Source organism: Ranitomeya imitator, chromosome 2 (assembly GCF_032444005.1).
Source record: "Ranitomeya imitator isolate aRanImi1 chromosome 2, aRanImi1.pri, whole genome shotgun sequence".
Lineage (NCBI taxonomy): Eukaryota > Metazoa > Chordata > Amphibia > Anura > Dendrobatidae > Ranitomeya > Ranitomeya imitator.
Genome location: NC_091283.1, coordinates 814,432,535 through 814,841,288, shown reverse-complemented (window position 1 = coordinate 814,841,288; position 408,754 = coordinate 814,432,535). Strand labels below are relative to the sequence as shown.

General features: G+C 43.7%; 2 protein-coding genes across 5 annotated transcripts; one reads left to right on the top strand and one right to left on the bottom strand.

Moving 5' to 3' along the window:
* Positions 1-24,514: 24,514 nt before the first annotated feature.
* DPYSL4 (dihydropyrimidinase like 4) lies at positions 24,515-83,031 on the top strand. 3 transcript variants are annotated; one of them, XR_011318537.1, is made up of 15 exons: positions 26,944-27,354; positions 36,968-37,056; positions 39,201-39,385; positions 39,590-39,754; positions 40,574-40,635; positions 40,720-40,800; positions 46,329-46,397; positions 46,483-46,603; positions 58,445-58,601; positions 63,392-63,533; positions 67,715-67,885; positions 69,354-69,533; positions 73,658-73,829; positions 77,802-82,094; positions 82,593-83,031. XR_011318537.1 is itself a non-coding variant. In XM_069753896.1 (14 exons), the coding sequence occupies exons 1-14, from the start codon at positions 24,515-24,517 to the stop codon at positions 77,891-77,893; spliced, it is 2,028 nt and encodes a 675-aa protein (XP_069609997.1). In that variant the 3' UTR covers positions 77,894-80,282. The 3 variants fall into 3 exon arrangements, 2 of the variants coding, with proteins under 2 accessions (XP_069609997.1, XP_069609996.1); XM_069753896.1 differs by lacking the exons at positions 26,944-27,354; positions 82,593-83,031 and adding an exon at positions 24,515-24,856 and having other exon boundaries at positions 77,802-80,282; XM_069753895.1 differs by having other exon boundaries at positions 77,802-83,031.
* Positions 83,032-87,128: 4,097 nt separating this feature from the next.
* On the bottom strand, positions 87,129-405,134 carry STK32C (serine/threonine kinase 32C). 2 transcript variants are annotated; one of them, XM_069753893.1, is made up of 12 exons: positions 404,776-405,134; positions 224,185-224,240; positions 118,250-118,401; positions 113,837-114,010; positions 112,031-112,068; positions 110,456-110,545; positions 108,659-108,762; positions 108,015-108,131; positions 96,068-96,193; positions 92,874-93,005; positions 91,516-91,580; positions 87,129-87,882 (listed from the first exon to the last, which is right to left on the bottom strand). In XM_069753893.1, exons 1-12 carry the CDS (start codon positions 404,855-404,857, stop codon positions 87,729-87,731), a joined length of 1,290 nt encoding a protein of 429 aa, XP_069609994.1. In that variant the 5' UTR covers positions 404,858-405,134; the 3' UTR covers positions 87,129-87,728. The 2 variants fall into 2 exon arrangements, with proteins under 2 accessions (XP_069609994.1, XP_069609995.1); XM_069753894.1 differs by lacking the exon at positions 404,776-405,134 and adding an exon at positions 374,544-374,715.
* Positions 405,135-408,754: the final 3,620 nt, after the last annotated feature.

Genomic DNA, 408,754 nt, shown 5'->3' with positions numbered 1-408,754 from the left:
GTAACCAGGGTAAACATCGGGTTACTAAGCGCAGGGCCGCGCTTAGTAACCCGATGTTTACCCTGGTTACCATCCTAAAAGTAAAAAAAACAAACGCTTCATACTTACCTTCGGCTGTCTGTCCCCGGCGCTCTGCTTCTCTGCTCTGGCTGTGAGCACAGCGGCCGGAAAGCAGAGCGGTGACGTCACCGCTCTGCTTTCTGGCCGCTGTGCTCACAGTGAGTGCAGGAAAGCAGAGCGCCGGGGACAGACAGCCGAAGGTAAGTATGAAGCGTTTGTTTTTTTTACTTTTAGGATGGTAACCAGGGTAAACATCGGGTTACTAAGCGCGGCCCTGCGCTTAGTAACCCGATGTTTACCCTGGTTACAAGCGAACGCATTGCTGGATCGGTGTCACACACACCGATCTAGCGATGACAGCGGGAGATCCAGCGACGAAAGAAAGTTCCAAACGATCTGCTACGACGTACGATTCTCAGCAGGATCCCTGATCGCTGCTGCGTGTCAGACACAGCGATATCGTATGGATATCGCTGGAACGTCACGAATCGTACCGTCGTAGCGATCAAAATGGCACTGTGTGACGGTACCCTTAGGGCAATGGACATGCAAGCTCTGATCCTAGCATGCATGTTTATGAGAGCAAGGTGAAGTGAAGCAGAACAAGCCTCTGTAACACTGCACTGGGCACACTTTGGGGTTGGAGAACCACAGATCTTCAGATCTGCATTATTATACGTTTGATTACTTGCTATAAAGTAGTTATGGCTACTTAGTGGAAATGGCAAAATGTGGGAAAATGCCCATACACAAAAGTCCGTGTCCACACTGCAGGAAAGAGCTATCTATTCGTCATGTTGTAAATGGTGAAAAAAAATCACGATTAAAATCCTCTAGTAATCCTATACTCCTATAATGATGACTGGTTGGATATATATGGCGGACGCGGATCACAATGATGTTATTGGAAGATTGTATAGACTTTCATTTTACACTTGTGTCTTTTTATGTCGCCGGCAGGGAAGATATGAATCACGGCTTCAGCACCAGATGCTGGTACGTGTGGTACCCAGCACGGTGCGTGTGGTACCCAGTGGACACACGGGCGGCACACGTGTGCCGCACGTGTGCCACACTGATGTGCCACAGAAACGTAGGGGCACACGGACACGGATAATTCCGGTACCAATTTTTTTCCGGTACCGGAATTATCTGGATGTGTGAAACCGGCCTAAGAAAGGACGAGTTCAAATCCAACAGTTCTGTATCTAATGGCTCGTGCACATCGGTGGTTTTCAAAGATCGCACTTGTACCCATGATACTCTATGGGGCTGTGCACATGTCCGATTCTTTCTTCGGACCAAGTGGTTCATGGAACAAAATCAGTGACACGTCCGATTTTGATCTGAATGTTGGATCTAAATCGGCGATGCAAGTCTATGGGTCCGTAAAAAAAAAATTGGAGAGCACGCGGATGACATCTGATTGTTATCTGATTTTCACGGACTGTTTGAATGGAGAATATTTTTTTTCTCTCCACGTCCGATAAAAACTGATCAAACTTTGATCGGAGTCTGATCAGAATAATCGGTCCATTTTTCTCGGCTGTGGGGAGAACGGTTATGTGACCCTACCCGAATTCAGGAGTAGGTGTCAGCAGAGAGTTGGGCTCCGGCTTGGACTGGCCCACAGGAGAACAAGAGAATCCTCCGGTGGGCCGCTGTGCAGGAGTGGACCAGCACCCTCTTATATGAGCAGTACTTGGGACAATATACATTAATCACTATGTATAGACAATGGCGCCATCTTACTCATTTAACAATCTGTCCAGTTCATTATTGTATACGTTTGTGATTGAGGATAATGTCACATTTGCATGTAGCTGAAAAGTGGGGTCCTGGATTGGTTACTGGTGGGCCCTTGGCTCCTCAGTTCGACACTGATTGGGCTGCCCAAATGTAAGCTAGGACCTTTGGTGGGTCCTACTTAGTAAGCCCCAGAATTATCACTTATAAAAGCCTAAATATCTGAACAATGGATTTCCTGCTGCTACATTTATTTATAACCACCCTCCCATAATCATGGTTCCTGAAAGTCAAGCTGGGCTTCCATAGATTCATTGGGTCTCGTCAGTCGTTTTATGCCCGAGCTGGAAACAACTGACGAAAATCTGTGCAGCGGTCCTCCATCCATAGTCAGAAATGCCGCCTGTAACTGGGACCAGTCCAGTACAACAACTCATGGATGAACCCATGAAAAATGATCAGTTTTGGCATCGGTTTCCTTCTGACATTTCTGAACTGAGGAAAAGACATCAGATAATTGGAAACGTCGTCTTCCGTGAGACCCGATGTTAATAGTATCACTGACATATACCAGGTAGTGCCACGTCTTGTTATAGTGGCCACGGAAGACACAGAAATGATTCCACGTGTGAACTTCCACCACTGACAATGATTTGAAAGCTTCTAGTAACCCGTGCAGTAATATAGACTTGGAATCCTAAATTAACATAACAAAAAATTAAAAAGAAATTAATGAACAGATTTTTTTTAAAAAAAATTTTATTATATTTTTTGTATCTATTTTTTTCCTCCAAACCTCCTTCATGGCAAGTAAATATTATTTTACCCCATTCCTTAAATTATTCCATCTTACGATTAAAATCCACTCTGCCAGTAATCCACTTGTGATGTTTCATTATTTGGTGTCATCTTTGGCCCAATTATTATCATACAAACATATATGTATATATATATATATATATATATACGGTATATATTTATTTTTCACCGTTTCCCATACTTGCCTGCTAATACCTGTCCCCGCTCTTCATTCTTCATCTGCCGTCATCCACATGGATTTATGCGCCATCTACACTTATAATTAACAATTTGACCCTTTTCCCTAACCCTTCCCAAATTTTGGGAATCTGGAATGCCCTGGGCCAATTCTGGGAATAGTGATGTTAGCATAGCTGACACAGCATAATGGGGTTATCCACCTATGTGGTAAAAAAAAAATTGCCCTAATTTCGCGTATTTGGGGCTAAAAACCATTTTTGCCATTGAGTTTCATTACAAATTTTTCACCGTTTGACTTTTATATTCATTCAACTTTGATGTGGTCTATGGTCATAAATCAGCTAAGAAGGGCTCAGAAAAAGACAGATACTAGAGTTACCAAGTCTTCTATCAGACCGCCAGAATGAACTCACTGATGGACTCTCAGTTAGCCCATTGTGCAGAGAGTGCAACACAGAAGTTGTAAAAAGCAAAAGGTGCAATTTTTTTTTTTTTTTTAATAAACTCCAATTGAAAAAGCAAATTTTGGTCAAAAATACATTTAAGTAAGAAAAAAAAAACCTCTCTCCCCTTTCCCTTTTCTATGGTGTCTGATCTGTAAGCAGCCTCTTATAGAACAGGATTAAATGAACAGATTGGAATATGTTTTTGTAGGATCGGGATATTCAGTAATTTATTCATTTGAGCTTATTCTGGCCTTAAGAGTCAACTGGGCGGGCTTAAGCATTGATTGACATCTCTGTATTAATATAATTAATAACATTTTTGCCATCCTGAACCATTTTTATCAAGTATATGCTGTCTAAATAGTATTATAATCAACAGTTTTATCTTCCATGTTTCTTTATGTCAAAGTTTCCATGTTGTGGTCAGTATGTACTTGTATTAGGGATCGTTTTTTCTTTTATCTTACGTAATGGGAGCGCTGCTGTTATCATTTACGTCTAAACTAAACATCACATAAAGGGGTTGTCCAGGATTCATATTTTTTGTATTATAGACAGCGCCACTCCTGGCTGCGTCTGGCATTGCAGCTATCCCTATTCAAATGTGGATGAGCTGCAGTACCTAATGCAGCCTCTAAACAAAAAAATGGCGCTGTTTCTGAAAATAAATGAGACCCTGTTTCTCCAGTCCTGGACAATCCCTTTAAGGTACAGCTTCCATCGCTGGCCCTATAGGAACACACACAATATATAAAGCGTATACAGTACATATTGTATATATACTATGGCTGTTGTTGTAAATGTTCCATTCCAACTTTCTGTCGCCTTCGGTACAACCCCAAGTGCCTTACACTGTTGTAAACTGAACTATTGTTCTAAAATATCTAATCCTGTTTTACTTGGGGGTTGTATATTGATGCCAAATGGGGTCCTATAGCAGTTCCACCATTAGTACCTTAATGTGGCTCGTGTGTTTTAGCAGAGTTTTTCGGTTTAGTTTAGACTCAGGGAATTGTATGGATGGAAGAATATATGTAGTGTACATTTTATCTGCTGTAAAGAAAAGAAGTCCTATGTAAATCATGTAAAAAAAAACTATATTTATTGTATGGCCAAAGGCGCCCCGACCGCCTGCTTTCTCCGGATTACTATATCTTCTATCTGTAACGTTTGGTTTAGTGCTGAAACTGTAACTTTAGGTCTTCAAATGGGAATTTTTCTTTGCCAGTTACAAATTTTACACATATTTTTGTAATGTGATCTGATAAATATATATTAAATACTTTATATTTATTTGTAAAGTCATTCCTTTATTGTCAACCCTTTTTAATAAAATGATTGCCTCAAACCGCTGTAGATTATTTTTGTGCAATGAATTGGAAAATTCACCACATTTAGGTGGACTTGTGACTAAATTTTGATTGTCCAGAAAAGAACATCTCTTAAAGGGAACCTGTCACCTCCAATATCGATGATGAGCTAGGCCCACCGGCATCAGGGGCTTATCTACAGCATTCTGTAAGAAGATGGGAGGCGCCGGACCGGACCGCGACACCCATCGGACCGGACCGCAGCGGGACCGCCCCTGGGTGAGTATAATCTAACCTCTTTTTCTTATCTTTCAGGATACATCGGGGGGCTTATCTACACCATTACAGAATGCATTACAGAATGCTGTAGATAAGCCCCTGATGCTGGTGGGCTTAGCTCACCTTCCATTTTGGGGGTGACAGGATCCCTTTAAGACCAGGTCTGTCAATGCATTACAAGGACCTCTAGCTGTAATACTGCAGGTGTCCTGTGGTGGCGCTGCAGGGAAATGGAGCATGTTTGCTGGTGGGTTAGAGCTAATAACTGGGGATTCTAGCAGTTGGGGAACTTATCACATGGGAACCCCTCGAGCAGGGACCCAAGGTTTCCCATCAGAACACTGTCCATAGTGTGTTATAGCAACTTTTTATCTTAACCTGCAATGCTTCATGTCACCAGTGATGGCGCTGCAAGGAAATTGAGCACATGCTGATAAGTTTCCTCATCACTGGGAATTCTAGCCTTGGGAAACTCTGTTAGTAACTTAAAGGGTCTGTCCACCTTTGGGAACTCATTTTTTTCTTAAGTGCATGTAATCAAGGCTAAATATCATTTTTGCAAGTGGGTTTCATTAAAAATTTTTTGCATAATTTGTAGTGATGAGCGAATATACTCGTTACTCAAGATTTCCCGTCACGCTCGGGTGGTCTCCGAGTATTTTTTAGTGCTCGGAGATTTTGTTTTTCTTGCCGCAGCTGAATGATTTACATCTGTTAGCCAGTATAAGTATATGTGGGGGTTGCCTGGTTGCTAGGGAATCCCCACATGTACTTATGCTGGCACACTTTTTTGAAAATACAGAAAAATCTTTAAATGAGAAGGTGTGTCCAAACTTTTGGTCTGTACAGTATATATATAATCAAAGGCGGACAACCAGTTTTACCCTCTATCATACAGGATTCCAAATGACAAATAATGGTGATTGTGCCTGCACCCTAAAACTGGCGGATGCTCCAGAGGAGAAAGATACTGGTGCACCTCTTGGCATAAATCAGTAATAATTGGTGCAGGGCATCAGGCCGGGGTCACACGACTCATGTGAGAGAATCAGATCGATTGTGTAAGTGACACTCGGCTCAAACAACATTAAACCCATCAGCCTAACACTGTGTATTTCTCCATTTCTCCATGTGCCACCAAAAATCCTCTGACCCACTGAGACATGGACTCCACAAGACCTCCGGGTCGGTGGCATCTGCCACCAAGATGATAGCGGAAGATCCTTTAAGTCCTGTAAGTTGCTTGGTCCTGCCTCCATGGTGGATCAGACTTGATTTTCTATCTGATCCAACAGATCAACAATTGGATTTGGAGCTAGAGAATTTGGAACCAAGCCGTCAACTTGACCTCTTTGCTTCAGGATGAATATTTGTAGCACTTCAGAGAATAATGCACCATTAGAGAATAATGTTACCATGAAGGTGGGTCCATGGTATGTACAATTATTAGGTAAGTGGTAGGAGTCACATCCACATGAATGCCAGGACCTGTCTTTGGGTATCACAGAAGATCATTGCCCAGAACATAAGAAGCCTCTGTTTCTTCCCATAATGAATTTCTTGCCTAGGTTAGTGCACACACATGCTCCCGGACCTCATCAAGGTGTAAAAGAGAATGTGATTCATGAGACCAGACACCTTCCTTCATGGCTCCACTGCCCAATTCTGATGCTCAGACCCTCATTGTAGGCACGACCTGAGATGGCCAGGGGGCTGCATTTGCTTTATGGCCCATCTGACACCTTTTTTATATAGCCAGGATTACATTTTTCAGAAATTTGTGCAGGCGTGGCTTTTTTGTGGTTCTAGACCAAGCGGACGTTTGTGTCCTTTGATTGCCCATTCCCCTATCACCAGTTGACTTTACTTGCGCCACTTCAGTAGGTGCCAACCACTTCATACCATAAGAGCTGCCATTTTGGAGATGTTCTGGATCAGTCAACTTGGTTACTACAATTGATCTCATGTCATAATCACTCAAATTCTTACATTTTCCCATTTTTGCTTTCAACGTATGAACTTCAAGAACTGACTGTACAGTTTACTGACTGGTGCCATTATGACAAGATATTGTATCTTCACCAGTCAGTGAGAAAAGACAAAAACTACCAGTTCCCACGATCAAATGTAGCTAAAACTGTTATTAAATAACCCACGAAAAACACACACAAGCGCAAAAATCCAACTCGTTACCGATCACTTATGATCGTTCATCAGTCGCTATGATGGAGAATTATAAGTGATCTGAAATGTGTTAGATTTTTTGAGGCGGATTATTGAATAAATGCCAATTTTAACGACATTGGATCAAGGGATCTGGATCTTTTTCGTCTTTTCCTATTGGTCCACACACGCGTGATCCGTCCACCTGGTTGTGAGTTAGCAGGATTTTCTTCATATTATTCCCCAGTAATTAGTTTCACTGTTATGTCCAATTCTTGCATGTCCACAGTATAGTCTCTAGTTCAGAGGATTTATACAGCTGAATGGTGATACCGGAACAACAATTAACATTTTCAGCATCCATCCCACCACAAAGTTATACTTGCCTAGTTCCTTGCCTTACCGGTGATCCATTGGGTTCTTCAACACAAAGGAATCCTTTGTCTTGGTCCCTCTACAATATCTGGTGCAGTAATTTGTCATGAATTGGCCATGAAATAATAGTATTGATTCAATGTCTTTAGAATAAAACTGAAGAAGTTATGCAGCTCCAAAGTAGAACGATGTGTTGCTGTTTGGTCTTTCAGTGTTCCTCCATCTTCCATTTATCTTGCTAGAATACAATCAGTGGTTGACAATTCACTATTTCATCAAATTATTGCAAATATTATTTTGACCTCTTTTTAATTGGGACTTTTTTTTATGGGGATTATGGCATAATATAATGCATCTAATTCCATATTTGTTGTTGATTATGATGTAAAGTCCAGGGCAGGACCCATTTTAGGCTGGTTTCACATTTGCGTTTATTGCCGCTGCGTTTTAGCGCAAAAAAAAAGCATGCGTCTTTTTTCCTATACTTAACATTAAAAACGCATGTATGTTTTTTTGCATGTGTTTTGCCGCATTTGACGACGCATGCGTCGTTTCTATGCTTGCGTTTTGTTCCGGAGATGCAACATGTAGTAATTTCTAGAGGCGTTTTTTTTGCCGAAAAAAAACGCATGCGTTTTTTTGCGGCAAAAAAACATATTGCTGTCTATGTAAACGCATGCGTTTTTAAGCACATGCGTTTGCTTGCGTTTTTAAACGCATGCGTTTCAATAGAAAAAAACAAGACTACACACTGATAAGCCACCCCCCACCATAAAGGTGATAAAGGGATCCAAACCCTAACCCTAACCCTAGGGATCCTAACCCTAACCCTAACCCTAGAGATCCTAACCCTAACCCTAGCTATTTCTGTTTATAGTGGGTTTTCTAGTTGATTTTGATGATTGGCAGCTGTCACACACTTCTCATCATGCGTTTCAAAAACGCAAACGCAGGAAAAAACGCATGTAAACGCGTCAAAACGCCACGTTTTTTTTACCACATGCAAAAACGCATGCGTCTACAAAACACAACGTTTGCACGCATTTACATGTGTTTTTTTCACCACCTGCATTTGCGTTTTAAACGCTGCGTTTTTAAATGCAAATGTGAAACTAGCCTTATGCACGAGGCTTTGTATCAGTCTCCATTGTATCCTGTTCTGACAGAGGGACAGAAGGTAGAAATCAATACTTGTATATAAAGATCATTGATCCCTATGGAGTAAAATGGTCGGTGAGCAAAGATGACAAAAGATCGGGAATGTCGGGAAGTAGAACATAACCTTCTGTCCATTGTATTCCGCAAGCAAACAGAAAATAAACATTCGTAGCAAGCCAGAATATCATTGCAAGGAGCCATTATAGGAGGCAAGGGTTTCATATGGAGGAATATTGTAGGGTTTTTTTTTCTTGCTGTTGGATTTAATATAGATCTGATGAATTAAAATGTGTGTTATGCTCCATCAGATACAATATGCACAAGGTATAACTTTGCAGGTTTGCTCCATACATATCAATGGAGCTTGTATGCAGCCCAGGAAAGCTGTCTGTCTCTGTACTCAGGAGTTATATAGGCTCAGGGATAGGTACAGGATATGAACCATAATAACCAGGACTAGACAAGGACCACCGGGCGCGGTTTGGTTTGTTTATCTGATTTATGTTATTTTATTAATCATCTGATGTGGGGGTTTTTTTTGTTTGTGAGACAGTAAATTGGAAGAAAGACTGTCAGAAAAGAGACATACATGTACTCCCAAGCCTTAGGCTCTGGCTATATAGACAGGCTGGAGCGAGCCGCCTGCCCCCTCCCCCGGGCGGCGTACGAGAAAGCCGCCATGACAGGGGGTTTGGAGCAGGGAGAAAAGGGGGCGTGGGGTTCGTTCCTGGAGGAGGGGTACTGCCGGCGAGGGGTATGGTGGGAACAGGGGGAGGAGCGCTTCACTTCCCGCTCTGTGGAATCGAGAGCAGTCCCGCCCGCCCTCCCCTTTTTTGTTATGATTCAAGGGTGTTTTTGTTTTTTCTGTTCGGCTCATAGTGGCTGTAGGCGGGGGGAGGGGTCCTTGGAGTTGGTGCTAAATTGGCCTGGGGGGTCCGTCGGGATACGGATTCTCCAGTTGGTTTAAGTTTTGGTTGCGGGTCTGGTGATCTGGGGGAATCTTGGTAACGGTGGGCCAGATTCCTAAGTTGGAAGTGGACAATGGTAACCCTTCGGGGTATTTTGGTGCTCTCGAGCCTGTGGGGTAACGGCTGAGGGTAATCTATCGTTGGTCTCTTGTCCACTTGTTTATACTTTGGGTGACACCAGATTTTTAGCTTCAAGGACCCCTTCCCAGCTCATTTATGGTTATATGTTTTGTTTGTTATAATAAAGGCCGCTGTGGCCAATTATATCCAACTTGAGACTCATGTCGTTATTCGGTGGTTGGGCAGGAAAAGGGGTCGGTGATCCCTTGGGGAAGGTAATTAAGCATGATAGTCGACAATACCAATGTCAAGTCATTGTAGGCATTAATGGGTGACAGCCACCACCAGTAGGATCTGTCTGTCTCCTTGGACATTGATGAATCCTGTCTGACACTCGCCTCCAGCAGAGCTCTATACAATGGTGGGAGGTGGGGGTCTATTACTGCAGTCAGGGTTTATGAAGACTGTCTACTGAGCTCATAACCAGAGACTGGTCACACAGCTACCTCTATACTACACGGAATATTTCATTTATCTTTGTAATGGTGGAGAAACATGACCTGTGGATACATCCATTCGCCGTGGTCAGAGAAAGTTTGGACGAGACAACTCCCAAGGGTTAGACCATAGGGCGACACAATATATTAGATTCTCTATTTGGTCCATACCTTACTAAATACATGGTTTACTTTGATTTCTACTCAAAATTGAAATTGGTCATATCTGTTAATATATAACAAATCAAAATACCCTCTATATACAGTGTGTGTGTGTCTGTGGTGTGTAAGGAATATACTGTGTGTGTGGTGTGTACGGCATATACAGTGTGTGTGTGTGTGTGTGTGTGTGTGTGTGTGTGTGTGTGTGTGTGATGCGACGGTGTTCCGCTGGTGGTATAGCACAAGAGGCTGGTACAACCAGCAGTGTCCATATTGAGATACCCATCACTTGAGTGTTCCAATATGGAGGTCAGTGAACTTCTGCCGCATGGAATGCTGGGATCCGGACACATCTGGATGGAACAGGATGTGAAGACATTACAAGGTAAGTATATATTAAGATGTTTATTTCTGTGGAGCTATGTACAGCAACACATAGTATCTAACTACAGTATATATCCTCAATTCACACTATGTCTACCTGGGGCATACATAGAAATCATGGGCCCCATAGCATAAGTTCTAATTGGTTCCTCACCCCCAAAAAAAGAAACAAACAAAAAAGACCCCTTAATATTCGGCGTGGTCACAGAAGAGTATATCTCACAAAGTTGCAGCCCTTACAAAGTCATTTGCCTCCTATTGAAACCCCTAGATTGCTCTTTCATTACCCCCATAAAGTATGATGTCAAGTGTCCCCCCAAAACATAGTATGATACCCACACAGTGAATGTTTCCACAGTACCCTCCGCATAAACAGTATGCTGACCCTACTGTACACCCCCTTCCCTGGCAAAGTATGGTGACCCCTACACAGTGTGATGCCCCAACTGTGATCGCAACACAGCCCTCCATACAGTATAATGGCCCCCATGCCCCTCCACTCAGTATGATATCCACTATACAACCATTCACACTGTATAATGGCCCCAACTAGCTCTCCAAATAGTATAATGGCCCCAACCAGCCTTCTAATCAGCATACTGCCCCCCACACAGCCCCCTATACAGTGTTATGGAGCCCACAAAAGCCTTCACACTGTATAATTGCTTGCATTCAATGGTTCTCACAAAGCCCTCCATACAATATCATGTACTCCGTATAGCCCTCCATACAGTATTATGGGCACCACATAGTCCTCCATACAGTATTATAGGCCCCACATAGCCCTTCATACAGTATTATGGGCACCACATAGCCTACCATATAATATTATGTCTCACACATAGCACTCCATACAGAATTATGGGCACCACATAGCACTCCATACAGTATTGGGGCACCACATAGTCCTCCATACAGTATTAGGGGCACCACATAGCACTCCATACAGTATTATGGGCACCACATAGCACTCCATACAGTATTAGTGGCACCACATAGCACTCCATACAGTATTATGGGCACCACATAGCACTCCATACAGTATTATGGGCACCACATAGCACTCCATGCAGTATTAGTGGCACCACATAGCACTCCATACAGTATTATGGGCACCACATAGCACTCCATACAGTATTATGGGCACCACATAGCACTCCATGCAGTATTATGGGCACCACATAGTCCTCCATACAGTATTATTGGCAACACATAGCACTCCATACAGTATTATGGGCACCACATAGCACTCCATGCAGTATTATGGGCACCACATAGCACTCCATGCAGTATTATGGGCACCACATAGCACTCCATGCAGTATTATGGGGACCACATAGCACTCCATACAGTATTATGGGCACCACATAGCACTCCATACAGTATTGGGGCACCACATAGTCCTCCATACAGTATTAGGGGCACCACATAGCACTCCATACAGTATTATGGGCACCACATAGCACTCCATACAGTATTAGTGGCACCACATAGCACTCCATACAGTATTATGGGCACCACATAGCACTCCATGCAGTATTATGGGCACCACATAGTCCTCCATACAGTATTATGGGCACCACATAGCACTCCATGCAGTATTATGGGCACCACATAGCACTCCATGTAGTATTATGGGCACCACATAGCACTCCATAAAGTATTATGGGCACCACATAGCACTCCATACAGTATTATGGGCACCACATAGCACTCCATACAGTATTATGGGCACCACATAGACCTCCATACAGTATTATGGGCACAACATAGTCCTCCATACAGTATTATGTGCACCACATAGTCCTCCATACAGTATTATGTGCACCACATATTCCACACTACAGTATAATGGGTGTCATATAGTCCTCCATTCAGTATTATTGGCCCCATATAGTGCTCCATACATAAAAAGTAAGTAAATACATACTCACTACTCCCCATTCCCCTGCTGCTCCAGTCTCTGCAGTGCGTCTTCTGACCCTTTAGACTGCCCAGCACAGAGGGTGCCCACTATGAGCACTATTGGCCCACTGAATCATGAGCCCCATAGCAGCAGCGTGGTCTGCCGCCATTGGTGGTACGCCACTGATGTCTACAATACAATGTTCTGTTCCCTTAAAAAAGTCATTGCTGCAGACAATACATTGCAATATTTTATACTTACCTATTATTGTAGCTATCTATTATTTACATTCATATCACACCTATGTGTCCATTCTCACCTAATATTCAATTTATTTATTTTTACTCACTTATATAGCGCCATTAATTCCACAACACTTTACAGACATTATCACTGTCCCCATTGGGGCTCACAATCTACATTCTCTATTAGTATGTCTTTGGAGTGTATTAAAGGGTTAAAATTTGACCAGCAATTTCTCATTTTTACACCACCATTTTTTTTAGGGACCACATCACATTTGAAGTCATTTTGAGGGGTCTATATGATAGAAAATAACCAAGTGTGACACCATTCTAAAAACTGCACCCCTCCAGGTTCTCAAAACCACATTCAAGAAGTTTATTAACCCTTCTGATGTTTCACAGGAATTTTTGGAATGTTTAAAAAAAATGAACATTTAATTTTTTATTCACAAAAAATTTACTTCAGCTCCAATTTGTTTTATTTTACCAAGGGTAACAGGAGAAAATCGACCCCAAAAGTTGTTTTACAATTTGTCCTGAGTACCCGAATACCCTATATGTGGGGGTAAACCACTGTTTGGGCACATAGCAGAGCTCGGAAGGAAAGGAGCGCCATTTGACTTTTCAATGCAAAATTGGCTGAAATTGAGATGGGATGCCATGTTGTGTTTGGAGAGCCCCTGATGTGCCTAAACATTGAAACCCCTCACAAGTGACACCATTTTGGAAAGTAGACCCCCTAAGGAACTTATCTAGATGTGTGGTGAGCACTTTGACCCACCAAGTGCTTCACAGAAGTTTATAATGTAGAGCTGTAAAAATAAAAAATAATATTTTTTCACAAAAATGAACTTTTTGCCCCCAATTTTTTATTTTCCCAAGGTTACCAGAAGAAGTTGTGCCCCAAATGTTGTTGTGCAATTTGACCTGAGTACGCTGATACCCCATATGTGAGGGTAAACCACTGTTTGGGCACATGGCAGAGCTCGGAAGGGAAGGAGCGCCGTTTGACTTTTCAATGCAAAATTGGCCGGAATTGAGATGGGACGCCATGTTGTGTTTGGAGAGCCCCTGATGTGCCTAAACATTGAAACCCGCCACAAGTGACACCATTTTCGAAAGTAGACCCCCTAAGGATCTTATCTAGATGTGTTGTGAAAGCTATGAACCCCCAAGTGTTTCACTACAGTTTATAACGCAGAGCCGTGAAAATAAAAATTCTTTTTTTTTCCACAACATTATATTTAACCCCAAGTTTTGTATTTTCCCAAGGGTAACAGGAGAAATTGGACCCCAAAAGTTGTTGTGCAATTTCTCCTGAGTACGCTGATACCCCATATGTGGGGGGTAACCATCGTTTGGGCGCATGGCAGAGCTCGGAAGGGAAGGAGCGCCATTTGTAATGCAGACTTAGAAGGATTGGTCTGCAGGCATCACGTTGCATTTGCAGAGCCCCTGATGTACCTAAACAGTAGAAACCCCTCACAAGTGACCCCATATTGGAACCTAGATCCCCCAAGGAACTTATCTAGATGTGTTGTGAGAACTTTGAACCCCCAAGTGTTTCACTACAGTTAATAACGCAGAGCCGTGAAAATAAAAAATCATTTTTGTTCAACAAAAATTTTTTTTTTAGCCCCCCAAATTTTTATTTTCCCAAGGGTAACATGAGAAATTTGATCCCAGAAGTTGTTGTTCAATTTGTCCTGAGTACGCTGATACCCCATATGTGGGGGTAAACCCCTGTTTGGGCGCACGGGAGAACTCGGAAGGGAAGGAGCACTGTTTTACTTTTTCAATGCAGAATTCGCTGGAATTGAAATCGGATGCCATGTCACGTTTGGAGAGCCCCTGATGTGCCTAAACAGTGGAAACCCCCAATTCTAACTGAAACCCTAACCCAAACACACCCCTAATCCCAACCACACCCCTAACCCCAACCCTAGCCACACCCTTAACTCCAACACACACTTAACCCTAATCCCAACCATAACCCTAACCACACCCCTAACCCTGACACACCCCTAACCCTAATCCCAACCCTAAATTTAATCCAAACCCTAACCCTAGCCCCAACCCCAACCATAGCCCCATCCATAACCCTAGCCCCAACCTTAGCCCCAACCCTAACCCTAACCCTTGCCCTAACCCTAGTCCTAACCCTAGCCCTAACCCTAGCCCTAACCCTAACCCTAATGGGAAAATGGAAATAAATATATATTTTTAATTTTATTATTTTTCCCTAGCTAAGGGGGTGATGAAGGGGGGTTTGATTTACTTTTATAGCGGGTTTTTTTGCAGATTTTTATGATTGGCAGCTGTCACACACTAAAAGACGCTTTTTATTGCAAAAAAATATTTTTTTGCGTTACCACAGAGTCATGTGAGGTCTTGTTTTTTGCGGTACGAGTTGACGTTTTTATTAGCAACATTTTCGGGCATGTAACATTTTTTGATCGCTTTTTATTCTGATTTTTGTGAGGCAGTATGACCAAAAACCAGCTATTCATGAATTTCTTTTTTTGGGGGGGACGTTTATACCGTTCCGCAATTGGTAAAATGGATAAAACAATTTTATTCTTCGGGTCAGTACGATTACAGCGACACCTTATTTACATACTGTAATTTTTTTAATGTTTTGGCGCTTTTATATGATAAAAACTATTTTATAGAAAAATAATTATTTTTGCATCGCTTTATTCTGAGGACTATAACTTTTTTATTTTTTCACTGATGACACTGGATGGTGGCTCGTTTTTTATCGGACAAGATGACGTATTCAGCGGTACCATAGATATTTATATCTGCCTTTTTGATCACGTGCTATTCCACTTTTTGTTCGGTGGCATGATAATAAAGCGTTGTTTTTTGCCTCATTTTTTTTTTTTTACGGTGTTCACTGAAGGGGTTAACCAGTGGGACAGTTTTATAGGTGGGGCCGTTACGGACACGACAATACTAAATATGTGTACTTTTATTGTTTTTTTATTTAGATAAAGGAATGTATTTATTGGAACAATATTTTTTTTTCTTTTATTTACTTATGTTTTTTTTTTTTTTCACATGGAAATATTTTTTTTAAACTCTTTTACTTTGCCCCAGGGGGGACATCACAGTAAAGTGACAGATCGCTGATCTGACGCTTTGCTGTGCACTGTGCACTCATAGAGGCTTCCCGGCGCTTGCTCTGAGCAGGCGCTGTGAAGCCACCTCCCTGCAGGACCCGGATGCAGCCCCGTGGCCATTTTGGATCTGGGCCTGCATGGAGGAGGAGGTAAGAGACCCTTGGAGCAACGCGATCATGTTTGATCGCAGTGTGCCGGGGGTTAATGTGCCAGGACGGTCCGTGACTGCTCCTGGCACATAGTGCCGGAAGTCGCTATGACGTACTATCCCGTCGGTGGGCATACGAGCCCCAGTGGCGTAGGAAGGGGGGTGCGGGGGGGGGGGGGGCGGGCATCTAGCCCTGCTGGCACAAGCATCTTTTCAGTCAGTGCAGGGCCAGGCAGTGCAGGCACATCGGGGTTAAGAACGCAGCCAGCGTGACATTGTTTTGTGGGCGGAGAGTTCTCCTGCTCTGCTCTCCCGCCCGCCCCTCGCTGGCTGCTGAACTTATCAGGACAGGCAGATTCCGGAGGAGCTCCTTGCCGCCCTGAGTGAGTGCGATGTATCCCTGTATTCTGACAGTCTGGGTGACCTGGGGCGGCCACAGCTGATATACTGTATATTATATACTTCAGCAGCCGCCCAGGTCCCCAGCACCTGTCCTGTATATGTATATACTGTATCTATACAGCCTGTATGACAGTATATATAATATATATACAGGACAGGTGCTGGGGGACTGGGCGGCTGTTGAAAAATATACACTGCTCAGTACCACTGCTCTGTATATATACACTGCACAGTACCTCTCCCCTGTATATATACACTGCACAGTACCACTGCCCTGCCTATATACACTGCACAGTACCTCTCCCCTGTATATATACACTGCACAGTACCACTGCCCTGTATATATACACTGCACAGTACCACTGCCCTGTATATATACACTGCACAGTACCACTGCCCTGTATATATACACTGCACAGTACCACTGCCCTGTATATATACACTGCACAGTACCACTGCCCTGTATATATACACTGCTCAGTACCACTGCCCTGTATATATACACTGCACAGTACCACTGCCCTGTATATATACACTGCTCAGTACCACTGCCCTGTATATATACACTGCTCAGTACCACTGCCCTGTATATATACACTGCACAGTACCACTGCCCTGTATATATACACTGCTCAGTACCACTGCCCTGTATATATACACTGCACAGTACCACTGCCCTATATATATACACTGCTCAGTACCACTGCCCTGTATGCCCTGTATATATACACTGCTCAGTACCACTGCCCTGTATATATACACTGCTCAGTACCACTGCCCTGTATATATACACTGCTCAGTACCACTGCCCTGTATATATACACTGCACAGTACCACTGCCCTGTATATATACACTGCTCAGTACCACTCCTCCTGTATATATACACTGCACAGTACCACTGCCCTGTATATATACACTGCTCAGTACCACTGCCCTGTATATATACACTGCTCAGTACCACTGCCCTGTATATACACACTGCTCAGTACCACTGCCCTGTATATTTACACTGCTCAGTACCACTGCCCTGTATATATACACTGCACAGTACCACTGCCTTGTATATATACACTGCACAGTACCACTCCTCCTGTATATATACACTGCACTGCACCACTGCCCTGTATATATACACTGCACAGTACCACTGCCCTGTATATATACACTGCTCAGTACCACTGCCCTGTATATATACACTGCACAGTACCACTGCCTTGTATATATACACTGCTCAGTACCACTGCCTTGTATATATACTCTGCACAGTACCACTGCCCTGTATATATACACTGCACAGTACCACTCATCCTGTATATATACACTGCACAGTACCACTGCCCTGTATATATACACTGCACAGTACCACTGCCTTGTATATATACACTGCTCAGTACCACTGCCTTGTATATATACTCTGCACAGTACCACTGCCCTGTATATATACACTGCACAGTACCACTCCTCTTGTATATATACACTGCACAGTACCACTCCTCCTGTATATATACACTGCACAGTACCACTCCTCCTGTATATATACACTGCACTGTACCACTGCCCTGTATATATACACTGCTCAGTACCACTCCTCCTGTATATATACACTGCACAGTACCACTGCCCTGTATATACACACTGCTCAGTACCACTGCCCTGTATATATACACTGCTCAGTACCACTGCCCTGTATATATACACTGCACAGTACCACTGCCCTGTATATATACACTGCTCAGTACCACTGCCCTGTATATATACACTGCACAGTACCACTGCCCTGTATATATACACTGCTCAGTACCACTGCCCTGTATGCCCTGTATATATACACTGCTCATTACCACTGCCCTGTATATATACACTGCACAGTACCACTGCCCTGTATATATACACTGCTCAGTACCACTGCCCTGTATGCCCTGTATATATACACTGCTCAGTACCACTGCCCTGTATATATACACTGCTCATTACCACTGCCCTGTATATATACACTGCACAGTACCACTGCCCTGTATATATACACTGCTCAGTACCACTGCCCTGTATGCCCTGTATATATACACTGCTCAGTACCACTGCCCTGTATATATACACTGCACAGTACCACTGCCTTGTATATATACACTGCACAGTACCACTCCTCCTGTATATATACACTACACAGTACCACTCCTCCTGTATATATACACTGCACTGTACCACTGCCCTGTATATATGCACTGCTCAGTACCACTCCTCCTGTATATATACACTGCTCAGTACCACTGCCCTGTATATATACACTGCTCAGTACCACTGCCCTGTATATATACACTGCTCAGTACCACTGCCCTGTATATATACACTGCTCAGTACCACTGCCCTGTATGCCCTGTATATATACACTGCTCAGTACCACTGCCCTGTATATATACACTGCTCAGTACCACTGCCCTGTATATATACACTGCACAGTACCACTGCCCTGTATATATACACTGCTCAGTACCACTGCCCTGTATGCCCTGTATATATACACTGCTCAGTACCACTGCCCTGTATATATACACTGCTCAGTACCACTGCCCTGTATATATACACTGCTCAGTACCACTCCTCCTGTATATATACACTGCTCAGTACCACTGCCCTGTATATATACACTGCTCAGTACCACTGCCCTGTATATATACACTGCTCAGTACCACTGCCCTGTATATATACACTGCTCAGTACCACTGCCCTGTATATATACACTGCACAGTACCACTCCTCCTGTGTATATATACACTGCACTGTACCACTGCCCTGTATATATACACTGCACAGTACCACTGCCTTGTATATATACACTGCACAGTACCACTGCACTGTACCACTGCCCTGTATATATACACTGCACAGTACCACTGCCCTGTATATATACACTGCACAGTACCACTCCTCCTGTATATATACTCCACAGTACCACTCCTTCTGTATATATACACTGCACAGTACCACTGCCCTGTATATATACACTGCACTGTACCACTGCCCTGTATATATACACTGCACAGTACCACTCCTCCTGTATATATAAACTGCACAGTACCACTGCCCTGTATATATACGCTGCACAGTACCACTCCTCCTGTATATATACACTGCACAGTACCACTCCTCCTGTATATATACACTGCACAGTACCACTGCCCTGTATATATACACTGCACAGTACCACTGCCCTGTATATATACACTGCACAGTACCACTGCCCTGTATATATACACTGCACAGTACCACTGCCCTGTATATATACACTGCACTGTTCCACTGCCCTGTATATATACACTGCACAGTACCACTCCTCCTGTATATATACACTGCACAGTACCACTGCCCTGTATATATACACTGCACTGTTCCACTGCCCTGTATATATACACTGCACAGTACCACTGCCCTGTATATATACACTGCACAGGACCACTGCCCTGTATATATACACTGCACAGTACCACTGCCCTGTATATATACACTGCACAGGACCACTGCCCTGTATATATACACTGCACTGTACCACTGCCCTGTATATATACACTGCACAGTACCACTCCTCCTGTATATATACACTGCACAGTACCATCACTCCCCTGTATATATACACTGCACAGTACCACTCCTCCTGTATATATACACTGCACAGTACCACTGCCCTGTATATATACACTGCACAGTACCACTCATCCTGTCCTGTATATATACACTGCACAGTACCACTCCTCCTGTATATATACACTGCACAGTTCCACTGCCCTGTATATATACACTGCACAGTACCACTTCTCCTGTATGTATACACTGCACAGTACCACTGCCCTGTATATATACACTGCACAGTACCACTGCCCTGTATATATACACTGCACTGTACCACTGCCCTGTATATATACACTGCACAGTACCACTCCTCCTGTATATATACACTGCACAGTACCACTGCCCTGTATATATACACTGCACTGTACCACTGCCCTGTATATATACACTGCACAGTACCACTCCTCCTGTATATATACACTGCACAGTACCACTGCCCTGTATATATACACTGCACAGGACCACTGCCCTGTATATATACACTGCACAGTACCACTGCTCCTGTATATATACACTGCACAGTACCATCACTCCCCTGTATATATACACTGCACAGTACCACTGCCCTCTATATATACACTGCACAGTACCACTCCTCCTGTATATATACACTGCACAGTACCACTCATCCTGTCCTGTATATATACACTGCACAGTACCACTGCCCTGTATATATACACTGCACAGTACCACTCCTCCTGTATATATACACTGCACAGTACCACTGCCCTGTATATATACACTGCACAGTACCACTCCTCCTGTATATATACACTGCACAGTACCACTGCCCTGTATATATACACTGCACAGTACCACTCATCCTGTCCTGTATATATACACTGCACAGTACCACTCCTCTTGTATATATACACTGCACAGTACCACTCCTCCTGTATATATACACTGTACAGTACCACTCCTCCTGTATATATACACTGCACAGTACTACTCCTCTTGTGTATATATACACTGCACAGTACCACTCCTCCTGTATATATACACTGCACGGTACCACTCCTCTTGTATATATACACTGCACAGTACCACTGCCCTGTATATATACACTGCACAGTACCACTCCTCCTGTATATATACACTGCACAGTACCACTCATCCTGTATATATACACTGCACAGTACCACTGCCCTGTATATATACACTGCACAGTACCACTCCTCCTGTATATATACACTGCACAGTACCACTCCTCTTGTATATATACACTGCACAGTACCACTGCCCTGTATATATACACTGCTCAGTACCACTCCTCCTGTATATATACACTGCACAGTACCACTGCCCTGTATATATACACTGCACAGTACCACTGCCCTGTATATATACACTGCACAGTACCACTCCTCCTGTATATATACACTGCACAGTACCACTCATCCTGTATATATACACTGCACAGTACCACTGCCCTGTATATATACACTGCACAGTACCACTGCCCTGTATATATACACTGCACAGTACCACTCCTCCTGTATATATACACTGCACAGTACCACTCATCCTGTATATATACACTGCACAGTACCACTCCTCTTGTATATATACACTGCACAGGACCACTGCCCTGTATATATACACTGCACAGTACCACTCCTCCTGTATATATACACTGCACAGTACCACTCATCCTGTATATATACACTGCACAGTACCACTCATCCTGTATATATACACTGCACAGGACCACTGCCCTGTATATATACACTGCACAGTACCACTCCTCCTGTATATATACACTGCTCAGTACCACTCCTCCTGTATATATACACTGCACAGGACCACTGCCCTGTATATATACACTGCACAGTACCACTCCTCCTGTATATATACACTGCTCAGTACCACTCCTCCTGTATATATACTCTGCACAGTACCACTCCTCCTGTATATATACACTGCACAGTACCACTCATCCTGTATATATACACTGCACAGTACCACTCCTCTTGTATATATACACTGCACAGGACCACTGCCCTGTATATATACACTGCACAGTACCACTCCTCCTGTATATATACACTGCACAGTACCACTCATCCTGTATATATACACTGCACAGTACCACTCATCCTGTATATATACACTGCACAGGACCACTGCCCTGTATATATACACTGCACAGTACCACTCCTCCTGTATATATACACTGCTCAGTACCACTCCTCCTGTATATATACACTGCACAGGACCACTGCCCTGTATATATACACTGCACAGTACCACTCCTCCTGTATATATACACTGCTCAGTACCACTCCTCCTGTCCTGTATATATACAATGCACAGTACCACTGCCCTGTATATATACACTGCACAGTACCACTCCTCCTGTATATATACACTGCTCAGTACCACTCCTCCTGTCCTGTATATATACAATACACAGTACCACTGCCCTGTATATATACACTGCACAGTACCACTCCTCCTGTCCTGTATATATACACTGCACACTACCACTCCTCCTGTCCTGTATATATACACTGCACAGTACCACTCCTCCTGTATATATACACTGCACAGTACCACTCCTCCTGTATATATACACTGCACAGTACCACTCCTCCTGTCCTGTATATATACACTGCTCAGTACCACTCCTCCTGTATATATACACTGCACAGGACCACTGCCCTGTATATATACACTGCACAGTACCACTCCTCCTGTATATATACACTGCTCAGTACCACTCCTCCTGTATATATACACTGCACAGGACCACTGCCCTGTATATATACACTGTAGAATTTGCAATAGCTGTCACTCATGTTAGAAGTGAAATCTGGCATTGTACTATACCTAGATTTCTCTGCCGTATCTGGGCATCATGAATCGTGGTATGTGTTAAAGGGGGGGGGGGGGCCCACTGAGACTCTTTTGCCCGGGGCCCTCAAAAACCTGGAGCCAGCCCTGGGGGTGGGTCACCAGGCCGCGGCCGGCGCTGCAGCTGTTTAACGCTATTGACGTGCGGGCCCGCGCCCGCACGTCAATAGTTAACAGCCGCCAGCCAATCTGAGGCTGGCAGCTGACGTCAGTCCCAGTGTGCATGTCGCCGGCGTCTGACATCATTGTCAGTCGCCGGCGAGTGCACGTTTCAGCTGCGTGGAGAGAGCAGGAGCGCGGTCAGGTAAGCAGAACTTGTTTTTTTTGCAGTCCCGATCATGTGATGGTAACATTCACCTGCGAAACAATTTAACTTCTCCATCTGAGGTCTTATTCCTGCTGGGGGGGGGGGGGAGACGCCAAGCTCGGGACCAGCCCCGGGCGGCAAAAGCTCTAGCTACGCCTCTGACGAGCCCACCCCACCTCGATGGGATAGTACGTCTAATGCCAGAAAGGGGTTAAGGAGCTGAAACTCCTAAACCCTTCATCCAATTTTAATCTGGATACCCTCAAATGAAAGCTGAAAGTCTGAACTTCAACTGCATCTGAATTGTTTTGTTTAAAATTCATTGTGGTAATGTCTATAACCAAAATTAGTAAAATGTCTCTGTCCAAATATATATGGACGTAACTGTACATGAATCCATCTATTATCTACAGTATATATCTATCATCTATCTATCTATCTATCTATCTATCTATTATCTATCTATCTATTATCTATCTATCTATTATCTATCTATCTATTATCTATTATCTATCAATCTATTATCTATTATCTATATATTATCTATCTATCTATCTATCTATTATCTATTATCCATATCTATCTATCTATCTATCTATCTATCTATCTATCTATTATCTATCTATTATTATTATTATTATTATTATTTATTTATATAGCACCATTGATTCCATGGTGCAGTACATGAGAAGGGGTTACATACAAGTTACAGATATCACTTACAGTAAACAAACTAACAATGATGGACTGATACAGAGGGGCGAGGACCCTGCCCTTGCGGGCTTACATTCTACAGGATTGTGGGGAAGGAGACAATAGGTTGAGGGATAGATCTATCTATCTATTATCTATCTATCTATCTATTATCTATCATCTATCTATCTATTATCTATCTATCTATTATCTATCTATCTATTATCTATCTATCTATCTATCTATTATCTATCATCTATCTATCTATCTATCTATTATCTATCTATTATCTATCTATGTCTATATATTTATCTATCTATCTATTATCTATCATCTATCTATCTATCTATCTATATCCTCAAGTTAAACACTGTCCAAAATACCTTGTTCAGTTCCAGTCCATTGTTGCAGACAGTGTTATTATTTCAGCACCACACCCTTGGACAGCACTGTCAGCCTTAGATGTAGCTGCCATCTGGGCTATAACCTCAGGGGGTTATGTGACACGTTGTAGACTCTGTCCTTTCCTCAAATTGAGCCTGGCAGACCAAGAAGAGACTTCACTTTGGATTACACTGCAGAGTCACACATCCAGCAGCAATGGCAGAGAGGAGCAGGACTGAGAAAGTAGATGGAGATGTCCCCAGTTACTTTTCTAAGCTGGGTTCTGGCAGCCCTAAGCCCAGGCAGAAGTATGGGGGCATGTTCTGCAATGTGGAGGGGGCATTCGAAAATAAAACTATTAACTTTGATTCCCTGAGTGTCGGGAAGAAAAGTGTCAACGGGAAAGTAGAGGGGTCCGGATCTAGTGCCAGCTCAGGTGGGCGCAGCGAGTCCGGGAGTGAGAGCAGCAGTGTGGGCAGCATGGAGGGGCAAGGCTCGGCGGAGAAGGAGGATGACCGAGGAGATGGACGTGGGCAGAAGAAGACATGGAGCACTCAGGTAAAGGAGAAGCTTCATGGCATAGACAGCACCAAAAGTATCTGATCTATCTGTCTGCTATCTATCATCTATCTATCATCTATCTATTCTCTATCTATAATCTATTATCTATCTATCTATTCTCTATCTATGTATCATCTATCTATAATCTATCTATAATCTATCTATTATCTATCTATCATCTATTATCTATCTATAGATTATTATCTATCTATCTATTATCTATCTATAATCTATCTATTATCTATCTATCTATTATCTATCTATAGATCTATCTATCATCTATTATCTATCTATAGATCTATCTATCTATCCCTCTATCTATCTATCTATCTATCTATCTATAATCTATCTATTATCTATCTATCATCTATCTATTATCTATCTATAATCTCTATCTATCTATCTATCTATCTATCTATCTATCTATCTATCTATCTATTCTCAATCTATCTATCTATAATCTATCTATTATCTATCTATCTATTATCTATCTATAGATCTATCTATCATCTATTATCTATCTATAGATCTATCTATCTATCTATCTATCTATAATCTATCTATTATCTATCTATCATCTATCTATTATCTATCTATCTATCTATCTATCTATTCTCAATCTATCTATCTATCATCTATCTATCTATCATCTATCTATCTATCTATCTATCTATCTATCTATCTATCTATCTATCTATCTATTCTCAATCTATCTATCTATAATCTATCTATTATCTATCTATTATCTATCTATAGATCTATCTATCATCTATTATCTATCTATAGATCTATCTATCTATCTATCTATCTATCTATCTATCTATCTATCTATCTATCTATCTATCTATAATCTATCTATCATCTATCTATTATCTATCTATCTATCTATCTATCTATCTATCTATCTATTCTCAATCTATCTATCTATCATCTATCTATCTATCATCTATCTATCTATCATCTATCTATCTAAAAAAACAAAATAGGAGGCAGCACTCCAATAAATGATGAAAAAAGTGAACTTTATTAGCCCATATGGTGTGGCAATGTTTCGGCTTGAGAAAGGCTGGTCATAGCCACACCATATGGGCTATTAAAGTCCACTTTTTTCATCATTTATTGCAGTGCTGCCTCCTTTTATCTTTTTTATTATTTATACAAATGGATATTTATTTGGAGCACCCTATATTCATCCATACGGTGCTGTTCCATTTTTTCCTTCTATGTATTATCTATCTATCTATCTATCTATCTATCTATCTATCTATCTATCTATCTATCTATCTATTATCTATCATCTATTATCCATCTATCTATTATCTATCTATCTATCTATCTATCTATCTATCTATCTATCTATCTCTATCTATCTATCTATCTCTCTATCTATCTATCTATCTATTATCTATCTATCATCTATTATCCATCTATCTATTATCTATCTATCGTCTATTATCTGTCTATCACATATTTATTTATATGTCAATCTATTATATCATCTCTCCCTTCCATTTTTCTATCTATAATATATATATATATATATATATTAGTATATTCTATCTATCAATCAATCAATCAAAAATCTATCTAAAAAATAAGCAAACTCAAATGGTGCCACATGGGTTAATTAGGTTAATCTACACTTTCTCTTTTGCATATTTTTCGAGTGCTGTCCTTCTTTCTTTCACTGCCTTTATATATATACATTTAGATATATACAATACATGTACAGTATATATGTATATATGTAGATATATATATACACACACACATAACTACACCTGTTCATCCATCCAAATTTGACCCTTTATCTCTATAATTATCTTTCTCACACACTGTATGTTCTGTGTATCCATTATCTTCAATGTATCATATATATATTTATTTATTTTTCTGTATCTTTTATTTTTGTACATCAGAATAGTTGTTGCTTGGTCGATGTCGCCATGTGTAGCTCCCAATCTTTTGTAGTGGTGTCAGGTCTGATCACTGTCAGGTCCCCGGGTCTGTTCCTGCAGATGCAGCAGCAGGTGATGGGTGCATTAACCCACTGAGTGCCGGGCTGGAGGACTGCCTGTGGCAGTGACATAGTGAGGGCCAGCCTTGCAGTGGGCGCTGAGCACTGGCTCGGTGTGCTCGCTCGGGGGCGCTGTGGCTCCAGCAGAGGGCGCAGGGTCATCATCATCATCATCATCCTCATCCTCCTCATCCAGGAGAGCCTTGCCTTTTGTTTGCCCTCCGGTGGGGGGAGGTGGGCTGGCTTCAGGCCCTAGGAGAGGCCCATGGCTGGAGCTTGGAGGATGAGGCTGGCATTGTAATCAAGGATTCGCTGCTGCCAGTGCAGGGGGAGCCACAGAGGCTGCACAACAAAAAGGACACATCCCCCACCATCCATCCAGAGGAGCGGAGCCTGCATCGGGGACCCCTCATCTGCTGGAGGCTCTCACACAGCCAGGATGTCTTACCAAGGAAAGAAGAACATCCCCAGGATCAGTGTAAGCTGCAGGGAGGGGGCAGGTGGGATGATGATGATGATGGATGATGCCTGGCAGAGCTCACACAAGACAGCCATGATAAGTGAGGAGTCAATGTCAGAAGGCCCAGGGACCCCCCAACATTGCCTTCATTTCTGGGGCTGGGTCTGTGCATGCCGTATACTGGTGGAGAGGGCGCACCGTCACCCCGTGCCTACACATAGGCTGCCTGGGCCATAGCATGGGGGATAGCTGGGACTTGTGTTCTTCTTATTGTGGTAATTACTCCCAGCATTTCCTATCATCTCCGCACACATCACACCACACTGCATGTAAATTACCATCACTAATGAGCAAGTATTGAATCTGGGTCACTCAGTGTATTTCCTTCTGATGAATGCAAATAAATCTGTTCAGTCTGTGCTGCAGGATGAGAAGCCGGCAGATTATTTGGCAATTATGTCATTAAATACAGTATTTTGCAGGCAGAAAGGTAATAATAATGAGAGATAATGTACAGGGCAAAGGACGGCACTGGGGAAGAGTCTGGACCCTGATGATACCGAGATGATCCAGCTCCCAGGGAGGAACGATTGTTTACCTCCATGTAGCACATTGTATCGCTGCCATTGCTGAGTTATAGTATTCTGGATGGTGTCCATCTCTGACCTTCCTCCATGGGTTTATCTGCTGCGCCGGCTTTATATTTAGATCGCTTTGTGCTTTTCATGGTAAAAATGTATGAGATCAGAGGAAAGGTTAAATGATGTGGGAGTGTAGGTATATGAGATTGATAGAAAATAGATGCCACACATAAAAATAGATTTTAGATAAAACATATTAGATAGATAATAGATAGATAGATACATAGATAATAGACAGATGATAGATATATAGATAGCTAGAAAGATAGAAAATAGATGATAGATAGATGATAGATATAAAAGATGAGATAGATAGATAATAGTTATATAGATAGAAAATAGATGATAGATAGATGATAGATATAAAAGATGAGATAGATAGATAATAGTTATATAGATAGAAAATAGATGATAGATAGATAGATAATAGATACAGTAGATGGGATATATACCGTAGATAGATGATAGATAATAAATAGATAATAGATTGTGGTATGGTAGATAGATAATAGATGATAAGATAGATTATAGATAATAAATAGATAGATGATAGATAGATAATAGATAAATGATAGGTAGAAGAGATAATAGATAGGAGAGATATTAGATAGACAGATGATAGATAATAGATTAATACATGGTAGATAATACTGATACAGGGGGGCCGGGGCCCTTTTCTACCTTCAAAGTAACAAGCAGGTTTTGTCACATACACATAAAGGGGGGTGCTAAGATGAACTATTGGGCTGCATAGGAACCTTGTACTGTTCTTGCACAGGGGCCCTATTCTGTCTGGGTCCGCCTCTGTGCCAGATAGATAATAAAAAAGATGAGAAAAAATGAGAGATATTAAATAGAAATATATTTAGATAGATATGAGATGATAAAGATAAATAGATATAAGTGAAGCTGCAGACAACTGTATTATTGATCCAGGTGCAGTCCTACAGATCGCCGTTATTCTATGGGGCTGTGCTCACATGTCGCAGCATGGACGACTTTGTTCTGATATTCGGATTGCACTTGGCCATGCACCTCAGTGACATTTGAATGCAGTCTGAATTCCGTGCACTGACATGATGGAAAAGATGGAGAATTTTTTTCTCCATCTTCTCTAATCCAAGAGAAACAGAGCACACTATGTCGACGCTGATCAGAGTTTGATCAGAGCATGAGTTGCATAATCGGCCCTAGTCTCTCAGATGAGAAAATGCACGCGCGTTTGTCCCTAGCCTAAAATAGATAGAAAATAGATAGATGATAGATAGATAATAGAAATGAGATAGATGGATAGATAGATAGATAATAGAAATGAGATAGATGGATAGATAGATAGATAGATAGATAGATAGATAGATAGATAGATAGATAGATAGATTGAGGGTGCTGAATTCAAATCTGATCTTATAATTTCTCTATCACATCACGTTTTTGCCCTATAGGTATATAGCCCATTTTCATGAATTCCATGATAAATATAAGTAGTGTATGAAAAGTGCCGGTTTATACGGATCACTAAGGTAAATTTAGTTTTCATTTAGTCTCCCAATAAATGTGAGAATATCTTTATTTTCTTTGAACATGTATAATTCCCATTTGTTATGATAACACCCTTGTTTTCTGTGCTACTGGGACAGTAGAGCTACAGCAGAGCATTGGGTGAAAACTGAATGGCCTCAGCGACAGAGTTTGGCTTCTGGTGATAAGAATGTCATCCATGATCCTCTAGTGGATAGGAAGGACATTGTGTTTCCTCCCTTACACATAAAACTTGTATTGATGAAGCAGTTCGTCAGAGCTCTCAATCACAGTGGAGCATGCTTTAACTATATATGTTCAACTTTTGCTGGTCTTAGTGAAGAGAAGAAAAAGGCTGGAATATTTGATGGACCTCCAATAAGAACACTTATGAGAGACCCAAATGTTATCACATCAATGAATGAGACAGAAGAAAGAGCTTGGAGGCATTTTGTAATGTGGTGCAGTATTTTCTAGGGAATAACAAAGCAGACAACTATGAAGAGATTGTGGAAGAGCCACTAATGAGTCTGCGAAATCTTGGATGGAGAATGAGGATCAAGATTCACTATTTACACGGCAATTTGGACTTTTTTCCAGAGAACCTTGGGGATGTGAGCGAGGAACAAGGGGAGCTTTTCCATCAGGACATTAAAACAATGGAAGAACGGTATCAAGGCCGGTGGGACTCACATATGATGGCGACTATGGCTGGAGCTTGATGAGAGACAACCCAGAAGCCGTACGTCACAGATAATAACTGCCATTTGTCATTCATCTATGTGCCATATATGTGTTTTTATATTTTGTAGTTTAATTCTGTAAGTATATTTGATTTGCTGTACATAGACTTTGCAATCTTTGCTATTCCTTGATTAAAAATATACAAAATGTAGTACCGAAAATCATGTGTTTTTATCATAAAACAGAAGTAATTTTCATCAAAAATTGAAAATATCTCGAAATTCTGATGTGATAGCCCAAAAACGGAGTTCATATTCGTAATCAGCAGCCAAAATTGACTTAAAATATGTTTTAAAACCTTTTGCCAGAAAAATTGCGTTGACCAGTGTAATAGATAGATAATAGATAAATAGATAGATAGAAATGAGATAGATAATCTTAATATATACTTACCTTGTAATGTCTTCACATCCTGTTCCGTCCAAATGTGTCCGGATCCCAGAATTCCAAGCGGCGGAAGTTCACCGACCTCCATATTGGGACACCCAAGTGATGGGTGTCTCAATATGGAAACTGCTGGTGGTACCAGCCTCTTGCGCGGTACCACCAGCAGAACACTGTCGCACCACACACACACTCACACACACACACTGTATACACCGTGCGCTCCACACACACACACACACACTGTATACGCCGTATGCACCACACACTGTATACGCCGTATGCACCACACACACAAACACACTGTATACGCCGTATGCACTATAAAGGCACAGATGATTGACCTTGTGGAGACCAAAACATCCAACACCGCGGAGTCACCATCACGTGTTTCTCAACGCAGGGATCCAGAACACTGCCCCCAAATATGCAAATGCATGTAGAGGAGCTGCGGAGACACCATCACGTGTTTCTCAACGCAGGCAGTGAATAGCCAGGCCTTTCACCGGGAAGGAACAACCACCTATGCCAAGCATGGTATCCATGTGGATGGATACCATGCTTGGCATAGGTGGTTTTCCTTTATTGGATGTTTTCCTTTATTGGATGCTGCCCTTCCCTTGGTTGTTCCTTCCCGGGGAAAGGCCTGGCTATTCACTGCCTGCGTTGAGAAACACATGATGGTGTCTCCGCAGTTCCTCTACATACGCCGTATGCACCACACACACAAACACTCTGTATACGCCGTATGCACCACACACACAAATACTGTATACGGCATATGCAGCCTCTTTCACTGTACCACCAGCAGAACACCATCACACACACACACACACAAACAAACACACACACACACTGTATACGCCGTATGCACCACACTCACAAACACACTGTATACGCCATACGCAGCCTCTTTCATGGTACCACCAGCGGAACACCGTTGCACCACACACACACTCACACACACACACTGTATAAGCTGTACGCACCACATACACACTATATATGCTGTATGCACCACACACACACACTGTATATGCCGTATACACCACACACAAAAACACACTGTATACGCCATACGCAGCCTCTTGCACAGTACCACCACCGGAACACCATCGCGAACACGCCGCCGCTGGGATCAGCCGAATGATTCATTGACCGCTGCCACAAAGATGGCGGCGGTCTGATTTACTACGCCTGCTCAAATGCGGTGCAGGCGCAGTGAATCATTCGGCTGATCCCGGTGGCAGATGCGCGATGTGTCTACAGGCAGAGGAAGGCGGTCACATTAAAGGGGTTTTCCCACGAACAAAAGTTCATTTTAAAAATTGTCTATGTCTGACCGTGTACGAGAGCACATGGGGTACACAGGTCAAAGAAGAGATGACATGAGAGGAGAAGACAGCAGATGGGGGAGAGAGAAAGTGCACAGGGGTGAGAGAGACAGCACAGGGGGAGACAAACAGGACAGCAGATGAGGGGAGAACACAGCACAGGATGGAGAGAGACAGCAGACAAGGGGGATAGCGCATGGGGTAGACAGGTGAAAGAAGAGAGCACAGACGGGAGAAGTCAGCACATGGGGAAAGAGAGAGTGGATAGGTGGGTGAGCACATGGGGGGAGAGATTCTCAACACTGCAAAGCCTGCCCCCATCGTGACATTACCGCCCTCCTGATGTGATAGCATCGGGCCTCCATCTAGTAGATAGAGAGATGATGGATAGATACCGTAGATAACACATAAATACATAGATACAGGGGGTGGACATATCATTGATGCAGCCACACAGGGGCAAGCAGATTCTCTCATAGACACGGCTATTGGACTGCAATGGGCCCTTACTTTGTTCTTACACAGGGGCCCTTTTCTATCTGTGTCCGTCTTTGCATGGATGATAGATATGACAGAAAAATAGATACATAGATGAAAGATAGATAATAAATATACAAAACAGAAGACAAAGCACAAATCCAATGTATAGTGATTGCCTGCGCTTGATGGATTATTTATCGATGGATACATAAATATTTGATAAGATATACTCTACAGTATAAACATATAATTATCGTACAAATGTAAGGGGGAGAAACTAACCAGGTTTGCCTCAATCGTAACGGGTCCGGAACCGTCGGGTCTGTCAGCTAGGACACAGGGTAGAGGGCTTGGGGTGCCCGTGTGCGCGAGAGAAGGGGGCATGGCTAAGCAGACTGTTAATGCGCGTGCGCAGGTGAGCCCTGTCAGAGTAGATCAGCTGTGAGGCGACGGAGCGGCGCTGACTGGAGCTGAGGACGAGCAGACGCTCTGACAGGAAACGACCGACGGGTTCCCGCTGACACACCACAGATAACGCTGTCCTCACTAACTCCGCTGTCCCCGCTTACATCGCGGACCTTTAAGAGACTGCTGACTCAGCCGACGACGCTGACAGGACCGCCCCGGCCAGGAGTACTGACCATGAGAGGCAAGGTCTGTGTACGGGATACAGGCCCTCATCGGTGCGGCACAGCGGACCGAGCTGGCATTATAGAGTGTGTCGGGACAGTGTCACAGGGTCCGGCAGTGTAGGGACTCTCACCGCTGAGGGAAGAGACTATTCCTCCTTACTCCCTTCATCCATTGGGGCCATTGCCCGTGATAATACCACAGATTATCACCGCCATCGCCAGGTTCACCAGAGGACATCGCCACTGCCAGAACCACCAGAGGACACCGCCATCATCAGGACCACAGGAGGACACTTAACGCCAGGGAGGAAGTTTCCCCCATTTTCTCCTCAGAACTGTGACAGATCCCTTTCTGTCACGTAATCTAAACGTCCTCAGTCACCGGCAGGAGCACACCCGTGGCTGATGTCCAAAGTTTTAAGAGTATTATTCTCCCCTGTTCGTTAAAAAACCTTCCCCCCTATTAGTTCTCTCTATATGAGGTATAACCTTGCTCCTTCTGTACATATCTCCCTGCCAGGAGTAACTACTGTGCATTAAACCCCTTGTTAACCCTTGGTCTGCCTCCTGTCCGTCACTGCATCCCGCAGCCTGCTTATACATTCATACAGCTATAAGGGAAAGCAAGCGAAGCGTGTGATGTACACAGGGAGTCCGATTCTGTACCGGAAGACCACAAAGTCGTAATATTGATGGCCACTCGGATGGGACATTTAGCCATGCGCCTGAGGCATTATAGGGAACCTGTCTCCAGGTTTTTGCCACCTAAACTGAGAGCAGCATAATGTAGAGAAAAAGACCCTCAAAAATTTGTCACTTTATTAGGCTGCTTGTTGTAGTATTAATAAAAACAAAATCACAGTTTTATCAGCAGGAGATTATCACCAGAGAACTAGTAAACCTGCTGATGTTTAGTTCTCCCCCTCCCCCACCACTGACTGGTTGCTTTCTGCCTATACACAGTGTACACACCTGCTGACAGATTCCTTTTTATTAATAGGATTTTTGACCTGTGCCAAAAAGATCGCACGCTCATTAAAAGGGGTTCTTCCGATTCACATAATGTTTGGTCCAAATTGCGTTTTATTAAAAAATAAACTGCGCGGTGCTCCCCTTCCCTGAGTTGACTGGCGAGTTTCGGTCGCTGCTCCAGGTGTTTGGCACTGGATGCAACACTGAATCAATCAGTGAGCTCAGTGTAGATGGAACAACCCCACCGGAGCCGCTGAGCTCACTGATTGCCTCCTGTGCTGCGGACGACACGTCAGCGCCGCAGCCAATGCTAGACACCAGGAGCCGCGCTGGAGACTCGCCAGTGGACCCGGAAACAATGTGATTTGTTATTTTTCAACAAACTGCATTATCTGAAAGGGAACAACCCCATTAAATACATCAATGTGATTCAGTAGGGTGGCTGCTAATATTCATGTGCCGAGCATGAAGTAGACATCTAATATTATTCCTAGTGGCTTTTGATTTTTTATATATATATATATATATATATATATATATATATATATATATGGAAAGTCATATGAGAAAAATCATAAATATTCATAACATACAAATATGTCACAATTACGCCCCCTCTTTGTGTCTTTGGAACTGCCCACCTTACCCCAGCTAGAGCCCCACACACATATGCGCATGCGCACTTATACTGGCTGTGCTGGCCATGCTTAACCTCAATAGATCAATGGAAATTATTTGGTTGTGCGGTCCACGTCTTTTATTCTACAGCTATAGAGTATATTACAAAGTAACTTATTTTCATGTACACTATTGATTTATCAAATAAACATTTAAATAATGGTCACTTTTTAAGGCTCCTATATACAGATGAAAGTCATCCTAGCTAGCTGATTTCAGGGGCACCAACAAACCAGCATGGTGGCTCAGTAGTTAGCACTGTGGCTGGGGTCCTAGGTTCAAATCTATAAGGAGATTGTATGTTTTCCCTGTGTTTCCCCACGTTTCCTCCGGGTTCTCCTGTTTCCCCACATTTCCTCCGGGTTCTCCTGTTTCCCCACGTTTCCTCCGGGTTCTCCTGTTTCCTCCCACACTCCACGGACATATTGATATGGAGTATAGATTGTGAGTCCCAATGGGGACAGTGATGATAATGTCTGTAAAGTGCTGCGGAATATGATGGCGCTATATAGCAAATAATAAACCATCAAATGTTTGTGGGACCTCCAGACTCTGTGATTTGAGATGATCAGGCGGCTTGACATTTTGTTCTGCCGACTGTTTAGACGATATCAGCATCCAGAAAGATCACATGAGCATATGACCAGGCTGAATACTGGGGTGTCAGGAGAGATGGCTGTCTGCTCGTTTATTCAGTCCTCTCCAATCAATATTACTGATGCTTTTGCCCAAATTTTCTGCAGTTTCTTCAACTTTCTTGACATTGGATACTGGCTTGATTCCCCAAGGTTGACCAATTTTGACAAAGAACATTGCAATACATTCAAAACGCGTCACTCTCTGTCCCACTGCTCTGAATGTAATTTTTATTATTAATATGAAATAGAATAATTTTTTTTTTTGCCAGGAGCTGGAATACTTTAACAATTTCTTTTTGTTCACCATGGCCAAATATTACCACACAAATAAACCTCAATCTGTGATTAAAGACACAGCCTTTTCCTAAACTTAACTACTCCATCTTTGGCTTTCTTCAAAATTCATCCTGTGTTCCATACGCTCAGTGGGAGTTTAGTATAACGGTTTATCACTCATCAAGATACACAAAGATGTCTAAAGCTGCACCTCCTGGATCTATGGAGAAATGTGCAGTGGAGTTAAAAGGGTTTCCCCATTAACAAAGTTCATTTTAATCAATAGATCTTGGAATAATAATAATTTACACAATTGGATGTGTTTAAATAAAATGTTCCTGTGCCGAGATAATCTTATAAATGTTCCCCTGCTGTGTACTGTCTAACCATGCAGGAACATGGTCTGATCATGCCACATCTCCTGGGCAGGGGAGGAAGCAAAAGAGTATACTGACAGGACAGCAGGGGATGGCAAATAATTCTTTCTTTGAGGTGAAACATTTTTTTAAAAAACAGGCAGGGAAATGCTTTATCTCACATAAAGAATCAGCTGTGATTCCGTGCTGTAATGTCTCTTTACTCTTTTGCTTCCTCCCCTGCCCAGGAGCTGTGGTATGATCAGACCATGTTCCTGCACGGTCAGACACAGCCATTACACAGTACACAGCAGGGGCACATTTATAAGATTATCTCAGCACAGGAACATTTTTTTTAATCACATCCAATTGTGGAAATTATTATTATTCCAATATATATTAATTATAATCAATGTTAAAATTTGCAGTGTTCGTGGGAAAACCCCTTTAACCATTTTACGACATCGGTCGTAATAGTACGCCGATGTCGGACTCCCCCTGTTTGGTGCGGGCTCCGGTGCTGAGCCAACACCTTTCACCACTTAAATAATGGCAGGTCATTTTTAGCATTTAGTGAACATGGTAAAAAAAACAAAACAAAAAAAAAACTGTGGAATTACACTTTTTTGCAATTTCACCACACTTGAAAATTATCCCCCATTTCCAAGTACATGATATGTTAAAACCGATGATGTCATTCAAAAGTACATCACTTCCCGCAAAAAACAAGCCCTCACATGGCCATATTGACGGTAAAATAAAAAAAGTTATGGCTCTGGGAGGAAGGGTCGCAAAAACGGAAATACCTTTGGTTGGGAATTACCTGACTCATGTCATGTGATAGATTTTCGTGACATAGTCTTTGTTACCTGTGTAAAGTTTTTGCAGTCCACACATTATGTGCGTGTGTTCCACTCTTGGAATGTTGGGCTGGACGACCTCCTGTATATTATCTTTGTTTTTTTTTTTCTTCTGCAGAGTGACAGACTTCTGATCAAAGGAGGGAAGATTGTAAATGATGACCAGTCATTCTGTGCAGGCATATACATTGAAGATGGCTTAATAAAGTAAGTTTTGCTATGCTGAGTAAGGTTTGTCTTTATTGCAGTATTATTCCAAAGCAAATATGAAAGTCGCCCCGCTATTTTTTTTTCTCTTTTTATTTGCTTATATGCATGTATTGTGGGCTAAAATTCATATTTGCAATTGTGTTTCATTAAACATTTTGCCTTGTAAAGACTTTGCGTTGCGGTGTCTACTACTGGCTGCAGAATGAGTTAACTGAGAATCCAACAGTGAGCTTGTTCTGACAGTCTCATTGAAAGTTTCTAGCTCAGGTATCTATCTTTTTTTCAAGCTTTTCTTAACTGATTTATGATCACAGACTACATTGAGGTTGAATGGAGCGTGGAGACCATGGGGCTGTATTAGCCACATGGTGCTAAATTTTCAGTTAAAACCAATTGAAATAAAATTCTTAGCCCCAAATATACGCATTTAAGTAAAAATCTTCATTCCTTGATGTCCTCTTCTGGTCTTCACGCCGCGGCTGCGGCGCAGGCGTACTTTATCTGCCCTGTTGAGTGCAGAGCAAAGTACTGCAGTGCGCAGGTGCTGGGCCTCTCTGACCTTTCCGGCGCCTGCGCACTGCAGTACTTTGCTCTGCTCTCAACAGGGCAGACAAAGTACGCCTGCGCCGGAGCCGTGGCGTGAAGACCAGAAGAGGACGTCATGGAATGAAGATGGGAGGCGCTGTTTCGGACCTGAGACACCCATCGGAGCAGGATCGCCTCTGGGTGAGTATAATCTAACCTCTTTTTCTCCTCTTTCAGGATACATCGGCGGCTTATCTACAGCATTACAGAATGCTGTAGATAAGCCCCTGATGACGGTGAGCTTACCTCACCATCGATTTTGGGGGTGACAGGTTCCCTTTAAGATAGTGCAGTTATCATATTATCTAGCACTGTATGCTTACAATTGATCATTTTGACTTTCTACCCAGCTAATTCTTCTCTTTTCCATTAGGTCTATGACGTGATTAAAATCAGACTAGCTGAAGAAGCTCTATATAGAAACAGGAGGTCAATTTTCCATGTATGAGTCATAAGTCACTGCAGGGGGAGGAGGAGGGAAAATCTGGGTCACGAGGTGAAGAAGGGAATGATAAATGCAGGGACAAGAGACTTCCTGTACATACATAGAGCAGAGAAAAGAGAAGAATTAGCTGGGTAGAAAGGCAAAGTGAGCAATTGTAAGAACCCAGTGCTATATAATATGACGATTGCAATATATTTAGAGGATATAAACTTTGATAGGAGCAGGAGGATTATGAAAAGTGCTTCTTTAAGTAACTTCGGAATAAAGTCTTTCTCACAACAGTCCGTTTTTACCTGTAGTATAAAATCAATGCCCTAATTAGTGCTTGTGGATGCTATTGCATCTAAGGCCTCATTCAGAGGTCCAATTTTCTCATACGAGTGATATCTGTGTTTTCGCGGATAGCGCTCCTATCCCTGATAGTCTATGGGGCCATTTGCATGTCCGGACTGAATGGTCGGCGGAAAAAATTGAAAATTCATGTCAGATTTTGATCTGAGGATTGGATCAAAATTGGTAATGCGGTCTGTGAAAAAATTGGACCGCACTGAGATGACATCTGAGTGAGGTCCAATTTTCATGGACTGTCACAAAGAAGATGGTAGAGAAACTTTTTTGTTGTTGTTATTTTTCTTCACGTACTAGAAAGACTGATCAAACACTCTGATCAAACTCTGATGAAAAAACATCAGTCCATTATTGTCATACGTGAGAAAAACGGACGTCTGAATGAGTTGCAACACCGTGGGTAGGAAGAGGTGGAATGGAACATGAAGTCTATGGCGCTGACGGAAATTGCTGAGAGTTTTGCTCTATAGAACTAGCAAATACTCATCATAAAGCCTTTCTATCTCCAACACTGGCAACTGGATATCCGATGAAGGCCACGAAGACCAAATTGGATTATTTCTTAAAAATAATGATTAAATGATATCAATTCTATCTGCATTATATCCTTCATTATCATCTTGACTGACACAATAGAAGACTGGAGATAGGAAAAAAGTTTTTAGAAAACTCAACTGTGGTCATGGAAAATCATGTTCAAGGTTTTCAATAAACCACCTTTTTGCTTTTGGACTCTTTTTAGTTGTTAGTTTTTATTATGCAGGCAAATTGGAGAAAATCTGATTGTTCCTGGTGGAGTGAAGACCATCGATGCTCACGGTTTGCTGGTTATTCCTGGAGGAATAGATGTCCACACAAGACTACAGATGCCAGTTTTGGGAATGACAGGTGCTGACGACTTCTTCCAAGGAACAAAAGCGGCTCTGTCAGGAGGCACTACGATGATAAGTGAGTACACGGCAGAAACTAATATGGATTGTCAATTATTATTCTACAGTATATATATAAAGGTGATCATAAAATCCAAAGCATGGGCCATTTTTGGGCCACAAGGCACCATATTCTTTCCTGGAAATATTGCATTAAATAAAAAATGTAAATATTATAAATAGAAAACTAATGCATCCATTTTGTATCTACGTATTGTTCTAGTTGACCATGTGTTCCCTGATGTTGGAATGAACTTAGTTTCTGCTTACGATCAATGGAGAGAATGGGCGGATGGGAAGGTGTGCTGCGATTACTCTCTCCATGTAGACATCACCTACTGGCATGAGAGTCTGAAAGAAGAGATGGAGGCGTTAGTAAAGGACAAAGGTACGTATGACGGCCTGATATTGGGTGCTGATTAGTGATGAGCGAATATACTCATTACTTGAGATTTCCCGAGCATGCTCAGGGGTCCTCCCGAGTATTTTTTAGCGCTCGGAGATTTAGTTTTTCTTGCCACAGCTGAATGATTTACATCTGTTAGCCAGCATAAGTACATGTGGGGATTCCCTAGCAACCAGGCAACCCCCACATGTACTCAGCCTGGCTAATAGCTGTAAATCATTCAGCTGCGGCAAGAAAAACTAAAACTCCGAGCACTAAAAAATACTCGGAGGACCCCCGAGCATGCTCGAGAAATCTCGAGTAACGAGTATATTCGCTCATCACTAGTGCTGATAGTAAGACCTAAGTCTGAATCTAGCGGTGGGTTCTTGTAAAGTCTCATCGGAGGAGGAGATGGACAATCCAGAGTCCTTCTCATTTTGGACATGTAAGCCCTATGGCCCATCTTTTTTTTAAGTCCCTTTATTCTTTGACTTGATGCTTATTTTGCGCCATCAAAATAGCTCCATTGAGTCATGAATTTTGCACAAAATTGTCTTTTTGTCTTTCTTTAACTGGTTATAGGATAAAGTCGCACATTACTCAGAATTTTGTGAAAAGTGCTGCAAAATAAATGTCTTACATATAATCGCCCCTGGCGAGGAGTTGCGGCAAATTTTAAGACTTTTCTTTTAAAAAGTCACTTTTCATGAATCTGTTGAAAATATCTGGAAAAGGCACATTGATTAGTGCAGTTTTTCTATTCTTGACACTTTATAATAATTTGATTTCTCATTAAATCCTCATTCACTTTTTCTTAAGGTGTGAATTCCTTTCTTGTCTTCATGGCGTACAAGGACCGATACCAGTGCACGGATGCTCAGGTACAGTCTCGTCAAACCATTAACGTAGCTGCTGTATTTTGTATCTTCTCAGCAGCCTGAATGTCATGTTTGATCTGTCCACAGATGTATGAGATTTTCAGCATTATTCGTGATCTAGGAGCCATAGCGCAGGTTCACGCTGAGAACGGGGACATTATTGAAGAGGTACTGTAATCCATGGGGATCTAATGTAGGAACCTCTTGCATCGTCTGTTGTATGGAGATGTAAGCCCTGGGACAGACTTTTCGGGGTGGGCAGCAATATCAAGATTTCAGTTTCATGTGGGGTTGCAAGTGTATAAAATGGCGTTATTACCTTGACTCAAGAGCGACCTCAATATTTCATTATGTAGGAAAAACTTGTGAGCAACTTGTTATGTTCACACAATGTCAACCAAGTTCTTTTTTTACACAAAGGGACACATTAATGAGATGACAGCTCTTCGATGAGTGTGGGTCTTACTGGTGGCTCCTCAGTGGCGGAGTAGCCTTAAAGTTCTGCACTAATAAAAGACAAAAGAATTACACAAAAGCTTAACAAATGGAGTATAAGGACATGCAAAATGGTGAGCACCCTAAATCCAGCAATTATCAGAACAGGTTACTTGTGTCTCCTGATTTCCTGATTAAACACCACAGTCTGAATGGAGCAGCAGATCACATATCAGTCTATAGCACTGACGAGGTTTCTTCATTACCATCATTCTTGAATCGAGCGTCAGTGCCCACGAGTGACCAGATGTTCTATTCAACACCCTTGGGAAAACCATAATTGAAAGATTCTATAAACTAGTTATAATTATTACCGATCCAGTAGATACCCTACATGGACAAACGTATTGTGTCACTTTCACGTTACACCTAGAGGACCTCCTATTGTACATACATAGGCATTACTGCAGAGTTGGTTCCTGTTCCTAAAACAGCTCTCACTCTTTTGGGAAGACTTTCCACAAGAACTTGGAGGTGTCTGTTGGAATTTCTGCCTATTCCTCCAGAAGAACATTGTTGAGGTTAGATACTGATTTTTGGGAGAGACCAGGCTCACAATGTCCAATCTAGTTAATCCAAAAAGTATTGCATGGTGTTGAAGTCTGGGCTCTGTGTGGCCGGTCATGTTCTTCTACACTATACTCATCCAGCCATGGCTTTATGGACCTAGTCTACAGGGCACAGTCATGGGGAATAGAAAAGGACCTTCTCCAAACTGTTCCCACAAAGCTGGAGGTAATTGTTCCAAATATGTTGTATGATGAAGTATTAAGATTTCCCTTCACTGGAACTAATGAGCCCAGGTCAACCCCTAAAAACATCCCCATAGTATTATCCCTTCTCCACCAAACTGTACACCTGGCACAACGCGGTCAGGCGGGTAACGTTTTCCTCGAATAACCAGGCCAAAAGTCATCAATCAGACACCAGGTAGAGAAGTGTGACCCGTCACTGCACAGAACATGTTTAGTACACCACTCCATCCGACTCTTGGCATTGTGCTTGGTGATGTATGGCTGCATGCAGCTGCTTGGCCATAAAGGCTGATATTAATTCCAGAGGAGGTTTGGACTCTGTAGTTATAGAGTCAGCAGAGCGGTGTTGATTTTTCTGTCCTCTGCTCCTCAGCACTCAGTGATCCCGCTCTAATATTACAGGGTGTCCACTTCATGCCTGAGTTGCTGCTTTTTCTTCAACTTCTGTATAATCAGTCACAAGTGAGGAGGAAAGAAATGGTGTGAACGGACTTGTTACATCCGTAACTCCTATTACGGGACCGCGCTGGTATCAGTGAGCTCTGCACCACCAGCCATTCTGTCACGCCTTACTAAAGGCAGATGGCAAGTGAGGGGCTGGAGATTATACACTGGGGGAGATGGGCTGGATGTTATACACCGGGGAGGCGGTGAGGTGCCAGAGGTTACACACTGGGGGCAAGGGGATGGATGGTGTATGCCGGGGGCAATGGCTTGGATTTTATACACCAGTGGTGAGGGCCTGGATGTTATACCCCGTGGTGGGTGAGGTGCCAGAGGTTATAGACAGAGAGTGAAGGATTTGATGTTATACACCGGGAGCGAGGGGTTGGATGTTATTCACTGTGGATGAGGGGCTGGATGTTATACACTGGGGAATGAGGGCCGGATATTATACCCCAGGGGGGTGAGGGGCTGGATGTTATACACTGGGGAATGAGGGCCGGATATTATACCCCAGGGGGGTGAGGGGCTGGATGTTATACACTGGGGAATGAGGACCGGATATTATACCCCAGGGGGGTGAGGGGCTGGATGTTATACACTCGGGAATGAGGGCCGGATATTATACCCCAGGTAGGTGAGGGGCTGGATGTTATACACTCGGGAATGAGGGCCGTATATTATACCCCAGGGGGGTGAGGGGCTGGATGTTATACACTGGGGAATGAGGGCCGGATATTATACCCCAGGGGGGTGAGGGGCTGGATGTTATACACTGGGGAATGAGGACCGGATATTATACCCCAGGGGGGTGAGGGGCTGGATGTTATACACTGGGGAATGAGGACCGGATATTATACCCCAGGGGGGGTGAGGGGCTGGATGTTATACACCGAGGAATGAGGACCGGATATTATACCCCAGGGGGGGTGAGGGGCTGGATGTTATACACCGAGGAATGAGGGCCGGATATTATACCCCAGGGGGGTGAGGGGCTGGATGTTATACACTCAGGAATGAGGGCCGGATATTATACCCCAGGTAGGTGAGGGGCTGGATGTTATACACTCGGGAATGAGGGCCGTATATTATACCCCAGGGGGGTGAGGGGCTGGATGTTATACACTGGGGAATGAGGGCCGGATATTATACCCCAGGGGGGTGAGGGGCTGGATGTTATACACTGGGGAATGAGGGATGGATATTATACCCCAGGGGGGTGAGGGGCTGGATGTTATACACTCGGGAATGAGGGCCGGATATTATACCCCAGGTAGGTGAGGGGCTGGATGTTATACACTCGGGAATGAGGGCCGTATATTATACCCCAGGGGGGTGAGGGGCTGGATGTTATACACTGGGGAATGAGGGCCGGATATTATACCCCAGGGGGGTGAGGGGCTGGATGTTATACACTGGGGAATGAGGGCCGTATATTATACCCCAGGGGGGTGAGGGGCTGGATGTTATACACTGGGGAATGAGGGCCGGATATTATACCCCAGGGGGGTGAGGGGCTGGATGTTATACACCGGGGAATGAGGGCCGGATATTATACCCCAGGGGGGTGAGGGGCTGGATGTTATACACTCGGGAATGAGGGCCGGATATTATACCCCAGGTAGGTGAGGGGCTGGATGTTATACACTCGGGAATGAGGGCCGTATATTATACCCCAGGGGGGTGAGGGGCTGGATGTTATACACTGGGGAATGAGGGCCGGATATTATACCCCAGGGGGGGTGAGGGGCTGGATGTTATACATCGGGGGCAAGCAGCTGGATGTTATATATCAGGGGCGAAGCGCAAGATGTTATATGCTGGGGCAATGGGACTGAAGGAAAAAGCTGAATTTTCCTATGCTTTTGTCCATTGCTTATGCCACAATAGCTGCTCAGGAGTCTTGGTAATGTCATGACTTTACACATATCCCAGCATCACTGTGGCGCAGAAGCCTTATATTGGGACTCCTCCACATTGCCAGTAGACACTGACTTTCTGCTTGTATCTAAGGGGGGGTTACCTCATCTGTGATTCCAAAAGTGGGTCAGCCATGATGCAATGCCATGGTATTGCAGCTCGGTCTCCTTGCAATGAATGGGGCTGACGTCAGTTAGACATACAGCCCATAGACAAAAAGGCATAACCTACAGTATTTATTCCCCATGCATGTATGAGGGCCGTATAAAGGAGGCTGCATGGCGGCATATTTCCTACAGCTATAGGATGCTATGGGCTCCCTATGCGTCAATGTGTTTTGCTCCATTCAGAGCCATTTTTGTGCTACCATTAATAGCAATATGTGTAGGAATGGTAGTTGTAGGCAAAATTCATAGTGGGGCCCCAAACCATGAAATACTGCACCACTAACACAGTATTAAATATTTACTGTAATTAACAAAAATCAATGATACTCACCTTCTGTCACCCAACTGGATCTAGCACGGGTTGCTCCTAGGTCTGGAAGCGATTATATCATCTTTTACCATACTATGATGCACTCTTTAAATAAAGTGACCACTGCAGCCAATCACAGACCTCACTGTGGCTGGTAAACAGTGATGTTGCTAATTCCGGTGCTGAATCAGACCTCGGAGAAGCATGGTGGATCCAGGATGATTGCAGTAGATGAGAAGGATTTATTGCTTGCTTGTTTTTTTAGTGAATCCAAGTCGCTGAGTAACTTTATGCAACCCCAACTTCTGGTGGTGTGGTGTAGCACAAGTCTCTGGTCCCTCTGCCCAGTTTGCCCCTTCTCCAACACCGTCCAGGGATGGACTGTGACTGAAATTTAGCCCTGGCGTATAAAAGCACACAGACCCATGCTGTACCCACCCTTAACCAGATGGAGATATCTATTACTAATATTACCCTGCCTAGAGGGAATCAAGATTTAGTGCAAGACCAATATTTCTAATAATACCGCTATATAACATTGAATACTAATAGTATGATGGTCCACCCAACAGCCCCACCGCATAGTATGATGGTCTCCCAACAGCCCCCTTTATAGTGTAATGGTCCAGCCCACAGCACCCTATGTAGTATGATGGTCCCACCCAGTAGTCCCCTTTATAGTGTAATGGTCCACCCCACAGCACCCTATATAGTATGATGGTCGCACCCCTGTAGCCCCCTTTATAGTGTAATGGTCCAACCCACAGCACCCTATATAGTATGATGGTCCCACCCAGTAGCCCCCTTTAGAGTGTAATGGTCCAGCCCACAGCACCCTGTATAGTATGATGGTTCCACCCCTGTAGCCCCCACAGCACCCTGTATAGTATGATGGTTCCACCCCTGTAGCCCCCACAGCACCCTGTATAGTATGATGGTTCCACCCCTGTAGCCCCCACAGCACCCTATATAGCGTGATGGTCGCCACAACAGCACAAAGTATGGTCCAACCCACAGCCCCTATACAGAATAACAGTTCCCCCAACACAGTATTAGGGTCTCTTCACAGCCCCCCAAAATGAAAAATCCTTACCCTGACCTAATGCAGACTCCTCGTCCTCCACTGTGTCCGTCTTGTCTTCTATCCGGTGTCGCAGTGGACGCTGGCGGTGCGATGCAGTGAAGTCTTCGTGCAGCCAATATCCCCTGTGTGGCACTGGCCTGTGGCAGGGCGCAGACAGGAAGGAAGCCTGCAGACCGCCGAAGTAAGTGATGGAGCCGGTGGCTCTGTACTCCGTCACAACTATGAACGGTATCGGTGTCCTGAGAACGTCAATTCTGTTAAAAGCATAGCAGACAATGCGGCCCACAGCCTGACCAGCCCACCTGCTATTTGCCAGAATTGCCAGGTGGCCAGGCCGGGCCTGACGCGTCCCTGCATTGAGGCTCTTTAATATGACTTTTATAGGGTGATGCTTTGCTTTTATTTAGGTTGGATTTAATAGGGCTGTATAGAAATCTATGGGGTCCATATGCATGATCAATGTGCACGTTACCATTAGGGCTGATATCACAGCAGTCTGTTTTATCATTTGTGATATATAGGAACAAAAGCGTCTGCTAGAACTTGGAGTCACGGGACCCGAAGGCCATGTCCTCAGCCACTCGGAGGAGGTACTGAGCTTATTTCACGCTTATGTAAACTTAGCTATGCTTTTATAAGGAATAGATCTAGATGACATGAATCCGGTTCCTCCAGGTGGAAGCGGAGGCAGCTTACCGTGCAATAACCATCGCAAAGCAAGCCAACTGCCCCCTGTACATCACCAAAGTCATGAGCAAAGGGGCTGCCGATGTGATCGCTCAAGCAAAGAGGAAAGGTACGCAAAATTTACCATTAGAGATTTTTTGAGAAACCTTTTCTAATGGGCAATTTTCTAAGCTCGTTGTAGCAGAAAATGTAATTTTCTTGTGGCTGCGGAAATAATTATTCACGTATTTCTGGAAGGTGTTCAAGAGCAGGTTGTCACTGAACGTACGTAAAAAGACTCGTATTTTGTTGTCTGGCATTGCACACCAGCATGTTATGGCTCCGTGCAACTTCCAAGATGTGCGGCCCTGTAATATCCCCCGTCCTGGCCCTTTTTAGTAATAATTTCCCACATCCTGGCCCCTTTCTGTAATAATATCCCCGTCCTGGCCTCTTTCTGTAATAATGACTCTCATCATAACCCCCTTCCTGAGATAATATCCCCTGTCCTTGGCCTCTTTCTGTTATAATGTCCTCCATCCTGGAGTCCTTCCTGGTATAATGTTCACCTTCCTGATATAATGTCCCCCTCTCATGGGCCCTCTTCTGATATAATATTCTTTCCAGTAGTAATGACCACCATCCTGGGACCCTTCCTGGTATAATATCCTCTGTTCTGGGCCCCTTACTATAATACTGTCCACATCCTTGCTTTTTCCTGTAGCAATGTCCCCCAACCTGGGCCACTTCCTGGTATAATAACTCCCACCCTTAAAAAATAATCCCCCCATCCTGGATCCCATTCTTGTATAACGTCTCCTATCCTGCACCCCATTCTGGTATATTGTCCCCCATTCTGGTATAATGTCCCCCATCCTGGTATAATGTCCCCCAGCCTGGGCCCAATTCTGGTATAATGTACCCCATCCTGGGCCTAATTCTGGTATAATGTCCCCCATCCTGGTATAATGTTCCCCATCCTGAGCCCCATCCTGAGCCCCATCCTGGTATAATGTCCCCCATCCTGGTATAATATCCCCCATCCTGGGCCCAATTCTGGTATAATGTTCCCCATCCTGGTATAATGTCCCCCATCCTGGTATAATGTCCCCCATCTTGGTATAATGTCTCCCATCCTGGTATAATGTCCCCTATCCTGGGCCCAATTCTGGTATAATGTCCCCCATCCTGGGCCCAATTCTGGTATAATGTCCCCCATCCTGGTATAATGTCCCCCATCCTGAGCCCCATCCTGGTATAATGTCCCCCATCCTGGTATAATGTCTCCCATCCTGGTATAATGTCCCCCATCCTGGGCCCAATTCTGGTATAATGTCCCCCATCCTGGGCCCAATTCTGGTATAATGTCCCCCATCCTGGTATAATGTCCCCCATCCTGAGCCCCATCCTGAGCCCCATCCTGGTATAATGTCCCCCATCCTGGTATAATGTCCCCCATCCTGAGCCCCATCCTGGTATAATGTCCCCCATCCTGGTATAATGTCCCCCATCCTGGGCCCAATTCTGGTATAATGTCCCCCATCCTGGTATAATGTCCCCCATCCTGAGCCCCATCCTGGTATAATGTCCCCCATCCTGGGCCCAATTCTGGTATAATGTCCCCCATCCTGGGCCCAATTCTGGTATAATGTCCCCCATCCTGGTATAATGTCCCCCATCCTGAGCCCCATCCTGGTATAATGTCCCCCATCCTGGTATAATGTCCCCCATCCTGAGCCCCATCCTGGTATAATGTCCCCCATCCTGGTATAATGTCCCCCATCCTGGGCCCAATTCTGGTATAATGTCCCCCATCCTGGTATAATGTCCCCCATCCTGAGCCCCATCCTGGTATAATGTCCCCCATCCTGGTATAATGTCCCCCATCCTGAGCCCCATCCTGGTATAATGTCCCCCATCCTGGTATAATGTCTCCCATCCTGGTATAATGTCCCCTATCCTGGGCCCATTTCTGGAATAATGTCCCCCATCCTGAGCCCCATCCTGGTATAATGTCCCCCATCCTGGTATAATGTCCTCCATCCTGAGCCCCATCCTGGTATAATGTCCCCCATCCTGAGCCCCATCCTGGTATAATGTCCCCCATCCTGGGCCCAATTCTGGTATAATGTCCCCCATCCTGGGCCCAATTCTGGTATAATGTCCCCCATCCTGGTATAATGTCCCCCATCCTGAGCCCCATCCTGGTATAATGTCCCCCATCCTGGTATAATGTCCCCCATCCTGAGCCCCATCCTGGTATAATGTCCCCCATCCTGGTATAATGTCCCCCATCCTGGGCCCAATTCTGGTATAATGTCCCCCATTCTGGTATAATGTCCCCCATCCTGAGCCCCATCCTGGTATAATGTCCCCCATCCTGGTATAATGTCCCCCATCCTGGGCCCAATTCTGGTATAATGTTCCCCATCCTGGTATAATGTCCCCCATCCTGGTATAATGTCCCCCATCCTGGTATAATGTCTCCCATCCTGGTATAATGTCCCCTATCCTGGGCCCAATTCTGGTATAATGTCCCCCATCCTTGGCCCAATTCTGGTATAATGTCCCCCATCCTGGTATAATGTCCCCCATCCTGAGCCCCATCCTGGTATAATGTCCCCCATCCTGGTATAATGTCTCCCATCCTGGTATAATGTCCCCCATCCTGGGCCCAATTCTGGTATAATGTCCCCCATCCTGGGCCCAATTCTGGTATAATGTCCCCCATCCTGGTATAATGTCCCCCATCCTGAGCCCCATCCTGGTATAATGTCCCCCATCCTGGTATAATGTCCCCCATCCTGAGCCCCATCCTGGTATAATGTCCCCCATCCTGGTATAATGTCCCCCATCCTGGGCCCAATTCTGGTATAATGTCCCCCATCCTGGTATAATGTCCCCCATCCTGAGCCCCATCCTGGTATAATGTCCCCCATCCTGGTATAATGTCCCCCATCCTGAGCCCCATCCTGGTATAATGTCCCCCATCCTGGTATAATGTCTCCCATCCTGGTATAATGTCCCCTATCCTGGGCCCATTTCTGGAATAATGTCCCCCATCCTGAGCCCCATCCTGGTATAATGTCCCCCATCCTGGTATAATGTCCTCCATCCTGAGCCCCATCCTGGTATAATGTCCCCCATCCTGGGCCCAATTCTGGTATAATGGCTCTCATCCTGGGCCCCTTCCTGATATAATGCCATTTCTACTTTCCAAAGCATAAAAACGATTCTCCTGTCCTTCCTCTGCTCCCACAATGTGCGGTGTCCTCTTCTGTAGCCCGGAGCTGACTTCACTGTGCCAACATGGGCAGTACATGATATCACTGCCATACGCCGCTCATGGCACGACGACGTCAGCTGCCGGCCTCTGAGTCTCCGGCGGCTTGAACTGCAGTACACGTCCAGCTGAAGGAGGCACCAGTGTCGGCGAGCACCCCTCCCTTGCGAGTCCGGTTGTGGTCACAACAATGATGGTTACACATCTGCTTGCCGAACAGCTTCATCTTCAGCTTAGGTTCGAAGACCAACAACATTAGGCCTCAGGGGGAGACTTTGTACCGTTTTGTACTACCGCAGATAGTGCAATGGGGAGAGGCTCCTGCTGCAGGCACTTGTCTTAGAGTCAAACATATGACAGTGAAGCTGAGGAGGGGGACATGACTGATCTCCAGAGAAGAATTCTTTACATATTTTTGAGTTAATAATACGAAGCAAAGTGAGATCACAGTAGAGTAGTGATGGGTGAACCCGTGGATGTCTGGGTCCGACAGGTTCGGATGAACAAGTAAAAAAAAGTTTGGTTCTTGTACCATAACAGTAGTACTCCCAGCCGCCGCCTGTGACCGGAGGTAAACGTTTTACCACCAGTCACAGCTGCTGGCTCATGCTATCATCCGACAGCGTGGGAGCCGCAGTGCTCTGACCAGCGGTAATAATCTTATCGCCAATCCTAGTCGCCGGAGTTTATCGCGCTGTCATGCAGATGACAACATGGGAAACATCCAATGCTTGGGGGGCCAAACCCGAACTGTAACCCGAACTGTAACGCAGACTTCCTGGTGAAGTCCGTGTTTGGGGTCCGTGACCGAACAGTAGGTGTTCGGTACGGACCCCGAACTTTACTGTTCAGGCTCGCCCATCTCTACAGAAGAATAATTTATTGGAGGAAGAGCTGGGAGATTTATACATTTTTTGTGGATTAATTTGTGGGTTTTTTTTGTTACTTTAAATGTGTTTCCACTTTTGGATAACCCCTATTCCCTGGCTGCAATTCGTGTGAACAAAAAAAAACATGAAGTGGATAACCGCAGCGCTCAGTGTGCAATCAAGACAAATAATATTGAAAAAAAACCACTTTTTAATATCCATATAAACAGAAAAGTCCAATGGTATGGTCCAACGTTGAACTTGGTCACGGCTTATTTCTTTGTAGCCCTATATGTATTACAGCTTAGGTCACTATGTAATCACTATATTATGCTGCGAAGCAGTGGATTGGTAAAAGATTGTCTGAATACTGACAAATATCCAGTGCCGGGCAGTATAATATAGTGACTACACAATAATTGAAAACGTAGCTGTGCATGATATACAGTGAAGGAAATAATTATTTGATCCCTTGCTGATTTTGTAAGTTTGCCCACTGACAAAGACATGAACAGTCTATAATTTTAAGGGTAGGTTAATTTTAACATTGAGAGATAGAATATCAAAAATAAAATCCAGAAAATCACATTGTATAAATTACATACATTTATTTGCATTTTGCAGTGAGAAAAAAGTACTTGATCCCTCGGGCAAACAAGACTTAATACTTGGTGGCAAAACCCTTGTTGGCAAGCACAGCAGTCAGACGTTTTTTGTGGTTCATTATGAGGTTTGCGCACATGTCAGGAGGAATTATGGTCCACTCCTCTTTGCAGATCATCTCTAAATCATTAAGATTTTGAGGCTGTCGCTTGACAACTCGGAGCTTCAACTTCCTCCATAAGTTTTCTATGGGATTAAGGTCTAGAGACTGGCTAGGCCACTCCATGACCTTAATGTGCTTCTTTTTGAGCCACTCCTTTGTTGCCTTGGCTGTATGTTTTAGGTCATTGTCTTGCTGGAAGACTCAGCCACGACCCATCTTTAATGTCCTGGTGGAGGGAAGGAGGTTGTCACTCAGGATTTTACGGTACATGGCTATATTCATGCTCCCATTGATGCGGTGAAGTAGTCCTGTGCCCTTAGCTGGGAGACACCCCCAAAACATAATGTCTCCACCTCCATGCTTGACAGTGGGGACAGTGCTCTTTGGGTCATAGGCAGCATTTCTCTTCCTCCAAACACTGTGAGTTGAGTTAATGCCAAAGACCTTTTTTGTCTCATCTGACCACAGCACCTTCTCCCAATCACTCGCAGAATCATCCAGGTGTTCATTGGAAAACTTCAGACAGGCCCGCACATGTGCCTTCTTGAGCAGGGAGACTTTGTAGGCACTGTTATGAACTGGTGATTCAGAAACACAATGGACCTGGTGGTTAAGAGCACACAAAGTGACCTGATAGTTACTAATAACATAGGACGAGCTCTGAGACGTGGGAACTCTGCTGACCGCAATCCCTAATCCTATCACACCACACTAGAGGTAGCCGTGGAGCGCTCCTGACCAGACCTAGGCGCCTCGGGCACAGCCTGAGAAACTAGCTAGCCCTGAAGATAGACAAATAAGCCTACCTTGCCTCAGAGAAATTCCCCAAAGGAAAAGGCAGCCCCCCACATATAATGACTGTGAGTAAAGATGAAAATACAAACACAGAGATGAAATAGGTTTTAGCAAAGTGAGGCCCGACTTACTGAATAGACCGAGGATAGGAAAGATAGCTTTGCAGTCAGCACAAAAACCTACAAACAACCACGCAGAGGGCGCAAAAAGACCCTCCGTACCGACTAACGGCACGGAGGTGCTCCCTCTGCGTCCCAGAGCTTCCAGCAAGCAAGAAAAACCAATATAGCAAGCTGGACAGAAAAAATAGCAAACAAAAGTAACACAAGCAGAACTTAGCTTATGCAGGGCAGACAGGCCACAAGACGATCCAGGAGACAGCAAGACCAATACTGGAACATTGACTGGAGGCCAGGAACAAAGAACTAGGTGGAGTTAAATAGAGCAGCACCTAACGACTTAACCTTATCACCTGAGGAAGGAAACTCAGAAGCCGCAGCCCCACTCACATCCACCAGAGGAAGCTCATAGACAGAACCAGCCGAAGTACCACTCATGACCACAGGAGGGAGCTTGACCACAGAATTCACAACAGGGCACTGCAGGATTTTAAACCTTTATGGTGTAATGTGTTAGCAATGTTTTTTTGGTGACTGTGGTCCCAGCTGCCTTGAGAGCATTATCAAGTTCCCCCTGTGTAGTTTTATGCTGATCTCTCAACTTCCTCATGATCAAGGATACCCCACGAGGTGAGATTTTGCATGGTGCCCCAGATCGATGTCGATTGATAGTCTTTATGTATTTCTTCCATTTTCTTACTATTGCATCAACAGTTGTCTCCTTCTCACCCAGCGTCTTACTTATGGTTTCGTAGCCAATTCCAGCTTTGTGCAGGTCTATGATCTTCTCCCTGACATCCGTATAAAGCTCTTTGGTCTTGCCCATGTTGTAGAGGTTAGAGTCTGACTGATGGAGTCTGTGGACAGGAGTCTTTTATAATGGTGACTATGTAAGACAATTGTCTTTAATGCAGGAAATGAGTTGATTAGAAGCGTCTAACTGGTCTGTAGGAGCCAGAGCTCTTAATGGTTGGTAGGGAATCAAATAATTATTTCTCACTGCAAAGCGCAAATAAATTTATATAATTTATACAACATGATTTTCTGGATTTTATTTTTGATATTCTATCTCCCAATGTTAATATTAACCTACCCTTAAAATTATAGATTGTTCATGTCTTTGTCAGTCGGAAAACTTACATAATCAGCAAGGGATCAAATACTTATTTCCTTCACTGTATACATAGTGGTACGGCCCTGCAACAGCTCAGCTAATAACCCTTGGACTAATACACATAGGAGGATGAGCATTGTAGTACTGCACATGCATTAGAGGATGACGAGACGGATATAGGTCCTTTTTCATTTGCACTGTCTGTGTATAAATACCTTTTATTGTGCAATATTGTTTATTGATGTTATATGATTTTAGGATCTCTTTCTCCATGTTTTAGGATCTCTCCATCGTGGGTATTTAGTACGTAGTGAACGGAGGAGAATATATTATTTTACTTTTAATATGTGCATAATGCCTTTGAACATTAAAGGGAACATCCCAAAACGCTATTAACCTGCAGATATGGGGACCTGGAGTTCATCTGCAGGTTAATAGCGCTCTAAGGCCATGTTCACACGTTCTTGATTTCCCTGCTGTTTTTTCTGCACTAAAAACCGCAGCTCTTGGCAGAAAACGCAGGTCCTTTTTTTGGTGCTTTTTTGGTGCGTTTTTTTATGCGTTTTTTGATGCGTTTTTTAGTGCGTTTTTTTATGCAGTTTTCTATGCAGAGTCTGTGTGTTTTCTAGGAAGTTTTTTAGGGTTAAAATGGCTGAAAATACCCTACCCCTACCCCTAACCCTAACTCTACCCCTAACCCTACCCCTAACCCTACCCCTAACCCTAACCCTACCCCTAACCCTACCCCTAACCCTAACCCTACCCCTAACCCTATTCTAACCTTAGTGGAAAAAAAAAAATCTTTATTTTTTTATTGTCCCTACCTATGGGGGTGACAAAAGGGGGGGGGGGTCATTTACTATTTTTTTTTATTTTGATCACTGAGATAGGTTATATCTCAGTGATCAAAATGCACTTTGGAACGAATCTGCCGGCCGGCAGATTCGGCGGGCGCACTGCGCATGCGCCCGCCATTTTGCAAGGTGGCGGCGCCCAGGGAGAAGACGGACGGACGGACACCGGGAGGCCGGGTAAGTATATGGGGGGAGATGAGGGCACGGGGGGGGCGTCGGAGCACGGGGGGTGGCATCGGAGCATGGGGGGGTGGGATTGGGGCACGGGGGGGCAGCCACACTGCAGCGGTTCTGCACCACAAACTGCAGAAAACCCGCAGATATTTTTTTCATCTGCGGGTTTTACTGCGGGTTTGACCTCACAATGGAGGTCAATGGGTGCAGAACCGCTGCAGTTCCGCAAAAAGAAGTGACATGGTACTTCTTTTTTACCGCGGCTATTCAGCGCGGCTTTTTTCGCGATTTTCCGCAATGTGGGCACAGCAGTTCCTGTTTTCCATAGGGTACATTGTAATGTACCCTGCATGGAAAACAGCGGGAAAATCGCGGCGGTTCCGCATTAAAAAAAGGATGGTGTGAACATGGCCTGTGTGGGCGCAGCACTGAAAGCCCCACTGCCGGGAAAAAATGAACTTTATTCCTCCCGGCAGCTTCCGGACCAGCTGCAGTCACTGCTGAGAATATAATGAGCGACAGCTGTAACCGCACCCCGGCCGGCACTGACTGACAGCCGTCGCTACACTGACGCACTGCAATCAGTCAGCAGCGGGGCGCGATTACAGCCTTTACTCACTGGATACTGAGCGGCGACTTAAGTCTCACTGGCTGCACCTCTATTGCGGGAATCCGGGGGCTGCCGGGCAGGATAAAATTAATTTCCTCCTGGCCGCCTGGCATCCAATGCTGCAGCTGCACTGATTTAGAATCCCATTAACCAACAAATTAACCCCGTATCTGCCTGTTAATAGTGTTTTTTTTTACATGTTAGGTTCCCTTTAACCGTGTGCCACTTTTACGATTATTCTCTATGTTACACAATTCCCATTGAGACTCGTCCATGTTGACAAAGAGAGTTTGCAGCCACTTTTCACTGATAAATAAGGGTCCCTAACGGAGAGCCCCCTTTCTCCTTGAACTCTCAGCTCAGCAGATCGCTGCCTCCGTTTTATTGTTTCCGTTGAGCTATTGAATGTCATGTAAAATCCTAAAACCTAATAGATTGTATGTGATTCTTCTGTTCCCTGTTTGGAGCAGCGGACTAGAATAGAATTCGGAATTATTGCAAAATTAGGTCATTTCCCGGAGCGGCCATCGTTAAGTCCCTGGCACGCTGCTGCCGCTGCCTCCTCGGGCTATTCTGCATAGGACGACAATGACCACATTGTGGATGTTTCTGTTATTTTGTATCAGTGCAGTCATTTACTCCACGATGTATGAGATGGGAGAATGGTGCTATCATATGATGATGAAATCCGTCAGTCTCTTTTCATTTTGCTTTAGTCTTAATGACATTTGATGCATTTTCTGCACTGGAGATAGACGCCAAGATGCCTCCAGAGTAAGACAGGGCAGAAGCAATGGTCCACTCCAGATCAGAGGAAATGAGCATTGGGGATAATGTAGGGTATCAAATCCTAGTAACTGGGCATCGGTGTAGAATTGTACATAGTACTGAATTATTTTCTTTACTTTCTATAACTCTTTTCAGTATGAATTGTGCACAGCTTGTAAGATCTCTGCTTGCAGTCATTGAGTAGGAAGCTTCATTATTTACTTCTGGGTGTAAGAATTAGCTTTGGTCTTGGGGTGATCACACACACACGAGCCATGGAAGTTTTACTTTGCAAGAAGTAGGGCACTTATGGGACCCTCGATGGCCTGGACAAACATTGAATGATAGCAAGCAGATTCCTAGAAAACAGTGAGGAATTGATATAGAAATGTCGTTTTTCTTTTGAACATGCAACATGTAAGTATTTGCTGAAAGTGTAATCAGTGGGTAAGTGCCATCTGTGCCAGGAGCAAGGCAAATATTCCGCCCATTAACCCAATAACAATGCACCCTGTATTTTTCCTTTAGAAAGTATTAAGGCCCATATACAGAAGCAATAATGCCACCTTTATGCCAACTCCTGCGAAAAAATAAAGTTTATACTCCCCAATTCTGAGCGACCATGTCATCTTCTCACTGACATCCGACTGAGCGTCATGTTGCCGCCAATACAGTTCAAAGTGGTGATCGTTTGGAGATCTGGCCAGAAGTCAGGGGTTTGTGCACTGCTCTGGATGTTCGGCGCTAGCGACACCACGGCTACTTTCTTTTTCCTTTCCTATCTTTTCCCATCCTCTCCCATTTCCTTCCTTCTCTCCCTCCTCATGTTCTTCATTTATTATTATAGATTTGAATGGGCACGGTGTAATGCTTCATTTCCCCTGTAGGGGTGCTATAGGGAATGTGATCACCTGCTGCCAGGTTCCTGCAGAGATCGCACTCGATCACTAAGGTTCCTGTTATTAAAGGATCCCTTTAACAAAATGAGAGATTGTCCAAAGCAAACATATATAATAATAATAATAATCTTTATTTATATAGCGCCAACATATTCCGCAGCGCTTTACAGTTTAACAGTTTCAAACACAACAGTCATAGGTAACAATGTTAACAATACAGTAATAAAGCAAAATAATCCGCCCCTGCTCGTGAGAGCTTACAATCTACAATGAGGTGGGGGAGATACAAAGTACAGGTGAGTATTTACAATGATGTATTTACAAGGATGGTCCAGCCATCTTCATGGAGTGGGGGGTAGATGGAGATACTGAATGGGCTACACACACACACACACACACACATAAAATGACTGATTAGGGAACGTGATAGGCCGCTCTGAACAAATGAGTTTTGAGCGAGCGCCTAAAACTATGCAAGTTGTGGATGGTCCTAATATCTTGGGGTAGAGCATTCCAGAGGATTGGCGCAGCACCGGAGAAGTCTTGGAGTCGGGAGTGGGAGGTACAGATTAGTGCAGAGATTAGTCGAAAGTCGTTTGCAGAGCGCAGCGGTTGGTTAGGCCGATAGACAGAAATGAGGGAGGAGATGTATAGGGGTGCCGCACTGTGGAGAGCTTTGTGGGTGAGAGCAAGTACTTTGAATTGTATCCTGTAATGAATGGGCAGCCAGTGTAACGACTGGCGAAGAGCGGACGCGTCCGAGTAACGATTAGCCAGATGGACGACCCTGGCTGCTGCATTAAGGATGGACTGGAGAGGGGAAAATTGCGTGAGGAGGAGGCCAATTAATAGAGCGTTACAGTAGTCCAGGGGGGAGTGGATCAGAGTGACAGTGAGGGTTTTTGTTGTCTCCATGGTGAGAAAAGGGCAGATTCTAGAGATGTTCTTTAGGAGTAAGCGGCAAGAGCGGGCAAGAGATTGTATATGGGAGGTGAAGGAGAGATCGGAGTCAAACATAACACCCAGACAGCGTGCCTGCTGCCGGGGCGTTATTATGGTGCCACCTACAGAGAGAGAAATGTCAGGTTTAGGGAGGTTAGTAGATGGTGGGAGCAGAAGAAGTTCAGTTTTGGAGAGGTTGAGTTTCAGATAGAGAGCGGACATGATGTTAGAGACTGCGGACAGACAGTCAGTGGCGTTCTGTAGTACAGCGGGGGTAAGGTCAGGGGATGACGTGTATAGTTGTGTGTCGTCGGCATAAAGATGGTACTGAAAGCCAAATCTGCTGATGGTCTGTCCAATTGGGGCCGTGTAGAGGGAGAAGAGAAGGGGGCCAAGGACTGAGCCCTGAGGTACCCCGACAGTGAGAGGAAGAGGAGATGAAGTGGAGCCAGAGAACAGAACACTGAAGAAGCGGTCAGAAAGATGGGAGGAGAACCAGGAGAGAGCAGTGTCCTTAATGCCAAGTGACTGGAGCCTAGAGAGCAGGAGAGGGTGGTCAACAGTGTCGAAAGCTGCAGAAAGATTGAGGAGAATGAGCAGAGAGTGGTCACCGTTATATACAACTGACACCCAAATCAGAGTGGGGTGCTGTCAATCAAAGCCTTTGATCAATCTTAGAAAACATTTGGACAGGTGAGATATCAGTGAATACCTGCCTTGTGTACACAAGTGACATTTTTGTTTAGTAGGATTTTTTTTTCCATTTCTGTATTTACAGGTACAGTGGTATATGGAGAGACTATAACAGCCGGTTTGGGCACTGACGGCTCCCACTACTGGAGCAAAAACTGGGCAAAAGCTGCAGCTTTCGTCACATCACCACCTATTAGTCCGGACCCTACAACTCCTGAGTATCTCAGCTCTTTACTATCCTGGTATGTAACAACGACTGCTGTTCCACGAGCTTTGATCGTTGAGTTTTTTGTATTTATTGCCATTTCATAGAAGGACGGGACCTTGATAGTTGGAAGGGACCTCCATGGTCCAACCCCCGGCTCAATGCAGGATTCACTAAACCATCTCAAACAGATGTCTGTCCAGCCTCTGTGTGAAGACTTCCATTGAAGGAGAACTCACCACCTCTCGTGATTAATAGATAGATAGATAGATAGATAGATAGATAGATAGATAGATAGATAGATAGATAGATAGATAATAGATAGATGATAGATAGATAGATAGATAGATAGATAGATAATAGATAGATAATAGATAGATGATAGATAGATGATAGATAGATAATAGATAGATAATAGATAGATGATAGATAGCTAATAGATAGATGATAGATATATGATAGATAGATAGATAGATAGATAGATAATAGAATTTTAGAGTTGGAAGGGACCTCCATGGTCATCGTGTCCGACCCCATGCTCAATGCAGGAGTCACTAAATCATCTCAGACAGAACTCACCACCTTTTGTGGCAGCCTGTTCCAAAGATATCTATTTGGTGGTATCAGTTAAAGAAACGTGCCTCCAACCACAGACAGTAATTATATCCATACATGATCCCATCAGCAGCTGACACATCATTATGTGTATATATATATATATATATATATATATATATATATAGGTATATACCATAGTCTTCCCAAAAAAGTGATTTCATAGCCCATAGTGATGGCGACGTTCATAAGCTTGAGAAAGTTTCACATTTGAACCAAAACGTCGCCATCACTATGGGCTAATAAATCACCTTGAAGACCATGGTGTGCTGCCTCAATATCTTCACTTTATATATATATATATATATATATATATATATATATATATATATATATATATATATATATACTGTATATATAGTGGTGTCTCTCATAGGCATTAGATATAAGGAAATTGAAAACCTATCACTGTGAAACAGTCTTTTGAAAGCGGTGGTCTTTTGGTACTTCTCTTGCTTCCCACGCACCTTTTCATTTGGGTCCTTGTTCCACACTTAGCTTTTATCTGTAATGTCCTAAAGCTTGAAAGTGGGCACCGATATTTGCATAAAAGAAACTTTATTGCTTTGTCCAAGTCTTTCATTCATAAGGTCTCAAGACGAGGAGATCTCCGGACCATTTCCCCAGGATCGTGACTCTTTGAGCCCCTGTCATCTATGGCTGTATGCCTGGCCTCAGTAAAATTAATTAATACCGTATTGGGGATACAAAACCTTCCCTGCTTTATCTCTAGCTCTTTTATGTGTCACCAAGACCTTTATATGCTGCATTATACTACTTTTTTTTTTTAAATCAAAGCGTAACTAAAGTGTTTTTTTTATTTAATCATCATCCAGGCATTTCAAAGTTATTTATTTTTGTAATCTACTTACTTTGCTTCCTTCTCTTTTTATGCCGCAGTGCTGATCACACTGCCAGTTCCTGCTTCTTTAGAAGCTGCTTTGAATTGCTGCTCAGCAGTATGTGTATACTATATTCAAACAGTCTATGTACAGGATTTTCCTTACCTTAGCCGCTCTGCACCCCATCCCAGTACTCAGACCACACAAAGGAATTCCAATACTCTCATTATTTAAGTGTAGGGTTTTGATATTGCCTAGCAGCAGTTAGAAGGAGCTTATAAAGGTGCATGAACTGGGCACTGAGAAGAACTGCAGCATATTGTTTGAGAGTGAAGGAAGCAAAATAAGGTAATGAAATGTATTACAAAGGTTCGTAATTTAGTAGAGGCTGAAAAATAATGAAATTAAATTAAAAAAAAAGGTTGAGTTACACTTTAAACTCTATGAGTGAAATGATAAAAGTTGCCTCTAGTATGATATATGCTAATGAACTCTTTGAAGCATCCCAGCAAATGCAAATTTCTACCCAACCTGATAATGACAAGAGCTCTTTTTAGCAGTTTTCTGTAGCCAAGAGCCTTGTCTACGTGCTGATTTCAAGGTGTTGCGTGGTAAAGCAGAAATGTTCATTGTGACAACAGCACCGACAGAATGGAGGAGACATTCGTTACAGATGGCTGCAGTCAGTTCTACCGCCGCTCCATTATATAGCTATTTTACAATAGACTTAATGCCGTTCTTGAGAGACAAAGACCTTATTAAGAGAATCGAGACCAAGAAGTGAATTAGTATTGCATGTCTAGTAAAGGGAGAATTTCACCTTAATAAAAGGTCATTTATCCTCATAGCAGAAAAGCACAATGTAATCGTAAGACTCGAAGACCCATGATAGGAAATCTGATACTCCTGATAGTCTCTACTTGTAACCTCAGTTCACGTACGTATTACATATGTGATATCCGTCAGCTCTCTCTCCTGACTCCCCCATACACATGAACGTCAGACCAAGGAATTATGTGTTTTCAATCATCAAAAGACTCTGCCAGGAACTCCCTGGAAATAAAAAGATTGGGCGTTTCAGTTTATTTATCCCCAACATACACATCAGATGGTTGACTGGTCCCTAAAAATCGGAGGGTTCATACAACCTTTGTATAATGTGTATGAAAGCATTTAGTCCTTGCCAGTCAATTAAGATATATCCCCGCTATCACCCAAAAGGGGCAGCGATGAAGTGGACGGGGAAGGTTTTACACTAAAAAAAAAAAATTTGATCCACCGTTTCTCTCCAAATCTTAATCCTAGTTACACCCTGGTGTCTTTCCAACCATGTTCTTTCTTGGGTTTGTTTGTCAAATTGTTTGCATTTATATTTTTCACTAGATGGTGGCCCGATTCTAACGCATCAGGTATTCTAGAATATGTATGAAGTTTATTTATGATTTTAGAATAATACATTGACCAGTTGTGACTTGTATTGTTCAAGATTATTGTACCTGTTTTTATTATGTATACCCCTCCTCACATGTAAAGCGCCATGGAATAAATGGCGCTATAATAATAAATAATAATAATAATACACAGGATTCGGCCGGCCGCGACCAATTAGCGAAGCGTGGTTCAAATCCCGCGCCGATTCGCGGACGGACTGCGCCTGTCGCTGATTGTTCGCGACCGGCCAAGTAGTATATAGCACAGCCACATAGTATATAACAGCCCACGTAGTAAATAGCACAGCCACGTAGTACATAGCACAGCCACGTAGTATATAGCACAGCCACGTAGTATATAGCACAGCCCACGGAGTATATAGCACAGCTCATGGAGTATATAGCACAGCCACGTAGTATATAACACAGCCCACGGAGTATATAGCACAGCCCACGGAGTGTATAACAGCCCACATAGCATATAACACAGCCACGTAGTGTATAACAGCCCACGTAGCATATAACACAGCTCACGTAGTATATAACAGCCCACGCACAAAGTAACACAGCCCACGTAGTGTATAACACAGCCCACGTAGTGTATATCACAGCTCACGTAGTGTATTACACAGCCCACGTAGTATATAGCACAGCCCACGTAGTATATAACAGCCCATGTAGTGTATAACAGCCCACGTAGTATATAGCACAGCCCACGTAGTATATTGCACAGCCACATAGTATATTGCACAGCCCACGTAGTATATTGCACAGCCCACGTACTATATTGCACAGCCCACGTAGTATATTGCACAGCCCACGTAGTATATTGCACAGCCCACGTACTATATTGCACAACCCACGTAGTATATAGCAATGTGGGCACCATAGCCCTGTTAAAAAAAAAGAATTAAAATAAAAAATAGTTATATACTCACCTTCCGTTGGCCCCCGGATCCAGGCGAAGCGTCTACCGATGCTCCTCGCGCGCTTTGGTCCCAAGACCGCTAAGTCATCATCTCGCGAGGCGGCAATGCATGGAGCCGTCACTGGAGCGTCGAGAGGAGCGGGAAAGGCCTGTTCTGGATCCGAGGGACCGACAGATGGTGAGTATATACGGTAACTATTTTTTATTTTTTTTATTATTTTTAACATTAGATCTTTTTACTATTGATGCTGAATAGGCAGCATCAATAGTAAAAAGTTGGTCACACAGGGTTAATAGCAGCGTTAACCGAGTGCGTTACAACGCGGCATAACGCAGTCCGCTAACGCTGCCATTAACCCTGTGTGAGCGGGAAGTATGGAGCGGGCACTGACTGCGGGGAGTAAGGAGCGACCATTTTGCCGCCGGACTGTGCCCGTCGCTGATTGGTGGTGGCTGTTTTGCCGCGACCAATCAGCGACTTGGGATTTCCGTGACAGACAGACAGAAGGACAGAGAGAAAGACGGAAGTGACCCTTAGACAATTATATAGTAGATTGTTTTTTCCATAATCTTAGTTACAAATATTGGAAAACAAACAAACGTCCCTTCAGTTCAACCAAAGAATGGGAATACTGAGCAAAGGGGGTGAATACTAAAGACCATGTGATATTTCAGTTTTTCTTTTTTAATAAATTTGCAAAAATTTCTACATTTCTGGTTTTTTTCAGTCAAGATGGGGTGCAGAGTGTACAGTAATGAGAAAAAAATGAACTTTTTTGAAATTACCAAATGGCTGCAATGAAACAAAGAGTAAAAAACGTATAGGGGTCTGAATACTTTCCCTACCCACTGTAAAGGAAAGAACTTTTGCCATAAAATCCTATGGTGAGGAAAAAAAAAATAAGAGTGTGTTCACACTGAGCTTTTTTGCTGTATTTTTGGAGCAGAAACTGGCTACGTGCACACAATAATATCTAATAATAATGATATATATTTCATTGTCTCCTTACAGTTCAGATCTTCAGGTGAGCGGCAGCGCGCACTGCACCTTCACCACAGCGCAGAAAGCCGTAGGGAAGGATAACTTCACATTAATACCCGAGGGAACGAATGGAATAGAAGAGAGAATGTCAATTATATGGGAGAAATGTGTGGTAAGGATACAATGCGCATATATAATATTTTCCGTCTCTGATATTCCCCCAATCTTACAGGGACTGGGAACTTTTTGCATCTTTGTGACACTACAGTATTTTGTGCTTTGCATGTTTTTTTTTTACACAGTAGAGCATGTCACTTCTTTCAGCGTTTTTCGCCCATTGAATGTAATGAGTGTTCAAAAAAGGTTGAAAACCCGCACCAAAAAACAGTTATCAGGTTTTGCAGCGTTTTTTTTTTTCGCTAAACTTTATCAGCATGCAAAAGAGACAAATCTAGCATGACAAAAATGCAGCAAAAAAACGCAAGAAAAAAAATGCTTCTTTCCTGCCAAGAGAACAGGTTTTGCCGCAGAAAAAAATGCTGAAAAAACACCACGTGTGAACAGACCCTTACTATTCTGGTGAAAAAAGACCCCTGAACCCTGCACCAAGACACCCCGTATGGACTGTGCCTCTCTGCTATCCTTCATCCCATCTACCCTAAAAGTGGATTTGTCACTAGATTTCACCAGGCAAATGGCATCCATTATTAAATAGATATCTTAGACCTGTTGAGGCTGGTGTACTTATTTTAATAATCTGTGTAAGAATGGCCGTATAATCTCCAGAGGAGGACTCATCTTAATATTAGGTATGGGGACTATAAAAAAAAAAACGGATTATACCACCATTCTGAATGAGATTTTCAAAGAAAGTACACCAGTCTCATCAAGTCTAAGAGATCTATTTAATGATATACTTTAATTATTTAATTATTATTTAATGAGAAATTTTCCCTGATCTCCTTATACTAGTGCTGCTCCTAGGTGTCGACACTTCCAGCTTTGTTCCGACGCAGGACAGCATTGATGTTTATGAAGCGGACTGGCTGACAATTTATGTCAATAGCTCAACCAGCTTCTTGTCATTTGTTTTTATACACAGAGGAAAAGGCTGAAATCAGCAGTCAGCCAGCCCCCTTTATACACATCACCGGTCACATGCCGACACAGGAATTAATCTCCTGCATGAAAACAAAGCTGGAAGTGAAGCTGAAACAGGAAGCAATTCGGTTATACTAAAAAGTTTAATCGTTTCCTAATACTTTGTTTTAAGAAGGACAACCCCTTAAAAGAAAATGCTGTTGTTATAGTGGTTAGAGTGCTGTTTTTCTGATACAAAGTATCACTACAATTTGCAGGTAAATAATTACACTATGGTGTTTGCATGCAGTTGCCACTTGGTGGCGATCAGAGGTTTGCATAAATCTGTATTACTATTGAGTTCAGAGTATATACACTGCTCAAAATAAAGGGAACACAAAAATACCACATCCTAGATATCTCTTTATTCATTGCATTGTGGAATGTGTTCAGAATAATACAACATAACTATTATCAATGTAAATTCAAATGAATATCCCATGGAGGTCTGGATTTGGAATGATGCTCAAAATCAAAGTGGAAAATCAAATTACAGGCTGATCCAACTTCAGTGGAAATGCCTCATGAGTAAAAGATGCTCAGTATTGTGTGTGGCCTCCACGTGCCTGTATGACCTCCCTACTGTACAACGCCTGGGCATGCTCCTGATGAGGCGGCTGATGGTCTCCTGAGCGATCTCGTCCCAGACCTGGACTAAAGCATCCGCCAACTCCTGGACAGTCTGTGATGCAACGTGACGTTGGTGGATAGAGCGAAACATGATGTCCCATATGTGCTCAATCGGATTCAGGTCTGGGGAACGGGCGGGCCAGTCCATAGCTTCAATGCCTTCATCTTGCAGGAACTGCTGACACACTCCAGCAACATGAGTTCTGGCATTGTCCTGCATTAGGAGGAACCCAGGGCCAGCCGCACCAGCATGTGGTCTCACAAGAGGTCTGAGGATATCAGCCTGGTACCTAATGGCAGTCAGGCTATCTCTGGCGAACACATGGATGGCTGTGCGGCCCTCCAAAGAAATGCCACCCCACACCATTACTGACCCACTATATATGTATGTACATTGAGTATGCAGTGGCATGTAAATGTTTGGGCACCCTTGGAGATTTGTGTGCTCAAATAACTTTGACTAAGGTTCCAGACCTTAATTATCCTGTAAGGGTTATGGCTTGTTCACTATCATCTTTAGGTAAAAGCCAGGTGATGCAAATTTCACAGCTTTACAAAAACCCAGCCTCCTCTAACCTTGTGCCAAAAAACAGCAGCCATGGTTCTTCTAAGCAGCTGCCTAGCACTCTGAAAATGGTGGAGGCCTCAAAGCAGAAGAAAGACATAAGAAGATAGCAAAGCGTTTTCAAGTTGCCCTTTCCTCATTTCAAAATGTATTTAAGAAATGGCAGTTACCAGGAACAGTGGAGGTCAAGATAAGGTCTGGGAGACCAAGCAAAATTTCAGTGAGAGCTGCTTGCAGGAGATGCTAGAGAGGCAAATCAAGAACCTCCACTTGATTGCAAGAAACCTTCAGAAAGATTTAGCAGACTCTGGACTTGTGGTACATTGTTCTATTGTTCAGAGACACCTACACAAATATGGCCTTCATGGAAAAGTCATCAGAAGAAACCCTCTCCTGCATCCTCACCAAAAAATTCTGAGTCAGAAATATGCAAAAGAACTTCTAAACAAGCCTGATGTATTTTGGAAACAAGTCCTGTGGACCGATGAGAATAAAATAGTTATGTGTTGCGAAAAAAGGGCACAGAATTTCAGGAAAAGAATATCTCACCAATCATTGGATCAATCATGGTTTGTTGTGTTGCAGCCAATGCCACAGGGAACATTTCACAGGTAGAGCAAAGAATGGATTCAATGAAACTTCAACAAATTCTTCATGCAAACATAACACCATCCGTAAAAAGGTTGAAAAGAGGATGACTTCTACAAATAGATAATGATCCTAAGCGCACGTCAAAATCCACAGTAGACGACCTCAAAAGATACACCTGGAGGTTTAATAATGGCCCTCACAGTCCCCTGATCTGAACATCATTGTAAATCTGTGGCGAGACCTCAAAATAGCAGAGCATGCAAGACGACCCAGGAATCTCACAGAATTGGAAGAATTTTCCAAGGAAGAATGGATGAAAATCCCTCAAACAAGAATTGAAAGACTCCTGTCTGGCTACAAAAAGCGTTTACAAGCTTTGGCATCGTCCCATTTTCCTGTTTGTAATTTTTTGCCTAAAATACATCTTTAACTTTAGCCCTTTTGGAGATCATTTCATATTCAACTTAACTTCATAATAACAGTAATTTTGATCAGGGGTGCCCAAACCTTTACATGCCACTATATGTTCATCATATCTGTGTTGGGGCCTTTTACACAATGTGGTTGAAATATAGGACAAAATAGCACAGCCTGCTGCATTGTTTTTTCCCCATAAAATGACAACTGTTATAGCAAAAAAAAAATTGTGCCTTTATAGTTATGGGGGTGCCATTTGTGACCATCGTTTGCAGGTTCTGTCTCCACTGTTGTTTTTGTATTTCAGGAGCATAATTCTGGAAATATTAGCATAGAATGTGATCTGTATGCTGTTAACTCCTTAGCTCCCTCTAGTGATGGATGGAGGAAGCCAACAATTTATCATTGCACTATTTGTCTATTTCAGGGAATTGACGCTCAGTAATATAAAACAGAGCCCCGTCCTCTGTAAGAATTATACTAAAGGGTTATTTCCCCAAATCACAAGTTATCCCTTATGCATGAAATAAAGTATAATTTGCTGATCACTGGTGGTTCAAATGTTGGGACCCCCAGTGATCCCATGATAGGATTTGTGTAACCCCCAAAACGGGGTCTGCAGTTCTGCATTGCATGAAGTAGAGGTGCGTATGCTCAACTTGTGCTCCATTCTTTGTCTTTGTCTATGGGACCTCCGGAAATAGATATGGCAGTCCCATAGCCAATGAATGGAGCGGAGGCTGAGCATACACATCTGTGCTCTATTCAGAGCCCCATTCTCCAGTTTCAAAAGCCCATTTTTCAGGTTTTCAGAGCCCCAGTTTTTCGATCACTGGTGGTCCCCATGGTCGAATCCCCTCAGAACCGATCAGCAAGTCATTAAAAAAAAACAGACTGAAAGAAAAAAATACCCCAAAAATTCCACATGGGGCTAGAAATACAAGTCTTGTGACGGGTTATATAAAAGCTTCTATTAGACTAATTACTTCCAGATTTCTTCCTAATTTCAGACTCCGGGCAAGATGGATGAGAATGAGTTTGTTGCCGTGACCAGCACAAACGCAGCCAAGATTTTCAACTTATATCCTCGGAAGGGAAGGATCGCTGCTGGCTCAGACGCCGACCTCGTTATCTGGAATCCCAAAACTGTTAAAATCATTTCAGCAAAGAGCCATAATCTGGTAAACAGCAGTTTTATCCATTTCTATCTGTTATCTATGGGACTTTGTCCTTTACCGTCATTTTCCTTCTAGTAGGTCACAATGTGGGTTGTATGAAGACTGAAAAAAAAAGTCTTGAATTATTTCCAGAAATAGCGCCACCCTGTGATCTGTGTCTGGAATTGCAGGCCAGCTCCATATCATTAGTCATACAGATTATTTTACGAGAGGTAACATAACCCTGCCTAGAATTACATGTTCCTCTGCTCTTTCCTATGTATAGGCTTTTTTTTATCATTCAATATTGGATGCTTTATTTTTCTTCACCATCGGACAGAAATGTTGGAAATACAAAATACTGCAAATATAGAGTAAATACAGAGCTCAATTACAGCTGTGTTTGAATGGGGAACATGGGACCCTCCAATACCGAAATTGGGACCCTCCAATACCGAAATTGGTTCCACAAAGGATCAGACATTCGCACTTATTCTGTGGAGGGGCTATAAGTGTCGATTCTGAAAAAAAAATCAAGTTATAGGAAGATAGGAGTGGTCGTCTGTGCTGCTGATGTGGAAACCAAGAAATCCAGGAGACGCAGTTCAGGATTGTCCATGAGGTTTAGTCTCAAAGTTGGACCAACGTCTTCATCAGGAGTACCACAATACTACATCTTCTGGATTTCTTGATTTCCACGCCAGCCGATCAGTCTACCACTCCTATCATCCTACTACTTGCTTCAGATGATGGGATCTCCCGACCTGAGGGTACTGCAGCAGCTGTCAGTCCATGATTCCTCGGTTCGGGGTTAAACAACCCTAAATGGTGAGCAATTATCAGAACCCGCACCTAAACTAATTATTCCATCAGATAAGAACCTATTGCACTGGATGTTCGTCTGTCTCTCTCACTCTGGAAAATAAACATCTTTGAAGCAGATCTTTAATTTTTATATCCAACTAAGAGGCAGACTGAGCCGCAGGAAGTGCCTAATTCATTGCCATATAGATGTGACCCAGCTTACTACAGAAACTAGTATTAAGGCTGTAGAGATTGTAGGACAACAAGAAAAATGATACATTTCTTGTAGAAATCCGATGTGCCAGTGCTGAGAAATTAAGCTTTGAAGCAGCATGCAAATTAACCTGGTAGTGTATTGGGGGTGTGTCATTTGACACGCCCCAAATGCACTTCCAGGCTATTTTGCATGTGATTTCACAGCTTGATATCTCAGTGCTGGCACATCGGATTTCTACAAGAAAGGTGTCATTTTTATCGTGGTGTTAGCAGCTATTCAGTCATACCATTAGCTTCATTAGTAAATTCCTCCTGATAAATTCCTTTTAGCAGCAACGCACAATTGATTTTTTACCCCTCCTAGCTTTCGATGCTCAGGGGGTGACTCAGTGGATGCGCCATGACTTGGTAGGCGAGACACGCCATCGTAATGATTCAATGTACATAAATCAGACACTGGTTTCTCCATCAGGCTGTGGAGCTGAATATATTTGAAGGCATGGAGTGCCATGGAGCGCCAGAATTGGTAATAAGTCAAGGGAGAATCGTCTTAGAGAACGGGACCCTCCACGTGAGCCAAGGATCTGGACGCTTCATTCCTAGGAAAACCTTCCCCGATTATGTCTACAAGAGAATCAAAGCCAGAAATAAGGCGAGTACAATCCCGGCTTCTCTTCTGTTTTATTGGCAATGTCCGCTGACGGCCGAGTAATAGAGGCGTTCTCAGAATATTCATTACATTCCCACTGATTTTAAGGCCAAACGTTTGGATCAAAGCTTTTTTATGATTGTTTTTTTTTTTTCATTCTACCAGATTTGCATTTAGGGCAAAAAAGGCGTTTTGTTTGTTTTGTGAAGGATTTCCCAGCACCAGCAAAATGAATGAGATTCCTGAAGTCTCATGCACACGTTGCTTATTTTTTCCCTGGCAGTTTTAATCAGCGTTTTTGCAGCAGATTTCATCCATACTAATGAATGGGGAAAAAACGCAGCAAAACACATGCAAAAAAAAAAAAAATGCATAAAAAAAGCATTAATTTTATGTTGGGTTTATTGCTGCCAACACATCGGTATTTGCAGCTGATTTTTCACTTATAAATGCTGAACGTGCACACAGTAATACGAGCCGCTGTATGGGAAAAGGTATAGGATGAGCGTGCACCTCCCTAACTGTTCCCCATGTGATGCATTCGATGTGATAGGTACCACCGCCCCGCAGCTCTCCTCCTCTCTGGATATCACTATGCATTAATGTTACTTTCAGAGATAGGAAAATTTAAATGTCGCTCCCCTTAAAGTCACAGTTATCATTAACCACATGTCTGTGCAGGAGTAGTTTTCGGGGAGCCCACTGCACCCACATTCCTGACCCCTCTACCATGATACTGGTGGGGTTTATTCCGGGATAAGGATATTGATTGGCTATGGCATGGCTACTATGACTACTTTTTTTGCGCCCTCTACTGGTGAGTGCTACCATCTATGGATGACCTTGAAATACAGGTTAAGTCTAAGCAGGAAAAAATATAATAATACATAAACAATAACATATTTGGCTCCTTTAGACAAGATCCATCCATGTTATCCTTGCCGAGTATATAGTATAAATGATATCTTAGGATAGCAGTCATATAGCTCCTGATTATTATGGGGCGTCTCCAAGTTCTGCATCCAGACCTATTGCTTCCATTCCAAAAACTGGTCCTAAATGCAATCCAAATGGACTCCCCCCGCCACCCCAAAAATAAATAAAATGGGCCCCTCTGATTCCATTGTCATAAACTGATACAAATGGATACTTTTGCATATGAAATCCGTTTGTATAAATGGAACAGATAAACGGGAGGTACAGAAATGTGAGCTTAGGCTTACTATAAGTCACATCTGGATTTCTCAAAGGAAATCTGTCACTAGGATGAACCCTCCTAAGTGACTTTATAGGAACGCAAACTGAATAAAATGATGCCATGATAGCTGTAATCTGATGTCTTATGCCAGAGAAATCCACTTTTTTCTAATATGTAAATGAGCTGTTAAGATCTATGGGCCGGACGTAGATCTCCCCAAGAATCTGCCTCCAGAGCTTATTTTAAATAAGAGAGGGAATAAGGGGCTCAAATACTGAACTGATGGAATGGACCCCATGGGGTTAGTGAGTGCAAAATAGTTGCCAAGCCCCAGTCGCTGGTTACCAATGCTACGCCACTGTTCGGCAGTGCTACAACACATAAAATGAAGCTCGATGTCATGTATTAACATCCGACCACACTTGGAGCTTGTGACAGCTGATCAATGGGGTTGTATGGTGTCGGAACCCAGCTGATCTGATATTGATGACCTATCCATGGTATACCATGACCACACAACCCCTTTAACAAAGGTTTCAGTATCCATACTTCTTGAATCCCATGAATAAGCCCTAAAATAAACACAACAGAATGATCAAGGAATTATGTGAACTGACCAGGAAATACTCAGTATTATGTGCAGAGTGAATGCTGGGAGCCGGAGGAGCAGGAAATCTGTGAGGTGCTTCAGCCAATATCAGCAGAGCAGGAGGTTTATGAGGTGCAGCTTCAGCCAATAGCAGCAGATCAGGAAGTCTTTGAGGTGCAGCTTCAACCAATAGCAGCAGATCAGGAAGTCTGTGAGGTGCAGCTTCAGCCAATAGCAGCAGATCAGGAAGTCTGTGAGGTGCAGCTTCAGCCAATAGCAGGGTGGGTAGAAAGTTTATGAGGTGCAGCTTCAGCCAATAGCAGCAGAGCAAGAAGTTTATGAGGTGCAGCTTCAGCCAATAGCAGAAGAGCAGGAAGTTTATGAGGTGCAGCTTTAGCCAATAGCAGCAGAGCAGGAAGTTTATGAGGTGCAGCTTCAGCCAATAGCAGCAGAGCAAGACATGATGTCAGAGAACGGGATGTTGTTTTGTGTATTATTATTATTATTATTATTGTTATGGAATGTGTTGCTTGAAGGGCATTTTTTATAATAGGACCATGAACAGTATATGATCCCAGTATACAACTTTGGCTAGTAATTACCATGAAGTTCACCAGCCTAGCTCCCTCCAGGCAGAAGGGCCCCTTAACTACAAAGCTCTTGTATCTTTGCACATATAGATGTCTACCATGGTCAGAAGTACTTTGTCAATAAATGGTAAAGGGGAACTCACTGGCAGACGTCTTCAGTGCATCCAATCATGTATCTACGAGGGGCGATCCAAAAGTAATGATAATCAATACTAAACACAATGAATATAGTCAAAAATTTTTTTTATTTTTCTACATAGTCTCCTAACAAGTCTATACATTTAGTCCATCTCTTTTCTAAACTTAGAATTCCCTTTGAAAAAAATTCTTGATCTTGACCCTCAAATAAATCCCCAACAGCGGTTATCAGGTCGCTATTGTCATCAAATTTCTTGTGTTCCTTGAGCCGAGGAAAGAGAAAGAAGTCACTGGGGGCTAGATCTGGCCAATAGGGGGGGTGTTCCACCAGTTCAAAGCCCGCTTCTTGAATGGTAGCCATGGCAACTGCAGCTTTGTGAGGCGGAGCGTTATCTTGGTGAAACAACACTCCAGCCCGCAGTTTGCCGCGCCTTTTCTCCTTGATAGCCTCCCACAATCTTCTTATTTGTTCTGCGTAGTAGGAGCCCGTAATAGTGGCTCCCTTCTCCAAATAGTCCACCATAATAATTCCTTCAGCGTCCCAAAAAACGGACACCATAACTTTCCCTGCTGAGCTTGACACTTTGAATTTCTTCGGCGTTGGTTCGTCGGCTCGTTTCCATGTCATCGATTGTTGTTTAGTTTTGGGATCAAAGTGGTGGATCCAGGTCTTGTCCATGGTCAAAAAACGTGACAAAATTTTTTTCTTGTCTGCTTGGAACTTTTCGAGATTTGCTATTGAAATGTCAACTCGTTTCTTCTTTTGCTCGTCGGTTAACATTTTTGGCACCCAACGCGCGGAGACCTTTCTCATATGCAATTCTTTTGCAAGGATTCTTTGAATACTGCCATATGAGATCCCTGTGACCTCAGCTACATGCCTGATAATCACTCTTCGATCTGCCAATACAACTTCAACTTTTTTCACGCTTTCTTCATTGAGGGACGTGGATGGGCGTCCTTCACGATGTTCATCTTCCGTCGATGTTCTTCCCAGCTTAAATTCCTTGGCCCAGCATGCAACTGTGGAATATGGAGGAGAAGAGTCCCCCAATGTTTCCACCAAGTCGCTGTGTATGTCTTTGGTAGTCACTTTTTTCAAGCAGAGGTATTTGATGACAGCTCTGAGCTCGTTTTTTTCCATTTTGATGTTCACTCCTCGGCAGTTCATATTCAAATGAATGTAGCTCCCAGGAATCGTGGTCTATTTAAGTGATTTTTTTTTCCTGGACTAGTGGGTACCTAAGAGAGAAGAAAACATTTTATTTTAATTTCTGTGTGCAATAGAAATAACCGATTATCAGTACTTTTGGATCGCCCCTCGTATAAAACATCTGTAGATCATTTGAATACTGGTTGAGCTCAGCGCGAGAAGAGCCCTCCCTACATAAAGCAGCCGCTTCTTCTTGAGAATTTCCCCTCGGGGGTTGGATAGGAGCGTGTCGGGAGGAGTATATCCAGTATTATGCATTTATCTGTGGGCGATGAAGCAGAAGAGCATTAGGTCAGTTCATGTAGGCGGCGATTATTCTGGAGGATTATTTCCTGCTCATCTTCATTACTACAAGATTCAATGTAAGAATTTAGCTTTTGTGTCTCGTGTTTCCTTCAGATGGCGGAGGTGCGGGGTGTTCCCAGGGGTTTGTATGATGGTCCCGTTCATGATGTCATAATACCGGCAAAAACGGCAGCACCCACGCCAACCTCAAGAACAGCAACCTGTCCAGGAAAAGTCCAGATGGTGCCAGTCCGGAACCTGCATCAGTCTGGATTCAGTTTGTCAGGTAAATTGATTTTAGATGACATGAGATTAAGTTAAAGGGAATCTGTCACCTACCCCATCTGAGAGCAGCATGATGTAGGGGCAGAAACCCTGATTCCAGGGATATATCACTTACTGGGCTTCTTGCTGCAGTTTTGATAAAATCCCTGTTTTATCTACGGTAGATCTAGCAGTGCTCTGGATGCTGAGCTCTGTATTAACCCACCCACACCACTGGTTGTCAGATGTACACTGTGCATAGGCAGAAAGCTGCCAATCAGGGGCGGAGTTAGACTACCTGTGGTATCCAGGCTACTGGTTCCCCCTCAACCTATAAGATTGCTGCCAGGATGCATTGTTAGAATCAGTCATGGCCGAAAGTGTTGGCACCCTTGAAATTATTCGAGAAAATGTAGAAAATTATCGCAATTACACACATTTTGTTATACACATGTTATTTCCTTTGTATGTATTGGAATAAACACAAAAAAAAACCCTGAAAAAAAGCCAAATTGGACACAAAACCCCCAAAATGGGAAGGACAAGCTTGTTGACACCTTTCCAAATTTGTGGGTAAACAACTTTGTTTCAAGCATGTGATGCTCGTTCAAACTCACCTGTGACAAGTAAAGGTACCGTCATACTAAGCGACGCTGCAGCGATACCGACAACAATGTCGATCGCTGCAGTGTCGCTGTTTGGTCGCTGGAGAGCTGTCACACAGACAGCTCTCCAGCGACCAACGATCCTGAGGTCCCCGGGTAACCAGGGTAAACATCAGGTTACTAAGCGCAGGGCCGCGCTTAGTAACCCGATGTTTACCCTGGTTATCGTTGTAAATGTAAAAAAACAAACACTACATACTTACATTCCCGGTGTCTGGTCATGTCCCTCGCCTTCAGCTTCCCGCACTGACTGAGCGCCGACCGTAAAGTACAGCGGTGACGTCACCGCTGTGCTTTACGGCCGGCCGGCGCTCACAGTCAGTGCGGGAAGCTGAAGGCGAGGGACATGACCAGACACCGGGAATGTAAGTATGTAGTGTTTGTTTTTTTACATTTACAACGGTAACCAGGGTAAACATCGGGTTACTAAGCGCGGCCCTGCGCATAGTAACCCGATATTTACCCTGGTTACCAGTGAAGACATCGCTAGATCGGTGTCACACACGCCGATTCAGCGATGTCAGCGGGAGATCCAGCGACAAAATAAAGTGCTGGACTTTCCCCAGCGACCAACGATCTCCCAGCAGGGGCCTGATCGTTGGTCGCTGTCACACATAACGATTTCGTTAACGATATCGTTGCTACGTCACAAAAAGCAACGATATCGTTAACGATATCGTTATGTGTGACGGTACCTTAACAGATGTGGGCAATATGAAAATCACTCCTGAAACCAGAGAAAAAGGGGAGAAGTTGACTCAATCTTTGCATTGTGTGTCTGATTGTGCCACACTAAGCATGGAGAACAGAGAGAGGAGAAGAGAACTGTCTGAGGATTTGAGAACCACAATTGTTGAACAATATCAACTATCTCAAGGTTACAAGTCCATCTCCAGAGATCTTGATGTTTCTTTGTCCGCTTTGTCAAGATGTTTTCTGGAACTTCAAGGGTGCCAACAATTTTGGCCATGACTATATGACTATATGGCAGCTCATAAGTTGGTGGCAACTATAGAAAGTAATGCACAGATGCTAATCTGCAGTAACTGGAATTGGCCACCAACAATGTGTGGCGCTGTAGTGTTTGGGCTACATACATCAGGCCGCTAACAGAGGTGTCGGGTATTTACCCACAATAATCTGATAATGATGACCTATCCTGAGCAGGGGTCATCTATGTCATTATAATGGAAAGCCCCTTTAAATTGAGTTTCCATTGCAAGCAATGTCTTCAGTACAATACATAATGGCTAGGAAAAGACATGTACCATGGGTGGCTATAAAATGAGGCTGGAAATAATCAATCTGCATTTCTTGTCCTATTAACATCTGCTCTGCTGCTTTCCCTTTTATCTAAAAACTACAATTAATTAATAAGAATTTGGACAATAATGTGTGATAGCACTAATTTATCTCCTGGCTCCGCATCTCATGCCTGTCCTTATATAACGTTCTACAATGACCACAGGCATTAAGCGATATAGACACCCGTGAGGATATATTTTTTTTTATATATATAAATTCATATATTTTGGGCTTTAAATCAGTTTTGTAATTGGGTTTCATTTAAAATTTTGCTCCGTTTGTCTTCTTTAGCCTCTGTCTGCCTGGGCTGCAGAATGAGTAAATTGAGGATAGTCAGTGAGCTCGTTCTGACAGGAGAGTCTGTAACATTTATCTTCCTTTTTCTGTTCCTCTCTTAGTTGATTTCTAACCACAAATTGGTCACAAATTAGCAGAGAGGAGCTCAGAAGAAGGAATATAAAGGGAACCCGTCGGCTCCTAAATAGGAAGATTTATTCTCACTGCAGTCGCTCTCTGACAGTCATCAGGGCCTTACAGTCACTGCTCACTACACACTGAGCGCGCTCTAATCACTCCCCGTCACATTGACTGACAGCCAGCTGTGCACACATACGATGATTGGGAGTGAGCGGCTGCAGAGAAAATGCCACTTCATTTTCTAGCAAGCCGGCCACACATTATATAAACATTATTTGCCTGCAGATCTGCACTGTATCTGCAGCTAAATAGCGGTTTTTGGAGGTGACACATTCCCTTTAAACTCTCCAGCTCGCTGAAGGATTCTCAGTTAACTCACTCGGCACCAGCTGTAGACGGTTCAACACAGAGACTACAAAAGGTAACTGATGCAAAATTTCTAATGAAACGCAAAATGATGATCAAAAATAATTTTTAGCTAACACCACGAGCATTAAAGTAAATATCCCCATAGATGTTTGGCCAACGTTACATTTTTTGTTTGCAATTTAAAAATATTATCATAGTATATTATACATCTATTTTTTGCTTATATGGCACCATTAATTACTAAGGTGCTTTATAGAAATCATCACCACTGTCCCCACTGGGGCTCACAATCTAAATTCCTTATCAGTATGTCTTTGGAGTTTGGGAGGAAACCAGAGAACCCGGAGGAAACCCAAGGAAACACGGGGAGAACATACAAACTCCTTGCAAATATTGTTCTTGGTGGAATTTGGACCCAGGACACCAGTGCTGCACGGCTGCTACAGTGCTAACCACTGAGCCGCCGTGCTAACCACTGAGCCACTGTGCTAACCACTGAGCCGCCGTGCTAACCACTGAGCCACCGTGCTAACCATTGAACCACCGTGCTAACCATTGAACCGCCGTGCTAACCACTGAGCTGCCGTGCTAACCACTGAGCCGCCGTGCTAACCACTGAGCCGCCGTGCTAACCACTGAGCCGCCGTGCTAACCACTGAGCCGCCGTGCTAACCACTGAGCCGCCGTGCTAACCACTGAGCCACTGTGCTAACCACTGAGCCGCCGTGCTAACCATTGAACCGCTGTGCTAACCACTGAGCTGCCGTGCTAACCACTGAGCCACCGTGCTAACCACTGAGCCGCCGTGCTAACCACTGAGCCGCCGTGCTAACCACTGAGCTGCCGTGCTAACCACTGAGCCGCCGTGCTAACCACTGAGCCGCCGTGCTAACCACTGAGCCGCCGTGCTAACCACTGAGCCGCCGTGCTAACCACTGAGCCGCCGTGCTAACCACTGAGCCGCCGTGCTAACCACTGAGCCGCCGTGCTAACCACTGAGCCGCCGTGCTAACCCCTGAGCTGCCGTGCTAACCACTGAGCCTCCGTGCTAACCACTGAGCCGCCGTGCTAACCACTGAGCTGCCATTCTGCCCCAAATGCATCATGCCACTGCAGTTATCCAGATGTATATAATTAAATCCACCCTTTCTTACACATTGCCGTATGTAGTGCTACAAAACATAATTTCATCACGAATGGCCGCCTAAAAATTAACCCTTTGAACATTTTCCTTGCAGGATCTCAAACAGATGATCATATACCAAGACGCACAACACAAAAAATCGTAGCACCCCCTGGTGGCCGTTCTAATATTACTTCCCTTTCATAGTACTGCGCAAATGTGCGTTTAGTTTTCAGAGTTGCGTAACTGCAGAGAAGAAATCACAAGGTTCAGCATGATGAGTTCTGTGAAAATGGAAAAAAAAGAAGTTTACCTGGCGAGTAATTTAAAGCTATAGAAAGCGCTACGCAGTGTATTATTATTGATACTACGTATGATATAGTGATATTGATGAGAAATTACATGTAAAAGCGACCTGTCTGCTCTCCTGAAGTGTCTGTCTTGCGAAACACTTTTAGTCCCCTCGTACTAACAGTTCTGCATTGTGCTGTTCCTCTGTTCTGCCTCCTGAAAGGGTATGAATAGAAAACAATGTCATCTGGGTATTATCGCTATTATCATTCCACTGTCAATACGGTGAGTTGTTACAAAGTCTGAGATTATACAATCAGTGCTGCCAGTGTCAAATGTGAAGAGATGCGCTGGGGGGTGAACGACACCCAATTATTGACTTAATGAAATATTTCCAAGAGGAACAACAGAGCAGCAACACAATACAGAGTTCTAAGAAAGGATGTTCCAAAATCATCATTTCATGGGAAATAAGAGTATTTACTAAAACAGAAATGTCACGAGAGCGGACGGATCCTCGGTAAAGTCCACTTGCCACCTGCTAACAAGAAAGGCAGTCACTTTGTGAGCTGAGACAGAATTCGGAAGAATGTAGCCTATCTATAACATTACTTATGGCAGCTACTTAAAATCTGACTTCACTGCAGCAAACTAACAGGTACATTACCTTATTATCCAGAATTTACATATATTTTCAGGAAGTGCATTGGGGCGTGTCTGTACAGCTTTGTGCAAGTGCATCGGGCACGCCCCCAGGGAACTTAAAGCCTGATTTGCATATGGCCTCTACTCTAGGTTTCTCGGGTTTTTCAATGACTGGCACATACATTAGATCTTTATTAAAAAAAAGTATCATTTTTATTGAGGGACTATTTTCACATGTAAAAATGCTCTGATATGTGCCCTTCAAGTACAGGTAGGTCCATGTTTAAAAATAATCAAAGGAAGTTATAGGTATAAAAAAAAAACCAGAAACTGACTCGTGCAGTCAAAGGAACTGCTATATAAGAGACTGGTTCTCTGTGAAACACATACTTGTTTTGCATCCTTCATTCTCAGGTGAAAGAGTGAATAAAATCACTGATGTAGGATCAAGACATAGAAAAGCAGGAATTAATAATGTAAGGTATGTGAAGTCAGAAAACCGGATGACATGGCGTTAAGTAAAAAAGGGCAATAAAGGGGTAATATTCTCATTTTAAAAATGCATTTCAGAGACGTCTAATAGGTGACGTACCCATCACTGGGACCTTCACCTATCTGTTAAATGGGGGGTCCCATTTCTTTTATTAGCTGCAGTCAGCATCTGTTTTTACCTTTACTGTCTATTACTGGCTGCAGAATGACTTAACTGAGACTCTGTCAGTGAGCTCGTTCTCACGGTCTGTCAGGGACTTTGTAGCTCTTCACACGTCCGTTTTTTATGTCCCCATGTGGACTGCAATAACGGACACACGCACACCCATTGTATTCAGTGATGGTGCGCACATGTCCTTTTTTCATGCACCACGGACGAAATGCATGCCTCACACGTGCACACTAATGACACATGGATGACATCAATGTGTCATCACTGTGACATATACCTGTGCCTGGGAAAAAGCGGTACAGTTTGTGCTGTTCCCAGGCGCTTGTTGCTGAATTGAACTCATCATTGTCGCCTGGTTTCTCTGCGATCAGCGAGACCAGGTGATGCTAATGGGAGTTGGAGTCAGCACCCACTGTGTGTGTAAAGCCTGTATTTAATAAGCAAAAACATAAAAAACAGCTTGTGTTCCCCCGTCATTTTCCTAACCAGCTGAGGGAAAGCCAACAGCTGGAGGCTGATGTTAATATTCAGGGATGGGGTCAATAGCCATAAAGGTTACCAGCGTAGTAATAACAGTTCACAGCTGTTTGCTCAGCTTTTACTGGTTATTATGGGCGGGACACCCCCCCAAAAAATGACGCAGAGTCCCCCCTGTATTTACTAACCAGCAAAGACTAAACAGACAGCTGCGGGCTGATATTAATAGGCTGGGATGGGTTCATGGATGTTGGCCCCCTCCCAGACTATGAGCATCATCTCTCAGTGCCCCAGCGCATCCATTAGCCTCCGCTCTTCCCACTTGCTCTGTTGTGGTGGCAAGTGGGGTAATAGTTTTGGGGTTGATGTCAGCTGTTTTATGGCCGCTGACATCAAGCCCAGGGTTTAGTAATGGAGAGGCGTGTATAAGACACTTCCATTACTAACCCCGTAGTCACAGAGTAAAGTCCTTTATTTGAAATAAACACTCCCTGACAATCTTTTACCCATTTATTAACCAAAAATAAAAAAATCAAACTTATGCTCATCTTTCCGCCGATCATCCATAATGCTCATGACCCACAACGATCCCCAACTTGGCTACATCCAACTGGAGTGGTGAGCGGTAACATCAGTGATGCGACCTCTCACCATGCCAGCCGGGACACACTGAGCTGAGTGTGAGAACCACTGCCTGCGATCAGCGGTAACCTTAATTATGTCACCGCCGGTCACAGGCAGCAAGATGGAACACAGATTTCGAATATGATCAGCATCGAATATTGTTTTTGCAAAATTCATTAAACACAGCCGAAACGTTATTAGAGTCAATGGGAGTAGAAATTACGGAATATGTTCGTGACCGATCATCAAACATACATTTGGCACGAGTAGGGTTTGAATCTGGCAAATTCAGATTCGGCGACCAAATCCGAACAAATTCACTCAACTCTAGTAGTTTTCATGGTTCTTTCTTAGCTCACATAGTGGCTGCCACAGGTTTACTTAAAAGTAATTGCACTGACTAATGTCTTTTTAAGAACAACTATTGCCAACAAATAAAGTACTGTATGGTAACTGCTGGAACATAAATGGGTAATAGAGAGGAAATAGAATTTCAGGTTTTCTACATTTCAGGAATCAGACTGGTGAGTTAGTCATTAGCTTGTGAACTGCAACCAAGGGTCAGTTCCAGAAAGTAAATGATGTTCCTTCACATGTAACTCTGCTATAAAACATATCTTCAGCTCTATACTTTTCTTGCATGTATCTAACCCAATATGCCAACCTAAATTCCTCCCAAATACATATACAGATAAGCTATTTCTTTTGTTTTGTGACCACCCTTGGCGATATCCATCAATGTGGATTGTTGAAGTATCCCTAAATCTCTGATGAATCTTGATGGAATGATGATATATATTAACTAAAGGGTTATTCTCAAAGTGGGAACTTATTAATTACGCACAGGATCGGTGACAACTTGCTGATCACTGGCGGTCCAAACGCTGGGACACCCACTTATCTGGAAAACAGGGCACTGAAATGCCCCTTTAGAATGGCCAATCATATGGAACTGCTGGAGATAGAACTGCAGTAGAACTGCAGTAGAACTGCAGTAGAATAAATGGAGTGAAAACCCCCATACTTGTCCATGGCGCAAGTCAACAGTTAGTTCTCTGTATCAATAGCGGCCCCAGTCACTGGACCCCTTGCGGTCACCTATCACCCATATTGTGAATAGGTGATAACTTAAGAAGTTTGGAATAACCTTTTATAAAAAGCATGTAATATGTCAACTGGGCATATATTATAAGTGTAGCACTGCAAGAAGAAAACATTTGGGGCGTAAAAAGCAGCCCAAACACCTGAGTATATTGTGCCCATATCCCCTGATGAAGAAAGGGCGAAACGTGCACTGGAGCAACAGGGACATGCAAAAAAAACAGCCATAGTGTAAGTTATCATATATAATTATACTATCTGATGTTTGTCCCAGTTGACCAATTAAAAGGATATTATCCTCCAGTAATGTAACACTGACTAGTATGCGGCACATGTATTTGGACTGCGTTTTTCACTGTGCATATTTGTAGCACCATGCTTTTATCCGTTTATTCTTGTAATTATGAATTTATTTCTTTTTATTTAATAAAATTCTTTTTATGGGCACAATAGATTTTGATGTTTCGGCTGCTTTTTACGCCCCTGTTTTTTCTTCTTGTAGTGCTTACATAGTTATGTTTTTTTTGTCCAGGTTTGCAAGAAAAGCCTGGAACAAGATAGGGCATGATGAGTTTGTGAAAATAATTTAAAAAAAGTTAACCCGGGGTGTAATTTAAAACTGAAGCAGACACTGCATACTGTATTGTTATTGCTACCGGTGTGATATAATGATATTGATAAGAAATTATATTTAAAGGGATCCCGTCACCAGGTTTGGCCGATATGAGATATGGCCGCCACCTTTCAGGCCTGGTATACGGTATTCTATAATGCTGTATATCTGCCCCATCCTGACCTAAAAGAGAAGAAAAAGAACTTTTATTATACTCACCTGCGGGGCGGGGCGGTCCGGTCCAACAGCTGTCGCTCTTGTTGGTCCGTTGTCTCCCTTCTTCTTCTATTTGGGTATTATCATTCCCATCCTCTATAGCAGTGTTCCCCAACTCCGGTCCTCAAGAGCCACCAACAGGTCATGTTTTCAGGATTTCCTTAGTATTGCACAGGTGATAATTGCATCACCTGCACAGGCATTAATTCCATCACCTGTGCAATGCTAAGGAAATCCTGAAAACATGACCTGTTGGTGGCTCTTGAGGACCGGAGTTGGGGAACACTGCTCTATAGGGTGAGTTGTTACAAAGTTTGGGATTACGCGGTCTGAGCAGACAGTATTGCAGTGTGAAGAGACACTGGGTTAAACTACACCCAGTTAGTTATATATTCATATATTTCCAAGAGGAACAACACAATGGTTAATCTCCAATCATCTTTTTGGTTGACATAAAGTCCTAAAAGTCTTTCATGGAGAAGCAACACATTTTCAGTTACCTATTGGGCCTGGAGTAGGAGTTGGGTCAGGTAGAACCATCTGTGAAAACTACATTTTTGTCAATTTTGTAAGGAAAAAAAATAAAACAATATTTAATCTTAGTGAAATATCCATATCTTTTTTAGTAGGACTATTATTATAAGAAGAATCCTCAGTGGTCTATTTTTTCTATACGTTTTAACAAAAGGACAGATATAAATTTCATTAAACAGCAAAAATGCAAAAATAAAAAAAAAATAAAAAAAGTTTTAGAATCATCACCATTAAAACTAAATGAAATAAAAATGATACATTGATCCATCCTGTGTGTGAACAGAGGAGAATACACATCATTCTATTCGCTGTATATAACCATATCATCATGTAGAGCAGGTTGGTCTAGATTTTGCCCCCCGGTGATACATTTGTAATATACCTAGGGACAATGTTTTGGATTATTTTGCTAGTCTGTAATAAGATGGATTTAGTTATAACGACACGTTCACTATTATTTCCTTCCTACTGATCTATTTTCTACAGACTGGATATCTGCCACCATCAACGTATTCTAGATCGTTCGTTATGTCGTTACGCGATGCATGTTCGTATAACTTTTTGTTACAGTATTTGTTGAGAATAAAGTTTGTTAAACCTTCGCTTTTTGTGTCGTTTTATTAACATTCCGCAATGTTTTCCTCCAAACGTTATAGAACTAAACCCAATATTGGCCATAGAAAAGATCTAAAGTAGGACCCCACATCAGAGTTACCTAACTTCAGTCCTCCAACCTTCATCGGGTCCAGTTTTTGATATGAAAACATATCCTAAAAGAAACTTGTCGCTAGAGGATGTCTTGGACTGACCCACTGGAAATAACATGTCGCCTCTCCGCCACCCTGGACCACCAGGGATGGGACTATTAGCCCCTTTATCACCCCAGACCACCTTTGATCTAACGTCCTATTGAGAGAAACGGAAGAAGATGCCAGTCGGCACGTGACCATATGACCGTGGTAACGCGATGAGCAGCAACCAGAGCTGAATCTTAACAGTGAGTTTATTACACACTGTTACTGTTTGGTAAAAGTTTGCCCAGGGGCGGAAGGAACTTCAGCTAAGTTTCTGGTAATCTGGTTAATATTGTAAAGCAAGTAAAGTAATGGCGTGGGCTGACCACCTCCAAAACGAAGAGAAATCCATACATATTGCGTGAAATCATAATTAACCCCTTCACAACAGGCCCCCTAAATGTATGGCACTGCGAGACATGCAAACCGCCGTCCATGTACAACGCGATGATCGCGCCAGCTCACTCGATCATCAGCAAGTGTCAGCGGTACATCATATCTGACACCCTGCTGTAACGCCCACAATCGTTTCTAGCGCCGCCGATCTCGGGCATTTAATCCCTTTAATGGCGCTATCAATAGTGACAGGGGCATCGATCGGCTCGCGAAGGGAGGTAACGGCACATTACGATCATGTTGTACCGATGGTCCCCGTGGTGAATCCAAGCCGAAAGATGGCCTGCAAGGTCCTGCCTAGAGCTGGAGCTGACACCTCTCCTGCCTGTGTGCGATTGATCTAACATCCTGCAATGCAAAAGCAGATCCCCGCAGTGTGCACGCTGTCAGGATTCTCCAGTGCTGACACTGGGAGCAGGCGGTTATGTGACCGCAGGTAATCGATATGCATGCTCAAGCATGGTCTCACACGTCCAAGTGAATTGAGCGAGGCCGAGCACGTCTAGTCCGCATGTGGCCGGAAGCATGCAGATCGCATGACCGCCTAGAATGACTGCAGACTTTTGTGCCAAAACTGGACAAACCCATTTAAAGAATAACTAAACACTTACGAATATGTTTTATATGTTGCTGTTCTCTAAATTGCAAATTGATTAGTGAGGATTCAGGACCCCCACCACCTATCCCTCACAAACACCCTGACAAGAGCACATCTCAGGAGATGGGTAGGAGTGCACCCAGCATAGGCTTTCTATTGCATTCATACTCAGTATTGTGTGCTCGCTCAGCCAGGAGCTTGTTTATTCGCCCGTGATATCAGGTGCCCAGCAAATAAATTAGACCGTGAGCGATCAGTGAAGCTGAAGAGGCTGGTGTCAGTAGGGAAAACAACCCAGGGAAGCAGAGGTTGTTAAGTTGCTCTGTCAGGCCCTGAGCACTTATTGCCTTATTTGCATATTGCATTGAAATGCTAATTTGCCAGGAATGCAGCAACAGATAGAAGATATAAAGGTGTTGATGGATTAATATTTCAAAGGTTTGCGTGATCCTATCTGCAGTTTGGAGGTGGGGGAGGGCTGATCTTATGGACAGATTCTGAGAGAGAGGAGAGGAGAGAGAACTTTTTCTCCACTCATGGTTAGTGGTTGGGTGAAGCCATTTATTGTCAAACTACTGTGCTTTCTTTTTAAATCATAATGGCAACCAAAAACATCCAAATGTCCCTCATCAAAAGTTTACATAGCCTGGTGATTTTGACCTGATAACATGCACAGAAGTTGACACAAATGGGTTAGAATGGTTACTAAAGGTAACATCCTCGCCTGTGACCTGTTAGCTTGTAATCAGTGTGTGTGCATACAAGCTGAGTGAGTTTCTGGGATCCAGACAGACTCTTGCATCTTTCATCCAGCCACTGACGTTTCTGGATTGTGAGACATGGGGAAAGCAAAAGAATTGTCAACGGATCTACAGGAAAAAGTAGTTGAATTGTATAAAACAGGTAAGGAATACAAATATATATGCAAGGAATTGATAATGCCAGTCATCAGCCTTCAAACTGTGATTAACAAATGGAAAATCAGGGGTTCTGTAAAAACAAAACCACAGTCAGGTAGACCAACAAAAATTGTCGTTCACAACTGCCAGGAAAATTGTTCGGGATTCAAAGAAAAACCCAAAAATAACATCAGCTGAAATACAGGACTCTCTGAAAACTAGCAGTGTGGCTGTTTCAAGATGCACAATAAGGAGGTACTTGAAGAAAAATGGGCTGCATGGTAGAGTCGCCAGAAGAAAGTCATTACTGTGCAAATGCCACAAAGTATCTCGCCTACGATACGCAAAACAGCAGAGACAAGCCTCAAAACTTCTGGAACAAGGTAATTTGGAGTGATGGCAACAACCATATACGTTACATTTGGAGAGAGGTCAACAAGGCCTATGATGAAAGGAACACCATTCCTACTGTAAAGCACGGAGGTGGATCTCTGATGTTTTGGGGATGTGAGCTACAAAGGCACAGGAAACTTGGTCATAGTTGAAGGAAAGATGAATGCAGCACGTCATCAGCAAATACTGGAGGCAAACTTGCACTCATCAGCCCAGAACCTGCGCATGGGACATACTTGGACGTTCCAACATGACAACGATCCAAAAGACAAAGCCACGTCAACCTGTCATTGGCTACAGAATAACAAAGTGAAGGTTCTGGAGTGGCCATTTCAGTCTCCTGACCTCAATATCATTGAGCCACTCTGGGAGATCTCAAGCGCGTAGTTCATGCTAGACAGCCCAGGAATTTACAGGAACTGGAGGATTTTTTGCCAAGAAGAGTGGGCAGCTTTACCATCTGAGAAAATAAAGAACCTCATCCACAACTACCACAAAAGACATCAAGCTGTCATTGATGTTAGAGGGGGCAATACTCGGTATTAAGAAATGGGGTATGTGAACTTTTGATCAGGGTCATTTGGATGTTTTGGGTTGTCATTATGATTTAAAAAGAGAAAACACAGTAGTCTGAGAATAAATGGTGTCACCCAACCACTAACCATGAGTGGAGAAAAAGTTTTGGTGTTATCATTCATATTCTCTGAAGAAAGGCCAAGAAAGCGAAAATTCTGCTGGGGTATGTAAACTTTTCAGAACAACTGTGTATATATATATATATATATATATATATATATATATATATATATATATATATATATATATATATATATATATATATATATAGTATTTTTTTTCCTTTTTGACTTTTTTTTTTTGCTTTTTTTTTTGAGGATTTTTGTGTAAGTTTATAGACATCTTATATATACACGCACATATACATTTATTAGGCCTATTTCCAACTTAACTGGGTTGAGTTTCCTGGGGCCGAACATATTTAGGAACAACACTGCACGTTCCTGTGGCTGCTGTGATTCCTTTTTTCACCACTAGATGGCAGCGTGTTACCAAGTATTTCCGAAGAGACCCCACAGATATAATTATTGTATATGGCGTTCGCTTCGCTGATGGCGACTCATGTAACTCAGTTAGGAAATAAAATGAGAGCTAATGAATATAAACAGCATGAGATAAAACTACAATTCCTGTTACTTTATTCAATATTTTAATTAAAAATGTCATTTAGTTCAATAACGTCTTCCCAGAATAAACAAGCCGAGAAAAAAAAATGGTGTTAGGGATGATTTAAAGAAAATTTATGAAACTCCCACTGTCTGTACATTGCTGGATGCCGTCATTTTTACAGGAGCAAAAACATAACAGTGATTGGCAGCCATGTTTCCCAGGCCGTCCTCCTTCCTCAATGCTTGCGCCAGCATTTGAGCCGTCCTCAGAAGCAGTCCATATCTTGGTTACACCAGTGCAATCCTTCCCATAAGATTAGAAAAAGCACGAACGTCTCGCATTAACTCTTCGATGTAGTAGAAAGGCGTCTTCGGAGATAATGTAACCAGATTCCCATAATCGCGCCATCCCTGTAAAGATCACGAAGGATGCGTAGGGAGAGGAGCATCGAGGAGTCGGATTCGCTAAGTGCTTCTTGTGTTTTGACAGATTTCGCAGCAATGTTTCACCGCTCAGTGGATTTCCGTTTCATTAAGTCTTCATTTATGCAACCTGAGAATTCCATCCATGACCTGCGAAGCGTCAGGATCGTGTTCCCAGGAGCTGGATAACTTAGTTGATGCTGCCGGTAGAAGAGCAAACAGAGACGCACATGCTGAGGGCGGAATTTTCTGCTTCGTTTTCTGCATCCGCGTCTAGTGGCGCCTCTGCTTCATCTGTCGACAACTGGCCCAGCCGAGTGGCCATGTCTGGAGCCTTCTTTAGCCTGGAAAGAGAATTAATAATACATAAAATGATGCCAAGGTGAGCCGAAGAACATTAGAGGAGAGCGGAAGGTTCACCACTGCAGAGAACCCTCAATGTCTCATGCGGGGTCTTATGTTACTGCTGATTTCTACTCTGGTTTTACAACTCTCCCCCTTTGTTTTCAATGGTTATTCCTATCTCTGCCTTTACTCTATCTCTGCCTTTATCCTATATCTGCCTTTATCCTATCTCTGACTTTATCCTATCTCTGCCTTTACTCTATCTCTGCCTTTATTCTATCTCTGCCTTTACTCTATCTCTGCCTTTATCCTATCTCTGACTTTATCCTATCTCTGCCTTTACTCTATCTCTGCCTTTATTCTATCTCTGCCTTTACTCTATCTCTGCCTTTATCCTATCTCTGCCTTTATCCTATCTCTGCCTTTACTCTATCTCTGCCTTTATTATATCTCTGCCTTTACTCTATCTCTGCCTTTATCCTATCTCTGCCTTTATTCTATCTCTGCTTTTCTCTATCTCTGACTTTATTCCTATCTCTGCCTTTATTCTATCTCTGCCTTTATTCTATCTCTGCCTTTACTCTATCTCTGACTTTATTCCTATCTCTGCCTTTACTCTATCTCTGCCTTTATTATATCTCTGCCTTTATTTTATCTCTGCCTTTATCCTATCTCTGCCTTTATTCTATATCTGCCTTTACTCTGTCTCCGACTTTATTCTATCTCTGCCTTTATTCTATCTCTGCCTTTACTCTATCTCTGACTTTATTCCTGTCTCTGCCTTTACTCTATCTCTGCCTTTATTCTATCTCTGCCTTTATTCTATCTCTGCTTTTACTGTATCTCTGCCTTTATTCCTATCTCTGCCGTTATTCCTATCTCTGCCTTTATTCCTATCTCTGCCGTTATTCCTATTTCTGCCGTTATTCCTATCTCTGCCTTTATTCCTATCTCTGACTTTATCCTATCTCTGCCTTTACTCTATCTCTGCCTTTATTCTATCTCTGCTTTTACTCTATCTCTGCCTTTATTCTATCTTTGCCTTTATTCTGTCTCTGCCTTTATTCTATCTCTGCTTTTACTGTATCTCTGCCTTTATTCCTATCTCTGCCGTTATTCCTATCTCTGCCTTTATTCCTATCTCTGCCGTTATTCCTATTTCTGCCGTTATTCCTATCTCTGCCTTTATTCCTATCTCTGACTTTATTCCTATCTCTGCTTTTACTCTATCTCTGCCTTTACTCTATCTCTGTCTTTACTCTATCTCTGCCTTTACTCTATCTCTGCCTTTACTCTATCTCTGCCTTTATCCTATCTCTGACTTTACTCTATCTCTGCCTTTATTCTATATCTGCCTATACTCTATCTCTGCCTTTATCCTATCTCTGCCTTTACTCTATCTCTGCCTTTATTATATCTCTGCCTTTACTCTATCTCTGCCTTTATTCTATATCTGCCTTTATTCTATTTCTACTTTTACTCTATCTCTGCCTTTATTCCTATATCTGCCTTTACTCTATCTCTGCCTTTTTCTATCTCTGCCTTTATTCTATCTCAGCCTTTACTCTATCTCTGCCTTTATTCCTATCTCTGCCTTTATTCCTATATCTGCCTTTATTCCTATCTCTGCCTTTATTCCTATATCTGCCTTTATTCCTATCTCTGCCTTTACTCTATCTCTGCCTTTACTCTATCTCTGCCTTTACTCCATCTCTGCCTTTACTCCATCTCTGCCTTTACTCCATCTCTGCCTTTACTCCATCTCTGCCTTTATTCCTATATCTGCCCTTTATTCTATCTCTGCCTTTCATGGCTCAGGTCCCGAGCACCAGAGATGGGGTCAAAAAATGTAGCTTGTTTCCGTAACTCCCATTTATTTCTATGGGATTTATTCAAACAGTACGTAGCCCGCCCTACCTAGATGTCATCATTCTAGGCTTAGCCCTAACCTTTTAAAGGGAATGTGTCACCATGTTTTTGCCATCTGAAATCAGCATGATCTAGATGCAGAGTCCCTGATTCCACTGATGTATCACTTACTCGGCTGCTTGCTATTAGTTCTATTAGTTCTCTGTATATCAATAATGCATCTAAAAATCTCATTTTTCTTGGAGCTGGGAAAAACTTGCGTGAAAATGCCAAAAGTTGCAAACTCAGAGTTACTCCTAAATTTTGCAAGAATTCTGGGGTGAAAGTTCTGATGAATGGGCCCATTGTGTCTGTAATTAATGGAACACATGGTATCGTTTGGTTGGTTCCGTTGCTGCACGTGAGCAGGTTTACATTGTAGCAACATAATTACTGCAGCAAGTCTCCACTCTGCTGATAATACTATTATCATGTCATGCTTGCCAGTACCAGAAATGATAATTAAATTACCAGGAAACATTATTTTATTACCAGGACACATAATTCTATTACCAGACCATTATAAAAAAGAAAGTAGCAGGCAGCGCCGGATGCTGATCGCCTGCAGAACTATTGTTATCTTACTGCTGGAAAACGAGAACCAAATAGAACATCCTACAAATAACACAAGCTGCTACATTTTGTTAGAAGGAATGATTCCTGATCAGGAGATTTATTAAAGTAAAATCCTTATTCCTGCATTTACTGTATGTAAAGAACAGTTCTTTAACACCTAAATCAACCATACGAAAACAAGTCTTCCACCTGAATGGAAAGATCTGTTTTACATTACATCATTTCATTTCTAGGTCCAATATTCTGTGATACTGCATTTTTTCTTTCTGCCTCTAGGAGACGCTGAGGAGCTTACTGCATACTGTTTAATGCATTCACATCTGTACACAGACAAGCTCCCCCTAGTGGTGGTTGTCTGCAGCTATAATATTCTTATTAAAGGGAATCTGTCAGTAGGTTTTTGCTATGTAATTTGAGATCAGCATATTTAAGGGTAGAGAGCCTGATTCCAGGCATGTGGCACTTGTTCAGCAGCTTGCTGAAGTACTAATACAATCAGTGTTTTATCAGCAGGAGATTATCACTACAAGACTAAGTGTCTAGTGCCGGATAGTCCAGCTAATTTGTGTAACCACGCCCCCACACACTGGCAGCAATGCACATTGTCCACAGGAAGTCGCCAATCAGGGGTGTGGGTGGAATTTTACACTGCTACAGCTACGTGAGAGAAACCAGGGATTCTATCAAAACTACATCAAGCAGCCCAGCAAATGACACCACAGGAATCAGGGTCTCTGCCCCTACATTATGCTGATTACATAGCAAAACCATGTTGACAGATTCACTTTAAGTGGAATATTAATGTTTTGAGACCACGTCTTGATCACGTAGATATGGCAATTTGTGCCTTATGGGTATGCACTATGGGTGAACAGAAGCATTACTGTATACATGGACACAGAAGCTACATGGTTTTGTAGTTTGATGCTTCTTAATGACAGATCAAAAAACAAACCCTTGTACGTAGGGGCCGCACATTGCACAGCACAAAGATCTTCAAGGAAAAGAACATTTATTCATATGGTCAAGTGGTTACTGTGTGTGGCCGCCAATGCATTTAGCTGTCCCTCATGTGACTATTGCAGGGAACCCAACACAGTGGCATTCCTATACTCGTTATATTGCAAAATATCTGCGATCTTTCTTACTTTTCACGGTTAAAGATGACAAATTCTTGTTGAAGTGCATCCAGGCACTCCTGCAGGTAGTCATCCTGTTAAAAGAGAGTCGTAAACATTTTTAGAAGAAGCATACTTGCCAACATGAATGATTTTGCTGGGGCAGGCTGAATAGAAAAAGGGGCTGTGCTTATATTAACCCTGCCCAAATCCGATGGCTTAGGGCCGTCCCTCCTGGGTGGTCCTAGCACTGCTGGTAATGAGAGTGCTCATCAGCTGAATATGGCACAGCCATCACTTTCTCAGGATTGTGGGTGTCTGTCCCGGCAGCCAGACCCCAGCAATCAGTAAATTATCACCTACCCTTTAAGTTACCCATCTATCGATAAATAAGAAGTGGCTACTGCAATCTGACATATTTATTATAGGAAATCATAGACAAAAATATATTATGAGAATTGGAAAATATTTTATATGTTTATCTATAATTCATAATTCATAATACCCCTTCTCACATGGTAAACTAGGTTGAGTTAAAGGGATTGTCCAGCTTTAGGGTACAAGTCTGCAGTCACTCTATGTACTGTGAGCTGTGAGAATCGCCAGGCGCTTGAGCCCAAATATGTGATCACATGCCAACTAGACGTGCACGGCCTCACTCAGTGCAAGTGGATTGTGGAAGGTCAGGTACAGTCTAGTCGGAATGTGGCCGGAAGTCACATACTTGCTGTCACATGACCGCTTGCTCCTGGCGGCGGCACTGGAGAATCCTCATAGTGTGCGGTGTGCACATAGAGTGACTGCAGACTTGTACTTTAAGGCCAAACAACCCCTTTAAGGACAGCCATGATGGACAATTGATTAAAAAAACCAAGTTAGATTAGTAACTTTTTACTATTTTTTAGATGTATTTTACCCGATTTTTTTTGGTGACACTTTGAAAATGTTTTAAACATTGTGCAAGACTATGGAGAAAATGACTTAACAGTGCAATCTACTGTTTCAGAACATTATTGAGTTCAAATGTGCCATAAAAAAAACCCAAAACATTGTGTCTGTACTGTAGGCTCTTTAATCATTTACTCCAGACTTTGCTCCAACGACACGACAATATTTCAGTCAATATTTTGCATCAGTATTTGTAAGAAAAAAACCTTCGGAAGTGGATGGAGAAAAAGTGTAATGAGGGGAAAGGTGACACTTCTGTGCTTTGGATCCACTCCTGGTTTTGGATTACAAATATTGATGTAACCTATTGACCAAAATATTTCCATTTGGCAACAGAGTAACATCCGGTTGAGGGTTTATTTTCAAAGAATGCTGAAGATGCTCCATGTGAATCCCGCCCGGAGGACATGCACGCGGTGTCGAATTTGAGCAGCACTTACTGACTGGGAGTTGTCCCTACTGTTGTCCCTGGACTTGTTCTTGGCCAGCCGCTTCTTCTTTTTATGAAGTGGTCTTGATTCTAAGATCATTTCTTCAAGTTCAAATGTAGGATCACAATGTAACCGGCCTTTCTGTAGAGAAGAGAATACTAATAAAAACAAAAGTTCTAAAATGAAAAGACACGGATTATACGTGATCGTTAAGCAACACGTTTTTATGGTCTGTCATTCAAAGAATACTTGTAGGGTTTTTGGCAGTAGGGATGACTGACCACTATAGCAGGAGTTATGTATGTGTGTAGACCACGAGTGCAGTTGTCATGGGATGCTGGGAGTTGTAGTTTCTGAACAGATGGAATGCACAGTTTGTTGACCCTCTGATGTAGAGGAACAGATCAAAGAGAGTTAAAGAAGAGTTATTCCCAATATTAAAAGTTATCAACTATCTGAAAACTTGCTTGCTGATCAGTGGCGGTCCATCTCCAAAGACCCCAAAGATGTGGACTCTGAGAAGCCCCAATGGAAGGAAGTACGGCTGCACATGCATGCCAACAGTACATTTATTTTCTATGGCAGTGCTATTCTCGACAATCTCCTGGACAGTGATCGGAGTGGTTGTGCGCATGCGCAGCTGCCTCTCGTCTCCTACAGGATATTTCAGAACCCCGATCTCGGGATTAGTTGGGAGTCCCAGTGGTTGTTCTCCATACATTTGACAATCTTTTGGACAGCTGATAACTTTTCATGTTAGGAGTATCCTTACAACGGACAGCACCTATCACCCCAATGCTTTACATGGGGAGTCATCGCTCAGCTATGACCAAGGACGAGCACCTTCTCAAACAAGAAATAAGTAAGTCCTGCAAGTCTCTCGGGGGCTGTGCATGCGTAGATCGATAGTCTAGCTCTTTCAACGTGGCATGTGCCACCCCTGGGGAAAAGTGGCTCCTGTGCAAGATCTAGGGCAGGAGAAAAGGTCACAGAGAAGAGTGACCTGTCAGTCACAAACAAAAGGTCAGCGGTTAAAGAGGGATGCCATAGAACTGTAAGTATTGGACCAAGCTCCCTGCACTTGCGAGCATATTTGCAGAAACATTTGGTGATGGATTTCTAGAAGACGGGGAAACAGAAATACACTGCTCCAAAAAATAAAGGGAACACTTAACAGAATATATCTCCAAGTAAATCAAAGTTCTGTGAATTCTAACTGTTCACTTAGGAAGCAACACTGATTGACAATCAATTTCACATGCTGTTGTGCAAATGGAATAGACAGCAGATGGAAATTATTGGCAATTATCAAGACACCCTCAATAAAAAAGTGGTTCTGCAGGTGGGGACCACAGACCACATTTCAGTACCAATGCTTTCTGGCTGATGTTTTGGTCACTTTTGAATGTTGGTTGTGCTTTCACACTCGTGGTAGCATGAGACGGACTCTACAACCCACACAAGTGGCTCAGGTAGTGCAGCTCATCCTGGATGGCACATCAATGCAAGCTGTGGCAAAAAGGTTTGCTGTGTCTGTCAGCGTAGTGTCCAGAGGCTGGAGGCGCTACCAGGAGACAGGCCAGTACACCAGGAGACGTGAAAGGGGCCGTAGGAGGGCAGCAACCCAGCAGTAAGACCGCTACCTCCGCCTTTGTGCAAGGAGGAACAGGAGGAGAACTGCCAGAACCCTGCAAAATGACCTCCAGCAGGCCACAAATGTGCAGGTGTCTGACCAAACGGTTAGAAACTGACTCCATGAGGATGGTCTGAGTGCCCGTCGTCCGCAGATGGGAGTTGTGCTCACAGCCCAACACCGTGCAGGATGCTTGGCATTTGCCACCAAGATTGGCAAATTCGCTACTGGCGCCCTGTGCTCTTCACAGATGAAAGCAGGTTCACATTGAGCACATGAGACAGATGTGACAGAGTCTGGAGACGCCGTGGCGAGCGATCTGCTGCCTGCAAGATCCTTCAGCATGACCGGTTTGGCAATGGGTCAGTAATGGTGTGGGGTGGCATGTCTTTGGAGGGCCGCACAGCCCTCCATGTGCTCGCCAGAGGTAGCCTGACTGGCATTAGGTACCGAGATGAGATCCTCAGACCCCTTGTGAGACCATATGCTGGTGCGGTTGGCACTGGGTTCCTCCTAATGCAGGACAATGCCAGACCTCATGTGGCTGGAGTGTGACAGCAGTTCCTGCGAGATGAAGGCATTTAAGCTATGGACTGGCCCGCCCGTTCCCCAGACCTGAATCCAATTGAGCACATCTGTGACATCATGTCTCGTACCATCCACCAACGTCATGTTGCACCACAGACTGTCCAGGAGTTGGCGGATGCTTTAGCTGTCTGCGAGGAGATCCCTCAGGAGACCATTCGCCGCCTCATCAGGAGCATGCCCAGGCATTGTAGGGAGATCATACAGGCACGTGGAGGCCACACACACTACTGAGCATCATTTCCTTGTCTTGAGGCATTTCCACTGAAGTTGGATCAGCCTGTATCTTCATTTTCTACGTCCACTGATTTTGAGCATCATTCCAACTCCAGACCTCCGTGGGATATTAGTTGTGATTTACGTTGATCATTTTTAGATTTTATTGATCTCAACACAATTCCACTATGTAATGAATAAAGATTTACAACTGGAATATTTCATTCAGTGATATCTAGAATGTGGGATTTTAGTGTTCCCTTTATTTTTTTGAGCAGTGTATAATAGAAAAGTGACATTGATGACGTTAGTATAGGGTCTAAAAACCCGCTGAGAGGTTCCCTTTAAATCAATGTATTTGTTTCATTTATTTCCAGCCCTGTGTGTCCAGTCTATAAAACTCAACCATATAATGAAACGTTACATTATTTTGTAATACATATTTTTGTTCTTTTTTTTCCTGTTTGACATCAATGAAAGAAAACAAACTTTAAGACAAAAGCATGTCCTTGCCAGCTACTGCTCACAAAATCAGCAGAACAAATTTTTCTCTTGTCCTGACACGAGGCTGACAGCTCTAACTTATACCGCTAATACATTGAGGTGTCATGATTTATACCAAAGGACAAAATCTGAAAACTGCAATTGTGCACTTTTGATTTAATGGGAAATTCTGTCACCTGAAATGCAATGTAAGCCCTAATGAGAGGAAGTAAGATAAAAAGGATGTCATTGGAATAAACTTCGGTCGAACAAAAAAATGACTTGCATTTGGGACAAAACCTGGTTCCACTTTCTTCTCCAGGACATCCTCCCAGACAATATCTGATAAATAAGCTGACGTCTGAATATCCAGGAGGCAAGAGCAGCGATGTTCCGGGTTCACTGTCAATAGCTAAAAGGCAAATTAAAAGATAAATAACATAAGCTGCCAATACTAAATACAACGATAATTATTATGGCACAAGCAGAACTGGTCAAGGAGTCAGCGGGAATATACTTAACTTTTGTAGTAAATGTCAATGCAAATTTTTCATTTACGTGCCATTCATTATTCTATATGGGGCTGCATTACACTCTATGAAGCTACATTATACGCTATAAGGCTGTAGTATACTATATGGGGAAGCAATATATTAAATGAGGCTGCATCATACTATACGGGGGGGGGCGACATTATACTCTATGGGGCTTCATTATACAGTATGAGGCTGCAGTATGCTAAATGGGGCTGCATTATACTCTATGGGGCTGCAGTATGCTATATGGGGCTGGATTATACTATACGGCTGCGTTATAGTATATGGCGGCTGCATTATACTCTATGGGGCAGCATTATACTGTATGGGGGCTGCATTATATGGGGCTGTGTTATAATCTATGGGTACTGTGTTGTACTCTATTGGGGATGCTTAATACTCTATGGGGGCTGCTTTATACTCTATCAAGGACTATTAAGAATGACTTGTCTTCTGGCAGTCTTCAAGGGCAGTGCGCACGAGTAAGTAGCCAAATTCATACATTTGGAGCAGCTTTGTCCATGTATCAAAAAATATGAGCTGGTGTTAAATTGCACTAAAGTTTACACCAGTTTCTGGCCTCAATTATTTAATTTAGTAGGGGCCATGGATGACCCTGCCCCTTTGTCCACGTTTCTTCATTAATTTTGAAAAGTTTTGAGATAAGAGCAAATGTGACGAAGCTCCATAAATTATTACTTTTTTCACTCTATTTCCAAACCCCTGTCCACATTACTATTCAAATGTAACAGAGCTTACGGAATGTTTACATTGTTTCCATGACAACGTACAATTCAAATAAACTCGCAGGTAACATTGTTTCCATGCTGGCTATAAAAACCAATATTGCTGCAAACAATAAATCGACTTATCAAGGACGTAACAGACATTAACTAAGTAAAACATATAGAATACATTTGATTCAGAGAATGTTGGACCTTTCCAAAGTATTGTGCCTCATTTCAAAACATAAGAACCATGAGTTTCATTATAGGTATATCTCTAAAATGACAAGTTCCAATTAAAAGAAGTTGATCTAAAAAATATAAACAGATTTCTGCCCAATAAGACATGTCGATCAGAGCTCATTCTAAGGCTCTTTTGGATGGACCGATTAAAACTGTGAAAGGCAAACGTTTAGAGTAATGTCATTTTTAGTTATTATTATTACTATTATTATTATTTTCACATCGAGAGTACACTTGAAAATAAGCAACTTTGCAATGTATCTTATTAGATAAATCCATTTCTTCTCTTCTTGGATTGATTGTTCACTCTCAGTTTATGGATAAAATCTATATTTGGTGAAGAACAATTTCCCATTACTGAGATAGATGACAGTTGGTGCTTTTAAAATTCTATGCAAAGGAAAGAGCTAGAGCCAGACACAGAAGTTCTGGTGCACGTTCTCCTGAAACAACAGGTACAGTTCTCCATAGACCTTTATGAGAAACAACTGTCATCTCCTATCTCACTAATAGGAAAGTCTGTGTTCACTGAAGACAGATTTTAGCTGTGAAATGAGAATACTGAGAATAAATGATCAGTCCAGGAGGAGAAAAGAGTGGATTTGTCTAATAAGATATATTACAAAGTTTCTTATTTTCACCTGTACTATTAATTTATGAAAATAAATGAATACATGACGTATATTCTTTAACACGAGATCATTCATTCTCTATACTGTTTGCATATTGCCAGCACCTCATTTCCTGCTGATACAGAGATATGTGCTACCAAACAATGATTATTTTTTAGACCCATATTTATAATGCAATCTGCGGGTGAATAAATGTTTTGCTTGTCCTGATCAATTCCATGCTGAGAATTTGGCCAGTGTGAGCATTGGCCAGTAGAAGAGTTTGGCCTGTATGAAAGGAAAGAGTAGGTGTCACCAGATTTAACATTACGAGCAGCATACATTATTAAATAGATCATTTAGACCTGAAGAGGCTGGCATACTTACTCTAAAGTTCAGATTAACTGTATAATTATTAATTAATAAAAAAAAGGTATTTTTAATATCAGAAAGTGAAACGTTCAAAAAGCATTATACAGTCAATATGACGAGGAATTTTAAAGTAAGTACACCATCAAGCCCAAGAGATCTCATTTTTATGCAGTTTGCATTGTGATATTTGGTGACAGATCCTCCTTAGGATCATACTTATGTGCTGGAAAAAAAATGAATTTCCTAGACCCATATCCCATTTATCTCCACCGCATACAGAAGTGGTGAACATAAGTCTATGGGAGTTATGGGGCTAGTGCCTCTAATTTACCATCTAATTAATAAAATAAAGGAAATGGTCTAGCGTACACATTTCTTTCTCAGTGTTACTTCTCACCATTAGATGGCGCTGATGACTTACTGTCATTCTCAAATCGCAACCGTTAAAAGGCGATTCCACAAAACCCGCCATCTACTTTGCATGTAGTGTGCACTGATTTTGTGTCGTAAATATGACATTTTCCCCAAATTGTATGCAGTAGAAGACCAGCCTCATTCCCCATCTAAAACTTTGAATCAAAGTATTTTCGGTTTTGCGAAACTGAATTTACTTTTTCCTCGTTTGAAGTTGGCATATTGCGCAGCTTCAAAAATCAGAGTCACAGCTGGCTGCCAAAATACTAGATTTCATGCTTCAATCATGCAATATAAAACTAGTTATTTCTAGCTTTAACAGAAACGTTTAACAACTAGAAAGAAAACCCCATAAAAAGATATATACTTAATTTGAATAACCAAAAAATGAAAAAATAGGTATAAAAACCCACAAAAAAGTCCCTATCAAATGTATACAGTCCTAAGAAAAGAGGACAAAGGATCCCCCACAGATAACCTTAATGCAAGCTGGTAGAATAAAGATAGACTGTGTGATGCAATCTGTGATATATTTAAAGCATCCGTAAGGATAAACGCGCAGATAACATCTCCAAGATCATTCCAGATGTAGTGGCCAGACACACGATAAACGCGCAGATAACATCTCCAATGTTGGAGATGTTATCTGCGCGTTTATCGTGTCTGGCCACTACATCTGGAATGATCTTCAGTTGTGAACTATTTGGTGCAGCAGATGAGTATATCAAAAAATTATATTAAAATTTTTTTTTGTTTGTTTTTTTTTGTTTTTTTGTTTTTTTTCTCATTGCTGTGTTATGCATCAGTTGTATTGTTCACACTGTTGAAAATATCTAGGTACTATATATCTGGATGTATGTGGTAGCGCGCCATTTTTTGTATCTATATGGTTTATATGCATTGCTTGAATCAGTCCTGATATTTTTATATGCATCTAGGGTTGTAGCATTTGCTATATTTCTTGTATTATAAGCACTGGTAGACTTATTCGGTTTTTTGTATATAGTTTGTGCGCTTTATGTATGTATAGATCCTATCCCTTTACCTCACATCACATTTGAGGGGAGGGGTTGTTTTTGTGGGATCACATATCTATACAAGTTAACTACAGCCATCTGGCCTTCTGTTTCTATTTCTATCCCTTATAGTAAATAGATAGGAGATCAGGGAGAGTCATCGTACGAGCGGGGGCGCCATTCTCGATATTTCTTAGGGTGCCAACCTCCGCATCTAGGCAGGATCAGCGTGTAGGTATTTATTTTTGTAGCCGGAAGGGATATGCTGCACCTATATCAGTCACCCTTACGGATGCTTTAAATATATCACAGATTGCATCACACAGTCTATCTTTATTCTACCAGCTTGCATTAAGGTTATCTGTGGGGGATCCTTTGTCCTCTTTTCTTAGGACTGTATACATTTGATAGGGACTTTTTTGTGGGTTTTTATACCTATTTTTTCATTTTTTGGTTATTCAAATTAAGTATATATCTTTTTATGGGGTTTTCTTTCTAGTTGTGAAACGTTTCTATTTTCCCTTGGAGCATTTGTTAATTTGGTAAACCGTTTATTTAGCTTTAACAGAACCCAACTTCACAGCGGTCTACATTCTCAGACAGCGCCTGAAGTATACACTTTATCAATGGAAGCCTGCCTTGAAATTACATCGGGCGGCAAAGGGTTTAGAAGTTCAAATTCTGCTAAATATTTTCAGGAACGTGATAAATTGCAATCATGGATTCTATTAGACAAACAACAATGTTACATCATTATTAATTACACAAGTAATGAAGTAACACCTTGAAATCAGCTCTTCAACATAGGCTGTTCTCAACCTACCAGGCTAGTTTCTACTATATATAACCCTTCCCCAGGATAGAACTTCTCCTATGGAGAAGAAAATTAATGTTTACTAAGCACCATTGTTTGTGTTTTTAATGTTCTGTTTCATGTTATATTTTACCTTTAATGTAGTTGGAGCTCTTTCTTTCTGTATTATATCTCCAAATCCTGTGCCACCACTAGAGGGAGCTAACAAGCTTACTGCAGTCCTGGGCAAAGTGCGTTCCGCAGACCACGTGTGGCCCTTTGGCTGTTCCAGTGCGTCCCACAGACCGGGGCTGGATACAATTGCATCCGGGACAACATAGCCGACCCATGACTGATGTCTCACTTTCACCCGTATCTGTATCTTTAAGATGCAGATAATGGTGAGTACCACTATGAAACAGGCAGCCGCCAGGTCCTTGTGCCATCATTGAGTCTCTGCTCACCTGATGGCGCCTGCTGTGCAGAGGTTCAGTACACACAGCGCATCAGATCGGGGTGAGGGGACATCATATCTATGTGGGGGCCATAGTACTGTGTAAGACACTGTGAGGACATCAAGCTTTTTTGTGGTGACATCATTCTGTGTGTGAGACTATGTGGGGCCAGCATACTGTGTGTGTGGGTGGGGGGAGCTGTGGGGTCATCATACAGTATGGGGGGCTTTGGGGACTTCACACTATGTGTGGACATCATACTGTGTGAGTGGCTTTCGGGGCATCATCCTGTGTGGGGGCTATGGGGACATCATACTGTGTGGGGCCATGGGGACATCATACTGTGTGGGGGCTATGGGGACATCATACTGTGTGGGGGGGCTATCGGGATATCATACTGTGTGGGGGCTATGGGGACATCATACTGTGTGGGGGGCTATGGGGATATCATACTGTGTGGGGGGGCTATGGGGACATCATACTGTGTGGTGGCTATGGGGACATCATACTGTGTGGGGGGGGGCTATGGGGACATCATACTGTGTGGGGCCATGGGGACATCATACTGTGTGGGGGCTATGGGGACATCATACTGTGTGGGGGCTATGGGGATATCATACTGTGTGGGGCCATGGGGACATCATACTGTGTGGGGGCTATGGGGATATCATACTGTGTGGGGCCATGGGGACATCATACTGTGTGGGGGGGCTATGGGGATATCATACTGTGTGGGGGCTATGGGGACATCATACTGTGTGGGGCCATGGGGACATCATACTGTGTGGGGGCTATGGGGACATCATACTGTGTGGGGGGGCTATGGGGATATCATACTGTGTGGGGGCTATGGGAACATCATACTGTGTTGAGATATCATACTTGTGTGTGGGAACATCATACAGTGTACGTGGGGCTAGAAGACATCACACTATGCGTGGGCATCATACTGTGTGAGAGGCTGTTGAGGAATCACACTGTGTGTGTAAGGATGGCTCTAAAAGAATAACAGCTGAAATATTCCAGAAAAATAACCCCATGCTATAGATGCTTCATTATTATTATTACTATGCTTCGTTATTGCTATCAATCTGACAATCAATCTGCTTCATCCTCAGGTATGTCTGCTGGCTGCTACCCCAATCCCATCACTATCACCCAACTTTCTTGATCTTCCTCACCCTGTATCCATCTGCTATTCCTGGTATGTCCGCTGGCTGCAATCCCATCACCATCACCCAACTTTCCTGATCTTCCTCACCCTGTATCCATCTGCTATTCCTGGTATGTCCGCTGGCTACAACCCCAATCCCATCACCATCACCCAACTTTCCTGATCTTCCTCACCCTGTATCTGTCTGCTATTCCTGGTATGTTCGCTGGCTACAACCCCAATCCCATCACCATCACCCAACTTTCCTGATCTTCCTCACCCTGTATCCATCTGCTATTCCTGGTATGTCCGCTGGCTACAACCCCAATCCCATCACCATCACCCAACTTTCCTGATCTTCCTCACCCTGTATCTGTCTGCTATTCCTGGTATGTCTGCTGGCTGCAACCCCAATCCCATCACCATCACCCAGCTTTCCTAATCTTCCTCAACCTGTATCCGTCTGCTATTCCTGGTATGTCTGCTGGCTGCTTATTACTGTTTGTTATTTTTTCCCCTGCATGTTTTCTCATTTTAATTGCTTGATGCCAATACACAGTTGGCTTTATCTTTCCATTTAGATCTATTTCCCCTTGCATTTTCCCTACTGACTTCTAATTAATCCCCTCCTGTGTCTGTGACCAGTCTCCCTGCTGCCCCTCCCTCCTGATCACACCTGGCCTATTTCATGTGCACTTATCCTGTTATAAATTCAGAGACATGGGCCTGTCTGGACTGTGGTCTGTCTGTATAAGGATGTCTCTAAAAGGATAACAGCTGAAATGTGCCAGAAATGAGCCAGAAGTGAACAGAAGGTAAGACTAACCACTGTTATTAAATGTACAAAACTTCTTTCTCTTCCTCCACACTTCATCATCATGCTGACATGCGCTCTAACAGTTTTTGCTCCATTAATCCTCACTCTCCTTCGCTATCCCCAAACCCCAGCACCCTCTAACCAAGTAATAATCTCTCCTTCCCTCCTGCCTCCCCACCTGACCTCCTCTGCTGACCTGCTCCTCAACCTCAGATCTCTCCTAATAAAACACAAAACAAGCCGCCCACTCTCCTTCTCCCACCTGCTCTGTCTCTCTCTGCTTCTCCTCACTGCTGGCGATATATCTCCCAATCCTGGACCCCCACAGATCATACCTCCCATTACTACCCCCTCCTATCGCTCCTAACCCAATATAAACACCCAAAATCTTGCCCACCTCAAATCCGTGCCCATGACGCCCACCCCCTTGCACCCTCTCTCTGGATCACTATGGAATGCCTGCTCCATATGCAATAAACTCCACGTGATTCAAGACCTCTTCACTTCTCGTAATCTTTTCTCTCTGGGCATCACTGAAACATGGCTGACACCCTCTGACACCGCCTCCACTGCTGCACTATGTTACGGCAGCTTCTACTTCACCCACACCCCTCGCCCCGGCAATAGACATGGTGGAGGAGTGGGCCTTCTCCTTTTTTCCAACTGTACCTTTAACCCCATCCCACCTCTACCCTCCCTTATCCTCCCCTCTTTTGAAGTCCACTCTGTCCGCATCTACTCCCCCTACAGCCTCCAAATGGCTGTCGTATACCGACCTCTGGGCTCGACCACTGTCTTTATTGACCAATTCTCCACCCGGCTCCTTCACTTTCTGTCTGCTGACATTCCCACCATCATCATGGGTGACTTCAACATCCCCATTGACACCCACCTGTCAGCAGCCTCCAAACTCCTGTCCATTACTTCATCTTTTGGACTTACTCAGTGCTCCTCCTCAGCCACTCACACAGACGGACATACATTAGACCTGGTCTTCACCCATTCTCTTCTCTGCTCTCTATCTAACTTCACAGCCTCCCCTCTCCCTCTATCTGACCACCATCTATTCACTTTCTCATCCCTGTCCTCCTCACCTGTCACCCATGTCCAGCAACATGCGCACCCCTGCAGAAACCTCGCACACCTAGACACCCACACACTCTCTGACTCTATCCTACCACTTGGATTATAGTAAAAGGCAGTTTAGTAGTGGAGCGCCAGGAGGTAGACCCAGAGAGGGGAGAGGGAAGAAAAGGTGCAGAGTCCCCCGCAGCTTCCAGCCGAACACCTCCAGTGGAAGACGCAATAGCAGGGAAAATGAAGATCGGTCTCAGGAACACAGAAAGAAGTACCACTGCCCACCTGATGAAGACGTGTTATCCGTTGAAACGCGTTGTGGTTCAAATACAACCTGGTGTTCGAGTCTTCTTCCTGCGCTCCTGAGACCGATCTTCATTTTCCCTTCTATCCTACCACTGGCAGTCATATCCTCACTGCACGACACAGACACTGCCACTGCTTTCTACAATGCCACTCTTGCATCAGCCATCGACTCGGTCCCAGCTGTCATGCAAAGCAGAGTGCGACAAACCAGTAGACAACCCTGGCACAATAACAGCACTAAAAAGCTTCGGCATGTATCCAGAATTGCAGAACGGCATTGGAAGAAAACACATTCGCAAGATGATTTCACTGCACTCTAACAAGCAACACTCGCATTCAAATCAGCTCTCACCTCTGCTAAACAGGCCTATTTTACATCCCCCATATCTTCTTTATCCCACAACCTCAAACAGTTGTTCAACACTTTTAACTCCCTCCTCCGCCCACCACTGCCTCCTCCGAGTTCCCTAATCATTGCTGAGGACTTTGCCATGCACTTCAAAAATAAGATAGACCAAACAAGGCAAGTCTTTGTTGTCCGACCACCACAACCCCTTTGTATACCAGACCAATTCCCTAACCCCATAAATTCCCTCTCCAAAATCACTGAAGGGGAGCTTAGTCATCTTCTCTCCAAATCACACCTCACCACTTGTGTGCTTGACCCCATCCCACCTCCTCCCCAACCTCACCACAACACTAATTCCATCCCTAACCCATCTCTTCAACCTATAACTAACTTCTGGTACCTTCCCCTCTGCTTTCAAACATGCCACAGCTATGTCCAGCTATCGCCCCATATCTTTGCTTCCATTTGTTTCCAAACTCCTTGAGCAGCACGTCCATGCTGAACTTTCCTCTCACTTTGCATCTAACTCTCTCTTTGACAACCTACAATCTGGCTTCCGTCCCCACCATTCCACTGAGACTGCCCTGACCTAAATTACTAACGACTTACTTACAGCCAAAGCTAACAGACGATTCTCTATACTCCTCCTACTAGACCTGTCCTCTGCCTTCGACACAGTTGACCACTTCCTCCTACTACAGATCCTCTCTTCCTTTGGGGTCAAAGACCTTGCCCTATCTTGGATCTCCTCATACCTTACCAACCACACATTTAGCGTTTCCTAATCACATACTACCTCTTCATCTCGCCCCCTCTCTGTTGGAGTCCCTCAAGGCTCTGTCCTAGGGCCCTTACACTTCTCAATCTATACACTGGGACAACTCATAAGGTCCTATGGCTTCCAGTACCATCTATATGCTGATGACACTCAGATCTACCTTTCTGGCCCAGATGTCACCTCTCTGCTCTCCAGAATCCCAGAGTGTCTATCGGCCATATCCTCCTTATTCTCCTCTCGTTTCCTCAAGCTCAATGTGGACAAATCTGAACTAATTATCTTTCCTCCACTCGCATATCTTTCCTACCTGATTTATCTATCAAAACAAATGAAATCATACTTTTCCCCTGTCCCCAAAATCCGCTGCCTCGGAGTAACCCTTGACTCTGCCCTGTCCTTCAAACCGCACATCCAAGCTCTCGCCACCTCCTGTCGCCTTCAGCTCAAAAATATTTCCAGAATCCGTCCTTTCCTCAACCCACACTCTACCAAAATGCTTGTGCATGCCCTAATCATCTCCCGCCTCGACTACTGCAACATCCTCCTCTGTGGCCTCACTTCTATCACTCTCGCACCTCTCCAGTCCATCCTTAAATCTGCTGCCCGACTAATTAATATCTCTCCTCGCTACACTCCTGCTTTCCCTCTTTGCAACCAGTTTAAACTACTAACACTGACCTACAAAGCCATCCATAACCTTTCTCCTCCGTATATTTCCAAACTAATCTCTTAATATCTTCCCTCATGTAATCTCCGGTCCTCCCAAGACCTCCTCCTCTCCTCCACACTTATTCGCTCCTCACCCAATCGCCTCCAAAACTTCTCCCAAATATCCCCCATCCTCTGGAATTCAGTGCCCCAACGGGTCCTGTTATCCACCACATTTGGATCCTTCAAAAGAAAACTGAAAACCCATCTCTTCCAAGAAACTTACAACCTGTAAAGACCACGCGGCCACCTCAACACCATCGGAACTACTGCAACCCTCAACCTATTGTCTCCTTCCCCATAATCCTGTAGACTGTAAGCCGGCAAGGGCAGGGTCCTCGCCCCTCTGTATCAGTCTGTCATTGTTAGTTTATTTACTGTAAGTGATATTTGTATTTTGATGTAACCCCTTCTCATGCACAGCACCATGGAATTAATGGCGCTATATAAATAACTAATAATAATAATAATAATAATAAAAAAAAATAATAATAATACTGTGTTGGGACTATAGGGACATCATACTGTGTTGGGATATCATACTGCTGTGAGGGCACATCATACAGCATATGTGGGGCTGTGGGGGCATCATACTGTGGTGGCCTGTGAGGGAAGGTGTTGATCAAGGTACATCTATACTTATTAAATTAAATACAGCTCTGACAAAAATTAAGAGACCACCACATCAAATCCCTGTCATGGGCAGCCCAATCTCCAGACCTGAACCCCATTGAAAACCTCTGGAATGTAATCAAGAGGATGTTGGATAGTCACAAGACATCAAACAAAGAAGAACGGCTGACATTATTGCGCCAAAAGCAGTGTGAAAGACTGGTGGAAAGACGCATGAAAGCGGTGATTAAAAATCATGGTTATTCCACAAAATATTGATTTCTAAACTCTTCCTGAGTTAAAACATTACTATTGTTGTTTCTACATGATTATCAACTTGTTTTCTTTGCATTATTTGAGGTCTGAAAACTGGGTTATTTTTTTTTTTAATTTTGACCATTTCTCCTTTTCAGAAAAAAAAATACAACATTTATTTATTGGAAATTCGGAGGCATGTTGTCAGAAGTTTAAAGAATAAAAGAACAATTTAGATTTTACTCAAAAATATACCTATAAAGAGAAAAATCAGACAAACTGAACATTTTGCGGTGGTCTCTTAATTTTTGCCAGAGCTGTATATTTAAAGATGAATAACAAAAGCAGAGAGTATAAACTTTATAAAGAGCAGTAAATGATATGATATGACTGATAAGAATGGAGGGTACAATAAGCGCAATAATAACATGTAATAGCAGGAGCATACCTAATGCTAATCAATATTAACATAACAATAATAAATAAAATGACGTTTGGGCAGTAGGTGTGCCCCTCCAGAATTGCCCAGGCCTGGCTCACTGCATATTGTTTATACACAGGAGTCCTCAGCGCCCCCTAGTGGTACAATTTCATCATATAACTTTGTGTATCTAAAAAAACAAACCTAATATATTTGTGATATTGATCAGAGAAGAATTTTGCACCTGAAGGAAACATGGTGATAAAACATTAATTCCAACAAATGTGTGACCACCCAGCAGGATGAGCAATGAATGGGGGAATTAGAAACTTAGAATGGATATACGGCCATATTTACCAACACGCAACTAAGGATCTACAATACAAATAAGGAACCATTTGCCACAAACAATAATAAAGTAAAAAAATTTTTGCAGCTAGAATTTTTTGCAACGTTTATTGTTGCGACGCTAAATTAGTGTCACAACAATAAACGTTGCAAAAAAATTCTAGCTGCAAAAAATGTTTTAAAAATAACCAGTAAAAACATTTTTTTAAAAATTTTATTCTATTTGTCATGAAAGTGAATTTACCTTCCGCAGAAGTGCAATCATATCTTTTGACCAGACGGATGAGTATTGGACAGTGATTGTGCTAAATAACTGGACTAGAGTTTCCACTGGATTACTTGAATGGATGTCATACGGCCTCTGTGGAAAAATAAGAATAGTATACAGGTTGCATAGAACCAGATGCTGTCCTTCCCAGGTTTGCCATAATATAATAATAATGGTGTCTATACACCCCTCCAGGCAGGCTGGCGCAAGAACAGAGTCGTGCTACTATTCCTAGCAGAATTATTGAAGCCGATTCTTGCAGATTCTGGCAGCGGATTTTGCTTCCTTCTCCATGAAAATTACATTCGGGTACTAATTGCCATCCAGTGCATTAACGAAGCCAAAAACTTACGTCAACTGCCATTTGGTTTGGCTTGTGATGACATGCAGTAGTGACATGCCAGGAATGAGGTCAGCGTGACCTTTTAGAGGAGCAGCTCCGCCCTCATGACTCTTTGTAGGTCATTAGAATATATTACATGCTGTTTTTAAACTTATTTTAATGAGTATATAAAAAGCCATCACTGTCACTGTTACTGTCCCTACAGATTGGTGGTGGCTTCGGGGGCTTAGTATCCCTCTGACAGGCGCTAAAAGGATGATCTTCAACATTGACTTACCCAGCCCCTGAGCAGCTCGAATGACATTATTCCTAGTGACCACCAGTCAACCTCAAATGAGTAACCAGTCCCGCCATTGAGAAATGACTGAAAAATCTCTGGAGCTAAAATAAAAGAAATATAAAAGTAGATTAGGGTCATCTCCAATATTTAGAACACATAGTCCATGATTCATGATGTAGCGTGTAATCTGGCGATGTGTGAAAATGATCTGAATGTAAAATAGGGCAACGTGTTCTGCATGACCTTATCTAGAACACTCAGATATTACGGAGCACTCTACAAAGAACGCTCTCACACCTGCCCCTTACTACTGACGTATACATTATTCCCAGTTCACACATAATTCGTGGTCATCCTGGCACAATATAGACACCCAAACAGTAGCCTTGAAACTATTGGATGGTTACTCTTGCTGGAATTTCTCATTATTTAATGGCTGGATTAAGGTATATTCATATGTCATATTCAATATGCAAATTGCCTCGTCAGAGATGAAGAGGATGTGAACTCTAGCGCCGCCTATTGGAAGTAGCAATCCTAAAAGCCAACATCGACCCTTTAGCAAGCCTTGCCTAACTTAGGCTAAAAGCCAAACCAGAATCTCAATTTGCAGACACGTGTTTCGGGGGTGTTGCCTCTCCTCAGTGCAAAGCATGAGATCTGATTTGGTTATATGAGAGGAGTATTGCGTCGCCTATAATTTTCCTTACACTCGCATTTCAGTCAGGTAAGTCACTCTCCACAAGGAGAAACATTACTCCTTTGACCCCAGTCAGAGGCCTCTCATAGAGCCCAATCACAGCTCATGCTTGGCACTGAGGAGGGGCAACATCCTGAAACACTGGAGCTGAAAATTGAGATTGTGGTTTGGCTTTTATCCTAAGTCATTACTACTTCCAATAGGTGGCCTAGAGTTCAAGTCCTCTTCCTCTTTGAAGAGACAGTTTGCATATTTAATTTCCCAGAGGAGTATTGCATGGCCTATAAGTCTCCTCATACTGGCATGGCAACCATGTCACTCTCCACTAGGAGAAACGTTACCCGTTATATGAAGTATATGTAGGGTATTTTTCACAATAACTTTTCCCTGTCTTACTGTTCTCTATGGTTTTGTAGAGCACTGCCTCCCCTACCCCCGAACCTTACAGTAGACATTCACTATCCTAGGATGTGTACAAAACCCATGAACAATGATGTATGCTCTGGAGCAGGGGTGTCAAACTGCATTCCTTGAAGGCTGCAAACAGGTCATGTTTTCAGGATTTCCTTGTACTGCACAGGTGATAATTTAATCACCTACACAAATAATAAGTTGGTGATTAAATTATCACCTGTGCAGTACAAGGAAATCCTGAAAACATGACCTGTTTGCAGCCCTCGAGGAATGCAGTTTGACACCCCTGCTCTGGAGCACATTAAGGTGAGCACATACTTTAAGACTAAGGTCATTAAAATCTTTCATTTTACTCCGGACCTGCCATCTAATTAGTATTCTATTTGATGCATGGCTGATGTTTCACCTACTTCAGGAAAAAAAGATCAGACATGTCAACTTTCAACATGCCTAATCCTTAGTTCTCAATGTAGATTTGCCCTATAGCAGCTTTCTTCTCTCTATTGAGAACATTTTTATGTGGCGCTCAGAAAAATGGGTATTAAGTATCAAGGTCAAGAAAATGTGGAAGAAAACACCTGACCCTTCTGTCCTGGTGGGAAAACTCGATATGGCAGTAAGCGCTCGGTTTTGTTGAGAGTGGGTATACTGGCCTGTTGGTTGGGTATAACCTTCCTTACCCATGTACGGCTTGGTCCCGGCCATTGCAGTCGCTCTTTCACCGTCTTTAATAATTGTTGCTACATTGAAGTCTGTGAGATGAGCGTGACCTGCGGATTAGGACAGAAGTTCTCAGAAAAGAAAGAAGTACTGTTACACTTCGCAAACACCCAATTAGTTATTCACAGCGCCCCTCCATGTGCGACAAGCTAATGTTGTGGAAACGCTGACTGATAAAAAAAAAAAAGGAATAATACTGAACCGGAAAGAAACAGCCAGGGAATCAATTATAGTTGTGTATGAGAAAAGAAAAACAAAAGAAAGAAAACTCATGTGAAATCTAAAATTCCCATAGATTCTGATTACAGAATAACTGCCCTTTAATGCAATACATCTCGGTTATTATAGCTGGCATGATGCGATATGTAAAGAGCAGGAAATCCTAAGTCATCTGTGCTAGAATCCAGCATTAGTAATGATAACTTAGGAGAATACTCTCTACACCTTTTGATGCAATTTCTGCCCTGGACTAAAAGAATTAAAAAATTTTTTTTTAGCAATGGGAACCCTACTGATCCCGAGAACTTTAATATAAAGCATCAGCCACTAAGCAATTCAGATGGCTGCTGCGTTTCGCCTGTACAGTATTGAGCTGATTGGTGGGAGACCTGGGTATTGAGCCCCATCATTTTCATATTAATGAGCTATGCTATGGGAAGGTTATCAGTAATTCTAGTTGTGGACCACCCCTTTAAATAAATCATGGGTATAAAGTGCATCAAATGTACTCATTCAGATGAACCCGAACATCCGTTGTTTGCCACGTGCAAACACTGCCGGGCTGTCATGCAAATAGCCGCAGTAAGAATTATTACTATTATTATTTGATAACCAGCATGGCAAAACTGACAGCTGTGGGCTGCAACCATCATCTGTCAGCTTTATCCTGGCTGGTTATCAAGACTAGAGGGATCCTCACGCTGTTTTTTTTTAAATTATTTAAATAAATAATTTTAAAAAATGGTGTGGGGTCCCCCCATTTTTGACAACCAGCCGAGCTAAAGCAGAGAGCTGGATCTGGAATTCTGAGGCTGCTAAGAGGCCATGGATATTGCCCCACCAGCCTAAAAATAGCAGCCTGCAGCCGCCCAGTAAAGATGCCAATTCTGGCGCTTTGCCTGGCTCCTACTATTTGCCTTGTGGCGGTGGCAAGCGGGGTCCATATTTGTGGGGTTAATGAAATACTCCCAGAATATAGTACTTTATTTAAATTAAAAATACACACCGTTTTACAAACTTATTTAATGGAATGGGTGTTATGTGGGTATTTTTGTTGTTTATTATTATTTTTTTTTTTTTACAGGGGACCAGGGCTTCAATGAAATGGGCGTAAGGTGAAAATAACTGTGTTTGTTATTTTTTAAATAAATTTGTAAACCTGTGTTCGGGTTCGCTTATCATTAGTCATCAGCCATATAATGAAGTGCTTGTCCTGGTGACAAATTCTCTCTAAAAAGTCTAAAGAGTAAAACAAAACCGTAGCTAATATCATGAGAAAGGACACAGGATGGGTGTAAGAGGCATCATCTGCTCACCTTGTTCATCAAGCAGGATATTGTCAGGCTTCACATCTCTGCAATGTATCAAAATGAAGGTTATCGTATTGTTCGGTATATAATGTACATTCCACTACTTAAATCATATAAGCCCACAATAAGTGCACTGTGGTTTATCAGAATTCAGAACTTACTGACTTGACCAAATTTGCAATGATCTACACACGTCTACTTTGGCAGAGCTGGCTGAATGGCATGAACATACCAAAAGTTCCAACATTTTTGTGCAACTTTGTGGTGCATAAAAATTTTGCAACTTTTCAAAACTGTTTTATGCAAGAAAATTAGCATTAACACTTTGATGAATCGAATCCAAAATGTTTAAATGAAAGGGGATGTGTCATCAGAAAATAAGCAGGTTTTTAAGAAAAATACATTTTTTGGATAACTTTTTTGACTTTTTTATGCTCAGTGAATTCTTGATAATTTTTTTCTCAAATTTTCCATATCACTATTCATCTACTGCGACTCATACTAGACTCACACTTCCTGCTCTGTACAGAAAACTTTTTAGTAGTCACATTATCATATAGGCTGAATTACTATGACTGATAATATCTCTATATACAGCAGGTGACATAGGATACACTACAGTATTCACAATATCACAGCTCACCTCCTCCTCCATCTCCATCTCTTCCTCCATCCATTCACAATAGGTGATGTCACAGCTCACCTCCTCCTGTACAATGACTGATAACACCTCTATGTACAGTAGATAACACAGGATCCACCATTCACAATAGGTGATGTCACAGCTCACCTCCTCCTCCTCCTGTACAATCACTGATAACACCTCTATATACAGTAGATAACACAGGATCCACCATTCACAATAGGTGATGTCACAGCTCACCTCCTCCTCCTCCTGTACAATCACTGATAACACCTCTATATACAGTAGATAACACAGGATCCACCATTCACAATAGGTGATGTCACAGCTCACCTCCTCCTTCTGCACAATGACTAATAACACCTCTATATGAGAAAACACAGGATCCACCATACACAATAGGTGATGTCACAGCTCACCTCCTCCTCCATCTCCATCTCTTCATCCATTCACAATAAGTGATGTCACAGCTCACCTCCTCATCCTCCTGTACAATGACTAATAACACCTCTATATGAGAAAACACAGGATCCACCAAACACAATAGGTGATGTCACAGCTCACCTCCTCATCCTTCTGTACAATGACTGATAACACCTCTATATACAGTAGATAACACAGGATCCACCATTCACAATAGGTGATGTCACAGCTCACCTCCTCCTCCTGTACAATGACTGATAACACCTCTATATACAGTAGATAACACAGTATCCACCATACACAATAGGTGATGTCACAGGTCACCTCCTCCTGTACAATGACTAATAACACCTCCATATGAGAAAACACAGGATCCACCATTCACAATAGGTGATATCACAGCTCACCTCCTCCTCCATCTCCATCTCTTCATCCATTCACAATAGGTGGTGTCACAGCTCACCTACTCCCCTTGTATTATGACTGATAACATTTTTATACACAGTTGATAACACAACACCCACCAGTATGAGTCTAGTATTATGGTAAGCTTTGAGGCCAGTGTGAAAAATGCAAGTGTTTTATATAAATTGTCATATCAAAAATGTGCAAAAAAGCACTTGACATAAATGAATTCTGCCATTGTTTTCTTTTACTATGCTTTTACTATGTTTTCTATGCTGGTCCGTGGTGATACACATTTAATATTCTCCTCATGAATATAACAGCTCTCCTGATTACTGCACCTATGGATTATATGTTGACTTCTTAGGTAATCTAATGCCAGAGCCATTTCGCAGATATACAGCTTGACCGTCTCTTCCGTAAACTGGACATTTTGCTGCAGATGATATCGGAGATCTCCCCCCAGCAGTAAGTCCACCACCATGAACATGTCCTCTTCATCTTGGAATGAATACCTGAAAATTCAAAATATATCATGATGTACAAATCAAACATTCATGGAGTAACTGGTAATGTTTAGCAGCTAGTTATTTTATTTGGCATTGCCCCTTATCAGGGTTTCGGCACCCTCCTGATCAACATTGCTTTAAGAGGCTGAAACTTATCAATAACTTTTTAAAACTTTTGTTACACTTTTAAGAAACCCAGTACAATGGGCCAAGCATAAAGTAACCCCTTTTGGAAGTTATTTTTTTACTTATTTCCTTTGTTTGTAATAATAACTCCAAAGATTACAATATAATCAGAAGTGAAGATGTCTAGTATATATGGAGGAAGGTCCAAAAGAATCATTCCCCCTGCTGTATCCACGTTATCCTACCCTGACATTGAGGTTCCTACATTAACAGTAGATCAGTTGTCTGATATTTAAAGGGAATCTATCAACAACTCTTTGTCATGTAATCTGAGAGTAGCATGATGTAGGGGCAGAGACCCTGATTCCAGTTACGTATCTCTTAGTGGGCTGCTTGATGTAGCTTTGATAGAATCCCTGTTTTCACTGCTGTAGATGTAGCAGTGCTTCGAATGCTGAGCTATGTATAACCTCGCCCACACCACTGATTGGCTGCTTCCTGTGTACACTGTGCATTATCAGCAAGCTGCCAATCAGAGGTGAGGGCGAGGTTACACAGATTACCCTGACTAGCCTGCACGTGACACCTAGTCCATCAGTTATAATCTACTGATAAAACACTGATTGTATTGAAACTACAACATACCCTAATAAGTGACACATCGCTGGAATCAGGGTCTCTTGCCCCATATTATGCTACCTTCAGATTAAATAGCAAAAATCTGCTGACAAATTTCCTTTTAACTCCAATCTCTGAAGCAACTGTAGTTTACCAACATTGTACACGTATTTAAACCATTTCAGCCTTTATGTATTAAGGTACATAGCAGACTGCAGAATGAGGTTACAGTAAATCCACCGGTGAGCTTGTTCTGATAACAGAGTGTCTAATTCCTATCTTGGTTTTTCTGGACTGTTATAAACGGATTTATGGCCAAATCAAAAATGTACTTTAAACTGCTCATAAATCAGCCTAAAAAATATGTCCTTTGATACATAGAAGCTGTAGAAACAATGAAATCGTAATGCAATAATGTGTTACTACCAAAAAGACATGCAGGTAAGTAAAATAAAAACACCCCAAATATGATTTTGACCTTTAACATGTAATAAAGTAGGAATTTCCATCTAAAACAATTTTTAAGATCTTTGACCTGACCAAAGTTCGCAGTATTTTCTGTCTGTAGTGCTGGTATGTACAGTTCAGCAGGAGCAGGACATACAACAGCTGCATCAAACAGTAAGACCATTACATTTAGACAGAAAAGTCATTTTGCCATAGTCTCCGATGACAGATGTTTGTGTCCCATTACTTTCCACCCCAAGGACACCAGTGAGATAGGAGCATCGCAAAGTCCAAAAAAAGCAGTCCAACAAGCTTCACGGTAAAAGCAGATAAAATACAACTTTACGGCAGAAATCTACAATCTTTAGCACAGAATCCACTTCACCTGGAATTCTCCCTTTATGTCACCCTTCCATTGTTGGTGTGCTCATGTTGTAATCAATACTGCTGTTTCCAGAAGTTTCACAAGTGATAAACACCAATAAAGAACAACTGTACATAGAGCAGTATTGCCGGACAAATTTGCACCCAGTGGAGGTTTTTATACTCTCAAGAACAAATTAGTTAAAAATACATAAAAAGTATATCAAACATTTGGCACGATAGGTTCTGCTTGACTTTGGGTTTCGCCTGTCGGCTTCTGCCTAGGGCAAGAGTTTGGAGTAAAAGCTTGCCTCAGGAAGAAGCCAACAGGCGAAACGCAGGGTCGGGTAGAAGGCAGTGTGCCGCGTATTCCATTTTGAGCTAATTATTCAGTAGTGCTGCTCTACAACCTTTTTTTTTCTTTAAGGAAAATTCATTATAGTATTGTTGGCTGTGATCGTCTGTGGAACTATTACCAACATCATTGGATTAAATGCGCCGATACTGGAAGAGTGAAGGAAAGGGGGGAATGTGGAGTCTCCTCTAAAGATCATAGATGCGGTTAAATTGCTTTTACCATTTTTTTTATTTATTCTCATAAACGTCATAAAGAGGTTCTAAATCATAACATTGTAATATAAAGTGAAAACAACAGGCACGTGGGCAATGAATCAGTGGTAGACGGGGTCTATTGATAGCGAGTGCATTGTGTCTATCGTGTTACTTAAAAATCAAATATAATAAATGGTTTTCTCCTTGCGAAACGGTTATACGTCATGTAGATGGCAGGACTAATGCTCCATGCACTAGACAGAGAACAGGGAATATGTATTTCCCAGCATTTAATCAATGTAGGGTGATGTGTACGGCGATCAATTCCGAAAATTAGATTTATTTTAATGCGTCATTTCTCAGTTGTGTGGACAGTGACATACTTTTGTTTAACCCTTTCAGGGATTTAATGACAGAAAATTGGAAGACAAAATCCTAATGAATGGTCCAAATATATAATTTGATCCCTCGATCGGGACAAAACTAACTTCAGGACAACCTAGGAGGGGTACTTTTGGCCATTTATGTGTAATAAATATACCATAGACCTTTGAATAACCGTCTATATTTTTGAACTACTAGAAGTAATACATGAAAACTACTTAGGACAAAAGAAACTCAACGAAGCCAAGGGAAATATGTGCAGAGTTTTGGTATTTCACATTTATGTGAGTTAAAGTGGTATTCCAGTTGAAGGCAATTATTACTTATTCACTGGAGAGGTAATGACTTTTCAGTTGTCCTTGCAGGAGTACTCTGTCCTCAATTCCAGCCTAGCTACAAGACCAGGGCTAGAATTAGTTGAAAAGAGTATTGGTAAAAGAGCCAAAAGATCATATGCAATTGGCCACAGAGGTCATGTGCTTAGAAGGCGTAGTATCATATCTGAGGCCAGTGATTGGCCACAGAGGTCATGTGCTTCAATAGCATGGTATCATAGCTGAAGCCAGTGATTGGCCATGGAGGTCATGTGCTTAGAAGGTATGGCATCATAGCTGAGGCTAGTGATTGGCCACAGAAGTCATGTGCTTATAAGGTATGGAATCATAGCTGAGGCCAGTGATTGGCCACAGAAGTCATGTGCTTATAAGATATGGAATCATAGCTGAGGCCAGTGATTGGCCATGGTGGTTATGTACTTACAGTAGAATGTATGGCATCATAGCTGAGGCCAGTAATTGGCCGTAGAGGTCATGTGAGTAGAAGGCATGGAATCATAGCTTAGGCCAGTGATTGGCCATGGAGGTCATGTGCTTAGAAGGTATGGAATCATAGCTGAGGCCAGTGATTGGCCATGGAGGTCATGTGCTTAAAAGGTATGGAATCATAGCTGAGGCCAGTGATTGGCCATGGAGGTCATGTGCTTATAAGGTATGGCATCATAGCTGAGGCCAGTGATTGGACACAGAAGCCATAAGCTTAGAACGTGTGGTATCATAGCTGAGGCTAGTGATTGGCCACAAAGGTCATGTGCTTAGATGGCATGGTATAATAGTCGAGGCCACTAATTGGCCACAGGAGTCACATGGCACATAACCAGTTACCCAGAAGTACATAAAGACTAATAGGGACCAGAGCAGTGACGGTATTGGAATGGCACTGGCGTAGCGTAAAGGGATAAGAATTAGTGATGAGCGAGTGCTCGTTACTCGAGATTTCCGAGCATGCTCGGGTGTTCTCCAAGTATTTTGGGCGTGCTCGTAGATTATGTTTGTGTCCCCGCAGCTGCATGATTTGTGGCTGCTAGACAGCCTGAATACATGTGGGGATTCCCTAACAAACAGGCAATCCCTGCATGTGTTCAGGCTGTCTAACAGCCACAAATCATGCGTCTGTGAGAACACAAACATAATCTACGAGCACGCCCAAAATACATGGAGAACACCCGAGCATGCTCGGAAATATCGAGTAACGAGCACACTCGCTCATCACTAGTAAGAATTAATTACTTTATTATTTTATTTTTTTTTGCTTGCATTTAAAAAATAATATATTTGCTTGTTAACCCCTGTTAAGTTCATTCACATACAAATCAAAAACTCCCTGGAGACGGCAGCTACATGACAATGCAAATTCATATAATTCATATAAATGAGGATGGCTTTGCAATTAAATCTGATATAAAATAAATCAGCTTACCAAAGATTCACTAAGAAGACGTGCTCGATTTCCTGTAAAATTTCCAACTCTCTAAATACATTCCGAACTTCATCCCGCTCAATACACTGTTGTTTATTCATGTACTTCATGGCATACATCGTTTCAGTATCTTTCTTCTGCACGATGCAAACCTAAAATTCAAAGAAGCAGAGTTGTTTTTTTACTATTTGTACAATCTTGTAACATGGATATTGCTTTATCGCCTGTTGAATAAAAATAACACAAATAATTTATACAGAAATAATAATAACAGAAAGATGCTTCCACCTGTATGGGAGAAAATATCAATTCAATAGGCCTTAAAGTAACTTCATACACACTGCGAAAAGTTAAAGATGGGTATGAAATTTACTCGGGGTAATCGTCCCTGTCCTTCCTGTATATCTGCTTGATTTAACAGGAAAATACAAAGTCATAAGGAAAATTGATAGACTGTGCTATGACTAAGGCTGGAAGGTGTTGACATTGGAATTATCTTTGGTATTCTTTAAATTTGTGTCAAGAACCGTCCCTTTGCCTTTTCCTAAGGCCTCATTGAGGAGCTGATTATTTCACATAAGAGAAAAACGGACAGATTATGATCAGATCAGACTTTGAACAGACTTTCATCCAGGTGTCATCAGTTTTTCTCATAAGTTGGGAAAAAAAGAAAAAAAGTTTCTCCACCTTCATTCTGAATGTTTGTAAAAATCAAAATCAGACTTGTGTCCTTGCTCGGTCCATGAAAAATTAAGGACATCTGAATGGCCCCATACACTATCACAAGTACGAGTGTTACAGTGGCATGTAAAAGTTTGGGCACCCCTGGTCAAAATTACTGTTACTGTGAACAGTTAAGCAAGTTGAAGATGAAATGATCTCTAAAGGCATAAAGTTAAAGGGAACCTGTCAGCCCCCCAGGCGTTTGTAACTAAAAGAGCCACCTTGTGCAGCACTAATGCTGCATTCTGACAAGGTGGCTCTTTTAGTTCGGGTCCCTACTGAAATAATCGTTTTTGAAATTTGTCCCTCCTACTTTGAAATCGTCCGGGGGGCAGGTCTTTCCCCCCTAATCCAGACGCACCACAGCCGTCACTCATGGCCTCTGCACGCCGGGAGCTGCCTCCTCTTCCTTCATTAGCGTTCCCGCATTAGTGCTGCACAAGGTGGCTCTTGTAGTTTCAAATCCCTGGGGGTGGGGGGTTACACGTTCCCTTTAAAGATGACATGGGACTGTGAGGGCCATTGTAAAACTTTCAGCTTTTTAGGTCATCTATTGAAGATTTTGATGTGTGTTTAGGGTCATTATCCATTTGTAGGAGCCATCTGTTTCTTCAGCTTCAGCTTTTTTTACAGATGGTGTTATGTTTGCATCAAGTAATTGTTGAAATTTAATTTAATCCATTTTTCCCTCTACCCGTGAAATGTTCCCTGTGACATTGGCTGTTACACAACCCCAAAACATGATTAATCCACCCCCAAACTTATTGGTCCACAGGACTTGTTTCCAAAATGCATCAGGCTTGTTTAGATGCTTTTTTGCATACTTCTGATGCTGTGTTTTATGGGTAGGATGCAGGAGAGGTTTTCTTCTGGTGACTCTTCCATGAAGGCCATACTTGTATAGGTGTCTCTGAACAGTAAAACAACGTACCACAACTCCAGAGTCTGCTAAATCTTTCTGAAGATTTTTTTCAGTAAAGGGGGGTTCTGATTTGCCTCTCTAGTAATCCTCCAAGCAGCACTCATTGAAATTTTGCTTGGTCTTCCAGACCTTATCTTGACCTCCACTGTTCCTGTCAACTGACATTTCTTAATTACATTTCGAACTGAGGAAAGGGCAACGTGAAAATGCTTTGCTATCTTCTTATAGCCTTCTCCTACTTTGTAGGCCTCCACTATTTTCATTTTCAGAGTGCTAAGCAGCTGCCTAGAAAAACCTAAAAGGTTAGAGGAGGTTGGGTGTTTATGAAGCTGGGAAATTTGCATTACTTGGCTTTTCCTAACGATGATAGTGAACAAAGCATAACCCTAACAGTCTAATTAAGGTCTGAAACCTTGGTCAAAGTTATCTGAGCACACAAATTTCCAAGGGTGCCCAAACGTTTGCATCGGCCCATTTTTCTTTTTGTATTTTTTAAAATGTAAAAAATGACACAATAACAGTAATTTTGACCAAGGGTGACCAAACTTTTACATGCCACTAGATATCATTCTGCTCAGCTTGTCTTGCTATATACCATTCTGCTAACAGATAAGACTGCATTTACAATGTGACAAGTTCCCTATAAAGTTCTTTGATTTATATCCTGGTTGGTTGAGGGAACACAAACACAAGACCATGCCTGTCCTGGCCAGGGTTGTAACTATACTGGTGCAGGGGTTGCAGTTGCACTTTGGACCAGGGAGGGGTGGAAGGTCCCTTTGATTTGCATTAGAAAACCATTGCAATTAAAGACCCATGATAGTTGTGACCCTGGTTGGAGATTTTGCATTCGGTCACACAAACTTATCCTGACATAAAAGAATCAAAAAGGAGAAATCCACCTTCATTACCTCCTCACCCCTAGAAAAAAAAGCGCAGACAACATCTAGTTTCCCATAAATCTCATAGACAATAGTCAGAGAATAAAAATGATAAAAAAGTTAGGATCTGTTACCAATATAGTGGTTGGGAAATAGTAAAAGGCAGTGGCTATGTATCCTCGTAAAGATGGGGGTCTATTCCCATTGCTCCCTTTGTTATTAGATAGTGAGTGCATGTGCAGGACTTTAGAGGAACTGTAAAGTATGGTGAAGACTAGTGATGAGCGAGTATACTCGTTGCTTGGGTTTTCCTGAGCACGCTCGGGTGACCTCCAAGTATTTATGACTGCTCAGAGATTTAGTTTTCATCCTGGCAGCTGAATGATTTACAGCAACTAGCCAGGCTGAGTACATGTGGGGGTTGCCTGGTTGCTAGGGAATCCCCACATGTAATCAAGCAGGCTAGTAGCTGTAAATCATTCAGCTGCCGCGATTAAAACGAAATCTCCGAGCAGTCATAAATACTTGGAGGTCACCCGAGCATGCTCAGGAAAACCCAAGCAACGAGTACACTCGCTCATCACTAGTGAAGAGCCCTCAGAAAATGTATAGAACTTCAGCCCATGCACCTCTCATGAACTCATACCCTTTCCTGCTAGGCATTCCCTTATGCTAAGTGAGACACATGCTAAATGGTACATGACATGTATGGTTTCTAAGCTCTTTAGTATTTTCTGGCACATTTTGTTTAGTAAGTACTGTACTTTCCAGTTAGAGGAAAAAGTTGCACATTGCAAATATCTAGCGTACATAAAATCACTTCAGGATTGAAGTACAAATGCAAAAAAATTTAAGACTTTTCAAAAAGTTGCAAGTGATAAATCAGGCAACTGGAAACCATAAACTCTACTCACAACAACAAACATGCCAACACAAAGAGAACTAGAACTCTAGAGCAACCTATTGGAAGTAGCAATCCTAAAAGTCAATGTTGACCCTCTAAACCGCAAGGAGAAATTATACTTCTTGGATTCTGGTTAGACAAAACACAGTGTCTGCAAATTGAGTTTCTGGTTTTGACTTTTATCCTAAGTCATGTGACAAGGCTCGTTACAAGGTCGACATTGACTTTTAGGATTGCTACTTCCAATAGGTGGCACTAGAGTTCTAGCTCTCTTCCTCTCTGAAGAGACTAATTGCATCCTAGGGTACAGAAAGAGATAGCAGAGGAAACTGCAGAACCACTAGCCAGAATCGTTGAAAAATCGTGAGAACAGGAAAAGTCTCAGAAGATTGGAGAAGGGCAAATGTTGTCCCTATCTTCAAAAAAGGAAAAAAGATGGAGAACGGAAATTACCAGCCAGTGAGCCTTACTTCTTTACCAAAAAAAGATCTTTGAACAAATTATTAAACAGCATGTGTGTAAGTACTTGGATAAGAATACAGTAATTAAACAGAGCCAGCATGGGTTTGTAGCAAACAAGTCATACCAGACTAATCTAATTTCCTTTTATTATGGAATCACTGACTGGATGGATCAGGGAAATGTGTTAAATATAGTATATCTCGAATTCAGCAAAGCATTTGATAAAGTATCTCATATTATCCTTAATGAAAAAATGACCAAGAGTGGGATTGACAAGGCTACGGTTAGGTGGATTCATAACTTTGTCAGTGATCATACTCAAATAGTGGTAATAAATGGTTGTACATCCAACTGGATGAGTGTTTCAACTGGGGTACCACAAGGCTCTGTCGTGGCCCCTATGTAGATCAACACTTTTATAAATTATCTAGAGAAGTTAACTGAAGGTAAACTAATCAGATTTGCAGACAATGCAAAGCTGGGAGGGATAGCTAACAATAAAGACAGAGAAAGGATTTAGAAGCATCTAGAAAAGCTTGAACAGTGGACTCATATAATGGTATTCAACAGCAATAAATGCAATATTCTATATCTGGGCAAGAAAAAGGAAAATTACATCTACAGAATGGGAGGAATAGAACTAAGCAAAAGAACATGTGAAGAAGACTTGGGTATACTAATAGATCACAGACTGCACATGAGTCAACAGTGTGATGCAGCAGCAAAAAAGGCAAGCACAGTTCTAGGATGTATTTAGAGAAGCATATAGTCTAGATCATGTGAAGTAATTATCTCCTTCTACTCCTCCTTGGTCAGGTCTCAGGTGGAATACTGTGTCCAGTTCTGCGCACCACATTTTAAAAACAGACATTGAAATGCAAGTTCAGAGAAGAGCTACCAGGATGGTGAGTGGACTGCAAAACATGTCCTGCAAGAATGATTAAAGGATCTTGGAATGTTTACCTTGCAAAACGAAGGCTAATAGGAGACTTAATATCTGTTTACATATATCTGAAGGGATGTCACATAGTAGAGGGATCATCCTTATTTTCATTTGCACATGGAAACACGAGAAGCAATGGAATGAAACTGAAAGGGAGAATAGATAAGAGGTCAGAAAAATCTTTCTAACAGTGCAGGTGATCAATGAGTGGAACAGGCTGCCACAAAGGTGGAGAGTTCTCCTTCATCATCTGTCTGAGATGGTTTAGTGAATCGTGCCCTGCATTGAGCAGGGGTTGGACACAATGATCATTGAGGTCCCTTCCAACTCTAACATTCTATGATTCTATGATTTCCTTTCTCTATAAAATCTGTCCAGAACTTCTCTTCTTCACCAGTTAAAGTTTACTTCCTGGTTTCCTGGAGTTGCTGTGCTGAGTTGGAGATTGTTGTTGCTACTGGAGATTGTTGCGTGCTGTTTTTGGGTGGATACTTTCCTCATTTGATTTGTACATTCCTACCCTTCCCTATATACCTGTCTACCTTGGGTGAGTGTTTTGTATGTAAGTTGCTTTTTTGCTTGTCTTACGTGTTTATACACTAGCACTTCTGTCTAAGGCCTCCTTGGGGATGGCTAAGGGCAGTGTTCCCCAACTCCAGCCCTCAAGCTCCACCAACAGGTCATGTTTTCAGGATTTCCTTAGTATTGCACAGGTAATAATTGCATCACCTGGAAAAGCAAGCATTCAATCACCTGTGCAATACCTAGGAAATCCTGAAAACATGACCTGTTGGTGGCTCTTGAGGACTGGACTTGGGGAACACTGGCTTAGGGTGTAACAGGAAAACAAAAAGGCACATGGCCTAAACCTCCTCACCATCAACCTCCTCACCCTTAGGAGCAGGGATAGTTAGGGTCCCAGTCCTAGTGACAGTGCGGGACCACTTTTCCAAATCACATACAGTCACAGCGTGACACTGGATTTTTCCTTCCCTTGTTTACCCAGACACCCAATAGGGGGGCAGTGTGATCTTTGCAGTGGGATCTATTTTTTGTGTATGACGCTGCCCATTGGCACTATATGATGGCATCTATAAAGCACAATTAAGATGGTTACCACATTGGGTTTATTTGACAATTTAGGAAGACGGCCATTTACAACCTCCAGCATGGTGTAATAATAATAATAACTGCACATTATTCTCTGAACCATTTAGGTTTTGACTATTAGAAGCAGTAATTGATGAAGTCTTCTGTCTAATCACTAAACTGAACCACATTGGGTTTATTTGACAATTTAGGAAGACGGCCATTTACAACCTCCGGCATGGTGTAATAATAATAATAACTGCACATAATTCTCTGAACCATTTAGGTTTTGACTATTAGAAGCAGTGATTGATGAAGTCTTCTGGCTAATCACTAAACTGAACAAATTTTTTTAGCAGTGGGAGTTTCCATGACTGGTAGAGAGGAAGGAGGCTGCATTTTAGGAATACCCTTCCCCTATTTTCTGCTAGAGTTATTGGATTTATTAAATCAGTAAAAACATTGAATGTGAATGACTGCAATGTGCAGAAAGCAGCCATCATCCATCAAGTGTGGTGCTCATCGAGAACACGTCCAGAAATATCACTCCTCCAGACTGCTGTGCAAGGAACAATGGAGGGGGTTAGTTACTGCATAGAAAAGCATTCATTATTGCACATTGACAGATACTTGATATGAGTTTTACATTGCAAGCCAGCAATAAAACATCCTGTCAGAAAATTAATCGAAAACTAGAAAGATTTCAAGGTGCACACGGTGCCAATGCACCTGCTCGTCTACCTGCTTGAGAAGTGGGCGCCTCAAGATCTCCATAACCTACTCAAGCAAAACTGCTATGATGGTCTTCAAAGTGTAATTAGCATAGTAATTACCAATAATATATATGTAAAATAGTTCTCTAGTGTCAACTATAGAAGGTTACCCTGAATGTTAATGCACTAAACCAGGTGCATACACAGAAATATGGTATCCTCATAGCAAAGGTCAAAATTGGAAGCTTTCCATAGGCTCTTACTGCAAATAAACAACCCATCGGGTACTCGCGATTGCATTGCAGGTGACCAATATCCATGACAGACAACACTGCATCTAACCACTTACAGTGGGGGAAATAAGTATTTGATCCCTTGCTGAATTTGTAAGTTTGCCCACTGACAAAGATATGAGCAGTCTATAATTTTAAGGGTAGGTTAATTTTAACATTGAGAGATAAAATATAAAAAATAAAATCCTGAAAATCAAATTGTATAAATTCTATAAATGTATTTGCATTTTGCAGTGAGAAATAAGTATTTGATCCCTTACCAACCATTTAGAGTTCTGGCTTCTACGGACCAGTTAGACGCTCCTAATCAACTTGTTACCTGCATTAAAGACAGCTATCTTACATAGTCACCTTTATAAAAGACTCCTGTCCATAGACTCAATTAATCAGTCAGACTCTAACCTGTACAACATGGGCAAGACCAAAGAGCGTTATAAGGATATCAGGGACAAGATCATAGACCTGCACAAAGTTGGAATGGGCTGCAAAACCATACGTAAAATGCTGGGTGAGACGGAGATAACTGTTGGTGCAATAGTAAGAAAATGGAAGAAATACAAAATGACTGTCAATCGACATTGATCTGGGGCACCATGCAAAATCTCACCTCGTGGGATATCCTTGATCATGAGGAAGGTGAAAGATCAGCGTAAAATTACGCGGGGGAACTTGTTAATCATCTTAAGGCAGCTGGGACCACAGTCACCAAGAAAACCATTGGTAACACAATACGCCTTAAAGGTTTAAAATCCTGCAGTGCCCGCAAGGTCTCCCTGCTCAAGAAGGCACATGTGCAGGCCCATCTGAAGTTTGCCAATGAACACCTGGATGATTCTGTGAGTGATTGGGAGAAGGTGCTGTGGTCAGATGAGACAAAAATTGAGCTCTTTGGAATTAACTCAACTTGCCGTGTTTGGAGGAAGAGAAATGCTGCCTATGAGCCAAAGAACACCGTCCCCACTGTCAAGCATGGAGGTGAAAACATTATGTTTTGGGGGTGTTTCTCTGCTAAGGGCACAGGAGTACTTCACCGCATCAATGAGAGAATGGATGGAGCCATGTACCATAAAATCTTGAGTGACAACTTCCTTCCCTCCGCCAGGACATTAAAAATGGGTCGTGGTTGGGTCTTCCAGCAAGACAATAACTTAAAACATACAGCCAAGGCAACAAAGGAGTGGCTTAAAAAGAAGCACATTAAGGTGCTTAAGACCCAGGAAAACATACTCAGAAGGGAGGTAAGAACATTTCTAAAACAATCCACAGCGAGGAGATTGGAACAAAACAAAATCCTCTAAACTGCATGCTCGCAAACGCCAGAAGCCTGACAAACAAGATGGAAGAACTAGAAGCAGAAATATCTACAGGTAACTTTGACATAGTGGGAATAACCAAGACATGGTTAGATGAAAGCTATGTCTGGGCAGTTAACTTACAGGGTTACAGTCTGTTTAGAAAGGATCGTAAAAATCGGAGAGGAGGAGGGGTTTGTCTCTATGTAAAGTCTTGTCTAAAGTCCACCTTAAGGGAGGATATTAGCGAAGGGAATGAGGATGTCGAGTCCATGTGGGTCGAAATTCATGGAGGGAAAAATGGTAACAAAATTCTCATTGGGGTCTGTTACAAACCCCCAAATATAACAGAAACCATGGAAAGTCTACTTCTAAAGCAGATAGATGAAGCTGCAACCCATAATAAGGTCCTGGTTATGGGGGACTTTAACTACCCGGATATTAACTGGGAAACAGAAACCTGTGAAACCCATAAAGGCAACAGGTTTCTGCTAATAACCAAGAAAAATTATCTTTCACAATTGGTGCAGAATCCAACCAGAGGAGCAGCACTTTTAGACCTAATACTATCTAATAGACCTGACAGAATAACAAATCTGCAGGTGGTCGGGCATCTAGGAAATAGCGACCACAATATTGTACAGTTTCACCTGTCTTTCACTAGGGAGTCACAAAAACACTGAACTTTAGGAAGGCAAAGTTTGACCAGCTTAGAGATGCCCTTAATCTGGTAGACTGGGACAATATCCTCAGAAATAAGAATACAGATAATAAATGGAAAATGTTTAAGAACATCCTAAATAGGCAGTGTAAGCGATTTATACCTTGTGGGAATAAAAGGACTAGAAATAGGAAAAACCCAATGTGGCTAAACAAAAAAGTAAGACAGGCAATTAACAGTAAAAAGAAAGCATTTGCACTACTAAAGCAGGATGGCACCATTGAAGCTCTAAAAAACTATAGGGAGAAAAATACTTTATCTAAAAAACTAATTAAAGCTGCCAAAAAGGAAACAGAGAAGCACATTGCTAAGGAGAGTAAAACTAATCCCAAACTGTTGTTCAACTATATCAATAGTAAAAGAATAAAAACTGAAAATGTAGGCCCCTTAAAAAATAGTGAGGAAAGAATGGTTGTAGATGACGAGGAAAAAGCTAACATATTAAACACCTTCTTCTCCACAGTATTCACGGTGGAAAATGAAATGCTAGGTGAAATCCCAAGAAACAATGAAAACCCTATATTAAGGGTCACCAATCTAACCCAAGAAGAGGTGCGAAACCGGCTAAATAAGATTAAAATAGATAAATCTCCGGGTCCGGATGGCATACACCCACGAGTACTAAGAGAACTAAGTAATGTAATACATAAACCATTATTTCTTATTTTTAGGGACTCTATAGCGACGGGGTCTGTTCCACAGGACTGGCACATAGCAAATGTGGTGCCAATATTCAAAAAGGGCTCTAAAAGTGAACCTGGAAATTATAGGCCAGTAAGTCTAACCTCTATTGTTGGTAAAATATTTGAAGGGTTTCTGAGGGATGTTATTCTGGATTATCTCAATGAGAATAACTGTTTAACTCCATATCAGCATGGGTTTATGAGAAATCGCTCCTGTCAAACCAATCTAATCAGTTTTTATGAAGAGGTAAGCTATAGGCTGGACCACGGTGAGTCATTGGACGTGGTATATCTCGATTTTTCCAAAGCGTTTGATACCGTGCCGCACAAGAGGTTGGTACACAAAATGAGAATGCTTGGTCTGGGGGAAAATGTGTGTAAATGGGTTAGTAACTGGCTTAGTGATAGAAAGCAGAGGGTGGTTATAAATGGTATAGTCTCTAACTGGGTCGCTGTGACCAGTGGGGTACCGCAGGGGTCAGTATTGGGACCTGTTCTCTTCAACATATTCATTAATGATCTGGTAGAAGGTTTACACAGTAAAATATCGATATTTGCAGATGATACAAAACTATGTAAAGCAGTTAATACAAGAGAAGATAGTATTCTGCTACAGATGGATCTGGATAAGTTGGAAACTTGGGCTGAAAGGTGGCAGATGAGGTTTAACAATGATAAATGTAAGGTTATACACATGGGAAGAGGGAATCAATATCACCATTACACACTGAACGGGAAACCACTGGGTAAATCTGACAGGGAGAAGGACTTGGGGATCCTAGTTAATGATAAACTTACCTGGAGCAGCCAGTGCCAGGCAGCAGCTGCCAAGGCAAACAGGATCATGGGGTGCATTAAAAGAGGTCTGGATACACATGATGAGAGCATTATACTGCCTCTGTACAAATCCCTAGTTAGACCGCACATGGAGTACTGTGTCCAGTTTTGGGCACCGGTGCTCAGGAAGGATATAATGGAACTAGAGAGAGTACAAAGGAGGGCAACAAAATTAATAAAGGGGATGGGAGAACTACAATACCCAGATAGATTAGCGAAATTAGGATTATTTAGTCTTGAAAAAAGACGACTGAGGGGCGATCTAATAACCATGTATAAGTATATAAGGGGACAATACAAATATCTCGCTGAGGATCTGTTTATACCAAGGAAGGTGACGGGCACAAGGGGGCATTCTTTGCGTCTGGAGGAGAGAAGGTTTTTCCACCAACATAGAAGAGGATTCTTTACTGTTAGAGCAGTGAGAATCTGGAATTGCTTGCCTGAGGAGGTGGTGATGGGCTGATGGCGAACTCAGTCGAGGGGTTGAAGAGAGGCCTGGATGTCTTCCTGGAGCAGAACAATATTGTAACATACAATTATTAGGTTCTGTAGAAGGACGTAGATCTGGGGATTTATTATGATGGAATATAGGCTGAACTGGATGGACAAATGTCTTTTTTCGGCCTTACTAACTATGGTACTATGTTACTATGTTACTATGTAAGGTCATGGAGTGGCCTAGCCAGTCTCCAGTCCTTAATCCCATAGAAAACTTATGTAGAGAGTTGAAGCTCCGAGTTGCCAAGCGACAGCCTCAAAATCTTAATGATTTAGAGATGATCTGCAAAGAGGAGTGGACCAAAATGCGTCCTGACATGTGCGCAAACCTCATCATCAACTACAAAAAACATCTGACTGCTGTGCTTGCCAACAAGGGTTTTGCCACCAAGTATTAAGTCTTGTTCGCCAGAGGGATCAAATACTTATTTCTCACTGCAAAATGCAAATAAATTTATATAATTTATACAACGTGATTTTCTGGATTTTATTTTTGATATTCTGTCTCTCAATGTTAAAATTAACCTACTCTTAAAATTATAGACTGTCCATGTCTTTGTCAGTGGGAAAACTTACAAAATCAGCAAGGGATCAAATACTTATTTCCCCCACTGTAGATGAAATGATCATTGTTCACCACAGCATCTAAGGGATTAAACTGCTGAGATGAGAGCTATCTCAAGTCACATCAGTAACTGGCATCCAAATGCTTGGTCAAAGTAGTTGTGAGAGGGCATGGGAATAGACTTGACAAGAACATTGAAAAGTTGGCAAGTATCTGCAAGAGATAAGATTTCATGTGTGCTTCCTAGAGGTTTCACAAGATGCACAGTTCTTCCTTCTTGGGAAGAGCTGTTTTGTGCACTTTTTCTCAGTGACTATTGCCCTAAAGATTCCCAACTAGAAAAGATCTCCCCAAGGTAAATGCATAGCTTTCGAAGGTCTATAACAAGTAAAAAAATTTATTAGCATCTTTAATAAAGTAAGACGCTTATAGATTCGAATATGTACATACTACAGAGAAGAGAGTTTATGCTGATATGCTAGATCAAGAACATTACGGATCATAGAGGCACAAGAAGATTACCGTAAATAGATTTTGCCGTAACAAAATTAATAGGATTGAGATGCAATATTAGTCACAGCTCATATAAAATGTATAGGACTGTGTCTGGTAAGTAATAGTAGAGGTACAGTACTCGCCAGATAGTCATGGCTCCTTCAGTCAGCTGATTGGTGAGGATCCTGATAGTTAGAGACTCACCAATCTGATATTGATCATATATTCTAAGGTTTGGTCATCAATATCGAAGTCCTAGAAATATCCATGAAAATCTGCCTAAAATGCTACTAGGTTTTATCTAAAAATACGTATTTGCTTGAAATTTATATTATCCTTTTTTGCTCTTTAAAGCACCACTTCAGCAATTTTTTTTCACATATATTGGTATCTCACTAACAATATTTGCATCTATAACTTTTTCCACTTCATTATGAGAAGTTGGATTATGTCAGCTCCAGTCTGAGCACAATCCATTACATGTACTTCTTCTGCCTCCTGCTTGTGATTGGTTCCTTTCTGTCTCCCTGATTCTATCTTGTGGGAACTGTCAGAAAGGAACCTATCACAAGCAGGTGAAAAGAGAGACAGGTCAAAGAACCATCACATAGAATGTGATGAAAATTCTGCACTGAAAAACTGCATCACTTTGTATACACTGAAATTTTGAACTATGCATTAGAGAACACTAATCGGTGAGAGCGGCCCTTGGATAGGGCTTGGCATAGGAAGCACTGTAATGAGACTTTACCCCTGATGAGACTTTGCCTTAATTTCTGAGGAACCAAGACACATTGAGTAAAATTTTGGCTACATTATGGGGACCATATCAGAAGGTAAAGAAGAACTTTAATGTGGCAAACTACACTAAATTGGAAAAATTATTGAAACAGTTAAAAAGCACTCATATCAAAGTTTTTATTCTGTTAATATATTGGAATCATCATATTATATAGCACTGTGTACTAACAATTGCTTATTTTGCCTTTCTACCCAGTTAATTATTATATTTTCTCTGCTGTGCCAGGAAACAGGAAGTATCTTGTCTCTGCAGAACCGATTCCCCTCTTCAACTCCTGACCCAGCTGCTCTGCTTTTTTCCCCTGCCATAGATGTTTGCAGTGACTCGTGATTTGTGCAGAGAAAATTGACCTCCTGTTTCTACATAGAAGTTAGAAGGATTCAGCTGGTCAGTTTTTAATGACATGAGTCTTTGACCTAATGGAATAAAAAATAATTATCTGGGTAGAAAGGCAAAATCAGCAATTGTAGGTACACAGTGCTATATAAAACGATGATTCCAATATATTATGGGGATGAAAACTTTGGTGGGAAAGCTTCTTTAACACAAATAATAAGCCTCTAGACTAGAGTATGCTTTAAAAGCCTATATTGCTTTTAACGCATACTCTTACTGTGCATTAGAGCTAGCCCTTTACATGCTTTACAGTTAAATTAATCCCTTTTGGAAGGATACTGCAAAGCTGACAGAAAAGGAAATATGTTAATCGCAGTCTTCTTGACAAAATCTGGCAAGTTGGAGTAACAGAAGGTGCAGATCAGTTGGTTACTCTGTGATAAGGAGCCCACATAGAGATAAAGCCAGCAAGGGCTGGATCACGAATAACGCGGGCATGCCAGGCAGACTATTCTGCAGCCCATGTACATATCTCTTGATGGGAGGATGGGAGTCGAAAATAGAGGTGAAGTTCTCAGGAACCATATACTTGATGTATATTACTGTACATTAGAATTTACTGAGTGTGCTGAATCATTGCCGCAATAACGCCATCAGTCAAGGCATTATATAAACTTAAGCCTCTTTCACACTTCCATCATTTGGCCTCCGTCGCAATCCGTCGTTTTGGGCAAAAAACAGATCCTGCAAATGTGTTTGCAGGATGCGTTTTTTGCCCATAGACTTGTATTAGCGACGGATGGCTACACGTCGCGTCCGTCGTGCGACGGATCCGTCGTGTTTTGGCGGACCGTCGTCACGAAAAAAGTTCAATGTAACTTTTTTTGCCCGTCGCGTCCGCCATTTTCTACCGCGCATGCGTGGCCGAAATTCCGCCCCCTCCTCCCCGGACTTCAGAATGGGCAGCTGATGCGTTGAAAAACTGCATCCGCTGCCCACGTTGTGCACAAATTTCACAACGTCCGTCGGTACGTCGGCCCGGTGCATAGCGACGGACCCGTACCGACGGAAGTGTGCAAGAGGTCTAAGCCGTCAGTTGCTTCTGGAAGAGAGAAAACTCTTCACGAGGGACTGCTAGAAATTAGAGGTTAGTCTTAGAAAAGGCAGAAAGGATTTGTATTGTTTCCAACCTCAAACCAGAACAAAGTCTACAAGTTTGGAAAAACAAAGTAAACTGGTTTCCAGCCAGACCAAATAGGCAGGACGGTGGCCAAGTGGTTAGCCTTTAGCCATGCAGTGTTGGGGTCCTGAGTTCAAATCCCAACAAGGCCAACATCTACAAGAAGTTGTGTGTTGTCCATGCGTTTGTGTGGGTTTCCTCCGGATTCTCTGGTTTCCACCCACATTCTAAAGTGATGATAAAGTGTGGGGGAAATTAATGGTGCTACATAAGCAAGTAAAATAAATAGTACAAAACTCATGAACTATATGTTACAATGGGTGTTGAAATGGGCACTATACTAAAAAAAAATCTCCTGTGGAAGGTCGGCTCACATGCAAGCTCCTCCAGGTAGATAGTTTGGTTAAAGTCTCTGGGTGGTTTATTACATCATATACCAAAAACTCAAACTTTTAACAGAAATCAGCCTTTCTGGGTCAAATGAAAGTAAAAAGATCATATAAATTCCATTCCAGTACTTTTGGGACAACACAATTGCGCCCCCTAATTGGCCACATAGAGGAATTTTGTCTTACAATTAACACTATATAGTAATTCTGACCAACTTTATAGTAATATCCCCATTTTGTAGTAGTTTCCCAATCTTGTAGTAAGTGTGATAAAAAAATAATTAAAGCTACGTTCTGAGAGTTTTCCATTAGGACAGCAATGACTGTAAAAAGTGACGCTATACACAAGTGCTTCTCACAAAATTAGAATATCATTAAAAAGTTAATTTATTTCAGTTCTTCAATACAAAATGTGAAACTCATATTATATAGAGTCATTACAGAGTGATCTATTTTAAGTGTTTATTTCTGTTAATGTTGATGATTATGGCTTACAGCCAATGAAAACCCCAAAGTCATTATCTCAGTAAATTAGAATACTTTATAACACCAGCTTGAAAAAAATTATTTTAACATTTGAATTGTTGGCCTAATGAAATGTATGTTTAGTAAGTGCACTCAATACTTGGTCGGGGCGCCTTTTGCATCAATTACTGCATCAATGCGGAGTGGCATGGAGGCGATCAGCCTGTGGCACTGCTGAGGTGTTATGGAAGCCCAGGTTGCTTTGATAGCAGCCTTCAGCTCGTCTGCATTGTGGGGTCTGGTGTCTCTCATCTTCCTCTTGACAATAAGGTCAGGCGAGTTTGCTGTCAATCAAGCACAGAGATACTATTGTTTGTAAACCAGGTATTGGTACTTTTGGCAGTGTGGACAGGTGCCAAGTCCTGCTGGAGAATGAAATTTCCATTTCCAAAAAGCTTGTCTGCTGAGGGAAGCATGTAGTGCTCTAAAATTTCCTGGTAGACGGCTGCGCTGACTTTGGTCTTGATAAAACCCAGTGGACCTACACCAGCAGATGACATGGCTCCCCAAACCATCACTGACTGTGGAAGCTTCACACTAGACCTCAAGCAGCTTGGATTGTGGCCTCCACTCTTCCTCCAGACTCTGGGACCTTGATTTCCAAATAAGATGTAAAATTTACTTTCTTCTGGAAACAACACCTTGAACCACTGAGCAACAGTCCAGTTCTTTTTCTCCTTGGCCCAGGTAAGACGCTTCTGGTGTTGTCTATTGGTCATGAGTGGCTTGACACAAGGAATGTGACACTTGTAGCCCATGTCCTGGATACGTCTGTGTGTGGTGGCTCTTGAAGCAATGACTCCAGCAGCAGTCCACTCCTTGTGAATCTCCCCCAAATATTTGAATGGCCTTTTCTTAATAATCCGTTCCAGGCTGCAGTTATCCAGGTTCATTGTGCACCTTTTTCTACCAGACTTTGTCCTTCCACTCAACTTTTCATTAATATGCTTGGATCCAGCATTCTGTGAACAGCCAGCTTCTTTAGTAATGACCTTTTGTGGCTTACCCTCCTTGTGGAGTGTGTCAATGACTGCCTTCTGGACATCTGTAACGTCTGTAGTCTTCCCCATGATTGTGTAGCTACTGAAACAGACTAAGGGACCTTTTTAAATGCTTAGGAAGCCGTTGCAGATGTTTTTTGTTCATTATTCTAATTTACTGAGATAATGACTTTTGGGTTTTCATTGGCTGTAAGCCATAATCATCAACATTAACAGAAATAAACATGTGAAACAGATCACACTGTGTGTAATGACTCTATATAATTTATGAGTTTCACTTTTTGTATTGAAGAACTTAAATAAATTAACTTTTTCATGATATTCTAATTTAGTGAGAAGCACCTATACTTCAATGTGACTAAAACAATCTGAGGGCACTACTAATTAAATCGGGATCAGCCAACCGCACACTTAAATACTTCAATGTGTGAATAAACATTCATCTAGTACGATTCCGTAGGCACTACAGTATATATAGTATATCTGTTATTTAGTTCTTTTAGTGGTATGGGTTTATACTCTGTATGATAAGTATTGTGACTTTGTTACTATTGTGATATTTTTTCTTATTCTTTTAATATACTGTAGTAGAATTTATTTAGCCTCCTAGCCTGATTTTTTTTCTTTACCAAGAAAGCATTCTTACTCTTCCCTCAAAATAAATACTTCATATTACTTTTCACAACTCTTATTACACTCCTCTATATTCAGTGAACTCATTAGGGATGTGTTTTCCACTGTTCAACATAAATATCATATTTCTTTAACCGTTAATCCATCTTGACTGTAGATCTACACATACACCATCGCTTTATGAGATAGGAATATACATTTTGTTACTGGCTTTACACACTATACTCATAAATTAGGAAATTAGTGTTATTAATCTTAATCATATCTGGAGGAGGGCAGACTGGGCATTTGCCCTGGGCACAGCCAGCAAGGGGGCCACCTAATGTGGCGGTACAAGGAGTCTCCTGGCTTTGGCATTTTGCCACCTCTCCGCCACGCCGAGAGTGGAATTCGGCCATTCTCTAAGCCAGTTGTCAAACTGACAGCTGGGTCAGGGAACATGAAGAATGCCGAGACATTGCACTCAATTGTACTTGCGTCTTTCAGGCACGAGTACAATTGAAGACCTGATTGTCAGCATTTGTGAGGTCAGTGCAATGCCAGCAGTGTGATCAAGTGACATGATCAATTGATTACACTTCTGATTTTACTCCTGAAGCAAATAATTGGTAGGTTGGCAATAAGGTAAGTGCTCAAATAGAGTCGTAGGCACAGAGATTGTTGGGGGATAATGTAAAGGGACAGCAGAGTGAAAGAAAATTATGAGGGGACAATATGAGGGGCAGAAAATTGTGAGGGGACAGTATGGGGAAAATTGTGAGGGGACAGTATAGGGGAAAAGTGTGAGGGGACAGTATGGGGGAAAAGTGTGAGGGGACAGTATGGGGAGATAAGTGTGAGGTGACATTATGGAGGAAAAAACATGAGGTTTCACAGCATGGGGCAGCAAGGGGCAGCATGGGGAAAAATGTCAAGACCCAGCATGTAGGGGAAATATTAAAGGGTGTGAGGAGGGGCCAAAGTATAGAACCTGTGCAGCACAGTGGGGACACAGTGTGAGGGGGCAGTATGAATAGCGGGCGCAATATAGAAAGGAGGCAGCCTAATGAGGAACACTTGAGATAAGGACAGTATGTTGATTAAACCTAATAATGGAAGATAGTGTTGGTTATAGCTAATAAAGGAAGAGAGGTGGTTATATTTCATAGGAATGGACATTGTGGGGTCAATATGTTATAGGAGAGGACATGTATCATAAGAGGAAAAGTGTGTGTGTCATATTCTGTGCAGGAAGCACAGTGAGGGGCAATAATTCATTCAGGGGCACAGGGTAGGGAAGATTATTTTTTATTCAGGAGCACTATAATCACACTGTTATTTTTAAGGGCACCATGTCGGGATGTGCTGCAGAAGACTGTAGACTGTAGAAAATAGACAAGCTGTGGCTGTAAAATAGTCACCTTGGCATCTGGACCAGATGCATAAGAAAAGAACGGGAATGACTCCAAACAGAAAAGATGTCACCTATAAGGATATCACTGTTTATTTGTGATACTGACTAAGTCTCATCAGAACTGTGGTTCCTGTATGATCCACAGTCCGATGATGACGGTTAACAACAACTCCCATTATCCCATTAGCATTGTTAAGGACATTCTGGGATTTGTAGATTCATGTAATAAAATCGTATTTGGGTCTGACCTGACAATGCAATTGCTCACTGTACTTAGTTTGGTGAGGTATTCAGAAAAAAAAAGATCATTCTGGTGATGTGTTTCTGTACTGATGGTGGTCGTAATGCTGCATTTCTGAGTTGTTGTGTTTCTGTTGATGTATTTCTGTATTGCTGGTGGTTTTGGTGATGTATTCCTCTACTGATGGTGGTTCTGGTGATGTAGTTGTAATGGGAGATGTGGAATCACTGTGCCATGGTCCATGGAGAGTCTGGAGGGGTGAGACAAGGTGAGCACCTGACTCTTCTCTAGAGCCCCTGATGGTGAGATGAGGCAGCTGACTCCAATGGACAGGTAACTGGAATGGCCATACAGGAGAATACAGCTGATACAGGCTGGCAAAGTAGGAGTAGGTGGATCCAGCTGTTATACGGGCTGGCACGGCAGGAACAGGCTGGTACAGCTGATATCCAGATGGGCTTGGCAAGGGCAGATGGGTCCGGCTGATATACAGACTGGCACAGCAGGTTAAGGCTATTATGGATGATATACAGAATGGTGCCGCAGGTGCAGGTGGGTCCAGCTGATATAAAGATTGGCACGGCAGGTGCAGGTGGGTCCACCTCATATTCAGAGTTGCACGGCAGGTGCAGGTAGGTCCAGCTGATAAACAGACTGGCACAGCAGGTGTAGGGTTCAGGCTGAAATGAAGACTCACAAGGGTACTAGCATGGACTGACAGAAACAAGGCAAGAACCAGCAGGAAGGGTGAGCGATGGACAGACACTAGCGGAACTAGCGGGTAATAATGAACAGGGACATGAGAACTAGGAATCGTGTTCAGAACAGACTAATAACAGTTCATAGGCACCTCCATGAAGGTGGAGGTGCCTTAAATAATAAGTGTCTACCAGCCATTGGCTGGGGACTCTTTAGGATGGCATGGCAGCCCCTTTAAGGAGGAAGCAAGCGCACGTGCGCCCTAAGCACAGTGCCTGGGAAACTGAGTGACATGCGCAGACCCCGGCCTGCAACCGGAGAGGAAGGAGGAGGAAGTGTGGGATGGGGCTGCTGCAGTGAATTACTTGGCTTCCCTGCCAGGGGACAGGAGAAGCATGCAGGGACACCATTGCTACAGTAGTCATGTACTGACGAAAGTTCTGGTGATGTATTAATGAACTAATGATGGTTCTGGTGATGTGTTCCTGTGCTGCTGGTGTTTGTGATGCTGTATTTCTCAACTGTTGTGCTTTTAGTGATGTATTTATGTACAGATGGTGGTTCTGGTGATGTATAAACCTAATGATGGTGGTTCTAGTGATGTATTCCTGTACTGAGAATGCTTCTGGTGAAGTAGTCATGTACTGATGATGGTACTAATGACATATTCCTTTACTGATAGTGGTTCTGGTGATGCATTCATGTACTGATGGCGGTTCCGATGAAGTATTCATGTACTGATGGTGGTTCTGGTGATATATTCCTTTACTGATGGTAGTTGTGATGCTGTATTTCTATACCAACAGTGAATTTAGTGATATATTCATGTACTGTTATTGGTGCTAATCCTGTACACATTTAGCAATCCATAACATGTTAGATAACGAGATACATTGGTTATGATAATAACAAATGGTGGCATCCAAAAAGTTAAGAATTACTGAATCTGTATTTAGGTTAGGAGTATTACCGTATATACTCGAGTATAAGCCGAGATTTTCAGCCCAAATTTTTGGGCTGAAAGTGCCCCCCTCGGCTTATACTCGAGTCACGGTAGCGGTGGGGTCGGCGGGTGAGGGGGTGAGGGCGCTGAGGTATACTTACCTAGTCCCAGCGATCCTCGCGCTGTCCCTGCCGTCCCACGGGCTTCGGCGCTGCAGTTTCTTCCTCTCTTCAGCGGTCACGTGGGACCGCTCATTACAGAAATGAATAAGCGGCTCCACCTCCCATAGGGGCGGAGCCGCTTATTCATTTCTCTAATCAGCGGTGCCGGTGACCGCTGATAGAGAAAGAAGCTGCGGCACCGAAGACAGGAGGGGACAGCGCGAGGATCGCCAGGACTAGGTGAGTATAGCATATTCACCTGTCCTCGTTCCAGCCGCCGGGCGCCGATCCATCTTCCCGGCCGGCGCATCCATCTTCCCGGCGTCTCTGCTCTCTGACTGTTCAGGCAGAGGGCGCGATGACGCATACAGTGTGCGCGGCGCCCTCTGCCTGATCAGTCAGAGCAGAGACGCCGGGAAGATGGAGGCGCCGGAACGAGACGCCGGGAGCTGCAATCAAGGGAGGTGAGTATGTGGTTTTTTTTCTTTATTGCGGCAGCGGCGGCACAAATTTATGTGGAACATCTATGGGGCACAGTGAACGGTGCAGAGCACCGTATATGGCACAGCACAGCTATGGGGCACAGTGAACGGTGCAGAGCACCGTATATGGCACAGCACAGCTATGGGGCACAGTGAACGGTGCAGAGCACCGTATATGGCACAGCACAGCTATGGGGCACAGTGAACGGTGCAGAGCACCGTATATGGCACAGCACAGCTATGGGGCACAGTGAACGGTGCAGAGCACCGTATATGGCACAGCACAGCTATGGGGCACAGTGAACGGTGCAGAGCACCGTATATGGCACAGCACAGCTATGTATGGGGCACAGTGAACGGTGCAGAGCACCGTATATGGCACAGCACAGCTATGGGGCACAGTGAACGGTGCAGAGCACCGTATATGGCACAGCACAGCTATGTATGGGGCACAGTGAACGGTGCAGAGCACCGTATATGGCACAGCACAGCTATGGGGCACAGTGAACGGTGCAGAGCACCGTATATGGCACAGCTATGGGGCACAATGAACGGTGCAGAGCACCGTATATGGCACAGCTAGGGGGCACAATGAACGGTGCAGAGCACTATATGGTTCACACCTATGGGGAAATATGAACGGTGCAGAGCACTATATGGCACAGCTATGGGGAAATAATGATCTATTTTTATTTTTGAAATTCACCGGTAAATGCTGCATTTCCACCCTAGGCTTATACTCGAGTCAATAAGTTTTCCCAGTTTTTTGTGGCAAAATTAGGGGGGTCGGCTTATACTCGGGTCGGCTTATACTCGAGTATATACGGTAATTATAACATTAAGCACTGTAGCATGCCAAATGCTAACAGCGTATAATATGCTCACTGTCGGGATTTGGTTCTGCTTGCTAGTTGTAGCGGTCATCACATGACCATTCATATATGATTCTCAGGTTTATGGTCATGTCCCAAGTGGCTTATTTTCCCATTTCAATGAAGTAGGGTCTGTAGTTTTTCACTGAACATTGATATACCTTAATTAGGAAGAGTATCTAGTCAGCATTTGACTGTCAGTATGCAAATTGCATCTGAGCTGTCACATGACGCTTACTCAAACTGCTTACGGTGTCAGAAAACTAGATTTGCCTTTGTATTAATATTTAAAAATATAAAGCTTGTGGGTGCACTTGTCATCAACGTTATAGCTTATAGATGGCAGCATATGTTTATACACTAGAAATTCTTTGGGCTCGTTCTATGTTTTAGGCTCAATTTTGATGTTTTAGCACATTCTGCGATGAACAAGAGGGCCTTGATTACTTTTATGTGTTAATCTTTTATGGATCTTCTATAAAGAAGCACTATCCTCAAACAGTGTAAAAAAAGCGGAAACAAGTGATAGACTGCAAATCACGATGCTGCGTATTTTAGGGAATCAGTCAGATTGGAAGTGTTCTGCAATCTATGGGCAGCGTTAGCATTCAGATAATTTATTCATAATATATTGTTGTTTCTGGCTTATCCTATGTATATTCAATGATTACATTGATAGTTTCAGCCAAATACATAGGAAATGATAATAACGATACACATAATAGGGATATATGAATGCATTTGTTTATAACTGCTGTTGATAAGTAGATATTTATTTTTACTTTACCTTCAAATGCTGTGATTGTGTGCATCATGTTGATGAATTACACTTTTTGCACATGTGAATAATCAGCACATGATTTGACTCTGTATACCATATTAATCACAATTTTTTCTATAGAATAATATATACCGTATATACTCGAGTATAAGCCTACCCGAGAATAAGCCGACCCCCCTAATTTTGCCACAAAAAACTGGGAAAACTTATTGACTCGAGTATAAGCCTAGGGTGGAAAATGCAGCAGCTACTGGTGAATTTCAAAAATAAAAATAGATGCTCCATACCGTTCATTATGGCCCCATAGATGCTCCATATAAAGCTGTGCCATATATAATGCTCTGCACCGTTCATTATGGCCCCATAGATGCTCTATATAAAGCTGTGCCATATATAATGCTCTGCACCGTTCATTATGGCCCCATAGATGCTCCACATAAAGCTGTGCCATATATAATGCTCTGCACCGTTCAGTATGGCCTGTTATGAACTGGTGATTCAGAAACACAATGGACCTGGTGATTAAGAGCACACAAAGTGACCTGATAGTTACTAATAACATAGGACAAGCTCTGAGACGTGGGAACTCTGCTGACCGCAATCCCTAATCCTATCACACCACACTAGAGGTAGCTGTGGAGCGCTCCTGACCAGACCTAGGCGCCTCGGGCACAGCCTGAGAAACTAGCTAGCCCTGAAGATAGAAAAATAAGCCTACCTTGCCTCAGAGAAATTCCCCAAAGGAAAAGGCAGCCCCCCACATATAATGACTGTGAGTAAAGATGAAAATACAAACACAGAGATGAAATAGATTTTAGCAAAGTGAGGCCCGACTTACTGAATAGACCGAGGATAGGAAAGATAGCTTTGCGGTCAGCACAAAAACCTACAAACAACCACGCAGAGGGTGCAAAAAGACCCTCCGCACCGACTAACGGAACGGAGGTGCTCCCTCTGCGTCCCAGAGCTTCCAGCAAGCAAGAAAAACCAATATAGCAAGCTGGACAGAAAAAATAGCAAACCAAAGTAACACAAGCAGAACTTAGCTTATGCAGGGCAGACAGGCCACAAGAACGATCCAGGAGAGAGCAAGACCAATACTGGAACATTGACTGGAGGCCAGGAACAAAGAACTAAGTGGAGTTAAATAGAACAGCACCTAACGACTTAACCTCGTCACCTGAGGAAGGAAACTCAGAAGCCGCAGCCCCACTCACATCCACCAAAGGAAGCTCATGGACAGAACCAGCCGAAGTACCACTCATAACCACAGGAGGGAGCCTGACCACAGAATTCACAACAGTACCCCCCACCTTGAGGAGGGGTCACCGAACCCTCACCAGAGCCCCCAGGCCGACCAGGATGAGCCAAATGAAAGGCACGAACCAGATCGGCAGCATGAACATCAGAGGCAAAGACCCAGGAATTATCTTCCTGACCATAACCCTTCCACTTAACCAGGTACTGGAGTTTCCGTCTCGAAATACGAGAATCCAAAATCTTCTCCACTATATACTCCAACTCCCCCTCAACCAAAACCGGGGCAGGAGGATGAACGGATGGAACCACAGGTGCCACGTATCTCCGCAACAATGACCTATGGAATACATTATGGATGGAAAAAGAAGCTGGGAGGGTCAAATGAAAAGACACAGGATTAAGAACCTCAGAAGTCCTATACGGACCAATGAAACGAGGCTTAAACTTAGGAGAGGAAACTTTCATAGGAATATAACGAGACGACAACCAAACCAAATCCCCAACACGAAGTCGGGGACCCACACAGCGCCTGCGGTTAGCGAAACGTTGAGCCTTCTCCTGGGACAATGTCAAATTGTGCACTACATGAGTCCAAATCTGCTGCAACCTATCCACCACAGTATCCACACCAGGACAGTCCGAAGACTCAACCTGCCCTGAAGAGAAACGAGGATGGAAACCAGAATTGCAGAAAAACGGCGAAACCAAAGTAGCCGAGCTGGCCCGATTATTAAGGGCGAACTCAGCCAACGGCAAAAAGGACACCCAATCATCCTGATCAGCAGAAACAAAACATCTCAAATATGTTTCCAAGGTCTGATTGGTTTGTTCAGTTTGGCCATTTGTCTGAGGATGGGAAGCCGAGGAAAAAGACAAATCAATGCCCATCGTAGCACAAAAGGCTCGCCAAAACCTCGAAACAAACTGGGAACCTCTGTCAGAAACGATGTTCTCCGGAATGCCATGTAAACGAACCACATGCTGGAAAAACAATGGCACCAAATCAGAGGAGGAAGGCAATTTAGACAAGGATACCAAATGGACCATCTTAGAGAAGCGATCACAAACCACCCAGATGACCGACATCTTTTGAGAGACGGGGAGATCCGAAATAAAATCCATAGAGATATGTGTCCAGGGCCTCTTCGGGACCGGCAAGGGCAAAAGCAACCCACTGGCACGAGAACAGCAGGGCTTAGCCCGAGCACAAATCCCACAGGACTGCACAAACGAACGCACATCCCGCGACAGAGATGGCCACCAAAAGGATCTAGCCACCAAATCTCTGGTACCAAAGATTCCAGGATGACCAGCCAACACCAAACAATGAACCTCAGAGATAACTCTACTCGTCCATTTATCAGGGACAAACAGTTTCTCCGCTGGGCAACGGTCAGGTCTATTAGCCTGAATTTTTTGCAGCACCCGCCGCAAATCAGGGGAGATGGCAGACAAAATTACCCCCTCTTTGAGAATACCCGCCGGCTCAGGCAAACCCGGAGAGTCGGGCACAAAACTCCTAGACAGGGCATCCGCCTTTACATTCTTAGAGCCCGGAAGGTACGAAACCACAAAGTCAAAACGGGAGAAAAACAGCGACCAACGAGCCTGTCTAGGATTCAACCGTTTGGCAGACTCGAGATAAGTCAAGTTCTTGTGATCAGTCAAGACCACCACGCGATGCTTAGCTCCTTCAAGCCAATGACGCCACTCCTCGAATGCCCACTTGATGGCCAGCAACTCTCGATTGCCAACATCATAATTACGCTCAGCAGGCGAAAACTTCCTGGAAAAGAAGGCACATCGTTTCATCACCGAGCCATCAGAACTTCTTTGCGACAAAACAGCCCCTGCTCCAATCTCAGAAGCATCAACCTCAACCTGGAACGGGAGCGAAACATCTGGCTGGCACAACACAGGGGCAGAAGAAAAACGACGCTTCAACTCCTGAAAAGCTTCCACAGCAGCAGAAGACCAATTGACCACATCAGCACCCTTCTTGGTCAAATCGGTCAATGGTTTAGCAATACTAGAAAAATTATTGATGAAGCGACGATAAAAATTAGCAAAGCCCAGGAACTTTTGCAGACTCTTCAGAGATGTCGGCTGAGTCCAATCATAAATGGCCTGAACTTTAACAGGGTCCATCTCGATAGTAGAAGGGGAAAAAATGAAACCCAAAAATGAAACCTTCTGAACACCAAAGAGACACTTTGACCCCTTCACAAACAAAGAATTCGCACGCAGGACCTGGAACACCATTCTAACCTGCTTCACGTGAGATTCCCAATCATCCGAGAAGACCAAAATATCATCCAAGTATACAATCAGGAATTTATCCAGGTACTCTCGGAAGATGTCATGCATAAAGGACTGAAATACTGATGGAGCATTGGAAAGCCCGAATGGCATAACCAGGTACTCAAAATGGCCCTCGGGCGTATTAAATGCTGTTTTCCATTCATCGCCCTGTTTAATACGCACAAGATTATACGCACCACGAAGATCTATCTTGGTGAACCAACTAGCCCCCTTAATCCGAGCAAACAAATCAGACAACAGCGGCAAGGGGTACTGAAATTTGACTGTGATTTTATTTAGAAGGCGGTAATCAATACAAGGTCTCAACGAACCATCCTTCTTGGCCACAAAAAAGAACCCTGCTCCCAATGGTGACGACGACGGGCGAATATGACCCTTCTCCAAGGATTCCTTTACGTAACTCCGCATAGCGGCGTGCTCAGGCACAGACAAATTAAACAGTCGACCTTTAGGAAATTTACTACCAGGAATCAAATCGATAGCACAATCGCAATCCCTATGCGGAGGTAGGGCATTTGACTTGGGCTCATCAAATACATCCCGGTAATCTGACAAGAACTCTGGGACCTCAGAAGGGGTGGATGATGAAATAGACAGAAATGGAACATCACCATGTACCCCCTGACAACCCCAGCTGGACACAGACATAGATTTCCAATCCAATACTGGGTTATGGACTTGTAGCCATGGCAACCCCAACACGACCACATCATGCAGATTATGCAACACCAAAAAGCGAATATCCTCCTGATGCGCAGGAGCCATGCACATGGTCAGTTGGGTCCAGTACTGAGGCTTATTCTTGGCCAAAGGCGTAGCATCAATTCCTCTCAATGGAATAGGATACTGCAAGGGCTCCAAGAAAAACCCACAGCGCCTAGCATACTCCAAGTCCATCAAATTCAGGGCAGCGCCTGAATCTACAAATGCCATGACAGAATAGGATGACAAAGAGCAAATCAGAGTAACGGACAAAAGAAATTTCGACTGTAGCGTACCAATGGTGGCAGACCTAGCGAACCGCTTAGTGCGCTTAGGACAATCGGAGATAGCATGAGTGGAATCACCACAGTAAAAACACAGCCCATTCCGACGTCTGTGTTCTTGCCGTTCAGCTCTGGTCAAAGTCCTATCACATTGCATAGGCTTAGGTTTATGCTCAGATAATACCGCCAAATGGTGCACAGTTTTACGCTCACGTAAGCGTCGATCGATCTGAATGGCCAAAGACATAGACTCATTCAGACCAGCAGGCATAGGAAATCCCACCATGACATCCTTAAGGGCTTCAGAGAGACCCTTTCTGAAAATTGCTGCCAGCGCACATTCATTCCATTGAGTGAGCACAGACCACTTCCTAAACATCTGACAATATATCTCTACCTCATCCTGACCCTGACACAGAGCCAGCAAATTTTTCTCTGTCTGATCCACTGAATTAGGTTCATCATACAGCAATCCGAGCGCCAGAAAAAACGCATCAATACCAAATAATGCAGGATCTCCTGGCGCAAGGGAAAATGCCCAGTCTTGAGGGTCGCCACGTTATAAAGAAATAATGATCTTAACTTGTTGAACTGGGTCACCAGAGGAGCGGGGTTTCAAAGCCAGAAATAGTTTACAATTATTTTTAAAACTCAGAAACTTAGCTCTATCTCCAGAAAACAAATCAGGAATAGGAATTCTAGCTTCTAACATAGAATTCTGAACCACAAAGTCTTGAATATTTTGTACTCTTGCAGTGAGATGATCCACACAAGAAGACAGGCCTTTAATGTCCATCACTACACCTGTGTCCTGAACCACCCAAATGTCTATGGGAAAAGAAAGACAAAACACAGTGCAAAGAAAAAAAAATGGTCTCAGAACTTCTCTTTTCCCTCTATTGAGAAGCATTAGTACTTTGGGCAGCACGGTGGCGCAGTGGTTAGCACAGCAGCCTTGCAGCGCTGGGGTCCTGGGTTCTAATCCCACCCAGGACAACATCTGCAAAGAGTTTGTATGTTCTCTCCGTGTTTGCGTGGGTTTCCTCCGGGCACTCCGGTTTCCTCCCACATTCCAAAGACATACTGATAGGGATTCTAGATTGTGAGCCCCATCAGGGACAGTGATGATAATGTGTGCAAACTGTAAAGCGCTGCGGAATATGTTAGCGCTATATAAAAATAAAGATTATTATTAAAAAATAAAGATTATTACTTTGGGCCTCCAGTACTGTTATGAACTGGTGATTCAGAAACACAATGGACCTGGTGGTTAAGAGCACACAAAGTGACCTGATAGTTACTAATAACATAGGACGAGCTCTGAGACGTGGGAACTCTGCTGACTGCAATCCCTAATCCTATCACACCACACTAGAGGTAGCTGTGGAGCGCTCCTGACCAGACCTAGGCGCCTCGGGCACAGCCTGAGAAACTAGCTAGCCCTGAAGATAGAAAAATAAGCCTACCTTGCCTCAGAGAAATTCCCCAAAGGAAAAGGCAGCCCCACTCACATCCACCAAAGGAAGCTCATGGACAGAACCAGCCGAAGTACCACTCATGACCACAGGAGGGAGCCTGACCACAGAATTCACAACAATGGCCCCATAGATGCTCCACATAAAGCTGCCCCACATAGAAAGCTCTGCACCGTTCATTATGGCCCCATAGATGCTCCATATAAAGCTGTGCCATATAGAATGCTCTGCACCTTTCATTATGGCCCCATAGATGCTCCACATAAAGCTGTGCCATATATAATGCTCTGCACCGTTCATTATGGCCCCATAGATGCTCCACATAAAGCTGCCCCATATAGAAAGCTCTGCACCGTTCAGTTTGGCCCTATAGATGCTCCATAGAAAGCTGTGCCATATATAATGCTCTGCACCGTTCATTATGGCTCCATAGATGCTCCACATAAAGCTGTGCCATATAGAATGCTCTGCACCGTTCAGTATGGCCCCATAGATGCTCCATATAAAGCTGTGCCATATAGTGCTCTGCACCGTTCATCATGGCTCCATAGATGCTCCATATAAAGCTCTGCCATATAGAATGCTCTGCACCGTTCAGTATGGCCCCATAGATGCTCCACATAAAGCTGTGACATATATAATGCTCTGCACCATTCATTATGGCCCCATAGATGCTCCACATAAAGCTGCCCCATATACAATGCTCTGCACCGTTCATTATGGCCCGATAGACGCTCCATATAAATCTGTGCAATATAGAATGCTGCTGCTGCAATAAAAAAAAATGCCATACTCACCTCTCTTGCTTGCAGCTCCTCAGCGTCCCGTCTCGGCGTCTCTCCGCACTGACTGTTCAGACAGAGGGCGCCGTGCACACTAGTACGTCATCGCGCCCTCTGACCTGAACAGTCACTGCAAGAGGACGCGGAAGACGGAGCGGCGCCCGGCGGGGGGAACGTGGACAGGTGAATATGTAATACTTACCTGCTCCCGGCTTCCCTGGCTCCTTCCCCCGGACAGCTGGTCTCCGGGTGCCGCAGCCTCTTCCTCTGTCAGCAGTCACCGTTACCGCTCATTAGAGAAATGAATATGCGGCACCACCCCTATGGGAGTGGACTCCATATTCATAACTTTAATGAGCGGTACCATGTGACCACTGAACAGGGGAAGAGCTGCAGCACCCGAAGACCATGGGACAGGCAGAGGGAGCGCCAGGAGCGCCGGGACTAGGTGAGTATGTGACACGCTCTCTCCCCCTCACCCGCCGACCCCACCGCCGACCGTGACTCGAGTATAAGCCGAGAGGGGCACTTTCAGCCCAAAAATTTGGGCTGAAAATCTCAGCTTATACTCGAGTATATACGGTATTTTTCTATTCTTCCTATATGGATATTGCTTACAAGCATATTTTCCTGTATATTGGGATATGATTAAGATCATTTGAGCTGGGTACCCTTTTTGGTCCGAGGCATCTTTTTATAATTTTTATGTATGTGTTTTGTATTATTTCGGTTAATTAATAAAGAATTTAGTTTTTCCATCATACAGTTGTACAAACACATATTGATCCTTAAAAGACTCATTGTCATAGGAGCCATTATAGTTCTGATTACTGTGAAGTGTTACCCTCTCTAGATATGAGAAATGGTCTTTGGGTTTAATATATTCAAACAAAACTCCCCTGGATGAAGCTTTCCATAGCGAAACGCGCGTCGGGTGTGGTGGGTCCCTGATCCGTTGCACTGCTGGTAATGTTATTTTCAGTATTATTGTTTGTTTAATGATGTTTGCTAATTTATATGCATGCTCTATTCTGGTCCCATATTTGGACGTTTAATGTGACTAAACGAGTCTACAAGGACTTTCCTTGTATTGACATTGATTAAACTTTGTTGTTGCCCATACCTGATTTTATACAGGTTTACAATACATATATCAGTGTCACAATAGTCCCAGTATGTTAGGAACTCATTATCATGGGTATCATATGTAAGTCTAATTTTACTATTATTAGAGCTTTGAATAATCATGATTGATTAATAATATATTATATGTTATTTATTTCCAGGTTTACCCACCTTACTTTTCCTGTATTTGTAGTCCCCATTTTTTCCTTTTTTATGTATTTTTCTTATTATTGTTAATGTATTGTAATGAAAAATTTGCTTTCGCCTTTTCTAAAAAAGTGTAGTGTATGTTGAAACAACAATAAGCACATAGTACCGTAAGTAAAATCTTAAAGGGACTCTGTCACCTGAATTTGACGGGACTGGTTTTGGGTCATATGGGCGGAGTTTTCGGGTGTTTGATTCACCCTTTCCTTACCCGCTGGCTGCATGCTGGCTGCAATATTGGATTGAAGTTCATTCTCTGTCCTCCATAGTACACGCCTGCGCAAAGCAATCTTGCCTTGTGCAGGCGTGTACTATTGAGGACAGAGAATGAACTTCAATCCAATATTGCAGCCAGCATGCAGCCAGCGGGTAAGGAAAGGGTGAATCAAACACCCGAAAACTCCGCCCATATGACCCAAAACCAGTCCCGCCAAATTCAGGTGACAGGTTCCCTTTAAACTCTCACATCTCACATGTAGACTGACTATAGTGATTGAGGACTATGTAATCCACCTAGAATACTGTATCCCTGAGCAGTAAGTGTGTCTCCTGATTACCAGAGATACACAGCCACTGTTACAAATAGTAATTGTCATATTTTTTATATTTTCAGACTAGCACCAACATTCCGAACATGGATTTAAGGAGCAAAGATGGATATTTTATGCATGTACCGCTTCCAGAAAATGAGAGGAGTATTTATAGAGATGCAGTTCGGCATTTTAGCACTCAAGGGTTTTGGTTGTAATTGTAAAGTCAAATGAGTTTGTGCTCAAAAAGATGCACCTCATTGAATTTCATCAGTTTGGCAGATTACTTGTAAGTGACGAGGAGTAATATGCAAATTCCCAAATATCTGCACTTGAAAGATCTACGCAGGAACCGATATGCTGCGGCAGAACATTTTTCACTTCTCAAGTTCCATTGACCCGACCGGCTGAAAGCGAAGCATAAATTATAGAGTATTTTCCAACTATTATCTGAAAGGTACAATAACTGTGGAACTCACAAGCTTCCTAGTTAATAATGCTGACAAGACGATTGTTCAAGAATGAATCTCTCTAGACGAGAGGGGGGGAAAAAAAAAGGAAAGTATTCTCAGGGAAATTAAAGCGACATTCTCCGAACGTAGGTTTTTCTAATTCTCATTGAATAGGATTGTGTGATTTATTTCATTACACAAAGGCGCTCCTCTTCACTGCCGATTCTATATGTGTGAAGTGATTATTAATGTTGTGATAGATTGGTTATTCTGGGACAACAAGCTAATAAATCTGCACAATGCTCACTGCAAAATAAAAAGGGAAGAAAAGAACGGAAAATAGAGGATTGAAATTTGTCTTCAATGGTCCCTGTACTGTTAGAAAATGTGATCTTATTTGATAGATATTGCGATAAGTAGACAAATAGAAGAATTATGTTGTCTAACTTGAAAAAAAAATAGATCCAAGGTTCCTTCTGTCTAACTTGTTGTTCACTGCCTGTTGTCAAGTGTAATCTGTCACTAGCAGCGGAGATGCTGAGAAAAATTACAGGAAGTGGGGACGAGTCTTTGTCTCTATGAGGAGTGACCACGCTTTCTTGCTGGTTTTCTGTGAAATGACAGGTATATTTTAAGGCCTACATTCCATTTAATGTGGGAAGAGGTGTAACCTAAATTCCCAGGACCAAAATACAAAATATATTGTGGGCCCCTTCTACTCTCATGTGTTATTCATATGACGTTTAGGGCTTTTAGGCTTTTTGCAAAAATATTTCTGGAAAATAATTTAGAGAATAGTTTTTTTAGTATTAATGCTGCACAAAGCCTGTAAAGTAGATATTACTAAATAGTGATCAAATAACAGATCTACTGTATACATAAAGTAATCATTAAAATTCAAGGCAGTCACAAGCCTTTTGGCGGTATACCATAAGAGACCCCGTTTTCAGCAGTGGTTGCTAATTTATTATGCAAAGGTCACACAAACCTGGAAACGGCTCTAGGCTAAAATGCAAAACATCCTGCCTACATCTGCTGACTGTAGATCCAGCACAGATGTCCCTACAGTCCACTCTAAAGATACCGTCACATTTAGCGACGCTGTAGCGATCTAGACAACGATGTCGATCGCTGCAGCGTCGCTGTGTGGTCGCTGGAGAGCTGTCACACAGACAGCTCTCCAGCGACCAACGATGCCGAAGTCCCCGGGTAACCAGGGTAAACATCGGGTTACTAAGCGCTTAGTAACCCAATGTTTACCCTGGTTACCAGCGTAAACGTAAAAAAAAAAAAAACTACATACTTACATTCTGGTGTCTGTCCCCCGGCGCTGTGCTTCTCTAGTACAAGAGCATGCTGAGCTGTCGGCATTTTGATAGACAGCTGAGCCGTTCAATCTGAAATTGGGAGGTGCTGAGCTTCCTTCGGGTGTTCCTTGTTCTAAGTGATTACTTAACAACTTAGCTAAGCTGTCAGTCAAAGATCTCTGCCAGTAATAACATTTACTCGGTGGTTAATGTTTGCCTTGTATTCCTGTGCTCTGCTGATCTATTGCTGCCTGACCTTGCACCTCGTTATGACTATCCCTTTGCCTAGCCCCTTTGCTCTGTCTCGCTATCTTCCTGATATTCTGACCTTGGACCATGGCCTGACTATGCCTTAGTCTTTCCTCTTCAGTTTACGACGTGCTCTCTTGGTATCTGACCCCAGACTCACGGCTTGTCTGTGACTAGTGACTAGAGTCACAAGTGACTTATTGATTTTTTGTAGCATTCTATGGCATTTTAATAGTATTTTTTATTATCTAGAAAACCCCTTTAATAATGGTGGACAATCCCTTAAAACACTACAGGCAAGCCTCACTTTAAACAATGGATTAATTAATATTCCAGATTGACATACTATTGTTTGTTGCTCCGACCATACAACATGCTGTACAGTACATATGGCAGTAACACAAGAGATGGAGAAGGATTATCCCTGTGGTTCACCGCCTGTGCTGAGCTGGAATTGTTTTTTGCAGTTGTACAATAAAACTGACTGTTCTTTCCTGCTCTTTGGCCGCGACCAATCAGCGACTTGGGATTTCCGTTACAGACAGACAGAAAGACAGACAGACAGAAAGACGGAAGTGGACCTTATATAGTAGATGTCCTATACCATAGATAAAACAGAATAAAACACTCCAGCATTCTGCAATCAATACTTTGGCAAATAATCCTATTTTGCTAAAGGAAGGGAAAATATATCCTTGCCATCTTTATGTGTCTACATATGAATATTTCAGTATTTACATCAATATCCACATTCAGATACATTACCTTACCGCCATCATTCCTCTCCAGCACAAAAGGGCTCCCGGCTGTTAACACACTTCACATATAGCAACTTGCCATTGATTTGTATCTCTATACCTCTCCAATGTGACTTCTGGTTAACCCTTATACTATTCATTTCTAATAAATAATTCAAGGATTATAGATTCATCCCAATTACACAGATATATGATTTTACATTTGTATAATGGAGAAGAAGCTCCACAACTTGGAAACTAGTCTAGAGTTACACCGAGAGTCATTACTGCTCCGGCTGAATGATTTGTAGCCTTTTATAGGGGAGGAAAGAACAGTCAGTTTTATTGTACAACTGCAAAAAACAATTCCAGCTCAGCACAGGCGGTGAACCACAGGGATAATCCTTCTCCATCTCTTGTGTTACTGCCATATGTACTGTACAGCATGTTGTATGGTCGGAGCAACAAACAATAGTATGTCAATCTGGAATATTAATTAATCCATTGTTTAAAGTGAGGCTTGCCTGTAGTGTTTTAAGGGATTGTCCACCATTATTAAAGGGGTTTTCTAGATAATAAAAAATACTATTAAAATGCCATAGAATGCTACAAAAAATAAATAAGTCACTTGTGACTCTAGTCACTAGTCACAGACAAGCCGAGAGTCTGGGGTCAGATACCAAGAGAGCACGTCGTAAACTGAAGAGGAAAGACTAAAGGCCCCTTCACACTAAGCGACGCTGCAGCGATACCGACAACGATGTCGATCGCTGCAGCGTCGCTGTTTGGTCGCTGGAGAGCTGTCACACAGACAGCTCTCCAGCGACCAACGATCCCGAGGTCCCCGGTAACCAGGGTAAACATCGGGTTACTAAGCGCAGGGCCGCGCTTAGTAACCCGATGTTTACCCTGGTTACCAGCGTAAACGTTAAAAAAACAAACACTACATACTTATCTTCAGCTGTCTGTCCTCCAGCACTCTGCTTTCCTCTGCACTGTCAGCGCCAGTCAGCCGGAAAGCAGAGCGGTGACGTCACCACTGTGCTTTTCGGCCGGCCGGCGCTGACACAGGATGCAGGAGGAGTGCAGAGAAGCAGAGCGCCGGGGACAGACAGCTGAAGGTAAGTATGTACTGTTTGTTTTTTTAACGTTTACGCTGGTAACCAGGGTAAACATCGGGTTACTAAGCGCAGCCCTGCGCTTAGTAACCTGATATTTACCCTGGTTACCAGTGAAGACATCGCTGGATCGGCGTCACACACGCCGATCCAGCGATGTCAGCGGGAGATCCAGCGACGAAATAAAGTTCTGGACTTTCCTCAGCGACCAACGATCTCCCAGCAGGGGCCTGATCGTTGGTCGCTGTCACACATAACGATTTCCTTAACGATATCGTTGCTATGTCACAAAAAGCAACAACATCGTTAACGATATCGTTATGTGTGAAGGTACCTTAAGGCATAGTCAGGCCATGGTCCAAGGTCAGAATATCAGGAAGTTAGCGAGACAGAGCAAAGGGGCTAGGCAAAGGGATAGTCATAACGAGGTGCAAGGTCAGGCAGCAATAGATCAGCAGAGCACAGGAATACAAGGCAAACATTAACCACCGAGTAAATGTTATTACTGGCAGAGATCTTTGACTGACAGCTTAGCTAAGTTGTTAAGTAATCACTTGGAATAAGGAACACCCGAAGGAAGCTCAGCACCTCCCAATTTCAGATTGAACGGCTCAGCTGTCTATCAAAATGCCGACAGCTCAGCATGCTCTTGTACTGGATTGGACGACTGAGCTGTCATCAAAATACTAACAGCTCAGCATGCTCCTGCACTAATTGGAGCTGTCACTCACTGTGTCTAAGACACACTAAGCGGAGGAATCGTGACAGTACCCTCTCTTCTAGGGGATGCCACCGTACCCCCAGGTTTCCCAGGAAACTCAAGATGGAAGACCCTAATCAAACTATCAGCCTTAACAGAATGAATCCAGGATCTCTCTTCAGATCCATATTTGATTCAATGAACAAGATATTGGAGGAAATTTCGAACCCTCTGAGAATCCAAGATCCTTTGCTCTTCGTACTCTAAACCACCATAGACAGAAACTGGAGGAAGCAGGGACTAAAAACAGACAGCACCAAAGGGACAAATTCTTAGGGAAACAAAGAGACTGAGGATATTTTAATCTGAAGGCAAGTGGTTTCACTACCTCCACAATCTCGTATGGGCCAATACATTTAGGACCCAACTTCGCCAATGGCACTTTCAGCTAAATATTTTTTGAAGATAACTAAACCTTATCCCCTACTTTGAAGCCAGGACCCGCTGAACATGTCCTATTGGCTTTCCATTTTAGAAGAAGTTGAGCCACCCCAATATTGTTTTGAACCTCCCTCCAGACATCGCCAAGTTTCTGCATGGCCACCTCTACTCCAGGACACTCAGAACTCATCCTAGAGAATTCACCAAAATAAGGATGAAACCCATAATTGCAAAAAAAAGGCGATGTTCCAGTGGACCAATTGACCGGACTGTTAAAGGTGAACTTAGCAAGAGGTAAAAATAAATAATAATCCACCTGCTGAACTACCACAAAACATCTTAGTATTTATTCCAATGATTGATTTGTCCTCTTTGTCTGACTACGGCTTTTAGGGTGGTAAACCATAGGAAAATGACAAATCAATCCATAGTTTCTTACAAAATGCTCTCCAGAATTTGGAGATCTCTATAATAATAATCTTTATATAGCGCTAACATATTCCACAGCGCTTTACATTTTTGTACACATTATCATCACTGTCCCCGATGGGGCTCACAATCTAAATTTCCTATCAGTATGTCTTTGGAATGTGGGAGGAAACCAGAGAATCCGGAGGAAACCCCCGCAAACACGGAGAGAACATACAAACTCTTTGAAGATGTTGTCCTTGGTGGGGTTTGAACCCAGGACTCCAGCACTGCAGGGCTGCAATGCTAACCACTGAGCCACGGTGCCGTCCATTAAACCTCACTGAGCTTGAGCTGTTTGCCAAGGAAGAATGGGCAAGAATTTCAGTCTCTCGATGCACAGAACTGATGGAGACATACCCCAAGCGACTTGCAGCTGTAATCGCAGCAAAAGGTGGTGCAACAAAGTATTACGTTAAAGGGGCCGAATAATATTGCACACACCACTTTTCAGTTTTTGAATTTCCACAAAAAATTTAAAATAACCAATAAATTTCGTTCAACTTCACAATTGTGTTCCACCTGTTGTTGATTCTTCACCAAAAATGTAAATTTGTATCTTTAAGCTTGAAGCATGATATCTGGGAAAAGGTTGAAAAGTTCCAGGGAGCCGAACACTTTCGCAAGGCACTGTGTATATATATATATATATATATATATATATATATATATATATATATATATATATATATATATATATATATATATATATATATATATATATATATATATATATATATATACTAGATTGTGGCCCGATTCTAACGCATCGGGTATTCTAGAATATGCATGTCCCCGTAGTATATGGACAATGATGATTCCAGAATTCGCGGCAGACTGTGCCCGTCGCTGATTGGTCGAGGCAACCTTTATGACATCATCGTCGCCATGGCAACCATTATGACATCTACGTCGATACTGTGCCCGTCGCTGAATCAGAAACGTGGGATTTCTACGTCCTTTATGACATCATCGTCGCTGTGCCCGTCGCTGATTGGTCGAGGCCTGGCAGCCTCGACCAATCAGAGACGTGGGATTTCCAGGACAGACAGACAGACAGACAGACAGACAGACGGAAAAACCCTTAGACAATTATATATATAGATTCGTCCAAGGGGCACTTCCATCTGTTTGTCTGTCTGTCATGGAAATCCCGCATCGCTGATTGGTCGTGGCCGCGAATTCGCCCCTTCCTATTCTCTGTCAGTGCCCCCTCCATACTCCCCTCCAGTCAGCACTCACACAGGGTTAATGGCTGCGTTATGCCGCGGTTTAACGCAGTCCATTAACGCTGCTATTAACCCTGTGTGATCAACTTTTTACTATTGATGCTGCCTATGCAGCATCAATAGTAAAAAGATCTAATGTTAAAAATAATTTAAAAAAAATCATTATATACTCACCTTCCGGTGCTCTTCCCGCTCCTCGCGACGCTCTGGGCCATGCATTGCGGACTCGCGAGATGATGACGTAGCGGTCTCGCGAGACCGCTACGTCATCATCTCGCAAGACCGCAATGCATTCTTGGGACAGGAGCATCGTGAGGAGCATCGCTAAATGCCTTGCCTGGATCCGGGGGCACCGGAAGGTGAGTATATAACTTTTGTATTTTAATTCTTTTTTTTAACAGGGATATGGTGCCCACATTGCTACATATTACGTGGGCTGTGCTGTATACTACATGGGCTGTGTTATATATTACGTGGGCTGTGTTATATACTGCGTGGGCTGTGCTATATACTACGTCTCTGTGCTATATACTATGTGGACTGTGCTGTATACTACATCGCTGTGCTATATACTATGTGGGCTGTGTTATATACTGCATCTCTGTGCTATATACTACGTGGGCTGTGCAATATATTACGTGGCTGGGCAATATAATACGTGGATGTGTTATATACTGCGTGATCTGCGCTATATACTATCTGAGCTGTGTTATATATTACATAGCTGTGCAATATATTACGTGGCTGGGCCATATACTATGTGGCTGTGTTATATACTGAATGAGCTGTGCTATATACTACGTGAGCTGTGCTATATACTACGTGGCTGTGTTATATACTACATGGGCTCTGTTATATACTACGTAGCTCTGCAACATACATAGCTGGGCAATATACTATGTGGCTGTGCTATATACTACGTGGCTGTGTTATATACTACATGGGCTCTGTTATATACTACGTAGCTCTGCAATATACATAGCTGGGCAATATACTATGTGGCTGTGCTATATACTACGTGGCTGTGTTATATACTATGTGGGCTGTGTTATATACTATGTGGGCTGTGCTATATACACTATGTGGGCTGTGTTATACACTGCGTGGGCTGTGCTATATACTGCGTGGGCTGTGCTATATACTGCGTGGGCTGTGCTATATACTACGTGGGCTGTGCTATATACTACGTGGCTGTGCTATATACTATGTGGCTGTGCTATATACTACGTGGGCTGTGTTATACACTGCGTGGGCTGTGCTATATACTACGTGGCTGTGCTATATACTATGTGGCTGTGCTATATACTACGTGGCTGTGCTATATACTATGTGGGCTGTGCTATATACTACGTGGGCTGTGTTATACACTGCGTGGGCTGTGCTATATTCTGAGTGGGCTGTGCTATATACTACGTGGGCTGTGTTATATACTACGTGGCTGTGCTATATACTATGTGGGCTGTGCTATATACTACATGGGCTGTGTTATACACTGCGTGGGCTGTGCTATATACTGCATGGGCTGTGCTATATACTGCGTGGGCTGTGCTATATACTACGTGGGCTGTGCTATATACTACGTGGCTGTGCTATATACTATGTGGCTGTGCTATATGCTACATGGACTGTGCTATATGCTAGTGGCCTGTGCTATATACTACGTGGCCTGTGCTATATGCTACATGGCTGTGCTATATGCTACGTGGGATGTATTATATGCTACGTGGGCTGTGTTATATGCTACTTAGTTGTGGTATATTTCTCTGCTGTATCTGTGCATCATGAATCATGGTATGTGTTAAAGAGGGGGGCCCACTGACACTCTTTCGTCCGGGGCCCTCAAAAACCTGGAGCTGGCTCTGACTTCACTGATTGTTTGCGGCCGGACGTGACCAATCAGCGACAGACGCAGTCCGGCCACAAGTTGGCGCGGAATTTGAACCACGCTTCGCTAATTGGTCGCGCCCGGCTGGCCGAATCCTGTGTATAAATTGCATTATTCTGAAAACTTCATAAATAAACAACATACATATTCTAGAATACCCGATGCATTAGAATCAGGCCACCATCTAGTATATATATATATAGATATATCTATCTATCTATCTATCTATCTATATATATATATATATATATATATATATATATATATACACACTGTATATATCATTTTTTTTACTTTGAAATTTTAAAAAATTACATAAAGGAAAATGGGCTGATGCAAAAGTTTGGGCACCCTTGGAAATTTGTGTGCTCAGATAACTGTGACCAAGGTTCTAGACCTTAATTAGACTGCTAGGGTTATAGTTCATTCACTATCATCATTAGGAAAAGCCAGGTGATGCAAATTTCCCAGCATTATAAAAACCCAGCCTCCTCTAACCTTGTGCCATAAACAGGAAACATAGCTTCTTCTAAGCAGCTGCCTAACATTCTGAAAATGAAAATAGTGGAAGCCCACAAAGTAGGAGAAGGCCATAAGAAGATAGCAAAAAGTTTTCAAGTTGCCCTTTCCCCAGTTTGAAATGTAATTAAGAAATGGCAGTTACCAGGAACAATGGAGGTCAAGATAAGGTCTGGAAGACCAAGCAAAATTTCAGTGAGAAAGGCTCATTGGATTGCTAGAGAGGCAAATCAGAACCCCCACTTGACTGCAAAGGACCTTCAAAAAAATCACAGACGCCTTAAAAAATTTTATGGACAGTGCAAAAAAGTGCATTGTCCTGGAATTTCTTGACAGTTGGCAACCTGGCACCACAGCAATGAAATAAATGAGGTCCCTTTCAGATTCTGTTAGATATCACCACTGCTCTAACAATCCAGGACATTAGATCTCAAATCTACTATATAATTGCCTAAGGGTCACTTCCGTCTTTCTGTCTGTCCTTCTGTCTGTCACGGATATTCATTGGTCGCGGCCTCTGTCTGTCATGGAATCCAAGTCGATGATTGGTCTCGCCAGCTGCCTGTCATGACTGCCGCGACCAATCAGCGATGGCCACAGTCCGATTAGTCCCTCCCTACTCCCCTGCAGTCAGCGCCTGGCTCCTGCTCCATACTCCCCTCAGTGACCACTCACACAGGGTTAATGCCAGCGGTAACGGACCGCGTTATGCCGCAGGTAACTCACTCCGTTACCGCCGCTATTAACCCTGTGTGACCAAGTTTTTACTATTGATGCTGCCTATGTAGCATCAATAGTAAAAACCTCTGTTAAAAATAATAAAAAAAATAAAAAATCGTGGGCAGCACGGTGGCGCATCACAGCATCCTTGCAGCGCTGGAGTCCTGGGTTCAAGCCCCACTAAGGACAACATCTGCAAAGAGTTTGTATGTTCTCTCCGTGTTTGCGTGGGTTTCCTAAACCGGAGACCTCCCCACATTCTGATAGGGAATTTAGATTGTGAGCCCCAAAGGGGACAGTGACGATAATGTGTGCAACCTGTAAAGCACCGCGGAATATATATAGAAATAAAGATTTTTATTACTACTCACCTCTCGCGACGCTCCAGTGACCGCTCCATGCAAGCGGCAGGTTCCGATGCCAAGGATGGTATGGGGAGAAGGACCTGCCATGATGTCACGGTCATGTGACCGCGACATCATCACAGGGCCTGTGCGAGAAGGACCTGCCATGATGTCACAGTCATGTGACCGAACTACAATGGGCCCCCAGAAGGTGAGTATGTTTATTTTTTATTTTTTAACCTGTGACATACGTGGCTGGGCAATATACTACGTAGCTGGGAAAAATACTACATGACTGGCCAATATACTACGTGGCTGGGCAATATACTACGTTGCTGGGCAATATACTACGTGACTGGCAATATACTACGTGACTGGGCAATATACTGCGTGGCTGGGCAATATACTACGTGACTGGGCAATATACTACGTGGCTGGGCAATATACTACGTGACTGGGCAATTTACTACGTGACTGGGCAATATACTACGTGGCTGGGCAATATACTACGTGACTGGGCAATATACTACGTGGCTGGGCAATATACTACATGACTGGGCAATATACTACGTCGCTGGACAATATACTACGTGACTGGGCAATATACTACGTGGCTGGGCAATATACTACGTGACTGGGCAATATACTACGTGACTGGGCAATATACTGCGTGGCTGGGTAATATACTACGTGGCTGGGCAATATACTACGTGGCTGGGCAATATACTACGTGACTGGGCAATATACTACGTGACTGGGCAATATACTACGTGGCTGGGCAATATACTACGTGACTGGGCAATATACTACGTGGCTGGGCAATATACTATGTGATTGGGCAATATACTACATGGCTGGGCAATATACTACGTCACTGGGCAATATACTACGTCACTGGGCAATATACTACGTGGCTGGGCAATATACAACGTGGGCTGCGCAATATACTACGTGGACATGCATATTTTAGATTACCCGATATGTTAGAATCGGGCCACCATCTATTTTACATATAAACATTTGAAAAGCAAGATATTTAAAAGTTTCATACTAAGCACAGTGTTTTAGGATCTGCTCCATTCATAGAGTGGAATATTTTGTAGATTGTCTCCACACGCTGCTTGATTTCTCTCTCCGACTGACATAGGAGCTGAGATATCAACTGTGTCCCTCACCCCGATGCGCGTTTCGCCTGTCTTCTTTCGGGGGAGACAGGATGTAGGCAGCGGTCGGAATATAGTGGGACTTGCAACTTATTAGCATACAATTTCAACTGTAGATTTCTTTAAAACCGCAAAATGGATTTCTACGAGAAAGGTCAGGATTTAATCAGCATTAAATTATATACATTCCATTAGTTTGGGGCATAAAATCCTGATAACAGGTTTTCTTTTAATACTGTTTGCCCGACGCCACCACTAGGGGGAGATCATTGCAGACAGATTATAGATTCTCCTTGAACTGATCACTAGCTGGATATATCTAAATGTTGACGATACTACACTGACTCCTTGATTTACCGGGACCCCTGAAAGCAGTAAGAACGGTGCAGCTCTTACAGGGGTCCTAGTATAATCACCCACAAAAGTGAGTCTCCTGCTTAATGCTTCTTTGCTGTTAAAGACATGGTTATGAGACGATCAGTTTCCAGCATGTGCAGCTCCATCTTTTCATGCCTCTAAATGATCTTACAATGTGCAAGTTCCTTTTATGAAATTAGAAAAAAGGGTTCTACACAACTACCAGATGGTAACAGCTAATAAGTTATGTTCCGTATGTGTGAGAAAAATGTAATTTAACCACATGTAGGCATCATGAGAGCGGTTTGAAGAAGCGACATGTTACAGCTGCGTACATTTGGCGAATGCAGAATGCGTGCCAATTAATACCTGCTAGCTCCAGCATGAAATATTTATGAAAACCTGAGTTGCAAACACTGCAAAAGTTCAAAACAAAAATGTAATAATAACGCACTTATGGGAACCTAATCAGCGCCACAGTCAAGACTGAGGAATTAAAATATGCTCCTCTAATTCCTGCCATCTGCTTCTGTCCCCGCGCTGGAGCTCTGCTGTACAGACATGCTGGTAGAGGGCTCCCTCATAAGTGATCCAAGACTGAGCTGTGTACAAGCTGAACATTTTCTTTTTCTTCCTTAAATCAAAATTCTAAAACAACCTCTCCACATCCTACTACCGCGGAGATAAGGGGGCTTTTACCTTCAAAAAGCCTCCATATGTTCACTTGTACTGTATATGCTCTTGGCGGCCTGCACTGCCGCATGTTCAGATACTGCTTTACATCATCAGGAGATATTTCCTATTTTATAAGATTGAAATAAAATTACCCAAAATACTTTGACACAAAAAAGTAATATAGTGCCAGGTCCTCTGGGGTTGGCAGTATATATATATTAGTTAAAGGGATACAGGGATGAAGGCAAAAGAGGTAGCGTAGTCAATGTCAATCATAGTGAAGTGCTGCAGAACAACTTCATTCTTCTGATCTGCTGCACAGGAGGGTTAGATCGGGGGGATTCAGATTGTCAACCAGATATTGTCAATGTCTCACATTTACCTGCCATAGATCAGATAAAATGCTTTGCCCAAAACTGGTGCAGCTAGTGGCCCCGAATAATATAGTGATGTTCCATGGGGGGAGCACTGGGTGCAATGTAGAGTTATTCTCACATTTTTTAATTTGTAAAATATCAAAAACATGTAACTTTGCAATTTACTTCCTTCTAAAAATCCTCTCCATTCTCAAGACTGAAGGGAATTTTAATTTTGTTTATTGGTCACTGATTAGGGAACCAGTCATCACTGGTTATTCTACTGGTTAGGAGGTTTGAAAGCGCTGTTTTGAAGCTGGCCGGATTGTTGGAGCACACTGTTAGACCCCGATTCGAGAAGCCTGTGATAGCCCTGCGATCTTCAAAAGCTACCTCAAGGGTATGGTGCGCTCCTGAAATGAAATGTTCAGGCAAATCCTCTAATAAAACGCCCCTTTTTAATAACATGAATCCGTTTTGCTGATCACAACATCCTCTTCCTAAATCAGGAAAGGACCAAGTTCAGAACCTAGCAAGTCTTATACCTAGTCTTTGAGGGAACCCGTCATGAGACTTAGGCTCGCTAAGCTAATGATATTGCTGGGTAGGATAGTAAACAGATCAAACATAATTTCCTGTCCATAAAGGCATATTCCATTGCTGAGAAAATCAACTTTAAATATTTAGGTACATAAGGCTGCAAGGGCTACCAGGTTGGACCAATTCCCATTAATTATATACATATACTATGGTATGTGTCAGTACACTGCGATAATGAATGAATATATATGAACTACACTATTGCTGTGTAAACTTTACAAACATAAGATAGTTGGTTAGCATTTTTTGATCAAAAAGCACAGAAGCCATCTAACTACATCAAGGTGCACCTAAATATGGATGGTCCCTACCACTAATGTTTCACGGTGCACCTAAATATGAATGGTCCCTACCACTAATGTCTCACAGGGCACGTAAATATGGATGGTCCCTACCACTAATGTCTCACGCTGCACCTAAATATGGATGGTCCCTACCACTAATGTCTCAAGGTGCACCTAAATATGAATGGTCCCTACCACTAATGTCTCACAGTGCACGTAAATATGGATGGTCCCTACCACTGATGTCTCAAGGTGCACCTAAATATGGATGGTCCCTACCACTAATGTCTCACGCTGCACCTAAATATGGATGGTCTCTACCACTAATGTCTCACGCTGCACGTAAATATGGATGGTCCCTACCACTAATGTCTCACAGTGCACGTAAATATGGATGGTCCCTACCACTGATGTCTCAAGGTGCACCTAATTATGGATGGTCCCTACCACTAATGTCTCACGCTGCACCTAAATATGGATGGTCTCTACCACTAATGTCTCACGCAGCACGTAAATATGGATGGTCCCTACCACTAATGTCTCAAGGTACACCTAAATATGGATGGTCCCTACCACTAATGTCTCAAGGTGCACCTAAATATGGATGGTCCCTACCACTAATGTCTCAAGGTGCACCTAAGTATGGATGGTCCCTACCACTAATGTCTCAAGGTGCACCTAAATATGGATGGTCCCTACCACTAATGTCTCACGCTGCACCTAAATATGGATGGTCCCTACCACTAATGTTTCACGCTGCACCTAAATATGGATGGTCCCTACCACTAATGTCTCAAGGTGCACCTAAATATGAATGGTCCCTACCACTAATGTCACACAGTGCACGTAAATATGGATGGTCCCTACCACTAATGTCTCAAGGTGCACCTAAATATGGATGGTCCCTACCACTAATGTCTCACGCTGCACCTAAATATGGATGGTCCCTACCACTAATGTCTCACGCTGCACGTAAATATGGATGGTCCCTACCACTAATGTCTCAAGGTACACCTAAATATGGATGGTCCCTAACATTAATGTCTCAAGGTGCACGTAAATATGGATGGTCCCTACCACTAATGTCTCAAGGTGCACCTAAGTATGGATGGTCCCTACCACTAATGTCTCACCACTTCATGTGCCAAATCAGCCTCATCTGAGCCGTGGAAGTGAAGGAAAACCAGGGGTAGCTCCCAATTAAAGTTCCTGAAAGGTTCCATTAAAAGACTTTCACCATTTTCAGATGTGACTGTGACAGAAAGTCTCCTCACTATATATTTCTACAGAACAACATCATTCTGCTGATTGGTTGGGCCCTGGGGATGGATCACCATCAATCAAAAACATTGATCGTTTATCCAAGGGATAGTGAAGAGGTTATCTCAGATATGTCATCAATATCTAATCAATTGGGTTTCAGAATTCAACCATTGCTGATTGCGAGGAAGCCGTGAGTGGAAAAATTGGAGTTGAAGCGGTTTGTCAACCTTTGATGCCAGTTGTGAATGGCAGGGACCACAGTGGACGAACTTCTACTGATGAGACTTTGATGAAATATTCTAGCAATATGCCATCAAACGTACATGTTGTACTGTTTATTTTAATTGGTGCATAGCAAACAAATAGGTGTTATATACTGTACGATTCAGATGGTGATGTTAGTTAGGGGTTAACATATTAACAATATTAGCAGCTCTGTCTTGAGGCAATCAGAATGTGACATAATGACTTCCAGATAGAACAAAAGTTATTCCCCAAACTCAACTAGATATTCAGATGTAGCAGATGCACCCAGCTATGGAACCTGAGGATGACTAAAAATGCAAATATGCTGCGAAATTTACATTGACATTTATAGGAGTTGCCATTACTCGCACAACCCCTTCTGATTTACTATGTTTTGCCCCGGTAATATAATAACACTTATACTTATCTATGATGTCAGAGCCGTTCCAGTTGTGCTGGCAATGGCTTTCCTGGGGATCGTTTGACATTATATCATGTGATCCCTGTGGCCAATCAGTACTGGTTTCCTTCTCTCCTCGTTCGGACAAATCAAGACATCTGGGAGAAGTGAGAGCTACGGCTGCTCTCTCACTACCTATGGATTCATGTGATACATATCACAAGACATCTGTTGGGTGACCTGGGACCAGGGGCTCCTTCCGTGTCCCTAACAGTAGGGGGAACCCTAGCTGACCCTGCTCCCCAGGATACTTCTGAAGGTGAAGATGCCGGGACCTCCGCCATTTGCCATATCTCCTAAGTTAGCCCTCCGCCTGTTCTCTTCCCCCACTGAGGGAAGAGGGACGCTACTGTGCACAGTAGTACACCAATCCGACAAACAAGACAGCACAAACAAGGGCTAACAGAAAACTCCAAGCATACAAAATTTTCACTCACATGTAACAGAGTTATGCACCTGGGTGTGAAGGTAGGGGAATAAACCAAAAAAGGGAAGGATAAGGAATTACCACACATACAAACCAAGCAACAGTCACTAATAACTCCTTCAACTCTCCTTCTCATATGTACAGTTTAGCTTTCTAAAACTTTTTGAAAACCTCTTTAATATTGTTACCTGACACTACTATTGTTCTGAGATTGAATCCAATCAGGTATCTACACAAAGTTAGTATGTTGTTAATGAGTGCTTTTCCTGGGTACCCCAGCTTACTTACTGCTGGTAAATTATAGTTAATAATTTGCTTGCATTCTATGAACTTGTCTATATGCCTGTCTAAGAGTAAGTTCACACATAGTCTTTTATGGAAGATAGCTGCAGTTTTTTGAACCAAAGTCAAAAGTGAATCCAAAAAGAATGAAAAATATAGCGGAAGAATTATGCTTTCCTTCCTTTTGGATCCATCACTGACTTTGGCTCAACCAACTGCATCAAAAACTTTAAAAAAATAAAGCGTGTAAAACTATCTTAAGGCCATGTTCACATGTTGAGTATTTGGTGAGTTTTTTACTTCAGTATTTGTAAGCCAAAACCAGAAGTGAGTGAAAAATACAGAAGTGGTGACGTGTTTCTATTATATTTTTCCTCTGATTGTTCCTCTCCTGGTTTTGTCTTACAAATACTGATGTAAAAAATGCACCACATACTCAACGTGTGCACGTGGCCTAAGTGTATGCGAACATAACGTCTTTTAAACTCAAGCAGACTCTCAGAGTTTTTCATTAGAAGGTGCTTAATGAAACTCTACTTTTTTCAGTGTTTTTCTGACGGTTTTAGACACCAGTGTTTTTTGGGAGCTTTTTCCCACGATTTTTGTGACGTCTTTTTTACTGTTGTTTTTTTTTTTCACTCCATTAAAAATAAGAAACCGCTAACAGATTTTTAAGCAAAAACAATGGCAAAATGTTCCAACAAATGTCTGGGCATAATTTGAGCTTTCACATTGACTTAAATTGCTCTTTTAAGCAAAAAACGCCAAAAGAATGGACCCGTCACTACTTTCACCCGCTTGGCAATTTTAGAAACCTGAAGAGGTTAAAAAAAAAACATTTAAAAGCCTGAATATATCCATCGCAAGTTGTTTTTACATAAAAATGAATATCTATAATATAACTGGAGATGAGTCCTTCTGTCCGAAGTCTCGATGCCTGTGCAGTGTGGCACCAGAGTCAGCGCATACCACACTACGGCACCGTTTTATTGAAGAGCGTTTTCGATAAAATGGTGCCATAGTGTGGACGCAACCGATGCCAAACCCCACTATAGCTGGATGTGCGTCCTCGGATACACATGCAACTGAAATGTATAGTAGCTCACGTATAGTAGCCCACAAACTTGCCAGGTCTGTGTGCCACAATACACACTATCGGCCAATCAGAGGCCAGAAGCTGATGTCGGCGTGAATGTGACTGGGTGCATGGCAGCGATGTTGTGCGCCCCCATCACTAGGATGCTGAAGTATAAACCAGGATGGGGGAGCATATACCAGAATGGGGGAACATACTGTATACCAAGATAGTGGGAGCATATACCAATATGAGGGAGCATATGCCAGGATGGGGGAGCATATTCAAAGATGAGGGAGCATATACCAGGATGGTGGAGCATATACCAGAATGGGGGAGCATATACCAGGATGGGGGAGCATATACTAGGATGGGGGAGCATATACCAGAATGGGGGAGCATATACTAGTATGGGGGAGCATAACTAGGATGGGAGGGCATGTACCAGGATGGGGGAGCATATACTAGGATGGTGGAGCATATACCAGGATGGTGGAGCATATACCAGGATGGGGGAGCATATATCAGGATGGGGGAGCATATACTAGGATGGGGGAGCATATACCAGGATGGGGTAGCATATACCAGAATGGGGGAACATACTGTATACCAGGATGGGGGAGCAAATACCAGGATGGAGGGACATATACCAGGATGGGGGAGCATATACCAGGATGGAGGGACTTATACCAGGATGGGGGAGCATATACCAGGATAGAAGAGTATATACCAGGATGGAGGTACACATACCAGGATGGGGGCGCATATACCAGGATGGAGGGACATATACCAGGATGGAGGGACATATACCAGGATGGAGGGACATATACCAGGATGGAGGAACATATACCAGGATGGGGGAGCCTATACTAGGATGGAGGAGCATATACGAGGATGGGGGAGCATATACCAGGATAGAAGAGCATATACCAGGATGGAGGGACATATACCAGGATGGGGGAGCATATACCAGGATGGAGGGACATAACCAGGATGGAGGGACATATACCAGGATGGAGGGACATATACCAGGATGGAGGGACATATACCAGGATGGATGGACATATACCAGGATGGATGGACATATACCAGGATGGAGGGACATATACCAAGACGGAGGGACATATACCAGGATGAAGGAACATCTACCAGGATGGAGGTACATATACCAGGATGGGGGAGCATATACCAGGATGGAGGGACATATACCAGGATGGAGGGACATATACCAGGATGGGGGAGCATATACCAGGATGGAGGGACATATACCAGGATGGGGGAGCATATACCAGGATGGAGGGACATATACCAGGATGGAGGGACATATATCAGGATGGGGGAGCATATGCCAGGATGGAGGGACCTATACCAGGATGGAGGAACATATACCAGGATGGGGGAGCCTATACCAGGATGGAGGAGCATATACCAGGATGGAGGGACATATACCAGGATGGAGGGACATATACTAGGATGGAGGGACATATACCAGGATGGAGGGACATATACCAGGATAGAGGGACATATACCATGATGGGGGAGCATATACCAGGATGGAGGGACATATACCAGGATGGAGGGACATATACCAGGATGGAGGGATATATACCAGGATGGAGGGACATATACCAGGATGGAGGGACATATACCAGGATGGGGGATCATATACCAGGATGGAGGGACATATACCAGGATGGGGGAGCATATCCCAGGATGGGGGATCATATACCAGGATGGAGGGACATATACCAGGATGGGGGAGCATATACCAGGATAGAAGAGCATATACCAGGATGGAGGGACATATACCAGGATGGGGGAGCATATACCAGGATGGAGGAACATATACCAGGATGGAGGGACATATACCAGGATGGAGGGGACATATACCAGGATGGGGGGGCATATACCAGGATGGAGGGACATATACCAGGATGGGGGAGCATATACCAGGATAGAAGAGCATATACCAGGATGGAGGGGCATATACCAGGATGGAGGGACATATACCAGGATGGGGGAGCATATACCAGGATAGAAGAGCATATACCAGGATGGAGGGACACATACCAGGATGGAGGAACATATACCAGGATGGAGGAACATATACCAGGATGGAGGGACATATACCAGGATAGAGGGACATACACCAGGATCGAGGGATATATACCAGGATGGGGAAACATATTGTATACCAGGATGGGGGAGCATATACTAGGATTGGGGAGTATATACCAGGATGGGGGAGCATATACCAGGATGGAGGGACATATACCAGGATGGAGGGACATAAACCAGTATGGGGGCGCATATACCAGGATAGAAGAGCATATACCAGGATGGAGGTACATATACCAGGATGGAGGGACATATACCAAGATGGAGGAGCATATACCAGGATGGAGGGACATATACCAGGATGGGGGGGCATATACCAGGATGGAGGGACATATACCAGGATGGGGGAGCATATACCAGGATAGAAGAGCATATACCAGGATGGAGGGGCATATACCAGGATAGAGGGACATATACCAGGATGAGGGAGCATATACCAGGATAGAAGAGCATATACCAGGATGGAGGGACACATACCAGGATGGAGGAACATATACCAGGATGGAGGAACATATACCAGGATGGAGGGACATATACCAGGATGGAGGGACATATACCAGGATGGAGGGACATATACCAGGATCGAGGGACATATACCAGGATGGGGGAACATATTGTACACCAGGATGGTGGAGCATATACTAGGATTGGGGAGTATATACCAGTATGGGGGAGCATATACCAGAATGGAGGGACATATACCAGGATGGAGGGACATATACCAGGATTGGGGCGCATATACCAGGATAGAAGAGCATATACCAGGATGGAGGGACATATACCAGGATGGAGGGACATATACCAGGATGGGGGCGCATATACCAGGATTGAGGTACACATACCAGGATGGAGGGACATATACCAGGATGGAGGGACATATACCAGGATGGAGGGACATAAACCAGGATGGGGGCGCATATACCAGGATAGAAGAGCATATACCAGGATGGAGGTACATATACCAGGATGGAGGGACATATACCAAGATGGAGGAGCATATACCAGGATGGAGGGACATATACCAGGATGGGGGGGCATATACCAGGATGGGGGCACATATACCAGGATAGAAGAGCATATACCAGGATGGAGGGGCATATACCAGGATGGAGGGACATATACCAGGATGGGGGAGCATATACCAGGATAGAAGAGCATATACCAGGATGGAGGGACACATACCAGGATGGAGGAACATATACCAGGATGGAGGGACATATACCAGGATGGAGGGACATATACCAGGATAGAGGGACATACACCAGGATCGAGGGACATATACCAGGATGGGGGAACATATTGTATACCAGGATGGGGGAGCATATACTAGGATTAGGGAGTATATACCAGGATGGGGGAGCATATACCAGGATGGAGGGACATATACCAGGATGGAGGGACATATACCACGATGGGGGCGCATATACCAGGATAGAAGAGCATATACCAGGATGGAGGTACATATACCAGGATGGAGGGACATATACCAAGATGGAGGAGCATATACCAGGATGGAGGGACATATACCAGGATGGGGGGCATATACCAGGATGGAGGGACATATACCAGGATGGGGGAGCATATACCAGGATAGAAGAGCATATACCAGGATGGAGGGGCATATACAAGGATGGAGAGACATATACCAGGATGGGGGAGCATATACCAGGATAGAAGAGCATATACCAGGATGGAGGGACACATACCAGGATGGAGGAACATATACCAGGATGGAGGAACATATACCAGGATGGAGGGACATATACCAGGATGGAGGGACATATACCAGGATGGAGGGACATATACCAGGATCGAGGGACATATACCAGGATGGGGGAACATATTGTATACCAGGATGGTGGAGCATATACTAGGATTGGGGAGTATATACCAGGATGGGGGAGCATATACCAGGATGGAGGGACATATACCAGGATGGAGGGACATATACCAGGATGGGGGCGCATATACCAGGATAGAAGAGCATATACCAGGATGGAGGGACATATACCAGGATGGAGGGACATATACCAGGATGGGGGCGCATATACCAGGATAGAAGAGCATATACCAGGATGGAGGGACATATACCAGGATGGAGGGACATATACCAGGATGGGGGCGCATATACCAGGATGGGGGAGCATATACCAGGATTGAGGTACACATACCAGGATGGAGGGACATATACCAGGATGGAGGGACATATACCAGGATGGAGGGACATATACCAGGATGGAGGAGCCTATACCAGGATGGAGGAGCATATACCAGGATGGAGGGACATATACCAGGATGTGGGAGCATATACCAGGGTGGAGGGACATATACCAGGATGGAGGGACATATATCAGGATGGGGGAGCATATGCCAGAATGGAGGGACATATACCAGGATGGAGGAACATATACCAGGATGGGGGAGCCTTAACCAGGATGGAGGAGCATATACCAGGATGGAGGGACATATACCAGGATGGAGGGACATATACCAGGATGGAGGGACATATACCAGGATGGGGGAGCATATACCAGGATGGAGGGACATATACCAGGATGGAGGGACATATACCAGGATGGGGGAGCATATACCAGGATAGAAGAGTATATACCAGGATGGAGGGGCATATACCAGGATGGAGGGACATATACCAGGATGGGGGAGCATATACCAGGATAGAAGAGCATATACCAGGATGGAGGGACACATACCAGGATGGAGGAACATATACCAGGATGGAGGGACATATACCAGGATGGAGGGACATATACCAGGATAGAGGGACATACACCAGGATCGAGGGACATATACCAGGATGGGGGAACATATTGTATACCAGGATGGGGGAGCATATACTAGGATTGGGGAGTATATACCAGGATGGGGGAGCATATACCAGGATGGAGGGACATATACCAGGATGGAGGGACATATACCAGGATGGGGGCATATACCAGGATAGAAGAGCATATACCAGGATGGAGGTACATATACCAGGATGGAGGGACATATACCAAGATGGAGGAGCATATACCAGGATGGAGGGACATATACCAGGATGGGGGGGCATATACCAGGATGGAGGGACATATACCAGGATGGGGGAGCATATACCAGGATAGAAGAATATATACCAGGATGGAGGGGCATATACCAGGATGGAGAGACATATACCAGGATGGGGGAGCATATACCAGGATAGAAGAGCATATACCAGGATGGAGGAACATATACCAGGATGGAGGAACATATACCAGGATGGAGGGACATATACCAGGATGGAGGGACATATACCAGGATAGAGGGACATATACCAGGATCGAGGGACATATACTAGGATGGGGGAACATATTGTATACCAGGATGGTGGAGCATATACTAGGATTGGGGGGTATATACAAGGATGGGGGAGCATATACCAGGATGGAGGGACATATACCAGGATGGAGGGACATATACCAAGACGGGGGCGCATATACCAGGATAGAAGAGCATATACCAGGATGGAGGGACATATACCAGGATGGAGGGACATATACCAGGATGGGGGCGCATATACCAGGATAGAAGAGCATATACCAGGATGGAGGGACATATACCAGGATGGAGGGACATATACCAGGATGGGGGCGCATATACCAGGATGGGGGAGCATATACCAGGATTGAGGTACACATACCAGGATGGAGGGACATATACCAGGATGGAGGGACATATACCCGGATGGAGGGACATATACCAGGATGGAGGAGCCTATACCAGGATGGAGGAGCATATACCAGGATGGAGGGACATATACCAGGATGGGGGAGCATATACCAGGATGGAGGGTCATATACCAGGATGGATGGACATATACCAGGATGTGGGAGCATATACCAGGATGGAGGGACATATACCAGGATGGAGGGTCATATACCAGGATGGAGGAACATATACCAGGATGGGGGAGCCTATACCAGGATGGAGGAGCATATACCAGGATAGAGGGACATATACCAGGATGGAGGGACATATACCAGGATGGAGGGACATATACCAGGATGGGGGAGCATTTACCAGGATGGAGGGACATATACCAGGATGGAGGGACATATACCAGGATGGAGGGACATATACCAGGATGGAGGGACATATACCAGGATGGGGGAGCATATACCAGGATAGAAGAGCATATACCAGGATGGAGGGACATATACCAGGATGGGGGAGCATATACCAGGATAGAAGAGCATATACCAGGATGGAGGGACATATACCAGGATGGGGGAGCATATACCAGGATGGAGGGACATATACCAGGATGGAGGGACATATACCAGGATGGGGGAGCATATACCAGGATGGAGGGACATAACCAGGATAGAGGGACATAACCAGGATGGAGGGACATATACCAGGATGGAGGGACATATATCAGGATGGAGGAACATATACAGAATGGAGGGACATATACCAGGATGAAGGGACATATACCAGGATGGGGGGACATATACCAAGATGGAGGGACATATACCAAGATGGAGGGACATATACCAGGATGGACGAGCATATACCAGGATAGAAGAGCATATACCAGGATGGAGGGACACATACCAGGATGGGGGCACATATACAAGGATGGAGGGACATATACCAGGATGGAGGGGCATATACCAGGATGGAGGGACATATACCAGGATGGAGGGACATATACCAGGATGGGGGAACATATTGTATACCAGGATGGGGGAGCATATACCAGGATGGGGGAGCATATACTAGGATTGGGGAGCATATACCAGGATGGGGGAGCATATACCAGGATGGAGGGACATATACCAGGATGGAGGGACATATACCAGGATGGGGGAGCATACCACAATCTTCGGCGCCATTTTATTGAAGACATTGCATATGCGAATTCACAGACACAGTGTCTTCAAAAAAGGGTGTACAATTAAAAATGTACCAATAAAAATGTTCAACACCCAGGTGTAGAATGGGTTCAATAGCTAGTGTACAGTATATTCTCTGGAGCGTTTTCTGATTGTATAGGTTCTATATTGTAGGGAAATTAGACTGTGAGCTGACTGGTAACAACAGCATTTATTTCTATGGAAAAGAAATTGGGAATGAGAATTTGCAGCCTTTCACTCTTGGTAGTATTGGGATTGGCAGAAGTCAGACCCCATCTACAATACATATATAATCTGTATATTAAGCCATAAAAAAAGACAGTCCTGTGGGGTCAACATATCCATGTAGTCTCTATGTTCTCCCTGTGTATATGTGGATTTTTTCCAGGTACCCTGATCTTCTCTCACAATCCCAACTACTGTATATACTAAGTACAGTGCCTTGCGAAAGTATTTGAATCACTGGAACTTATCATGCTTCAAACATAAAGATACCAAATGTAATTTTTTGCTGAAGAATCAACAAGTGGACCACAATTGTGAAGTTGAACGAAATTTATTGATTATTTTAAATTTTTGTGGAAATTAAAAAACTGAAAAGTGGGGTGTGCAATATTATTCGGCCCCTTTACTTTCAATGCAGCAAACTCACTCCAGAAGTTCATTGTGGATCTCTGAATGATCCAATGTTGTCCTAAATGCCTAATGATGATAAATATAATCCACCTGTGTGTAATCAAGTCTCCGTATAAATGCACCTGCTCTGTGATAGTCTCAGGATTCTGTTTGAAGCACAGAGAGCATCATGAAGACCAAGGAACACAACAGGCAGGTCCGTGATACTGTTGTGGAGAAGTTTAAAGCTGGATTTGGATACAAAATGATTTCCAAAACATTAAACATCCCAAGGAGCACTGTGCAAGCGATCATATTGAAATGGAAGGATTATCATACCACTGCAAATCTACCAAGACCCGGCCGCCCCTCTAAACTTTCATCTCAAACAAGGAGAAGACTGATCAGAGATGCAGCCAAGAGGCCCATGATCACTCTGGATGAACTGCAAAGATCTACAGCTGAGGTGGGACAGTCTGTCCATAGGACAACAATCAGTCGTACACTGCAAAAATCTGGCCTTTAATCAAAGTAGTGATGTATTCAGAACTATTTTTCTAAAAATGTTCCAGATATAAAAATTGTATAGTTCATTAACATTTTGCAGAAATAACTTTTTTGTATCTCATCTAAATTTATTAATGAATTAATCTTTCAGGTGTCAGATAGCAAAAGTATCTCCTGTTCCCTCCTCCACTGCTGCTCTGTGAATTTAATATCCACCTCTGAGAAAAGCTCTCCGTGGCACACCGCACCATGAAAGTCCTTGAGAGAACCTGAAAATTGCTTTACAATGAGTGACACTTACGGCACAGGATGTCACTGTATAATTGTGTAAGCAGAACATCCAATTACATGGACCTAATAGATTCTTGTATCAAAAAGGCCACATCGCTCCCTTCAGATACAAGCTTCAGCCTGTTACATAGATTCATTTCTTGGGATATATATACTGAAGAAAAATATAAAATATAAATGCAGCACTTTTGTTTTTGCTCCCATTTTTCATAAGCTGAACTCAAAGATCTAAGACTTTTTCTAGTCTGTGTTAGTGAGGACTTCTCCTTTGCCGAGATAATCCGTCCATCTCACAAATGTGGCATATCCAAATGCTGATTAGACAGCATGACTTTTGCACAGGTATGCCTTAGGCTGCCTACAATACAGGCTGCCTACAATACAAGGCCACTCTAAAATGTGCAGTTTTACAGCATTGGGCAAGTACCAGGGGGTCAGAGAACCAGTCAGTATATGGTGTGACCATCATTTGCCTCACGCAGTGCAAGACATCTCCTTCACAAATAGTTGATCAAGTTGTTGATTGTGGCCTGTTGAATGTTTGTTGACTCCTTTTTTGCAAGCTAAACATTCCCAGATCTTTAACCGTTCCTCATAGGACATAGTTTGCAGTCCGCTCACCATCCTGGTAGCTACTTCTCTCCAGTTTTTCGAAGTATTTTTTAAAATACGGTGCCCAGAAGTGGACACAGTATTCCAGATGTGGTCTGACCAAGGAGTAGCGGGGGATAATTAGTTCACGTGATCTAGACTCGATGCTTCTCCTAATACATCCTAGAGCTGTGTTTGCCTTTTTTGCGGCTGCATCATACTGTTGACTCATGTGCAGTCTGTAATCTATTAGTATACCCACGTCTTTTTCACACGTGCTTTTGCTTAGTTCTATTCATCCCATTCTGTAGAAGTAATTTTCGTTTTTCTTGCCCAGATGTAGAATCTAGCATTTCTCCCAGGTAATTACCTTTCTATTAGTCATTACCGATTTTTCAAGTTTATCTAGAGCCTTCTGAATCCTTTCTCTGTCTTCTTTAGTGTTAGCTATCCCTCCTAGCTTTGCATCATCTGCAAATTTGATTAGTTTACCTTGAGTTTCCTTATCTATTTATAAAACTGCTGAAGAATATTGAAGCCAGGACAGAGACTTGTGGTACCCCACTTGAAACATTCTTTGACGCTGCACATATTCATTTGCACAAAAAACGTAGCTTCTTATACAGTGGGGCAAAAAAGTATTTAGTCAGTCAGCAATAGTGCAAGTTCCACCACTTAAAAAGATGAGAGGCGTCTGTAATTTACATCATAGGTAGACCTCAACTATGGGAGACAAACTGAGAAAAAAAAATCCAGAAAATCACATTGTCTGTTTTTTTAACATTTTTTTTGCATTTTATGGTGGAAAATAAGGCTGGGTTCACACTGCGTTGTGTGAACCCGTTTAACGGACTACGTTACACCGTGGCATAACGCGGTGTAACGTAGTCCGTTAACGCCGCCATTACAAGCAATGGCGAGCACATCGCTAGCGCACGCCCACAATGGGCGTGCGCTAGCGATGTGCCGTCATTGAGTGACGGACCCGAGACGCCGCCTGCAGCGTTTTCGGGTCCGTCACTGCTAGCTCGCCGCTAGCGCAGATGGAGCTAGCAGAAGCTCCATCTGCGCTAGCGCTGTGCAAGTGCTGGCACTTGCGTTAGTGCAGTCCGTTTAACGGATATGTTGAACGGACTGCACTAACGTAGTGTGAACCTAGCCTAAGTATTTGGTCAGAAACAAAATTTCATCTCAATACTTTGTAATATATCCTTTGTTGGCAATGACAGAGGTCAAACGTTTTCTGTAAGTCTTCACAAGGTTGCCACACACTGTTGTTGGTATGTTGGCCCATTCCTCCATGCAGATCTCCTCTAGAGCAGTGATGTTTTTGGCTTTTCGCTTGGAAACACGGACTTTCAACTCCCTCCAAAGGTTTTCTATAGGGTTGAGATCTGGAGACTGGCTAGGCCACTCCAGGACCTTGAAATGCTTCTTACCAAGCCCCTCCTTCGTTGCCCTGGCAGTGTGCTTTGGATCATTGTCATGTTGAAAGACCCAGCCACGTTTCATCTTCAATGCCCTTGCTGATGGAAGGAGGTTTGCACTCAAAATCTCACGATACGTGGCCCCATTCATTCTTTCATGTACCCAGATCAGTCGTCCTGGCCCTTTTGCAGAGAAACAGCCCCAAAGCATGATGTTTCCACCACCATGCTTTACAGTAGGTATGGTGTTTGATGGATGCAACTCAGTATTCTTTTTCCTCCAAACACGACAAGTTGTGTTTCTACCAAACAGTTCCAGTTTGGTTTCATCAGACCATAGGACATTCTCCCAAAACTCCTCTGGATCATCCAAATGCTCTCTAGCAAACTTCAGACGGGCCCGGACATGTACTGGCTTAAGCATTGGGACACGTCTGGCACTGCAGGATCTGAGTCCATGGTGGCGTAGTGTGTTACTTATGGTAGGCCTTGTTACATTGGTCCCAGCTCTCTGCAGTTCATTCACTAGGTCCCCCCGCATGGTTCTGGGATTTTTGCTCACCATTCTTGTGATCATTCTGACCCCACGGGGTGGGATTTTGCGTCGAGCCCCAGATCGAGGGAGATTATCAGTGGTCTTGTATGTCTTCCATTTTCTAATTATTGCTCCCACTGATTTCTTCACTCCAAGCTGGTTGGCTATTGCAGATTCAGTCTTCCCAGCCTGGTGCAGGGCTACAATTTTGTTTCTGGTGTCCTTTGACAGCTCTTTGGTCTTCACCATAGTGGAGTTTGGAGTCAGACTGTTTGAGGGTGTGCACAGGTGTCTTTTTATACTGATAACAAGTTTAAACAGGTGCCATTACTACAGGTAATGAGTGGAGGAAAGAGGAGACTCTTAAAGAAGAAGTTACAGGTCTGTGAGAGCCAGAAATCTTGATTGTTTGTTTCTGACCAAATACTTATTTTCCACCATAATATGCAAATAAAATGTTAAAAAAACAGACAATGTGATTTTCTGGATTTTTTTTTCTCAGTTTGTCTCCCATAGTTGAGGTCTACCTATGATGTAAATTACAGACGCCTCTCATCTTTTTAAGTGGTGGAACTTGCACTATTGCTGACTGACTAAATACTAATATTAATACTGACTAATTTTGCCCCACTGTAGTTCCAGCAAAGTAGATGGGATTTAGAGAAATCTCCTACCCACTTTTTTTTTTAACTTTTAATTATGCTGCGTAAACTGGCATGCAGACACTTTTGAAATCTGCAACATGTCAATTTCTCTTGCTGGTGTGCAAGAGTTTTGTGTGTGGATTTTACTCATAGATATGTATTAGGTGCAGAAAATCCGCAGGTTAAAAACGCTTTGGCTGTGGAAAGCCACTAAAAATGCACATAATGCATACATGACTGTATCAATAAAGTTTTGTAGAAGTATCAAAGTCAAAGGAGCTTGGTTAAAAACATGGCATATTAAAAAGATTAAAAAAACGCAGCATCAAAAACACATATAAAAAACACCCTGAACAACGCAATGAAAAAGCTGCAAATAACCTAATTTACCTAACAGGTGCAAAAATGGCAAAATAAATCTGCAACATCAAAAACTCACCAAACATTCATGGCTACAAAAAGTTGCGATGTAGCAAAGACCTTAATAAGTTAAACTGTAAAAATTTACCCCATTCCTTCTAATTACTCATAAAACAATTTAAACAACAAACAAACTTAAAATAACCCCACAATCGCCATGTTACTTTTTAAATAGGAATCAGAAAAAAAACAATGCTGCCATGTCTACAATAGCAATCTCTGGAACAGTGTACCTAGCAATCCCCAAATTTACATGTCCTAGCCGTGGCACTAACAATTCACTGGTAATTGCTATCTATCTGCTCGGAATAAAGGATTTGTCTTGCAGATAGACACAATAGTTTGTTACGGAGGGGTCAATGTATCAAGTCATGTATTGAAACTTCAGCACCCACCCGCATAATAATAGTGAGAAAATTACAGCTCTCGGGCTGCGTGCACTGATTATAGAGTGTTCATGGACTCACAAGCTCTTAATTAACAAGTCATATTGTAAAGGCAATACAAACCACTTACCAGAACTTCATGCTCCCACCTAAGTAAATAAAGCATTTAGTAGCAATTGTATGGACCATGCAGCCAGGAATGGTAATTAGAACGGAACAAGAGTAGAAAAAATTGAGTTGCATAGCAGTACCCTGCATGGCGGTAACTGCAGGGAAAAAGCCAAATCACCTACAACTTTGCTCCCAGGGTTGGCGCAGCCTCAGGGCAGTCCCACACGTCCAGATAATTCCGGTACCGGAAAAATCGGTACCGGAATTATCCGTGTCCGTGTGCCCGTGCGTTTCTGTGGCACATCAGTGTGGCACACGAGCGGCACACGTGTGCCGCCCGTGTGCCGACTGGGTACCACACGCACCGTGCAGGAGACAGCGCTAGAGATGTCCCCTGCATCTGGTGCTGAAGCCGCGATTCATATCTTCTCTGCAGCAGCGTTTGCTGTAGAGAAGATATGAAAAATCCTTTTTTTTTTTGTTTCTCGTGTTTAAAATAAAGATCCCTGTCCCTACCCCCCTCCCACCCCCTGTGCGCCCACCCGCTGTTATTAAAATACTCACCCGGCTCCCTCGCAGTGTCCTGTCCTGGCCGCAGCTTCTCCTGTATGCGGTCATGGGGGGCCGCCCATTACAGAAATGAATATGCGGCTCCACCCCTATGGGTGGGGACAGGGATCTTTATTTTAAACACGAGAAACAAAAAAAAAGGATTTTTCATATCTTCTCTACAGCAAACACTGCTGCAGAGAAGATATGAATCGCGGCTTCAGCATCATGTGGGGGGGACAGCGCTTACTGTAGCGCTGTCTCCTGCACGGCACACGGACTGCACACAGACAACGTCCGTGTGCGGTACGTGTTTTACACGGACCCATTGACTTTAATGGGTCCGTGTAATTCGTGCGCTCCCACGAACAATTACATGCCTCCGTGTTTTGCACACGGACACATGGTCCGTGAAAACACGCTGACATGTGCAGAGACACATTGATTTCAATGTGTCTACGTAAGTCAGTGTCTCCGGTACGTGAGGAAACTGTCACCTCACGTACCGGAGCCACTGACGTGTGAAACCGGCCTCAGAGGTTGGATACCCTTCCAATCTTAGGATTGACATGAGATACTGAGGGTAGAACTGTGTTTGGCTGGTTTCAGGGTTGCCAACCGCCCAGAAATTCCACAACAGTCCATAAAAATAGGCCACTTTTTTGCCCTGTCCATAATTTTTTTTAAGGTGTCCGTTATTTTTTTTAAGCTGTATACGCCTACTGGGGATGAATACCCAGACACAATTTACTATGTCTAAGTGTTCACCTCCAGTTCAGTAGTGGACACGTGTGCATGCAATGTCAAGAACAATTGGCCGAGCACCAGGGCTGTGGAGTTGAAGTCGTGGAATCGGAGTCGGTACCCATTTTGGTAGAGTCGGAGTTGGTACAAAAGGGACCGACTCTGATTCCTAAAATCTTAATATACGCTTACCTTGTAATGTCTTCACACCCTGTTCCATCCAGTTGTGTCCGGATCCCAGAATTCAAAGCGGCGGAAGTTCACCGACCTCCATATTGGGACACCCAAGTGATGGGTGTCTCAATATGGAAACTGCTGGTGGTACCAGCCTCTTACGCGGTACCACCAGCAGAACACTGTCGCACCACACACACACACAGACACTGTATTCGCCGTACGCACCACACACACTGTATATGCTGTACGCATCACACACTGTATACGCCGTACTCACCACACACACACTGTATATGCCATATGCACCACACACACACACATACACACTGTATACGCCGTACACAGCCTATTGCGTGGTACCACCAGCGGAACACCGTCACAAACACACCGCTGTTGGGATCAGCCGAATGATTCATTGACCGTCACCATCTTTGTACAGGAGGAGCGCATGCGCAGCTTTAATATAACTGCTGCTATCGGTCTGCACAAAGATGGCGGCGGTCTGATTTACTGTGCCTGCATGAATTCCGCGCAGGTGCAGTGAAGCATTCGGCTGATCCCGGCGGCAGATGCGTGACGTGTCTACAGGTAGAGGAAGCCGGTCACATTATAGTGGTTTTCCCACAAACGAAAGTTCATTTTAAAAATTGACTGTGCCTGACCGTGTACGGAGCGTACCACGTCTCCTGGGCAGGGGAGGAAGCAAAAGACAATACTGACATTACAGAAGGGGATCACAGAGGATTCATTTTGTGAGGTAAAATATTTCACTGACTGTTTTTAAACAATATTTTACCTCACAAAATGTATCCTCTGCGATCTCCTGCTGTAATGTCAGTATTGTCTTTTAGGGGAGAACACAGCATAGGAAGGAGAGAGACGGGGGAATAGCACATGGGGTAGACAGGTCAAAGAAGAGAGCACAGAAGGGAGAAGTCAGCACATGGGGAAAGAGAGAGTGGATAGGTGGGTGAGCACATGGGGGAAAGAGTCTCAATGCTGCAAAGCCTGCCCCCATCGTGACATTACCGCCCTCCCGATGCGATAGGGTCGAGCCTCCATCTAGTATTTAATAATTGGTTACAGTAGGACAATGCAGGATGTGCTGTAAATGTTTTCATAATAATTTGGGAATGTTATGAAAGGATATCGGCTTTTAGCTGAGATGAATCTGTGCCGCACTTTATGTACATGCTCCGTAGTGACCAGGGCTGTGAAGTCAGGAGTCGGGGGAACTGAGGAGTTGGAGGTTTGGCCTACCGACTCCATAGCTCTGTCGAGCACTGCAATCTCTGGCCCGAGCAATGTGGTCCCCGAGAATCTGCCCGGGGGCTGGATAAAAAGACATCGCACCTTGGGCCGGAGGTTCCCCTAAACGAGTCATTCTGTTGTCTGAGTGTAGTCCTGCTCTGCCCTTATCTATTTGGACATCCATGTTGATACATACTGAGGTGAACTTCAGGAATTAGGTACTGTCCCAATTGATTACACCTTGTCATGGTGGGATGGCTTTTACTCTTTTTTTGATCAAAATAGTGTTAACTCAGTACCCTATATTATTTATATTACTATTTATTTGCTTATTACAGGGTATTTGTTCATATTGTTTTTATCTTGGGTTCTGCTTGTTAACTGGACACAGTGTGAACGCACACCTATGCATTGCACTTACTGTATACCAACATATGCTTTGGCTAATTTTTTTGGCTTTGTTCCAGTTTTTTGGACTTTGTACATATAGGGTCATGGCTGACCTTTCGGGCTGTTCATTTTGTTTAAATAGCTCCCCATGGATGGGTGGCAGCACAGTCAGAGCCTGACTCTGCTCGGTCTTCATCTATTTGGACGTTCGCAAACACAGTGAGGTGAACTACAAGAGTCAAAGACCATCCCAATTGGGTAATATTGTCGCGGCGGGATGGCTTTTACACTTTTTTTTTATCAAAATAGTGTTAACTAAGTGTGTTATTTACATGTACTATTACTATAAATTTACTTATTATAGGGTATTTGCTCATTTTGATTTTATCTTACGTTCTGTCTAGTATATACAGATACTTCTCACAAAATTAGACTATCATCAAAAAGTTAATTTATTTCAGTTCTTCAATACAAAAAGTGAAACTCATATATTATATACAGTAGAGTCATTACAAACAGAGTGATCTATTTCACGTGTTTATTTCTGTTAATGTTGATGATTATGGCTTACAGCCAATGAAAACCCAAAAGTCATCTCAGTAAATTAGAATACTTTATAACACCAGCTTGAAAGCTTGAAAAAATATTTTAAAGCCTGAAATGTCGGCCTACTGAAATGTATGTTCAGTAGATGCACTCAATACTTGGTCGGGTCTCCTTTTGCATCAATTACTGCATCAATGTGGCATGGCATGGAGGCGATCAGCCTGTGGCACTGCTGAGGGGTTATGGAAGCCCAGGTTGCTTTGATAGCAGCCTTCAGCTCGTCTGCATTGTTGGGTCTGGTGTCTCTCATCTTCTCTTGACAATACTCCATAGATTCTCTATGGGGTTAAGGTCAGGTGAGTTTGCTGCCAATCATGCACAGTGATACTGCTGTATTTGAACCAGGTATTGGTACTTTTGGCAGTGTGGACAGGTGCCAAGTCCTGCTGGAGAATGAAATTTCCATTTCCAAAAAGCTTGTCTGCAGAGGGAAGCACGAAGTGATCTAAAATTTCTTGGTAGACGGCTGCGCTGACTTTGGTCTTGATAAAACACAGTGGACATACACCAGCAGATGACATGGCTCCCCAAACCATCACTGATTGTGGAAACTTCACACTAGACCTCCAGCAGCTTGGATTGTGGCCTCCACTCTTCCTCCAGACTCTGGGACCTTGATTTCCAAATGAAATGCAAAATTTACTTTCATCTGAAAACAACACCTTGGACCACTGAGCCACAGTCCAGTTCTTTTCCTCCTTGGGCCAGGTAAGACGCTTCTGGCATTGTCTATTGGTCATGAGTGGCTTGATACAAGGAATGTGACACTTGTAGCCCATGTCCTGGATATGTCTGTGTGTGGTGGCTCTTGAAGCAATGACTCCAGCAGCAGTCCACTCCTTGTGACTCTCCCCCAAATTTTAGAATGGCCTTTTCTTAACAATCCTTTCAAGACTGCGGTTATCCTGGTTCATTGTGCATCTTTTCTACCACACTTTTTCCTTCCACTCAACTCTCCATTAATATACTTGGATACAGCACTCTGTGAACAGCCAACTTCTTTAGCAATGACCATTTGTGGCTTACCCCCCTTGTGGAGTGTGTCAATGACTGCCTTCTGGACATCTGTCACGTCAGCAGTCTTCCCCATGATTGTGGAGCTACTAAAACAGACTAAGGGACCTTTTTATACGCTTTGGAAGCATTTGCAGGAGTTTTTTGTTTATTATTCGAATTTATTGAGATAATGACTTTTGGGTTTTCATTGGCTGTAAGTCATAATCATCAACATTAGCAGAAATAAACACGTGAAATACATCACTCTGTTTGCAATGACTCTATATAATATATGAGTTTCACTTTTTGCATTGAAGAACTGAAAAAAATTAACTTTTTGCTGATATTCTAATTTTGTGAGTAGCACCTATATTTAGGCAGATTTGGATGCCAAATCAAAATGAATGCTTGTCCTTGGTCTGGTACAGCAGCTATCAATGAATTGAACATTTTATCTTTAGTACCGTAAATGCGTTGTAATATTGCATGAAGCCTAGTGACGACATGTTCTCATGGGAGTCTTGAATACAGTAGAGGCACCCAAGATATCAGCATTCGAGAGCCGACTGGTGTGGCTGAGACAGTACCATGGTCCTTCAAATTTGCTTTTCCTACTCTACTGCTTGGATCTAAATCTGGCAGGTATGGCAGCTCTCATATTCCAGAGTCCTAAGTACTAAAAGTTTGAGGGCTGAGACTTGAGAACACCTTTTAACCAAATAGTTATATTCTAGACCACCGAGCTCAAAACTGAGCTCTGAGTAACAGCACAGATTTAACCTCCAGTATGTCAACCTCTGAAAACAGCTATCAATGAATTAAACTTTTTACCTTTAGAAAATGCATTCAATTTTCTGAGAAATAAAAAAAAAACAGATTTGCGGGAAGGTAATCCATCAGACAATAAAAGACTTTCTAAAGGTGCCAGGGCTTCGGCTTCTGTCACATCCTCACTGAATCTGCTTTAGCCTCTTTGAAGCTTCGGGAAGACAGAAGGTCAGAGGATAAAAAAAGCAGGTGGAAAGCAGGAACCTGTCTACTGGGAAAGAGACGCTGTGGGAAACATTATTCTCCGTGTAATGACAGACACTTCAAAGCACAAATTTCATGCTCAGGCTCTGATTACGCCTGAGGCCATCAAACATTCTGCGGTACAGCACATTAAATAATTATCTTATTAACATTCGATTCAGTCTCAAATAAAAATATGAATGTTATAGGCAGAAATTAAGTCTTCAATGGGTATTATTATGTGAATAGATGCAATAGAGACCGAACTACAGCAATCATACTGCACCAACATGGTGGATACTGCATTGTCAACCATCAGACTGTGAGCCACTAATGATTGGGTTCACATTGCCCATATTTCTGTCACGATTCCACCGCTCAGTGTGTCTGGGATGCAGTTGCTGACAGCTCAGCAGTCCAATATGGTGAAGAGGAGTGCTGCATCTATCAGTACTTTGATTTACAGCTCAAGGCATCCAAGCTGGGGCAGTGACATGCTGAATCTGTCAGCACTTTGATTGACAGCTCAGTCATCCAAGCAGGGGCATGCTGAAGATGTCAGTACTTTGACAGCTCAGTTGTCTAGTCTGGTGCTGGAGCGTGCTGATCTGTTAGTGTTTTGATTGATGGCTCGGCTGACCAATCCGAGTCTGGGAGGTTCTGGGCTGCCTTCAAGTGTTTCTTGTCCCAGGTGATTCCCAAGTTACTTAGCTGGGCTGTCATTCCCAGATCTTTGACGTACATTCAGCTCTGTGTGCTTTGTTTCTCTGTGCCTTGTTTTCTGCTTGTGGATCTTTTTGCTACCTGACCTTGGACCTCATTCTGACCATCAGCTTTGCCTGCTCCCTTTGCTCTGATCCACATTCACACTGATATTCTGACTTCAGACCATTACCTGACTACGCCTTTGTCTCTTCCCTCTGTTTATGACATGCTCTCCTGGCTTTTGACCTCTGACTCCTTTATTTCCCTGACTCTCGGCTTGCATGCAAGAAATTAGGGTCATAATTTTTTTTAAGTTTTATGATTCCTTAGGGGGAGAAACCCTGTCAAAAACTAAATTACCCTGTGGCTTTGAGACACAATGCTCTCCTCTGATTTGTGTGCACTCTGACTAGTCCTTTTCCCCCCTGCAGCTTGCTGTGTGTTGGTTTGGGTAAAAAGCAGGAAGTGAAGAGAAAGACTCATGCCTGAGTGAGAGAGACAGGACAATATGTGTGTCCTGACACTGAGAAACTGTTAAAAGAACTAACGTCTTCGACGAGGAAGATAGTGACTGGTTACCGCAGGATCGATCTCCAGGATCGCATCAGAAAGAAAGAGTCGCATGGCACAGCCACAGTAGTTCTCCACAAGCACATGTGACTTGAGAGAGAAAATAACGGTGTGGTAAAGGTAATCCCTCAGCATTGAAAACAGGAATGAGACTTGTCCAGACCCAGAAGAAGACAGATCCATTAACCTGAAGGAAGAGCGCAACACAACAAACTCGGCTCCACTACATCGGGATCAAGCAGAAGCTATCAGACTTTCTCCTAAGCGCTATAGAACTCCGAGTGTGAAACCGGTGTTTAACTGTGTTAGGGTATAGAGCAGGCTTCTTTAGCTAGGGCGATGTAGCAATACGGCCCGATTATCTGAAGCTAAGTCGGTAGACAAGATTAGTCTGTAGAAATTGTTTTTACCATTTGTATTGAAGTTTGCTTGCCATAGCTAAAGTACAGCTTGTGTGATAAGTTCCAGAAATCTCTCCTTGTATCTATTATTGTTATTATCATTACAAGAACCTTTAGTCTTATTTTCCAGCATATAATTCTCTGTCTTTCAATAAAGCTAGTGTTTTGTTTCTGCCTCCTGGTCTACTGTACTGTATTTGTGTCCTGCCTGACGGTGTCGTTCAGTCACCGCTACAGTTCTGATTGGCACTAGGCTTCAGCCTATTGTGCATCCCTTCTGTTGGTTGGTAAAGTGGTACATGCAGGATTTTTTTTACTGTGTATAATATGGCATCTATTCTTTTCCCCTGATAGATTATCCATAGAACTACTAGGTAGGTTTCCCATGCACGATGGCTCAGTGGTTAGCACTGTTGCTTTGCAGTGCTGGGGTCCTAGGTTCAAATCCCACCAAGGACAACATCTGCAAGGAGTTTATATGCTCTTGTCACAGGTGTGTCACATGCTACAGACAGTTGCTCTGCATCTGGCTGCAGAAGGTCTCTGCGTTTGGCATTGCAGATGCCTTCTTAATCCTTCTGACTTTTGGACACAGTGGTAACCTCCCTCCAGCTCTAATTGGCACAAGTGGACCTGGGTTTTTATAGACTCCCAGTCTGCTTCAGGGAGTCGCTGGTGATATTCACGTTTTCCCTTGTGAAGGCTTGGAGTGATAGCAGTCGGCTAACTTCCTCTCTGGTGCTGTTGGAGTTTGGTGTTACCTCTCTGAGTCGGCTCAAGCTAAGTTGCTTCCCCCTTGTTTGTCTCCCTTCTTCTCTTTAGTGTACAGTGGGGACTGACCAGTGCTCATCCCCTCCCTATTCATGGTCCAGCTCTAGGGATATACAAGTCTTAGGTTCCTGCTCAGCGATTGGTGTGGAGCCAATATTGGAAAGGCAGGGGAGGCAGGATGCTATTAGATCTGCCTAGGGGTCTCCACTCCCCCTTCCTTAGCATTTAGCCTTCCCATACTGTGCGTGACAGTTCCCCCGTGTTTGCTTGGGTTTCCTCACAGTTCTCCGGTTTCCTCCCACTCTGCAAAGACATACTGATAGGGAATGTAGATTGTGAGCCCCAATGGGGAAAGCAATTATGGTGTCTGTCAAGCCATGAGGAATATGATGGTGCTACATAAGCATAATAAATAAAAACTTCACTAGAACCCTGGTATGCCCCCCAAAGCATAAAACAGGGGTAACATCCAGTCATAGTGTCCTAGGAACCCCACTACTGCATAATAAAAATTAATTACAAGAATTATTAATCACTATTTGATTTTTAAAAAGTATCGAATTATAGTGCAGTCCATAGTTGTGCCATAATTTGCAACTTTTTCCTGTTTTACAGCACTCTTGGCAAATTTCTCAAATGTAGGCAGTGCTTAAAGGGAGACCCACCTGACATCTGACAAATTTACTATAATTTAGACCAGAAATTTGCATAGTTTATAGCACAAATATGTCTTATGGTATGTCTTGCGTATATGTGGAACCAGTTAACATTTTAAGATAATGTGCAAAATGCAATAATTAAACAAGGTGAGTGCTTCAAAGATGCAATTGATGAAATAATGCGAATGATCAAAAGCCAATAATGGCTGATAATGAGCAGTAAAGTTTCACACTCCAAGAAACTCCTGACGAGTGTTTCGCATCTGCTTCATCTGGGGGTGGTCAGTGTGTGACAGTAGAGATTACTTAAAATAGGAAGAACTAATCACGTTTGATTTGTTTCACCTTTTAAATCGGATATTGTTAATGCAAGTACATGTGTCTCTGACCCTACGTCATAATTCACTGTTGGTCAGACCGACGTTAATCTTATTGCAGGGGCATGTACTGTAATAAATGAACCTGCTTGTACAACAAATGATGAATTGATTGATAGCTCATCGATTATCCACTTCCCACATTCGCCCATAGTCACTTTGCTTTTGCTATTTTTTCTCTTTTTATTTTAGGTTTTGTTCACACTTTTCAACTTTTGATCCCCGCTGTACATCACTGTGCTTTTCAGACTTCACCGTCTTACTTTCACCTCATTCTTTTACTTGTCATTTGTTGTCTATTTTATTTGTTACGATGATATCTTTTTTAATCACAATTTTATGTGATGTCATCTTTATTTTATTGATTTTGCGCTTGCCTTGTGATGCGGCGGTCACCCTACGGTCGTGTCCCAAGTTCAGAGTTCTTGATGGGCATGCTCATTGGTTTATTCATTATGCACTCCAACGTCATCATCACATGTGCTCAGTGTTGACTTTTACAATCTTCCTTCATCGCCTATATAGCACATGTCCACAACATCACTTTTTATGCACTGTGTCTATTATCCTTATTGTGCAAGTGTTGGTGCTGGACAGTGGGAGCCACTGACACCAAAAAAGTGATTAACTTTCCACTTAGCGTCAACTTTAATCCATTTTCTTTCTGTAATGTGATTGGTCCTTTCAATTTTAAACAGTCTCTACTGTAACACATCAACCACTCCTGACAAAGCAGTGGCGAAACACTCGCTGAGTGTTTCTGGGTGGATTAGCCTTTCCATTATTGGCTTTTGATCATTACTTTACTGCTCAATTCTCATTTTTTCCTCATCTACATTTTTGAGGTATATGCACCGTATTTTATTATTGTATTATTATATTTTGCACATCATCTTTAAGTATTTACTGATTCCTCATATGTACGCGTGGCATACCATTAGCCATTACTGTTTTTTTTATTACCTCTCTACACTTCTACTTTGATTTTTCTCATCTTGGTCTTCCGAGGTATCCATCTTACTTTTATTTTTGCACATTATTTTTAACTATTTGTTGGCTCCTCATATATCTATATTGCAGATGTTGAATCTTTTGAATTCTCTACGGGGGATTTTTTTTTGTCTTACTCGCCTTAGTTCTCGTGCCTGTGGTGCACATAGTTTTACTTATTCCTTTTCTTTCCCTTAATGTTTATAGTCTGACTATATTTGCCCTGCATTTCTTTCTACTGGGTTCTACTTCTACATTACAAAAGCATTAACCCTTTATACGGGAGCGTGGACACGGACCGAAGAGTACCCATGTGTAAGTCCAATATATGGGCCATTTGTGGTCCAACAGTTCACCATAATGCCCAATTTCACCTGTTTTGGAGGTGGTAGCCCCCTTATCTCTTGGGCCCCTGTGTGGCTGCATCGGCTGCACCAATGGTATGTTCGCCCCTGTCTTTGTATATATTCATCCAGAAAGCTATATCGCTTCCCTGAATGGTGGAGCTTCAGACGATCCCCAGTCATCTCAGAACTCCAAAAATGCTTACTGTCTGGAGCAGCATAAGCCGGGGTAAACCTTTATCACACCGCAGAGTACTCACCGGCGCCTCTAAGAGGACACACACTATAAGTGCAGCAATAAAACATTTCGTTCATATGTCTTAAAGGATAAGTACACGCAACCTTAGAACCAACTCAATACTGGGAAACTGCCCAATAACGGGATTGTTCAAGAGGGTAGTTAGGGCATAGTTTTCTACTCCATGTTAATGCTGGCAAATCACATGCTTTTCTTTGCAAATCCTCTTTCTCTGTGTATTATATTTCATCTTTCCTGTTAGACGCCATTGGAAATGGATCATGGCCCTTACAGTAGCATTCATGGGAAGGTACCGTATCTGTTACACAATACGTTGCCTTGTTGTCCTGCACAGTCCTGTTTTACTTCTCAAGCAAGAAGAAGCAGGGGTAAATCCCATGAAAAACAAATCCCCTCCGAGCCATGTGTGGCCACTGTTACATGCAGAATCGTGCATCCCATTAGGTGCCCATCAAGTCTTATGACAGATTTTAGTTTTCTAACAAGAGTAATGATCATATCAGAAGTTCACGGCGAAAAACACTGGATCAGCAAATGCAGAAGATGGAGAAGCTGCCAGAGGAGCACTTAGGCTAGAACAGATAATTGCTGGATCAAGGCAAGGTACGCTGCACATAACTGAGCTGCTTGCTCTGGAGAAACGTAAAGAATAATGTGCTGCATTCAGGGAAACAGAGACATAAAGTGAAGCTCTCGGGCCCCCGTGCAAAATCTCCGCCAGGATTCCCCTTCTACTATGTGCAATTTATAAATAGTGAGAAATATTGAGTCCCCTTAGCTGCTACCTCCACCTAAAGCTATGTATACCCCTTTAGGGTTCACCATTCATTGGCCTGAATACAGAGTTCATTCCCAGTGAATACATTTAGTTTTTTCACCGTTCCCATGTTGGGTAGACCAATACTATACTAAGGTACCAGACCTGAGCCTCTCTGTAGACACAGCTTAGGCTGCATCCTATGCCAATGTATGGGTGTGTTTGCCACCTGACTCCAGAATAAAGAATATAGACCCCATATTATGGTACTGAAAGGAACAGAACAAACACATTGTGTCTGTATATTTGTGCTAAGAGCCTGGAAAGCTTCATGCATATACCCTAAGTGTTTCCCTAAGGAGCATTGACCATGCAAATGCCATAAGGGGGAAATATGTAAGTTGAATAAGCACCAATATACAGTATACAGTTCACAGAACATAAAATAGTATCCCAAGTGGTACAGATTGTTTTGTAATGCTTTTAGAATGGAATCCGATGCGGCCTCTCTCAAGGCGTTTTGATAGCTGCTCTTTCTGGATTCAGTAGTCCTGATGAGCAATTGACAGCTATCTTTGTATGCAGACTATGCAGGGAAGGCATCTATAATATAACGCTGGGAGCGTCACTCTGTCCGAAGCCTTTATAGACTGCGCAAGTGCAAGTGCCGGCGCAGTCTGGGCCTCACAGAGTGACGCTCCCGGGAGATCGCGGTATGCGTTAACACTGAACGCACACCGCGATCTCCAACAGAGAAGCAGGGACCGCCAGGAGGGGGAGTATCGGCTATATTCACCTGTCCGCTGCACGCCGCCATCTTCCCGGTCCTCGGCCTGTGACCTTCAGTTCAGAGGGCGCGATGACGCACTTAATGCGCGCAGGCGCCGCCCTCTGACTGAACAGTCACAGCCAGAGGACCGGGAAGATGGCGGCGTGCAGCGGTGGAACGGAGGACAGGTGAATATAGTAAGTGCTGGGGGGCCTGAGCTGGCGGCGATACCGGCACCTGACCCCCACAGCGCGCCGGTGTCCCCGCCTGCTCAGGCCCCCCAGCACTCGGCGCCGAGCGGGTCAGAGGCAGCGGGGCCAAGCGGGTCAGAGGCAGCGGGGCCGAGCGGGTCAGAGGCAGCGGGGCCCAGCGGGTCAGAGGCAGCGGGGCCGAGCGGGTCAGAGGCAGTGGGGCCGAGCGGGTCAGAGGCAGCGGGGCCGAGCAGGTCAGAGGCAGTGGGGCCGAGCAGGTCAGAGCAGAGTGTGGCAGATGTAGCAGGCAGGGTGTGGCAGATGTAGCAGAGCAGAGTGTGGCAAACGTAGCGGAGCAGAGTGTGGCAGATGTAGCAGAGCAGAATGTGGCAGATGTAGCAGAGCTGAGTGTGGCAGATGTAGCAGAGCTGAGTGTGGCAGAAGTAGTAGAGCAGAGTGTGGCAGAAGTAGTAGAGCAGAGTGTGGCAGAAGTAGTAGAGCAGAGTGTGGCAGATGTAGCAGAGCTGAGTGTGGCAGGATGGGAGCAGCCCATGTCAGAATGGGGGCGCAGGATGGAGCAGCGCATGACAGGATGGGGACGCAGGATGGAGCAGCACATGACAGGATGGGGACGCAGGATGGGAGCAGCACATGACAGGATGGGGACGCAGGATGGGAGCAGCGCATGACAGGATGGGGACGCAGGATGGGAGCAGCGCATGACAGGATGGGGACGCAGGATGGGTGCAGCACATGACAGGATGGGGACGCAGGATGGGAGCAGCGCATGACAGGATGGGGACGCAGGATGGGAGCAGCACATGAAAGGATGGGGACGCAGGATGGGAGCAGCGCATGACAGCATGGGGACGCAGTATCGGAGCAGCGCATGACAGCATGGGGACGCAGGATGGGAGCAGCCCATGACAGGATGGGGACGCAGGATGGGAGCCGCACATGACAGGATGGGGATGCAGGATGGGAGCAGCACATGACAGGATGGTGACGCAGGATGAAGCAGCACATGACAGGATGGGGACGCAGGATAGGAGCAGCGCATGACAGGATGGGGACGCAGGATGGGAGCAGCGCATGACTGGATGGGGACGCAGGATGGGAGCAGCACATGACAGGATGGGGATGCAGGATGGGAGCAGCACATGACAGGATGGGTACGCAGGATGGGAGCAGCACATGACAGGATGGGGACGCAGGATGGGAGCAGCGCATGACAGGATGGGGACGCAGGATGGGAGCAGCACATGACAGGATGGGGACGCAGGATGGGAGCAGCACATGACAGGATGGGGACGCAGGATGGAGCAGCACATGACAGGATGGGGACCATATACCAATATAAATGCTCGCCACCCGGGCGTAGAACGGGTTCAATAGCTAGTTCTGTTATAACTGGCAAAGCACGTTCATACGGATAATGTACAAACCAGAGGGACCAATACCTGCACCTGACAGGTCCCTGTTCAGACTAGGAAAAGCCATTCTCTGACGCTGATGTGTCCCTGCCTGACTGCGGAGGCTTGAACCTAAAGGTAACGCAATGACACCCCCATTTGAAGGCGGCTTACCCTGAATGTCCTCATCAGCTCCTAGGATCCCTAGAGTAGCAGTTCCCTAAGAAGAAAAGGAATCACACACAAAACAACTGCAACCAACACAAACTACAGCGAAGTGACTGAATCCAACAAAGTCTATCATCAGCAGGTAACACCAGCAAGGGGAAGGTATTTAAAGCTGCACCCGAAAGGTGATAGGACAGACAGACAGAGTCAATGAAAAACATCTGTTACCAAAACCGACAGAAGCAAAGATAACAGAACTAAAACATCCAAAGAAAAGGTTTTACCAGTTGTGGCTCAGCGGAAAGAGACGCCGACCACAGAACACAGAATCATGGGTTCTAAATCAGATGCATGACACTGTCAATCACTTATTACTATCGCACCTGGATGGCTATGCTCAGATTAATTCCAGTTAAGCTAGGGTCAAACGGCCATAGATTTTCTAATCTGCTAAAATCGGTCCAATTATGCAAATTATCAGAGTGTCAGCATAGTATGATCTAAATCGGGAATCAGAGCACGTTGTGAGGGGGAAGTGGAGAGCAATATTTCTCCGTTTTGTCAGTCTGTGGAAATCAGCATGCACTCAGATGTCATCCAAGTGCAGCCCTATGTTTTCCACGCACTCATTGACTTGCATGGCACAGTGCAATCCGAATAACAGATCAAACTCGTACATGCTGTAATTTTTTCCTTGGACCGAGCTGGACATGTGCACGGCCCCATAGACTAACAATGGTCCAAATGCGAAATGTCGGATGTTTTGTCGGATCGTATTTGGACTGATAATATGGTGTGAGCGAACCCTTATGGTTAGGAAACGTTCACACAGTCTTTTCATGTGAATTTTTCAGGCTGATAAAATCACAGTAAAAAACTCAGTCAAACAAAATAGTTGTTTTATTTAATGTCATAGAGAAATGGAATATTGAAATGTCAAATATTTAATTTTTTTTTAATTTCGCTATTGTTTTGTAAACTTGTGTCTAACACCTCCTATGAACAAATCCCTCAGCTCCAGATGATACATATGGAAACACCTGACCTCATATTAACACTGAGAAACATATGTTCAGCGTGTGAGTAATGCCTGTGAATCATGACAATGAAACGGCGCCGAATGCAATCAGTGTAATGTGGTTCGCGGAAGTTACATAATCAGTGTCCGCGAGGGCGACCAGAGCTGCGGCACGTGGCACCTTTTATCACACGTCAGTAAATGTAAAAGGTGACATAAAAGCCTGATGTTACACAAAAGCCTCATGACAGTAAGACGGTGTCCTTTTCTTGGCTTCTTGTTACATTTGGCTTTTATGCTGGAAAAGCTTTCAGTGCATACAGTGAAGAGCGAAAGAGGAACAATGTAGTGAACTTTTGACTTCCAGGCTCCATATCTCACCATCCACTACTGCTTTGATCGTGAGACTACGGGTACCGTCACACATAACGATATCGTTAACGATATCGTTGCTTTTTGTGACGTAGCAACGATATCGTTACCAAAATCGTTATGCGTGAAAGCGACCAACGATCAGGCCCCTGCTGGGAGATCGTTGGTTGCTGGGGAATGATCAGAACTTTATTTTGGTCGCTGATCTCCTGCTGAAATCGCTGGATCGGCGTGTGTGACGCCGATCCAGCGATGTGTTCACTGGTAACCAGGGTAAATATCGGGTTACTAAGTGCAGGGCCACGCTTAGTAACAAGATGTTTACCATGGTTACCATTGTAAATGTAAAAAAAAAGAAACACTACATACCTACAATCCGGTGTCTGGTCACGTCCCTCGCCTTCAGCTTCCCGCACTGACTGTGAGCGCCAGCCGGCCGTAAAGCAGAGCACAGCGGTGACGTCACCGCTCTGCTTTACAGCCGGCCGGCGCTTACACAGGATGCAGGAGGAGTGCAGGGAAGCGGACGCCGGGGACTTGACAAGCACCGGAAAGTGAGTATGTGTTTTTTTTTACATTTACAATGGTAACCAGGGTAAACATCGGCCCTGTGCTTAGTAACCCGATGTTTACCCTGGTTACCCGGGGACTTCGGCATCGTTGGTCGCTGGAGAGCTGTCTGACAGTTCTCCAGTGACCAAACAGCGACGCTGCAGCGATCGGCATCGTTGTCTATATCGCTGCAGCGTCGCTTAATGTGACGGTACCTTACCATCATTTTATAGACAATCATCTTGGCTATCTCATACATAAATTTGACTTGCAACTATTTAGCATATGATTAGTTATGCAGATTCTTGTCACTGCATTGTTACTGTTTTGCTCCTGGTGGTGCAAAAATCTTTTTCCTCCTGTATACTATAAATTACACACCGTTCTCACATTCCCTAATAGCTTAGTGTGTTATTAGGTTGATTCCCAAGTAAAAGGTCATTGATTCAGATCGAGGAGCAGCCATGAAGACGATTTCCCGAGAAAAGAGAAACAGCATCATCCAGCTCATTGAAAATTGCCAAACTGCATCATGTGAGCGCCATGACAGTTGGAAGAATACTAAATGAAGACCGTCCATTCATTCAGTAGCCAAAAGGTGGACATCCAGGCTGTGATGCAACTGCAGTTCAGTTTAGCGCAACCTCCACCAGGGGGTGCTGGTGAGGGAAGAGAAGCTGCACACTCACAGCGTAGCAACACTGAACACCTGCACAGGTGTCACAGGTAACAAAAGAGGGGTCAGACGAGCAGAGTCTGGAACAGAAGTACCAGAGATAGCAGCAATGAACGAAGTCAGAGACAAGCCAGAAGTCAAAGCCAAATGTGAGCACGGTATCCAAAACGAGAGGGTAAGATAGAGTAGGGGTACAAGCCAGAAGTCAAAAGCTGGTCGGGGAGTGAGGTATCAGAAACGGAAAGCAAGAGGCGGGGTACCGAGATGAGGCCGAGTCATACACTGTAAAGAAAACCACCAGACGAACACTAAGTCAGGGATAGGAAACAGGTCTCACACAAATACGGGAAGGATCACCAGGGTATATGGGTCAGCTGCTGTAGCCAGGAAGCATGAACTATCACTGACGCCGGCCAGCAGACTGCAGAGGACTGAAAAAGCCCAGCCAGCTCCAACACGAGGCAGAGGGTGTTAACCCCCAAATGACCAGTCCAGAGAGAGGATAGCAGAAAACACACTCCGGACTGGATCGTGACACAGGCAAAATATTAGACTCAACAAGTCGGCTCATCCCAAGGTCTACCAGTTCAGGGGTGACAAACATGGCAGTGAAGGTGGCTTGTATTGTATTGTAATAGCGAGATCACAGACATCCATGCAAGTGACAACCCTGCGACAAAAGTTACACAAGTATGGAATGGAGGATGGAAAAAATGTGAAGAATCCTCAACTTCAATATTGTCATAAGAAGCGTCAGTTCCAATTTGCAAATAATTACAAGAAGTGCACATTTAAAGATTTGAAATGGGTGATGACATGAAAGTCAATAGACTAGGCTCTGATGGGTGCAACTGGGTTTGAAAGAAACAAGGGAAAAAAGGGCTGACAGATCAATAAATCAAAGGAAATGTCAAGTTTGGTGGATGAAGCCTGATGATATGGGGTTGTATCACTGGTTGGATATTTGACGAGGGTCAATGATGGTCTCAGTGCTGAGCTACATGTGAGTATCCTACAAGACAAGTTAGTTCATACACTCAAGTTCTATGGGTATGAAAAGGACGACATTGTGTTCCAACATGACAACAACACAAAGCATACGTCGAGATTGGCGAAGAAATGGTTCAGTGACAATGAAGTAGAGGAGCTGGATTGGCCGCCACGGTCCCCAGACCTCAGCCCAATCTAACACTTGCAGGTTGATATAAGAAAAAACTGCACACATACCCAAGTGAGTCGAACTGTATGCACCAACTTTGGGAACGTGTAGAAGAGACCTGGGATCACATTTAGGTTGACGCATGTTTGAATCTGATTGACAGCAACCCAGAAGGATTCAGGCCATGGTGAAAGCCAAAGGTGGATTTCCAAAATAATATCAAAATGATAATTAAAATTGAGATCTTTAGGAAAAAACAGTAACAATGCAGTGAGATGACAAGAATCTGCATAACTAATCATCTGCTAAATAGTTGCAAGTCAAATTTAAGTAGGAGATAGCCAAGATGAATCTACACCATGTTCCAAATTATTATGCAAATTATATTTTTCTCGGATTTTCCTAAATGGTCGGTGCCAATGACAGTCAGTCTAATAAATGTCATCACCAGTTAGATTATACATTGATTTTTATTGAAGAAACCTCCCAATGATAACAGTATAATCTCCAAAATGAATAAAAACTCACAATGCACTGTTCCAAATTATTAGGCACAATAGAATTTTCAAAATATTTGATATGTTTTAAAGAACTGAAAATGCTCATTTGTGGAATTTGCAGCATTAGGAGGTCACATTCACTGAACAATAAAGCCATTTAACTCCAAAACATCCTAACAGGCCAAGTTACATGTTAACATAGGAACCTTCTTTGATATCACCTTCACAATTCTTGTATCCATTGAACTTATGAGTTTTTGGAGAGTTTCTGCTTGTACGTCTTTGCATGAAGTCAGAATAGCCTCCCAGATCCGCTGTTTTGATGTGAACTGCCTCCCACCCTCATAGATCTTTTCCTTGATGATACTCCAAAGGTTCTCTATAGGGTTGAGGTCAGGGGAAGATGGTGGCCACACCATGAGTTTATCTCCTTTTATGCCCATAGCAGCCAATGACTCAGAGGTATTCTTTGCAGCATGAGATGGGGCATTGTCAGCATGAAGATGATTTTGCTCCTGAAGGCACGTTTCTGCTTTTTATACCATGGAAGAAAGTTGTCAGTCAGAAACTCTATACACTTTGCAGAGGTCATTTTCACACCTTCAGGAATCTACCAGCTGTTTCCCCATGATTCCAGCCCAAAAAATGACTCTTCCACCTCCTTGCTGACGTCGCAGCCTTGTTGGGACATGGTGGCCATCCACCAACCATCCACTACTCCATCCATCTGGACCATCCAGGGTTGCTCAACACTCATCAGTAAACAAGACTGTTTGCAAATTAGTCTTCATGTATGTCTGGGCCCACTGCAACCCCATCTGCTTGTGAACACTATTTTAGGGGTGGCCGAATAGTAGATTTATGCACCGCAGCAAGCCTTTGAAGGATCCTACACCTTGAGGTTTGAGGGACTCTAGAGGCACTAGCAGCTTCAAATAACTGTTTGCTGCTTTGTAATAGTATTTTTGCAGCTGCTCTCTTAATCCGATGAACTTGCCTGGCAGAAACCTTCCTCATTATGCCTTTATCTGCATAAACTGTCTGTGCTCTGTTTCAGTCACAAATCTCTTCACAGTATGATGATCACTCTTAAGTTTTTGTGAAATATCTAATGTTTTCATACCTTGTCCGAGGCATTGCACTATTTAACGGTTTTCAGCAGCAGAGAGATCCTTTTTATTTCCCATATTGCTTGAAACCTGTGGCCTGCTTAATGTGAAACATCATTTTTAAGTAGTTTTCCTTTAATTAGACTCACCTGGAAAACTAATTATCACATGTGTTTAAGATTGATCTCAGTGATCCATTGAGCCCTGAGACACAATACCATCCACGAGTTTATTTGAAAAACAAAACAATTAAATCGTTATGACACTTAAATCCAATTTGCATAATAATTTGGAACACGGTGTATAAACAATGGCAGAAGTGGATAATGAGAAATGGAGCCTGAGAGTCAAAAGTTCAAAACATTGTCACCCTTTTTAGTCTTCACTGTATACCAAATGTATACAATGACCACCATTCACCTGAAAGATGCCAAAAGAGTGTCATTCTGGACCCGATTAGGCTGACGTGTATGGGCATATTTTTTTTATTTTAAAGGAAATTCCAGTAGACCACACGGTATAGTTTGTTTCTTCCATTGGGGTTAATGGGTCATGTATGCTATTGTATGCTTATACCATGGTATATACTAAAATGCTAGGAAGCAAAAAGTAGCGCAATACGGTCTTATCCGGTTAATTATTTAAAATAAAAGTTATGCTAACCTTGTTAATTTGTGGTCATACAACAATTAGAGAGCATATAATCCCTGATCCATGGGTCCTAAGACAAGATATAAGTGTGAAGAAGGAAAAATGCGGATATTCCGCACTGCTGATGGATGGAAAGGCAAATCCAGGAACACACAGGAAGGGTATGTGGTTTTCATTGTTGACGCGTTTCGAAGTAGCCTACTTCTTCTTCAGGACGAAAAACCCAATACCTTTCCCGTGTGTACCTGGATTTGACTTTTCATCCATCAGCAGCGCAGAATATCTACATTTTTCCTTCTTCACAATGTCATATACTGGAGAGTTATACATTAGAGGATACACGACTGGATGTGAACAGATCTTATAGCCGCCATAATAGGGCAGTGCATGAGTAAAAAACTGGCATTTCAATGAGTGTTGAGCTTTGTATAGGTATTTTTTTTATTAATAGAAGAAATTAACTCTTGGAAAAAACTATATTAAAACATTCCATAATAGACAATTTTATAAACATTAGTCAAAAGCTTTCAGAACTTTTTAAAGGAAAGAAAACATAAAAAAAATATATATATAAAAAAAGATTTGAATTTCGAGATAAAAAAGCTTATCAGTTCCTGCTGGAGGACCCACTGACCCAAACAGATATATCGTCCTCGGAATTTGAATCTTCGATATCAAAAGAATCACAGGCTTTCAGAAAGCGGAGAGAAGACCTCATTATAAATCTAAAGGTAAAAGAAACAGAGAAGGAGATGACAGAAATCATGGTCCTTGTTTCCCTGCTTTTTTCCATTGGCTCCAGTGTCCTCCTGTGCAACTTCTTTTTCAGAGCAGAGAACTCTACTGTATCGAGCTAAGATAAAGGTCACAAGACAGAATGGCCAATATTCTATTGTTTAAGTATTTTACTGAGTTATACAGCCCCCTTAATTCCACAGCACCTTAGGCTAGGGTCACATCGTGTTAGGGCTTTCCTTTTAGCGCATAGCGCTACGGACTGTGCTAACGCAATGTCCCAAAAGGGATTGCGTTAGCCGATCCTGCTAGCGCAGATCCCCAATCTGAGCTAGCGAGGAACAAACCACGAATGCTGCAAGCAGCGTTCGCGGTCCGTCACTCAAATGACGGCACATCGCTAGCGCACGCCCAATGTGGACGTGCGCTAGCGATGCGTTCGCCATTACAGGCTATGGCGGCGTTAACGGACTACGTTACACCGCGTTATGCCGCCGTGTAACGTAGTCCGTTAAACGCGGTCACATAACGCTATGTGACCCTAGCCTAACAGACATCATCATAAATGTCCCCTTTGGGGCTCGCAGTCTAAATGGGTTTATAATTTGTAAATTTTGTGTTCTTTTATTCATGAAGTTTCCGAATGGGACTGCTGAAGACTTTTGCCATTTTATCCGGCTTTTTGTGGCAATCACCGATTGATTTCAGGCAAATCCTTCTTGTGGCAACGCATATTTGGGAGCATCCGTGTAACCAAGGCACATGCACCAATAACCCAATGAGCGCATATAACAATCCATTCCAAAGGCAATAGACGGTCCAGCTCCCCGGCGTGGGTTCGGGACACACGGAGAGCAAAGCAGAGCATATTCGTGAAGTAAAAAGCGGAATCCAGTTTGTATATTTTTTTAATTACTATAAACAGATTTTGAATTCCACGTCTTCCTGGTAATATTCACTCCATGCATCCCTATCACATGCAGGTACGGGACGATGGACTATTTATCGCCAGAAATATAAAGAGTCACCTTTATGAAGACCCATGCCCTCATTTCCATCTCTGAAAGTTTCCATCATGTTTTCCCTCATTCAGCGTTCTATAATAGGCACAGATACAACGTAGCAGAGCCTATTGTTCATGCTTCGGTGTCGGTATCCTTGACTCAGGACATCGGAGCCTATTGTGATATATGCTAAAGTTTCAGGGTCACATACAGAATTGCATCAAAACATGAACGCCATGAGCCATTCTATTATGTGGCTATTATTTCTAATCTTATGACTTTTCTATTATGCGGATCGTTTCTGTTTGATTTCTCTGTGATCCCATTGTTCCATTCTCTGTAGTGTTCATACGATCCATAAATGGCTTCTTTACGTTCTGGTAACTCGATCTCTTTAGATAATGTGATAAATAGGTTATCTGCACATCACTTTATTTTACAGTTATGTTTAATACCCCATTACAAAAAAATCCCCCAAAAGTTTCTTCTGTGTAACTTGTTGTTCACTGCCGGTTGTCAGAAGTGGAGCCACAGGGGCGGATTACAGGATGTGAGGGCAGGGCTTTGTCTCTCTTCTCCTGTCATACTGCATACTGGCATAACGGAGAGGTGGATTTCCATTTGTGGGAAGGCAAACCTCTAGGCATTAGTAAGTGTACACAGTGAGAGATAGGAAGTTCTTGAACCTATAGTGGATCGCCCCCACGTAAGGGCAATGGGATACTCGGTACCGGGTCCTTCAGTTCCCTCAGCAGGGATGTCATGGTGGCTCGACCCGGACCATGGCCCTATGAGGGGCGCCCAATAAAAGGCAGAGTTTGTAGATAACGGTAGTGTTCGTGACGCCACCTGTGGTATTCGGTCAGGGTGACCGACGCTGCTTAGGGGTCCGCTGGGGTGATGTTATGGCAGCTAGATGGTATACCTTCCCACAGGTGAAGCGTATCACCAGGGCTTCCCAATAGTGTAGATGGTGATGGTGGATGGTGCAAGGTGCGGTGAATAATGAGGACACGATGGATGCAGTCTCTTTACCTTTACTGAAGGCTTCAGCATCCACAGTCCAGAGTGCCGGATGACAGGGTAGGCAGGGTCCAGCCGGTCTGATGGCAATTCCAGAGTCCCCTTATCCAGGTGGAAATCAGTAGCCTTCCCCTTGTGCACAGTAACGTAGTAGGTCCCTACTTGCATTAGCTACCATAAGGTCCTCACTCTTGTTACTTCTCTCTCTCTGTCCCCAAAGATGGATAGGACATAACCCGTATGACGGTGGTGGCCTGAGGCTATTTTATAGGGACCCTAGTGTCACCCTCCTCTGCGTTGCCACCTTGTCTGCTTAGGCTTTTAGGTCAGACAGCCAACTTGGAATCGACTGCCCTGCCGGTCTCTGAAGTGAAGTGTAGAGTCTATTACTCCCTCGGTGTTCCGGCTACCGGATCTGCGCTCAGAAGGAGGCAGCCTGCTTCTAGCTGGTCTCCCGCTGTTGTTTCACTCTTGTTGCTACGACTTCTGTGCTCACTCACTACGGCACACTTCCTTTCGTGTCCTTTCTTAGGAGGCTGCCGCATGGGTTGCAGGCGCAGCTCCGTGTCCTTCTTTCCTTCCTCCTCAGACTACAGTCTGGATCTGACCAGGGATCACCCCAGCCAGCTCGACCTGGAGACCTTTCCTCATCGGTCCCCAGCCAGGAGCTCTCCTCTCCTTTTTTCTCCAACTGTCTGACTTCCTAACCAACCCCCAGTTTTACCCAAATGTGAGGAGTGGCCTAATAGATAGAACCTTTTGCTCCCCCTGGTGGCCGGCGTGTGAAGTGTGTGTGTGGCTGTGATACCTGGCAGGGTGAACTCCTTTGGTGCCATCAGATGTAACATCACTCCCCCTGGTGGAAGAACGACATTACTGCAACAACCAGGACTCTGGGGCTCTGCAATAGTGCCGGCAGAGATCTGATAGTGGCACACAAGTGAAAAATAATGGAAGTGACAGGACATGTGTATTGGGACAGTTCTTGGACATGCGAAATAAGCCCTGTTCCCACAAGGGAGGTTTGGCACGGATTATGCATGGAAAAGCCACTGAGGTACTGCAGCAGCCAGTGGATTAGCAACATGAGATGTGGTCAGTCGTTGTGCAGATCCACGTGGCTTCAAGCCTAAGAATGGAGGAAAAAATCCAAAGTAAGTTATGACTTGGCCTCAAGACTTATTAAAACAAGGGTCATAGCTATAATAGGTGCAAGGGTTGCAATCACACCCAGGCCCTTGAGATTAGTGGCCCCAAAAGGTCACTTTGGCCAATAGACTAGCAATGACTATTACTGATCAATGAGGGGTGAAACACATCATAGATTTGGGTGCTCCCCAGGTGAACGCATGATGTTTCGTCAGCACTCGAATCATGCGTTGCCCCATGTGGCAGAAGATTGAGGATGAGGAGACTGATCTATAGCAAGTAGAGGATGACGGCGAGGACCTATAGTGGCTGTACATTCTCGGCTGTACAGTCTAGAATGGGGGAGTATAATCTTTTTATTATTTTTTAACCACCTTCCCGACTCTATATTGAATCTTGCAAAATGGTGTCCAGGTGGTCATCATTCTACTAGATTCTTGCAAATCTAATATCAGAAAATTAAAATTCTAGCAAATCTGAATTTTGTGGGGGGATTCATAATAAATTTGACTTGTTATGAAGCGATTCACTTATCATTAAAGATAACCATTTACACTAAAAATGGAGAAAACACTAAAAATGTGAGGAAAAAAAATCCTGAATTAAAAACGATTGCACTACAACAATTGGTGACAGATACAAGCTCAAATGAATTACTGGATCCTGTGAATTTTTTTTATTTTTGGCAGAGTTCCTGAGAAGTATTCTGGGAGATACACAGTAACCCCTGTTATGGCTGGCAATCAGGCAACACAGCGTGCAGTAATCAGCGCACATACAGAGATCTGGCAATAACCAAAAACAATAGGACGAGCTCTGAGACGTGGAATCTCTGTAGACTGCAGTACCTGATCTATCCTCACACAACTATAAGCAGCAGTGGATTGCGCCTAACAACTACCTATGCAACTCGGCACTGCCTGAGGAGCTGACTAGCCTGAAGATAGAAATACAAGCCTGACTTACCTCAGAGAAATACCCCAAAGGAATAGGCAGCCCCCCACATATAATGACTGTTAGCAAGATGAAAAGACAAACGTAGGAATGAAATAGATTCAGCAAAGTGAGGCCCGATATTCTAGACAGAGCGAGGATAGCAAAGAGAACTATGCAGTCTACAAAAAACCCTAAAACGAAAACCACGCAAAGGGGCAAAAAGACCCACCGTGCCGAACTAACAGCACGGCGGTGCACCCCTCTGCTTCTCAGAGCTTCCAGCAAAAGACAATAGCAAGCTGGACAGAAAAAAACAGAAAACAAACTAGAAGCACTTATCTAGCAGAGCAGCAGGCCCAAGGAAAGATGCAGTAGCTCAGATCCAACACTGGAACATTGACAAGGAACAAGGAAGACAGACTCAGGTGGAGCTAAATAGCAAGGCAGCCAACGAGCTCACCAAAACACCTGAGGGAGGAAGCCCAGAGACTGCAATACCACTTGTGACCACAGAAGTGAACTCAGCCACAGAATTCACAACAGTACCCCCCCCTTGAGGAGGGGTCACCGAACCCTCACCAGAACCCCCAGGCCGACCAGGATGAGCCACATGAAAGGCACGAACAAGATCTGGGGCATGGACATCAGAGGCAAAAACCCAGGAATTATCTTCCTGAGCATAACCCTTCCATTTGACCAGATACTGGAGTTTCCGTCTAGAGACACGAGAATCCAAAATCTTCTCCACAATATACTCCAATTCCTCCTCCACCAAAACAGGGGCAGGAGGCTCCACAGATGGAACCATAGGTGCCACGTATCTCCTCAACAACGACCTATGGAATACATTATGTATGGAAAAGGAGTCTGGGAGGGTCAGACGAAAAGACACCGGATTGAGAATCTCAGAAATCCTATACGGACCAATAAAACGAGGTTTAAATTTAGGAGAGGAAACCTTCATAGGAATATGACGAGAAGATAACCAAACCAAATCCACAACACGAAGTCGGGGTCCCACACGGCGTCTGCGATTAGCGAAAAGCTGAGCCTTCTCCTGGGACAAGGTCAAATTGTCCACTACCTGAGTCCAGATCTGCTGCAACCTGTCCACCACAGAATCCACACCAGGACAGTCCGAAGACAACCTGTCCTGAAGAGAAACGAGGATGGAACCCAGAATTGCAGAAAAATGGAGAGACCAAGGTAGCCGAGCTGGCCCGATTATTAAGGGCGAACTCAGCCAACGGCAAAAATGACACCCAATCATCCTGGTCAGCGGAAACAAAACATCTCAGATATGTTTCCAAGGTCTGATTGGTTCGTTCGGTCTGGCCATTAGTCTGAGGATGGAAGGCTGAGGAGAAAGATAGGTCAATGCCCATCCTACCACAAAAGGCTCGCCAGAACCTCGAGACAAACTGGGAACCTCTGTCAGAAACAATATTCTCAGGAATGCCATGTAAACGAACCACATGCTGGAAGAACAAAGGCACCAAATCAGAGGAGGAAGGCAATTTAACCAAGGGCACCAGATGGACCATTTTAGAAAAGCGATCACAGACCACCCAAATGAACGACATTTTTTGAGAAACGGGAAGGTCAGAAATGAAATCCATCGAAATATGTGTCCAAGGCCTCTTCGGGACCGGCAAGGGCAAAAGCAACCCACTGGCACGTGAACAGCAGGGCTTAGCCCTAGCACAAATTCCACAGGACTGCACAAAAGCACGCACATCCCGTGACAGAGATGGCCACCAGAAGGATCTAGCAACCAACTCCCTGGTACCAAAGATTCCTGGATGACCGGCCAGCACCGAACAATGAAGTTCAGAGATAACTTTACTAGTCCACCTATCAGGGACGAACAGTTTCTCGGCCGGACAACGATCAGGTTTATTAGCCTGAAATTTCTGCAACACTCTCCGCAAATCAGGGGAGATGGCAGACACAATGACTCCTTCCTTGAGGATACTCGCCGGCTCAGATAACCCCGGAGAGTCGGGCACAAAACTCCTAGACAGAGCATCCGCCTTCACATTTTTAGAGCCCGGAAGGTATGAAATCACAAAATCAAAACGAGCAAAAAATAACGACCAACGGGCCTGTCTAGGATTCAAGCGCTTGGCAGACTCGAGATAAGTCAAGTTCTTATGATCAGTCAATACCACCACGCGATGCTTAGCACCCTCAAGCCAATGACGCCACTCCTCGAATGCCCACTTCATGGCCAGCAACTCTCGGTTGCCCACATCATAATTACGCTCAGCAGCAGAAAATTTCCTGGAAAAGAAAGCACATGGTTTGAACACTGAGCAACCAGAACCTCTCTGTGACAAAACCGCCCCTGCACCAATCTCAGAAGCATCAACCTCGACCTGGAACGGAAGAGAAACATCAGGTTGACACAACACAGGGGCACAGCAAAAACGACGCTTCAACTCCTGAAAAGCTTCCATGGCAGCAGAAGACCAATTAACCAAATCAGCACCCTTCTTGGTCAAATCGGTCAATGGTCTGGCAATGCTAGAAAAATTACAGATGAAGCGACGATAAAAATTAGCAAAGCCCAGGAATTTCTGCAGACTTTTAAGAGATGTCGGCTGAGTCCAATCCTGGATGGCCTGAACCTTAACCGGATCCATCTCGATAGTAGAAGGGGAAAAGATGAACCCCAAAAATGAAACTTTCTGCACACCGAAGAGACACTTTGATCCCTTCACGAACAAGGAATTAGCACGCAGTACCTGGAAAACCATTCTGACTTGCTTCACATGAGACTCCCAATCATCTGAGAAGATCAAAATGTCATCCAAGTAAACAATCAAGAATTTATCCAGATACTCACGGAAAATGTCATGCATAAAAGACTGAAAAACAGATGGAGCATTGGCAAGTCCGAACGGCATCACCAGATACTCAAAATGACCCTCGGGCGTATTAAATGCCGTTTTCCATTCATCTCCCTGCCTGATTCTCACCAGATTATACGCACCACGAAGATCAATCTTAGTAAACCAACTAGCCCCCTTAATCCGAGCAAACAAGTCAGAAATCAATGGCAAGGGATACTGAAACTTAACAGTGATCTTATTAAGAAGGCGGTAATCAATACACGGTCTTAGCGAACCATCCTTCTTGGCTACAAAAAAGAACCCTGCTCCCAATGGTGACGACGATGGGCGAATATGTCCCTTCTCCAGGGACTCCTTCACATAACTGCGCATAGCGGTGTGTTCAGGTACGGACAAATTAAATAAACGACCCTTAGGGAATTTACTACCAGGAATCAAATCGATAGCACAATCACAATTCCTATGCGGAGGTAGGGCATCAGACTTGGACTCTTCAAATACATCCTGAAAGTCCGACAAGAACTCTGGGATGTCAGAAGGAATGGATGACGAAATAGACAAAAATGGAACATCACCATGTACTCCCTGACAACCCCAGCTGGTTACCGACATAGAGTTCCAATCCAATACTGGATTATGGGTTTGTAGCCATGGCAACCCCAACACGACCACATCATGCAAATTATGCAGTACCAGAAAGCGAATAACTTCCTGATGTGCAGGAGCCATGCACATGGTCAGCTGGGCCCAGTACTGAGGCTTATTCTTGGCCAAAGGTGTAGCATCAATTCCTCTCAACGGAATAGGACACCGCAAAGGCTCCAAGAAAAATCCACAACGTTTAGCATAATCCAAATCCATCAGATTCAGGGCAGCGCCTGAATCCACAAACGCCATGACAGAATACGATGACAAAGAGCACATTAAGGTAATGGACAAAAGGAATTTGGACTGTACAGTACCAATAACGGCAGAGCTATCGAACCGCCTAGTGCGTTTAGGACAATTAGAAATAGCATGAGTAGAATCACCACAATAGAAACACAGTCTGTTCAGACGTCTGTGTTCTTGCCGTTCTACTTTAGTCATAGTCCTGTCGCACTGCATAGGCTCAGGTTTACTCTCAGGCAGTACCGCCAGATGGTGCACAGATTTACGCTCGCGCAAGCGACGACCGATCTGAATGGCCAAGGACATAGACTCATTCAAACCAGCAGGCATAGGAAATCCCACCATTACATCCTTAAGAGCTTCAGAGAGACCCTTTCTGAACAAAGCCGCTAGTGCAGATTCATTCCACAGAGTGAGTACTGACCATTTCCTAAATTTCTGACAATATACTTCTACATCATCCTGACCCTGGCATAAAGCCAGCAGATTTTGCTCAGCCTGATCCACTGAATTAGGCTCATCGTAAAGCAATCCGAGCGCCAGGAAAAATGCATCAACATTACTCAATGCAGAATCTCCTGGTGCAAGAGAAAACGCCCAGTCCTGTGGGTCGCCGCGCAAAAAAGAAATAATAATCAAAACCTGTTGAATAGGATTACCAGAAGAATGAGGTTTCAAGGCCAAAAATAGCTTACAATTATTTCTGAAGCTCAGGAACTTAGTTCTGTCACCAAAAAACAAATCAGGAATCGGAATTCTTGGTTCTAGCATCGATTTCTGATCAATAGTATCTTGAATCTTTTGTACATTTACAACGAGATTATCCATTGAGGAGCACAGAGCCTGAATATCCATGTCCACAGCTGTGTCCTGAAGCACTCTAATGTCTAGGGGAAAAAAAAGACTGAAGACAGAGCTAAGAAAAAAAAATGATGTCAGGATTTCTTTTTTCCCTCTATTGGGAATCATTGGTGTGGCTCCTTGTACTGTTATGGCTGGCAATCAGGCAACACAGCGTGCAGTAATCAGCGCACATACAGAGATCTGGCAATAACCAAAAACAATAGGACGAGCTCTGAGATGTGGAATCTCTGTAGACTGCAGTACCTGATCTATCCTCACACAACTATAAGCAGCAGTGGATTGCGCCTAACAACTACCTATGCAACTCGGCACTGCCTGAGGAGCTGACTAGCCTGAAGATAGAAATACAAGCCTGACTTACCTCAGAGAAATACCCCAAAGGAATAGGCAGCCCCCCACATATAATGACTGTTAGCAAGATGGAAAGACAAACGTAGGAATGAAATAGATTCAGCAAAGTGAGGCCCGATATTCTAGACAGAGCGAGGATAGCAAAGAGAACTATGCAGTCTACAAAAAACCCTAAAACGAAAACCACGCAAAGGGGCAAAAAGACCCACCGTGCCGAACTAACAGCACGGCGGTGCACCCCTCTGCTTCTCAGAGCTTCCAGCAAAAGACAATAGCAAGCTGGACAGAAAAAAACAGAAAACAAACTAGAAGCACTTATCTAGCAGAGCAGCAGGCCCAAGGAAAGATGCAGTAGCTCAGATCCAACACTGGAACATTGACAAGGAGCAAGGAAGACAGACTCAGGTGGAGCTAAATAGCAAGGCAGCCAACGAGCTCACCAAAACACCTGAGGGAGGAAGCCCAGAGACTGCAATACCACTTGTGACCACAGAAGTGAACTCAGCCACAGAATTCACAACAAACCCCATGATATCATGCTACTATTAAAGAAGCTCTCCTCCTCCCATCAAATTTGTATCCTATTAAAATATTGCAATCATCATTATATATCACTGTGCACTTACAATTGCTCATTTTGCCTTTCTACCCGGCTAATTCTTCTCTTTTTCATTAGGTCTATAACATCACATGATTGGCTGAATAACATCTATGTAGAAACAGGAGGTCAATTTTCCTTGCATGAGCCATCACAGCTAAAGTCCCTGGCAGGGGGAAAGAGGGAGCAGCTGGGTCAAGAGGTGAAGAGGGGAATGATAAATGCAGGGACAAGAGATTTCATGTTTCTACATAAAGCAGAGAAAAGAAAAGAATTAACTGGGTAGAAAGGCAAAATGAGCAATTGTCAGTACACAGTCCTGTATAACATGATTACCGCAATATATTAAGAGGATAAAAACTTTTATGGGAGAGTTTCCTTAACTCCCCCTTTTTCTCCCTTTAAATAAACAATAATTAAAAAAATACCCGGAGCTCCAACAAAATAGCACAACGAAAATCTGGTCTACTGAATAACAATAAGCAGGACCTGTGTTATTATACAATCTTCTCTGAACATTTCCATCTGGTTGCTTTAAAGGAAAGAAGAAATTAGAGTCAACGTGATTTTTGTGGATCACTAGCTCTGAAAATAAGTATTTTGACATTATATTTATATAATTATATGGGTCCCTTACAGCATAGAATTCTAATTAAAGATATAGTGTAATTAAATGATCACATTCTACATCCTTGAAATTCCTGAATTTATCCAATGAAGAAAAAATGGCATAAATCTGGGCAAAACTAGAAGTCAATGTAATATATAAATATTAAAAGCTCATGCTTTTGATAGGGCTGCCATAGAGGTGTATGTAAGGCAAAAAATTGGAAAGAAAAAAAAGATGGCATGATTCATACCTAGAGACGGGTGAACCCATGGATATTTGAGTCCAGCGGGTTCGGTAAATATTTTTAAAAACTAGATGCACCTTTTCAGAGGCATTTGCATGTTCCTTTTTTTTAGGCTGGGTAGGGCCAATATCCATGGCCCCTTCCCAGTCTGAAAGTACCAGCTCCCCAGCTATCTGCTTTAGCTTGGCCGATTGTCAAAAATGGGGGAGACCCTATGTAGTTTTTAAAAATTATTTATTTAAATAATTTAAAAAAAACAGCTATCTATTCTTGATAACCAGCCATGATAAAGCTTACAGCTGGGGGTTGCAGCCTGTAGCTGTCGGTTTTGCCTGCGCTGGTTATCAAAAATAGAAGAGATCCCCCGTCATTTTTTTAAAATCTATTCACTTATAGCACAGCCGACTGATGAATACTCTCATCAGCCTCACCTGCTCTTGCTGCTACAAGCGAAAGCAGGTGAAGGATGATGAGAGTAGTATTCTCATCAGCTGATGCCTGTGACTGGCGGTATCTTTTTTACTGCTTCTCACAGCTGCTGGCTCACATGCTGTCATCTGATAGCATTGGAACTGAAGCACACTGACCTGCGGTAACTAACTTACCGCTCACCAGAGCCTCCGGTGTTTCTCGCGCTGTCACGCAGACCGATTTTTGGGGCACCGAACTCGACCAGTAACATGTATTTCCTGCCGAAGCCCTTGTTTGGGGTCTGTGCATGGACACTAGGTGTTCGTTATGGACCGCGATCTTTACTGTTTGGGTTCGCCCATCAATATTCATAGTGCATCATATGTATGGAGGCATTCTTTCACTAGTATCACAGCTTCTGGCGATAGTAGAAGGAGCTTGTGTGGCAAAGCAAAGAGACCATGCAGCTGTGTACCAATGCCCACATTTCCAACCACAGACATTTCACAACTGACCACTGCAGCGACATTTTTCTTCTATGAAAGTGACATTTGGTCATTGGCACTGATGTTGCTAGCACCGCACATCTTTGGAGCTCCAAAAGAGTGACGCTGTCAACTTTGTCTGACAAAAACTATAGTGTCACGGGATTACTGCAACAGTGTAAAGCCAGAAGACAGCTCCTACTCTGGTGCTGAGAAGCACTTCTCCTTCATTTTAAATTGTTTATTCCTTCTGGCAGAAAAGGGGTTAATCGGCCATGTTGGAAATACCTGTGTTCACAACTGAGCTTGGTTAGCCACTCCTTTCCCCTATATATTCTGGGCTCTGTTACAAAACCTTGTCAGAGCTAACATTTGCTGCATGGCTAACAGTGGGAGAGGAGTACATATGAGGAGAGTTGAAGGAGTTATTAGTGACTTTTGCTTGGCTTGTATGAGTGGTAATTCCTTAACCTTCTCTGTTTTGGTTTATTCCCCTACCTCCACACCCCGGAGCATTCATCTGTTATATGTGAGTGAATATTTTGTATGCTTGGAGTTTTCTGTTAACCCTTGTTTGTGTTGCCTTGTTTGCCGGGTTGGTGTACTACGGTGCACAGTAGCGCCCCTCTTCCCTGGTTGGGGGAAGAGAACAGACGGAAGGTTAACTTAGGAGTTATTGCAAGGGTGGAGGCCCCAGCATCTTCACCTTCAGAAGTATCCCGGGGAACAGGGCGAGCTAGGAGGCCCCCTAGTGTTAGGAGCAGGGAAGGAGCCCTTGGTCCTGGGTTAATCGACAGCTGTGTTGTGACATATAGGTACGAAAGGGGGTATAGACTAGATGTCTAGAGGTGAATACCACCATAATATTGTTCCACACTGTACAAACTATAGGGAATGAGCATTAGACCTAAAGCTTTGGAGATGTTTCGGAGGTGTAATTTTGTACCTATAGAATGTGTGGCCAGTGGGGCACTACTGTACCTACAGTATATATACTGTATTCATACAAAGGCACACAAGTACATTGTGGCAAGCTCAGGTGGATGCAACTTTACAAGGCGTAGTTTCTAATCGAATCTAGGGAAGAACATTTCCGTAATGCAGTGCTGCATGGAGGCTCCATATGACAACACTCAGTGCCTATGGGGCTCTATTATAAGGCTGCAAATTCTCCATATGCCTCTAGTGGATGCTTTCCTGAAACGGAAAGTACTTGCAAGCAGCATAATACAAAGAATAGCAGGTTTACCCAGAATCCTTTGCAGTAGGCGGAGCTATGCAAATCATCTCTTTCCACCCCAGTCTAATCCACAGCGCTTGGAACCGCCAAGCGTGCAATGCTGCAGATTAGTTTCTAAATTTACACAGCCAACCAATTCCTACCTGTGGACACGTGTTTCGGGCTTTAGGCCCTCATCAGCACAGGGCTGGAATTGGTTGGCTGTATGGAGTGGGGCTCGGTGAGCAAGCGATACACACATGCTAGCCACCTTAGGGAGAGACCCAAGTTGGGCTAAATGTAGCGGGACGAAAGAGACCGAAAAAGCCCTCTACTTAAAGGAAATACATAGTGGATGCTTTCCTGAAACGGAAAGTACTTGCAAGCAGCATAATACAAAGAATAGCAGGTTTACCCAGAATCCTTTGCAGTAGGCGGAGCTATGCAAATCATCTCTTTCCACCCCAGTCTAATCCACAGCGCTTGGAACCTCCAAGTGTGCAATGCTGCGGATTAGTTTCTAAATTTACACAGCCAACCAATTCCTACCTGTGGACACGTGTTTCGGGCTTTAGGCCCTCATCAGCACAGGGCTGGAATTGGTTGGCTGTATGGAGTGGGGCTCAGTGAGCAAGCAATACATATATGCTAGCCACCTTAGGGAGAGACCCAAGTTGGAGTGGGGCTCGGTGAGCAAGCTAGCATGTGTGTATCGCTTGCTCACCGAGCCCCACTCCATACAGCCAACCAATTCCAGCCCTGTGCTGATGAGGGCCTAAAGCCCGAAACACGTGTAGGAACAGGTAGGAATTGGTTGGCTGTGTAAATTTAGAAACTAATCCGCAGCATTGCACGCTTGGCGGTTCCAAGCGCTGTGGATTAGACTGGGGTGGAAAGAGATGATTTGCATAGCTCCGCCTACTGCAAAGGATTCTGGGTAAACCTGCTATTCTTTGTATTATGCTGCTTGCAAGTACTTTCCGTTTCAGGAAAGCATCCACTATGTATTTCCTTTAAGTAGAGGGCTTTTCGGTCTCTTTCGACCCGCTACATTTAGCCCAACTTGGGTCTCTCCCTAAGGTAGCTAGAATGTGTGTACCATATGCCTCTATATAGACAACGTGCACACCAGTCTGCAGTGTGCATAAAGTTTTACTAGAAAGTGAATCTGTCACCAGATTTTACAATACAAGCTGCATACATTATTAAATAGATCTATTAGACCTGATGAAGCGTATGTACTTACTTTGAAAATCCATGACAGAATGGCTATATAATCCTGATATTAAAGGGGTTGTCCAGGTTTGGCACAAAGGTCTGCAGTCATTCTAGGTGATTGTAGGCTTCTGAATCCTCACTGCAAGCACTTTGGCATTTTCCGGTAGCGGCGCCAGGAGCGGGCAGTCATGTGATGATCACAAGTATGCAGCCTCGCTCTATACAAGTGAATTGAGCGAGGCTGCATATGTCTAGCCGGAATGTGGCTAGAACTATTGCATACTTATGGTCACATGAACAACCAAACTCGCACCGGAGAATCCTGACAGCGCACAATGTCAGGTCTGCAGTCCCATGAAGTGACCTGGACAACACTTTAAGAAGAGCAATATATGAGTCCAGCTATGCAAAGAAATAGCTGCTGAGTCCAGGTGTATTCAGTCACCGCCCATCCAGTATGATAGAGGCAGCTTGTACTGAGCAGTGTTGGATCTCAGCAGGGAGGAGGGACACTGAGGAACTGGAGTAAACACATCAGCATCCTCATCAGACCGAAGAGATTTATTTAATAATGTATGCCATCTGTATTGTGAAATCTGGTGACAGATCCATTTAATATTTTCAGTGTTGATTGGATCTTCTTTATTGTATATTCATATATATCATGATCAGAAAGAAAAAAAAACAAAGAATGAAAAATCCTATCTGTGCCTTGAAGAAACTCAGATAACAGGACACAGTGTACCGTGTAATAGGCAGGTAACTTCATTGTCAGCATAGCAGAAGCCATTATTTAATCTCATCCCACACAGCTATAGAAATAGATTTGTAAGCATTAGTGAGTGGCAACGCTTTCTTTTTTGTATCTCCGGTATGGAAGCCCCGTTCTTTAGAGTTGTGTGGGAGTGAAGAATGGTGAAAACCCTCATATATAGGCGTCAAGTCTAGTGCACAAGACCTTAGAAATGTGTCATCTCGGAAAATGGGGGATGTTATGATGAAATAATTGGTATTTCGGGATCTCATATTCGGTGCCTTGCAAAACTATTTGAACTATACTGAGCTAGCTCCTAGATTGCCACCATTGGATTGCTCATCCTCAGCTTCCTGGTGCATGTACAGAATATCAGCGTCATGCCTCCGCTATGTGCATGGTATCCCTGAGTTCTGTATAAGTACAATATGCTGCAAGTGTGCTTATGTGGCAGAATAAATGTATTTGCTTTTCCCTACAATACTAGGGGAGAATATTCCGTCTATCAGCCTTTGATGATTTTCTTGCTCATAGATTCCATTTAAATCCATGTGATTTATGAACTCATACAAAACAAAACAATATTTGAGTAATTATTCATAACAATGTAAAGTCGGGCCATCTGATAATACTCTTAGGTCTAATTTGTACAGCACATTTTGTACTAATTATTATGGTTTGGTAAAATGTTACATATGTTAGTTAGTGGTTACCTTTAGTTAAAAATGGTCCCAGTTTCAGTCTCCAATCCTTATTTTCATAACCTCTAATAAATAGTTTGCAGCTTGATCCAAGTTTCAGAGTTTTCCCTTGTTGGAGTGTCTCTCCCAGTAATACAGGCTGGATGTGAGTTTTGTGTGCATCTATCTTGCTGCCATCTTCAGTAGCTCATATCTCCATAACTTTAGTACAGTACTTGTTTCCTCTTTATGTGATTTGCTGCTTATCTGTAGCCTGTTTTGTCTACCCTCCATGAGACTGTACATGCTTTCTCTCCTTTTCACAGTGTGGAGCTCCGTATACAACTCCTGCCTGCTGCTACCTCAAACACTATGAGAGAGGAGGATGTGATCAGGAAGAGCTGTCAGGACTGAGCAGAAGATCTGACTGTTTTGCAACATTTTTGCAGATCGCTTAGCTCCATGAAGACTTACAAACATTATGATACCATAAAATAGCAGACATAAAATGTAACAAAAAAATATTTAGAAGTTTGATGAGTTTTGAATTTGGGAAATAAATGAGCAATTTAACAAACCTGTACAAAGATGTGCATAACTTTTAAAGGAACCTGTACATAGATTATCTCTCAGTTTAAAAAAAAAAAAGAGATATTTTTTGTAGAGCTCTGATGTGCCAGTCAGGGGCGTAACAATCACGGGCGCAGAGGGTGTGACTGCGACCGCAAGAGTGTGACCCGCTACTAGTAACCGGCTACTTCAGTTGGATGTGTGTCATTCAGCTGAAGTGAACTGCTGGGCAGGTACCGGCCGAACCCTTGCATAGCAATACACACCCCCGGCCAATCGGAGCTGACCTTGATGGGGGGACATTATAGAAGGCAAGGGCCCAGCCGAGGGGAATAACTATACCAGGAAGTGGCCCAGGATAGGGGACATTATAACAGTAAGAGGCCCATGATGGGGGACATTATACCATGTAGGGACCCAGGATGGGGGACATTATACCATGCAGGGACCCAGGATGGGGGACATTATACCATGCAGGGTCCCAGGATAGGGAACATTATAACAGTAAGAGGCCCATGATGGGGGACATTATAACAGGAAGCGACCCAGGATGGGGGACATTATACCATGCAGGGGCCCAGGATAGGGGACATTATAACAGTAAGAGGCCCATGATGGGGGACATTATAACAGGAAGCAACCCAGGATGGGGGACATTATACCATGCAGGGGCCCAGGATAGGGGACATTATAACAGTAAGAGGCCCATGATGGGGGACATTATAACAGGAAGCGACCCAGGATGGGGGACATTATAACAGGAAGCGACCCAGGATGGGGAACATTATACCGTGCAGGGACCCAGGATGGGGGACATTATAACAGGAAGAGGCCCAGGATGGGGGACATTATACCATGCAGGGACCCAGGATGGGGGACATACCATGCAGGGACCCAGGATGGGGGACATACCATGCAGGGACCCAGGATGGGGGACATTATACCATGCAGGGACCCAGGATGGGGGACATTATACCATGCAGGGACCCAGGATGGGGGACATACCATGCAGGGACCCAGGATGGGGGACATTATACCATGCAGGGACCCAGGATGGGGGACATTATACCATGCAGAGACCCAGGATGGGGGACATTATACCATGCAGGGACCCAGGATGGGGGACATTATAACAGGAAGAGGCCCAAGATGGGGGGACATTAATAGCAGAAATGGACCCAGGATGTGGGAAATTAATACCAGGAAGTGGCCCAGGATAGGGGACATTGTTAAAGGATGGTGGAGATTATACCATGAAGGGACCCAGGAATGGGAGACATTATAACAGGAAGAGGCCCAGGACAGGGGATGTTATAACAGGATAGGGGACATTATACCTTCAAGGGGCCTAGGATGAGAGACGTTATTACAGGAAAGGGGCCATGATGGGGATATTATTACAGGAAACAGGCAGAACGGAGGGCATTACTACATGGGAGGGGGCAAACACGTATGTCTTTATAGGATATAGAAGGCTACAATTGCCCGTATATCTGAACAGCATGCAGGTGGTGGCCCAGGTCTACATTTTGCACTGTGGCCCTTCGGGCTCCAGTTAGGCCACTGGCAGTAATATGCCCCAGCTGACCACCAGGATGATTTACATTTTGCTTATATGCTACATTTTTCATGACTTTTTGTTTTTTGAAAAGGTTCATCCTTATTAGGCAACAAGTGTCTATACAGCCATACTTCTAGTTCCATATATCCAAATGTGCGGATATGTTCCCTTTAAAGGGTTTATTCCATGAAGACTATCTTTGATGCTATGGAGGAAGAGTTGTCATTTGCTAGTCACCACCACGCTTTACTGGTTACCGTAGAAAGCCGCTAATGATTTGGAGGACTCAGCACAACCTTGTCTTACATGGCCAATTGGTTTGATTTTTCCATGGACCCATAGACACGAATGGCCGAGTGATACCCTATAATCGGATGCAACTCGTACATGTTGCGATCTTTTTCCGTAGAAAAAGTGCATGACCCCATAGAATAATATGGGGAAGAATGCTAGCCGTCAAATCAATGGATTGCACTCGTCTGATTTTTACCGTTGTGTGTACGAGCCCTTAAGAGAGGAATCTTCCAAATGCTAATTTTTGTTTAACGAATTATGACCTAATTAATAACCAAAGGTGTAATCCTGGACTCAAATGTATAATCTTTAAGAGTTCTCCCCTATCAAGTGCCATTTGTCGTCTTACGTGACAGTTATCAGGGTCAAGGGTCTTAACTCTCAATTCCTACAGACTTAATAAATTAATAAAATTATAGAAAACAAAGTCTGCTGAATAATTTCTCCTACCCCCAACCATAGTATGTAAATACATATTAAATTGAACTAAAGAGAGAAATTAGAGTTCCTGAATTTAATCATAATATTTTCCTTTTCCGCCCGACAAGGTGTGAAACGCTCTGGAAGGTCCCTAGCACGCAGTAAACATTGTGTCTCAGAAGAGACGGCAATAGAAACATACAATGATTCATAAGTGCAGAATTTCGCTTCAACATTATAATATGTAATTGAATTTGCTAAATGTATTACAGATAGTAACACCCAGTCAATGCACTCAGTAATCACAGTGCGCTCAATTATGCTCAGTATTGACTCACTGCTAGCCCACAGCGAGGTGGTTACATTTGTATAGCATTGTAAGTGCGCATTATAATTTCTCTAAATCACATGGCGTGGCTGCCTTTTATACCTGTCATTTAGCTCTTATTTACCTTTATTTGTAACGACAGTTTTGCAGAATGCATTGTTTATGGGGACGCCGTGAATAGGTATTCCAAAATCAAAGTTGGAGTTTTTAAGTAGATGTCTGTAAATGTATGAAATTTCCACGATGACCTGGAAGAAGGACTTTTAGACGTCTCCCAAGAAATTCTACTCAACCAGGTAAAATGGAAACCTCTGACTTTAGCCTTAGACGCACCATGCCGCGATCATGCCATAATATCAAATAACTAGACTATATGTGGGTGGCAAAGGAGTAGGATCAAAGAGGTTGTTCAGACTCGGAGAACAAGTCTGCAGTCACTCGATGTCTGAAGTGTGTATTTGCTGTCAGGATTCTCCTGTGCCGTCACCGAGAGTATGCGAATTGCATAATTCCGGCCACATTCCGACTAGACGTGTCCAGCCTTGTATTGAGTGAGGCTATGCACATCTAGTTGGTGTTAAATATGCTTATTTCACGTATTTATTTAATCAGGACTCCTTACCTGATGCGATACTCTTAAAGAAAAATGTCATGATATTTTCATTAAAAATGTAGAGGTTTATTGGATTGTCCACAAAAAAACAAATTGCAGCATAAAATAGGTGAAATAGTTACAAAGAGATTGTCCATTTGTTCCCCATCTTTCCTGAGATTCTGAATGGTAAATGGTGTCTAGCTCTGTCATGGTGTAAATGTCATAAGCACAGCTATCAGCTGTTCATTCCTTCTGTGTGTAGTCTGAAGTCCGTAGAGAGTGAAGGAGAGAAGGCCTCAAGGTCCCAGCCCCACGTGACAGCTGTGATTATATATATGTCCCATAGAACACGTGTTCTCTCTATATGGTGTTAACTTTTACTCTGAGCTAAATATACAGGAATAGCACATGTAATGTCAGCGAAAGGCAATGTGCTCAGTACAGCATTCAATAATTAATATTTAACAATTGGCAAGTGACCGCATGAATGCAAATCACATTCTTACAGTCTCATGCCCGCCCTCTCCTGGTTTTGGCACCGGAGAATCTTGACACTGTGCGCTGTCAAGATTCATAGGTCTGCAGTCACACAGATTGACTGCAGACTTGGAAACCAAGCCTGGACAACTTCTATAAACAGCGGGGTCACAATATAAAATCTGTAACGAAACTTCAAACATTTCATGCGTGATTTATAATGTTGCAGTTTTATTATGTGGCAAAGGGAAATTTGTGCCCCTAAAAGCACCAGGATCTGGTTGCGACCGTTATCCCTGCCGCTTATGGATACCCTCCTGGTGGGCAGGACAATGACATATAATAATTACACGGTTGGTAAGGTTACAATGTCTCGTAATAACAAGGTCTTACGAGTCTTCAAATGTGTCAAATTCATTGCAAATAACAAAGTCTTATGCAGGATTAGGTCTATTTCTTGGATGGCTTATTTGTGCCACTTTTTTGTGTCCACATTTTGACACACCGTGCCAAATTTTTGAGCCTTACCCCCTTTTATCTAGCTTACATTTCCTCACCACTAAGTCTTACCCTATTTTTGGAAAATGTACAATGTCTTAAACACATGATAGAAAGGTCTTTACTTTAACTAGGTGCAACAATTATCCCAAACATGGACCAACATGTTTGCTAAAGTTGAGGGACCCAGAAAATAGCAAAAAGAGGAAAAGGTGTGTAGTTTTACTGAGAGGGGAGAGGCTTGGAAAGGTTTTACTGAGAGGGAAGATGCTTAGGTGGATGTGGTGTTGCTCACATGTCCTGGACCCAGCGCTGGACACTGAGTCCTCCATCTTTTGCCACCAAATCTCTCTACTCCTTTGCGCATAGGGTTGCATCGGCTTTAGTGACGTCAATCTGACTGGCTCAGATGGCTGGTTGTTGCCTGAGTATTTAGTTAGCAGGCATCTTTGCTACTACTCTGCACTCTTCTACGTCATCAGCCACATTGAACTCTGTTACAAACACAGCTCTGCTACACAGAACTCAGTTGCTGACTCAGATCTGCTGAACCAATTTCTCATTACCGATTCAACTCTGTAACAGCGCTATGCCAGGCCCTCTATAATAAATGACCACCAGAATTCAACTCTGCTGCATCGGTTGTACATTGCTAAATTTACTCTGTTATACCAGGTGCCATTAATTCAGTTCAATGAAATGGTGCTAACAGACATGCAGCCGCGGGGACTCAAACACATTATTCGATCATGCCGAAGACACTCAGATAACACACGAGCAGGGTCAGATAACACCTTATCTGAGCATGATCACCCATTGCTAATCCTTATTGTTAGCACGTATCGCTGTGGTGGACAGCTTCCTCAGGGGTCAATAACAACGATACGTGTGATGACCTTTGTTTCCCCCCTTTTATATGATCGCTTCTGCGCCAGTGCCCCCTGAACATGCTGCATAATTGAACCTCCGGGTGAGACTTGACATGTGGCTTCAAATAAACCAACAAATACCACAATTTGGCTTAAATAATTGGCCAACAAAGAGGTGGTGTTACCTTATGTCAAACTGTCTATAGGAGAGACCAATTTATAGGGAAGCATATGAGAAATTTAGCGCATTGTCAAACTGTCAAGTTTAAGTTCGCGCTTTTTTCAAATGATAGAGAATTGGCAAAGGTTCTGCTCTGATTCTGACAGCTCGTATCATAAATAACGTGTTGATGGAAACCCCCTTTAAGGACATTTGGGCATCAGCATATTATCCCATAGAGAGCAGTGCACCTCGCGGGGCAGAATCTGCATTGTGAGCTTTACAGGGAAGAAGCTCGGTGCAAGATTTATAAATAATTTTACGGAGTTCAAAGCTGGTAAATGTATCCATAGCAACAAGGGAACGCTGTCAAGTTAAATTCTGTTACATATTTTCTTACTTTGTTCTACAAATAGAGCCAAAGTCATTGCAGAAAAGCAAATTACAATGATTTAAAGGGAAATTCTCCCCGGACATTATTCTTACATGGATACAATCAGAATTTAAATATGAGCTATGCTTTAGGGATAATAACACAACCTCCTAAACAATGTCACCCCCACCCCACAGCCTAATGATCTTAAAAGTTAGGATCATTGGGGCAAATTTAGTAAGAGAAAAAGTGGAAAATTGGACATCACTTTGCACAAAACCCCCAAAATCTGTGGGAGTTCAATGAAATGGCGCTGGAGGCAACGCATGCTGGTGGGGGCGGAGGATGAGAAGACCCTGCCCCCACGTCTCACCCTGAAGCACACGTTTCGTCATCTTATAAAAATTTCATAAGGTGAATATTAAACAACCACTGAGTAGATCCCTTCATATCAGGTATCATATCAATCAGCATCACAGCGCCATTATGGCCATGTCTTTAGTTTATAGGGCTCAATCCTGCTGAGAGGTTCTCTTTAAAGGGAACCTGTCACCCCGAAAATCGCGGGTGAGGTAAGCCCACCGGCATCAGGGGCTTATCTGCAGCATTCTGTAATGCTGTAGATAAGCCCCCGATGTTACCTGAAAAAGGAGAAAAAGATGTTATATTATACTCACCCAGGGGCGGTCCCGCTGCTGGTCAGGTCAGATGGGCGTCTCTGGTCTGCTGCGGCGCCTCCTATCTTCTTTCCATGACGTCCTCTTCTGATCTTCAGCCACGGCTCCGGCGCAGGCGTACTTTGCTCTGCCCTCTTGAGGGCAGAGGATAGTACTGCAGTGCGCAGGCGCCGGAAAGGTCAGAGGCCCGGCGCCTGCGCACTGCAGTACTTTGTCTGCCCTCAACAGGGCAGAGCAAAGTACGCCTGCGCCGGAGCCGTGGCTGAAGATCAGAAGAGGACGTCATGGAAAGAAGATAGAAGACGTCTTTTTCTCCTTTTTCAGGTAACATCGGGGGCTTATCTACAGCATTACAGAATGCTGTAGATAAGCCCCTGATGCCGGTGGGCTTAGGCTGGTTTCACATTGGCGTTTTTTCGGGTGTTTTTTTGCGGTAAAAAACGCAAAAACACGCATGGTGAAAAAACGCATGTAAACGCGTGTAAACGCTGCGTTTTTGCATGTGGTGAAAAAAACGCGGCGTTTTACCGCGTTTACATGCGTTTTTTCATGCGTTTGCGTTTTTTAAATGCATGCAGAAAAAAGTGTGACAACTGCCAATCATCAAAATAAAGTAAAAAACCCACTATAAACAGAAATAGTTAGGGTTAGGGTTAGGATTAGGGATCATAACCCTAACCCTAAAGGGATCCTAACCCTACCCCTAACCCTAACCCTAAGGGATCCTAACCCTAACCCTACTCCTAACCCTACCCCTAACCCTAAGGGATCCTAACCCTAACCCTACCCCTAACCCTACCCCTAACCCTAACCCTAAGGGATCCTAACCCTAACCCTACCCCTAACCCTACCCCTAACCCTAACCCTACCCTTAACCCTAACCCTAACCCTACCCCTAACCCTAACCATAAAGGGATTAGGGTTAGGGTTTGGGTTCGGATCCCTTAGGGTTAGGGTTAGGGTTAGGATCCCTTAGGGTTAGGGGTAGGGTTAGGGTTAGGGGTAGGGTTAGGGGTAGGGTTAGGGTTAGGATCCCTTAGGGTTAGGGGTAGGGTTAGGGGTAGGGGTAGGGTTAGGTTCCCTTTATCACCTTTATGCTGGGGGGTGGCATATCAGTGTGTTTTCTGGTTTTTTAATAAAAAAACACATGCGTTTTTTACCGCAAAAAACGCATGCACCAAAAAACGCATGCGTCCCCATTGACTCCAATGTATTTTTTGACCCCAAAAAAACGCATGAAAACGCATGAGTTTTTTTTTGTCCAAAAAACGCTTCTAAAAATACTACAAGTAGCATTTCAGAAAATGAACGCATGCAGTAAAAAAACGCATGCGTCAAAAAACGCGACCAAACGCGTACACAAAAAAACGCATGCGTTTTCAATGTTAAATATAGGGAAAAAAAACGCATGCGTTTTTTTGAAAAAAAACGCTGCAGACAAAAACGCAAGTGTGAAACCACCCTTACCTCACCCGCGATTTTCGGGGTGACAGGTGCCCTTTAATTATAGTAATTGGGCTACTAGGTTCTTCATCAAATTCAATACCCTGGTAATGTGGTAATGGCAGAGGGGATTGCAATCAAGAACACAAATTGTCATAAATCTGTTGTCAAAACAGTAATCAAGTAAATAATATTAATTAAAAAAAAATAAAATCTTGAAATCAAAACTTAAACCCTTTGTGGAGAAATAATAGAAAATATAATGAAGGTCCTAAAGGTGCAATAACTAGTTATAATAAACCTGTTCTTCATCTCAGGGCTTTACAGCTGACATAGAGTGCGGTGGAAAACCCGGATAATGATCTCAGGTCGGGACAGTTTACAATGCAGTCAAGGCGGCAAAGTCATCCTTAGGACGTAGCTATAGCATTCACACTTTCAAGAAAAAAAATGCCCTTACCTTGCCAAAGCTTCCTTTCCCAATTGCTCGGAGAATCTGAAAATGATCCAAGTTCACTAGAAGGAGAATAAAATCTGAATTAATAGACTGTAATCATTATGTACAATAGTGTTAATTCCACAGCCCTGAACTACAAGAGTATTATATTCATGTCATCCTAATATAGTACGCACATGCCCATTTAATAGATAGATGATGGATAGATAGATAGATAGATAGATAGATAGATAGATAGATAATAGATAGATAGATAGATAGATAGATAGATAGATAATAGATAGATGATGGATAGATAGATAGATAGATAGATAGATAGATAGATAGATAGATAGATAGATAGATAGATAGATAGATAGATAGATAGATAATAGATGATAGATAGATAGATAGATAGATAGATAGATAGATAGATAGATAGATAGATAATAGATAGATAGATATTACATAGTCTAGAAAGGCAAAGAAAACATTGTTTCAGATTCTCAGTAGACACTGACTTGCTCCATTTTTCTGCATTGATGAATTCTATGTATTCACTTATTTTATTCTGGAGTGACCAGAAAGGAAAGCGACTGAATATTATTGAATTATTCCTCCAGCAGGTGCCGTGTATTGTCAGCCATTATCTGGCCTCTTCTAACAATATCCACAGAAGAAGCTTTTGTTCAGAATTCAGAGGCCCAAGGATCACAGATTTCAACTCTCCCTCCAGGGATCCTTTTACCAGCTCCATTCCTCAACAACTGCAGAATTTCCGCCAAGTTCAGACAATATGAGAAAAATAGAACTGTCATTAAAACCATTAACCCCTTATTGGTGCATTAAAAGAATCCCATGTGTAAAATAATGAGCATATCTAGTGCTTTTCTTTATATGGTATGGTTATTTTGGGTATTAGGTCTCATACATACAGTAGAGGCTATACCGAGGCACACAGAACTTAATTTGACTCTTATTTGGGGAGAATTACTCTGTAGTGTGGCATCTGATACAGGATGAAAACTAAACACTGTATGAAAGTAAAGACAAGACTACAAGAGTGCGCTGATATTGCTCAGCAGAACTAGAAGATTACAGGCCAGCTCAGGCAGACATTCTCCACCTGAGTATTTATGTAGTTGATATCTTACTCACTACAACATCATTGGACACTACTACTTTAGCTTTACTATATGTCCCATGAGAAATCCAGCTCTGCTTAACCATTGGACTCTGCTGCATATTCACCAAAGTGAGTTTCCTGGAATTTCCTCAACTCTGCTGTTCTCCTGGGCTCTTCTTCTTCTGTGCCAAAGTGCATGTTTACATATTTGGCTTTGCTGCCCCAAGGTGCCTGTCTGCATACTCGGGTCATTTATTACAAGGAGCCTGTCTGCATACTCGCTTTGCTGTTCCTCACTCCAAGGTTCCATTGTGAGGGAGCGCCAGGGCCGTAGTCGTGGCTGAGGCTAATGGCTCTTGCGCGCCCTGGACTCCCATCACATACAATGCCCTTTTATCAATGTACTTGCCTCTCTGCTCCTTCAGGATCTCCTCTGGATTGCTGAAGATCTTCTCCAGACGTTTGCGCACAAACAGAGACACAGTCCAATTGCAACTTAAAACGTAGAACTTTACTTTTTCCTTTTCACAGCACATCCTTATTAGTTACAACATCAGCATAGGGTTCCAAACAGTCCTCATTCTCCACTTTCCCTGTACCTCTTTCTACGGCCTTCAGTACGTGCCCGGGTCATACCGCCTCTTGCGGTAACGCAGTGTCATCCCTGTTTAGACTCACTACGTTCAGGAATTCCCTCATCTGTTTCGCATCGGATCTGAGGTCATCTGCCCATGCAGTGAGCTGCCAAATGCTAGAGCCACCTGCGTCCCCTACTGTTATGGCCTTCACTGTAGCCTCTATTCCACCACTGCTGTCACACTGCTGCTAAGGCTTTACTTTTGGCCCACTGGGCCCTGGATGGCTGAGTACTGAGCTTAAACATTACGGAGCAACTGAGTAGCTTGGGCTTTAAGCCCACCCAAGCTGTATGGCTCTCTAGCACCTTCTGCCTCTAACCAGAAAACTGTTCCTGCCTTATCCCAGTTAACGCTTCCTATAATTAACTATTTATAACACTAAGGTGTAATGTTCCCATTTAGCAGCTCCATTGGGGTACTAACCTATCCCTAGACAACTATGGAAAATTATACACAATAATACAAAACATCCATCTAGTAGCAAACGGTTGGCAGACACTATATACATAGCAGAACAAAATTACATAGTGCAGAAAGTGGGACGTACTTAAAGGGGTAGGGTCATGTACCAGTCTTTGTCACCCCTTATACCATCCCACTAATGAAGTTCTGATCTTCCATGTGTGCGATAGCGCTACCTGAGTGGGTTGGGGGACACTCGCTTGGCAACGGGATTAAAGCACTCAGGCACGGTTTCTCACAAAAACAGTCTATCCGGTTTATTAAACATCATAAACTGCACCACGAATAGTTCATTATTTACATCATTGGAACATCATAAGCACTGACAGTCTGTTTCAATGGCAGATACTTCTAAACCAGTAACCCCCTTTATCTTGAGTTACCTTACAGGAGATTCTGCTCCACACACTGACTCCTGTCAGTCCTGGTTCTCAGGGAAGCTGCCGAACTGGGATCACCATCCTTGTGACCAGGGCACTTCAGATAGTCCAGACAAGCAGACGGAACTGTAGCTTCCCCAACACAGTAGCCATCACAGGCTCTACAGATACAGCCTCGCCATGCGCTATTCAGGAAGTCCAGTCCATAGCCTCACCATGTGCTTCCAGGAATCCAGTCCACTCCAGGACATTCCAACACAGACGATCCAGGACTTTACACCATGACAATTCTGGTCTATACACTCTGAACATGTGACCCAAACCCTAGTCACATTATGTACCCATACGTGGGAGGTGTGTGTGTGGTTAGCCAGTCCCGCCCAGCTCTCCGACTAGCCCTGCAAGCCTCCCTTTTAACTATACAAATGCTTGTGAGACAACAGGTCCCAGAACAACAATACTACAGGCTTACAGCACAGACTCCCTCTTCGACACTTACCTGCCATTTACAATCATGCCGGACACTGTTTCATTATCACCATTACAGATATGCCTCAATGTGTATCCTGAGGAGCACATACAGCGCCCCCTGGCTGTAACATGGGTCACTGCATCACACATGTTACTCCAGCTACCATACTGCATATTCACCTTGGCTGTTCTACGCTGTATCAACACCTCCAATCCATACTGCTCATCCAAACCTTTGGTTTAGAGTTTCCACCTCTAGTGAGCCATAACACAAAGGAGCCTCAAAAAACATTTATTTCCCAGACCTTTTAAACTTTTATGTGACTTATAAGTAGTCATAGTTGAAGTTTCACAGAAGGGACTTCCTCTCTGTTATATAAGGTAAATGACTGAGTCCAAAGTTAAGCATGAGAGCACTCATTAACAAAATAGCCATTAATTAAAACTTCCCTTATTTTTGTTTTTCTGCTAAGAGCGCAGTTGTGAACGCAATGTTTCTTTCCTTGAGGCAGTGTCACAGCGATGGCGCATTTGTAAGCTTTATGCAGTTAGAAATCAGTTTAAAGTATCATGTGAATGAAGCATTACAAATAATGCAGATGACCTCATTGTGAAAATGGATCCCACTTCTGGTAGGTTGTATAAACTAACAACTTCTCACCTGAAATCAACGATGTTGTACAAAAGTATTGCTAATTGAGTCAGTGGAGGTCTAATGGGAAGAGGGGACAGGGGACTCGCAACATGATTCTACCGATCTGTGGTGAGAAATGCAATTTGTGGGAAAACCTTTTTTTTTAAGATGAGGTTGTGAACTGAAAACGCCATTGTGGTGGAGTAATTTTTCGTAAAATTTTTAAATGTTCTCCAAATTACCACTGTATTTTAACATAATCCCACATGCTAATATATGTACAATAACATTTAATAGGAAATTAATTGTTGAGAACCTTTACACTATTAAAGTCACGGTTCCACCTTTCAGTGTGTCTGGAATGCAGTTACTGACAGCGCAGGTTTCCAATCTGGTACAAGGGTGTGCTGAAGCAGTCAGTACTTTGATTGACAGCTCGACTATCCAATCTGAGACTGGGAGGTGTCGGTTGTCTCCAAGTGTTCTTTAACCAGGTGATTGCCATGCTATTTAACTGAGCTGTTTCTCACAGACCTCTGCCAGACGTACATTCATCTAGTAGGTTTGTGCTCCTTGTGCCTTGAGTTTTGTATGCTTGATCTTTTGTTGCCTGACCTTGGATTTCGTTCTGACCATCCATCTGTTTTTCCCCTTCTGCTCAGATCCATTATCCTCCCAGTACTCTGACCTCGTAACGTTACCTGACTACACTTTTGTTTCTTCCTCCTGTTTCTCTCCTGGCTTCTGACCTTGGACTCCTTGACCATTCTGACTCACGGCTTGGCCGTGAGAAGTGACTAGTGTCACAATTAAACCTCTGGAACCATGGGAGAGGGGGTTCAGAATAATGTTTAGGGTCTATGCAGTTAAATTTAGGTAACATCAGGGGCACCATAATGGGAACAAGGTATGCCCCTTCATTGCTAAGAAAATAGCCTTTTAACTACCATGAGGCTATGGGTACATAGAGGGTGTGTGGCAGTCCACAGGTGATTTTTGAGACACTAAATTGATCCGAACATCATGCCAGCCCTGCAATGTTTATACCTATTGGAGCCCTGAAAAGTGGTGTGTGACACAGGGATGCATTATGGTGCATCCTTTGAATCCTCGTATCATACACATTTCCTGTAGATCCTGCTCAAGGAACATGGGGCATAAAGAAAAATAAACAGGAAACAGCAAACAGCAAACAGAACACTATTACCACTTCTTGTATATAATTACTGCATTAAATGTAGGATTTCATTATAATTACATAATAAAGATATCTATCTTTAAATGTAGTATGTTATGTGAGTGTAATAGGCAGTATTTTAAATAATCTGTATATCACAAATGGAGTTATAATAATACAGATCATTATACAGTATCTCTGCCTGCACCCCTGCTGTGAACAGGTAAATAAAGCTGGTAATCTGCTGACCATTGTTGGAAGGCACTCTTTGACTGTGACAATTAAAGGGTTTCCCTCAACTTAAGATACCGTTACACTAAACGACTTACCAACGATCACGACCAGCGATACGACCTGGCCGTGATCGTTGGTAAGTCATTGTATGGTCGTTGGAGAGCTATCACACAGACAGGTCTCCCAGCAACCAACGATCAGGGGAACGACTTCGGCATCATTGAAACTGTCTTCAATGATGCCGAAATCCCCCTGCAGCTCCCAGGTAACCAGAGTAAACATCGGGTTACTAAGTGCAGGGCCGCGCTTAGTAACCCGATATTTACCCTGGTTACCACTGTAAAAGTTAAAAAAAAAAAAACACTACATACTCACATTCTGATGTCTGTCACGTCCCCCGCCAGCGTCCACAGGGTTAAAACTGCTTTCGGCAGGAGTGCTGCTAATGCACGTGCTGCTGCCGAGAGTTTCCCTGCACTGACTGTGTCAGCACCGGCCGTAAAGCCGGTCACGTCACCGCTGTGCTCTGCTTTACTGCCAGCGCTGACACAGTGGACGCCGGTGAACGTGACAGACATCAGAAAGTGAGTATGTAGTGTTTTTTTTTTAACTTCTACAATGGTAACCAGGGTAAATATCGGGTTACTAAGCGCGGCCCTGCGCTTAGTAACCCGATATTTACCCTGGTTACAAGTGAACACATCGCTGGATCGGCGTCACACACGCCGATCCAGCAATGACAACAGCTGATCAGCGACCAAAAAATGGTCCTGACTCCTGATCATTCCCCAACGACCAATGATCTCCCAGCAGGGGCCTGATCGTTGGTCGCTGTCACACATAACGAGATCGTTACAAAGCGTGACGTTGCAACTATATCGTTAACGATATCATTATGTGTGACGGTACCTTTAGAAATTTATGACCTAGGAGACAACTGGCTGATCACTTGAGGTCTGACCAACCAGACAATATCTTTAGCAGGCACCGTCAGGGATACAATCACTATTAAATGATACCATTAAAGTGATTTTTTTATATAATGTAGTGGATTATTATTTTAACATATTTATCCAAATAGAGGTTGCTTTGTGGCATTATTTGTATGATGTGAAAAAAAAGTATAAATACAATAATTTATTTCAAGATAATTTTTTTAAATGCAGTAAACTAATAATTGTATTTTTTTCCTTGATTCTTGTGCCTCAGTTAAGGTCACCGATACTCGTGCAGAGCTTTGTTTATGATTGGCTGACGGTTATTTACTACGTTTATCAGAATGTATTCCGATTTTTTTTTTACATTCATTTTTTTCTTTATACAGTACAGACCAAAAGTTTGGACACACCATCTCATTTAAAGATTTTTCTGTATCTTCATGACTATGAAAATTGTACATTCACACTGAAGGCATCAAAACTATGAATTAACACGTGGAATTATAGACTTAACAAAAAAGTGTGAAACAACTGAAATTATGTCTTACATTCTAGGTTCTTCAAAGTAGCCACCTTTTGCTTTGATGACTGCTTTGCACACTCTTGGCACCTACTTTGAAGAACCTAGAATATAAGACATAACTTCAGTTGTTTCACACTTTTTTGTTAAGTATATAATTCCACATGTATTAATTCATAGTTTTGATGCCTTCAATGTAAATGTACAATTTTCATAGTCATGAAAATACAGAAAAATCTTTAAATGAGAAGGTGTGTCCAAACTTTTGGTCTGTACTGTATTTTTGATGATCCCCGATTGACTAGAAAAGACCTTAGACTTATTAATATTTTTTATTTCCTTTTTTGTGTGTGTTTATTACTTAACTATGGTCTAATGTTTCTATTTCAGGAGAGTGACCTCCTGACATGCCAGGATAAGGAGACTTATAGGCCATGCAGTGCTCCTTTGGGAAATATACATGTCTAATTGTCACTTTAGAGTTGGAAGAGGAATTGAACTCTAGTGCCACCTACTCGAAGTAGCAATCCTAAAAGTCAATGCCTACCCTTCTAAGAACCTTACCACATGACTCAGAATAAAAGTCCAAACAGAATCTCAATTTGCAGACTTGCTTTGGGGTGTTGCCCCTCATCAGTGAAAAGCATGGGATCTATTTGTCAGGGCTGTTTTACCCTGTTAACTTGGGCTTTTATGGCAGCTCCAGTTACAGTGTAACTATGCGAAGATGGGTTGTGTCGCTGCATCCACTGCATCCACAACACTGCAATGAACATCGCATGTAGAGCGATCGAAAAGGCAGAAATGGTAAAATACCCTCTCTGCCTTCTTCTGTGGGTGTTTTGTTGTCTCAGAAAGCGGGAACTCAACCCACGGCTGCACAATCTCGCATGATCAGACGTTTTGTGAAGCTCTGTAAAAGATACCTGCACATCAGTGGTCACTAAATGGTTAATTTATTAAAACAGCAATTTATTATCCAAAATAAACTGAGCGATATGTCTTTAAAATAATAGACAAGCCCATTGATTGACACTGTAAAACTGTAGACAAAATATAGATCCAGACGTGATAAAATAATACAGCTCCTAGTAGCTGAAAATCTTGTCTGCAAATTACGACCTAATTTATTTGCAGTTTCTGCAGCTGCTAGTCTTAGGCCAGACGTTACTCGAGCTCCTATATCGTTGGGTTTCCAACACTCTCATTTAACCCTGCTGTTCTGTTGGTCAAAAATGACCGACTTTGAACTTCAATATTCTTTAAAATATTCAAGATGCGGCTCTGAAACCCGTGGCCGACCGACCCATCCTCATTTAAGTCAATCAACCACAAGTTTCAGAACCGCATCTTGAACACCCCAAAAAATACCAAAGTTCAAAATAGGTCTCCCCAGACCGAACAGAACAGCAGGGTTATAAAGTTTATTTTATTTGCAAACGAAATTACTTTGTGGGCTGCAATCAAAGCATTTTATGCAGGACTGTGTTTAATTGAGTAAATCAAAGTCATCTTCTGCGTTACAGTCGCGCTATATGACTCATGTAAAATGAGCCATTGTGTTCTCGATGACATTGCATAAGCGAAAAGATCTGAAGGAAGACAAACAGCCTTGGATATTATGCTGGAACGAATAAAGAGAAGGGGGGAGGTTAGAGCTGTAATCTGCAGAAGAGTATCACCGGCTTACAGGAATGTATTCAACGACAAAGACGGGAGATTGTTGCTCCATCGCTTGGTGTTGGGTTCGGTGCCAGGAGGGGCAGTGACTCACCCTGCAGATGTTTCATTTTGCTCCCTCAGGGGTCTTTTTATTGAAGTACTCCAGTTACATTCTGTAGTGATCCTCGGGCTTCTTCAGTCACATGAGTAAGTTCAGAGGCAAATAGCTTGTTGAGACATCACGTCCTCCTTATTCTAGATGACTTAACCCTTCCACTGAATTACCCTTCTAGACTGCGTATGTATTACAATCATACAGAGGCGCAACGATGGCAGTCACAGAGGGTGTGAGCGCAACCGGGCCTCTCTCGCCAACTTCAGCTGAATGTGCCTCGACGAAAGACGAGAGCTGAAATGTATTGTGGTGCAGAGACCTGCCTGGTTCCTGCACCACAATAAACACCACCGGCCAATCAGAAGGTGGCAGCTGTCAGCGTGTCGGGCACCGGCGTCGCATGGCAGTGACATCATGCGACGCCGCAGATGTCAGCTGCCAGCCTCTATACAGAAAAGAATGCCACACATTTGGGAATGGAGGAGAGTGAAAATAATTTTTTTTATGCAGAGGCAGAACTGGGACGTATATACTAGGAAGGGTCCCAAGATGAGAGACATGTATACTAGGATGGGGGACATATATACTTGGAAGGTGCCCAGGATGGGGGACATATACCTGGATGGGGACTATGATGGGGGATATACAGTGAGGCAAAAAAGTATTTAGTCAGTCAGCAATAGTGCAAGTTCCACCACTTAAAAAGATGAGAGGCGTCTGTAATTTACATCATAGGTAGACCTCAACTATGGGAGACAAACTGAGAAAAAAAAATCCAGAAAATCACATTGTCTGTTTTTTTTATCATTTTATTTGCATATTATGGTGGAAAATAAGTATTTGGTCAGAAACAAAATTTCATCTCAATACTTTGTAATATATCCTTTGTTGGCAATGACAGACGTCAAACGTTTTCTGTAAGTCTTCACAAGGTTGCCACACACTGTTGTTGGTATGTTGGCCCATTCCTCCATGCAGATCTCCTCTAGAGCAGTGATGTTTTTGGCATTTCGCTTGGCAACACGGACTTTCAACTCCCTCCAAAGGTTTTCTATAGGGTTGAGATCTGGAGACTGGCTAGGCCACTCCAGGACCTTGAAATGCTTCTTACGAAGCCACTCCTTCGTTGCCCTGGCGGTGTGCTTTGGATCATTGTCATGTTCAAAGACCCAGCCACGTTTCATCTTCAATGCCCTTGCTGATGGAAGGAGGTTTGCACTCAAAATCTCACGATACATGGCCCCATTCATTCTTTCATGTACCCGGATCAGTCGTCCTGGCCCCTTTGCAGAGAAACAGCCCCAAAGCATGATGTTTCCACCACCATGCTTTACAGTAGGTATGGTGTTTGATGGATGCAACTCAGTATTCTTTTTCCTCCAAACACGACAAGTTGTGTTTCTACCAAACAGTTCCAGTTTGGTTTCATCAGACCATAGGACATTCTCCCAAAACTCCTCTGGATCATCCAAATGCTCGCTAGCAAACTTCAGATGGGCCCAGACATGTACTGGCTTAAGCAGTGGGACACGTCTGGCACTGCAGTATCTGAGTCCATGGTGGCGTAGTGTGTTACTTATGGTAGGCCTTGTTACATTGGTCCCAGCTCTCTGCAGTTCATTCACTAGGTCCCCCCGCGTGGTTCTGGGATTTTTGCTCACCGTTCTTGTGATCATTCTGACCCCACGGGGTGGGATTTTGCGTGGAGCCCCAGATCGAGGGAGATTATCAGTGGTCTTGTATGTCTTCCATTTTCTAATTATTGCTCCCACTGTTGATTTTTTCACTCCAAGCTGGTTGGCTATTGCAGATTCAGTCTTCCCAGCCTGGTGCAGGGCTACAATTTTGTTTCTGGTGTCCTTTGACAGCTCTTTGGTCTTCACCATAGTGGAGTTTGGAGTCAGACTGTTTAGGGTATGCACAGGTGTCTTTTTATACTGATAACAAGTTTAAACAGGTGCCATTACTATAGGTAATGAGTGGAGGAAAGAGGAGACTCTTAAAGAAGAAGTTACAGGTCTGTGAGAGCCAGAAATCTTGATTGTTTGTTTCTGACCAAATACTTATTTTCCACCATAATATGCAAATAAAATTATAAAAAAACAGTCAATGTGATTTTCTGGATTTTTTTTTCTCAGTTTGTCTCCCATAGTTGAGTTCTACCTATGATGTAAATTACAGACGCCTCTCATCTTTTTAAGTGGTGGATCTTGCACGATTGCTGACTGACTAAATACTTTTTTGCCCCACTGTATATCAGGATGGGGGAAATATACACCTGGAAGGGGCCCAGGATGATGGACATATACCTGGATGGGGACTATGATGGGGGATATATATATACCAGGATGGGGGAAATATACACCTGGAAGGGGCCTAGGATGATGGACATATACCTGGATGGGGACTATGATGGGGGATATATATATATATATCAGGATGGGGGAAATATACACCTGGAAGGGGCCCAGGATGATGGACATATACCTGGATGGGGACTATCATGTGAGATATATGTACCAGGATGGGGGAAATTTATACCTGGAAGGGGCCCTGGATGGGGGACATATAAACACGGTAGGGGCCCATGATGGGTTTCAGATAAACCAGGAAGAGGCCCAAGATGGGTGACATATATGCCAAGATGGGTGACATATATGCCAAAATGGGGGGCATATATACCTTGAAGGAACCCAGGGTGGTAAATTGTAGTCCCCCCTACAGTATACTTTATTGCCCCCTAAAAAGTAAGGATGCCTCCCCCTAATCCTTTCCAAAATTCTAATACCACCTTTGTGCGATCCCTGCAAATAAAATAAACCTCTTCTTCCCTGTACACAGAGGAGACCGGCATATGCATTGCAGAAGCGGAATGTCGGGCTGCCTACATCTTGTAAGCTTCTGGCTCCTTGCTCTACCACAGGATGTAACTCTATCGATGCCATGTAATTTATGATCTGTTGATGGATGAAGGGACATTTTCCAGATGAAGTTTGTTAGGATCAATGCGCAATGGGAACATAACACAAGTTATGGGGTGGGGAGAGGGCAAACTTATTTAAATGCCTTAGGAATGTTTTCTCATCCTGGTTATGTATCACCTTTTTGTACTTCATATTTTTAACAAAGACTTAAATGTCTCCCAGCAATGTAAGTGCTTGAAAAATTCTAGGCGTATTCGACTTAGATCACCATGGTGTTCAGTGATGATCTAGGTTCTGTTCATTAGAGCCACAGAAGTTATGTCTGCAATATGGATAGTTACATCTCGAATACTATCTTAAGTTAAAAACAAATGCGAATACAAAAGGTAAAGTAAACTCCCTTGGACATTTATACAAACCAGTTTACTTTACCTTTGTATTCTCACGTCCTGGAGGTGGTTCTCATTGAAGAGATCCAGCTTGTGTACAAAAACTTACTTTATTACATTTTCTCTCTAGATGTAGAGAATGCCCCTGGTCATTGTTGAAGGCCTCTGTATTGTCCGTTTATAGAATAAGCCAGAGGGCTTACAAAGAACATTTTAAAGGGCTTAAAATGGCTTAAAAATAGATAAGGGTACAATGCTCACCCTCACTGATTACCTGTAGCTCCGTTTCCAACCCTAACCTGGTCCCTGCTGGTTTCCATTTCTTGGTCTCTTCCCAAGACACCCAAAAGGGATGACATTTCCTGAGATTTCCTCTTACCAGGGAGTAGAGCTCAGCCAAGACCAAGTAGGCCTCTAACCAGGGAAATCAGTGAGGGTGACCATGACTCCTTTTATTTTTTTACCAAGTCTGAACCCTATGAAAAGTAATGTCTATATGCTGGTGAACTGTCACGTGTGACTGTCTTCGGTAAGGTAGGGGGGCCTCAAACTGTCCCTGGAACTGAGGCTCTAACTATCCCTGTCCGGAGGGTACCCTTGAAGGTAGAGAGCCCTGAGTCTCCGAGCTTACTATGCTCTTGTTAAACCCTGACCTGTCCCCTCCCCAACCCATAAGGTATGGGACAGAAATGAAAGGTAAATAAGATGCAAAGACAAAACCAGGATGACAGAAAACCTCTATCATACAAAATCACTAACCGACACTAGGGAGGAGGATAGGGACAGGGAGGAATACACTGAATGGAAACAGGAACCAGGAGACAAACATACACGTACTACGGCAAACCACAGAACACTACAGCAACTGTACTCCAACCACTTAGCTTTGGCACACAGTACAAAACAAAATCTTTCTCCGGAATGGGCAAGAAGGTCTAACCAGTTTTTATAGGAAGAGGTGATGACCAGATCAGAAGCAGCTGAAATGGAGCTGCATGTTTCTGACCATGTTTCTTCAGCACCAGAGCAAACTAAATCCATTTAATATGGGACAGAAATCACACCATCTCTAAAGCAGACCTGCGATCCATTACCCGATGTGACCGTCTAAGTCTTCCAGGGGGAAAGACACCCTTGTGACATATTATTCTTAAACTTATCCCATTCTCGAATTATATTGTATAAGCAGCGGAGCAAAAATAATAATAATAATGTTTGGATCTTTCAAGCTCTATCCCTCTATTTCTGCTAATTGAAAGGCATACGAGTCTGCTGGTGTTAATAAAACAGATAAAAAAAATTCTACATCAGTTTAAAAATGTCTTACAGATATTCTCTTGTGGTGCAGTTGTATATCACACCATATAAATGGATTGCAGGCTCTTAGTAAAATACTTGAAAATCATTATAATACCGCCATAAGCAATTTAGACCTTAATCCTATGATGAGTGTGAACCCGGCAGAGTCATTTCATTCACATTTCAAAATGATCTTTGCTTATTATTATTTGCTTATCTTTGCCATTCTAACTTCACAGATAAACCTGCAAATGTCTACAAATAATACTATGGTACTATGGTAAAAAAAGCTATGACTTTAAATCTGCCCTTATTACAACTGTGACTGAATGGCAACATAAATCTGCTTATCCTCCAGAAACATGGGTGTCTATGGGCGCTGTCTAGTTTTGCAGTTGAGCACCCATCAACTTGAACAGAAATGAGCTGCAATACCAAATACAGCCAGTGGACAAAAGTGGCGCTGTTTTTGTTTCACTTGTGTCCCCCTTTTGAATGTAGTAGTGCGGTCACACGTTATGCTGCTCCTCTCAGGGGGTGGCAAACAAAATTAAGTGCTGTCTTCCGCTAACTCCATAGTCCTATAGGCTTTAAAAAGAGTGGGACAGCGAATGTGAAACCACCGCTCGATTCAAAAGAGAGAGCACACGATCTACGGATTGATAAGTTTTGATTGTTGGACAATCCTTTTATATGCTCCAATGCATAAAAAAAATAAAACATGAAACATCTTTGCAAGTAGTATTCATTAAAAGGAATCTGGCAGCAGGGTTTTGCTTTGTAATCAGAGATCAGCACAATGTATGGGGCAGAGAACCTGATTCCAGTGATGTGTCACTTACTGGGCTTCTTGCTGTAATTTTGATAGAATCCGTGCAGCTGTAGCAGTGGTCAGAACAAACAGCTCTGTATAACTCCGCCCACACCTCTGATTGGTAGCTTCCTAAGTAGACTGTGCATTGCTGCCAATCAGTGATGGAGGTGGGGTTACACAAATTAGCTGGACTAGCTTGCTCGTGAGACCTAGTCCTGCAGTGATAATGTCCTTCTGATAAAACCCTGATTGTATTGAAACTACAGCACACACCCTAGTAAGTGATGCATCATTGGAATCAGTTTCTCTTGCCCCATATTAAGCTTCTCTCATATTAAATAGAAAAAAAACCTGCTGACAGATTCCCTTGAAGTCTCTTATCATTTTATGTCTACAGCTCTTACCAGGACCAATGTGTCTCCATGGCAATAAACTACACACTGAGACAGTATAGTTTGCACCTTCTGGTAAACTCCATTCTAATGTTAATATACGTTTAGTGAGTTAGCAAGAAGTAGTGCATTATCTGACAGTAGTGCTTGTCATCCATACGTTCTGGTTATTTTTTTTCTCATGCCAGCACAAGGACACTTTTTATTCTATTGGGTTATTTTTTTTTAACAATTAATACTCCAAAAAAGCGTGTTCTAGACTAGTATGGTCCATTTTAGGGACAGAACTTATCCAGTCCAATAAATGGGACAGTACACAGAGGCATCTTTAACTAGTAGCTGGGAGAAACTTGGGAACCTCCATCTTTTTTTGTTTTTTTGTATATCTGAAAAACAGATGACATATAAATTTAAAAAAAAAAGACACTGGTCAAAAACAGATAAAAAATGGTCCAATAAATGAAAAAAAAAATGAAACTGGACAGAGAACCTAAGACTGGATCTATTGCTCCAGCTCCACTGAAAGATATTATCTCTTTACACAACATTTCTAGCATTTTCTGCTGGCACAAGCACTTCAGCCTCTGATGCATGACACGATTACACAATATGCGCACTATTTATATCCATTAATTAAGCCTTTTGTCTTCACATTCTAATGATACTAAATCAGCCTTATTACCGCAGAAATGTTTCATCTTTCCTGTTTTGATGCCTTAAGCCTGTAAATGAGAAACTGCACTTATAGAGTAACCGTTGTTTTAAGTTTTATTTAATAAATTACCGTAATAGTACTCATGAAAATAAAAAAACTTTGTAATATATCTTATCAGAGAAAGCTCCTTCTTTCTCCTCCTGGACTGAGCTTTCATTCCCAATGTATGGGTAAACTCTGTAGTCAGTAAAGACAGGTATTCCCATTACTGAGATAGGAGATGACAGTTGGTGCTTTTAAAGTTCCATGTTGAGGGGAGGAGCTAGAGGAAGTTCTGCATAGAAGTTTATAAGCACTAACTGTCATCTCCTATCTCATTAATGGGAAATTCTGTACTCACTAAAGACATGTTTTACCAGTGTATTGAGAATTTTGAGAACAAATGATCAGTACCAGAGTAGAAAGAAGTAGATTTCGCTACTAAGATATATTATGAAGATGCTTATTTTCACATGTATTACTGACCTGTGAAAAAAAAATCAATAAAACGAGGTTCACTCTTTAAATGTATAGAAAATGTCAAGTAAAGAGATTTAATTGCGCCTGATATTATGTACAACAATAACTTAGGCTACTTTCACACTAGCGTCGGTATGGGCCATCACGCTGCGTTGGCCCTACGTACCGACGCATACTGTGCAAGCGCCGCACAACGGGGGCAGCGGATGCATTTTTCCAGCGCATCCGCTGCCCCATTGTGAGTTGCGGGGAGGTGGGGGCGGAGTTCCGGCCGCGCATGCGCAGTCTGATATGGCAGACACAACGCAGCAAAAAAGTTACATGTAACGTTTTTTGCTGCTGACGGTCTGCCACAACACGACGCAACAGTCGCACTACGGTTGCGACGTGTGTCAATGCGCCGCTAATGTTAGTCTATGGGGAAAAAACGCATCCTGCAGACAACTTTGCAGGATGAATTTTTTACCCTAAACGACGCATTGCGAGGTATTGAAAACGACGCTAGAGTGAAAGTAGCCTTAGCGTTCCGGTTCCTCAAAAGGGTCGGGAGCTTAATACATTTGATACACTGGGAAATCAACAAAAAAAAATCAAAGGCGCTACACAAAGAACTGAAACACTTGTCCAATTTGGATCCTTCTTTTTTTAGCCAGAACAGCACTTCTTCTACTGGACCATGCAATAAATGGCTGGCCAATTACTATAGTACATTTTTGCTGGGAAGGAAATGTCCATCTCACTTTCTCAGTGAAATATCAGATCTACATAGAGTTTTGGATACTTGCACCCATATAATTTACTGGAGTCCCAGAGATTGGACCTTTCCAAGGAATATTTTACTCCTGGGAAATCTCTTTATTGCCTAAAATAAAATAAGCCTAAAATAAAATAACTATTTTCATAGGCTTTAAAACTTTTAACTAGTTTCAGCCTATTGCTCCTTTAATATTTTATTTCTACCTAAAGAGAATGATTTTGGAAGCTTGGCTTTCTCAAAGAACGAGAAAATGAGTAAATGTGGAAATTTCAGTCTTGCTGCATGTTCACCCAAGTGAAGTAATAGTGGATGGCTACAGGTCTGTTCTCTGGGGGGCTTTCAATAATCAAAGTCTGGAAGAGATTGACTTAGTTGAACTAGACAGCTGAACTTAAAACCATCGCCTATCATTCTTCTCTAATGGCGAGTCAGTAGAAGTTAAAGAAACGTAACAGTAAAGGTACCTGAAGTTCAAATGATTTTAAACAGTATATACTACACAAATAATGTGAAGAACAACTATAGCTGGAGCCAGGCATTCCGCCACTCAGGGCAAAAGGTTCAATATACTGTCCCCTACCTATATCTAAACGCAGCTTCTCAGTGTCCCTCCTCCCTGCTTTAATCTCACACTGCTCAGGACAAGCTACAGCTGTGAGTCAGACAGGGTGGGTCGAAACTGAATAAATCGGACACATGAACACTTTACTCTTTAACTGGATTCATAAAATAACAGGCTCATACAGATATTCTGACATTGATTTTCAAAGTAAGTACACCAGTCTCATCAGGTCTACGAGATCTATTTAATAATGTGTTCAGTTTATATTGTGAAATCTGCTTTAACACTAGGGCTACAGGACTGGTCACCTCCCCCTAGAACTACCAAATGGAGTCATTTTGACTCCTGGCTTGTTTTAGTTTATTTTTAGGGTTTCCTGCTTCTGGTATTGTTGTAACTTTAATTTATAGAATGTATAAAATGTGTATAGAATGTATAGAATGCAAAATAGCAAGAATATCGTCAGGCTTTAGTGCACGTCTTGTAGCCATATTAGCAATTAGCCAAACTGCAGGTCGTATTCTACAGAAATTATGTAGTCCACTCGAGAGTTCACTGGTTCCCTGACGGATTGCCTGTATATGTCCTGTGTATGTCAAGCATGTTTGCAAAAATGTTAATTATTCTAAGTCTAAGCCAACACTTATTCTAAACATAGAAGAAAATGAAAACTGTAAGAAATAATAACATTTAGCGACAAAGACTAGCAAGGAGTCAAAATGACTCCCTTTGGTAATTAAAGGTAAATTTCTTTAAAAAAAAAGGTACTCGTTTTATTCAAAAATTATTTATTGTCACAAAATCTTTTTTCGCATCATAAATGAGTAAAAGTCACCGTGTCTCAAGCCGGAATTTGGAAAAATGTAGTCACAGAAGAGAAATAGAAATTGTGAGGAGTCAAAATGACTCCATCGGTAGTTCTAGTTTTAAAACCTGCAGAAAATTGTTTTACGCCAATTACAGCCTTTTTTTTTAACCAACACATATCGTTGAGTAAAATAACTGACGAATGCAAGTAACAGTTACCCTACCAGTATATATTAAAAACGGCAAAATAATTAGGAAATACTCAGCTTTGTTATGTTTGAGGTTTTCAATTATGAAGAGCTGTAAGTCACGCGGCTCTGTGAAAAAGAGACTTTAGTGATTTTGAAAAACGTCACGTCTCTTCATTAACAGCAGGAAGGGAAAAAATAAATGACAGCTCTGGCAGCAGCCTTATTATGGAAGTAGAGACTGTTGCTGAGCAGATAAATGACATTTCCTTACCATACAGCTACATCATCTACTCCGAATAGCTGAGATTTCCACCTGTCACCGAGAGATAAATTCATCAGTTTTTTTACAACTTTTCAAACTTTTCAATTCATTGTTGTTACATACGGTATATTTTTATTATAGGAGGGAGATTATGCAAAATCAATTTCTTTATCAATTAATACTAATTACATTTTGCATATCTATTATCCATAGCATAATAGAGGCAGGGATTTTTCCTGCAATGATGGTTTCAGAACTGATCAAGGGGAAAAAAAGATGATAAACAGGTCGCAAATAGATGCAAACAATACACTTTTTTATTAAAACGGGTAAAAAACTGGTGAGGAGAAGAGGGCAGAGTATAATATATTGCATATCACAAATTTTATGCTGCAACAAGGGAAGCGCAAACACCTGGGCAAATGGTTAGACGGAATATATCACATGACCCTGTATATAAAAATCACTTAATAGATGTCAAAACACTGCATCACATAGAGGGAACGCCACTAGGAGAAGACATCCATAGATTATCATATAATAGCCAAGTGGAAACAAGTATAGAGATGATCATTGCCTATGTGGAATGCAGCCCACCACCCAGGAAGATGAGCGCCCGCCCTGACATGCATTTTGGTCCTGCCTTCATCAGGGGCCTTGCACATCAAACGGCATGTGATGCATTTGTAGTATGCAGTAGAACATGTGTTCCGGAAGCGGCACCGCATGCCATGGAAGTTACGTCCCCTACCTGAAGTGACACGTGCATCGCAATAACAACCACAACGCCAGTCGGTGTCGGTGTCACGCAGTGGGCGGCAACAGAATGGATGCCAATCACTGCGAGGAGACGCCAAAAGCTGGGAGGGATGGCGGAAGTAGGACACACAAGCGCATACAGGTAGGGGGCGACACTGCAGTGTCAACCATAAAACATAAACATTTACAAGTGTCACATATTATGGAGTACATGACCTGAAGGGTCCAGGGCATAATAACAGTGCACAGGATATATCTACATAAACAAAACACACCATGTATCAAAATGATTGAAGAACATGACAGCAGAATATATAAGATATCGCGTCAATCGGAACTTGTATGTGTCCACCCAAACAAGCATGAGAGCTAGTCCATATTTTCTCCCAGACGGGCCTGCCAAAGGAGATCTTGATGGACCAGGGGACACCGTTTATGTCCAAGGTAATGAGGGAGTAGTGCAAAGCCCTCCAGATTACCCAATTTAGGTTGTTGGTGTACCATCAGCAGACAGATGGCCTGGTGGAGAGGTTCAATAAGACCTTGAAGTCCATGATGAAGAAGGTCATGGAGAAGGATAGCCGAGATTGGGATTGCCTCCTAGCATACCTACTGCTCTCCATCAGGGAAGTCCAACAGGCCTCTACGGGGTTCTCACCGTTTGAGCTGTTATGGCAGCTGGCAGGAACTTCTAGATGTTGCAAAGGAGACTTGGGAAGCAGAAGTTACACCCCACCGCAGCGTCATTGGGCATGTGGCCCAAATGCAGGACCGAATCGCAAGGTTGATGCCGATTGTGAGAGAGAGTCTTCTTCAAGCACAAGAAGCCCTGGTGAGGGTCTACAACTGGGCCACGAGGCTGAGGTAGTTTATTCCTGGGGACTAGGTGCTTGTATTGATCCCCATCGTGGAAAGCAAATTCCTGGTCAAGTGGCCATACGAGGTGGTCAAGAAGTTGAGTGATGTCAGCTATAAGGCATACCAACCAGGGGGAAGGAAGTTGTACCAAGTGTACCACATTAACCTGCTGAAACCGTGGCGAGATAGGGATTCGGTAGAAGCATCGTGCCTAGGGGCCCATTCTGAAGCAAAGGTAGAAGATGTCACAGTGGCAGAGATGCTGTCGCCGGCCCAGAATAAAACAGTGCAGTGAGCTGCTTCAGCGAAACCGAGACCTGTTTTCAGAGATGCCAGGATGTACGTAGGTGGTGGAGCACGAGATACTGACTGAACCACATGTGAGGGTAAACCTAAGGCTGTATCGGATTCCTGAAGATATCCTAGTAGGTAAAGAGAATGTTGAGTCTGGGTGTCATCGAAGAGTCAAATAGCTGCTGGTCTAGCTCTATTGTCCTGGTGATGAAACCAAATGGAGAGTGGTGCTTCTGTAACAATTACAGGAAGCTCAATGAGGTGTCCAAATTTGACTCGTATCTGATGCCCCGATGAGCTTATTTAGTGGCTAGTGTCAACCAGGCACATCACCACCCTGGACCTAATGAAGGGGTATTGGCAAATTCTCCTGTCTCCAAGCACCAAGGAGAAGACAGCCTTTTCAACACCTGACGGGGGCTTTCAATATACCTGGATGCCATTCGGACAACGAGGAGCCCCAGCCACCTTCCAGAGGGCTATGGACCAGATACTAGTACCTCACAAGAAGTACGCCACCACTTATTTTGATGACATTACGATTTTCAGCCTGGATAGGGGAAGTCACCTACAGAAGGTCCAAGCGGTACTTGATGCACTAAGGAAAGTGGGGTTTACCATAAACCCAAAGAAGTGCACCCTCGGGAAAGAGGAGGCGAAGTACTTGGGCTATATCATTGGAAAAGCAGGTCAGGGAGTTTCCTTGTAAGGAGGCAAAGCTTGTCCTGTGGCAACAGCCAATCTTGGTCGCACCAGACTTCACAAAGGAATTTGTGCTCCAGACGGATTCCCCAAAGTCAGTTTAGGAGCTGTGCTGTCCCAGGTAATAGATGGCGATAAAAACCCAGCCCTATACCTGAGTAGGAAACTCTCCTCCAGTGAGAAAACTATGCCATCATGGAGAAAGAGTGCTTGGCTATCAAGTGGGCAATCGACACCCTAAGATATTACCTGTTAGGCAGAAGGTTCAGGCTAATATCTGATCATGCACCCCTGAGATGGATGAGAAAAAGAAGGAGGAGAATGCCCAGGTAACTTAGGTGGTCTCTGATGCTCCAGGACTTGAATTTCCATGTGGAGCACAGGCCCGGGAGTTTCATGGTAACTCAAATACCGTCCAGAATCGCTTGCTTAGCTAGTGAAGGTGCCAAAACCTCCAGCTTTGGGCAGGGGGGGAATATGTAATAGAGTCACTTGTGAAGTGATGGAGGGGAGATACGTGTCACTGCACATGATGGCGTCAGTGATGTAAAACCAGAATAGTTTTCTCCAGCAGACTATGTGTTGAGTCAGTTTATTGAAAGTTATATTATGGGCTGGTTTTAGTGGATCTCCATAGAGTGGGTGGGAGGAGGTCCACCGTATCTCCACCTGCAGAGTCCGGACAGGACCTGTGTGATGTCGAGATCATGTGATCAATCACATGATGGAGGAGTCACATGGTCTGGGCTTAAATGGCTGATAGCCAAAGCTTTCATTGTTCAGTGTGGGTCTGGAGAGAGAGTAATCCAGGAAAGTGTGTGCTAAACCTGAACCGTGGGCATTGCTGCCTGTGAGCGGGCTAACCCCCGCTAGGAAAAGGACTGTGTTTTGTTTTTTTTTGCTCAGAGGGCAGTGTTTACTTTCCCAGGCTTGGTTTATGCTGTCTACAATAAACCAAGCATTTTCTTAAAGAGACAATGTTCTGGTTATACCTCTGTGTCCATCCGAGTGAGCCACTTTACCACAAGGGGAACCATCATGTATGTTAGACTACGTTCACACGTTCACTATTTGGTCAGTATTTTACATCAGTATTTGTAATCCAAAATCAGGTGTGGAGCAATCAGAGGAAAAGTATAATAGAAACACGTCACTACTTCTGTATATTTCTTCCACTGCTGGTTTTGGCTTACAAATACTGATGTGAAAATAGTGACCAAATACTGAACATGTGAATGTGGCCTTAGTGTGAAAGAGTGAAAAAGAGAAAATTAATGAGGGAGGTTCTGTCTGTCTGCCACGCCGGTAACTCACACATTTTCTCAGTGCCATCCTACTCTCTGCGTTCGCTGCTCTGCTCCTCCCCATGTCAGGTAGTCTCACTGATCTGTCTCTTGCAGTACTTCCAGCACTGCTGCTTCATCCTGCTGTCTCCACCTGGATATAGGGAGGCGTGGCCGGACTCTATAAGAATTTAACCCTGTTGTGTCCTGCAGAATTTTTCTTTCCTGGCTTATTCCCTGACAGCAGGGAATGTTAGATAGCTCCAACCTCCACACCTTGCCTAAACTTAGCTTACTAGTTGTTAGACCGTTTCTAGTTACCTATCTTGGTGCATTTCTGTTTTGACTCTCCTGTTACTGAGCTGACTTGTGTTCTCATTTTGTCTCTGCGCTCCAGACCCCGGCTTTATATTTTGATCGTTTGCTGCCTGCTCTGACCTTGGACTTCCTAACCACGTCTCAGTTTACTCTCTCTGTGCTTCGCATCTGTGCCTCTGATCCTTCGGTCAGCTGCTGCGGGTCCGGTGACTGCCCTGGAGTGGCACCTGGTGGCTACCCTTATGGCCCAAGCCTATCCTAACCATCAGAGGCTCTAGTGAAGATCAGTTAGCCACTTAGTTACTCCCCTCCAGTGAAGCCTGGGCAATGGTCCACACATACCACTGTCACACTGTCCCATAGAACTGAATACAGCTATTCAAATAGGTGGCATTTGGACCATTCTTCTTAAGATTGATAGGGTCTGAGTAGTCAGACCCCTAGCAAACATACATTTATTATCGTTCATGTGAAAAGGTGATAAATGTAATTAGTGGAACAAGTATATGATTTTCAGTTATGCGGTCATGCACCGACTAGATGTGCACAGGCTTGATCAATGCAAGTGTATTGGACGAGGCCAGACACGTCTAGTCGGAATGTGGCCTGGAGTATGGCAATCACATACTTGCGGACACATGGCTACCTGGTCCCGCTGCCAGCGAATCCTTGCATTGCATGCGATGTGAGGATTCACAAGTCTGCAGTAACATAGTGAAACAGTAGACTTGTACCCTAAGGACAGACAACCCCTTTAAGAGGAGAACATTTCTGAAGTTACTTTGTTTTCTATAGACTGACGCTTCTAATAAATTGAATGACTTGATCTCCAACATTAAACAAAGCTTTAATTAGAACTGATAAATTACAAACCCAGGGCTGGATCCACGGCACAATCAAACCCAATCGTATTCTGATTAAACCTGATTTAATTATAACGAAATGAAAATTACAGTATAGGAAGCAGAATGCTGAAAATTCAGATAATATCTACTAGTTTGTGAGCCTTTTATCGCAAAAGAGCCAAACGATCTAATCTAAACAGAGAGGCGAACCAAGATTAAGTACTTAGGCATCAAACTATAGAAATGAATTGTTCCGATGAAGATGAAAAAGACGACAACTCATTTGGGGTATAAACATATGTGCATAGTAAAGAGATAGCACGCTGGCCTTGATGTTAAAGAGGCCAAACACCAGGGCTTTAGACCTCTGAATGCAAATGTAAGAGAGTGACAAGGACTGTCATATGCCTCTCCGTCTCTAAGCAATGTACACACTGAGGGCTAATTTGTGACCGTTATAATATGTGGACCTGCATAGAATCATAGAATCATAGAATGTTAGAGTTGGAAGGGACCTCCAGGGTCATCGTGTCCAACCTCCTGCTCAATGCAGGAGTCACTAAACCATCTCAGACAGATGTCTGTCCAGCCTCTGTTTGAAGACTCCCATTGAAGGAGAACTCACCACCTCTCGTGGCAGCCTGTTCCTCTCATTGATCACCCTCTCTGTCAAAAAGTTTTTTCTAATATCTAATCTGTATCTTCTTCCTTTCAGGTTCATCCCATTGCTTCACTTGTTTCCATGTGCAAATGAGAATAAGGATGATCCCTCTACACTGTGACAGCCCTACAGATATTTGTAGACAGCTATTAAGTTTCTTCTTAGCTTTTTTTTGCAAGCTAAACATTCCCAGATCCTTTAACCGTTCCTCGTAGGACATAGTTTGCAGTCCGTTCACCATCCTGGTAGTTCTTCTCTTAACTTGCTCCAGTTTTTCAATGTCTTTTTTCAAATGTGGCGCCCAGAGCTAGAGACAGTATTCCAAAGGAGGCCTTACCAAGGAGGAGTAAATACTTCACGTGATCTAGACTCTATGCTTCTCATAATACATCCTAGAACTGTTTTTGCCTTTTTGGCTGCTGCATCACACTGTTGACTCATGTGCAGTCTGTGATCTATTAGTAGTTAATAGCAGATAGTAGGTAAATGCAATGTGATTAATGTAAATTATTCTTTAAGTATAACAAATAGGGAAAGTATAGGGTTAAGTATAGGACCTAGGTACTTAGGGATTAAGTTAAGAAGGGAAATATTCATTTGGGGGCATACTAGATATAGGAAGTGAATTCATGGGAGCTGAGGTGCTGGATGGAGTATCCCAGGTGCCACGGGAGCCAATAAGTTAAGGGATAGCTCAGGCCAAATGAACAGATAACATGGAAACATCTTGTGCTGTAACATCGATTAGACTTGGACAGCTAAGTGAAGTTGAACTGTTGGTTATGAAGCAAGTGTCTCCTGATTTATGTACTGCTGTTCGTGGATCCAGAAACGTGAAGACAGTGGAGGTCCCCAGCCGAACTGAGAGTGTACTACAGCACACACACAGCACATGGGAATTGGGACACCATTTATTTGTTGGGTGCTAGGGTGTGGGAACACAGCAGCCCTACTTACTGCTCTGTGCACCTTACATCCCGACAGCGGTGGACACCGCGTCAGGACCCGGACACTCTCAGCTCACAGCTGCGTTATATCTATTTAAGCGGACCACCATTAAGTGATAACCCACGGATCTATCACACATACTGAGGTTATTCTCAGTCATCCTTCAGTACGTAACTGACGAAGGCCACACTAGGCCGAAACGTTTTTTCGTACTACGGAATAAAAAACCTCAAGTTTAATTCAAGTTGAGTGCCGGGTTCTTTATATCTATATGCATATGGTTTGGGAACCTACCCGTGCACCCTAGTAGCTGTGCTCACGTCTGTTACGCTCACGCCCTGACTGGTGGGCGTGAGCTCGGGGGGTTTGTGGCCCCACTGTGCCACAAACCAGACTACCCTGGAAGGGGCGTGACTATGACAGCTGCCTGGGTTTTCACTGGAGCCTCTGATGGTGAGGACAGGCTTGTGCAGCAGGCAGCTGCCAGGTGCTACTCTAGGGTGGTGTCTGGCTGTGGCTGCTGATCCCACTTGGGAGACAGGAACACCAGGATTGGTGTGGGCATTAGGCAGGACTGGCAGAAGAGCACGGCTGGAACACAGACGAGTAGGCTGGCACGGCTGAGACAGGGCTGGCAGAGACACGGCAGAGAACACAGGGCTGGCAGAGACACGGCAGGAAACAGGACTGGCTAGGACAGCAGGAACACAGGACTGGAAGGCAGGGCAGGAACGGCAGGACTGGCAGGAACACAGGATTGGGAGGCATGGCAGAGAACACAGGACTGGTTGATGTGGTATATGAAGGAACAGGTAAGGGCCTGTTAACACTGGACGTGCAGGTACAGATATGTAGTTTGGAGGAACAGGTAGGGACCTGTTCACACTGGAGGTGCAGGAACAGATATGAAATATGAAGGAACAGGTAGGGACCTGTTCACACAGAAGGTGCTGGAAAGGAAACTAGCAGAAAGGAATGAGGTATGAAGAAACAGGTAGGGACCTGTTCACACAGGAGAGGAGTGCAAGACTGCAGATAGGAGTGGAAAAGCAGCAAGAGATAGCGTAGCAACAAAAGCTGAGCAGAGCCACAAAGAATGTGGAGAGAAGCTGCAGCAAGAGATACTGCAGAAGCTAAGCAGAGTGAAACCGCAAGGATTGCAGAAAGGAACTGCAGCAAGAGGTTTCTGCAGCAACGGGAGCGGAGCTGAGTAGAACAGAGCAGAACCGCAGGAGTGCGGAGCAGCGGTAAAGCCACCAAGATACAGAGCAGGCAGAGCCGCTAGAGTGCGGAGTGTAAGCAGACAGAGAACACAAGGAAAGACACAGCAGGGAAGGAAGCCACAGACAAGGAGACCGAGATAGGACTAAGTACAGACAAGGCAATGGAACAAGACACAAGGACAAAGACACAGGGACAAAGACACTGGGATCAGGATATTCTGCCTCCTGGAGGGCGGACAACAAGCTCAAGGCAAAAGCACAGAGAAAAGCCTCCAGAGAGTGAGTAACTCAGAGCAAGGCCAGGCAAACTCAGCAGCTAAACACTAACTGAGCTAACACATTGCACAGGCCCAGTCCACAGGGTGGAGCTGCACTATATACTGGAGGCCTCTTGGTAATTGGTCAGGAACAGATTAGACAGATGCACCTGATTCGTATAAGAACCAGAGAGTTCAGGCGCCGGCCCCCTATACACAAAGCCATGAAGCATGCAGAGAGCAGAGACACAGAACATGGAGCTGGCATGAAACAGAAACCACATCATGACCTGGAGCAGTGGGTAAGATTGTGTGAGAGATGCGAGGCCATGCCGTGATGCCAGCAGAGTTGTTACAACGTCTTTTGACTCACAGTTGCTAACTACTAGTGATGAGTGAGTATACTCGTTGCTCGGGTTTTACCGAGCATGCTCGAGTGGTCTCCGAGTATTTATTAGTGTTCGGAGATTTAGTTTTCATCACCTCAGCTGAATGATTTACAGCTACTACCCAGCCTGAGTACATGTGGGGGTTGCCTGGTTGCTAGGGAATCCCCACATGTGTTCAAGCTGTCTAGTAGTTGCAAATCACGCTGTTGAGGTGATGAAAACCTAATCTCCGAGCAGTCACAAATACTCGGAGACCACCCGAGCATGCTCGGGAAAACCTGAGCAACAAGTATGCTCTGTGGCTATTCTGGCTCCTCACCTTGACATGTCACTCTCCACAAGAAGACACGTTACCCCTTGGGTCACGGTCAGACGCCTCTCACACAGCCAAACCAGATCGCACACTTTTGCATTGTTGAGGGGGACGTCACAAAACACAGTGTCTGCAAACTGAGATTCTGGTTTGGCTTTTATCCTAAGTCATGTGTCAAGGCTCTTTAGAGGGTCGATATTGACTTTTAGGATTGCTGCCTCCAGTTTTAGTCCTCTTCCTCTCTGAAGAAGCAAATTACATATGGCTCATCTGACCTCACATCAACAGAGAAGATCTTCCTTTTCCAGGCTGCTCTGTCAACACTGCCAGCGCCATATAACGAGGAGCAAGCTGTCAATCAGCAGTGACGTCCTGTCGACTCAGCAGAGCAGAAGAGAAGAAGCTGCTCTGTCTACTTGACTTCACCGGAAGCAGAAGAATCAACCTTCTGAGCTGGAAAAGATCGGCACAGGGCAGAATAGGCCCAGTAAGTTCTTAGCACTGCAGCCAAAAATCTAAACTCTAAAGTCCCAGATAACCCTTTTAAGAAATATATGTGAGAACTTATATAGTCAGTATATGGAGTCTATGGGGTGTGCCTCTATATGGCAGCATATTAAAGAGATATTCTCACCTAGAAGCATTGTTTGAAGATAAATATCTCCATAATCTGAGATATGACCACATTTTTTTCTGTTGGATTTTCTGTCCCTCCTCTGTGCTTTACTCACAATTCCCAGGTCCAGCACTGGGTCTCCATCGCTGCTCCTGGTGTCTGTTATTGTCTGCAATGTGTACATCACGTTGTTCAACGCTGCAGCCAATCACTGAGCTCAGCAACTCTGAGCGGCTGAACTTGAGCTGAGCTGCTGAACTCAGTGATTGTTTGCAGCGCTGCACATCAATGTTGTGAATTTCCATGGAACAGCATGAGCATTATTCTGTAGCCATTTAATAAGGCTAAGGCCGGTTTCACATGTCTGACACGTGATGTCCTGAATGGCAGCGGGTCTCCTCCTAGACATATACGAGGCTGTTGAATTTGGGTCATCGTCATATGGCCGGTCCAGACATCTCGGTTCATACTCAGATTTTGACTATTGGATTTATGACACCAGGTGTAGCCTCAGCTTTTCATTGTTGAAATCCACCCAAAGTGTGTAACATTCTAGCTACTTTTATTGCAGATTTTTTTCCCAAAAAAACCCCTATGCCTTATTTTTCTCCTACATTAGAAAAATACTAAACGCATGCAGAGGATATTGATTGCCGTTGAACTTGATATGTATTAAAGTGCAGAATCCACGCCAAAATATCTGTCAGATTTGACCTGCATCAACTTACCCTTATATTCCCAGTGCAACATTGTAACAATTTACAGAATTTCTTCATTGTATTGTTTTCTGGTGTTTTGTTAGTTTAGCAATGAAAATGAGAGTTCACTTCTTAATTAGAGCTCTGATTGAACATTACAAGCATTAAGCTCCAGAATCATGAATCAGGCGACAATAAAAGTAATTGCCTCGGCTGATAGCTGTGATCTGCATCTGGATTACACATTTACCAATGTACTTTCTGCTCAAAGCAGGAACAAGCAACTGCGTTATGGGGAATTATTTGAGGTCATGAAACATCTTTAGAGCTAAATCTTCCAGAAACGACTTGTTTAAAGGGAACCTGTCACCCCGTTTTTTCAGATTGAGCTATAAATACTGTTAAATAGGGCCTGCGCTGTGTGTTACTATAGTGTATGTAGTGTACCCTGATTCCCCATGTATGCTGAGAAATACATTACCAAAGTCGCCGTTTTCGCCTGTCAATCAGGCTGGTCTGGTCAGGTGGGCGTGTTCACAGCGCTCTTTTCTTCCCCAGCTTTCTGTTGGTGGCGTAGTGGTGTGCGCATGTCCAGAGTTCCGACTTCCCTGCGCCCACGTGAAGACACAGCGCGCGATCTGCGCTGTAATCCCTTGCATCGGTGGGGGCGGCCATCTTCCTGTGGCCGCGCGTGCGCAGATGGAGTACTCTGCTGCACGGGGCTTCAGGAAAATGGCCGCGGGCAGCCGCGCGTGCGCATTAGAGATCGCGGCGGCCATTTTCCCAAAGCCGAGTTTGCATCTCGGCTTTGGGAAAATGGCCGCCGCGATCTCTAATGCGCACGCGCGGCTGCCCGCGGCCATTTTCCTGAAGCCCCGTGCAGCAGAGCACTCCATCTGCGCACGCGCGGCCCCAGGAAGATGGCCGCCCCCACCGATGCAAGGGATTACAGCGCAGATCGCGCGCTGTGTCTTCACGTGGGCGCAGGGAAGTCGGAACTCTGGACATGCGCACACCACTACGCCACCAACGGAAAGCTGGGGAAGAAAAGAGCGCTGTGAACACGCCCAGCTGACCAGACCAGCCTGATTGACAGGCGAAAACGGCGACTTTGGTAATGTATTTCTCAGCATACATGGGGAATCGGGGTACACTACATACACTATAGTAACGCACAGCGCAGGCCCTATTTAACAGTATTTATAGCTCAATCTCAAAAAACGGGGTGACAGGTTCCCTTTAATGAGAACAAAGTGTCGACACACACATATATATATATATATTGTAGCATGGCTAAAGGGTGTGTAGTCGATGGGAGGTATGTGCCACATAAGTGCCTTGTTGCTGTAATGTAGCCCGGAATATTGCGTTGTTTTATATAACCATATGTTTGTGTTTCAGGACCTGTGGTGATGTCAGACCACATGGCTAATCATGTGATAGATTACTGGGTGTGGTTAGTCCTATATAAGACTGGCTAATCCTTTACACAGCAGATATGTGTGGAGGTGAAACCCTCCTGAGTGTGTTCGGCTTCAGGACTGAGCCGGATGAACTGGACACTTGTTTTCCTTTGCCTGAACCAAAGGCTATTTTGCTTTCTGTTATTTGCCACATGGTTTATGAAGCAATAAACCCAGTGAACTTTAAAGGAACACGTCTCCTGAGTGTCAGCCGTCGCAGCTGAGTGAGTGAAATCGCTACAATTGGTGGAGACCTGCGAGCAGCGTTCCCAGCGGAGACGTGAGTTTATTTTTGAATATCCTGGGTCAAGGCTGTTGCAAGCCAGCAAGCATTGCCGGAGAAAATGGAGGACCTGCTGAAACACTTGGTCCAGCAGGAGCAAAGGCAGCAAGAGACCAACAGGCTGTTGATGCAGCAGATACAACAGAGCCAGCAGCAGATACAACAGAGCCAGCAGGAGCAACGGCAGAGTCAGCAGGAGCAACGGCAGCAGTTACAACAGAGCCAGCAGGAGCATCAGCAGCAGATGCAGCTTCTGGCAACCGCCATCCAGGGCAAGGCGAGCGCCCCAACCCCAGGTTTGGCTGATGACACCCACGTCCGGAAGACAGTAAGACGTGCATTGCAGAAAATGACTCCCGGGGATGATGTTGAGGCCTTCCTGACGGTGTTTGAGAGGGTCGCTGAGAGGGAAAAACTTCCGCTAGAGCAGTGGGCAGAGGTACTTGCGCCATACCTGACGGGAGAACCCCAGAAGGCGTACTATGATTTGACCTTGCAGGATGCCAAAGAGTATCACAAATTGAAAGCAGAGATTCTCGCACGTCTGGGGGTGACACTGACTGTCAGGGCACAGCGAGTTCACTCCTGGGGCTATCACCGGGACAAACCACCTCGTTCCCAAATGTTTGATCTGTTGCACCTGGTCCAGAAATGGCTGCAGCCAGAGACCTCTGCGCCTGCACAGATGGTAGAACGGGTGATGATGGATCGGTTTGTCCATTCCCTCCCGAGGCCTATACAGTCTTGGGTTGCCCAGGGTGATCCCCAGAATGCCGACGAGCTGATCGGACTGGTTGAGAGATACCAAGGGTTGGAAGGCTCCTTCGGGAGGCAGCCCATGCCGTACTGGGGGTCCCAGAGGGCAGCTGAGTCCCAAAAAGGGGTGGTGCGTCCAAGGTCACAAAGGGCGGGGGAGGTGGTGCCCAAGGACCCCACGGGTGATGTTATTTGTTGGAGGTGCCACAAGCCAGGACATATAGCTGCCCGTTGTTCCCAAGCCACTGAGCAGATGGACTGCAGCATGGGACGCCGTTGTTCATACTATGCGTATCCAGTCTGTAGTGTGAACTCTCCATCCAACGAGGGACCTCAAGCGTGTCTCGTAAAGGTGAACGGTCGAGCAGTATCGGCACTGTTAGACTCGGGGAGCCTAGTGACCCTGGTGAGGGCCACTTTTCCTCTTCATCTGCTCCCAGGAAAGAAGGTTGGAGTGCGGTGCATACATGGTGATGCAAAGGACTACCCTATGGCCAGGGTGGACATTGAAACGGCATGTGGCACTGAATCCCACATAGTCGGCGTAGTTCAGGACTTGTTGCACCCTATAATTATTGGCCGGGATTTCTGTTTGTTTTGGGATTTGTGGGGAAAGGGTTCTGAGCTCCCTGGCAGGGAACCAGTGAACCCTGGAACGGTATCGCCACACCCAGAGGCAGACAGCTTTCCTTTTTGTGTTCTGGTTGGGGATGAGGAGGAAGTATCCCCTACATCTGGCATTCTGGAGTTAGAGGTTACCGGTGAAAATTTTGGGACTGCCCAACATAGGGACCCCACTCTGAGGGAAGCCTTTAATAATGTCACAGTTATTGACGGGGTGGTACAGGAGCCGGGGGCAGACAAAAGATTTCCCCATTTTCTGTTGAGGGGGGAATTGTTGTACCGGGTCACGAAAATAAGGGAGGAGTTGGTAGAGCAGTTGATAGTGCCGGGTCCGTATAGACGGAAAGTGTTGGACATGGCCCATTCACACATCTTGGGTGGACACCTAGGGGTGGAAAAAACGCAGGAACGGGTTGTGCAGAGGTTCTATTGGCCTGGGTGTCACCGGGAAATAGTGAACTATTGCAGGTCCTGCCCTACATGTCAGCTAACTGCTCCTACTCCTCATTTCCGGAACCCCCTTGTGCCACTGCCCATTATTGAGGTACCGTTCGAGAGAATTGCCATGGACTTGGTCGGTCCCTTAGTTAAATCAGCTCGGGGCCATCAGTATATATTAGTCATCCTGGACTATGCCACACGCTATCCTGAGGCAATTCCCTTGAGGAATTCTTCCTCAAAGAGCATAGCCCGCGAGTTGGTCCATGTCTTTTCCCGGACAGGTCTGCCAAAGGAGATCCTGACTGACCAGGGTACACCTTTCATGAGCAAGGTGATGAGGGAGTTATGCAAAGCCCTGAAGATCTCCCAGTTGAGGACCTCGGTGTACCATCCCCAGTCAGATGGTCTTGTTGAGAGGCTTAACAAGACTCTAAAGAGCATGCTGAGAAAAGCTATAGAGAAAGACGGTAGAGACTGGGATTGTCTCTTACCCTATCTGATGTTTTCCATTCGTGAAGTTCCACAGGCCTCCACAGGGTTCTCACCGTTTGAGCTTCTATATGGCCGACATCCACGAGGACTCCTGGATATAGCCAAGGAAACCTGGGAAGCCGAAGTCACGCCCCACAGAAGCGTCATTGAGCATGTGGCCCTGATGCAGCAGAGGATTGCAAAAGTGATGCCTATCATGAAAGAACACCTTCTCCAAGCACAAGAAGCTCAAGCCAGGGTCTACAACCGGTCTGCAAGAGTGAGGCAGTTCAATTCGGGAGACCGAGTTCTGGTGTTAGTTCCAACGGTGGAAAGCAAGTTCTTGGCCAAATGGCAAGGGCCATATGAGGTTGTCGAGAAACTTGGTGAGGTAAATTATAAAATTCACCAACCAGGAAGACGGAAACCATTCCAAGTTTACCATGTCAACCTCATCAAGCCATGGCAAGATAGAGAGCCGACAGTTACTCCGTCATTGTTAAGCAACCCAGAAGGTGACGTTGGAGCGGTTACTATAGCAGAGATGCTATCGAAAACCCAGAAACAGCAGTGCCGGGAGTTACTCCAGAAAAACAGGGACCTGTTTTCAGAATTGCCAGGATACACGAAGGTCATAGAGCACGAGGTCCTAACAGAGCCTCATGTGCGGGTGAATGTGAAACCTTATCGTATTCCTGAGGCTCGTCGAGAAGTTATCTCCAAGGAAGTGGAGCGTATGTTGAGGCTTGGAGTCATTGAGGAATCCAAGAGCGGTTGGTCAAGCCCAATTGTCCTGGTCCCAAAACCTGATGGAGAGTGGAGGTTTTGCAACGACTGTCGGAAGTTGAATGAGGTCTCCAAGTTCGACGCTTATCCCATGCCCCGTATTGATGAGCTCATCGAAAGGCTTGGGCACGCCAGATATATATCCACCTTGGATCTGACAAAGGGGTATTGGCAGATCCCCATGGCGCAGGAAGCCAAGGAGAAGACAGCCTTTTCGACACCTGATGGATGCTTCCAGTATGTCCGGATGCCGTTTGGCCTACAGGGAGCTCCGGCGACCTTCCAGAGGGCTATGGATAGAGTTATTGCACCCCATAAGGCCTACGCTGCTGCGTACCTAGATGATATCATCATCTTTAGCCCGGACTGGGAGAGTCATCTGAAGAAAGTCCAAGCGGTGTTGGATGCTATAAGAGAGGCCGGATTTACTATAAACCCAAAGAAGTGTGCCTTGGGTAAAGAAGAAGCTAAGTACCTTGGATACATAGTGGGTCACGGAGAAATAAAACCCCAAATCAGTAAAGTGGAGGCAATTCAAACGTGGCCAAAACCAGTTTCCAAGAAGCAAGTTAAAGCCTTCCTGGGAATCGTGGGATATTACAGGAGGTTCATCCCAAACTTCGCCACGATGGCTGCGCCTCTGACTGACCTGCTAAAAGGGACAAAACCAGTAATGGTTAAGTGGTCCGAAGAAACAGAGTCAGCCTTCCAAGAAATGAAAAACGCTTTGTGTAAGCAACCCGTTCTGATGGCCCCAAACTTCAAGAAAGAGTTTATTCTTCAGACAGATGCCTCAGATGTTGGGGTGGGAGCAGTCCTTTCCCAAGAACTACATGGGGAGGAGCATCCTGTTCTCTATCTGAGTAGGAAGCTGTCCTCATCTGAAAAGAACTACTCAGTCGTTGAGAAGGAGTGCTTGGCCATAAAATGGGCAGTGGACACATTACGGTACTATCTGCTGGGACGTAAATTTAGACTGATATCCGACCATGCCCCACTTAGGTGGATGAGGGAAACGAAGGGTAGAAATGCTAGGGTCACCCGTTGGTTCTTATCCCTGCAGGACTTCAGTTTCCATGTGGAACATCGGGCCGGAAAGCTGCACGGTAATGCGGATGCCCTATCAAGAATCCCTTGTTTAGTGGGAGAAAGTGCCAAGCCCCACGGCTTTAGGCAGAGGGGGGAGGTATGTAGCATGGCTAAAGGGTGTGTAGTCGATGGGAGGTATGTGCCACATAAGTGCCTTGTTGCTGTAATGTAGCCCGGAATATTGCGTTGTTTTATATAACCATATGTTTGTGTTTCAGGACCTGTGGTGATGTCAGACCACATGGCTAATCATGTGATGGATTACTGGGTGTGGTTAGTCCTATATAAGACTGGCTAATCCTTTACACAGCAGATATGTGTGGAGGTGAAACCCTCCTGAGTGTGTTCGGCTTCAGGACTGAGCCGGATGAACTGGACACTTGTTTTCCTTTGCCTGAACCAAAGGCTATTTTGCTTTCTGTTGTTTTGCCACATGGTTTATGAAGCAATAAACCCAGTGAACTTTAAAGGAACACGTCTCCTGAGTGTCAGCCGTCGCAGCTGAGTGAGTGAAATCGCTACAATATATATATATATATATATATATATATATATATATATATATATATACTCCTCTGCACTGAAATTGCAATACCAAGAAGGAAAATGCATAGAATTATGGAAATTAAAGCATGGATAGACATAATAATCACAATAGTAGAGGAAGCCGAGGACCATTGGCGATCCACGGAGCCAACACCATCAGCTAAACAAAATTACCGCAGGCATAAACCTTTTTCCTTTAGGTGCACACCAGAGGAAAGTGCATAATCCAAGTGAAAAGAAAAAGAGGTGGCACTCACCGGCATAGAATCCAAACTTTTGACCCGTAGAAGCGCAACAGAGCGCGAAACGGCCGTCGTCTTTGCACTCTCCAGCCCCCACCTGCCTGAGATGTTTTAAACAGTTTTTGGATCAATAAAGTTTGGATTTTATTCCGGTGAGTGCCACCTCTTTTTTCTTTTCACTTAGATAGACATGATAACGATATCAAAATGAAGAAAAATGGAAACAAAATTTTCCAAACATTTCAATTTATTCACTATGAAGTATGAGCGCCATGTGCAGAAATCCTCGCAATTACAGCCTTGGCTGCTATCAATGATTGTGTGAGGAATGTTCTGAATGCACTTGGACAAATCATCAAGATCCGCTGCTGGCAGGGACATTTTCAGTTGCTGACCAATGATGCTGTTATCATGCTGAAAAATGGATCCCTTCCCATCAACTTGTTTTCCATCTATCTCTGCTCTCCCCTGGGTGCTGTAAAGCCAGAATTGATCTCACCCCCATAATCAATGACTGTTCATTTGGAAGAAAGAGGACAGAAAATAACTGATTTTCTCCTTTCTTTCTCAGGCTACCTACTCCCTGCATTCAGCTGGTAAATGTTGGTCTTGCAATTTTTTTTTTTTTTGCTATACAGCTGACTACCTATTTTTTTACATCTTTTGCGGCCACTTTGTGTCCTGCGTTTTTTTTTTAACTTCCATATCTAACAAAGCGGTAGAAGCCGACAGAAGAATGGACCACTTCCTTTAGTCGATTTATGGCTTTCGAAGCGTGAAGGGGTTAAAAGAAGTTACAAAAGAAGGACCATATGCTCCGAAAGTCGTTTAGAGATTCTAGTGCATATATTTATTCTTTTCGACATTTTTCTTTAGTGCTTTATGAGGCGCGTCCCAGCGGAATCCTACTGAAAAGGACGTTGTATGCACAAACCTTTAGCATAGTCAAACCGCTCAGGGCACCTTCCCATCTACTTGTTTCCCATCTATCTCCGCTGTCCCATGGGTTCTGTAAAGCCAGAGCTGTCAATCAAGAAAGAAGGGGGAAGAGATACATCTTATGCTGACAGACATCTTTAAAGCAGGTTTTCTAGGAATATACAATGATAAAGAGTATGGATTCATTGGATACTGCTTTGCAATTAATGTGATACATTGTAGTGTTCTTTCCCTTTAAGAACGGCAGAGGTTACGTGGTAATGATCAGCGCTCGCGTAAACTGACTGCATTAAATACTTTATAATGTGGGACTCAGCGATAACATAAGCGCACCATACACCGTGTGCCGAGTGTTCCACTTCCATTTGTTACATTATCAATGTTTGAGTATTCTCGACAGTCTGTTGACACATAAATTAGAGTCTGGAGAGTTCCCATTAATAATTCATATGGCTAACATCTGTCTTGTTGGAGTTTTTAGAAGTTCAGCATAAAGTGTAACTGTATTTTTAGGATTATTCTTTTCACATACTGTGGTTCATATGTTTGAACGAGTATGTGGAAAGGTTTTAGATTATTAACTCTATATGAAGTTCAAGTCTTGGTAAACATTTTAATTATTCTCTTAGTCTAAATCATTATATGGCACAAAGACATAGTACATCACTTCCTGCGACCACTTCAGGGCATACAGTGGCATGTAAAAGTTTGGGCACCCCTGGTTAAAATTACTGTTATTGTGAACAGTTAATTAGGATAAGGATGAAATGTTCTCTAAAAGGGCTAAAAGTGAATATGATAGAATTTCTTTGTATTTTAGTTATACACACTTTAAAAATTAAAAAGGAAGATGGGCCAATGCAAAAGTTTGGGCACCCTTGGAGATTTGTGTACTCAGATAACTTTGACACGGGTTTCAGACCTTAATTAGCCTGTGAGGGGTTGTTCACTATCATTGTTAGGAAAGGCCGGGTGAGGGAAATTTCCCAGTTTTGTAAAAACCCAGCCTCCTTTAACCTTGTGCCAAAAAACAGAAGCCATGGGTTCTGCAAAGCAGCTGCCTAGAACTGTGAAAATCAAAATGGCAGAGGTCCACAAAGCAGGGGAAGGCTATAAGAAGATAGCAAAGTGTTTTCAAGTTGCCCTTTCCTCAGTTTTAAATGTAATTAAGAAATGGCCGTTAACAGGAACAGTGGAGGTCAAGATAAGTTCTGGAAGACCAAGCAAAATTTCAGTGAGAGCAGCTCCTTGGATTGCTAGAGAGGCAAAGCAAAGCTTGACTGCAAAAGACCTTCAGAAAGATTCAGCAGACTCTGTTCTACTGTTCCGCTGAAGTTGAAAAGAGGATGGCTTCTACAAATGGATAATGATCACAGGAAATGTGTCATTGTGACCTTTAGTCCCTTTAAAGATCATTTCATCTTCAACTTGTTTAACTGTTCACAATAACAGTAATTTTGACCAGGGTGCCCAAACTTTTATATGCCACTGTATAGCTACAGTGCTACAGTATATGTGTTCAAAAGGTGGTCACCAAGAAAAAAGATGTTGCACAATTTTTTTGTGTAACTTAAATGCATGCAGTTTGGGCTAAAACTAATTTTTGTAATTGGGTTTCATTTAAAAAATTTTTTGACATCTGTAGCCTCAGTGCTGCATGGTTTATTACTGGCTGCAGAATGGGTTAACTGAGGATCTGTCAGTGAGCTCATTCTGACGGTCCAATAGGAGAGTTTCCAAGGGTCATGCGCACATGTTAAAGCACCAGTCCAGCCTTTTGTTTTTCAGCGCTGAGGTGGCGCTTTAAATGTAAGTCCCCTACCCCTGCTCATATACTCACCCTCAGGCATCTTAACTGTTTTTGGTGCTACTCCAGTGACTATCTTTTGAGCGCTGTAATTTTGGGTGGAAGACTCCTGCTGCAGTTCATTGTGGGGGGAAGACTCCTGCTGCAGTTCATTGTGGGGGGAAGGCTCCTGCTGCAGTTCATTGTGGGGGGAAGACTGCTGCAGTTCATTGTGCGGAGGAGGCTCCTGCTGCAGTTCTTTGTGGGGAGGAGGCTCCTGCTACAGTTCATTGTGGGGAGGAGGCTCCTGCTGCAGATCATTGTGGGGGGAAGACTCCTGCTGCAGTTCATTGTGGGGGAAGAGGCTCCTGCTGCAGTTCATTGTGGGGGAAGGCTCCTGCTGCAGTTCATTGTGGGGAGGAATCTCCTGCTGCAGTTCATTGTGGGGAGGAGGCTCCTGTTGCAGTTCATTGTGGGGGGGGGGGAAGACTCCTGCTGCAGTTCATTGTGGGGGAAGGCTCCTGCTGCAGTTTATTGTGGGGAGGAATCTCCTGCTGCAGTTCATTGTGGGGAGGAGGCTCCTGCTGCAGTCAATTGTGACGGGAAGGCTACTACTGCTACCTCAGCAGCTATGTAGGGACACATTTTAGAGTGCCAACCTCCGCAGCTGGTAGGGACACATTTTAGGGTGCCAATCTTCGTGGCTAGGTAGGGACAAATTTTAGTGTGCCAACCACCGTGGTTGGTAGGGACACATTTTAGGGTGCCAACCTCCGTGGCTAGGTAGGGGCACATTTTAGGGTGCCAACCTCTGCAGCTGGTAGGGACACATCTTAGGGTGCCAACCTTTGTGGCTAGGTAGGGTAACATTTTAGGGTGCCATCCTCAGTGGCTAGGTAGGGACACATTTTAGGGTGCCAACCTCCAAAACTAGGTAGGGACACATTTTAGGTGCCAACCTCCGTGGCTAGGTAGGGACACATTTTAGAGTGCCAACCTCCGCAGCTAGGTAGGGACACATTTTAGGGTGCCAACCTCCAGAGCTGGTAGGGACACATCTTAGGGTGCCAACCTTCGTGGCTAGGTAGGGACACATTTTAGGGTGCCAACCTCTGCAGCTGGTAGGGACACATCTTAGGGTGCCAACCTTTGTGGCTAGGTAGGATAACATTTTAGGGTGCCATCCTCAGTGGCTAGGTAGGGACACATTTTAGGGTGCCAACCTCTGCAGCTAGGTAGGGACACATTTTAGGGTGCCAACCTCTGCAGCTAGGTAGGGACACATTTAGGGTGCCAACCTCCAGAGCTGGTAGGGACATATCTTAGGGTGCCAACCTTCGTGGCTAGGTAGGCACACACTTTAGGGTGCCAACCTCAGTGGCTAGGTAGAGAAACATTTTAGGATGCCAACCTACACAGCTAGCTAGGGACACATTTTAGGGTGCCAACCTCCGCGGCTGGGTAGGGACACATTTTAGGGTGCCAACCTCCGCAGCTAGGTGGGGACACATTTTAGGATGCTAACTGTTATGACCTGGTGGTTAGGAAAATTATGGACCTGGTGGTTAAGAGCACACTGAAAGACCTAATAGTTACAATAATATAGGACGAGCTCTGAGACGTGGGAACTCTGCTGACCGCAATCCCTAATCCTATCACACACACTAGAAATAGCCGTGGATTGCTCCTAACGCTCCCTATGCAACTCGACACAGCCTAAGAAACTAGCTAGCCCTAGAGATAGAAAAATAAAGCCTACCTTGCCTCAGAGAAATTCCCCAAAGGAAAAGGCAGCCCCCCACATATAATGACTGTGTAAAGATGAAAATTACAAACACAGAGATGAAATAGATTTAGCAAAGTGAGGCCCGACTTACTGAACAGACAGAGGATAGGAAAGGTAACTTTGCGGTCAGCACAAAAACTACAAAAAGACCACACAGAGGGCGCAAAAAGACCCTCCGCACCGACTCACGGTGTGGAGGCGCTCCCTCTGGGTCCCAGAGCTTCCAGCAAGCAAGACAAAATCAAAATAGCAAGCTGGACAGAAAAATAGCAAACCAGAGAAAAGCAAGCAGGAACTTAGCTTCTGCTGGGAAGACAGGTCACAAGAACGATCCAGGAGAGAACAAGACCAATACTGGAACATTGACAGGTGGCATGGAGCAATGATCTAAGTGGAGCTAAATAGAGCAGCCAGCTAACGAATTAACCTCTTCACCTGTGGAAGGAAACTCAGAAGCAGCAGCTCCACTCACAACCACCAGAGGAAGCCCATGGACAGAACCAGCCGAAGTACCATTCATGACCACAGGAGGGAGCTTGACAACAGAATTCACAACAGCTAACCTTCACGGCTAGGTAGGGACACATTTTAGGGTGCCAACATCCGTGGTTAGGTAGGGACACATTTTAGGGTGCCAATCTCCACGGCTAGGTAGGGACACATTTTAGGGTGCCAACCTCCTTGGCTAGGTAGGGACACATTGTAGGGTGCCAACCTCCGTGGATAGGTAGGGACACATTTTAGCGTGCCAACCTCCACGGCATGGAAGGGAGACCTTTTAGGGTGTCAACTTCTACAGCTAGGTAGGGACAAAAGTTTCAGGAAACATAAGGGAGAGAACCTTACCCTCCAATTTATCACTGTACATACATATATACCCCATATATACTTGAGTATAAGCCGACCCGAGTATAAGCTGACCCCCCTAATTTTGCCACAAAAATTTGGGAAAACTTAATGACTCGAGTATAAGTCTAGGGTGGGAAATGCAGCAGCTACTGGTAAATTTCAAAAATAAAAATAGATACCAATAAAAGTAAAATTAATTGAGATATCAGTAGGTTAAGTGTTTTTGAATATCCATATTGAATCAGGAACCCCGTATAATGCTCCTTACAGTTTATGATGGGCCCCATAAGATGCTCCATATTAAAATATGCCCCATATAATGCTGCACAAAGGTTAATAATGGCCCCATAAGATCCTCCATAGACACATTTACCCCATACAATGCTGTATAAAGGTTGATTATGGCCCCATAAGATGCTTGATAGAAAATATGCCCCATAAGATGCTCCATAGATTATGTCCCATACTATGCTGTGTAAAGGTTGATGGTCCCATAAGATGCTCCATAGATTATGCCCCATATGCTGTTGCTGCGATTAAAATAAAAAAAATCACATACTCACCTCTCGTCGCTCAGGCCCCCGGCACTTGCGATATTCACCTGTTCTCGTTCCACCTCTGCGCGATGCTCTGCCTTCTCTGCACACTAAACACGTCATCGCGCCCTCTGACTTGAATGTCACAGGCAGAGGACGCGGAAGACGGAACGGGGTCAGGTGAATATCGCGCAATGCTAACCCTCCCCCGTTATACTCACCTGCTCCTGGCGCGGTCCCTGCATGTCAGATGGTCTCCGGGTGCCGGCAGCTTCTTCCTACGTTCAGCGGTCACATTGCACCCGCTCATTAAAGTAATGAATATGCGTCCATATTCATTACTTTAATGAGCGGTACCACGTGCCCGCTGAACACAGGAACAAGCTGACGGCGCCCGGAGGCCATCGGAGATGCAGGGACCGCACCAGGTGCAGGTGAGTATGTGACACGCGCCGCACCCACTCCCCCGCCGACCCCTGGGACAACGACTCGAGTATAAGCCGAGAAGGGCACTTTCAGCCTAAAAAAAGGGCTGAAAATCTAGGCTTATACTCGAGTATATACGGTAATAGACTTACTGCTAAAAAAGTGAGATTTACCTGTGTTTCATTGCATATCTATATGAATTTACCGTACTTATTGTTTGGGAATTGTTTAACTTTATAATAATAAAGAATTGATTTTAGGGGAATACTGTGTTAGACAGGTGAAAAGTTTTTCATTATATTCAGACCACTTTCTACTCCATGTTTATGCCAACATTTGGGCATTCATGAGGAGGTGGAAAAGATGTATCTAACCATTATATATGGGTATTGGCATATCAAATATATAAAGCTGAATGTGTGCGTGTGAGTGTGTGTGTGTGTGTGCGTGTGTGTGTCTGGGATTGGCATCTGCACCGTCGCAGCTATAGCCACAAAATTTTGCACAGTCACACGTCTGGACCCCGAGAGCGTCATAGGCTATGTTGTGAGGCAAAATTTTAACCCCGCGCGTTCCAATTCACCAAACAATTTTTCCCCTATCTACATAATGGGGAAAAAGTTAAAGGAAAAGTGTTGGAGGCAAATTGACAGCTGCCAGATGTGAACAAGGGGGACTTAAAGAATGAGAGCGATGGCACCAAAGAGTATATACCGTACAGTTGCTAAGGTGGGGCCCCAACATGGGATACTCACCATACACGGGGATATGAACACACACACAAAATGCGCCACACACTACCACATGCTTGAACACATATACCACCCTCAGCACAGATTTCACCACACATACATGTTGTGAATTCTGCTCTTGGGTTCCCTCCAGTGGTTGTTAGTGGGAATGCAGTTGTCTCTGACTCGCAGTCCTGGCCAGGTGTATCGGATAATTACAATTCTGACTGGGATATTTAGGTGTGCAGGATCCTTTAGCCCTTGCCAGTTGTCAATGTTTCTCTGGAAGTGTTGGATCTCTGCCTGGCCTCTCCTGCTTATCTGCCAGTTCAGCAAAGATAAGTGTCTGTTTCTTTTCCTGTGGCACACATGCAGTGCGCTTATTTTCAGTACTGATCGTTTGTTTTTCTTTTGTCCAGATTAGACTGTGTCTGTGTTTTCTCAGTCTGGTTGGTTTCACTGGAGTTGCAGATATACGCTCCTACATCTTTAGTTAGATGTAGGAAGTTTTTTGTATATTCTGCTGTGGATTTTTTGAAGGGTTTTAATACTGACCGCACAGAACTCTGTCCTATCCTGTCCTATCTAGCTAGAGTGGCCTCCTGTGCGAAATCCTGTTTCTTCTGCCTGTGTATGTTTTTTCCTCTCCGACTCACCGCCAATATTTGTGGGGGGCTGTCTATCCGTTGGGGATTTTCTCTGAGGCAAGACAGTATTCCGATTTCCATCTTTAGGGGTATTTAGTCCTCCGGCTGTGACGAGGTGTCTAGGTGTGTTAGGTACACTCCACGGCTACTTCTAGTTGCAGTGTTAAGTTCAGGTTTGCGGTCAGTATAGTGGCCACTTTCTCCAGTGAAAGTTCACATGCAGCTCCAAGTTCACCGGATCATAACACATACACCAACCTCGCCACATAAAAGTCGAAACACAAAAGTCGCTGCGCGCAAAATTCGCCACATGCAAAACACCACACGTGCAAAACTCACCTCATGGAAAACTTGCCACACGCAAAACTCGCCACATACAAAACTCGCCACACGTGCAAAACTCACCTCATGGAAAACTCGCCACACGCAAAACTTGCACACGCGGAAAAATTGCCACATGCACAAAAGTTGCAACACATGCAAAAGTTGCCTCACACAAAACTTGCACATACTCAAAATGCACCACACATAAAACTCGCCACACGCAAAACTCACCATGCGCAAAACTTGCTGCACACAACTTGCTACACTGACCTGTCACATGCAACTCGACACACAAAAAGTTGCTACATGCATGTCGCCACACAAAACTCATCTCACAAAAGTCGCTACATGCATGTAGCCACATGCAACTCAACACTCACAACTTGACACATGAAACTCACCCTAAAACACACACAAGTCTGGTATCCTTCAAAAATAAAAATCTGATTAATAAGCAGACAAACTACAAGAGCAACAAATGTACCATATAGGAAATCCGGCAGCTGTCAGTCACATGACCTGTCTATTATGTGTATGTCTGAGCTAATATATACTGCCAGGGGGGAGGGCTTCCTGTTGGCTGGGGATTTATCAGGCTGCCAATTTAGCTTACAAATACTGAGGTAAAAATACTGACCCAATAACGTGTGAATGAGGCCTAATACAGGAGGAGATGACACATAGATATATACTATATACAGGAGGAGATGACACACAGGTATATACTATATACAAGGGAGATGCCACACAGGTATATACTATATAAAGGAGGAGTTGACACAGAGGTATATACTATATACAGGGGAGATGACACACACACATATATACTATATACAGGAGGAGATGACACACAGGTATATACTATATACAGGAGAGGTGACACACAGGTGTATACTATATACAGGGGAGATGACACACACATATATACTATATACAGGAGGAGATGACACACAGATATATACTATATACAGGAGCAGATGACACACAGATATATACTATATACAGGAGCAGATGACACAGAGGTTTATACTATAAACAGGAGGAGATGACATACAGGTATATACGATATTCAGGGGAGATGACACACAGGTATATACTATATACAGGAGGAGATGACACACAGGTATATACTATATACAGGGGAGATGACACACAGATATATACTATAAACAGGAGGAGAGGACACACAGGTATATACTATATACAGGGGAGATGACACACAGGTACATACTATATACAGGAGCAGATGACACACAGGTATATACTATAAACAGGAGGAGATGACTTATAGGTATACACTATATACAGGGGAGATGACACACAGGTATATACTATATACAGGAGCAGATGACACACAGAAATATACTATATACAGGAGGAGATGACATACAGGTATATACTATATACGGGAGGAGATGACATACAGGTATATACTATATACAGGAGGAGATGACACACAGGTATATACTATATACAGGGGAGATGACATACAGGTATATCCTATATACAGGAGGAGATGACATACAGGTACATACCATATACAGGAGATGACACAGGTGTATACTATATACAGGGGAGATGACACACAAGTATATACTATGTACAGGAGGAGATGACATACAGATATAAACTACATATAGGAGGAGATGACGCACAGGTATATACTATATACAGGAGATGACATACAGATATGCACTATATACAGGAAGAGATGACATAGTAACATAGTAACATAGTAACATAGTTAGTAAGGCCGAAAAAAGACATTTGTCCATCCAGTTCAGCCTATATTCCATTATAATAAATACCCAGATCTACGTCCTTCTACAGAACCTAATAATTGTATGATACAATATTGTTCTGCTCCAGGAAGACATCCAGGCCTCTCTTGAACCCCTCGACTGAGTTCGCCATCACCACCTCGTCAGGCAAGCAATTCCAGATTCTCACTGCCCTAACAGTAAAGAATCCTCTTCTATGTTGGTGGAAAAACCTTCTCTCCTCCAGACGCAAAGAATGCCCCCTTGTGCCCGTCGCCTTCCTTGGTATAAACAGATCCTCAGCGAGATATTTGTATTGTCCCCTTATATACTTATACATGGTTATTAGATCGCCCCTCAGTCGTCTTTTTTCTAGACTAAATAATCCTAATTTCGCTAATCTATCTGGGTATTGTAGTTCTCCCATCCCCTTTATTAATTTTGTTGCCCTCCTTTGTACTCTCTCTAGTTCCATTATATCCTTCCTGAGCACCGGTGCCAAAAACTGGACACAGTACTCCATGTGCGGTCTAACTAGGGATTTGTACAGAGGCAGTATAATGCTCTCATCATGTGTATCCAGACCTCTTTTAATGCACCCCATGATCCTGTTTGCCTTGGCAGCTTGACATACAGATATATATTATATACAGGAGGAGATGACTTACAGGTATATACTATATACAGGAGGAGATGACTCACAGGTATATACTATATACAGGGGAGATGACATACAGGTATATCCTATATACAGGAGGAGATGACATACAGGTACATACCATATACAGGAGATGACACAGGTGTATACTATATACAGGGGAGATGACACACAAGTATATACTATGTACAGGAGGAGATGACATACAGATATATACTACATATAGGAGGAGATGACGCACAGGTATATACTATATACAGGAGATGACATACAGATATGCACTATATACAGGAGGAGATGACATACAGATATATATTATATACAGGAGGAGATGACTTACAGGTATATACTATATACAGGAGGAGATGACTCACAGGTATATAATATATATAAGAGGAGATGACTTACAGGTGTATACTATAAACAGGGGAGATGACATACAGGTACATACAATATACAGGAGGAGATGACATACAGGTATATACTATATACAGGAGGAGATGACGTACAGGTATATACTATTTACAGGAGCAGATGACACACAGGTATATACTATATACAGGAGGAGATGACACAGATATATACTATATACAGGAGGAGATGACACAGGTATATACTATATACAGGGGAGATGACACACAGGTATATACTATGTACAGGAGGAGATGACATACAGATATATACTACATATAGGAGGAGATTACACAGAGGTATATACTATATACAGGAGATGACATACAGATATGCACTATATACAGGAGGAGATGACATACAGATATATATTATATACAGGAGGAGATGACTTACAGGTATATACTAAATACAGGAGGAGATGACTCACAGGTATATACTATATATAAGAGGAGATGACTTACAGGTATATACTATATACAGGGGAGATGACATACAGGTACATACAATATACAGGAGGAGATGACATACAGGTATATACTATATACAGGAGGAGATGACGCACAGGTATATACTATTTACAGGAGCAGATGACACACAGGTATATACTATATACAGGAGGAGATGACACACAGATATATACTATATACAGGAGGAGATGACACACAGGTATATACTATATACAGGAGGAAATTACACACAGGTATATACTATATACAGGAGGAGATGACACACAGGTATATACTATATACAGGAGGAAATGACACAGGTATATACTATATATAAGAGGAGATGACATACAGGTATATAATATACAAGAGGAGATGACATACAGGTACATACTATATACAGGGGAGATGACACACAGGTATATACTATATACAGGAGGAGATGACTTACAGGTATATACTGTTGTGAATTCCGCTCTTGGGCTCCCTCCGGTGGTTGTAAGTGGCACTTTTGTGAGTTCTGCTCTTGGGCTCCCTCCGGTGGTTTTAAGTGGTATGGCTGCTCCTTGGATTTAGCTGTCTGCAGCTGCTTCCACTGATTGTCTTTCTGCTCGGCTATTTATGCCTGGCTCTCTCTTCAGCCTGTGCCACTTGTCTATGGTTCCTGGTTGGATTCACATCTCTTTGGATTTCCCTGTTTTCCTGCCCAGTTCAGCAAAGCTAAGTCCTTGCTTGCTCTTTTCTGTCCACAGGTTGTGGACTTATCCGTTCTGTGCTTTCTATGTTTGTCCAGCTTGTCAGTATGAATTAATTCTGTGTAGCTGGAAGCTCTGGGAAGCAGATTTACCCTCCACACCTTTAGTCAGGTGTGGAGATTTTTGTTTCATTCTGTGTATGTCTTTTCCCTCTCCACTCACAGTCATTACTTGTGGGGGGCTATCTATCCTTTGGGGATTTTCTCTGAGGCAAGATAGTTTTCCTGTTTCTATCTTTAGGGGTAGTTAGTTCTCAGGCTGTGACGAGGTGCCTAGGGAGTGTCAGGAGCATCCCAAGGCTACTTCTAGTGTTGTGTTGAGCTTAGGGACTGCGGTCAGTACAGGTACCACTTCCTTCAGAGCTCGTCCCATGTTGCTCCTAAACCACCAGATCATAACAATATACTATATACAGGAGGAGATGACACACAGGTATATACTATATACAGGAGCAGATGACACACAGGTATATACTATATACAGAGGCAGATGACACACAGAAATATACTATATACAGGAGGAGATGACATACAGGTATATACTATATACGGGAGGAGATGACATACAGGTATATACTATATACAGGAGGAGATGACACCAGGTATACAGTATACTATATACAGGGGAGATGACATACAGGTATATCCTATATACAGGAGGAGATGACATACAGGTACATACTATATACAGGAGATGACACACAGGTGTTTACTATATACAGGGGAGATGACACACAGGTATATACTATGTACAGGAGGAGATGACATACATATATATATACTACATATAGGAGGAGATGACACAAAGGTATATACTATATACAGGAGGAGATGACATACAGATATGTACTATATACAGGAGGAGATGACATACAGATATATATTATATACAGGAGGAGATGACTTACAGGTATATACTATATACAGGAGGAGATGACTTACAGGTATATACTATATATAAGAGGAGATGACTTCCAGGTATATACTATATACAGGAGGAGATGACATACAGGTATATACTATATATAAGAGGAGATGACTTACAGGTATATACTATATACAGGAGGAGATGACATACAGGTACATACTATATACAGGGGAGATGACACACAGGTATATACTATACACAGGAGGAGATGACTTACAGGTATATACTGTATACAAGAGGAGATGACATACAGGTACATACTATATACTGGGGAGATGACACACAGGTATATACTATATACAGGAGGAGATGACTTACAGGTATATACTATATATAGGAGATGACACAGGTATATACTATATACAGGAGAAGATGACTTACAGGTATATACTATATACAGGAGGAGATGACACACGTATATACTATATACAGGAGGAGATGACATACAGGTATATACTATATACAGGAGGAGATGACATACAGGTATATACTATATAAACTATACTATATACAGGAGGAGATGACATACAGGTATATACTATATAAAAGAGGAGATGACACATAGGTATATAGAGGAGGAGATGACATACAGCAGGTATATACTATATACTGGGGAGATGACATACAGGTATATACTGTATACAGGAGATGACATGCAGGTATATACTATATATAGGAGATGACACACAGGTATATACTATATACAGGAGGAGATGACACACAGATATATACTATATACAGGAGGAGATGACACACATGTATATACTATATTTAAAAGGCGATGACATACAGGTATATACTATATACAAGAGAAGATGACATACAGGTACATACTGTATAAAGGGGAGATGACACACAGGTATATACTATATACAGGAGGAGATGACTTCCAGGTATATACTATATACAGGCGGAGATGACATACAGGTACATACTATATACAGGGGAGATGACACACAGGTATATACTATACACAGGAGGAGATGACTTACAGGTATATACTATATACAGGAGGAGATGACATACAGGTACATACTATATACAGGGGAGATGACACACAGGTATATACTATATACAGGAGGAGATGACTTACAGGTATATACTATATATAGGAGGAGATGTGTCATGATCCCAATGGCAGGGGATCACAAAAGGACAAGCACACAAAAAACAGAACAAGCTCTAGGGTGATGGAAACTGAGCTGACCGCGATCCTGAACCTAATTCACAACACTAGCAGTAGCCGGGGAACGTGCCTACGATGATTCTAGACGTCTCGCGCCAGCCGAAGGACTAGCTTCCCCTATTAGAAGAAACAAAGACCTCTCTTGCCTCCAGAGAAACACCCCACAGAAATAGCAGCCCCCCACATGTAATGACGGTGAAATGAGAGGAAAGCACATACGTAGTAATGAAAACAGATTCAGCAAAATGAGGCCCGCTAAAACTAGATAGCAGAGGATACAAAAGTGAACTGCGCGGTCAGCGAAAAACCCTACAAAAAACCATCCTGAAATTACCTGAACTCATGTGCCAACTCATGGAACATGAGGAGTAATATCAGCCCACTAGAGCAACCAGCAACAAGGAATCACATAACTGCAAGCTGGACTAAAACAAAAATAAAGCAAAACGTGGAACAGGAAAATCAAAAACTTAGCTTGTCCTGAAGATTACTGAAGCGGAAAGCAGAGGTAACAAGACACACTGATTACATTGATCGCCGGCGAGGAAATGACAAGAAAGCCAGGTTAAATAGGAAACTCTCATATCCTGATAGAACAGGTGGACACCAGAGACCGCAGAGAACACAAGTCACCCAGTACCATCGGTAACCACCAGAGGGAGCCCAAAAACAGAATCCACAACAGTACACCCCCCCCCTAGAGGAGGGGTCACCGAACCCTCACGAGAACCACCAGGGCGACCAGGATGAGCCCTATGAAATGCACGGACCAAATCAGCAGCATGAACATCAGAGGCAACCACCCAAGAATTATCCTCCTGACCATAACCCTTCCACTTGACCAAATACTGAAGTTTCCGTCTGGAAACACGAGAATCCAAGATCTTCTCCACAACATACTCCAATTCTCCCTCCACCAGCACCGGAGCAGGAGGCTCAAGCGAAGGAACAACAGGTACCTCATACTTCCGCAACAACGACCGATGGAACACATTATGAATAGCAAACGATGCCGGGAGATCCAAACGAAACGACACAGGGTTAAGAATTTCCAAGATCCTATAGGGACCGATGAACCGAGGCTTGAACTTAGGAGAAGAGACCTTCATAGGAACAAAACGAGAAGACAACCACACCAAGTCCCCAACACGAAGTCGAGGACCCACGCGGCGACGGCGATTAGCAAACTGCTGAGCCCTCTCCTGGGACAACTTCAAATTGTCCACCACATGACTCCAAATCTGATGCAACCTATCCACCACCATGTCCACTCCAGGACAATCAGAAGGCTCCATCTGACCAGAGGAAAAACGAGGATGAAACCCCGAATTACAAAAGAAAGGAGAAACCAAGGTAGCAGAACTAGCCCGATTATTAAGGGCAAATTCGGCAAGCGGCAAAAAAGTAACCCAGTCATCTTGATCAGCAGAAACAAAACACCTTAAATAAGTTTCCAAGGTCTGATTAGTTCGTTCCGTCTGGCCATTCGTCTGAGGATGGAATGCAGACGAAAAGGACAAATCAATGCCCATCTTAGCACAGAACGTCCGCCAAAATCTAGACACAAACTGGGATCCCCTGTCAGAAACAATGTTCTCCGGAATCCCATGCAAACGAACCACGTTCTGAAAAAACAGAGGGACCAACTCAGAGGAGGAAGGTAACTTAGGCAAGGGTACCAGATGAACCATCTTAGAAAAGCGGTCACACACAACCCAGATGACGGACATTTTTTGAGAGACAGGGAGATCCGAAATAAAGTCCATGGAAATGTGCGTCCAAGGCCTCTTCGGGATAGGCAAAGGTGACAACAATCCACTGGCCCGAGAACAGCAAGGCTTAGCCCGAGCGCAAACTTCTCAAGACTGCACAAAAGAACGCACATCCCTCGACAAGGAAGGCCACCAAAAAGACCTGGCCACCAAGTCTCTAGTACCAAATATTCCAGGATGACCTGCCAACGCAGAAGAATGGACCTCGGAGATGACTCTACTGGTCCAATTATCCGGAACAAACAGTCTTTCAGGCGGACAACGATCAGGTTTATCCGCCTGAAACTCCTGCAAAGCACGTCGCAAGTCTGGGAAGACAGCCGACAAAATCACCCCATCCCGAAGGATACCAGTGGGCTCAGAATTTCCAGGGGAATCAGGCACAAAACTCCTAGAAAGAGCATCCGCCTTCACATTCTTTGAACCTGGCAGGTATGAAACCACAAAATCGAAAAACAGTGACCAACGAGCCTGTCTAGGATTCAGACGCTTGGCAGACTCAAGGTAAATCAGATTTTTGTGATCAGTCAAGACCACCACACGATGTCTAGCACCCTCAAGCCAATGACGCCACTCCTCAAATGCCCACTTCATGGCCAAAAGCTCCCGATTACCAACATCATAATTCCGCTCAGTGGGCGAAAACTTTCTAGAAAAGAACGCACATGGCTTCATCACCGAGCAATCGGAGCTTCTCTGTGACAAAACCGCCCCCGCTCCAATCTCAGAAGCATCAACCTCAACCTGAAAAGGAAGCGAAACATCTGGCTGACGCAACACAGGAGCAGAAGAAAACCGGCGCTTAAGTTCCTGAAAGGCCTCCACAGCCGCAGGAGACCAATCAGCAACATCAGCACCCTTCTTAGTCAGATCCGTCAAAGGCTTAACAACACTAGAAAAATTAGTTATGAAACGACGATAGAAATTAGCAAAGCCCAAGAACTTCTGTAGACTCTTAAGAGATGTAGGCTGCGTCCAGTCACAAATAGCTTGAACCTTGACGGGATCCATCTCAATAGTAGAAGGGGAAAAAATATACCCCAAAAAAGAAATCTTCTGGACTCCAAAGAGACACTTTGAACCTTTTACAAACAAAGAATTGGCCCGCAGGACCTGAAACACCTTCCTGACCTGCTGAACATGGGACTCCCAGTCATCAGAAAAAACCAAAACATCATCCAAATACACAATCATAAAATTATCCAGATATTCACGGAAAATATCGTGCATAAAGGACTGGAAGACAGAAGGAGCATTAGAAAGTCCAAAAGGCATCACCAAATACTCAAAATGGCCCTCAGGCGTATTAAATGCGGATTTCCACTCATCACCCTGCTTAATCCGCACAAGATTATACGCACCCCGAAGATCAATCTTAGTGAACCATTTAGCCCCCTTAATGCGAGCGAACAAATCAGTCAACAATGGCAAAGGATACTGATATTTGACCGTAATCTTATTCAAAAGACGGTAATCTATACAAGGCCTCAAGGAACCATCTTTTTTGGCCACGAAAAAAAAAAACCTGCTCCCAAAGGAGACGAAGATGGACGGATATGTCCCTTTTCCAAGGACTCCTTAACATAATCCCGCATAGCAGTATGCTCTGGCACTGACAGATTGAACAAACGACCTTTAGGAAATTTACTGCCAGGAATCAAATCAATAGCACAATCGCAATCCCTGTGAGGAGGAAGCGAATTGAGCTTAGGCTCCTCAAAAACATCCCGATAGTCAGACAAAAATACAGGAACCTCAGAAGGAGTAGATGAAGCGATAGAAATCGGAGGTGCATCATCATGAACCCCCTGACATCCCCAGCTTAACACAGACATCGTTTTCCAGTCCAAGACTGGGTTATGAGTTTGTAACCATGGCAGACCAAGCACTAAGACATCATGTAAATTATACAGTACCAGGAAGCGAATCACCTCCTGATGAACGGGAGTCATACGCATGGTCACGTGTGTCCAGTACTGAGGTTTATTCATAGCCAAAGGTGTAGAGTCAATTCCTTTCAAAGGAATAGGAACTTCCAGAGGCTCCAGACTAAACCCACAGCGATTGGCAAATGACCAATCCATAAGACTCAGGGCAGCGCCTGAATCCACATAGGCATCGACGGAAATGGCTGATAATGAACAAATCAGAGCCACAGACAGAATGAACTTAGACTGTAAAGTACTAATGGCAACAGACTTATCAACCTTTTTTGTGCGTTTAGAGCATGCTGATATAACATGAGCTGAATCACCACAATAAAAACACAACCCATTTTTCCGCCTATAGTTTTGCCGTTCACTTCTGGACTGAATTCTATCACATTACATTGTCTCAGGTGCCTGTTCAGAAGACACCGCCAAATGGTGCACAGGTTTGCGCTCCCGTAAACGCCGATCAATCTGAATAGCCATAGTCATAGACTCATTCAGACCTGTAGGCGCAGGGAACCCCACCATAACATCTTTAATGGCCTCAGAAAGGCCATCTCTGAATCTTGCAGCCAGGGCGCACTCATTCCACTGAGTAAGCACCGACCATTTCCGAAATTTCTGACAATATAATTCTGCTTCATCTTGCCCCTGAGAGAGAGCCAATAAAGCTTTTTCAGCCTGAATCTCTAGGTTAGGTTCCTCATAGAGCAAACCCAATGCCAGAAAAAACGCATCCACATTGAGCAACGCAGGATCCCCTGGTGCCAATGCAAATGCCCAATTCTGAGGGTCACCCCGCAGGAAAGATATTACAATCTTGACTTGCTGAGCAGGGTCTCCAGAGGAGCGAGATTTCAAAGAAAGAAACAACTTGCAATTGTTCCTAAAATTCAGAAAACTAGATCTATCTCCAGAAAAAAACTCTGGGATAGGAATTCTAGGTTCAGACATAGGAGCATGTACAACAAAATCTTGTATATTTTGAACCTTAGCAGCAAGATTATTCAGGCTGGAAGCCAAACTCTGGACGTCCATGATAAACAGCTGAGGTCAGAGCCATTCAAGGATTAAGAGGAGGTAAAACGCAGCAAACTCTGAGGGAAGGAAAAAAAAAAAAAAAACTTCCTCAGACTACTTTTCCTCCTACTTCAGCCAATATGATTACCACTTTTCGGGCCGGCGATACTGTCATGATCCCAATGGCAGGGGATCACAAAAGGACAAGCACACAAAAAACAGAACAAGCTCTAGGGTGATGGAAACTGAGCTGACCGCGATCCTGAACCTAATTCACAACACTAGCAGTAGCCGGGGAACGTGCCTACGATGATTCTAGACGTCTCTCGCCAGCCGAAGGACTAGCTTCCCCTATTAGAAGAAACAAAGACCTTTCTTGCCTCCAGAGAAACACCCCACAGAAATAGCAGCCCCCCACATGTAATGACGGTGAAATGAGAGGAAAGCACATACGTAGTAATGAAAACAGATTCAGCAAAATGAGGCCCGCTAAAACTAGATAGCAGAGGATACAAAAGTGAACTGCGTGGTCAGCGAAAAACCCTACAAAAAACCATCCTGAAATTACCTGAACTCATGTGCCAACTCATGGAACATGAGGAGTAATATCAGCCCACTAGAGCAACCAGCAACAAGGAATCACATAACTGCAAGCTGGACTAAAACAAAAATAAAGCAAAACGTGGAACAGGAAAATCAAAAACTTACGGTAGCTTGTCCTGAAGATTACTGAAGCGGAAAGCAGAGGTAACAAGACACACTGATTACATTGATCGCCGGCGAGGAAATGACAAGAAAGCCAGGTTAAATAGGAAACTCCCATATCCTGATAGAACAGGTGGACACCAGAGACCGCAGAGAACACAAGTCACCCAGTACCATCTGTAACCACCAGAGGGAGCCCAAAAACAGAATCCACAACAGAGATGACACAGGTATATACTATATACAGGAGGAGATGACTTACAGGTATATACTATATACAGGAGGAGATGACACATGTATATACTATATGAAGGAGGAGATGACATACAGGTATATACTATATACAGGAGGAGATGGCACACGTATTTACTATATACAGGAGGAGACGACATACAGGTATATACTATGTAAAAAAGGAGATGACACATAGGTATATATCGAGGAGATGACATACAGCAGGTATATACTATGTACAGGGGAGATGACATACAGGTATATACTGTATACAGGAGATGACATGCAGGTATATACTATATACAGAAGAGATGACATAAGGTATATACAATATACAGAAGGAGATGACATACAGCAAGTATATACTATTTACAGGGGAGATAACACAGGTATATACTATATACAGGGGAGATGACATACAGGTATATACTATATACAGGAGATGATATACAGGTGTATACTATATATAAGGGAGATGACAAACATGTATATACTCAGGGGAAAATGAGAGGTGTGAGGTGAAAATGAAAAGGTGTGAGGTGAAAATGAGAGGAGTGAGGAAAAATAGTGGAGTGATCGGAAAATGACAGATGTGAGGTCGAAATGACAAGTGTTAGGGGGGAATGAGAGGAGTGAGGGGGAAAATGAGAGGAGTGAGGGGGAAAATGAGAGGTGTGAGGTGAAAATGAAAAGGTGTGAGGTGAAAATGAGAGGAGTGAGGAAAAATAGTGGAGTGATCGGAAAATGACAGATGTGAGGTCGAAATGACAAGTGTTAGGGGGGAATGAGAGGAGTGAGGGGGAAAATGAGAGGAGTGAGGGGGAAAATGAGAGGCGTGATGGGAAAATAAGAGAAGTGAGGTGCTATAACTAACCACAGATATTTACTATGCCCAGGCAACGGCGGGCTCTTCAGCTAGTAGTGATATATTTGACCTTGGATTAAACAGAAAAACAGTTCTAACAGTTTTACATAACTTTCAAATAAAGTGCAAAAGTATGATGATTGATAAAGGTGATCTTTATAATTTATACCTGTAGCCACATGCTGTGTTTCAAGGATCCTTAGAAACCATTAGTGAAACTTCACTTTTGGAAAACAAAGAAGAAAACAGAAAATCCTTTAAGGAGAACCATTTCTGCATTCCCTATGAGATAACAATTCTAAAGTTTCTTTTTGTTTTTAGGCTTATATTGTACTGTTCCTTTGTCATTCCTTTTGTCAATAGTATGTGACCCTACACATTCGCATACTGTCAGGAATAATGCGGCCATACTTTATTAACAAAGAGATTAGTATCATCAGTTGTAAATGAATTTCTACGTTTCGAGGAAGAATAACAACCAAGCAGAGTTTTAAGAAAATGTGTTTCGGAATTGTAATTTGTATATGGTATTCCGGTATTTACAGCATGTCAGGAAAGCTCATGATACATTTGATTTTATTTATTTATAGCCTGGAGAACCTACTAAATATATGAAGTGCGCTTTTAATTACTTTTGATTTTTTTTTGCATGCAGGTTAAAGGAGGTCGCTCAATGGAATATATAAAAGTTTTCCTTGCAGGTGAAAAATAAGTATAATCCAGTTTATTAAATACTCCATGGTCTGTTTACAGTAACGGATTATTTGCATCAACTTATTATGGCTATCAAAACTCCAACAAAGTGTGGAGAAAAGATAGAGGGAAAAATTATAATCTGCTCCATAAAATGTTTTTCACACATCTAGGCAAGAAAAAGATAAGTAGACTGGCGAATCTAATATTAAAAGCGTCTTAGTGTTCACCGCTATCTTTAAAAGGCTGAAAACGTCTGTTTCTCAAATTACCATACATTTGGGAGCGAAAATAATTAGAATTAGGATGGTGAAATGAAAAGCAACCTTGCTAAATGTTTGTAAATTATACAACTTGACATCACTCTTAATTAAACTATTAATAGTGCGGTGCGGTACATAGAAGACGAAAGTGTCGGAAACGACTGTTTACAAGTGAAACCATAAAATTAGGATCCATCTGGTGAGATGTAGGATCGGGCTTATTATGAAATGGTTAAAATATTCATTATTTATATCTAATGGCCCTTGTTGACCCTGAGTGGTTCCCTAATCAGGGATGGCAGAAGGAACGCAGGAGAACACAGTTTGCCTTTACACTGCAGTCCCGCATCCATGTGATACAGTCCATGATTGACTGACGGGCTGCGAGTTTCCAGACCTGAACTCAGAGCCTCATATTAAGTTTGGGTCAGGAGATCCACAGCCATTCTGTGCGTCCGGACCATGACATATGGATGTGTGAATCCAGCATAGAGAGGCAATGAGCTTGAGGGTTACAGAACCTTTCAGGCAACAACCTTGGTGGTTATACAATCTTACCAGAGGTGTCAGGCTTGATTGGAGACTTAGTGGCACCTTTTGCATCTTTTTCTCAAATATTATTTATGGGTCCAGAAATCACCGCTTACATTAAAGAATCACTCCCATGAAAATTGTTCTCCTAATATATTGAAATCATCATCTTATATAGCACTGTGTAGTTAGAATCGCTCATTTTGCCTTTCTACCCGGCTAATTCTTCTCTTTTCCATTAGGTCTACGACATCACGTGATTAAAAACTGACTAGCTGAATCCTTCTAAGCTCTGTGTAGAAACAGGAGGTCAATTTTCCCTGTATGAGTCATAAGTCACTGCAAAAGTCAATGGCAGAGAGGAGGAGGGAGCAGCTGGTTCAGGAGCTGAAGAGGGGAATGGTGAATGCAGGGACAGGAGACTTCCTGTGTCTTCATAGAGCAAAGAGAAGAATTAGCTGAGTAGAAGGGAAAATGAGCAATTATAAGTACACCGTGCTATATAATATGATGATTGCAATATATTAAGAGGAGGAGGAGAGCAAACAATGAACACAGAAAACCATTGGATCTAACACAAGTCCTATGACTGCATTATGGTTCACACGTCTTGTGGATTCAGGACATGTCTCAGACGTGTCGAGCTGATAAAATATTTGTCTTATAAAGGACTAGACAAGAAACTCTTGATATCGATCATTTCATTAAGTCACTCGCTATTTATAGACTCCAATCGCAATAAATGCTCCTTTCACGAACACTATTATCTGCCGGTACACACAATGCCACACGCCATCATTTGGCTCCTCACTGTATTTGCTTATCATCGTCCTTCCCATAATAGAAGACTGGAATAACCCTTTGTATGTGTAACAAGAGAAAATAAAATGTGGAACTTCCCAGCGACTCTACATCGTCGAGACCTAAAAGGTTCTTAAATATAAGTATACACGACTTTAGGTGGTTGTCTCCCCTGAACAATCACTTCCCTGTTGTGAATTCAGCTTTTGGGCTCCCTCCGGTGGTTGTAGAGGGTAATGCAGTTGTGCCTGGACTGCAGGAGTGGACAGGTGTATCTACTAATTGCAAAACTGACTGGGGTATATAGCTTTGCTGGATCCTTTAGTCAGTGCCAGTTGTCCATTGTTCTTGAAGGATTCACTTCCCTGCTGGTCTCTCCAGTTTGCTGTGTTTTTCTACAAAGATAAGTCCTGTCTTTGTTTTAGCTGTCCACCTGCAGTGGACCTTATAGTTCTGTGCATTTTCATGTTTTTGTCTTGTCCAGCTTGGTCTGTGAAGGATTTTTTGCAGCCTAGCTATTTCTCTGGAGATGCAGATATACCCCCCATGTCTTTAGTCAGATGTGGTGATCCGTATTTTCTGCGGTGGATATTTTCTAGTGTTTTTATACTGACCGCATAGTACTCTGTTCTATTCTTTTTTAGCGAGTATGGCCTCCTATGCTAAAATCTGATTTCATATCTGCGTATGTTATTTCCCTCTCCTCTCACAGTCAATATTTGTGGGGGGCTATCTATCCTTTGGGGATTTTCTCTGAGGCAAGATAGGTTTCCTGTTTCTGTCTTTAGGGGTAGTTAGATCATAGGCTGTGCCGAGGGGTCTAGGGAGTGTTAGGTACCCCCCACGGCTACTTCTAGTTGCGCTGCTAGGTTCAGGGTTGCGGTCAGTACAGGGATCACCTTCTCCAGAGTACGTCTCATGCTGCTCCAAGGCCACCAGATCATAACAGTACAACTGGCCAACAATGAGTTAATTGCATCTCAGAAGAAGGGTGGAAAGATTTTGAGCCATTTTTTTTCCTTAGCCTGTTTGGTCTGTTCCTCCCTCTTTACCTCTGGGTGGCTACGTTGTCTAGTATTAACATGAATGTTCAGGAGTTAGTTTCTCGGGTGGATCAGCTTGCTGCTAGGGTACAGGGTATTTCAGATTTCATTGTTCAGACTCCTGCCTTAGAGCCTAACATTCCCACTCCTGATTTATTCTTTGGTGACAGATCCAAATTTTTGAGTTTCAAAAATAACTGTAAACTGTTTTTTGCATTAAGACCCTGGTCTTCTGGTGATCCTATTCAGCAGGTTAAAATCATCATATCTCTGCTGGGTGGTGACCCACAGGATTGGGCATTTTCCCTGGAATCTGGCAATCCTGCTTTGCTTAATGTTGATTCGTTCTTTCAGGCATTGGGGTTGTTGTATGATGAGCCTAATTCTGTGGATCAGGCTGAGAAAATCTTGTTAGCCCTGTGTCAAGGTCAAGAAGCGGCAGAATTGTATTGCCAGAAATTTAGAAAATGGTCTGTACTGACTAAATGGAATGAGGATGCCTTGGCGGCAATTTTCAGAAAGGGTCTTTCTGAATCCGTTAAAGATGTTATGGTGGGGTTCCCCACGCCTGCTGGTCTGAGTGATTCTATGTCTCTGGCCATTCAGATTGATCGGCGCTTGCGCGAGCGCAGAATTGTGCACACTGTGGCGTTGTCCTCTGAGCGGAACCCTGAGCCTATGCAGTGTGATAGGATTTTGTCTAGAGCTGAACGTCAAACATTCAGGTGTCAGAATAGGTTGTGTTTTTACTGCGGCGATTCTGCTCATGCTATTTCTGATTGCCCTAAGCGTACTAAGAGAATCGCTAGTTCTGTTGCCATCGGTACTATACAACCTAAATTCTGTCATGGCATTTGTCTGACTTCCAGGATGTATTCGATGAGCCCAAATCCAGTTCCCTTCCACCGCATAGGGACTGTGATTGTGCTATTGATTTGATTCCAGGTTGTAAGTTCCCTAAGGGCCGACTTTTCAACCTGTCTGTGCCTGAACATACCGCCATGCGGAGCTATATTAAGGAGTCTTTGGAGAAAGGGCATATTCGGCCATCTTCTTCACCGTTGGGAGCGGGGTTCTTTTTTGTTGCCAAGAAGAATGGCTCCTTGAGACCCTGTATTGATTATCGCCTCTTGAATAAGATCACGGTTAAATTTCAATACCCCTTGCCTTTGCTTACTGATTTGTTTGCTAGGATTAAGGGGTCTAGCTGGTTTACTAAGATTGACCTTCGAGGGGCATATAATCTTATTCGTATCAAGCAGGGTGACGAATGGAAAACTGCATTTAATACGCCCGAAGGCCATTTTGAATACCTTGTGATGCCATTCGGACTCTCTAATGCCCCATCTGTGTTCCAATCCTTCATGCATGATATCTTTCGGAGTTATCTTGATAAATTCAGGGTTGTATATTTGGATGATATTTTGATTTTTTCCAATGATTGGGAGTCTCATGTGAAACAGGTCAGGATGGTATTTCAGATCCTCCGTAATAATGCTTTGTTTGTGAAGGGGTCAAAGTGCCTCTTTGGAGTGCAGAAGGTTTCTTTTTTGGGTTTAATTTTTTCTCCCTCATCTTTAGAAATGGATCCGGTTAAGGTTCAGGCCATTCATGATTGGATTCAGCCCACATCTGTGAAGAGCCTTCAGAAATTCTTGGGCTTTGCTAATTTTTATCGTCGTTTCATTGCCAACTTCTCCAGTGTGGTTAAACCTCTAACCAATTTGACCAAGAAAGGCGCTGATGTGACTAATTGGTCCTCCGCGGCTGTTTCTGCCTTTCAGGAGCTTAAACGCCGATTTACTTCTGCCCCTGTGTTGCGTCAGCCAGATGTTTCTCTTCCATTTCAGGTTGAGGTTGGCGCGCCTGAGATTGGGGCAGGGGCCGTTTTGTCTCAGAGGAATTCTGATGGTTCCTTGATGAAACCGTGTGCCTTCTTTTCTCGGAAGTTTTCGCCTGCGGAACGCAATTATGATGTCGGCAATCGGGAGTTGTTGGCTATGAAGTGGGCATTTGAGGAGTGGTGACATTGGCTTGAGGGGGCCAAGCACCGTATTGTGGTCCTGACCGATCATAAGAATCTGATTTACCTCGAGTCTGCCAAACGGCTGAATCCTAGACAGGCTCGATGGTCCCTGTTTTTCTCCCATTTTGATTTTGTGGTCTCGTACATTCCTGGTACTAAGAATGTTAAGGCGGATGCCCTCTCTAGGAGTTTTTTTCCTCATTCCTCTGGGGTTCTTGAGCTGGTCGGCATTCTGAAGGAAGGGGTGATTCTTTCTGCCATCTCCCCTGATTTGCGACGGGTTCTTCAGGAATTTCAGGCTGATAAGCCTGACCGCTGTCCTGTGGGGAAACTGTTTGTTCCTGATAGATGGACTAGTAAAGTGATTTCTGAGGTTCATTGTTCTGTGTTGGCTGGCCATCCTGGGATTTTTGGTACTAGAGATTTGGTTGGTAGGTCCTTTTGGTGGCCTTCTTTGTCACGGGATGTGTGTTCTTTTGTGCAGTCCTGTGGGATTTGTGCGCGAGCTAAGCCTTGCTGTTCCCGCGGTAGTGGGTTGCTTTTGCCATTGCCGGTCCCTGAGAGACCTTGGACGCATATTTCTATGGATTTTATTTCCGATCTTCCTGTTTCCCAAAGAATGTCGGTTATCTGGGTTGTCTGTGACTGATTTTCTAAGATGGTTCATTTGGTGCCTTTGCCTAAATTGCCTTCTTCTTCTGATTTGGTTCCATTGTTTTTTCAGCATGTGGTACGTTTGCATGGTATTCCGGAGAATATTGTGTCCGACAGAGGTTCCCAGTTTGTTTCTAGGTTTTGGCGGGCCTTTTGTGCCAAGCTGGGCATTGATTTGTCTTTTTCCTCTGCATTTCATCCTCAGACAAATGGCCAGACTGAGCGAACTAATCAGACCTTGGAGACCTATTTGAGATGCTTTGTGTCTGCTGATCAGGATGATTGGGTGGCTTTTTTGCCATTGGCCGAGTTTGCCCTTAATAATCGGGCTAGTTCGGCTACTTTGGTTTCGCCTTTTTTTGTAATTTTGGTTTTCATCCTCGTTTTTCTTCTGGGCAGGTTGAGCCTTCTGACCTTCCTGGTGTGGATTCTGTGGTCGACAGGTTGCAGCAGATTTGGGCTTGTGTGGTGGACAATTTGGTGCTGTCTCAGGAGGAGGCTCAGCGTTTTGCTAACCGTCGTCGGTGTGTTGGTTCCCGGGTTCGGGTTGGTGATCTGGTTTGGTTATCTTCCCGTCATGTTCCTATGAAGGTTGTTTCCCCTAAGTTTAAGCCTCGATTTATTGGTCCTAATAGGATTTCTGAGATTATTAATCCAGTGTCCTTTCACGTGGTGCTTCCGGCCTCTTTTGCTATTCATAATGTCTTCCATAGATCTTTGTTGCGGAAATATGTGGAGCCCGTTGTTCCCTCTGTTGATCCTCCGGCCCCTGTATTGGTCGATGGGGAGTTGGAATATGTTGTTGAGAAGATTTTGGATTCTCGTTTTTCGAGGCGGAAGCTTCAGTACCTTGTCAAGTGGAAAGGTTATGGCCAGGAGGATAATTCTTGGGTTTCTGCCTCTGATGTCCATGCCGTTGATTTGGTTCGTGCCTTTCATCGGGCTCATCCTGATCGGCCTGGGGGTTCTGGTGAGGGTTCGGTGACCCCTCCTCAAGATAGGTTTCCTGTTTCTGTCTTTAGGGGTAGTTAGATCTTAGGCTGTGCCGAGGGGTCTAGGGAGTGTTAGGTACCCCCCCATGGCTACTTCTAGTTGCGCTGCTAGGTTCAGGGTTGCGGTCAGTACAGGGACCACCTTCTCCAGAGTACGTCTCATGCTGCTCCAAGGCCACCAGATCATAACACTTCCCACATGCCCTACACCAGACATCATGAAAGGGTGGGTCTCATCTTCTGGACCCCACTCTTAGTAGTTTACCCTGAAGTAGCTGATTTCCATAAAAAGCAGATCTGTCGCCAGATTTCACAATACAAATCGCATACAACATTATTTAAATCACCTTGACCTGAAGAGACTAATGTATTTACTTTGAAAATAAATGTCAGAATGGATTTATAATCCTATTTGAAAATTTTCCAACCTAATTTTCAGACGAGTATTTTATGAGCTACAGTAAGGCCTCTTTCAGACGTCAGTGTCTTCGGTATGTGTGGTGACAGTTTTCACACGTTCCGGAAACACTTATACACGTAGACCCATTCAAGTGAATGCGTCTGTGAACATGTCAGTGTGTTTCCATGGATCGTTTGTCCGTGGACAAAATGCGTTGATATGTTTTTTAACGGCAGCACGGGCCGCAAGATGTCCCGCACACGTGCACACTGATGACACACGGATGATATCCATGTGTCATCAGTACCACACGTAGAGGCGCCAGGGAAGCAGCGGTACAGTAGGCGCTGTTGCCCGGCTCTCATCATTCTCCACTGCTCTGCCGGTGATCGGTGCGAGCAGACGAGAATGATGAGGATTGTATTCAACTGATAACTGTGAGAGCCGATGGCGGCTGATGGGAGTAACAGTGAAAGCAGGCACTGGCTGATGGGAGTATTCATCAGCCGGCACCTGCATTATAAATTAATAAATTAATTTAAAAAACGGCGTAGGTTCTCCTGTATTTTTGATAACCAACCAGGCAAAACTGACAGCTGGGGGCTGGTATTCTGAGGCTGGTAAGGGGCCATGGATATTGACCCCCCAAGTCTAAAAATAGAAGCCCGCAGCTGCCCAGAAAAGGCGCATCTGTTAGATATTGAAAACTATTAATCCCCAGACATGGATTATGGCGTGGGACAGTACTTCAGACAGGTGAGGGATATTGTTGTTTTATTATTTTTGTTTTATTACAGGAGATGAGGGATTCAGTGGAATTAGGCATTAGGTGAGCATAACTGTGTTCGTTATTTTTAAATAAAAATGGAAAAGTGTGTTTTGTTTTGATTTCAAATAAAAGACTTTATTCTGGCTGTGTCTTTATTTACCATACACCTATAGGTTTAGTAATGGATTGGTGTCTTATAGACTCCTCTCCATTAGTAATCTATGGGCTTGATGTCACTGTCACCTGATAATACCCTGGTGACATCAACCCTACAAACATGAACCCCACTTGCCACCGCTACAGGGCAAATGGGAAGAGCCAGGAAAGGCGCCAGAATTGGCACATCTAATAAATGTGCTTTTTCTGGTTGGTTACCGGCTGCTATTTTTTAGGCTGGGGAAAAGGGGGAGGGGGTCAATATCCATTAGCAAGGATGGTTGTCAAAAGGGGGGGGGCCCTACGCCATGTTTTTATTATTTATTTAAATAATTAAAAAATACAGTATAGTGACCTCTCTAGTCTTGATAACCAGCCTTGTTGAAGCTGACAGCTGTGGATTGCATGCAAGTTTTTCTGCCTTGCTGCTGCTGCTGCCTCTTGTTTGCAGTAAATTCAGCGGCTATTTGCCTTTTGTACCAGTTTGCCTTTCAGTTGCTGTTGCTATGACAACCGATGTAATTGTGAATAACCTACAAGTAAATGCACTGTACTATATATCGGAGCCGGTGACGTCCCCGCTTACATCGGATAAGTTGTGCATTCATCAATATTTTCTGCTCCAGCCTCACATCTATCTCTTATGTGGCATGTGCTCGATGCCCGATATATACGGACTGTACGGAATAACAGACACTTTGTGAATCCATACGATCCAATTTCCGTAGATTTGTGTTTTGCTAGCAAAATGGTAATTTACGGCAATGGGTGGGAAATGTTTACTTTCCAATAACAATGAAATACACAATAAATTATACTTCAGAACAAGAATATTCATTAACACTACTACTCATTGATTGGGGGCAGAGACCCCCACTCCACTCCCTACAAGAGAAAATATGGGATGTGGTAAAGGACTACAAGTCCATGAAAAAATTGGATCAAATTCGAGCGCTGTCTGATTTTCACGACCTGTCACATAGGAGAAGATGGAGAAACTTTTTTCTTTCTCCACGTACAAGAAATATCGACGACGCTCGGACTATTCTCTGATCAAAATTATCGATCCGTTTTTTCCTCGTACGTGAGGAACACCAACGTATAAATGAGGTTTAATCCGATTAAAATTTCCAACACAAAAGAGGCTGAAAATATAAGAAGCAACACTGGGCTGGGAGCAGATGGAAAGTGCTCAAACACCAGCCATGCCGGTTGCTATAGAAGGGAATGAGGGGGATTGGTTTCGCCGTTCCGATGAGTCATCTGGCTGATAGTGAACATTGCATAATATCAAGCAGGTAGACTGAAAACTGAGCAAGAAATGTCAGAGACTGAATGTAAAAACTGCAGCCCAGAAATGTGTGGTCAGATGGCAAGGACGAGACAGGATTGTACCTAGAAAAGATACCAAGGCAAATGTACAAATCTACAAGTATTACAACAATATTAAAGAAATTAACGGGGTTAAAAACAACATTTGCCAACAAAATAAAAATGTGATTAATGAATTGATAATTTGCAATCCAGTGATTGACTACAGCAGTCACATGATGGCATGGCAAGCCATCTTTTGCAAAATACAGACAAAAATCAGCGCTTCAGTCAAAAGGTAAGTTGTGTCTTTTTAATTTTATTATTTTTCTGCTACTTTTATTTATTTTTACCTTGGACACAAACCACAAAGCAAAAAATAGTCAGTCTAGGAGGGTTTCCACAAGCTCCTTAAATTGACTGTCCAGGCTTGGGCTTCAAGCCTACAGTCCCTCTATGTGACTGTAGACTTGTGAATCCACACATTGTGCACACTGCACACTGTCAAGATTTTATGCTGCGAGTGAGAATGCAAGGATGACATTTGCATACATGTGGTCATGTGTCGACTAGACGTGCGAGGCTCCGCTCAATGCAAGTGAAATGAGTGTGGCCAGACACTTGTAGATGAAATGTGGTGGGAAATTTGCAAATTGCATACTTGTGGTCACATGACCGCCCGCTCCCGCTGCTGGCATCGAAGAATCCTGACAGTGCGTCCTGTGCAAACTGTGAGGATTCACAAGTTTGCAGTCACATACATTGACTGCAGACTTTAAGACCAAGTCTGGACAAACCCTTTAATAAACAGAAATATAGACATCAACCAGAGAAACACATTTTGGTTTCCTCCATAGTTCAGCTGAAGTGTCAGACAGTGGTGGGGCTCAAAGAAAGGAACAGGGCACAGAAGTTCGGGGGTGTGGAGGTTTAACAGTCCGTCTTATCAAACCTGTTGTTCCGGTCAGTATAGGATCAAGAGAAAAGAGGAGGAAAAAAATGAAAGACTGGAAAATATAACTATATTTTTTTAACATTTCATTGCAATTTTAAACTGGACGCTATCAAATAATAGGAGGCTGTTCCTGTAATTATTGCGGCCCTTTGTGGTACAAATTTTATATAAAGGACTTGCCAACTGTTCGCAAGTTAGGAAGTCTAAGGACTTTTTTTCAATATTGGAGAAAATAATTAAATAAAGCCCCCCATGCAGTAGTGAGCTTTGTGTCCGACCCTTTGAAGGGAACCTGTCACCCCCAAAATGGAAGGTGAGCTAAGCCCATCGGCATCAGGGGCTTATCTACAGCATTCTGTAATGCTGTAGATAAGCCCCCGATGTGCCGCAACCTGAAAGATGAGAAAAAGAGGTTAGATTATACTCACCTGGGCGGGAGGTCCGATCCGATGGGCGTCGTGGTCCGGTCAGGGGCCTTCCACCTTCTTACGATGATGTCCTCTTCTGGTCTTCACGCTGCAGCTCCGGCGCAGGCGTATTTATCTGTCCTGTTGAGGGAAGAGCAAAGTACTGCAGTGCGCAGGCGCCGAGAGAGGTCACAGAGGCCCAACAGCGGGACCACCCCTGGGTGAGTATAATCTAACCTTTTTTTCTTATCTTTCAGGTTACATCGGGGGCTTATCTACAGCAGTAGCGGGTCTAGCACACAGTGGTCATGTGACTGTGCAGCATTTGGGGAAAAGAGCGTCCCAGCTGGGGGGAGTGTTGAAATATAGGTCACACGGTCCTGTGTCACAGTGTGTGCTGTCAGGATGGACCACAAGTGTGTGATTTACAGTATATAAATGCAATCACATGTCAACTAGAAGTTGCTTAATACAAGTGAAGTCTAGTCAGAATGTGGCTGGAAGTATACAAAGTGCAGTCACATGCCCGGCTGCTCCTGGCGCCTACACCGGAGTGCCCTCACTGCAGTTAATGCGCGCGTTGTGAGGATTCGCATGTCTGCAGTCACATAGAGTGACTGCAGACTTGAGCCCCAAGCTTGGACAAACCCCTTTAGACAGTAGCGCTGTAGTAAGGCAAGTATTGTGCCCCATAACCTGTGTATCATAATAAGCACACCCTGAGTCTCCTCCGCCAGTTCAGTATTGAACTCCTTACCTTCCCTCCTCCCCCATGCACATCTATTGTATTTTTAAGAAAATATTAAATTAATTAAGATATAACTCCTTTAATGCCAGTACAGTCAAATTAAATCATTAAACAAATCGAAAATATTTATATTTCGACATGTTCCAACCCCTAAGAATTTTGTGCCCACCCTTTAACCCCTCTACCTTAGGGCTCCCTCTGACGTCCGATGTTCTCGTTCGAGTGCAATCTGTGGTTTTCATGGCTAGCACTTGTACTTGTGATAGTCTGTGGGGTCATTCACACGTTCGTGAATTTTCACCGAAAATCACGGAAGATATGTTCAATTTTGATCCGAGGGTCAGATCAAAATCCTCAACGCAAGTCAATGGGTCCGTGAAAAAAATCGGGCCATCCAAGTGCAATCTGATTTTCACGGACTCCCAGAATGGAGATGGTGGAGACACTTTTATTTTTCCCCACGTATGAGAAAAACAGATGACACTCGGACCACACTCTGATCAGAATAATTGGTCCGCTTTTCTCGCACGAATAAATGACCCCTTATGCTGATGGCCTTAATATAGGCATCATTCCTATGTGATGTGTTACACAAGTCATTCATCCATACATGCCATAGGATTAGCGACCAAACCAGGGAATCTTTCTCACCGAGGCAAGTTGGCCACCCAACTAAATCATCATAAGTTTATCTGCAGGTTTTAGGGTGAAGCTTCTCTCCTTGGTATTAAATATATCACCTCTTCCATCATTCCCATCTTAGTATAAAAATAACAACAACAAAAAAGAAAAAAGTGAACTTGTTATAGAATGGCATGAAATATTATTTGTAGCCAATTTTCTGTGTTCTTCGCTGGAAAGTGTATCTTACACTATAGGTGTTTCTTTACCTATTAATAAAGTTGCCTGTACAACCTGTGCCCTGGAGCAGTGATTACATATCCTTCCTATACCAGGAATGCGACATTTGCATGACCTTGCGGTGCATTCGCAAGTGACTGTGATAAGCTGTGAATTGGATGCAGTAATATAGAAATCCTATATCATGTACTAAGTAATGGATTTTCTCTAGAGAATCAGATGTGGTTGTTGGAATTTCCAGAAAATGTAACTAAAGGGTAAAGCATATGCATAATAAATCACATATTCATAGATAAGAAAGCTAGCCACATAATAATAATAATAATAATAATAATAATAATAATAATAATACATGTATGCATTAATAAATAAACTATTAGAGCAAAGGGAGTTTAGACATTTTTCAGGACATTCAGTGCAAAAAATGGCTACAAAAAACACATGGCCCATTTGCACATTACTCCTATAGGTGGCACTAGTGAGAAGAGGACTCATTTGCACATTTTTTTCCCATGAAGACCTACGGCGGTCCGAAGAGTCTCCCTCGGCAGCTGCATTTTGCTACCCGCCAGCCACACTTGGATTCAGCCTTTCTCTAAGTCGACTCCCAGTGAAAATTATACTCTCATCTTTCAGACGCAAGTGCAATTGAAGCTCTGAAAGTGGGGGGTCAGAGCGATTTCAGCATCATGATCAGATCATGTGATCACATTGCAGACGTCACTCACCCACACGCACAAGAGGGAAGAGCATCGGTGGTAAGTGTTCCACTTTAGTGGAGCTGAAGACATCAAAGATTCTGAGTATGGGTGAGATTTATTCTGTGTGTGTGGGGATTAATTCTTTTTTGGGGGGATTTATTGTTGGGGAAGATTTAGTGTGGGGACAGGGATGGGGGAGATGTAAAGTTAAGGGGTGGGGAAAGATTTAGTCTGATGGGAAACATTTGATGACTCAAGTTTGGGGAGCAAGGGAGGGACAGATGCAGACAGTATGGTGAGTGGGGTGGTGCGGACACAGTACGGTGAGTGGAGGAATGTATGAGGGGAATGGGTGCAGACACAGTATGGTGAGTGGGCACGTGACTAAGGCTGGGGTATTTCTATGCAGCTGAACAATCCAGTCCCGAGTGCCAGGTATTGATGGGAGAGTTTCTCGCATTGGACACGCAAGTGTGACACCGGCCTAAATGTGTAAATTGCATATGTGCCCCAGGTGCCAGAAAACCTAGATACACCTCTGTCGTTCTATTGTCTATGGGACGGTTGGGGATCTAGGATGAATGTCCCGTGCATATGTTCTACCACTGTTTTATTCTGACGAGGTGTTTCAGAGCCTCATACTCTTTAGTATAAGTAATTTTCTGTCTCTTTCTCACAAGTGTTCACTCGTTCCTTACTCATACCTGTTTTTGTGTGAGCTGAGTGCACAACCATTGTCCCTCATGTCTCGATTTCATTGTCAGCGACTGTTACCTTGTTTTCTATTCTCAATCTTTGTTCTTTTGCTTGGTGGCATCACCTACATGTTCTCATGTCACTATATTCAGGGTTTATTTCGAAAAACATGTATATAGGGCTTGATTGACCACAACCGTGTGTCCTTTTGGTCATTTTGAAAAGTTGTTTAAACCAAGCTATTCAACAGATAATTGTGGCAAAAAAAGAAAGAAATGTCCTGCACAGTATGTCTTTTTTTCTCGAAGCAAGTCAAAGGGCATTTTATGTAGCTGTATGCATATATTAGGTCCATTTTTTTAATGTAAACATCGCCAGGGAATATAGATTGTGAGCCCCAATGGGGACAGTGATGACAATATCGGTAAAGCGCTGTGGCACTAGAAAAGTAAGTATAACAATATAAATAATATGTGTATATCTACTATATAATTGTCTAAGGGGTACTTCCGTCTGTCTGTAACAGAAATCCCAAGTCGCTGATTGGTCTCGCCATCTGCCTGTCCTGGCTGCCGCGACCAATCAGCAACGGGCACAGTCAGGCCGAGAATTAGTCCCTCTCTACTTCCGTCCAGTCAGTGCCCGGCGCCCGCTCCATACTCCCCTCCAGTCAGCGCTCACACAGGGTTAATGCCAGCGTTAACTGACCACGTTATGCTGCGGGTAACGCAGTCCGTTAACGCTGCTATTAACCCTGTGTGTACCCAACTTTTTACTATTGATGCTGCCTGTGCAGCATCAATAGTAAAAAGATGTAATGTTAAAAATAATTAAAAAAAACCAAAAAACCTGCTATTCTCACCTTCCGTCGTCCGTCGATGCGCTCGCGCCTGCCGCCAGCTTCCATTCCCAGAGATGCATTGCAAAATTACCCAGAAGACTTAGCGGTCTCGCGAGACCGCTAAGTCATCTGGGTAATTTCGCAATGCATCCTGGGAACGAAAGATGGCGGCAGCCGCACGTGCATCTGCACAGCTTCGCTGGACCCCGGCGGGTGAGTATAGAACTATTTTTTACTTTACTTTTTTTAACAGAGATATGGTGCACACATTGCAATGTACTACGTGGGCTGTGTTATATACTGCGTGCTATATACTACATGGCCAGTGTTAGATACTATGTGGGCTGTGCTATATATTACGTGGCCAGTGTTATATATTACGTGGCCAGTGTTATGTACTACGTGGCCTGTATTACATACTACGTGGGCTGTGTTATATACTGCGTGGCTGCTATATACTGCGTGGGCTGTGTTATATACTACGTGGGCTGTGTTATTTTCTCCGTGGCCTGTATTAACACATCGGGTATTCTACAATGTGTATGTATATAGCAACCACATAGTATATAGCACAGGCCACATAGTACTCCTATATACTACGTGGCCTGTGCTATATACTATGTGGCTGCTATATACATGCATACATACATCTATTATATAATTGTCTAAGGGTCGCTTCCATCTGTCTGTCTGTCCTTCTGTCACAGTTATTCATTCGCTGATTGGTCTCGCAGCTGCCTGTCATGGATGCCGCAACCAATCAGCGACGGGCACAGTCCGGAAGAAAATGGCAGCTCCTTACTCCCCGCAGTTAGTGCCTGTCGCCCGCATACTCCCCTCCCGTCACCGCTAACACAGGGTTAATGCCGGTGGTAACGGACCGCGTTATGCCGCGGGTAACGCACTCCGTTACCGCCGCTATTAACCCTGTGTGTCCCCAACTTTTTACTATTGACACTGCCTATGCGGCATCAATAGTAAAAAATGTAAATGTTAAAAGTAATAATTAAAAAAAAAACCTGCTATACTCACCTTCCGTTGCAGCTCACGCCGGCCGCCATCTTCCGTTGCAGGTTCCGGTGGCAGAAGGACCTGCCATGACGTCACGGTCATGTGACCGCGACGTCATCACAGGTCCTGCGCTAATACCAACCCTGGGACGGGAACCTGCCGTGGACTACAAGGGGCCCTCGGAAAGGTGAGTATATGTTTATTTTTTATTTTTTCACCTGTGACAAACCTGTCTGGGCAATATACTACGTAGCTGGGCAATATACTACGTGACTGGCCAATATACTACGTGACTGGGCAATATAGTACGTGGCTCTGTGCTGTATACTACTTCGTTGTGCAATATACTACGTGGCTGGGCAATATACTACATCACTGGGCAATATACTACGTGGCTCTGTGCTGTATACTACATCACTGGGCAATATACTACGTCACTGGGCAATATACTATGTCACTGGGCAATATACTACGTCACTGGGCAATATACTACGTGGCTGGGCAATATACTACGTAACTGGGCAATATACTACGTGGGCTGTGCAATATACTACGTGGCTGGGCAATATACTATGTGGCTGGGCAATATACTACGTGGCTGTTCAATATACTACGTCACTAGGCAATATACTACGTAACTGGGCAATATACTACGTGGCTGGGCAATATACTACGTCACTAGGCAATATACTACGTAACTGGGCAATATACTACGTGGCTGGGCATGATACTATGTCGCTGGGCAATATACTACGTCACTGGGCATATACTACGTGGCTGGGCAATATACTACGTCACTGGGCAATATACTATGTGGGCTGTGCAATATACTACGTAGCTCGGCAATATACTATGTAGCTGGGCGATATACTACGTGGCTGGGCAATATACTACGTAACTGGGCATATACTACATGGCTGCGCAATATACTACGTCACTGGGCAATATACTACGTCACTGGGCAATATACTATGTGGCTGGGCAATATACTACGGGGCTGGGCAATATACTACGTCACTGGGCAATATACTACGTCACTGGGCAATATACTACGTGGCTGGGCAATATACTACGTCACTGGGCATATACTACGTGGCTGCGCAGTATACTACGTCACTGGGCAGGCTGCGCAATATACTACGTCACTGGGCAATATACTACATCACTGGGCAATATACTATGTGGCTGGGCAAGATAATACGTGGCTGGGCAATATACTACGTCACTGGGCATATACTACGTGGCTGCGCAATATACTTCGTCACTGGGCAGGCTGCGCAATATACTATGTCACTGGGCAATATACTTTGTGGCTGGGCAATATACTATGTGGCTGGACAATATACTACGTGGCTGGGCAATATACTACGTGGCTGGGCAATATACTACGTGGCTGGGCAATATACTACGTGGCTGGGCAATATACTACATGGCTGGGCAATATACTACGTGGCTGGGTAATATACTACGTGGCTGGGCAATATACTACGTGGACATGCATATTCTAGAATACCTGATGCGTTAGAATTGGGCCACCATCTAGTATATATATATATATATATGTATATATATATATATATATATATATATATATATATATATATATATATATATATATATATATATATATACATACATGCTAAGCTAAGCATCACAGGCTATTTAGATTCACATTTATAGTGACATCTGCCAAAGCAAAGCCCAGTAAATAAAGCAAGTCATTGATGAAGAATGTGCGTTAATGATCTTTATTTAGCTTAATTTCGTGCTCTTGAAAACTAAATCTGCGGAGTTCATTCATCTTCCCAGCAGTTCAAGACATAACAGACTATAAATATCTTCAAAGCTGAAGCCAAGGACAGGTTACTTAAAGGACCCGTGCACCTTTATAAGAAATCTGCAGATTCTGCACTTGTAACTTTGTTGTAATTTATTACATACATTTAAAAAAAAAATTTTATGCATTTTGAAACATATACAGTGGGGCAAAAAAGTATTTAGTCAGTCAGCAATAGTGCAAGTTCCACCACTTAAAAAGATGAGAGGCGTCTGTAATTTACATCATAGGTAGACCTCAACTATGGGAGACAAACTGAGAAAAAAAATCCAGAAAATCACATTGTCTGTTTTTTTATCATTTTATTTGCATATTATGGTGGAAAATAAGTATTTGGTCAGAAACAAACAATCAAGATTTCTGGCTCTCACAGACCTGTAACTTCTTCTTTAAGAGTCTCCTCTTTCCTCCACTCATTACCTGTAGTAATGGCACCTGTTTAAACTTGTTATCAGTATAAAAAGACACCTGTGCACACCCTCAAACAGTCTGACTCCAAACTCCACTATGGTGAAGACCAAAGAGCTGTCAAAGGACACCAGAAACAAAATTGTAGCCCTGCACCAGGCTGGGAAGACTGAATCTGCAATAGCCAACCAGCTTGGAGTGAAGAAATCAACAGTGGGAGCAATAATTAGAAAATGGAAGACATACAAGACCACTGATAATCTCCCTCGATCTGGGGCTCCACGCAAAATCCCACCCCGTGGGGTCAGAATGATCACAAGAACGGTGAGCAGAAATCCCAGAACCACGCGGGGGGACCTAGTGAATGACCTGCAGAGAGCTGGGACCAATGTAACAAGGCCTACCATAAGTAACACACTACGCCACCATGGACTCAGATCCTGCAGTGCCAGACGTGTTCCACTGCTTAAGCCAGTATATGTCCGGGCCCGTCTGAAGTTTGCTAGAGAGCATTTGGATGATCCAGAGGAGTTTTGGGAGAATGTCCTATGGTCTGATGAAACCAAACTGGAACTGTTTGGTAGAAACACAACTTGTCGTGTTTGGAGGAAAAAGAATACTGAGTTGCATCCATCAAACACCATACCTACTGTAAAGCATGGTGGTGGAAACATCATGCTTTGGGGCTGTTTCTCTGCAAAGGGGCCAGGACGACTGATCCGGGTACATGAAAGAATGAATGGGGCCATGTATCGTGAGATTTTGAGTGCAAACCTCCTTCCATCAGCAAGGGCATTGAAGATGAAACGTGGCTGGGTCTTTCAACATGACAATGATCCAAAGCACACCGCCAGGGCAACGAAGGAGTGGCTTCGTAAGAAGCATTTCAAGGTCCTGGAGTGGCCTAGCCAGTCTCCAGATCTCAACCCTATAGAAAACATTTGGAGGGAGTTGAAAGTCCGTGTTGCCAAGCGAAAAGCCAAAAACATCACTGCTCTAGAGGAGATCTGCATGGAGGAATGGGCCAACATACCAACAACAGTGTGTGGCAACCTTGTGAAGACTTACAGAAAACGTTTGACCTCTGTCATTGCCAACAAAGGATATATTACAAAGTATTGAGATGAAATTTTGTTTCTGACCAAATACTTATTTTCCACCATAATATGCAAATAAAATGATAAAAAAACAGACAATGTGATTTTCTGGATTTTTTTTTCTCAGTTTGTCTCCCATAGTTGAGGTCTACCTATGATGTAAATTACAGACGCCTCTCATCTTTTTAAGTGGTGGAACTTGCACTATTGCTGACTGACTAAATACTTTTTTGCCCCACTGTATAAAATAAGTCGCACATAGAGGAGCCCCTTCTCCAAGCTCCTCTAGAATTCCATTTCTTACCCTAGAGAAACCATGGTCCTATTAAATAAATGTTTAATATCATTCTTGCTCAGATTCCTAAAGCCAAGTTATTTGTAAGTTAAAAAACAGAAGAATTGTCTTTTACCCCCTTTTTGCCATGCACTGGAAACATATTGTTACTAGTGATGATGAGTGAACGTGCTCGGATAAGGTGTTATCTGAGCATGCTCAGGTGATAACTGAGGGTCTTCAGCGAGCTCATGAGCATGCTCAGATAACACCTTATCCCAGCACGTTTGCTCATTATTACTAATTGCCACCATACCTATGTTGCGGACTTGGACAAAAAAATTATAAGAACCAATATATCTACTCAACTCATTTTGCAAAAATAAAAAAAACAAAGGTCTCATAATGCAATGTTACAGAAAAAAACACAAAGGAAAAAGAAAATATTTTCATATAAACTTGTAATTTTCAAGATCTCTGCTTGCTGTTATTTAATAGGGACCTTCCTTCTTTAATTCTAAAAATCTGTCCTAGTGTGATGGACTTGTTACAGGACAGTGATCAAGGCCGTGTCTTGTAAGGAGCCAGGGGCATCTTTGTGTCCTTCACATAACCAGGACACATTTTTATCTACTGGGACGATCCTATTAACCCCTTGCCTCCGCAGCCAATTTTCATTTTTTATAGATTTATATCTTGCCTTCCATTTTTCCATGAGCTATAACTTTTTTTTTTTAAATTTTCATCAAATATTAAGAAAATGTGACTCAACTCAGCAAATTCAATGACATCTAGCATCAAAGTGCAGGAAGCAGGTATTTAATTACTTTCCATGTCCCTTGAAGTTTAATCCCCGTATGGGGGAGAAAAGGACAAACATGAATGGGAGTCCTCCGACACTTCTGAGTTTGTGTGACCTACTTCTTCATGTTTCTCTTCTCTTCTCTGCCAAGTATTAATAATGGTTTTAAACTCCTCCAACAGGGGCCATGTGGCAGGAGGACGTGTCCTCTATTATTTGCCAGCCAGAACAGGAAGAACGAGGTCACCTAATACCCAGCGTCAAAAGAGTAAGGGCGGGTTCACGTTTCACAATTTGGCCACTTCTTTGTAAACCTGGATAAAAGTGAGGTCGACATAACAATAGAAACAGTCGTGGCAAGCCCCATCGGAATCTCCCATAGAAGCAATCTGACTCTGATGGAGCCTGTTTGGCAGTGTCCTACTCCAGTGATTCCATACAGGATTTGTGCCTTTCCATACAGGCTCCATGGGTAAAACCTTTCAATGTTTCCTGTAGGTGGTAGCTTTCCCATGCCATTAGAGATTGTTGAGGGTGCAGTGCCGGATGTCACTGTATGTTAGACATTGTGGCAAAGTCACTGGGAAGGTCATGGAGAGGAGATACGTTTCACTGAGGCTAATGGCTTCAGTGATTTAAATCCCAGAAGTTTTTCCTTCAACACACTAAGTTTTGAAAGGAGTTAACAGCCAATTTGTTTAATGGGCTGGGTTTTTTCGAGGACAACCATAGAGCGGGTGAGAGGTTGTTCACCTTATCTCCACCCCAGGGTTTGGTCTGGGGCTTAAGTAGCTGGCCTCCAGAGGCATTGGGTGTTCAGTGTCTGGAGAGGAACACTCTAGAGAAGTGTTGGTGTTTGTGCTTAAAAAAAAAAAAACCTGAATTGCGGACCTTGCTCGCCCTGAGCAGGCTGATCCCTGCTAGCAGAAGGACTGTGCTTTGTGCTACCATTTTGTTTTGTCTTGCTGTTTTTGCCCAGAAGGCTGTGTTTACTTTTTCATTTGGCTTGGTTTATGTTGCACTTAATAAACCAAAGACATTTTTAAAGAGACAGTGTCTACCTCCATGTACAGCTGAGTGAGCCGATCTACCACAACATGTATTATATAAATGGTAGTTTTGGTGACCTTTAGAGAGCTGGCTGATGCAAGCCATTATTTGCAACCTTTTATAGCCAAAAATTTGGAATAAAATTTCGCAAATTTTTCCTCTCTGACTACTTTCTATAGAATTGTGCTCAGAGACATTTTTAAAAGCTGATAACCAGGTGGGATGAAGTTACATTATGCACAGTTGTAATGGAAACTTTTAATTGAAATCCCCCTGGTTGTATTTTAATTACCGTATATTAAATAGTCACTGTCTTGCCAACAAAATCTGCATAAATCAATAGTGCAAGCAAATATTTGCAAACTTTGCAATTCATCTTATAAGAAAAATATTCTTCTTTCTCCACTCATGAGCCAATTTTCTCTCTTACATGCCTTCTGAACTCATCTAGATGAAAAACTGGTAAACTCCATTTTCATAGTTATACTTTTTAAGGTTAAAGGTAGACTTAAATCCATCGAGTTGAGCCTATAGCCTAACATGTTGATCCAGAGGAAAGAAAATAAACAGGGCAGACACCAATGGCTCCCTAGTAGGGCTAAAATTCCTTCCAGAGTCCACATACAGCAATCAAACTGGGTCCCTAGATCAACGCCCCAACATAGAATCTAGTGCCCTTAACCTGTATTATTATATTTTTAAAGAAAGGCAACCAGACCCGTTTTGAATTTTAGTAGTGTATCACTCATTACAACATCATGCGGTAGAGAGATCCGTAGTCTCACTGTTCTTAGAGTAAAGAATCCATGGTCTCACTGCTCTTACAGTAAAGATTCCATAGTCTTACAGTAAAGAATCCATAGTCCCACTGCTCTTACAGTAAATAATCCATAGTCTCACTGCCCTTACAGTAAATAATCCATTGTCTCATTGCTCTTACAGAAAATTATCCATAGTATCACTGCTCTTACAGTAAAGAATCCATTGTCTCATTGCTCTTACAGTAAATAATCCATAGTCTCACTGCCCTTACAGTAAAGAATCCATAATCTCACTGTCCTTACAGTAAACAATGCATGGTCTCACTGCTCTTACAGTACAGAATCCATTGTCTCACTGCTCTTACAGTAAACAATCCATAGTCACATTGCTCTTACAGTAAAGAATCCATAGTCTCACTGCTTTTACAGTAAAGAATCTATAGTCTCACTGCTCTTACAGTAAAGAATCCATGGTCTCATTGTTCTTTGTTGTGAATTCTGTTGTCGAGCTCCCTCCTGTGGTCGTGAATGGTACTTCGGCGAGTTCTGTCTATGGGCTCCCTCTGGTGGCTGTGAGTGAAGCTGCTGCTTCTGAGGTTCCTTACACAGGTGACGTGGTTTATCCTTTGGTTGACTGCTCTATTTAACTCCTCTCAGATCGTTACTCCATGCCAGCTGTCAATGTTTTTGCATTGGTTCAGTTCGCTCCTGGATCTCTCTGGTGACCTGCCTTCTCCTGCAGAAGCTAAGTTCCTGATAGTCATTATTTGTTCACTGTTTTCTTGTCCAGCTGGTTTTCATGATTTTGTCTTGCTAGCTGGAAGCTCTGGGATGCAGAGCGGCCCCTCCGCACCGTGAGTCGGTGCGGAGGTCTTTTTTGCACACTCTGCGTGGTCTTTTGTAGGTTTTTGTGCTGATCGCAAAGTTACCTTTCCTATCCTCCCTTTGCTGAAACCTGTTTCATTTCTGCATTTGTGACTTTCATCTTTACTCACAGTCAATATATGTGGGGGGCTTCCTTTACCTTTGGGGAATTTCTCTGAGGCAAGGTAGGCTTTATTTTCTATCTCTAGGGCTAGATAGTTCTTAGGCTGTGACGAGGCGCCTAGGTCTGGTCAGGAGCGCTCCACGGCTATTTCTAGTGTGTGTGATAGGATTAGGGCTTGCGGTCAGCAGAGCTCCCACATCCCAGAGCTCGTCCTGTACGAGGTTTAACTATCAGGTCATTCCGGGTGCTCCTAACCACCAGGTCATAACAGTACAGCTGGCCCAAAGTATTAATGCATCTCCATAGAGGGATAAGAGAACTTCTGAGACCATTTTTTTTCTTTGCACTGTGTTTTGTCTTTTCCCCTAGACCTTTGGGTGGTTCAGGACACAGGTGTAGCTATGGACATTCAAGGTCTGTCCTCTTGTATGGATCATCTCTCTGCAAGGGTACAAAACATTCAAGATTTTGTGGTTCAGAATCCTATGTTAGAGCCTAAAATTCCTATTCCTGACTTATTTTCTGGGGATACATCTAGGTTCTTGAATTTCAAAAATAATTGTAAACTGTTTCTAGCTTTGAAACCCCGCTCCTCTGGTGATCCCGTTCAACAGGTAAAAATCATTATTTCTTTGTTACATGGTGACCCTCAAGACTGGGCATTTTCCCTTGCGCCAGGAGATCCGGCATTGCATGATGTTGATGCGTTTTTTCTGGCGCTTGGATTGCTTTATGATGAACAGAATTCAGTGGATCAGGCAGAGAAAATCTTGCTGGCTTTGTGTCAGGGTCAGGATGAAGTGGAGGTGTACTGTCAGAAGTTTAGAAAGTGGTCTGTGCTTACTCAGTGGAATGAATGTGCACTGGCGGCAATTTTCAGAAAGGGTCTTTCTGAAGCCCTTAAGGATGTCATGGTGGGATTTCCCACGCCTGCTGGTCTGAATGAGTCTATGTCTTTGGCCATCCAGATCGATCGGCGCATGCGTGAGCGCAAAGCTGTGCACCATCTGGCGGTATTCTCTGAGCATAGGCCTGAGCCTATGCAGTGTGATAGGACTTTGACCAGAGCTGAACGGCAAGAACACAGATGTCGGAATGGGCTGTGTTTTTACTGTGGTGAATCGACTCATGCTATCTCCGATTGTCCTAAGCGCACTAAGCGGTTCGCTAGGTCTGCCACCATTGGTACGGTACAGTCTAAATTTCTTTTGTCCGTTACTCTGATTTGCTCTCTGTCGTCCTATTCTGTAATGGCATTTGTGGATTCAGGCGCTGCCCTGAATTTGATGGACTTGGAGTTTGCCAGGCGCTGTGGTTTTTTCTTGGAGCCCTTGCAGTATCCTGTTCCATTGAGAGGAATTGATGCTACGCCTTTGGCCAAGAATAAGCCTCAGTACTGGACTCAATTGACCATGTGCATGGCTCCTGCACATCAGGAGGATATTCGCTTTTTGGTGTTGCATAATCTGCATGACGTGGTCGTTTTGGGGTTGCCATGGCTACAGGTCCATAATCCAGTGTTGGATTGGAAATCTATGTCTGTGTCCAGCTGGGGTTGTCAGGGGGTACATGGTGATGTTCCATTGCTCTCAATTTCACCTTCCACTCCTTCTGAAGTCCCTGAGTTTTTATCAGATTACCGGGATGTATTTGAAGAGCCCAAATCTGGTGCCCTACCTCCTCATAGGGATTGCGACTGTGCTATTAATTTGATTCCTGGTCGTAAGTTTCCTAAGGGCCGTCTGTTTAATTTATCTGTGCCAGAGCACACCGCTATGCGGAGTTATATAAAGGAATCCTTGGAGAAGGGTCATATTCGTCCGTCGTCGTCACCATTGGGAGCAGGGTTCTTTTTTGTGGCCAAGAAGGATGGTTCTTTGAGACCTTGTATTGATTACCGCCTTCTTAATAAGATCACAGTCAAATTTCAGTATCCTTTGCCGCTGCTGTCTGCTTTATTTGCTCGGATTAAGGGGGCTAGCTGGATCACCAAGATAGATCTTCGTGGTGCGTATAATCTTGTGCGAATTAAACAGGGTGATGAATGGAAGACGGCAATTAATACACCCGAGGGCCATTTTGAGTACCTGGTTATGCCATTCGGGCTTTCTAATGCTCCATCTGTGTTTCAGTCCTTTATGCATGACATCTTCCGAGAGTACCTGGATAGATTCATGATTGTATATTTGGATGACATTTTGGTCTTTTCGGATGATTGGGAATCTCATGTGAAGCAGGTCAGAATGGTGTTCCAGGTCCTTCGTGCGAATTCCTTGTTTGTGAAGGGGTCAAAGTGTCTCTTTGGAGTTCAGAAGGTTTCATTTTTGGGTTTCATTTTTTCCCCTTCTACTATCGAGATGGACCCTGTTAAAGTTCAGGCCATTTAAGATTGGACTCAGCCGACATCTGTGAAGAGCTTGCAGAAGTTCCTGGGCTTTGCTAATTTTTATCGTCGCTTCATCGCTAACTTTTCCAGTGTTGCTAAGCCGTTGACTGATTTGACCAAGAAAGGTGCTGATGTGGTCAATTGGTCCTCTGCGGCTGTAGAGGCTTTTCAGGAGTTGAAGCGTCGTTTTTCTTCTGCCCCTGTGTTGTGCCAGCCAGTAGGGTTGAGCGAAACGGGTCGTTCATTTTCAAAAGTCGCCGACTTTTGGCAAAGTCGGGTTTCATGAAACCCGATCCGACCCCTGTGCGGGGTCGGCCATGCGGTACGCGACTTTCGCGCCAAAGTCGCGTTTCAATGACGCGAAAAGCGCCATTTCTCAGCCAATGAAGGTAAACGCAGAGTGTGGGCAGCGTGATGACATAGGTCCTGGTCCCCACCATCTTAGAGAAGGGCATTGCAGTGATTGGCTTGCTGTCTGCGGCGTCACAGGGGCTATAAAGGGGAGTTCCCGCCGACCGCCATGTTACTGCTGCTGATCTGAGCTTAGGGAGAGGTTGCTGCCGCTTCGTCAGAAGCAGGGATAGCGTTAGGCAGGGTCCATTAACCACCAAACCGCTTGTGCTGTAGCGATTTCCACTGCCCAACACCACCTTCGGTGTGCAGGGACAGTGGAAGCTACATTTTTTTTTTTCCCCCTCAGCGCTGTAGCTCATTGGGCTGCCCTAGAAGGCTCCCTGATAGCTGCATTGCTGTGTGTACGCCGCTGTGCAAACCAACTGCTTTTTTCAAAGCACAAATCCTCTTGTTCCTTCCTTTCTGCACAGCTATCTTTTTGGTTTGTACACACTTTTTATTTAATTTGTGCATCAGTCCACTCCTTATTGCTGCCTGCCATACCTGGCTGAGATTACTGCAGGGAGATAGTAATTGAAGGACACTCCCTGTTTTTTTGTTTTTTTTTGTGGGAGATTAAGATTGACATTTCTGCTAGAGTGCCATCCCTGTCTGTGTCATCTCTCACTCAGTGGGCCATAGAAAGCCTATTTATTTTTTTGCTTGATTTGGGTTATAAAATCTACCTGAAAAAATCACTACATCAATCAGTGGGAGAAAAATATTGGCCTCAGGGCTTGTGTGCCACTCCTGACTCCTGTGTGCATCATCACTCACTCAGTGGGCCATAGAAAGCCCTTTTTTTTTTTTTTTTTTGCTTTATTTGGGTTCTAAATTCTACCTGAAAAAATCAATAAATCAATCAGTGGGAGATTAATATTGGCCTTTGGGCTTGTGTGCCAGTCCTAAGCGTGCCATCTCTCTCTCTCAGATAGTGGGCCATAGAAAGCCTATTTATTTATTTTTTTTTTTATTGGGTTTATAAATTTTCCCTGGAAAAAAAAAAAAAAGTGGGAGATTAATATTGGCCTCTGGGCTTGTGTGCCAGTCCTGAGCGTGCCATCTCTCTCACAAATAGTGGGCCATAGAAAGCCTATTTATTTATTTTTTTTGGTTTTATAAATTCTCCCTTAAAAAAAAAAGGGAGATTAATATTGGCCTTTGGGCTTGTGTGCCAGTCCTAAGCGTGCCATCTCTCTCTGTCTCTCAGATAGTGGGCCATAGAAAGCCTATTTATTATTTTTTTTATTGGGTTTATAAATTTTCCCTGGAACAAAAAAAAAAAAGTGGGAGATAAATATTGGCCTCTGGGCTTGTGTGCCACTCCTGACTCCTGTGTGCGTCATCTCTCACTCAGTGGGCCATAGAAAGCCTTTTTTTGTTTTATTTGTTTTCTAAATTCTCCCTGAAAAAATCATTTTATTTTCTTTGGTTTCTAAATTCTTCCTGAAAAAATCATTTTATTCTATTTTTTTTTTTCCTAAAGTCTCCCTGAAAAAAACAAAAAAAACAAATCAGTGGGAGATTAATATTGCCCTTTCTGCTTGTGTGCCAGTCTTGACTCCTGGGTGTGCCATCTCTCTCTCTCTCTCCAATTGTGGGCCATAGAAAGCCTATTATTTTTTTTAGCTTATTTGGGTTCCAAAATCTACCTGAAAAAATCACTACATTAATCAGTGGGAGGTAAATATTGGCCTCTGGGCTTGTGTGCCACTCCTGACTCCTGTGTGCGTCATCTCTCACTCAGTGGGCCATAGAAAGCCTTTTTTTGTTTTATTTGTTTTCTAAATTCTCCCTGAAAAAATCATTTTATTTTATTTGGTTTCTAAATTCTCCCTGAAAAAATCATTTTATTTTATTTGGTTTCTAAATTCTTCCTGAAAAAGTCATTTTATTCTATTTTTTTTTCCTAAAGTCTCCCTGAAAAAACAAAAAAAAACAAATCAGTGGGAGATTAATATTGCCCTTTCTGCTTGTGTGCCAGTCTTGACTCCTGGGTGTGCCATCTCTCTCTCTCTCTCCAATTGTGGGCCATAGAAAGCCTATTATTTTTTTTAGCTTGATTTGGGTTCCAAAATTTACCTGAAAAAATCACTACATCAATCAGTGGGAGATAAATATTGGCCTCTGGGCTTGTGTGCCACTCCTGACTCCTGTGTGCGTCATCTCTCACTCAGTGGGCCATAGAAAGCCTTTTTTTGTTTTATTTGTTTTCTAAATTCTCCCTGAAAAAATCATTTTATTTTATTTGGTTTCTAAATCCTTCCTGAAAAAATCATTTTATTCTATTTTTTTTTTTCCTAAAGACTCCCTGAAAAAAAAACAAAAAAAACAAATCAGTGGGAGATTAATATTGCCCTTTCTGCTTGTGTGCCAGTCTTGACTCCTGGGTGTGCAATCTCTCTCTCTCTCTCCAATTGTGGGCCATAGAAAGCCTATTATTTTTTTAGCTTGATTTGGGTTCCAAAATCTACCTGAAAAAATCACTACATCAATCAGTGGGAGATAAATATTGGCCTCTGGGCTTGTGTGCCACTTCTTAGTCCTGTGTGCGTCATCTCTCACTCAGTGGGCCATAGAAAGCCTTTTTTTGTTTTATTTGTTTTCTAAATTCTCCCTGAAAAAATCATTTTATTTTATTTGGTTTCTAAATTCTTCCTGAAAAAATCATTTTATTCTATTTTTTTTTTTCCTAAAGTCTCCCTGAAAAAAAAAAAAAAATCAAATCAGTGGGAGATTAATATTTACATTTGTGCTTCAGTGACAGTCCTGCGTGTGTGGCATCTCTCTCATTTGTTGCCACCAACAACAGAGTGTGTAACATTGTGCCTGATTTTCGTTGTGGTCTCACTCACCTGTAAAGGGGTAGCTAAATCATACTGAAGTTATAGCTCACCGTGTAATTTGTGTGACAGCAACAAATACCGTTAGTTTGTTTACGTTTTTAAAACAATGAGGAAGTATGGTGGAAGAGGTCGTGGCCGGGGGCGTTCATTGTCAGCTGGTAATGAGGGTAGTGGTAGTGGTGGAGCATCAGCTGGTCGTGGGAAAAAAAATATTGCACCTAAGTCTGGAGCTGTGGAGCCAGGTTCGTCGTCTGGCTACACAAGGCCTCGAACGCTCCCTTTTCTGGGAGTAGGAAAACCGCTTTTAAAGCCGGAGCAGCAAGAGCAAGTTTTGGCTTATCTTGCTGACTCAGCCTCTAGCTCTTTTGCCTCCTCTCGTGAAACTGGTAAATGTCAAAGCAGCGCGTCGTTAGTGGATGTTCACGGTCAGGGACAAGTCGCTTCCTTGTCCTCTTCAGCAAAAACAACAACAGAGAAGAATGCAGCAGGCGACACAACGGGTTACTCCATGGAGCTCTTTACACATACCGTCCCTGGCTTAGAAAGTGAAGCAGTTAACAGTCCATGCCCATTACAAGTTGAATCTGACATGGAGTCAGGGCCGGCTCCAGGTTTTCGAGGGCCCCGGGCGAAAGAGTCTCAGTGGCCCCCCCCCATTAACACATACCCCGATTTATGATGCACAGATACGGCAGAGAAATGTATAGTACAATGCCAGATTTCACTTCTTAAATGAGTGACAGCTATTGTAAATTCTGCAGTGTATATATACAGGACAGGAGGAGTGGTACTGTGCAGTGTATATATACAGGAGGAAAGGTGCTGTGCAGTGTATATATACAGGAGGAAAGGTACTGTGCAGTGTATATATACAGGGGGAGAGGTGCTGTGCAGTGTATATATACAGGAGAGGTGCTGTGCAGTGTATATATACAGGGGGAGAGGTGCTGTGCAGTGTATATATACAGGAGAGGTGCTGTGCAGTGTCTTGAGCAGGGAGTTGTTGTATCAGAAAATCTTTTCTGTTTTGAGTTTTTCTATGAAACAAAGACTTTTCTACATAAACAACGTTGTTTGGTTTTGCGGCCCCAACAGATCTGTGCTACAAAGTAACAGGCGGCTCGGGCATTAATGAGGGACCTGATGCTGAATCCTTTCCACAAACCCTAATGACCCAATTAGTGCCCCGTCATTAGAACCTCATTAAACGCCTCCCTGTCCCGAGCAGTCATGTACAGTATGGGGGGATCCTGCAGCCCACCCCCTGACTGCTCCCTACCGTACACTGCCCTCTGTCGCGCTCACTATTATCCTGTGCATTTCTCCTTCATTGCTACCCCATGTTACACTTGTCACCCCCCACTACAGAGTAGCAGGGCAGCCAATGTCACCCCCTCCCGGACCCTAATGGCAGCAGGAAATGTCTGCTCCTCTATTGGGTTGGAACCTGATTTAATCAAGGAATAATGTGGATTTGTTGCCGGTGGCTGCAGGGGAAGGGTTAAGTGATGCCATGTCCTTGGTGGGAGCAGTGGCAGCTGCTGGGACCTGGACAGACACAACCAATGTTGCTGTGACTGCACAGTGTGATGTGGAGAGAAGCTGAGACTCCGGAGCAGAAATCACCCACATGCCAGCACTGGGCAGAGTCCCTCCAGTCACCAGCCTGGGGCCACAGGGCCCCAACATACAGCCCACAGCTCAGTTTTATCCATGGCAGCAGCTCCCCTTCCTCCTGGCATCTGGTTAACCCCATTTATGCGGGTCGGATTGTTATCTTTAAGGTTCAGCAATAACCTTCATACAGATGGGAAGGGGTTAAGCTTCTTCCTACCCCACTGGTGCAGGTTTGGTGTGGCATGCATGTATTCTGGGAGAGCTGGGTGGCTGCAGGTTGCAGGCTGCACCCCACCAGCTGCTCCTCCAGACATCACCCACATTTTTAGGCAGCGGAAACAGACAGCAGCAGACTGAGCCACAAGTCCATCTGCAACCACTGCTGGATACCATGGCACTCACTCAGTCACTGGTAGGAGCTCCGGAATCTGCCTGATAAGTTCAGCTCAGCACTGCAGCCAGCCAGGGAAGAACGTGCTCTCTCCGCCCACAAACAATGTCACACTGGCTGCCTTCTCTTAACACCTATGTGTGCCTGCCTGGCTGCACTGACTGAGTGAGAATATGCTTGTGTCAGAGCTGGCACATAGGGGTTAAGAGAAGGCAGACAGCAGTGACTTTGTGGGCGGAGAGAGCATGTTCTCCTGCTCTGCTCTCCCAGCTGTATCTATGACAGCGTGAGTGGGCCCCCCTCTCTCCCCAGGGCCCCGGCATTTGCCCAGGTGCGCCGGGTGCTGACGCCGGCCCTGCATGGAGTGCACTGATGCACAGCCACAGCCAGACTACTATGCTGGTCCTTTGACTCAGACCACAACATTGCCCTCGCAGGGTGCTGATCAAGAATCAGACCCTGATGAGACTGTTGCCCCATCACGAACGCTATACCACCGACCGACACGGTGACACAGACGAAGTTGCACACCAGCTACAAGAAGAGGTAATAGATGACCCAGTTCTTGACCCCGATTGACAGCCATTGGGGGAACAGGGTGCAGGCGGCAGCAGTTCTGAAGCGGAGGAGGAGGGGCCGCAGCAGGCATCAACATCGCAACAGGTTCCATCTGCCGGGCCCGTATCTTGCCCAAAACGCGTGGCAAAGCCAAAACCTGTTGGAGGACAGCGTGGCCATCCGGTTAAAGCTCAGTCTGCAATGCCTGAAAAGGTATCCGATGCTAGAAAGAGTGCAGTCTGGCATTTTTTTAAACAACATCCAATTGATCAGCGCAAAGTCATCTGTCAAAAATGTTCAACTACCTTAAGCAGAGGACAGAATCTGAAAAGTCTCAATACAAGTTGCATGCATAGACATTTAACCACCATGCATTTGCAAGCCTGGACTAACTACCAAACGTCCCTTAAGGTTGTAGCACCCTCGGCCAATGAAGCTAGTCAGCAACGCAACATCCCTTCCGGCAGTGTAGGGCCACCATTTTCCGCACCACCTGCAGTATCTGTGCAGGTTTCTTTGCCAGGCCAAAGCAGTCAGGGTCAGGGAATCACCAGTTTCGTAGTAGGAAACACTGCATCTAGGGCACCGGTGGCAACAATACCATCTCCCACCGTCTCTCAGTCTGCCATGTCCACCGGCACCCCCGCTAGTTCCACGATCTCCAGCTCTCCAGTCCAGCTCACCCTACATGAGACTATGGTTAGAAAAAGGAAGTACTTAGCCTCGCATCTGCGTACACAGGGTTTGAACGCACACATAGCTAGACTAATCTCGTTAGAGATGATGCCCTACCGGTTAGTTGAAAGCGAAGCTTTCAAAGCCCTGATGGACTACGCTGTACCACGCTACGAGCTACCCAGTCGACACTTTTTTCCAGAAAAGCCATCCCAGCCCTCCACCAGCATGTTAAAGAGCGCATCGTCCATGCACTCAGGCAATCTGTGAGCACAAAGGTGCACCTGACAACAGATGCATGGACCAGTAGGCATGGCCAGGGACGTTACGTGTCCATCACGGCACACTGGGTAAATGTGGTGGATGCAGGGTCCACAGGGGACAGCAAGTTTGGGACAGTTCTGCCTAGCCCACGGTCTAGGAAACAATTGGCTGTAGCCGTTCGCACACCCTCCTCCTCCTCTTCGTCCTCCTGCAGAAGCGAGAGCTCGTCCACAGACCGCAGTCGCACAACCACTCCATCCGCAGCTGCCACTGTTGCACACCAGGTCTCCCATTATGGGGCAGCTACTGGCAAACGTCAGCAGGCTGTATTGGCTATGAAGTGTTTGGGCGACAACAGACACACCGCGGAAGTTCTGTCCGAGTTCTTGCAGAAAGAAACGCAGTCGTGGCTGGGCACTGTAGATCTTGAGGCAGGCAAGGTAGTGAGTGATAACGGAAGGAATTTCATGGCTGCCATCTTCCTTTCCCAACTGAAACACATTCCTTGCCTGGCTCACACCTTAAACCTGGTGGTGCAGTGCTTCCTGAAAAGTTATCCGGGGTTATCCGACCTGCTCCTCAAAGTGCGTGGACTTTGCTCACATATCCGCCGTTCGCCCGTACACTCCAGCCGTATGCAGACCTATCAGCGTTCTTTGAACCTTCCCCAGCATCGCCTAATCATAGACGTTGCAACAAGGTGGAACTCAACACTGCACATGCTTCAGAGACTGTGTGAACAGAGGCGGGCTGTTATGTTTTTGTGGGAGGATACACATACACGGGCAGGCAGTAGGATGGCAGACATGGAGTTGTCAGGTGTGCAGTGGTCGAAGATTCAAGACATGTGTCAAGTCCTTCAGTGTTTTGAGGAATGCACACGGCTGGTTAGTGCAGACAACGCCATAATAAGCATGAGCATCCCCCTAATGCGTCTGCTGATGCAAAGTTTGACGCACATAAAGGATCAGGCGTCTGCAGCTGAGGAAGAGGAAAGCCTTGATGACAGTCAGCCATTGTCTGGCCAGGGCAGTGTACAGGACGAGGTAGCGGGCGAAGAGGAGGAGGAGGACGAGGAGGATGATGGGGATGATTATATTTTTAATGAGGAAGCTTTTCCGGGGCCACTGGAAATTGGTGGCGCGGCAAGGCCGGGTTCTGGTTTTTTGAGGGACACAAGTGACGTGGATTTGCCTGAAACTGCCCCTCAACCAAGCACAACCGCAGATTTGAGAACTGGAACTTTGGCCCACATGGCGGATTATGCCTTACGTATCCTCAAAAGGGACACACGCATAACTAAAATGATGAATGATGACGATTACTGGTTGGCCTGCCTCCTTGATCCTCGCTATAAAGGCAAATTGCAAAATATAATGCCACATGAGAACTTGGAACTAATATTAGCAACCAAACTATCAACTCTTGTTGACCGTTTGCTTCTGGCATTCCCTGCACACAGCGCCCGTGATCGTTCTCACACGAGCTGCAGGGGCCAGCAGACCAGAGGAGTTAGAGGGGCAGAAATCAGAAGTGGCGTTGGCCAGAGGGGTTTTCTGACCAGGTTGTGGAGTGATTTTGCTATGACCGCAGACAGGACAGGTACTGCAGCATCAATTCAAAGTGACAGGAGACAACATTTGTCCAGTATGGTTACAAACTATTTTTCATCCCTTATCGATGTTCTCCCTCAACCGTCATTCCCATTTGATTACTGGGCATCAAAATTAGACACCTGGCCAGAATTGGCAGAATATGCATTGCAGGAGCTTGCTTGCCCGGCAGCTAGTGTCCTATCAGAAAGAGTATTCAGTGCTGCAGGTTCAATACTAACAGAAAAAAGGACTCGTCTGGCTACCCAAAATGTAGATGATCTAACCTTCATTAAAATGAACCACAACTGGATTTCGAAATCTTTTGCCCCACCTTGCCCGGCTGACACCTAGCTTTCCTATGAAAAGGTCTTGCCTGTGGACTATTCTGAATGCCTTTTCCAATCTCGTAATTTTCTGCACCTGATTGTCCAGCATACGACATGTTTACACCTCACTAAATGGCCAAACTCCCCACACGGGGCCGTGGTATCGACACTTGGCGACAGCACCCGTGAGAGTGCAGTTTGTCTGAATAGGTGGGTGAGCCCGCTTTTGGTCGACGGCACTGCCACTGGGTCCCTCCTAGTACAATAAAGTGTCTCTGGCGGTGGTGGTGCGCACCCAACGTCAGACACACCGTTGTAATATGAGGGGCCCTGGGCCTGTACCGCCGGCCACAAGACAGTTTCCCCCCACCCCAGCTCAAACAGTGCTCTACCACTTGCAAAATTATCTCACAGCTCCACCAATGTTTAGTCTATGCGCTGACATCCTTCAATGCCTGCCACTGACAATACCATTGTATTGACATTTTTGTTATGTTAGGCCTTCGATGCCTGTCTGTGGTCACTCCTTCCACTAGGCCTCCACTGACCACACCACTGCTGCCCGTGTACCCCTGTAACCAATTTAAAATTGCCTACAGCCATGTGTTATTATATTAGGCCTTCGATGCCTGTCTGCGGTGACTCCTTCCACTAGGCCTCCACTGACCACACCACTGCTGCCCGTGTACCCCTGTAACCAATTTAAAATTGCCTACAGCCATGTGTTATTATTTTAGGCCTTCGATGCCTGTCTGCGGTCACTCCTTCCACTAGGCCTCCACTGACCACACCACTGCTGCCCGTGTACCCCTGGAACCAATTTAAAATTGCCTACAGCCATGTGTTATTATTTTAGGCCTTCGATGCCTGTCTGCGGTCACTCCTTCCACTAGGCCTCCACTGACCACACCACTGCTGCCCGTGTACCCCTGGAACCAATTTAAAATTGCCTACAGCCATGTGTTATTATTTTAGGCCTTCGATGCCTGTCTGCGGTCACTCCTTCCACTAGGCCTCCACTGACCACACCACTGCTGCCCGTGTACCCCTGGAACCAATTTAAAATTGCCTACAGCCATGTGTTATTATTTTAGGCCTTCGATGCCTGTCTGCGGTCACTCCTTCCACTAGGCCTCCACTGACCACACCACTGCTGCCCGTGTACCCCTGGAACCAATTTAAAATTGCCTACAGCCATGTGTTATTATTTTAGGCCTTCGATGCCTGTCTGCGGTCACTCCTTCCACTAGGCCTCCACTGACCACACCACTGCTGCCCGTGTACCCCTGGAACCAATTTAAAATTGCCTACAGCCATGTGTTATTATTTTAGGCCTTCGATGCCTGTCTGCGGTCACTCCTTCCACTAGGCCTCCACTGACCACACCACTGCTGCCCGTGTACCCCTGGAACCAATTTAAAATTGCCTACAGCCATGTGTTATTATTTTAGGCCTTCGATGCCTGTCTGCGGTCACTCCTTCCACTAGGCCTCCACTGACCACACCACTGCTGCCCGTGTACCCCTGGAACCAATTTAAAATTGCCTACAGCCATGTGTTATTATTTTAGGCCTTCGATGCCTGTCTGCGGTCACTCCTTCCACTAGGCCTCCACTGACCACACCACTGCTGCCCGTGTACCCCTGGAACCAATTTAAAATTGCCTACAGCCATGTGTTATTATTTTAGGCCTTCGATGCCTGTCTGCGGTCACTCCTTCCACTAGGCCTCCACTGACCACACCACTGCTGCCCGTGTACCCCTGGAACCAACATCAGAAAATATAAAAATAAGTATTTTGCTTATAAAAAAGAAAATACTGGAGAGATATCAAATGCAGACATTTTAACATTAAAAACAAACACATACAACAAAAATCTGGTACAGTACTAAAAATGGCCACCAGCTACAATAACTTTCTCCTGCAAGTAGTTAACTGAAAGGTTTTTTCAATTTTAAACACAGATATGGCATCCACCGAGTGTTGTCCTGTCGCGTCTTCTTTATATTATTGCCAAGAAGATGCAAAACAATGAAAATAATAAAATCATTATTTACCAAAAAAATAGAGTAAGTCAAAACCACATTGCAAATAAACATTCATTACAAATAAAGAAGCAGGGCGCGTCCGAGGGTGAGTATATACCTAATAAGAATATAATCACCCTCGGACGCGCCCTGCTTCTTTCCGACAGCCTTCCTTCCTAAGAATCAGCCCTTCCGTGGTGTAGAGAGAGGGTTTGTTACACTCCAAGGTGTTCCCCAGGTTGCCTTTCCTGAGCTTCGATCTTCCGGCTCTCGTTTAGTAGTTGTTGGAAACTACGCTGCATTGGGCCTACAAATTGGGTATGGGGTGTAGAGAGATGGTGTGTTCCACTCCAAGGTGTTCCCCAGGTTGCCTTTCCTGAGCTTCGATCTTCCGGCTCTCGTTTAGTAGTTGTTGGAAACTACGCTGCATTAGGCCTACAAATTGGGTATGGGGTGTAGAGAGATGGTGTGTTCCACTGTAGAGAGATGGTGTGTTCCACTCCAAGGTGTTCCCCAGGTTTCCTCGCCAATGCTTCGATCATCATGCTCTCGTTTAGTAGTTGTTGGAAACTACGCTGCATTAGGCCTACAAATTGGGTATGGGGTGTAGAGAGATGGTGTGTTCCACTCCAAGGTGTTCCCCAGGTTTCCTCTCCATTGCTTCGATCTTCATGCTCTCGTTTAGTAGTTGTTGGAAACTACGCTGCATTAGGCCTACAAATTGGGTATGGGGTGTAGAGAGATGGTGTGTTACACTCCAAGGTGTTCCCCAGGTTTCCTCTCCATTGCTTCGATCTTCCGGCTCTCGTTTAGTAGTTGTTGGAAACTACGCTGCATTAGGCCTACAAATTGGGTATGGGGTGTAGAGAGATGGTGTGTTCCACTCCAAGGTGTTCCCCAGGTTTCCTCTCCATTGCTTCGATCTTCATGCTCTCGTTTAGTAGTTGTTGGAAACTACGCTGCATTAGGCCTACAAATTGGGTATGGGGTGTAGAGAGATGGTGTGTTACACTCCAAGGTGTTCCCCAGGTTTCCTCTCCATTGCTTCGATCTTCCGGCTCTCGTTTAGTAGTTGTTGGAAACTACGCTGCATTAGGCCTACAAATTGGGTATGGGGTGTAGAGAGATGGTGTGTTACACTCCAAGGTGTTCCCCAGGTTTCCTCTCCATTGCTTCGATCTTCCGGCTCTCGTTTAGTAGTTGTTGGAAACTACGCTGCATTAGGCCTACAAATTTGGTATGGGGTGTAGAGAGATGGTGTGTTACACTCCAAGGTGTTCCCCAGGTTTCCTCTCCATTGCTTCGATCTTCCGGCTCTCGTTTAGTAGTTGTTGGAAACTACGCTGCATTGGGCCTACAAATTGGGTATGGGGTGTAGAGAGATGGTGTGTTCCACTCCAAGGTGTTCTCCAGGTTGCCTTTCCTGAGCTTCGATCTTCCAGCTCTCGTTTAGTAGTTGTTGGAAACTACGCTGCATTAGGCCTACAAATTGGGTATGGGGTGTAGACAGATGGTGTGTTCCACTGTAGAGAGATGGTGTGTTCCACTCCAAGGTGTTCCCCAGGTTTCCTCGCCAATGCTTTGATCATCATGCTCTCGTTTAGTAGTTGTTGGAAACTACGCTGCATTAGGCCTACAAATTGGGTATGGGGTGTAGAGAGATGGTGTGTTCCACTCCAAGGTGTTCCCCAGGTTTCCTCGCCAATGCTTCGATCATCATGCTCTCGTTTAGTAGTTGTTGGAAACTACGCTGCATTAGACCTACAAATTGGGTATGGGGTGTAGAGAGATGGTGTGTTCCACTCCAAGGTGTTCTCCAGGTTGCCTTTCCTGAACTTCTATCTTCAGGCTCTCATTAAATTGTGGTTAAACGGAACAACTGCATTTGGCGTACTAGTTGGTTTGGGGCCTACTATCGGTGTCTGCCGCTCCTTGCTGTTCTCCTGGTTTCCTGTCCTGAAATTCCGTTTTCAGGCACTCGTTAAGTAGTTGTTAATGTTAGACTGCATTTGGCCTACTAGTTGGGTTGGGGCCTACTATCGGTGTCTGCCACTCCTTGCTGTTCTCCTCCACTGAACAAAGCTGTGCCGCCTGTTTACTACTGTTGCCAATTTTGAACTGCATTTCGACTACTTACTGATTTGGACCTACTCTCTGTGTCAGCCTCTCATTCCAGTTGTCCTCCACTGCAATGCCCCCTGATTAGTCCTGTGTTACCAATTTTGAACTGCATTTAGCCCACTTTATTCTTTGGGCCTATATCTGTGTTTCCTCCTCATCCTGCCCATTGCCCAGCCAGTGATAGATGAGTCTGCTGGTACATTGACCCATAACGCAACATTTCCCGTGCACGCTACACTGCAAGATTGTGACCCTGCTGAAAGTCAGGTCCCCCTTCCCGCATACCATACCACCTTACACTGGGACAAACAGGAAGGTGCAGATGAAAGTGCAGGTTCCTTCATCAGGTGGGGGGAGGAATACTAGTTGGCGACGTCACTGGCACAGGGCCTCTCATGGTACGCAAAAGTGTTGCTGCCGGTGGGAGGCGCCCCCGCCGTGCAAACACACCGCTGTACTTTGAGGGGCCCTGTGCCAGTGCCAATGCCAACGAGTGGGCCCCCCCTGCTTGCTCAGGTTCACAGCACTTGCAAAGTTGAAATACTTACCTCTCCCTGCTCCACTGCCGTGACGTGGTCCAGATTTCCTGGGCCCACTAATTACTTGAACCAGCCCTACCCACCACAACTTTAGCCAAATGACCCCCAATTTCAAATGCCTTCCAATTATTATAAGGTAAATTACGCTTGACAAGCTTCATTAAGAAGAATGGATGGTTTTGACATTAAAATGGGCACTCTAGGTGTTTCCTGGCCCCCACTCACTGCCGACTATGCTGCCCCATTGACTTGCATTGGGTTTCGTGTTTCGGTCGATCCCGACTTTACGTCATAATCGGCCGATTTCACTCGACCTGACTTTTGAGATAGTCGGGTTTCGCGAAACCCGGCTCGACTCTAAAAAGGTCAAGGTCGCTCAACTCTACTAGTAAGTGATAGATTGAAGGAATTGACTGAAAGATCCAACTACACAGAGTTTGTTGTCTGTTACCATTGTGAAACAATGGGGAGACAAAGAGCACAATAGGGTCATTGAACTTTGACACTGAGTCATCTGATCTGTTGGCGCACATTTTTTGTAACCTAGCGTCCTTTCAAAACTATATATACCTGTGATGCCTGTATATTCTGTGTGGTGTTTCCTGATGAAGGGGGCATGAGACCCCTGAAACGCATTGAATAAAACCACTATACTCTCCTGAAATTCCTCTCAGCGGCAGCGCAGAATTTTAACTACGAATCTCCCTTTGAAGACATTATTGTCTGTTACCATGGAAGTTGCAAAAACACAACTTTTTTTTATAAAGACTTATTGCAAAGTTACTTCATTTTTCTTTTTTCATGGTGAAATAAAATATTGAGAACGTGGGTATAGTATTTAGTTCTATAGATAGCTCTCAGTCCTTGACTATTATTCAATATATCCCTGTTGTAATTGGTTACGTAATATTGGGGAATATGTAGCTTTAAGGGCCACATAACTGAATGCAGTAATCATTGCAGTATAAAAGTGGGAATATTAGGTAGATTAATGGAAATAGCTGCTCGGTATCCAATTCTTGCATAAATAGAATAAGAAACACCAACACAATGGGAAAGCGTCCAGAAATTCAGATTTATTATACATGAACAATCTGGAGAAACACCTCCGTATGAACACCAAATAATTGAAAACACATTTCCAGCAAGCAATAAATGTGATCAACTGTTACTTTCATCATTAACCTTTTTGTAGGCACCAAAGGAAGAGCTATAGGCTAGTATCATGTGTGTATATATATATATATATATAGTATATACCTATATGATGTGCATATACGGTTGCTGGTAATGTACTAAAGGGGGATGTGTTTCATGGAGGTTATTAGCTTCAGTGATATGAATCTGGAAGCATGTTATGTGATGTTACATGCTGAGAGGGGTTAATCAGCTATGACAGGGTCAGGATTGTAATTAACAGTAAAGATTTGGACAGGACGGCTGTTCACCATATCGCACCCTAGGGTGTGGTCCAGAAGGAAAAATATGAAACCTTTGAACTCACTGATTATTGAGTATTGTGTGTGCTCTGTAGGAGATCTGACCTAAAGATCTTGTCTTTCTTAAAGCAGCTGAACACTGATTTCTGTGCAGGCAAACCATTCAGGTATATGGACTGTAATGTATGCTTTTTATTTGGGCCAATAAGACTGAACATGTCTGTTTTCATGGAATCATAGAATGTTAGAGTTGGAAGGGACCTCCAGGGTCATTGTATCCAATCCCTTTGTTCAATGCAGGATCCACTAAACCATCCCAGACAGATTTCTAGATAACTGTTCCTCATACGGCATACTTTGCAGTTCACTCACCATTCTGGTAGCTCTTCCAAGAGCTTATCAAGCACTTGGTCCAAATCCAACAACAGAAGCACCATCTGCTCCAGCAACAAGAAGGAACATACACGGCAAATGGAACTCCTCACAGATGCAGTCTGTGGTAAGGTGACCACCCTAACCCCAACTTCAGATGATGTCTCTGTGGTAAGGTGACCACCCTAACCCCAACTTCAGATGATGACTCTGTGATAAGGTGACCACCCTAACCCCAACTTCAGATGATGACTCACATGTCTGGAAGGTGGTAAGACAAGCCTTTGCAAAAGATGACCCCGGGTGACGATGTTGAGGCATTTTTGGCAGTAATTGAAAGAGAGAGAAGCTACTGATGAAGCAGTGGGCGGAGGTGCGGCGTCCTATCTAACTGGCGAACCCCAAAAGGCTTATTATGACCTCGCCTCACAGAATGCAAAGGAGTATGCCAAACTAAATACAAATAATGGCACGCTTAGGAGTAACTATAACTGTCAGGGCACAACGTGTCTACCACTGGGCATATTTCGGCGACAAAGCCACCACTCCCAAATGTTTGACTTGCCACATCTTGTCTAGAAGTGGTTGCAGCCAGAGTCCTCCACCCCAATCCAGATGGTTGAGCACATGGTTATGGACATATTCATTCACATCCTTCCTAGATGCAGACCTGGGTTGCCCAGTGGAATTCTCGGTACATGGTTGACCTGGTTGGCCTAGTGGAGAGGTACCAGGTGGTCGAGAAGTCATTAGGGAAACTAGGTGTCATTGCTTCCTTGTACTGGGGTACCCAAAAGGAAACTGACTTTAAAAAAAGGGGCATTTTCTAATGTCACTGTGTTTAATGAGGTTGCTCAAGAGTAGAGATGAGCGAATTTGTTTGGATCCCTCATTATTCGGTAAGCTATAATGCTTACCGAATAAGATGCAGTGGGAACCCGGATACCTGGATCGCTCCAGCTGATCACCTGTCCGGCGCCGCAGCTGCATGTGTCGTGGCTGTTTCACTGTCACAACACATACATGGAGAGCCCAACAAACATGCTCTCCATGCATGTGTTGTGACACTTTAACAGCCACAATGCATGCACCTGCGGTGCCGGACAGCTGATCAGCAGGAGCGATCCAGGTATTTGGGTTCCCTCTGCAGCTTATTCGGTAAGCGCTATAGCTTGCCGAACAAGGAGGGACCCAAACAGATTCGCTTATGTCTACTCAAGAGCCAGGGGCCAACACCAGGTTTCCATAATCTGCAGTAAATGGGAATTTTCTGTATCTGGTGACTAAGCTAGAGGGATTGGAAAAGCTGGTAGTACCAGGGCCCTATAGGTGTAGGTTGTTAGAACTGGCCCATTCTCATGTCTTGTGTGGTCATCTGGGTGTAGATAAGACCCAAGAGCGCATACTTCAAAGATTCAGGATGCAGAATGCAGATTTAATGCTGATTGTGAGAGAGAGTCTCCTACAAGTGCAAGAGGCTCAGTCAAGGGTCTACAACTGGTCAGCAAAGCTGAGACAGCCTGGACATCAAGTCATAGTGCTGATTCCCATGGAGGAAAGTCGATTTCTGGCTAAGTGGCAAGGGCCATCTGAAGTGCTCGAAAAAGTGAGCAAATTTAACTATTAAGGTCTTCCAACCAGGAAGAAGAAAATCCTATCAGGTTTATGACGTAAACCTGCTCAAATCATGGCATGGTAGGGAGCCAGTAAACGTTCCCTGCTTGGGGGCTAACCCTGGAGCAATGTCGAGGATGTTGAGGTGGCAGAGACACTATCACCGTCCCAGTGAGCAAAGCAAGGTTCATAAACACATGGTTGGGTCATTATATTTTTCCCAAGTGTGCAAGAAACTGCCACGTGGCCAAATTCATGTGAATGGAATGCAGTACTAAGTCATTTCTACAGCATCTTCTTAAAACTGGTGATGGCCCTAGAAGTGGGGCAAACAATCATAAAATGAAGGCATATCATAGCGATATGCCACTACTTTATTAGATATACATGACCCTTGACTAGGTCAAAAGTGGCCAGTTTGTGCTTTTATGTTATTCCCACTGCTCTCATGAGTATTCTGCTTTTATACATGTTTACGAATCTAAAAATATTGGATTTTTTATTTGTAACCAATTTTTCTGGTCTTTTTTCCGGGGGCATTTGTGACTCATAGGATTCTCTGGTGGGACACCAAATTGCGAGATATTTGAAAAAGGCATTTTGGTGTAATAGTAGTAGGTATATTACAAAAGCACATTAATTTCTTCTCTCTGCTTAATTAGCCAGTAAGTCAGTAAGTCTTATGTGCATGATCCTCATTGTTAGGATTTAACAAGGTCTTTTTGCATGAGAATAGGAAAGTCAGCAATGCTTTGTTGGGAAATGGCCAGTTCAAGTTAAAGATACTCCACTATTTTTCTGGGAATATTATCAACATTTTGTTTACTTGATTTTTTTTTTGTTCTTCAGACCAACTGGTCCATGGAAACTATCGGTGACATGTTCAAATTTGATCCAAGTGTTGGATCAAACCTGGTAATACAAGTCTATAGGTCCATGGAAAACTTTGCAACACACTCGGATTACATTCAAGTGCGGAGCTGACTGAATGGAGAAGGTGGAGAAAATTGATCCTACTCTGATAAAGCTCTGATCAAACTCTGATCAGAATAATCAGACCATTTTTCTTGGATTGAGAGAAAAACAGCCGTTTTCACCAACCCTTACACTGTATGGAAAACTGGATCGACATGAGAAATCCATGGATCTTACATGTCATTTTGCATAGAGTTTTATTTTTATTTTTTTATATGCACGTATATTTGTATAGAGTTTTATTTTATTTTTATTTTTTTACATGCACATCTATTTTCTGATAGAACAGCTAATGGAGGGGCTTCCAATGTCTATGAGAAAAATGCTTCAAAAATAGTATCATGCTACCACGATGTTGAACAAAGTGGCTACTAATTACCTTCACTTCTTTTTTAATTTACAAGATGGCGTATGATAGTACCAATCATTAGCCATTTTCAGAGATGATGAACAAATTGATTTGATGGAACATTGATTTTTCATTTCATTTTACAACATATTCAGATGTTTCCAATTCCAAATTTTTTTGTGATTTGTTTTGCGGTAATTCTGCCAAATTTCATCCATCCAGCCCCATTTTGCTGATCTGGAAAAAGTGGTGACGATGAAGATACGATGTAGATATGAATACATATCTACCCACACAAATTACACACAGTACCATCTGAATCATAATGCCACGTACTGTGCCCAAAGAAAATAATAAAATGTCACACTGTGCTTCCTCTTGTGTATATTAATGACATTAATACACTTCTTAAACTAACAGTGCTACCCGCTAAGCCCCGTGAATAGAAGGCTACCCAGATTGTGCCCTCTAAAAATAAAGGTATCCGACACCGGAGAGGTAAGGACTATATCGTTTTGCTTGAATTCCGTACTTTTAAAACCAGCTCAAGGATCGGTGGGGATGGAAGGTTCTGCTAGTATCAGTACCACTGAAGATTGGTCGAAATCTCAGCTTTCCCAACAAGATTCTGATCCAGCCTTGTTTTAACCAACTGGATTGGCAGAACTGGGGAGAGTTGTTAAAATGCCTCTCCCATATCTTGGGTAAAAGTTGCACAGTTGACATGTGCGAATGTGGCTAAACTGCAACACCGGACACCACCCACTGAGAAGGATGGCGCTGCTTGTAATAGAAAATCTTAAAATGAGAGAAAAAATGTCTTAGGGCACAGCCAGATGGCTATATAAATTGGGCCAAGATCGGACCGCAATGCATGGACTGGCTCTGCCAATCTGAGCATCACAACTTCTCATATTTCTATGCAGCTGTCAGTCACAAGTCGGGAGAGCTGCGGTCATTCTGTGCATTGTGATCCGATCTCAAACCAATTTATACTGCCATCTGACTGTGCCCTTAGAGGGATTGGCCACCACTTATTTTTTGTACATAATATGATAAAGAACCGATACCCACCCAATGGACTCCCACCATTTTGCCTCTCCGCTGTGTTTCGCGACAGTCTCTGGGCTTTCTCTTCTGGTTGGGGATGTCACATGCCTATCACCAATTTACTGATCAGCTGCAGCCTTTACAGTCGGTCCAAGCTGGAAGAAACAACTTCTCTTTTGGCTTGAACGGAACGTGAAAGGTGTGTCTGATCAGTGACTGCTTATTAGTTGCAAAGGTCTTTATATACCCCAATGGGCCCATATTTATGGTAAAGAGTGGTAAAACCAATTAAGGCGAGAGATAACGATAGGGTCCGCCTATAAATTTAGTTTTTGTGCTATACACCCAAATAGCGATAAGTCAAAAAAGAGGAAAAAAATGCTTTCGAAACGGCACTAGTAACCTTATGATAAAGCAACCTGCATTCAAAGATAATGAAATATTTTACTAGTGAACAATAAGTTGTAAAAAGATTTAAAAGAGGCAAAAAAGAGAATTTTTTTTTAATACACAAACAGACCAGACAATACATGAAAAGATCCAAACAATCTCCCTACAGGCCAATATAGGGCTAGAGAAAACGATACAAATACATCGGTAAAAAAAAAATAATAATAATTAAATGGCAATTTAAGATGGTTATAAAAAAAACCCCATAGGTCAGAGAGGTATAATATAGCATAAACAGATATATATAGTTCAGGTACCAGATCAAATAAATGAGCGTGTGACCTATATGGTGATTATTACCCCAGGAGAATAGACAAATAGGGAGAAGGAATAAGCCCCACGCGTTACGCCAGCTACTCTGGCTTCCTCAGGGGTATAAGGAAAAAAAAGGGAAAAAAATAAGTCATCGGAGTCTATCAGAAAAGTTTAGTGTACAGTTACGTAGTCCTGATTCAGAAGCAGGGCCACTTTGAGACTTGTTTTCTGCCTGTTTTTTGAACACATTAAGTAAAATAAACAACTTACAGTTTTTCGAAAATACGCAGCGTAAAAAACTCACCAAAAACTCATCGTGATAACATAACCTTAGGCAGAAAGATTTTGCCTGCAAATTGGTAGTGTGAAAATATGATTGTATATCTTTGAAAATTCTGCCCACCTGCTGAAGGGAAGGATGCTGCTTGGGTGGAATTTCTATTCTTACCTAATGGATGGTGTACGACTGCCCAGAGGCCACTGACAGTGATAGAACAATACTGGGAACATTGCGGCTGCTCCCAGCACAGAGCTCTACATGTGGCTCCTGAGTCGCTGGATGTAAATTGGAAGATTAATGTCCATATGAACCGTTCTGCTTCTGCATTGCCGGAATCGTTGACCCTGTCCTACTAACCCAACTACAAAGACCATACATGACCTGGATGATGTACTGTTATTTGCTTGACATAGAAAAGTTTTATTTCCTCCATATTACAGCAAGAGGGAGGATTGTAAGACCCCTAGATACAATTATCAGTTCGCTTCCAATATTTCCAGCATTGCCTGAAGGTTCAAAAAGAAAATAAAAAAAAATAGAAACTGGAAAAAGATGAATAGTGCAATCTCGCATTTAATACAACTGGGATGTACTGTTCTCTTTCCAAAAGTAAAATAAAAAAAAAATATGTTAATAGAAAGCTGCACATCATTGAGGATATCAGCAGGCAGCAAGGCATATAATAAACATAATCTTTATAATGTTTTCTGTTAATTAGAAAGGGGATCTAGAGCCACCAAAGGACAATGCAGTGAAAATAACAAAACCCTGAGATACCATAACCATGTACAGCACTTGTATCAGGGAACCACAGGAAGGCAGGGAGGTTGCTACAAAGGGCTGCGACCCATAGCGAACTTTAGAATCACCCCCCACAACCCTCAATTTGAGCAAGAACATTTAAAGAGTTTATGAAAGACATTTTTTTTACTATAGGCTTAAAAACTAACAGGTAGTTGCTGACTACCTGCCTGTTCTACGCGGCAGTGGCACAACGGTCATTGACAGCTACTGTCTGTGAATGAATCAACATCAACAGAGCAGCTCTTCCTCTTTCAGGCTGCTCTGTCGATAAGGTGTGACTGCTGACGTCATGCTGATTGACAGCCGGGTCCTGGTGTCACACCATGACTCACATTATTAGTCTGCGCCATCCTACTCCCTGCTTTCACTACTCTGCTCCTCCCCATGTTACTTCCTAGTTGCAGTGCGTCTCTTGTATCCAGTGAAGGTGCGTTATAGTTTTGTCTCTTCTGTTACCAACCCACCTGGTTTTCCTCGTTTCCTCGTTTTCTCTGACCTCTCCACTCCTGATCCCTGATTCGTATTTTGACCTCAGACTGTCTGACCTCATCTCTGCCTTCGCCCTCTGTACTTCGTGTTGCATCTCTGGCCTTTCGTTCAGCTGCTGCAGGTCCAGGGACTGCCCTGGAGTGGCACCTGGTGAGTATCCTAATGGCCCAAGCCTATCCTCACCATCAGAGGCTCTAGTGAAAACCAAGTAGTCACTTAAATAATAGTAGTAATACCTTTGTTCCTACTGATAGAAGGAGAATTCTGTCCTGCAGACATGAATTCAAGCTGGCTGGCCATGTGGGCATGCGTAAGTCTACTGAGTTGATTACTCACCGCTTCTGGTGGCCCTCACTGGCCAGAACTTTGTAAACCATGTCCGCAGTGCGCCCAAAACAAGTTCCCCAGGATCAAGCCTGCGGGTCTCCTTCAGCCTTTCCCAGTTCCTTCCATCCCTTGGCAAAACATTGTCAAGGATTTCATCATGGACCTGCTCCTCTCTGACGTATACAACACCATCTGGATTGTGGTGGATCGGTTCTCCAAAATGGCCCACTTTATTCCCCTGGTTGGTCTTACCTCCGCTCCCAAGCTTGCCACACAGGCTCCTTCAGCATGTGTTTCATTTCCATGGTCTTTCTTTCCACATTGTCTTTGATCGTGGGGTCCAGTTCACATTGAAATTGTCTAGAGCTCATTGCAAGCTGCTGAATGTCCAAATGGATTTTCCTTCCATGTACCATCCTCAGAACAATGGGCAAGTAGAATGGGTCAATCAAGTTGTCAAAAACTACCTACACCACTATATCTTCATTCGTCAGGATGATTGGATGCAATTACTACCCTGGGTGGAGCTTTCCTACAACAACCAAATTTGAGAATTTTCCGGAGCATCTCCATTTTTTGTTGTACTTCCAGCATCCTCAAGTGCCCTCTCCTATGTCTGCGTGCTCTGGAGTACAGCTGATTCCTCATGTCAAATTCTTCCAGATTTGGTAGCAAACTCAAGCCTTCATCCTTAAGGTCAATGAAGTCTCGTGCAGAAAAGAAGAGAAGTTCTCCACCTCATTACCGACTGGCAAATAAAGTCTGGATATCTTCCCAGAATATTCGCCTGAAGGTGCCTTCCTATTAGTTTGCCACTTGGTGCTATGTGCCCTTCAAAAATCCTCATACAAGTCAATTCTTTCCATGTCTCTCTCCTGAAAGCAGTGGCCCTGGATTGCTTTGCTAAAATCTATGCTTCTGCCTCTACTTCTGTTCCTGAAGATCCTCCAGATTCTTTTAAAGTTAAGGACATTCTGGACTGTAAGAAGCATCAGGGGAGTACTTTCTATTTGGTCAATTGGAAGGGTATTGGTACTGAGGAGAAATCTTGGGAGCCTTCTAAGAACATCTGCACCCCTACCATTTATTAAAGCTTTCTCTTTTATTGTGGCCAAAAAGGTGTGGACATAAGGGGGTACTGTCATGCTGGTGACTCGCAGTTAGTTGTTAGGGTATGTGTCCACGTTCAGGATTGCATCAGGATTTGGTCAGGATTTTATGTCAGTATTTGTAAGCCAAAACCAGGAGTGGAACAATTAGAGGAAAAGTATAATAGAAACATATGCACCACTTCTGTATTTATCAGCCACTCCTGGTTTTGGCTAACAAATACTGACATAAAATCCTGACCAAATCCTGATGCAATCCTGAACGTGGACACATACCCTTACCGTCCTACTCACTGTGCTCGCTGGTCTGCTCCTGCCTATGTCAGCCCATCTCACTAAGTTGCCTCTCGCAGCACTCCCATGCATGTTCTTGCTATCTCCACCAGGCTATAGGGAGGTGTGGCCGGACAATGCAGGAATTTAACCCTCTGTGTTCAGAGTTTTGCTTACCTGGTCTATCCCTGCCAGCAGGGGAAATATTAGGCAGCTCTCCCTCCACGCTTTGCCTGAACTTAGGTTCCTAGTTGCAGTGCGTCTCTTGTATCCTGTTAAGATGCATTATAGTTTTGTCTCTTCTTTTACTGACCTGGCTAGTTTTCTTTGTCTTATCTGACCTTCCCGCTACTGACCCAGTTTCATATTTTGAACCAGTGCTGCCCACCACAACCTCAGACTGTATCTTGTGTTGTGCTTAGGTCAACTGCTGCAGGTCCAGGGACTGCCATGGAGTGGCACCTGGTGACTACCCAAATGGCCAAAGCCTATCATCACGATCATATGCTCTAGTGAAGACCAGATAGTCACTTAGTTAAGCCCCTCCAGGGTAAGCCCAGCCAGTGATGCAGTGTATCCATACCCACCGCCACTACACCGCGCAGTTATGCAATGTGGAGTTGGCTGCCAATCAGCATGCTGTCGGTAATCACACCTCATCAACAGAGCATAGTGGAAAATAAGCCACTGCTCTGAAAATGTGACGTCAGCAGAAACCGCAGAGTCGATGGCAGGAGTGGTTTGTAACCGCTCTGTACCAACAGAGATCAGCACCGGGCACAACAGTTACTTAGGTAGTACCTACCTGCTTGTTAGGTTTTAGGCCGATAGTAAAAAAAAGCCTTGAATAAACTCTTTAACAGTTCTGTATGAAACTCAAATAATGATCTTACCTTAGCCATTTCTTGCATATCTACATGGTCTAGTTTTTCAGTTTGGTTTGTGTAATTTTTATTTGCTCTACTCGGTATTAAGGCATTGATTGGGTTTAATATTCACTAAATATTGTACTTCAGTGGATGCACTTACTGTACGTGTCCCCTGACCTGTACGATTGAATCTCTGAAGAGATTGTTGTTGCCCTCAGCGATTAATAAGATTTGCTTCAATCATTTCACAGATAGGAAAATAAAAAAGGGAATCTTATTCATTGCCACAGGCCACAACAATACTTCTTCTATATAAGTTTTCATCTCCTGTAGTATATGTTACCAGATAGTTTGTAAGTTTATCTGAGTTCTATTAAGTTATGAGAATTTCCATCTATCTTGTCACAAAAGTGCAACTAAGGGTTGATGTGTAATAAAAACTGAGGAAGGAAACAGTTTAAGAAGTCGTCCACCTTAAATGCACATATTTGAGGCCAAACATAATTTTTGCAATTGGGTTTTATTCAAAACTAGATGGTGGCCCGATTCTAACGCATCGGGTATTCTAGAATATGTGTGTAGTTTATTTATGAAGATTTAAGAATAATGCAATGAATACACAGGATTTTCTATATATATATAAATATACATTATGAGTGAAGCAGTGTTTAAATTCTGTGCCAATATCACTGATTGGTTGCGGCTGGCCAGCCACGACCAATCAGCGAAGCGTGGTTCAAATCCCATGCCAATTCGTGGCCGAACTGCACCTGTCACTGATTGGTTGCGGCTGGCTGGGCGCGACCAATCAGTGAAGCGGTGTTTAAATCCCATGCCAATATCGCTGATTGCATTTCAAAAACCTGACCTGCACATCCAAACATAGACTAAGTGTGAACAGGTGCTGAACCTAGAGTCGCCAACTCGTATATAGTTAAGTAAATAAGGCAGCACACTGCAGCGCTAGAACATGCAAACTTGAAATACGAAATTTGAACTGCATTACTGCACTAGAAATATGAAAAATGAGAGCGTTTAGCGCATAAAAATGGCCAATTTTATGTGTACCTGGTAGCCCCTTTACGGCATCTCTCTTATACCAGGTCCTAAACTTATGAATAATAACAATCCCGAGTGTATTAGATACCTAAACACTAATTTGCAAAACAAAATTCCCCTTATATGCATGGGGAAATAAGGTATGCACACTAAAGTTAAAATTTGAGAAAACCTTTATTAAATATAGAATAATAAAACACCAAGAAACCAGACAAACAAGGAACATCAATAAAAACAAACATACATATAAACAGCACGGTATGCACCTCACAAGAGTATATGGGAAAATGCTAGTGCATATAAATGATCCATAGGGAAATATAATTTCATGGTTGCTGGGATGATACCAAGCAAACAATCCCATACATCTACGAATGGGCCATGTGTGTGTCCTATATAAACAGGCTATAAATGCTGTGTAGAAAATGTATCTAGGATGCCAGATCAAAAAATAATCAGTAGCCTCATGGACTAGGGTGTATAATCCCTATACAAATGAAACACTCCACTGGTGCCAAATCACACCTCTATTTGCATAAGAGCTAAGTGTTAATCACTGGGCATAGATGACAACAGTACGAGTCAGAAAGCAACTTACATGAAAGTGGTGGAGGGTACCGTGTGTATATGCTGTAACCCCGACAGCGCCGTTTCGCCAGTTCAGGCTTCTTCCATAAGGGGGGCGAGTGTGTTATGTGCCGTGCGGCGTTTGTTATAAGTGGTAACCAATCAGCATACATCCCGAACAGCTGATTGCCAGAGACACATCCTGAATCACTCACGGCGCATGCGCCGGCTGGCGGCCGCCCGTGCAAGCTGTGGCTTCACATCTTCCGCCCCTGGCACGCAAGCGTGGAACGCTCGCGTCACCCGGTGGGCGTGGTCCGAAGCCACCGTGCGGCCGAGACCGGGGCATGCGCACTGATTCAGGTGTATGGTCTGTGAGAATGGATGTCGCTGTGCCGATAAAGTACAGGTAGTAAGGGGATTGATACGAGGCGTATGCATGTAAATAGACAAAGGAGGATAGATTACAACGTCACAATATCCAGATCGCCAAAAAGGACAACAATGATGGTAATATGAACCCATATGTCAAAACATTACTGCCGCCAGCATATAATACCGGACTCTAATCCCCATGTCACTGGTTTAAAAAACCATATGGTATCATCTTATTCTGGAAAAATCGGTGTTAGAATAAAATCTATTCCTTATTCAAGATGCTGCATATACGGTTACCATCAAACAAACAACACGCATATGTATAAGTATGACTATATTAACGCTATACTGGTTGGATAACAGGTAATTTTTCATGGGCCCAACATAATCAACAAATAATGTATTATTTGGTAAAAAAACTCTCATACTAGACACGACACGTATATAAAGATAAACAATACTATATGAGTCCATATGAATTCTGTCCAGTCTCTATAAGTATGAGCAGAAAGACCGTTTTGATAGAAGATAATCAGCATAATTTGGAGGGTCCATGATCATCACCCATCATCCGAATACCAAACTTTGGGATAGAATGAGTTCCAAATACTAAAAGGAACCTAAAATTAAAAAGGAGAAATTAGAAACTAAACACACTAAAAACTACACAGGACTGGAAACCCAAGACTGAGTCTGAGAAAAAGGCTTCCAGAAAGCCGTACAATTATCACCATGGTTACCCAAGTTATAGCTCATAGATGGATAGATGAAAGGGCTATATTATATCTTCTTACAAGGGTAATGGGATAAATGAAAAGCTGTAGTAAACAAGGCTGTATAAAGCAAAGGACGTCTTTTGGACAAGTTAATGAATAGATGGCCAATACAGCACACGAGATGGAGTCCAACAATACATGCCAAAAGTAAGATGATATCTTCTTTATAAGAATGAGCTAAACCCCATTGTCTCATTGAGTCCCTGGGGGGCAAGGGTTCCAAGCTGGTATATCTGTTGTGAGTTCTGTGGCTGAGTTCACTTCTGTGGTCACGAGTGGTATTGCAGTCTCTGGGCTTCCTCCCTCAGGTGTTTTGGTGAGCTCGTTGGCTGCCTTGCTATTTAGCTCCACCTGAGTCTGTCTTCCTTGCTCCTTGTCAATGTTCCAGTGTTGGATCTGAGCTACTGCATCTTTCCTTGGGCCTGCTGCTCTGCTAGATAAGTGCTTCTAGTTTGTTTTCTGTTTTTTTCTGTCCAGCTTGCTATTGTCTTTTGCTGGAAGCTCTGAGAAGCAGAGGGGTGCACCGCCGTGCTGTTAGTTCGGCACGGTGGGTCTTTTTGCCCCTTTGCGTGGTTTTCGTTTTAGGGTTTTTTGTAGACTGCATAGTTCTCTTTGCTATCCTCGCTCTGTCTAGAATATCGGGCCTCACTTTGCTGAATCTATTTCATTCCTACGTTTGTCTTTTCATCTTGCTAACAGTCATTATATGTGGGGGGCTGCCTATTCCTTTGGGGTATTTCTCTGAGGTAAGTCAGGCTTGTATTTCTATCTTCAGGCTAGTCAGCTCCTCAGGCAGTGCCGAGTTGCATAGGTAGTTGTTAGGCGCAATCCACTGCTGCTTTATAGTTGTGTGAGGATAGATCAGGTACTGCAGTCTACAGAGATTCCACGTCTCAGAGCTCGTCCTATTGTTTTTGGTTATTGCCAGATCTCTGTATGTGCGCTGATTACTGCACGCTGTGTTGCCTGATTGCCAGCCATAACAGTACAAGGAGCCATACCAATGATTCCCAATAGAGGGAAAAAAGAAATCCTGACATCATTTTTTTTTCTTAGCTCTGTCTTCAGTCTTTTTTTTCCCCTAGACATTAGAGTGCTTCAGGACACAGCTGTGGACATGGATATTCAGGCTCTGTGCTCCTCAATGGATAATCTCGTTGTAAATGTACAAAAGATTCAAGATACTATTGATCAGAAATCGATGCTAGAACCAAGAATTCCGATTCCTGATTTGTTTTTTGGTGACAGAACTAAGTTCCTGAGCTTCAGAAATAATTGTAAGCTATTTTTGGCCTTGAAACCTCATTCTTCTGGTAATCCTATTCAACAGGTTTTGATTATTATTTCTTTTTTGCGCGGCGACCCACAGGACTGGGCGTTTTCTCTTGCACCAGGAGATTCTGCATTGAGTAATGTTGATGCATTTTTCCTGGCGCTCGGATTGCTTTACGATGAGCCTAATTCAGTGGATCAAGCTGAGAAAAATCTGCTGGCTTTATGCCAGGGTCAGGATGATGTAGAAGTATATTGTCAGAAATTTAGGAAATGGTCAGTACTCACTCTGTGGAATGAATCTGCACTAGCGGCTTTGTTCAGAAAGGGTCTCTCTGAAGCTCTTAAGGATGTAATGGTGGGATTTCCTATGCCTGCTGGTTTGAATGAGTCTATGTCCTTGGCCATTCAGATCGGTCGTCGCTTGCGCGAGCGTAAATCTGTGCACCATCTGGCGGTACTGCCTGAGAGTAAACCTGAGCCTATGCAGTGCGACAGGACTATGAATAAAGTGGAACGGCAAGAACACAGACGTCTGAACAGACTGTGTTTCTATTGTGGTGATTCTACTCATGCTATTTCTAATTGTCCTAAACGCACTAGGCGGTTCGATAGCTCTGCCGTTATTGGTACTGTACAGTCCAAATTCCTTTTGTCCATTACCTTAATGTGCTCTTTGTCATCGTATTCTGTCATGGCGTTTGTGGATTCAGGCGCTGCCCTGAATCTGATGGATTTGGATTATGCTAAACGTTGTGGATTTTTCTTGGAGCCTTTGCGGTGTCCTATCCCGTTGAGAGGAATTGATGCTACACCTTTGGCCAAGAATAAGCCTCAGTACTGGGCCCAGCTGACCATGTGCATGGCTCCTGCACATCAGGAAGTTATTCGCTTTCTGGTACTGCATAATTTGCATGATGTGGTCGTGTTGGGGTTGCCATGGCTACAAACCCATAATCCAGTATTGGATTGGAACTCTATGTCGGTAACCAGCTGGGGTTGTCAGGGAGTACATGGTGATGTTCCATTTTTGTCTATTTCGTCATCCATTCCTTCTGACATCCCAGAGTTCTTGTCGGACTTTCAGGATGTATTTGAAGAGTCCAAGTCTGATGCCCTACCTCCGCATAGGAATTGTGATTGTGCTATCGATTTGATTCCTGGTAGTAAATTCCCTAAGGGTCGTTTATTTAATTTGTCCGTACCTGAACACACCGCTATGCGCAGTTATGTGAAGGAGTCCCTGGAGAAGGGACATATTCGCCCATCGTCGTCACCATTGGGAGCAGGGTTCTTTTTTGTAGCCAAGAAGGATGGTTCGCTAAGACCGTGTATTGATTACCGCCTTCTTAATAAGATCACTGTTAAGTTTCAGTATCCCTTGCCATTGATTTCTGACTTGTTTGCTCGGATTAAGGGGGCTAGTTGGTTTACTAAGATTGATCTTCGTGGTGCGTATAATCTGGTGAGAATCAGGCAGGGAGATGAATGGAAAACGGCATTTAATACGCCCGAGGGTCATTTTGAGTATCTGGTGATGCCGTTCGGACTTGCCAATGCTCCATCTGTTTTTCAGTCTTTTATGCATGACATTTTCCGTGAGTATCTGGATAAATTCTTGATTGTTTACTTGGATGACATTTTGATCTTCTCAGATGATTGGGAGTCTCATGTGAAGCAAGTCAGAATGGTTTTCCAGGAACTGCGTGCTAATTCCTTGTTCGTGAAGGGATCAAAGTGTCTCTTCGGTGTGCAGAAAGTTTCATTTTTGGGGTTCATCTTTTCCCCTTCTACTATCGAGATGGATCCGGTTAAGGTTCAGGCCATCCAGGATTGGACTCAGCCGACATCTCTAAAAAGTCTGCAGAAATTCCTGGGCTTTGCTAATTTTTATCGTCGCTTCATCTGTAATTTTTCTAGCATTGCCAGACCATTGACCGATTTGACCAAGAAGGGTGCTGATTTGGTTAATTGGTCTTCTGCTGCCGTGGAAGCTTTTCAGGAGTTGAAGCGTCGTTTTTGCTGTGCCCCTGTGTTGTGTCAACCTGATGTTTCTCTTCCGTTCCAGGTCGAGGTTGATGCTTCTGAGATTGGTGCAGGGGCGGTTTTGTCACAGAGAGGTTCTGGTTGCTCAGTGTTCAAACCATGTGCTTTCTTTTCCAGGAAATTTTCTGCTGCTGAGCGTAATTATGATGTGGGCAACCGAGAGTTGCTGGCCATGAAGTGGGCATTCGAGGAGTGGCGTCATTGGCTTGAGGGTGCTAAGCATCGCGTGGTGGTATTGACTGATCATAAGAACTTGACTTATCTCGAGTCTGCCAAGCGCTTGAATCCTAGACAGGCCCGTTGGTCGTTATTTTTTGCTCGTTTTGATTTTGTGATTTCATACCTTCCGGGCTCTAAAAATGTGAAGGCGGATGCTCTGTCTAGGAGTTTTGTGCCCGACTCTCCGGGGTTATCTGAGCCGGCGAGTATCCTCAAGGAAGGAGTCATTGTGTCTGCCATCTCCCCTGATTTGCGGAGAGTGTTGCAGAAATTTCAGGCTAATAAACCTGATCGTTGTCCGGCCGAGAAACTGTTCGTCCCTGATAGGTGGACTAGTAAAGTTATCTCTGAACTTCATTGTTCGGTGCTGGCCGGTCATCCAGGAATCTTTGGTACCAGGGAGTTGGTTGCTAGATCCTTCTGGTGGCCATCTCTGTCACGGGATGTGCGTGCTTTTGTGCAGTCCTGTGGAATTTGTGCTAGGGCTAAGCCCTGCTGTTCACGTGCCAGTGGGTTGCTTTTGCCCTTGCCGGTCCCGAAGAGGCCTTGGACACATATTTCGATGGATTTCATTTCTGACCTTCCCGTTTCTCAAAAAATGTCGGTCATTTGGGTGGTCTGTGATCGCTTTTCTAAAATGGTCCATCTGGTGCCCTTGGTTAAATTGCCTTCCTCCTCTGATTTGGTGCCTTTGTTCTTCCAGCATGTGGTTCGTTTACATGGCATTCCTGAGAATATTGTTTCTGACAGAGGTTCCCAGTTTGTCTCGAGGTTCTGGCGAGCCTTTTGTGGTAGGATGGGCATTCACCTATCTTTCTCCTCGGCCTTCCATCCTCAGACTAATGGCCAGACCGAACGAACCAATCAGACCTTGGAAACATATCTGAGATGTTTTGTTTCCGCTGACCAGGATGATTGGGTGTCATTTTTGCCGTTGGCTGAGTTCGCCCTTAATAATCGGGCCAGCTCGGCTACCTTGGTCTCTCCATTTTTCTGCAATTCTGGGTTCCATCCTCGTTTCTCTTCAGGACAGGTTGAGTCTTCGGACTGTCCTGGTGTGGATTCTGTGGTGGACAGGTTGCAGCAGATCTGGACTCAGGTAGTGGACAATTTGACCTTGTCCCAGGAGAAGGCTCAGCTTTTCGCTAATCGCAGACGCCGTGTGGGACCCCGACTTCGTGTTGGGGATTTGGTTTGGTTATCTTCTCGTCATATTCCTATAAAGGTTTCCTCTCCTAAATTTAAACCTCGTTTTATTGGTCCGTATAGGATTTCTGAGATTCTCAATCCGGTGTCTTTTCGTCTGACCCTCCCAGACTCCTTTTCCATACATAATGTATTCCATAGGTCGTTGTTGAGGAGATACGTGGCACCTATGGTTCCATCTGTGGAGCCTCCTGCCCCTGTTTTGGTGGAGGGGGAATTGGAGTATATTGTGGAGAAGATTTTGGATTCTCGTGTCTCTAGACGGAAACTCCAGTATCTGGTCAAATGGAAGGGTTATGCTCAGGAAGATAATTCCGGGGTTTTTGCCTCTGATGTCCATGCCCCAGATCTTGTTCGTGCCTTTCATGTGGCTCATCCTGGTCGGCCTGGGGGTTCTGGTGAGGGTTCGGTGACCCCTCCTCAAGGGGGGGGTACTGTTGTGAGTTCTGTGGCTGAGTTCACTTCTGTGGTCACGAGTGGTATTGCAGTCTCTGGGCTTCCTCCCTCAGGTGTTTTGGTGAGCTCGTTGGCTGCCTTGCTATTTAGCTCCACCTGAGTCTGTCTTCCTTGCTCCTTGTCAATGTTCCAGTGTTGGATCTGAGCTACTGCATCTTTCCTTGGGCCTGCTGCTCTGCTAGATAAGTGCTTCTAGTTTGTTTTCTGTTTTTTTCTGTCCAGCTTGCTATTGTCTTTTGCTGGAAGCTCTGAGAAGCAGAGGGGTGCACCGCCGTGCTGTTAGTTCGGCACGGTGGGTCTTTTTGCCCCTTTGCGTGGTTTTCGTTTTAGGGTTTTTTGTAGACTGCATAGTTCTCTTTGCTATCCTCGCTCTGTCTAGAATATCGGGCCTCACTTTGCTGAATCTATTTCATTCCTACGTTTGTCTTTTCATCTTGCTAACAGTCATTATATGTGGGGGGCTGCCTATTCCTTTGGGGTATTTCTCTGAGGTAAGTCAGGCTTGTATTTCTATCTTCAGGCTAGTCAGCTCCTCAGGCAGTGCCGAGTTGCATAGGTAGTTGTTAGGCGCAATCCACTGCTGCTTTATAGTTGTGTGAGGATAGATCAGGTACTGCAGTCTACAGAGATTCCACGTCTCAGAGCTCGTCCTATTGTTTTTGGTTATTGCCAGATCTCTGTATGTGCGCTGATTACTGCACGCTGTGTTGCCTGATTGCCAGCCATAACATATATCCACCTGCTTTCTTTACGCGCCAGAATTTTGCCCAAATTACCACCTCTATCATTGAGGGTAACTTGGTCAATGGCCTGTATTTGAAGGCCTGCGGGGTTAGAATTGTGGAATAACCGAAAGTGTTTAGGTAAAGTTTTAAGTTGGTGGATATCCTCAACATTAGCCCCTTTTATGATGTCAAGGATGTGCTCCCTGGTTCGTATCTTGAGCTCACGTGTAGTGAGCCCAACGTATACTTTTTTACAGGTGCATTGTGCGTGGTATATCACACCCTTAGAGCCACAAGTAAGATGTTCTCGTATATAATATGTCCTCGAGCCATCATGATTTTTAAAGGACGTGCTTTTGATGTGATTTTTACAGGCCTTACATTTCTTACATGGAAACAAACCATTTTGGGTTACTGTACTTCTACTTTCTGTTGTTCCCCTCCTTGAATAGTGGCTATGGACCAAAATATCTTTTAGGTTCCGTGCTCTTCTGGGTGTGATGGCTGGGCGTTCAGGTAAGGTCTTTTTAAGGACGGGATCACTAAGTAAGATGTTCCAATGCCTACGGAGGATTGTTGTTAATTCTGGCCATTGTTTGTTGAAATTTGTTATGAACCTCACCTGATTAATGTTGTTCCTATTCCGGGAGGTCTTATTACCGTATAATAATTCCTCTCTTGAAGTAGTGCAGGCTCTCTTATATCCTTTTTTAATTTGCCTATTACTATATCCGCGATCCTGAAATCGCTGAACCAATTCAGTTGCTTGAGTCTGAAAGTTGTGTTCCGTTGCGCAAATTTTTTTAACCCTTAAAAATTGCCCTATTGGGATTCCATCAATGGTGGGTTTGTAATGTGCTGATGAGGCATGGAGTAACGTGTTGGTGGCAGTTGGCTTTCTGAACACATTAGTGATGATCCTGCCATTGGGAGCTACCGTCATTTGGAGGTCCAAAAAATCTAAAGACCTCCCCCATTTGTATGTCAACTTGATATTGTAATGGTTACTATTCAGCGTATCCATCAGAGATGTTAATTGGTCTATACTACCCTCCCAAATGAACAGGACATCATCTATGTATCGACTCCACCCTTGTACCATCTCCATACCCCTCAGTTGATCATTTTGAAAGATTTCTTTTTCCCAATAACCCATAAAAAGGTTGGCATAAGTAGGGGCGCAAGTTGCGCCCATGGCAGTCCCTTGCTTTTGAAGAAAAATTGTTTTATTAAAAATGAAAAAGTTATGTTCCAAAACGAATTGAAGTAGAACCAAAATCAATTCAATCAGGGCTTTATCTAAATTACTCTGGTATAGATAGTACGCCGCCGCATTCAGACCATCAGTATGTCTGATTGAGGAGTAAAGCGCCTCGACATGAGCTATAACTTGGGTAACCATGGTGATAATTGTACGGCTTTCTGGAAGCCTTTTTCTCAGACTCAGTCTTGGGTTTCCAGTCCTGTGTAGTTTTTAGTGTGTTTAGTTTCTAATTTCTCCTTTTTAATTTTAGGTTCCTTTTAGTATTTGGAACTCATTCTATCCCACAGTTTGGTATTCGGATGATGGGTGATGATCATGGACCCTCCAAATTATGCTGATTATCTTCTATCAAAACGGTCTTTCTGCTCATACTTATAGAGACTGGACAGAATTCATATGGACTCATATAGTATTGTTTATCTTTATATACGTGTCGTGTCTAGTATGAGAGTTTTTTTTTACCAAATAATACATTATTTGTTGATTATGTTGGGCCCATGAAAAATTACCTGTTATCCAACCAGTATAGCGTTAATATAGTCATACTTATACATATGCGTGTTGTTTGTTTGATGGTAACCGTATATGCAGCATCTTGAATAAGGAATAGATTTTATTCTCTGACCGATCCTTCACTGTATGTTTCGCTGGTTCCTCCTCCTCTCACCTTCCCCTTACTGTTGGGGTTCCTCAAGGATCAGTCCTAGGCCCCCTCCTCTTCTCTTTGTATACTGCCCCTATTGGACAAACAATCAGTAGATTTGGCTTCCAGTACCATCTCTATGCTGACGACACCCAACTATACACTTCTTCTCCTGATCTCACGCCTGCCTTATTAGAAAACACCAGTGATTGTCTTACCGCTGTCTCTAGCATCATGTCCTCCCTCTATCTGAAACTAAACCTGTCAAAAACTGAACTCCTCGTGTTTTCTCCCTCTACTAACCTACCTTTGCCTGACATTGCCATCTCCGTTTGCGGTTCCACCATTACTCCAAAGCAACATGCCCGCTGCCTTGGGGTCATCCTTGATTCTGACCTTTCATTCACCCCCCACATCCGATCACTGGCTCGCTCTTCTTACCTGCATCTCAAAAACATTTCTAGAATTCGCCCTTTTCTTACTTTCGACTCTGCAAAAACTCTTACTGTTTCACTTATTCATTCTCGTCTGGACTATTGTAACTCTCTACTAATCGGCCTCCCTCTTACCAAACTCTCCCCGCTCCAATCTGTCCTGAATGCTGCTGCCAGGATCATATTCCTCACCAACCGTTACACCGATGCCTCTACCTTGTGCCAGTCATTACACTGGTTACCCATCCACTCAAGAATCCAGTACAAAACTACTACCCTCATCCACAAAGCACTCCATGGCTCAGCACCACCCTACATCTCCTCTCTGGTCTCAGTCTACCACCCTACCCGTGCCCTCCGCTCCGCTGATGACCTCAGGTTAGCATCCTCAATAATCAGAACCTCCCACTCCCGTCTCCAAGACTTTACACGTGCTGCGCCGATTCTTTGGAATGCACTACCTAGGATAATACGATTAATCCCCAATCCCCACAGTTTTAAGCGTGCCCTAAAAACTCATTTGTTCAGACTGGCCTACCGCCTCAATGCATTAACCTAACGATCCCTGTGTGGCCTATATTAAAAAAAAAAAAAAAAATTAATTAACTGGTTCATGCAGCTTTACATGAACACCCAAGCCTTACACTATGGCTGGTCCGAATAACTATAGCAATTGTTACCATCCACCTCTCGTGTCTCCCCTTTTCCTCATAGTTTGTAAGCTTACGAGCAGGGCCCTCACTCCTCTTGGTATCTGTTTTGAACTGTATTTCTGTTATGCTGTAATGTCTATTGTATGTACAAGTCCCCTCTATAATTTGTAAAGCGCTGCGGAATATGTTGGCGCTATATAAATAAAAATTATTATTATTATTATTATTATTCTAACACCGATTTTTCCAGAATAAGATGATACCATATGGTTTTTTAAACCAGTGACATGGGGATTAGAGTCCGGTATTATATGCTGGCGGCAGTAATGTTTTGACATATGGGTTCATATTACCATCATTGTTGTCCTTTTTGGCGATCTGGATATTGTGACGTTGTAATCTATCCTCCTTTGTCTATTTACATGCATACGCCTCGTATCAATCCCCTTACTACCTGTACTTTATCGGCACAGCGACATCCATTCTCACAGACCATACACCTGAATCAGTGCGCATGCCCCGGTCTCGGCCGCACGGTGGCTTCGGACCACGCCCACCGGGTGACGCGAGCGTTCCACGCTTGCGTGCCAGGGGCGGAAGATGTGAAGCCACAGCTTGCACGGGCGGCCGCCAGCCGGCGCATGCGCCGTGAGTGATTCAGGATGTGTCTCTGGCAATCAGCTGTTCGGGATGTATGCTGATTGGTTACCACTTATAACAAACGCCGCACGGCACATAACACACTCGCCCCCCTTATGGAAGAAGCCTGAACTGGCGAAACGGCGCTGTCGGGGTTACAGCATATACACACGGTACCCTCCACCACTTTCATGTAAGTTGCTTTCTGACTCGTACTGTTGTCATCTATGCCCATTGCCCAGTGATTAACACTTAGCTCTTATGCAAATAGAGGTGTGATTTGGCACCAGTGGAGTGTTTCATTTGTATAGGGATTATACACCCTAGTCCATGAGGCTACTGATTATTTTTTGATCTGGCATCCTAGATACATTTTCTACACAGCATTTATAGCCTGTTTATATAGGACACACACATGGCCCATTCGTAGATGTATGGGATTGTTTGCTTGGTATCATCCCAGCAACCATGAAATTATATTTCCCTATGGATCATTTATATGCACTAGCATTTTCCCATATACTCTTGTGAGGTGCATACCGTGCTGTTTATATGTTTGTTTGTTTTTATTGATGTTCCTTGTTTGTCTGGTTTCTTGGTGTTTTATTATTCTATATTTAATAAAGGTTTTCTCAAATTTTAACTTTAGTGTGCATACCTTATTTCCCCATGCATATAAGGGGAATTGTGTTTTGCAGGTCCTAAACTTGCCTTACCTCGCTGAGAATAAATGTCTCCATCTGAATGGGTACATGTGAAACCTCTTCCTAGACTAAAATTCTCTCTCTCTGTGGAGGGGTATTGGACCTGCTGTAATTAAAACACCTGTGGCTATCAGGCGGAGTGCATGATCAGAATATCGCTGATTGGTCATGCCCGGCTGGACACGACCGATCAGTGAAGCGTGGTTCAAATCCTGTGCCAATTCGCAGCCGAACTGCGCCTGTCACTGATTGGTCGCGGCTGGCTGGGCGCGACCAATCAGTGAAGCGTGTTGTGAATTCGGTTGTCGAACTCCCTCTTGTGGTTGTGAATGGTACTTCGGCGAGTTCAGTCTATGGGCTCCCTCTGGTGGCTATGAGTGAAGCTGCTGCTTCTGAGGTTCCTTACACAGGTGACGTGGTTTATCCTTTGGTTGGCTGCTCTATTTAACTCCTCTCAGATCGTTACTCCATGCCAGCTGTCAATGTTTTTGCATTTGTTCAGTTCGCTCCTGGATCTCTCTGGTGACCTGCCTTCTCCTGCAGAAGCTAAGTTCCTTATAGTCTTATTTTGTTCTCTGTTTTCTTGTCCAGCTGGTTTTCATGATTTTGTCTTGCTAGCTGGAAGCTCTGGGATGCAGAGTGGCCCCTCCGCACCGTGAGTCGGTGCGGAGGTTTTTTTTGCACACTCTGCGTGGTCTTTTGTAGGTTTTTGTGCTGATCGCAAAGTTACCTTTCCTATCCTCTGTCTATTTAGTAAGTCTGGCCTCCCTTTGCTGAAACCTGTTTCATTTCTGCGTTTGTGACTTTCATCTTTACTCACAGTCAATATATGTGGGGGGCTTCCTTTACCTTTGGGGAATTTCTCTGAGGCAAGGTAGGTTTTATTTTCTATCTCTAGGGCTAGATAGTTCTTAGGCTGTGACGAGGCGCCTAGGTCTGGTCAGGAGCGCTCCACGGCTATTTCTAATGTGTGTGATAGGATTAGGGCTTGCGGTCAGCAGAGCTCCCACATCTCAGAGCTCGTCCTGTATGAGGTTTAATTATCAGGTCATTCCGGGTGCTCCTAACCACCAGGTCATAACAGTACAGCTGGCCCAAAGTATTAATGCATCTCAATAGAGGGATAAGAGAACTTCTGAGACCATTTTTTTTTCTTTGCACTGTGTTTTGTCTTTCTTTTCCCCTAGACCTTTGGGTGGTTCAGGACACAGGTGTAGATATGGACATTCAAGGTCTGTCCTCTTGTGTGGATCATCTCACTGCAAGGGTACAAAATATTCAAGATTTTGTGGTTCAGAATCCTATGTTAGAGCCTAGAATTCCTATTCCTGACTTATTTTCTGGGGATAGATCTAGGTTCTTGAATTTCAAAAATAATTGTAAACTGTTTCTAGCTTTGAAACCCCGCTCCTCTGGTGACCCCGTTCAACAGGTAAAGATCATTATTTCTTTGTTACTTGGTGACCCTCAAGACTGGGCATTTTCCCTTGCGCCAGGAGATCCTGCATTGCGTGAGGTTGATGCATTTTTTCTGGCGCTTGGATTGCTTTATGATGAACCTAATTCAGTGGATCAGGCAGAGAAAATCTTGCTGGCTTTGTGTCAGGGTCAGGATGAAGTGGAGGTGTACGGTCAGAAGTTTAGAAAGTGGTCTGTGCTTACTCAGTGGAATGAATGTGCCCTGGCGGCAATTTTCAGAAAGGGTCTTTCTGAAGCCCTTAAGGATGTCATGGTGGGATTTCCCACGCATGCTGGTCTGAATGAGTCTATGTCTTTGGCCATTCAGATCGATCGGCGCATAGGTGAGCGCAAAGCTGTGCACCATATGGCGGTATTCTCTGAGCATAGGCCTGAGCCTATGCAGTGTGATAGGACTTTGACCAGAGCGAACACAGACGTCGGAATGGGCTGTGTTTTTACTGTGGTGAATCCACTCATGCTATCTCCGATTGTCCTAAGCGCACTAAGCGGTTCGCTAGGTCTGCCACCATTGGTACGGTACAGTCTAAATTTCTTTTGTCCGTTACTCTGATTTGCTCTCTGTCGTCCTATTCTGTAATGGCATTTGTGGATTCAAGCGCTGCCCTGAATTTGATGGACTTGGAGTTTGCCAGGCGCTGTGGTTTTTTCTTGGAGCCCTTGCAGTATCCTATTCCATTGAGAGGAATTGATGCTACGCCTTTGGCCAAGAATAAGCCTCAGTGCTGGACTCAATTGCCCATGTGCATGGCTCCTGCACATCAGGAGGATATTCGCTTTTTGGTGTTGCATAATCTGCATGATGTGGTCGTTTTGGGGTTGCCATGGCTACAGGTCCATAATCCAGTGTTGGATTGGAAATCTATGTCTGTGTCCAGCTGGGGTTGCCAGGGGGTACATGGTGATGTTCCATTGCTGTCAATTTCGCCATCCACTCCTTCTGAAGTTCCTGAGTTTTTGTCAGATTACCGGGATGTATTTGAAGAGCCCAAATCCGGTGCCCTACCTCCTCATAGGGATTGCGATTGTGCTATTGATTTGATTCCTGGTAGTAAGTTTCCTAAGGGCCGTCTGTTTAATTTATCTGTGCCAGAGCACGCCGCTGTGCGGAGTTATATAAAGGAATCCTTGGAGAAGGGTCATATTCGTCCGCCGTCGTCACCATTGGGAGCAGGGTTCTTTTTTGTGGCCAAGAAGGATGGTTCTTTGAGACCTTGTATTGATTACCGCCTTCTTACTAAGATCACAGTCAAATTTCAGTATCCTTTGCCGCTGCTGTCTGATTTATTTGCTCGGATTAAGGGGGCTAGTTGGTTCACCAAGATAGATCTTCGTGGTGCGTATAATCTTGTGCGAATTAAACAGGGTGATGAATGTAAAACGGCATTTAATACACCCGAGGGCCATTTTGAGTACCTGGTTATGCCATTCGGGCTTTCTAATGCTCCATCTGTGTTTCAGTCCTTTATGCATGACATCTTCCGAGAGTACCTGGATAGATTCATGATTGTATATTTGGATGACATTTTGTTCTTTTCGGATGATTGGGAGTCTCATGTGAAGCAGGTCAGAATGGTGTTCCAGGTCCTTCGTGCGAATTCCTTGTTTGTGAAGGGGTCAAAGTGTCTCTTTGGAGTTCAGAAGGTTTCATTTTTGGGTTTCATTTTTTCCCCTTCTACTATCGAGATGGACCCTGTTAAAGTTCAGGCCATTTACGATTGGACTCAGCCGACATCTGTGAAGAGCTTGCAGAAGTTCCTGGGCTTTGCTAATTTTTATCGTTGCTTCATCGCTAATTTTTCCAGTATTGCTAAATCGTTGACTGATTTGACCAAGAAAGGTGCTGATGTGGTCAATTGGTCCTCTGCGGCTGTAGAGGCTTTTCAGGAGTTGAAGCGTCGTTTTGCTTCTGCCCCTGTGTTGTGCCAGCCAGATGTTTCGCTCCCTTTTCAGGTTGAGGTTGATGCTTCTGAAATTGGAGCAAGGGCTGTTTTGTCGCAAAGAAGTTCTGATGGCTCGGTGATGAAACCCTGTGCCTTCTTTTCTAGAAAATTCTCGCCTGCTGAGCGCAATTATGATGTGGGCAATCGGGAGTTGTTGGCCATGAAGTGGGCATTCGAGGAGTGGCGACATTGGCTTGAAGGAGCTAAACATCGTGTGGTGGTCTTGACGGATCACAAGAATTTGACTTATCTCGAGTCTGCCAAACGGTTGAATCCTAGGACAGGCTCGATGGTCGCTCTTTTTCTCCCGTTTTGATTTTGTGGTTTCATACCTTCCGGGATCTAAGAATGTGAAGGCTGATGCCCTGTCAAGGAGTTTTGTGCCTGACTCTCCGGGTGTTCCGGAGCCGGCAGGTATTCTTAAAGAAGGGGTAATTTTGTCTGCCATTTCCCCTGATTTGCGGCGTGTGCTGCAAAAGTTTCAGGCTGATAGACCTGACCGTTGTCCTACGGAGAAACTGTTTGTCCCTGATAGATGGACTAGTAGAGTTATCTCTGAGATTCATTGTTCAGTGTTGGCTGGTCATCCTGGAATCTTTGGTACCAGAGATTTGGTGGCTAGATCCTTTTGGTGGCCTTCTTTGTCACGGGATGTGCGTTCTTTTGTGCAGTCCTGTGGGACTTGTGCTCGGGCTAAACCCTGCTGTTCTCGTGCCAGTGGGTTGCTTTTGCCCTTGCCGATCCCGAAGAGGCCCTGGACACATATTTCCATGGATTTTATTTCTGATCTCCCTGTTTCTAAAAAGATGTCGGTCATTTGGGTGGTTTGTGATCGCTTCTCTAAGATGGTCCATTTGGTACTCTTGTCTAAATTGCCTTCCTCCTCTGATTTGGTGCCATTGTTTTTCCAGCATGTGGTTCGTTTGCATGGCATTCCGGAGAACATCGTCTCGGACAGAGGTTCCCAGTTTGTTTCGAGGTTTTGGCGGTCCTTTTGCACTAAGATGGGCATTGATTTGTCTTTTTCTTCGGCTTTTCATCCTCAGACTAATGGCCAAACCGAACGAACTAATCAGACTTTGGAGACATATCTGAGATGCTTTGTTTCTGCTGATCAAGATGATTTGGTGTCCTTTTTGCCTTTGGCTGAGTTCGCCCTTAATAATCGGGCCAGCTCGGCTACTTTAGTTTCTCCTTTTTTTCTGTAATTCTGGTTTCCATCCTCGTTTCTCTTCAGGGCAGGTTGAGCCTTCGGACTGTCCTGGTGTGGATGCGGTGGTGGACAGGTTGCAGCAGATTTGGACTCATGTGGTGGACAATTTGACATTGTCCCAGGAGAAGGCTCAACGTTTCGCTAACCGCCGGCGTTGTGTTGGTCCCCGACTTCGCGTTGGGGATTTGGTTTGGTTGTCATCTCATCACGTTCCTATGAAAGTTTCCTCTCCTAAGTTTAAGCCTCGTTTCATTGGCCCATACAAGATTTCTGAAGTTCTTAATCCTGTGTCATTTTGTTTGGACCTTCCAGCTTCTTTTGCCATCCATAATGTATTCCATAGGTCATTGTTGCGGAGATACGTGGCGCCGATGGTTCCCTCCGTTGATCCTCCTGCCCCGGTGTTGGTCGAGGGGGAATTGGAGTATGTGGTGGAGAAGATTTTGGATTCTCGTGTTTCGAGACGGAAACTCCAGTACCTGGTCAAGTGAAAGGGTTATGGTCAGGAAGATAATTCCTGGGTTTTTGCCTCTGATGTTCATGCTGCCGATCTGGTTCGTGCCTTTCATTTGGCTCATCCTGATCAGCCTGGGGGCTCTGGTGAGGGTTCGGTGACCCCTCCTCAAGGGGGGGGTACTGTTGTGAATTCGGTTGTCGAACTCCCTCCTGTGGTCGTGAATGGTACTTTGGCGAGTTCTGTCTATGGGCTCCCTCTGGTGGCTATGAGTGAAGCTGCTGCTTCTGAGGTTCCTTACACAGGTGACGTGGTTTATCCTTTGGTTGGCTGCTCTATTTAACTCCTCTCAGATCGTTACTCCATGCCAGCTGTCAATGTTTTTGCATTCGTTCAGTTCGCTCCTGGATCTCTCTGGTGACCTGCCTTCTCCTGCAGAAGCTAAGTTCCTTATAGTCTTATTTTGTTCTCTGTTTTCTTGTCCAGCTGGTTTTCATGATTTTGTCTTGCTAGCTGGAAGCTCTGGGATGCAGAGTGGCCCCTCCGCACCGTGAGTCGGTGCGGAGGTTTTTTTTGCACACTCTGCGTGGTCTTTTGTAGGTTTTTGTGCTGATCGCAAAGTTACCTTTCCTATCCTCTGTCTATTTAGTAAGTCTGGCCTCCCTTTGCTGAAACCTGTTTCATTTCTGCGTTTGTGACTTTCATCTTTACTCACAGTCAATATATGTGGGGGGCTTCCTTTACCTTTGGGGAATTTCTCTGAGGCAAGGTAGGCTTTATTTTCTATCTCTAGGGCTAGATAGTTCTTAGGCTGTGATGAGGCGCCTAGGTCTGGTCAGGAGCGCTCCACGGCTATTTCTAGTGTGTGTGATAGGATTAGGGCTTGCGGTCAGCAGAGCTCCCACATCCCAGAGCTCGTCCTGTATGAGGTTTAATTATCAGGTCATTCCGGGTGCTCCTAACCACCAGGTCATAACAGAAGCGGTGTTTAAATCCCACGCCAATATCGCTGATTGGTCATGCCCGGCCGGACACGACCAATCAGCGAAGCGTGGTTCAAATCCCGGGCCAATTCACGGCCGGACTGCGCCTGACGCTGATTGGTCGTGGGAAGCTGGCGAGACCAATCAGCGACGCGGGATTTCCGTTACAGACAGACAGAATTAGACGATTATATAGTAGATACCCGATACGTTAGAATCAGGCCACCATCTAGTATTCATATATACATTGGTGCTTATGTTTTAACCCTTTGGACACACTGCCATTGTTTTTCTCCTGTCTTTATTTTAAGAGTCAAAACTTTATTAGTCATCTATCGTTGTATGACAGCTTGTTTTCTACAGGATGACTTATAGTTTTCAAAGACACCATTTATTTTACCATATGATAAATTTAAAAACGGGGAAAAATTTTATTCTCTCCCTTACACATTGTCCTCCATGTTGTTCTCTCCCTCACAGACTGTCCTCATGTTATTCTCTCAAACACACACTGTCCTCCATGTTCTTCTCTCCCTCACAGACTGTCCTCCATGTTATTCTCTCCCTCACAGACTGTCCTCCGTGTAATTCTCTCAAACACACACTGTCCTCCATGTTCTTCTCTCCCTCACAGACTGTCCTCCATGTTATTCTTTTCCTCACAGACAGTCCTCCATGTTATTCTCTCCCTCACAGACTGTCTTCCATGTTATTCTCTCCCTCACAGACTGTCCTCCATGTTATTCTCTCCCTCACAGACTTTCCTCCATGTTATTCTCTCCCTCACAGACTGTCCTCAATGTTATTCTCTCCCTCACAGACTCTCCTCCATGTTATTATCTCCCTCACAGACTGTCCTTCATGTTATTCTCGTTCTAGTATATGTATGTAGTTTATTTATGAACGCTGATTGGTCGAGGCCGGCCGGGCGCGACCAATCAGACGCGGGATTTTGGTTACAGACAAACGGACCCTTAGACAATTCTATGTATAGATGTTGCACTGTTTGGCTTTTATAGACTTTTTATTTCTCTTAGCATTCAACTTGGGGCAGCACGGTGGCGCAGTGGTTAGCACAGCAGCCTTGCAGCGCTGGAGTCCTGGGTTCAAGCCCCACTTGAAGGACAACATCTGCAAAGAGTTTGTATGTTCTCTCCATGTTTGCGTGGGTTTCCTCCGGGCACTCCGGTTTCCTCCCACATTCCAAAGACATACTGACAGGGAATTTAGATTGTGAGCCCCAATGGGGACAGCAATGATAATGTGTGTAAAGCGCTGCAGAATATGTTAGCGCTATATAAAAATAAAGATTATTATTATTATTATAACTTTGATGTGGTCTGTGATCATAAATCAACTGAAAGGAGTTCAGAAAAAAGACAAATAAATGAGTTATAAACTTTCTTGTCAGAAAGAGCTCACTGATTGATTCTTCATAAAAAGTGTACAAATATTTACAAAAAAAACCCAAATAAAGAACAAACAAAAAGAAAAAAATATTAATCTCATAAATATGTTTATTTATGTAAAAAAGTACACATATTTGGTATCGCCACGACTGGAGCGACCCGACTTATAAAACTGTCTCACTAGTTAACCCCTTCAGTCAATGCCGTAAAAACAAACAAAGAAAAAAAAACTGTGGAATCGGAATGAAAATCAGAACAATTGTTCAAAGAAATATTTAAAAGTGAAGTAACTTGAATTTAAAACAGTCAAAAAACTGATCTGGTAGAAAAACAAACAAAACTTCTCATTTGCCTCTCAACATACTGTATCTCTCTATAAACACATTTTGCAATTATTGCATGGAAAATTTAATCAAATTAGTGAAGTGAAAAAATGTTACTAATCACTCATTTGTACTCATTCCAATGCTCCAACTGCTAATGAACTATTTATTTCCTTGGAATGCGATCAATCCTATGACTTGGACTTCAATTTCTATTTCTCCTTTTTGGCGATCAAATTGTTGACTAATCTCCATTTACATTACACAGTTTTCTAAAGTTGAAAGAGAATTTTTTTTCATTTTTGCCTAAATGATTTCATATATGGTGAATGCCCGTTTTTGGACACATCGCTCAATTGACCCATTCACATTACACAATTATGAATGATGGGCCGTTATCGTTTGAAATAGAGACATACTGATCGATCTGCGGAGGATCGAGTTTGAGTTTGAATTTACTGAAATTTGCAGTTTCACGCAAATTCGAACACTTTGAGATGCAATTCACAGTTCACAAAAAATCCTTGCCTGACACCATTTCCTACACTGTTGAAGCATCAGATAGTGGGTTAATGTTCGGACTCCCTATAAAGACATTTAGCGAGGTCCTCTCTCTCCAGTAGAGTTTAACTCTTATGGTCAGTGGACGTTCTCTCTCTTACCCCACATGTATTTTCCAAGCAATTACAAGCTTTCCAATATTGAGATTTGCGCAAATTTATTTGCTACAAATCAAATGTTTTGGGAAATTTCAGTGAAGGTGGCTAATTAGAATGTCAAAAGATCCGCTTAATTTTAGTTAGATGGATTATTGGTCACTGTAAAAGCAGCTTAAAAAAAATATCCATGATGATGATCATTTGAATGCCAATGCTCAGAGGCGTACCAATTGTGGTCGCTGTTGGTGCAACCGTGACCGAAATGGGTTCACTGAAGCCAATGCCTATTTCAGCTGACGTCGGCGTGCCTGTCACGGGCAGCGCATGAAAGTGACTTCATGCGCCTCCCATAGTGAGCACACTGAAGTCTGTAGAAGAGGGTTCCACATAAGGAGAAACTTATTTCTTTTAAATGTGTGGAGAAGAGTGGCAAAATGGAGGACATTATTACTGGAAGAGGTCTAGGCTGAGAGCATTATACAGGATGGGGGACAGGATGGAAACATTATTTAAGGATGGGGATATTATTACGGGGTGGAGCCAGGATGTGAGGCAATATTACATGGGGGGTGAACACACGTCTCTATGTTCTAGAACGCTATGTGGGCCCATAAATGTGACCAACATGCAGGTGAAGGCCAGGTCCAAATTTTACACCGATGCCCATTGGACTTCAGTTACGCCAGTGCCACTGCGTTTTCAATCTGAAAAGGGCTTTTTTTGTCAGCCTTGGTTTTGTGCTGTCTGTGCCCTTTCTTTTCTTATTATGTTGTGTCATTATCTTTTATGTCTTCTCCCACTTAGAAAATCTGATCTCTAGTTCTCTATTCCTCTATGTGCTACTACTCGAAAATAGGGAAACCTGATTTTCTAATCTTGAACAGGGTAGGTTTATGTGAGACTTGCTAGGTAAATCACTTTGGTTGCAAAATGTGGCAAAAGCGGTTTAATTTTTTTTGTGCATTTACCTCTGTGTTCCTCCAGAAGACACGTTCTGATTACATAGATTTATACTGTCGTTGTTATCAAGATGAAACATTTCTGCTTACTTTCGAAAATATTTAGTAAGTCTTTTTTTGTTTTCTTTAATCTTTGCAAAATACAGAACAGAAACAAAAATCTGTCTCTCTGTAGTTCACGATAAACGCTAATCATAAGTTAGCAGATTGTGTCGGTGGGGACGTTATTGTTTTAGCTGCTGTTTGTTGTGTGCGTCGCTCCTGGCAGTTCTCCTCCTGAAACTGTTCCCTAGTTAGATCCAGCATCAATTGTTCTCTGGAAGCCATAGGAACTCATGCCCAAAATTACTACTAACCCTAACTGTAAGAAATAGAAATAGAGCATCCTACATTATACTGAAAATATGTTACCATAGCAAAGCACAAAACACTAGAAAAGCAAGTAGACATAGGGTCCTATGGGAAAATGCTCAATAGGGCTCCTCCTCCACCATGATCACCAGTGGTACCCAAGAAATTAAATGACGGTTCTAAATACAACACTTATTTCTATCCTTGTATCATCCACAAGCCTCCTCTTAACTGCTGGGCCCTATTCCAGATATTATACCTGTATCCCATAAATATTGGGTGCTGGCCACTAAGTCCCTCCAGCCCTCCAGCGATATTATATTGTAGGAATTAGGGTTGAGCGAAACGGGTCGTTCATTTTCAAAAGTCGCCGACTTTTGGCAAAGTCGGGTTTCATGAAACCCGATCCGACCCCTGTGCGGGGTCGGCCATGCGGTACGCGACTTTCGCGCCAAAGTCGCGTTTCAATGACGCGAAAAGCGCCATTTCTCAGCCAATGAAGGTAAACGCAGAGTGTGGGCAGCGTGATGACATAGGTCCTGGTCCCCACCATCTTAGAGAAGGGCATTGCAGTGATTGGCTTGCTGTCTGCGGCGTCACAGGGGCTATAAAGGGGAGTTCCCGCCGACCGCCATGTTACTGCTGCTGATCTGAGCTTAGGGAGAGGTTGCTGCCGCTTCGTCAGAAGCAGGGATAGCGTTAGGCAGGGTCCATTAACCACCAAACCGCTTGTGCTGTAGCGATTTCCACTGCCCAACACCACCTTTGGTGTGCAGGGACAGTGGAAGCTACATTTTTTTTTTTCCCCCTCAGCGCTGTAGCTCATTGGACTGCCCTAGAAGGCTCCCTGATAGCTGCATTGCTGTGTGTACGCCGCTGTGCAAAGCAACTGCTTTTTTCAAAGCACAAATCCTCTTGTTCCTTCCTTTCTGCACAGCTATCTTTTTTGTTTGTCCACACTTTTTATTTAATTTGTGCATCAGTCCACTCCTTATTGCTGCCTGCCATACCTGGCTGAGATTACTGCAGGGAGATAGTAATTGAAGGACACTCCCTGTTTTGTTTTGTTTTTTGTGGGAGATTAAGATTGACATTTCTGCTAGAGTGCCATCCCTGTCTGTGTCATCTCTCACTCAGTGGGCCATAGAAAGCCTATTTATTTTTTTGCTTGATTTGGGTTCTAAAATCTACCTGAAAAAATCACTACATCAATCAGTGGGAGAAAAATATTGGCCTCAGGGCTTGTGTGCCACTCCTGACTCCTGTGTGCATCATCACTCACTCAGTGGGCCATAGAAAGCCCATTTTTTTTCTTTGCTTTATTTGGGTTCTAAATTCAACCTGAAAAAATCAATAAATCAATCAGTGGGAGATTAATATTGGCCTTTGGGCTTGTGTGCCAGTCCTAAGCGTGCCATCTCTCTCTCTCAGATAGTGGGCCATAGAAAGCCTATTTATTATTTTTTTTATTGGGTTTATAAATTTTCCCTGGAACAAAAAAAAAAAAGTGGGAGATTAATATTGGCCTCTGGGCTTGTGTGCCAGTCCTGAGCGTGCCATCTCTCTCACAAATAGTGGGCCATAGAAAGCCTATTTATTTTTTTGCTTGATTTGGGTTCTAAAATCTACCTGAAAAAATCACTACATCAATCAGTGGGAGAAAAATATTGGCCTCAGGGCTTGTATGCCACTCCTGACTCCTGTGTGCATCATCACTCACTCAGTGGGCCATAGAAAGCCCATTTTTTTTTTTTTTTGCTTTATTTGGGTTCTAAATTCTACCTGAAAAAATCAATAAATCAATCAGTGGGAGATAAATATTGGCCTCTGGGCTTGTGTGCCACTCCTGACTCCTGTGTGCGTCATCTCTCACTCAGTGGGCCATAGAAAGCCTTTTTTTGTTTTATTTGTTTTCTAAATTCTCCCTGAAAAAATCATTTTATTTTATTTGGTTTCTAAATTCTTCCTGAAAAAATCATTTTATTCTATTATTTTTTTTTCCTAAAGTCTCCCTGAAAAAAAAAAAAAAAACTAATCAGTGGGAGATTAATATTGCCCTTTCTGCTTGTGTGCCAGTCTTGACTCCTGGGTGTGCCATCTCTCTCTCTCTCTCTCTCCAATTGTGGGCCATAGAAAGCCTATTATTTTTTTAGCTTGATTTGGGTTCCAAAATCTACCTGAACAAATCACTACATCAATCAGTGGGAGATAAATATTGGCCTCTGGGCTTGTGTGCCACTCCTGACTCCTGTGTGCGTCATCTCTCACTCAGTGGGCCATAGAAAGCCTTTTTTTGTTTTATTTGTTTTCTAAATTCTCCCTGAAAAAATCATTTTATTTTATTTGGTTTCTAAATTCTTCCTGAAAAAAATCATTTTATTCTATTATTTTTTTTTCCTAAAGTCTCCCTGAAAAAAAAAAAAAATCAAATCAGTGGGAGATTAATATTTACATTTGTGCTTCAGTGACAGTCCTGCGTGTGTGGCATCTCTCTCATTTGTTGCCACCAACAACAGAGTGTGTAACATTGTGCCTGATTTTCGTTGTGGTCTCACTCACCTTTAAAGGGGTAGCTAAATCATACTGAAGTTATAGCTCACCGTGTAAGTTGTGTGACTGCAACAAATACCGTTAGTTTGTTTACGTTTTTAAAACAATGAGGAAGTCTGGTGGAAGAGGTTGTGGCCGGGGGCGTTCATTGTCAGCTGGTAATGAGGGTAGTGGTAGTGGTGGAGCATCAGCTGGTCGTGGGAAAAAAAATGTTGCACCTAAGTCTGGAGCTGTGGAGCCAGGTTCGTCGTCTGGCTACACAAGGCCTCGAACGCTCCCTTTTCTGGGAGTAGGAAAACCGCTTTTAAAGCTGGAGCAGCAAGAGCAAGTTTTGGCTTATCTTGCTGACTCAGCCTCTAGCTCTTTTGCCTCCTCTCGTGAAACTGGTAAATGTCAAAGCAGCGCGTCGTTAGTGGATGTTCACGGTCAGGGACAAGTCGCTTCCTTGTCCTCTTCAGCAAAAACAACAGAGAAGAATGCAGCAGGCGACACAACGGGTTACTCCATGGAGCTCTTTACACATACCGTCCCTGGCTTAGAAAGTGAAGCAGTTAACAGTCCATGCCCATTACAAGTTGAATCTGACATGGAGTGCACTGATGCACAGCCACAGCCAGACTACTATGCTGGTCCTTTGACTCAGACCACAACATTTCCCTCGCAGGGTAATGATCAAGAATCAGACCCTGATAAGACTATGTTGCCCCATCACGAACGCTATACCACCGACCGACACGGTGACACAGACGAAGTTGCACACGAGCTACAAGAAGAGGTAATAGATGACCCAGTTCTTGACCCCGATTGGCAGCCATTGGGGAAACAGGGTGCAGGCGGCAGCAGTTCTGAAGCGGAGGAGGAGGGGCCGCAGCAGGCATCAACATCGCAACAGGTTCCATCTGCCGGGCCCGTATCTTGCCCAAAACGCGTGGCAAAGCCAAAACCTGTTGGAGGACAGCGTGGCCATCCGGTTAAAGCTCAGTCTGCAATGCCTGAAAAGGTATCCGATGCTAGAAAGAGTGCAGTCTGGCATTTTTTTAAACAACATCCAATTGATCAGCGCAAAGTCATCTGTCAAAAATGTTCAACTACCTTAAGCAGAGGACAGAATCTGAAAAGTCTCAATACAAGTTGCATGCATAGACATTTAACCACCATGCATTTGCAAGCCTGGACTAACTACCAAACGTCCCTTAAGGTTGTAGCACCCTCGGCCAATGAAGCTAGTCAGCAACGCAACATCCCTTCCGGCAGTGTAGGGCCACCATTTTCCGCACCACCTGCAGTATCTGTGCAGGTTTCTTTGCCAGGCCAAAGCAGTCAGGGTCAGGGAATCACCAGTTTCGTAGTAGGAAACACTGCATCTAGGGCACCGGCGGCAACAATACCATCTCCCACCGTCTCTCAGTCTGCCATGTCCACCGGCACCCCCGCTAGTTCCACGATCTCCAGCTCTCCAGTCCAGCTCACCCTACATGAGACTATGGTTAGAAAAAGGAAGTACTTAGCCTCGCATCCGCGTACACAGGGTTTGAACGCCCACATAGCTAGACTAATCTCGTTAGAGATGATGCCCTACCGGTTAGTTGAAAGCGAAGCTTTCAAAGCCCTGATGGACTACGCTGTACCACGCTACGAGCTACCCAGTCGACACTTTTTTTCCAGAAAAGCCATCCCAGCCCTCCACCAGCATGTTAAAGAGCACATCGTCCATGCACTCAGGCAATCTGTGAGCACAAAGGTGCACCTGACAACAGATGCATGGACCAGTAGGCATGGCCAGGGACGTTACGTGTCCATCACGGCACACTGGGTGAATGTTGTGGATGCAGGGTCCACAGGGGACAGCAAGTTTGGGACAGTTCTGCCTAGCCCACGGTCTAGGAAACAGTTGGCTGTAGCCGTTCGCACCTCCTCCTCCTCCTCTTCGTCCACAACCACTCCATCCGCAGCTGCCACTGTTGCACACCAGGTCTCCCATTATGGGGCAGCTACTGGCAAACGTCAGCAGGCTGTATTGGCTATGAAGTGTTTGGGCGACAACAGACACACCGCGGAAGTTCTGTCCGAGTTCTTGCAGAAAGAAACGCAGTCGTGGCTGGGCACTGTAGATCTTGAGGCAGGCAAGGTAGTGAGTGATAACGGAAGGAATTTCATGGCTGCCATCTCCCTTTCCCAACTGAAACACATTCCTTGCCTGGCTCACACCTTAAACCTGGTGGTGCAGTGCTTCCTGAAAAGTTATCCGGGGTTATCCGACCTGCTCCTCAAAGTGCGTGGACTTTGCTCACATATCCGCCGTTCGCCCGTACACTCCAGCCGTATGCAGACCTATCAGCGTTCTTTGAACCTTCCCCAGCATCGCCTAATCATAGACGTTGCAACAAGGTGGAACTCAACACTGCAAATGCTTCAGAGACTGTGCGAACAGAGGCGGGCTGTTATGTTTTTGTGGGAGGATACACATACACGGGCAGGCAGTAGGATGGCAGACATGGAGTTGTCAGGTGTGCAGTGGTCGAAGATTCAAGACATGTGTCAAGTCCTTCAGTGTTTTGAGGAATGCACACGGCTGGTTAGTGCAGACAACGCCATAATAAGCATGAGCATCCCCCTAATGCGTCTGCTGATGCAAAGTTTGACGCACATAAAGGATCAGGCGTCTGCAGCTGAGGAAGAGGAAAGCCTTGATGACAGTCAGCCATTGTCTGTCCAGGGCAGTGTACAGGACGAGTTAGCGGGCGAAGAGGAGGAGGAGGACGAGGAGGATGATGGGGATGATTATATTTTTAATGAGGAAGCTTTTCCGGGGCCACTGGAAATTGGTGGCGCGGCAAGTCCGGGTTCTGGTTTTTGGAGGGACACAAGTGACGTGGATTTGCCTGAAACTGCCCCTCAACCAAGCACAACCGCAGATTTGAGAACTGGAACTTTGGCCCACATGGCGGATTATGCCTTACGTATCCTCAAAAGGGACACACGCATAACTAAAATGATGAACGATGACGATTACTGGTTGGCCTGCCTCCTTGATCCTCGCTATAAAGGCAAATTGCAAAATATAATGCCACATGAGAACTTGGAACTAATATTAGCAACCAAACAATCAACTCTTGTTGACCGTTTGCTTCTGGCATTCCCTGCACACAGCGCCCGTGATCGTTCTCACACGAGCTGCAGGGGCCAGCAGACCAGAGGAGTTAGAGGGGCAGAAATCAGAAGTGGCGTTGGCCAGAGGGGTTTTCTGACCAGGTTGTGGAGTGATTTTGCTATGACCGCAGACAGGAAAAGGTACTGCAGCATCAATTCAAAGTGACAGGAGACAACATTTGTCCAGTATGGTTACAAACTATTTTTCATCCCTTATCGATGTTCTCCCTCAACCGTCATTCCCATTTGATTACTGGGCATCAAAATTAGACACCTGGCCATAATTGGCAGAATATGCATTGCAGGAGCTTGCTTGCCCGGCAGCTAGTGTCCTATCAGAAAGAGTATTCAGTGCTGCAGGTTCAATACTAACAGAAAAAAGGACTCGTCTGGCTACCCAAAATGTAGATGATCTAACCTTCATTAAAATGAACCACAACTGGATTTCGAAATCTTTTGCCCCACCTTGCCCGGCTGACACCTAGCTTTCCTATGAAAAGGTCTTGCCTGTGGACTATTCTGAATGCCTTTTCCAATCTCGTAATTTTCTGCACCTGATTGTCCAGCATACGACATGTTTACACCTCACTAAATGGCCAAACTCCCCACACGGGGCCGTGGTATCGACACTTGGCGACAGCACCCGTGAGAGTGCTGTTTGTCTGAAGAGGTGGTTGTGCCCGCTTTTGGTCGACGGCACTGCCACTGGGTCCCTCCTAGTACAATAAAGTGTCTCTGGCGGTGGTGGTGCGCACCCAACGTCAGACACACTGTTGTAATATGAGGGGCCCTGGGCCTGTACCGCCGGCCACAAGACAGTTCCCCCCCCAGCTCAAACAGTGCTCTACCACTTGCAAAATTATCTCACAGCTCCACCAATGTTTAGTCTATGCGCTGACATCCTTCAATGCCTGCCACTGACAATACCATTGTATTGACATTTTTGTTATGTTAGGCCTTCGAAGCCTGTCTGCGGTCACTCCTTCCACTATGCCTCCACTGACCACACCACTGCTGCCCGTGTACCCCTGGAACCAATTTAAAATTGCCTACAGCCAGCCCAATTTTTTTATTTTAGGCCTTCGATGCCTGTCTGAGGTCCGTTCTTTCTACTACTACTACACTGACCACACCACTGCTGCCCGTGTACCCCTGGAACCAATTTAAAATTGCCTACAGCCAGCCCAATTTTTTTATTTTAGGCCTTCGATGCCTGTCTGCGGTCCGTTCTTTCTACTACTACTACACTGACCAGGCCACTGCTGCCCGTGTACCCCTGGAACCAATTTAAAATTGCCTACAGCCATGTGTTATTATTTTAGGCCTTCGATGCCTGTCTGCGGTCACTCCTTCCACTAGGCCTCCACTGACCACACCACTGCTGCCCGTGTACCCCTGGAACCAATTTAAAATTGCCTACAGCCAGCCCAATTTTTTTACTTTAGGCCTTCGATGCCTGTCTGCGGTCACTCCTTCCACTAGGCCTCCACTGACCACACCACTGCTGCCCGTGTACCCCTGGAACCAATTTAAAATTGCCTACAGCCATGTGTTATTATTTTAGGCCTTCGATGCCTGTCTGCGGTCACTCCTTACAATATGCCTCCACTGACCACACCACTGCTGCCCGTGTACCCCTGGAACCAATTTAAAATTGCCTACAGCCAGCCCAATTTTTTTATTTTAGGCCTTCGATGCCTGTCTGCGGTCCGTTCTTTCTACTACTACTACACTGACTAGGCCACTGCTGCCCGTGTTCCCCTGGAACCAATTTAAAATTGCCAACAGCAATGTGTTATTATGTTAGGCCTTCGATGCCTGTTTGCGGTCACTCCTTCCAATAGTTCTCCACTGACCAGACCAATGCTGGCCGTGTACCCCTGGAACCCAGCTGAAAGTGCATGTAGCCTCCTTTTTTTCTTTGTTTTATATTTAGAAAGCCCAGATGAACTACGCTGTGCAGCGGTTCAAGCTACCCAGTCGACATTTCTTTTGCGAGAAAAGCCATCCCAGCCCTCCACCGGCATGAAAAAGTCTGCATTGTCATAGCACTCAGGCAATCAAACAGTAGAAAGGTGCACCTGACAAGAGACGCATGGACCAGTAGGCATGTCCACAAAAAGTTACGTGTCCATTACGGCGCACTGGGTTAATGTGTTGGATGCATGGTCCACAGGGGACAGCCTACAAAGTCTGTCTGCAGTCCCTAATTCCAATTTTCCTCCGCTGACCACACCACTGCTGCCCGTGTACCCCTGGAACCAATTTTACAGTGTCTACAGCCTAATTTTGTTATGTTAGGCCTACTACGCCTGTCTGCGGTCCCTCCTTCCAATACTCGTCCACTGACCACACCACTGCTGCCCGTGGACCCCTGGAACCTATTTTTAATTGCATAGAGCATCCTTTTTTTAATAGTAGGCGTACAAAGTCTGTCTGCGGTCCACTATTGAAATTGTCCTCCACTGCCCAGAGCACTGCTGCTTGTGTACCCCTGTAACTTTTTTAAGCTGCAGTGAGCCACATTTTTGGGTTAAGTCCTACTACCTGTGTCTGTCTGCGCCACTCAATTCAGCTGTGTTCCTTTGAAAAAAGCTGAGCGTCAATAGTCTTGTTTTCAGCCTCTAGGAATTTTAAAACTGCATTGGGGGTACAACTTTGGTAGGGCCTACTAACGGTGTCTGCCTCCCCAAGGTGTGCCCCAGGTTTCCTCGCCATTGCTTCGATCTTAATGCTCTCGTTTAGTAGTTGTTGGAAACTACACTGCATTAGGCCTACAAATTGGGTATGGGGTGTAGAGAGATGGTGTGTTCCACTCCAAGGTGTTCTCCAGGTTACCTTTCCTGAGCTCCGATCTTCCAGCTCTCGTTTAGTAGTTCTTGGAAACTACACTGCATTAGGCCTACAAATTGGGTATGGGGTGTAGAGAGATGGTGTGTTCCACTCCAAGGTGTTCTCCAGGTTGCCTTTCCTGAGCTTCAATATTCCGGCTCTCGTTTAGTAGTTCTTGGAAACTACGCTGCATTAGGCCTACAAATTGGGTATGGGGTGTAGAGAGATGGTGTGTTCCACTCCAAGGTGTTCCCCAGGTTTCCTCGCCAATGCTTCGATCTTCATGCTCTCGTTTAGTAGTTGTTGGAAACTACACTGCATTAGGCCTACAAATTGGGTATGGGGTGTAGAGAGATGGTGTGTTCCACTCCAAGGTGTTCTCCAGGTTGCCTTTCCTGAGCTTCGATCTTCCGGCTCTCGTTTAGTAGTTCTTGGAAACTACGCTGCATTAGGCCTACAAATTGGGCATGGGGTGTAGAGAGATGGTGTGTTACACTCCAAGGTGTTCTCCAGGTTGCCTTTCCTGAACTTCTATCTTCAGGCTCTCATTAAATTGTGGTTAAACGGAACAACTGCATTTGGCGTACTAGTTGGTTTGGGGCCTACTATCGGTGTCTGCCACTCCTTGCTGTTCCCCTGGTTTCCTGTCCTGAAATTCCATTTTCAGGCTCTCGCTAAGTAGTTGTTAATGTTAGACTGCATTTGGCCTACTAGTTGGGTTGGGGCCTACTATCGGTGTCTGCCACTCCTTGCTGTTCTCCTCCACTGAACAAAGCTGTGCCGCCTGTTTACTACGGTTGCCAATTTTGAACTGCATTTCGACTACTTACTGATTTGGGCCTACTCTCTGTGTCAGCCTCTCATTCCAGTTGTCCTCCACTGCAATGCCCCCTGGTTAGTCCTGTGTTACCAATTTTGAACTGCATTTAGCCAACTTTATTCTTTGGGCCTATATCTGTGTTTCCTCATCCTGCCCATTGCCCAGCCAGTGATAGATGAGTCTGCTGGTACATTGACCCATAACGCAAAATTCCCCGTGCACGCTACACAGCAAGATTGTGACCCTGCTGAAAGTCAGGTTCCTCTTCCCGCATACCATACCACCTTACACGGGGACAAAGAGGAAGGTGCAGATGAAAGTGCAGGTTCCTTCATCAGGTGGGGGGAGGAATACTAGTTGGTGACGTCACTGGCACAGGGCCTCTCATAGTACGCAAAAGTGTTGCTGCCGGTGGGAGGCGCCCCCGCCATGCAAACACACCGCTGTACTTTGAGGGGCCCTGTGCCAGTGCCAACGCCAACGAGTGGGCCCCCCCTCCTTGCTCAGGATCACAGCACTTGCAAAGTTGAAATACTTACCTCTCCCTGCTCCACTGCCGTGACATGGTCCAGATTTACTGGGCCCACTAATTACTTGAACCAGCCCTACCCCCCACAACTTTAGCCAAATGACCCCCAATTTCAAATGCCTTCCAATTATTATAAGGTAAATTACGATTGACAAGCTTCTTTAACAAGAATGGATGTTTTTGCCATTAAAATGGGCAGTGTAGGTGTTTTCCTGGCCTCCAGGTGTTTTCCTGGCCTCCACTCACTGCCGACTATGCTCCCCCATTGACTTGCATTGGGTTTCGTGTTTCGGGCGATACCCGACTTTTCACGATAATCGGCCGATTCCACTCGACTCGACTTCTAAGATAGTCGGGTTTCGCGAAACACGGCTCAACTCTAAAAAGGTCAAGGTCGCTCAACCCTAGTAGGAATACTATTACTAACCCTGAAACGCAATTAAAAAAAATGTATGTATCCCAAAATGGTACCAATAAAAATTTTAGCTCATCCCCCAAAAACTAAACCCTACTCCGTCCGTCATTTGTTAATAGAAAAATAAGGGATTTCCACACTACTGCTAGTTTAAGGGCTGGAAAATCAAATTCCCCCCGTCCATTCTGCTCTGCTGTGGACCCAATCCACACATATGGTAGTGAAACTGTAGGGGAACAGATGCACACAAGACCATCGGGTCAAGGGGAAGGTGTTCACCTGAGCAGGTTGTGTGCAGGCATGAATATCCGAAGATATCAGCTGCTGCTGCCTCGTGGCTGGGAATGAGCTCCTCCAGGGTAGTTGACAAATTTGGATAATAACACAATATCCAGCGACGCCGCTGTAATGAAGAATCCTTACGACCAAGATGAATTGAAAAGTTTTTATTCTGTATTACAATCCACATTTATGGCATTGCTGTAGTGAGAAGAACCCAAATAACAATTTGCGGTTTGTGTGTCTCTAGGTACAAGCTGGTCACAATGTGTTGGGCACTAAGCTGCCATATTTGCAACTTTCACTGTGCAATGCTAACTTTGTGTTTATTTCTGGAAAACACCAAAACGGTCAAAAGAGTTACTACTCTGAGCAAGCGTGCTCAGATAAGGTATTAACCAAGCATGCTCGAGTGGTAATAAAGTATCTCCGGCCTGCTCTAATACCATGTTTGAGCCCCCGCGGCTGCATGTGTTCGACAACTCCAGCGCATGCAGGGATTGCCTGTTTGTTAAGCAACACCTTTACCGAGAATGTTCGCTCATCACTAGTTACTGCTCCTCTAGATTAATTCTCCTCAGCAGTCCAAATCTCATGTGAAATAAATATTGACAATAATGAGTAAGTAGCTGACGACTCTCACCCACACTAAGTGCCTACCATGAGCCACTATAGAAGTAGGGGGGGGGAGAGAAATAATGGGGGACCCGAGTCTCACCTCACTGCAGGTAGGCCACTGTACACGCCCCGACGCGCGTTTCGCCTAGCTTTCTCAAGGGGGTAGTATGCTCTGTTAGTGCCCATAAAGCCTTTTATAAAGTGTACAGATTAAAAACAGCTGTCCGGTGCCAGAGTATCGCCGTGAGCATCCGGCGCATGTGCGCGCTGCCCTCAAGGGTCCATCCCCCCCCCCCGCCCGGTCATATCCGGCCTCGGGAGCCGGCAGGCACCAACAGGTCCCGCCCGCGCCCGCTGCAGGAAGTCGCCGGAGGAGAGAGGGCGGAGCGTCGAGGCTACTTACTCATTATTGTCAATATTTATTTCACATGAGATTTGGACTGCTGAGGAGACGTTATTGGGGACTTTTTCTTGCCAGCACCTTACTATACCCTATTGTGTGGTGTTATGCTTATTATTTGTATGCGGTAGACCCAATTTTTTCTGGTGTCTTTTACTTGTCGTATCTGTGTCTGCACTGTCAATATGTGACAGTCGCATGTATTTATGTGTGTTGATTATTGTTAATAAAGTTATATTTATATTTGTTTTAACGAGCTTCCATGCGCCCTCCTGATTTATATGACATATATATATATACCTATTCTATGTGTACACATTTATTCTACCTATTCTACTGTAAGCTCCAACACCGCTGCGTATTTCTCGCAAGTCACACTGCTGGTCCGTGTGTAATCCGTATTTTTGGGGCTTCCATAGACTTTCATTGACGTTTTATTTGCGCAATACGGTGACAAACGCAGCATGCTGCGATTTTCTACGGCCGTAGAAAGCCATATAAAACTGATCAGTATAATACGGCAGATGGGAGCAGGGGCATAGAGAATAATTGTGCCGTATTTTATGCGAGTTTTACGGACGTAGTTTCTGCGCTCTTACGTCCGTAAAACTCGCTAGTGTGAGGCCGGCCTAAGTTTGACCAGGGGTGCCCAAACCTTTACATGCCACTGTGTATGGAAAAGCCCCAAAATTAATACTAAAGAAACAGGTTGTTCAAATTAATTATAACTGTTGCAAAACTGAGTAAAAAGTGTCTTTGGCATCATAAAAATTGCTTGTTGATGAATTGCCATAATAATAATAATTCATCATTATAACAATGATAAACATTTCATAAGAATAATTTCTAAGAATTTTCAAGTATTTAAAGTAAAACATTCAACTATTTCTATTTTCGTTGTTTTATTTGGATGTTGATGATCCTTTAAATGAAATGTTACGCTTTTTCCAAGAATGTATTTTCTAAGTTTTTTTTCTTATTGTGCTGTGTGGGCAAAATTACTAAACTCTCCATATTAACATTATGTTCTCGTTCTTGGCTTGGGTGTTCATCTCCAGCTTTATCTTGTTTTACCATCCAAGCATCTGTGCTAATGAGCCTTGAGAGGACAAAATAAAAACCAGTAGAAATCTTGTTTATCTCTCCAGTATCTGTTCACAAGAGATAGTGGAGCTTTTTTTCTTTGCTTTTTTTTTTTTTTGCTGACATGTTATATATGCAGTCGTTCTCGCTGCCTATAAAGAAGGCGATGTTGGAATTGCTGCAAGTTTTAGTTATTTTTTTTTTGCAACCAAAAATATGATTGTAAAATAATTATTTTTTTAAACCATTTTTATTGGCATTTTTTACATGCACTTTGTTGGAGTTTCTTACCTTGTAACATTTTGCATGTAAATTTTTCTGGCATCCTATTGAGATGTCGTTGATAAAAGTACTAGAACAAGCATCTCATATAGAGAATAATGAATTTTAGAAAATGCCACGACCCAATAAAAATGCCAGAAACTGAAAAATATTCTCCATATTTTACTACACACACGTTAAAGTAACATTAGAATAAGAAAAGGTAAAACTAATAAAGCAAAAATGCCATGTATGAGAATCCAATCTTAGGTAACTTAAAGGTGTATTTCCATGAAAAATATTGCTTTTTTTTTTACAGGCATCAGCCTCCTAGTTAAAGGGGTATTCTGAAGTCTGGAAATTCTCACCTATCTTTGGGATAGGAGATAATGTCCCAATCCCTGGGAGATCAACATTTGGAACCCCCACCAATCCCATAAAGCGGGACTCTGAAGAACATGTGTGAATCGAGCAGTGATCGACACTGCTGCTCCATTCATTTATATGGGAGTGCCGAAGAACGGTGGTCGACACTCCATGCTTCTGCTCCATTCATTGATATGGGAGTGTTGAAGAACCACTGAGCCATTAATGACTAACCAGGGTTAACCACTGATCCATCCACACGACATCTTGAAAACTCCATTTCTCAACATTGTTGGGGGTCCCAGTGGTCAGACCCCCAATGATTGAGAAGTTATCCAATATTCCATGCATAGAGGATAATTTCGAAATCTGAGATTACCCCTTTAACTAGAAAGCAGTTTCCTGAAAAAATCCTCACTATGACTACTGCTTCATTCAATCAAGGGATCAAAGATTCTTGTGATTTGTAGGACCCCCAGCAAGCAGACACTTATCATTTATCCTGTCCTACTTTAGACAAGATAAGGTCAATGGCAATACAACATCTACTACTTTGCAATATACACTATAAGGAGGAAGGTATTGGGAAACCTCCATATTACATCTATAGAAGCTTTTATGAAATTCCATTATAAACCCATAGGCATTAATATGGATTTGGTCCCTTTGCAGTTATAACAACTTCCATTCTTATGGAATAGTTTTTTTTTTTTTTTACAAAATATTAGATTGCTTGACTATTGATTCAGAAAAACATTTGTGAGGTTAGACACTGGTGTTGGAGGAGAGGTTGAGCTCCCATTCTCTAATCTAGTTCATCCTAAAGGTGTTTGATGGGGTTGAGGTTCCAGCTCTGTGTAACTACTCAAGTTCTTATAAACCATGTTGTGGAGACATGGATGGTCAGCGGGTGCTCTAGTCTGCTAGTCGAGACTGCATGTACCAGGGATCATCCCAACAAACACCCGCTCACCTTTTACCGTGGATATAAAGCTACTCAGACTGCCCAAGATGAGGGTAAAACAGTGTGGCAATACTTTATTGAACCACAAAACAGACAAATAACACATTGAATAGTCCCAGCAAATACCAAAGATGATGCAAAATCACCGTGTCTCACCGTTCCGCTGACTCGCCGGGATAAGAGCAACAGCTACTTCAGAGCTTCCAGGGCCAACTACACCACCTCTGTCACACACACATAGAGGAGGAAATGATAAGCTTAGAACGATGACAATTCTTTGAGGTACAAGGCCAGTTGACCGGGGAGGTCATAACTGTTATGGACCTGGTGGTTAGGAGCACCCGGAACGACCTGATGGTTAAACTCACAAAGGACAAGCTCTGGGAAGTGGGAGCTCTGCTGACTGCAACCCCTAATCCTATCACACAACTAGAAATAGCCGTGGAGCGTACCTAACACTGCCTAGACGCCTCTTCACAGCCTAAGAGCTAACTAGCCCTAAAGATAGAAAATAAAGCCTACCTTGCCTCAGAGAAATTCCCCAAAGGAAAAGGCAGCCCCCCACATATAATGACTGTGAGTTAAGATGAAAGTCACAAACACAGAAATGAAACAGGTATCAGCAAAGGGAGGCCATACTTACTAAACAGACTGAGGATAGGAAAGGTATCTTTGCAGTCAGCACAAAAAACTACAAAAAGACCACGCAGAGTGTGCAAAAAGACCTTCGCACCGACTCACGGTGTGGAGGTGCCACTCTGCATCCCAGACCTTCCAGCTAGCAAAACAAAATCATGATAGCAAGCTGGACAAGGAAACAATGAACAAATAATTAACTAGCAGGGACTTAGCTTCTGCTGGAGTAGACAGGTCACCAGAAAGATCCAAGAGCGAACTGAACCAGTACAAGAACATTGACAGCTGGCATGGAGTAACGATCTGAGTGGAGTTAAATAGAGCAGCCAGCCAAAGAATAAACGACATCACCTGTGGAAGGAACCTCAGAAACAGCAGCTCCACTCACAGCCACCATAGGGAGTCCATGGACAGAACTCGCCGAAGTACCATTCATGACCACAGGAGGGAGTTCGATAACAGAATTCACAACAGTACCCCCCCTTGAGGAGGGGTCACTGAACCCTCAACAGAGCCCCCAGGCCGATCAGGACGAGCCAAATGAAAGGCACGAACTAGATCGGCAGCATGAACATCAGAGGCAAAAACCCAGGAATTATCTTCCTGACCATAACCCTTCCACTTGACCAAGTACTGGAGTTTCCGTCTCGAAATACGAGAATCCAAAATCTTCTCCACCACATACTCCAACTCCCCCTCGACCAACACCGGGGCAGGAGGATCAACGGGGGGAACCATAGGCGCCACGTATCTCCGTAATAACGACCTATGGAACACATTATGGATGGCAAAAGAAGCTGGAAGGGCCAAATGAAATGACACAGGATTGAGAACTTCAGAAATCTTACATGGACCAATAAAACGAGGCTTAAACTTAGGAGAGGAATCCTTCATAGGAACATAACGAGACGACAACCAAACCAAATCCCCAACACGAAGTCGGGGACCAACACAGCGCCGGCGGTTAGCGAAACGTTGAGCCTTCTCCTGGGGCAATGTCAAATTGTCCACCACATGAGTCCAAATCTGCTGCAACCTGTCCACAACAGTATCCACACCAGGACAGTCCGAAGGCTCAACCTGCCCTGACGAGAAACGAGGATGGAAACCAGAATTACAGAAAAAAGGCAAAACCAAAGTAGCCGAGCTGGCCCGATTATTAAGGGCGAACTCAACCAAAGGCAAGAAGGACACCCAATAATCCTGATCAGCAGAAATAAAGCATCTCAGATATGTTTCCAAAGTCTGATTAGTTTGTTCGGTTTGGCCATTTGTCTGAGGATGGAAAGCCGAAGAAAAAGACAAATCAATGTCCATCTTAGCACAAAAGGACCGCCAAAACCTCGAAACAAACTGGGAACCTCTGTCCGAGACGATGTTCTCCGGAATGCCATGCAAACGAACCACATGCTGGAAAAACAATGGCACCAAATCAGAGGAGGAAGGCAATTTAGACAAGAGTACCAAATGGACCATCTTAGAGAAGCGATCACAAACCACCCAAATGACCGACATCCTTTGAGAGACAGGGAGATCTGAAATAAAATCCATGGAAATATGCGTCCAGGGCCTCTTCGGGACCGGCAAGGGCAAAAGCAACCCACTGGCACGAGAACAGCAGGGCTTAGCCCGAGCACAAGTCCCACAGGACTGCACAAAAGAACGCACATCCCGTGACAAAGAAGGCCACCAAAAGGATCTAGCCACCAAATCTCTGGTACCAAAGATTCCAGGATGACCCGCCAACACCGAACAATGAACATCAGAGATAACTCTACTAGTCCATCTATCAGGGACAAACAGTTTCTCCGCTGGACAACGGTCAGGTCTATCAGCCTGAAACTTCTGCAGCACGCGCCGCAAATCAGGGGAAATGGCAGACAAAATTACCCCCTCTTTGAGAATACCCGCCGGCTCAGGAACACCCGGAGAGTCAGGCACAAAACTCCTTGACAGGGCATCAGCCTTCACATTCTTAGAGCCCGGAAGGTACGAAACCACAAACTCAAAATGGGAGAAAAACAGCGACCATCGAGCCTGTCTAGGATTCAACCGTTTGGCAGACTCGAGATAAGTCAAATTCTTGTGATCCGTCAAAACCGCCACGCGATGCTTGGCTCCTTCAAGCCAATGTCGCCACTCCTCGAATACCCACTTCATGGCCAACAACTCTCGATTGCCAACATCATAATTGCGCTCAGCAGGCGAGAATTTTCTAGAAAAGAAGGCACATGGTTTCATCACCGAGCCATCAGAACTTCTTTGCGACAAAACAGCCCCTGCTCCAATCTCAGAAGCATCAACCTCGACCTGAAACGGGAGCAAAACATCTGGCTGGCACAACACAGGGGCAGAAGAAAAACGACGCTTCAACTCCTGAAAAGCCTCTACAGCCGCAGAGGACCAATTGACCACATCAGCACCTTTCTTGGTCAAATCAGTCAACGGTTTAGCAACACTAGAAAAATTAGCGATGAAGCGACGGTAAAAATTAGCCCAGGAATTTCTGCAGGCTCTTCACAGATGTCGGCTGAGTCCAATCATAAATGGCCTGAACTTTAACAGGGTCCATCTCGATAGTAGAAGGGGAAAAAATGAAACCCAAAAATGAAACCTTCTGAACTCCAAAGAGACTCTTTGACCCCTTCACAAACAAGGAATTCGCACGAAAGACCTGGAAAACCATTCTGACCAGCTTCACAGGAGACTCCCAATCATCCGAAAAGACCAAAATATCATCCAAATATACAATCATGAATCTATCCAGGTACTCTCGGAAGATGTAATGCATAAAGGACTGAAACACAGATGGAGCATTAGAAAGCCCGAATGGCATAACCAGGTACTCAAAATGGCCCTCGGGCGTATTAAATGCTGTTTTCCATTCATCGCCCTGTTTAATTCGCACAAGATTATACGCCCCTCGAAGATCTATCTTGGTGAACCAACTAGCCCTCTTGATCCGAGCAAACAAATCAGACAGCAGCGGCAAAGGGTACTGAAATTTGACTGTGATCTTATTAAGAAGGCGGTAATCAATACAAGGTCTCAAAGAACCATCCTTCTTGGCCACAAAAAAGAACCCTGCTCCCAACGGTGATGACGACGGGCGAATATGACCTTTCTCCAAGGATTCCTTTATATAACTCCGCATAGCGGCGTGCTCTGGCACAGATAAATTAAACAGTCGGCCCTTAGGAAACTTACTACCAGGAATCAAATTAATAGCACAATCGCAATCCCTATGAGGAGGTAGGGCACCGGATTTGGGCTCTTCAAATACATCCCGGTAATCTGACAAATATTCAGGGACTTCAGAAGGAGTGGAAGGCGAAATTGACAGCAATGGAACATCACCATGTACCCCCTGACAACCCCAGCCGGACACAAACATAGATTTCCAATCCAACACTGGATTATGGACCTGTAGCCATGGCAACCCCAAAACGACCACATCATGCAGATTATGCAACACCAAAAAGCGAATATCCTCCTGATGTGCAGGAGCCATGCACATGGTCAATTGAGTCCAGTACTGAGGCTTATTCTTGGCCAAAGGTATAGCATCAATTCCTCTCAATGGAATAGGATACTGCATGGGCTCCAAGAAAAAACCACAGCGCCTGGCAAACTCCAAGTCCATCAAATTCAGGGCAGCACCTGAATCCACAAATGCCATAACAGAATAGGACGACAAAGAGCAAATCAGAGTAACGGACAAAAGAAATTTAGACTGTACCGTACCAATGGTGGCAGACCTAGCGAACCGCTTAGTGCGCTTAGGACAATCGGAGATAGCATGAGTGGAATCACCACAGTAAAAACACAGCCCATTCCGACGTCTGTGTTCTTGCCGTTCAGCTCTGGTCAAAGTCCTATCACATTGCATAGGCTCAGGCCTATGCTCAGAGAATACCGCCAAATGGTGCACAGCTTTGCGCTCACGCAAGCGCCAATCGATCTGAATGGCCAAGGACATAGACTCATTCAGACCAGCAGGCATGGGAAATCCCACCATGACATCCTTAAGGGCTTCAGAAAGACCATTTCTGAAAATTGCCGCCAGGGCACACTCATTCCACTGAGTAAGCACTGACCACTTTCTAAACTTCTGACAATACACCTCCGCTTCATCCTGACCCTGACACAAAGCCAGCAAGATTTTCTCTGCCTGATCCACTGAATTTGGTTCATCATAAAGCAATCCAAGCGCCAGAAAAAAACGCATCTACATCACGCAATGCAGGATCTCCTGGCGCAAGGGAAAATGTCCAGTCTTGAGGGTCACCACGCAACAAAGAAATAATGGAGCGGGGTTTCAAAGCTAGAAACAGTTTACAATTATTTTTGAAATTCAGGAACTTAGATCTATCCCCAGAAAACAAATCAGGAATTGGAATTCTAGGCTCCAACATCGGACTCTGAACCACAAAATCTTGAATGTTTTGCACCCTTGCAGTGAAATGATCCACACAAGAGGACAGACCTTGAATGTCCATATCTACACCTGAGTCCTGAACCACCCAGAGGTTAAGGGGAAAAGAAAGACAAAGCACACTGCAGAGAAAAAAAAATGGTCTCAGAACTTCTCTTATCCCTCTATTGAGATGCATTAATACTTTGGGCCAGATGTACTGTTATGGACCTGGTGGTTAGGAGCACCCGGAACGACCTGATGGTTAAACTCACAAAGGACAAGCTCTGGGAAGTGGGAGCTCTGCTGACCGCAACCCCTAATCCTATCACACAACTAGAAATAGCCGTGGAGCGTACCTAACACTGCCTAGACGCCTCTTCACAGCCTAAGAGCTAACTAGCCCTAAAGATAGAAAATAAAGCCTACCTTGCCTCAGAGAAATTCCCCAAAGGAAAAGGCAGCCCCCCACATATATTGACTGTGAGTTAAGATGAAAGTCACAAACACAGAAATGAAACAGGTATCAGCAAAGGGATGCCAGACTTACTAAACAGACTGAGGATAGGAAAGGTATCTTTGCAGTCAGCACAAAAAACTACAAAAAGGCCACGCAGAGTGTGCAAAAAGACCTCCGCACCGACTCACGATGCGGAGGTGCCACTCTGCATCCCAGAGCTTCCAGCTAGCAAGGCAAAATCATGATAGCAAGCTGGACAAGAAAACAATGAACAAATAATTAACTAGCAGGGACTTAGCTTCTGCTGGAGTAGACAGGTCACCAGAAAGATCCAAGAGCGAACTGAACCAGTACAAGAACATTGACAGCTGGCATGGAGTAACGATCTGAGTGGAGTTAAATAGAGCAGCCAGCCAAAGAATAAACTACGTCACCTGTGGAAGGAACCTCAGAAACCGCAGCTCCACTCACAGCCACCAGAGGGAGTCCATGGACAGAACTCGCCGAAGTACCATTCATGACCACAGGAGGGAGTTCGATAACAGAATTCACAACACATAACCTGGCTTCTCCGAACATCTCCATGAAGCCAGGTGACCGGTGGGTCCCATTTCTGGTTTTCACAAACTTATCAATGGGGCTCAGGTGAAAGGTGGGTCCAAATCCTGATTACCTCAAATGTATCCATGGTTCAGCCAGGGCCATGGTTACCTAAGCTGACATCCTGTAGAATGTCAAATCTCTGTGATGGAGCCTCATGATGGTGCCATAATATCTTGGCTGCTATCTTGTAAAGAATCTCTGGATCTCTTGGCTGTCTGGATGTGTTTATCTATATGGAGGTATCTATCCTCATCTTACAGTTCACAACTGTCCTTCAAGCAAGCATTCACAGGTTAAGGGCAAGAATGGTGACGAGATCAACTTGTATAGTTTTTCCTCCTCTGTTTTGCAAGTCAACAAACTACCTGGCCTGGACAATGTGTATTCAACATTTCAGTAAACATCATTGTTCAATGACCCTGTATTACTGCAAAAAATAAGTTGTAGGAGGTGATATAAGATGCAAAACATTAGCCATTAATCCATTTAGAAATATCAATTTAACCTACAGGAAGAGTCAACATTTCAAACTCTTGACCAATAAGAAAGAAACACATAAATTCAGAAGTCAACATTTAGATAACAGTCAATGACTCTTGGCTTACTGAAAATAGACATCTGGATAATAAAAAAATGTTGTGTCGTCACTCGTCACGCATGTCTTTATGGATCCTGTGCACTGGGCACAGTCATGGGGAACAGAAAAGGGCCTTCCTCAAACTGTTTTTAGAATGTTGGAAGCTACAATTGACTAAACTGTCTTGACATCATAAAGCATTAAGAGGGTTGTCCGGTCCAAATCGATAAGTCTACAGTCACTCTGGGCTCTCCATGCATGTGCTGTGACAGTGACAGTGATTTCCCAACTACACATCCAGGGCATTAAGCCTGCAATTCATGGTTCTCAACATATGGAGAGAAAAAAGGTCTACATGTCATGGTATTAACTGTTAGAAATGTTCTATCCACCTTCTATCCTAAATATGAAGCTGACTATTAGCCAGCATGAGCTGCACCATTTCAAGGACTACGAGGAAAAATTACACCTTATATTCTGAGCGTAATCCTCGTGGGGATGACAATATCCCACTGCTCTGCGGCTTTTACCATTCTGATTTAAATAATTCCTCAACGAAGGAATAAAACGCTATAATCATGGTGAAACACATTTAAACCTGTAGTAAAAAAAACTTTGTATATATAGATTTATGTTATATTTATATAGTTTGTGAGGAATTTACTAAGACTAAAGTTAAATACACCAGTCTTAACTTAGAGCGGACCTGTCACATTGGAAAATGCAGCCGTTATTTTGCTTTTATTTTATCCCCACTTAGTCCTGATTATTTATTTTTCTATTTTAAAATCCACTATAAGGTTCCTGAGATGTGGTCTTTTTTTATTTAGTGCAATTTTTTATGATCTTTACCAAGGGAACATGTCCAGCATCCTAAAGAAATGCCTTAGCGGATCCTATGAGGCATATTGGGGATTACCAGTGCTCGTGTGCAAGGACTAGGCAAGTATGCAATGCCCCAAAATCCTTGCACTATCAGACATAACATTTTAAAAATAAAGTTATACATTGTTAATATGTTTTTAACTCTTCTTTTTTTTGTTACTATTTATTAACCTAGCTCTAGACCTAACACCTTCTATTTGTAGCACCATGCCTGTCTTTAGTCCTAACCCTAACCCTAGCCCTAACCTTTGTTCTATCCCTGGTCCTACCATTAACTCTAGCCTTAACCCTAACCCAAGTCCTAGCACTAATCAATTTAATCATAATTTTACCCTTATAATTTAACCCTTAGAAAAAGTATGTAAAAACGTAATGCCTAATAAAAAGGGACATTTTTTAAACCAGAGACAGTTGACCTGCCGGGTCTTTATTTCTCTTTTCGCAAAATGACCTGTGAAAAGAGAATTGGAAACTGGGGGACAGAACTGTGCAGCCCTTGTCATCTCCTTTTCTGTGTATGCAAAGTGGAGCAGCTGAGTTAAGTTTGTTGCACTCTACGTAGGCAGTGAACAAGATGACAAAGCTCACTCGCAAACCTCGTAAAAATTAATCCGCGTGAATGTGGTGACCTTGACACCTGACAGCCGGCAGAGATCCAACCTTTCTGAATTTCTGCAAGATCACATTCACTATCATTTGTTGAGTCCGTCAGGGCAACAGTTACAATCTTCATATGGCGACATGTAGAACAAAGCGGCAACACTCACCAGTCCAAGTGTGGTATGAATCCTTTATTGAGAAGTACACATAGATACCATCATCTTCACGGCTTCGGGGCAACAAGCAGGAAAGGAGGTGAGCAGGATGTGACGACGGCCGTTTCGCGTCGACAATAGCGCTTCCACGGGTCCCTTCATCTTCATATAGCTGTGCAAGCGCACTGTCCTGTATTTATAAATGTTTGTCATCAAACAACTTCTTTAATGTCTGCACTAGAAATTAATGAATTTGGATCTTGGTTCAGCGGCCAAATCAGTTTTCCAAGATCACCGTATGGAAGCCCTTTGAACTGCCTCCTACTTGCTGGAATCCCCAGCGCAACATCATTGTTGCATCGTGATACAAGCCTGACAATGCAGTGGGCATCGGGAATGCCGGCAGGTAGGAGGCGGCTCACAGGACTCCATCCGGTGGCAACGGAACCAATGATGTGGCCGCTGGTCCAGTTTTCTGCTAAACGATCCGCTCATCTCTAGTCAGCATGCTTTTGGCATATTTTTTATGGCTGACAGAGGCATAATGATCGTGGTAGTAGAGTTCGCGACTGGAACCGTTTTGGTGGGGTGCCAGTCAATGCCGCCATCATGATGTCCAACATCATAACTAAGGGTGCGCAGTCACCTGAAACGCATCGATGTCGCAAACTATGTAACTTACAGCTCTGATTCTGTTTTATCCTCTACTGAGCACCTTCATCAAATAAAGAAAGAGGTTTGTTCACAGGTTCGTTGAGATGGATTTTCTTTTGTTTTTTTTTTTGATAGGACATATATACCAAGATAGGGAACAAATTTACCAAGATGGGTCCATTGCAGGAGACATATATACCAGGATGGGCTTAGGATGGGGAACATGTATAACAGGACGGGGAACATGAATAGCAGGATGGGAAACATGTATATCAGGATGGGGAATATATACTAGAATGGGCCCATGGGCCTAGGAAGGGGGACATATAAAATGGGAAGGAGGCCAAAATGGGGGACATTTTACATAATGAGGGAAACTGTTATGTCCCTACAGGATTTACAATGCTAGAAGGACCCATAACTCTGACCAACATGTGGGGTAGGGGAGATGTCCAAATTTTGCACTGGGACCCATCTGTCTCTAGTTACGTCACTGATAGCTGCCAGGTGTATCCTCACCTGATAAAGTGACATAATAAGTCATGCGGAGGTGACTTGTGATGGATCCACCAACCGTAATCCTTTAATCGGAATATACCAGTTTTATCTCGTGTACCATTTTGCACTTATCGGAAATGTTACCTAATGAAATAATAACTATGCTTAATGAGATTTCCTTATGACTCAGTGATTTAACAATGGTTTACTCAGCTGCCAGAGTTAAATCATATGCCGAGTTCCTTGCAGCATGCATAATTAAAATACATTATAAAGTCTGTAGGTATTCCTAATAAACACATAAAGAAACTGAATAATGCAGCAGTCAGGATTATGAGAGGTGAAGATATACTCAGCAAAACGCATTGTTGTTCCTTTAGTGATTCAATAGGGTGTCCTTGGTAATGGTCTACTAATAGTAAGATATAGTAATGGTGTTCTTGGCTGTCAATATACAACATTACCAGCAGATCAACTTTCCTTTGTTTTTGTTTAGCCGAGAGATGAAAAGCAGCAAGCAGCAGGATTCCTGCAGGAAGAAAGCCTATACGTGATGATGATTAAATGGGCAATATTTTTTCATTGACTGAATGTTTTAAGAGCCTCTGATGTCACAGTATAAGGCCCAAATCAATATCTTTATAGCGTACCTGAATTTTTAGAATAAGCTGTCATGAGTGAACATTAGAAATAATACTATTTCTAGCCATTATATAACTTGTATCCTGCATTTTTTTTATATCAGTTTCTTCATCTTTGTGCTGTGCCAATAATTTTCAGTTGCCTCTTAGCTAGTGGGTGGAGACAAGCTGCTATGATGTTTCCCATACACAGACATAAGGTATTCCTGCTCTCGTGACTCTAGATAGCAAATGTTTAGAAACAGCAGCAGCATGGAGGACATAAAAAACCAATATAGAGCAGTTTAGTTGGAAATCCACTTATGGGGTGAGATAAAACACTCACTAGTAGGGTTGAGCGACCTTCACTTTTATAGGATCGGGTCGGGTTTCACGAAACCCGACTTTTGGAAAAGTCGGGTCGAGTGAAATCGGCCGATCCTATAAAAAAGTCGGGGTCGGGGTCGGCCGAAACTCGAAACCCAATGCAGTGCATTGGGTTTCCATGGTTCCCAGGGTCTGAAGGAGCGGAAACTCTCCTTCAGGCCCTGGGATCCATATTTAAGTGTAAAATATAGAATTAAAATAAAAAATATCCTTATACTTACCCTCTGACGCGCCCTGGTACTAACCGGGAACCTTCCTTCCTTAGAATCAGCCTTCCAGGACCTTCGGTGACGTCGCGGGTGACATCGCGGCTTGTGATTGGCCGCGCGGCCGCCCATGTGACCGCTCGCGCGGCCAATCACAAGCCGCGACGTCACCCGCGACGTCACCGAAGGTCCTGGAAGGGCTGATTCTTAGGAAGGAAGGCTGTCGGAAGGAAGCAGGGCGCTTCCGAGGGTGAGTATATTCCTATTTGTGATTGGCCGCGCGAGCGGTCACATGGGCGGCCGCGCGGCCAATCACAAGCCGCGACGTCACCGCGACGTCACGGCAAGGTCCTAGAAGCGCGGATTCGAAGGAGGAAGGCTGCCGGTTAGTACCAGGGCGCGTCAGAGGGTAAGTATTGCAATATTTTTTATTTTAATTCTATATTTTACACTTTAATCTGAATTCCGATACCAATTCCCGATATCTTAAACATATCGGGAATTGGGATCGGAATTCCGATTCCAGATTCAAAAGATCGCCGACTTCATGGCCGACCCCCCACTGGGGTCGGGTTTCATGAAACCCGACCTTGCCAAAAGTCGGCGACTTTTGAACAATTTCGACCCGTTTCGCTCAACCCTACTCACTAGTAGTGTTGAGTGATACCTTTCGATATTTGAAAGTATCGGTATCGGATGGTATCGGCCGATACCGGCAAAATATCGGATCTCGCCGATACCGATACCCGATACCAATCCAAGTCAATGGGACACAAATATCGGAATGTATCCTCGATGGTTCTCAGGGTCTGAAGGAAAGGAAGCTCTCCTTCAGGCCCTGGGATCCATATTAATGTAAAAAATAAAGAATAAAAATAAAAAATATGGCTATACTCACCCCTCCGAAGGACCCTGGCTGTCACCACTTCAAGCGTCCGCCTCCGTTCCTGAGAATGCAGAGAGTGCAGGACCTTCGATGACGTCGCGGTCATGACCGCCCATGTGACCGCTCACCTGACCGCGAAGTCATCGAAGGTCCTTCACTCACTACATTCTCAGGAACGGAGGCGGATGCTTGAAGTGGTGACAGCCAGGGTCCTTCGGAGGGGTGAGTATAGCCATATTTTTTATTTTTATTCTTTATTTTTTACATTAATATGGATCCCAGGGCCTGAAGGAGTGTTTCCTCTCCTCCAGACCCTTGGAACCATACTCACCGCACACTCCGATACCGATTTCCGATATCACAAAAATATCGGAACTCGGTATCGGAATTCCGATACAGCAAATATCTGCCGATACCCGATACTTGCAGTATCGGAATGCTCAACACTACTCACTAGAAAGCAGCAGCATGAGCGACCTCTCCTGCTTCTCTCAGTCTGCTCCTTCTCCCTCTTTATAGACTTTAACCCCTTCATGACCTTGGGATTTTTCGTTTTTCCATGTTCGTTTTTTACTCCCCTCCTTCCCAGAGCCATAACTTTTTTATTTTTCTGTCAATTTGGCCATGTGAGGGCTTATTTTTTGCAGGACGAGTTGTACCTTTGAACGACATCATTGGTTTTAGCATGTCGTGTACTAGAAAACGGGAAAAAAATTCCAAGTGCGGTGAAATTGCAAAAAAAGTGCAGTCCCACACTTTTTGTTTGGCTTCTTCGCTAGGTTCACTAAATGCTAAAACTGACCTGTCATTATGATTCTCCAGGTCATTATGAGTTCATAGACACCAAACATGACTAGGTTATTTTTTACCTAAGTGGTGAAAGAAAATTCCAAACATTGCTAAAAAAAAAAAAATTGCGCCATTTTCCGATACTTGTAGCGTCTCAAATTTTCATGATCTGGGGTCAGTTGAGGGCTTATTTTTTGCATGCCGAGATGACGTTTTTATTGATAGCATTTTGGTGCAGATACGTTCTTTTGATCGCCCGTTATTGCATTTTAATGCAATGTCGCGGCGACCAAAAAAACGTAATTCTGGCGTTTCAAATTTTTTTCTCGCTACGCCATTTAGCGATCAGGTTAATGCTTTTTTTTAATTGATAGATCGGGCGATTCTGAACGCGGCTATACCAAATATGTGTAGATTTGATTTTTTTTTTATTGATTTATTTTGATTGGGGCGAAAGGGGGGTGATTTAAACTTTTATATTTTTTTTTACATTTTTTTTAACTTTTTTGTTTCACTTTTGCCATGCTTCAATAGCCTCCATGGGAGGCTAGAAGCAGGCACAGCACGATCGCCTCTGCTACATAGCAGCGATCTTATGTTCGCTGCTATGTAGCAGAAAATCAGGTGTGCTGTGAGCGCCGATCACAGGGTGGCGCTCACAGCTACCGGCGATCAGTAACCATAGAGGTCTCAAGGACCTCTATGGTTACAATGGAGACGCATCGCCGACCCCCGATCATGTGACGGGGGTCGGCGATGCCGTCATTTCCGGCCGCCCGGCCGGATGCGGTAGTTAAATGCCGCTGTCAGCATTTGACAGCGGCATTTAACTAGTTAATAGGCGCGGGCAGATCACGATTCTGCCCGCGCCTATTACGGGCACATGTCAGCTGTTCAAAACAGCTGACATGCCCCGGCTTTGATGCGGGCTCACCGCCGGAGCCCGCATCAAAGAGGGGCTTCTGACCTCGGACGTACTATCCCGTCCGAGGTCAGAAAGGGGTTAATATGCAGCTGTAAACTGATCCCTCACTGTACTGGCAGTCCAACTTGTATGAGAAAAATACCAAGGCAGGTTATTAAACTTGGGCTTATTCAGTTTGAAAAAATGAAGGCTTAATTGGCGATATCATAACAATGTAAAAATATATGAGGGTACAGTATAGAGATCTCTCTAATAGTATTTTTAAGAGACTATGGATTGTTTACTGTAAGGGCAGTAGGACTATGGATTGTTTACTGTAAGAGCAATGAGACAATGGATTCTTTACTGTAAGAGCAGTGATACTATGGATTCTTTACTGTGAGAGCAGTGAGACTATGGATTGTTTACTGTAAGGGCAGTGAGATTATGGACTCTTTTCTGTAAGGGCAGTGAGACTATAGATTATTTACTGTAAGAACTGTTATGACCTGGTGGTTAGGAGCACCCGGAATGACCTGATAGTTAAACCTCATACAGGACGAGCTCTGGGATGTGGGAGCTCTGCTGACCGCAAGCCCTAATCCTAACACACACACTAGAAATAGCCGTGGAGCGCTCCTGACCAGATCTAGGCGCCTCGTCACAGCCTAAGAACTATCTAGCCCTAGAGATAGAAAATAAAGCCTACCTTGCCTCAGAGAAATTCCCCAAAGGTAAAGGAAGCCCCCCACATATATTGACTGTGAGTAAAGATGAAAGTCACAAACGCAGAAATGAAACAGGTTTCAGCAAAGGGAGGCCAGACTTACTAAATAGACAGGATAGGAAAGGTAACTTTGCGATCAGCACAAAACCTACAAAAGACCACGCAGAGTGTGCAAAAAAGACCTCCGCACCGACTCACGGTGCGGAGGGGCCACTCTGCATCCCAGAGCTTCCAGCTAGCAAGACAAAATCATGAAAACCAGCTGGACAAGAAAACAGTGAACAAATAATGACTATCAGGAACTTAGCTTCTGCAGGAGAAGGCAGGTCACCAGAGAGATCCAGGAGCGAACTGAACCAATGCAAAAACATTGACAGCTGGCATGGAGTAACGATCTGAGAAGAGTTAAATAGAGCAGTCAACCAAAGGATAAACCACGTGACCTGTGTAAGGAACCTCAGAAGCAGCAGCTTCACTCGCAGCCACCAGAGGGAGTCCATAGACAGAACTCGCCGAAGTACCATTCACGACCACAGGAGGGAGCTCGACAACAGAATTCACAACAGTACCCCCCCTTGAGGAGGGGTCACCAAACCCTCACCAGAGCCCCCAGGCCGATCAGGATGAGCCAAATGAAAGGCACGAACAAGATCGGCAGCATGAACATCAGAGGCAAAAACCCAGGAATTATCTTCCTGACCATAACCCTTCCACTTGACCAGGTACTGGAGTTTCCGTCTCGAAACACGAGAATCCAAAATCTTCTCCACCACATACTCCAACTCCCCCTCGACCAACACCGGGGCAGGAGGCCTTCACATTCTTAGATCCCGGAAGGTACGAAACCACAAAATCAAAACGGGAGAAAAAGAGCGTCCATCGAGCCTGTCTAGGATTCAACCGTTTGGCATACTCGAGATAAGTCAAATTCTTGTGATCCGTCAAGACCACCACGCGATGTTTAGCTCCTTCAAGCCAATGTCGCCACTCCTCGGATGCCCACTTCATGGCCAACAACTCCCGATTGCCCACATCATAATTGCGCTCAGCAGGCGAGAATTTTCTAGAAAAGAAGGCACAGGGTTTCATCACCGAGCCATCAGAACTTCTTTGCCACAAAACAGCCCCTGCTCCAATCTCAGAAGCATCAACCTCGACCTGGAACGGGAGCGAAACATCTGGCTGGTAGAGTTGAGCGACCTTGACCTTTTTAGAGTCGAGCCGGGTTTCGCGAAACCCGACTATCTTAAAAGTCGGGTCGAGTGAAATCGGCCGATTATGACGTAAAGTCGGGATCGACCGAAACACGAAACCCAATGCAAGTCAATGGGGCAGCATAGTCGGCAGTGAGTGGGGGCCAGGAAAACACCTAGAGTGCCCATTTTAATGTCAAAGCCATCCATTCTTCTTAATGAAGCTTGTCAAGCGTAATTTACCTTATAATAATTGGAAGGCATTTGAAATTGGGGGTCATTTGGCTAAAGTTGTGGTGGGTAGGGCTGGTTCAAGTAATTAGTGGGCCCAGGAAATCTGGACCACGTCACGGCAGTGGAGCAGGGAGAGGTAAGTATTTCAACTTTGCAAGTGCTGTGAACCTGAGCAAGCAGGGGGGGCCCACTCGTTGGCATTGGCACTGGCACAGGGCCCCTCAAAGTACAGCGGTGTGTTTGCACGGCGGGGGCGCCTCCCACCGGCAGCAACACTTTTGCGTACCATGAGAGGCCCTGTGCCAGTGACGTCGCCAACTAGTATTCCTCCCCCCACGTGATGAAGGAACCTGCACTTTCATCTGCACCTTCCTGTTTGTCCCCGTGTAAGGTGGTATGGTATGCGGGAAGGGGGACCTGACTTTCAGCAGGGTCACAATCTTGCAGTGTAGCGTGCACGGGAAATGTTGCGTTATGGGTCAATGTACCAGCAGACTCATCTATCACTGGCTGGGCAATGGGCAGGATGAGGAGGAAACACAGATATAGGCCCAAAGAATAAAGTGGGCTAAATGCAGTTCAAAATTGGTAACACAGGACTAATCAGGGGGCATTGCAGTGGAGGACAACTGGAATGAGAGGCTGACACAGAGAGTAGGCCCAAATCAGTAAGTAGTCGAAATGCAGTTCAAAATTGGCAACAGTAGTAAACAGGCGGCACAGCTTTGTTCAGTGGAGGAGAACAGCAAGGAGTGGCAGACACCGATAGTAGGCCCCAACCCAACTAGTAGGCCAAATGCAGTCTAACATTAACAACTACTTAACGAGCGCCTGAAAACGGAATTTCAGGACAGGAAACCAGGAGAACAGCAAGGAGCGGCAGACACCGATAGTAGGCCCCAAACCAACTAGTACGCCAAATGCAGTTGTTCCGTTTAACCACAATTTAATGAGAGCCTGAAGATAGAAGTTCAGGAAAGGCAACCTGGAGAACACCTTGGAGTGGAACACACCATCTCTCTACACCCCATACCCAATTTGTAGGTCTAATGCAGCGTAGTTTCCAACAACTACTAAACGAGAGCATGATGATCGAAGCATTGGCGAGGAAACCTGGGGAACACCTTGGAGTGGAACACACCATCTCTCTACACCCCATACCCAATTTGTAGGCCTAATGCAGCGTAGTTTCCAACAACTACTAAACGAGAGCATGATGATCGAAGCATTGGCGAGGAAACCTGGGGAACACCTTGGAGTGGAACACACCATCTCTCTACAGTGGAACACACCATCTCTCTACACCCCATACCCAATTTGTAGGCCTAATGCAGCATAGTTTCCAACAACTACTAAACGAGAGCCGGAAGATCGAAGCTCAGGAAAGGCAACCTGGGGAACACCTTGGAGTGGAACACACCATCTCTCTACACCCCATACCCAATTTGTAGGCCTAATGCAGCGTAGTTTCCAACAACTACTAAACGAGAGCCGGAAGATTGAAGCAATGGAGAGGAAACCTGGGGAACACCTTGGAGTGTAACACACCATCTCTCTACACCCCATACACAATTTGTAGGCCTAATGCAGCGTAGTTTCCAACAACTACTAAACGAGAGCCGGAAGATCGAAGCAATGGAGAGGAGCCTGGGGAACACCTTGGAGTGTAACACACCATCTCTCTACACCCCATACCCAATTTGTAGGCCTAATGCAGCGTAGTTTCCAACAACTACTAAACGAGAGCCGGAAGATCGAAGCAATGGAGAGGAAACCTGGGGAACACCTTGGAGTGTAACACACCATCTCTCTACACCCCATACCCAATTTGTAGGCCTAATGCAGCGTAGTTTCCAACAACTACTAAACGAGAGCCGGAAGATCGAAGCAATGGAGAGGAAACCTGGGGAACACCTTGGAGTGTAACACACCATCTCTCTACACCCCATACCCAATTTGTAGGCCTAATGCAGCGTAGTTTCCAACAACTACTAAACGAGAGCATGATGATCGAAGCATTGGCGAGGAAACCTGGGGAACACCTTGGAGTGGAACACACCATCTCTCTACAGTGGAACTCACCATCTCTCTACACCCCATACCCAATTTGTAGGCCTAATGCAGCGTAGTTTCCAACAACTACTAAACGAGAGCCGGAAGATCGAAGCTCAGGAAAGGCAACCTGGGGAACACCTTGGAGTGTAACAAACCCTCTCTCTACACCACGGAAGGGCTGATTCTTAGGAAGGACGGCTGTCGGAAAGAAGCAGGGCGCGTCCGAGGGTGATTATATTCTTATTAGGTATATACTCACCCTCGGACGCGCCCTGCTTCTTTATTTGTAATGAATGTTTATTTGCAATGTGGTTTTGACTTACTCTATTTTTTTGGTAAATAATGATTTTATTATTTTCATTGTTTTGCATCTTCTTGGCAATAATATAAAGAAGACGCGACAGGACAACACTCAGTGGATGCCATATCTGTGTTTAAAATTGAAAAAAACTTTCAGTTAACTACTTGCAGGAGAAAGTTATTGTAGCTGGTGGCCATTTTTAGTACTGTACCAGATTTTTGTTGTATGTGTTTGTTTTTAATGTTAAAATGTCTGCATTTGATATCTCTCCAGTATTTTCTTTTTTATAAGCAAAATACTTATTTTTATATTTTCTGATGTTGGTTCCAGGGGTACACGGGCAGCAGTGGTGTGGTCAGTGGAGGCCTAGTGGAAGGAGTGACCGCAGACAGGCATCGAAGGCCTAAAATAATAACACATGGCTGTAGGCAATTTTAAATTGGTTCCAGGGGTACACGGGCAGCAGTGGTGTGGTCAGTGGAGGCCTAGTGGAAGGAGTGACCGCAGACAGGCATCGAAGGCCTAAAATAATAACACATGGCTGTAGGCAATTTTAAATTGGTTACAGGGGTACACGGGCAGCAGTGGTGTGGTCAGTGGAGGCCTAGTGGAAGGAGTGACCGCAGACAGGCATCGAAGGCCTAAAATAATAACACATGGCTGTAGGCAATTTTAAATTGGTTCCAGGGGTACACGGGCAGCAGTGGTGTGGTCAGTGGAGGCCTAGTGGAAGGAGTGACCGCAGACAGGCATCGAAGGCCTAAAATAATAACACATGGCTGTAGGCAATTTTAAATTGGTTCCAGGGGTACACGGGCAGCAGTGGTGTGGTCAGTGGAGGCCTAGTGGAAGGAGTGACCGCAGACAGGCATCGAAGGCCTAAAATAATAACACATGGCTGTAGGCAATTTTAAATTGGTTCCAGGGGTACACGGGCAGCAGTGGTGTGGTCAGTGGAGGCCTAGTGGAAGGAGTGACCGCAGACAGGCATCGAAGGCCTAAAATAATAACACATGGCTGTAGGCAATTTTAAATTGGTTCCAGGGGTACACGGGCAGCAGTGGTGTGGTCAGTGGAGGCCTAGTGGAAGGAGTGACCGCAGACAGGCATCGAAGGCCTAAAATAATAACACATGGCTGTAGGCAATTTTAAATTGGTTCCAGTGGTACACGGGCAGCAGTGGTGTGGTCAGTGGAGGCCTAGTGGAAGGAGTGACCGCAGACAGGCATCGAAGGCCTAAAATAATAACACATGGCTGTAGGCAATTTTAAATTGGTTACAGGGGTACACGGGCAGCAGTGGTGTGGTCAGTGGAGGCCTAGTGGAAGGAGTGACCACAGACAGGCATCGAAGGCCTAACATAACAAAAATGTCAATACAATGGTATTGTCAGTGGCAGGCATTGAAGGATGTCAGCGCATAGACTAAACATTGGTGGAGCTGTGAGATAATTTTGCAAGTGGTAGAGCACTGTTTGAGCTGGGGTGGGGGGAAACTGTCTTGTGGCCGGCGGTACAGGCCCAGGGCCCCTCATATTACAACGGTGTGTCTGACGTTGGGTGCGCACCACCACCGCCAGAGACACTTTATTGTACTAGGAGGGACCCAGTGGCAGTGCCGTCGACCAAAAGCGGGCTCACCCACCTATTCAGACAAACTGCACTCTCACGGGTGCTGTCGCCAAGTGTCGATACCACGGCCCCGTGTGGGGACTTTGGCCATTTAGTGAGGTGTAAACATGTCGTATGCTGGACAATCAGGTGCAGAAAATTACGAGATTGGAAAAGGCATTCAGAATAGTCCACAGGCAAGACCTTTTCATAGGAAAGCTAGGTGTCAGCCGGGCAGGGTGGGGCAAAAGATTTTGAAATCCAGTTGTGGTTCATTTTAATGAAGGTTAGATCATCTACATTTTGGGTAGCCAGACGAGTCCTTTTTTCTGTTAGTATTGAACCTGCAGCACTGAATACTCTTTCTGATAGGACACTAGCTGCCGGGCAAGCAAGCTCCTGCAATGCATATTCTGCCAATTCTGGCCAGGTGTCTAATTTTGATGCCCAGTAATCAAATGGGAATGACGGTTGAGGGAGAACATCGATAAGGGATGAAAAATAGTTTGTAACCAAACTGGACAAATGTTGTCTCCTGTCACTTTGAATTGATGCTGCAGTACCTGTCCTGTCTGCGGTCATAGCAAAATCACTCCACAACCTGGTCAGAAAACCCCTCTGGCCAACGCCACTTCTGATTTCTGCCCCTCTAACTCCTCTGGTCTGCTGGCCCCTGCAGCTCGTGTGACAACGATCACGGGCGCTGTGTGCAGGGAATGCCAGAAGCAAACGGTCAACAAGAGTTGATTGTTTGGTTGCTAATATTAGTTCCAAGTTCTCATGTGGCATTATATTTTGCAATTTGCCTTTATAGCGAGGATCAAGGAGGCAGGCCAACCAGTAATCGTCATCATTCATCATTTTAGTTATGCGTGTGTCCCTTTTGAGGATACGTAAGGCATAATCCGCCATGTGGGCCAAAGTTCCAGTTCTCAAATCTGCGGTTGTGCTTGGTTGAGGGGCAGTTTCAGGCAAATCCACGTCACTTGTGTCCCTCAAAAAACCAGAACCCGGCCTTGCCGCGCCACCAATTTCCAGTGGCCCCGGAAAAGCTTCCTCATTAAAAATATAATCATCCCCATCATCCTCCTCGTCCTCCTCCTCCTCTTCGCCCGCTACCTCGTCCTGTACACTGCCCTGGCCAGACAATGGCTGACTGTCATCAAGGCTTTCCTCTTCCTCAGCTGCAGACGCCTGATCCTTTATGTGCGTCAAACTTTGCATCAGCAGACGCATTAGGGGGATGCTCATGCTTATTATGGCGTTGTCTGCACTAACCAGCCGTGTGCATTCCTCAAAACACTGAAGGACTTGACACATGTCTTGAATCTTCGACCACTGCACACCTGACAACTCCATGTCTGCCATCCTACTGCCTGCCCGTGTATGTGTATCCTCCCACAAAAACATAACAGCCCGCCTCTGTTCACACAGTCTCTGAAGCATGTGCAGTGTTGAGTTCCACCTTGTTGCAACGTCTATGATTAGGCAATGCTGGGGAAGGTTCAAAGAACGCTGATAGGTCTGCATACGGCTGGAGTGTACGGGCGAACGGCGGATATGTGAGCAAAGTCCACGCACTTTGAGGAGCAGGTCGGATAACCCCGGATAACTTTTCAGGAAGCACTGCACCACCAGGTTTAAGGTGTGAGCCAGGCAAGGAATGTGTTTCAGTTGGGAAAGGGAGATGGCAGCCATGAAATTCCTTCCGTTATCACTCACTACCTTGCCTGCCTCAAGATCTACAGTGCCCAGCCACGACTGCGTTTCTTTCTGCAAGAACTCGGACAGAACTTCCGCGGTGTGTCTGTTGTCGCCCAAACACTTCATAGCCAATACAGCCTGCTGACGTTTGCCAGTAGCTGCCCCATAATGGGAGACCTGGTGTGCAACAGTGGCAGCTGCGGATGGAGTGGTTGTGCGACTGCGGTCTGTGGACGAGCTCTCGCTTCTGCAGGAGGACGAAGAGGAGGAGGAGGGGGTGCGAAAGGCTACAGCCAATTGTTTCCTAGACCGTGGGCTAGGCAGAACTGTCCCAAACTTGCTGTCCCCTGTGGACCCTGCATCCACCACATTTACCCAGTGTGCCGTGATGGACACGTAACGTCCCTGGCCATGCCTACTGGTCCATGCATCTGTTGTCAGGTGCACCTTTGTGCTCACAGATTGCCTGAGTGCATGGACGATGCGCTCTTTAACATGCTGGTGGAGGGCTGGGATGGCTTTTCTGGAAAAAAAGTGTCGACTGGGTAGCTCGTAGCGTGGTACAGCGTAGTCCATCAGGGCTTTGAAAGCTTCGCTTTCAACTAACCGGTAGGGCATCATCTCTAACGAGATTAGTCTAGCTATGTGGGCGTTCAAACCCTGTGTACGCGGATGCGAGGCTAAGTACTTCCTTTTCTAACCATAGTCTCATGTAGGGTGAGCTGGACTGGAGAGCTGGAGATCGTGGAACTAGCGGGGGTGCCGGTGGACATGGCAGACTGAGAGACGGTGGGAGATGGTATTGTTGCCACCGGTGCCCTAGATGCAGTGTTTCCTACTACGAAACTGGTGATTCCCTGACCCTGACTGCTTTGGCCTGGCAAAGAAACCTGCACAGATACTGCAGGTGGTGTGGAAAATGGTGGCCCTACACTGCCGGAAGGGATGTTGCGTTGCTGACTAGCTTCATTGGCCGAGGGTGCTACAACCTTAAGGGACGTTTGGTAGTTAGTCCAGGCTTGCAAATGCATGGTGGTTAAATGTCTATGCATGCAACTTGTATTGAGACTTTTCAGATTCTGTCCTCTGCTTAAGGTAGTTGAACTTTTGACAGATGACTTTGCGCTGATCAATTGGATGTTGTTTAAAAAAATGCCAGACTGCACTCTTTCTAGCATCGGATACCTTTTCAGGCATTGCAGACTGAGCTTTAACCGGATGGCCACGCTGTCCTCCAACAGGTTTTGGCTTTGCCACGCGTTTTGGGCAAGATACGGGCCCGGCAGATGGAACCTGTTGCGATGTTGATGCCTGCTGCGGCCCCTCCTCCTCCGCTTCAGAACTGCTGCCGCCTGCACCCTGTTTCCCCAATGGCTGCCAATCGGGGTCAAGAACTGGGTCATCTATTACCTCTTCTTGTAGCTCGTGTGCAACTTCGTCTGTGTCACCGTGTCGGTCGGTGGTATAGCGTTCGTGATGGGGCAACATAGTCTCATCAGGGTCTGATTCTTGATCAGCACCCTGCGAGGGCAATGTTGTGGTCTGAGTCAAAGGACCAGCATAGTAGTCTGGCTGTGGCTGTGCATCAGTGCACTCCATGTCAGATTCAACTTGTAATGGGCATGGACTGTTAACTGCTTCACTTTCTAAGCCAGGGACGGTATGTGTAAAGAGCTCCATGGAGTAACCCGTTGTGTCGCCTGCTGCATTCTTCTCTGTTGTTGTTTTTGCTGAAGAGGACAAGGAAGCGACTTGTCCCTGACCGTGAACATCCACTAACGACGCGCTGCTTTGACATTTACCAGTTTCACGAGAGGAGGCAAAAGAGCTAGAGGCTGAGTCAGCAAGATAAGCCAAAACTTGCTCTTGCTGCTCCGGCTTTAAAAGCGGTTTTCCTACTCCCAGAAAAGGGAGCGTTCGAGACCTTGTGTAGCCAGACGACGAACCTGGCTCCACAGCTCCAGACTTAGGTGCAATATTTTTTTTCCCACGACCAGCTGATGCTCCACCACTACCACTACCCTCATTACCAGCTGACAATGAACGCCCCCGGCCACGACCTCTTCCACCATACTTCCTCATTGTTTTAAAAACGTAAACAAACTAACGGTATTTGTTGCTGTCACACAAATTACACGGTGAGCTATAACTTCAGTATGATTTAGCTACCCCTTTACAGGTAATTGAGACCACAACGAAAATCAGGCACAATGTTACACACTCTGTTGTTGGTGGCAACAAATGAGAGAGATGCCACACACGCAGGACTGTCACTGAAGCACAAATGTAAATATTAATCTCCCACTGATTTGATTTTTTTTTTTTTTTAAGGGAGACTTTAGGAAAAAAAAATAATAGAATAAAATGATTTTTTCAGGAAGAATTTAGAAACCAAATAAAATGATTTTTTCAGGGAGAATTTAGAAAACAAATAAAACAAAAAAAGGCTTTCTATGGCCCACTGAGTGAGAGATGACGCACACAGGAGTCAGGAGTGGCACACAAGCCCAGAGGCCAATATTTATCTCCCACTGATTGATGTAGTGATTTTTTCAGGTAGATTTTGGAACCCAAATCAAGCTAAAAAAAATAATAGGCTTTCTATGGCCCACAATTGGAGAGAGAGAGAGAGATGGCACACCCAGGAGTCAAGACTGGCACACAAGCAGAAAGGGCAATATTAATCTCCCACTGATTTGTTTTTTTTTGTTTTTTTTCAGGGAGACTTTAGGAAAAAAAAAAAATAGAATAAAATGATTTTTTCAGGAAGAATTTAGAAACCAAATAAAATAAAATGATTTTTTCAGGGAGAATTTAGAAAACAAATAAAACAAAAAAAGGCTTTCTATGGCTCACTGAGTGAGAGATGACGCACACAGGAGTCAGGAGTGGCACACAAGCCCAGAGGCCAATATTTATCTCCCACTTTTTTTTTTTTGTTCCAGGGAAAATTTATAAACCCAATAAAAAAAATAATAAATAGGCTTTCTATGGCCCACTATCTGAGAGACAGAGAGAGATGGCACGCTTAGGACTGGCACACAAGCCCAAAGGCCAATATTAATCTCCCTTTTTTTTTTAAGGGAGAATTTATAAAACCAAAAAAAAAAAAATAAATAGGCTTTCTATGGCCCACTATTTGTGAGAGAGATGGCACGCTCAGGACTGGCACACAAGCCCAGAGGCCAATATTAATCTCCCACTTTTTTTTTTTTTCCAGGGAAAATTTATAAACCCAATAAAAAAAAAAAAAAAAAAATAGGCTTTCTATGGCCCACTATCTGAGAGAGAGAGATGGCACGCTTAGGACTGGCACACAAGCCCAAAGGCCAATATTAATCTCCCACTGATTGATTTATTGATTTTTTCAGGTAGAATTTTAGAACCCAAATAAAGCAAAAAAATAAATAGGCTTTCTATGGCCCACTGAGTGAGAGATGACACAGACAGGGATGGCACTCTAGCAGAAATGTCAATCTTAATCTCCCACAAAAAAAAAAAAAAAAAAACAGGGAGTGTCCTTCAATTACTATCTCCCTGCAGTAATCTCAGCCAGGTATGGCAGGCAGCAATAAGGAGTGGACTGATGCACAAATTAAATAAAAAGTGTGGACAAACAAAAAAGATAGCTGTGCAGAAAGGAAGGAACAAGAGGATTTGTGCTTTGAAAAAAGCAGTTGGTTTGCACAGCGGCGTACACACAGCAATGCAGCTATCAGGGAGCCTTCTAGGGCAGCCCAATGAGCTACAGCGCTGAGGGGAAAAAAAAAAAAATGTAGCTTCCACTGTCCCTGCACACCGAAGGTGGTGTTGGGCAGTGGAAATCGCTACAGCACAAGCGGTTTGGTGGTTAATGGACCCTGCCTAACGCTATCCCTGCTTCTGACGAAGCGGCAGCAACCTCTCCCTAAGCTCAGATCAGCAGCAGTAACATGGCGGTCGGCGGGAACGCCCCTTTATAGCCCCTGTGACGCCGCGGACAGCAAGCCAATCACTGCAATGCCCTTCTCTAAGATGGTGGGGACCAGGACCTATGTCATCACGCTGCCCACACTCTGCGTTTACCTTCATTGGCTGAGAAATGGCGCTTTTCGCGTCATTGAAACGCGACTTTGGCGCGAAAGTCGCGTACCGCATGGCCGACCCCGCACAGGGGTCGGATCGGGTTTCATGAAACCCGACTTTGCCAAAAGTCGGCGACTTTTGAAAATGAACGACCCGTTTCGCTCAACCCTACTTACTAGCAGTGTTATAGGGAGAATTAGGGAACCTATAGCTGGTGGTATTACTACCGCATTAATACACACTTATCAATAAAGACCTAAAATTGACCCCTTAAAGGTCACCCTGAATAGTAAATGAACCCCTTTAAAAGGGTTTTCAAAAAAATCACAAGTTATCCCCTTTCCACAGGATAGGCAACATCTTACTATTTACAGGGGGTCTGATTACTTGCATTCCTAGAGACCCCAATGGAACAGAAGTGAAGCAGAAGTGTGCACAATCCACCATCCCTCTATTCATTGTCTATGGGACTGCCGCAAAGTCTAATGAATGGAGTGTGGGCACCTCTGCTCCATTTATAATGGCCATTCTTCAGGTTCTAGAGTCCCTTTATTGGAATCTCTGGGGTGGGGGGGGGGGGGGTCCAAATACTAATAACCCCCAGTGATCAGCAAGTTACTTCTATTCCATGTCCTTTATGCAATTTTGGCAAAGTCTCTTTAATGACAGGTATCACAGATCTCATAGAAGTCAGTGTGGTAGCAATAAAAACATGGGAATGGTAGTGTTTGATTGCTTTTATATAGTTGTCAATAATAATAAAAGAAGAAAATCAATGATGAATATTATAATAATCTCATACACTAATCCAAGAGATGTGTAAAGAAATGACATTATATAACCTTAGGGTTAGGGTTAGTGGTAACCCTAACCCTAAGGTAATTATGCATATGAAGCAAATTAAATTTTACACATTATTGCAACTGGTGACACAGAATATTAAACAAGCTTAATAATTAATGAGAGTCATAAAGCCGAACAATTCTCTAATGGTTTTATCACAAGTTTGTTCCTTATAGATCCCACAAGCGTGAGTGAGTGGAAGATTTCCATACAGAGTGTAAGATTGCTCTTACTGAGTGTATTGGGGGACACTCGCTTGGCACGGGATTAACGTAGTCAGGCACGATTTTTCGCTTAAATACAGTCTATACGGTTTATTAAAGTGTCATAAACCGGGTTATGCATAGTTCACATTTACATTTCATAACACATCAAGCACCAACTGGTGATATTAACTTGCAGCTTTATCTTAAATACTTCATTTCCGGCTTTGTCTCACAGACACTAAACATGCTGGACCTCTCACTTCGCCCAATTACCATGGGTGTCTGTACGCCGTACACTTCACCAATGTCCCAAGTCACATACAGCGCATATGACACTGGGTCGCAGTCTGTAATCACGCCGAACCTCACTCCGTTCAGTCACCGTGGGAGACCACACAGTTCATAGAACATCACAAGCACCAACAGTATCTATACGTACCTGACTGAAGCTCCTGCTCCACCTGCTGAATCCTTGAGTGCACTCCTCCGGAAAAGCTGCCTCACAGGGATCACCAACTTGCCAGACCCACCGAAGGACGGTAGCTTCCCCAACATAGACCATCCAGAATCAGAGCGCTATTCAGGGATCCGGTTACACTCCCAGAACCTCCCAACACACCAGCATGACCTCTTCAGGACTCCTACTCTCAGGACTTCTAACACATGAACCGCACATGTGACCTGTCCTGGTGCTATTCAGGACCTCGTCCAACACCCCAGGCATATAACCTGACCAGGTGCTATTCAGGACGTCAGTCCAATACCCCAGGCCACTAGCAAGGACAAAGCCACACCATGTGCTCTTCAGGACTCCTACTCCCAGGAAATCCAACACATACTTCCAGGACCGTCACCACTCAGGTCCAAACACTGGAACCACACAGGAACACGTGACCCACACCCTGGTCACATTATATACCCTTAACCACTCCCCTGGGTGGGAGTGTGGATGTGTGGCTAGTTTGTCCCGCCCATCTCACATAAGTAGCCTAGTAAGTCTCACTTACAACTACACCATACATATGCACACTCTCGAGGGACTACAGGTCCCAGAACAACATCATTACATCAGTCTTACCACGCAGACTCCCTCTGCGACACATATCGGCCATTCACAACACAGCCAGTCACTGTTTCACCACCATTATCACAATAGATATGCCTCCATGCACATCCCAAAGAGCACACACAGCGCCCCCTAGCTGCCACAGGGGTCACTGCATCACAAAAGAAATAAAATAAATATACCCATGATCTGGAACAAAATCTAGCAAATCCCCCCACAGGGATTATATAGAGTCCATGCTTGTTTGCAGGCAGCTTATAATCTGATCTATGGCAGGTATCTATCTACCTTTTACTCAGGCTGTGACCTCAAGGATCTTTCTATGATGTCATCAGTCACATGATCTGCTTGGCCAGCGCTTTATTTTACTGCCCTGAATCCTGGGCTGTTTTGGGTTACATTATTTAAATAGGTACGGAAAGTTGGATGGTGAACGTTGGTGGACAGACTGACCTAAATGTAACTGGGCATCTCTGGAGAGACCTGAAAATGGCTGTCCACCAACGTTCACCATCCAACCTGACGGAACTGGAGAGGATCTGCAAGGAAGAATGGCCGAGGATCCCCAAATCCAGGGGTGAAAAACATGTAGCATCATTCCCAAGAAGACTCATGGCTGTACTAGCTCAAAAGGGGCTTCTACTCAATACTGAGCAAAGGGTCTGAATACTTATGACCATGTGAGATTTCAGTTTTTATTTTTTTATAAATTTGCAAAAATGTCTACATTCAAGATGGGGTGCAGAGTGTACATTGATGAGAACAAAAATGAACTTTTTCAAATTTACCAAATGGCTGCAATGAAACAAAGAGTGAAAAATGTAAAGGGGTCTGAATACTTTCCGTACCCACTGTGTGCCTTGGATCCTGGGTGTTGAGGGTAAGCCAACAAGCCTGGCTGCCATTCTGGATATAGAAAGATACTGGAGGATGGCAATAATCAGACTGTAGTATCTGACACCGTGACAGCCACTGTGATGAGCTACAATCCCCATCCAGCATGTCTTTTTTTTAACAAATACATTGCCCTGTGCTGTGAAGTGCAATGTCAGAGAGGAGCAGGTCTTTTACCGATCATTTTTATTGAAGCAGAAGGAAGATAATGATGTTACATGGAGCCGGAGCCACATTTGACACCAGAAAGTCAAGATGTCCATCTGAGGAGCTCTCATTAGTTCAATATCACATGAGGCTACACAAAAACTTTCAAGTGCTTGACACAGCGGGTGACCGCACCGGCATACCCCGGTATATAAGCCCCGTACAATGGATTATTTCCAGTACTTCACATCTAGTATTTCATTCTACCAATGTCGTGTGTAGTTACCGCCAGAAAATGTGCATGTGATGAAAAACACACTTTACCCTGTGCAGTAGGATTCAGTTAAAAGTCGTGGCACTTTATCAACACTTTATTTGCCACCAACAAACTCAAACTTTGCATTTAGTCTAATAGTCTAAAACAACGATACAGTAATATTTTGTATGCAGCTCCAATGCAAAACTATGTGCCCCCTTCACCACCTTGTGATTTTCCTTTCTTTTTTTTTTCGTTTTCGTTTTTCGGTCCCAGAACCATAACTTTTTTTTTATTTTATTTATTTATTTATTTATTTATTTTTTTCCATCAATATGGCCATATGAGGCCTTTTTTTTTGCGGGACGAGTTGTACTTTTGAACTACACCATTGATTTTACCATATGGCAAAAAAAATTGCAAGTGCAAAAAAAGAGCAATTCCATCATTTTTTTTTTTTTTTTATTTATTTATGATGTTCACTAAATGCTAAAACCAACCTGGAAATATGATTCTCCATGTCAGTACGAGTGTACAGATACCAAACATGTATAGGTTATTTTTTATTTAAGAGATGGAATAAAAAATCTAAAGTTTGTAAAAAAAAATAAAAAAATGGCGCCATTTTCCGAGACCCGTAGCGTCTCCATTTTTCAGGATCTGGGGCTGGATGATGGCTTATTTTTATTGGTACTATGTTGGGGAAGATATGATGTTTTCATTGCCCGTTATTGCATTTTATTGCAGTGTTGAGGCGACCAATAAAAACGTAATTCTGAAGTTTTTATTTTTCTTGTCGGACGCATTAACTTTATATTTTGATAGATCGGACATATCTGAATGCAGCGATACTAAATATGTATCATTTTTATATTGTTTTATTTTGAATTCGGCAAAATGGGGTGATTTCAACTTTTACGTTTTTTAAATTTTTAAAAAATTTTTTTTTTTATTGGCTTCAATAGTCCCCTTAGGAGACTTGAAGCTGTGATCATCCAATCTCCTGGGCTTCAGCCCTTTATGTGTAGCATAAATCAGGATCTCACAAGACAAGCATGGGCGTCTTTTTTAGACCCCCGGCTGTCATGACAACCTATTGGCGTCGCGTGATCAGTGACAGCGGTGCCAATGGGCGTGTCTTATGATGCATTTCTGGCTCGCACAACTTAAGTGCTGCTGCCAGAGTTTGGCAGCGGCATTTAGCATGTTAACAGCCGCGGGTGGATCGCAAGTTCGTAAAGGGGTTAAAGGAAATCTGTCACCAAGTTTTTGCCACCAAATCTGAGAACAGTTATAATGTAGAGGCAGAGACCCTGATTACAGTTATGTCACTTACTGGGCTGCTTGCTGTAGTTGTGCTAAAATCACTGTTTTATCAGCAGGAGATTATCACTAGAGAACTAGTCCAACCACGCCCTCACCACTGACTGGCAGCTTTCTGCCTATCCACAGAAATACATGGAAAGCAGCCAATCAGTGGTGTGGGCGGGTTTATACACAGCTCCGCATTCAGAGAACAGGTAGATCTATAACACATGAAACAGGGATTTTATCAATACTTCAGCAAGCAGTCCAGTAAGTGACACATCACTGGAATCAGGGTCTCTCACTCTATATTATTCTGCTCACAGATGGGGTAGAAAAAGCCTGATGCCAGATTCCCTTTACGAGTTTGTGTAATAAAGGAGCAAAAGGACCTCATAAAGTGGGGTTCTCCATTAGTGACCCCCCCTAGACCAGAGAGACCCTCAGCCTCCTCTACTAGGTCATGCATTATATAGACATCCATCAATGTGTATGGCTGCCATATAATACTATATTTCTCATGCAGTGTGGCAATTTGAGGATACTCCAGGTAAAATCAGCTTGTCTGATATGTTAAAGGTGTTTTCTTAGCATTCCAACTGGTATTTGCTCTGTTAAGTCATATCGACGTCATAGAGGTAGGACCCCCGGTCTGATCTCCCCTCAATGAGCCATAATGGAAAGTTTCAAAGATTTTGCTCAGTTGTCGCTGGCTTCACCTAAATAGCTGCCATAAAATATCACATTTTCCCAAATTTCCATGTATGGAGACAGTTTTACAATTTCTTATTTTAAAAAAGCCCTCAATAAAGGGAAACAACCGTGGCTATCCATCGTCTTCCTTCAACCTATCTCATTTCAATTGCTTCATTCTACGTGACCTATTTTACCATTGGGACCAACACATGACCATAGTACGTGTGACAGACAGAAGCTGCACTGCTGCTTTAGAATCATCCAGCAACTATAGGGGTTAAAATGGTTTTAGCAGACAGGGAGTGGTTAGCTCAGCCCCAGGGGATACTGGGAAAGTTGTCAGTGTGTCCAGGAGATCCAAGAGTAAGGTGTGCAAGGGTATGTACACATGTTCAGGAATTGGCAGCGCTTTGGACGCAGCACATGTCCGCTACGTCTACAGCACTGCTGACTATTGAGCGTAGGTGATTCCGCATGTGTTCATTGAACTATGTGGATTCACCATGTCCAATACATTGTACATGTGAAATTTATCTTGCAGAGGTTCCACTCCACAAGATAAATAAACATGCTGCGATCTGGAGAGACGCGCCGTATGCCCTTCTCCGCGGGTAAGCCGCGGGCATCTGTGCACACATAGTGGGCATGAGATTTCTTGAAATCCCATCCACTATGCTGTATTGGTTGGACGCTGCACAAGTACGTAGCGTCCAACCCGCAGCGTTTACTGATCATGTGCACATACCCTTAGAGAGTCTCCTGACAGACTGAAATCAAACAAGCTGTATAGACCAGTTCTTACATAGAAGCGATTGCTGTAATCGTAAAAGCAGTCAGGCCAGCCAGGAGCATCTTTATTACCTCAAGATAGAAACGAGAGAGCTACAGCACCGGACTCATCCCCCTTCCCCTACCTCACTGCATGAGCAAGGTACAGTTCTGCTTAGGTTACGACACTGTGTGAAGAGAAGTTATCTGTGAAGAGCCTTTCATATATGTTGATGAAGCATTGCATGAAGAGAAGTGATTCTGTGTGATGACAAGAAGCTTGAATAAAACCCCTGTGATCAATTTCAGCTCAGCACTGTGTCATAGCTGTGTGCCTGTAAACTGTTACCTCCCCTCTACTACGAAGAATTATAATTAATGGTCGCCCTGAATAAGATTTCCCGAGAATTCCAAAAAGAACTCTTGTTTCCCTTGTATCGCCTTCATATACTGAGTGGCATACATACAACACATGCCTGAAAATGATATAGAACACGTCAGACAGATCATAGCTGAGCGTCCTCCCCATTAGAAAGTGACATTAATATACACTACATGATGGTGAAAGTAAGATAAGAGAAGGGTGAAGGCGCGGTGATTAAGCCGATGCATTTTCTAGTTCACAGTGTAACATGCACATGTAAGACTTACATAATCCATTACTGTTACACATATAAATGACTAATCCAATTAGTCATTACGGCTTTAGAAGTGTTCCCTCCAGCAGCGCATAAGCTGAGAGCAATACACAGGAGATGTTTCGTGTAGCGCTCCCTGGGAGATGGAGCTGCTGACACATTACAGTACATATGGATGATACATCCGACCCATATAAACACAGAAATACATTAAGAACATATTAAGGTCATTAGGAGACTTGCTTGTATCTTGGCTGAGCCTAATGGGATTATTCGTATCTACATAGAGTATATGGCTACAGAAAACAGATATAGATCCAACGGTATATTATTTTAAATAAACCTGTTCCATGACATGTTGTATAAAAAAAAACCTGTTCCATGACATTCTTTTATAATCTATTTTCCATCATTAAAAAGATTAAAGGGGTTGTCCAAAACTGGACAATTATTATTGACTGGCACATGTAGGGAAAAAAAATTAAAATAGAAAACTAATACTCTCCATCCCGACTGGTCGGATCTTCTGCACTCAGCACTGTGGCCCCTGCCAATTTCCTGGCATAAAAATCCAGGAGGGGCGTCACATGAGCACTGCAGCCTATCAGCTGTCGCTGATCGGCAGCAGCGCTCACATTATGTAGGAGCGGAAGAAGCTGTTACAGCACTGAGTATGGGGGAGCAGCACCGACCCTGGAGGGGAATATCACATTTTGTATGCTTTGTATTGTATTTTGTCTCCAGTGATCAGCAGTCATTTTTAGAAAGTGTTCAATTTCCCTGCAGCGCCACCACAGGAGGAACTGAGCATTGCACAGCGGTTACAACCAATAGGATGTCACTCCTAAAATGCAAGGACAGGTCTCTGCTCCAGGTGATTGGTCAATGTCTCCAACTATGGATCCATTTCAGTGATCTCAGAAGAATTTATGCCACATTGTCTAGTAACGGCTCCATCAGATGTCATTGGATCTCTGTCCAATTTCGGACCTCAGTGCACGGACTGGCCGCGGATCTCCTGACCTGAGCGTGACAGCTTGATATCCCTATGAGACCATCATGGTCGGGTTGGGAGAGCTGCGGCCAGTCCGTGTATTAATGGTCCGTACTCAGACCGATTTCCAGGGACGTCTGAGCCTTTAGCTAGTTGTTGGCCAGAGCCTTGTTCAGCCGACAACCTTTTTTTTTCCAAACCCCTTCCCCTTTAAACATCCACTTCTGGTAGCAGTATATCTTCCTGAAGAGGAAAAGGATCGGCCATTCAAAAATCCAACATGACCAACGCTTAACCCCTTAGAGACCTGGCCATTTTTTTTTCAATCTGACCAGCGTCACTTTATGTAGTAACCACTCTGGAACGCTTCAACATGTCCCAGTGATTTGGAGATTGTTCTTTTTTTTCGTGACTCATTATACTTTATGATAATGGTAAATTTAGGTTGAAGTGGTTAGTGTTTAATTATACAAATATCATAACGTTGACAAAAATGTCCAAAAATTTGCGATTTTCAAACTTTGAACCTTTATCCTTATGACTGTTGTGTTTGAAACTGTTAAACTGTAAAGTGCTGTGGAATATGTTGGCGCTATATAAATAAAGATTATTATTATTATTTTATATCCCTTTAATCCAGACAGTCATACCACACAAAAACATTAATAAATAACATTTTGCTTCTTTACATCAGCACCATTTGGAAAATGTTGTTTTATTTTTATTTTTTTACATTTTATAAAGTTTAAAAAATGTAGAAGCAATTTTTCATTTTTTTTTTCAAGGAAATTTACAACACTAATTTTTTTAGGGACATATTCAGTTTTTAAATGACTTTGGGGGGGTCCTATGTATCGGAAACCCCCAAAAGTGGTACCATTTTATAAACAGCACCCCTCAATGTGTTAAAAATTTAATTTCAGGTCGTTTATTAACCCTTCAGATGCTTTTCAGGAATGAATGCAAAATGACACGACAGGAATGAAGAAATGTATTTTTGCCATCTAAATGTTTCTAACTTATGATCATGCCGCTATAGCTGGAAGACGTGAAGGCCATTACTTGGCCACGAATTTCCACGGCAAACACCAGGACCACACGATGAAGATCTCAGGGTGCTAATGGGGTTAAAGAGGGAGACCCCCGCACTCTGTTAACCATCTAGATGCTGTAGTTCCTATTGACAGCAGTATTTAAGGGGCTAAACGGCCATGGTTGGGGCCAACACTGATTGCAGCTGATGCAGAAAGTTGTCAGCTGTAGTGTACAGCCGACAGGTGCTGGATTGACACCTGTACATGGGTGCTAGTCTCTTATATCGCAGGTCAGTAAAAAGATGTATTGGGGGTCACTAAGGGGCTTTTAAACCTCCTGTCATCTACAGAGAAGCATCGCGCCCATGAAAGTCTCGGTCAGTCTCCTCGAATTGGAGGGTTCAGCCAACAGTGATCTAATGCACGCGGTTTCCTGTAGACCTCCTGTAATCCTTATGGTCTGGTCCATGCAAAATCCATGCCATGATCCATCCAATACTACACACATTGTCACCTTATGGATAAAGTCAAGGCTGCTTTTAAACAACGTTAATATGTTCAGGCGCATTATATTTGTAGCAAGAATGGAAACTGAACCTGTAAGGACAAAGTCGGAAAACCTTTCCCAAATAAAAGCCATTTTTCTTGCATTATTCTTATGCAACTGGCAACACAAAATTTCCAGGTATCATCTAAAAGCAAAGGTGTAGTTTACACTCTGCCCCAAATATATGCACCAAAAATACAGTACGTAGGGGACGGTTTCTGGAAATCCTATTTGCATGCCATGGAAAAATATCATACTGAACGCGGCCCTTGCTGTTGGCGTTCCAATCCAGCGGAGAAATATCACGTTGCATTTTCCTATCATCAGAAGTGCCGCAAGTTTCTTCAGATGGCAATCTCCCAGCATGGAATTTGGTTAATTACAGATCTTGATAACTTAATTAAAAAGTAGAGCAGTTTTCTACTCCCCTGTCTTATAGAAAAGTAGCATGTCTGTACTCAAGCAGAATAGCGGAGGCAAAAATGAGGTCATATGGCATGCGAGTGCAATGGATCAGATTTGTAAGAGCGGTGTGCAAGTTTTCTTATTGGGTGGAGAATTTGTACAAGTGCAGGAACCTCCATATTGTGGGAGCTCGTAGGGGTTCACTGCTGCAGGGAAAGCTGTACGACCTCCAATATGGCTGATTTGGAAGCTCAAACATGGATTGTCACCCAGATTTCCCACATTCCAAAAATAGCAAGCATAGAATAATTCAGCCAACCGCCGTATCATTACATGTCTGTCCATTCATGTATTTGGGAAAACTAAATGACAATCACAATCTTGTAGACTTGGCAATTTTGCCTAAAATAATTAAAAAAAAATGAGAGGTGATTGGAATGTTTCCTTTTTTTTTGGGTGAGGTCTTTTAGAGAGAAGGTTATTTCACCATTATGACAGAATAATGACATCAGGATGGTAACCATTACAAACATGGTCCTGGTGTATCAGCAGTCACACACACACACACACACACGCACGCACACACACACACATATATACAGGTGCGTCTCACAAAATTAGAATATCATCAAAAAGATAATTCAGTTCTTCAATACAAAAAGTGAAACTCATATATTATATAGAGTCATTACAAACAGAGTGATCTATTTTAAGTGTTTATTTCCATTTATGTTGATGATTATGGCTTACAGCCAATGAAAACCCAAAAGTCATTATCTCAGTGAATTAGAATACTTTATAACACCAGCTTGAAAAATTATTTTAAAATCCGAAATGTCTGCCTACTGAAATGTATGTTCAGTAAATGCACTCAGTACTTGGTCGGGGCTCCTTTGGCATCAATTACTGCATCAATGCGGCGTGGCATGGAGGCGATCAGCCTGTGGCGCTGCTGAGGTGTTATGGAAGCCCAGGTTGCTTTGATAGCAGCCTTCAGCTTGTCTGCATTGTTGGGTCTGGTGTCTCATCTTCCTCTTGACAATACTCCATAGATTCTCTATGTGGTTAAGGTCAGGCGAGTTTGCTGCCAATCAAGCACAGTGATACTGGTGTTTGTAAACCAGGTATCGGTATTTTTGGCAGTGGGGACAGGGGCCAAGTCCTGCTGGAGAATGAAATTTCCATCTCCAAAAAGCTTGTCGGCAGAGGGAAGCATGAAGTGCTGTAAAATTTCCTGGTAGACGGCTGCGCTGACTTTGGTCTTGATAAAACACAGTGGACCTACACCAGCAGATGACATGGATCCCCAAACCATCACTGATTGTGGAAACTTCACACTAAACCTCAAGCAGCTTGGATTGTGGCCTCCACTCTTCCTCCAGACTCTGAGACCTGGATTTCCAAATGAAATGCAAAATTTACTTTCATCTGAAAACAACACCTTGGACCACTGACGACAGTCCAGTTCTTTTCCTCCTTGGCCCAGGTAAGACGCCTCTGGCGTTGTCTATTGGTCATGAGTGGCTTGACACAAGGAATGTGATACTTGTAGCCCATGTCCTGGATACGTCTGTGTGTGGTGGCTCTTGAAGCAATGACTCCAGCAGCAGTCCACTCCTTGTGAATCTCCCCCAAATTTTTGAATGGCCTTTTCTTAACAATCCTTTCAAGACTGTGGTTATCCTGGTTCATTGTGCACCTTTTTCTTCCACACTTTTTCCTTCCACACAACTTTCCATTAATATACTTGGATACAGCATTCTGTGAACAGCCAGCTTCTTTAGCAATGACCTTTTGTGGCTTTTCCTCCTTGTGGAGTGTGTCAATGACTGCCTACTAGATATCTGTCAAGTCAGCAGTCTTCCTCATGATTGTGGCACTACTGAAATAGACTAAGGGACCTTTTTAAACGCTTAGGAAGCCTTTGCAGGTGATTTTTGTTACTTATTCTAATTTACTGAGATAATAACTTTGAGATTTTCATTTTCTGTAAGCCATAATCATCAACATTAACAGAAATAAACACATGAAATAGATCACTCTGTGTGTAATGACTCTATATAATATAAGAGTTTCACTTTTTGTATTGAAGAACTGAAATAAATTAACTTTATGATGATATTCTAATTTAGTGAGAAGCACCTGTGTATATATATATTATATTTTTTCTAAAAGTATTTCCTGGGCATGGTTTACATATGATGTAATTGTCCCTTATTTAATATATGATTAATTCTTTTATCACTGGCACTTTATTATTACAAATTGTTTTCATTTACCAATACTGTATACGCACATACTATTCAGTTCCCATTTCAGCCCATGCACTGGCGACTCCAAGTGCTCTTCGTTTTTCGGTATGGCACTAGTGTATCAACAGTGACATTACAACACACTACTGGTGTAAACAATGAGATACAAAGGTTGACATAAAATCTAACCTTTCGTTTCCAGTTTCATATTCTCTATCGCTAGATTACTTATAACCTACCATTTATAATGAGGAACGAGCCTTTTTATACATGGGGATATAGAATCTGCCATCACTACCTCTTGCCCTCCGGCATTCCACAGTCTGGCTGCTCTAACTGTAAAGAACCCTTTCGCTGTCAGAATTGCCTTTTCCTCCGCGCATAATGAAGGTCCTCTGGTCTTTATAAGGTCCTTGGAAAGTCAACATAGCACTGGTGGATCAAAAGAAACACTACAGACACTTAGCGCTCCTCTGATATATTTCACTACGATCAATAGAATGAAATACAGTTATTGATGACCGGAATTAATATGTGTATGTTGTGTCATATTTATACAACACATATACACTAGAGCATAATAATACAAACACTTTTAGACCTCATTCACACTTCCGCGCTCAGGCACGTAAGTGGAAAAAATGGTAGCGCTGTGCGTTTTTACCGTCGGTCATCAGTGTTTTTCATGGATGGGTGAATAAATAAATTACAAAGCTTTTTTATACTTTTTTTATACTATAGTTTTTTTTTTATACTTTGCAATGTTTAATACGACATAATGACGCCATCCGTGTGCGATACGTGTTTGTCACGGACCCATAGACTTGTGCTGGCACTTTTCATCCATGATACCGGAGATAAACGGACGCGTCTCCGTGAGTTCTGCACAGACACACAGTAAACACAGATGTGTGAATAGCGCCCTAGATTATAATGGGTATATGTCCTATCCGTGAAAAAAAAAACGGATCCATGCAAAATGGACGTCTGACTGAGGTCTTAAAGTAAATAACGGACAATGATGTTTCCAAATTGCACAAGTAAATGCAGATGTAGCAGAACTCTGTGTCTCTGTACAACTTTGAACAATATTTTCATCCGGCGATATCACAAAGCTCGGCTCTGCTATAGATGCAGGTAACCTCATTTTTTACCAGTCACTACTTAATAGCTGAGCTGCTATTGTATGACAATTCCGCGATGTAGCAGACACTATTAACACTCTGGTACCCAAACTTGCCAAAGTTGACGGACGCTATCAATTTTTAGAATGTGCAACTGTCAGAAAGTGCCGAAGCCAAAAGCAGAATAAAAATGCAAGCCCCTCCAGTGCCTATAACCCACCCTTCCCTGTACTTACCATCCTCCTTCTCATCAAACACTGGTCTTTTGGAGGAAGTGTTGGCCCCCATCCTTTTCTTCCACTTGTTCCAGTGAAACATTGATGCAGAGGTGGAGATAGCATTCCCTATCTCCTGCAAATGGAAGGGAAGAGATGTTCAGAAGGCAAGCTTCAGATCCGCTCTTCAATGCTTCATCCAGGGGGTCCTACTGTGTGTAAGGGGGGCTGCACTCCTACATCCTGATCAGCACCATGGACAGCTCTGGTTTATAGAGGTACCCTGGCACTGGGCTTTCCCTGCCAGCAGTAAGAAGTGCCCTTGTTTGCTGTGCTCTGAAGTGCACTGCTTCCCATACTAGCTGCACGCTGCTCTCTCCTTATAGTGAGAATTAATGGACTCAGAACCCAATGAGGCTCACTAATGCCACTGTCAGGCAATCAGGAGAACTGCAGGCAGTTTTTAAACCCCACAGTGATACATGTTAACAATATTTTATATACTAAAAACCAAGCAAACTTAAAGGGGTTGTCTGGTCTTAAACTACAAGTCTCTCTACGTGATTGCCGACTTGTGAATCCTCATATTGTGTGCATTGTGAGGATTCTCCAGGGCCGGCGCCGGGAGCAACAGATGTATAACTACTACTATACATGCACTCACATGCCGACTAGACATGGGCAGCCTCACTCAATGCAAGTCTAGTCGGAAGTGGCCGAAAGTATGAAAATCACATACTTATGGTCACATGACCGCCCGTTCCAGCTGCTAGCACCGTGTGCAAGGAATGTGAAGATTCACAAGTCTGCAGTCACGTAGAGTGACCCCAAGGCCGGACAGCCCCTTTAACGTTTTAAAAATTCATTAATTTCAACTGCAGTGAAATCTTATAGATTGCCATTACTTAGTCTTATTATATATTTGCTTCCTGAATTAACCAAGAACCATTATTGGATGATTTCAACAATGTTTTGGTTCATTATCCTGCTGGAGGTCCCATGACCTGTTACTCAGACCAAGCTTTCTGAAACTGGACAGCACATTTGGCTCCAGAACGCCCTAATAGTTTTCAGATTTCATTTTACCCTGCCCAGATTCAAGATTCCTGTGCCAAATGCAACAAATCAGCCCCAACACATAACCAAGCCTCCTTCATGTTTCACAGTAGGTACAATGTTTTTTCCTTTATATGCTTCATTTTGGGGTCTGTAAACAAAAAAGCTGATGTGACTTGCTAAAAAGCTCAAATTTTGTCTCATCTGTCCAATCAGCATTCTTCCAAGAGATTTGTGGCTTGTCAATATGCATTTTGGCAAATTTCAGTCTCACTTTTTTTATCAATTTTTTTAAACACTGGTTCCTCCTTGGTCGTCTTCCATGAAGTGCACTTTGGCCAAGACAGCGTTGGATGGTGCGATCTTACACTGATGTACCTGGACCTTGGAGTTCACCTTTAATCTCTTTGGAAATTGTTCTGAGCTCTTTGGTTACCATTCATATTGTCTGTCATCAATTTTCCTCTTGCGGTCACGTCCGAGGAGGTTGGCTATAAACCCATAGACTATAAACTTCTGAATAATATGTGTGACTGTAGTAAAAGGAACATCAATCAGGTTGCAGATAGTCTTACAGCTTTTACTTTTAACTTGTTTGGCTAAAATGTTCTTTCTAATCTCCTGAGACTACTCTCTCCTTAGCTTTCTTTGGTCCATGTTCAGTGTGGTACACAACATGATACTAAACAGCAGAGTGACTACGTTTCACCTTTCAAATAGGCATTCTGACTGATTACAAGTTTGCAAAGGAAGAGAACAAAGAAACCGAACAAATGTCCAAATAAATTAAATAGATTTATTAGAAATAAATATAAATATACCAAATGGTAGAGGGGAAGGAAAACCAAAGAGAAGGCACAATACCAAGAAGACGGGGGCAAAAAAATAAATATATATAATCACATTGTAATCATCAGTACATGATATAACAATCTGTTCATAAGAAGCCCTACAGCACTGAAAATTATTGTATACAAAAAATTGCACAAAAAGTAAGAAAACCAAAATTACAATTTATCATATATGACCATGCAAAAAAAAAATAAAAAAAAAAATAAAAAATGGCCCAGAGTACTGAATTGTATATGTGTAATTATACTAACCTAAAGTGCAACTAGTGCTTGATACATACCATAAAAAATATATATATACAATAGTATGCTGGCATAAGGTGCAACTGGTGCCAAAAAATGTGCAATCACATGGACTAGAGTACTGAGTTATATATGTGTGATTATTACTGACTTAAAGTGCAATTAGTGATTAATACATGCCATAAGAAATATATGATACTATGCTGGCATAAGGTACAACTAGTGATAAGCATGTGCAGCCACAGATATTGATAGTATATAAAGATACTTATAACCATAAGCATGGGCCACTGAAGTTACCACATAATATTGGATAATGGCTGTTGAAAAAAGATATTAATGCCAGGAACATATGTTACCTATAGTGCTGCCGTCTCTTGGATGTGCCACTCCCCGACGCGCGTTTCGGCGTCAGCCTTCGTCAGGGGGTGGCATCATCCAGCAGAGGAGAGGTATAAATAGGGGGAGCACACCAATGAACGGAGGGCGCGGGTGTGTGTAGTGACGCGCACCGCCGTTGGAACTCACCATGGCGACCACCGCCGCCAGCCCATGTGAGCCCCGACGCCGCGTACACATGACGCAGCACCGAGGGACATGGAGCCGGAAAACGATGACGCCAGGGAACCAACAACAGTGTGCGTACCGCCCCGCCCAACGCCATTGGATGAAATGGGACATGTGACCAACAGGTCCTAAAAAGCAAAGGAGAAAAATGAACAAAAGGTCCTGGAGGTATTATACCTAAACAGGCGCTGTATAGATCTATATACAGGGAAACTGATAATGAAAAAAGTAAATAATAATAAAAAAAGAGAAATGAAATAATCATAATAAAGGAATGTAAATGCGTGTAAATGGAGAAAATGAAAAAAGGAAGAGAAAAAAAAACTAAGAACTAACAAACAAGGATCTAAGTGATTAAACAGTATGTATATACGTGAAAAAAAATGAAAAAATCATGACTACAACTATCATATAATCATGACTATATAAATGCCAAAAAAAAGAAAACAAAAAAAGTGTGTGATGAACATATATAATAATGATGTAGGTGGAGGTGTAAATGAAGTGAGGTATAAAAATGAAGATTACAATATGTGATAATAATAATGAAGTGTATACGCGTAAAATGATATAATATAAAAGTGTGAGGGAAGTGATATAACGAAAATAGTGGTGAAAATATAATAATGGTGAAAAAATAATAAAAATGATAATAAATAAATAAACATATCAATGAAAATACATAATAAAAAATATATATGAAAATAAATATAAAAATAATAAAAAAAATAAATAAAAAATAAATAAATAAATAATAAAAAAAAAATAAATAAATAAAAAAATAATAAAAAATAATAAATAATAAATAATATAATAATGAATGGAATAATAAATGAATTGGATAGTCCATATGATCTTCTTCCTTTTCTTTTTCGTCACGAGGAGGAAATCGCCGACTGTCTTCTCCAGTAGTGCTGAAGGTATGCTGATGGACTAATGTGACCGTAATTTTTGATGACGAAAAAATACCCTGTATGTCGGACCTTTTTCAAATGGAATTACAGGTAAGTGATGATTACAACGTAGCTGAAACAATAAAGAAATACCATAAGTATACAGCAATATATAGTAAATCCCATAGGAACATACCTGTAAAAAGAGGGAAAAGGGAAAAAAATAGGAAAGGGGAAAGGGAGGGGGAGAGGGAAGGGTGGAAAAGTGATAAAAAATCAAAATCATAATGGGTGTGTAGAATATATACACCCAAACGTGCTACCTAAAACCAGTTTAAAAACACATAAAATTAAAGTTTATTAATAATGACATATCTATAAAAAATATAT

Excerpts from the sequence above, each read along its gene's own strand:
- DPYSL4 (XM_069753896.1), top strand. The coding sequence starts at position 24,515 with ATGGCAGAGAGGAGCAGGACTGAGAAAGTAGATGGAGATGTCCCCAGT. Across the intron at positions 58,602-63,391 it reads CTCAGCTCTTTACTATCCTG|TTCAGATCTTCAGGTGAGCG; the intron begins GTATGTAACAAC and ends GTCTCCTTACAG. Across the intron at positions 73,830-77,801 it reads GTCTGGATTCAGTTTGTCAG|GATCTCAAACAGATGATCAT; the intron begins GTAAATTGATTT and ends TTTTCCTTGCAG.
- STK32C (XM_069753893.1), bottom strand. The coding sequence starts at position 404,857 with ATGTTTCACTGGAACAAGTGGAAGAAAAGGATGGGGGCCAACACTTCC. Across the intron at positions 224,241-404,775 it reads GTTTGATGAGAAGGAGGATG|TGAACTTGGATCATTTTCAG; the intron begins GTAAGTACAGGG and ends TTCTCCTTCTAG. Across the intron at positions 108,763-110,455 it reads CGGGACCAAGCCGTACATGG|CTCCAGAGATTTTTCAGTCA; the intron begins GTAAGGAAGGTT and ends CTTTTATTTTAG.